This window comes from Vipera berus (genome assembly GCF_964194415.1).
Source record: "Vipera berus genome assembly, chromosome: 1".
Classification (NCBI taxonomy): domain Eukaryota; kingdom Metazoa; phylum Chordata; class Lepidosauria; order Squamata; family Viperidae; genus Vipera; species Vipera berus.
This window is the reverse complement of record NC_138202.1, coordinates 223165401-223695683: the sequence shown is the minus strand read 5'-3', so window position 1 is coordinate 223695683 and position 530283 is coordinate 223165401. Positions and strand designations below refer to the sequence as shown.

The window sequence follows — 530283 nt, the reverse complement described above, 5'->3', positions numbered from 1 at the left end:
CTCCGGACTGCGAGGTGCCTCTGCTCCGGGTTTTTTGGAGCAGAACAGGGCGTTCGCAACCATCCCTGCTAGCAAGGAAGAGCTTTTGAGAACGAGGACGCAGGCAGAGCGATGCAGGAGATTTTGGTGAAGATGATGTTTTGATCTTTAACTCAATGGACTTTGCTGAATCTGTAAGTGAAAGTGCGTAGTTAACAATAGAGGGTGAAAATGGCGGCTATATCTTCTAAAGTTCCTGCCCTGAGGCAGCAGTCTTCGGTGAAAACTTCATTGTTCTCTGCATCTGAATCTGTATCAGCTTTTACAGCAAAAGATTTGCAGGATCTGTTGCAAGAGACTATGGAAAAGCAAATGCAGCAATTTGTTGAGATAATGGAGAAAAATTTGGAGGAGAAGTTTACAGAGAAATTAACAGAAATGAGAGCAGACATCACATCTGCAATGTTAAGCATGGCTGAAGGCATTGAGATTTTGGATGAAAGAGTGGGAGATCTTGCTCAAAATGATATTAGACTGGAAGCCAAAATGACAGAAACTGAAAATGTGATAGAGAAAATGGATTATGATTTGATTTTGACACAGTATTATCAGATGGAGTTTGCTTTAAGAATCAGAGGCCTAAAAGAAAATCCTAAGGAAAATTTGGAGAAAATGGTTTCTGAGGCTTTGGAAGGGGTGTTGGAGCGACCAGCAGATGAAATAATGCAAGATATAGATAAAATCTTTCGTGTTAATTCGTGGATCGCAAGACAAAGGAAACTACCCAGAGATGTGGTGGTTTATTTTACAAAGAGAATGATTAGAAATGAAGTTATCCAGGCCTCCTACAATATTGATTTTGTAATTGCTGAGCAAAAAGTTCTGATTTTAAAAGAGATCCCTGCAAAGATTTTAAGAAAAAGGAAGGAATATGCTTTTTTGACACAAGAATTGAGACGATGTGATATCAAGTTTAGATGGCAAATACCAGTGGGTATGGTGGTGACCTATGAAGGTACGAGGTACTGTTTTACCACGGAGATTCAGGCACGTGATTTCTACAGTAATGTTTTAAAAGCAGTCCCCATACCATCTTTGGAATCTACAAAGAAAAAAGGTGAGAGAGAGTCTCAACGTTTCAGAGAGAACCCGCAAGTTGCTGAAGGGTTAACACAGACAGATTTGAAAGATACAGGAGTGGGTCAAATTTCATTATCACTGGAGAAGGCCAGAAATTGGAAGAGGCGTGCTACTTCTGGACGAATGAATCAAGCCTGAAGATTTAGTCACATAACTGTAAGAGACAATAATGTAATAAGGATTATGGGAACTGGAATTGCTAGAAGGACTAAATATTTGGGGATATATTTTTTACCCTTATAAAATAATTATGTAATATTTTGTGTTGCTTTAGTTTTAAGATGATTATGAAAAGTTAATTGGGAAGATTTGTAGTAGTGTTTATTGATATTCTGTAGGTTATGATTTGTTATTTGGATGAATTTTAAGCTTTTAGTTGGATAGAATAGTTTTATAAAATTGATATAAATTGTTTTCTTTGTGATTGAAGCTAACTTGTAATTTAGGATAATGTGAATTTAAAGCTTAGTTGGAATGAGGAATAGTTTTAGACAATTGATATAAATTGGTTTATCTGGGATTGTTTTTATTGGGTATCAGATTGGAAGGTATTATTTTGTATTTGAATAATCATTGATATGATATATATATGTATGTTTGGAATTTACCTATATGAGTTAAAGTTTGATAGTTTGAATAGTTTAGGATTGTTTGCGTAAGTTAGATCATGATTGTTTGTACTTTTTATACCCTGTGTTTTGGTATTAGATTGGAAAGTATTATTTTGTATCTGTATAATTATTGATATATATATATATATATATATATATATATATATATATATATATATATATATATATATATATATATATATATATATATATATATGTTTGGAGTTTTCTTATATGAGTTAAAGTTCGGTAGTTTAAATAGTTTAGGATTGTTTGCGTAAGTTAGATTATGATTGTATTTTTATACCCTGTATTTTGCTCTGGGAAGCGGGGGGGGAGGGGAAAGGGAGGGAGGGGTTGGGGAGGGTTGGGGAGGGGGAAGAGGGTGGGAGGGGAGGGGGTTGGGAGGGGTTTTTTTCTTTTTTTGGTTTGTCAAAGATAAAATGTATTGTAAAACTTTTTAATAAAAAAAAATATTTGTTTGTTTATTTGTTTACATTTATTGGCTGCTCAACTCCATTGCACTCTGAGTGGCGCACAAAACTAGAGGCAAAATAAATGTAGCTAAGAATATTTAAGCCACCAAAGGGCAGACTAAACTACTCTGTGCATAAGTCCCACTAACTAAATCAGGGGCCATGAAACAATGACAATCGCCGATTCTGGGGCTGGGATCAGAGTGAAGTTTTCAAGGCTTTCCAGAACCCCAGGAGAAAGGGTCATGCCTTTATCCCTGGAGCGATGCTCTTCCAGAATTGGGGGCTTCAAGAGAGAAGGCACACTTCCTCGGTCCCACAAGATGGCAATGTTAAATGGGTGGTGGTGGTGGTGTTCGAGTGCATCCACTCTGCTGGAATGCACTTGGTGGGCAGAAACAGTTGCAGCCAAGCAGCTTCTCCTATATTATTCCCATGAAGACCTTCAGGAAGGCAAAATCTTTCTCCCCTAGCACCTGATGTTTAAACGTATATTAATATACACCTACTTTTAATAGTTTGGGTATCATGATTTTTTTTCCCTAAGCAATTCTTTTGTTTTCTCAAAGTCTCTTCACAGCCTGGTTACCGTAATAGCATGGAACAAATACCATATTCGCCACGCCCGACTGAATGACAGCGATCAGCCCTGCTAATTTAATCAACTTCCACAGCCATTTCATTACTTACTTAAAGCAGTTTTAGTCCAACTAACTACTCATGCTCAAATCAGACATAGTGTGATTCCAAATCCATCTGTCACATTAATTTTGCTTTTCCTTCACCACCGCCTGTAGTTGCATGCTGTGAGATGCGCTCATTTGGAAATGCCTGGTGTTTTTGTTAAATGGAAAACAGGGACAACAGAAGCAAAAGGTAACCAATCTGACAGTGTGCCCTGAAAATTCTTGACAGGAACTGATTCATCTTGTTGCTACCTTCCAAATGTTGGAGGCAAAAGTATCAGCTGACTCTTGTACGGTCGCTGCTGGTTCTTGGCCCTTTAAAACCAGACACTGTCATTTATCGGTAAACAATACATTTTCCTAATGAAACAGAATGCAACTGTCTTGCTGTGGCTAAAAAAAAGTAAGAAAGGCTCTCAATTATTTTGAAGCTTTTTTTTTTAATTCTCCGTACTTGCCGAGGAACCATTTTTAACTAGAGGTTTTTAAGCTGCTGAAATGAAATATACAGTCGTGCACAGTTTTGTGCATTTGGGCCAAAAAGAGAAAAGAGTTTCATGGAGAAAATATATGTAAATGTTTGACATGTTATCAAAACTCAGTGCCCGTAGAAGGAGTTTCAGTTCCTGCTTGATTCATGCCAAAACATGAGCAGTGGGGTGGGCAAAGCACCCTATGTAGCACACTTTCTTTTCCTTTATGATATTGTTTTTTTTAAAAAAAATAAATAAATAAATCTGTGAATTGTGCTGTAGCAGATTTTGGCAACCAAGAGCTTCCAAATCTGTTGTAGCTGTAACTCCCACATGCTCCGTTTTCACTCTGGAATTTCTCTTCCCTCTTTACACATAAACCCCCAATTTTTTCTTTCAAACTTCTCTTCCAAGACTTGCTTGCTTGGTTAGAAGAGAATATCTGTCATTCAGGGTTGAACTGTGGGACCCTTGATGGTCTCTGAGCTTGGTAGTTTTCTTGCAGATGTTTCCTTAGCTAAACTAAGTAACATGGCACCGATGATATTACCTAGTTGGGTAAGGAAATGTCTGCAAGAAAACAGAGAGCACCAAGGACCCTACTTGTTTCCATTTAAATCTTACCTTTTTCTGATATTTATTATAATTTAATTAATAGGATAATTTAAATATCATATACATTTGAGAAGAAGAATAAAGGCACTGTAATGCAGTGAGGACATTTTGCTTTCAACAAAAATTCTGGGATAGATTACTCGGTATCAGCCATAGCATAATCACTTTCTGAATTCAATTGGTTTGGGATACTTAGCATGCTGACCAAGATTATTTGTAGAAATTCTTATTCCATAGAGTGGGAGCCGCATATTTCAGTTATGACTCCCAACTTTTTAAAGTCCTTGAAATGAAATTGCCTTTCATACAGCTTTCTTCAACAGTTAGAATATTACTGGTTTTGAAGATATATGCTGGTTATACTTAATGATAAGTGACATTTAAAGATACAGGAAGGAAGGAAGGAAGGAAGGAAGGAAGGAAGGAAGGAAGGAAGGAAGGAAGGAAGGAAGGAAGGAAGGAAGGAAGGAAGGAAGGAAGGAAGGAAGGAAGGAAGGAAGGAAGGAAGGAAGGGGAAGAGGAAGGGGAAGGGGGAGACTGCAGTAGCTGTAATGTTTTAAAGAAAACACTAAACAGAAATGGAAAACTCTTTATAGAAAGAAAAGAATTACTGTAACTCCATACAAAGAGCACAATGTTTGGTATTTTTTAAACTGTTTGTCTATGCCAGTTAAAGTTTATTGTTTATACTGATCATGAATTTTGTTGTTTATATATCACAAAAGGTGGCTGCACTGTAAACAGAAAGTGATATAGATATGCTTTAAGATTTAGTGATCTTCAATTTAACAGGAGTTATTCATGCACTAAATCCATAATCTGTCCCTTACATTTTTTTCTCCCAAGCTTCAGTTTGGATTGGAAGAAGTGAACGTGGAAAATGGCAGAAAAGTCCCCAGGTGCAATTCCTCTTTGGACATTTGCTCTTCCTAAATCAGACCCTTTTCTTTTTTTTTTCTTTTCTTTTTCTTTTCTTTTCTTTTCTTTTCTTTTCTTTTCTTTTCTTTCTTAAGTTCAATTCACCCAGTTTTGTATGGATCTTGCCAAGCATTTAGCTTCTTATTGAGGAGCCTAACAGACCATAAATTCAGCGCCAAGTGATTCATTAAAGCTGTACGGGATGATTATCTGATATAACCCAATTTATGTATACTGCAGAAAACATTCTCTTTGCTTCAAAAGGGAAAGGAAAAAAAACTGCCCAACTTTAACTAAGTGGGGAGACCATACCTGTACTCTGTTTAGAATTTGAAAAGATTTACGCTAGCAAAATTTTCTTGATTAAGGCTGGTTTTGTATGGTACATAGATGGTGGGTTGCTTATTAAGGATTCTCCTCTCTTCTGCAACTGATCCCTGAAGTCTTTAATTCTGCCTCTTTGCATCTTTTCTAAAGATGAATAATTGAAGTCTTCTACAAATCTGACTCTTCAGTGTCTTGGTGTAAAATTCAATTTGAATGTTTCAGTCAATGTATTGGGTAAAATCTAATGTTGTGTGAACTGACTTGGCTCATTTTCTATTAGACTCTATTTCCTTTCTTGTTGCTTCTCTCCAAAACTGAAGAAACAAAGTGGATTGTTTACATTGCAACTCTCACATTCCTTTATTATTGCTCTGCTAACTGGGGCCAAAGGCAACTTGTCCAAAACAGCTGGAGAGCGGTACTGTACATGGAATATTATAAAGGAATAGATGAGGTTTTTTAACAGCTTACCAAATCTAGTTGTTTGTTTATTTACATTGTTCAGGCACGTTAGATAGACCAGATAGAAAAATACTGTGAATTTTAAATAGTAGTTTTTCCTTACAGATTTTTTTTTTAATTCCATTTATAACCTTGAGCCTGGTGGGATGCGAACCTGCACTAATTGCAAGCAGCTGGTGTTACTTAAGGAGGCATTAGCCCACTGCTCCACCAAGGCTCTTAGGATAACAATATGATTTAAAATTCAGAATAGAAAGAAAACATAATGGTAGTATAAAGATGTACAGGTAGTCCTCACCCTTTTACTGGCTTATTTTGTGACCATTTTTAAAAAAAAATAAATTCTTCCATTCAGTTGTATCTGATTCATAGACCCACCTGCAGAGGTCCTTGCAGTTTTTTGGCAAGGTTTTTCAGAAGAGGTTTACCTTTGTCTCCTTCCTAGAGCTGAGAGGCAGTGACTGGCCCAGGTCACCCAGGTGGCTTTGTGCCTAAGGAGGAACTAGAACTGTGGTGGTGAACCTATGGCATGCGTGCCACAGCTGGCACGCAGAGCCCTCTCTGTGGGCACGCACGCCATCATCTCAGTCCTAGGCCTTCAAGCTGGGTTTCAATCAATCAATCAATTTCAACTTGCAGGGGGAAAAATCTCACAAAGTTGGAATTGATTGATTGAACTTTTTAGTCCCACCCAGTCTGCTGTTACCACTGCAGCCACTTCCACCAATGGGCCATACCCATGCAATTGGCCACACCCACAGAATGGGCCATGCCCACCCGGCACCCGACGATACATAAGATACATGGTTTACAGTTTGGGCACTCGGTCTCTAAAAGGTTCGCCATCACTGAACTAGAACTTAAAGACTCATGAAAAATCAGCTTTGCAACCAATCTTCTGATTTATGAGCATCACAATGTCTAACAGTTCCATAACTATCATTTAGGCATTTCACAACTGGCACACATTTCCAACCATCTCAGCATCCCACAGTCACCTGATTGCCATTTGTGTTCTTCACAATTGGCTTCCAACAAAATGGACAAGGCAGAAATGGAATTGCAAGTCACAGTTGTGTGATGTTTTGAATAACAACTATATGATACACATAATGACACAAGCAGGAGCAGCAGTTATAAGTTTGGCATGGTCATGTGATAGTTTGGCATCCACAGAGTTTAGCAATGGAGTTGCTTGTCCCAATTGTGGATGGTAAGAGAGGATTACCTGAAATGACAAATGTCAGGAACTTATGCTTCTAAATGTCAGCTTAGTGGAATGCAGTTTCTTCTCAAAATAATTATAGTTGGCTAAATAATCTATGAAATGATTCCAACTTCTTTTGCTGTTCCACAAACATTATGATAAAATTTCTCTCAACAAAGCAAGGACTTTCTTTTGTTTAAAAATCACTGTAAAAGGCACAATACATACTATAATGTGTAAGGCAGTGATGGGATTCAGCCAGTTTGCACCACTTCGGCAGAACCGGTAGCTAATTTTTTGTTGCCCAGGCCTAGAATGGACTTCCGGAAGTGGCATCCACACAGAGAATTGGTTGTTCACATATTTGAATACCACCACTGGTGTAAGGTATACACTAAGCCATTTTTTTAAAAAGGTTTTTGATTCATGGATCAAAAAGAATGGAAACACTATATTTTTATGACCATGAGCTGTATGTTGCCTTTAAATCACATGTGGCAGTGGGGCTGCACTTCAGAAAACAGAGCCAAATGAAAAAGTGTGCAGAATTTTGAACCCAGTGGTTACGTCAATTACACGTAATCAATTGCACTTAGCCTGGTTATTATTAAGAAATTGGAACTTGGAGGCTGAACATCAGTATTTGGAGAGCACAAAAAGAGTTTGGAACTTTTAATTAAGTTAATCTTCTTACTGAGTTATTTTTACATATAACATAGATTCAAGAGACAGGAGCACGTAAGGAAGAATATCTCTCTCTCTTTGTGTGTGTGTGTGTGTGTGTGTGTGTGTGTGTGTGTGTTTGTGTATGCCCGTATTGTTATGCTGTTGGGTAAAAGATCAATCCTAGTTGATTTTATATTAATTTTGGTTATTTCAGTTTGGTATTGGAGCAGAGTTTAAGGTGTGAAGCATAAACAGGAGAGAATTGACAGGCATTAGGTTAGGAGTTGCTTCCTGAGCATTGATTTTTCTCATGCATTGGCACTAGGGCTACAAATGCTTTCGCTAGATTAGTTGGGAAATGCAGAATTGATTGCCCCCTTTTCCGACTGTTGGTTTTATCAGATTTCAAAGGTATATTTATTTATTTATTTATTTATGGGATTTATATCCCGCCCTATCTCCCGAAGGACTCAGGGCGGCTATATTCTGCCTGGATTTCATTATAATGTACTAGCAAAGTATAAAAATAGGTTCTTATGTGCAGCATTTTTGAATACATATATCACTGTTCATAAAAGGGCTTCCATAAAAGGAAACAGTGATTTACAGGAAATCAAACTGATTACATATTTCTAATGTATATTTGACTCGTAGGGCCTACCACCACATAATGGATTCAGACTCCAGATGTAACCATCATAATAATCTGTATCACAAATATGTCATGAATACACTTGAATATTCAGTGCCAGTGCTATCTGCAAACTTCACTGAAAAAGTTTGTTGTCCAGTTCCACCATGCTGGGTTTTGTCGAGCCTTTTTATTTATAGGCTAAGGCAAAGCTAATTTGGCAAAAAAAACCCTCAGATGATCCATGTTGTGACAGGAAGTCAAATGTAAGTAGACATAGGCATTAAACATAAAATTAATAGAACTAAAACTATATGGTAATTGTTATCTCAGTGAAACCTGCTTGTGGATAAGCACACATTACTTCCTTCTATAGTAATGTGTGGTTCACAACTAAGCTTAACATTATCTTAATTCCAGAATTCCATTTAATATCTGTTAGACCTGGGTCTGCTGCACGAGAAAAGAATTTCAGATATTTCATTAAAGAATCATATTGTTGAGGAGATGAAAGGGGGGGTTACATAAAAGGGAAAGACAAATTCTTTAAAATCAAGTTTAGTCCTATGCAACAAACTTATTGAAATGGACCCAGACTCAGTCATGTAAGTAGACCTCTTTGGAACAAAAACAACCCATTTTTATACAGTATTTGCAGTGCAAATATTTATGTGTTTAATCAGAAGTTAGTTCTTTTTAGTTAAATGGGTTTACCCTGTAGAAATAATGTGGAAGACCATTATTCTATACATTTTGATTTCTGCTTGATATTAAGAAAGGTCTAGAAGGTTAGAGCTCATTCTGAGCTAACCTGCTTGTTTTTTTAACTCTTGTTTACTAAATAAAGGAGAAAGGGGGGTGAATATTAACCTAACTGCAAACTATGAATGACTCACACTTTTGATCCACCCAGTCAAGGTCAGATCTTGCAGAGCTATGAAGTCATTTTGATAAAAACTGGTTTGTTGCTGTTTGTTGGGAGTTTCTGCAGAGAACCCAACGTTGGGCTCTATGGAAACTGGCCACCCTTGGGATATCTCTGCTGTCATTATTAAGGAGTTCCTGGCAGCTTGTAAGAGATTTGGGTATCATGTTGCTTGGCATGTATGCTTTGAACCCTGATTGTTTGTGGTAGCAATACAGCTTACAATCCCTTTATTTACTGGTGACTTATGTCTCTGGATCCAAAAGAACCAATTGCCTGGGTCACTGGATCACTGCCCTGACACTTGGCAAAACATACTCTGTTAAATGACATGAAAATCTAACCCAACCTGGTGTTTAATTCCAGAGGTACTGAACTATGGGTCCCATCATCCGCAGTCAGCATGACCATCTTAGCTGGGAGCAAAGCTACATGAGAAAAGAACTCAGATTTATGGTAAAATAACCCCCCCCCCAAATAATGATGCACAAACATTAAGCAATAATATGGTCATTAACATGAAAATGGAGAAGGCAACGACAGAAAGAGATGTCCAACACAGCATGAGAATTGTTGCCACAGATATTGGAGCAAATGCTCTCAGCAACAACCTCTTTTTTATTTGGGAAAGGGATATGGACTTAGAGGTTTCCATGGAAAGAGAATTTCATGGCATGAATGCCACTATGATGAATGTCTTCTAATGCTCAGTCATAAGGCCTTAGCACACTTATGGAAGAGAACTTCAGGAGGATGTGATTGCAACTCAAAGGATCTGGCAGGAAGTGACCATTTTGTGGGCACTATTTCAGTAATTGGATCAACTTGCCATTAAAATTCAGGGATCACTTTCCAAAATCCAGAGCTGGGTACAGGCATTTCTCATTTACCAAACACATTTGGGATTGGCAACTTGGTTGCTAAACTGTGTGATTGTCAAGTGAAATGTCACATGACCATGCTGGATGTATGAAATCATTTCTGCTATGGTCATTAGGCAAATCACTGCAAAACATGAATGGCAATGTCACATGAACATGACTTCCCACTGGCTTCCCCATTGACTTTGCTTGTTGGAAGCCAGCTGTGAAGCAGTCAGTACTTGAGGTTTGCTTGTATATATAGAACTAACTGAAATGTAAGTTTTTATATCACTATCTCTGCTAATTCAACAAAGGCTGGTACATCCTTCTAAAGTATTCTGAAGTATATCTGCCAACAACAACCACAACAACAATGAGCTAATTCCGCTATAGGATGATATCTCTTGAGCCTCCTCAGACTGACAAGAAGTTTGAAGTACTGCTTTAATGTAATTGATGTCATCTAAAATAATACATTCATTGGTTAGCATCAAGATGTAGACTTCTCACAAACAATGGATGGGAAAGATTCCAAGAAAGTTGTCAATTAATCAGGTGCACCCAAACCAACCCAGATATTTGTGGCATTTTACAGAATAACCTTTCTTTTGCAGCATGAACTTTTGTTGACTACAGACCACTTTATTAAGCTTGTCACTACAATAGGTCTAAACCATTTTTATCCTATCCAGACAGAAGGAGTCCAGCAGCCATTTACTGTCTCCTGCCAAGGATTTGACAACCCTCTTGTTTTATAGTCCAGGGAGGACTATTAAACTTAAGGTAATGTCCCTGATTTACACCATTGTGGGGCTATATTCGGCTCAGCATATGACAAGTTATGCAATCTTATGTACAGTCAGACTGAGCCCACCTCCCACATAATAGACTGAAACTCCACAGTGTGGTGTATTTGAACTGTGTGAATTCAAAGCAAAAAAATAAAAAATAAAAATAAAAAAACCTCTTAGGTTTCCCTGAGGAGCTACATGAATAAATAAATTTCTTTTGCATTTTCCTTTCCCTGCAGCATGTATCTTTCTTCTGTCCTAGCATAGTATGGAAATAATCTGCCAGATAAAATGCTACGAACCTATGAAATATTTAGCATTTTGCAGCAAAGTTAGGTTCATATAACTTAAAATGCCAGCTGTGTGATGCAGGCCAAAGTCTATGATTAGGGTGGCATATAAATTTTGTGAAATAAACAAACCCTTAATTCTTAGATGAAATGAAAGAGAGGCAGCTTTCCTTTTTCTTTTCTCTTCTCTTTCTCTTTCTCCCACTCTCATTACAAGTGGTAATGAGTTACATTAACTGTCCATGGAAAGCTGTATCGGTAATTATTGAACCAAATCCAATGAAATTAAAGCAATACAATTTCCACTGTATTACTGGGAGTATAAACCATGCACCTAGGTGGAGAGGACCCACTAAGATGATGGGTATCGCTTATTGTAAGTATTACTATTATTGCATTATTAATAGTAATTAATATTAACATTCTTGCAATTCTCAGATATTCTCTTTGAGGGAGATGGGTGGTTCAGAAATGTGAAAAATAAATATATAAATTAACAGAATATGCTCATTAATTAGTTAACATTATTCAGTTAATTAACTGAAAAGTTCTGTAGAATTATTCAGAAACAGGCCAAGGTTTGGATGGGAAAAAAAGGATATCATGTGGAAGAGCCAACCATTATTCAAAACATTTGATCCCTATTTGGGGGACTCTTGAAAACTTTCCCCTAGAAGACAAAAAGCCAGGTATCTCAAAACAAGTGAAACTGTTCCTAAGATAAAAATAATCAAGTTAAATTTATTTCTAAGATAAAAAAGTCATGCAATAACAAGGATATGTTTCATGTTGGCCAGTCTCCCTCACCTTTTGTTTTCTGGAAATGTTTGGGCTGCAACTGCTAGTTGAAAGCTACCAGAATCACTCATGAAGAGTCTCAAAAGAAGTGTCATTGCTAGACAACTATGTTACAAGAATCTCACCAAACTAACTGCATTTCCTTGGGAATGGCAAGATAAGGCTTCAAGGATTCTGAGGAAGGTCTGGCCTTTCCTACTTACTGCAATGTAAGGATTGTAAACCTGAACCCCTCTTGACTCCTTCCTCCAGACTAGCTGGAGATTCTACCAATTGCAGTATGTCCTAAAGGGTTGGTTGGCAAAACTGGTGATAACCAACTATCCCATTCTTTTCCTTCAATCTCTCCTCCTCACCTAGTTTATCTGGCCTCTTCCAGATACTACAGATATTTTTCTGGCTCTGAGCTGCAGCTGACTTTTTATTTTCCCTTGAGTTGCTAGGTATATGAGAACAAGAGTTGATGATACTGAAGACTATCATAAGACCACTGCAAGAGTGAAACACCATGTTATAGAGCAGCTCTGCTAGTTTCTTTTCATATTTTATTTATTTGCTTGTTTATATTATGGAAAGAATAAAGAAACTTTATTTTAAACCTTCATATTATAAATTGGGATCTTTGTTCTCTGATCATTTTTTTTCTGGCACACAGCAATACCAAATTATCCAGCAATACAGGTAGTTCTTGACTTAGCAACCATTCAAAGTTACAGTGGCACTGAAAAAAACGACTTTCAACTGATCCTAACACTGTTGCATTTGGGCACTTGGGCACTTGGCAACCAGCATGTATTTATGATGGTTGCAGTATCCCAGGGTCATCCCATTCACCACCTTCCTAACTGTCTTCTTACAAGCAACATCAATGGAGAAAGTTGGATTTGCTCTTGTGATTCACTGAGTCAACTGCAATGATTTGCTTAACAACAATGCCAAAAAAAGGTTGTAAAACTGGGCATGGCTAACTTAACAACCACTTACCTTAGCAATGGAAATTCTCTATCCAGTTTGGTCCAGTTTATGTGAAGTTGTTTGGTTTTCTTTAGAAAAAGGAGGGATGCAAGAAGGCTTCATCTCTCACTTTTTCCTCTCTCTCTCTCTCTCTCTCTCTCTCTCTCTCTCTCTCTCTCTCTCTCTCTCTCTCTCTCTCTCTCTCTCTCTCTCTCTCTCTCTCTCTCTCTCTCTCTCTCTCTCTCTCTCACACACACACACACACACACACACACACACACACAAATATATACACACAAACACACTCACCCCTGTTTCCCACTTTTACCAATCTAAGATAGTTTCCTCCAATCTCTACAGCAATCTTTGCTCATGTGTCCTGTCAGAAAATGTGCATTATTTTGGTATATTTAAATATAGATTTCTGAATTTGTCAAGAGATTAAATTTAAATGAATGGGTAGAGCTAATAATTATCTAGTTGAGATTTGGATTTCATATACTGGGTGTGTAGTTAACTTAGGAACAAAGACAATGGAAGAGAAACATAGGGTATTTCGTTATTGTGTTCTGTATTAATTCTTTAATACAGAATCTTAAAAGCTGTAATAGGAATTTCCACTCCTTAGTCATAGTCAATTCATTAAGGCAGAGTCTCTGTGAAATGTTTTTTCCCCATCTCTCTCACCACCTGACTCAAGTTGTGTTTTTTGACATAAACATGGAAAGTTCCATGTAGTTCCATTTGTTTAACTTTTTTCTGCCTGTATTTTCTGCCTAGCAGAGAGAGCCAAGTGCAGCTATTATTTCTGCATACAGGAAAAAAATACCTGCTTAGGACATCAGGTTTAGTTCCAGCCTTATATACAAGGCCTTCTAAGTTTGTTGGCTAAAATGTGAGCCTGCAAATGAGGGCAAAATTGAATTTGTTATTCTACATTTATTACACATCGTTCCAATTAAAAATGCTTAAGAAAAATTATCACCTAGGTTGCCATTTCTTGTGTGTCTTTCACAGATGTTGTATCTTTCACAGAACTTTGCAAGAGATGAGTATATGCGGAAGAGGATAGTAGCACACCCATGTATGTCTATTACGAAAGATATTACGAAAAGATATTATAAAAACACAAAAGGGCAGTCAGATTGGAATTATATGGGTGAGGGGCTAGCAGGAATTCATTGTTGTTTTAGTGCCAATTAGTGGTTTGTCCAAGGATCATTAATGTATGACATCAACAAAATGCACACCATTGATCCATGCATTTTCACAAGAAAACGTTGGGATGAATCCTAAATATTATTATCATTATTAAAATAGAGTAAAAAGAGGTTTAAAAAATTGTTTATTGCTCTTCCTTAAAATAAGCAAAGAAGGGAAAGAAGGACCAAAAATTATCCTATTGCGTATAAGAAAACAGTACCTTCCCCCCCCCCCAAGAACTGGAATCTGAAGCCCTGAATGACATGAAATTAATCCAACTTGACTAGCAAAAGTAAGAGGCAGAACAAGTCCTTTGAGAGATGCAACTGGAAGGGGAAAATAGTGAGGAAGTGGTAGGGTTGTAAAGTTCAGCAATAAAACACCTCCCAGAAAAATGATCCATCTGACAACAGTCAGGAATAATGACATTCAAGAAATGATTGGATGGGTTATGCTACTTTGATACTTAAAGCTGACAACTTTGTATCTATATGCCAACTGTCAAAGACTTCTCCTTTTGAGTGTTTTTGTAATGGAAAGTTGAATCTGAACAGAGAAAGCCGAAAGCCGTATATTTCATGTGATATTATTGACTCCAAAACTGATTGGTTTTTGCATTAATAAAGTAACTTGAATGCAAAATTGGGGTATTTGTTTTTATAAAAACTAAAAAGATTTCAGTTTTCCAGAAGCAGTTCACTATCTTAGGGGGGGGGGGGGGTTGTGAGTGAAATTTGAAGAGATGAAAGACAAAACCAGTAAGAAAATCACATTCATAAAGTATGAAGATATGAAAACAAATACTATATTTGCTGAACAATTACCTTACCTAAAAAATACTTGAACAAATAGCATATTGATTCCCTCGTAGCAAAGACTATCTTTGCTGGAATATTCTAGTTGAGGAGAACCAAACTCAAATCATCACGACATGAGAGCTAGATCCTTACCCAAGTCCTTAGTTGCAACACTGAAACCCTTTTGTCAATTGATAAAAAATTCTCTAATTTAGACATGTCAAACACAAGGCCCGTGGGCTGGATGTGGGCCGCGAAGTGGTTTCAAGTGGCCTGTGAAGCCATCCTGGAAACAGTGAGGGAACAGCCCACGCTGCCTTGGCCCCAGCCTAATGTACAATTTTGTGGTGCCCATATGCTAAAATGCATTCAGTCTTAGCTCCACAAGGCCATCTGGAAACAGCAAGGGACCAATCCTGTCCCCTGGCTTGATGTGGGTGTGTGTGTGTGTTTCAGCAGGCAGTGGGGCACTCTCCTCACAGCGCCAAGAGCTGAGCTTGGTGGCCCGAATCTGATGAGAAGTGAAATGCTGCCTAGCCCTCAGCCTATCCAGTTTCAGCAGGCAGCAAAGTGCAAAGCTAGCAAACTTTGCACTGCCCAGCTCAGCCTCTCGGCGCTGTGAGAAGAGTGCCCCACTGCCTGCCGAAACCGGGCAGGCTGGGAGCTGGACGGCGTCATGCTTCTTTTCAGATTCATGCCGCCCGGCTCAGCCTCTCAGTGCTATGAGGAGAGTGCCCCACTGCCTGCCCAAACAGGATAGGCTGGGGGCTGGACGGCAGCATGCTTCTTTTTGGATTTGCACTGCCTGGCTCAGCCTCTCAGTTTGACACCCCTGATCTAAAGGAATGGGGCAATTTGCACAAAGAGACAGTGGTGGGATTCAAATATATGAACAACTGGTTCTCTCTGTGAATGCTGCTTCCAGAAGTCCGTTCTGGGCCTGAGCAACAAAAAAATTAGCTACCAATTCTGCCGAGGTGGTGCGAACTGGCTGAATCCCACCACTGCAAAGAGAGCTTTTTAATGAACCACTAATCATGAATAGTCATAAGAATACTTCCTTATCTTCTTGGATCCTCTGCACCCTGACATTTTCACTAGCTGCTCCTATGATTAATTATTTATTAATTAATTTTCTTTTTTGTTTGTCTGTAACAACCAAACATTCACAGAAGATGTATATTTGCCTTTGAATAGGATTAGCAACCTTTCCACCTTGGTGGCCCAGTCTGTAGGGGGCATGCCAGTGGCAGGCACACGCACAGCTCCAATGGTGTGAACAGCAGGCATGTGTGCCCTCCACGTGTGAATAGAGCTTCATATGTAAGTGGAAGTGCTTGCGTTTGTGCATGGTTCCACTGTATGAGTAGAAGGCGCTTGAGCGGAGGACGCTTGTGCTCACGCATGAAGCTCCACTCACGTGAGACCCCCTCCAATCACACAAGTGGAGCTTTGCATGTGAGCACAAGCATCCTCCACTCACATGTGTGGAGCTTTGCGCATGAGCACAAGCACCCCCTGCTCACACGAGTGGAGCTTCGTGTGTGAGTACAAGCGCCTTCCACTCACACGAGTGGAGCTTTGCATACAAGCACCAGCACCCTCCACTGGTACTAGTGGAGCTTTGTGCATGAGCACAAGTGCCTTCTGCTCACATGAGTGCAGCTTTGTGGGCGAGCACAAGCAGTCTTTGCTCACACAAGTGGAGCTTTGCACACGAGTACAAGTATACACGTGCGTACTTGCCATCACTCGTGTGGCTTCGTTTCAAACAGGCTGTGGCCCGGTAGTGGGCTGCAGTCCAGGGGTTGGGGATACCTGCTCTACAAAAATTTGGTCAAGGGAAATGAGCAGGAGATAATAAAGGCATTCAAGGTGGGCTGGACTTATCTCTTTTGCAGCTCCGCTAGGTTGTGTCTTATGATGCGTTTGACCGCTCCCTCCCTTGGGCTCAGCCTTGTCATCTTCTATGTTCTCTTCAGTTGCTCCTGGGCTAGAAGGAAAGATTGTGAAATTATCTCAGTGCTGAGATAATTGGGAAGTCTGATTGCTTGGGCAAGATTTTATTTATTTATTTATTTGTTTGTTTGTTTGTTTGTTTAATGCACTTATTTATTATATTTATTTATTACATTTATTTGTTCATTACATTTATTTGTTCAACAAATGTATTTGTTACCTTATTAATTTGATTAATTTTATTTCATTCATATATTTAATGTATTGATTGATTTATTAAATTTAAATGCCACCTATCTCCCTATCAAGTGACTGGGCAATGCCATAAATGATCCCTGTCTTGTTCGGCTGAATTGCTTAAATTTCACTGTCTACCTTTTCAGGGTAGCAAAATAGGGAATGTGTAAATGAGGCAACAGGTTAAGCCTCCCTGTATGAAACGTTAACCATGAAGTTAAAGACAGTCGGTAAGATAAGATAGATAAGATAATTTTTATTGTTATTTTTTACTGTGGGCACAATGGCACACATTAAAAATGTGCTTCATTTGCCTCTCTCATTTTATAACATTTTATTTGTCGAAAATGGATTGGTTCTGAAGTAATAACATATATCAGAATCTGTTTCTCCTCTGGCTGGCATGTCTTTCCTCACACAGGTACTTTATCATCAGTTGTACCATGGAAATAATTCCAGCTCATTAGAAGGGAAGGAAAAGAGCATTGCCATGCTCCAATGAGATGGTCAATTCCCTACAGAAATATATTCAGTACCCACTAACTGTCATATGAAAAATATTTGGATGTCATATATGTGCCTGCAGTACAAGAACTCATACATAATATCCTGTGATTATCAACCTCAACCTATGTAAGAGTGGGTGGAGATTTCATTTAAAAAAAACATAAAATCTTAGCAAAACAAATAGCATTTTTTCCCCAAAACACACCGGGGGGAAATGTTGTTTCAGAAAAAATAAGTAGATCTTTCATGAAATATTTTTAGTGTCAATCAAAAGTCCATAGAAATTGCATTGCCTTCTTTCTTTCACTTAGATTTTAACCCTAAACTTGAAATTGGGAGAAAACAAACTGGAGAGATTCATCCTTTCTGGCAAGGACATGTAAATGGCTATATCAGTAAAATTTAGGTTTAAAATCTAAGTGAAAGAAAGAAGACAATGCAATTTCTATGGACTTTTGATTGACACTAAAAATATTTCATTAAAGATCTACTAAACATAGATAAATTATTCAAAAAAAATAGTTTAATTTATTACTGTGCCTTATGGTTCCAAATATATGACTTTTCCAAATGATTAATAAAATGACACTTGTACAGTATATTGGATTATAACATATCTTACCAAGTTAAACAGTATAATCAGCTATGCCTTTCAGGCAAATATTTATTTAGAAATGTTAGAAGCAAATGAAGGCAAATGTGTATGTCCCAGGATAATGTTGTAGGATCCAATCTGGGTCAGTCACTGGGACTAGAGGTTTAGTCTTCTGAGCTTTTGGACTCATGCTGGAGCCCATTCTCAGGGAAATGCTCTCTAGCAGAGTGTGTGTAGTATTTATATGGTGCCTGTTGTATGTGGATTTTTAGATGTTGATTGGGGTGTTGATGGCTGGCTATTAAGTCTTTGGCTGTTGTTTCCTTGTGCTGCCAAGCTCTCACCTCCTAAGTACTTGCTAAACTGGTAGTAAATCATATGAAGTCCCTCATATGTTGTTATTCTACTGCACTGTAAGCTCTAAACAAAAGAACACAAGGAATACATTCCAAGAATATTAAACTTCCAGCAAGATTCCTTGGTATGAACATCGTCCCATCTGCCCATCTAAACCAGCAGTGATGCAGGAAGTTGCTGAAGGCTGATTATTACTTGAGTAATAGCAAAGATATCATTGCATAATATACAGGAGAAGCCAATGGAAAACCACTCCAGTATATTACCAAGAAAAGATAAAGTGATGGACAATATAAAGCCACATGTACAAACTACCAGATTGAAATTATCAACTTTTAGACACTGTGCAAAGATTTAGCTGCCTTGAGAAATTTACAGTGCTGGGAAAGGTGGGAGGAAAGAAAAGGAAAGGATTTTCAGCAGCAGGTTGAATGGAGTCAGTTACATAGGAAATGGGTGTTGAAGCTTTATAGGGCCAAATTGGGTATAGGTCTTCCTAGACAAAATCTATATAATTAGGGAGAGTCAACACTGACCTGATGATACGTAATCAAAAAGGGAAGTAAAATTTTAACACATAAATAAGAGTTTTTAGGTGTGACGAGATTTCCTTATTTTTCTGTAGTATTACCTAAGAAATTTGAGAGAAGGAAAAATTATATGCAAAAAACCCCTCCCAAACAAACCAATTTACATTATATTCAATAAGCTTTTGTGTGCTGCAAAAAGGAAGAGGCATAAAAATGGAAAACTTCCATGTGCATAACCTGTTTGCAGAGAATAATTTTGTTTCTATTCAGAAACATTCATGTATGTCCTTTTAATAGTTTATTCTTAGCAAACACATCGTGAGTTTTATCTCCTAGCATGAATTTGCTATAGACACTTCAGCAAAAAAAGGAAAGTAGTTGGGAAAGAGAGAACACAAAGGAAGTTGGCAGGGAATAAAACAGAGGCTATCTACAGGACCCCAACAAAATAATGTATCATTATAGCAATTATGTCTTATTCTGATTGCCTTTATGCTCTCTGAATCTTGTTCTGCTTATAATTTCATAATAGTAAAGTTGGAAGGGACCTTGGAGGTCATCTAGTCCAACCCCCTGCTCAGGCAGGAAACCCTATACCATTTCAGACAAATGGCTGTCCAGTCTCTTCTTAAAAACTTCCAGTGTTGGAGCATTCACCACTTCTGGAGGCAGGTTGTTCCACTGGTTATTTGTTCTAACTGTCAGGAAGTTTCTCCTTAGTTCTAGGTTGCTTCTCTCCTTGATTAGTTTCCATCCATTGCTTCTTGTCCTGCCTTCAGGTGCTTTGGAGAATAGCTTGACTCCCTCTTCTTTGTGGCAGCCCCTGAGATATTGGAATACTGCTATCATGTCACCCCTAGTCCTTCTCTTCATTAAACTAGACATACCCAATTCCAGCAGCTGTTCCTTTTATGTTTTAGCCTCCAGACCTCTAATCATCTTTGTTGCTCTTCTCTGTACTCTTTCCAGAGTCTCAACATCTTTTTTACACTGTGGTGACCAAAACTGGATGCAATATTCCAAGTGTGGCCTTACCAAGGCATTGTAAAGTGGTATTAATACTTCACGTGATCTTGATTCTATCCCTCTGTTAATACAGCCTAGCACTGGGCTGGCTTTTTTGGCAGCTGCAGCACACTGCTGGCTCATATTTAAGTGGTTGTCCACTAGGACTCCAAGGTCCCTCTCACAGTTACTACTATTGAGCAGGTTACCCCCTATACTATACCTGTACATTTGGTTTTTCTTGCCTAAATTTAGAACCTTACTTTTTTCACCATTAAATTTCATTTTGTTAGATACGCCCAGTGTTCACATCTGTCTAGATCCTCCTGTATCTTAATCCTGTCTTCTGGAGTGTTGGCTATTCCTGCCAGCTTGGTGTTATCTGCAAATTTGATGAGTTCCCCATTTATCCCTTCGTCCAAATCGTTGATGAAGATGTTGAAGAGCACTGGACGCAGAACAGAGCCCTGGGGCACCGCACTATACACTTCCCTCCATGTAGATGTTTTGTTAATGTTTGGTCAATGGCAAGAATTGGCTCAAAAAGTCTTGCTGAATTTTAGAGATTTGGTTAAGAATTCAACAGGACCTAAATCAATCACAAGCAATAGCATTCTATAATAATGGCAAGGTCAATTGTTGTAATTACAATCACAAATTTTCTCATTTTTATTAACTTTTTTTTAAAATTTCTGAGGGTTTTCATTTGTGTTTTGTTTTTATGCTGAGATTCTTGCTAATTATTAGGAATATTACACTTCTAGACCCCTAATGTCCTTGATGCTAAGGTACCTTGGTGCTTATTTTACACAACTCATTTTTATTTAATAAAAGATTCATGATAGCTCAAATATTTACTTTCTAAAGATTCCCAAGAACACAAATGGAAACGTACTGATCAGTGCTTTATATCCAACATCATATATGCACATATGTCTACAACTACCCATAAGGATGCCAAAATGAGGTGAGGAGGACGTATTGTATTGTGATGTCACAATGCAAGCTTTGTCCTTTCATACTAACGTTCCAATGTCACAGGCAAGTTGGGTTGGAGTTTTCAAACATGACTAAAGAAAGAAATAACCCCAGAATGAACAAAAAGACATTTCATGCCAGGATATCACTATTATATCAAAAGTGGTTACAGAATGGCTGGGAGACATAAGAAATGAAATCCAGTGATCAGAAACTCTGCTTAATTGCAAATGGTTTTAGCTCATCATCTTGTTTTGCTAGTGCCCATACAAAGAAGGAAGACAAAGGGCTAAGGATAGGACCAGCCTTCTGAAATTAGTGGAGATTCCTTTGCCTCAAACATTGTCCACTTCCAGAAAAATCTGAAAGTGAAGCTTTCACAGAAGGATTTTAAGGCCTGAAGCCTCATTTTTATTAGTTTCATGCTGTGCTCTTTTTCCTATGAGTCACTGAGAATCTTGTGATTGTGGTTGCATGCCAATTAGATACACAGAGAAGAAAGCCAGCCAGCAAACTCTGGATGATAGGATCCAAGCAAATATTGTGTATAATGTGCTCAACTGGACTAGCAGGAGGAGGCATGCTTTGTGCAAGAGGATTTATTGCAATTCTGTGCAGATCAGGCTCTGCTCAGAGTAAGGATTATTGTGGCCTGACCCTCCAATGCAATTTATATTCACCTAAGCATCCCAGGAGTAGGAATACTATGCAAAGCAGAGGCATAAGTGGATGAAAATTTATCAGTTAACCTCCCCTTCTCCTACAACACGCTCCTACATTAACCTGAGCATACAGGAGGGCAACAGGGCACAGTCTTAGTAGTCTCAGGGAGGACACAAATGCTTCCTTGCTTACTTCACTACAAAAGCTACATGATTAACAGTTGTTATCTCTGGGCAGTCTATGCTGGAGGAGAGATGTATTGAAAAAGCAACAATAGTTGAACATTGAATCAATTTATTTACCTTTGCTGAAAAGAATAATTTTGCCTTCTGTGGTTGGGGTGCCCAATCCTAATTTAGCTTTACAGTTCATCAGTGTATTGCATCTGGAAAAAAAAGATAAATAAACTCTTCCCCTTTTCCACATAACAGTTCAATAGGATCGGTTTAAGATGTCCTGACAAAGAGCTTGGCTTCTTGAAAACATTACAGCCAAAGTGGCAGCATTATGGTGCTGACAGGGGAGGACATTAGCTCTAATAGAGAGAAGGTTTCAATAAGTGTGTTAGATGAATCTTCAATATTGTTATATCTTCGGTTCTTTATGCATTAAGTGAGACAAAGTGTTGGAACAGCAAACAAGTTTATTAACTCAGAACAGAAGCAACCCTAATTGCTGCAGTGCAACTATTTATACGGTTAGCCTCTAGGCGGCGACCAATAGGTTGAAAGTAACAGATTTCCGCCCCAAACCTAATTATCAGCCTGGAGACAGCAAGTCTGGCTTTCAGTAACAGCAACCGTTACATAACACAGAAATGTAGATCAGACATTAAGCAAGTGATCAGACATTAAGCAAGTGATTTAAAACAGTTATGGCCAATACATTACACCCCTTCCCCCTAAACAGCTCAAACTCTCAAATGCTTGACAAAATCTTGCAGATATTTAGGCGGCCTTCTTGACCGTTCAGAACATCTAAGGGGTACAGGGATCTCCCAGTCTACCTGCTTGCCTGCCAGGCTGGGTAGACCAGGGCTCTGAGGTTCAGTGGAGTCAGATTGACTCGAGTCCCTTTGGGTGGCCAGTCCCAGTTGGCCCAAACCAAAGTCCAATTGTGCAGCAAAGTCTGCAGGGCTGTCTCTCAGTGCAGTTTGCCTGTCCTGATCAGTGGATACAGTCTGTGTGTGCGGAGGAGACTCTTCTACGGCCATCCTCCCATCTCCTTGAGCAAGAGATCTGTCAGAGCATGCAAGCTGCTCTGTTGGACTGCTGTCATGAGGGCCCTGTGTTCGGCTCTCTTGGGAGTCCTGAGCCAGCGACTGATCTGCTAGCCACCAACGCAGCTAGTCAATATGTCAGTGAATGACTCGCCCATCTTCCAGGACCACCTCATTAGAGAGTGGTCCTGACAACTTAACAACCCTTACTGCTACCCACAAAGCCTCTTGCCCGTAATTCCGGGTCCAAACCCGGTCACCCACTTGTAAACTTCTTGTTGCCTTTGGCTGTGCAGTGTCTGTGCAGGTTCGCATCCCACCAGGCTCAAGGTTGACTCAGCCTTCCATCCTTCCGAGGTAGGTAAAATGAGGACCCAGATTGTTGGGGGCAATTAAGCTGACTTTGTAATAATGCCGCTTGGGGGTGTGTGAAAGCCCTAATAAGCAGGCATATACATAGAATGAAGGCTACTGCTAAGCTTGTAAGCCGCCCTGAGTCTTTGGAGAAGGGCGGGATATAAATGGAATTAAAATAAAAATAAAAATAAAAAAAAACTCTGTCGGGTTGTAGCCTGTCCAGTTTTGTGATCAAGCATCAGCCCCATCGGAGCTCGGCTGGGCACCTGCCTGTGGCGGTGCAGGGGGTTGTGCGCTGGCAGAGTAGGAAATCGGCCAGTCTGTGGTGCCAATCGCATGTGATGATCCATTTCAGGGATTCCTTGGTTGTGTGGACCATGCGTTCCACTTGACTGTTCGTTGCCGGGTGAAAGGGAGCCGACGGGGTGTGCCTTATGAGATTTGCCCTGAGGAAGGCCTGGAATTCTAAAGTGGTGAACTGAGCCCCATTGTCTGAGACTAAGATGTCTGGAAGCCCATGTGTTACAAATATTCTGCGCAGTTCCTGGATGGTCCTGGCAGTAGTCATAGTGTGAACTGGTGCCACCTCTAACCATTTAGAGTGGCTATCAACCACTATTAAAAACAGCTGTCCCTGAAAGAGCCCAGCAAAATCTATGTGGATTCTTGACCATGGTGTGTGAGTGTCCTCCCATCAGTGGACAGGGGCCTGCAGCATCTCTGGTCTGGATTGTTGGCACATGTAGCAACCATGTACTTGGGCTGTGACAGCTAGCCCTGGCCACCAAAGGTAGCTCCTTGCCAGTGCCTTCATCTGGACTAGATGGCCTTTGTGCAGAGACTCAAGAACTCTGGGCCTCAAAGAGCTGGGGACTATGACCTACTTCCCCAAAGAATGCACCCTTTATGAGCTGAAATCTAATCTCTCCTCATGAACAAACTCTTAAATTCTGGCCCTGTACATTTGTCCAACCATCCTGTGTGTACCCAATTTAACACATGGCTAAGCATTTTGTCAGCTGATGTCTCAGCAGCTACGTCTCCAGCATGGAGAGGAGACTCTGGAAAGTCCTGTATAGCCAGGATGCGTGCAGCCAGAGCCAGGTCTGGCTCCACATGTGGCAGGGGCAACCTGCTAAGGCTGTCTGCATGCCTGGTTTCTGAATCAGCCTGTGTTCTGTACCAGCCTACTACCGGCCCTGCAGATAAGGCAGGGACAACCCGTTTACAAGAAGGCAAGAGGCTGGAACTAAGCCTGCCAAATTTATGGACACAAAAGCAAACAGAGCAAAAACAAGACACGAACCATGAAACAGGAGCTATTCAAACGGTTGCCTTCAGCAAACCAGCCCTCCCACGCATTCCCCTTTTAAACAGTTCAGGGTGTGGCTTCTCTCTGCCTCCTTCCAAGGTGCCCCATTGCCTTCCTCTGTTTACTCCTGATAGACTGCCTCCTGCGTCGGGCGTCCTTGAACAGGGCCAGCTGTGGGTCATCTTCATCCACGCTGTCAGGCTCACACAGCTGGGTCTGCGTCATAACCAGGTGGGATGGGCCTGGCTGAGGGCTCTCATCAGCAAGCTCTCCAACACCCTCAGCAACCTCTCCAACACCCCCTCCTCCTCCTCTGAATCGTCCGACCCAACTGCCGAACCCAGAGGCTGACCCTGAATCACAACAGCCTGTAGCTGTAGGCTGAAAGGAATATAGACCACCTCACCATTTGAGGAGACATAATCTGAGGTGTCTGCTTGTTTGTAGAGAACAACCCTAGAAGTGGCTTGTGGTCCATAAAGACTGTGAAGTGGTGGTCATACAAATAGTCATAGAATTTTTTAACCCCAGCCACAATGGTCAAGGCCTCCTTGTCAATCTGCACATAATTGTGCTCTGCAGATGACAGGGTCCTTGAATAATAGGCGATGGGAGACTGTTTCCCATCAGCTGACAAATGGCTCAGCACAGCTCCAACCCCATATGGGTGATGCACCACACGCGATGCAGACTGGCAGCTTTTCATTAAAACGAGTGAGTACAGAGTTCGAGGACAGCAGTGATTTGACTGCCTGGAAACTTCTTTCATGGACACTGGTCCAATGCCACTGAGCCTTTTTGTCTAAGAGCCAGTGTAACGGCTCTGCCATTGTGGCCTTATGTTCAAGGAATGCATGATAAAAATTAAGAAGGCCCAAGAAGGCCTGAAGCTCACCCTTGGTCTTTGGGTTTGAGGCCTGCTGAATCGCTTTCAGCTTTGAGTCCACTGGATGAATGCCATCGGCATCAATGCAGAACCCAAGTAATTCAGTTGACTCTACCCCAATCTTATACTTTTCTTTTTTTAATTTAAGTCCCACTGTGCGGAACCGCTGAAGGACGGCTCTAAGCCATTCAGCCAGAACCTCTACAGATTCCCCGGCAATGAGAACATCATTGAAGTAGGGGCAGATGCCCTTGAGTGTGTGCTCCATTACTCCTTGGAAAATTCCTGGGGCTACACTCTCCCCAAACTGTAGGCGCTTGACCTTGAAGGCCCCCAAATGGGTGACTGTGGTTTGGGCAGCTGCTGTGGCCTCATCCACTGGCAGCTGTTGGTAGGCCTGTGCCAAGTCTAACTTGGTGAACATGCAGTCTCCTTGCAATGACGCCAAAATATGGCTGACAACTGGCACCGGGTACGCGTGCTATTGAAGTGCCCGGTTAATGGTGCACTTATAGTCAGGACATATGCGTACTTCTCCATTGGCCTTAAGTGGCATTACCATGGGGGTCTCTCACAACCCACTGTCTATGGTCTGCAATACCCTGATTGACCAGCTTGTCCAACTCTGTGTCAATTTTGGGTTTTAAAGCGAAAGGCACTTGATGAGGCTTGATCCGTATTGGTGTTACCAGGGGATCAAGCTTGAAGGCTATTGGAGGGCCCTTATACTCCCCTAGGCTTGAACTGAAAACATCCACGAACTCTTGGCAGACTGAAGACAACTCTGCTGCTTGTGTTTGGTGAATGCCGGTTACTTGAATGCCCTATGCATCAAACCAATTGAGCCCTATGAGGCTTGTGCATTGGCCTTCCACCACTACAACATCTAATGGGCCTGCAAACCCCTTGAAATTCACCAGAAGTGTGGCTTCACCTTTGACCACCACTCAGGAGTTTTGGAAGTCTGTGAGCAGGTTAGAAGGCCGAAGTTTGACCCATCTGTTGCTGTGGTTGCATACTGTATGTTCCAGAAGGTTCCTATGGAGATGATGGACATGGCTGAGCCTGTGTCCAGTTCCATTTTGCATGGAACTCCCTGAAGCTTGACCTGAAGTTGAAGCTTTTGTTTAAGGAGGCGGTGGGCTCCAGTATGGAACAGGCTCCTCTGGCTGGAGCAGAACCCTACTCGGTGTTGCCCCAGGGCCTCGGTACCTCTCCTGACTGCGTCTTCCTGTGGACGGTCTCTCTGGTGACCTCGGCAGATGGCAGCAATGTGGCCTGGTTTGCCACACACCCGGCACGTTGCTGTTTGGAATCAGCATTCCGTGCATTGATGGCGGCCTCCACAGCCCATGCATCTAAGGAATGGAACTGCCTTCTCAGCTGGCCGCAGTTCCTTCTCCTGGTGCTTCTGTAGCTTGTCAACTTTGTAGTCTGAGTCGGTGTCTTCCATCTGTTTGGCGTCCTCGTGGTGGACGTCCTCGGTGTTTGAAGTGCTTTTGGAGGGCTGCAGTGCTTTAACGGCCCCTCTGGCAGCTTTGCCTGCCATGACCTCCTTCAAGGCCTCTTGTAGTGAGAAAGTCTCTTTGGTGAACAGATTTGGTTGGAGCTCTCAATTCCGGAGGCTGCAGACTAAGCGGTTTCTTAGTCTCTGCTCTAAATCCACGAAATTGCAGAGTCAGGACGCTTGGTGAAGAGCAGCAATGAATTCTGTAGCAGTCTTACCGGGCTGTTGCTCCTGCTGCTTAAAAGTGTGCCTCCATGCTGTGATGGATAATTTAGGCTCAAAGTGGTCTTAGAGCTTCTTCTTCAAGTCCATGTAGGTGATGGACTCGAGCGGCGTCGGGGTGAACAGGTTCTCAGCAATGACGAAGGTGGCAGGGCCTCACATGCAGAGGAGGGTCACGTCTTTCAGCCCGTCTTTGCCGACCTAGTTGGCGCAGAGATAATTTTTGATGCGGGAAATGTAGGACGCCCATCTCTCCAGGTGTGTGACATCAAACTCTTCGACAATGTTGCTTGCATTTTCTTGTGTTGCTGGCTTCTGCGTAGGCCCTAGGATGGATCCTTAGGGTGAGGTGGTCTCCAGCATGTCTTGCTGGCAGACCAAGAGGGGGGAATGTGGTCCCTGCCAGGCTCTGTGCTAGCCTCACCCCCTAGTGACTTCAGACTCTTATGATGAAGCAGCACATCCCACCCTCATCGCCACTGTTATATCTTCGGTTCTTTATGCATTAAGCGAGACGAAGTGTTGGAACAGCAAACATGTTTATCAGAACAGAAGCAGCCCTAATGACTGCTGTGCAGCTATTTATACTATTAGCCTCTAGGTGGCGACCAATAGGTTGAAAGTAACAGATTCCCGCCCCAAACCTAATTATCAGCCTGGAGACAGCAAGTCTGGCTTTCAGTAACAGCAACCATTACATAATACAGAAATGTAGATCAGACATTAAGCAAGTGATCAGACATTAAGCAAGTGATTTAAAACAGTTACGGCCAATACATTACAAGGATCTTATGTAAAACTTTCATCATATTTGTTACTGGGTCTTGGCTTTTTGTTGAGATTGAAGATTCATCTAACACAGGGGTCCCCAACTCCCAGACCATGGACCAGTACCAGGCCACACCATGCCAGCAACTGGTCCACACAAACAAGCAAAGCCCCATCCATGGATGCAGGCAGCACACAAAAACACACAGCCTTTGGTGCACGGAAAAACCTCTTTCTATGGAACCAATCCCTAGTGCCCAAAAGGTTGGGGACCTCTGATCTAACACATTTATTGAAACCTTCTCTCTATTAGAGCTAATGTCTCCCCTGTCAGCACCATAATGCTGCCACTTTGGCTGTAATATTTTCAAGAATTCAAGCTTTTTATCAGGACATCTTAAACCAATCCTATTGAACTGTAATGTGTAAAAGGGGAAGAGTTTATTTATCTTTTTTTCAGATGCAATACACTGATGAACAGTAAATCTAAATTAGGATTGGGCACTCCAACCACAGAAGGCAAATTATTCTGGACCATGTCCTATTGGCCAACAAATCACCATTCATAAATTGTTGAGAATTCGTATCTCGGGTTGAAGTTTTTGGCAGGGGTCTGTTCTCCAAGCTTGCTGTTTAGCTCCTGGACGTTTTGTTACCAAACTAAGTGACATCTTCAGCAGGACTTTTGGGTGAAGTGTCTTGCTTGTTCATATAAATGAACAACGACCCTAAAACCCCACTGAAACCCCACTGAAGATGTTACCTAGTTTGGTAATGAAACGTCTGGGAGCTAAACACAGGCTCGGAGAACAAACCCCTGCCAAAATCACCATTTTTCTGACCTCTGGATTATGCATATTCCTGATCCGTAGAGTTAAAATATCATTGCTATTTGGAAAAAATAAAATAAAATTGTTTTAAAAGAAGCAGAAGAATTTAGGTTCCTGGAGTCTCCCCTCCTCCCCTTACACTTTTTCTTTTTTTTCCCCCTTTGAATCTCAAGACAAGTCCAGGGCAGGTATATATCTTATAAACTTAGGGAAAAAGCAACTGCTGTGCACAAAACTCAGAATTTGTTTCAGTACAGAACTGAACTCCATAACCTTTCACCAAAAAACAAAAAACAAAACAAACCCCAATTGGTCTTTTCTCATTTTAGCAGTGTAATTATTTCTTTTAGTTTTGTTAAACAACCTGGAGGAAATAAATCCTTGGTGTTTTATAATATCTTACTCAAACATCTTCCAGAGGGTCCTGCTTTCTCCTAATTCCTAGGTGAAGAAGTACAGATCTGAGAGAAATAGAATCCTGCACAGAAGCTAGAATTCCCTTTCTCAGCCTCCCTTCCTGCCATTAGGTACAATCAGCAAAAGGCAGTAAGGAAGTTGCCAACTTAACTGAAAGCAGCATGTCTCAGATGAAAATTCAAGCAAGATATTTCCTAAGGCTGGGAAGACCTTACAGAAATTGGTGATTTATTTCATGTGGCTGTTGGTTCGAAATTAATTAAAATGCAAGCAACAAAGGGGAAAAAACGGCTTTTGGCTCAACAGCAGGGCAGTTTTTACACTGTATGTACAAACTGTCATTTTAAAAAAAATAACAGGTGGTGGTTCTAACGGGAATCGTCTTCCCCTAATTCTTCTTTTCTGTGCCTAGTTTTACTGAAGTGAGGGCTTAAATTCTTCTCTCCTGGAATGCTGTTTGTGTCTGTGACTACACTAATTATACATGTATGATTAATGGTGTCACTGTGAGGGAGGGTAACAAATATCAAGATGTTGGATGCAGCAGGGTGATCAGAGCCTTGTTAGAAGAAAATTTTGGTTCATCCCAGGCCAGGTTTAAAGAACACAAGGCAACTGCTTGAAGCAGAGGTAGGGTTTATTGGACAGCAAAACTGACAGTTTAGCAATCAAAAGTGGCCACAAGTTAAAAAGACAAGATCAGCAATACTTTTAGGAAGGCCCATTCTTTGTTTTAGGAAGCATACAAACGTGGTTTGTCCAAAGGGTGAGCAGGGTCCAGTAGAGAAGAAATACAGTTTTAACACCTTGCAGGGTAAGACAATCTCCCCCCCCCCGCCCTCTTTGTGTGTCCAGGTGATGGATTCAGTGTTGGGGAAATGTTATTGTGTAAGTAAAGGATATCCATATCAGAGGGGATTTTAAGTTGCTGGCATTTGCCAATTTCCAATGTTTAGTCAGTTTCAATCTAGGTATCAAAATAGGTGGAATGGCTGAAGCCACCTTTTGTTGTGTTGTTTGGGGATCAAGGACATGTCAAGGATGGCCAGGTTTAGTGGACAGAGTGAGTGGCATGAAGGTTTTCCTTCTCAGAGCCCTATTATCCCTTTTGTACATGCATTGACATTGCTCACATGTACAGGAAGCAAGGTTTTCATTGTGCTGGTTTAACTTCCACCCTTACTTCTTTAACTCACCCACACAAACATACCTGCATATGACTGCCCAATTGCCTGCCCTGGCAATCAAATAAGGTAGTTACCGGTACTTAGTAATAACGTATTAGACTTGCCTTATGCTTTCTCTCTGGTACCTTCTAAAGTAGCTTGTGATCTTCCAATAAAAGAGAACACTGTGTTCTAACAACATTGCAAAAGAAAGTTTCAGTGTCATCTGGTTCATTGTTACAGGGGCCTGTGCTGCCTATACACACACACACACACACACACACACACACACACACACACACATGAACAGTGTGATGATTGATCACATATACAAATCTTTAACACTTGTCACAAAGAGTTAAGCTCCTAGCGACCTTTGCTGTGAATTTAACATCATTGTAAAAGAGGATGCCTGGCATTTAAAGGACAGCTTTCTAATCACGAGATAATAATCACGACATTGTTGCAAGGTAACATATTTCAGTAAGAAAACAACACTTTTCTTATTAGAAACTGGCTGCAAAAGATCATGTGTTATAATTTAGCTTTCTATTCAACTTTTAATTAGCTTTCTATATTTAATTTTACTATTTTCAATTGTTTTCTAGTACTTTTTTACTCCTTATTATATTGTGCTCAGAGTCATGGTATCAGTGAGTTGCATAGAAATGTAATAAATAAATAAATAATACTAATACCCAGTGCTTTTTTTCTAAAAAAAAAAGGTGCCGGAACTCAGAGGTGCTGTCACTGGGATTGGTGCTGGTGTCTTGCTATGGTGTCACCGCCTGTCCTTTGCACCCCTGCCCCTGTGTCTCGGAGCCACATGCTGTGGGGATTCCCCTCCCCACAGCCACCGTGGGGATTCCCCTCCCCGCAGTTGCCAGGCCACGGCCCGTGCTGAGCCCCCACCTGTAGCTGCTCTGAACCCTGACCCAGAGCTGTGTTCCTTGTGGCAGTGGCCTCCGGCGCCAAACAGCTGATGGCCACCGGCACTGGCACTCGTTCACTTACTGCCCCGTCACTTCCAAATGCAGTAAATGAATGAGCGAGCAAGTGACATTTGGAAGCGTTTGGAAGCGACGGGGCAGTAAGTGAGTGAGTGAACGAGCAAATGGCATTTGGAAGCGATGAGGCAGTAAGTGAGTGAGCGAGCAAGAGGCCTTTAAAAGAGACGGAGTGAGTGGGGGAGAGACTGAACGATGTGACTTTGTAAGAGATGGAGGAGTGAGTGAGAGTGACTGGAGGCTTTTGTGAGCAAAGTGTGAATGAGTGGGGGGGCTTTTGTGAACGAAGGGTGAGAGAAAAAGGGAAAAGTGAGGGGGAGAAGGGAAAAAGAAAAGGCACTGATTTCTGACTTCCTCTGATACAGGAGTAGAAGGAAGCATTAACATTGAACCTCAAGTTTTTGCTTTTCTATAATATTATAAACTAGCCATTTCTATAACAATAAATGAATCTAACCAATGAAACCCAAAATACCCACCCCCTTTTTTTTTAGTCATCAAGTTTTTGACACCTTGTTAAGCATTGGTGGTGCTTGAATATTGTCATGTCCTAAAAGTGGTACAATTTCTGAAAAGGTTGAAAAGCCCTGATGTAAATGCAGCCTAAATTGTTTGGTGTTGTTGTTAGTTGCGAAGTCGTGTCCGACCCATCGCGACCCTATGGACAACGTTCCTCCAGGCTTTCCTGTCCTCTACCATCTTCTGGAGTCCATTTAAGCTCATGCCTACTGCTTCAGTAACTCCATCCAGCCACCTCATTCTCTGTCGTCCCCTTCTTCTATTGCCCTCAATCTTTCCCAGCATTAGGCTCTTCTCCAGTGAGTCCTTCCTTCTCATTAGGTGGCCAAAGTATTTGAGTTTCAACTTCAGGATCTGGCCTTCTAAAGAGCAGTCAGGGTTGATCTCCTCTAGGACTGACCGGTTTGATCGCCTTGCAGTCCAAGGGACTCGCAGGAGTCTTCTCCAGCACCAGAGTTCAAAGGCCTCAATTCTTTGGCGCTCAGCCTTTCTTATGGTCCAACTTTCACTGCCATACATTGCAACTGGGAAGACCATAGCCTTGACTATACGCACTTTTGTTGACAGGGTGATGTCTCTGCTTTTTAGTGTGCTGTCTAGATTTGCCATGGCTTTCCTCCCGAGGAGCAAGCGTCTTTTAATTTCTTGGCTACAGTCCCCATCTGCAGTGATCTTGGAGCCCAGGAAAATAAAATCTAATAAATAAATAAATAAATTGTTTATTGCCATCCTATTTGCAAATAATATCTTACTTACTTAGTTGAGATGGTGTAGTTGGGCAGCAGGGAAGGGTGCAAAGTTCCTGCCTTCGCTGCAGACAACTTGCCTGTGCAACATTTGCCGGCCGGGTCTTTTGGCACACTCAGCAGCAATTCCTACTGGCTTTTGAAAGCCAATAGGCCAGGCATAGGCAACCTTGGCTCTTTTATGACTCGTGGACTTCAACTCCCAGAAGATGTTACATAACATAACATCAACTGGAAGACGTTAAACTGTCCTTCTGTTTCTTTCTTTCCCAAAAATTGTGTTAATGAGTACTCTCTAAGCTCTGCTGATCAGCTTGTCCTGGATTGTTTTGCTGCAAAACGGAACAGTTTGCAAGTTGCAGTTGAGACAGCCCATCTCATTTTAGACATATCACATATAATTGAAGATTGTAATTAGTTGTGTGTGCACATTTAGCAAGTGTGATGTATTTGTGCTGGCATTTCTAGGCCTCTTTCCAACCACATCCAGAAAAATTTGTAACAAACATTGGAATTCTTAAGGCCATGTTTGGTATTTCCCAGCAATCTGTTACTGGAAGGAAAAAGCAGTCCCTGCTGCGTTACTGATCCCAGAGAAGTATTTGCATGTATGCAGGTATTCTTAGGGTGCCATAGTTATGGATGAAAAATATTGGTTGCAAAGTTGGCATTTCTGGATGTAATACAGATATATTGGACTTATTTTTGTTTCTTTGCATGTTTGATATTTTTAAAAAGGCATATGCTACTGACTACGCTTATGCACATATGTAACATCTTTTGCTAGGATACATGACCACTGCTTGTCCAGAATGTGAAAAGTGAAAGATTGTGACTAAAGAGAATTTTAATGTACAGATAATACCACCAGAAATTATTTTAGCCTTTTTAATAAATGTTGTTATTGATGTTAAGCTCACCATGGAAAACATCATATATTGTTATGTATATACTAGGTTAATTATTTAAAGACTGAAGTGCAACATAACTAGATTCTAAATAATCTATTTTTCAAAACACACAACAGTCCAAACAGTAAAAGTAAAGTCCAAATTAAGAATATTTCATTCTTAAGAATTGTTTAATTTAAAGTGGTTTAGTTGTAATAGATGGTTATAGATTCAAAATAGTTTTCAAGAGTATGTACAAAAGATACTATTTATTTTTTCTAGCATCAGCTAAATTAGACATATTACATTGAGAAAAATGTTTCTCATTTCTTTCCTGTTACCTTTATTGATTTCATTGCAGAGATGTTAACGTAGGAAATAGATTATTTTGTTATCTAATTTTACCTTCCAAAAGACAGAAGCAGATGAAAAATGTGAGATTCTTTCCTGTTGGCTTTTTTGAATTATCTGTTTTAGACTCTAAAATTTTAGTTCCTAAAGAAGTAATCTTGTAAATAATTTTAATGTGTTCCTCTAGTGCAGGGTAGGCAACGTTGGCTCTTTTATGACTCAAGGACTTCAACTTCCAGAATTCCTGAGCCAGCATGGCTCAGCTTGGAAACCTCTCTCTTTCCCCTCAGTGTGGCTGGCTCAGGATTTCTGGGAGTTCAAGTCCACGAGTCATAAAAAAGAGCCAAGATTACCTATCCCTGCAATAGGCTTTTGAAAGCCAATAGAGCGAGCTTTTTTTTTTTGCAAAAAAAAGTGCCGGAATGCCGTTCTGAGCGTTCTATGAGAAAAAAAGCCCTGCTAATATCTTCCTTCATTTAATTTGTGAATGTGAAAAAGAATCACATATTTTAGAATCTGTTGTCCTTTTTAAAGAGGCTTCTTCTTTTTCTGTTTAAAGGAATCTTTCCTTGAACTCAAGACACACATGCAGAGATTACCATTTCATTTGTCAAGTTCATGATCTCTTAAATTTTAGGGGAGCTTCAACATTATTAGGCATTCAACATGGGATCACCCTCTCTTGTTCACTATAATTTTTTGGGTGGAAACTCCAGTCATGTAATCATCTTTGTGTCCTGCTTCCATGTTTTCCTAGGCTTGTTTTGTTTTGTTTCCTTACTGCTGAAAGCCCAGCCATGTTCAGAAAAATGTGGGAAACTTTATGTAGCCAAAAAGCTCTTTTTAAGATGTAGCCAAAGCCTTTTCATTTTTGCCAGGCAACCTACTTCCCAGATATTTTTCTAAAAGCACTATAAACAGGCTATCTTACCTGAGCTTACAAAAGCCACCTGCAGTAGATATCCATGGAGCAGTGGTGGGATTCAAAAATGTGAACAACTGGTTCTCTGTGTAGATGCTACTACCGGAAGTCCATTCTGGGCCTGGACAACAAAAAATTAACTACCGGTTCTGCCGAAGTGGTGCGAACCAGCTGAATCTCACCACTGCCATGTGTTGTGATTCAGGGTCAGCCTGTGGGTTCAGCAGTTGGGTCGGACGATTCAGAGGAGGAGGGGGGTGTTGGAGAGCTTGCTGAGGGTGTTGGAGAGCTTGCTGATGAGGCTCCGCAGAGCCCTCAGCCAGGCCCCCCCCATCTGGTTACAACGCAGACCCAGCTGTGTGAGCCTGACAGCATGGATGAAGATGACCCACAGCTGGCCCTGTTCCAGGACACCCGATGCAGGAGGCAGTCAATCAGTAAACAGAGGAAGGCAATGGGGCACCTCGGAAGGAGGCAGAGAGAAGCCACGCCCTGAACTGTTTAAAAGGGGAATGTGTGGGAGGGCTGGTTTGCTGAAGGCAACCGTTTGAATAGCTCCTGTTTCATGGTTCGTGTCTTGTTTTGCTCTCTTTGCTTTTGTGTCCATAAATTTGGCAGGCTTAGTTCCAGCCTCTTGCCTTCTTGTAAAGGGGTTGTCCCTGCCTTATCTGCAGGGCCGGTAGTAGGCTCGTACAGAACACCATGGAGTCAATGGTCTAGACCTGAGTTTCCCAACCCGGGAAACTTTAAGACATGAGGACTTCAACTTCCGGAATTCCCCAGCCAGCATGGGTTGGCTGGGAATTCTGGGAATAAAAGTTCTCATTTCTTAAAGTTCCCCAGTTGGGAAATCCTGTTCTAGACAGAAGTGAAACAACCTGGATTTTAAGCAAGGAGAAGGAATGATATTCTACCAAGGCCCCATCTTCATTTCCTCCATTCCTTCCATTCCTCCAATAACACAAAAATCTCCCAAATCATATCATAATCTCTGTTCCAGGGGTGTCAAACTGCCGGCCCACGGGCCGGATACATCATAATGAAACCATGCCCACCCCATTGCCGACAATGGCAAAAAAAGTCACCATACGTCGCGACATGTCACGTGATGTTGCGAATTTGACACCCCTGCTCTATTCTGATTCTAAGAAAATTTATCATAACCTTCTCATGTTGTCTTTTTTATTCATCTCTGGACTTTTACAAGTATTTATAGTTGCTCTAACATCAGTCCTAAGGCTCAGAATAAGCTTTATAAGTGCTGTTTGAGTAAGACTCGTTTTCCCTGCCTCCTTTCAGTTTGCTCAATCGGTCCCTAAAAGACACCATCTTTATATTTCATGTCCTACCTCAAGACTTCAATCAGGGTAACCAATTATGGTTTGCACGTGAGGGGTGCTCTGAGTCGAGGACAGTGCAATATTCCTTATCTCCTGTAGCCTAGTGCAAAGGCCCCAAAACTTTTGGGAACCGGGGACTGGTTCTGTGGAGAGACATTTCTCTGTAGACCGGAGGGAGTGTGGTTTCGGGTGCTGCCTGCATCCCGCAGATGAGGCTTTGCTTGTTTGCGCAGACTGGTTTCTGGCATGGACCGGGGGTTAGGGACCCCTGGTCTAGTGGCTGAGAGGAGGAGGTGGAGGAGGAGGAAGGACACTGCAGTGGGCTTCTGGGAGATGCAGTCTCTCAACAGAAACAGTGGAATCAAAGTGCAGGAGAGCAGAACTACAGTTCCCAGCAGCTCAGAGAAAACAGGTAGAAAAGAAAGGGCTGATAGAGGGAAGGGAGAGACAGGGCTGTTCTGGGGGAAAATAATTGCTATGGCATTTCTGGGCTGGTTTCTGGATATGGCATCTTATAGATACCAGAGAACCATTCAGACATTTGCCAACAGTGGAACAAATCACCATAAGAATACAACAGCATTTTGTGGATCATGGAGATAAACTCTTAATTTGATAATGGGGAGGTGCACTGACCTCAGTGATACATTTATATTGAGAAGAATTTGATTTAGAAAGGATAGTTATTGGTAATGATCAGGATGTTTATGCATCTTCTACAGTTCACACACTTGAACCAATATTATAACAAATAGCTGTTAGAAGCATCTTCATAAAACATTGCCACAAGCGATCAATCTATTTTCAGAGGTGTGTCTGTTTTTATTCTAGGTCGGTATGTTGATTTCACTTTCCCTTAACTAATGACAATCATTCTTAGCTTTTCTTAACATAATCCAGAAAGATAGCAACATAGTAAAATAAAATACTTTGTTTCATATACTGTATGCACAAGCACTTTCCTCTTTGGAATATTTCTGGCAAAATTCCCAAAATTTAAAAGTATGCAATATTTTTTTCTTTGTCCCATTAATAAATAATTTCAGGAGAAAAAGATGGATTTCAGCCAGTGAAATGGCCAAGAAAAAGACAGGCTTAAGATCCAAAAATAAGAGCCTTGGTGGAGCAGTGGGCTAATGCCTCCTTAAGTAACACCAGCTGCCTGCAATCAGTGCAGGTTCGCATCCCACCAGGCTCAAGGTTGACTCAGCCTTCCATCCTTCCGAGGTAGGTAAAATGAGGACCCAGATTGTTGGGGGCAATTAAGCTGACTTTGTAATAATGCCGCTTGGGGTGTGTGTGAAAGCCCTAATAAGCAGGCATATACATAGAATGAAGGCTACTGCTAAGTTTGTAAGCCGCCCTGAGTCTTCGGAGAAGGGCGGGATATAAATGGAATTAAAAAAAAAAATGAAGAACTTTTATTTTGATTAAACTTTTGTTTACTGTATAAACAAAAGGCTTTGATGTAGGAAACAAAATAAGCAAATAACATCCATTTTTATTTTGTTCCTCTGGAAAATAGAAGGTTCTGGAGGATTTTGGAAATGGCTGTTACAAATCATGGGGAAAGGATCTGAGCAAGAGAGAGAATTGTGCATTTCTATAGTCTTTTCTCTTGGATTTCTAAGTAAGTTATGGTGAGGTGATAACCTTCTTCCTCACAATTTTTGGACAGGTGTATGTGCTTTTATCTATACACCCATTTAAGAAATCAGCACAGCTACTTTACCACCAGTAAAGGCCTAGAGTCAAAAGAAACCGGATCTGTGCTAATTTTTATGGTTCAGAAATTTCTTTAACGGAAACAACAAGATGTACCAGAGATATTTTTAATTCCTTTATATTTCATTCCAGAGTTCAAAGAGCTGGGGTGAATTATAGAGACAAGTTGCCATTCTATTTCTGAGCGTTGTTTGCTAATTATCCGCTTCCAATTATTTCACTTGAATCTATGGACAGAACTGGATGTAGGCACCAACACTTCATTAGTTCCTGTGTGTCTCAACTTCATTATTAATTAGGGGGGATTTGATTGTGAAAAGTGCTCTAAGTTTATCTTCCACTGCAAGAATAGGAGGGTGTTGTTGTCAAAATAGAAATGATAGCCAATATAATTATTTGTTTACAATTACTTGTAAGTCTGCTCCTTCTCACAGCTCAGTGGCTGTGCAGAGGGGGGCTATCCAGTATCAGCAATTAAAACTGCAAAAGGTCAGACATAGATAAAGGTCTTTGTGGCAGCTACAAATCTCATTCTATTGCAGGACTGCAAAGTTGCTTCAGAAGCCAAAGTTCTGGGCAGTAAAATTCTGACTATGATCTTGTGTCAGTCCATATGTCTGTCAGGGAATCAAGAGCAGTTAATATTCCAACAGCAAGATCCAAAGCTCTAAAATTGTTGGCCAGAAGAAGTCAAGCTCCCAAGCGGTTTTTGGGACAGATTCAGCACTGATTCAGGTCTGCCAATTTTCCATACCTCTTTTTTTGAGGCACTTCATTGGAAGATCGAAAAATATTTTTGCTTGAATTCCTGGAGACTTCCTGCCAGACTATATGGAGTCGGATGAAGATGGACCTGGTATGGTGTTAGACAATAAATGTAATGGTTCTTTATTAAAAAATAAGAGCTAATCATGCTCAAGATCAAAATGGATCTCGATAGACTAGGTAGACAGGCTCCAGATCCTGATGGATCTCAAAAGACTAGTTCACTGGCCTCTATCCAACAAAATGAAATTTTAACATAGAGAAAGGTGAGATTTTATACTTAGGCAAGAAAAATCAAAGGTACAATACAGACTAGATGAAATCTGGCTCAACACAAGAGGGATCTTGGAGTCCTAGTAGACAACCATCTAAACGTGAGATAGCAGTGTGTGGCAGCAAAAAAAGCCAATCCAATCCTAAGTTGTATTAACAGAGGGATAGAATCAAGATCATGTGAAGTTCTAGTACCGCTCTACAAAGCCTTGGTAAGACCACACTTAGAATACTGCATTGGGTTCTGGTCATCTCAATACAAAAAAAAAGATGTTGCGACTTTGGAAAGAGTTCAGAGAAGAGCAACAAAAATGATTAGGGACCAAGAAGCTAAAATATACGAAGAACAATTGCATGAATTGGGTATACCTAGTCTAGTGAAAAGAAGGACCATGGGTGACTTGATAGCAATCTTTCAATACTTGAAGGACTGCCACAAGGAACAGGGGGCCAACTTATTTACCAAAGCACCTGTAGACAGGACAAGAAGCAATGGATAGAAACTAATCAAGGAAATAAGCAATCTAGAACTCAGGAGAAAATTCCTAGCAGTGAGAACAATTAACTAGTGGAACAAAATGCCTTCAGAAATTGTTGGTGTCCCATCACTTGAAACTTTTAAGAAAAGACTGGATAGCCATTTATCAGAAATAGTATAGGTCTCCTGCGAGAGCAGGGAGTTGGGCTATATGACCTTCAAGGTCCCATCCAACTCTGTTACTGTTATTATTACCATCTATCTTGGTCTTTGGGCCATAGTTCCTGTAGCAAATACACTATTTCTATTTCTGACAGCCACAGATGCACAAAACATTGTGGGCTGTCCCCTGACACCACTGGATGACAATGCCAGGGCTTGCTGCCTTGGAAGAGTGAGAAAAATTCTCAGGTATGACTCACACCCTGGTCGGTACCTCTTTACTCTCCTACCACCAGGTAGGAGATACAGGAGTATAGCCAGCCGTACCAACAGGCTGAAGAACAGCTTCTATCCATGGGCTGTCAGGCTCTTGAACGGGAAATAACTTTATGTATGATTGACCTGCGAGGCCGGTGTATTGTGCAATTAGCTCACATGGTGTAACAAGATGGTGGGTTTGTTGTCACTGTGAGTTGTGGGGGGGGCACGAAGGGAGGTTCAGCCAATCTCAATGTATACATGGTTGTACTTTGACAATAAAGGTTCATTCATTCATTCATTCATTCAGGATGGAGGGATAAACTTTAGCTACAGGAGAACAATGGGACAATTAACAGTTGAAAAGTTTTGCCAGCTTATCTGTTCCTTTTGTCATTCATGGGAATGAAATTTGCCTTCCAAAATCCCAAAACTCCAGGCTGGAAAATCAAATACATGCAAGTGTTGAGCACTGATTTCAGGCCATGTACATTTTAGGAACTGCTGAGCATGGTAGACAGATTGTGTTGCGATATCAAATGACCACTGGGCTGAGTTGAGCTTACGCCAGCTGCATCCATAGAACATCTGGTGCTAGGCATAGGGCAGGGGTAGGCAACCTTGGCTCTTTTATGACTCGTGGACTTCAATTCCCAGAATTCCTGAGCCAGCCATGCTTATGTCCTATAGCAAGAATGAAGTGCAAATATTATGTGGTCAGATTTGAATTAGTGGGAAAATTCATATTCAGTTCCCATTAGACCATGGCATTCATTGGGTAATTTTGAGCCAGTTAGTCTCCCCCTCCAATCTCGTTCACACAGCTTGTTCTCATGTGGAAGATAAACTGAATAGTTGGGCAGCTTTATAATCCTAGAGTAAAAACAGTTTCTAAATATCCTAAATAAAATAGATCATAAATGTTTATATGTTGATGCTGGAAGTTTTTCATCTATGATTAAGAATTGTGCTTGAATTTGAAGTGGGTGCCATGGAAAAAGAGAAGATGGACGCTACATCTCACAACAGCTGCCAACCCTTTTTGGGTGGAACACAAAATAAGGTGAGTAATGAAAACTCACTGGGCTTATTCAGAATCAAAGACAAAACACAGGAATGTTCACATTTCATCTGTCTGCCACCACTATTTAGAACTGCTGTGTCTTTTTCTTGATCACTGGATTGTCTTCTGCAGGGGCAATATGAGCCTCAACAAAGATATATTTGATTTAAGGATTTGCAGAGAGACGTTACTTGCATACCTTTATGTGCTCTGGGCTGAAAAACCACAGGGGATAATTTCCAATTTCATTTGAAGCAGCAGAGTCCCAGTCGCTTCCTATGTTGGAGATCAGAGCAAGTACATATCCCACTCGGTTCAGCTAGCAAGAAATATAGTTTAATGTTTATTTAATAAACGTCAGCAAACACCAAAACATTTAGCTTGCCAAGTGGAGTAAATGGGAGGGAGGGAGAGGGTGAGTGTGAGGGAGATCAACAACAAACAAGAGTTTAATTCTCTTTTTATCTATATCAAAATACATGGAATTTTACAGAGCTGCCTGGAATGAAAATTGTGGATAATATGCATGGACAGTCCCAAAGGGAGTGGCCTTTGGTTGTTCACCTCTTTTACATAGATAGCAGCAGCAGAATAAAAATGGAAAGTAGGACACAAGGTGATCGCTCCTCTATTCTGCACCACAAAGGAAACAATTTGGCAGACAGGGATCATATACTCAATATTCTAAGAGGTTTTTTGCCTTTGAATTCACCACCACCTTAAAGCTACGGCCACTGTTCTATGGAGGAAGGGATTTCATTTATCTTATTTTAAACCTTCTTTGGGGGAAAACCTTTTTTCTCTTTAAAGAACTGTAATTTGCTGTCAGAACCATGATCAAAATTTTACATTTATGTTTTACTCTGGGGAACATGTTATGAAACTTGACAGTGAGGATGATAGAACAGAGAAAAAATCAACAAAATAATTTTATTAGTGAGGAAAAAACATTTATTTCAGTTGCTATTGCTATATGTAATGACAGGGGCAAATTAGCAGGAGTGTGTCTTTCCTACAACATGTCTGCTAATCTCTCCTGGTGAATTACCTTGCCCCTCCTCTTTTTTAACTGTTGTTCTTTTTCATTCTCTTTTAGTCTAAGTCTTGCAACCCCACTCAAATTTATAGATAGTTTTTACCATTTTACCTTGGAAGGATGGAAGTCTGAGTCAATCTTGAGCTGGTCAGGATTGAACTCCCAGCTGTGGACAGAGTTAGCTTGCAGTATACTGCATTCTAACCACTGCACCACCGTGGCTTCTATCCAGGGCTTTAAGTTCTGCTTAGGTCCAGTCCCCTATTCCAAGAGACATGGTTGAGAAGAATTTAAAATTTTAAAAGTAAAGGTAGTCAAAACCCAGTAATTGGGACTGGGATTGCCATGCTAAGTGATATGGTTATAAAGCATGACATCACGTGACCATATCACTTAGCGACAACAATCCATCAGCTCCAGTTGCTGTTGTAAACCCAAAACATATGGGTCATTAAGCAGGAAGTGACAGGAGACCCAGGTAAAGAAGCATGGGGGTAATGTGGCATGGGGGGGCTGCAGGCAGACACTCCTATGGCCTAAGGAATGCCCTGGGAGTGCCAGTTCAGGCTGTGTGTGACTTGCTCTTGTGAGGCTTGGTGCAGATCACATTTGAGCGCAAGGAGGCTAGGGGTGGATGGATGGCATGGCAGGGTTTGACCCCAGGAAGGCTGGGAGGCAGATGTCAGAATGTGAGTACAGGAAGGCTGGGGTGACTTGCCACCTTCCTTGCCAGCTTCCTCATTGAGTTTGGTTGTGGGAAGCCAGCAGAGAAGGACACTGCAAATGTCATAAGTATGAGCCAGTTGCCAAACATCTGAGTCACAATCATGTGGCCTTAAAGATGCTACACTGGCTGGAATTTTGAGGACCATTTGTATGCCCTACTCATTCAGTGCCATCACAACCTTGAACAGTCACTGAATGAGTGGTCGGAGAGTGAGGACTGCCTATATAAGCAAATGCTAGCTATTTGAATGCTTCCTAGAAACATATGGATGACAAACAGCACATCATTTATTCATATGGAGCAGACTGAGTAGGTTTTAAAAAGTAAAATGATTGTCATGGTTGCATGGTGAGAGATCTGCCTCTTCATACAAGGGTGTGACATCAATGCATGGGCAAAAAAGAAAGGGACCCTGAGTATACAGCTGCAATTGCCCTCTTCACTTTGTACATCCTCCTTGCAAACATTGTTGGCAAGATTTCTATGCAAATAATGAGAAAAGAAATATATGTAATATGCAGTAGGTAGGCATAGTCAAAAATAATGGAGTGGGACTTTTATAAGATTTACCCATTCTATAAATGAACTGTATGTGCCCAGAGTCACCTTATTGGGGAGATGGGCAGCATATAAATTTAATATATAATTAAGGGAATTTGTACTGCATTTTAACCCAGCAGAAAAAAACACATAAACACACAGACACAGACACACAGACACACAGACACAGACACAGACACACAGACACAGACACACACAGACACACACACACACACACACACACACACACACATATGCGTGTGTGTGTGTATAGTGAAAACCAGATTTAATTTTACTTAGTGGCTACAAGATTTATTTCTGCAACCTTCATGTCTATAATGGAACAGTCTAGCTAGAGGCCAATTAAATTCAATGAATGTTAATTTTTAGATATTAGAAACAAATGTATTATTGTAAGAAATATTGAAGGTATCTCTAAAGCTCCATTCCCAGGTTCTTCACCATAACAGCATTAGATGCTCTGAAACTGTACTGGATAATTTTTTATTATAAGGTACTGTGGTTAAAATTACATTTCTTTCATTAAAACATTAAAGTTTTACATTACGTGAAACTTGTGGATGTGCAATACCGTTATTTGTTTAAAAGTGCCTGCAGCCCACCAACCTTCTTCCGTAACAACCTGCATTTCAGTCTTCCGATTGCATCAGAATGAAGGAATAAGGGATGTGCCATCACAGTGCAAATTCTATCCCTTACACATGTACAGAGATATCACTATTCATATATAAAAGGAACAAAGCTTTTTGTCATGAATTTTCAATGCTCATTTTGACATTCCCCTCATCTTAGCATGCCCCCATTACAGACATTCCTGTTGTAATTTTATATTAATGTTTTGCAGCTATTTGTATGTGAAGTAGAAAATGTATTTCAGAGAGATTCAGGTACGTCCGATGCACTTGTTGGCACCTTTAAAAAAAAAGCGCCTTTTCCTGGCACTTTTATTCAATCTGGATGCTGCACAACTCCAACTGGATTATATAGCTGCTCACACAACAGGGGCTAATAAGCATGCCATCATCCCCTCTAAAGCATATTTCCTACTTTGGTTATGAATTGGCAGAACCAGGTTTCTGCACTCTTCTGGATGGCCAGGAGAGTGGGGCCCTGCCTCACCTCTAGGAAAAGGATGCTCTATCGGGCAGGGACAAAAGCAGAGAAGATTCTCTTCCTGGACTCCACCAGTCAAAATTATTTAACCAGGTCTGTAACCTACTTTCCCTACCTGAATGTCAATGTGTTGGGTGTAGGGTGGTTCCTCAGATAACTTGGCCCTGTTCCGTGTAGGACTTTAAAAGTAATAACCAACATCTTGAATTGGACCGGAAACAAACCAGCATTCAATGCAGCTTATGAAATTTACACGCACCATCCTTGGGGTACCTAAAATGAAATTACCAAATCCTGCAAGATTTTGGAAGTCTTACTTCAAATCCCATGAGATCTCTTGGGGAAAAAAAACCAACGGAAAACTCCTAAGATTTATTAAGCTACCCTGATGAGATTTCTGTGGTTACTTTAAAAAAAAAGATGATGATCTTATTACATTTGAAGTTTCTGTCAGTTCCATGCTGGATTGCCAATCACCAAAGTACACAACCCACCAGCTAAATCAGACTTTCTAATTAACCTGGATATTGAATCATTTCAATACGTGCACTTGTTAATGTTGATGAAAATTTCTTACTCATTGAATTAGTGAAAACTTGTTCTCACTTTCAGACCTTTTCTGAATACATAGTGATTGAAACATACGTTTAAAAAAGACAAAATGCTATATAATAGTTAAGCTGTTGGACTGAGACCAGGTTCAGATTTCCATTTAACAAAAGAGCTCAAGGCCGTCTTTAAGGCAGACATTTCCATTCTCATCCTACATATTCTACATATTCCATTCTCATCCTACAAAGGTTGTAGGAATTGCACTCAGGGAAAAGCTCGCATTTAGATTTCAGAGAAAAAGTGAGATACAGTACAGCACAGCACATAAATAGTAATAGAATAAAGGAATGAATAAATACTTAAATAAATAATGCCTTGAACACATGAGGATGTCTACTTCAGCAAGGATAGTATAACAGGATGCTATCTAATTCTACACGGACACAAGGGTTGACAACAACATTGGCATTTTTCCCCTGCAACAACAATTATTTTGCCTGCCAGGAAGGAATAAATTGTACATTTCATTAATCATGCAAAAGCACTTTAACGACTTATTTCCGATAACTGAAAAGTTTCCACTTTAAGAGGTAAATGGACAAACAGAACTTTAAATCACCATGCACAGGGGAAGCATGCAAGCTTTTCATGATCAGGTCTGCTGTATTGTGCCTTGCAGCTGATATTAGCTCCACCATTAGTCAACATAATTTATTTGATTGTTGTATGCCACACAGAGTTGCTTTTTGTGAGATGGGTGGCTATACAAATATTATAAACAAACAAGCAAGCCCCTTCTGGGAATAGTAGCTTTCACGGAAAAAAGTTGCAAAAGAGTACTGTGTGCTAAAACAGCTTTCTTTACTCAAAAACTACAGTCCTATCTTGGCTTGATATTTTGTGGCAGATATTATTAGTATTATTTTTTAAAAAAAGTAATTGTTTGGATTTCTTTAATGTAATGTGTATTTCATTATATATATTGTTAATTACTAGAGATTATTAAATCATCCAAAACCAGAATTGAACAATTGATTTGAGAAGTCTGTTTAATGCAAAGAATTGATTCAGCCAGTCCAATTGTTGAACTGATTTCAGTTCAAATCTCTGATTTAATAGGAAAAAGATGTTCCTGTGCATGTGCAAAATAGATGAGGGACAACCCATCAGTGGCAACCCATTGTCCCTAATAGGTGGCCTTTTGTACCTACCCCAAGTTAATTGATATGCAAGGCACAGTTGAAGTGGTTAATATATTCTTTCCGTAATACTTTAGCCAGCTTTGTCCTTCTGCCCTTTAGCCATGAACATTATCAGATTCTGCAAAGTTGACAAGTGTGTTAACATAAACCACAAAATAAAATGAGAATCAATCTTAATTTTATCTGTTGATATTGCTGTTACGACAAATCTTCATTTGTCCATTTAGACTGAAGATAAACTAATATAAATATATTTCAGAGGCATGAGGTCATAATAACCAAGTGCAACTCACACAGAATAAGAAAATAGCTTTATTAGATTGTGTGGTATTCATGTGCTTGCAGAACTGAAGGAAGTTAATTGTGATAAGGACTTGTGGCATAGCAAACAAATAGGTTATGATTATATCATTCCCCTCTCTTTTATACTAGGAAATAAAGTTTGCATCCATGAAAGTTCTATTTCCATCTTATCATCATCACATTTACATTATATCTTGTTCTCATTTTAACAGCATATAACACCATATAACATAATAATAAAATGAGTATAATAATAATAAGGGGGTTACCAAAGCTGTCAGCGATATAAAGAATTTGAAAGTAACTTAATATGATGATACAAGAACTTGAGATAGAAACTGATGTTTGGGCAGATCATAACCCAATAAAGATTACTTGGAGAGGAACTACGAAAAAATTAAGATGGTCCTTGAATAAGTCTATATTGGAAGAAAAAGGATTTGGAGAAGTGGCAGGGTTGACAATAAACAGAGAAAAGACTAAAGTGCTAACAAAGAATCTAATATAAAAACAAAAAAAATCAACTACCAAAAAACCCAAATCTTCAAATAGCTAGAAAAGTTAAATATTTGGGAATTTATCTAACAGCAAGATGTATGACAATAAAAGAAGATAACTATGTAAGACTGCTAAAACAAATAAAATTGGATTTGGAAAAGCAGAAAAACTTCCAACTTTCAATGTTGGGGAGAATAGCAACAGTAAAAATGAATATCTTACCAAAAATACTCTTTCTATTCCAAACGATACCTGTAAGACTGGAAAAAGCCTTTTTCGATGAACTAAATACAACAATAAATTTATCTGACAAGGGAAAAAGTTAGAATCAGTCTGAAAATGTTACAAGAAGTGAAAGAAAGTGGAGGATTTGAACTGCCAGACTGGACGTTATACTACCAAGCAACTATATTAACATGGCTTAAAGAGGGGATAATGCTCAGAGATAAAAGACTATTATACCTAGAGGGGCATGACCTACAACTTGGTTGGCATGCCTTCTGTGGTATGGGAAGAATAAAAATCATAGATACTTTCAAAACCACTTTATAAGAAATGCACTTTTTTTAGCATAGGAAAAAATAAAAGTGAAAATTTATATCAAGATGCCTGCATGGCTTTCAACAATGGAAGCATTTCCTTACCCAAATTTAATTAATTATGACAAAGTTGTGACCTAAAAAGATATTTTGGACAATGAAGGGAAATTGAAAGACAGACAAGTTTTACAATGACAACGTATTGATCATCATGGTGGCCATATTTGCAAATCCAAACAAGATATGACAAAGATGTTAAAACAATGGGATTTTATAAAGAACAGACAGAATTTGATCAGACACTGCTAAAAACAGATGAAAAGTTAATTAAGAAACGCTATAGATTTCTGTTAAACTTAAAGATGGAGGAAGAACAAGTAAAAGAAACAATGATAACGTGGGCAAAGAACTTTGGATATAATATAGAATTAGAACTTTGGCAAAAGTTATGGGAAAGAAATATTAAATTAACTAAAGCAGTGGCATATAAAGAAAACTTATATAAAATGTTTTACAGATGGCATATGACACCAGTGAGATTGGCAAAAATGTTTAAAAATACTTCAAAAATTGCTGGAAATGCAAACAAAGACCAGGTACTTATTATCATATCTGGTGGACATGCCCTAAAGTAAAAAGATTTTGGGTTAAAATATATTTATGGTTGGAGAAAATGACTAAAAAACAAATAGACTTTAAACCAGAATTATTTTTGTTAGGAATAATAGGAGCTAATTATGAGGAAGATTGCAGATATTTAATACTACACATACTAACGGCAGCAAGAATTGTATTTGCCCAACATTGGAAAAATGAAAATTTACCAGCTGAAGAGGTATTAATTAAGAAAATTCTACAGTGTGCAGAAATGGATAGATTGACTTTAAAGATAAAAGAGAAAGAAGACTCAGTGTATTTTAGAACATGGGATAATTTCTATCAATGGCTAGAAAAACGAGTTAGAGAGAAAGGAATGTGATATGTAATATTGAATATATATTAGCAAGAAGAAGGCTATTGAGTGATTAACATATTGTTTATGATAATTAACTATTATCTATTATTGTTTGTTAAACACATGAAGCTAGACATTATGCTGTTTGCTAAATATTGAGAATGTTATTTGGAAACCCCAACCCCAACCCTAACCCTCATCCTAACCCTAACCCAAATCCCAACCCCAACCCCAACCCTGACCCCACCTTATTCCTAACCCTATAAAAACTAATAAAATCTATACAAAAAAAGGAATTTGAAAGTAACTGACCTGGACAATCTACCAGCAGACATCTGGAAGCTGAAAGCACTTCATGGCAGAGCAACTGACTGGCTGACAAACTTCTTCAAGGTCATTGTGGTTTCACCATCTGCCTGCTGATTGGGCTACAAGTATCACAATTCTCCTCTTCAAAAATAAAGGCAACCCAGCAGACTGATTCAACTATTGACCATCTTCTGTTGCACACAATAAAAATTTTGAGTAGATTCTCGACCAGCATTTCCATGACATCATTGAAATATCCACTAGTGTGGTTTTGTCAAAGGCTTGAGTACCACCAGTGCTCCTTTTTGTGGCTCTTGTCATATGAAGGAGCATAGGTGTTCTTCGAGCATCACCCCACACAGTCTCCTTCCACTTTGATAGAAAACACTATCGGATCTCTAGAAGGAGAGTAGGTTGCCTTTATTTTTGAAGAGGAGAATTGTGATACTTGTAGCCCAATCAGCAGGCAGATGGTCAAACCACAATGACCTTGAAGATGTTTGTCAGCCAGTCAGTTGCTCTGCCATGAAGTGCTTTCAGCTTCCAGATGTCTACTGGAAGGTATCAAATGTAAGCTTCGCTTCTCAAATACCCATATAGTTTTTCTTAATAGTCACTCTATCTGGGAGTATATGCGATCCAGATTTCATATTTCAAAATATAAATTCACGAATTTCCTTAATTACTTTATTATGGTATATCTTTTGTCCAGATTTCTGTGAGGTGATTTACAAAAGTCTCATCAGCCTCATGTATACAAAATTTCAATTTCTGAAGAATTTGGAAATAATTTATACATCTGGTACTATATGTCAGGGCTTTTCAAACAGTGGTACAGGTACCACCTGTGGTACCTTGGCACCTGGCAGGTGGTACACAACCACCCTAGAAAAATGGTAGCAGGGAGGAGAATGAGCTAAACCCAATTATAAGTCCCATTAATAATAATAATAATAATAAATCGGTGGCAGCACCACACAAGCCTGAGCGAGAGACGGCTGGAGCTGCAGGGCTGTCAGAGCTCAGTGGAAGCGCCAGGATCAGTGCTTCTTTGGGGCTGTCAGGGCTCAGTGTGTTCTGTACCAGCCTACTACCAGCCCTGCAGATAAGGCAGGGACAACCCCTTTACAAGAAGGCAAGAGGCTGGAACTAAGCCTGCCAAATGTATGGACACAAAAGCAAACAGAGAAAAACAAGACATGAACCATGAAACAGGAGCTATTCAAATGGTTGCCTTCAGCAAACCAGCCCTCCCACACATTCCCCTTTTAAACAGTTCAGGGCGTGGCTTCTCTCTGCCTCCTTCCGAGGTGCCCCATTGCCTTCCTCTGTTTACTCCTGCTTGACTGCCTCCTGCGTTGGGCGTCCTTGAACAGGGCCAGCTGTGGGTCATCTTTATCCACGCTGTCAGGCTCACACAGCTGGGTCTGCGTCGTATCCAGATGGGAGGGGCCTGGCTGAGGGCTGTATGGAGCCTCAATACTATCCTTAGCAAGCTCTCCAACACCCCCCTCCTCCTCCTCTGAATCATCCGACCCAACTGCCGAACCCACAGGCTGACCCTGAATCACAACACTGTGGAAGTGCCAGGATCAGTGCCAGGCTCCAGCAGGAGCTCTGCGCTGATCCTGGCACTTCTGAGCCCAGAGGAAGCACTGAACAACTGGAATGTTACAGCATCTCCAGGGTCTTGTGATTTACATTCAGATGCTTGGCAACTGATTTTTATTTATGATGGTCACAGTGTCCCAAGGTGATGTGACATGACCAAAACCTGCTGCAACCACCCAGCAGACGGGGGGAATAAAAACCAAACACCCCCCACCCCATCCCCACTGCCAATCCTCAACAGAAATGCTCATAACAATGAAAACCTCGGACAGGAGGAAGACCGCTGCCGGGCGGGCAGGCGTCTTGCTCAGCTGTGGCTTGGGGGAAACTTTTTTCAGTGCCATTGTAACTTCGAACAGTCACTAAATGAACTGTTGTAAATCGAGGACTATCTGTACTTCATCACTTTTTTCCTTGGTTGTTTTTTTTTGGGTCATCAAGTTTTTGACACCTTGCTAGGCGACTGGTGGTACTCAGATGTTGCCATATCCTAAAAGTGGTACAGTGGGTGAAAAGGTTGAAAAGCCCTACTATATGGAGCAGTTTCATTTATAAACCCAGGTGTAATGTTACCAAATGAGCCATAGCAAGTCCTAAATTTTCATACTTCCCCTTTCTTTTCTTCTTCTGTTAAATATGACAAGAAAAGCACAAAACAATATATATAATGTATAAAGGTAAAGGTAAAGGTTCCCCCACACATGCGTGCTAGTCATTTCCAGCTCTAGGGGCCGGTGCTCATCTCCGTTTCAAAGCCAAAGAGCCAGCGCTTGTCCGAGGATGTCTCCGTGGTCATGTGGCCGGCATGACTAGATGCCAAAGGTGTACGGAACGCTGTTACCTTCCCACCATAGTGGTCTCTATTTTTCTACTTGCATATTTACGTGCTTTCGAACTGCTAGGTTGGCAGAAGCTGGGACGAGTAACAGACACTCACTCTGCTACGTGGCACTCGGGATTCGACCCGCCAAACTGCCGACCTTCTGATCGACAAGCTCAGTGTCCTAACCCACTGAGCCACTGCGCCCCGTCCATATAATGTATAGATAGATATAATTCTGTATGAGACAGACAGAGAGACAGACTGAGACAGAAAGACAGGTCCTGTTTTTTCCTCATTAACCTTAGTTAGAAAATGCCAAATTCATGGAGAAGTGCAGTTTATCAAAATGTAAAATCACTTGTTCTGTTTTGATAAAGAAGTAGGACAATATCCAGTTTTTAGATTTGCCTCAAAAATGATCAGAATCCTTTGGATGAGAGCCTATCTAACCTGGTAAGTATTCTAAACATTCTGATACTGAGACAGTCAGAAGGTGGTATGGCATCTTTATTCTGGATATTTTGTTTTACATGATATAAAAGATTGTGGTGCAGATGAATGGTCCTTGAGAACTTTTATACAGTATAAGGCAGATGCATCTTAATTATAAATATATCCAGATGGTTGAAGACACACATAACATGTGTAATGTGACAGCAGCTTATTGAAAGTTGATTTTCTCTAATTAAACACACCTGAACTCAGCTGTTGACTTGTTCATATTAAGCCTTTTCCCTTGTTTCAATTCTTACATGGTTTAAATGTTCCGCATCAAGTACCCATGTTTTCCATGTCTAGAAGAAAAACTATAATGAATGTTTACAAGTTTTCTCAGAAACACTATCAGATATTACTGTTAAGGCTAGAATCTTGTTTACCTATCCTAAATCAATACAAGGTTTCGTAAAATTCCTCTTTTGGAATTGTTAGTTGCTATACTTTTGTAGAGGCTTATGGATCCGCCTGCTTCCCTGTGCTCAACTTTTTCCTGATACTCCTTCCTAGATAGTTTTGAGTTATAAATTCAGCTACTGTAGATTGGAATACTGTGAGTTTAGAATACAGCTGATTTTTATCCTTTCAAAATAAACTATGTGGCTTGCTGTTTGTTGCATTATTGTCTCCTACCATGATTATGATGATAAACATAATATTTGTATTTGTAATGCGTGGGTACTTAAAATGTTGCTATCTTAGCAGTTGGAGATTTTTTTCTTTCAGTGTTTCTTAATCTTTTCAGATTGATTATTTTATATTTTCTGGATACCATTTTCTACAAAGAAAGATCTCCCTGAAGATTACAGAATTAAAAACAAACCACCCACCAGCAAAACAAAAACCAAATAAAATGTAAAACAAACAATTTTAAAACAAATACCTTTACAACTAATCAACTGTTCTTCCTTCTTATTTTTACTGGCTGAATGTTATATTGTCTGCTTCTATGTATCCTTGCTTCCATATTTAAAACTGCCAAGCTGTAACTAAAAATATGGCTTAAACGTGCAATATAATGACAAATCAAACACCCAAGACAGCTTTTAAATCAATCAATGTTAAATCATCACATGAAATGTTTTCATTTGAAATGGTTCATAAGTTAACAAATTAAGCTGTGAATCATTTTACCAAATAATATAAATACAGTTTTGAAGCAGATCAAGTGTCTGAAAAGTTGCTCCTAATCAGTGTTGGTAAAGAATAAAAAGAAGAGATATGTGGCATCTACAAAAGCTTACGCATTAGTTCTGTTAGCCCTAAAAGTATCATCTTGGATCTTCTATGTTTGACTGCAATAGACCTAAAGAGTTACCAATTTGGAAATTTTACCAATATTCCTATTGGGATTTTCTTGGACATGCTATACATTAGCACACATTCTTTGTCCAGAAGATCATTTGCATACATGCAATTGTCATGTGTAGTTTTGCTATAAGAATTTTATACACCTGAGCCAGAGAGACATGGAGCAAAATACAAATATAACTGTGAATGCATGCACTGCATGAAGGTTTAGGACTGGTTTGCTTCAGAAAATAAAAGTCCAACAGAGTGCAAAGGATTGTTATTGGTTGTTCCTCTAGGAAATCACAGGTATGAAATTAAAGTCAGAGTTGCAATTGTAATATATGGAGCCTGGAGAATAAATTTGCAAAGAGAGTTGTGCTGTAGTTCAAATGTGTAGGTGATGTGTTCCCTAATTAAATGGCTGATTGAATACAAGCCCCTTCTGTTTGTTTTAATTATAACACTTGGTGGAAAAGAAGACAAAGGTTAGCAAATTAATTTAATTCAACAACTTGTTCCATCTTGCAAGCCACTTGATAGTAAGTGACATTGCCCCTTTTTAATTTTTTATTTCCAACAGTTAGGAGTTATGGAGGCTGACACAGTCCCACACCTGTAAATAAGAAGGTAAAGGCTGTTTAAATCCAGTTGAAAATTCAGGAGTAATTGAGACTTAGAACTTAGAATTAGAACTTTCATATCCAGGATTGCAAACAAAGCGTATTGCTAGTGATTACATAGGTAGTGATGCAAGTCTGTGATATGTTATGGAAACATTTAATTTTTCCTGTTACTGGAAATAGTTTTATCAGTAATGTCAATGAGATAACATCATTTCTGTCAGTTTGTCAGTTCCACTCATTTCTCAGGTCCGTACAATGCACATTGCAAAGAATTCTCCAAAGGTTTTAATCAAGAATCAAGTTTATCAAAATGTTAACATTTTCTGCACAACTGAAAATTAGCCTCTATATACTTTATTGCATAATGGTGAGTAATATGACCCATATCTTCTGCTTTATGCTTATCAAATGCAATTAATTTCTTCTGAAAAATATTCTATTCTCCCTTGCTAAAGATTGCCAAATATTTTTTAAGACAATAAAAGAAAATGAAGTAAATTCTTAGAGTATACTTCTACAGATCCCCCCCTTTCTCTTGAACAATCTTTAGCATGAAGACTTTTTCATTGTGGTGAAAAGCCACAGTGAATAGGAGGAACCAGCCACCCCCATCTTGCATAGATGAAAATACCTTCTTCTGGTGTTTAGCCTCCATTGAATACAGATCTTTGCAATCTTAAAAAAAAACCATGAAGTACCTAAGACAGCGATGCTTTCCAGCAAAATTGAATGTCTCTGATTTATACATTGAGTTGTAGCCATTTTAAACTACAGGAGCAAATATATGAGAAGAGCATGCCATCAGCTTAGAGTCCTTAAGTTGCCACAAACAATCCCAAGTCCAGCTCTACTCTTGAATTCTTTTGACCCTTTATCTAGCATCAATTTAGTGCTGACCATTAGTTGATTAGATTCTTGTGTATAAGCTAGAATAAATCTTCTGTGCGGCAACTTAACCTATGATACCTATGATTCTGATCCTTTCCACAGGAATTCCATCAAAAGAATTCAAGGGAGGCAACATATGGACTCTACATACAGTGGGTTATAACTTATGGGGTAATGCTAAGATGTTCATGGGGACTAAAAAAAGTCATGGTGGTGGCCACAACTGGATGATTGAAAAAGGGGCAGTACTTAGCTAGCTTGCCACCATCTTAACCTTTTTTATTCTTTCCACCACTGATGCAAGATTAATTGCCCCAGGGACATTTGTGTGGTTGATTTGCCATGCCAGACAGTACTCTCTACCATTTAATAGCTACAATATAGCTTATTGCATAATCACTGTGCAATAAAAAGTGGCATGAAATAAGTTTTCATAATTTATTAGACATTTAGATTATAATTATTTAGAGTTGATCATTTGTGAAAGAGCTGTGGATAGTAGAACCATTATAGGAAAATGAGCTGAAAGAGGGATCTGTTGTTAATAACAATAATTAATGTTGTATGCCACGGGTGTCAAACTCAATTTCATTGAGGGCCACATCAGCATTGTGGTTGCCCTCGGGGGGCCAGGTGGGTATGGCCAGGGTGGGCACGGCCTACTGGGTGGGTGTGGCTGGAGTGCGTATGGCCTACTGGGTGGGCATGGCCAGCTCTACATCATTGGCATCAAGGGTGCCTATGGGGGCCTGGGCAGGAGTGGGACAGATCTGGGGGTCTCTGGCAGAAGGAGGGTCTCTGGGCCAGAGCCAAGGCAGCAGGGGCCATTCCCTCATTGTTTCCAGGATGGCTTCGGGGGCCACATGAAACCACTTCGCGGGCCGGATCCGGCCCCCGGGGCTTGTGCTGGACATATCTGTTGTATGCTGTTTGACTCTCAAATGACTCTGGACAGCTCACAATCAAAGATAAAAATCAATAAAAGATAAAGGTAAAAGATGGCAAATACAAGTAGTCCTCAACTTACAACAGTTCATTTAGTGACTGTTCAAAGTTACACTGGCACTGAAAAAGTGACCTATAAACATTTTTCACACTTATGATCATTGTAGCCTCTCTATGGTCATGTGATCAAAATTCAGATGCTTGGCAACTAACTCATATTTATGACAGTTGTAGTGTCCTGGGGTTATGTGATCTCCTTTTGTGATCTTCTGATAAGCAAAGTCAAGGGGAAGCCAGATTCACTTAACAACCATGTCATTAACTTAAGAACTACAGTGATGTACTTAACAACTGTGGCAGGAAAAGTCACAAAATGGGGCAAAATTCATTTAACAAATGTCTCACTTAGTAACAGGAATTTTGAGCTAAATTGTGGTCGTAAGACAAAGACTACCTGTAGGGGGAAGCAAAGGGTCTCATTCTCCCGCATCAATCCTTGCTTCAGACCTCTCCTTGAAAAACCAAGTAATTGCACTTATTTCAATGCTATATCAATAAACCTAACTAGATATCTGATATGGAAATAAAGAATACCACCATCATATTGAAAGGATGGAGAGGAAAGGACCGAAGCTTGAAGGTTGTTACCAAGCATTAAATTACAGGCTAGTGTAGCATTGGGGTACCTACAGCCTACAGGTGGATTTGAGCCATCAATCTTTCCAGCCATACCAGGACAAAATTTTCCCTTTACATACTATCATTTGGAAGACTACAAATGCAGTGAAAAGTTACATTTTCAACATACCTACTTTTTTGGAAGTGGCACCCTGATCCTTATCTTTTTTCATAGGCTACTGAGAAGTCAATTTGATTTGAAGTTGTACTTTGTGTCACAGAGATAATACATTTTTTTCTCTCAAAGCGATGGGGCAACAGGGTTTATCTTGATGTGTCACTCACTGTGTGTTATCTTGCAGCCCCAATTTGACACGTCCAAGAGCTGATGGGGCTTTTGCACAAACATTAGATAAGAAACTGATGTCTCTTGTGGCACTTTCCAAAGCTGACTGGAAGCATCATTCCACTGTTGGAAGTGCAGAGTTGAGGTTGCACAATAGTGCAAATTGATACTTTTAGAAGTGTATGTATTGCTTTGAGGATAGGTTGAGTTCAGCTCAGTTACTACTTAATCAGATCAAATAAAGTGTTACATAACCCTACTTTTCTATGAGGAAATCCAAGCTGTTTCAGATAAAAGATCACTTCAAAACATGGCTAGACATTTGCAAGTAAATTAATACAGATCTAGGAGGAGCCTGATTTTTTGTCAACCTTGAGGTCTCAAAATTGCCAATTTTGGCTTCTGATGCTCTCTAATTTTGCTCTGTTTGCACCCATGGAAAGGATGAGAATTCCCCAAATTTCTCTACTTCATTTTAGTTCATATCTGAATAAAACCAATGCTCTTTCACCCTCAAAATTGGGCAAATTCCAGAAAGCTTGACAGTTTCATGACAGCAAAGTGAGGATGGTGGGAAGCTTTTGCAGAAAAGCAATTAATCTCTGTGCCAATCAGAAAGATTCTTTATATAATGTAGCTATTAAATGGCAGAGAGTACCGTCTGGGAAAGCAAATCAATCACAGAAATGCATGCAAATACAGCATTTAAAACAAGATGAAAAACATAAGGGTCGCTTATGATAAATCTATATATAAACTTGCATTCAAATGTTTACAGCAGTTAACATCACAAATCCCAACCTTGAAACCAAAATTTAATCCCATCAATGATAATAGGCAAGTTAATGATTTAATGAAAATCAAAACATGTATTTATTTCAAATTAATTCAACTCTTTGCACTGGAGAGAATAATACGGCATGAGAAAAACAATGAACATCCAAATCATATTGTGCAATGAATGGCAACATGCCAGGAGATAAATCTTTTTTTTTTTATTGAAAAGTTTTAGAATACATTTTTCAATACAAAAAAAACCCTCCTCCCCCTCCCCTCTCCCCAAACCCCCCCTACCCTACCCTCCCCCCTCCCCGACTTCCCAAAGCTGAATACAGGGTATAATACAAACAAGTATAATCTAAAATATGCTAACAACAATAATAAAACATTAAATTCTATCACACTTTAACTCTCCAGAATCAAAATATTAATAAAATAACTACTAACTAATTATATGTCATAAAAAATCCACTACTTATTCAAATGCTAAATGATACTTTTTAGTCCCATATTTATTCTGAATATATTCAATCCATCTTCTCCATTCCACAATGTATCTCTGTTGCGATTGATCTTTCAAATATGCTGAAATCTTTGCCATTTCCGCCAAATTAGAAACTTTCAAAGTCCACTCTTCTATAGTTGGGAGTTCTTCCTTCTTCCAATATTGTGCTACTAAAAGTCTCGCTGCCGTAATTAAATTCAACATCAACTTTGTATCTATAACAGTAGTATCTATAATAATACCCAATAAAAACAATTACGGAGAAAACTTTATCCTTTTCTTAAATATCTTTTGCATATTCCACCAAATTTTAATCCAAAAAGCTTTAACCTTTTTACAAGTCCACCATATATGAAAATAGGTTGCATCCTCACAACCACACCTCCAACATTTGGGCTGGCAGTTCGGATACATACTTGCCAATTTTTTAGGGTCTAAGTGCCACCTATAAAACATTTTATAAAAATTTTCTCTTAAATTTTGGGCCTGTGTAAATTTTACATTTCTAACCCAGATCTTTTCCCAAGTGTCCATTGTTATAACTTCTTGAAAGTTCTGGGCCCACTTTATCATACAATCTTTAACAAGTTCCGTTTCTGTGCTTGACCTTGATCTCTAATTTGTTTTACCAAATTTTCATCAATCATCGAGAAACCAACTTTCTGGTCATCTTTCCATCTTGCCTGTAATTGCCCATACTGGAACCAAGTTTGTACAATCTTTTCTTCTTTTAAAATATTATATGACTTTAGTTGCCATACATTCCTTTCTAAACTTAAGATTTCCTTATATGTAGTCTCATCATGTTTAAATCCCACATTTATATTTTCTATTGCATGTTTGGGTATTGCTCAAATTGGTATCTTATAATTTAACTTATGTCTATAATTTTTCCAAACTCGCAACAGAGCATACCTTAAAATATGTATCTTAAACACATTATCCACCTTCTTATCATACAATAAATATGCATGCCAACCAAATAACAAATCATGACCCTCAAGATTTAATAATCTCCCTTGTGTTAGATTAAACCAGTCACTTATCGATGACAAAGCAGCAGCCTCATAATATAATTTAAAATTAGGCATTTTAAGACCGCCTCTTTCATGCGTATCTTGCATTATCTTAAATTTAACTCGTGGCTTTTTCCCTGCCCAAACAAATTTATTAATTCCTTTTTGCCATTCCTCCAAATTTAAATCTTTTTTGAGTATAGGTATCATTTGAAATAAAAAAAAATTGGCAAAACATTCATTTTCACTGCTGCAATTCTTCCCAATAAAGATAATTGTAATTTTTCCCAACTATCTAATTCTTTTTGTATTTTTCCCCATAACATTTCATAATTATTTTTATATAACTTCACATTTGAGGCTGACAAATATATCCCCAAATATTTAATCTTTTTAACTATTTCAAATCCTGTTAGCTCTTCTAAAACAGCCTTTTGTGATACAGTCATATTCTTTGACAATATTTTAGTTTTTTGTGTGTTTATCTTAAATCCAGAAACTTTCCCATATAACATTATTATCTCCATCAATTCTACAACTGAATAGTCCGGCTGAGTTACTGTAATAACCAGGTCGTCCGCAAACGCCCTCAATCTATAATCCTGATCTCTTATTTGGATTCCCCTAATTTTATTCGAATCTCGTATTTTAATCAATAATATTTCCAATGTTAAAACAAATAATAAAGGTGACAGCAGACACCCCTGCCTTGTACCCTTTTCAATATTACATGGTTCTGTCAAACTGTTATTTACTATTATACGGGCTGTTTGCTTTTGATATATTGCCCTAATAGGTTGTAAAATTTTTTCCCAAAATTCTATTTTCTCTAATACTTTCATCAAAAATTGCCAATCCAATTGATCAAAGGCTTTTTCAGCATCCAAAAAGATCAGCACTGCGGGGATCTGATTATTTCTTTCCAAAAATTCCAATAGATCTACAATGTGTCTCACATTATTCTTCATTTGTCTACCACTTATAAATCCAGTTTGATCACTATGAATCACTTGTTGCATTACCTTCATTAATCTATTAGCTAAGATTTTTGCAAATATCTTATAATCAGTATTTAAAAGCGATATTGGTCTATAGTTTTTAGCTTGGGTGACATCCTGATCTTCCTTCGGGATCAACGAAATAAAAGCAGTTTTCCACAATGGGGGTACCCCTCCTCCCAATTGAATTGTCTTAAACAGTTCCCTTAAAGATTCCACCATTTCTAACTGTAAATTTTTATAATAAGCGGCGGTCAAACCATCTGTTCCCGGCGCTTTACCCAGTTTTAATTGTTTGATTGCTTGAAAAATTTCTTCATCAGTTATCAATTGGTTCATCCCTTCCTTTTGTTCTTGCGTAAGAACAGGAATATTGGCTTTTATCAAATATTCATCTATATCCACATCTCTAATCTTATCTCTAGCATACAACTTAGAATAAAAATCAACAAAAGTCTTTTTAATAAGATTCTGCTGATACACTACTTTGCCCTTATGTTCTATTCTATCTATATTACAAACTCTTTGCTTCTTCCTTAACAAGTAAGCTAACCATCTACCCGGTTTATTAGCATTACAAAAAGTGTTATGTCTAGCATACCGTAAGTTAGTTGCCACTTGATCTGCCATTAACATATCAAACTGACCCCTTAGTAAAGTAATTACCTCTTTAATCTTCCCATCAGAAGGATTCAAAATTAAAGCCTTTTCTTTTTCCTTAATTTCATCCTCTAATTCTTTCCTCTTAAATTCCATTTAACGTCTATGTTTATTATTCAAATATATTAATACACCTCTCATATAAGCTTTACTTGCATCCCAAACCATCTCAATAGAAGTACCTTTATACATATTAATTTTAAAAAATTCTTTCATCTGTTTTTTACACTCTTCCACATTTTCCTGATATCTAAACAAATTTTCATTTAAACGCCAAGACCGTCTATCTCCATTATCTTTTTCTATCTCCAACCATACTGGACTATGATCAGATATAGTTCTTGGACAAATCTTGATCTTCTTAATCCTAGGAAAAAAATCATTAGTAATTAGTACAAAATTGATCCTGGAAAAGGATTGATGCCTGTCAGAGAAAAAAGTAAAGTCTTTTTCTTGCAAGTTCCTTTCTCTCCAAACATCTCTCAATTCCAAGTCATCCTTCATCTCAAAAAAAGATTTAGGCAGTTTAGCATGACTTGGCATGCTTTTAAAAAGGCCAACCTTATCCATTTGTACATCCAAGACGCCATTCCAATCTCCCATAAAAATACAAGATTTATAATCCCACTGAATAATCTTGCTGTGTAGTAAATTATAAAAATCTCCTTGCTGTTGATTAGGAGCGTATAGTCCGACCAAAAGCGTTTTCTTGCCTTCTATTAATATTTCAATTATAACATATCTTCCTTGTTTGTCTGCTTCAATTAAACTCGCTGTTAAGGTATTTTTGACATAAATAACAACTCCATTTTTTCTTTATCAGGCGCAGAAGCAATAAACTGTGTGCCCAACCTGAAGTTTATCAAATACTTTTGATCAGCCGCTCAAATATGTGTTTCCTGTAAACAAATAATGTCGTTTTTAAATTGCTTTAGATATTGAAATACTTTCTTTCTCTTATGTGGTGAATTTAGACCATTAACATTCCAGGTTAGAAGCTCTGTCGCCATCTTTTGCGACCTGAAGCTTTTGGAGCGCCTCTTCCAAAATCACCTGCACTCTCTTTGGCCTCACTCCTCCCACTGCTTCACTGTAAGTAGGTTTTTGAGATGCCATCATGACTCTCTGCTGTTCTTGCTCTTGTCTCATTCGTCTAGCTGCAGCGCGTGTCATTCTTTGGTCTCTGACCTCCTCCGTTGGTACTGAAATCTCCTGTAACTTTCTGGAATTCTCCATCTTTCAGCTGCGTAACTCCTTCAGCACCTTGTATATTCTCACTTTGTGGTTGACGCTCTCCTTCACCATTCTTCCTTTTAGATTCCAGAAGTGGTATGGGGACTGCCTTCAAAATGTTGGCATAAAAATCACGTGCCTGTAACACTGTAAGAAGACGATATCTCGTGCCTGCATGCATCACCACCATACCTACTGGGATCTTCCATCTGAACTGGATATCCCGTCTTCTTAATTCTTCTGCCAAAAAAGCAAACTCTTTCCTTCTCCTTAAAATTCTTGGAGGGATCTCTTTTAAAATTAAAACTTCTTGCTCTGCAACTGCAAATTTGCTATTATAAAAGGCTTGAATAACCTCATTTCTAATTGCTCTCTTTGTGAAATAAACCACCACATCTCTAGGTAGTTTCCTTTGTCTTGCAATCCAGGAATTAACACGAAATATTTTATCTATATCCACCATAATATCTTCTGCTGAGTGCCCCAAAACCTCTTCAAGGGCTTCTGAAACCACTTTTTTTCAAATTTTCCTTAGGGTCTTCCTTCATCCCTCTAATTCTCACAGCAAATTCCATCTCTCTAAGCTGAACCAGTAATAAATCATCGTCAATCTTTTCCATCACCGTTTCAGCATCCGTCATTTTGGCATCTAATGTCACACTATTTTGGCTAAGTTCTTCCACTCTCTCATCCAAATGTTCAATACAAACAGCCATGCCTTGAAGCGCAAGTAAGATGTCTGCCCTCATTTCTGTGTTCTTCTCCTCCATAAGTTCAGCTAATTGTTGAGATTGCTTTTTCAAAGCCTCTTGCAAAACATCCTGCAGATCTTTTATTGTCAAGGCTGGTGCGGGTGCCGGTGCCGGGGGGGGCATTAAAGCCTGTAATGAAGATTGCTGAACTGGCGAAGCCCCCACGCTTCTAGGAACTTTAGATGATTTGGCAGCCATTTTCACCCACTTAATTCTGTTGCGCACTTTCACTTTTAAAAGTCTCCACAAAATCTACTGAGTTAAAGTTCATATACTTGCTCTGATAACATTCTCCTGTACAGCTCTGCCTGCATCCAAGTAATCCAAAGTTCACTCTCACTGGCAGGGATGGTTGCAGCGTCCTGCTCCACTCCAAAGCCCTGGAGCAGAGGCGTCCCGAAGTCTGGAGCAAACTCAGGCTTCGGGGGGGCTCAATCCTTCAACCACCAGAGTTTCAACTCTGGCAGTCTGGGAGAGCTCTACCCCTGCCTGGGCGCTCACCCCCTCCTCTTCTCCTGAGGAGCGGGCTTCCGAGCCGCCAAACAGCTGATCGTCGCTGTTTTTGGCAACTCTAGAGAAACAACGGGGCTGACAGCCGAAATGGCTGCCGTCAATGGCCCAGGAGATAAATCTTGACTGAATGTTAAATAGTGACAAGTGGGTGTGAGTTGAAATAACATGTAACCAACATAAGAAGATACAAAAATCCTGGTTTAAAGCAGAGCACCTTGTGCTTGGAATCAAGGTTTCCACATGTCTCAGGATGAACGTGGTGTGAGTGGCTGACTGGGAGTGAGATGTGCTTCCCACATAGAAATTTCAGGAGGAACCAGGGACCAGTTTTGGCCTCACCAAGGTTGAACCCCCAAATTGACCTAGCTTTTCTACTTTAGCTGTTTACACTTGCACTTTTTTCATCTTCAAGTTGACTTCTTCTGTAAGTTGGCAGTAACCCTGTTATAAGGGAGAATGGCTAATAAGGGAAATGAGTTAAACCAGTGATCTGTTATCTTGATTATAGTAACTAACCAGGGTTTCAGGCAGAAGGATTTCCCAATCTTATTCGGAGATGTCATAGATTGAGCTGGGAACTTTTATATGCAAGGCTTGTGTTCTTCTCCCTGGGCATGGCTTGTCTCGGATATAAATTAAGCTAACATCCTATCTCAGACCAAGCATATTAATCAACTACATGTTCTGTGTGGGAGGCACGCAAGCCATGCCATCAGAAAGCTTAGTACTACGAAATCATAATCCCATATTGCTGATTATTGTAGCAGCAGAAAACATCTAAAGAGACTAACTTTCCCTATTTTTTGCTTTCATTTGGGAGAAAATGGCATATTATTGTTCATACATGACATATAAAATTGATCAAGATGGAAGTAAACACAGTGAGAGGAAGATGAGCTTAAAGGGTTTTTTTTTTTTGCAGCAGATGAATTAAGCCCTATAATGAAAAAAAAGAACATTAAGAATGAACTATTGAATTTCTGCTGGCCATCTACTATCACATTGAACAATATTATTATTCCATAGTTTGATCATTGGAAAAGACATAGTTTCTAAATTTATATAAATCATAGCCAAGACGAAATTAATAACATGCTTCTAGAACAGGCATGTCAAACTCACGACGTCACGTGACGTCGTGCGATGTATCGGAACTTTTTCCCATTGCTGAAAATGGGATGGGCGCGGTTTCTCCATGATGCTCCAGCCCGTGGGCCGGCAGTTTGACACCCCTGTTCTAGAAGAAGTAATTTGAAAAAACTTCATCTGTTGGATTTTTGTCTGGATGGTTGTCATACTTATTGCAGTGCTCAAATAAAGATATGACTTTTAAAGTCCTCAATGGCACTACATCCACATGGAGAGAAGTAAGCAGTGAGGTACCACAAGGTTCTGTCTTAGGCCCAGTACTCTTCAATATCTTCATAAATGACTTAGATGAGGGAATTGAAGGGGAACTCATCAAATTTGCAAATGACACCAAACTGACAGGAGTAGCCGACACTCCAGAAGACAAACTCAGTATTCAAAAAGATCTAGACAAACTTGAACAATGGGCCCTATCCAACAAAATGAGTTTCAACGTGGAGAAAAGCAAAGTTTTACATTTAGGCAGGAAAAATCAAAGGTACAAGTACAGAGTGGGCAAGACCTGGCTTAAAAACAGTAACTGTGAGAGGGACTTTGGAGTCCTAGTGGATGATCACTTAACCATGAGCCAGCAGTGTGCAGCAGCAACCAAAAAAGCTAATTACAATCCTGGGTTGTATAAACAGAGGCATAGAATCAAGATCATGCGAAGTATTAGTACCTCTTTATAAAACCCTAGTAAGACAACACCTGAAATATTGCAGCCAATTTTGGTCACCATATCACAAAAAAGATATTGAGAGTTTGGAAAAAATTCAGAGAAGAGCAACTAAGATGATCAAAGGCCTGGAGACTAAAACTTACAAAGAATGGCTGCAGGACTTGGCTTTGGCTAGTCTAAAGAAAAGAAGAAATGAGGGAGACATGATAGCAGTACTCCAGTATTTGAGGGGCTGTCACAAAGAAGAGGGGGTCATGTTATTCACCAAAGCACCAGAGGGAAGGACGAGAAACAATGGTTGGAAACTGATCAAAGAGAGAAGCAATCTGGAATTAAGGAGAAACTTCCTGACAGTGAGGACAATCAACCAGTGGAACAGCTTGCCCCCAGAAATCGTGGGTGCTCCATCACTGGAGATTTTTAAGAAGAGACTATACAATCACCTGTTTGAGATGGTATAGGTTCTCCTGCTTAAGCAGAGGGCTGGACTAGAAGACCTCCAAGGTCCCTCCCAGCTTCTCTTCTCTTCTCTTCTCTTCTCTTCTCTTCTCTTCTCTTCTATTCTATTCTATTCTATTCTATTCTATTCTATTCTATTCTATTCTATTCTATTCTATTCTCAACCAATATAGAATGAGGAAACTGAGTATTTGCCAGTATAATTGCTATATTACTCAACTTCCTTCTTTAATTTCTGCCTGGAGTTTTACTACATTTATTATAACCCTTTTAAAAATAAGACCACTTGAATTCTTAAAATGACATGTGGTATTGCAGAACACTTGGGAAATGTTGTCCTTCCTTGCAATTTCAAATAAATGTGACGTACAGTTCATTGGAAAATAAGAAGAATTTTTAATCATTTTATGAAATTATCTGCTAGTATATAGATGTGTATGGGAGGAACATTTACAACTTGAGGGATCCTTGGTGGTTGCTAACCTAGGTTGTTTTCTTGCAGATGTTTCATTACCTCAACTAAATATCATCGTCAGTGCTAGTAAGGAATGGGGTTTACTCTCAATTTATATTCTAGTGCAGTGGCTTTCAACCTTTTCTACACCACGGACCCCCTTTAAATACCTTTTGTGGCCACAGACCATGGCCACGGATCTCCAAGATTTAACTCAAGATTTAAATCATGTTTTTTCAAGCCTTCACAGACCCCCTGTGGCAACATTGCTGTCCCTCAGAGGTCCCTTGAGAACCACTGTTCTAGGGGCTTGCCCTCTCAGTGTTGATGGGAATGGTCTTGGAAATTCTTTGGTTGGGTTGTTTACTGTTAGCTTGATTGTAGGGTATAATGACAGTATCCTAAAAGCTTAGCTTTTTTTCCAAGACCATTCCCATCAACACTAGGAGCAGGGAAACCTGTATTCTAGTCCTGTCTTAGACTTGAAAGCCAGCTGGGTGATCTTGGATCAGTCAACCCCTCTTAGGGGAATATTAAGATAGATTTGAAGAAGGAACGCAACAGCTGTTATGAAAACATCAGTTTAGCCTGGAAAGAAGAAGAAGCAGTGAGTAAGAAACTCATCATTACTCTGTTTTGACTCTGTTTTGTATAAGAGGAGGGTTTCAAGTCTAAGACAGGACTAGAATACAGGTTTCCCTGCTCCTAGTCCAATGTTTAATACAAATAATATTTCTGGATTATTAGCTCATGCAGTTGTCTTTCTTCAGTAACTATCCAGTTTTGCTGCTGGTGAAATTAAAGTGAAATCCAATTAAACATTAAAGTGATTGTATATGTTGGTTTATGCTCTAGAGTGATAAAATGTTGAACGTGCATTCTTTAGCTATGCCATTCTACAGTAACAGCATATTAATCCTTTCTTTTGTCCAGAATTTTTCAATTTTCAGATCTGAAGTGTAAAAACCAGGATAGAGTTTTGATAGAACCAGGTGCTATTGGGAGTTTGAACACTGGAATAATATTTATTATACTTGTATGCTGCCCATCTCACAAAAGGTGATTCTAGGCAGTTTACATTTAATTAAAATGCACTATAAAAGATTAAAATATTAATAATTATCACTTTTGCCTGTTTACAACTGACTTTTTTTGTTTTCCATCCAGCTTATAGTGTGCCATTTTCTGATATCTCCCATCCAACTACTAACTAGAGCAGTGAGGGTCAGCTATGTACTAACTCTTTAGTGATGCACTATACTCATAACCAGAAATTTTGCATGTCCTCATAGCTATTGGTACTTAGGCATATTTAGTTGAAAATCTTTTAAAATATATTGTCTCAGTAGATGATAGCACATAGCTGGCCTTGTCTAACCTCAGAGCTAACTAGGGTTGGAAGGAGTAGCAATTTTCCAGGGCATAGCAGGATTTTAACCTAAGACCTCAAGAAATTGCCTGGCAAAAGTCAGCACTGTGGCAAATCACATCCAAATTGTTGTTCAGATGACTGCATGATTGTGTGCATGGAGTCAACAGGAATGAGCTCAAGTTGACATCACCCACACAAGTCACCTAAGCTGTATTTTATCATGCAGGATATATTCAAAACCGCGGAACAGATTTCCATGCGAAAAACTATCAATAAACTCAGATCTTTAGGAAGACCGAATATAGATTCTGATAACGTACCTTAATGTGGGATTTGTGTGTGCATAATTGCAATTCAGAAACAAACTCTCACGGACATTCTTAGAAATGGAGTCACATGAGTGGTGGAAATATATTTCTAACATTTGTGCAAGCATTTGCACGTGTATTGTACACAGATCTACATAATTTAAGAGTCCCTTTAGTTGTCTTTCAGTCATAGGTGGCAGACATCAAGAGATGGAGCTTTCTGGTTCTGTATCTTAAAATACAGGAAGCCATATTTTAAGATACAGAACCATGGTTTCCTATTTCTGCAGATATTTCAAAGATTATAATGCATGGTAATATTATAAAACTGAAGAAATTCAAAGTGTTGAAAACTTTCCGGCATATTTTGAGATTTTTAAAGAACGTACTTGATGGTAATTTGATTCTTAGAATATATATATTCTTTCATTTCAAAATTATCTTCTTCGTGTCCATGTACCTGAGAGTAAACAGTATGCAGTTTAAAGTTATTTAAAAAAAACATTGGAACTGTTAAATGTCAGAAGCATCTAGGTTATGTACGAATGCAAACCAATTTTCAGAAATGTTTGAATTAACATTTTAATTAAAAATACTTAGATAAGATAGTGTGTATATGCATAAGTGTGTATATGTATGTATATGGGTACAGATACATACAAATACACCACATATATACACATACAGATAATCTAGTTTATTCTGACTGATAGGTTTTTAAATTGAAAAGTAAATAGCATATGAAGGTTGAAACATTCTGGAAATTAATTACTGTACTTATCTCAAAGACATTTTCTTTTGGAAACCTTTATTATTACAATATAATTTAAAATGACCTTTATTTTCCTATTTAAATTTTATTAACGCTTCCACTAGCAGAAAGGAAAATGAAAGGCAGCAAAATAGAGATGTAGAAATAAAAAAAAAATCCCTAACCACCAACAGTAGGAAAGGAAACTAGACTAAATAGTATTTTTGTTATTGCTGGTATTCTCTCAGACACTTCCAGCATTTCTAATCTGCTTTCTAAATCTTAAATTTAAAACCACTGTTCAGGTTTCTCACAAAGAGTGATACTAGGATTATCCTTAAAAAGATACAAAGTAATAGTATTTGCATGACCAGACAAACTCCACTTTTTTATATATATAAAATTTGCATGGGAGTGTTATCAAGTGTCCACTTAATTTAGAAAAAGCTTAATTTTTTAAAAAGCAAATGAGGAGATACTAGTTTTATGTACTGCCACTGGAGACTTATTTAATTTGGAGCTAGGAGGTCCAGTGTATGCTGGAGTGAGGTCAAAAGTAGGATTGTTCATGATCTTTGAGTCTATGAATACATTGAATGGTAGAAATGGAAGATTGGGCTTCATTTTGTACTCAAAGACGTACGTAACCCACTTCGGTTGTAACTCATGGGGGAACTTCAAGACTATGGGGTTAATCCCCCTGGCTATGTCCAAACAAGAGTACTTTTTCCAATTGCTTTCTTCCAGACCTTTTTAGTTTTCTTCTTCTGTTGGAGTGGAGGAATACGTAATAGTCTCATCAACTTTTAGAACTGTTTGTTTATATTTGATATTTCAAACCACACATGTCTCTCAGTGAGAGGCTCTGGGCAGTGCTCATTTCTCCACATCTCATTCTGAACCTATATTTTGTACTATGTATTTTCTTTTGCTAGGAAGTATGAGTACTAACAAAACATAAAATTAATGTTGTATCTCTGGCATCTATTCCCTATGTACAGAAGAGAAATTCATCTGAGAGTATCAACAGGAAAATAATTCAGCTCAATGAGTATAAATATGGCTGTATCAATTAGATGAGATCTGAAATGTTAACGTTTCATAAGCAATGCTTCCACTGATGGAAATCTCATTGATGGAATTGCTGACTATCGCTTTGGGAAATACTTCCTAGAGGGGTAAGTATATTTACCTGTTTCAGGAAAATGAAAATTATTCCTTGGAAACTTGAATGATAAATTTAACATACTTTAAGCTTTTATGGTCTACATTCTCCTTCATTCGATGCGATACTCTGTATAGCTTCATCAAACAAGGACACCTACACACATTCTTAATATAACACAATCTTTAGCCTCCTCTGCAGTGCTCAAGAAGCAACAGAGTAGAAAAAAGGCAGCGAAACAGATTTATATGGAAACTTGTGGCTCCAACAGCATTTCTCCAAACTATCAGCTGATGTGGCTCCCTGGTTCAAACAATCAGTTGATGCCTCTAGCTTTGATCACTTGCCCACTGCTTCCTCAGTCTGCTTCTTCATTATCTCTGACCTTGCAACTCAGGAAGCCAGTCTCCAAAAGAGGTTTGGCTTTAGGTTACCTTGTTTATGAAGTGTCCCTGTGAAGTCGTACTCCCAAGGTGATTCTTCATAATAGAAACTGAAACAGTAGACAGTGAATTAGTAAGGGCAACAAAACATTTATTAAATCAAGGTAGGGAGGTTAAAGGAAGATGAATAAGTCTGTGACCAATTTTCTGCTTTTTTCAGAAATATCACAGATTATGTCAAGATTATGTTCACCCCACAATACTCATTTTCTCTTTTAGTATTTAGCATTCAGTACATAGGAGTTATATGTATTACTTTAGATAGTACAGCAACATGTAGACGTTTTATGTTATTACCCAGAATTCATATCTTCATAGGTTATATGTAGTCTTCTAATACTCAAATTTCACAGTTGTTTTCATTTTCTAATCATGAATCTGGGCAAATAATTTTCATACACAACGCATACACACACAGTTCTTATCTATTAAAAGACTGATGACCTTCTCATCTTTCCTTCTCCATGGCCATTCTTCTTGTGGCCTCCCAAAACCTATTATTTTCATTTTCCATCTCCAAATGTCCTATGCACAATTTATAAGAAGGCTATTTGTTCTTAGAATCTATGCTGGGCACTTTAATTTTGTTAACTGTGAAATATTCTAAAAATCTGAAAAATGCAGAATACTTTGAAAATATGAGGCTATAGTCCTATAGTCTCCATTCAGTGGTCCTATAGTCTCCATTCAGTGACCTGGTGTGACATTAACTCCCTCAGTCATGGAATTTTATGAGGAAACTTCTCCTTATAAGCCTCCAGGCTGTACTTAACATTTAATCTTTGTCTTGCCACAAAAAAGCAGTTAGGAAGGAAACACGGAGCAGTTGCTGAATAACTTTTGATCAGCATCAGAAAAAACTCTCCGTAATATCATTTCCTGATATTAATTATCATATACCTAGGTCTGCTAATTTTCGGGCAGAGCATCAAAAGAGTCAAAACTCTCTCTAGCTCCTCTTTGCTGTTTCATTTGGAAAATAAAGAGTAGTGCAGAAGGTGTCCAAGCAGCATATAGCAAGGTAAATTAGGAAGTCAGAGTATACTTTATTCCCTTAAGATGAAATAGGAGGCAGAAATGAGAGTTGGAGATGGGTTGGAGCAGCGGGATGGATCTAAATTAAATGTTATGCCACAAAATCTTAGACATGAATGCTATTAAAGTATATACAACTAGTCTATAATAGGTTAGCTTAGTTATACAGCAGCAGAATCCAGCATTTTGCATATCTATGTAAGGATAATTTCAATAGAGTTCGATAGATTCTGTTCCCAAGTGTGCCTATCTAGCAAAGGTAAGCAAGCAAATTCCCAAATGCTACACAACTAGCTTTCTTTCATTGTTTAAAAAGAGAATGGTACCTTTCGCAGGCCCAAATGCATATTACATGCTGAGTTATATTTATATTTTAAAATGAAAACTAAGTATGGATAGTAGCACTTTACAGAAACCAGAAGCCCAGCAGGCACATAAGCTGTTTATGTGTGTGTGTGTGTGTGTGTGTGTGTGTGTGTTTCTCTCTCCCCAATTGTCTTTCTCCCACGAAGAAAAAAAAGATATGGGGAACTTTAACCTTCGCAAAAGGAAAAGCAGTTGGGGATAACAGCACCGTTTGCATTTTCTTCATCCTTGATTATAGCCTTGAGCTCAGGATCAGTTTATGGGGATTGAAGCCTATGCAACTATGTTGGACCCAGAAACATGGAGTCCCCTAAGCTGAGCTATTTCTGCTTCTCACGCATCTTCCTCTTCTCTGCCCAACGCAGTGGTCCCGTTCCTCCTTATGTCTCTTTCTCCATTCCTACATGTCTAAATGTCCAAGAATAGGTAGGAATCAGAAAAGGAACAGAATGGGGCACTGTGGATAATGACAGTGTTGCTGCAGAGACTGAACTGAACTGAAATCTCTTTGTTCCGGCACCAAGTGACATGAACAAAGTGTGTTGTCCTGGCTTTTTGCAAGATAGTGAGTCAGTCCAGTGGGCACTGCAACACTTTCAGGGGTCTCTGATGCACCACAAGGCCAGCCAATACCCAGCCGTGTGCTGCCACACCATATTCTAGGCCAGACTGAAAAGGGACTATCAGGAGAGGCTGTGAAGCATGCTGCTGTCAGACCTTTCTCTAAAGTAGGAGAATAAATCAGCTATGACAGTGAAACCTCAAGGGCTTGACTGAGATAGGTAAGTTGCCTTACTGCAGTGAAGAAAGAAAGTACATAGGTAGAGATGATTTGCCTAATGCAAAACCCAGGGTTTTCTTCTTGCCTTTTCAGGGCAATGGCTGTTAGGTAGAGGGAAGAAATCTGGTAGAAAGTTGGATGTGGTCTCCAACAACAATGAAGAGGGCCTGTCTCTGATGGTTTGTATGTGAACTTAGCACGATCCAGTTGATACTTGAGAAGGCACTGAGCAGCTTGCAGTACCTGGAGAAAACAGGAATGGGGAGAGATGGTCAAAATTTTGGTGGTGGTGAGTCATTTAACTGTAGATAGTTTGTCATAAGGGATGCGGTGGCTCAGTGGGTTAGGACTCTGAGCTTGTCAATCAGAAGGTTGGCAGTTCGGCGGGTTGAATCCCGAGTGCCGCGTAACAGAGTAAGCGCCTGTTACTTGTCCCAGCTACTGCCAACCTAGCAGTTTGAAAGCACGTAAAAATGCAAGTAGAAAAATAGGGACCACTACGGTGGGAAGGTAACAGCGTTCCATGTGCCTTTGGTGTCTAGTCATGCCGGCCACATGACCACAGAGACGTCCTCGGACAAGCGCTGGCTCTTTGGCTTTGAAACGGAGATGAGCACCGGCCCCTAGAGTTGGAAACGACTAGCACGCATGTGCACGGGAACCTTTACCTTTACCTTTTATGTGAACTTATCACGATCCAGTTGATACTTTAGAAGGCACTGAGCAGCTTGCAGTACCTGGAGAAGACAGGAATGGGGAGAGATGGTGAAAATTTTGATGGTGGTGAGTCATTTAACTGTAGATAGTTTGTCATAACTGTAGATGGTTGGAAAGAATGATATCATTATAATATCATGGATATAGTTACTATAAGTAACATAGGTTATTAAAAGTGATATCAGCCACGGATAAATGTTCTGGCTGCTTGTCTTACTAGTATATCAATGAAGGTATTGTTTTAAGGTGGCATTATCCTTCTCTGTGAAAATGCTCTAAATTCTTGTGGTGAATTCAGAAGAGTGTTCTATTCCTTTGAGGAGATGGTGCCAATATTAAAAAGCTTCTTTGATGGGTGAAAGCTTCTTGGCAAGGCACTGCCGTTCTATTTGGTTATAAGGAATGGTCTGGTAAAGAACAGGAATGACAGCCCTCAAACCTTGGAGCAAAATGGCAAAAGTGTGATTCCAAATGTGAAATTGGAAGCATCAGATTATATAACAGATGTGGAACCTTGATTATATAAGAAGAGTTGAGACATGACTACTTGAGAAGAAAATCTCTTTTTTATAAGTGAGATTCCTTTTATAGGAAGCCACCTTCTAGGTAAGATAAATCCACAGTTTGATTAATGCAGCAAATAAATTTATAATAAAAACTAGCAAAGCTTAGAAAATGATAGTGTCTCCAAGACAGTCACTAGATTGTTCTTTAGCAGTAGTCCTGTGAATTCTTTTGAGGAAATAGGATAACCTGGCTAGTCCAACACAGGCAAATCAAATGTACATTTCTCTAGTTTAGAGCAGAGGAAGGTTATCAAATTGTCATCGGTGCCTCATGAGTTCAGTAACCTTAAGGTTGCAATACTGAAGACTTTCCAGTATAGGAACAAATGTTTAAATATTAAAAATGCAGTTACCTTTCACCATTTTGGTCATTGTGCGGTGATGGCTGCACAATCATATCTGAGGTTCCTATTTTATTTTATTTATTGGCCACCTATCTCATATTGAAAAAGCAACTCCATATTGGTATGGAGAATGAACATCTGGTAGATGACTCTTGCATAGAGAGAAGTCAGATACAAGGAAACCTTTGTAACGTGGAAGAGACCCCAGCAACCCACTTGCAATACGAAAGCATAGGAATTCCAGGCAGAAGAACCTAAATGGGTCCCTCCCTCCCTCCCTCCCTCCCTTTATCTTCATTAGAACTAAGGAGGCCATTGTCTGAGATGTTTTCGCAGGTTGGATTCTGTTCTAGACATAAGTTTTTTCCCCTCCTGATCATTGTCTTGGAACAGCTGATCTCCTGTCCACCAGGGCCATTCCCTCTGCTCACTTGGAACATCATTACTGTTAGGTGAGAACACACCAGACAGGCAGAAACAAAAAAGGCACTGCTTTTATCTACAGCCAGGATAATAAGTGCTTTACTCACTCTACAGCCAGCACATGTAAGTGCCAGAAGTAGGAAAACAGCTTAAAGATTTTCACCAAACATTGTGGCTTTTCCCTAGGGCTGGGACAAACAAGCAGATTGTCCAAGTAAACAAATACAAATTCATGGAAAATATAATTCATAAATCTTCTAAGCCCTGAGGGAAAGGAAGCAGTCTGAATATATATATTCCAGTTCTGGATTTGACTTGGATATTGATGTTTTATAGGAACCTGAGGTCCAAGAATTAGAATTTGTTTGTTTGTTGTAAATATCTGCCTGACAGTCACAGAATCAGCATGTCTCTCCCTTTCCAAACGCATCAACCCAAGCCCACATATTTGCCAAGCTAAACAGGTCACAATAACTGCTGTGGGATTGTGAAGACTTGAAGTTCTGCAAGCTATTAGTTTTGCATACTGGAGAATCATGTTTTATGTTATGTTTATGTTTGTAGAATAATTTAAGGGTACATTTGAGCAGGAGATTAGGACACATTACACTGAAGCACAAACTGTTTATTGGCAGGCTGTTAGAGTTACTTTCTTTTGCTTCCCTAGTGCTCTGCTTACCTTATCAGTATTCTTTGGCCTTCTGAAGATTCTATGGCTAAGCTGATAATGTAGTTTTTCTAAGAAAGTGTTTTTGTAATGGAATAGTTATCCAATTTGACACTCTGCAGCTGAGGCTGTGCTTTGTTTTCTCTGGAAAGAAGTATTTGGGTTAGGGGCTTTAACCTGGCTTCACCAAAATCTCCTACATCCTGATCCCAGTTAATATATCAGTTGTAAGTCTGAAGTTACTCCATTCCAAAGGCACTGGAACATGTAATATGAAGACTAAATAAAGTTGCAGGGACTCTTGATAACTGCTGACAATGAATAGAGGAAGGTGCTCTGTGATGGGTAACAAATGGCCATCGGTCATCTCAGTCCAACCAGAAAGATTGAAGAGGTTTGATGTGAAGCACATTTTTGTGCAGAAGGGATTCAGTGAAGTTGTCCATGGAGCTATAATCTACGAAGTATTTCCAAGTCCATTTCCTGAGAGATCAGATCTGGAACATTAAGGGCATCTATTTGCAAAATGTCCTGTTTCCCCACCAGTATAACATCTAGTTGATGCTTCAGAAATTGGAAGGTCTTCGAAAGGAGCTGATTTTGAAGTGTTCAGCTTCTCCAGAATATAAAGATAGATCTTATGTGCGTTACTTCAGCTTAGTTAGGTAAGTAATAGAAGTCTGTTTACCTAGCTTTGATGGGTAAGCAGAAAAAAAGGAGGGAATGAATGTGAACAATCATGTCTTATTCTCTCAACTGAAATACACCAGTGTGTCTCAAGTCTCCTTTGCTATGCAAACAAACTTGAATTGATATAGACATTAAGATTCTGGCAAATGAACCTGTCCTGTGTTCTACCAGACAGTGTCTCTTTAACTTAGTCAATTAAGCCTATTTTATTCCAGCCGACATCCTGGGCTAACAACTGAAAGTTAGCTGTAAAGTCCTGTGCTGAGCACTTTCCCTGTCAACAGTGATAGATTTCATGGCTGGTGGTCACTTGATTGATTCACTGCAGTTAGCTTTCAGAAATGTAACAAAATTGTTATCAATGTCAATGTCTAGTCTGCTCTGTAACAGAAGGGGAATGCCTACTCTACAGCTCCCTCTATCATTAGGCCAGTTATAAATGAAATTAGTTTGTAGGAAAATCCTCAGCTCTTAAGAAGATTTGTAATTCACACTGAGTGAGGAATTATTTAATTACCAGGATTCTGATCATATTTGTCAGGCAGGGAAGAAAATGCTCTGTGTTGCAAGTTTGCTGGAGGTATGAGAGTTGCTAATTCTGGCATATTCTTCTCCATTGACTGACTACTCATCTGAGTTCCCTGACCCATCTGGGTTGCAACTTGTTTTTTATATTGTAGGAAGGGACTGGAAATGTCCTTCATAGTCGATGGCAGGGGTCTCCAAACTTGGCAACTTTAAGATTAGTGGACTTCAACTAGCAGAATTCCCCAGTCAGCATTTCAAAACTGGATCTCCAGTTTGCAGAAGTAGTAGGTAGAAGGGAAGAAGTAACTGTGATAGATCTGGGCTCTCCAGTTAACCCAAAACAATATATGCTGGAGGATAGTGATCAAGGATGGAAGGAGATAGGAACACATGCTCAAACTCCTAGGACAATGTCAACAACTGTAGAGATGGGGGTCAAGTTTAAGGGTCCGTGTGCAGCAAACTGCCATGCCTCAATATCTTGTTTACCTCATGTCTATGAGCTCACTCCAATTAGCACCACCAAAGACTGCCAGGAACCATCAAGATATGTGAGACTCTACCCTGGCTGGGATGTTCTTAAAGATTGACAAGGGAATACACCAATAACAATGCTATTGCTGTGTGCTCTTTGCTGCTTGTTAAAACTGTATAAAAGTAATAAACTCTGCGTAGGCAGACAGACATTTTGGACACTCTGGGATGACTGGTTTCTGAATCCCACAAACAACAAAACGGTCGCTGAAATAAATGTGTTGTATAGTATCCATGGGGAAAAAAGTACCCAAATAAGGGGAATTGCTACTACAGTATCAATAAAGGAAAGGACAATTTAAGACCAATTTAAGGGGTGTCAAACTGCCGGCCTGTAGGCCAGACACATCACGCAGAAGCTGTGCCCACCCCATTGCCAGCAATGGCAAAACCGTCCTGATACGTTGTGCGATGTCACATGACGTCGCGAGTTTGACATGTCTGGCCTAGAGGATGGTATGGGCTAGGGATCAGATAAAGGACACATCTTGAAGAGATGGCAGAAAAAAGAATTTTGCTAGGGCAGGTTTGTCTTCCAATTAGATGAACATGAGGAAAAAGTTCATAATGGTAACATCTTGGATTTCCTCATTCTTTCCTTAGAAGTGTATGGTTGAAATGTGTTTGAATTAAATTAGAAAAAATAATTTCTGAATGGTTTTATCAGCTTGATACCCCTCCTCTCTTTAAAGAAATCAAATTTTTTAATATAGTACTGTAGTCTCAATGAAAGTTTTGAAATTTGTTACGTCAAACAAGGGTTATTTTCCATTTCCTTCCTCACTATCTAGTTCTGCCTTGCATATTAATGAACTAAACATGAACATAGAGAGTAAGGGAACCTCAAAAAAAAATATGGTGCCTTTCAGAATGTGAAGATTGTTCTTTTTGTAAACAAGGCCAAACTCAGTTGTGCACTGTTTGTGGTTTGTTGCTTGGAGGTGAGGGGAAGGCAAAAATGGAGGAGGGGGCTCACTGGTGAAGAAGACAGGCAACAGTTGGAGTCTGAAATAATAGCAAAATGTTGCAGAACGATTTCCACTTTGTGGGAAGCATTCCCAGTGTGATGGGAAGGAGGATTCTGTTGGCAATGCCTGGAGCTGGAGAACTAGTTTGCAGCAATGATATTAGAATCAACAGCACGATCGGCTCTGAGGCAGGGTGAAGGCATTGTGCATTGTGCCATTTCTCTCATGCAGGGAAGGTGGGCACTGAAACTATGCCAAAGGTAGGGCAGGGCAGGGCAGGGCCTCCTACTTGAAGCACCAGATCCTATAGAAATCGAGTATTACAGCTTCGGTGCCCCAAGCTTGAATTCAGCTAGAGTAGAACAAAATTAGGAAGAAACACGTCAGATGTGACCATGACATCTAATGCTTCCATCAGGGCAAAACACTGATCAAAATCAAGGCTGTGGACCATGTTAGGGTCAGACAAGATAACGGGTGCGTGCATTTAAGATCCCTTTGCGCAATCATCAGAGAAAGCATAGGAAGAAAGCTGGGAGGACGGCCGATTGATACACCCACCCAGGGCCCAGCCTGCAACAGGTGCCTTCGCCACAGGGAAAAGAAGCCCCAGCGAGAGAAGCCATTAAAGCCAGCAGCAGTGGCAGCAACAGCAGCTTTGGTCTTTGACTGAGCATCATTCCGCCTCATTGCTAAACCCTTTGAAGGAATCAGCCCAAGAATCGGCCAGCCGAACTGTGCAACTACCTCGGGAGACAGCCCGGAAAGTTCAACGGGGACACGCGCAGTCAGTCCTCCGGTTTCCCTCACTTATTTCTGGCCCGGGCAGCGCGGCGGTTCTCACCACCGGCGGGTTCCCGCTCGCTCTGGCTCTCCTCCTCAGCCCAGCAAAGGAGTGGGCTGGCTGGGTATCCCCTGGAGTGCTGAGCGCCGGAGCGGAGCGCTCGGTGGCAGTTCCCGCCTTTTCTTCCGCTCCTCCTGTGTCGCCCTCTCCACCTCTTCTTCCCTCCCTTCCTTCTTTCGGAGCCGCCGCCGCCGCCGCCGCCGCCTGCAAAGCTGCTAAGGGAGAGCCTGCGTGGCTACCCGGGAATTAAATGCCTGACCCGAGCCTTGCTGAGTTCGCCGTTCAGAGAGCACCCCTCTGAGCTATATGGGAGGAAATGAACGTGGCCGGAAAGCCGACTCTCCCTGCCCCGCTGGAGCGCCCGGACAGCCTCCTCGTCCCCACTTGGGCAAGTACCCCGCTGCCTTTTTCTTTCTTTTTTTTCCTTTCCTTCTAGCCTCTCCGCCGTCGCCGTCCTACCCCGAGTCCGCCTCCCGTTGCCTCCCCCGTCCGCCCGCCCGCCCGCCGCCTGTTCTCGGTTGTCTCGGGCTAGGCGGGAGGCTTCGACGTCCGAGGTTAGCCGGAGAGCTCGCGCTCTCTTCCTCGGGGTTTGGCGTCGCCGAAGGGGTTCGTGAGAACTCTCGAAGTTGCGCGTCGAGGCGCTTAGGCGAGGAGGAGGAGGGGGAGGAGGAGAAGGGAGAGGAGGTGGGCGAAATGATCACTTGGACGGGAACGAGGGGTTGCAATTTTTTGTGTGGCGTGGTGGGTGAGGCTGAAAGGCAGCCGTCCCTTCTAGTCTAAAACTACTACTGCTAAGCTGGTAAGCCGCCCTGAGTCTTCGGAGAAGGGCGGGATATAAATGGAATTAAATAAAATAAATTAATAAATAAAATAAAACACGCGGAGCAGTGAGGTTTTAATTATTATTCTCCACCCCCCCCCACCCCCCCCAAGTTCCTGAGAGGCCCGGGAAAGTAGTAGATCTTAACAGAAGTTGTGGCCACGAAGGTTCTCATCCTCTTCTTCTTCTTCCCGGTTCGGCTCAGATCCAAACAGAACTCGAAACATCCATGCGGGAGTTTTCCCTCAACTCTTTCGCTTGAGTGGGGGTGGGGGGGCCCGAGGAGGTGTCTTTCCTTTTTTGCGAGCGAGGAGGCTCTCTGGTCTGGCACCTGCATCCTCTCCAGGTGTGAGCCAGAAAACCTGATTTATTTTTTATTTTTTATTTTTTTTTGGGTCGGCTGCTTTGCTCCCACTAGTCGGCGGCTGAAGGAGCTGGCAGATTGAGAGGATAACAAATAGGGCAAACAGGAGTTCGAGAAATATATCCTTAAGCTACTGTTATAGTTTGGTTAGCAAGGTCTATCAACAGTTGCCTTCCGGATTGGAAGTCATCTCCCACTGACTCTGTTGACTTGCTAGATGTGTTTAGGATTGTGTCTTCAGACAAGTTAGTGCAACTCTTCCGTGCAGTTTTATGCGTGCATTTTCTTTAGACTTAAAACTCTCTTAAAAAAATATATCAAAAGGTTAAGTGGATAGTACACATCGGTTAAATGGTCATACTTTTCAACTGACTTGTACATGTGTAGTCTGTAGAGATAATTATATTATTGACTTTTTCATTTCTATTTCCCTCCAATAATACATTTATATATTAATAATAAATATATAATTTATATGACTTAAAGTCTATATTTTCAACATGAGATCATTAAATATACTGGATTGTGGCTATGATTATTACTTATGTTGGACTGAAAGATCTAACTGTGGAAATTTTCAGACTTTCATTGGAAAATAGTGTTTTGTTTTTGCTAGATATTTGCTCTGAGATTGCAGAAAGATGTGCTGTGTAGAAAGTTCACATTTATCAGGTCAGAAAATGTGACTAGAATAAATAATCCAACTAACTGGCTATCCCAGATTTCAAGCAAAGATTGTTAATATTATTTGTTTCCTGCTCCTTTTAACAGAGGATACTAGGGATTGAATTTGGAGTATATGGTCTATGGATGGAGTATGATCCTTTTATAATTGTAGTTAGTCTGACCTTCTCTGTTACCCCTTAATCTGATTTCTAGGATCTCAGTCCATATGGTATAGAATATAACTCATTGTACTCTAAGAGAACCATATGCATCTTTAGATTCAAAATATAGCACATTAGAAATATCCTGGAATCAAATTAAGTTTTATTTGATATAGCCCCTAGTGACTCCATTTAAGAGAATGCAACAATTTTTCAAGGGATGTACATATGAGGAAAACAGTGATCTGCAAAGACCTGTATGGACTTCAGATTCAGATATTGACACTTAGTAAAAATAGTAGTCATCTATATCTTGGCAAATGTATATTGTTAGGGCAACTTACAGAGGGGACAGATAAGCATACTCACTTCAAGTGAAATGAGTATGGATCAGTTAAGATTGATCTGTTTAAGACTGTTTAAAATCATGTTTAAATGGTAGTTTGTTAATGGGAGCTTCTTTCAATTAAATGAGATATTGAATCTAAATGAAATCAATTACGTCACAAATTGTGTCTTTGTTTCATCTATATTATAATTAATTTTATTTACATTAAATGGAACTAGAAAATGTTTGCTGTTTCAATTATAGTTTTTACTTATCTTTACTGAGAGTTCCTAGTAGCAAGACTCCTAACAAAAGCACCACATAATCTTTAGGAGGTATTGATGATAATAGTAATTACTCCTTTTGTCACTCTTAAGCATTGTTATTTGAAATTAATTGCTGCCTTGGTTTGCCAGCTTTTCAAATATCACACTGAATGATACATTTTCTTTAATGAATTACTCTTTAGACTGTGGATATTTTCTGCAAACAAAATTATCTCATCTACCTGACTTTGAACTAAATTGGCATTATTTAACTGTTATTTGAAGCAGTAAACACCCTTGGTATCTTTGGTAAGCCAAGTTAATTTCTAAATTTTGAAAAAGAATGGAATGCTTTAATTATTATGTAATATAAGGTGGCTGGATTTATTTATTTATACACATGTATCTGAAGTTCATGCATGTATATTTTGAACATTTTTACTGAATTAAAATATGCTTATAGTTATTATTAATTATATATAAATTGATTCATAAATTCTTTACTTAAGGTAGAAATGTGTACAGATTTGATGCAAGAGGTAATCAAGGATATGTTGACTCTTGAGTGAGCCTAAATGGATTGTACTTGACAATGACTTACACAAGTCCTTCTCACTGACAATGTTATTTTATACTTTTCAGGATTCATTTTATTTCAGTTTCATTTGCAAAACATAGCATAGTTGGCTAAACACAATTTATACAAAACATCTATATGAAGAATCTTCTTACTGGCATCTTTTCCCATTCTTAAAGGATATCATATGGTCACACTTCTGGGTATGCAGATGTTAGACAAGTTGCTCAGGATATTCTAAAACAGGGGTGTCAAACTGCCAGCCTGTGGGCCGGATGCGTCATGGCGAAACAGCGCCCACCCCATTGCCGGCAATGGAAAAAAAGTCACGATACGTTGCGACACGTCACATGACATTGCGAGTTTGACACCCCTGTTCTAAAATAATCCAGTCTTGTTTGGATTACTCCAGTAGTTAGTAGCTCTAACTACTTTTCCTTGGATTCAGTGAAATATTTCAAAAAGACAATAACTGCTCTTTTCTCCTATTATCAAAGGAAAAAATGAACAGATCTGACTTTTTTCTGTTGTAGCAAACTGTATTGAAATTTGCAGGATGCCTTGAGTTTCACGAAGGAATAGAAGTGTTACAGAAATCCATTTAATGATCACAATGGTGATGGTGGGGGCATAAGTACAGAAAGTGCCATTATTTGTAAAACCTAAGGAAACTGTTCTATTTCACAAAGACTGGCTGGTATATATGAGTGTGTGAGTGTGTGTGTATGAAGGACAGTGTTTATAAATATTTATATATGTGTGTGTGTGTATGTGTACACACACACACATTTTCACACACACATATATACGTGTGTGTGTGTGTGTGTCTGCAAGTGTCCGAAACAAAAAAAAAGTTTATAAAAACTGCCCTTTATCTGGCAAAAGTTATAATTAGAAATCGATGTAAAGGTATATAGGATTAACCATTATTTCTGTAAAATAGACCAAGATGGCTAGCTTATTCAACTTTCAAAACTCCTTGGGTAAGAGATGAGAGAACTATAGAGTGAAGTTAATGTAAAACACCAGGAACCTCTCTTGACCCTCACGATCTTTCCATTTTCAGGGCAACCATGATTTTTTTTAGTCTGATCACTCAAGGTAAACCTGCCAAGTCATGAGTCTTGTTCTTCCTTTCCTTCCCTCCTCACTATACTACGTACGGGAGACAAGGAAGGTTACTTGGTTTGTGATTCAAGGTCAAATGAGGCTTTAATTTAGAAGAAACTAAATATTACCTATTTTAATGAATAGTCACATTAGACTTTTTTTGTCTGTCTTTTTTTCTCATCATGAAAATAAAAAATATTTCTAGAGTGACGTAGAGTCTCAAAAGTGGTGGTCTGATGACTGTCTCAGTTTATAACTGTAAAGTTGTTTCCTATGGCACTACATTTCCGTCTTGTGCATCTTCCTAGAATTTTGGAAAAACATAATTTTGTTAGGTTAAGGAGAGAAGCCACCTAGAACTAAGGAGAAATTTCCTGACAGTGAGAACAATTAATCAGTGAAACAACTTGCCTCCAGAAGTTGTTGGTCCTTCAACACTGGAGGTTTTTAAGAAGAGATTGGACAACCATTTGTCTGAAATGGTATAGGGTTTCCTGTCTGAGCAGGGGGTTGGACTAGAAGACCTCCAAAGTCCCTTCCAATTCCGTTATTCTGTATTCTGTACGTACTAAATTAAAAAACAATAGATTAAGATTTGTACCTTGGAAAAATTAAAATCTCTTCTAAACTTTCCAGTTTCTTCCCATGGTCTGGCTGTAACTGAATCTGATGTATGTATCTAAAGTTTATTTATTTTAAAGATTGGTTGGAAAAATAAAATATGCATTTCATATAATTATATGTGGTGAGGCTGTGGAGATTCAGGTTATATAGTCTTATACTTATTTATCTGTGCAAACAGACACAACAGTCCTGGAGAAGACAATTTCATCAATGTCTTCCATAAATAGCAGATGTGTGAAATGCCTGTCAGATCAAAAGCTGAACTACATTTTGTGAAACTTATGAAAAGTAAAGTGTTAAAACTAGATAAGACTTGGGGGGGGAGGTATCTTGAGCTTAAAGGAGTTAAATGGTTGACTTAACCATCTGCAAGCTCAATGTGCCTAGTCTGATCATTAAATCCTACAACTCCCCAAAAGAAATAAAGAGCCCTGATATTTGACTACACCACTTTTGGTGGTGAATGCCAAAGAGATGCTTGGGGCACATGTGGTCATGAGGCTAGACTCACTGACTTAAAGCACACTCCTTTAAGTCAGAGGTCCCCAACCTTTTGGGCACCAGGGACCGGTTACGTGGAGAGAGGTTTTTCTGCGGCTCAGAGGGGGCATGGTTTTGTGTGCTGCCTACATCCTGTGGATGGGGCTTGTTTGTGTGAACCGGTTGCTGGCATGCCGCGGCCCAGTACTGGTCCACGGACCAGGGGTTGGGGACCTCTGCTTTAAATGACAGTATGGTTGTAATCAGAGGTGTTACACGTATTTATTTCTCCTTTTACACTCTATGCTTGTTTAGATGTATGGGTTTTTTGCCATGAGTGATGAGAACAGCATATTTGAATACAACTAGTATGTGGGTGTTTTTGCATAATCTGTTCCTCTAATAACTTTAGCAAATATAAATTGCTTGAGTTGTTTGAGCATAGATACTATTTAAGAAGCTACTATTGCATATTTAAACTTCAGCTTCCCAACTCATGTAATAGCAATGATATGTTCCCCCTGTCTTTAGGATGAAAAGTGGCTGGGATACTTTTTTCAGCAGAGATCACTATAGATAAAGTTGAATATTTGGGGTTGCTACAGTAGTATTCACCTGCAGAAATAGCGATGTGATGATTTTACTGTTGTGTGCTTTTAGTTTGCTTTTGACTTTTTATTACTTTACCTTGTAAGCTGCTCTGGAAAATCTAGTGAATTGTGGAATGAATAGAAAATCAAGTTAAGTAATTTTGAATAATTGCAGCCAGTCTTCCTGCTTCAAAAGCAGGAATCAAGATTGTTGATGAAAGAAGGTTCTTTTTATAGTCATACCTTCAAATACTTTCAGGTATTGAAGCCTAATAGAAATGAGACCATTTGCAAGATAAGGATCCAAGCAACTGAATTTAGCTGTTTCTTAATAACTTTGCATGCAGCTAAATAAATTCAATTTCCTACCACATACACTTCTTCCCACTTTTTATAAGAATAATAAAGTGCTTTTATTTCTTTGTATCTTGTGATATTAGCTAATAAATGTAGCACTACTATAAAGTTAAGGTATTTTGGAAAAAAAAGATAATGTGAGCAGATGTTGCTAAGGTATAAACTGAAGCTATCAATACAGCTAGAAGTCCTAAATTCAATACTATAGAATTTATATTATAAAAAATATGTTATATGTTATATTTCTAACAAACTATTTGCACTGAGTAGATGTGATGGCTTAATTTTTAAATGTCTTGATTTAAAAACAGACAATTTCCACTTAACCTATTTAGATTAGTAATTTATAATAATTTGTGAAAGGTTGAGAGCATCAAGTTACCCTGATCCACTTTAGGATTCCAGTTGTGTTTAAGTCATGCTGTGTTTAAGTTTACTCTCTTCTAAACCTGTTAAAGTTCTAGATGTTCTATTCATTCATTCCAGGTAGTAAAGAGTGTTAACTTCAAGTGTTAGCTTCAGTTCCAAGTCATTACTTTAATTTGTTAACACCTTAATATATTTTTTCACTGTTTTTCTTGATAATATCCTCTTTAATCTAGTCTATAACAATATATAGTCTTTGATTCTATGTGGTCCCAAGCTGCTCATTGTAGCATTCAGACCTCCTCTGATCATATTTTGCTGAAATATGGCAGCATAGATTATCTCCCTTTTATTGTCATTGTGTATTGATAGTAATTATACCCTGTTCTATACCTGGAGATTTGTTAGCAGTATACAAGTGTAAAAGCAAAAATTGACTGGAGCGAAAGTTCACAGACACAAAACAGCTTTTAATTGTTTGTGAAAGGTCGACAGATATGGGAGGGGGGATACTTTGAAAGCATGGGGTAACCACAGACAAAACTTGTATCCTAATCCTGCTCCTAGGCATATCTTATCCAGGGCACCAGAACATCATTCTGCAACTTTGGCACCCATTTGAGGGGACTCCCCAAATCCTTAGCCATGGCCGTAGTGGCTGAGGGATTCAGGGAGTTGAAGTACAAAGCGGACAATCACACAGGATGCAAAAATCTGATTTAACGTCGTCTGAATAACATCAAGTATTGCTTCTTTGAGTGCCTTTGTGATTAAAAAGGCAAGTAAAAACCAAGTAAATATGTAAATAAATAAACCATCGTCATCATTTTAGCCACTGTCTATTCACTGCAGGATGAAGGCCTCTTCTGCATGTTTCCAAACTATACAGTCCTGAGCTTTCTTTTGCCAGTTGCGCCCTCAATACTTGCTGATGTCATCGCTCCATCTTGTTTTTATCTCTTTTTATCAGGTGGGATCCATTCTATGACTGCCTTAGTGACACCTGTCATCAGTTCTTCTTGCTATGTGACCGGTCCATTTCCATTTCAATTCTTTTACCCTCGTATACTTTTGTTTCTCTAATCCACGTGGCAGGTCTTTCTATCTTGTCTTATGATGCCAAGCACATTATCATTCATTGGCTCTTTGTGCCACTTGTAACTTTTGTATCGGTTGTGAGGTTAGTGTCCATGTTTCACGGCATATGTTAGAACAGGTAGCACACACACTGATTGGAAACTTCTCTTCAGGCATAGTGGAAGGTTGTCCTTGAATAAATAAATAAATATCCAAAGTAATTTAGCTGGTTTCAGTTCTGTGTACCTACCTTGACTTGGGTGGTGGGAGGCATCATTTGCTGCTTACGTAAGGCAGAAAGATGTTTTTGGGCCAATCTTCATTTACTTAAATATAATTAGTCTAATCTAAGCATGATTAAGACTGGACCCAGCTATATTTTACTAAGATTATATCTGAAATATTTTAAGGTATAAAAGGCTTCTAAATTATTTGTCTGAATTTATAGTGCCATTAAAATATCTTTTCCAAAAATGAGTACATTCTTTCAAAGTAACTGTTTCGTTGTCATGAAACCTAATGCCAAGTTTTCTTTTCTACAAGGCATAATATATTTTTCATAAAAGGTATGGAAATAGCTGACAATGATTAAATAATAAAAGAAGAAATGAGCAGTTGATTCTCTTAAGTTCCAATAAACCTGCTAAGATTTCATGACAATTCAAGATTACAATGTCCTTTTGTAAAAACTGCATGAATGAAATGCTTTGCTCAGGGATAAACACTAGATAATTTACAACAAAATACTATATTGATGTTAATATATGAGGTGTTCTGGGAGAGATAGCCTGCCGTGCTCTTTTTAGGGTTGCTCATTCATCTTTGGTCCTCACCTGGTGTTGGCTCTCACCTGTGGCTCCCAGTGGCTGTAACACATGCATACCCAGTAAATCATCTTAATAGATCAAACAGCAGGCCAAAGCAGGTGAAGCCATCCAAAGGTTCTGGCAGATTGAGTGGAGGAGACTAATTAACAGTTCAGTCAAAAAGGCAGGCCCAGCAGGGGTTGTGGACCATTAAGAGCGCAAGACACTTAGACCTCCTGGTCACCCACTGCAGTGGGAAAGGTCTCGGTCATAATGGTTCTCCATGCCATTGAATTAAGGACTGGTCTGCTGAGGAAATGAGACCACCCCTTTGCAATGGCTGTTCCACTTAAAGTTCCATCACCTGCATATTTCTTTTCTGCAGTTCATCTTCACTTACAACTCATTAGCAAGTCATCTCAGTCGAAACCTAGTTTGTTGAGTCCAGCAATGGGGGAGTGGTGTAGCAACAGTTGGAGATGACCCCTGGCAATTATACTAGGAAACCTGCACATGGGTAGGCACTGGACCATTGTTCATTCATCTCAGTACTTGGGGCTGTAAAGATGTCTGGCAGCATCCAGGGCAACTGGGTAGGCCTTCTGACATAGCACCTCCTACCCTCACCTGAGGGAGGGGTTAGAAAAGGAACCCTGAATATTCTTACTCCACAACATCTGGCCACAGCTAGCAGATCATCTCCTTAGTAGTCAAGAATCAAGAAAAATTTAAAAATTTAAAAGAAAAGAGCCTTGGTGGAGCAGTGGGCTAATGCCTCCTTAAGTAACACCAGCTGCCTGCAATTAGTGCAGGTTCGAGTCCCACCAGGCTCAAGGTTGACTCAGCCTTCCAGCCTTCCGAGGTAGGTAAATTGAGGACCCAGATTGTTGGGGGCAATTAAGCTGACTTTGTAATAATGCCACTTGGGGTGTGTGTGAAAGCCCTAATAAGCAGGCATATACATAGAATGAAGGCTACTGCTAAGCTTGTAAGCCGCCCTGAGTCTTCGGAGAAGGGCGGGATATAAATGGAATTAAAAAAATTTTTTTTTTGGAACCTGGAATGTCCGTATCTTGTTAGATAGAGATAATGTGTCAAGGGCTAAAAAAGGAACAGCACTTGCAAGCAATCAAACTTCACTGTTACAACATTGTCATTACTGCACTCAGTGAGGTCAGACTGGCAGATAAGGGTTCATTACAGGAAACATCCTTTTCCTCTGTCGGCTTCAAAGAGTACTTGTCCATCCTTGTTGTTGTGTCTGTAGATTGCTGTCCTGCAGCCCTGTTTTGAGTGATTCAATCCCTCTTGGGTAAAAGAGGAACCCAAAAAACCTTGACAGATATGTAGAAGAATTTCTTCAGGATCCACTGCACAAAATTGCTCATATTTGCTTGCAGTTGGATGCTGACTTTGTTGCCAGTCTGGAAGAGATACCTAGAATTTTTTTTTATTTGTTATTTATTTTAATTCTATTTATATCCCGCCCTTCTCCGAAGACTCAGGGCGGCTTACAAGCTTAGCAGCAGCCTTCATTCTATGTATATGCCTGCTTATTAGGGCTTTCACACACCCCAAGCGGCATTATTACAAAGTCAAGCTTAATTGCCCCCAACAATCTGGGTCCTCATTTTACCTACCTCGGAAGGATGGAAGGCTGAATCAACCTTGAGCCTGGTGGGATGCGAACCTGCACTAATTGCAGGCAGCTGGTGTTACTTAAGGAGGCATTAGCCCACTGCTCCACCAAGGCTCCACCAAGAATGCTCAGGCTGTTCTTGTCTTCCCTGGTTATCTGGGAATGGTTAAAATCTGTTGGGACTTGATGAAGTGATCAGGTCCGGAGGACTGTGAATTCAGCCAGCGGTTCTTTAGATCCATTTCCCTCCTGGCTTGGAAAGCATCTTGGTGTGTGTATGTTTGTGTGTAGTATGAATGGGTTCTAGTGATGGTTAATTTTTCTTTGAGCAAGGGGGTTATTTCTTTTCTTTTAAGGAAGCCTTGATTCACCCCCTCTGTAAGAGGAATCACTGGACCCCTTTATACTTTTGCTCACTATCATTTTTGAAGAAGGTGGTTGAAAAGGGGTTGTGCAATAGCTTCAGGGGACCCTAGATGAAACAGTTCTTGGCAATCCTGGTGCTAATTTTGCATGGAGTAACAATCTACCTGAAGGTATATAGTTTTGATAATCTCCTGGACATATGGCTACCACTTTATAGAACGGTGGAGATTGTGACCACAGTCTTTTGCCCAGTTCCAAGTGATGCACTAGTAGCCCTAGTTTTGGAGCAAGGAGTTCTGGCAATAGCAGCTCATGCACTTATGACTGGATTATTGCAATGTATTTATGTGGGGCTACCTTTGAAGACCAAGTCAGGTTAGCCATCATCATTAACGTTTCAGAAATTAGTGAAAATAGGATAGTTTTAAAGGGTATTTCAGAATCAAAGTATGGGAACTGTTTGGATATATACTTGTCTTATTTATTATTCCCATACTTAATTTTTTTTATATTTGGGTTTTATATCTTTTTATGGATCTAATTACTGAGAGTCAGTATAGAATGTGGCAGTATATAAATACTATAAATTAGTGAAAAATAATTAAACATTCACATGATTTAATGTATAAGAGTCTTGAAATCTAAGCATTAAGAATGAAGTATTTATAAAAGTATCCATCTTGTTCAAAGTATAGAAATATTTCTTAGAATGAAGTCTTATGATTTGCTTGCACAATCAGGACTGGAAGGCTTCAGACTGAAGAATATGTATTTCTTTTCAGATGCTTAAAGGGGAAAAAGGCAAAAGTCCTTGATTAACCGTACTCTTCTGTCTTTCTCAAGTGTGCATTTGCATATATCAACATTCCTTCCTATCTTTTGCATTCCAAATATTTTTAACTTACTCATTTGGAAGGATTAGAAATTTGTAAGATGTAAAATGCTAGACAAAGTCAGAATTCTACCAGCATTAAGTTGAAAGGGTGAAAGGCAAAGTATAATTCTGATTGAGGATAAGAAGCTGAATGCTATCAAATATAGAAACTGGGGGAACTGTCCTGCTATCTAGTAAATAAACCACTGAAGAAGGTGGCATATTGTCTAATGCTTTAGAAGACAAATCAAGCATCCTCATGCATTTGCACTGATCTCTTTCTTGCACGCAAGGGAAATGGCAGGAAATATATGCCATTATAATATAATAAGAAAAAGATCTTGAGAGCTAGCAGGCTATGAATTATAAGGACTTTTCATATTCTGTATGACTTGAGAAGCAGTGATTTGCACATAAATATTTTGTATGCGAGAGGCCACTTTACCTTGCCTACTGTGAGTTTTGTTTTTTTAAAAATGATATATGAACAGGCAACCCGTGATAATAGCCTCATATCAAGGGTCAGGAAGATTTTTTTTTAACGAAACCTCCAGTATTACTTTTCTTTTTATTCAGAGGCTCAAATGTGTAGAAGTAAATAAAAGTCTATAACTTTTATTATTTTATGAGCAAAAACTCCCTTCACACATTCACAAATTTGTACATACCGGTATCTTCTTAATGAAAGTCTGGTTAGCTGGGCTAGATGTGAATTCTAAAAAGGCATGATGCCTACTCTGCACAGTACTTCATTTTATGTGATGGTTTCAAAGGGCTACATTTTCCATATATTTTTTATATCTTTCCCTTTCCATTTTATACCATTTTCCATTTACTTTCATACCATTTCTATACTGCGAGCCAGTTTGGTGTAGTGGTTAAGGCATCATGTTAGAAACCAGGAAACCATGAGTTCTAATTCCGCCTTGGGCACGAAGACAGCTAAGTGACCTTCGGCCAGTCATACTCTCTCAGCCCTAGGAATGAAGCAGTGACAAACCAATAGCAAGGGACTGGTCCAGGCAGTTACCAGGAATCATCTCTGACTTGAAGGCATAAGCTCGTATATGAGAACTGTCTGTTGTTTTGGAACAAGTTTGAATGGCTATTTTCTGCTTGAACTGTTGCAATGCGCTTTACTTGCTCTGCTTTTGAAGACCTCCCAGAAGTTACAACTAGTCCAGAATGTGGTGGCATGCAGTGTTGGATACCCTTAGGTCTGAATCCCAGTGGTGGGATTCAGATATGTGAACAACCAGTTCTCTGTGTGGATGCTGCTTCCGGAAGTCCATTCTGGGCCTGGGCAACAAAAAATTAGCTACCGGTTCTGCCAAAGTGGTGCGAACTGGCTGAATCCCATCACTGGTCTGCTCATGTTACACCTCTGCAACATGAGAAGTTGCACTGGCTTCCAGTTTTTTTCTGATTGCAGTTCAAGATGCTGATTATTGTCTTTCAAGCCCTACATGGCATAGGGCTAGGTTATCTCTGATATCTGCTGGTTCCACCAGGTTGGGTGGAGTAGGCATGCTCCAGGTCCCTTCCCTTAAAAGGTTGTCATTTGGTGAGATTGAGGAAACATGCCTTTTCTGTAGCAGCTCCTGTTCAGGGCAACACCCTTCCCCCTGGTGATGTGGCAGAATCCCACCTTTTTAGCCTTCTGGATGGCCATCCAGAGCTGGCTTTTTCCCTAGGTGCTGGGATAGGGTGAAATTAAAACTGGAAGATATTGCTTCTGGCTGCATTGAAATAAAGTGCCAGGTTTTTTGTTTTTATTACTTTTTATTTGTTTATTCTGCTTTTATATTGGAAATGTGGTTTAGAAATGTGAAAAATAAATAAAATAAAATAGAACAGTCCAGATATTTAAGATGGACAGAATACAAATATTTTAAATAATTAATTCTTAAAAATAATTATACAGGTAGTAGATTGCCCTGCATGCATCGAGCAGGAATATTTGCAGTAAGGAAATTTACAGATAATAGATCTTTCTGTCCAGAAGCTTCCCTGCTGTAAATTTCCATGTTGAATATGAGGAAACCAAGATAGGGATGACCCATGTAACTGGTGCAGCTTCTCTTTCTTAGTCATTCATTACATGAAGTAATTACCCTTTCCGTAATTAATACCTGGTCTCAGTATGATTTTAGATTTCTTTCTTCCTAGAAGGGAGATGTGTATCAATAAAGAAGGTATATTACATGAGTGCTTGGGCTAGACAGATCTGGGCATGGTGAAAGGCATCAGCGTCCCAACTTACAGTCTGGAATTTCTTGGAGGGGAAGCAATGTGAGAAAGTCAAATCTAATTTAATATTAATGAATCTTATTACTTATAATACATGCTAGTGAGTGAAGCATGTGAATGGTACTTTTGCAAACTACCCCATCCTACAGTTGCTTAAGTACTCAAGCTTTGTATTTTCATGACAGAATGACATGATTCCTGAAGAACCTTCTTATACTGTAAATCTGCTTCACTTTAGAAACCAATCCAGCAAAATTGGTTTCCATGCCAGTGTATAAAATACAATTTGTCCTCATTTAGGATCATAATGAGGACCCAGATTGTTGGGGGCAATTAAGCTGACTTTGTAATAATGCCGCTTGGGGGTGTGTGTGAAAGCCCTAATAAGCAGGCATATACATAGAATGAAGGCTACTGCTAAGCTTGTAAGCCGCCCTGAGTCTTCGGAGAAGGGCGGGATATAAATGGAATTAAAATAAAATAAAAATAAAAATAATTGGTCGTTAAATTAGAACTGTGCTTGTGATCTTACTTCAGCTTTCCTTTGTTTCACAGATCTACGAAGGTTGTAAATCTGAGGAATGATCATAAAGTTACTTTTTCATCACATTTGTAATGAAAAATTGTCTGGTTTGGCACAGCAACCAAACAGGACAGGCACAGACTTCAACGGATAGTTAAGACTGCAGAAAAACAATCACAACCATCCTTCCTTTCATTGAGGATCTGTACACTACATGAAACAGGAATATTATATCACATCCTGGACGTAGTCTATTTTAACTCAGGATGCTGCTATACAGCATTGCATGCCAAAACAACCAGACATATAGTCCCCCCCCCCGTGCCTCCACTCTGCTGAACACTTAATTCCTATTTCTCATCTTTTCTCATCTTCTCATCTTTCCTACTATCTTCTCCTATTGGTTTTTTATGATTTATCAATTGTTGTTTGTAACTTATCATTAATGATTGTAACTATGATTATGACCTATGACTTGCTGTTTATATGTACACTGTGAGCTTGTGCACTGGAGACAAATTCTGTGTCTAATCACACTTGGTCAATAAAGAATTTTATTCCATTCCATTCCATTAATTGTGAATGGTCACTAAATAGGCAGTCTCTAAATGAACTGCACCATTATGTGGATGGGATGCCTAGATTTTTCAGGAAGTGGGTTTGGAACAGCTGTAGTGACTTAATCAATCTAAAAAATACAGTTGTCTCTGAAGGGCTCTTCTGTTTTGGAGTTGGCTTTTACAGGAATCAAAGGGAGACAGCAAGTTCCAGATTGAGTAAAAGCTAATCAAGCTTATAGGAGAATACTCTGCAGTTAGCTGTGTTATACTGTACATTATATTGCTGCTAAATACTAAGCCAGATGAACATTACTTTAAATCGAGTCAGTTACCAATTTTAAAATGCAAAATATAAATCTGGTTCTTGTTGGAAGTCAATAAATAAATTATTTTATGGCAAAAAAATATTCAATGGGATATGAGCATTACATGTTCTTATCACTAATAAATCTGAGATGTAGCAGCCATATAAAATACCTGGACTTTTAAAAGTTTCCCAGTGGACAGACCTCAGGTCTCATTTGGCCACATCCAAGACTGACCTCACTGAATTATCTTTATTTCTAATTTTCTTAGCATGGCTCAAAAGAGACTTTTATTTTAATACTGGGGTACAGATTTTTTTCTCAGCTTCTAGTTTGTGTTCCATTACTATCATTCAATAAGTTTAAGAACCAATTGCATCAATTGTTTATGAACACTTACAAGTATTTGAAGGCCACAGTGGGGAATATTTTATTTCAAAACATTGACATAAATAGTTAATTTATTCTTCAATTTCTATGGGAAATATTTGGACATAAGAACTGCTGTGTTCACTAAGATTGGGACCATGGCTATCATTACTGTTGAAAGAAAAAGTCTTCATCAGGGTCCAGTCCAACCTGGGAATAAACAAAATGGAGACTGCTTTAGAAAGAAGGTTGTAGTTTATTGAAGAGCAGAGCCACAAGACATGTGGCTGTGGAGCAGCTAACCACATGTTGCTGGAAGTGGTGGGTTTTTAAACCTTCTTGGGCTTTTATGTTTGGAGTTGTTCCTGTGGCATGAACTTTGACCTGAGGTTCAGTGTCCCCTTTTAGTATTCTGATGGTGGTGGGTTAATCCTATTATGTCCTAAAGGTCATGTCCTGTTCCCTGTGGCTGTGGCTGATGACTATGTCTTGTGTTGGATTTTTTGGGTAAGGGATTGTTGGTTCTAGGGATCTTTGTCTTTCTAATCCCATCAGCTCTAAGCTTCCTGGCTCCAGCCTTTCTGAAAGGATTATCAAATCTCCATTTCTACAGAGCTGGTCTCTACTTGAGGCAGAAGGACTTGGGGTGGTGGTGGGTTTCTGACTTTTAAGATCTTCTCCATTATTCCTTTGGGGAAATATAATATCCTTCCTTTTTAACATTCCCCCAAATATTTCTTTCTCCGTGTGTGTGTGTGCTGTCTTCCTACTTTATCATTATTTTTCATTCTATTTTTCATTCTGTTGCTTGTTTCATTGATTTTTCTCCTCCTCCTCCTCCTCCTCCTGAAACATGGCCACAATTCCAACTGTAATTGTATTCCTCTGCCGATCAGTTCAATTTGGCAATATATAAATATACAAATATACATTATTTTAAAGTACAATTTAAAATTAAACATATCAATATTGCAAATGAAGACATTCATATTATTCCTTAGATGCATGTAAGGCACTATCCAAATTGAACCCCCACTTGCTTTCTAGAACATTTTGTTTTAATCAAATTTGCTGTATAGAACTAGACCAACAATCGACATTGCATTTTAACTCTGTATTTAGTACATGTCATTGTGCCCCACATCAAGGCTTAGAGAGGGTGGCTCTTGGGCACATTTTCCCAAGATAAATGCCATTTTCTCAGTTAAGTGTATGTCCAACACTTGGTGCATAGATGCTCTGAGCATTTTAGGGTGGTTTCGGTGAAAGCTTTTTCAGAAATTTGAAAATCTATATTTGGGCACAACCATTACTCTTAAGATTATTCTCCAGTATTTCTGGGATTTTCTTTTTTTACTAAAAGCTGTTCTAACTCTGATATCACTGAAAAAAGTAAATTGAATGTAACAGTTTGATGTAGGAGTAATAAAACAATATATCCTCTTTAAGCTGCAAAAATATAAAATGTTGGACTCTGGATCAGGTTGACTAGAAAGTGGTTCCTCTGGGGCGAATTAGGGCAGAGTTCCTCCTGCTACAAAACCTCAGTGTGCCTTTGTGATGAGCCTAGAATTAACTTCAATTTCCTGTTGCTGCACAGCAGTACTACTCTTCACTGAATTTTTAGAAAACCAGAACAGCTGCATTTTTGAAGTATGCATTCCATACAGTAAATTCTTTACAATATATTTGAAATTAACCTTTTTTTTCCTTTAAAAAGAATGCTGACCCTTGAATAGCCAAGTTAAAAAATAGTTCCTTATTTCCTAGATAGCCATTTTCTCACCAAAGGTGAGTTTAGGGCAGAAAAACATCAGATCAGTTTTGCAGAATTTTGATCTTCAAGTGCAATTATAACAAAAATTTGTTGGTGCTACTAATATGCCCCAACAGTGGCAGAGATCTAAAACAATTATAAACAAATTCAGGATGAAACAAAGAGGGACACATAAAGACGGGTGTCGCTTCCTAACTATGATGATGTGCAAATGGTAAGACATATATTGTGATGTGAACAAGCACCACTCTTCTGCATCTTAGTTACAGTGTTGTGTGCAGGTATGTAAGAGGCTGGGTTTGTGTGTGATAACATGATTCCTGTTTGTCACTTTTCCTCTTTCTTCCTCAAGATGCCCATATCTAACATTGGCTAATGTAGTGTGTGATTTAAAAGTGAAAAGTTTAAAATTTAAAAATGCAAAATTATGTTGCTAAGTGAGACATTTGTTAAGTGAGTTTTACCCCATTTTTACAACCCTAACCCTCTCTTTGGACACTCTATTACAAAGCCCTAAAGACCTGGTTTTGCCAGTGGGCCTGGGGAACCCAGAGTGTGATGGAGCTTATCAAATGCTTTGTTTGATTGTTATCACCAGAAGGGTTGGAGCGGGGCTATTACTTTTATTGTTTTTTTATCTTTGTAAGCTGCCCAGAGTCACTGAGAGTGAGTGGGCACTCATATAAATTTTCTAAAATAAATAAATATAAGGAGGGTGGGTTATACAGTATTACAAAGCATAGAAGATACATCAAAATCTAATTTAAATCGAGCCCTTAAAATATAAAAAGTATATATGAAAACAAGAAGGCAAAAAAATCTAAAGGGAGGGAGATATTCATTAAATGGAAACGTGGAAGTTGGTAAATAGCAAACTAAATGCACCACAATATAAAGCACTCTTAAATAACAAACTGAATATGCATTAAAGCTAGTTTATGGCCCAGGTCATAATTCTGATGGATTTTAAGCATTGCTACACAAAACCCAACAACATATGTTGCCGCAGGATTAGTATCCTCAACCACCTGTAGAACTGTCCTGTGTGCCCTGGGTATTTAGACAGTAATGGTGAGATGAAGGTATGAGAAATGTGTAATAGAAGTACTGAGGAGCACATGCTGTGTTGTTTCTGTATGTCCACAGTCACGGAGACATTATCTGTTCTGACAGGGAATTTTCTTGGCCTTCAAGAATAACTGAGGGGAGTAAAGAGTAAAGAGCGTCTGATGGTTAGGATTTTTAAAGGTTAATTAAGTATGCCATAGGGCAGGCCTAGGCAACCTTGGCTCTTTTATGACTTGTGGACTTCAACTCCCAGAATTCCTGAGCCAGCCACGAGTCATAAAAGAGCCAAGGTTGCCTACCCCTGCCATAGGGGGAGGCATACTTAATTAACCTTGGATTCACTGGCAACACTGGCAACAAAAGTTGGTGATCTTGCTATTGGTGCTTGGTATCTACTATGTGCTACTTAATAAATTCTTTGGCTTGATCATGTCCCATTGCTGATAAGGGCTTAAAATTGCCCATACCATTTTTATTTTAAAGGTACTTTTCAAAGAAATCTCATTAGTGTCAAATTGATGGCCCACAGGCCGGATGCGTCACGGCTCTGCAAAGGCAAAAATGTGACAATATGTCACGTGGTGCAATTGAGTTTGACACCCATGGTCTAGATACTTTTTATCATGGCAAACTACAGCAGTAGCTAACCTTACCCCAATATAATTTGCTTTTTCATTTTTATTTGTAATACCATTCTGGGTGATAGCAATCCGCTGAGTTGGGAGTTGTAAACGTTTTGTTTTCTTTGATCAGTGAAGGCAAAATCTGTTTTCAGGAGACAACCTTGCACTGCTTTACCACTACATTTTTAAAAATATGTCATAGCAAAACATTTTCTTCCAAATTTGCTTATCAGGATAAGTGGCAAAAGTGAAAGTGGGTATGTGTCAAAGAAATTTGATTTTTTTTAAAAAAAGTGTGGATTTTGAAGAGTGTTTAGCTTTATTTCTTAGTGCTTTCATGGCTTTAACTTTTGTGTTTATTGGTGTTGAATTTTCTATCTCAATAAAAGAACAAAAACGCAGTAGTTGCACTACCATGCTGGAATCCCTTTGTTGCTCTCTTTATTTGTAAATGTCAGTGGACAGATTTCTGTAATGAGACTTACCGACTCCCCAAATGTTATAACCTTGAAATGCAGAGACTGTTTAGCACAGTCTAATCAATACAATTTCATTTATCATCTCCTTGTGAAGCTTGGGACTGTTGAAGGCACAAAAACACGATTTCTAACATTGAGAACAGAAAGTTTGGGGGGAGGGGGCAAGAAATTGGTAGAAAAACTTGGCTTTTCTCTATATAATATTTGAACAGTGCTGCAATTTGGAATCCTGGATCTGTTTTGGCAGCTAACATAGGCTTATTCCATTTCTTTTGAGAGTAGACTATGATATGTTAACTAAGGAATGGAGAAACAAAAGTAAAAACTCAGTCGAGAACGTCAAGTCAGCATCTTTGGAACATCATTTGTAATTAGCTACACAAGATAGACTGATTCACAGTAGCAATGGGTAGTGCTATGTAGCTATCGGTGACATGGTGAACAAGTCATGAATCAGAAATGTTGCATTTCCAGTAGTAGATCTAGCATCTGCCCATATCTCCATTTATGCTCCTTTGTAAATGGAGTAAGAGAGTAATTCCTTAGGACTATGATAAGGTTTTCTCCTCACTGCATCTGAATGAAGTTGATGGAAGTCATCTTGGGCTTGCGGATGGATCCTGTTACTGTGCTGAAAGTATCATGTTATTCTTTCCATTTTTCCCTTGTAAACAATGATCTGTAACTGTGGAAGATGTGGCCCACTGTTTGGATGCTTAAAGGGATTTTATTGGATAAGAAAATTATTGCTCAATTCAATGCAGTTACAATCCCTGTTGGTATTGAGAATAGGGTTTGTTCTAGATGCAGTTGGAAACTTAAAATAACAGTTTTGCCACTAAAAAGTGGTTTAAGACCTAGAATTGCACTGGAGGGCTGGTGATTGGTTGCTTTGACCAAGAATACTTTTGCCTCACTTTGACTGGGATACCAATTGCAACTCTTTCTTGGTTAAGTTGAACATGGTTATAGTGATCTCAGTTTCAATTAAAATATTGTAGTTCATTTTATTTCAATACCTTCTCAACTGGACAGACTGGGGAAATGGGTGGATGAATTATTGTGACTCATGAACTACAGAGATAATAAATTCCAACCATCTACACTGGCTTCACATTTTTTTCTGATTTACAAAATTTTAAATGGCTTGGAGTTAAAGTACGGTAATCCATTTTCATCATATATTTGAAATATTTTGTAACTGCCCAATAATATTGCAATAAAGCAAGAAACACCAATTGCTAGAAAAAAATAACAGCAAAATATAGTATGCAGAGTTTCTCACCTCTAATAATCCAAGGAAAGAACTTGAAGGGCTCCAGAAAGAGGCGGTTATCTTCCTGGGCAGCCCTATTAAAGTACATTGTAGTCATCCAGCTGAGTGGTGACCACAGCATAAGTTACTATTGCCAGGATATCCTGCTTGAGTTCAGACCCTGTTACTAACTTTATTTCCCCAAATAATTGTGTGAATTGAGCAAGTTATTTTATATATGCTAATAAAAATCTAAGTGGCAGCAACTCACTGGCTAAACAGAGTTTAGTACTTGGTTTAGTACTTGGATAGGAGCTCCCCTCCCCTCCAGGAATTCCCAGTATGTTGGCTAGATTTGAAGGTCCATAAGACATTATGGAAGAAAACAATACTACGAAATACTTTCCTTAATGTTACTAAGAAAACTGCCTGGGTGCAGTCACTAGGAGTCAACCTCAATTTGTCAAGTGGTCATGATTTCCTGGAGGAAAGTTGGGATGAAAATCTAAAGTACACACACACACACACACACACACACACACACACACACACAAGACAGACAGACAGACTGACTCAATCAATACTGGAAATGATTGTTGTTGTTGTTAGTTGCGAAGTCGTGTCCGACCCATCGCGACCCTATGGACAATGTTCCTCCAGGCTTTCCTGTCCTCTACCATCTTCTGGAGTCCATTTAAGCTCACGCCTACTGCTTCAGTGACTCCATCCAGCCACCTCATTCTCTGTCGTCCCCTTCTTCTATTGCCCTCAATCTTTCCCAGCATTAGGCTCTTCTCCAGTGAGTCCTTCCTCCTCATTAGGTGGCCAAAGTATTTGAGTTTTAGCTTCAGGATCTGGCCTTCTAAAGAGCAGTCAGGGTTGATCTCCTCTAGGACTGACCGGTTTGATCGCCTTGCAGTCCAAGGGACTCGCAGGAGTCTTCTCCAGCACCAGAGTTCAAAGGCCTCAATTCTTTTGCGCTCAGCCTTTCTTATGGTCCAACTTTCACTGCCATACATTGCAACTGGGAAGACCATAGCCTTGACTATACGCACTTTTGTTGACAGGGTGATGTCTCTGCTTTTTAGTGTGCTGTCTAGATTTGCCATGGCTTTCCTCCCGAGGAGCAAGCGTCTTTTAATTTCTTGACTACAGTCCCCATCTGCAGTGATCTTGGAGCCCAGGAAAATAAAATCTGTCACTACCTCCATTTCTTCCCCATCTATTTGCCAGGAATTGAGAGGGCCGGATGCCATGATCTTGGTTTTCTTAATGTTTAGTTTCAACCCAACTTTTGCACTCTCCTTCTTCACTCGCAACAACAGACTCTTCAGTTCCTCTTCACTTTCTGCCATTAGAGTGGTATCATCTGCATATCTTAGGTTGTTGATATTTCTTCCAGCAATCTTAATTCCAACTTTTGACTCCTCTAGCCCTGCCTTTCTCATGATGTGCTCTGCATATAAGTTAAATAGGCAAGGCGACAGTATACAGCCTTGCCGGACACCTTTCCCAATTTGGAACCAATCAGTGGTTCCGTGTCCAGTTCTCACTGTTGCTTCTTGGCCCGCATATAGGTTTCTCAAGAGACAAATAAGATGTTCTGGTACTCCCATCTCTTTAAGAACTTGCCACAGTTTGTTATGATCCACACAATCAAAGGCTTTAGCATAGTCAATGAAGCAGAAGTAGATGTTTTTCTGGAACTCTCTAGCTTTCTCCATGATCCAGCGTATGTTGGCTATTTGATCTCTAGTTCCTCTGCCTCTTCGAAATCCTGCCTGTACTTCTGGTAGTTCTCGATCCACATACTGCTGGAGTCTAGCTTGTAGGATTTTAAGCATAACTTTACTAGCATGAGAAATGAGTGCAATGGTGCGATAGTTTGAACATTCTTTGGCACTGCCTTTCTTTGGAATTGGAATGTAAACTGATCTTTTCCAATCCTGTGGCCACTGTTGAGTTTTCCAAATTTGCTGGCAAATTGAGTGTAGCACTTTTACTGCATCGTCTTTTAAGATTTTGAATAGCTCAGCTGGAATACTGTCACCTCCACTAGCTTTGTTGTTGCTCAGCTTTTCTAAGGCCCACTTCACTTCACATTCTAGGATGTCTGGCTCGAGGTCAGTGACCACCTCATTGTGATTATCAGGGACGTTAAGCTCATTCTTGTATAGTTCTTCTGTGTAATTTTGCCATCTCTTCTTAATCTCTTCTGCCTCTGTTAGGTCCCTGCCATTTTGGTCCTTTATCATGCCCATTTTTGCATTAAACGTTCCCTTCATCTCTCCAATTTTCTTGAAAAGATCTCTGGTCCTCCCTATTCTATTGTTTTCTTCTATTTCTTTGCACTGTTCATTTAAGAAGGCATTCTTATCTCTTCTAGCTATTCTCTGGAATTCTGCATTCAATTGGGCGTATCTTTCTTTTTCTCCCTTGCCTTTTGCTTCCCTCCTTTCCTCAGCTATTTGCAAAGCTTCCTCAGACAGCCATTTTGCTTTCTTGCATTTCTTTTTCTTTGGGATGGTTTTGGTTGCTACCTCTTGTACAATGTTGCGAACCTCTGTCCATAGTTCTTCAGGCACCCTGTCTATCAGATCTAATTCCTTAAATCTATTTGTCACCTCTACTGTATATTCAACGGGGATATGATTTAATTCATACCTGACTGGCCTGGTGCTTTTCCCTACTTTCTTCAGTTTAAGCCTAAACTTTGCAACAAGAAGCTCATGGTCTGAGCCACATTCAGCTCCTGGTCTTGTTTTTACTGACTGTATAGAGCTTCTCCATCTTTGGCTGCAGAGCATATAGTCAATCTGATTTCTGTGTTGACCGTCTGGTGATGTCCATGTGTAGAGCCGTCTCTTGGGTTGTTGGAAAAGAGTGTTTGCTATGACCATCGTATTCTCTTGACAAAATTCTATCAGCCTGTGCCCTGCTTCATTTTGTACTCCAAGGCCAAACTTGCCTGTTATTCCGCTTATCTTTTGGCTTCCTACTTTAGCATTCCAATCCCCCATGATGATAAGGACATCATTTTTTGGTGTTAGTTCTATAAGGTGCTGTAGGGCTTCATAGAACCGGTCAATTTCATCCTCTTCAGCACCGGTGGTTGGGGCATAGACTTGGACTACTGTGATATTGAATGGTTTGCCTTGGATTCGAACTGAGATCATTCTGTCATTTTGAGGATTGTATCCCAGTATTGCTTTTCCTACTCTTTTATTGACTATGAAGGCTACTCCATTTCTTCTGAGGGATTCTTGCCCGCAGTAGTATACCTGATGGTCATCTGAATTAAATTCACCCATTCCTGTCCATTTTAGTTCGCTGATACCTAAGATGTCGATGTTCAGTCTTGTCATCTCTTGTTTGACCACGTCCAGCTTTCCTTGATTCATGGATCTTACATTCCAGGTTCCTATGGAGAAAAAATCTTTACAGCATCGGACTTTCCTTTCACCACCAGACATATCCACAGCTGAGCGTCCTTTCGGCTTTGGCCCAGTCGCTTCATTCTTTCTGGCGCTACTAGTACTAGCCCTCTGCTCTTCCCCAGTAGCATACTGGACGCCTTCCGACCTGAGGGGCTCATCTTCCAGCGTCATATCGTTTTGCCTTTTGGTACTGTCCATAGGGTTTTCATGGCAAAGATACTGGAGTGGGTTGCCATTTCCTTCTCCAGTGGATCACGTTTTGTCAGAACTCTCGGCTATGACCTGTCCGTCTTGGGTGGCCCTGCACGGCATAGCTCATAGCTTCATTGAATTACGCAAGCCCCTTCGCCACGACAAGGCAGTAATCCATGAAGGGGCTGGAAATGATACATGTATGGAAAAAAAAAATGAGTAGAACTTTTACTTTGGCTGTTGTCTGTCTTCTTCCATCTGAAGCCCAGTTCTGGAACTTTATACCAGATCAGCCTGAGGACAACCAGATTGTACAATATGGAGAACTAACAAAATGTTCCAGCTTTTTTCCCCCGACTTCCCTCTAATATTTTGTTACCTTCCTATTTGTTTGCTTATTTGTTTGTTTATGACAATCCCGGTGGGCAGATAAGCACTTTAAATACTTATAATAAAATATGTATATTTTTGGTGAGAAAATGCACATTTAGGCTTTATACATATACATAGGAATGATTAATATTTCAAGTTACTGTGGGCATGGTATTGAATTAAAAGTAAAAAGAAATAGGTAAGTGATATGAACTGGAAACAGATTTGCCTTTCCTGGAGAGGTCATATCACATGGGGAAATTTATACGTATATCTCCCAAATGAAAAATTGAAATGAAATGAAATGAAAAAACCCCTGTTCATATGCAATAAACTTTTTTGCAGAAAAATGTTTAGTGGATATTGCTAGAAATATTAGATGGTGTGATATAAATATTTTGTTTATTCTGATTTTCTTTTATATGGTATGATAGTTTGTCTTGTATCCTTGAAGAGGCTTATACATATAATTAAGCATAAATGGAGATTACACCTTTTTCTGCTGGGATCAATTCAGTTACCACTATCATATTAGAGTATAAAAATAAATTCATCAGAGTTATGCTTGATATTTTCTTGAGCTGGCTTTTACCATGTTTATACATATAATTTTTGTACAATGGCTTTAACATTGGTGTATAAAATTATTTATGTATGTATGTATTTATTTATTAATTATTGGGACTTATATGCCGCCCTATCTCCCGAAGGACTCAGGGCAGCTAACAACAATGACATACAATAATACAGAAGTTAAAAGAAAATTAAATTAATGGCCCCTGTAGAATAAATTAAAATTAAAATAAGTTAAAAATTACAGTTAAAAATTAAAAACATAATTAAAATCCCTGTCAGTCCACGTCAGCCTGGTGGAAAAGGAGTGTTTTGAGGCCACGGCGAAAGGACTGGAGATCTGGGGCCATCCGAAGCTCAGGGGGGAGCTGGTTCCATAGGGCTGGTGCTCCCACAGAGAAGCCCCTCCCCCTGGGGGGTCACCAGCCGACATTGTCTAGCCGACGGTACCCTGAGGAGGCCTTCTCTGTGTGAGCGCACTGGGCGATGGGAAGTCGTTCCCGGCAGCAGATGGTCCTGCAAGTATCCCAGGCCTAAGCCATGTAGGGCTTTAAAGGTAAGTACCAGCACCTTAAATCTCACCCGGAGGACAACCAGTAACTAATGCAGCTCACGCAGGGGGGGTGTAATATGGGAGTATCGGGGTACTCCCATCACTACCCGCGCGGCCACACTCTACACCAGCTGAAGCCTCCGGGTGGTCTTCAAGGGCAGTCCCATGTAGAGAGCATTGCAGTAATCTATATGGGAGGTAACGAGTGCGTGGGTGACTGTACGTAGGGCATCTCGGTCTAGAAAGGGGCGCAACTGGCGTACCAGGCGAACCTGGGCAAATGCCCCCCTAGCCACGACTCCACTATGATCTTCAAAACTGAGTCGTGAATCCAGGAGGACGCCTAGATTGCATGCTCTATCAACGGAAGGTAACATCTCTCCTCCTATAACCAAAGATGGAACCTCTTGGACTAAACAAGATGCCGGTACATAAAGCCACTCAGCTTGGCCGGGTTGAGCCGGAGCCTGTTCTTCCCCATCCAAATCTGTATCGCTTCCAGGCAATGGGACATCACATCGAGGGCATCACTGGGTTGGTTCGGGGTGGAGATGAAAAGCTGGGTATCATCAGCATATTGATGATACCTCACCCCGAAGCCACGGATGATCTCACCCAGTGGCCTCATATAGATGTTGAACAGGAGAGGCGAGAGTACCGACCCCTGAGGCACCCCAAAACTAAGGGGCCTAGGGGTTGACCTCTGTCCCCCTGCCAACACCGTCTGCGAACGGCCCGAGAGGTAGGAGGAGAACCACCGTAAAATGGTGCTTCCCACTCAATCCCTCAAGACGTCGCAGCAAGATACCGTGGTCGATGGTATCAAAAGCTGCTGAGAGATCTAATAGGACCAGGACAGAAGAATAACCCCTATCTCAGGCCCGCCATAGATCATTCACCAGCGCGACCAATGCTATCTCCGTGCTATACCCGGGCCTGAAACCCGATTGGTACGGATCCAGATACTCAGTTTCCTCCAGGACCAAAGGGAGCTGCCGTGCCACCACGGTCTCAACAACCTTCACAAGAAAGTGAAGGTTGGAGACAGAAATTAATAGAAAAGATGAATATATCTTACAATTTTAGATATCCAGCTGGAGATTTCCATCTCTCTGAAACTTAACTTATATCTATACAAATTAATATGACTCATGTAATTCGAAATAACAAATATTAAGGAATTAAGAAGCTGAAATAAAGACATAGCATTTCATGAAGTTTGGAAGTAATTCATTCAATAAAATAGAAAAGTTTGTTTTTTAGAAATGTACAATTGTTCTTAATGTTGGTCTTCGGGTACAAAATAATTTTCTAAGCCTGTGTAAATACAGTTTTTCAAAGAAAAAGAAATGTAGAATATATTCAGAGAATAAACAGAGAATATAAGTTGCTTTGTGAAAATTTGTTCATCATAAAACATCATTAAACATGGGATAATGAGGTTGTGTTTTGGTCCTGCACTGTGGAGTGAGGAGAGGCTTGCTGATATGGAATCTGTCATCTCAGAAATACTGTATGTTACTTGTCAGGATTACTGGCTAAATATATCAGTCTTCCAGATGCTAGAGTAATTACTAATTTTTATAAGGAACAGCTAACAAGTGGCAAATTAACAAAATATGTTAATTATTTGTAACAATGACACAAACCATTCCTGATCACATATTGCAAAGTATCAGCAACTCTCAGATAAAAAGGAGGTTTTCCTAGGCTGAGCTAATTGGGATTGTCATGGAACAGTATTCACTGAATAAATACAAAAATACAGATTGTTTTCAATACATGCTTTTTAAAGAAGTGTCTTCTGGAACTAAACATAGACATAGGTGGCATAAAAAAGGTAAAGGTAAAGGTTCCCCTGCACATGCGTGCTAGTCGTTTCCGACTTTAGGGGCCGGTGTTCATCTCCGTTTCAAAGCCGAAGAGCCAGCGCTTGTCCGAGGACGTCTCCGTGGTCATGTGGTCGGCATGACTAGACGCCAAAGGCTCACGGAACGCTGTTACCTTCCCACCGTAGTGGTCCCTATTTTTCTACTTGCATTTTTATGTGCTTTCGAACATACAAACACACACACACAAACACACACACACACACACTTTTTACAGAAAGACCTTTTGAAACCTTTTCATGGATTCTCCAATGTCTTAATGAGGTTTTTTCAGAAATGCACAAAATGTCACCAAAATCCCATGAACTTACAAGATCAGATTATACCTCTCTCGGTTGATGTTCTGTTATCTGCTGACCACAACTCTTACTTGTCAGTAATTGAGCTGTTATCATAGCCCAGTATAAAATCAAAGAGCAAAATAGTGATACTCTATAGTACTCTCAATAGGCAAATTTCTGATTTGCCACACATACCATATCTGTTGCTCATGTACTGAAAAAAAGTACATGATTTCTGAATAAGAATAATCATTATTAAATAATTATTCAAGACTATCACCACCATAACCAGTGTCCATGGACAAGCCACTGGACTACCAGGTTGTAGAATGGTGCTGGTAACGGGCTTGAGCAAATGGTAGGATTTTTTTTCTTAGGTGTTGTATGTAGAATGGACGTGGTGGCCAAGACCTATAATGTGTGGGCTTATTTAGAAGGGGATGTTTTTTGCTTTTTAATTTGGATATCTCAATTTTAGGACTTATTTCCCAAGTAAAAAAAAACCAGGAAATTGTGTTATCAGTTTTTAGTAATAATGGAGATGGCAACTCTGAGAACCACAGAAAAGAAAACATAGGGACTGTAGTCTAAACCAGAGGTCCCCAACCTTTTGGGCACCAGGTACCCGTTCTATGGAGAGAGGTTTTTCCGTGGACCGGAGGGGGCATGGTTTTGTGCGCTGCCTGCATCCCACAGATGGGGCTTTGCTTGTTTGTGTGGCCCAGTTGCTGGCATGCTGCGGCCCAGTACCGGTCCATGGACTGGGGGTCAGGGACTCCTGGTCTAAACCATGCAGTTGTAACTTTGCTAGTAGAAGGTATTTCTTCAGGCAGCCCTTTGGGGAATGGGGTTGAGGTTTAGGAATGAGGTGCAAAGATACACTGAATCCCTTCTGATTGGCTGCCTGAGACATATACAGTCTTCTAATGGATTTTATAATCAAGCTGTTTTTCTTCCCCCTTAACATTATTTATGTGTCATTAGATAACTGTTTTGGAACAGCTTCACTGATATCTTGGCTCCAAAGTTTTTAAATCGGTATTTTATTTTATGCGATAATACATTTTTGCCTATTTAAAAAACAGAATAAAATTTGAAATACCTTTTCGAACAAGCTGGCCTGGCCTGATGGGATGGGGTTGGGTTTTATTAATGTGTTTTAACCTACTTTTAATGTGTTTTAACTTATTCGTGGGCATTTTATTTAATCGTTTTTAATTTTTGTATCTTGTTTTTGATATGTATTGCCCTATTCACCGCCCTGAGTCCTTCGGGAGAAGGGCGGTATACAAATTAAATAAATAAATAAATAAATAAATAAATAAATAAATAAATAAATAAATGCTCATGTAGGTTCTTCCAGGTAGGATTTTAACAGTACTGAAGGGATGGACAGGGGAGCAGACCAGCTACTGTACAAACATTTGTTGGTGGTTGAACGGAGCTGCTCTTAATGGGTCCTTTTGAGATGTAGCCTACTTTTATCTAAGATATATATTACAAAAATTAGTTTTTTTCCACAAAGTGATGAATGCTTATGACATTTATTTGGGCTATATTTAGATCAGTTGTGTGCCCTGGTTTGCCAGTTGGAAATGAATTTTGTGAGATTATTACTGTTGTAATAATTTAAATCCCAATTTGCCAGCATCTCTTTTGCGTCTGTTTTTTTTTTAATCTATATGGAGTTGGGCATGTATCATGATGTAAATATATGGCTCTTTCACTTAGAAAGTGTGTAACATAGTGTTACCTTGCAACCATTCTATATTATATACATAGTGTATGCTTTTTAATTTTCATTTTTTAAAATTGTCTGCTTTTTGCTTTTGTGTTGCCTTTTCCCCTCACTCTGTTGCTAATAAATCTAGATATGTATCTTTGTGTACTTTAGACTGCCCTAATATTTTAAATTCTGAAAATTTAAAAACTCTGAAAATACATACTGCATTGGAATAGACCAGGGGTGTCAAACTTCCGGCCAGCGGGCTAGACGCATCATCCGGAAGCCGCGCCTACCCCATTGCCAGCAATGGTGAAGAGGCTCCGATACGTTGCGTAACATCACATGACATTGCGAGTATAACATGTCTGGAATAGACTGTTTAACCATTGTATTGCTTTCAACTTTTTTTCCTTTTGGTACTGTCCATGGGGTGGATGGAGTCACTGAAGCAGTAGGCATGAGCCTAAATGGACTCCAGAAGATGGTAGAGGACAGGAAGGCCTGGAGGAACGTTGTCCATGGGGTCGTGATGGGTCAGAAACGACTTCGCAACAACAACAACAATTGCTTTCAAGATTTTGCAATATTTCATGTGCATTACCTAACAATAATTTGTGAAACATTCAGATGTCACAATTCAAACAAATGAAATGATAAATATGTAAAATATTATACAGAGACTTTTGTTGCATCAATAAGTCATATCCTATATTTCTGTTCCTGGACATCCTATGTGGAAATGTAATATGTGAATGACTTTTTTGGGGGGAGAGATACTACCCAGGAAACTAGGAAGCAATAACACAACAGGGTGAGGCCCCCCAGTGGTTTAATAGTTAGAGAAAGAAATTTAGGAAGGACCAACTAACTCTAATGCATCAGCTAAAAGTGGTGACACGATGTTTGTGCTTTCACTTGCAAAATTCTGTAAACTTAGCCTTACAGTAAAATAAAATTAGTACTGTTTCCTGTTTGGTTTGCCTGGGAGGTTGGCAGGAGTGAATTTGGTCTGTTTCAGAATATTGCAGTTCTTTAACAGCTAACTTTGATGAATTCTGATCAGAAAAAAATGTTCGAAAATTATGAACTTATTTAGCTATCAATGTTACATTCTGTGTAGTCTATAGCTATTTAGTGCAACTCAACAACAGCCAACTAATAATTTTTTAACTTCACTTTCAAATGATTTTCACTATACTGCTTTCTGCAATTTAATTTTTAGTAATTAGGTTATTGAACTGCCATAATAGATGTCAAGAAGAGAAATAATGCATATAGTCAGCATAATTTCATGCTTTTCAGATACGATTATATTTTACTTAGATTGGGTCATGACTGACTACATGACTTCACCCATTTAATTAAGTCAAATGTCTAAAATGGAATAAAATTGCTTGGTTAAATTGTCATTTCCTAATAACATCATGGGATGTTTTATTTTGTTAGTCATTTAACAGAAGCTCTTAATTTTATCTAATACAACATGACAGGTTTACTTACTGCAAAAAATCATTAAATGTACCTGCAGTGACCTTACAGTTATGAAAACTTTATGTATTTTAAAACTATATTGAAGCATTTCATACTTTTTAGACATAAACACAGCTTCAAATTTTAATTTGTTTATTCTTCACTCATTCTTCCTACATAGATGTTTCCCAAGCATTTTTTTCATATGCTTTCTGCCTTAAAGTGGCAGAAACTTTTACCAGTGATTGCAGCCATAATCAGGATGGGCTCTGCAAGTTACCTCTGCTGTTCTTTGAAATGATACTTTATATACATACTACAGATTTAGGTCAGCTCAGCTATATGGCCTAAATATTAATTATATTAATTATTGTTAGTATAATTCAACTTTTGGAAGCAAAAAAGACTCCCATTAGGGAGAGACTGAGGACGAGGCAAGTAGTGAAATGGTCTGTGCATAATCATCAATGAACACTTGGCTTGAGTGATTGATTTATGAGTTATTTATACAGTATATATTTATACAGTATATTTATACAGTTATACAGTAGTGAAAAAAAAGATTTGGAGTCTTTACCAAAAGAGTGTTAATTCATAAAGCATTGTCAAATCTTTTTTAAAATAAAATGTAAAATTGCTTTACAGTTTTCTGGCATACTGACCAGTCTTAAAAACATGTATAAGAAAACTATGAAGTTTTAAAATGAATGCAATGAGGGCACAATATTAAAAAAAATAAGATGGTTAATTTAATATGTCTCAGCTTAATTGTAAAAATATATATTAATGATAGAATTATCCAGCTAGGAGAAGAACTGTAGGAGAATCATATATTTTTTTCCTGCAATTGGTAGTTTAGCACATATAACACTGCTGCTCTGTGAGCTCCATTGATTGCCAGTATGTTTCTGGATGAAGGTCAAGGTTCTGGTTGACACCTTAAAAGCTCTTCATCGCTTGGAACCAGGTTACCTGAGAGGCCAATTTCTCCCAGTAGTTTCTACACTTTGAATCCAATATGGTGGCATGGGTATGCTCTAGGTTCCATCAATCAAGGAATATCAACTGACGAGAATCATGAGACATGCTTTTACCTGCTGTAACATTTTGGACCAATTAATACTTCCTTAAAATTTGGGCAAAAGTCATATATAAAGTCTTACTGTTATATATGCATTTATTAATAATTATGGGATGGGTCTAGAGTTTTACTTTTCAAAACATAATTTTATTAAACGTTAAATTAAATCAATAGAAAAATCCAATGCAAAAATACATAAAAAATAAAAAAAAATATTTAGAAAGTGCAACCCTTCTAACAATATGAAAAAAGAAAATATAAGATGAAATGTCTCCTTTTATCTCCAATAAGTATATTCTGTAGTAACAATTCATCACTGCCTTTTATAATAGAACCAGATACCTCTTCATTCCATACTTCACCACATTCTCTGTAAACTCATCTCTAAACCTTCAGCTCTCCTTCAGCAAAGATCCAGTAAAAAATGACAAAAATATCTAATAACATACGTAGACAGTCCCCCTTTCCATTTATTTATTTATTTATTTATTTATTTATTTATTTATTTATTTATTTATTTATTTATTTATTTATTTATTTATTTATTTATTTTATTTATATACCGCCCTTCTCCCGAAGGACTCAGGGCGGTGTACAGGGCAATAAAAATAAGAATACAGGATACAAGATTTAAAGTTAAATGATTGTGCCCAATGTAGTAAGTTAGTTAAAAACAATGTTAAAACCCCAAACCCATCAGACCAGGCTGGCTTGTTTGAATAGATAAGTTTTTAGATCACGCCGGAAGGAGCGAAGGTCGGGGGCCATCTGTAGTTCAGCCGGTAAGCGGTTCCAAAGGACTGGTGTGCCCACCGAGAACGCTCTCCCCCTGGGGGTCACCAGTTGACATTCTCTGACCGGTGGTACCCTGAGGAGGCCCTCTCTGTGGGAGCGTACAGGACGGAGGGAAGTTGATGCCGGCAGTAGGTGCTCCCGTAGGTAATCCGGACCCATGCCATGTAGGGCTTTATATGTCATCACCAGCACCTTGATTCTCACCCGGAAGGCAACTGGAAGCCAATGCAGCTCACGGAGCAGAGGTGTAACATGGGAGTATCGGGAGACCCCCAAAAGAACTCGCGCGGCTGCATTCTGTACCAACTGAAGCTTCTGAGTGGTCTGTGTTTAGTGTTTAGTGTTTAGTGTTTAGTCTGTGTTCCCCCTTGCCTATCTCTTAACAATTAAACATTGCAAAAAAGGAATTAAAAACTATTAAACATCAAAAATAATCACCCATTTAGATACCAAAACACTAATCCATTAACCCATTAAAGGTAAAGGTAAAGGTTCCCCCGCACGTGCGTGCTAGTCGTTTCCGACTCTAGGGGCCGGTGCTCATCTCCGTTTCAAAGCCGAAGAGCCAGCGCTTGTCCGAGGACGTCTCCGTGGTCATGTGGCCGGCATGACTAGACGCCAAAGGCGCACGGAACGCTGTTACCTTCCCACCGTAGTGGTCCCTATTTTTCTACTTGCATTTTTACGTGCTTTCGAACTGCTAGGTTGGCAGAAGCTGGGACGAGTAACAGGCGCTCACTCTGCTACGCGGCACTCGGGATTTGACCCGCCAAACTGCCGACCATCTGATCGACAAGCTCAGCGTCCTAACCCACTGAGCCACCGCGTCCCTTGATTAACCCATTAGGCATTTCCAAAAGAAAAACTCCAATCTAGATTCAACATCATCAGAAATTTAACTCATTTAACCATAATCAGATCACCTAATTTTATATTTTTTCTTTCTTCCTCCCAACCATTCTTAAGTCCCATAAATAAAATTCTGACTCCTGTTTTCATCTAGTATCTTTTCTTCTCTCAAAATTAATATCTTTCAAGTACACATAGTTTCTATGAAGTAACTCCAATAAATCTGTTACATTTCAATTTAAAAGGATAATCCACATCTTTTCCATTTTTAAATCCAATTGTATTTGTAAATCCAATAAATCTATCTTAGTTTTCTCCAGAGGGATTTGTTCATTTCCAGTAGTAACTTCTGATTCCATTAAAGAGTTAAATATTTCAAATACTTCGTAGGCTCATAAATCAAATGTTTCCTTTAAAGTAGCCATCTTGTGCTTTGGTAATGGACCTTCAAGGTTTTGTTTTAAAATTGGTATGTAAAACAAGACAGCTTTCCCACACAAGAGGCTGTTTCTAATTAACTTCACAGTCAATCAGTTTCACAAAGCCGTAGCATTTCTAAAGGAACACTAAAATCACCTCTTTGCTGTATATTACAAAAGATTACAAAATAAAGATTTTACAAAGCTGGAAAGATGTGATGTTCTTTTGTTTTAAACACATTGAATAGAATCTAACTCAGCATCTTATAAACTTGTTGCTTCAAAGCTTTTCAGTCTTTGAACATCAATAAGAAAGTAAAACTCCAAAGTGATTTTAAAAAAATGAGATTTGGTGAAACCTAGGATCCTAGGTTTGAGGGACGCGGTGGCTCAGTGGGTTAGGACGCTGAGCTTGTCGATCAGAAGGTCGGCAGTTTGGCGGGTTGAATCCCGAGTGCCACGTAACAGAGTGAGCACCTGTTACTCGTCCCAGCTTCTGCCAACCTAGCAGTTCGAAAGCATGTAAAAATGCAAGTAGAAAAATAGGGACCACTATGGTGGGAAGGTAACAGCGTTCCGTGCGCCTTTGTGTCTAGTCATGCCGGCCACATGACCATGGAGAGGTCCTTGGACAAGCGCTGGCTCTTCGGCTTTGAAACGGAGATGAGCACCGTCCCCTAGAGTTGGAAACGACTAGCACGCATGTGCGGGGGAACCTTTACCTTTATCTAGGATCCTAAAGGGCTGCATTTATACTCAAAGCATGATGGAACCAGCAACTTCCAGCTGATTACAAGTGGCTGCAAAAGTGACAGTTTCTGCTTTCTGCTCAGAAAAATTCACCTGTCTGAAATACATATAGATAATTCTTTCTTTCTTTGTCTCAAAGGTGCTTTTTCAGAAGGCAACTGGATTTTCTTGTTTTTCTTTGAATATGTTTTTTTAAAGACATTTCACTTCTCATCCAAGAAGCTTCTTCAGCTCTGACTGGATGGTGGGGAATGGAAGGAGTTATATTCCCTGCAGACAGCTGATCATTTGCTTTCTTTTAGAGAGTTGTTGAAGCCATTTGGAGGTTTATTATTACCATACTGAAAAAGCTCCTTCCTTCCTTCCTTCCTTCCTTCCTTCCTTCCTTCCTTCCTTCCTTCCTTCCTTCCTTCCTTCCTTCCTTCCTTCCTTCCTCCCTCCTACTCCATTTGACAGACTAAATGTTTTGGTGTTTGCTGATGTTTATTAAATAAACATTAAGCTATATTTCTTGCTAGCTGAACCGAATGGGATATGTACTTGCTCTGATCTCCAATATAGGAAGCGACTGGGAATCTGCTGCTTCAAATGAAACTGGAAATTATCCTGCAGACAGTGCTCCTGCAGAAAAATTCAGGAAGTCCATATCTAAAATACTGTTATTATGCATTATTATTTATTAATATTTTCAGACTTCACAGTGTGGGTTTATCAGTCTAATGTGTATAACATATACAGCATGTGTGTATCTGTATGTATGTATTCAAAAACTTTAAGGAATTACTGTTGTTAAGACTAGTATTCAGGCACCACAAACTTTGGAATATTACTTTACATTTTCCTCCCTTCCTTACTTCTTTTAGGGCAGTGGTTCCCAAGCTTTTCTATACCCCGCGCCCCTAGAATGCTTCTGATATATTCTCGCACCCCTTACAAATTATGCATATACACTATAACTTTGAAAAGCCAAGTTTTCGCACCCCCTGGAATATCCTCTCGCACCCTTGGTTGTCAACTCCTTTTTTAGGGGATTACATTTTTAACACACAGCAAATGCAGTAAAAGGAAAGTCTTACTGCATATGGACAAGGTTGATTTGAAGGTGGTTTGGAATTTTAAAACAGCTCCATTATGCTGCCAGATGTTTATAAAGTGCACCACTCAGGGAACAAAGGGAAGTGAATGAACCTGTTGACAGTTTAAATCAAGTTCCTGCTGTGGCAGTAACTAGTTACGGCAAAAAGGCAATTTTGTCTTACTTAAGAGGGCCTAAGACAGGGGTAGGCAACCTTGGTTCTTTTATGTCTTGTGGACTTCAACTCCCAGAATTCCTGAGCCAGCCATGCTGGCTCAGGAATTCTGGGAGTTGAAGTGCATGAGTCATAAAAGAGCCAAGGTTGCCTACCCCTGGCCTAAGAGTACCTTTCGGTAGTACCTATTTTTTTTCCTTTAAAATGGCAAGAAAGCAGTATTGATTTTTGTAAATATATGTAGAAAGCCATTACAGAAATATGTTACTAAGATCCTTTTAGGCTTTATACTAGTTCAGAAAATTACAAGAATGGATTCTTTGGTCCTGAAAGTGCTAGTTTATGTTCAAGTGATTTTGAAGAGGAAGTGTTATAGACATTATTACTATTATGGTTAGCTGGAGAGTCAGCCAGCTATTTAGACTGGATTTGGCATTTTTATCCACCTATCAAATCCTTCCCAAGGACCCGGGATAGGCAGATTGTTTGCTTTGTTTGATAGTGTTAAAGATACGGTTACAGAATGTAAGCTGTTCCAAGTGAAACTGCCTTTTACAATTGATTGACGGTGATTCTGTAAAGGCAGATAGTGTTCATGTGGTGTTCCAGATGTTTTGGGATTGCATCCAAGATTCATATTACTATTGATACTATCTTTGGGTCCTTTTGCCATAGTCATTCTACTTGTATTTTCAGGTTTTTATATTTTGTGATTTTCTCCAATTCTTTCTCTTCTGTTTTGCTGTCTCCAGGTACTGCAACATCCACTATCCAGAATTTTTTGCCCTTCTTATCAGCAGTTTTTAAGTTTGGGGTATAATGTGGCAAGTGCTTGTCTGCTATATATCATGCCATTGTTTATAGTGAATCTGAGATATTTTTGCAGCAGCTAACTAGGTAGTTGACTGTTTCTTCATCTTCTTTGCTTTTTTCTGGGCTAGTTTGGTCTCTCCAGTACTCAGCAAGTTTTCCTGGTTTGGGTATACTTCAGTGCATCATTTTCACTATCCTTTAGATTTTCTTCCAATGTCCCCTTTTTATTCTTCACCTGTGTAATGTATTTGGAACATTCCATGCTCACCTATGCTCCTTGGTAGGTAGAGTCTGTCACCCATGGGCTACACGGAGTCTGGAGCGTCCTGGTGGTTTTGCTGCCAGCCGGTTAGGTGTGGGGACCTTGGGGGGAGCAGCGGAGTATTTGGAGCTCCCTGCCGGGATGGCTGCCAGCCAGAAGAGCTCTGGAACAGACCACCTCGGGTTTGCGGAGGGTGGTTTGGGCCGCGGCTCTCCTTGTGCAGCTGGGCATGGTGGGGCCAGATGCTTGGGAATAAGGGTGGGTGTTACCTGGTCTACTTACCTGGCTGGGGGTGGGTTGCTGGACAGGGGGGAGGCAGGCTGACGAACACGCGTGGGGATGGCGTCTGGAGACAGCAGCAAACGGAGCTGTAGGGGGAAGGAGGGTTTATATGGATGTGTGGGTGGATGTTGGTCTATGGATTGAGGGTGGAGCCCTGTACCTGGCGACTATGTAAGCGTTGGGAGCGATGTGCTACCAACGCTGACTTTGTTTTCACTTTATGTGCATTGGAGCTGAATAAAGCAACCTCTGTTTTTTCACACGTTCCTGCTGGAGATTTGTGTTTGCTTCCATTCGAGGATGTGTATTGACACCGTCACTGTGTGGATGAAGGGCATGATTCATTGTCATCATTTTTTGGGGTGTGGGGGGGTGTCTTCCTATCCAGGGCTTTTAGTCCTGCTAGTCTAGTCTAGTCCCCTATTTCAGCTATGTATCTAATGACTGGAATTGCGCAGGTGTTAATTGCCGTGATGGTATTTTCTTCGCTGAGTTTGGACTTTAAAATCTTCCAAATGTAAATTTAAATTCCAAATTTAAAGCACCTGAAGGCAGTTGCAGAAGTGACTGATGGAAGCTTATCAAGGAGAGATCAAACCTAGAAATAAGGAGAAATTTCCTGTCAGTGAGAATAATTAATCAGTGGAACACCGTGCTTCCAGAAGTTCCAGATGCTCCATCGCTGGAGGTTTTTAAGCAGAGGTTGTTCAGCCATTTATCCAGAAATGTACAGGGTCTCCTACTTGAGCAGGGGTTGGACTAGAAGACTTCCAAGATCCCTTCCAACTCTGTTATTCTGTATCCACTTCTAATCTTCTCCTTTACTACAATGTGCTTGATGTCAGTTTGAGGGATGCTTGATTTTCACTATTTTCCCCTTGTCAGTGGTAAGGGTGTACCAATCCAAATTCCATTGCATTATCTTGTCTGTCCTTCGGGAGAGGAGCGGTATATAAATCCAAATAATAAATAAATAAATAAATAAATAAATAAATAAATAAATAAATAATATATGTCTATGTTTCATGTAAAATGTATGTTTCCATACAGCTTCTGATCATCCATGTAAAAGAGGTGGGTTAGCCTGCCAGATTTTTTTAAGATTGCTAGCCTTGGCCTCATTTGTTCAGTATTGTTTACAAAGGAATCAGTGCAATGACACAGTAGTGGTGAGAGTGAATCTCCTTGAAATATTCCTCTTTCGATATTAACCTCTCCTAGTCTATCACCATTGACCAGCATCTTTGCTTCTATTTGGTCATTGATCTTTGCACAAAGCTTCTGATGTTTCTACTGATTCCTGATATTTCTAGGCACTTGATTTTCCAATCACGTGGCAAATGCCTTCTTATAATTGGCTCAAGTTGGTCTCCTTCTCCTGCCGTTTTCCAAAATCATCTTGTCAGTTAGGCGTATATTTTATCTTCCTCAGATCATGCAAGTCCCACAATCATGTCACAGTGGTGCTTTACTGGGGGAATTATTCTTTCAAATTTATTAAAGCTATCCAACAGCAGTGGACTCGGTATTTATTGGTTTGTTGTATTTATTATCCATCTACATTCCAGGAGCTCAACAGGCAATTTTATCCACACATAGTTTAAAGGATAGGAGCTGGCCTAACAGAAGTCTTGATGTCTGAATGAATACTTAAATCTGAATTTCACAGACCTATTTTGACACTTTAAAATCACCATTGCACTACACTGGCTCTTTTATGTCACCATTATTATTAATAATAATAGTGATTCTGTTAGATTCACTCCACCAAGTCCAACAGAAAGAGCATGCTCCAGTTCCCATCTATTAAAGAACATCATCTGCAGGACCCAGTAGGCAGAGCTTTTCTCCCCAAGATTCAACTAGCCTGAACTCTATTAATATTCTGGAAAGCCTTAAGCGTGGATGCTTTTCACAAGGGGAGGGACGGGAAGTTAAAGGGACCATGGGATAGCTGCTTTGGTTGTGAGGGTTGCTGTTCTTGGCTGCTACTTTATGTAGTATATTATTGCAGCTGGTTGCTTTTTAATTGATTTTTAAAAAAATGCTGCCCAGAGTTTCTGTTTATGAAATGGGTATCCATATAAAGCAGCATATATACAAATTTGTTAGGATCTCTTCAGAAACGTTCTAATGAAGTTACTAGACAGTTCCACCTATTGTTATTTTAGTAGGATAAGTTTCCAGTTCATGTAATAGTATGATCAGAGACATTCCTATTCAAACTTCAGTCACCTTGCTTCCTTATAAACATTTTTGTTCATTTCATTTAGGGGATATTTTTGATCATATTACAACTTATTATACTCTGCTGTATCTAGCACTTCTATTCAGTAGCAGTAGATTGATAAAATTTGTTGACTTCTATTTTCTTCATTCATTCATTGAAACTATAAGAGTTGTACTTAAACGTATCAGCCAGCGTTCCAAATGTATTGGGATATCCAGTGATTCAAACTTTGTCTTATACAACATCAAATTGGATGAGCTGCTATCGAAATTTTAAATATTTTAACCCATTCTACCTGTGTAGTTCCAGTTTCTCTGTCCTGCTCTAGATATCATGTGCCATTCAAATATATAATATAGATTTTAAAAATGTAAATGTTATATTCTACCTAAATCACAATTTAAGCTATACATTTAGATTATATTGGGTTATATTTTTATATTCTTTATATCAGCAATTATATCAGCAGCAGAAATTTGAGGAGTATTTTTCTTTTACAGTAGCAAAAGCATTCTCAATTATTTATGGAACATGCATTTTTGGCATACATTTTTATTTCCTGCACTAAGGAAAATTATTCTACAGTACAGATCTTCTGATCAGATTTTTGTGTAGATACTAAATACCACAGAAGACAAAATGCAATTTTGGAAAATTCTAGGATAATTTCCAAGAATGTAGATGTGGGTTTTTATGAGTTAATCAATTCAATACTATACCTCTGATAGTTAGCTCCACAAGGTAGCCTAGAAAAGTATACCAGATTAGTATCAAGCACATATGTAGGGAATTGACTGGGGGAATCAAAATGTGTAAGATTGCCAGGTGTGGCATTGGGACTGAAATCCTTGGGCAAGACTTTGATCATGATTTCCTACCTACCATTTTGCACATTTTGACTCCCTCAAAGCAGCACCAGAAGGCAAGACAAGAAACAATGGATGGAAACTAATCAAGGAGAGAAGCAACCTGGAATTAAGGAGAAACTTCCTACAGTGAGGAAAATTAACCAGTGGAACAGCTTTGCTTTCAGAAGTTGTGGGTGCTTCATCACTGGATATTTTTTTTAAGAATAATCACCTGTAGGGTCTCTTGCTTGAACAAGGGGTTGGACTAGAAGACCTTCAAAGTCCCTTCCAGCTCTATTCTGATTGACTGATCGATTCACTTGTGCATCTGCACAATCCAGGAGAATTATTTTCATTATTTCCAGAATTAGCAGAGCAGTTTATTTCCTAATATTCAGTTAAAAAACTGATTAAAAATAAGCTAAATTATCAATTTCATCCAAAAATTCATCATACATTCATTGCCTTTTCTGTAGAAGGTATATTTAATATCAAGTAGCAGTTGTTTACATCAGTGAATCTAATGATGTTATTTAAGTTCTCATCACTGCTTTCATTAGCATAGAAGGAAGGAATCAATTTCTAAAAGAAGAATCCATTATCTCACTAAATCTCATATATTAACTTAATTAATCCAATTATATCACAGTGGATGGCCAATATTCAAGCCAGAATTATGTTCACATCAATAAAATAAAAACTTATCTAGCAAAACTTCACAAGCATTAAGATGAACTAGTATCTGTCAGAATAGATTCAAATAATGTAATTATGAGCAAACCTATATAAATTGATGAGAAGTGTTTGCTGGTCATTCTTCTTCCTTTAAAAAAATACATGCTATAAATAATTGGAAAAAAATAATTGGCTAGAATCTGGCTCAGGAATTCTGGGAGTTGAAGTCCATGAGTCATGAAAGAGCCAAGGTTGCCTACCCCTGGGCCAGAACAATTTTTTTCTTGCTTTGAGGTGGGGGAGAGAACTTAGGAATCTCTGGCAAATACTTCCACACTTTTTTTTCATCCAGCTTAGTGCCTACGATTCTCAAATAATTATTCATCTAAGCATGAATGAAGCTCAGAACTGCTTGGGTTCAATGGGAACACTCTTTCATTTACCCTCAAGCACAATAAAATACTGCAAAGGGCAGATGCTGTATTTGTAGCTGCATATTGAATGCTTATTCTGAATGCTATTTTTAAAGTGTTAGTCATTTGAAATACTAATAAGAGTCTTTTCTTTAAATTTAAAATTCAGATGATATGCACATTAGGAAAAATGTATCTGGATCTCATTTATGTTTTCATACATGAAAGAACCACTGCTGACTTCATAAATTTTCTTAGAAGTATCTTTTATAATTATGTGAGGCTTTTAGAAATATCCACAGGCTCCTGATAAAATTCTCCAGCATTGTTTACATTTGGGCAATTCATTATTGTTATTGCTGCAGTTATAGTGATATTGCAGCACAATTTGATAACAAACACTAAAAAAGAAAATGGAATTGAGATAGCAGCGAAATTTCTTACCAAAATAGGCAATTAAGATTTATTAATGTTCCTCTGCCTTCTAGAGGCTATGCTGCATGATGCTACTATCAGAATGTACAACTGGAAAAAAGAGTGAATATAGAATACAACAAACTTCCTCTCAAGCGGCTATGGTGATGTCCTTCAATGTGAAAAATAAGACAAAGATTAGAAAGGAGTTCCTAAAATTATTTTTCAGAAAGTCTTTAAGAAAAAAATAAGATTTACTCCACAGCTATTCTTATTGGGGATTATTTCGGATTGTACTGTTATAGAAACTAAATTAATGTTACACTTAATAACGGCAGCCAGACTGTTGGTGGTGCAACATTGGAAGAAAGATTTACCTACAATAGAACAATGGATACTTAAAGTAATGGACGTAGCTGAAATGGCAAAAGTTTCAGCATATTTGAAAGAACAGTCACAAGAAAAATTATTTTGGAATGGAAAAGATGGATTGATTATATTCAGAACAAATATGGGACTAAAAAGTTTCAAATAGCATATGAATAATTTTAAACAATTATAGAAGTGTTATTATAATTACTTTAGTTTTGTTATAAGGGAGTTAAAGGGTGGAAGGTTTGTTAACGTTGTAATAGATATTTAGCATATGTTTGCATAAGATTGCTATATGTAATACCCTGTATTCTGCTTTGGGAAGTCCGGGGGGGGAGGGTTGATGGGGGGGGTTATTATTAAAAATTTTGTAAAACTTTTCAATAAAAAAAAAGAATTTAAATTAAACATTTAATTTTTATTCCGTGTTACATTTTTATACATCTGTAGTGCCATAGTAATTGCAATAATTGCAGGTAATGTAATAAAATATTAACAGCTATCCAGAATTTTAAAAAGTGTTTAAAATATGTATTAAGTTCCTTCAAAATATCCACAAGATATTGTAGTTTCCTCAGAACAATGGAAATGTATTCTGGATACTAGGGATGAATATAAAGAAGGCAGGACTTGATTTCAAGGTGCTAGAGATGAACTTGTGGTAATTAAAGGGGAACCAGAAGAGCCATCTTTTTCTCAGCTCTACCTAGAATTTTTTACCTTATACGTATTACTTAGAAGTAATACGTTCCATGCAATTTAATACTTAGCCTGTAATAGTATGTATGTACTTGGCAGATCTGGTCTGTAATATAAAGAGGGAGAAAGGTACATTTACATTGTTCATATGGGATTGACAGGTCCAAAATCAGTCAAAGTTTATAAAAGTTGAATAGATCTCATTCCTATTCCTGACTTTCCGGAAAACATTCAGGGGGAATTGATGTGCCTTTTTGATACATTAAATAATGCACACATAGTCAAATGTTAGACACAACTTCCACAAAAGGATGTGTGGATTTCAGTTCTTGTGTGCTTCGTAAGTAGAGACACACATACACTTTTACTGACAAAAAATAAATTCAGAAAACACAGTGAAGACATCAAATAAAACAACATGTACGATAGCAGTACAATATTAAAATAACCTTACTTGATGTTGAAAAACCTTTTGATCGGCATAGTAAAAAGGGTGAAAACACATTAAAGATTAGCATGGATATCCTCCTATGTGTGGCATCATAGGACATGTGGCTGCCGTCTTGGAAGGAAATTTTCAGGGAGGAATGCTTAAATATCAACATCCTGTCAGGACCCACCTCAATCCACATCTTAGGAAATAAGAACTCTTGGATGCAAGTTTGTCCAAAAGGAAAATGTTTACTAGGATGGAATCGATTGTGGCAATACAAGACGGAATCTAACAAAGTTACATTTCAGTCCTATATAAAGCATTCCCATTTCAGCCCCTCCCCTCATCCATTTGGTCAGACTCCCGTCATTTGCTTAGGTGTCAGGCCCTTCCATGGGAAAGGGAACTCTCCTTGTTTTTATTGTTATTGCTTCTTCCTTTTTCAGTTGTAAATGAAGATGCGATCCAGATCTGTGTCTCCCACTCCCTCCCCCAGTTCAACCATTTCCCTGTTCCTTGAAGATCGCCTTAAGTAACCATCCTCTCCCCCCCCCCTCGGAGAGATGGCAGAATCCCCAGAGTAAGCACATTGTTCTACCTATACATTTATGAAATGTGATATAAATGGATTCTGACAATCCACTAAAGGTTATAACTGAACAATTTTGATTAGCAAGGTTAATATTGTTTGGGGAATGTATTTGTTGTGCTACTCAGCCATGTGAAAAAAAATAGTTGAAAAAGTTGAAAATGAGCAGGTTAAAATATGGTACGATTTATGAATTCAAATGGATAAAGACTTGCTTCATAACACATCAGGGTTAATTGTGGTTGAAAAGAAGAAAATGTGAATAACTGATGTGGCAATACAAGGAGATAGTAGAGTAGAAGACAAATAATTGGAGAAGATTACAACATATCAAGAGTTGAAAATTGAAGTTGAAAGATTCTGGCATAAACCGGCCATGGTAGTCCCAATGTTATCATTATACTAGGTGTCATAACAAAATATCTTGGAGAGCACTTAGAAGATAAGATAAGATAACCTTTAGTGTCATTTTTTTTTACTCTGGGCTTTACAAACGACAACTGCTTAGATTTACATATATATACTACGCTCATACATGTTCTTGCAAAGAACTTGATGCTAAGTTAAGATAAGCCAGTTGTGATTTCACACAATAATGAAGCTGGGATTTTATAATTTAAACAGTCAAGGGTGTGCCACATAATACTACAGACATAACAATTGTCCATAAGAAAGATAGTGGGCATTGCAGTTCCAAGGGACAGGAAAATAGAAGAGAAAGAGCTGGAGAAAATCACAAAATACAAAGACCTGCAAATAGAAATAGAGTGACTGTGGCAAAAGAAAGCAAAAAATAGTACCAATAGTAATAGGTGCTTTGGATGTGCTCCCCCCCCCCGAGAAAGAAATATTTTTTGAAATATTAAAAGGGCAGAATATATTTCTCTAAAGGATTTTAAAAGCAGAAATCAACCCCACCCCCAAGTCTCTGTGTCCCAAACAGAAACCAAGTCTGCAAAAATGTAGATGTGATAATCTTGTCAAAAAGATTGGAGTCAGGAAGCTGGGATTAGGAAGAAAGATCCATAGAATCAACAATTCCTCACGCCAAAAATCTTAAAGAGTCATCAGCCCCAGCCCCAGGGAAACAGGATATGACCTTTGGGACATAATAGGATTAACCCACCACCATCAGAATACCAGAAAGACACACTCAGACTCAGGCCAAAGTTCATGCCACAGGAACAACTCCAAACAAAAGGCTCCAGAAAGTATAAAAACCCACTGCCTACATGTGCTCTCACTCTTTTTCTTCCAGAGCCATCTTCCTGTCTGTCTCTCCTCTTCAATAAACTGCAACCTTCTTTCTAAAGCATTCGCCATGTTGTTTATTCCCGGTTTGGACTGAACCATGATGAAGACTTTTCCTTCAACAGATGCAATCCCAAAACACCTGGAGCATCATTTGGATACCATTGGCAGCCTTACTTGGAACAGCTTATGTCTTACTACAATACCTTTAACACCATCAAACAATATCTGCCTATCCAAGGTCCTTGGGAAGGACTCAGAAGATGGATAAAAATGTCAAATTCCTTCTAAACATCTGACTGACTTTGCAACCAACCATAATAATAACAACATTACCTGATGTGCTCAGAAGCAAGTCTTATCCCTCTGCTCAATAAAATAACTAACAACACTTTATTTTTAAAATGCCATTATTAACTGAAGGGTTAAGACTGCAGACTTCTAGTCTTATAAAATAAAATATTAACTGTTTCTTAAGATACCTTTCCTATTGATTCACAAAGGTCAAGTTCCAAAATTAACGTACTTGGATACTGCAGTTCATTAGGTTCTTTATAAACCAAGTTTCTGCACATTTTTGATGTCTTTTACAACTAATTGGACTTGTTTTATTACTTTGTTGTTCATTTCTTTTACATTACTATGATGATTTATGCCCTTGTCATACACAGAAGACTCCTAAGTCTTTTGTCATGTACTCAATAAAGGAAAGTGAGTCACTTCTGAAATTTAGATTCTTACTTATCAGAGTAGCCAATTAAAGGAATGTTGTGAGTAGCTTTAACCTACAGTTTTTAGTACAGTTATATCAAATTAAAGCTTTTACTGTCCTTTAGAATGCTAAGCTCCGGGGTAATCTAAAATTAATTTTCTAATAATATTTAAAGGTGATTGATCAGGGTCAATATGTGTCTATCAATATGTATCAATTTTACAAAAATGCATACATGATTAGTCTGTGGGTTAGATAAAGAGGAGATTTCTACCTTACAGTAGTTTGTGCTTACTTTTTCTTTGCTGCTTTCTAATATTTTTATAAAAACTGAAGAAACAGTCCAGAAATAACAAAATAGTATGCAGCTAATGCATATAGAAGCTGAATAAAATGTCAGGCAGTGAGAAAAAACTATGCAGATTTATCAGGAGAGAGTTGCAGAAATAGATGGTATCCCAAAAAAGGAAACAATTGTGTATGAATTGTATAATTCATACGTAATAACATTGAGAAAAGAATTATGTTTGAATAATGTCCACAACCTAATTATAAGTATTATATTTTTATGTTACTGAACCTTATAGGAGTCCTGGTGGTGTGGAACATTTAAAACATAAAATACTTAAGGACAGTGGTATAAAGATAAACAATAAAATAAAACACAGGTAATCCAAGTAAACGATACAACGGATGGTGGTAGTTCTTGCTCTTGAAATGTCCTCAAGACCAGTTCAGGTTGCAACACTTTCTGGAAAGTCAGCAATGAGGGGACGGACCAATCTAGGTAGTCCATGTTTATTTTAGCAACCACAATTGGTACTGGCTACTTGGTTGCTAAGCGAAGTGGTTACTAAATGAAATATCATGATTTTGCAATCTTACTTCAGCTTCCCTTTGCTTTACAGACTTGGGAAGGTCATAAATGTGAGGAATGGTTGCAAAATTACTTTTTCATCACCACTATTGCAAATAGTTGTTAAACAAGGGTAAACGATGACTACCAGTACAATGACTACCACTATTACAGAGTGGAGGAACCAGAAGCGAGAAATGTTGCTTGCAGCCCCTCTACCCTTTGTTGGGATTACCAAAAGATTGTTTTACATATTTGCTCAAATTAAAAACTAGAAATTCTAAAACACTTACATGTCTCTCTCTATAGATTCTGCAATATATGTTCTAACTTCTGTTGCAAATCTATCTGTCCATATGCATATAAAGTAAAATAATAACAGATTCTTTTGTATTAATATTACAGTGGAGTCCTTGGTGCTCTCTAAGCTTGGTTGTTTGCTTGCAGACTTTTTTTTTATTGAAAAGTTTTAACATACAATTTTCCTTTAAAACTCCCCTCCCCCTCCCTTCTCCCCCCCTACCTCTCCCCCCTCCCCCCCCGACTTCCCAGAGCTAAATACAAGGTATATATATAAAAAGCAATCATAAACAATCATATACTAACAACTATAAACTCTTAAATCCAACACTCTCTAGCTTATATAGGATAAAACAAACCTTAATAATATTAAATATATATAGAAAAACTAAAAGAAAAAAAGAAAAAAAGAAAGAAGACTTATTCAAATGCTACATGAAACTTCTTAACCCTATACTTGTTCTGGATAAACTCAATCCATTTTCTCCATTCCATAATATAGCGTTCTTGCGAGTGATCTTTCAAATAGGCCGAAATCTTCGCCATCTCTGCCAGGTCGGAAACCTTTAAAGTCCACTCTTCTATGGTCGGCAGATCCTCTTTCTTCCAATACTGACCTATCAAAAGTCTTGCTGCCGTAATTAAATGCAACATCAGCTTGGTGTCCACAACTGTAGCATCTGTAATTATTCCCAACAAAAAAAGTTGCGGACAAAACTTTATCCTCTGTTTAAAAATCTTCTGCATGTTCCACCAGACTTTTATCCAAAAAGCCTTAACCTTTTTACATGTCCACCATATGTGAAAATATGTTGCATCTTCATCACCGCACCTCCAACATTTAGGCTGATAATTCGGATACATACTTGCAAGCTTTTTAGGATCTAAATGCCATCTGTAAAACATTTTGTAAAAATTCTCTCTTAGATTTTGAGCTTGTGTAAATTTTACGTTCCTCACCCAAATCTTTTCCCACGTGTCCATTGTGATAACTTCCTGGATGTTTTGGGCCCATTTTATCATACAATCCTTAACAAGCTCTGTTTCTGAGTCAATCTCTATCAATGCAAGATATATCCGTTTGATATGTGCGGGACCCTGATTTCTAATTTGCTTTATCAAATTTTCATCAGTCATTGTAAAACCATTTTTCTGGTCTTCTTTCCACCTGGCCCGTAACTGAGTATATTGAAACCAATTTTGAACAACCTTCTCTTCTCGCAAGAGGCTATATGATTTCAAACACCAGACATTTCTTTCCAAACTTAGGATCTCCTTGTACGTAGTTACATCATATTTGAAACCAGCATGTATATTTTCTATTGCATGCTTTGGAATTGCCCACAATGGTATCTTGCAATCTAACTTATGTCTATACTTCTTCCAAACTCTCAGCAATGCCTGTCTTAAAATATGCACTCTAAACACATTGTCTACCTTCTTATCATACAACAAATATGCATGCCAGCCAAACAACAAATCATGGCCCTCAAGATTTAATAATCTCTCTTGTGTCAAATTAATCCAATCACTTATTCCTACTAATGCAGCAGCTTCATAATATAGTTTAAAATTAGGCATTTTAAGGCCACCTCTCTCGCGAGTATCCTGCATAATCTTAAGTTTAACTCGTGGCTTTTTCCCTGCCCACACAAATTTATTGATACCTCGCTGCCATTCCTCCAAATTAGAGTCTTTCTTAAGAATAGGTATCATTTGAAATAAAAATAAAAATTTAGGCAGGACGTTCATTTTCACTGCTGCAATCCGTCCCAACAAAGACAATTGCAATTTTTCCCAACTCTCCAATTCTTTTTGAATTTTCCCCCATAGTTTTCCATAATTATTTTTATATAACTTTGTATTAGAGGGCGACAAAAGCACCCCCAAATATTTAACCCTTTTAACAATCTCAAATCCAGTTAAACCTTCTAAGAGAGCCTTTTGCGAAACTGTCATATTTCTGGCCAAAATTTTGGTTTTCTGTGTATTAACTTTGAATCCAGAAACCTTCCCATATTGTGTTATTATCTCCATCAGGTCCACAACAGAGTTCTCTGGCTGGGTGACTGTAACAACCAGATCGTCTGCGAATGCTCTCAATCTATAATCCTGATCTCTAATTTGTATACCCTTAATTTTTCCCGAATTCCGTATTTTAACCAATAATATCTCTAATGTTAACACAAATAACAAGGGCGATAACGGACACCCTTGCCTTATGCCCTTCTCAATATTACATGCCTCTGTCAGGCTATTATTAACTATAATTCGGGCAGTTTGTTTTTGATATAATGCCCTAATCGGCTGCAAAAAATTTTCTCCAAAATCCATTTTATCTAAAACTTTCAACAAAAATTGCCAATTCAATTGATCAAAAGCTTTTTCAGCATCTAAAAAAATTAGCGCCGCAGAGATCTGGTTGTTCCTTTCCAAAAACTCTAACACATCAACTATATGCCTCACATTATTTTTCATTTGCCTACCACTAATAAACCCCGTTTGGTCCCCATGAATCACCTGTTGCAGAACCCTCATCAGTCTATTAGCCAAAACCTTAGCAAATATCTTGTAATCTGTATTTAAAAGCGATATCGGTCTGTAATTTTTAACTTGAGTAGCATCTTGGTCTTCCTTCGGAATCAGGGAAATAAAAGCTGTTCTCCAAGACGGTGGCGCCTTTCCCCCCCTCTGGATTGTCTGGAACAGTTCCTTTAACGGTTTTATCATCTCTAATTGCAAATTTTTATAATAGGCCGCAGTCAAACCATCCGTACCTGGTGCTTTATCCACCTTCAGTTCCTTAATTGCTGTAAAAATTTCTTCTTCTGTAATCAATTGGTTAATCCCCTCTTTTTGTACTTGCGTAAGAACCGGGATGCTAGCATTCTCCAAATATATATCAATGTCCTTCTCATTAATTTTCTCCTTAGCATATAATTTAGAATAAAAATCCACAAATGCATCCTTGATAAGGTCCTGTTGAAACACAACCCTTCCTTTATGCTCAATCTTATCAATATTAGAAGCCCTTTGTTTTTTCCTCAATCTATAAGCTAACCATCTACCTGGTTTATTAGCGTTGCAAAAAGTATTATGCCTGGCAAACCGCAAATTGGTTGCCACTTGGTCAGCCATTAGTTTATCAAATTGTCCTCTTAACAATTTAATAGCCTCCTTAATCTTCACATCCTCTGAGTTCAAAATCAAAGCCTTTTCTTTTTCCTTTATTTCATTCTCCAATTCTTGCCTTCTAGCTTCCACAGCACGTCTATATTTATTATTCATATATATCAACACCCCTCTCATGTAGGCCTTGCTAGCATCCCAAACCATATCCATAGAGGTACCCTTGTTCATATTCATTTCAAAAAAATCCTTCATCCGCTGTTTACACTCTTCCACATTTCTCTGATTTCTAAATAAGTTCTCATTTACACGCCAGGAACAAGTTTGCTTGCAGACTTTTCATTACTTGGCTAGGTAACATCATCATTGCCCTTGATCACTGTTAATATTATCTAGTCAAGTAATGAAACATCTACAAGAAAACAACCAAGCTCAGCATCAAGGAACAGTTCAATCCTGAACTGCACATATTTTCTTCTGTTGGAATATTATATTCATGTAGAACTGGACACAGTGAAATTTAATAAAGCTATTTAATTAAGAAGAGTAAGGATTAAATTCTTCCATTTATTTCAGAAATGTTGATTCATGAAAATAAGCTTTTTATAGTGAATGAAATAATTATTTTTGGTTGTTATGCATGTAAGTAAGCTTTTGCTTTCTGAACTTGGACAAAATGTTATTTTCCCCCAGACGTGATTATAGAACTTGCAAATCAGGTCTCCTTATATGCTGTGGGTATGGCATGTTTCTCCTTTCAAATAATTCATTAATAGAAGGTATTAGCAAGATTGTAATATATACTTTAGGCTAGAGAGTCAGCTGGAAGTTATTTAAAATTCTTAATTACCTTCTATCAGATTAAGAATTATAATTTAGTAACAATTTGGAGATTTTTGCAACCTTACTCAGAGATTCTGCTTCATTATGAAATGCAGGTGAAGAATGAACAGAATAACAGTTTTGTAAGAGACCTTGGAGGTTGTCTACTCAAACCCCCCTCTCTAGCTGGAGACCCTGTATCATTCTGGACAAATGGCAGTCTAAGCTCTTCTTAAAAAACCTCCAGTGATAGAACAACCATAACTTCATCCTACTGATTAATTGTTCTATCAGAAAATTTCTCCTTAGTTCTAGATTGGTTCTTCATTTGGGAAGATGGTTATAGGCTCAACTTCTATTGGCTTAAACTTGCAAAATCATCTTGAATGCAGTCAGAACAGGTTATTATTTTAAATAAATCAAGTTTTGGGTCATGAAGTTCATTTATTTATTTTATTTAATCTCATTTGTATAGCTACCCATCTCACATAGTGACACTGTAATGCAGGGGTGTCAAACTGTCAACCCGTGGGCCGGACGTGTCTTGTGGAAGCCATGCCCACCCCATTTCCGGCAATGGCAAAACAGTCCTGATACATTGTGCAACGTCACATGATGTCGCAAGCTTGACATGTCTGCTCTAATGTATTTGTTACAGAAGCTAATAGTACATGAAATAATCTGTCCTTATGATATTCTAATTTGAATTTTGCCTGGAGTTATATAGTTATTTAGGAAGAAGGCGCATTTAGGTAGTGGGATTTACTTATAAGATAGTATTGTAAATAAAACCTATAGTTACAGCCCAGTAACCTCTGAATTCCTTCCCCTATCTAACATAAGGTAAAGACTATGACAATCTTGCCAAATTCTCTTCACATTTACTTGGCAGGTGCCAGAGCATTTTCACAGCAGGAAATGTTATTGTTTAAGCCTCAGCAGATATTGTAACTGCAAGATCACTAATCTTAGTATTTAAAGAAATGGTGAAAGGATTATTATTGGATTTGATTCCCAAAAGACATTGGTTGGCTTCATCATAGACCAGGATTCGGACAAATCATATACTGAGGAAGAAACTCCAGTAGAATCTGCGGAATGTCAGTCTCAGGAGACAACAAGCCAAGAACCACCTGAGACTGATCTAACACAAGCACAATGTCAAGTCCCCAAATCATTGTTTGTCTTTCTTCCATCTATATATTCCTTTGCTTTGCTTTGGGGCCTGTCATTTAGCTAGCGGGGAGGGGGGATATTTGCTTTCGCCTGGGATAACTTTCGCTTTCTGTTTTCCTTCTTTCACCTCTGTCCACTTGAGAAAAGAATGCATCTCCCTTATCAGGGAGACGGTTACAGAGAAATGAAAGCTGGAGAAGACCTTGAGATGCACACCAACTGTACCAGTTACCCACTCATTGTGCCACCTGTGGATTAGCTGGATTTCAAATGGACATTGTGACTTTGGTGGGAGGAGGAATATTGCTGGTTTAATTATACTGTTCAAGTGGGATTTTCTCCAGATCTTGTCTTGACTTCCCTACTGTCACTGGCCCCTAATAAAAGTTTCCTTTTGAAACAATGCCAGTTTCAAGAGTTCTGGATCTTGGGTGGTTAGCTGAGGTGGGTCCTTACACACAACCTTTGTAGCTGGAAAAGTCAGATGATGATATAAAACCTCCCAGCTCCTGCACCCAGCAAGTGAGCAAAGATGTTTTATGAGGCTCCTTGCTAAACAAAAGAGTAAAGTCCTTGTTTAAAGGCAGCGGACTACAGCCTGATTTAAGAGGAAGCCCTGACCTCAATCTCTTGTTAGAATCAGCCTTCAGATCTCCAATTCTTGTGTGATATTTGTGTGAATTCTGCTTGTAAAATTCTGATTTCTGCACTGGTTAACAAACCTAACATACCTCTTGGAACTTTGAACTGCATTTTGACTATTTTTCTGCATGCTCCTGTTTAAAGCAAAACCACTCAGGCAAACTTCTTTTTTCAAAGATTCAGTTTTGGTTTGCATTTCTTGCCTGCTGTTATCTCATTGACCATGAGTAAACTGTTGGCTTTCATAGTGACTTTGTGTATGTAATTGAAACCAGAAGCAGGACAGCCTCCCATAGAGAAAACCCAAACAATAAAAAACCCATGTTTTAAGTAACTAAACATACCTGAAACCAACAAAAATCCTAGCAAAGACTTATCCATCCTAACCCCAGGTCTGGATGCAGGAAACCCTTTGTAAATTGCATTCTGGTAGCCTAGTCGAAAGATAAAAGGTGTGATTGAGTGTTTTAAGGACTTCCTTTCTAGGAAAAAGTGCAACTTGATGTACCAAGTATGATCTCTGTAAAGGCCCTCCTGGTCACACCTCCATCTGCTCTGTCTTGAATTGTGAAATGTGACCTCAGTCCAAGACTAAAGATGAAACACCCTCCAATAATTCTTGTGAGGATTTAATGAATTTGTTTCTCGCTGTCCAGATACAAACTACCGTACTTTCAGAGGACGGGTCAGGACATTGACAACTTTTCTCCTAAACATAGTGAGCCCTGAAGCTCCTCATAAGTGAGTGGCTGGGAATGCAGACTTTGCTCTCCATTACCACTGATCTGATCTGAGTGGGAAAGAAAGGGGAACCATGGTGTGACACTGCCTTCCACCTCTAAATCCTGTGGATGGTGCAGAAAGATGCTGTGAAAAATATGAAAAGCCACTGAGAGCTCAGTGGTGAATGTGCCACCCCCTTTCTGGCTCTTCAGAGATCGTCAGCAAGTGATGGAGTTTCCACACTGTACTTCCAATTGAAACTTGAAATGGATCCAGATAATCTGCTCCCTTCAAAGTCCTCTGCAACTGCTTTCTGATCATCTTCTCAACCACCTTTCTTAAAAAAAGGGAAGGTTGGACACTAGGTGATAGCTGTCCAGCATTGTTGGATCAAGTTAGCCTTCTTGAGGGGACATCTGTTTGAAAGAGGGTGACCACTCACTCCCTTTCAGTGATTTATAGTAATAAAACATTTTAAAAAAAACTCCTTAGTTGTAATTAAAATTACATAAGTATAAAATAGTTTAAAAGTACAATAATTTGTTCTAGCATCACTCTAGGGCACAGGTGTCAAACTCACCACATCACGTGACATGTCGTGATGTATCACGACTTTTTTTTGTATTGCCGGCAATGGGGTGGGCGCGGCTACGGTATGATGAAACCGGCCCACAGGCCGGCAGTTTGACACCCCTGCTCTAGAGCCACAACTCTATTTTCAATAGTTTCCAGAATGATAAAAACCATAGGGCCAACTTCAGCAGGGGTAGAGATGCTACAATCAGAAAGCAATGCCTATGAGTCTTCATTAAATATAAACCATAAAAAAGGGGGAATTACCTTTTGTTTCCCCAGACCAAACATGTTTGGTGGCTTGATTTTAATGGAAGAAGCTGTTCAAGGAGATAGTTGTGATGCCTTGTGTAGTTTATGCTTTCTAGGAAAGTGTGTAATGTGCTTAAGATATATACAGAAAATACCAGTGAAAAATAAGGTTTTTCAATGGCTTATTAGGCTTGAAAATTTAAAGGCAGTATAATTCTTAACAAAATAATCCTATATTATATCTGCCTATTCAGATGTAAATAAGATTGAGTTCAGTTTGATTTATTCTCAGGTAAATATCTATAGGATCATTGCTTAATTGCCATTTAAGATTAGCCAGAAGGGACAGCTAGTATAGTAGATTGATTTTTCCATTGGTAGCTTTCTGACCTTGGATTGATTTAGTAGGCTATCAATTCTTGTGTGACAAAGATTAGCAAAGAATTATAATTTAGCTTTGAGATTCTTAATTTATTAATCTATAATAGTGCTTGGTAGTTTTTTAATAAAGATGCAAATGTCTAGCTTCTGTGTATCTGTTTATAGTTGCATGTTTACTTGAGGCATGCTAGTACTGCCTAGCAACAAATATATTCTGTGCATATATGATCCTGTACTTAGTATACTCATGCAATACATTTATGGATACTATTTTTATAGTACTTGGGTTCCCCCCCCCTCTGGTAGTATAAATTGGGAAATTTAAGATTTGACAGACTTGGGAGGCATTTAAACACGATTTCCTAAATTAAATCAGTGAACAATTTCTACTACATTAAATTCTAAATTAATACCTGAATTAGGACTTTTTTGTAGAAACTTGCTTGTCACTTGAGGCACAATTTTTGATAATTAGATTAGAGAAGGGAAGAATTACAAATAGTGATGCATGGCTTTCTTGTTTTTGCTTGGAAGACCTTTATTTATAAAATGCCCAGTCAAGGTCTATGATGTGGTTTGGGAAAGGAGAATCTTTAGGAGGCAGTTCAAGCCACCATAGGTCACAGATTGCCCCCCTTGGCTGGAATTGGAGATACACAGCAGAGGGCAATCGAATACAACTTTGTGGACCAAATAGGACATTACTCATTAGTTTGATTAGATGCTAAATAATTGTAACACAGGACTTAAATAGCTTTAGAGTCTTTGTCGATGCAGAGAATTGAAAGACAAGTAGACCTGATTGGTCTGTCTTGTGTGATATTCCTTGCTTTTCTTACCATTAGTTTCCTTCTTTCTTGTTCCACCAGCAGTTTTGCAGTAGCCTGATGTTAATGAAACATCATAACTTTTTACAGCTTCTTTATTTTTCTATTAAGTATTGAAAAAATGCTTGAGTTATGATGGTATTAGGTTAAAATGAAAATTGGCAAAGTGTGGCGTCCTGCGGTTACGTTGCTTAACAATGGCAATCCCTGCAGTTCCCATTGTGGTTGTTATGCAAAGTTTGTGGGTCATTAAGTGAGCATCTCTTTGCAACTTTCTGCTGGCTTCCCACAATGAAAATCAGTGGGGAAGGCAGCAGGAAGTTGCAAGTCCCAGGGCGTTTGCAAGCATATCAGCATGAGCATAGCAGGGCTTGGGGTGGCTACTGATGAGCAGGCGGGAGAGGATATGTGAGAATGCACAAGTGGTGGGAATGGGGTGCAAGCAGAATGGGACTTGAGAAAACTGCTGCTGGGTGGGAGAGGGTGCACAACAACGTGCAAGTGTTTGGCACAGCACAAGCACAACAGGGCTTGGGGAGAGTGCATGGGAGATTTACTCAAGCACCTTGTCACCTTCCCTGTTGGCTCTCCTATTGATGTGGCTTGTGGGAGGGCCAGCAGGGGAGGTCTCAAATTGCGATCATATGACAATCAGACACTGCACCCTTTGTAAAAGCAAGCCTGTTGGCCAAGTGCCTAGACTGCAATCATGTGACTGCAGGCATGCTGGGATGGTCAGAACACTGTAACATTGTATCCTTCACTTGTTCAGCATCAGAACTCGAAGAGCAGGCGGCACCCGTGGCCAGGAGAGTCTCTCCTTGACAGGGAAGCTCTATGCTTGATTACTTATGCCTTCCTCATTGTTGTGTATTTACTTAGTGTTATGTATTCACACATTGAGTTAAATAGAAGTTAACAGGGCTGAGGTAAAACCGCGGCAGCTTTTGACAGCTGTCAAAAGCTGCCGGACGGAACTGCGCAAGCGCCAGCGATTGACAGCTCAACACGCGCTACCGATGACAGCTCCGAGCTGTCAAAACCGGACGGCCCCGATTGGCGGAGACTAACGGCGCGGGAACGGACTCACCCCTGATTGGTTGAACTGCCGGCAGCTGTCAGTATAAATAGATGTCTAGTTCTCTTGTTTCCTTGCCTGGTTCAGAATAAAAAGTTAAACTGTTAACTTGCTGTCTCGCCTGCTTCTTAGTTAAAGCACTGGCGACGAGGATGGGATGCCTGCTTGCCTAAGCTGAAGTCACTACCTAAGGGGAGAAGAGATTTTTTTTCCCTTAGCCGAGCTGGTCACTTGCTGAAGTCACTGGAAGCTGAACTTCCATTCAACGCAAGCAGCGGCACCCACAATTACAGACAGCATGACGAACCACGGCCACATTCGAGAATTCGATACTCGCCACCCAGAAGGCTGGGAATCGCATCTGGGCCAGGTAGAAGGGTACCTGGTAGTCAAGAAGATTACGGACGACCGGGCCAAGGCAGCCGCCCTCCTTTGGCTCAGCGGGCCTGCCGAGTACGATGCCGCTGTGGGGATCTTCACCCCGGAGCCGATCGCCACCATCTCTTACGCCGACCTTACCGAGGGGCTGAGCAAATACTTCATGCCCATCAAGTCAGAACTCTACTGGAGAGTGAACTTCGCACGGAAACTTCAGCTCCCGGACGAGCCTGCAAACGACTTCATAACCCGGGTCAGACACGCCGCATGGCGGTGCCGGTTCCCGGATTTAGAAGACCGAATCCGGGACCAGATTGTCATAGGGCTCAAAGACGAGCGGCTAAGGAAGAAGCTGATCGCCAAGCCTGAAATGACGATGACCGATGTGGCGAGAGAAGTCATCGCGTACGAGGACTGTCACGGAGACAACCGACGTGCACCTGACAGCGGACCCAGAGGGTCCGTGCACCAGGAGGACGGCGGGTTCAGCGGTTCCGAAGATGACGACGGCCCCACAGACATAGATGCGGTACAGCGGCAGTTCGAAAAGCTCAGGCTGCAACGCAACTACAGGGGGGGGCCTGCCAACAATCAGAAGGGCGCTAACTTCCAGCCAAACAGAGCAAGGTGTGCCAGCTGCGGCGGGAACCACCCAAGAGCGACGTGCCGGTTCCGCAGTGCCAAATGCCACGGGTGTGGCAAGACAGGTCACCTCAAAGCCGTGTGCCGCAGCCGGAGCCGGGAAAACCTGCATGATCTGGAGGTGACAGCCGAAGGTATGACCCTACACACACTCAGAGCCAGGCACAGTCCCGGAACCCTAGTGCTTAACGTAAGGGGGAGGGCGGAGAAAAATACAGTCCACAGCACTCTTAAGCCCAAAGTCAAAGTGGACGTTCGGATCCAGGGAATTCCCTGTGAGATGGAAGTGGACTCTGGGTCCTCCGTCTCACTCATCTCATGGCAAACGTACAGGGACATTTGTAACCGAAGTAGGAAACGGCCCGCCCTTCGACCCACCAAACTCCGCCTAGCTGACTTCCAGAAAACGCCCATTAAACTCCGGGGAAAAGCTTCCGTCCCCGTAGAGTTCAAGAAATTTAAAGGATCCCTCCCTATTCTTGTGACCCAAGAAAACAGAATCAGCCTGCTAGGATTAGACTGGTTTGAGGCACTAGGGATAGCGTTGACAGGTGTCAACGCCACTCAGCTGTCAAACTTGGAATCCGTCTGCCTTCAATTCGCGGACGTCTTTGACAGCTCGCTTGGGAAGTACACGGGACCGCCCGTATCCCTTAAATTAAACCCAAATGTGATGCCTGTCAGAATCAAGGCTAGAAGAGTGCCCTTCGCCTTGAGGGGAAAAATAGAAGCGGAGCTTGACAGATTAACAAACTTAGGGGTCCTCGAACCGGTAGAAGGGGCAGAGTGGGAGACACCCATAGTGACCCCAGTTAAGCCAAACGGCCAAATAAGATTATGTGCCGACTATAAGGCGACCCTCAACCTCGCATTAAATGCACATGCCTACCCGGTTCCGGCTGTCAAAGACATCCTCGCGGCCATTAAGTCAGGCGCCATATTTGCCAAGTTAGATTTGGCGCAGGCGTATTTACAGCTGCCTGTCACCCCGGACACCGCTTTGGCTCAAACAATTGTCACCCACAAGGGAGCATTCAAAATTAACCGCCTTCAATTTGGCATCTCTGCAGCCCCGGGAATCTTCCAGGAAATTATGGAGAAAACACTTAAAGGGATTCCCGGGGTCTGCCCATACTTTGACGACGTCCTAATTGCAGGGGAATCAGAGAATGACCTAGCTGACAAACTAACTAGAGTACTCCTAAGGTTCAGGAAGGCTGGTCTCAAATTAAAAAGAGACAAATGCTCCATCGGGGTGCCGTCAACAGAGTTCTTAGGTTTTAAAATAGACGCTAAGGGAATTCACCCCACTGACACAAAAATTAAAGCTATTAAAACAGCACCAACCCCTAAAAATAAACAAGAACTTCAAGCCTTCCTGGGGTTAGTTAACTTTTATCACACCTTCCTGCCTCATAAAGCCTCCATTGCTGAACCCTTACATAGGTTATTAGACAAAGGCAAACCCTGGACTTGGTCCTCTGAGCATGACAAAAGTTTTAATCTATTAAAAAACTTACTCTCCAGCAACACAACAGTAGCCCTGTTTAATGACCAGCTGCCCTTATGTCTAGCTTGCGATGCCTCCCCCTACGGTATCGGAGCGGTCCTAAGCCATTTAACTAAAGAAGGAATACAGACCCCTGTAGCGTTCTATTCCAGAACGCTGTCAAAACCTGAGCGCAATTACGCTCAGATCGACAAAGAGGCTTTAGCTATAGTAGCTAGCGTAAAAAAATTTCATGATTACCTGTACGGCCGACCCTTTACCATCTTTACAGACCGTAAGCCCCTGTTAGGACTTTTTACAGTAAACAAGCTAACACCACAGATATTATCCCCCCGCATTCTGAGATGGTCCACCTTCCTGTCAGCCTATTCATACAAGCTAGAATACAAGCCTGGGAAAGCCATGGGCCATGCTGATGGCCTGAGCAGACTACCCCAACCAATAGTCGACCCAGACCCGGCACCAGCTGGAAGGATACTAGCTATCTCTGAACTGCCTGAATGCCCATTATCCGTAAAAGATATCTCTGCAGCCACTGCTGCAGACAAGATATTAGGCAGGGTCTTAGGCTATGTCACCTCTGGCTGGCAATGCGCACCACCAGACCCAGAATTCCAACCTTATATTTTAAAGCAGAAGGAATTATCCACCCATCAGGGGTGTTTATTATGGGGCAGCAGGGTAATCATACCTGACAAACACAGACTCAGGGTGTTAGAAAGCCTCCACGAAGGGCACCCTGGTACCGTCAAGATGAAGGCTCTGGCCAGAAGCTATGTCTGGTGGCCAGGATTAGACAAACAGATTGAGACACACTTAGCCGGCTGCTATTCCTGCCAACTGGTTAGAGCCGCCCAACCACAGGCTCCCATACATAGATGGGAAACTACAAAGACGCCCTGGTCTCGTATTCATATAGATTACGCAGGTCCATTCCAAGGACAATCATTCTTAATTGTAGTAGACAGCTATTCGAAATGGCTAGAGGTAGCGCCAGTAGCTAGCACAACTTCATCAGCCACAATACAAGTTTTAAGGGGATTATTCGCAACACATGGGCTCCCTGATGTTATAGTTTCCGATAACGGCCCCCAATTTACCTCCTACGAATTCCAGAGTTTCACCACGGCGAACTCTATTAGGCACACCACCACGGCTCCCTTTCACCCATCGACGAACGGCTTGGCAGAGGTGATGGTGAAATCAACCAAGGAGGCACTGCGGAAAATAATCTCCGGCAATTGGCACCGAAGGCTGGCACAATTTCTCCTATCACAACATACCACACCATGCACAACTACTGGAAAGTCCCCAGCAGAGCTTCGCTGGGGCAAAAGATTAACTACCAAACTAGACCGTCTACACCCAGACAGATCCCCTCCAGACCCAGAACCACACCTCCAACATAGAACTCTCAACACAGGGCAAGCTGTCTGGGCAAGGAATTACGGGGGGGGGCAACAAATGGACACAAGGGGTGGTCATCGAACAAACAGGCCCCCTGTCATACATCATAGACATTGGACAGGATATACATATCCGCAGACACATAGACTAACTTCGACGGCGCAGTCCTCAAAACATAGGGGGTAGGGGTAACGACGAAATGCTGACAGAAGCACCTCCACAAAGCCCAGCACGCCAAAATTCCCCCGATCGGAATATACCATTTCAACACCCCGCTCCAAGTAACGCGGAACCTGCGGAGCCAGACCCCCTGCCCCCGGAGCCAAACCCAGAAGCCCCTGGGGAAAAGGAACAACCAACCGAGACAACCCCCCGGTGCTCCGAAAGAATAAAAAGACCTCCTACCTACCTAAAGGACTTCGAATGGGGAAACCCGAAAAAGAAACAGTTGGGGAAAAATCAACTCAATCAGAGGGAGGGGTAAGGGGTGTTGTGTATTTACTTAGTGTTATGTATTCACACATTGAGTTAAATAGAAGTTAACAGGGCTGAGGTAAAACCGCGGCAGCTTTTGACAGCTGTCAAAAGCTGCCGGACGGAACTGCGCAAGCGCCAGCGATTGACAGCTCAACACGCGCTACCGATGACAGCTCCGAGCTGTCAAAACCGGACGGCCCCGATTGGCGGAGACTAACGGCGCGGGAACGGACTCAACCCTGATTGGTTGAACTGCCGGCAGCTGTCAGTATAAATAGATGTCTAGTTCTCTTGTTTCCTTGCCTGGTTCAGAATAAAAAGTTAAACTGTTAACTTGCTGTCTCGCCTGCTTCTTAGTTAAAGCACTCATCTCCTGACTGGACTATTGCAATGCGTTCTACATGCAGCTATCCTTGAAAAGTATCCAGAGGTTTCAGCTAGTGCAGAGTGCAGCTGCTTGAGCCAGTCTGGGTGGACAAAGAAGGGCAAATATAACATCCTTGCTCCATGAACTGCACTGGGTGCAAGTTTGCTTCCGGATCCAATTCAAGGTGTTGGTCATCACATATAAAGCTCTCTACGACATGGGGCGAGGCTACCTGCGGAACTGGCTTTGTGCAATCACATCACCCTTTCTCACTTTATCAGAGAGGGGAGGTATGCTGCAGACCCCATCATTCAAAGAATTTCATCTGGTGGGGGTCTAGGAAGAGAGCTTTCTCTGCCACTGCCTCCCTATTATGGAACATCTTTCCTCCAGAGGCGGCCCCGCTCTCCTGACCTTCTGTAAAGCTTGGCTTTGTGGCCTTGCGAGGGAGGCACAAAGGTCCATACGGTTGTGGGGCTGGCTGGCAGCACAAGAGCCCTACCTTCGCCTTATTAACCCATCTTAAATGGCTATCTTGGATATATAAATTTTACGTTCAGTGTATGATACTGCAAGAAAAAATACTTGAGAGATATTGTACTAGCCATCTATATTGTTTTTGTACATGTGCGTCTTTTAGGTATCTTAAACTAGAATTGACTAATACATGATTGAATGATTGATCCATTTAATTATATTGAGTTTATTTTCAGAAAGGAATAAAAAAAATCACTGTTGTGAACAATTATGTTCTTGGTTTAGTGTATAACAGTAATAGATAAATTGTTTAATTGTTCTGTATAATTAAGTACAATCATTAGATTATTAAAGGCTTTTTCCTTTTCCCAAATGCCTGATCCTTGATTTAATGCAGATGTTTTAGACAGAAATGAAAAAAAGTTGTTTTACAAGGGATTTGATCATGATAGTTCATTTTGTACAGTCCCTGGATCTCCAGGTTATAAAGATCTATTGAAGAAATACCAGGTATAATATGATTACTAACAGCAATTATTCATGCTGGAATTGCATCATGATGCGACTACTGTAATGTCTGGATACTTGGTGCTGCTCACCATCTTAAAATTTCATATGGTCCAAGTATGGCAGCTATATTGCTAACTGGTTTGTGATAATGACCAACTCTGCATCAGTTGTTGATTGTTTGGGGGGTTAAAAGTATTAATTTAATTTTATTAAAGTCCAATGGGACGTAGAGTTTGATACTCGAGGGGCACATTTCTTGTTATGAGTCTGTCTGCTTTTTTAATATCTTCAGAAGGAATGTGGGAGAGGGGCTTTTCCTTTATTGTTTAGAATGCGCTTGCTTCATAATTCTAATGGGTCAACACTCCTGCTTTTAGAAAGGATGTCAACATATTGTCTTCAATTTAAACAGTTTGAGTGATTTTAATATGAGGTTTTTATACTTTTTAATATGATTTTTATATAATTTAAACTACAGGTAAGCCTTGCTTAGTGACCACAACTAAGACTGACTAAGTCAGACATGTCAAACACAAGGCCCAGGGGGCAGATGCGGCCCGTGAAGTGGTTTCATGCGGCCTGTGAAGCTATCCTGGTAACAGTGAGGGAACGGCCCCCACTACCTTGGCCCTGGCCCAGAGACCCTCTTCCTGCCACAGACCTTCAGATCTGTCCCACTCCTGCCCAGGCCCCCATAGGCACCCTTGATGCGAACGATGTAGAGCTGGCCACGCCCACCCAGTAGGCCATGCACACTTTAGCCATGCCCACCCAGTAGGCCATGCCCACCCAGGCCACACCCACCTGGCCCCCTGAGGGCAACCGCAATGCTGATGCGGCCCTCAATGAAATTGAGTTTGACACCCCTGCACTAAGTAATATGGATTGCTAAGCAAAACATTGCATGACCACAACAGCCTTAGGATGTTATTTCCTATTTGATTGTTATGTGACTCACTCTAGACCAGGGGTGTCAAAGTGCCGGCCCATGGGCGCGCCAGACCTTTGGAACCGTTTACCGGTGGAGCTCCGGACGGCTCCCGACCTTCGCTCCTTCTGACGTAACCTAAAAACATATTCATTTGAACCAGCCGACCTGGTCTGATGGGTTTAGGGGTATTTTAACGTTTTGTATTAATCTATTGAATTGGGCTATTGTATTTAATATTTCTTTTAATTTTTATATATTGTATTTTATTGTATTGCCCTGTACACCGCCCTGAGTCCTTCGGGAGAAGGGCGGTATAAAAATTAAATTATTATTATTATTATTATTATTATTATTATTATTATTATTATTATTATTATTATTATTATTATTATTATTATTATTATTATTATTATTATTATTATATGCGCCACGCTGAAGCTGCACCCACCCCATTGCCGGCAATGGAAAAAAAGTCCCGAGTTTGACATGCCTGCTCTAGACCATTAAGGTAGTGTTGTGATTCAGGGTCAGCCTGTGGGTTCGGCAGTTGGGTCGGACGACTCAGAGGAGGAGGGGGGTGTTGAAGATCTTGCTGATGATAGCCCTCAGGCAGGCCCCTCCCACTTGGTCACCATGGAGACCCAGCTGTGTGAGCCTGACAGTGTGGATGAAGATGACCCACAGCTGGCCCTGTTCAAGGACGCCCGACGCAGGAGGCAGTCAAGTAGGAGTAAACAGAGGAAGGCTGTGGGGCTTCTCGGAAGGAGGGAGAGAGAAGCCACGCCCTGAACTCTTTATAAAGGGAATGTGTGGGGGAGGGCTGGTTTGCTGAAAGCAACCGCTCAGATAGTGTTTCAAAGCTCCTGTATCTTGGTTCGTGTCTTGTTTGTTTTTTGTAGTCATAAATTTGGCAGACGTACTTCCAGCCTATTGCCGTTTGTAAAGGGGTTGCCTTTTCTGCAGGGCCGGTAGCAGGCTGGTACAGAAGAGGTAGACAGTGTAATGCATTGGCCTTTTGTATATGTTGTAAGTGTTTGCTCTTGTTGCACTGCTTGCTAATTGCTTGCATTCAGTTGCTAAGTGCTAGTTCATGTGTAAGTTGTAACAGTTGCTAGCTGGCCCAGACTGGTTGTCTCCTGCCGGCTAAGTAGGTCTTTGGGCGGGAAACCTATGCTTCAAACCTTTTGGTTGCCACCTATCACCCAACCGTATAACTAGCTGTGCAGCAGCTCCCTTGTTGCTTCTGTTCTGTTTGACCTTCAATAAAGTATGTTGCTGTTTTGAACCTTCCGTCTCGCTCAATGCCTGCAAAGAACTGGCTACACAACAGACAGCATATTATTGTGACTTGCGATTTTAGCTTTGGCTTCTCCATGGATTCTATTTGTTGGAAGCTAGTTGTGAAGCATGCAAATGGTGATCATGGGACGCTGTGACAGTCATAAGAAAGATTTCTGGAAATCCCTCGTCACTCTGGAGGAACAGATCTCAAATCTGGTGAAGATGCTAATGATCACCATTGTCCTGAAGGCTCAGAATGCTGGGCTTCCGTAGTGTTTTCCCAGCCACCCCTCCTCTCAGAGCACTGGCCTACACACACCTGGGAAGTTCTGTCTCCTTTTTCTGACTCTCCCACCATGTGCGTTCCTGTCTACATCCTGCTGTTTCCAATAGGTGGGGGCAACTGGCAAGTGAAAATTCATACCAGAGGTACAAGAGTTTAGATCTTTAGCTTCGATCTGTTGAAATATGTTCTGTATAAGTTTACTAAGTGATTTGTTGTGGAGAGATTAACTTTTTTAATCTGATACATTCTGTGGTACTGCATGTTTATTGAACAGCGGTCTAAAATCCAGTTGATTGACATCAGTCCCCTGAGTCATAGGTAAACCGGCTTTATTAGGAGCCTTCAGTGTTTTTGTAACAAGCTTTTCCATCACTACCCATCTTTTTCATTCAATTTTGGATTACTGTATTGTAATCAATACCATGAAAAACATCTGCTGTATATTGCATGAAATGAACTGCAGTTATCCTGATTAATGTCAACTTGTTTTAAATACAGAAGCACTTTATTATTTGGAATGGATGTTTCATTTTTTGAGGCAGCGGTGTTGTTGTTACATCTGTTTCATATTTCTTCTGCTAGAATACAAATTGCTAACATTGTACAATTATTTTCTTGTTCAAACAACAGTGCCTGCATGATTTAATTTTTAAGGCTTCATTATACAACTGCAAATTTTCTTTTTCTTCAAATTTCATTCTGCTGGTTGGAATTTAGACAGTAATTTGTTTAATCTTGTAATTCAATGTTAAGAGGTATTATATTTATTGTTACAGAGATGTGTGAAGAGGGAGAAGGCTCTGTAGATATGTTGTTCTTCTTGTTGTTATTTCAGAAATGCCTTTGCAAGTCAAACCATGCAAATATGAATGCTATGCCATGTTATGCCAAAAGACCGTGCTATGCCAGTCTTTTGGAAAGACTGAGGACGGGGATGGGTTTTCATTGTCATTTCCTTAGCTAAAGGAAGAATTAGAGGCAACTTTTGGAGCAACCCTATGCAGTTGAAGGATTTGCCCTGATTTAGACCATCCCTTACAGTTTCTGCAGTCTTGCAGGACACTTTTCAGAGAATCTCATGGACTACAGATGAAGATGAAATTAACAATTATTGTTTTTTCCCCACTTCAACTTTGTCTAGTGGGACAAACCCTGGGAACTTCCTGCTGTCTGCCTATCCCTCTACTCATCCATATCTATTTAAACAGACGTGGTTTAAAAGCAGGAATTTCATTCTGCATGCTTTGCCTTTAAAAAAAACCCACCATATTTTTATGTCACACTTTCTTGACACATGCTGGAGAACTATAGATTGCTTTTGACAGGAAGGACAATTAGAGTTGTTAAATGTCAAAAATACATACTCATCCACTGCATTTTGGCAGCACAAAATTGTATATTTGAGCAAATGTCCTTCATGAAATTGCTGCAAGAATGAAGTGGAAGGAGAGAGAGAGAGAGAGAGAGAGAGAGAGAGAGAGAGAGAGAGAGAGAGAGAGAGAGAGAGAGAGAGAGAGAGAGAGAGAGAATACCTTATTGTATGCTTCACAACTGCATCCTAGCTGTAACACTGTCAACATAAAGCTTGCTAGTTTGAGGTGGACAGCAGATGCTTTTGTTAAATGACAGGCACATCTGTTGCTAGAAAAATTACACATTCCAGCCATAGTTAGTAATTTACCCTTTGTTCTGGTTATTAAATTGTCTAACCATGCAAATACAAGTTAATTTTGTTGTACTCACATAATTTTCCTAAGCATAAAGTACCATGATTCAAATAATTTAAAGTGTTTAATTTGCCTCTAGGTGTAGGGTTGTTAATTGTATTAATTTATTTTAATATAATTATTATGAAATATCAAATATTGATGCAATATTTATATTACAGGAGCAGCCAATTTGAACTGCAGCCAGAATAAAAAAAAATGTCCTGCATTGGGATCTTATAAAACAGGGCTTTTCAACCTTTTCACCCATTGTACCACTTTTAGGATAGGGCAACATCCAAGTACCACCAGTCGCCTAGCAAGATGTCAAAAACTTGACCAAAAAAAAAAAGGAAAAAAGTGATGAACTACAGGTAGTCCTCGACTTACAACAGTTCGCTTAGTGACTGTTTGAAGTTACAGTGGCACTGAAAAAAGTGCCCTCCAAGCCACAACCGAGCAAGAGACCTGCCTGCCCGCCCGGTGGCGCTCTTCTTCCTGTCCGAGGTTTTCATTGTTGTGAGCATTTCTGTTGAGGATTGGCAACGGGGGTGGGGTGGGGGATGTTTGGGTTTTATTCCCCCTGTCTGCTGGGTGGTTGCAGCAGGTTTTGGTCACTTCACATGACCCTGGGACACTGTGACCGTCATAAATATGAATCAGTTGCCAAGCATCTGAATGTAAATCACAAGACCCTGGAGATGCTGCAACATTCCAGTGGACCGGCGCTGCTTCTGGGCTCAGCAGAAGCACCAGGATCAGTGCCGAGCTCCAGCTGAAGCCTGGCGCTTCCACTGAGCCCTGACAGCCCTGCAGCTCCAGCCATCCCTCGCTCAGGCTTGTGCGGTGCTGCCACCAGTTCAGCTCATTCCCCTCCCCTGCTACCACTTTTGTAGGATGGTCGCATACCACTGGCCAGGTGCCAATGTACCACAGGTAGTACTCGTACCACTGGTTGAAAAGCCCTGTTATAAATGATTAATATGAAATGCCAAAAATCTCTTTCCAGACTTTAATACAATTATGTAATTTATCTGATTTGCATAAGACAGTATAAGACTACTGATTTAAATTGTTGCAATTTGTATTACGGTAATTAATTAATTAATTAATTATATTTCTTCCACTTTCCAATCCCATAGAATTCTTGGTGGTTTACAGGAATACAAAAAGAATTAAAACATCCTTGGTGAGCATTAAAATAGAAATACTTTATAGAATGAACACAAGTTTGGATTGAATACATGTTTGGGAATAAAGGACATGTCTCCCCCAGTTACTCTGTTAAAAGGAGAATTTATTGTAGTCCAGGCCCTCACAATTCGTCCAGGAGAAAAGGCCACACATTGATCAATTAAAAATCCCTAAAGGGTAGCAAAGAAATACTCGGCTTACCTATTTTAGGTAACACAGCAGGGAGACTTGGAGGTGCTCAGCAGTGTGTCCTTTAAGGCAGCAACAGCAACAGCAGCAGAAGCTGTAAATATACTACTTTTTAAAAAACGTCAGTGGATTGCACAGGGGTGCTTGGTATGCTGAATGTAGCCCTCAGGCTGTATGTTGTGTAGGCCTGCTGTAGTTTTCAAAAATTAGAGGCACAGGAAATTAAGTCCTGCTTCCAGACCACCCAGCTTTCTTTGTCGTTTTCTGGGTTCAGGATAAAGATCTGCACTGAATGGTGATCATGACTGCTGTAGACAAAGTTTTGTTAGTGCTTTGGTGATAATTATTAGCCAGATATCATGTTGTTTTTCTTGGAGAAAGTCTGAGTTTGGAGGACTGCTTCCAGGTTCTACTAGACAGTGTGGAATATTTTGCATGGGCTGAGTCATTTCAACTATAGGCAATTTCCCCTGCTGAATTCAGATATCGCTGTAGCATTTTGAAGAAGTGACCCCCCCCCCCCGTTTCATTAAAAAGGGCATCAGGAAACAAAAGAAAGAACCAATGAACAACTCACCCCTCCAGTACAACCCAAACACTGCCGCAAAAACATTTCATTACATAAGAAATGTGTCAGAAAATGCCACCAGATTACTCTGAACATTAGGCACGACTGTGGTCTACAAATCCACAAGAATGCTGCAAAGAGTTGTGTGTCAACCAAAAGATTCCATATCCCACCAAGAAAAAAAATGGCAATAGTTTTTTTAATTATTATTTTTGTTTCCCTTTTTTTCTACTTTGGGTAATTATTGTTAATTTTTTTTATTAAAGAGTTTTACAAAAAATTTTTTTTACAATACATATCCCCAAAACCCAACCACCCCAAACCACCCCCCTTCCCCCCCACTTCCCAGAGCTAAATACAGGGTTATAGATATAATAATCATATTCTAACTAAAAATTATCCATAATATAAAATTAAACAAATTCATAATGTGCTTTAACCCCCCTTTAACATAAATACATACAAAGTACTAACACTAAAATTAATAACAATATCCCTCTAAAATCTACTCATAAGCTAAATGGAACTTTTTAGTCCCATATTTATTCTGAATATAATCTATCCATCTCCTCCAAACTGAAATATATCTTTCTTGTGAATGATCCTTCAAATAAGCAGAAATCTTAGACATTTCTGCAAGATTCGATACTTTAAACACCCATTCTTCTATGGTAGGCAAACTATCCTTCTTCCAGTATTGTCCCACCAGTAACCGTGCTGCTGTTATCAAATTCAACATCAAATTGGTTTCTTTAACATCACAATCTACAACAATGCCCAATAAAAACAATTGCGGAGAGAACTTTATCTTTCTCTTAAAAATCTTTTGAATGTTCCACCAAATTTTAACCCAAAAAGCTTTTATATTTCTGCAAGTCTATTGTTAAATTTGAACTGTTTATTTTTTTTTTACTTTTAATAATGGGTTTTATACAGACACGCCCACACTTGCTAGTTAAAAATACAAGATAACAATACAAGGGAGACTTTCATCTTAAGTCTGAAATCTGTAATAATTGTTTTGATTAAAGTTGTAGTGGTTCTTTTTTGCATCAGTATGGAGTCGGGGCGACTGGACAGAGTTGAAAATTTACTGGCCAATGCCCTTCCTGACACCTATGTGGAGTTTGCAGCAGATAATTACTCATTGTGTCCAAAGAGAGAAATATATGCAGCTACCTAGGATCGAATTCACAGCTTCCTGTCTATAGAGATTTTCAGTCATCCAGGTCATGGTGGTCCCAAAGATGCTTTTTCAAAATGCAACTGGACTTTGTTGTTCCTTGAAGATGTTTCCCATCTCATTCTGAACTGAAGAAGCTTCTTGGATGAGAAGCAAAATGTCTTCAAGGAAAAATAAAGTCCAGTTGTCTTTTAAAAAAGCACCTTTGGGTCACAGCCTCCTGATTGTGAGATCCACCTCTAGGCCATCCCACTACTCTAGTGTGTCTGTATTTGTGTGTGTGTGTGTGTGTGTGTGTGTGTATCAAGGCAGCGAGCATACCTAATACACTTTCCTCCTCCTATGTTTTCCCCACAACAACAATTCTATGAGGTGGGTTGGACTGAAAGAGATTGACTGGTTCAAAGCCACACAGCTGGCTTTCATATCTAAGGCAGAACTAGAACTCACAATTTCCTTTCTTCTAATATCTATGTAGATATCAAGAAGTATATCTTAAAGAATATGCTCATGCCATGTCTCTCATCAATACCCATTTCACTTCTTCTGATGGAGAGGCAAATGCATAGAAAAGTGATGATAAAGAGGCAATCCACAATTACATCTTCCTTTCTGAAGTTAGCGTCCTGTTTCTAGCTTCAGAGGGAGATGGAAAAAATTATATTATAAGAACAAAATGGCCCCTGGTGGTGTTATGGTGAATTTTCTTATAAAATCTGAGTGGAATTCACGCTCATATTCAGAGATATATTGATTAAAACTTCAAAAGATTCATCACTAATGAAATCACAGAGGGTTAGAATATGCTGTAAGAATAATAGGTACCTGGGAAAGTTTTGAATAAATAAACCGAGGACTTCAATATAGCTTTATTAACCTGACTTAACATTGTTGAACTTTGCAACTTCTATGTAGATTTTAATTGGGTTGAGGAAATATCTGTATCTTAAAATATTTTGCTTCATAGGAAGTATGATAGTTAAGGTTAAGTGGTTGCACTTATCATTCTATGATAGTTTTGTGTTGCTAGGGAAATAAGCTGAATGATGTTGCCTCGAATATATAATTTTTATTCCTTTGAAGCAGTACTCCTAGTGATCATTTGTAATTTAACAAAGTTGATAATGGCAAGTCTGACTCTAAGGGGAAACATAAAATGGCATAAACATATATCAAATGACGTATGTGGACATGACACGACACTGAATTATTTTTAAAATGTTAACAATGTGAAATATTAAATAAGTAAATACAACATAGCTGTGATGCTCCAACCAAGCTATTAAATGCTATATAACAATACTGACTGGAAATGATAAATGGGAGTGTGACAACAATGCCAACTCTAATGCCAGAGGCACGGGGGGGGTGGTGAAATTTAGTATAAGGATGCATGACACTATGATTTCATTTTTGGAAAAGCATCCCAAGTTTATTGATTATATAGAATTGTAAGAGCAGCATAGAATTCAGATCATCAATTAGTGTTGGGCATCCAGTCTCATAAATTATTAGCCCATTCCCAGTTTACCTGATGGGCAAAAACCCAGGGTTGTCAGGGTTTTAGACTTACAGGTAAAGGCAAACCAGGGCATGGCTTCCTGGCTTCAGCTAATTGGTTCTTGAACATCTTTTCTGGTAATTTCTGGTCCTTCCACCTAGCCATGGCATCACCAGGAAAACTGCTCAGAATTTCTTGAGGATTGGAATGGCATATATGTCCCTGTAAACAAGCAAGCAAGGAAACAAACAATAAATTATGTATTGACTCCTGTCCTAAATGTCACTACAAAATTGTCTGCCAGAAAGTTCCCAGTAAGGAAAGGGAATCTTGTCATCTCATCAATATCATGTGAACTTACTCAGTTCTTATCATATCCAAACACAATATACCACAATAGATCTTATTAGTGTTACTCCACCTGCTTAGCCAGAGCGCTGCAACAGATCGGCACAAAGTGTAACTGAGAGATCCTCTCAGGAGAATAATAAGGAATCCCATTCTCACAGCCATAGCAATAGTAAGACCAATTGTGTCTGCTGTGTCAGGAGAAGGCCCCCACCCCATTTCTCCTGATGGCCTGAAGCTTGAAATTGCAGAATTGAGTGTGAGCCTTTTTAAAAGGAGGAACTTAATATAGTGAAGAGCCTATAGTGAAGTGGTCAGAATGCAGGATTACACGCTAACTCTGTTCACTGCCAGGAGTTCGTTTCTCACTGGCTCAAGGTTGGGTCAGCCTTCCATCCTTCTGAGGTCAGTAAAAGGAAGACCCAGATTGTTGGGGGCAATATGCTGACTCTAAACCGCTTATACAGGGCTGTAAAGCACTATGAAGTGGTATATAAATCTAAGTGCTATTGCTGTTGCTATAGTCAAATCAAACTAGCACTTTTTCACGTTAGTAAGAAAAAAAATAAAAAATCTGAATGCAAGCCTCATATCTTTTGGACAGTAGTATATTTCATTTTATATTATGAATAATTTCAGATATTGTTTGTTCTTATTTACCCAAGGAAGAATGGCAGTGGATTGCCTTACAGGCAGAAGTCAGCCTTAAGCAAATTTCTCACTTAGAAGTAGTGGAGGAACACATCACCCTGGAGGCAGTTTTGAAGGACACCTTTCATTGTGGCAGAAGAAATTTCTCTCAAGACTATACTTGGTGCAGAGAGAAAATATTTAGATATCATAATTGTCATAGGAAATTCTGATTGCCTGGAAAACTACATTGGCCCAATCTACAGCAGTAGATCAGACATATTCATTTTTTTGTTAATTGAAGTGCAATGCCTCAGGTTCAGGTTACTAACTTTATATGAAACAATTAGAACATGAACATGATGATAATCTAGATTTGGTTGATACCTGATAATACTAGTAAATATGAGGGTTCTGAACATCAACAATTCTTATATGACTCCTTTTTACTATAAATTGAAAATATTAAATCTTAAAATAAATTACAAAGCATGTTATACTCATTTACGGTAGGGTAGGGAAGTATACACTTGTCAGAAGGAAAGACTTGCAACTTTAGAACTTTAATTTTTCTGCCTCGACTTGTGCAATGGAACTTATTCCTTTGCCCACTTCTCCAATTTTCCAAAGGGTTTTGTTTGCATCTTAAATAATTCAGAATGTTTATAATCTAAAGAAAATCCATAGAAATTCTTCTCAATGCAAGTATTTCCTTTCTTGTGGAAACCAAGCTGTTCAGCACTAATTGCTATCAAATAGAATAGAATTAATTGGCTGAGATGTCACAGTGATGGATTTCTAACTCCCAACATAGTAATTAAACATAGTAATTAAAACAATAGTGTAATTGAAGAAAAAAACTTCTTTCATTTCTTGTTAGAAAATATATATTGTCTACTCATTAGAACAATTGTTTTTAGGGTAGTTTCAGGTCAGCTGGTACCTTGGTAATATGTCTAAAAATAAAATTTCTATAATGGTATTAGTTTTAAAAAAGTATGTGTTGATTTTCCACAGTCTTAAAATATTGTACACAAATACACAAAAGTGGGGAAAGGATGATAGTAGATGTCTTCTGGAACATATGATGTGTGCAATGATTAATGCAGTGTTCCTCAATCTCAGCAACGTTAAGTTGTGTGTATTTCAACTCCGAGAATTACCCAGGCAGCCTGGGCATGAACCTTACTTTATTGGTCTGCTAGGAATCTTAATTATTTTTATTTAGCTCTGTCAAAAAGAGTTTTTAACACAAATTCTAAAGCTGTAACTTACAACTCTTTATTATGTACAGTAGCTGTTCTAGAGATGGCACTCTTTTCCACCCTTCCTGTTCCTGAGCTTTGCAACACCTTCTGGGACATTCATTTATTAAATTTATCAGCAGTCCATTTCACTGTCGAGGGACTTATGTCATAAAACAGAAATATAAAATATTAAAAAATTAAAACATTGAACATTAAAAGTCAACAAAAAACCCTGGGCAAACTGGGAGCCAATACACAAAAGGTTGGTGGTAGGATCGTCTTAGTCCACCAACTACGTCCACTGTGGAACGCTCCTGTTGGGGCCCCAAGCAACTTTGTGCCTTCAGACTTGTAATATTTTGTTAATGTAGCTTTACAATAAAGTAGAATTACGGTAGTTAATCTAGTCATGTGTCCTGTCTGATTTATTTGGGATGGGTGACATCCATCCTGCAAGTCTGAAGGCACAAGCTTCCCACCCCTATTTTTAATCACTTGATTCATTAGGTTGGGTCCTTCTAAGTTTCTTTCTCTGATCCTTAAGTGACTGTGGCTCCCACTTCTCTTGTCTGATTGTTTCCTAGGCAGCATCTCTTTCCCCAAGGTCCTTCATACATTCCATTACGCCTGTCATAAATCAACAAAGTCAGAAAATGATACCAGTTTAACATAGTCAGCTCTAGGAACCTAATGCCCATCCAATGTCAGGATGCATCTGCCCACCACTTGTAACCTTTGTCATGTATCTTTTCTGCAAGACATCTGAAAAGCATCTACTTTTAAAAGTAGGAGCTTACACATTACAGCCATTCCTTTTCTTTGTACTTTAATTATTTTGTGCTTGCATTCATTACACATGCAGTACCTTATGTACTATAAGGTGATCAGAGAAGAATAATGCATTTTATGTACTGCTGCAGGTTAATGACACAATAAATATTCTTTGTAGGAGAATAACATACATAATGCTCAACTTGCCAATATAAATTTCAGAAGTAATATGGCTATATAACACTATCTGCTGAGTAGAACAACTAGAAATGTTTACACTAATTTCTTCTGATACTAGGCAACACAATAAATTTAAAAAGTCTTGAGTTGTCTATTAATATGAGCCTTCAAACTCTAAATTAATCCTGATGTGGGCAGTAAGTGTGTGCATGTTCATGTATACTGTACATATGTGGGTGTAGAATGTTTTTGCTGTTTCCAGGAAGCAATTTTATGAATTTATGTTGTGCTGTAGTTCAGTCTAGAATTGATGTCTCAAACAATATCTGGAAACAATCCCAGTACTGAGAGAGAACAACTTGTCCATTCCTATCTTTGCAGAAATGCGGAATTCTAAATTCATTAGTATTTTAAAGGGGAAGCTGTGGCTCCAGTGATATTTTGTAAGTCTGACACTAAGTTCATTAGAACATTTTATAAAAGGAAAAACCATTTTAATCAATTATGGATGAAAAACACCCCTATATTATTTTACCTCAAAGTGTTGTAATGCACAGGGCAGACTTTGCTAAAGTACAGATGATTTCAAAAAGCTGCTCTGCTTTTTTTTAGTTTGTATTTGAATTTTTTTTTTAAATGTCAAGTTTGAATTGAGTTTAAATATAGAATATATTTCAATGGATAAAGAGAGTATTGGGGGTAACTGTATTTTAAAAAACTGTATATTTTGGTTATCCATTATAGTTATAGTAGATGACCAGACTGAACCCAAGGACAGGGTCAAAAGCATCCAAAAGAGACCTAAGTCCAGCCCCCCTCCCCCGCCCTTGAAATTCCATTGACTCTTATCTGACACCAATTTGCCTTGACTGTTAGTAGTTCAGATTCTTGGGTATAAGTAACATGAAAGAAACTTGTAGTACTTTTGAATTCTATCCTGGTTCCAGATTTCTTGCACTTGACAATACTCAACCAAGCACATTTACTTTATTTAAAGTAAGATAAAGATTTTTTAATTGATTATGTGTCATTAATTCTGTGTCAGTTCTTAGCAACCAGATAGATATATTTTCCACATGTTGATCTGTCCTTTATCGGATATTTCAAGTCTGTCATTATTGTACCCATCACAACTGCAACAGAGTACATCCACTTTGTTGCTAGTTATGGTTTTCTCTGTTTTCACCATCTTTTCAAGGATTAGAATCTTCTCTAGAGAGCTAGGTCTTTACATAATATGTCCAAAGTAGGATAATTTGAGCCTGGTCATTTGTGACTTCAGGTGGAACTCTAGATTGATATGTTTGATGATCCATTTTCTTCTCTTTTTTTTGGCCATCCACATTATTTTCAGGAGTCTTCTTCAACACCAAAATCCAAAGGTATTAGTATTCTTCCTATCCTGCTTCTTTAGAGTCCAATTTTAATTTCTACAGAGTGACACAGGGAATACTATGGCTTGCACTAGTCTGATCTTTGTAGGTATAGTCACATCAGGGCATCTAAATATCTTTTCCAAGGCCTTGGCTTGGACAACCAGATAGCTGTTCTACCATGTACTAGTCTGCAGCATATTTCCTGACCGCTTGTTCCTTTACTGTTGGTGATTGATCCTAAAAGGCAGAGGCTATCTACTACTTCATTGTCAATTCTAAGGCCAGTTGTATCTGTTGTCCTTAGTTTGGTCTCCTTTATTGTTAATTATAGTCCCATTTTCCTTCAAACCTTGGCAAAATACATTTTAAATACAAGTTTAAGGAATATAGATAGATATAGATATGTAAAAAAACTCACAGCAAAATGGTGACTAGAGCTTTGGAAATTACAAATGGGCTAAGGGTCCAGATAGATTTGAAGTATGTTTTGGGGATCAGTTATAAGAATACTTCCCATGGGAAAATGCTGTTGTTTCCAATTCTTTAGAAAAAAAAGAACATGATAGGATCGGACTTTGAAAGTTGGACAGTCAAGGGAACCAGAAGGAACTAAAAATTACATTTAAAGGAGAACATTTAGATGCGACTTACTAATAGCGAATGGAGCAAAATACTTTAACATTGGATTTAGTGAGGGATATTTGTGAAAAGGGACTGCAATTACATATAAACTGTGTTTAGAAGATATCTGAATGATATGATATGAAAGAAGATTGCTACACTACACTGGCTATACAAATGAAACTGGGTAATGTCTTAATAATTAAAAGGGTTATACAATCACCAAACAAAAGGGTGTTCTGGATAACTGCCCTATATATCCTACAAAAGAGACATTAAATTTTGGAAGAATTTTGTGAGAAATTGTGAATGATCAGTGCAGGGAGATACAAAGGTTCCAAACCAGGAGAAACAAATACCTGGAACCAATGACAATGACAATAATTCTATGCACCAGGGTGATTTTCTGAAAACACTCTTTAATATATTTTCCAACAGAGTTGTCCCCATTTTTTCCCTCATGTGCTAAAGCAGGCAAGTCCAACCCATGGCCTGCTGGCAGCATGTGACCCTGGAGAGCTGGTAATGCCATCCCACATTATATACATTAATTATATTATGCATTTTATATGTGGCCCAAAACAATTTCTCTTTACAAGCCAAAAGGTTGGACAATAGTGTGCTAAAGGGAAGTGGTATTCCAAAGTTCAGTGGGTTCCATCTCACCATTATTCCCTGGAATACCAAATTCAGAGAAACTTTCAATGTATTTGCCCTTAACATTGCTTTAATATTTTCAGATTTAATATAATTTCCCATGAAATGATTTTGATCTTTGTAGTAAGAATTAATACCTCAGTTGTACAGCTTATTCCTTGCATGCGTAATGTTCTGGTTTCTGTGCTAACTCCAACTAAAAATGAATTGGCACACCCCTGTCTGAAGTCTCCTCTGCAAAAGTATGTCTAGATGGAATAATAATATCTCTCAGTGCCATGTGATCATCAAGATTCTGTTATCAGGATACCTTGGAACATATATTTGAACAGGTTTATACATTCTTTTTGAAAGTATAAGTCTTGGAATAGCAAATAACTCAAGAATTTAGTGTGGTTCTAAGAAAATACTTTGTCTTTGCAGCTTTATAGCTTTCATTTATGACATCAGTGCTCAAAGTTTGGAGTCCTCTTCACCAAAAGTCTGAGGATAAACTTTTATAATATGATGTTGACTACAAGCTCTAATTATTAAAAAGCTTATTTTTAATACTTGTTTTAACAATATTGTGTATTTCAAGAAGCATTTACAAATATACCATAGAGAAAGGTATTGCCAAAATGTTTTATTTCCCGCAAAATGATGGAAGTTAATAGAAACTTGGTTGTGGCCAATTTTCTGTCCTAAGTTGCCTTTTTCTTCTTTCTTGCTTGCATCTTGGTTCACTTGAAATAATGTTTCCTCTCTTTCCTTTTTTCATATAGTTCTTAACTATCCCTTCTTTCAAATACCCTTTATTTGTGTGTGCAAATAATCAAGATTGTCTCTGTGGGACAAGTAGAAAATCTTCTTAGTAAGTTTTTAATGTCACAATTTATTTGGCCTTGAGACAAAAATACATAGTGAGGCTGGCTGAAAATAAAAAGGTGGCAGCGATAGTTCTGAAGTAGTAATTCGTTAATAAGAGTAGTCATTAAATGTGCTGTTCTTACTCCTAGAAACTTAATGGGACTCCACTAAATTTCTTTACTGGATAACCCTCCCATCTTCCCCTCTGCTTTTATCATTCTTCTTGCTATGGCATACTTTGTAAAGCAGAGCTCCCCAACCTTTCCAGGTTGGTGACCCAAAGGGAAAACAAGCAGGGAAATGTGCGCATGAGCACCCCTGTTTGCGTATGCACAAATGGGCATGTACACAATGGTGGCATTAGCACTGCACACATCCACAAATGGGCTGCTAGCGCCTGCATGGTGGCACTAGTGCAAGTGGCGGGGTACGCCCACATGTGCGTGCATTTGCCAGCCATTCCTGGGGCCTAATGGCCAAGAAGCCAGGGCCTGGTACTGGCCATGGCCCATATGTTGGAGACCCCTGTTGTAAAGGATAGAAAAACAGAAACTCTACATAATTTCTTTTGATTAAAAGGATAGTACTAACTCAGGGTTTAGATTCATTTTTTAAAGACTGAAAGCTAAAGATATTTGTAATATTTGACTTTATTGCTGCAGTTAAGTCCCTGGTGAGATGTCCTCACAACAAGGCCCTTTCAGAAGTTGCTATTATAGAGTGGTCAGCAAAATTTTTGAGTGTAGCTTAAGCTTTTCTTGTCTACCTCTTTTGATTAGAGGGTGAAGCTCATCATGCTTTATTCAAAAGCCAGAATTGTTGCTTTCTTCTTAAAAAAAAACAGATACCAAATTATTTGTGGGATTAGTCATATCATAAAGGTGAATCACATGTAACTGAGAGCTATTCTTCATTGAAATAGGATTTAGACTCATAGAAGTTGTTCAAACTTGTAAAAAAAATCCCCATCTATTTCAGTAAAAATAGCCCTTGATGTCTTGCAAACAAGTTTGTCTACTTTTGTATCATTCAATTTTTCAAGTAATATGTCAAACAAAGTAGCAGAAAATCAGCTTTTTACTCCAAAAGCCAATGGATTTTATGTCATTCCCCTGTAATTTAATCCTTATACCCAGATGCATTTGCATCAGAAGTTCTCTTTTGCACATAAAATAATTACGTTCAATTTGAAACAAAGAAAGAAATCAACACTGTGTACGCAATGTTCTAAAGTAGCAATAATATCAAAAATTGATGCATATCTCTTGTGGCCAATATTTTCCATATTTTCTAAAACGAATATGCTTCTCATGTTTAGTTAACCTTAGAAATAAAAAGAAAAGCAATTTGTGACACTCTCGAAACATTGAAAATAACTTTGATTACACCACTGCAATATTGATGAAGCTCATACAAGGGGAAAATTATATCAATACTATTGAATCCTTTAAGGGCAATTCAGATAGTAATTAACACATAGAGCAAGCAACATTTGGGGGCAATGGGCGTCACAAAATGATTTTAGGCAAAATGCCCAGAGATTCAACAGCAAGCTGGGAAAAATATTTGGTGTTTGAGAAACACAGATTTGATTATTTATTTGCTTTTAGAACATTAAAACAAAATTTCTCTATGGAGGAAAGAGTAAATGAGGTAGGTGCAGCTACATTCTGCTTTGAATCCTTTTGGACCAGATTATTCAGCTGAGCTGAATAAATTCACTGCAAGCTTTTTTGGTTTTAGTATCTCCCATGGATCTGATATTCACTGGCATTCTGTTATATTAGATGCAGTTTACTGCTACTTTAGAATACAAGCCAGGTTAGATGCTCATCATATTTTGCTATAGCTCAAATCTAAAAGATTTTACCATGGAAATAAATACAATTTAAAATGACTTTTCTGTATAGTTTTCATTTAGATTTGTCCCAATTCATTTTAATTTAAACAGATGAACCAGTTGTGATCTAAGTCGTTCAGCTAAAGCTTTGCTTGTCCCAGTGAACAATTTTCTGTAGTTAGGAAAACTAAATATAAAGTTTTAGACTATCTATGGCCCATGAGATTTCTGTGGAAGATGATGTGGCTGGCGCTTACTAGTACAGTGCTTACTAGCAGCAGTGATGAAGATCTACCCTCTTTCAGTGTGTATTTATAATTCAAAAACTGCCTAATGAATGCATGAAGTATGCAAAGACAAATCCAGCCGTATGTTTCTTTGATGAAAACAGATTCTGCTGATAAAATCAAGGGGGCACTTATTTATCACCCTCCAGCCATGAATGCTAAGAAATGTATTTTAAAGATTCTCCAAAGCCTCTGGAATTTGAGGGTGGGTTGGAGTCCCTAGACCAGAGGAAAGTCCCTTTGCAAAGGTGCAATTCTGCCCTTACAATTCACCCAAAATTCTATTTCCAAACTTACCATGTGAACAAAATGACAAAATGCTGTTTGTTATCCTTGCACAAGGAAATTTATTTATAGCAGTATATTGCCAGTGAATGCTCTACTATTAATTTTTCTATTAATCTTTTATATAGTGCCAAGCATTCATGCTATTTGTTTTTCACTTGTGTTTTGAGTTCAAGTATAAAACTGCTCTTTTTAATATGCTTTTAACTCCTTATTAGTATTTAAATATTCTCTTATCATATTTTACCTCCTTCATTCTTACCTCTTCTGTTGTCATTTTGACAGGGAATGTTCATTTTAAGACGTTTTTATTGGGGGGGGGGAAATAAAAGCTAAACATTTGTATTAAAGCTATTACAGTAATTTCATGAATATCTTAAACTATCAATTGTAGTGTGTTTTAAAGTGTTGATTACTTCTTATTCTCTTGTACTTAGATGGGTACTTAAAATAGAGATCTTTTATATTTTTGAATGGGCCCATTTATTAATAAATTTTAGGTAAAGGTATTTTTATTTATTTTAAAAGACCTCTCGGACATTCTAGCTATAAAAATATCTTAGCGTTTTTTTTTTAAAGCATATATCCCAGAGGAAAGGAAATCTGCAAGCAGCTCTCATTTAGCATCTGCAATGGGGATAATAACTGAGTCATTAAGTGAAGCAGTCACTAAGTGAAAAATCATGTGGCCATGATTGTGTTATTTTACTTCAGCTTTCCTTTGCCTTCCACCCTCAGAACGATACAAGCCCAAGCACTGAGTCAGCCTAAACTGGGGGGGCGGGGGAGAGAAGGGAGGAAAGTTTCCAGAATTTGACTCATGAGGAAGCCTGGTATAAAGGCAAATCTTGGAATGCTCACCCCAGGGCTGGGATAATTAGAAAGAGCCAAATTGATGTTTGTATTTACCTTAATTATGAAGGAGCGGATGGGCAAGAGCAGGGACATATACACACTGAAAGGAAAGCGCTGTTTGCCTAGGCATGCTCACTGCAAGCCGCATAGGAACCAGACAAAGCCCTGAACAGGTAGTCATTAACCCCCAGTCATTTAAAATTATGATGGTGCCGAATAATGGTGATTCCATCTTTGGAGTTCCATACATTTCAGCATTCTAATGCTCAGGTGAGTACAATAAGGGCATAGGCAACCCATCTGTACTTATGACTGGTTGCCAAGCACGCTCTGATCATGTGATCATTATTTGCCACCATTCCTGCTGCCTTCAATAGGGAAAATCAATGGGGAAGCCATCGGGGAAGGTCACAGGTCACTGAGGTGAGTTTCCCCTATCTGCACACCCTCGCCCTAAGCCGCTCTACCGGTGCTGCGGTATGTCAAGGACTGCCTGTATTTGAAACTGATTTGGGACGTATATATTTTAGGCAGCAGCTGTGACCCAAGGGGGCTGTATCAACTACAGCAATTAAGGTCCAAGAATTCGTTCACTTTTGGTTAGCACTTTTTAGGAGTGCACTGTAGAGAGAAGCTACAGTGAGAGCAGGAAAAAAGAAAAAAAATAAGGTCAGGGACAGGATAATGCATACTAAATGGCTATAATGCTGGACACATGACAGAGATGCTGCGAAGGTCATAAGTGGTGGCAATGATCCCAGAGATGCTTTTTTCATCACCATTGTAACTGCAGTTGCTGTCGGATATAGTTGGTAATATGCTGGTTTCCCAAAACAAAATAGCATAGTTTATCTGTTATCATGCTTATTAATTTATCAAAAGTCAAATTTGTTTATTGGTATACTGGTTATTTTAAATCTATCCTTGGCAAGAGCCATAAAACAATTAAATGGTCAGAAAAAACATCTTTTCATCTACCTAGTTTTCTATACCAAACACTTGTTGTAGAAAGTTTAAGGGAGCGCTGTTGTATCCTGTGCTTTCTGTGTATTGCAGCGTGCAACTTAGCATCATTCCGATGACTATGGAAGGAAAAATTATAGATTTGATTTGTGTGTTTGCCATGAACTCATGACAGTTGCTTCTTTTTACAAAAGCATCCTCCATTAACATATAATGTTGTTTTCTTTTCTAATTCAAATTACAAACTAGTGAATAGATACTGTAGTAGCAAGCAAGGATAATGCTTTAGTTACAATTGTTTGGGTCAACTCCAGTTCAGGTCCAGTATTGGTTATATCATTCCATCAAACACACCTCTTATTTGTTTCAAATTCAATTTGTTCACTTACATTTAATGCAATCAGTATCTGTTCAGTATCTGACACACACACACACACACACACACACACACACACACACACATATATATATATATATATATATATATGTGTGTGTGTGTGTGTGTGTGTGTGTGTGTGTGTGTGTGTGTGATATGTTAACTCTTAGATTACCTTGCTAGGCCCCAAACATGGGGCAAATCTTTATTTCCTGTTTTCAGCCTTATCTCAAAGGCCATCGAACAGGCTGTAGTCACACCGGACAGTTCATTAGTCCTCATCAGTCAGTCATACCCTTCTGAGATTCGAACCTGGGCTGCTTGCACGTTAGGCAGTGTTTTTACTTCTTGAGCCACAGGTTCTCTCTCGCTTTGTTAGCTTTTTGCAAGGGGAGAAATATGTGTCATATGTGTCATATGTGTCATACTCAAGAAGTATGTGTCATACTCAAGAAGTAAAAACACTGCCTAACGTGCAAGCAGCCCAGGTTCGAATCTCAGAAGGGTATGACTGACTGATGAAGACTAATGAGTCCGAAATGCATATCAGCCTCCCTAAATTCTTTGTTAGTAATTTACACAAATATATGAACTGTCCGGTGTGACTACAGCCTGTTCGATGGCCTTTGAGATAAGGCTGAAAACAGGAAATAAAGATTTGCCCCATGTTTGGAGCCTAGCAAGGTAATCTAAGAGTTAACATATGACACATATTTCTCCCCTTGCAAAAAGCTAACAAAGCGAGAGAGAACCTGTGGCTCAAGAAGTAAAAACACTGCCTAACATGCAAGCAGCCCAGGTTCGAATCTCAGAAGGGTATGACTGACTGATGAAGACTAATGAGTCCGAAATGCATATCAGCCTCCCTAAATTCTTTGTTAGTAATTTACACAAATATATGAACTGTCCGGTGTGACTACAGCCTGTTCGATGGCCTTTGAGATAAGGCTGAAAACAGGAAATAAAGATTTGCCCCATGTTTGGGGCCTAGCAAGGTAATCTAAGAGTTAACATATGACACATATTTCTCCCCTTGCAAAAAGCTAACAAAGCGAGAGAGAACCTGTGGCTCAAGAAGTAAAAACGCTGCCTAACGTGCAAGCAGCCCAGGTTCGAATCTCAGAAGGGTATGACTGACTGATGAAGACTAATGAGTCCGAAATGCATATCAGCCTCCCTAAATTCTTTGTAATTTACACACACACACACACACACACACATATATATATATATATATATATATATATATATATATATATATATATATATATATATATATATATATATATATATATATATATATATATATATATATATATATATATGAGATCAGGAATTTCATCAATTCCCTTAGATTTTAATGTCAGTTTGTCTATAAAAATGACACAGTTCACCGAGTTGTTGTGTCCTTCAAACACCAGACAATTAGGATTATTTGCACAAGAATAGACTTGTATTATTTTGTCTTCTAAAAGCAAAGCAAAGGAAAGGTATGGCAAGTCACAGACTTTTATACCATAATGAAATATATTGTATTTCTGTTTCAAGTACAAAAATTTCAGTATTTTGTGAATTGGTAAAAACTAACATATGAAAGTTTTATGAATTCAAGAAAGCCTTAAGAGAGAAACAAATGTGCATTGTTTGATTTACAAACTGGACAAACTGCTAGTAAATCCTCAAGGCATTGTTTATATAAACTATGGGAAGAAACCCCTGAGAATGCAATGTAAACAATCCACAAGCAGTTTCAAAATATCTGAATTTTTTTTTTTGCAGATTAAGCTGTGATTGAGTCTAAAACTAAACTGAAAAAAAAGCTTATACATTTTATATATGTGAAGTGTAAAGGAGAAATTTTCATTACAACAAAGATGTTTTCTGTGCAATTTGATGCACAGAAAATGTGCTGCAATTTATAATGCATATCAGAAAAAGGTAAAAGATTCATATGAGCCATTGATTTGGTCATGTCCATTTAGCTTCCTTTTTCAGGGGTTCAGTGCTGTACACAAATTAATACAGGTGATCCCCAATTTACAACCACAAGCGAACCCCAAATTGGGAAGGCTAGAAATGGTGATCACATGACCCCAGGACAGTGCAACTGTCATAAATAATGCCGGTTATCAAGTGCCTGAATTTTGAACATGTGACCATGGGGATTCTGTGATGGTTGTAAGTGTAAGAATAGGTCATAAGTCATTTTTTTTCAGTGCTGTTGTAACTTTGAACAGTCATTAAATCAATAGTTGTAAGTCAAGGACTACCTCTATAACTTTGGGGAAAAATACAGTAGTTAAAGAACGTAGATACAATAAGGAATTATGCCAAAACATGATATTTGACTCTTATGATAAATACTGGCTCTGTTGTGTTGGGGTTCGGCAAAGAAAATTATGTAGATGAAGAGAATGTTAAACACTTAATGAATTCAAGAGATATGCACTTTATCAATTCTTGTAATTTTTTATTCTAAACTTAAGATAAAGCAAAGATTTTTATATGATATCAAGTAGAGTTAATATATTAAGTGGTTGAGCTAGTATTATATTAATATTGCATGGATATATTTCTTTTCTTTTCCTTTAGGTTTTGTTCTTTAATTGCTATTTGCATGAATGTTTTACTGTACTCTCACTGTTGTATTACTTTTTATATATTTCACTAATAAAAAATAGAAAGCAGTAGAGTAAAACTTTACTAGCTAGGAATTCTGACAGTTAAGAGTCACAATATCTCTGGAGGATATAAGCCTAGACCAGGGGTAGGCAACCATGGCTCTTTTACGACTCGTGGACTTCAACTCAAGGTTGACTCAGCCTTCCATCCTTCCGAGGTAGGTAAAATGAGGACCCAGATTGTTGGGGGCAATAAGCTGACTTTGTAAAAATGCCGCTTGGGGGGGCGAAAGCCCTAATAAGCAGGCATATACATAGAATGAAGGCTATTGCTAAGCACATTGATTTGTGCTTCTTAGATTGTAAGCCGCCCTGAGTCTTCGGAGAAGGGCGGGATATAAATGGGATTAAAAAAAAACTCCCAGAATTCCTGAGCCAGCATAGCTTGCCTACCCCTGGCTGAGGAGTTCTGGGAGTTGAAGTCCACAAGTCATAAAAGGGCCAGGTTTAAAGACCCCTGCCCTAGAGAAAGATAAGCTAGTTAGAGAGTAATGTTGGACCTCACCTTTTTTCATGGACAACCTTCAGAAGCCAGCATAAATGCCATCTGAAGGCAGGCACTGTGAGAAGAGCCAGTTGTTGAGGTTACTTTCAGCAGCTGAGGAGTGTCTGTTGTTTAAATCCCCTCCCTGCTGGGTGTACCCAACTACAGCTTCTTCGGCACCTATCAAGAGGGAGCCAAGCTGCCAAGTTCAGGTGGGCTTGCTGCTTACTCATGAGTCATTCATTGCAAAATGCAGCGTCATGTTCCAAAACCCAAGAAAAATATGCAGAGGTTCCTCTAGCACAGACATGTCAAACACAAGGCCCGGGGGCCGGATCCGGCCCGCAAAGTGGTTTCATGTGGCCCGCGAAGCCATCCTGGAAACAGTGAGGGAACGGCCCCCACTGCCTTGGCCCTGGCCCAGAGACCCTCCCTTCTGCCAGAGACCCTCAGATCTGTCCCACTCCTGCCCAGGCCCCCATAGGCACCCTTGATGCGAAGATGTTGAGCTGGCCATGCCCACCCAGTAGGCCATACACACTCTAGCCACGCCCACCCAGTAGGCCACGCCCACCCTGGCCATACCCACCCAGCCCCTTGAGGGCAACTGCAATGCTGATGCGGCCCTCAATGAAATTGAGTTTGACACCCCTGCTTTAGCAGTTTCATTTATTGTTCCTCATGTACAGACAAAAATCTTGCCAAACTAAAGCAGGCTACTTAACTTTTAAACATATACTCTGAAAACTCTTAGGGAAGAGCCATGTTAACTCTCTTCTTTCAACACAGGGGTCTTGACATTTGGTCCTTTTATGACTTGCGGACTTCAACTCCCAGAATTCCTCAACCAGGCACGCTGGCTGAGGAATTCTGGGAGTTGAAGTCCGCAAGTCATAAAAGGGCCAAGTTTGAAGACTCCTGCTCCAACATATCTAAATTTGGCTGTCTCTTGTTGCTCTAAAATGTACAATCTCCCTCCTGCCAGTCAGGATTATATTCCATCACCTGCAGGGACTTCCTGCCTGGGAGAATGGATGAGGAACCAGATGCATAGAATAAGCAAGCATGGACTCCATAGCTGGCATTAAACAATATATATGGGGTAAACGGCACCTATGACTCCATATGTTTCCTTTAAGGTCATTATTACCTGACAGGGTTTATACCTGAATATCATTGAACCTGTTTTGGCACATCCTTGATCTGTTCAACATTGCTGATATTTTTATTTATTTTTAATATATTTTTTCTCTACTGTGCATACTCAAAGTGACATTCTTAAAGTTCATTCTGAGCATTTATTATTGAATTCAATTGTTTGCTTCTAAATTTGAGCAGAGAAAGAAGTTAGCAATAATCAATCATATCTAATTAGCTGGTGACACACTGTGTTTACTGTAATTAAACAAGCCATTACTGCTTACTTTCTCATGATTAAGATCACACAGATTGAGAACCAGCTGTTAATCACTCCTGTTCCAAGGCTAATGTCATTAACATTAATGCCTGTATTATAACCTGGGGCTGTTTTTTAAATACTGTAAGCCTTTTAGTTGAGAAACTTGATATAAGTTACAAATGAAGCATATCATATGCCTGTATAGAGGAAGAGTTTGCAAACATGATAACAATATCATGTATGAATTTCTGCTCACTCTTGATTTGGATACGAGAAACGAAGATGACCTGGCCAATGGATGTAAAAGAAGCAGGTTGTGCCAGGGAGCTAATCATCCCAATATTTTTCCCCCTCTCATTTTCTTAGCTGGCTTTACCAGTTAATTTCCCTCCAAAACTCCTTGGTTTTTTTCTCCCCTGAAAAAGATTATCAAATGCCAAATCAGGCCACAGTTTCTTTGCGTCAGGTCCACATCAGTGGCCAAACACTGTGTGGTCAGAAGAAGACTAGGGAACAGATTTTGGGCCTGCCCAGCTGGATCAAATCATGGGGGAGACAAGAAGAAAAAAAAGATGAAAAGTGGAACTGCAGGAGTTCCCACCACCCATCCTCTCCAGAAGCTTATCCAGATCCTTATCACAAAGGTTGAAGCTAAGGCTACACTATACTCTAATACTGTCCCCTTGTGCTTCTACCTTAAAGGCCAAACAGCTAATTTAATTCATTCCTTCAGATCATTGGAGCCCCTGTCAAGGCATGGTCTAAGCGAGCCTTATGGTGAAACTAATCTGGACGATGCCTGGTTCTCAACATCAGCCATGGTGGTCAGCACAAAGACACAAATGTAAGAAGAACTGGAATATAGACATTAAATCAAAATCAGTTCTAGTATTAGGCCTGTTCAGAGGGGTCATTTGCATAGATTGTAGATGAGGTCCTAATTGAGCCTGACAACAAAATAACCAATGTTCAATGTCCAATAAAACTACAAATAACCTAACCCCAAAATATACCAAAGCAAAGGCAGCAGACATTTTCACACACACTTTTTCCTTCCTGTTCCTAAAGCAGATTGTACATAACAATACAAAACATCCAAAGAAACCATACTACCCTCCACCCGGTCTGTGGAAAAACACTTTTCCCCACTATTGAAAGGTGGATGCATAGACAATGACCATCTCCATTTACAGATGGGTGGAAGGCTAATAGATCATATGATTGTGTCATAACATTCAGACCCCCCCACCCCCACACACATACATTACTTTAACCCATCTCCCATTTCTTTCAAAGCAACCAAGCATCACATGGTTTTCAAGAGCATTAATCACTTTCTGAACATACAAGTAGAGTGTCCATCTTAGGAATAACAAGAAAAGCACTCCCAGGTGTGCTATCTGGTACTGAAATTATTGAACCACCATGTCAGGTTCTGGGTAAAAAAAGTCTGCAATCTATCATAGAATGCCTCTAGGACATAACCCCCCCCAATATCCTAGCTAAGGATTGAACATCTTTCAAACAGCATGTGTCACTTTGATGCCATGCTAGAAGCCAAAAGAGAGAAATGAGTTCAACAGCTTATAGTGTCAGTTTTTTAGAGCCAATGCCCAGACTACAAGACCCATGCCAGTTTCTAGACCGGATGATCATCTTCATTGTTGTAACACCATGAATGAGATGATGTTCTCATCCCTTTAAGTATATACTTATAGAGAATATAGAGGATGGCCTTGAAGGAGAACAGAAGGAACATCTATTACCAAGGCAATTATCAGATAAATATGTCTTGAGTCTGGAGTAAGAAAGTAGTTTATAAAAATGGTCCAGACTGCGCCCTCCTCCCACTTCACAGGAAGAAAAAGAGTGAAAGGAAAGACATTCAAACTTGGAAGACTGACATTGGCCCGTAAGGTAGATTAGATTAAAAAACATACTGTGTGCACTTAAAGCTACTTTTATTAAAACAGCTGTAGTTACAGATTCCTGCATCCTATATACCCTCTACAATGTTCCTCTTCTTCCAGAATCTACTAACCCAAGAATTTTGGAGATGCCTGGCCATCCCAAGGAAGGTGAGGCTCTTCTTGAAGTATTGTCTCTTGAAAGCTCTAAATATACCTTCCACCTGCTTATCCAGCAGTAGCCAAAAGTTTAGAAGGATCTCCAGTTTTCCATTCTGCTCCTTCAGGCAGAGTGATACCCTGTCCACAGTCATCACCAAAGCAGACAGCCGGCTGGTTTATGGACAGTTGGCAAGTTTGTTTTGTTGGGATTCAACTTCAGTGTATATCTTCCCATCCAGATCCTTACAGCCTCAAGATACCGATTCAAGATTTTTGAGATGTAAGATCATGCCCCATATATTTTATGAAGTTTGTTTATCATCTTTTTACAAATGTCAGATTATTTGAGAGCTGGGTTTATTTATTCCTTACTATGCTGCATTAACTCAGTTTTTTTTTCTACATATAGTTTTTGTCATGGGTAGTTCTTGGTTAAGTAGAGTAATTTGGACTGGGAACTCCATCAACTAAGAGACGCAGTTGTAGAGTACAACATGATGTGACCATCCTGACTTGCAGCAGTAGTTCACGCAGTTCCAGCTGTGGTCATTAAACAAACCCTGCATGATTGCTAAGCATGACATCATGTGATCATCAATTGTGACCTCCCACCAGCTTCCCCATTGACTTTGTTGGAAGCCAGCAGTGAAGGTCACAAATGGTGATCATGTGACATTGGGGATGCTGCAACAGCTGCCACTTTGAATACTGGTCATAAGCGTCCTCGTGCAGTGCTGTTGTAATTTTGAATAGTTACTAGTTGCTAACTGAGAACTACCTATATAAGATTATTTTACCTTATCCCGTTCAGGATTTTTGTATATTGGGTGTTACATCTCAGTGGACATGTATTGAATGGCCTCAATACTTTTGAAGATCATGTGCTCAGATTATTTTGCATTTTACGTAAAAGAGTTAATGAAGGCAAGATATAGATTTCATCCTAAGGATTGCAAATCAGAATGTTCATACCTCTTCCTCTGGTGAACTTACTCCAGGCTTGGTGGAAAAAGGGCAAGTTCAGGGGAAAATTTCTGTAGATAGATAGGTAGATAGATAGATGGATGCATGGATGGATGGATGGATGGATGGCAGACAGACAACCTTTATTGTCATTTTTTACTGTGGGCACAATGGCACACATTAAAAATGAAATTTAGTTGCTTGCTCTCAAAGTGTACATATACATAACATATTTAAACATACTATATACAACATATGCATAGACCTACACCCTTACATATAAGTAACATATAAATATTAATCACTGTCCATCATGATTACTTAACTGGGCAAGGGGAGCAGTCCTGCTGAGGTGGCCTAAAATTTTATTTTTAGGATAAAAGTAAGATTGTTATTTTGTGTATCTTACCTAAAAGAGGAAAATAAATAAAGACAGCCCCTAACACTTTTTATACATAGAACCATGTATGAGATACAATATGGTAAGAACTAGTTATACCCTTAAAAAAAGGCTAGGGAATCCCTCCACCACTCTCCATTATGTGCAGCATTTTTACTCAGTCTTATTCCCCCACAGCTTATTTTGTAAGATGTTACTAAGGTCTAGTTGTGTCTAGAAAACTGAGAATGAAGTATTTATTATGCCCAACATATATTAAGAAGCCCCTTGCCTTAGTTGATTTCAGAGAATATGGGTGGACTATATTTATATATATATGTAACTCTGTGAAGAATCCCTATATGCACACATGACATCTGTTCAGAAGAGGAAATTTACATAACTTGGAAAAGCTTGCTTTCGTCATACCATTTCTCTCCACGTGCATTCATTAAGTTTGATGTCAAGAATTCTCTAACAAAATCCCACATTCTGATACCACAAGTCCCTAAGATGATATTTGTGCAACTTCACCTTCCCCAGTGGTTTCGTTGGTGCCATGATTAGGGAAGAAATAAATATGCATATTAATTTAACTTACATAGCCTACAGAACAATGACAATATCTTACAATTTTATGAAATAAATCTATTTCATATTGATTATTTATCATTGCACAATTCCTGATGTGGGAGTTTCATTTTGAAGACTGCCACTGTCATTCACCAAAGTGAGATAAAAAAAAATGAAGGGCATTTTCATGCCTTAAATAATCTTAAATTGCTTGTAAAATAAATTGTAGCTTGCAAAACACTGGCAAGTTTTTGGCTTTTTCCCCTCAGACTAGGATAACTGTTGCGTCTTCCTTCCCTTCCAGCCTCCTGTTGGTGTTTTTAAATCTCTCCCTCCACTCTTACTGTTTCCCTCCCTTCCCCTCTGTCATGATTGTCTCTGCATAGAAAGTGCCAGATGAGATGATCAGAGCTATTCAATTACACTTTTTAAATTGAGGAGCAAGAGCAATGTATATGGTACTCCTCCTTTTTCCAACAACAGTGCTGGGTAGTTGGGCTGAAAGAAGACCCTATGAATTTTTATGACTGAAAGTACACTTGAGTTTGGATCTTCCTGATACTAGTCCAATATCTTAATTAGAAGACTACATTGGCTCTCTAGGCATAAAAGCAGTTAGTTAATTAAATGCTTCTGAGTTGGTGCCCTGTGATGTATAGAGAAATGTGTAGGATTTTGACATATTCCTTTTAGTAACCTGTAACTCTTCCAAAGCCATTACCAGTAGCTTGCCTATCTGCCTTAGCTATTGTCATCATTGTCAGAACCGTGCTTTTCTAATTCATTATCTGTTTGCAGAGTGTGCCCAAATTACAGGAGCAGTACCTTCAAATTAAGAAGACATGGTTGTTCATTATTCTAAAGCTACATCAAAGCTTAGCTTGTCCACATAAAAGATGAAGGCATAGTTTCATTTTGATGAAAGTATGCCTGCTACTTGTGATTATATTTGAGAAGGTATTCCCCCCCATGTCATTTCTAAAGCCTGGAGTTGGGTAGGACATAAAGAAAACCTCTTGTATCTCAGTTTGGACAGCAAATCCATTGTGAGCTATTTCCCTCCTTCAGTAGGAAATGCATCCTACCACTATTTATTGACCACAAGACAATGCATGGTTACCTGCTAACATGAAACATGTGCAGATTATTATTTATCTTATGAATTTTCAATCTCTTATAAACCGTTTTGAGAATTTTTAAAGAGACTAAATTTTCAAAATGACTCAAAATGAGAGGCAGAGAGGGATATATATATACACTACAGTATATATATATATATATATATATATATATATATATATATATATATATATATATATATATATATATATATATATATATATATATATATATATATATATATATATATTGGTTTTCTGAGGTTTTTGCGGGTGTTTGTATGTAGATCATTTGGGTGTTTTTTCCCCATGTAAAATTGGAGGTATCAGGGCAACGTTTCGATGAAATCTTATCCATCATCCTCAGGCTGGTGACTTCAGCTTCGTTCTTCTGGGAGAAGTGTGTGATAGTGGCTGTTTTTTCTTTTTTAAACTGCCAGAGGGGGTGTGTTCTGTGGGTGGAGGCTTGGCTGTGTTCTGATGGGGTGGAGGTGTGCTCTGATTGGGTGGGGGCTTAGCTGTGTTCTGATTGGGTGGGAGTGTGTTTTGAATGGGGGCTGTGTTCTGATTGGGTGGGGATGTGTTTTGAGTGGATGGGCTGGTCTCAGCTGCCAGCCTTAGACCTGAACTGGTGAGTTGTGCTGCTTTTGTTAGGCTCTGTGTTTGTGATGGTGCCATGTTTTTGTAGTGGGTGTCAGTTTGCTTATTGTGTGGTTTGGAGGGGTTTAAGTGGCTACTGTTGCAGCTGTAGTTAGGTTTCTGTTTTGTGGTTGTGTGTCATTATCGTTGTGGGTTCGGATATCAAAACAGCATTCTGCACAGACAAAAAAATATCCACCATCCTAAGAAACCCCAAAGACATAATTGAGTTAGAAAACCAAGGAGTATATGAAATCCCATGCCCCACCTGCCCCACCACATACATCGGACAGACCAACAGAAGAATAAGTGCACGCATTGAAGAGCACAGGAACTCAGTCAGAAAGGGAGAACAAACTTCATCCCTGTTCAAACACCTTAAAGCCACTGGACACGAAATTGATTTTAAAAAAACCAGAACTATCGCCAAAATTGAACACTTTAACAACAGAATAATCAGAGAAGCCATCGAGATAGAAAAACGCTCCCACAGCATGAATAAACAAGATGATACCTCTCGCCTACCAGCCATTTGGAAACCCGCTTTGATTGACAGACGAGTCCCAACCACCAAGAATGATACCAGACCCAAACTCATGATAGCATCACATGACATCACCACCACACAACCATTCAAAAAGCAAATCCGAACCCACAACGATAATGACACACAACCACAAAACAGAAACCTAAGTACAGCTGCAACATTAGCCACTTTAAACCCCTCCAATCCACACAATAAGCAAACTGACACCCACTACAAAAACATGGCACCACCACAAACACGGAGCCTAACAAAAGCAGCACAACTCACCAGTTCAGGTCTAAGGCTGGCAGCTGAGACCAGCCCATCCACTCAAAACACATCCCCACCCAATCAGAGCACAGCTAAGCCCCCACCCAATCAGAGCACACCTCCACCCCATCAGAACACAGCCAAGCCTCCACCCACAGAACACACACCCTCTGGCAGTTTAAAAAAGAAAAAACAGCCACTATCACACACTTCTCCCAGAAGAACGAAGCTGAAGTCACCAGCCTGAGGATGACGGATGAGATTTCGTTGAAACGTTGCCCTGATACCTCCAATTTTACGTGGGGAAAAACCCGAATGACCAAAAATCTACACACACACACACACACACACACACACACACACACACACACACACACACATATATATATATATATATATATATATATATATATATATATACACACACACACATACACATACACATACACACACACACACACACACACTCTATTTAAGTAAGGAAATATCCTTGAAAGGTTGGCCCAATTGGTCATGGACTGTCTAGTTAAATAACAAAGGGGATCTTACATAACTTTGTTATGCTTCCGGCTCAGCATTGAGCTAATATCACGTGCATGCTTTATTTTCATTGTATACTACTCTTATCACATTCATCAACTAACCTTCAACTCCATATTCACATAAAATGTTCCATAATTCAAATGTATCATATACTTTTTCTAAATCAAAAAGCATGCAATAAATTGTTGCTTCCTTTGTTGATACCTGACATTTCTATTTGTATGTTCAGTATAATGATAGATAAAAAATTAATACTGGGTCAGAAGTCTTCTTGTTTCCTACTGACTTCCTGCATAATATCGAAATGTTATCCAGTCTTTCTTTAGAAAATTTAATACAGTGCTTATCTTCAATTTTAATTCAGATACACTCCCCCCCAGAGTTTTACTTTTATATTAAAGAAAACAACCTTTGATTTTAGAAATGTTTTCAAATCTAAGGTCAAACCTCTGTAGTAGTTTTGTAGAACCGTGAAGGAAGCGGGTTCAAGTATATTATTGTTGTGCTGCCCAAAGATAATAGAGGTCCTCAGGTTATGGTGGCACTTGGGACCAGCATTGCCATTGCTAAGCAGTGCAGTCTTAAAATGTGACAGCATGTAACTGCATTGCTTAGCAACAGCAGTCCTGATTGCCATTGTAATCCCAGAAATTGTGAGTCGTTAAATGGGAAGAGGTAGGAGCACAGGGGGTGTTGTGGGGAGGCCAGCCAAGGCCTTGGGCAGGTCAGCAGAGACTGCAGGAAGGAGGGTGGTAATCCAAAGTAGAATTCTTGGGGGAAAATTCAGTAGGAGAGGCAACTAAGATGATCAAAGGCCTGGAGACTAAAAGATACGAAGAACGGCTGCGGGACTTGGCTTTGGCTAGTCCAGGGATCAGCAACCTGAAACAGTGAAAGAGCCACTTGGAACCGGTTCCCTCACAAAAGGAAAAACTGGGAGCCGCAAAAAATATGTGCGCATGTGCGTACATGCGCGCATGCGCAGAACAGGGTTTGACTGAAGAGTGGAGACAAGGCGAGATATGCACCTACCCTGCATATTTGAATTGATTCGTTGAACTTTTTTAGTCCCACTTTTTTTTTTTGGACTGCACATGGCAGAGGACCGGGAGCCGCAGGAGACGGCTGAAAGAGCCACATGCAGCTCCGGAGCCGCGGGTTGCAGACCTGTGGGCTAGTCTAAAGAAAAGAAGAAATAGGGGAGACATGATAGCAGTACTCCAGTATCTGAGGGGCTGCCACGAAGAAGAGGGAGTCACTTTTTTCACCAAAGCACCAGAGGGCAGGACAAGAAACAATGGTTGGAATCTGATCAAGGAGAGAAGCAACCAGGAATTATGGAGAAACTTCCTGATAGTGGGGACAATTAACCAGTGGAACAGCTTGCCTTCAGAAATCGTGGCCGCTCCATCACTGGAGATTTTAAAGAAAAGGCTGGACAGTCACTTGTCTGAGATGGTATAGGTTCTCCTGCTTGAGCAGGAGGCTGGACTAGAAGACCTCCAAGGTCCCTTCCAGCTCTATTCTATTCTACTGGGGAACTTACCATCTTCCCTGCTGACTTCCCCCATTGTCTTTGCTTGTGGGAAGCCAGCAAGTTCGCAAATGGCAATCATGTGACGTTGTTCACTGTGATATTATCATGAGCCAGGCACCCGAATATCTGGATCACAGACATTGACAGTGGGAATATACTTCGACAGTGGGAATTTTAAGGACGGATGGTAAATCCATTTTTTCAGCACCGCCATAAGTTTCAATCATTGCTGAATTGATGGGTATAAGACAAGCATTTCCTGTAAGTTATCTGCTTGCCAAGAAATATCTCAATATCCCAAAGTAAACACCTTTATTTGAGTAGATGCTGTAATGCAATCTAGATTTTTTTTTCTCCTTTTGCTGCATGGCAAGGTGATTTAGACAAGTTATTTTTAGAATTTGAGGTTATTTTCTAAAATGGTTAAAATAGTTTTGTTGCCTAGCATTGGGAATAAACTGCAACAGCAATGTTACGTTGGAAGTGGTAGAGGTTTAATAAATGATTTAGAGGGCAATGTAGAAGAATTTGTCTTCTCTGTCAAAATGTGAATGGAACTAGACGAGGCCTTTGTATCAGTTGTGCTATGTAATTTTGCCTGTATATAAGAACTAAATTTGGTATCAATAGTATCAATATCGTGGAACTTGGAATACTTCCCCTAAAAATCTTCCTGTAACTTCTTAACACTCTGCTCCGATGAAATAGATGAGGAATATCTATTTTTATAGATAGGCACATCTGGCAGTATAGAGACAACTGTATCATTTTGAAAAGAAACATGCTTTACAAGTCTGTCATTTTGATCTCTGATATTATTTTACTTTACAGACAAAAACTGGAATTGCTTTGCTATATGATGAAATATCTGAAAATGCCTATGAAATCCGATTGAAGCTTTCAAAAGAGGTACTAACAATTCAAAAACAAGATGTCATCTGTGTTAGTGGAAGTGTTCCCAATGCAAATGTAAGTGCTTCTATAACTTTGTGCTTCAAATCTTATGGTGGGCTTTTATTTATTTTAGATTTCTTTATCCGACTGTTATTATTTTTTATAAATAACTCAAGATGGGGAACACACCTAGTACTCCTTTCTATTTTCCCCGCCACAACATTCCTGTGGGGTGAGGTGGGCTGAGGGAGAATGACTGCCCCAAAGTAATCTAGCTGACTTTCATGCCTAAAGCAGGACCACAAATCACAGTTTGCAAGTTTCTAGCCTGATGCTTTAACCAATAGACCAGATTGGCTCTTATCATTATTGTCATCAATATTGAAATTGCTGTTATTTCAAAACTTTCTAAGAGTAATTTTCAAATTTTCTAATTCTAGAAAAGCTAATTTCAAAATGATGTCATTATAGCAAATTGTACAAAGAGTTATTTATTTGAAAAGAATAACAAAAGTACATTTCCCTTTGTAGCTATTAGACATGTGATAGATTAATTTAGTGCTCTTAAATGTTTTGGATGGTAATCCCGAGAATTCCCATACTGCTTTGTGTTGTGGGAATTGTCATTTAAAATGTCAGATCTTCAAAATTGTCTACCCTGCATGTAGACATAACTATGAAAAATGTATTTGGGACATTACTTGATGGGATTTGCCCAGGAGTTCACCATTTGAACTCTTGGCTTGCGCCATGTTGATTCTTACAAGGCTTACTTATTTATTTATTTATTTATTTATTTATTTATTTATTTATTTATTTATTTATTTATTAATGGGATTTATATCCCGCCCTATCTCCTGAAGGACTCAGGGCGGCTAACAACAAAACATATAATAAGTACAGAAATTAAGATAAAAATAAAATTAAAATCATCTGTGCAATAAATTAAAATTAAAAACTAAAAATAAATTAAAAATTGTAAATATAATTAATTAAAATGCCTGTCAGTCCAGGTCAGCCTGGTGGAATAGGAGTGTTTTGAGGCCGCGGCGAAAGGATTGGAGATTATGCCTTAGTTTGCTATCTATGCTTTGTGCCTAAGTCAGGGGTCTTCAAACTCGGCCCTTTTATGACTCATGGACTTCAACTCCCAGAATTCCTCAGCCAGCATGCCTGGCTGAGAAATTCTGGGAGTTGAAGTCCATGAGTCATAAAAGGGCCGAGTTTGAAGACCTCTGGCCTAAGTTATGGCTTTGCCTACTAAAGGTTTGTTTATCGGCAAAGTGAACTTAAGTTATGAGTAATTAACTGATGGCTCACTACCACTTTCCTTTCCTGGAAAGCTAACATGCAGGACAAGTTGGCTGATGCAGTGCAAAAATGGCTGATGAATTGTCTGTTTGAACATGATTTGTTCATCCCCGTGGTTCCAGCAACTCAGCTGGTATTTGTAGAACAGCAACAGAAAACAAAAGGAAGAGAAACAGCCATAACTTTAAAAATTGTCTCTTTTACAATAAAAAGCCCAGAAAGTTTTGGTTTGACTGTTATTTCATTGTTATTGACATTCTATGAAGCGTCTCATTCCCTTCATGGGCATGCTGGCAGAGGAATTCTGGGAGTTGAAGTCATAAAAGGGCCAAGTTTGAAGACCCTTGCCTTAAAGCTTAAAAATGATAGGACTATCATTTCTCAAGACCACTTGGCAGTTATAGAGGGCAGCCACATAATTCCAGGAAAGAACTCAGCAACTTTAGCTAGTTGCAGACAGACGATGTACCTGAAATAGCTGTTTAGAATGCAAATTGTTGCACCATCTGTTATGATAGGCTAAGTAGGGTCTTCATCATGGTCACAGGCATTTTCTGTTATAATACTGACAAAACAAAGTGTCACTGGCTTTTTTGGGGGGGAGGGAGGGAAGCAATCTTATAAAAACATTGCAAGGCTACTTTCTTCTTATTTAAAAAAAGTCAGTATAATTAATACAAAAACCCTAACCTTTCCCCCCATAAGTTATGAAAGAATAATGACTATTGCAGGGGGGGGGGAATAAAATAGGACAAAGCAGAAGACTTATGTTTGTGGTGTGTGTGTGTGTCTATGTGTGTGTTCAATAATCTAGCCAAAAGGAATGTGATTATTACCAACAGATAAAATAAGGTAGCATGTCATTAATGTTTCCAGCTTGTATAAACTATGCAGGGAAGTTTAAATTATTAATAAAAATAGAGCTGATTTGCACAGAATATTTCAAAACTCATATATTACAGCAAAACCGTTCAGACCTCAAAATTCAGGCAATATAAAATGTTAAATTCTGTTACATCAGTCATCGCAAGTAATGGGTATGTTCCAAAGCTCTCTACAGGCTGGAACTTCCATTTCCAACTATGAGGATAAATAATCGAGCCCATGAACAACACTTGGAAACTTTCGGTGTGTAGATTCAATATTGTAAGTCTGTAAGTGGTTGTTTTAAAATTGTATCAGAAGAAGAGTTTCTACGAGGTACTTATAAGAATCTAAGTTCAAGAAACACCATAATGTTCTTAGAAATAGACATTTTAGGGACTTAATATGCAACTAGAAAAGCATGACAGTTACTACCTCGAACTGTTTGGTCATACCAAACTCTATCCTCTTTTTCAAATTCCATGTTTAGGCATATTTTCTACAAGATTTTGTGATAGTTCAAATATCCATAAATATTCCCTATAGTTTGAGAGAGGAGTTGTATGTTTTCAGATTACCGTATTAAAAAAACACATCCATACCCACATTAAAATTTTTGATACCACATTTGGAAAAATTCTCTCCATGAAAGTTTTAATTTCACTAACATTTTTCTCCTTTGGCTTCTTATGCCTATCATGGTTCACAATAGCTATTTTTTGTTCCTGATGGTAACTGAAATATATATTTATTAAATGAGGTAATACTGTAGGAGAAGAAATGTGTGAAAACAGAAAAGTAAATTTAAATAAAGTTGTTAAGATAAGAATGTACCGTATATACTTGAGTATAAGCCGAATTTTTCAGCCCACTTTTTGGGCTGAAAAAATCCACTTCGGCTTATACTCCAGTCAACAAAAAAAAAAGAACTTACCGAGGACTTGCGCGCGGCCGAGCTACTTTGCCTGACGCTGCTGGGGTCGCCCGGGCGCCTCTGCTCGCCCTCAGCAGCACCTGGCCCAGAATCACATGCGAAACAAGCCCGGCAGAGGAGCCGGAGCGGCGAGCAGAGGCGCCCGGCCCAGATCCTGCAAGGCCCGGCCGAGACGCGCCCCCAGCAGCGGAGCTGCTCCGGCTCCTCTGCCGGGCTTGTTTTGCATGTGAGCTACTTTGCCTGATGCTGAGAAGACCCGCTTGGGCACTCGGGTTGGTGTCAGTCTCCGCAGGCCCTTCTCGTTTCCAGGAACGTCAAGCGCGCTTGGCTCCCCACCCCCACGGCAGGGCAGAGACTTGCTCGCCCTTCTGACGGCCCTGAAGAGAAACGAAGGGCTTGCAAACTCCCCGCGAGAAGCTGGGCGAAGCGCGCGGCTGGGCGAGTGTGTGCCTGCGCGCGTATTTACGAAAGAAACGCTCCGAGAGTTCTTCTTTCTCCGCCCCCTTGGGGGGAACTCTAGCGACTACTGTAGCCGCGCTTCTCTTCTCGGCTCCGAAAATAGGGATTTCTACTCTCTCTCTCTCTCTCTCTCTCCCCTCCCCACCCCGCATTCTCCTGCCTCTTCGATTGCGACAATAAAAGGGCGAAGGGTGCGCTGGTTTCTTCCTCCTTCCTCCCCCCCTCCCCTCCCCTCCCCGATTGTCAGGTGAGGCAGCTGGAGGTCTGGCCGGGAGATTGTAGCCGTTTTGAAACGCCGCGTCTTGAAACGCCCGATCAGCTGATTTTCGGGTGGAAGAGCCGCGGCTTGAATCTGTTTGCATCTGCCTGAATTAGACCGAAACGGCCTGAATTTGACCAGAGTTGCTTTGTAATGGCTGGAGGAACTGCAGAGGAGGTCTTGCCGGGAGATTGTGGCCGTTTTGAAACGCCGCGGCTTGAAACGCCCGATCAGCTGATTTTCGGGGCGGAAAGAGCCACGGCTTGAATCTGCTTGTATTTGTTTGAACTTAACCAGAAACGGCTCGTAATGGCTGGAGGAACTGCGGAGGGAGTGAATGCTCCAGCCTGGAATATTTGGAAAGGCTGGGGGAACCGGATGAACTGCAGCTTAAGCGACTGTTGCCGGAGGAGCCATGGCTTGAAACGCCCCAGTTTTGGGGCAGCGTTTGCTTGTTCCCTCCCTCCCTCCCCTTTCCCTCCTCTCTAAATCCTTCCTTCCTTCCTTCCTTCCTTCCTTCCTTCCTTCCTCCCTCCCTCCCTCCCTCCCTCCCCTTTCCCTCCTCTCTAAATCCTTCCTTCCTTCCTTCCTTCCTTCCTTCCTTCCTTCCTTCCTTCCTTCCTTCCCCAGCCCTAATCCGGAAAGTGGAAGGAAAGAAGAGTAAAGGCTGGGCGGAGGAGGAGGGGAAGTGCAACCCTGCACTATTCAGCTCAGTGAAGTCACGCTTGAAACGGCTTGAAACGCCCGATCAGCTGATTTTCGGGGCGGAAAGAGCCACGGCTTGAATCTGCTTGTATTTGTTTGAACTTAACCAGAAACGGCTCGTAATGGCTGGAGGAACTGCGGAGGGAGTGAATGCTCCAGCCTGGAATATTTGGAAAGGCTGGGGGAACCGGATGAACTGCAGCTTAAGCGACTGTTCCCGGAGGAGCCATGGCTTGAAACGCCCCAGTTTTGGGGCAGCGTTTGCTTGTTCCCTCCCTCCCTCCCTCCCTCCCTCCCTCCCCTTTCCCTCCTCTCTAAATCCTTCCTTCCTTCCTTCCTTCCTTCCTTCCTCCCTCCCTCCCTCCCCTTTCCCTCCTCTCTAAATCCTTCCTTCCTTCCTTCCTTCCTCCCTCCCTCCCCTTTCCCTCCTCTCTAAATCCTTCCTTCCTTCCTTCCTTCCTTCCTTCCTCCCTCCCTCCCCTTTCCCTCCTCTCTAAATCCTTCCTTCCTTCCTTCCTTCCTTCCTTCCTTCCTTCCTTCCTTCCTTCCTTCCCCAGCCCTAATCCGGAAAGTGGAAGGAAAGAAGAGTAAAGGCTGGGCGGAGGAGGAGGGGAAGTGCAACCCTGCACTATTCAGCTCAGTGAAGTCACGCTTGGTTAAAAAACAGATTTAATAATAATAATAAGAAGAAGAAGTTGGGCTGATCAAATGTTTCAATAATGACTGAAGGAGGGCTGCTTGTACCTTGGTCTTTGTGCTGGTGTCTTGACATGCCAATACACTAGTACGGAAAGCTGCCGTTCACTTTCGGGGGGAGGAAAAAAAACACAACAACACCGCACGCTTTCCGCCCCGAAAATCAGCTGATCGGGCGTTTCAAGCCGTTTCAAGCGTGACTTCACTGAGCTGAATAGTGCAGGGTTGCACTTCCCCTCCTCCTCCGCCCAGCCTTTACTCTTCTTTCCTTCCACTTTCCGGATTAGGGCTGGGGAAGGAAGGAAGGAAGGAAGGAAGGAAGGAAGGAAGGAAGGAAGGAAGGAAGGAAGGAAGGATTTAGAGAGGAGGGAAAGGGGAGGGAGGGAGGAAGGAAGGAAGGAAGGAAGGATTTAGAGAGGAGGGAAAGGGGAGGGAGGGAGGGAGGAAGGAAGGAAGGAAGGAAGGAAGGAAGGATTTAGAGAGGAGGGAAAGGGGAGGGAGGGAGGGAGGGAGGGAGGGAGGGAACAAGCAAACGCTGCCCCAAAACTGGGGCGTTTCAAGCCATGGCTCCTCCGGGAACAGTCGCTTAAGCTGCAGTTCATCCGGTTCCCCCAGCCTTTCCAAATATTCCAGGCTGGAGCATTCACTCCCTCCGCAGTTCCTCCAGCCATTACGAGCCGTTTCTGGTTAAGTTCAAACAAATACAAGCAGATTCAAGCCGTGGCTCTTTCCGCCCCGAAAATCAGCTGATCGGGCGTTTCAAGCCGTTTCAAGCGTGACTTCACTGAGCTGAATAGTGCAGGGTTGCACTTCCCCTCCTCCTCCGCCCAGCCTTTACTCTTCTTTCCTTCCACTTTCCGGATTAGGGCTGGGGAAGGAAGGAAGGAAGGAAGGAAGGAAGGAAGGAAGGAAGGATTTAGAGAGGAGGGAAAGGGGAGGGAGGGAGGAAGGAAGGAAGGAAGGAAGGAAGGAAGGAAGGAAGGATTTAGAGAGGAGGGAAAGGGGAGGGAGGGAGGGAACAAGCAAACGCTGCCCCAAAACTGGGGCGTTTCAAGCCATGGCTCCTCCGGCAACAGTCGCTTAAGCTGCAGTTCATCCGGTTCCCCCAGCCTTTCCAAATATTCCAGGCTGGAGCATTCACTCCCTCCGCAGTTCCTCCAGCCATTACGAGCCGTTTCTGGTTAAGTTCAAACAAATACAAGCAGATTCAAGCCGTGGCTCTTTCCGCCCCGAAAATCAGCTGATCGGGCGTTTCAAGCCGCGGCGTTTCAAAACGGCCACAATCTCCCGGCAAGACCTCCTCTGCAGTTCCTCCAGCCATTACAAAGCAACTCTGGTCAAATTCAGGCCGTTTCGGTCTAATTCAGGCAGATGCAAACAGATTCAAGCCGCGGCTCTTCCACCCGAAAATCAGCTGATCGGGCGTTTCAAGACGCGGCGTTTCAAAACGGCTACAATCTCCCGGCCAGACCTCCAGCTGCCTCACCTGACAATCGGGGAGGGGAGGGGAGGGGGGGAGGAAGGAGGAAGAAACCAGCGCACCCTTCGCCCTTTTATTGTCGCAATCGAAGAGGCAGGAGAATGCGGGGTGGGGAGGGGAGAGAGAGAGAGAGAGAGAGTAGAAATCCCTATTTTCGGAGCCGAGAAGAGAAGCGCGGCTACAGTAGTCGCTAGAGTTCCCCCCAAGGGGGCGGAGAAAGAAGAACTCTCGGAGCGTTTCTTTCGTAAATACGCGCGCAGGCACACACTCGCCCAGCCGCGCGCTTCGCCCAGCTTCTCGCGGGGAGTTTGCAAGCCCTTCGTTTCTCTTCAGGGCCGTCAGAAGGGCGAGCAAGTCTCTGCCCTGCCCTGCCCTGCCGTGGGGGTGGGGAGCCAAGCGCGCTTGACGTTCCTGGAAACGAGAAGGGCCTGCGGAGACTGACACCAACCCGAGTGCCCAAGCGGGTCTTCTCAGCATCAGGCAAAGTAGCTCACATGCAAAACAAGCCCGGCAGAGGAGCCGGAGCAGCTCCGCTGCTGGGGGCGCGTCTCGGCCGGGCCTTGCAGGATCTGGGCCGGGCGCCTCTGCTCGCCGCTCCGGCTCCTCTGCCGGGCTTGTTTCGCGTGCGAGCTACTTTGCCGGCCGCTGCTGAGGGAAGATCTCTGGAGAGGAGCATAAGGTGAGCTGCTGCATTTCCCAGCCTCGGCTTATACTCGAGTCACCAACTTTTACCATTTTTGGGGGGTAAAATTAGGGGTCTCGGCTTATATTCGAGTCGGCTTATATTCAAGTATATACGGTATTTTTGTTGAACATGTCTAATTGACTGTGTATCCTGCCTTCTAGTACTACTGTCTGAAAATAATACTGATTAACTACAATCTACAAACTCAATAGAATCTCATTTTGAAGACAGCTTATCCTACATTTAAAAAAAGAGATGGTGAGAGTTGTTTAAGGCTAAATGTTATATTAAGATATTTCTGACTACAGCACATTTAGAAGGGTCTAGGCCATAGGTCCCAGTTTGCAGTGAGACAGAGACAGAGAGAGGCACCTGTGCTTCCCTTCTCTCTCTCTCTCCCTCTGTGTGTGTGTGTGTGTGTGTGTGTAACTCACACTTTCTCTGAGAAGCTGACAAGCTTATTGGGCGGGGCTCCTGCCGTTGCTGCGTCTCCACAGGAAGCAGGAAGCAGCCAAAAGCAGGGCAGGAGAGCCAGCCCAATAAGAATGTGTGTCAGCTTGTCTGAGAACAGCATAAAGCCACCTTGCCAGGTGAGCAGATCGGAGAGAGGAAGAGAGAGAGAGAACTCATGCATAGCAGCCTCTATTTCTTTTTAATTAAACTCTTCAATCAAGTTCCCCTCCTTGTGTGTGTGCATGCGTGCACACATGCACATTTTGTGGCTCCCATTTTTTCCCTCTGGGAAAAAGGTTCAAGTGGGCTCTTTGAGTGTTTAAGGTTGCCGACCCCTGGTCTAGGCTAGGGGTCCCCAACCCCTGGTCCATGGACCAGTACCAGGCCACTGCATGCCAGGAACCAGGCTGCACAAACAAGCAAAGCCCCATCCTTGAATGTAGGCAGCCCACAAAAACAGACACCCTCCAGTCTGTGGAAAAACCTCTCTCCACGGAACCAGTCCCTGGTGCCCAAAATGTTGGGGACCTCTGATCTGGGCTGTTTTCACTCCTTATGTTAAATAAGCTTTGCTTTAATCATGGCTTGCTAAATCAGAAAGAAACCACTACTGTGTTCTGCTTATTAGATTTATATCCTGCCTTTCATTCAGAAGCACAAGAGGGCATGCATTGGAATCCCTCCTTCGGTTTTTCCCATGGAAATCTTATGAGATATTGGCCTGAGAGAGGTGGAGAGTGCAACATCACCCAGTGAGCTGACAGTGCACTAGAAACGTGGCCTCCATTTTCCTAGCGCAAGACATTAAGCCTGTGGTGGCGAACTTATGACATGTGTACCACAAGGGGCACGCACCCCTTGGGCACCCGCGATGTCGCTCCTGTCCTAGACCTTCAGCTGGGTTTTATAAAACCTTTTCCCTTTTGGCCTCCACCACCGTGTGCAAAAAAAAAAGGTTCAATCAACCAATCAATTTCAACTTCTCACGGAAAAAAAATATCTCGCAAAGTTGGAATTGATTGATTGAACTTTTTAGTCCCACCCAATATGCCGTTACTACCACAGCCACACCCACCCAATTGGCCACACCACCAAAGGGGCCTGTTAGGCATATGGTGTTAGCCTACAATGTTGGGTTGAAAATATATTAACCATAATGCTATGGCTTTAAGAAGTTAATTGGCCAATGGGTGTGTAAGTGTTCTCATGGCCATAAGAGGAAGCTAGGAACGTAGCTTCTCTCTCTCTCTGAATTCACTGCTCTCTACTATTACTGTTTTTGCTCTGCTGTTGGTTTACTACTGTTGTAAACTTGAACTGTGTATTGACCTCTGGACCGGTAAGAAGACTTTGTAGTTTGGATTACTACTTGGACTGTTGCTATTGTTTATGACCTGGACTGTTTATTTTTGACTGTGCATTTTTGTTTTTACACCACCTCAAAGTAAAATACTTTTTGCTTTTAGAACTCAGTGTATTTCTGTGTGTGACTTTTACTGCTCTCAGTGCCCTTCCTTGTCTGTGCAACTCTTTGGTAGCACAAGGAGACCTCTGCACAACAAATTCCATAACACTGGTTATGGGCCCAGGCCTGTACTGAGAGTAAGTACACACAGTATTCCTAGCTGAGTTTGTATTTGGTGTAAAATGGCACAGGAACTGTTGTCAGGCATCTCCTGGATAACCCGGTTGGATGGGACAAACTATGTTTCCTGGTCCACAAAATGCTGCTTGCTTTTGCGCAAGGAAGGACTATGGGCTGTTGTAAATAACCCACCAGATACTACTGCTTGGGATCCAGATGACGAAGAGGATGCAAAGAAGTTAGACAACTTTAAACGTAGCAATGAGAAAGCTCTTTGCATTATTGGACTAACACTGAATGACCAGCAGCTTGTCCATATTCGTGGTGAGGAGTCTGCTGCTAGGTGTTGGGGCGTTTTGCGAAGGCTTTATGTTCGTGACAGTGTGGGTGCACATATACACCTTACGCGTAAGCTGTTTAGGGCTCGTTTGCAGAAGAATGGAGATATGCTGACCCATTTAAATTACATGAAGGCAACTTTTCAAGAGCTTCATGAAAAGGAGCTGATTTTTTCAGAGTTGCATCAGGTCTACATTATTCTGTCATCTTTGGATGAGAGTTATGATGGATATGTTTCTTCTTTGGAAGTCCTGACCAGAGAGGAACTGACATTGACTAACATTACTGGGAGACTGCTGGAAGAGTCCAGAAGGAGGCGTGACAGAGACCAGCTGAGAGAGATACAGCCACGAGAGAAGCAGCAATTCACCACTGCTTACAACGTCAAGAAATGTTATTCTTGTGGGGCTAGAGGGCATATAGCCAAATTCTGTAGAAAGGGTAAAAAACAGAATGTGAATAGCAGTGGGAAGGCTAAGAAGGGCATTGGTTTGGCTATTTCTGGTGAATCAACATCCAGAAATAATGAATTGTGGGTTGTTGATAGTGGGGCTTCACAATGCATTACTAAAGTGAAAAAGAGGTTTATTAATATGAAAAACAGCAACCAATATGTTTCACTGGCCAATGGTTGGAGGATGAAGGCCTCTGGTGAAGGTAATTCCTATTGTCCATGCATTGATGAACAGTTACCTATGTTATATATACCTAAGCTAAGATTCAACCTGTTATCTGTAAGGGAATTGGTTAAAGTTGGGTTTGTGGTAACATTCAGAGGGGAGCAATGCACTATTGAGAGGAATGGAACCTGTGTAACTGCAAATTTGAAAAATGGTTTATTCGTTCTCACAAGTAACCAGGTTAGTACAGTTAAAGCTAACTCGATATGTGAGAACAAGAAGCCACATGATGAATGTATACATTTATTGCATAGGCGGTTAGGGCATGTAAACTTTAACTCACTATGTAAAACAGTGGAATTAGTAGAAGGAGTTAAACTGAAGCCATGTAGTAAGTATTTGAATTGCAATGCCTGTAATCAGGAAAAGAGTAAGGCAACTCCTGTAAACAGGTTAAACGGCTTCAAAACAACTGTTCCTTTGGAAGTTGTGTTTGCTGATTTAATTGGACCCATGAAACCAAGTTTAGGAGGGTCATGTTATATTTTAAGTATCCTGGACCACTACTCTCGTTATGGTTTTTGTTATCTGCTTAAGTCAAAGGCAGATACTTTCCAACAATTTGCAAACTGGCTGAAGTTCGTGGAGAGAAAAACAAAGAGAAAGGTTCAGTGCATAATTACTGATAATGGTACTGAATTTACAAACAACCGTTTTGTTGATATGCTACAATCAGCTGGCATTGAGCATAAACATTCAGCCCCTTATAGGCCTCAACATAATGCTTTTGTTGAGAGACGTGGGCAAACGTTACAAGCCATGATTAGAACTATGTTAAGAGATTCTGGCTTAACAGATAGACTGTGGGGGGAGGCAGCAAAATGTGCAAACCATGTTCTGAATTTAGTTGTTAATACTTCTACTGGTAAAATACCATATACAATATGGCATGGTAGAAGGCCAAACCTTGATTACCTGCACACGTTTGGCACCCCAGCTTGGGTCCACATTCCTGCACAACTCAGGAGTAAAGGCCAACATAGGGCTAGGCAATTATACTTCGTAGGTTACGAAGCTAATCACAGATCCTATCGTTTCTGGGAACGAGGCACAACTAATGTATATAACAGTGCTAGTGCAAAATTCCTTGAGCACGTTGGTTGGGATAGGTTAGAGCAAGAAGCTGTTAATACTGATCCTCTAGTGTTTGAGGACTCCTCTGATAACGTAACTAGTAATGATAATACATCTCCTGTAAATATAAAAGATGAAGAGGAGATAGGGGAGATAATAGATGAATCAGAGGAAGGAAAGGAGACAGAAACTCAAAGCCCTGTAATTCCTTGGCGTTCAACACGCATCAGACATCCACCTGATCGCTATGAAGCTAGTATATGTCAAGTTAATGTAGAGCCTTCTAACTATGATGAGATCAGGATGTATCCTGAAAAAGAACAAGCATCATGGAAAGCTGCAATGAACAGGGAGTTGAATTCTTTGCAGGATCTTAAGGTTTATGTGAAAAGAAAAACTGCCACCTGGTGAGCAAGCTATAGGTTGTAAATGGATATATAAAATAAAGAAGGGTGTAGATGGAACTATAACCCATAAGGCACGTTTGGTTGCACAAGGTTTTGCCCAAACTACTGAGGATTATGACGAAGTGTTTGCACCCAGTCTAAGGGCAACTACTTTAAGAGCAGCTTTAGTATGGGCGGCTAAAAACCAATATATGGTTAATCATGTAGATGTTGAAACTGCATATTTACATGCTCCATTGCAACATACTATTTATTTAAGAATACCACCAGGATTGACCAGTGATAGAGACCATGATTGTTGGGAGTTAAAGAAAAGCCTCTATGGATTGAAACAATCAGGCTATGAGTGGAACAAATGTATAGTAAATGAGTTAAGTGCAATAGGTTTTGTAGCCAGTAATGCTGATCCTTGTTTGTTTAGAAGGGAACACAACGGAGCATTATCTTTTATTTTATTATTCACAGATGATATTGCAATAATAACAAAAACTGAGTTAGAAGCACAAACTATCATTTCAAGATTGCAAAATAAATTCACAATTAGAAATCTTGGAGAAATTAGCCACTATTTGGGGTTAGATATTGTGAAAACATATAGGGGTTTTAAGGTGTCGCAAGCCAGTAAAATATCTCAGTTATTAAAGAGATACAATATGGAAATGTGTAAACCAGCAAAAACTCCGATGGCTATGGATTTTAAGGACACTAATGTTGAGAGTCCTGTATTTGATAAGACTATGTACCAATCTTTGATAGGAAGTCTTATGTATCTGAGTAATTGGTCTAGACCTGATATTTCTTACTGTGTAAATCAATTAGCTAGGTACAACAATAATCCAACTGTTAGACACTGGCAATCAGCTAAACGAGTATTAAGATATCTGAAGCAGACTATTCACTACTCGTTATATTTAGAGCCAAATCGTGAGTTAATCCTTACTGCATATGCAGATGCGAGTTTTGCCTCTGATTCAAACAGTCGTAAATCTACCTCAGGGTTGGCTGTAATGTTGGGTGATTCTTTAATTGGATGGAAGTCTATTAGACAAAAACACATAAGCTTATCTACAATGGAGGCTGAATTTTCATGTCTATCAGTGTTATGTACAGAACTGCTAGTGTACAAACAATTATTGTTAGATATGGGTTTAAATGTAAATGATCCATTTATTGTGTATGAGGACAATCAAGCTGCAATAAAGATGGCTAATAATGCTGCAGTAAGAACAAGATCTAAACATACTGATCTTCGTTATTTAAATGTCAGACAATGTGTCAAAGATAAATTAATACAGCTAGAGTATTGTTCATCTGATGTAAATATTGCAGACCATTTTACGAAGGTACAAAGTGCTGTGAAACACAATGCTAATTGTGAAAGAATGTGCATAAGATTGTAAGAGTTATATATTATTCTACCCAAAGGGGAGAATGTTAGGCATATGGTGTTAGCCTACAATGTTGGGTTGAAAATATATTAACCATAATGCTATGGCTTTAAGAAGTTAATTGGCCAATGGGTGTGTAAGTGTTCTCATGGCCATAAGAGGAAGCTAGGAACGTAGCTTCTCTCTCTCTCTGAATTCACTGCTCTCTACTATTACTGTTTTTGCTCTGCTGTTGGTTTACTACTGTTGTAAACTTGAACTGTGTATTGACCTCTGGACCGGTAAGAAGACTTTGTAGTTTGGATTACTACTTGGACTGTTGCTATTGTTTATGACCTGGACTGTTTATTTTTGACTGTGCATTTTTGTTTTTACACCACCTCAAAGTAAAATACTTTTTGCTTTTAGAACTCAGTGTATTTCTGTGTGTGACTTTTACTGCTCTCAGTGCCCTTCCTTGTCTGTGCAACTCTTTGGTAGCACAAGGAGACCTCTGCACAACAAATTCCATAACAGGGCCACACCCACCCAATGGGCCACACCCACCCAGCACCAAACGATACATAAGTGGGTTTTGGGTTGCAGTTTGGGCACTCAGTCTCTAAGGTTTGCCATCACTGCATTAAGTGCTGTTCAGGAAACAAAAACCTGATGAAAGAACACAAGATCCTTGGGAAAACGAATAGAGAAGCTGTAACTCATAACCCCAAATAATTTAGCCAAATTTAGAGGGGAAAAAATGAAGGTATTACAAAAATCTTCCCCCTCCCTCTCCAACAAAATACTACAGGTTGTTTGAAGAGCAGAGCGGGTTTGCTCCGTCACTCACTTCCACATAATGGGACTTGAACTAAATCCAGTTGCAATACATTATTAGTTTGGTTTTTTTTGAGCTAGAGGTGATATAAGTGATTGATTATGTGCAATCAAGTTGGTGTCGAGTCTCAGCAAGAAGACTAAACAAATATAGGTAATGATTAAATGTGAGATACCTGGGTCGTTTTGCTTTTTAGGTACTTTCCTCATAAACGTCTTGCTCTTCTGCTTCGCTGAAGAGAAGGGAAACCTGATAAAATAACCCCATAGTGTAAGGTGGCACAACCAAAATTGGTGAATTGACTGATCATTCACAAATAGCATCAAAAGATTTCTTACTTTTGCCTTCTCTTTACAAATAAGGAAAAGCTTAAATGTTAATTTCTGTTACATCAATCATTCCAAGTAATGGGCATGCAACAGTATAAAAACTCAAGTGATAACCTTGTTTTTATATAGAAGCATATTTATTTTTTGTTATAGAAACGTTCTGTACCTCAAGACTTCCAAATATCTGTTATCACAGACAAAGATGTTCTAGTGTAGGCAACTAAAGGCAACTGATACTACAGAAACTGCCCTGCATTTCCTAGGTTAGACCTCACAGATGTCAATGAACTTGTATATTGAAGTAAGATGGAATGTTGATTAATTTTTCCTTGCCCAGGTTTACCACCTGGATTATGATGACATAATTGTGCCATGCCATTAAAAGAATTATTTCATCAAGAATACCCAGAATATATAAATGCGTACGTGCATGCACATAAAGACATACACACATAAATAAATAACAGAAAATGTCTGTTATGTCTTCCTTCTGAAGCACCTGTGTCTTCTTCTTCATCCTCATCCTAGTATTTTTCCAACAGGCGCAGGGTCTGCTTTTTGGGTCAACAAGCGCCATCTTGCATGGTCAAATGTAGCATCCAGATCCAAATGGGCAGTTTTTAAATCCGCATTTATTGTATCTTGCCATCTTTGCTCTTGCCATCTGTTTAAAGTAGAAGGCAATGTGGGGTGCTGCTTGTAGAACATGGCCATATAGCCAAATATATGGCCAAACCACGTGTTTGTTGGACCCGTGTCCCTCCTGGCTGATTTATGCGGCCCGGGATGGGACACGAGGCTGGCTTCAGGCAGTGATAACTGCTTCTTTGAGGGAGGGTAGTTTTCCCGCCGCCTTGAAGGAGGCGGTGGTGAGACCCCTCCTCAAGAAGCCTGCCTTGGACCCAGCAATATTAAACAACTTTCGTCCGGTCTCCAACCTTCGCTTCCTGGCGAAGGTTGTTGAGAGCATGGTGGCGCAGCAGCTCCCTTTGTTCTTGGATGAAGCTGATTATCTAGACCCGTACCAATCGGGCTTCAGGCTCGGGTACAGCACAGAGACGGCATTGGTCACGCTGGTGAATGATCTCTGGCGGGCTTGGGACAGGAGTTGCTCCTCTGTCCTAGTCCTTTTAGACCTCTCAGTGGCTTTTGATACCATCGACCATGGTATCTTGCTGCGATGTCTCAGGGGGTTGGGAGTGGGAGGCACAGTTTTTCAGTGGTTCTCCTCCTACCTTCTGGGACGTTCGCAGTCGGTGTTGGCAGGGGGGCAGAGATCGACCTTGAGGCCTCTCATTTGTGGAGTTCCTCAGGGATCGGTCCTCTTGCCTCTTCTGTTCAACATCTATATGAAGCCGCTGGGTGAGATCATTCGTGGTTTTGGAGTTGGTTTTTATTTCAACCCCAAACCACCCCAGTGATGCCCTCGACGTGATGTCCCGTTGCCTGGAGGCGGTCCAGGTCTGGATGGGGAGGAACAGGCTTCGGCTCAACCCTGACAAGACTGAGTGGCTGTTTGTGCCGGCATCCCAGGAAATTCAGATTATTCCATCTCTTGCCATGGGGGTGAGCTATTACCCCCCATAGATAGGGCGCGCAACTTGGGGGTCCTACTAGACTCACAGCTCTCTTTAGAAGAGCATATTGGAGCTGTGACTAGGGGGGCCTTTGCCCAGGTCCGCCTGGTGCGCCAATTGCGGCCCTATCTGGACCAGGATGCCTTGCCTACAGTCACTCATGTGCTCGTGACCTCTCGTCTGGACTACTGTAATGCTCTCTACATGGGGCTGCCCTTGAAGACCACTTGGAGGCTCCAACTGGTGCAGAATGCAGCCGCGCGAGTTGTGCTGGGAGTCTCCCGATACTCCCATGTTACACCTTTGCTCCGCGAGCTGCATTGGCTGCCGGTTGCCCTCCGGGTGAGATTCAAGGTGTTGGTAATGACTTACAAAGCCCTACATGGCATGGGTCCGGATTACCTATGGCAACACCTGAGGCCGGCCTCAACTTCCCTCCGTCCAGTGCGCTCCCACAGAGAGGGCCTCCTCAGGGTGCCTCCGATCAAAGAATGTCGGTGGCCCCTAGGGGGAGGGCGTTCTCTGTGGGTGCGCCAGACCTGTGGAACCGCTTGCCGGTCGAGCTCCGGATGGCCCCCGACCTTCGCTCCTTCCAGCAGGATCTAAAAACTTATTTATTCGAGCAATCCAACCTGGTTTGATGGGTTAGGGTTGGGGTTTTAATATGGCTTTTAATTACGGTTTATATTCGGGCATAATATTTAATTGTTTTTTAACTTTTGTACTTCGTTTTTATATTTATTGCCCTGTACACCGCCCTGAGTCCTTCGGGAGAAGGGCGGTATAAAAATTTAATAAATAAAAAAATAAATAAAAATATAGGCATTTCTCCCATATTTTCTCCAGTATTGGTGCGGTGCCCATTTGCTTCCAAACTGCATCATTGCTGACATGGTCAAGGAAAAAAAAATCTGACAATCGACGAAGCATGCACATCTACATGGTGTGTAAAGTGTACTCAACACATTTGATGACTGGTCAGTATTCAGCTCTTGGGCACCTCATTGTTTATACACCTTTAGTTTTGGATAGATTGGCATGTGTCATTTACAAATGACACCAGTGATCTTCTTCCACCATAACCATGCTTTGTTCACTCTTGTGCAGTCTTGGCCTTTGATGCTGCCATCACTTTTTTGATGGGATCTTAGGAAACAGAAGGTGTTGGTCTTCAGTAGATCTTCATTGCTGACTTGTACAGTGGCAGTGCTCAAGACTGGAATCTAGATATTCAGTCTTTTTGATGTTGAGCCACAGGGAAAATTGGCACAGGCGGTCTGTGCATACAGCTGCAGTTATTCTCTGGTGGTAGCTGCGAGCATGACATCATCATCATCATCGTAGGAAGTGTCTTGTTGCGGTTCTTTTATGATAGTATCCATGAGGAGAATGAACAGCAATGGTGCTAACATTAAACCTTCATGAACACCAACTTTCACAGGAAAGCTATTGGAAAGGAGGGCAGCGCATCTCACAAAACTTTTGGTATTTGTATACAGCATCTAGACCATGTTATCAGTTGCTCAGGAACACCATGGTCAGATTAAGTGATGCAGAACACTGTCAAAGACTTTTTCAAGGTCGAGGAAAGCCAAATGTGGCTTTTCTCAGCATTTCTCCATGTGCATTTAAACTGCAGAGATAGTGTCTGTAGTACTAGAGCCTTTGACAAAGCCTGATTGATTGGTGCTGATTTTTACGACGCATTGAAGTATCTATGTCTGTGAGAGGGAAATCAGTGTACATATTGCAGGGCCCTAAAAACACATCTTCCTGGCTTGCAGAAGAAATATTTTTGATACTGTGTTGACACCCCCACTGCCCAGGCCATACATCAGACCTCCTTTTCCATCTATTCTACAGGCGGAAGACTCCCCTGGCCTTTTGTAAAAATGGTCAAAGACCTGCCTCTGCTTACTTGCTTCGGGTCCACAGAACTGTGAAGCCCCTTCCCATCTTTTAAATTATTTTATTCTTGTTTTTTTAACTGTAATAATTGTATAGAGCTTTTATATTTTTATGTATATTTGTAGATCGCCCAGAATAGATTTATGTAAGGAAATGGGTGATTTCTAAATAATAAATAAACAAACCAGGGTTTATGAATAAATTGGGAGCAGTGCCAATGCTCAGTGGTTAAGACTCTGGGTTTGTCAGCTGGAAAGCCGACAGCCCAGGATTGAGGCCAGAGCGCTGCACAATTGGTGAACTCCCGTCCTTGTCTTATCTCCCACCAATGTAGCAATTCAAAAGCATACAAATGTGAGTAGATAAATAGGTATCATTTTTGGTGGAAAGGTAACAGCGCTCCAGGACGTAACGCTAGCTACGTGACTGTGGAAACATCTTTGGATAGTGCTGGCTCAGTGGACCTTGAAACAGAGATGAGCACTGTTCCCTAAAGTTGGCTATGACTAGAGGAGAAAATCCACAGAGACTCCTTTCTCTTTAGGGCCAAATGTATTGCATGCATCCAGCTATAGTCATCACCAGTAACTCAAAGGGAAGCACAGTTTGCACATGTAAAGGCATACTTCTACAGGCACAATTATGTGAAACATTTCACAGGTTGAATGTATTTTATTTCTCATGCATTGTGAGAAATGTAGCAGACTCTAGGCTGTGTAAAAGAATTTACACTATAAATACAGTTTAATGCTGTCCAAGTCAGCATTAAAATCAATAAAATCCACAACCTAATTTCCAATTTCAATATTAACAAAATGGCTAAAATTAAATTAGCAATTATTTGGTACTACTGGTTACAATTAATCCTCAAAGGCCATCTGGAAGATACAAGTTTGTATCTGCTTCCGGAAGAGAAAAAGAGGGTGGGGATCATCCTGGTTTCTTAATCTGACTTAGCATTCTACAACTACAAAGAGAGAAGGGGGGGCATAATATTATATTATTTAAAATGTTTCTGCCAAAAGGCTTGTAAGTTCTTCCCACTTGCTCCCAGTATCTTTATTTTATATAATTCAATTAATATTCTGCTTCAAGTGCACAAAAAGAATTAAGTTCTTGTTTAACATTCATAAAAGCTGTACATAATTCTGAGGTAGGTTGTTTTGCATATACAGTATGCTGTGAGAGTTCTTCACTTTCCACCTACAGTACATTTTGTTATTTAACTTTTTTACTTCTATTTTTCCATAAAGCTTAAGCAATAATACAACTACTGTATGCATATGTATATAACTTTGTTATATAGGCTCAGATATAATCCCTTTGCTGAATTCCAATATAAAAGGGAATGTAGGAAAAGTGATCATACATTTTGCCTAATCTTGAGTGTGTGTGTGTGTGTGTGTGTGTGTGTGTGTATTACAAGCTGCCTGAAAAATGAATGGACATGCTTTATATCTCAGTATGCCAGTTCATTTTCAGAATAGACAATTACAGTTTTCATTCACTACGCAAGTAAGCATACATATACGTACACACACATACATATATAAATGTACCAAATTCTATTGTACATGTATAGTAAAAATTTCTACACACACACACACACACACACACACACACACCAAATTTGGATTTTGCCAACAAAGAATTAAAGGGATTTTGTTGGCAAAATCCAAATTTGGTACAAAAACATTGTCGCAGTTGCGACTACTGCCTGTGGACGGCCCTAGTTTGGGGGCTGATACAGGCAAAAAGAAGAAAAAAGACCCATATTTGGGTCGACACAGGGTGTTCAAAAAACACTTCACACACACAGACACACACACACACACACACACATATATGTAGGTCTTGGCGTATTTGAGTCTTTTCCCATGTAAGATTGAGAGTGTCTTGGCGACGTTTCAACGAGGTCCCACTCGTCAACTTCAGGCTGGTGTCTTCGGCTTCGTGCTTGTGTGAGCAAAGCGTGATCGTAGCTGCCATCTCTCTATAAATATTGGTGGGGGTATGTGTGGTGCTGGCTTTGTTGCTGTAAGCAGGTTGGTTGGCTGTGTTGTTACATCCTGATTGTGTTGTTAAATCCTGATTGGATGATGGAGTTATCAGTTATGTATGGAGTTATGTATGTATATATATATATATATATATATATATATATATATATATATATATATATATATATATATATATATATATATATATATATATATATATATATATATATATATATATATATATATATATATATATATATATATATATATATATATATATATATGTATGTATGTATATGTGTGTGTGTGTATATATATATATAAAAAATTTATATATGGGCTCCAAATTCTGCTATGGCAAGGATCAGGATGCATCTTTACAACTGATCGTACTGATTTTTAAATCATCAGGTATCATCCAGTCCCACCATCTACACAACCATTTTTCTTATTCAGACATTGACACATGGCTATATAGTTTCATAAAGTCTGTTCAGCCTGACTGATCTGACAACCCAACTTCATCCTTTATGGTTCTCATCTGAATAGTCAGAAGCAGTGTTTTTTAAAATTAGTCCGCCTATGTTGAACAACAATAATACAGTATTAAAATCCCATCAAATAATCATGAGAAGCAGTAGAAGCAGTGAATGTTTCAGTTTTAATCTTTAATATGGTAAATATCAACAAATATAACCAATACAAAGGAAAAATTTGTGGGGTCCTCCATAATTTTTAAAAGTGGAGGGTGTTCTGAGATGAAAAAAGTTTAGAAAGCACCAATCTAAAGGACTCTGGTCAAGGAATACACAAACTGAAAAATAAGATATTATTTAACAGCCTTCAAAAATGTTTCCTAAACTACAAAAATCATTATTCATTGTAAAAAAGGAACAAGTGGTTAGCTCTAAATATACAACAAAATTATTTAAAAAGTTTTAATTGTAGACTGCTCAGAGTTGCTCTGTGGTGGCGATGGGCAGTCTCCAAATTTTTACATATACAGGAGATTTATAGATGTCTTTGCTTTGTATGAAAAATTCACTGATTTCATAGCAGTCTGATGTTGGAAAAAAGTTGACTATGATCCAAGAGAACATAATTATATCAATATGTTTCTTGTTTTATAAGTGAATACAGGGTACAGAGCTGATTAAGCATTGTGGTCCTTCCTTTGTAAAATCAAAATATTATTTAAAATTTAATAGAATTGTTTTTCCAAGCTGATCTTGTCCATTTCTTTTCATATGCAATAAGATGGGTTACAATGTTGTTCCAATGTTCAAAGTTTCTGCCTCTTGCCATTTTTTAGCCATCACATCCTACAAATAAATTCTAGCCATTTGACGACACACAAAAGGGAAGAGCGCAATGGCTTGTCCAATTATATGAATGCAAGTTCACCTGTGTAACATCGTATGAAGTGCATTAAACTTGGCACAAGTATCTATATAATTAGTTAGACTTTTGGAAGTTTCTTGGAAACAAAATAAACTTCTAAAAATGGTTTGCAAACTTCTGAAAAGCACAAATAGCACAAAAAACCTTTTGGACTTGTGCTGGAGCCTATCAGGGAACTTCTGAGGAATATGTCTCATCTGCTGTATTAAAAACAATCTTGATCTAAAAGTGTCTGTTCTTAGTGATGAGAAATGGCATTGTGGGTAGAACTGGACTCAGCATTTTGCTAAATTATATGATATTTAATGTCACTTCATCTTCTATTATGTCAAATTTCAAGAAAAGTCTCAGAAATGCAAGATGCTATTAAACGTGAACTAGATTGTATGGGAACAGTCCATAAAGATTTTTATTGCATGTATTTTCTTCAAAAAAAACCTAAGAAATTAGCCATAAGAAATGAATTAAATGAAAAGAACACCAGTTCACAGGAGAACAGACAACTGGAAGTGGTAAAAGACTGATCTAGACTAAAAACTTAAATCCAATGTGTAAAAGGTTGCAAGCAGGAAGAGTCAAGTAGGAGTTTTCATTGGAAACAATATCTGCATTTTTGATTCTTCAACAGTTTAAAGCCAAGAAAAATGGTTAAGAAAAAAATGTATTAATCAAATTGATGATTCTGTGTTACTCTAGTATTCATATCACAGGTCCTTCTCTTTTAATGAGACATGTACTTGTCATATTATATTTAATGTCTCTGAATGATATATTAAGCTCCCATTCAACTTTGTGAGTAGAGAAACAGTTTGAACTCTCATTGGAGCATCAAAAAAAAAAAATAAACTTCAGTAGACAAATACTTGAACAGCAGTTTCTGTTATAAAACATTCTATAGTTCAAGCACTGAACAGAAAATATAATTCTTTTCCTTTAGCATACAGACATACCTAGCATCCTATTCATTTTTGGAGAAACATGATGCAAATGCAAATAAGTAAGAAATAATAAAAAAAAAGATTAATGACATCAGAAAAAAAAGAAAATAAAATTAATTTCTACCATTGATCACTGCACTTCTCCATCCTTTTCTGTCCTTACAAACTATTCTTGATTCCACCAAGTATCATCAATTCATAAAAAGGTAAAGGTTCCCCCGCACATGCGTGCTAGTCGTTTCCAACTCTAGGGGCCGGTGCTCATCTCGGTTTCAAAGCCGAAGAGCTACCGCTTGTCTGAGGACATCTCCGTGGTCAGGTGGCCAGCATGACTAGATACCAAAGGCGCACAGAACGCTGTTACCTTCCCACCGTAGTGGTCCCTATTTTTCTACTTGCATTTTTACATGCTTTCGAACTGCTAGGTTGGCAGAAGCTGGGACGAGTAACAGGCGCTCACTCTGTTACACGGCACTCGGGATTCGACCTGCAAAACTGCCGACCTTCTGATCAACAAACTCAGCGTCCTAACCCACTGAGCCACCGCGTCCCTTCAATTCATACACTACCTTTTTTCTTTAAATAACCCGTCTCTCTCTTTGAGGATCTCAAGTAAACCCAATTGTGATTTTGGGTTCCCCTCTTCGCCCACTCAGGTTTGGTGATGCAAATCAGGTCTGCTCAGTCATCCACAATCCAGATTTGCCAGTAGACTTGGCATTAAGTAGCAGCGCTAGAAACAAAGTTTGTCAAATAACCCAGCAGCTTTCCTACTGAGCAAGGGAGCTGGAAGGGGGAACATATCAAGAATAACTTCTTGGAGGTTTAGGGAGAAGGGTGAAAAATTTGGGACACATGTAATACTTGTTTATAATAAAACTCCAGCAAGACAAAGGGTAACTTTTCAAGTTGCAGAGTTAGTGCAAGCAGCAGAGGCAAACCTAAGAAGGGAAAGTGCATGTTTGGACAATATTAATTTCACTAATTTTCCTCAATATTTTATCATAAGCAATAAAATGAGCTATGCTTTCCTGTGCTTTCCGTTTCCATGCGTATGCATAGAGACATATTATGTTTAAACAGATGTTTCTAAGCAGATAATTACTGAAAGTCAACACTTCCTTTCATTTTTCGGTTTCTGAATAGCCAGATATCTTTGTCCATGCTCACTTGTCTAGTCCTCACACACCCTTTTCGTTTCCCATCTATTCATGTCACCTGTTCACTTTCTTCTTTTTTCCAAAACCTCATCCCTGGTTTCTTTCATTTTTGCCATTTACCGGGATGCGGTGGCTCAGTGGGTTAGGACGCTGTGCTTGTCGATCAGAAGGTCAGCAGTTTGGCGGGTCGAATCCCGAGTGCCGCGTAACAGAGTGAGTGCCTGTTACTCGTCCCAGCTTCTGCCAACCTAGCAGTTCGAAAGCACGTAAAAATGCAAGTAGAAAAATAGGGACCACTACGGTGGGAAGGTAACAGCGTTCCGTGCACCTTTGGCGTCTAGTTATGCTGGTCACATGACCACAGAGACGTCCTTGGACAAGCGCTGGCTCTTCAGCTTTGAAATGGAGATGAGCACCGGCCCCTAGAGTCGGAAACGACTAGCACGCATGTGCAGGGGAACCTTTACCTTTACCTTTTAATATAAAATTCTCACAAATGTATGAATTCCTACTTTCATAAGCATGCACAACTGTTTAGATGACACCAGTTCATACTTTTTTCAAACTCTTTAATTTTTTTCTTTGTTTGCTTTCACTGCTTTGCTTTTCTTCCTTTATTAATTCCATTCTGTAAAATCAGACCTTTCATTCAGATCTGTAGTTCTTTCCACCATCTATTCATTTTGTATATGTGCATTGTATGTATATATTTTCTTTCTTTTCTTTCAGTCTGTGTTAATTTTTGCCATTTACTTCTCTTACATCATGATTATCCATTTATGTATTTAAAAGACATATATGGCCACCCATGTTGAATAGCCTCAGTTGATTCAAAATCAGAATCAGAAAATAGAGCTGGAAGGGACCTTGGAGGTCTTCTAGTCCAACCCACTGCTCAAGCAGGAGACCCTATATACTATTTCAGACAAGTGACTGTCTAGTCTCTTCTTAAAAAACCTCCAGTGATGAAGCATCCACAACTTCTGACAGCAAGCTCTTCCAGTGGTTAATTGTCCTCACTGTTAGAAAGTTTCTCCTTAATTCCAGGTTGCTTCTCTCCTTGATTAGTTTCCATCCATTATTTCTTGTCCTTCCCTCTGGTGCTTTGAAAAATAAATTGACCCCTCCTCTTTCTGGCAATCTCTCAAATACTGGAATACTGCTATCATGTCCCCCCCAGTCCTTCTTTTCTCTAGACTGGCCAAACCCAAATCCTACAACCATTCTTCATATGTTTTAGTCTCCAGGCCTTTAATCATCTTAGTTGCTCTTCTTTGCACTTTTTCCAAAGTCTCAACATCTTTTTGTAACATGGTGACCAAAACTGGATGCAATATTCCAGGTGTGGTCAGGTGTTAAGAAAGATGACTCCTGATGGGTCACAACAGTTGAATGAAATCAGCGTTGCACTGGTAAATGTTTGCCATCTTCATTGCTGCTGCCATGTTGCTACCCCCAGAACAAGTAATCAACACACTAGGCATTATTCAGTAGTTCAGCTTTGCTGTCAATTGCAGAATTCCCCAGAATTTAACAATTGGCTCACATCATTCTATAAACATAGCAATTTAATAAGCTATGATTGTTACCAAACAAATTCATATATGTTGACCTCCTTTGCCCTTCATAGTTTTGGTCAACAGAGGGTTTCATGTAACTTTTTTTTTAGTAAGATATAAGAAAAATAGACTGGATTGTTGGCCATAATCATACCTGCACCACAGGCAAATTCTTTGATAAATGGAAGGACATGACACCAATGTGTCCAGTTTTACAACAACCATGTTCAAGTTAGAATCTCTCATCTAGCTTGCAGACTACCACACCATCACCTTTGACCGATCAATAATCCAGAAAACTCTTTTGATATACTGAGACTAGTATTGATTAAATGCCATATTTCTCTCCTTTCTAAATCAAGTATTTGTATAAACTAAAGTATATTGATACATTTCTTATGCATACATCTAATATTGTATTTTCACCTAAATTTATTTTTCTACCATTTTTTAAAGCACAGAACCGTTAAACTTCGTAGACAACCAGTTGGCGGCTTGGGCTTAAGTATAAAGGTATGCATAATTTTAGAATTATATTGTTTTGTAACTTATAGTGCATAAAACAAAATTTATATTTATAATCTTTTTCAGGGTGGTGCTGAGCACAAAGTGCCTGTTGTTATATCAAAAATACTTAAAGACCAAGCAGGTAAAGCAATTATTTATTTGCATAAGCAACATTTCATGAAAATGCAATAATTAAATGTTGATACTTATTGCAATGAATAAAATATTTTAAAGATAAAAAGTACTTAATTTGTCCGTCCATCTAATTTGGTTTATTATTCATCTGTGGAGTTCTGTTGTATCCATCTTCTACTGATTTCAAATTAAAAACCAAAAAGCTATTTTTGGCCCATTTTATTGATGTTTTCCATCTATAGAGCATTGTATTATTTACTCTTTCATGATATTCAGTTTTCTAAATTTCAAACAGACTGACTTTAAAGACCCAATTTTATAGGCAATTAAACAAAGTCAAATATAATTGTAGGAGTTGTGGGATATAATGGAAGTTCCATTTGCATTTCTCTCTTTATTCCTGTATATGTTACTTTCTGTTAGCATAAATTGATCTACATTCTACAGCCTCAATTATTTTCCACTTATTTTTAAAACCAATGAGCATGAATGAAATTTATTAAAACTGTTAGGTTTGAACAGAATATTAATCTATAGGAGGAGTGGCTGTTTCAGCGCTCTGCTCATTGAGCACGTCACCGGTCTACCTGCTCCGGTCGATAGTATTTTCTCTAGTCGCGTCGCATCCACCTGCGTGCTTTTAGATTCCAGCATCTCCTTCCCTCCCGTTATTGCCTCCCCTGCTCTGCTCCTCTCTGGATGTTTATTGTTGTTGCCAAATCGCCCTCCAGTATATCTCGTCTTGCGGCTCTCATCAGCTGTTGTGTATTTGCATATGATAATGTTCTTCCCCTATTGTCACTTAGCTCTTGAGTAAGTTGTGTTGATGTTTCCTTATTTGCATTTGTTGTAATTCCTTGTATATGTGTGTGTGTGTGTGTGTGTGTGTGTGTGTGTGTGTGTGTGTGTGTGTGTATTACAAGCTGCCTGAAAAATGAATGGACATGTTTTATATCTCAATATGCCAGTTCATTTTCAGAATAGACAATTACAGTTTTCATTCACTACACAAGCAAGCATACATATACGTACACACACATACATATATAAATGTACCAAATTCTATTGTACATGTATAGTAAAAATTTCTTATCTTGTCACACTGAGGCAATGCTGTCAAGTAGTGATGGACATAGCTATATCACAGGAGTGTCAAAACTCAATTTCATTGAGGGCCACATCAGCATTGCAGTTGCCCTTGGGGGACTGGGTGGGTGTGGCCAGGGTGGGCACAGCCTACTGGGTGGGTGTGGCTGGAGTGGGTGTGGCCTACTGGGTGGGCATGGCCAGCTCTACATCGTTCATGTCAAGGGTGCCTGTGGGAGCCTGGGCAGGAGTGGGACAGATCTGAAGGTCTCTGGCAGAAGGACATGGGACCGGGGCAAGTGCCAAGGCATGGTCCACTGGACTTCACCACCATGGAGGTGGTGGTGGGGGCTGGATGGTGGCACGGAGGTCAAATGCCCAGCCCAGGACTCAAGCACCCGCAGCACTAAGCCCAACCCCACTTTCCCAAGGGGGTGCCCAGCTGCACTTACCTCCTCCTCAAGGCTGTTGCTGCTGTGCTTGCTCTCCTTAGCCAGGTTGCTCATGATGGGTATGAGGGCAAAGTCAAGAGGGAAGCCCACTCCCTCTCCATGTGAGGAGACCTGGCTTTGTATCCAAAGCTTCCTTAGCAATAGGATGGGAGACCCCCCCCCCAAGATAGGCCAGGAGGAGGGGGCAAGGGGATGGTGAAAGGGCAGCAGGGAAGGTCTAAGGCAGGACTTCCCTCAGACCCTCCCTCTCCTTCCTTCCTTCCTTCCTTCCTTCCTTCCTTCTAGTGATGGGAAAACATTTGAGATGAGGGAGGGAGAAAAACAGGCAAGAAACACAGCTGGGGAAGTGTCATCCTTCATGAGGAATGAAGAAATGCACCATCGCCTGGAAGTGGCCAGCACATGGCCCTCGCCTACTTCACATATCTGGCTTGGTGGGCTCTGGGGGAGGGGATGCCATGAACAGCATGAGAGTCGATATTACCTGCGCAATGCTGCCCAGCTGCCAGCCTGCCCGGTTTTGGCAGGCAGCGGGGTGCTCTCCTCACAGTGCCGAGAGGCTGAGCCGGGTGGCATGAATCTGAAGAGAAGCGCAATGCTGCCCAGCCCCTAGCCTGCCCAAAGTAGGCAGAGCCATGTGCTGGCCACTTCCAGGCAATGGTGCATTTCTTCATTCCTCACAAAGGGTGATACCTCCCCAGCATGCGCCCAGGGGGGAGTGCCAATGTGGCAGGGGCTGGTCCCTCGCTGTTTCCAGATGGCCTTGTGGAGCTAAGACTGAATGTATTTCAGCATAGATGGTCGCCATGAAATTGTACATTGGCCCCCGGCAGGCCAGGTCCAAGGCAGTGGGGGCCGTTCCCTCACCGTTTCTAGGATGGGTTCGCAGGCCACATGAAACCACTTTGCGGGCCAGATCCGGCCCCCGGGTCTTGTGTTTGACATGTCTGCTATATCACAAGGAAATTGCATGGAATATCACATAAAATTAAGTGGGGAATATGTTCCGTGTAGAATCTGCCCAAAGTAGTTATTAGCAACTTTGGAAAAAGAAACGTCATTTATATTAATCAGAGGATACACAACTTTTTAATAACCAACAGCAATGCCTAACCATTCTAGGAGTTCAGAAGTTACAAAATTAATGGAGCTATATGAGATACAGAGACTGAGGAGGGAATTCTCAAGAGCTGGGCTTTATGCCTACTATGGAGTTTTGCTCAAAGGGCCTCCAAAGGCCAGAAAAAAAGGTCTTTCTGTTCGTTCATTCATGTTACAAAAACATTTTTGGGAAAAATCGCAAGAAGCTTAGAATGCTCACAGAATTTACCATTATGTACACAAATGAAGAAAGTTTAAATGAAAAAAGCAAATTTCAGACAAAATTTCAGAATATAAAGAAAGCATTAACAACATAATACTCATCATCATCATCATCATCTAAAATAGTTTCTTTTTTTAAAAAAAGTAATGTGTGGTCCCTAAAGAGTAACAACATCCCAGAAGGATGCTTAAAGAAAAAGGATTTTTATTGAAACTTAATACATTATTCTGACATACTGACTTCTGATTTGTTTAAGAAGTAAAGTTGTATTCTTGAGGACAATCTATATTTGCATTCATTTCCTTCAGTCTTCTACAATTGTGTTAACATCTTCCTAAATTGTAGGCATCTTCCTTCCTTTTCAGTTTTTGAAGGATTCATGTTGACAAAGGAAAAAATAAAGAACATGTTGCAAAGGATTTGTCTTTTGAACATCCTGTGAAAAAGCAAGTTCGTTTTTTGTTAGATGTAAAGTGAATTTTATTATTAATCATGGCATGCTGAGACAGGATTGCAATTTTCAGCGAGCCACCTATAAATGCTAGAATAATGTAGACATGAAAAAATCGTATATTGCATGACAATATATACTAAATTAGGCACATCTTTAACTTGAAAATGTGGTATCATTGAATATTGCCCTGCCCAATCTATTTTGTACTCTCTAGATCCCACTCTTTCTACTTTGTTCATTTTTCCAATGATGTCCCCATTTTTAGTAAGTAGTTTTCTATTTAGAAGTTTTTGATATAAGTAGGAATATACCTAAGGCTGTGCTTTCTAGCTGCAGTACTTATGCACTTCAAATTAAAAATTAGGGCGAGGCCATTCAAGCCAGTGAGTTAAATCTCATTTTCATTGAAGGAATCTAAATTAAATATAACCCAAAAGATACTATTTTAGCCTTTGCTCGAACATCTCCAGTAAGATGTGGGAATCCACCACCTCCCTCAGTATTTTGTCTATTGTTAGAGAACTTTTTTCCCCCTAAGATACAACCAAAATCTGTAATTCTGGTTTCCTGTAATTTAAATCCATTATTCTATGTCCTGTATTCTGGAAAGATGGAAAATGGTTTTAATCATATTTTGTGTGATGCCTTTTCATGAATTTGAAGAGCGTTATTATATTTCTACACCCTTGTAAAGTTTCCCTTAAAAGATATGACTAATTTACCCATATAAAGAGGCCACTGTAAAAGTGTTGAGGAGCTCCCTGTGATCAGCACCCTGTCTTTATTTTGCATTACTGGGCCTATAGTCACATGCCAAATCAGCTGTCAGATTCAGAAAATATGATATTAACAGTCAGCTGATTACAATGCTTTGCTTGCTGCAATGATTAGCAGGAAATAGATACAGTATACATCAATCTTCCAGCTTCCCTTATGACAGGGGTGTCAAACTGCCGGCCCACGGGCCAGATGTGTCACGCAGAAGCCACACCCACCCCATTGCTGGCAATGGCAAAACTGTCCCGATAAGTTACACGACGTCAAGTGATGTTGCGAGTTTGACATGTATGCCTTGTGCCATGGACTCAGCAACACCCAGTGAACAGATAGTCCTTGACTTATGACTACAATTGAGCCCAACATTTTTGTTGTTAAATGAAACATTTAAGTGAGTTTTGCCCCATTTTACGACCTCTTTTGCCACACTTGTTAAGTGAATCACTGTGTTGTTAAGTTAGTAACCCAGTTGTTAAATGAATCTGGCTTCCCCATAAATTTTGCTTGTCAGAAGGTCACAGAAGGTGATCACATGAATAGGAGCCAGTTGCCAAGCATCCAAATTTTGATCACGGGACCACAGTTTTGCTGCAACAGTCATAAGTGTGGAAAACAGTGATAAGACACTTTTTTTCAATCCCACTGTAACTTTGAACGTAAATGAACTGTTGTATGTCGAGGATTACCTGTATTTGCAACCATTAGTGACAGTAATGGGGGAAGGAAGGGAGAACAACAAGGTGTCTCTTTGAGTAAGAGGGACAAAGAAATAATCTGTATTCCTGCATGAATATGGTGTCTATGTAGTGGTGGGATTCAAATATGTGAACAACCGGTTCTCTGTGTGGATGTTGCTTCCAGAAATCCATTCTGCAGCCGGGCAACAAAAAATTAGCTACCGGTTCTGCCAAAGTGGTGCGAACTGGCTGAATCCCACCACTGTGTCTATGTATATGGGTAGACAGAGGGAGTAAATAAGCAAATGAGCTGTGGTTCCATATCCAATAACTCCTATTGCTCTTCCATAAGAGGTTTTCAAAGCTATGTCTAAATGTGAGATCTAATTCACTCACCCACTTCCCAGGAGATAGAAACAAGAATTTATCACAATTCCTCTGATTCTCTATATAATTTTTGTTGCCTTTAATGTTGTATCCATAGAGATCAAGTACTGTATATTAAGACAGGGAGTAAAAATAGCTGTGGAAAAAAAGTAGTCTTTAACAAAGAGAAAATAATACTTACAATATATAAAAAGAGTATAATATGACAGTGAAATGTAACAGTAGAACCAAAAAGAACCAGTTTAGTCTTGTGGTTCAGGAACTAGGCTAGAAAACAGGAGTTTTTCCATTCTAATCCCAAGTTAAGCATAAAAGTGGCTAGGTGGTTTGGGGCCATTCACTCTCAGTCAGCCCGAACCCCACTTCATGTAGTTGTTGTGGGGAAAATAAGAGGAGGAAGGAGTATTAGGTATGTTTGCTGCCTTAAGTTATTTCTAAAAATACTAAACAAACAAATAAATAGTAGGCATATAAGCAAATACACCAGAAAAACTGGAGTTGTCTGCAGAGTCTTCCAATCCAACCTGATCAAGCAAGGCTGGAAGTAATGTTCAAATGTTGAAAGAGGCTTGTTATGAAGTGGAAGCTTGGGTTATTTTATCCCTGGTGTGTTTATTTGTATGTATATGAGTGTAAACTATATAGCAAATGCTTTTCTCTGTGTTTACAAACATTTCAGGCTTCTAATATTGCTATGTTTCTGGTTATCTATCATAAAGTCAGGCAAGCAAGAAAAACCACAATCTTTGTTGACCCAGTGTCATGTGTTTAAATCACCAAAGTATGCTACTGTCGTATCTGAGAGAATTAGATGAATACTAGCTGTTTAGCAGTGTAATTTCTGTTGGAAAAAGTGGTCTGCCTTATTAAAAAGTAATGTCAATTCATTGCTTATTCAGTAAGGTTGCATAAAGCTTTACACTGTCTATTCAGTCTACTAGAATGGGATTTTGTTATTACAGTATGACTACAGCAAGTTTGTAAAATTGTTTCACATTTTCATTTGAACCAATTCCCATTTATGTTGTTTTAACATATGTACTCAAACATGAACAATTACCTCAGTATTAAGAGGGGGGATTAAAGTATGCTGTAAAAACAAAAGTATAACAATGTACATATTTGTTACTGAGAGCATCATTTTCCAGGCTGTTACTCCCTCCACAATGTTCAACTCTTAGAAGGTCCATCTTTGCCTGACTAAGAATTACAAAAGTGATTCCAACACAACTGGAGGATAACTGGTTATGAAAGACTGATTTAGGACATGATCCAGGCTGCAATTTTAAAGTACAAGGAGGACAGAGAGAAACTGTAGAAACTTCTGCAAATGTAAACCGGATACTACTATTCTGATATCCTCCAAACATTTCCCAGTTCTCTACATGCCCCAAAATACAAAGAATGTTTAAAACCAGAGCTCATGTCTATCATTATACATATACTCTTACTATCAAGTAAGTCCCATTGACCGTAGTAGGACTACTTCTGTGTAAATGTGCTCAGACTGTGCAATAAGATTATAATTCTAATTAGGCAGCCTGGTATATAATTGGCCAATCTAAACCTCAGAAGGTATAGTACAGTATATTCCTGTAATTTAAAATTTTATCTATCTATCTATCTATCTATCTATCTATCTATCTATCTATCTATCATCTATCTATCTATCTATCTATCTATCTATCTATCTATCTATCTATCTATCTATCTATCTATATCTTTTTATTTACAGGTGAAACAAAAAATTAGAATATCGTGCAAAAGTTCATTTATTTCAGTAATGCAACTTAAAAGGGGAAACTAATATATGAGATAGACTGATTACTGTACATGCAAAGCAAGATAGTTCAAGCCGTGATTTGTCATAATTGTGATGATTATGGCTTACAGCTCATGAAAACAAATCCACAATCTCAGAAAATTAGAATATTGTGAAAAGGTGCAATATTCTAGGCTCAAAGTGTCCCACTCTAATCAGCTAATTAAGCCATAACACCTGCAAAGGGTTCCTGAGCCTTTAAATGGTCTCTCAGTCTGGTTCAGTAGGAATCACAATCATGGGGAAGACTGCTGACCTGACAGTTGTGCAGAAAACCATCATTGACACCCTCCATAAGTAGGGAAAGCCTCAAAAGGTAATTGCAAAAAAAGTTGGATGTTCCCAAAGTCCTGTATCAAAGCACATTAATAGAAAGTTACGTGGAAGGGAAAAGTGTGGAAGAAAAAGGTGCACAAGCAGCAGGGATGACCGCAGCCTGGAGAGGATTGTCAGGAAAAGGCCATTCAAAAGTGTTGGGGACTTTCACAAGGAGTGGACTGAGGCTGGAGTCAGTGCATCAAGAGCCACCACACACAGACGGATCCTGGACATGGGCTTCAAATGCCGTATTCCTCTTGTCAAGCCGCTCCTGAACAACAAACAATGTCAGAAGCATCTTACCTGGGCTAAAGAAAAACAGACCTGATCTGTTGCTCAGTGGTCCAAAGTCCTCTTTTCTGATGAGAGCAACTTTTGAATCTCATTTGGAAACCAAGGACCCAGAGTCTGGAGGAAGAATGGAGAGGCACACACTGCAAGATGCTTGAAGTCCAGTGTGAAGTTTCCACAGTCTGTGTTGATTTGGGGAGCCATGTCATCTGCTGGTGTTGATCCACTGTACTTCATTAAGTCCAGGGTCAACGCAGCCGTCTACCAGGAGATTTTGGAGCACTTCATGCTTCCTTCCGCAGACGAGCTTTATAGGGATGCTGACTTCATTTTCCAGCAGGACTTGGCACCTGCCCACACTGCCAAAAGCACCAAAACCTGGTTCAATGACCATGGGATTACTGTGCTTGATTGGCCAGCAAACTTGCCTGACCTGAACCCCATAGAGAATTTATGGGACATTGCCAAGAGAAAGATGAGAGACATGAGACCAAACAATGCAGAAGAGCTGAAGGCCGCTATTGAAGCATCCTGGTCTTCCATAACACCTCAGCAGTGCCACAGGCTGATAGCTTCCATGCCACACCGCATTGAGGCAGTAATTGCTACAAAAGGGGCCCAAACCAAGTACCGTATTTTCTGGCGTATAAGACGACTTTTTAACCCATGAAAATCTCAAAAGTTGGGGGGTCGTCTTATACGCCCAGTCGTCTTATACGCAGGAAAATAGTACATAAATCAATCAAGTGCCCCCGTTCTTGCAAAGCAACTTCAAGCCTCCTTAGTCCAGTCCCCCCTCCAACATGACTCTCCCTTCCCCTCCCCCTTGCAAATGCCAGACCCCGGGAGCGGCAGGAAGCCCCTCCCCCTCGCCCAAGCGGCATCTGAGCATAAGCAGATTGCGCTGGGCCGTGCAGGCTGCCGAAAGGTGGGGACTCGGAGTTCCCGCGGTGGTTGTGGCTTCTGGCATGCCGTTTGCAGTCTGGCCTGGAAGAGCGCATTGTGTAAACGCAGCTCTTGCGTTTATTCCAAAGGGTGGGTGGAAGGAAAAGCCCCTTTCGGCTCTGGCGTGGCTGCAAGTCAGCGAGCCCGGGAAGGCACGCCCTCCCCTCTCACTGTGGAGGAAGCAGGGCAGGCTGGTGTCAGGCGGGAGCCAGCAGGGCAGTCCTGCACACGTGCACGCTCCCCAACTGCTAAGGAGTCCTCGGGGAGCTGTGGCAGGCGCCTCACGCCCTTCCCTCTCGAGGCGGCACCGGTGGAGCCGTCCGGCGTCGGGCGGGAACCGGCAGGGCTTTGCACCATCTGCATCAGACGGGTCTGAATCGGGCTTGTGTCGGACACTTGGCAACTGGCATGTATGTATTTTCCGGCATATAAGATGAAAAATCTTGAAAATCTTCTCAAAAGTCGGGGGTCGTCTTATACGCCCAGTCGTCTTATACGCCGGAAAATACGGTACTGAGTATATATGCATGCTTATACTTTTCAGAGGTCAGATATTGTTCCATGTACTCTGCTTTATTGATTGCATGTAATATTCTAATTTTCTGAGATTGTGGATTTGGGGTTTTCATGAGCTGTACGCCATAATCATCACAATTATGACAAATCACAGCTTGAACTATCTTGCTTTGCATGTAATGAGTCTATCTCATATATTAGTTTCCCCTTTTAAGTTGCATTACTGAAATAAATGAACTTTTGCACGATATTCTAATTTTTCGAGTTTCACCTGTACCACCTCATTTCACTACATATAGACAAAACTCAAATATTTTCCAGTATCTACAGTCATTCTCAAGAGCCAATCTGATCTAGTGGTTAAGACAGCAAGCTAGAAACCAGGAGACTGAGTTCTAGTCCCATTTTTGGTATGAAGCCAGCTGAGTGAATTGGGGTATTTCTTCTCTCTCAGTGTTAGGAAAGGTGTCACTGCAAACCACTTCCAAAAATCTTGCCGAGAAAAGTCCGTAGACTTGTCTAGTCGCTTGCCAGGAGTCAAGACTAAATTGAAGGCTCACACATAGACTAAAGGTTCTTCTTAATAGGTATAGCAAATTCCATATTCTTTGAGAAATATCCATAGAGTTTAAAACACTGGTTTGTCTGTGTTCTGACATAGATGATTATTACCTGAAGCAGTAAATGAATGAGCTCTGATCAGACTCAGGAGAGGAAGAGACAATCAGATGCAGAGGAGCTGCAGCATCAGAGGCAGAACACGGGAAAATGGATGGATGTTCATGACTGGAATTTCATTTACATTCCATTTCATTTACTTCCTGGTTCTGACCCACATGCCACATTTGGCCTATCCCAGTCAAGGCACACAAAATGGCTTGTACAGTTAGTAAAATGTGCCGAAATCAGCTTTCCTCAGTTTTTGTGTATTTAACAGAGAAATCAGCTATAAAATATTTACAACCCAAAAACAAACATTAATTGTGTCTGTATGTGGGGCATTGCAGTTACTTAGTGAGCTACAGTTGTGAAGAGGTATAATAGAAAACTATATTTAGCGAGAGCAAAATGCAGATATTCATGGGACGATAAAATACTATGAAAGAAAAATAGAAATGTTTTTACCTGTTATGTCAAGGTGATGATTTAAGAGCTGACCAGCTGATGCAATGATGAGAATGAGTCAGCAGGGTCTTTGGCTGTTTTCTTTTTAAGAGCCTGTGTAAAAAAAAAAGGGGAGGCTCTGCTAGTATGTCTTTACTTCTTTTCCTTTTCCTGCTGTATTTACCTTGTGTTGGATTCTGCTCGTAGGCAGGTGTATGTATATTGTTCCTAGTGATACTTGTATAGCATTGTAGGTGTTGTAGATAAACCACCATTTGTTACAAACCACTGTTTGCTGTGTCTGCTTCTGGGTTGTCGCACGCAATAGGACTGTGCCTGCTCTGACATGTTAAATATATTTTTACCTACATTATTCCATAGAAGAGTATTCCACCTGTTAGTTGTGTGCACATTCCTTTCGCCCTTGACTGCATTGTCTTTGTATTGTCTTAAAGCAAAAAATATTAAGTTCATTTGTTGACATCTAGTTCCAGTGAAACACTCATTAGCCTTTTATAAAACTCAGTAGATTCTGTCATATTATTCAGTTCAGTAAGCCCATTTACTTCTAATGTTAACATGCCCGTGTAAATACACTAACCTCTCTATTTTCAGATGTTAAGTGTACTTTATAATTGCTTGAGAAGAGCTTTGTTTCCTTTCTACAAAATGCTTTATTAGAATAATAGAGTTGGGAAGTAAAAAGAAATCAAATCAACAGAGTGGGTTCCTTGGATTCCTATAGCTAAAAAGTAAATATATTTTAAGTTTAAGGCTTAAAAACTTTTTTTAAAAAGCCTTGGGAGAATTTCTAAAGGCATTACATTTTAAAATATAATAGAGAACCCAGAAGATTGTCACCTTCTCTTGAGAAAGTGCTCCTTTCTGCTTTAACCGAGAAGCTGTATAATGGCCTTTAAATACAAATCATTCTTTGGAGAGAGCTTTATGAAACCGTATCAACAACAGCCACCATTTTTATTCACATAATGAATTATTTGAATGACTCTCACTAAAAGTGCTGAATAGTACAATGAGAACTCTTTAAGGGGATGTACAAATGACAAACAAAACCAGAAACCAGCAAAAAAGTATGAAAAGTAGCAAAAAAATGATTAAAACATTCCAACAGGATGGATGATAAAGGTATCTTGACTTTATTAAAGTAGAAGAAGTGAAGGAAATCACAGTTTTGAAGAAGTTAGAAATAAAAGCCGTGGAGATTAAAAAAAAAAGGACATGACCGTGACCATGCAGTTTGGAAGCAAGACCGGAGAAAATATTTTTTCACATATTAAAAAAAAAGGACCTCAGCAAGCAAGGCAAACCTCAAAAAGATCTGTCCTGTCTCTGTGAAGATCTAAGATAGGTTCATAATCAAACATCTTATTAGTCAAGCCTTTAACTACCGTGTTTCCCCGAAAATAAGACCCAACCAAAAAATAAGCCCTAGCATGATTTTTCAGGATGCTCTTAATATAAGCCCCACCCCCAAAATAAGCCCCAGTTAAGATGGTCAGCCAGACAGATGCATTTAGTACCGTATTTTCCCAAAAATAAAACCTAATGCATCTTTTGGAGCAAAAATTAATATAAGACCCGGTCTTATTTTTGGGGAAATACGGTAACTATTGTATCTTGAAAGGAATCTTGGAAACAGCAGAGAATTGATGCAGATGTTTCAGTATGGGAATGGGAGGGTTTAATTTCCCCTTAACTCATGTATTTTTTGTTGATTAAAACTTGGGATACAGTTGGTGTAACAGTATATAGAGTTGACTTTGGATATACAGTAGAGAAGGAATGAGCAAGCCATCAAAAGGGGAAATGCAGAAAAGATTGCACAGTCCTATGAAAGAGACTCATACTAACCTGACTTCACCTTTCTTTAGAAAAGGGTAGGACACAACATTGTTATTATTCTACCTTACTGCAGTAGAGTTGTGCCTTTTTTGAATCAGAGAGAGAGAGACAGACAGACAGACAGAAAATTACAACTGGTCTTTATCAGCTACAATAGGATGCTCTTATATATGTGCAGAAAGAAGAATTGCTGTCACTTGTATGTTATTGCTTTAGAGTCCATTATGCCCTTACTAAGCTGTAGGTCTGTCCTTGGCAGTAGTCTTGATCAGGGAAGCCTTGTATGCCCCGCTGGACTGCCTAATGGAAGAGTGGAATATGTGTAATAAACTACTATTGCTTTAGGAGTTTATAAATCATTTAGAAGGTTCTTTGTACACTATTGTGTGGTCAGAGTTTATTAAGTTGAAGGACTTAAATCCCTAATCCTTTTTTGCTTTTCTCCCATAGTGCTATTTCAGGTTAATATTTTGATATTGCAAATAGTCTTTTTATCACATGCTACAATAAGTTTATATTTGAGCACCGTACCAATACGCTAACTGCAAGGCTGAAAATAAAATCTGTGAAGCTATGTTTTGATTGATGTGCCATCTGGGGGAAAAAACAGGACACAGCTACAACATAAAGTACATTTAAAATAAAATGATCAGGTTGGCAGCATGAGTTTTTCCATTATCCAGAGGTAGCAAGAAATCACAAGAGAAACATCATTCTATTAATCTATGATAGCTTCTGTGGAACAAGCTGCTCTGTATTCCTGGCAGGTAAACCTTCATTCCCACTTTTAGTCTCACTTGAATAGCCCAAAATTGGATGGGATGCGATATAAAGGGTTAGGAGAGATCCTGGATCTCCCTCATTAGTGTCGCTATGGCACCCTTCCAAAGGCAGGTTTAGTCACACAGATAAAAACAAAGAATGGACATGAACATAATGTTACTCCATGTTCCATATCTAATGTCCTCATTTCTGTGCTCTAGTGATGGCCTAATGGCTTTTCCAGAAAGCCAGGGTGTGCCTCACAGTTGCAGCTCCAGGTACCCATTTTTAATGGTATCTAAACCCACACCAAATTATACTCTTGAAATTCAGTGGCACAATTTTTTGAAATTATTTTTAATGTGTTCAGATGAGTGTGTCACACCTCCAGTAGACCTAATTTGGGCATAAAAGAAATGGTTCTCCTAATACAAAAAAGATTAGCAGGCTAGGAACATGGTCCAAAGGTCCCATCCTCTCTTGCAACATCCTTATATCACTGTATCCATCACTGGTACTGAAGATGAGCAAAGGCCAAAACTGGAAGTGGGGAAGGAGGAAGGAGGATTGCTAATTCTGTTTCTCATACCAATTCCTGTCAAGTTAAGGAAGCTTTCCCTGCTGTATAAATTAGGATTTCAGAGTGAGACTTTAAGAACAGGTTAGTAGGAAGCTTCTTATCAAACTGGAAGAGGCATTACTGAAACAGATGGAGATACTGGGGTATAAACAACAGTAGTTAAGTACATTCCTTGAAATCAAAGTTTAGAACCAAGAAAGTACAGTTTGGATTGTCTTCTTACAATCAGTGGGAACTAAAATATGTATCTCTGCCAGTATTATCCCATTATTTGTTTCTAGCCAAACTATAGTTCAGTTTTGCCATTCCTAAGTATGAGGTAAAATATTGTGAATATTCTATATTAGTCAGATGGGTAAATTACCTTCTGTTTTGTTGACTGGCTGTTAATGCTGAAATTTAAAAAAAGTATTACGGGTTTGAAAGTTTGCTTGGTGTATTTTAAAATACCATTGAGCTTTCCCACAATAACTTATTTATAAATACATAAATAATTACAAAAAGCTTACAGGAATATTCTGCTCAGAGAATTACAGGTAGTCCTCGCCCATTGGGACCATCAATTGTGTTGTTAAGTGCACAGTCACTAAGTGAAAAATCACATTACCATGGCAGCCTTACAACATTGCTTACGGCTTGCATTTTCCTTCAATGCATTCTGTTAACTGCTTGTTGGAAGCCAGTTGGGAAACACACAAGCGATGATCAGGTGACTGTGTGATGCTGTGACAGTCATAGATGTGAGGACTGGTTGCAAAGCTAGGTTTTTTTTAATACCATCATCACTTCCAAAAGTCTTTAAAATAGGCAATCAGTAAGTGAGGACTATCTATATCACTCAACATATTGCTGTAAATTGATAACACAAGCCAATTTGGTCTAGTGGCTAAGGCACTAGGCTAGAAAGCAAGAGACCATGAATTCAAGTCCCGTCTTATGACCTTGGGCCATTCACTCTCTTTTGCAACCCAACCTACCTTCCACGGTTTTTGTTGGAGAAAATAGGAGGAGAAAGTTGTATTGGTAGATATGTTTGCTACCTTGAGTTATTTGTAAAAATAATAAAGGTGGGTTAAGAACAAATAATAAAAAATATCTTGGAGATTAAGAGAGGAGCCACATATTTTATCACCTCATGACCTATGCCTGCTGAAAGTTATATGATTTGGTGTAACAGCTTCGGTTACTTTCTTTGCTTATGTTTATTTATTTTGCCATTTTAGCTACAAAACAAGCATTAACATTACGATATTATGATATTCATAGTAGTTTTAACTACAAGAGTGATAACAGCACATTGCTAATGTACCATGATAATGCAGCTTAGCTTTTATTATATGTTCAGTTGTAGTCATTTTTCCGTGTTGATTTAAACCTTGTTTGGATTATAATTTTCTCCTATTTCTATCCAATACATCAACAGCCCATAATTTTGGCCCCTAATGTGCAATTCTCCATTTTTTTAATGTTCAGGAAAGATATTCAGGTCTCACTTTTCTTTATATAGAAAAGAAAAAAGAACAATAAAGAACAATCTTTATCACAAATTCCTGCCATTCAAACAGTACAGAATGTACTTGTTTTCCTCAAAATAAAAGCAGCTACTTATAAATGATTGGTCATATAAATCTTAAAAGATTTCTTATCTGGATTTTTACATACAGATACATTATCTATTGGTATTTATAATCACACATACAGATCAATTGTCCCTTTTGTAAAGCAACTCCAGGGTCTGTACTGAAACATATCCTCAAGTTTTTCAAAAGATAAAGAAGTAGAAAATCTGCTAAACATTTCAATCAAATAGAAATCTTATACTTAGCTTTTAAACACCATTCAGACATTTGGATGCTTGCTGATCAGTATGGATATAGCAATTCTCAGGTAATTGTTTTCCTGCCATAACTGAACAAGTAACCACCCAAAGTTGTCTGGAAATTGGTCAACCTAGAAATAGACAAATTAAATAAAAAGTTAAGAGATCTGCTAAATCAGGCCAGCGTCTTTTTTTTACTTTGACCAACAAGGCACCTTTGTAAAATCCAGTGCCGCATAAAGCCAACACAGTTAGCAGGTGTGATAGACTTAGTCTTTGGAAATACATCCAGTCTCCTTTAAAAGCCATCATGTTACATTGACTGATTAATTTCACCCAAATAGAAAGGAAGAAATTGGTGAATGAAAGGAATCGTATAGATGTTTTTCAGCTGTCCAGCCCAGTAGCAAGCAAGATTTCAGTAGAAAGTCACCTCATTTTGTTACTGAGCAATAGAAACAGCTTTTTTCCTTCATTTATTCCTGAACTCAAAATCCGTCTGTGACTCTTGCATTTGGATGTTTCTATAAGAGTTTTCTTTTCTGCTTATCCAGCACAGGGTAAAGGACAGAATCCAGTTATTTAGCCTTCCTCACCACTGCCCAGGATGATTGGAACTGCAACATCTGTTTCTCACTTCTAGGATATAGGGAAAGCAAAGGGAAGAAAAGTGCAGGGCGTTAAAAAAAAGAGATTATTGTATACTCTCTACTTTGAAGAACACTCAGAAGGTAGAGCTGATCCAGAATGCAGCAAGATGGACATTTCTTGGTATTTCTCTTTGTACCATAATAAACCTTTGATCCACGAGCTGCGCTGCCTTCCAATAAGTTTCCCAGTGCAATTCAAGGTGCTGGTTGTCAACTATAAAACCCACCATGGCATAGGGCCAGACTATTTATGGGATTGCTTCTCTCCCATTGTTTCAACTTTCCCCACCAGAGCTAAATAAAGCATGCTCTGGGTTCCTTCTAAACAATGCCATCTTGTTGGACTCATGTCTACTCAATGTCAGCCCCTATGGAACAACATCACCCTGGACATTCAGATGGCCCAAGTCTTTAAGCTTTCACGAGGCATTGAAGATCTGTTTGCTCAGGCACTTAGGTGGTTTGATGAACTGTGCTGTTGTTGGTGTGCTTTTTGCAAGTGGTATTATAGTTTGTCCTTGGGCCTCAGGGATTATACACTGTGGGTTTCTGTGTTTTTAATTCTTGTAAATGGTCCTGAGTCATTTGAGGAAAATGGGGGCTGTATAAATCATATCAATAAATAATAAATAGTACAATATAGTTTTATTTCTAGCTTGTTTTATAGTAAATGCCAATTCCCAAAGAATTTACCCTTAGAAGCAAATTTGAAAATCCTGATTTTTTTTTTTAATCCCCTCAAACATTCCCTAAATGGCTTTCCATATTTGTGGTCCTGTTGGAAACTGAAGCATTTATTGGTACACTCTGGGGTGAGCACAATATGCTTTTTTCTTTTACTTAAAACTTTTACATATCCCGCTTACCCTTCACAAATGATAACTGACAGTTCTTAGCTTTCAATAATTCCTTCCTTTCCCAATTATAGAAATATTCAGTAAAAGCATTGAAAACACATGGAAATTTATATTCATATGGTGTAACATAAGCCTGTGAAACAAGAGTGTTTTCCTTCAAATAAGTGGTACAGCAATTTATGCTTCTACATTACACTATGAGTTGGCATTCACATTAATTTTATTTTGCAGAAATGATGCAAATTATTTGCAAGTGTTCAAGTTCACACTTAATTAAATTCGTACTACACCTCCTTTAATTATTACATTCTATGGACATATTTTCAGTAGGAAAGAACAAAGGAAGCAGAATTCCTACTTTGGTATTTTACCAATGCTATTAAAAAAAATAAAAATCATGCTTCCTCCATTTTAATGAAATCTTATCATTAATGAGAAACCTCAATGGTGTTCCTTACAGGATAATCTTTTGTTGACGAAAAGTAGCTTTCATAATTTTCTTAGAAATGGCACTATTATTTTTTTTTTGGTTGCTCTGAATTACTGTGATGCTGTTTCAAGAACACCTTTCACAAAACAGCAGGTTTTGTAGCAGCATTTACCATTTTAAGTCTTTCAAGTAATTTGTGATTCTTTTGTAATTCTGCAGCAGACCAGTCGGGAATGCTATTTATTGGAGATGCTGTAATACAGGTCAGTTGATTGTATACGCTTACTGTAAAGTGTGTTGCTTGTTAATGTTTATGCTAAATGCCTCGTATTATTTACCTAATGTTTCAAATAATCCCTTTATGATGTTTAGGTTAACGGCATAAGTGTAGAAGGCGCTACCCATGAAGAAGTGGTAAGTTGCACAGTGATTTCTTTTTCTTTCCCTACTATATGTTGTAAATTGCTGCCTAGATTACTTTTGCTTTCTTCATACATATTTTTCAGAGTATTACAGAAATATTGGTTGGTTGTTCACAGCATACAATCACATTATTTTCAGGCCAAGTTTTTTTTTCATTCTCATGGAGTCTAGTGCTTTGCTCTCTCTCTCTTCCTTCATGAAGTGATACAGCAATGGAAAAAGCACAACAAAGCATGGGTTAGCCTCCTGAAAAAACAACAAGAAAAAGCTACAATTTGTAAGGAATGGTTAATAAAAGACTCTAAGCATTAATCGTAAAAATGATTTTAACTACCTCAACTTTATTGTCTTTTGTTAAGGCACTATGTTCATATTTTAGAAGTAATATTGCATTTCACAGGAGAGAAGAGAAGCAGGATTCAACATGTCATTATTTCACTGCCGAGTCACTCATTCGTTGGCTCCAACTACCTATCTAAATAGTAGCATCTAGAAACTCAAAAGATTGCTTGGTTTCGGCCATCTGGGAAATGGAGGTCAGAGAAGGATATCTCAACAAATTTGAACTTTAAGCTGAGAACAGGCTTCCATTTCAAATATAAATCCCAATGTTATACTGTATTTTATCTTCCACTCTTTGTCCTTTTCCTTCCTATTCTTAAGTTTCACTACCAAGTGTAGATTTAAAACTCAAATCTCACCTATGCTATTATTCTTCTGATGTTGAGCTACATACTGTAATTGATTACAATAGATTACAGTATTTGCCTTTGAGAGCCATAGAAGATATGTCCAAGGGACATCACACTTCTGCAGTGGGCTCTTTTCCATTTGGTGGGTTTAATTTAAGCTTTAAATTATTACAAAAGTTTAACCAAATTTTAGGAATACAGTGCAGAGCCACATGCATATTCTCCATTTATATATCAGAGCAGCAGTTTCCAGATTATTTTAGGAAGGCAACTAACTCAGAATGAGAAATATCAAGATAAAATGAACAACGAAACTGAAACATGAAGCAAGTGGGATAAATGATAGGTCAGATATTCCATTGCAACAATTGTAGAATAGCCAAGGATAGCTGTTGATTATGCCAGAGGGTGCCAAACATTATAAAGGTAATGATTATGTCCCCTGAATGATTCAGGGGATTTGTAGGTTCAAGCTAAAAATCCTCTCTTCAGTAGCTCATGGCTTTGTGTCAGCTTAACCAATTTCACAGGATAGTTGTTGCTAGGAAAGATAAATCTTAAACTTCAGCTAAATATAACAGTATGCCATATAAAACACTGATAATAATATGGCACAGTCATTTCATTTCATTTCATTTCATTTATTAAATTTGTATACCGCCCTTCTCCCCAAGGACTCAGGGCGGTGAACAGGGCACATATAAATAGAAAATACAAAAATTAAAAGAGAATTAAATAATCGCCCAGATAAAACAGTAACAATATAAAAACCCATTAAAAACCCTAACATCCCCCATCAGGCCAGGCCAGCTTGTTCAAATAAATGGGTCTTCAGACCGCGCCGGAAGGAGCGAAGGTCCGGTGCCATCCGGAGCTCAACCGGCAGCTGGTTCCATAAAGCCGGAGCGCCCACAGAGAAGGCCCTCCCCCTGAGGAGGCCCTCTCTGTGGGAACGCACAGGGCGGAGGGAAGTTGACGCCGGCAGCAGTCAATGTGTAATTTCATGTTTGCAGGGCCAACCTGTGAAATTGATCAATCCTAAAAGGCTGAGTTTTCTGAACAGCCTTGGTGGAGCAGTGGGCTAATGCCTCCTTAAGCAACACCAGCTGCCTGCAATTATTGCAGGTTCGCGTCCCACCAGGCTCAAGGTTGACTCAGTCTTCCATCCTTCCGAGGTAGGTAAAATGAGGACCCAGATTGTTGGGGGCAATTAAGCTGACTTTGTAATAATGCCGCTGGGGGGGGAAAGCCCTAATAAGCAAGCATATACATAGAATGAAGGCTATTGCTAAGCACATTTGATTTGTGCTTAGATTGTAAGCCGCCCTGAGTCTTCGGAGAAGGGCAGGATATAAATGGGATTAAAATAAATAAATAAATAAATACTTAATAACCTAACAAGTCTGGTGAAATGCTGGTTGAGTTAATGATTCTGTTGATAGAATTCTAGGACAATGTAACGGGTGTCAAACTGCCGGCCCGCAGGCCGGATGCATCATGGTGAAACCGTGCCAACCCCATTGCTGGCAATGGAAAAAAAGTAACGATATGTTGTGACACATCATGTGACGTTGCGAGTTTGACACCCCTGAAGTAAGGGATTAAAGCTAGTTTGGTGTAATGGTTAAAGGTGCTGAATGGAAGGAGGAAGGAGTATTAGGTATTTTCACCACCTTGAGTATTAAAGGCAGGATAAAAATGTAACAAGTAAAGTAAGAATGCAGAAAAAGTGGCATTACACCCAACCAAAATCTGTTGCTAGTATATAGTGCAACAGCTAGTGTTTTGCGACCACAACTATCAAAAGCTTAATAGTTTATTGCTGGTTCTTCTGAAGAATTCTATCCTTCCATATGAATTTAAAATTGTTATCATAAGCCCACCATCTTAAAATGCATTGATGAGTATTCTATCTTCTTAATATAATCCCTATTGTGAAACTCACATCTGAGAGAAGTGAGATTCTTCTGTTTCTTCTTTCCTTTGCATTAAATGGATTAATTCATGTTGCTTTCAAATTGTATTGCATATTGATTTGATGGATCTTTCATTGGATGCTGCTTAACGTACGGTAATTATTTTGTGTGCTTGTATCATACTGACATATATTTTCATGCTTTCAATTTTTATTTTGGGTATCATCACTTTTCAAATGATACCTTTCAAATTCCTTAGCTGATAAAGTTACACTTTTATTTTAAGTACATTCACTCTTTTAGTAATATAATAAGAATCACCTGATCCACAAGATAGACAGCAAATAAATTTAATAAATAAATAAATGTGAAGGGTGATTTCATATCAGAGTTACTTTTGGTAGTTCCTTTTCAAAATGAAATCTGCAATTCTCAATAGGAATTTCTTTTGGTTCATTATCTATAATTTCTGTAACATCTGTGCTATGGCAACCATTAATATTTTTCTTTGGAGAAAAAAATGCATGGCATTACATTGCAAGAATTTTTTTTTTTAAAAAGCTTCTTTTTTGCTGAAAATCACTTCACTTGACATGATAAGAACTGAATAACTGAACAAGTGTCATGCCCAATTCATGATAATTTTAGTCACATTATAAGCACTTAAAATGATTACAGTAACTATTAGCAAAGATTAAATTTGAAACAGTATATACAGCATTATTCTATTATGAACTGAATCAAATGGCTTTATGAAAGGAAGGCCGAAGTCAGCAATTAATATAAAATCATTTTTTTATTATTTCTTTCTTAAAACAACTGGGGGTAAAATATTGCTGGCAACCTAACCTGCAGAAAGAGAATAAAAATGCCTATATAAATGCCTTTCTGCAATAGAAGACTTCTGTATTTTCTGACATAAGTTACAGTGGTGCATAGGCATAGATTCCTATTCATTCTCTAACAAAAAATAGTTTATGATATTTATGCCCCATGGAATTCTGGGTGGGGGAGGGCTGTGGACTATGAGGTCCTTCTTAGCAGGGCTCCTCCAGAGAAAAAGCAGTGGAAACAAATTGTGTCCTTCCTTGCTATCTTCCCCATTGATTTTGCTTGTAGAAAAGTCACAAAGTCACCACAACTTCAAGGGCCTGTTGTAAATCACCCTCATTCAGTGTGCTCAGAACTTTGAACAATCAGTGAATGAGCAATTATAACCCAAGGACTATCTGTATAAGAAATAAGAGGACATTACAGCACAATCAGACTTTCAAGGTTTTCTTATAGTAGCCAGTCTAAATAAAAGTAATTTTAGTCTTCATGTGGAGTTGATTTTCTTGTCTGGTGTACCTAGTGAGAATTATAATACAGAATGGTTCACTGACCATATTTTGCATAATTAGTTTTTAAAATGTGGTAAAGATGCGGTGGCTCAGTGGGTTAGGATGCTGAGCTTGTCGATCTGAAGGTCGGCAGTTTGGCGGGTCGAATCCCGAGTGCCGTGTAACAGAGTGAGCACCTGTTACTCGTCCCAGCTTCTGCCAACCTAGCAGTTTGAAAGCACGTAAAAATGCAAGTAGAAAAATAGGGACCACTACGGTGGGAAGGTAACAGCGTTCCGTGCACCTTTGGCGTCTAGTCATGTCAGCCACATGACCACGGAGACATCCTCGGACAAGCACTGGCTCTTTGGCTTTGAAACGGAGATGAGCATTGCCCCCTAGAGTTGGAAACGACTAGCACGCATGTGCGGGGGAACCTTTACCTTTACCTAAAGATGGTTAAGGTGCATTCATCCTGGCCTGCCTTGATGTCTTAGTGGTTTTTGATACCATCAGTCCTTATATCCCTCTGGACTGACATAGGGGATTAGGAGTGGGAAGCACAATATGGCAGTAGCTCTGTTCCTTCCTCCAGAGTTTGTTCCACTTGACCTTGGTATAGGAAGAGAAGTCCAGTCCTAAGTTTCCAAAGGGCTCTACTCTTCCTGCTCCTATTTTATATCCTGCACACATTGTAATTGCTATTCAGGGGGTACTCAGTTATACTCTGCGTTGACCACATTAGTGTCTGGAGGCTATGGAGGCCTAGAAAAAGGCTCAAGCTCAAGCCTGACAAGTCTGAACAGCTGTGGTTTGGGGGACTTCTCTGATTTGAGCATTTGCCATTGTTGGCTCTGAAGTATGTAGCACAGGGGTTCCCAACGGGGCATGCAAGATGATATTCCAGGGGGTGTGAAAACTTGGGTTTTCAAAATGGTAGTGTATATGCATAATTTGTCGCCGTTATTTCAAACTTTTGTAAGGGTTGCAAGAATATATCGAAAGCGTTCTAGGGGTGCGGAGTATAGAAAAGGTTGGGAGCCGCTGATGTAGCACTTTCCCACGTCTTCCTTGTCTTTGGCTCCTGTTGAAGAATTAGGAAATGACTCTAGCTGGGAGAGCTGGAGGGCTAGCGAGGAGGGCTTTTGCACAGCTCCATCTTTTGTGACAGATGTTCCATTTCCTAGATTGGGAGCCTTACTTATTGTCAGTCATAATTTGCTTACCGTCTGTCAGCACTACAGTAGTGCGCTTTACATGGGGCTGCCCTTGAAGACCCTCAGAAGCTGCCAATGATCCAGAATGCAAGGCACAGGTAGATGATGAGAAGGTTCAGTTCAACCATGTAACAATGTCCACGAGTTGCACTGGCTTCTAGTGGACCTCTGGGTACAACTCAAGATGCTGGTTAGCACCTCTAAAATCCTTCATGGTTTAGGGCAGGACTATCGGTTTCCTATCATTTTTGTTTGTTTTGTGAGTTCTGGCAAAGGGAGGTGTTTTCCACATCACCTCTATTAATGCACCCAGGAATTATGTCTTCTCTGTTGCAATACCTGTCCTATGGAACAGCAGAATTCCTGAGATTCAGATATCCCCAAGCCTTAAAGGCCAGACTCTTGCCCCAAGTATTCGTTCTTGACAAGGTGATTGGTTATTTGTTGAGTTTGCTGTACTAATAAAATGTTGCTTTGAATTCTTTTTGAAATTATTATTAGGATTATTTTATTCAGGGCTTTTTTTCTCATTGAACGCTCAGAACGGAGTTCTGGCACCTTTTTTGGATGGAACCTTGTAGGGTAGGCAAGGTGGGTTGTATAACATGTGTGAGTTCCGGCACCTTTTTCTTTTACAAAAAAAGCACTGATTTTATTTATTGTTAGCCATCCAGCAACATGTTTATTGGACAACTATGTTAATCTGTTAAACATATAAGCAAGTAAGCTAATAGTGCATATGTGAAAATTAGTTTACATATGAAACTAGTTACATTATCTTTTTCCCCCATGCAGTACAGTACACAGTAACATTGTGTACTGTTCTTTTCCTATGCTCTAGAAAACTTTGCTTATCCTAAAATGGAACAATATGATGGCATGTTTGTGTGTGTGTGTGATGTGTTCCAGTTAGTTATTTGTCATTGCACACATAATGCCATTAGCGTTTCCAATTAATACTTTTATAAATTGTGATGCTTTACTCAACAGATATCACTGATACTTCCCTCCCTTGCTTTTCTCCTGCATCACTCAAGATCAGTATATACCTGCTGTCCTTCAGTGGCACAGTTCTTATTTATTCTACCCAAGTTTTCATTTCACCCTTTCTGACCGAACTTGTTCTGCACAAAACTTTCACTATAAAATTGACATTTTCACCTAAAAACATGTTGATTATGTCACCATTCCATCCCTTGAATAAAACAGCTTCTTTAAATGGCAGACAGAAGATGTAAAACTGAGCAAAAGTAACTCTGTGATAAGATGCCACTTTCAATTTGAGGATTTCAACAAACATCCCAATTCAGTGGGTGCATTTTTCATTTGTTAAAGCACATTCAAAAAACAGAATATGACGAGACAATTTGTTGGAAATATGTACTCCTTCACTGTTCAGTTTCTCTGTAATAATTTTCAAATATAAATGGTTTCTGAACCTTTCTCTTATATTTTCTTGTTCTGTGTACTACAAAAAAAAGAGTTCATCTTATAACAAAGAATACATATCAAAAATGAAAACTACATAGGTAAAGAAAAAGTTTAACCAGTATGTCCATAAAGAAAAGAAGAAATAGGGGAGACATGAAAGCAGTATTCCAGTCTTTGAGGGGCTGCCACAAAGAAGAGGGGGTCATATTATTTACCAAAGCACCAAAGGGGACGACAAAAAACTGAACAAAGAGAGAAGGAACCTGGGATTAAGGAGAAACTTCCTGACAGTGAGGACAATTAACCAGTGGAACAGCTTGCCCCCAGAAATCGTGGGTGCTCCATCACTGGAGATTTTTAAAAAGAGGCTAGACAGTCACTTGTCTAAGATGGTATAGGTTCTCCTGCTTGAGGAGGGGGCTGGACTAGAAGGCCTCTGAGGTCCCTTCCAGCTCTATTCTATTCTAATATAAGGGTGGAATGAAAGCAAGATTTTGAGGGAGAAGGGTGAAATGAAATTTCACAAGCAGTAGAATAAATTCAGAGGCTCTGAAAACTTTGTCCTATTGCAATCCTCCAAAATGACAGTTAAGTGACTTTTTCCTATACAAATCTGAGATAGAATTGAGAGTAGAGCTCAGCAACAAGTAAAGACACTACTCATCACAAGTAGTTGTACCAACGTAGAGAAAGATACAGGTTCTTAGGACATTTTTTAAAGGATTTTTTTTTGCATTTCCTCACATTCTGAAGCATTTCTTTCGAGGATGTATAGAACTTTAGTAAGTGTGCTCCTGTAGCTCCTGAGAAATGCTAAAGATGAGAAAGAGCTCAGCCTTCCATCCTTCCAAGGTTGGTGAAGTGAGGACCTAGATTGTTGGAGGCAATATGCTGACATGTTAAACCGCTCAGAGACTGCTGCAAAGAACTATGAAACTGTATATAAGTCCAAGTGCTATTGCTGTTGTCAGCTAAATATATGTTTAACAAGTATCAGCTAAATACATGAATCAAATCTTATAAATAATAAATCCTTGCTTTTAGTAGGTAATGCTGCATGTGGTATCAACTAAGGCTGATGGACTTAGGTGACACTTTTTCTGCAAGCATTATTTGAAAAGTTGCTCATGAAGGATAACAGAGACTAATATAAGAGGCTCATATGATGATTATTACCGCTTATAGAGAATTGAGACTTTTAAGGTAAAATATCTAAATGTTAAGGAGCATGAATTAAAAACCTGAAAATAAATGCATCATAATTAGTTGTGTGTGATTGTAAAAATGAAGCAAATTAAGTTATACCTAACTTGAAAAAGAAGGATAAGGAGATTAATTGGTTGTACCTTGAAAGAAAGTTTTTAAAAGATGATAAAATGGCTGGAGAAATATTAAGACATGCAAATGCTGGTTGAAAGAGCATAGGTAGCATGTGGTATTTTCTGAGAATAAATGTTTGTTCAAAGAAACTAGGAAATGTATTGTAGGTGCTTACTTTGTTAAATGGAAGTGAGAGCTGGATGTGTCAGAAGAAACATAAAAGTAAGTTAGTTGCTGTGGAAATGAGGTATTTAAGTGTGTACAGTACAGTAAAAAAGATATGATTAAGAATGAATGGTCAATGAATTAACATGGATTGTAATCAAAAGTGAAAGAAAAGGGTATATTGAGATTGTTTGATCTTACGGAGAAAATGAATAGCATGAAATTGTAAGTCAATATATGACGGAAGAGTAAAAGGGTGGAAACATGGAGGAAGGTTTGAGATTTAGAAGATCATGAATAGATTGTGTTGATGTTTCATTAAGCTTATTAATGACATTTTGAAAATAAAATGCAGTTGATGAAGTGGGTATGCATGTGATAGAAGGAGGGAGTACAAAGGTAGAAAATTATGGCACAATACAGTAAATGGTGTCGTGGTAAGTTAAATCAGGTACATTTCTTTTTCTTTTGGCTCATCTCTTGCTTTCAATTTCTTTTGCTTACTAATACTTGCCCTTTTTTAGTGCTTTGTAAAATGTTGCTTATTCCAAAAGGGAAAATCATTGTGTGCATGTGTGTGTGTGTGTGTGTGTGTGTGTGTGTGTGTAATAAGCACATCTTTTTTCAATATTTTTTTTCATATTTACTTTTCTTTGTTCACATTGTTGAGCAGACACATTGGCGGATAGTATTCATTGCTGCCCCTCTGTGCTTTGATGGAATCCATTTGTACAGACCATATATTTGCTTTCACTGAAATCCATGTGGATTTTTTTAGCTTCAGTTGTTTAATCCTTATCAATATTTTACAACATCTCTTTTGCAAAATAAGTACCCAGCATTTGGAATTTATTCTATGTGTATTGAAAATATAGCAGAAACTATGATTCCTTTACTTCCTTGGAAATTTCTTCCCACTCAGTTTTCTTTTGATCAGACTACTGTAGTCCTTTTAGAAAAGGGTAGTCAAGAAAATTTCTAGTGTATCCTGACATCACAGCCATTGGAGATGAAGGTGCAACATTGTGAAATTCCTTAACTGACAACAAAGGAACATAAAATCTACGGCCATTGGCTTAGTATGCAAACTCTTACACTGTTGTCGATTCTATCCCCTGTCCTATTTTCAAATTGTATAGCATTTTGTTTCACGGGTTTCCTATCAAACACTTTTTTTTTATCAGTTTGGTTTGCTAACTCCATTCTAAATCTAGGCTGCAGGTTATAAATTAAGATCAAGCAAGGTTGTTAGTTCTGCCTATATCCTGCAGCAATATCTCTATTTCTCTATCATCTCTGTCTATGGATGTGTGTCTTTTAAAACATTTAAGCGTATAGTTGTGCTACTGATAGCAAATCATTCTTTGGTTGCAAGTTTGCTAAGCTGAAGCAGACATTTGTTTTTTTAGTATTACCAATCACTCTGCTCTCAGAGTACCCAAATGTTTCTGGCACTTTCTGCAGAAAAGGACATACCAGGCTGATTTTTTTGTGGAGTCTTTTGGTTAATAGTATCCTTAACAAGTGATTGCTATTGCCTTTTGATTTAGAATAAGAAATAAAAGGAACCTTTGTAAAGCAAAGGTTAATTAGTTTCATTATTAGTTGGTGCTTGAGGACAAACTATCTCAAAACTTGACAAAAAGGAGCTATGCTCTTACCCAACAAATTACCATTTATAACAAAGCCAGAGTTGATGCTGTTGCTTTTTTGATGATATTTCTTAGCTACCAACCAACTAGGTACTGTGTCCAATCCAATACCCAGAATAAAATTTGTGTGAGTTATAATTCTTCATCAGTCTGTCTTAAAATCCAGAGATATCAAGTGAACCCCAAATATCCAGCTTCAGTGACTAAGGAAATTTCTGAATATACCGTAGTGTACTTTTGAAGTGAAATAGAAACAGTTGTGTCTTTTTATAACCTAAGGTGGAAATTCATTAATTTTTATTTTCAGTTCAAGTATTTCTTATAGCTTCAAAGTATGCTTTTGGTTAAACTTTATATTTTTGCACATATACAGATACTTTGTTTCCTTAGTCAAGTAATTAGTCACTTCCCCATATTCATTTTTTCCCCAGCATATTAAGTTAGTATCTTCATTTCTTTGTACATGATCTGCCCATTTAGCTATAATGGAGATTGACCTTTTATTGGTCTCTGCAGAATTAAGATTAATCTGTTTGGGACAAATCCATGAAGATTTCTCGTGGTCAACACTGCATTCAGCTAATTATCTGCTTTAGAATCATCCTAGTATTATCAGTTGATTTTTTCTCTCTATCTTTTCCCTTCTTTCTTTTTGAAGACTAATGATATACAGACTTTATCAATTTGAATATTGCATTATCAAGGATAAGACTGCTTGGCCATTACTAGCCTCCATATATAGAAAAGTCATTCATTTAGGAAGTACCACTCAGAATACTGGATATAGTAGCACTATAAGGAAAGAATTGTCCATTTATAGTATTGGCACTGTATATATACTTTCTTAGTTTAGGGAAAAGGTGCCATACTTTTATGCTGTGAATGTTCTTGTTTGTAGTGATTTCCAACAATGATTCTTTGATTCTGTCCCATCAAATTGGCATTGATTCTTAGCAATCACATGATTCCTAACCTGGTCCTTCAGGTGTTCAAATGATGCACCCATCTCCACTGTAACGGAATTCATCCACCTTGCTTCTGTTTGTCTTCTCTTCTTTCTTTCCACTTTTCCCAGCATTAAAGCCTTCTTCAGAAGCCTAGCTATTCATATAACGTTTCTGAAGTAAGATAATTTGAATCTGGTAACTTTGTACTTCAAGTGAGATCTCTGCGTTGGTTTGTTTAATGATCCTTTTGCTTGCTTGTTTTACTGTCCATATTATTCTCAGGTGTTTTCTCCAGCACCAATTTCAAGAGTCCATATGTTTTCTCTCCTGCCTCTTCAACTTTCACTTCCATAGATTATCATAAAAAATACCATTGCCTGCACTTTTCTGATATTTATAGAAATGTCCCAGCCTCTGTACATTTTTCCCCATGGCCTTCATGATTACTTAATCAAGGTATATCTGCAGGATATTTCTTTACTGCTTGTTTTTTTACTGCTGATGGCTGTTCATAAAAGGCAAAACAATACCGTATGAATGCATTTTAGGGTATGATATAATTGCTATATATAAATTCCCCAAAATTGAGCTGAATAGACAATTCCTCAGTTAACTAAATATTAGTGACCCTGACCCATCAAAGAGGTTATTAACCTATCTCACCAAGTTCAATAGGCTAGATCCTCCCCACAAGCATTGGGCTATGAGGAGAATGAAGTAGTGTAAGTAGAGTTAATGGGATGTTGTAGTATAGTGTGATACTCTTTTTACAAATGACATCAATGTTTTGTTGCTGTTTCAAAGTAGTTTAAAATTCTTTGGGCCTGTTTTGCAAGGGGTGAAAAACTAATATTGTTATAATATATTGATCAGCATTCTACTGGGGGGGATAATATTTGTACATGTGTTAGTCTTTATTTAATGCACTTCTTTTCTTTTTAATGTCTTGTTTGGGCTTTTTTTCTTTATTTCTTTAAAATGTTTGGTATTTTGTATTTTAACTTCTGAATAAAATAAAAATAGATTAAAAACAAAGAAAATCAACAAGTTTCCATTCCTATACATTAAACATTAATCTGCCATTGCCTCTGCCTGTGGGACAGGGTCCCACAGAGCAGGGCGATGGCAGATTAATGCAGATTAATCACCTACAAAGGTGATGCACTCTCCTGGCCTTACAAAAAGGTGTGTAAAAACATGGCTTTATGCCCTAGCTTGGAGTGCGAGAGGGGCCTTTGTATGCATATCATACAAAGACTTAGTAGTGATTGGATGCATCATTCAAGTCATCTATAGAGGATTATGGAAACTACCTTGAAAAAGAAATTCAAAAACTTATGTAAAATCAGCTTGCTGAAAGAAAGGACAAGGTGAGAAAGGAACTCAAGACTGCCCTACCTTGATCCTCTTTGATGTAAGAAGTGGAGATTGAATCTTTGTCAAGCTTTCAAGAGTTTGTTATTATATTTCTTGACAATAAAATGGAATCCTGATAGTCTTGTTACCTGACCTGGCCTTCTTGAAAGGGCTGAGGTCAGCGTAGAATTATTTATTAGAAGTTAATACCAACAATTAAATGCCAAGGACCATACGGATATCTGAAATACCATGTATGGATCTGCTTTTACTAAGAATGACTAATTTGAAATTGGGTTTTATTATCATGACATAAATTGCTAATGCTGAGCAAAAGTTGTAAATGATGTTTTAAAATTAATGACTTATTCTATGCTATCTGATTAAATTATAATTAGTGGCATGATTTACCATAAAATTATAACTTGTTGCTACAGCATACTAATGTGAATTTTTATATTTTCCTTGGTTATTCACAAAAGAGCTTGAGAGCATACTCCTTTGAATTTCACTATTTCCCCCAGAAACGTAAAAAGCTTCAGATGCAGATTTGAAGGCTTCATTACCATAACATTAGCAAAGACAGGGGCAAAGTGATTAGGTGATGCTGGTGGCCTAGAGAGAAAATATCAATTCATTCCATCTTTAAAATGGATATTAATGAAGTTCAGAAAGCCACAGATTAGAAAATAAATATCTTTTTCATTAAATATGGACAAAACCTCAACCAACATTTTTTTTATTTTTTTACTCTGATCATTTATAAGCAAATTGACTGTCTTATAATTCCCATAATATTTAGAGTTAATTTTTTCCCCAAAAGGTTTTAATGCACCATCCGATTTATTCAATGTTATGTGAAATGAGTGTTCCTAATTCCCACCCACCCCCATACGCGTTCTATGTTCCTCTGTTTATGCTTGACATTGAACAGAAGGAATCTTTGTGGAATTAAATATTTAAATTCCTTATATCACTAAAAATGACATGTCATTCCTATTGTGCTAAATAGAAAAGAGAACAGACTTTTTGAAAAATATAGAATATAACAGATATATATGTGTGTGTGTGTGTATGTTATATATCTGATATAACTAGATTGAGGAAGGGAGGAGGAATGAAGGAAGGAGAAGTTATTGTAACATGGTTCAGAATGCACTAATAAATGAAATAAATAGGGCATGAGGGTACTCACACTGTATCTATAGACAATGACTTAAAGCAGGTGTGTCTTTTCCCAAGATTGTGCAGCTGCACAAATATCAAGGGACAATTGGTTTAAGGAGTTGCCTAAATGTTCTACCTTAAAATATATTTTCCCTTGTAGCCTTATAGTGCTGCATAGTGTATCCCCCCACTTTAAATGAGATGTAGAGGTCTTGTTCTGGTTGAGATCCATCTATATCCAGATAGAAAGAATTATCCAATTAAATAAATGACCATTTCCTTGGAAAATATCAGAATAATGTACAATTATTATTCAGTCTCTTTCTTGCACAGAGTACAAAAGATGTGCCCAAATGAATCATGGAAAAATAAATACAAAATGCAAATAAAGAATTGACCAAAATGGATCTCAAAATGATTCAACAAATTAGTAGCAAATATGTCTCCTCACAGGTATAAGAATGTTCAGACATACTGTAATACTCCTTTAGTTAACTCTTTACCACAAATAACAAATTGCCAGAAGCCTCAAAGTCGTATTGCTTACAAAAAAAACTATCCCTTGAGCTTGTAACTTGGCATCCTTTATGTCAATTTATAAATTAGTCCAGTACAATTTGCCTCATATACAGCAAGTTTAAAAATGCTGACCATAGAAATATTTACCTTTTCTCTCCCATTTTAGGCAAGCATTTCAAATATTTCTATACTGCTAATTGTTCAAATGTCTATGGAGATTCTCAGTCATCCAGGTCATAGTTATCCCAAAGATGCTTTTTTTCATGAAGCAACTGGACTTTCTTGTTTTTCTTTGAAAACGTTCACTTCTCATCCAAGAAGCTTCTTCAGCTCTGACTGGATGGTGGGGAATGGAAAGATTTATATTCCTTGCAGACATATGTTCATTTGCATTCTTTTAGTGAGTTGTTAATGTTAAAGGTAAAGGTAAAGGTTCCCCCTCACGTGCGTGCTAGTCATTTCCGACTCTAGGGGCCGGTGCTCATCTCCGTTTCAAAGCCGAAGAGCCAGCGCTTGTCCGAGGACGTCTCCGTGGTCATGTGGCCGGCATGACTAGACGCCAAAGGCGCACGGAACGCTGTTACCTTCCCACTGTAGTGGTCCCTATTTTTCTACTTGCATTTTTACGTGCTTTCGAACTGCTAGGTTGGCAGAAGCTGGGACGAGTAACAGGCACTCACTCTGTTACGCGGCACTACCTGGAGGCTTATCTGTGTTCTCAGAGTCACTTGAGTGGTGCAAATGTGTGTGGAGCCTTCTTGGAACTACTGAAAGGACTATGTTGCAGACTGGAGATAGATGTTGAGAGGGGACTGTTCAATTTGGACATAGATGGCCTCTTTGACCACTCTTTCAAACCAGCGGTCCTCTCTGTCCAAAATATGAACTTCTGTCCAAAATGTGTCTTCAAAAGAGCGTCCTTTGTCTTTTAAATGCAGATGGACTGCTAATTCTGGTCCTGATGGGTTTGTTCTCCCATGTTGTGCCATACATTTATGAAGTTGTTGTTTCATTTCGCCAATGTACAGATCTGCACATGGCTCACCGCATTGTACTGCAAATACCACATTGCTCAATTTGTGTCTGGGTGTTTTATCCTTGGTGTGGACAAGCTTCTGCCATATTGTATTCTTGGGTTTGAAATGTGCACTTTTGTTGTGTTGACCGAAGATCCTCCTGAGGTACCTGACCACATTTGTATTGTAGATGGATCATAAGCTTTCTAATGATCAGGAAGCAGCAGGTGAAGCTAGGAAAATAATATTCAACTTCCGTTCAATTAACACAGGAGCTCCCCAGGGCTGTGTGCTCTCCCCATTACTCTTCTCACTCTGTACCAAGGGTGTCAAGCTGCCGGCCCATGGGCCGGACGCGTCATCCGGAAGCTGCGCCCACCCCATTGCCGGCAATGGCAAAACCTGCCCGATACATTGCACAATGTCACGTGACATTGTGAGTTTGTCATGACTGCTCTATACCAATGCCTACATCTCGAAGGATCTGTCTGTTAAAATACTGAAATTTGCAGATGATACAACAGTCATTGGTCTCATTTGAGATGATGATGTACCTGCATATAGATAAGAGGTAGATCAACTGGCCCTGTGGTGCAGGCAGAACAGTCTGGAGCTGAACACTCGTATAACTGTAGAGATAATATATTTTAGAAGAAGCTCTCCTATTCTACCACCTCTTGCAATATTAGGCAACACAGTATCAACAGTAGAGACCTTCAAGTTTCTAGATTCTATTATCTCCAAGGACTTGAAATGGACACCTGCCATTAGAATCATCATTAAAAAGGCACAACAAAGAATGCCTCAACTTAGAAAGCTCAGATTTCCCCAAGGATCTGGTTATACAGTTCTACAGAGGAATTACTGAGTCTGTCATTTGTACCTCAATAACTGTTTGATTTGGCACAGTGACCAAACAGGAGAGGTACAGACTTCAATGGATATTAGGACTGCAGAAAAAAACAATCGTGACCAGCCTGCCTTCCATTGAGGATCTGTATACTACACAAACCAGAAAGGGGGATAAGGAAATATCTATAGATCCCTCACATTCTGGACATAATCGGTTTCAGCTTCTCCCCTCATGACGCTGGTATAGAGCATTACATGCCAAAACAACTAGACACAAAGATAGCTTTTTCCCCTGTGTCATCACTCTGCTGAACAGTTAATTCCCAGTCTAAGGCTGGCAGCTGAGACCAGCCCACCCACTCAAAACACACACCCACCCAATCAGAACACACCCACCATTCAAAACACATTCCCACCCAATCAGAACACACCTAATGCCCCACCCAATCAGAGCACACCTCCACCCACAGAACACACCCCCTCTGGCAGTTTAAAAAAGAGGAACAAACAGCCACTACCACATGCTTCTCCCAGAAGAAGGAAGCTGAAGCCACCAGCCTGAGGATGACGGATGGAATTCTGTCGAAACGTTGCTCCTACACCTTCAATTCTACGCGGGAAAAAACCCGAATGACCAAATATATATATATATATATATATATATATATATATATATATATATATATATATATATATATATATATATATATATATATATATATATATATATATATATATATAAAGGTAAAGGTAAAGGTTCCCCCGCACATGTGTGCTAGTCGTTTCCGACTCTAGGGGCCGGTGCTCATCTCCGTTTCATAGCCGAAGAGCCAGCGCTTGTCCGAGGACATCTCCGTGGTCATGTGGCCGGCATGACTAGACGCCAAAGGCGCACGGAACGCTGTTACCTTCCCACCGTAGTGGTCCCTATTTTTCTACTTGCATTTTTACATGCTTTCGAACTGCTAGGTGGGCAGAAGCTGGGACGAGTAACAGGCGCTCACTCTGCTACGCGGCACTCGGGATTCGACCCGCCAAACTGCCGACCTTCCGATCGACAAGCTCAGCGTCCTAACCCACTGAGCCACCGCGTCCCTATATATATATATATATATATATATATATATATATATATATATATATATATATATATATATATATATATATATATATATATATATATATATATATATATATATATATATATATATATATATATATATATATATATATATATATATATATATATATTGCCCATATCCTAAAGGCAGATCTGAAATCTTAACATTGCTCTTAACGCTTGAGCACTGATGAGGCAGGTTATCAAATTTGTGCTGAGATTTTAGCTGGGATTTTTCACTAAGTAAAAAGCAGAGTTTCTTCTGTAAGGAGACAATACATTTTGCAGTAACATATTCTGGGTGATTAAGTGAGGATACTTAGCAAGCATTTTCTGCCCATTGTATGGTACTAGTTATGTTATAAATATTGTCATAAGTGCTCATTGCTTTTGCTACTAACCAGTAATTCAAAATGAAATTTTATTTTGAAATGAAAGTATTAAATATAAATAAGGAAAAATACACACACACGAATGCACACACTACCTGCTTTTCAAGACTCTTCTACTTGGGTATTTATTATTTTTACTGTGGTATAATTTAGTGTGAAATCAAACTGAGTTTGAATTTTACCTCACTGCAAATGTGTCAGTCATGTTACAATTCAGATGATTGGCAAATCATTAATATTTAATATATATTAATATTCTTTGTTCCCAACCATTAAATTTGTAGGAACAACAATTTATAGGAAATTGTAACTCAGCATTCTTATATTCTTTGCAGGCAGCCAGAATCATACCATAGATTCTGCCAGAATTTCATAATCTAACCAGAGGGGAGAACTTTTAAATCTCATAAATTTGGGATTTTAAAAATATAAACATACATCTAGATTGGTTCAATCCCACACTGAAATTACAGCATTTTCCTTTAGCTAGATTGTCTTCTGTTACATAGGATATGGCTTTGAAACATTTTATTTCTTTATTATTTGCTTGTTTTTGCTGTGTAGGAACTAAGAATGTTTTTCACATTTTTAATTTTTCGTCTCTTCCTTGATTTTGGATACACTTAAGCTTTATAACTGCTGTGGTTTGATCCTCAAGATAATCTTCATTCCAGTGATAAAGTTGAATATTGAATTTCTGACACATCTAGTGAGATGCAGCTTTTTGATGTAGATTATTTTGCTCTCTCTGACTGCTTCTTTGGTATAAAGTAGCTGTTATTTATCACACTGACAGGTGCAACTACTGCGAAATGCTGGCGATGAAGTTGCCATCTCCGTTCAATACCTCAGGGAAGCACCATCATTTCTAAAGCTCCCATTGGGTAAGGGGAAATTAACAGATATCTGTAAAATATTTTCTGGTGCAACATTTCTCATGACAAATAGACACTTCTTTATGCTTAATACATCTTTCACGAGTATTTTATTTAAGGAAAGCTTGTAGATCAAAGTGCTGTATTATTTAAAATTTATCTTTGCCCCCTTCATATTTCTTTATTTGTTTATAGCAATTTGTAAGCTGCCAACTGACTAGGCTGTGGCTGGCATAGCACATGTAAACTGATTCCCTGGACTGATATTGTGTACAGGTAGTCCTCGACTTAAGACTACAATCGACCCCAACATTTTTGTTGTTAAGTGAGACATTTGTTAAGTGAGTTTTGCCCCATTTTCTTGCCATAGCTGTTAAGTGAACCACGGCAGTTGTTACTTTAGTAACCTGGTTGTTAAATGAATCTGGCTTCCCCATTGACTTTGCTTGTCAGAAGGTTGCAAAAGGTGATCACACTGCAACCGTCATAAAGATGAGTCACTTGGCAAGCATCTGAATTTTGATTGTGTGACCATGGGGATGCTCCAAAGGTTGTAACTGCGAAAAATGGTCATAAGTCACTTTTTCAGTGCTGTTGTAACTTTGAACAGTCACTAAATGAACTGTTATAAGTCAAAGACTACATGTATAACCAACATACACAGATATATCTTAGTTGTATTGGTGAACCAATACCAAGATCTTTTTTTCTGGTGACCAGGACTGGATGTAGTATTCCAAATGTAGTCTCACCAGTGCATCATAAAGCAGTACTATCACTTCATGTGATCTTGAAGCTATCCCTCTGTTGATGCAACCTAGGAGTGTGTTAGCTTTTTTGGCAGCTGCAGCAAACTGCTGGCTCATACTTAAGTCATGGTCTACTAGGACACAGTTGCTGCAGTTGAGCCAGGTACCCCCTAGTCTATGCCTGTGCATTTAGTTTTTCTTTCCTATATGTAGGCATGCAGTTTCATCAACAAAAGCATGCAATGTTCAAGTTTCCGTAACCCAAACTAAGCCAGCCCACTAGTCAATCAGCACATACTAAGAATTTTAAGCGAATAGGCAACTCCTACCATAGGGCATTCTTTACTTTGTCCATATAGCATGTTTTTTTCTCTCCTGGATACCTAGTAGGGCATCTACTGTAAGCACTGGGCTGTAGCTGCCCATTTAGAAATTAGACATTCTTGGAAATAAATGTCAATGTCATCCAACTGAAGTTTTTGAAAGAAAGTCTTAGCATGACAATACACTAGCATAAATCATAGTTTCTCAACCACTACCCTATTCTCTGAAACACATAGAAATTAATGATAACTTTGTCTGCATGCATTGAAAAAGTAACTTATACCGTTTTTAAAAGGTTTGAAATACTAAAAATGATGCTATTTGCTCTTACTTTGGGATTTTTAATAGAGGGTATATTAATGTCCATAAAAACTTCACTAACAGCCTGGAGGGTTTTTTAATGTTGTAGCAATATTCTCCATGAAAAAAATAGAATAATATTTATGTCAAGACTTATTTATTGGTTGAAGACCATGAAAAGCAGGAATATACTTTTCCTACAATAAAAAGAGTTAGTTTATAGAAATGCTAGAGAACAGGTCTTTTTTAAAAAAGAGAGAGAGAGAGAGAAAAGAAAAGAAGAAGAAAATGGAGTATTTCTCCTTTGAGAGGGACAGCTGCCATTCTAGTTCTTATTCGTAAACAATAATCTAGAACAAATTTGGGAGAATTGAGGGAGGCTGCAGGAGTGGTAGGAAGGTCATACCTATTCTGTATCAACTTTACTTTCATTTAGTCATCAGTCTGCCCAATCTAGCATAATATTTTATTTTTTAAAAATAAATGTAGAATTTTCTTAAAATATACTGAATAGTTAATCACTATGTCTTGCCCATTTTCTCCAAATATACTTGCAACATTTTAAATATAGAATATGTTATTTATAGATTGTAGTTATTTATTTATAGTATGTACTATATATATATATATATATATATATATATATATATATATATATATATATATATATATATATATATATGCATATTGTATATAGATATAGATATACAGCTTGTATTCAGTGCTTTTGATATATTTTTGCAATGTCTGTACCAATATATATTCTCATTAACAGCTGACTACATGACTTATGTACCATGTGAATTTATGCCATGATAGATCCATTTTAGTAACTTATGCCATATCTCTTGAAATTAACTTTATAATGGATTTTCCAGGCAACCTTGGAAGAAAATGCTGCATTGTGATTATTGTGATGTTTGGATTTCACTATAGATAAATATTTATAAATTTATACACCATTTCAATCAAGCAAACATGTATACGAAAGTAACAGCTGCAGCCAATGCAGCAGTAAAAATGAAAACACAATATAGTATTGTGATGATGATGTTATCCATTCAGTTGTCCCCAAGTCTTGGCGATTCTGTAGGCTCCGTGTCTCTACATCTTCCAATCTTGCACTACTTCTTTGGTAATATTCTACAATAAAACAAATATGGATTACATTGACATTTAAAAATTATAATTAATCCTTGGAAAACTTCCTGCAAGGTTTTTAATGAGCTTCTGCAAGAATTCGAAAGTATACTTCAAACAAACAAACAAATAAATATCCTGTGCTCTTGAATTTGATGGGTGGAGTCTATATCTATAGCAATCTCAAAGATGCCCAGTCTGTCACATTTGATAGCTTCATGTGAATCAAGATTTTAACTTTTATACTGCTCTAATTGTAAATCATCTTATGTATGGTTTTGATTGCTACAGAATTTTGCTTTTGAATGCAGTGATACTTTGGTCTCTATATAATCTTTGCATGAAATTCATTTTTAATAATTGTATTCCAAGAAACATATAACCTAGGGGTGTCAAACTGCTGGCCCGCGGGCCGGATGCATCACATGATGCCCACCCCATTGGCAGCAACGGCAAAATAGTCCTGATCAGGGCTTTTTTTCTCATAGAACGCTCAGAATGGAGTTCCGACACCTTTTTTGGATGGAACCTTGTAGGGTAGGCAAGGCAGGTTGTATGACATGTGTGAGTTCCGGCACCTTTTTCTTTTACAAAAAAAGCATATGTCCTGATTCGTTGCGCGACATCACATGACGTCGCGAGTTTGATGTGTCTGATATAACCCATTAAACTGGGGGAAAATTGGTACTTAAAACATTATGAAATTTGATTTGTGCTGGAAGCTTTTAAAGCTAATTATGTTTCTTTGCAAAGTACAGGAAGAATTATAAAAACAGTGAAGGATAAACAATATTGCAGTCTCTTCTCTCTTTTTAGTTGTGAAGAGATATACCTAAATTCTGAATTTAACTAAGGAATTAAAAGTAGGCTCTTGGGAAAAGTTCCATCATAAGGATCATTATCAATGTCAGACAAACCATTTTGTCAGTATTGTATGAAAAACTTTAGAAATAGTTCTTCAACTAAAAATCACTGGATATATGTCAGGTATTTTGTTTGAGGTTGCTTGGAAGCAAAATTCAATGATTTTAATATACCCTTTATCCAAGTTTAAAAATAAATAGATTTAGTCCCAATTGTACAGAATTAAGCAAATGCTGCAATTTTCACAAAGCTCCTTCAGATTATTTTTTTCAAAATCCAGTTGTGAGAATGGCAGTGAAAATAGAAATCTACTATCCTTTTACTGATTAAGACTGCAAAACAAATCCTCTGGCCTGAATTTCCAGTACTGTGTTAATTTTGTCCTCTTCTCTCAAAATAGTTGTCAAAGAATGTATTCCAGTTGTAATTTGTCCAATAACTTTTAGTATTTAGTACGTTAACTTCCAGTATTCCAGTTGTAATTTGTCCAATAACTTTAGTATTAAAATTGGAGGCCTGCAGTAGATGGGATATTCTGTTGAAGTGCTGATTATTGCCTTTTTAGCTACAAGCTCCATACTGAGTTTGAACTACTATCTTGCTACATTTGCTGAGACTTTAGGATGGTTCATGATTGTTTATTTGGCAAAATAAATAAATAAAAATATTAAAGATAAAGAAAAATGAATCAGTAGCAAATGAAAAGAAAGTGTAGAAACAAAGAAAAATAATTGCTTTTTTGATAATATATTTGCTGACATGCAATAATGCCATAAGAAGTCCCTGTGTAGAATTGACTTTTAAGAGCAAAAGACTATAAAACGGAATACTTATTTCTTCCTGAATGGTTGCACCAGCTTCTGTCTTTAAAATGAAAGAGGACAGAAATAAAAATAAAAAAATAATAGATCCATAGAGGTGGAAGTGTCCATTTAGGGTAGCAAATCTAATTGCTTGCCCCATGCAGAAATCCAAATTAAAGCATCTTCTTCAATCTTGGCACGAGTATATCCGGTAAATGAGAGTTCCTTCTTCCCCTTGTTAACTGATTGCCAAACTAGTCTTATCATTATGAAGTTTGCCTAACATTCAACTAAAATCTGTTTTGCTATAATTTAAACTTATTATTTCTTGTTCTGGCCTATGGAATGATGAAGAATCAATCTTGGTCTTTTTCAGGGTTGCGTTATTTCATTTACTTTAAAAGTGTTGTTGGGTCTCCTCTTAACCTGATGAGATAAAAAATGTTGCCATAGTTCAATCACTCTTTATGGATTTAATTTCTGGACCAGTAGTATAGAAATTAAGATGAAGTACAGGTATTTGGCATGTTTCCATAGGCTGATGTTAAAATTTGAGTTCTATAGTAAAAGGAATGTATACTATTAAACATGATTTCAAACTCTGATTCCTCGGCTTCAACACCAACTTTTTGTCTTTGCCTTAAGACATAACTTAATTAAATCATGTTTTTTTGTTTGCTTATATAAAGAAATCAAGTTGTTTACATGCACTGGATTTTCTTTCCTAAATCAACCTATGGTAATTGTTCTCTGATAAGCTCAAACTTAGAAGAAAATACTTCTTTTTAAAATACCGGTACCCCATTTCAGGTTCCCCTGGACCTTCGAGTGATCACAGTAGTCGTGCTTCTTCTCCTCTCTTTGACAGTGGTTTACATTTAAATGGAAACTCAACAAATACAGTAAGTAGATTAATATTATTATTAATAATAATAGCTGTGATGGTAGCACATAATTGACTTTGCCCTATCTAGAAAGCTAAGCAGGATCAGGCCTGGTAAATATGTGGATAGAAATATGTTGTAGTCTATATTGGGAAGTAAAAAAACAACAACAACAATAAGAAGGCAGTGGCAAATCTGTTCTGTAACTTGCCTAGAAAATTGCCTAAATGTGTCGATCTAAGTCACCCAAACTTGAGCTGGACTCAAAGATGACTCTACTTTGTTGATCTGCTTCCTAAACAAAATGAAACAACTTGAATTTTACTGTCTATAACCGGCTTAGCTTATGATACAGAAAGGTAGTAAGTATGGTGTGTCTAAAAAATAGCTTGGTATAGCAGTAGCAGAGCCAGCAGTGGCCGCAAATCTGTTAGTGAGTGTATATTATGAGAGTGTATTTTGTTGTTGTTTAAAATAAATGGTAAACTCTTGCCAAAGGTAGTACAAAATATTTGGAGTGAGATATCATCATATTGCTTGCACCCATTTTCATTTACATCAATGTCTTGGGACTGTTTCTAGGATATGAATCCTAAGGGGGGGGGGGAATGATGACTAGGATGTTCAGTGAGAAAGGATGAGCTTACTGAAAAGATGGGATAATCAGCAAAATACAGACCCTTAGAAATCTCCTCTATCTTATCCAGGCTAGTTTTATCTTTGGATCATTTTATTTTTATGAGTTGAACTCAGTGCAGCAAGATACTAAATTGGGACATGCTGCTTTAGGCTAGATACATTGTCTTTAGTCCTCATTTAGCAACCACAAATGGTTCCTACGCAAACCACATGAAAAAGAAAGATAGACACTAAAAAGATCGCTGGTTGCTGCTGCCTGATTTACATAAAAGCTGCTCAGAGTCACTTGTTTTGTGAAGTCAGTGGCTCTATAAATTAGGTAGGTAGGTAGGTAGGTAGATAGATAGATAGATAGATAGATAGATAGATAGATAGATAGATAGATAGATAGATAGATAGATAGATAGATAGATAGATGATAGATAGATAGATAATCTCTTGTTCAGCAATGCCAGCATTCTCTCATTCCATTGTATGTTTCAGATGCAGACATTTGGCTATAAATGCAAGCATTGATCAAAAAATGAATTTTTACACCATTTATTACAATTAATTATGATTATATTTTCAAATGGTTGCTCTCTGAGGCAGGCACTAAACAAGTACCACCTGCACATGTATGTTGTGATGAAGCATTCTAATGTAATGTGTTTGCAGTCCTTTCAAAATGTGCTTCACTAATTTAAATCGTAACATACTGTAAATTGACTTTATCATTGCATTGAGCTGCAAGGCAGAAAGAGAATATTTGTTCGGGCAGTACATACAAAGCCAAGTGCAATGAAGACCATCAGACTGTACAGACAGATGCCTCTGTTTATCTCATGTTACAGCTCAGCCTATGGAGAAAAATGGCTGTTCACTTTGTACATATTTCTATTTTCCCTGGATGGGACTAGAGAGATTTGCAGCAAAACTGAAGAAAATGGAAGAGAGCAAAAGCATGGTGGTTATTTGAAAAAAGCCATTCTCTTTTACTTCTCTGAAGTTGAATCTTCTGATGTGCTACACCACTTCACACAAGATGCCTTATACCGTAGGTGGGCTATGTGGTGCCAAGGGACAGGAATGCCAACAAAAGACTTTGTATTTCATCTCAACATACAAAAAGTCATAAGGTATTCTTTTTTTAGATACAAAAAGGTTCCATCCAGGGAAAATTGAATATTTCTTCAAGAACAGAAGCCATGATTCAAATGCTGAAGAAGAAAATACTACCTTTTTAGTTGATTTGTTGAAAGCATAAATACACAAATTTTCATTTACCAGATTAAACTGTGATCCCAATAGATGGATGAGATGATTAAGAAATGTTCTTAATGCTGGTAGGATATTTTATTTCCTATTCTCATTCTCACTCTGGCGTTTTCAAAGAATCATCATACCATCTCCTGCACTGCTGTGGTACTTATAGAATATTAATACAAGGCTTAAGACTTAGTTTTTCTTGATCTATGTTATGTTTATAAGAAAGTGGATGTGTGGTTGTTTTTTAATCTGCCTTTTTTAAAAAATATGAAACTTACTAGAATGGAATTATTCACCTCTTTTCATATTTCTCTATATATTGTGATATTTTTTTTATTCAAAACATGCATCTATCAAATAAAATTCATAAAGAACAATGCAGATTACCAGAAAAATGCTTTAAAACTGCATATATATAGAAAAATTGTGAGTTTCTAAAGACCTAGCAAAAGTAAGAGAAAAATAGAAAATTATTTTAGAAACACGACAGAAACATTCTACTTCAAAAATTGAAGGTAAAAGCAAAGCAATCACTTAACCCCACATTTCAAGAGTTTCAGGTACGACGCTGGTGTTTATTACATCAGACAGGGTTTTTGTATTTTGAATTTTTTTTAAAAAATGGATATTTAATTAAATAATCCTGAACTTCAAAAATTTGGTTGAGAAAACTACTGCATGCAGCTCAGTTATTGCTTTCCTACAGCAGGGAGAAATCTGCTAAATGATTTTCAGATTACTTTACTGTACTAATTTAAAATAGTAAATAATAAATACTTTTAGTTAATGTTTAATATAGTTTGATCATCAGACACAGTTTAGTATTTTTTAACATTTATTTTTTTCGTAAAGTATAAAAACTAGAAGACATGATGAAGTACAACCAAAAATATAATATTGCTAATGTAATCAAAAAACAATATTAAAAGTAGTGATTTAAAGAAGTGATATATGAAGAAACTAAAGATATAGCTATAAAGTATTAATATAGAAATAGTTAAAACTTTTAACATATTATTAAATCTAGTCATACAGACCATCTATTATTCTATCTTCTGTTTTAATATAGTAGATTATTTCAGTACAACATGTAAAATACTTAGATTCTTAATATTGTTATTTAGACATCTTAGAACAATGAGTATAAATAAGTGAATATTCTACCAATATTTTATCACTATTAATTACAGTTTGGGATATTTATGTTACAAGCAATATGATGATTTAACCTTTTCTTTAAATTAAGTATAATATTTGAAATGAATGAAAATAAAGGAAAGCATACCTCAGGATATTTTTTTACATATAATAAGGCTTTTGGTCTCCAGCTAAATTAACATAATATTAAATTCTCCATTTTATTTGTTAGGATCCACCAAATTAAGTGCACAATTCAATACAGACAATCTAGAAAGCCACCTACTGTATCAGCCCAATATTCAGTGCAATGTTGCAATTAGATATTTACTCACAAGAAATTGGCAGGATATATTTCCAAAAGTCAGTCAGTATGATGGAAATTATTTTATAGTACTACAAAACAGTTATTGCATAATCAGTAATAATGCTGTTACTTAAAGATACTATCAAGAACAGTCAGTAATATTGTAGATGGTTTATATCTACAGTACTGAAGTTGTAATATTTGAATGAAATGTTTGTACATTTAGATGATATACCTCTGCAAATATTTTACCTTTCAAGCCTGTTGACTGGAATAAATAATTAAATAGCTCGTAGGAAAATCAGTGGAACCAAGGGATTTTAAAATTATACAAAGAACATACAAGGCCAATTCAGAAATAAGCCTCTGTTTGGTTATCAATGATAGAGACTTGCAGATACAGAACTTTTATTATACACATTAGAAAAATACAATATTACATTACTTTTTGACATTCAGATTGAGGCACTTGTCATAATGCCTTATAAGGTTTGAAATTGCTTGGTAGTAGTCCCTGGGTGCCAAATCTGGGCTATGGGGGGTGGGGTGTGTGAGCAAAAATATCCCAATAGAATTGCTTCAAAAATTCTTGGGTGCATCTGGAAAATATTAAAGTGAAAATTAAGAATATAGATGGGACCTACCAGAGAGAATATTGAAAAGAGAAACATTTGTTTGAATATGTGGAATATGAATTATAGAAACCAATTGTTAATGATTTCTCTTTATAAATATAAACCTAGCAAACACACTGTTAACCAATTATTATGTGACTTATGTTTTAAAAAATCAATAAAGCAACAACAATAAATAATTCTTGGGTGCATCTAGCGATGTGTGGGTGAGCATTATCGTGAACCAACACCACACCGGAAGTCAGCATGCCCTGACGCTTGTTATGTATGTCTCATCTGAGTTTTCATAACATTTCACAGTAGACTTCTGAACTGAAGGTTGAACCACACTCTATGAGCTTCACTAGGAGTACTCCTTTGGCATCTTTACATTTGACAGGATTTTCTATGGCACCACCTCTAGTGTGCTGTTGGTTCACGATTCACTCCCACAAGATTTCAAGTTACAAATGGAATGGCCAGGCTCCATTACATTCGTAACTCGAGGACTACCTGTAGAGTTCATTTAAAACTAAACCAACAATGAGTGGGAAGAAAAACTTGCCACAGATCAATCATTCCGAATATTAAAATTTCAGAATAACAATAACATTAAAATATATTCGTCCAACCTTGTAAATGGCAATGAAAATGATAGGGATTTTTTCCCATGTAATCCTTCCATATATGAAGCCAAAAATTATAATGGCATCGCTGATATTAAAGCATCTTAAATGGGCCTCCGTACCAAGTGGTTCAGTTCTGTGGGGTGAAAGAACAGAAAGCTCCACGCTTACTAACAGTTGGATAAAATTAACATTTGGAAGTTTACAATAGGAATATACGCTTGATTATTCTACTAATTGCCTTGATAGAATTTTTTAAGTTGAACAAGTGTGTGTTGTTTAGTCATCCATTTTTTAATATTTAATTTTTATAATAAAGGCATCTCAAATATTGTTATGTTTGTTTATTTTATTTCTTTAGTCAATGCATGTGTATGGCCACCTGTCTTATGTACCACAACTCTGGGTGGCTCACAACAATAATAAAACCCCCAAAATAGTGAAATCAAAACTTGGTGCCTTGATCATCCCTTCTTAATGCATCCACTAATACAATGTCCAGGCTCCAAATCCTATTCTATCCCATGCTGGAGGCAACAGAGTGATATTCCAATTTGGGGCATATGGCTTCTCTTTTCCCATATTCTAACCAAAATATTATTATTTCCCCTGCTAGAAAACAATTCATCCCCCCCCCCCCGTCTCTCTGTGGGGTGTGTAAAAAATTGGTAGTCACATGATTTCATCTATTCAGTGGGGGAAGGGCATTTATATAGCGAAGTGGCATTGTCTACTGAATACAGTATGAGGTGCAAAATTAGCTCAACAGTTAGACCAAGTGAAGCACTGCCTCACATATGTAAATTAGTTTGTAATGAAAAAGCAGCAAATATTATATGATTCTTCTACTTACTGTGAGGTTATGTTGCCAGGGTCTAGTAATTACCAGTGGAAAAGTGTAGTTTTAACTGTTTGAACACAGACTATAAGGTAGTCTCCCATTTACGACCGTAATGAAGCCTGCCCATTAGGGCCATAAGTCAAAATAATATTACATGAAACTGCCTCAAGTAAAGACCAGCCATTGCTGTCACCTTAGAGCAGGGGTGTTGAACTGCTGGCCCGCAGGCCGGATGCATCATAGTGAAACCGCACCCACCCCATTGCCGGCAATGGCAAAAAAGTCACAATATATCACAACACGTCACGTGACGTAGTGAGTTTGACACCCCTGCCCTAGTGAATTGGTAAGGGTCATTAAGTGGGGAGTTTCTGGCAGGCCTAATGCAAGCACTAGCCCACCTGCCTCAGGCTTCCCCACCAAGAGAGAAGACATGCTTCCCACCCTTTGGATATCTTGCAAGCCAGCCTTGGCACAGCTGATTGTTTTGCCAGCAATCCCTACCCTAATTTTCTGTTCCAATCAGCTGGCAAGCAGGAGGCTGCAAAGTTTTCCTGACTTTCTAGGTTTTGAGAAGCCGGCCCTTGCATAAAAGGCAGCTTCACGACCAGCTCCCCAAAACCTTTCCCTTGCTTAATCTCTTCCCCCCCCCACCGCCATCCACACTGCTACAGTTAAAATGGTGGTGGCACAGTGGTTAGAATGCAGTACTGCAGGCTACTTCTGCTGACTGCCGGCTGCCTGCAGTTCGGCAATTCGATTCTCACCAGTTCATCCTTCTGAGGACTCAGATTGTTGGGGGCAAAACACTGACTTTGTAAACTGCTTAGAGACAGCTGTAAAGCACTATGAAGCGGTATATAAGTCTAAGTGCTATTGCTATTGCTAAAAAAAACCTTGTAGAAATTCCCTCCCCCCAACCCCAATTAGGTGCTAAAACTAAATTCTCCCTCTGCTCTTCAACCAATGTCCCTTTAAAAAACCTTACCATGACTCTAGGCTGAAGACTAGAGGAACAAGCGAGCAAGGAGAGAAAATATTTCTGCAGCTTTTTTTCCTGACCTGAAGTTAAAAAATAAGTAATTACTAAAAGTTGAGCCAGAAAATGTAGGACATGGGGACTTTGTAGGCTTTTGCTGTGGGTTTGATTGTCTGTAGAGGGCAGTCTACAGTATAACCTTTAAATCCTAACTGGACTCTACAGGCAGTAATGCGGATCTAAAGCTTGTGAAAACCTAGCGTCCTCCATTTTCTGGCCCAACTTTCAGGGATTTTTTTTTCCCTCTTCATGGGGGGAAAACTGCGGAAAGATTTTCTCTCCTTGCTTGCTTAGTTCCTTTTCTCTTCAGCCTGGAGTCAAGGTAAGGTTTTTAAAAGGGATATGGTTGGAGGTCAGAGGGCAAATTTAGCTTTAGCACCTAATTGGGACCGGGATGGAGGAGATCAACAAGTTCTTCCTTCTCAGCTTTTTTTGTTTTTTTATTGAAGAAATGTGGCTGGGGAGGAGGGAGGTGGTTAAGCACGGGGAAAGGTTTGGAGAAGCCGATTGTGAATCTGCCTTGTATGTGAAGGCCAGCTTCCCAAAGGTAGAGCTTTGCAGCCTTCTGCTTGGGGCCAGCTGATAGGTGCAGAAAGCAGGGGTCCTAGAAAGCATGGGGGGAAAAGGCCCAAATGCTGCAGGGGATTGTGGGGAGAAGACAAGCAGGGAAGAGCACTGCAGCATCCCCAAGGTGTGTCATAAGTGTGAATGACCGCAGGAGCGCTGCCTGTGTCATAACTTTGAAACAGGTTTTGGGGTGTCAGACGTTATTTTGAACGGTCGTTAAATGGTCTGCCCTTTCTCAAGAATTCGCCTGGTGCGCCAGTTGCGGCCCTATCTAAGCCGGGATGATTTATGCACGGTCACTCATGCGCTCGTGGCCTCTCGTCTGGACTACTGCAACGCTCTCTACATGGGGCTGCCCTTGAGGACCACCCGGAAGCTCCAACTGGTACAGAATGCAGCCGCGAGAGTTGTGTTGGGAGTCTCCCGATACTCCCACGTTACACCTTTGCTCCGTGAGCTGCATTGGTTACCAGTTGCCTTCCGGGTGAGATTCAAGGTACTAGTAATGGTGTTCAAAGCCCTACATGGCAGGGGGCCGGAGTACCTCAGGGAACACCTGCTGCCGGCATCAATCTCCCTGCGCCCTGTGCGTTCCCACAGAGAGGGCCTCCTCAGGGTGCCTCCGGTCAGAGAATGCCGGCTGGTGGCCCCCAGGGGGAGGGCGTTCTCTGTGGGCGCTCCGGAACTATGGAATCAGTTACCGGTAGAGCTCCGGATGATGCCCGATCTTCACTCCTTTCGTCGCGATCTCAAGACGTTTTTGTTTGTACAAGCCGGCCTAGCCTGGTGGGGGATTGGTGGGGTTTTTTTTATTCTTGTATTCTTAATATTATCTTTGGGGTTTTATAATTGTAATATATTAATTGTTTTAAAATCGGGCAATTATTTAATTTCCTTTTAATATTTGTAACTCTGTATTTTATTCTTGCCCCGTGAACCGCCCTGAGTCCTCAGGGAGAAGGGCGGTATAGAAATATTATTAAATTAAATTAAATTAAAATTACCTGAATGTCTTATCCTCGCTCTAAGTGGTTTATTTAGGATGGCATCACGTATCTTGATATATCTGAGACAGATGTTTATATGTGGAGTGTACATATAGGCCTTTGGCTTAGAGTCGAAATGCATCGTAGAAAGTTGCTCTTTCCATTTATATAAGAGGGTAGTGACAGAACATGAACAAGGTTGGGATCAAAGAGCATACTGTAAGCTGTCAAGTTTCCGACTGATGGAACCAAGTAAATCAGAACTCCGAGGCACGAGATTTCCTCAAAGAACATGTTTATTGGATGTACTCATGTTTAGACTAGCAAAAATACCTCATTCCCCCCTCCCCCTCTTTATCCACCTAGAATGATAAAAATGGCTGCAGCCAGATTTGTTGCAGAGTTGACATAAGCACTATTAAATAATGTTTAAGATTTATGGTTGTAGTCAAAGAATAGAAGAAGATTAGATTAATACAATTAATTTTGTACAAGGTACTAATACGTTGTATTGATAGCATTTTGGAAAGTAGGGGACTAAAGTAAATAATTATAGCAGTGGGGAGGATAGTACAAATATGGTGTATGGTATTGGAGTTCTAAAGGAATATTTCAAAGTGTAAACAGTGCAATGCTGGGTAACACAAATGTGAAAGGAGACTTAGTACAACAAAGAAAAAGAGAAAGTTGGAGACTGAGTACTGATCTGTTTCAGAAGAAAGAGGCTGGATGGTGGATAAACCAGGATTTTGTTCATCTAAGGATATTATTTTTCTCTGCATCCTATTAAAGATGTTATTTCCCAGACCCAGTGAATCATAATTGTGCACTATTATAATCTATCATAGCTTTGCTTGAAACTTCAAAGATCTTATCTGACATACCTAAATTTTTCATGTTCTGTAATGAAAGACTGCAACTCAATCCTGTAATTTTAATATAGGTATGACTAATTATTAAGGTAGTGTTTTTCATGTAGTGCATTTATGAAACTGAGCCAAAGCTGGTCTTTTAGTTTTTTCTCTTTAGGCCTTTGAATATCCCTAGCCAAAATTATTTCTTGTTTTTACTGCATACCTTGTTGATTCTTCAACAAGAAGAATCAACTAATAAGAGAGAACTAATAAGAGAAAACTTCTTAGATGGCTGTTTTTAAAAAAAATATCCTTGCAATCCTTTATAGCTTCAAGGGAAAAAAAAGAGCAGAGCACAGATTTCTCTCAGTTATAAAAGAAATATATTCATTTCCATGTCATGAGAGAGAACACTTAAAAAACAGGAATCATTCATTGAATCATTCTTTTCTGCAAGTTTTCCGAAATATACACATTCAGTTATCATGCAGGAAATGAAGCAGGTCTTAGTGTGTGTGTGTGTGTGTGTGTGTGTGTGTGTGTGTGTGTGCGTGCGTAGGGACGCGGTGGCTCAGTGGGTTAGTTTGCCATTGTTCTCTTCTTTTTTTCAACTCCCCAATCTAGACTACAGCCCTGGGATTTCCATGTCTCCAACCAGCCACTAACCAAACTGGAATCTGCTTAATGTTTTCACGATCAGCTACATCAAGATATGCTATGCACATTTTCTTTCCATTGTTTCAAATATAGAAAAAGCAAGCTGAAATTTTGCAACCATTGTCATGCTAATGAAGAAAATAAGATGTTGAGAAGAAAATGCTGTCAATAAACCCAATGTTCAAATTGGGTGTGAGGTTTATGTATTTAACAAAAATAATAATAATAACTGCACTATTGTACATTGAATAGAGAGAAATGACCCACCAATATTTCATGGTCAAAGAAATTGTTAGTTCTTCTATGCAATCTAAATTTTCCAAACAGTGTTATTACTTGTGTTATAGTCACCCTAGAAAAATAGCCTATCCACATAAAAAATATTTGTGTTTTTTAGATAATGTGGTCTGTACTTACTGTTAATTTCTATTTATTCTGGTCAGGCACCATCATCACCTTCTTCACCCACAGCTAATGAACCAAAATATGAGAAGCGTTGGCTGGATACCTTATCAGTTCCTTTATCAATGGCTCGAATTTCGAGGTATAAAGCTGGAACAAATAAATTAAGGTTTGTAATATGAAAGTGAAAAGGTTAAACTACCTAACCTGTATCTGTTTTTTATTTGGAGATAGTGGATCTTTGTAAGTATTTTAACAAGGTTTAGGCTTTCTCAGAAGATGTGCAATGAGCATCAATAGTATCTTATTAAGCATATCAAGGAATAATTGGGCTTTATTCATTATATGAAAAAATGGCTAGTTTGTTTAGGCATCATATGTGGAAAAGATCAAGGAAATAAATTGCTTCTATACAAACTATGGGCATTTTTGTTCGTTTAATGTAGTGATCTATTGAGATACAAAATGTTATAAAGATTTCTGTTATAAAGATTTCACCAATGGAACTGAAATATTTTGGAAGAACAAATGACTATCTCGGAAGACGGGATGAAAATTGATAGAAATTGGTTAGCATAAATTAGAACTTTCCCAGCTTGAAGTTTCACTTCTACATCCTCTCATTGGAAATGAATCCCATTAATTGTAGAAATCCAAGCAGGTCACAAGGGCATGAATGACAGTGAACAAGGCCTCTCAGTTCAGGAACGACTGCTACACTGGCATACAACCTGAAAATCATGACTGCCACCTGCTCTTCCAGTAGGTACTGTGAGTCCAAGAGGACCCCCGGATTGTGCATTTTAGCATCCTCGTGTAGATTTTAAATAGGAAGGGAGAGAGGATCAAACCTCAGCTCTCATCAAAAGTCTTGCAAGCTTTGCTTGCTATACTATGGTTCTTTACCAGTTCTGCTGTGCCCCACCCCAGGAAGTCTTGTCTTTATTTCCTGGTTCAAATCTTTGACATCAGAATCAGGAACAATGGAATCTTCCTCAGGTTTTCCAGCCGGCTTGGCTTAGCATCCGAGGTCCCAGATTCCTCAGCCTGGTTGTCTTCTGAAGGAAAATAATCTTCTCTCTCTGTATCTCTGTCTCTGTCACTCTCTCTCCCCCCTCCCCCTCCCTCCCTCACCCCCCCTCTCTTTCATACACATTTGTTAATGTGCATCAAGTTGGTGTCAGTTTTTTGTAACCACATAGGAAGATTTTGCTTGCTCTCTCCCTAACCTGCTCTTTCAGGTCTTATAATGGTGCACCCATCATCACCCGTGCTGCTGGTGGTCATCTTCTCTTTCCTTCCAGCATCTTTTCCAGCGAGCTGGGTCTTTCAATTATGTACACACCCCAATTGGCCCTGGATATTTTTGCCTACCCTTTGAGTCACGAAACCATTCTTTTCAAGCAACATTCCTAAATAAATGTACTTTTAATGGTAGGAGATGGAATAAATCAGAAGTGATGGGACTTTAGATTTAATTTGAAACGGAACTCCAAAGTTAACATGAGTCACACTGTTGTCAAACTAGAAATAGTAACTAAAAGAAGAAGAATACAGTATTGTAAAATGGGAAAATTGCATAAAAGGACAATCAAAATGAACAGGGTGGTGAGTTAAAATAATGTTCTTGTGAAGGAAGGCTACAATAGTTCATAATTTTCAGGTTATAAAAAAGGAAGTGAGAGAAAAATAACAAAAGTGTATAAAAGTATAACACAAAATATGCACTGTATATATTTGTAATTCACATTTCTAAAGCCATCCAACCTAACAACAACTTTGCATTGTTGTTTCTTTTCAAAGAAAAGAAATGGAACAACCCTGGATACAAAAACAGAACAAAAGATAAATAGTCATCCCATACCTTTTAAAAACTATACCTGAGAATTTAAAGATTTTAACTTGCTTTATTGTTTGACAATTTAATATGTAGGCATATATCTAGGTCACTTTGCAAAAATTATGATTATTTCTTTTTGAGTATGCTTCCTCAAAATAGTAAATATCTCATGCTCTCAATGTTCATATTAATTCAATTGGCATTTGCATTAAGAATATTGCATCATTATCTGTAGAAGTAAGGTTGCAATGTGCATATTGATTAACTTTGTGGACGATGCTCTGAATTACTCATGTTGGTAACAGCAGAGTTGATTTGCAAAAAGAACATCAGGGAAGCCAAGATAATCCCTATTTTATCGCTTTTCAGTTGGAATTTCTTTAGGGCAATGGCCTTGCATGCCACTTTTATCCTAGAGTTCTCATGGAGTTTGTACATTAGCAGAAGTAGCCATTTGTCTATTGTAGCATTTTTTTAAATTTGCCGAAAAAGCTTTGTTTTGGAAACAATGAAGACCTGAAATCAATAAATGCAGTGTATAATGTGAAATGTGGTTCTCCTTTCATAATCAGCTTAGCATTTGCATAGAATAACATGGAGCCAGAGCAGAAGGCAAAATGATTAGTTTCTAACATTTTAAATACAGTTTTTATTCATAAATTCTGTGCTTCCTCTGCCTGTTATCTGACCCTCAGCTGATGTCATTTCTGTAAAATGGATTACTGTGTCCCCAAATTTTAGCCCATTCTGATTATATTTGCTTCAGTGGAAGTACATACAGTCTTCGTTTATTGACCAACTTGTTCACTCACCTTTCAGTTATGACAGTGATAAAAAGTGACTGTATGACCAATTTATTTTCTTCCTCCCTTTTTGCATTTTTTAAATTTTATTGTATTTTATGTTTTAATAAACCCTAATAAAATGAAACTTTAAAAAAAAATGGCAAGTCCTTGCATTTACAACCTTCTGAGGTCTGTAAAGCAAAGGAAACCTGAAGTAAAATTATAAGCCCAGTTATGGCTTTACTTCAATAATAATAATAATAATAATAATAATAACAACAACAACAGCAAAGTTGGAAGGGACCTTGGAGATCATCTAGTCCAACCCCCTGCTCAAGCAGGAAACCCTATACCAGTGATGGCAAACCTTTTAGAGACTGAGTGTCCAAACCACAACCCAAAACCCACTTATTTATCGCAAAGTGCCAGCGCTGCATCAGCAGTGTGCCCTCAGGGGGAGTGGGGAGCGTGTCCCACTGGGCAGGTGTGGCCCACTGGGTGGGTGTGGCTGAAGTGGCCACGGCAGATTTGGTGGGTGTGGCCACCTTGATGTTGCCTGTGGGGGCCAGACAGGGTTGGGGGAGATCCAGGGGGTCTCTGGCAGGTGGGGCTGTGGGCAGGAGGCTTGTCCTGCGGGGTGAGGCAGGGGGCAGGGTGGGGGGTGCCTGACACCATCCAGCCCCGCACACAGAGGCCAGCGAGCACATGGGGGCCAACAGTATCCATCAGCAGCCACAGCCTGCCGGCCCCTCAACCGGTGCAGTCTGGGGCTCTGCAGCCTGCTGCCAATACCAGGCCAGCCCTCTAGCAGCAGGCAGAGTAGAGGAAGGGGGAGGCACATGATGCAGATCACCGGATGCGCCTACTCCGCCCATCTGTTTTTGCTTGCAGTTAAAGAGCAGGTCACTGCTGGTCATCTCGGCCCCGGTCTGCATGTGGAGCCCATTCCCCTTGTGCATCCAAGGCACCTTGGCCCCACCTCGGGCCACCAGCAGCAGCTCGTGCAGGTCCACCAGGTCGCCACCACCTCCCGAAGCAGCAGCCCCATCCAGCACAAAGGAGGCTCAGTGCCCTGCCAGCATGCCCGAGCAGCGGTGGTAGAGCACGCCCACGCCAAGCAAGCCAAAGGCCAGAGTTAAGCAGATTCTGTTCCAGTTGTGGTTACTAAATGAAGTCTACCTGTATGTACATACATACATACATACATACATACATACATACATAACTAAAATGACCATAACATAGAGTTGTTGTGCTCTCTAAGCTTGGTTGTTTGTTTCCAAATGTTTCATTACCCAGCGAGGTAACATTAGTGAGTAATGAAACATCTGCAAGCAAACAACTAAGCTTGGGTACTACCAGGAGGTCCACAGTGCTGTAGCCTGAGCTACAGTTAGTTTCTTCCATTGTGACCGTTATAACATTTGTTTGTTTACTTACAGCCAACTCTGCAAAAATAAATTAGTTTTAGTTCCCATTCTAAAGGCAGCTTCCTAGTATCCCAAGCAGGAGGTAGCTTCAAGATAAATATTTGCACCTCTACGTCCTTTGATTTTATTCATAGCATAGTGGCATAGAATATATAATCACTTGGTTTGCCATAGCCATACAATATTAAATTATATTAATTAATTTCATCAAACCATCTAATCAATGTGTTCCCAAAACACTGTTATTTGCATTTATAGATTCTCTATAAATTCTCTTTCTCTTTATATTACATTATATTTAAACTGAGTAATATAAATATTTAATTAAACTTAAAATTTAAATGAGCTAGTACATGTCTGTTTTAAAATTCTTACCAGATTTCATTTCACTGACAGCAAAAAACTACCAAACCCAGTTTTCATTAACAAATAATATTCATATGGATTTGACCTAATGGGTTTTTCTCTCATTTCTCAATTATTACAATTTAGTATAGAATAGCCTAAATCTGTGCTACCCTTCTTATGACATTTTTCATTAACTAAACTGCATTAGTGAAAAAGGTTTAGTATCTCATACAGAAGATACAAGAAGATACATTTTACAACTCAGGTTGTAAAATATTCTAAGCCAGATATATACTCAACCAAACAGGTGCAGTATTTGTGGGGAAATGAATTTTTTAAAGGAGAATATCCAGGGTCACAAGAGGTAAATATTTATGCTAAATATAAAGTCTTGTAAAAATCTATTAAAATCAACCCTATTATGACAAATCCTTTCATGAAATAACACTATTTTTTATGCCTGTTCATATATTTTTTTTATCCTCAGAGTAATGAGAGCCAGAACCCAGAGTATTGGGAAGAGTAGGAAGAAGTGCATCTTGATCTAAATTATTCATCTAGTGCTGTTACATTTTCAGATGTTTCCAAATGGAAAGTAAAGCTATAAACATGTAAATAAGATCATAAGAACCTGACCAAGAGAGATAAAAAATAATAATTGATCCTTCAAAACATATAATCTACAGAGTCATCCAATTTTAGAAGAGTTTTCATTCACTCATCATAGATTAGGTCCTTCAAATTGTTCAAACATTCAACAAAACTCTTCTAACTTCACAAGAGTGCCAAACCTTAAGGGGTACCAGCCTAAAATATACACTGTATAAATGGATTTAATTTAAATAGAAACCACAGCCCATCTGTTATTTATCTTTTACCCTTGATTTGCATTTGCTTGACCTGATATGCTGGAGTAATGATTGCCCTCATCTCCCTTACTGTGAAAGATTGGGCTGTAAAATGCTATTTTAACTCTTCTGCTCAATAAAAAAGCAGTTCCCCACAGCTGAAGTCCTGAGGATTGAGCAGTCCTGGGTTCCTCCTCATTCTTCTTTCTCAGTCGTTCTAAGAGCTTTGAGCCTAAATTAAGTTAAGTTTGGGGACTCTCGTGGCCTCCTTCCTCCCCAGTCAGCAATATCTTCCTACATCTTTTATTAGAAGCATATGAATAATTAGTGGTGACACACTTGATAACTGAAATACTTTCTGGCTTGCAAATCATCTCCACATCAACTTTAAGCAAGAATAAAGTCTGAGAGAGAAAGTACCTGGGATGGGATGGAATAGAATGGAGTAACAGAGTTGGAATGGATGTTCAAGGTCTTCTAGTCCAACTCCCTGCTCTAGCAGAAGACCCTATAGCTGACTCAGGAATTCTGGGAGTTGAGGTCCATGAGTCATAAAAGAGCCGAGGTTGCCTACCCCTGCCCTATACCATTTCAGACAAATGGTTGTCCAACTGCTTCCGCTAGGAAACTCTTCTACTGGCAAAAGCAGAGTGTGGAAACCGGGGGACAAATGATAAAAGTGGGTCAGGTGGATGCTTCTGATTAGTAGGACATTTAGTAGGACAACTGTTGAATTGTTGTTTGTGCCCATTAAAAAGGTAAGAAAGGTCAAAGCTTACTATTACTTGAAAGGAAAATCCCAGGAGACAAATCTAGACTGGAAAGTTGAAAAAATCTATCTGAAGGAAGACAGTGATAAACCTCTTATATCTGGTTGCCAGGAGAACTAAATGGCATGTCCATGGAGTCAACAGGAGTTGAGTTCAGTACACGAAAATCATTATCTTTTTCTATGTGTAAAATAATTTGCCAAAAACCTGGTAGAACAGAATGATAATTGAATATATCCCATATCACACCCACTGATTTATGCCTATCTTGGCATAGTTAGTCAACATGTGAACCTGCAATACCAAAAACATTACTACCACCAGTGCAAGGGTGCTGCACTGTTACCTTTATTATTTTATGCAATTAATTCATTTCAGCAAAGTGTGTCAGGAATCAGGTTTGCTATTTCAAAGTATGGGCCATGCAACCAGAAAGTACCATGTTTGCTCAGTGTCACTGAAAGAAAATAAATAAATAAATTGCTAAAATTAGTCAAAGCTTGAGTAACAATACATGCATGAATTGATAAGCAGAATAAAAAGTATCAAACCTTAAAGCTTTCAACTGCTTAAAAATATTAGTTGATTAATTTTATTTTATTTTATTTTATTTTATTAAATTTATATACCGCCCTTTCCCAAAGGACTCAGGGCGGTTTACAGGGTATTTAAAATCAAACAGTACAAAATACAAAAGTTAAAAAACAATTTAAAAAGATTAAATTATCCCTTAACTAAAAACCTCAGTTAAAAATTCTCAGCCTGGGCCGGAGAGCTCAAAGAGCCAGGTCTTCAGGTCCCGGTGGAATGAACGAAGGTCAAGGGCAGTCCTCAGCTCCACGGGCAGCTGGTTCCAGAGGGCAGGCGCACCCACTGAGAAGGCCCTACCCCTGGGTGTTATCCGCCGGCAATCTTTTACCGGCGGCACCCTGAGAAGACCCTCCCTGTGTGAGCACACTGGACGAAGGGAGTTTGATGCTGGCAGGAGGTGTTCCCTCAAATATCCCGGACCCAAGCCATTTAGGGCTTTATAGGTCATCACCAGCACCTTGAATCTCACCCGAAGGGCAACCGGATTGTATGAGTTAATCAGTTATTCAATTAAATTTTCACTAATGTGAATACTGTCAAGCAATGGATAGCAAGTTGTATCATACAGCCTCTCTTCTTTGGAAAAAATGGTTTTGTCTACAATCTGTTTATGGCATTTTTGCTTATCCTGATCCTGTAAAAGCTTCTTCGGAAATTCTGCCATTTCTTTTTCCATAAAGTTCCATAATCAAGTGGGGGGGGGGAAAATGTATTACAATGGGAAAAAAGTCTGAAAAATCATTTAGGATAGATTTTGGACTGGGGAAATAAACCACAAAGAGAAAGGAAATTCATATTTTACAAATAGAGTCTTGCACACAGTGGGAAGCAGATGCATAAATGTATTTGGGTAGTGCATAAATATGTGTGGCATTATTTATAATTATATTAATTAGTGTAAATAGCATTCATACAAGCAAATAGCATGGGCAAAGAAGCTTTTGGCAGGTAATTGACCATTTTTATTTTAGTTATGAAAAGCAGGCAACTTACTTTTCAGTGAAGCATTTTAATACCAGGGTCCCTTGGGAAATGGGGTTCAGAATTAATCTGCAGTAAAATGGCTGGGCAATCTGGTAATTTTGAAATGAATCTAGATATGGTTAGTAATTTTATGGCTGAGGGAAGACCAAGAGACAGATGTTGAATCTTCATGCTGAATACATTGACCTATCAATCTGGCTAGAAAGCTAAGATAAATGCAGCATATGCGCAATACATTAAATAAGTGGCCTTAGGGGAATTACTCATTTTCCTCCTAATTCTTACATGCTAAGGAGATTATTATAAAAAAAATTAACCATTGTTTTTATTGTGGTAAATAGAGTTTCTAAATAAATTTAGAATAAATAAATCTTAGGCTGACATTTTCACCACCTTGGGTGAGTGTTGTCTCTACTTTTGTTTCTGAGATTTGATGTTTTGATTTTAAGATTTTAAGTTTTGATGTTTTAGCCTAATAAGAGTAATTAGTATGCCCACCAACTGACTGCTCTTTCTCCTGTTAGAAACATAGTTATGTTTGTAACTCATGTATCTGATCCTTAAAAGCAGTTTCACTGTTCAGTGAGATTTAATCAAACTATTTGGTCACCTCTATTTTCCTGTGATCTAAATATCTATCCATTGCAGGTAAGAACTAAGTTGCCTTTTTTAATGTATTGGCAATTGGCCGAATTGACATTTTTACCAGATATATTTAAAATTATTACGGAAGGAAAAATACTTCATTCATTTAATTTATATCAGTTTCATATTCATTTAATTCATAACAGTTTCATTCCTGCTGTTTATATTATTTTGAAATGGATTGCAATATGTCCAGATATAATTTATTGTGGTGGGTGAGAGTCATACAATATGAGGTATTTAGAAGGAATGAAACATTAATTAAAACAACTTCTTACAGATTGACTATGTTATCCTGTTCTAGGAATTATTGCCTTTCACTATGACAAAGACGGAAGAGAAATGCTTATCTGATTACTAAAGTGTATGAGCATAAATAGATGCTTTGGATACCAAAACAGACAAAGGAATTGATAAAATAAGTGTGAAAAATACATTGCAGTTGCAGTAAACATCAGGAAGTGATCAGCTGAGAGACTTGGTATCCATATTGTCTGTGAGGATGCATGGGGATAAAAAGAGCTCTAGATTCGCATATGAGCAGGGTGAAATATGCTTAAACCTGACCTGAAAACTCAAGATAATTTATCATAATTTTTATAGGCATAATGAGAGAAAATAGGGATCTATATTGAATCACAAATCTATTTCTGGGACATTTTATTAGGAGAAATGAGAAGGCAAAAGCATATAGGACAGATGGTAATCTCAGGAAAGAAGAAGAAAAAAAGAAGACAGACAAGATAAAAATGAAATAAAATCACTAAACATTGGAACATTGAGCATCATCTAGAAAGCAGCATTTCCTTAAACTTAGAATAACTGTGGATGATCCTGTTTGGCTCCTTAGCTAGGCCATATGAGTTCAGTATAAAACTGGCAAGTGGCAAGTGTGTATGCTGCTGTTAAAAGACAAAAATATATAGCCACTATATTAATTGTATCAGGAATTAAATCCAATCAGCCTCCTTAACTGGGAATTTTTATTGCAGGGATAAACTTCTGTGTTCAAGGCTGGGTTTTGGATTGGTTGGTCACCTTAGGGAATGAACTACACTTTTGCTTCTGCTTAGCCTTTCAACATCTTTAGATGTAATTAAACGTGGGTTTGTTTCAGGCTTTCCAAGCTGAAAATTAGGTACGCTGTTTTGAGATGCTCTTTGAGATGTCTGAGGGGCAGTTGATGGCAGAGAGATTGCTAGTTGGCCCCTTTGCTTTCAAGTTATAGGAGCTCTTGAGTGCCTCTTACCTTCCATGTTTTTCAACCAATATGATATATTAAACCTTTCGGGAGTTGGGAGCATTCCAGGTGATGTTATTGTATAGATAATATCCATCGATATTCTTATCAGTTGAGGTAAACCAGTAAAATGAGCCAGGGGTGGATTGAATTTAGATCACTTTTCTGATGTTTATTTTTAGCGAATGTAAGAATGCTGTTGGTTAGCAAAAGTGAATCAGAGAAAAGGTAACCTCTTCTGGATAGGATTTCAATTTTCTTGAAAGCCAAACAATTTGGAAATATTTCTGGATCTGGCTTTTCTTCTAAATGCCCAGATGTATTTGTGCATAATGTTAGTTTGCAATGAGCATTGTCCAAAAATCTAGCTTGCGTTCTGGCTTCTGTTGAGTGTAATGCATTGCTTGAAAAGTATTTCCAAGCTATTCCAAATGCAACATTCAGTAAGCAGGCTGTTTTCTTCAATCTGACATCACTTCAATAATGTTTAGAAAGTTCTGGATTTGGCTTATTTCCAAAGTACAGTTCAAAGTGCTGATTCTTATCTAAATGATAGGGAGTGAGAATATCAGAAGGATCACCTTCTTACGTATGATTTTCCTTGATTATACTTATTTTGGCGTCAAATACCTTATATCTTATTTCTATTGTTGATCTCTGCTTTGCATGCAGCAGTGAACAATTTTAAGTGATAAATCTCATCACATGGCAATTAGCTACATGGCATAGAAATTCACTCAGTCATAATGTTTCATTCATATATAACACAAAAGAAGAGCAACAAAGATGATTAGGGGACTGGAGGCTAAAACATATAAGGAAAGGCTGCTGGAAGTGGGTATGTCTACTTTAACGAAGAGAAGGGTGAGGGGTGACACGATAGCAGTGTTCCAATATCTCAGGGGCTGCCACAAGGAAGCGGGAGTCAGGCTATTCTCCAAAGTGCCCAAGGGCAGGACAAGAAGCAACAGCTGGAAACTAACCAAAGAGAACGAAGGAGAATTTTTCTGACAGTTAGAACAGTTAACCAATGGAACAACCTCCCTCCAGAAGTGGTGAATGCTCCAACACTGCAAGTTTTTAAGAAGAGACTAGACTGTCATTTGTCCAAAATGGTATAGGGTTTCCTGAGCAGGGGGTTGGGCTAGATGACCTTCAAGGTCCCTTCCAATAATAATAATAATAATAATAATAATAATAATAATAATAATAATAATAATAATAATAATAATAATAATAATAATAAATTCTTTAGTTCTCCTTTCATTGATCTTATAAGAGATATTTTTTATTTCTAAACTGCATCCATATTCTAGATGGGTAATAAGAGAAAGCCAATAAACTAAGATTGCAAAACCTTCAGATTCTCTCAAAACATTAACTGTACTCTTTAGAGCCTCCTCAAATTTGCCACCAGATAATACTTGTTGGTGCTGTAATGCTTAAGATTTCAACTTGAAGAGATTCTTCAGAACAGAAAAGAGCCCCAATGTAGCCTCTCTCTCTGTGACTTATTAAAGCAACCTTGTCTTTTGCAGTTTTCCTATCTGCCGTGAGGAGGCTTTCACGGTAGCCATACAACTCTACCAGACAAATCTTCTATAAGTGCTGGCTTTGTGCTTCGGTATATTCCAATTTGTGAAGCTTTACACAATATAGCAATTTCTAATATACTGTAGCAATGAAAAGGTTGTTAAGTGCATGGGGAATGATTATTAAACATGCAATTCTAATGATATATATTTAAAATAAATAATAGGATTTTTATTTTTCCCCTCTCAAATTTTGGAAAGTTGATCTATGGCAAGCCACTGTGTCCTTTAGTTCCAGAATGTTGTCAGTAATATCTATCTGTAATAGATCAATAGGTTCAAATAAAAGCCAAATCCCAGAAGTGAGATCTGGGACAGCTGAACACAAAATACATATATGAAGATACCTGTTAAATGACCTTGTATGGTCCACCCAGTCGCCTATATGACATGTAGGACTTTTTAAAAACTATTGTACGGCCTTCTGAAATCTGAAAATAAAAATAAATAACTAAAAATAATATTTCATAATACTCAGGTAGAAACCACACACAGTACCTACATAACTTGATTGTGTGGCTCTAGATTCCTATTTCCCTGGAATTATAGTGCATACGTGATAGCTTGTAGGGATTAGATGAAGACTAAGAATTGATGATATAGCTTCTTTGATTGTATATACACACACACACACATATATATATTTCTTCCTGCTGCAGATCTAATGCATTTGAAGTACTGGCACTCGATGGAATTAGCACTGGGATACTTCAGTTTTGTTCAGCGCAGGAGAGTGCTGACTGGCTGCGAGCACTATCAACTAACATCAGTGATTTGACACTACAAAATGTACGTTATTTTCTAGATACATATATATGTACGTAGTTTAGGTTCTGTTGTGTTTGTTTCACATGTAAATATTATTCAAAATAACATCTGAAGATTCTTCTACTCTTATGTCTTTCATGCACTTCATTATTTATTTATATTCATAGATATTATTTGATAGACAGAGCCACATTGCATACACTGTATATCAGATCTTAATTTTTTATAAACCAGCTGCTTTTAATTTTGAAGGAAACAGTCTTCTGAATCATCAGTCCTTTGAATATGGATCTTACGCTGGTTTTGTACTGAAACTGTTCCCTCCCTGGCTTCTTAAGAGGCTATTTTCATCAGAAATTATCACCGAATCCAAACCACTGGGAACATGTTCTGAATCAAGACAGATGATTCGTGGCTCATAAACATATACAGACAATCAATTTATCAGCACCGTGAAAACTTTACTTGACCCCTCCTGTGCCTGAGTCCTTACCAAGAGCGCACAGTCTGTCTTTTCAGGCCAGAGATGATTCATTTCAATGCATAACTTAATTTTAGTACACAAACCTTACTTCACTGGGAAGACTTTCCTAACTTGAGTAAAATGAAGTAGAAAATGAGATCAAGAAATTGGATCTTTTATTTTTTTTGTCATTGTTCAATTCTTGTCTGTTACGACTGGAAGAAACATTGTGCAGAGAAGGCAAGCTTTTTTTCCCCCTTGAAAACCAGATTGCACTGTGCTGCTGTGATGGTTTGTGTATGAGTAGTTTAATTAAATTGTGAGTGTTCTGTTGAATACGGTATGCTTAGGAGTGGAATAAATAGTTGTGTGTGTATGAAAGATGCATTGCAGTGCTTACTGTCTACACATAGTCCATTCATTCAGAAACCATTTGAAGTGACAACGGCACTGAAGGAATGGGGGTTATGACCAGTCCTCGGAGTTCCAGCCATCCCAGCACCCCATGGACATATGATCGCTATCTGGGCACTTGGCAACCAGTTCGCACTTGCAAATGGTTGCAGGACCCTGCGATCACATGATTGCCATTTGCTACATTCCCTGCTGGCTTCCCCACCTGCTTACCTTCTCTCAAGCCCTCTCAGCACTTCTGGCACACCAGCTTCTTGTGCACCCCTGTGAACCCTGTGTACTCTTCCTGATCCATACTACATTCCTCTTTGGCTCATGCTACACCCTTTCAGACCCTTCCCAACCCACCCTATACTCTGGCACAGGGGTCCCCATGCTGGCTGGGGAATTCTGGGAGTTGAAGTCCACAGGTCTCAAAGTTGCCAAGGTTGGGGACCCCTGCTCTGGTACACCCTCCCCGACCTGGACCACATTCTTTCTTACCTTCGCCGTGCCTTTTGCACAATCTCTTGCTCTCATCAACCTGCACAGCTGCCCTTGGCACCCTTGTTGATTCTCGCCACACCTCTTATGCACCCACCCACACCCACCTTCACACAGTCTGCCTGGTCCATACCATGGGTATGTAAGCTGGTAGCAGGTTTTCTTCACTTTTTCTTGAAAAGAGTTGATAATCAAGTAGAATAAGATTTCCATGAATAAAACTGACTGTATAGTCCTTCAGCATTACAGAGATTATTTTTTTCTATTTGAAATGTATTTATACTGAATTGCATCCAGTTTTTATTTGAACGTTCCTTTCCTAAAATATCCACCATTCAGAATATGGTTGTATCCCAACTGCATAATCATGATAGTACGAGTTCAAATAGTTCCCCCCCCCCAAAAAAAGACGTAATCTATTCAGTTTACTTTGCCTTCCTGCTGATCGAGAGAGGCCATATTTTTATTCAAATACTTAGCTACCGTGTTACATCCCATATTTGCTGTTTGTAACATTTGTACTTGGAATGTAAGTATTTACATTAGCAAAGCCAGCTCTCCTGCAGACTGCCGATTGGTTGAGGGTTTTTTACAGCGTGTCATACGCTGCTTTGTTGAATACATTGGGAGCAAGGCTCTTTAGCCATTGACTAAAATGGGATTAATAAATAATCCCACACCCTCTCTAAAGATGGAGCAGCTGGTCTAGCTACGGGACTGAATAGCTGCATCTTGTAGAATGACTAGCACAATGGGGTTCCTCTGGGAATACTGTGTGACAATTTTGTAATACTGAATTTCAGAGTGGGAAGGAGCATATGGTGTATTCCTGGCTGCCTGCCAAACTGTCAGCACTGCTGGCAAAATGTTCTTCTTTCTTATTCCAAGCAAAATTCACTTAATTCTTTAGACTGCAGTGGGAACAAGGGCATACCTATGTCCTAATTAGGCCTGTGTAGAGAAGACTGAATGAGAAAAACATTGAACAAGATGGCATACATGGAGAAAAAGCCTAAAGAAAATTGAGGATATACAGAGATGCTTAGTGATGAACTGAAGGAGCAGCAGTTCCTCTCAAAGAATCTGGTCAGAAGAATAAACCACGTGTACAAAAGCAGTGTTGCTCTTTTCAGCAGAGGCAGCAGCTCCACGTACACGTATATTTTTTTTTCTCTCCAAGAAAACTTAACAAGGAGCCTGCAAGTTCAAGAACAGCCTATCGGTCATTTTGGATTCTTTTGGACTTAGCACTTCTGGCAGGGAAAAACTTTTTCCATTGAAAAGTAAGACATATGAGCAAAACACTGTAGTTTGCCAGACTGTTTTGAAAGAAGCAGTTTCTAATTGAAAGCCCACGTATTTCTGTTTCACAGATGGTGGAAATTTCCACAAATCTGGTTTAAAAGCTGGCCTATCTACACCCTGAGCTGGGTGACCTTGGAAAACAGAATTAGGTTACATAACTAAAATCACCTGCTTTAGGAACTTCCTAAAGACAATGCTATATTAAAGAGGCCTTTGATCTGAGCTCTCTTGCATAGCAAAACATTTTCCATTGGGGAATATGACTAGTTCTTGTGGGACGCAATCAAATCACATTACATTTATTTTTCATTACCACATGATTCCAGTTTGATCTTGCCTGTCCTTAAACAAGAACAGATCTCATTGATTCCAGTGCAATTTGCTGCCAAATGCCTTTATTGTTTTTTTTTTAAGAAAGGATTTTCATGAAACTGGTCATCAGTTATTTACATCTGACTTTATTCGGTGAGAAGTATTAGAACACCATTAATATATTTCTAAAAATACATTTGATGCAATAGGCTTGTGGTTTTCAAAAAGTTTTCATTTCCAAATGCATTTGGTGTGATTTTTATTCTGATTGTGCCATTGTGAACTGGGAAGCTCTCAAATATTGCTCTGTTGTAACTACATTGCTCTGACTACCTTCACGATAAAAAAGTTGAAGTGGCTGAATAAGAAAGATAGAACAGTGATACAAGAGAAATACTAAATATAGTAAAAATCAGTAGGGAGTCCTTTTTAATGAGCCACATCAACCTGAATTCCTGCCCAATTTGAGCTAAAAACTTTTTCTTTGAGAGAAATTGCCCGGCAGATTAATATGAACGCAGCATTCTGGTGTAGTTCATTATTTATAAAGGAACTACTGCTACAAGCTTCTCTACTGTCAGTACTGCTTACCGGACACTTCACAACATTTCTTTCTTCGGAAATGAAGATTTTTTAGGCAGAGGACAGCTGACTAAATTTAAGGCTTGGGAACAATCATATTTTTAAAAAAATATCTAGAAGAATTCTAGAAAACCTAAAACCTGCTTTTATCATTTAAATAATATTTCAATGAGCTTCTTACGTTCATCAAAAAAAGAAAGCAGCATAGTGCTGCACGATTTCCTTTTGGGTGTGTGGGTGATGTTACAATGCACATACGAAAAAGATAAGGCTTATGTCACAACCACATAATGCTTCTTTTGTCGTTAACCCCCACTGAAACCCCCTGCTCAGCATGGCTGCACTAGGTTACAATTATTATTTCTAATACCACAAACCAGGGGGTGTTGAGAGGTGTTTAAGGTGATAACAAAGATGTGATTTGAATATTCTACATTTCTAGGTTATTAAAATGATGAAATCAGGCAAGGAAGTTGAGAGAGAAATGGTTTATTTAAGAGTAAGACCAGCTAGTGAACTAGCAAGATGCATTTCTTTATTCACTGTTTAGTTTGTCGTCTATCATACCAGCACTGGAAATGTAAAATAACCTCAGTATCTCTCCCTAAACGATAGCTAGGGTGCTGAAGTGGGCTACTCATTATTTTCTCTAAGATTCAGACTTGGAAGTGGCAAAACTTCTATATATCAACCCATGTTGGAACAATATCCTAAAGTTCATAATCTTCTACAAAGAGCCTTTCATCCTGCAGTGAATTGTTCAGGCTGATGATAATAAACACACACACACACACACACACACAGAGAGAGAGAGAGAGAGAGAGAGAGAGAGAGAGAGAGAGAGAGAGAGAGAGAGAGAGAGAGAGAGAGAGAGAGAGAGAGAGAGAGAGAGACCACTGGCAGAGTGCATGGACAACAAACAATTTGGACAAGAATGGCAGCCTGGGTTTGAGGCAGCAGAATCCTCCCTCTCCTTGTTACTATCGCCTGAGAACAGAAACTCAGTTGAATCAAAGCTCAGACAGAGCTTTGTCCTGATGTGTGTCTTGTCTCTGTTTTAATATTCTTCATTGGTTCGTCCTCTACATTTTAATGTCAGGGTAGCGAAAATTCAGTGTCAATGTAGCTGACCCGCAGAATAGAAAACCTCACAAGCAAAACAAAATAGATAGACATAGTGCCAACAGGGATCCAAGTCAATATAATATTGAGTATATTATATAATAAATATAAACATAATAAATATATTTAACAAAATGTAATATTTATTATATTTAAATAAATAAATTTCCTCCCGAGCCAAATGTGACTTGTTAAAGAGGAAGATTTTCCTCATTAGAGATGTAGTAGGACACCCTCCTTCGCTTCTACCACCAGTGTAGCTTTCAGTGAGGTTTTGAGAGCATAAATCAGTTGGGATGATAATGTGCATTTGACAGTGACAGTGACTTTTTTTGCTGTGAAAAAAGCAGTTCTTAATCTAAGTTTTTAAATTAACATGTTAATCATTATCATAATATATAGTTGTAAGACAAAGGCAATATCTTTTAGGATTGTGGCTTGTTTGATATATGGGACATACTTCCAATATATCCATGTAAGATTGTACTTTTATACTTCTTGAGTGCTATCTTGCTCTCTATTTTTTACTTGTTCCTTATTTATCTTGGATGTTTTTTTTTAATTATATTGTCATTCTAGGCAGTTCCTAAACCTATTACTACTACTACTACTACTACTACTACTACTACTACTACTACTACTACTTCCACTTAGAATCAAGTTTTGTTTGCTCTTTTTTGTATTTTTTTATACAGTATAACCTATGAGAATATCTTACATTGCTGCTTTTGATACTTTATGGTTAACAACCCAGAGAATTGTAAAGTCAGTAATTTCATGTGCAGTGTAGGTTTTATTTTTATATGATGATATTTTCAGCAAGGATTGCTCTGAAACTCCTATTAAAACTCTTTTATTGTAAAGTTCTATGTTGTAGTCCATTTTGTCTAGATATTGTGATTATCTTATTGTGCTGCTTCGACTTGCATCCTACTAAGAGAAATCTCTGGTGAATTGGTTTTACAAAGAAATAATTAAATAATCCTGAAATTTGTTAGCCAAAACAAATTATTACTATATAAGATACATTAATGGTAGTACATAACAACCCCTTTTTGTTGTATCAGAATTATATCTTGCTTTTCTTTTAGGGCCTGATTTATTAGCACATACAGTATATAGTAGCCCTGGAGGAAAAAGCCAATGAGATGTCTTCTGTTGGAGAATTTCATTAATATGCATTTTAGATTAGTTAATCTAAGCTGGATTTTCTGGACTACTGTATAAATCAAAAGAAGAATTTATCTCTGGATTCCATACTTTTCCAGACCTTACAGTATAGTTCTTGGCTCAAAGGTTGCACATTAGAATGATTGTACCAATTAAAATTCAGTTTCTTGCATTTAAAAATATCAGATTTATTTAAATATTTAATGACTAGATTTACACTCAAGCATAAACCCAGTTGAAACAATGCAGATTTACAAGTAGATGGGTTAGTGTATCCTTATAAGGATGGTCATGTTATTAAGGTTAATTTTGTTTCTGTGCTATTATCAGCCATAATAAATCATAGATATGCATCTTATAACCGATCCATAGAAAAATCAATGCAAATAAATGCTTTAGAAATAGAGTTACTGCTATATTACTTATAGTTACTGCTATAATTTCTACTAAATTATGAAGCATTTTTTCACTTATCGTTTGCATGAAAGGATATCGTAAAAAAATAAGTATTTTTTACAGACCATAGAACCAAGATCATGCATGAAACCCATGGGCTTTGTTGAAATTTTTTAAACAGCCACATAGACATAAGCATGCCAGGTTTTCTAGAGATATTGAATGAAAAGATATCTATGAAAAGATATTTTGCACAGGTCAACCTACTTTCAAAATCTTTACTAAGTAGAGATACTTATCTCCTTATTTACTGCAGCCTGCCAATCATTACAAAATCATTGTGGTTACTGTTGGGGTTGATACTGCTTGCTTGCTTGCTTATTTTGTGCACTGTATTTTTCTTTTGACAATTGCATTCAGTTTTCATTCAAAGAAGTTCCATTTCAAGTATGATTAGCAGGAACTTCTTTCAATCCAGTATTGTGCTTTAAGGTGACCATCAGCAACAGCAGTGAAACATTGAAGGGATGAGTCTATTCCCTAGTTATTTGCTTGCTCTCAATTATTTTAGTTAAAATGGCGCATAACAGATAGAGCATAACAGAGTTGCTTAGGAACTATGTTCTGCCACCCAGATGCAGCATCCTGATTTTACTCAGAGCCAGAGGGCTATTGCATTGTAGTTTTTTTAAGTAGTGGACTAGGATGTTGGAGACTAAAATTCACTCTCAGTCGATGAAAGCTTAGTTTTGGGGATTTGGAGGCAGTCAGTCTCGGCCCAGCCCACCTCACAATGTTATTTTTGAGGGGCAGGGGGAATGCAGGAAGGTATGTTTAAATGCCCCTCAAACCTCTGGGGGAAAAGTGGACTATCAATCTACTACTTACCCCCGGCTGTGGCATATTTGAATTTGGGAAATAACAATAGGACGTGGTCGATGTGCTGCATCCTGTTGGTGCCTCCTCAATTCAATTTCATATTTTACCTGGGACCACATAGTTACCATGAGAGCCATGCAATTATGAATGAAACTCATAAACGACAATATAATTGCGGTTATTTTGTATTATTACCTCTATTCTTTTTTACAGATGAAGATGGCCAACAAATGCTGTTCTGCCTCAGACCAGGTAGGATGTTCATTCTATTATTCCTAAATATATGTGATGTCACATTTCTTTTTCAGTAGGTTTAAAAAAAGAGAGAGAGAAAAGCCAGTAATTATCCTAACAGTATGTAGCAATTTGTAGATTAAGCAGGTAGGAAAAGTATATTTTAACACCTGAAATAAGCCAGTTTACAAAGCAAAATTTCACTAAACAGAAATGGAATTTGAATGTTCTCAGAACAAGTTACGATGACAAGAAAACAACTGAAGGATTAAATATTTAGTTTGTTGACTTGCTTGGACAATATAGTGCTTCTGAAAGATCTTGCTTTCTTTTATTATTTACTTTATTCTTAATTGCTTAGCAATCATTCACCTTCATTTATCAAACATATGTTATTTCTATTTGCATGTAAAAGCAGATCACAGAGATTCTGCAGGCACTAGCCCAGTGGCTCTCAACCTTTTCTTCACCACCAACCCCCTTTCAAAACCTTTTGCATCCACAGGCTCTGGCCACAGACCCACCCAAGACTTAATTCAAGATTTAAATCATAACATTTCTTCAAGCCTTTGCGGACCCCTAGTGACAACATTGCACCCCCCGGGGTACACGCACCACAGGTTGAGAACCACTGGTGTAGATATTAAAAAGTCAGCAAGCAAGCGAAATAGAAAGAGAGAAAATCCCCGTTTATTTATCCTAACTTTCTCTTCTACTTCTCATTAGTCTTTGATTACAAGGCTCTGTACTCTTCCTTTTAATACACCCAAAATCTTTGTGATAAGGTTTACACAGTAATTACTTGCAAGGAAACAGAGGAGAAAAGGTAGCATGTTAGGCTATTTCTGCCCAGTTCCTTAGGGGAAAAAATGTTTTGGTCCTTGAAGTCATAAAATAGGTCAGTTCTCTCCTCTGAGGAGTGGGTCTATAGGACTCATAGCTACTACCAGTACCATTACACCAGACTGGGGACAAGCTAAAGATCTTGTTGATTGTAGCTCTTTTCCCACTATCAACCCTATACTACATCCCTGAAAGAATTTTGATTACTGTGATTGAATGCAAGAAGGAAGACCTGTATACTATACACCCTCTAATTAGTATCTGAAAGAAAGTTTGCATATTTCTCTCATTCTCACAGCTTAAAGATCTCTACATTCTCATTCTCAAGGATGTGTATGTGTTCTTGCTTTGGAAATTTGCATATGGAATTACCAAAGGCATGATTTAACTCTTTTGTGTTTGGTTCATATTCAGCCGTACTTCAGTAACAGAGCATGTGATCTTATGTAAATAACCCCAAATTCAGGTCCTGTTCTCTTCAAGTAAAAATGGGAAAGGCTAGGCCTGAGCCATTAGTAGCCTGTTTTGACTCCGGTTAGATAGAAGATTGAATGAGCTTCCTATTTTTTTCATATTTGTGTTAGAAATTGCACCTGGAGTTACCTTTGCAACATTTGCTTCTTATTATTTACCCTTGATGAAAATTCATCCCCTGAATTTGTAGCAGAACAGAATCAAATCTAAGACAAATGTGATCACTTTTACAAAGGCAAAATTTGTTACCCTAATTGCTTTAAATTTCAGTATCAGCTATTTTTCTTGAATCTATTGCATTTCTTAAATCTCTTGCGAGTCTATAAGACTTTTGTGCTTTTTCTTGTTTTAAGGCTCATACATTTGCCTCAGCATAGAAATGAAATGTCAAAACAGTACCTTAAACTAGTATATCATCTTCTTGGAACTTGCCAAATGTTTGCCATTTCTGCTTTGCAAATGTGAACATTTTTTGATCCTGCTTTGTATGCTTTATCATAATGTTCAGAAAATTGAAAGTACTTATTTTTCTGTTATTTTAGGAGAGAGCTAGATTTGTGACTCAATTTCTAAAACATACATCACTGGGCCACATTTTCTTGGCAAAATTTTGAATTAGGTTATGCTATAAATAGAATCCATACAACTTGATTTTGAGTTGTATTCATAGCTTTATTTTGTTGAGATCTAAACCTAATATATTTTTTTTCAAGTTAACTGGAATTTCTAACAGCTCATACAGTATTGCGGTGCATTTAGAAATTGTAATTTTTGTGATTTCCTATTGCAGGCATACCTATATGTATGTATGTATGTGTATGTATGTATGTATACATTTCTCTCTCTCTGTCTCTGTGTGTGTGTGTGTGTGTAATTGATTCTAGCAGATTTTTCTTGCTTAAAAGAAATAGTTGGGGCTCCAATAGCAGTGTCAATGGGGCCAGATTTTTGCTGCCTTGAAGGAAGGCAGTAGGAGATGGGAAGGCTTCCCTTTGAAATATTGACTTCAAGGACTCTGAGTGGCTGATGGTGGTCAGAAAACACTAATAAAGGTCAACAATAACCGCATAATTTCTATAGGTAGTCCTCATCTTATGATTGTAACAGAGCTTACCTATTACAGTTGTAAGTATGACAATCATAAGGTGGATCATCACATGAATGATTCTATTTTACAGCTGCTTTTTGGGATAGTTATTAAGCAAAGGTCCATGATAAGTAAGTGAATCTACAGTCATTCATAAACCCATTGTTTCGCTATGTGTTTTTTGCCAAAACTGAAAGTAAACACTGGTTTTCTACAAACAAAAAAACACCATTGTAAGTCATGGCCATGTGACTGCAGAATGCTGCAGTGAGCTGTAAATGTGGACTAGCTGCTGAGCACCCAAAATGTGGTCATATGACCATGGAACTTTGGAGCTGTGTCATAAGTATCTTTGGGAGGGCCTATCATAACTTGGAATGGTTGCTAAGCAACTGGTGATAAGACGTGGACTACCTGTATTATAAAAATATAATAAAATTCAAATAAAAATAATAAAATGCAATCTTATATCCTTTACCCTAGTGAAAGGCAACTTTTAGGAAAGATTGCATCTGATTTCTGATTCTCTGTATTACTTGGGATGAAGACCCTCAGCTTCCCCGTTTGGTAAGAGCAGACAGGATTATATATGTGATCCTAGAACTGCATGGGGCCAAATCATCTAAGAATAAGACCATATTGATTATCGACATCCAGGCATCAGTTCAGGACATTCATAACAAGCCCAGCGGCATGATGTTCTACCAATGGTATATTATTTGACTGTCAAAACAGAGAATTCATTGCAAATGCAATAAACAGATTAGATTTTTATTTCACACTTGGCAATATTGCAAGACCCAGTAATTCTCGGAAATGATTTATAGTAATATAAAACAGGTTTTAAAGGTGGATTTTTCTTTTCAGCCTGTTATCCTTTACAGTATTAAATATTGTTGATGATGAGTTAGCAACCATTCCTACAATATATATCAAACTGACTTTTTATGTAATAACTGGTTGGATACTCTCTTCATCCTATTGGAAAACACTAATAATTCTTTCTGAAGAAAAATTGCAAATTAAGATATGAAAATATATATTAATAATAGAATCGCAGAATTAATACATTCATTAAATTAAAAACTAACTTCATATTAAAAAAACAAATTTGATATAGCATTTAACTTAATGTAATTATGTGCCATCAAGTTTTTTTCAACTTCTAGTGATCATATAAGTAGATTTTCTCCACGACAGCCTGACGCTACCCTCGTCTTTCAGGTTTTCCAATGGTTAATTTAATGTGAAAATCATTTGGGTTTATAATTTTACAAACAGGCTTGTGTATTCTTTGGAAACATTGTTAGTCTATATAGTAAAATAAAATTAAAACCATATGGAATCTTTTCTGACTAACAAATTCCATTAGAAGGCTTGAACTCTGTGCATCTGATAAAGTGACCCGCAGCTCATGGAAATAAGCCTTTTAATCAAATGCATTAGTCAGAAAAATGTTCCTGCACTTTTTCTGAATTTTGCTATCCTTTAGAAGATACAGGAAGCGTGATCCTGTAGAAATTTCTGTTTAGTTCTCAACCTGCCTACAAAATGTAACTCTGCACTGAACAATTATTAAATACAAAGTCTGGAACTATGAAGTACCTGAGGCCTAGTTTACAGAATTAAGCAATTATTATTCTTTACAATTCTATCAGGAATGAAATTAATATTCTTTGTGATTACGGATACAACCCAAGATAATGGCAAAAAAAGATCAGCTCAGTCATCTAGCTCTTGATAGCAGTGTAGATAGATCAGAGGCCGCCAACCTTTTGGGCACCGAGGACTGTTTCCATGGAGAAAGGTTTTTCTGTGGACCAGAGACTGCATGCTTTTGTGTGTTGCCTGCATCCTGCAGATGGGGCTTTGCTTGGGTGTGTGGACCACATGTTGGCATGCTGAGGCCCGGTACTGGTCCACGGACTGGGGGTTGGGGACCCCTGGTGTAGATGATCATAAAGACACAAGAATTCTCTGGGGGCTTTTGAGGAAGTAAGTTAAGCATTGTTGGAAATAACTAGACAACCTGTGACTCACTGGGTCATTCTTTTCTAGATATTTCCTTACCAAGCATTCACTCACTCCTGTGCACCCTCCCTTACCCTTCCTGTGCCTCCCTTGTGTCCTCTCACACCCCCTTGCCCTCTATGCACACTCCCCGACTTGCATCACTTTTCTGCACAACTTCCCTGATCCATGGCATCACCTTTTGCACACTTTACCCAACCTGCCTGGCACCTCTAAGCACTTCCCCGACCTGTGCTGCACTTTCACGCACTCCCTCACACCCTTGGTGACCCTACCCCAATCTGCACAGTGTCTCTTGTACACCCCATGCACCCTCCCTGACACACCCAGTGCCTCTCCTGCATCCCCTTAACCCCTTCTCTCACTCCCCCACCCAGCAGCAGCCACTTAATCTATGATGCACCATTTTGCCCAATTGAAGATTACAAACAGAGTTTTAGTAATATGAAAACAGATGGAATGGATGTGTTGGAATAAGGTCAACCATATGATGGAGCTGCAGATATGAGTGAATTGTATATTGGTGTCTAAGCTAAAATATACCATAGCATCCAAAAGGTACATATGTCCATTTTGCTGCCTACAATTTCATTCTGAATAATGCCATGTTGTTGTTGTTAGCTGCGAAGCGTGTCCGACCCATTGCAACCCTATGGACAACGTTTCTCCAGGCCTTCCTGTCCTCTACCATCTGCTGGAGTCCATTTAAGCTCACATCCAGCCACCTCATTCTCTGTCGTCCCCTTCTTCTATTGCCCTCAATCTTTCCCAGCATTAGGCTCTTCTCCAGTGAGTCCTTCCTTCTCATTAGGTGGCCAAAGTATTTGAGTTTTAGCTTCAGGATCTGGCCTTCTAAAGAGTAGTCAGGGTTGATCTCCTCTAGGACTGATGGGTTTGATCGCCTTGCAGTCCAAGGGACTCGCAGGAGTCTTCTCCAGCACCATAGTTCAAAGGCCTCAATTCTTTGGCGCTCAGCCTTTCTTATGGTCCAGCTTTCACTGCCATACATTGCAACTGGGAAGACCATAGCCTTGACTATACGCACTTTTGTTGACAGGGTAACAGAGTGAGCGCCTGTTATTCGTCCCAGCTTCTGCCAACCTAGCAGTTCGAAGCACGTAAAAATGCAAGTAGAAAAATAGGGACCACTACGGTGGGAAGGTAACAGCGTTCCGTGCGCCTTTGGCGTCTAGTCATGCCGGCCACATGACCACGGAGATGTCCTCGGACAAGCGCTGGCTCTTTGGCTTTGAAACGGAGATGAGCACTGCCCCCTAGAGTTGGAAACGACTAGCACGCATGTGCGGGGGAACCTTTACCTTTACCTTTAATGTCTTTATAATTTGCACATAGTATGAAACAGTTTCTTTCACTTTTCCTAAGAATGACATCTCAGTCCACAATTGTCTGCTGAAGGCATTGTGTGTAGCATGATAGTCAGCACATATCAGGCTCTCATTCCCATTCACACCCACTTCAGAGATACCCACAATATATTGACGGTGATAATTCTCTTGAGAAAGAGAATAAGTAACAGTAACAGATATATATAACCACCATAATCATATGTGTGTGTGTGTGTGTGTGTGTGTGTGTAGTTTATTGACCACCATAATCAAATGGACAGAAATCTTATATTTGTTTTTGTTGTTTTTTTAAAAAAAGTTGTAGAATTTCTTATACTGGAAACTATTTCTGTTAACAAGTTTACTGATAACCTCACATACTTTTTTTAAAAAAAATCACACCTTTGATAGTGACAGCTGCAGAGAGGGCCTTTTTTCAACATTAACATATAAAAAGCTACATGGAAAGCAACATGTATAAGAGTGTCTAAGTGGTTTGAGAGGAAAATACGCTGTTCTCAGCAGAGAATGAGATGCCATAACACTAGATATTCCAATCAGTATATTTGCAGATCAAAAGGCATGAAATAAACACTTTTGAGTGATCTATTACAGCCCTGCTGTCACGGTCCTCATATGCACAGAGCCAGGGATTACAGGGTTACACTGGGCCTCCATCTCTATTTTGTGGGGTCAAAGAGCTCTGTACAACACACAAATGCAGTACAGATGCTCTGACCAGCAAACTATGCAGCCCAGACATACCTACCTGCATGAATGGTAAGCTGCTGCTGTTTAAATTTTTAAAGGTTTACTTTGGTTGTTAGCTTAAGCTATTGTTTGTTATTATTGCGCTCTGTGCATATTCTCAGTCATCATAAGGGGGTGTCTGTTACCCTATGGCTCTAGACCTAATGCTAGTGTCTGTTGATGAATATGAAATGAAGAGAGGTTTCATGGATAAAATTGGCGAGGAACTGTGGAAAGTTTAAATTAAAACCACCCAATAATGCTATTGATAATCAATCAACTGGAGAGCCAGTTTGGTATAGTGTTACGACTTCAGATGAGAAACAGGGAAACCATGACTTCTAGTCCCATCTTAGGCACAAAGTCAGCTGGGTGACCTTGGGCCAGTCACTCTCTCCCAGTCCTAAAAAGGAGGCAATGGCAAACCACTTCTGAAAAACATTGCCAAGAAAACTGCAGCGATTTGGCCAAAAATCAGACATAATTGAACCAAAGTCAAAAAAGGTCATTCTAGAAACTTAGCAATAATAACCTTAATGACCAACTTTATACCCTAGTGTGCAATTAAACCAGTTGATTTTGAACTATTTAAAATATCCACTGTATAATTAGCATGCTAACTCAGTTTTAGGACTTTAGCTTCTTAACCTGCCAAGTTTCTTAAAACACTCACCAATCTTGATTGCCATTTATTTATTCATATAAAATATGCAGCATTCCAGAGAGGCAAAATATATTTTACTTTCTTTAATTTTTCTTCCTTTACATATAATTGCTGTCACTTAGTATTCATTTGTACATGAACAAATACATAAACAAACAAGCCTAAAGCTACAAGGTTTTTTTGTGTTCTTAATTTTTATTGCGGGTCTCTGTGCCAAGGCATTAATTGTTTATTTAAAGACAAAACTTGTTCCCCATGAAGTCATCATTGCTGTTTCAATTACATGAACTTAAACCTGCCATGTCTACATTCTATATTTGTGGAATATCTACTTGTGTCCCATGTTTATGATCATCAATTTGTCAACCTATACTTAGTGTAATAATACTTATAAATTCCAAAATAGTGCATGCAAAGCCGCATGGTCGCACAGAGAGACGGACACTTGGGCTGGGTAGTACTTCTTTATTGGATCAGGAATAAAGCTGGGGCGAAGGGGTTACCTGGCGTCTCTTTATACCTGCCCAGGTGAATCGCGACCAATAGATTCAAACCTGGGCTTCCCGCCAGTGCAGGTGGCCAATGGATTTAAACCCTGGCTTCCCGCCAGAGCTGACCGTGCCCTGGGGCTGTCAACGACTTGCTCTATTCAGGCTTTCCCACCAAAAGCGGTTATAGCCTGGAGCTGTCCAGCCCCCTGCTGTGCTGACATTCCAGTGCAAAAAAGAAGCATTCATATGCAATGACTAACAGAAAAGGAGAATTAATAATGTGTTATTTAACTTGATTGTAGATTTCTGCAGTGCATGTGTGTGTGTGTGTGTGTGTGTGTGTGTGTGTGTGTGTGTGTGTGTATTTCTGTGTGTGTATATACACACACACCCTTTCTACTGCTATTTATCATAAGGCCACGCACACAGATCAGATTCTGCATAATGAGAGTAATCACCCTATTGCACATAAGATTAGTTGTATCCAAACACTGTTTAATAGGGTGGATACCCATTGCAGCACAATGGCAGCGAAAATTAAAGCACAGGCATATCTCCATCCTATATGCAGGCAGAATGGGTACTCAGCGAGCTTTATTTGATGCTGTTGCAAACATCAGGAACCACGATCGATCCATGACAGACCAACGACTGGTGCTTGGGTCACACTTCCATATATCAATGGTGTATCCGAAGCAACCACAGGGATACTTGCGACCCATGATATTAGCATGGCACACAGGCCCAGCCAGACCCCGCGCAGGAGAATAATGCACCCAAATGAACCGCTATCCAAAAGTGACATGTCATCTGTAATTTATAGAATCAATTGCAATGATTGTTGTTGCAATTACGTTGGGGAAACAGCGAAACGCCTCCAGACTAGAGTGCATAACTAGCGGTTAAACGGCATGAACAGCGTTTCCCAGGTATGGGTGCATATGGCTGAGAAGGATCATACATTTAATTTTGCTGGGGCTGAGGTCATCACCCAGGATTCCATGAAAGGTGGCCGCTTATTACAAGAAGCATGGCTGTCTGATCGATACTCCATCAATCAGCACGTGGAACTGCTTCCAGCATATCAAACATTGACAAGACGAACAGCTGCGCAGAGAATCAGAGTGGGTGAATCTCTTACCACCTCCATGCTGGGCGAACAGAAATATAAAAGATCTGAGTTGTTTACCCATAGAACAGCAGGGTGTCACAACGAATGGAGAGATGGAAGCATGAGCAGAACCTACCACAAGACTAAGAGAAGGACAACAGAACAACATGACTGGTGTGAGCATATGATGGGAGGATCATCGGCAGACGCCACTGCGTGGCAGGCTGACAGCACAGCTGAACAGAATAGCAGCAGGAGTGATCCGGCAACGACGCCAAATAGCTGCACGCTACAGGATAGATGCGACCAACAGGTGAGGTGGGTGGGGGAGGGAAAACGTCAAAACCAAAGCAGATACCAGCTAGTACGGCAAAACCACGATCCATGACTAGATCACTAATATCCACACAGCTATAAAAGTAACAAGTGTTTCCTGCTACTGGCAGTGGATTGACGAAAGCTAAGTTATTAAAAGTTTTTTTTCTGTCCTGGAGATCAGTGGTTTTCAGATTTCCAAGGATCTCTCCCAGGTATTGGAGGACTTTCTATAGCAGGGGTGTCAAACTGCTGGCCTATGGGCTGGTTGCATCATGCAGAGCCCGTGCCCACCCCAGGTCCAGCAATACAAAAAAAGTCACGATGCGTCACGACACATCACGTGACGTGGTGAAGTTTGACACCCGTGCTCTATAGCATTTGTTTGATGAAGTATAAGGGACTGTAGCTGCAAAGTACAAGTGTTACAAACTCATATTCCCATTTTCTCAGTATTGCATAAGGTCTGCAATATCTCTGCATTTGGAAGGTTATTCATTTCCTTAACTAGGCTTTTAAAAATTAATAATGTTAATCTTGTCTATTTATGTTTTCATGTTGTTGTTGCTAAACACCATGATTGCCCAAGTCCTGTTATAATGCTGTGTGTGTGTGTGTGTGTGTGTGTGTGTCTTCCTGAGAGGGATGAGTGATGAATGCTTTGAGTATATGGCAAAAGTATATAATCCTAAGGTGCAAAGGTCATCCCTACTATCCAGCTAAAGCAAGCAGGCACCTATATAGGACAGCAACAAACTAGGAAGATGTTGGAGGCAAGCAGTCATTTTAGAAAGCAACAGTAAGCCATCTGTATTTTACCAAGAACATCACATTGATAGGAATCATAAATCAGTCATAAAATGATTGATAATATGGTGCCAGTAATGGACCCCTCCTGTCAGATGGCATTCAACATGTTACTGAGGAAAGTCGAAGGCTCTTTCGGAATACTAATGGTGTTTGTGATGTAGCTAAATTAAAGCCTTAGAGCGTAATAAGCTAATGACAATGGTCAGATAAAAGAATCTAAGTTAAAGCAGTGATGTAATTTGACAAAGCATCTCAGAGTTAACCCTCCCAAGTTCTCTTTAGAATAAAGGCGGGGGCGGGGGGAGCAAGAGACACATTCAGACCTCAGGATCCTGTTTCTGTAACTCTAAAAGGGTTGTATTAGCAATCATAACTTTGGTTTCCTTGTGTGGTTTACCTCAAAGGACTGAGATAGGAACTGTGGACTAAATTAAATGAAATAGGTTCAGAATGAATATGAAAAGAGACTGCTAAAGATGAAGAAATTTAAGAAAGCATACTGGATGTCAAAACAGCTATTGTTATTCTCATAGTATTGGTGACAGTAAGAGAAAGTGATTCAGAGAACTTTGATATCCTCAGGAAGAACACTCCTGTATATTTATGGGACTCTGATTCACTATCATAGGTTACATCCATACATTCGCCCAAACTTTGGGTCTTTCATTGTTCTTCAGGGACTTCTCAAGATGCAGCCTTCCTTTTATCCCCACTTAGCTTTGTATTTCTCTGATCCAGTGTTACAGTGAAACTTTTTCTCCTGTGCAATGCTTCAACAGCAACTGTAATGAAGACGAGACAGGTGCTAGGATTTGCCAACTCCTGTTTCCTATTTTTGGCCGCTGCAGGCACAGTCCCCCCCCACCCTGATTGATTCTACTCAGTGGCCATCTTAGCTGGAAATGATGCTAGTTAGGCATTGCAAGGGTTCCTGACCTATGATGTAGTGGTCTCAGGGGAAATTATTTATAATGTGTAAAAAAATGAGTCCATCCTTCTGTTAGATAGAGAGGAATGAGCAACTGCAAGGAAAAGCATAAGGACTGACAGGCAAGAAAGAGAAATACAAGTGAGCAAATGCAAGTGAGACATCAAAAGAAAGAGCAAGAGAAGAAAAGACAGATGTAGTGTAAGGATTAGAGCAAGAAAGATGAGTGAGTGACAAGGAGCAATACAGTATATCAAGAGAAAGTCAATGGATTGGATCAATGGATTAGTGATGGAGTGGGATGGATTTCCTCATAAACTAAAATAGGTGAGTATCTTCTACTATACCAGGAAGTCCCAAACCACCTTGTAGATCAACTACCAACCATGATCTATGGACTGGGACTTCCCAAATAAAGCAGGAAAGGCAGAAACCCCCCTCCAACCAGGTGGCCAAACTTGTCAAAACTCCTCCAACCCACTTCACATTATGGAGAACAACTGATGAATGTTTTTACAACCAGCAGGAAGTACATCAATTGCTAAACCTCAATTTGCCCAAAGTAAGTACCACTCTGAGGCAGAATAGAGACCACATATACAGCCAAGGCAAATTATGTTGGAGTACTTTTATGCTGCATCAAGGATTGTAGGGAGGCATTTTAAACCAGTGGTTTGGGTAACCTCCAAATGAAGGCATGACTACTATGGAAAGAAATTACAGAAATCTTGGAGTATTTATATCCAATACTACTACTTCCAAGCACATTGTTAATCAAGTATCATATTAAAATACACCTGATGACTGATCTCATCTTAATATACATATACATCTCATTTTAAAGATGAATTTCAGTTTTCAGCCAGATAACTTTACATTGCAGATTATCCAAAGATCATTATTTTTGTCAATAATATGCATTAGAGATAATACTCAAGTACTAATGCAACCATGATAGTTCCTTTCTGCAAGTCAGCCCCTCAGATGCATCACCTGAGCAGCCACCCCCAGTTTTAGAATACAGGTGCAGAAATAGTCATCGTCACGGTTTGTGTAGATCAGACATGTCAAACTCACAACTTCACATGATGTCGCACAATGTATCAGGATGGTTTTGCCATTGCCGGCAATGGGGTTGGCGTGGCTTCCACATGACGCATCCGCCCCACGGGCCAGCAGTTTGACACCCCGGTGTAGATAGTCAGGTAGACAGGATGGATGTGTTTAGTCATTGATTACAATGTAATGAAATTAAGCAATCCTGGAAATAATATATGTTGCTAGGTATAATAGGGACTTCAAGGTAGCTCTTTCTGAAATGCTGCATTTTCCTTACCAACTGCTCTTCAGGCATAAACATGGAATTCAAAAAGAGTTTTAGAGCCAAACCAATTTCTGAACCAGTGGAGCCTTTCCTAGAGGCTGAATTAAATCTTTTCTGTCTTCCCCTGATATTCAAGTTGGCGTAAACTCTTTCCCACTGCCTATTCAATCCTGAGCCTTAGGGGGATTGATCAAGATTGGGATGAATTGCTTGTCCAGAATGATGGTTGTGTCGGAATGTTGTAGCTGCCACTGCAGCTGCCACTCACCTGAACTTCTCAGAAGGAAATAATTCTTTTTCTTCTGACTTTTGCAATGGGGTTAGGTGGGAGGGTAACATTTCAGGAAGGAAGGAAGGAAGGAAGGAAGGAAGGAAGGAAGGAAGGAAGGAAGGAAGGAAACTGGCTCTTATAGTGACACAAGGGTACTTTCAATCTTAATAAAAGTTTTAAAAGTTATCAAAGTGGGACAGGTGTTCAGTCCTTTGCAAAGAAAAAGTAGAAGAAAAGCAAAGGGAAATCTTCTGTCTTTATTACATATACGTGCCTGAAAGTAGAGATTTTGTTGGAAGTCACATGTTGCAACCTTTACTTTCCTTCTAATAGATATTATTAATTAGAATCCTTGGATTCTTGTTCCATAGATTAACTGTTTCCAGTCCAGTTACAAGGACAATAGTCTGTTATATGCAAGTAAGGACTACAGCAACCCTACTTTGTCTTTTTTCACTATAGTCTATTTTTATTTTTTTTATTTATCAAGTTTTCCATCTCATTTCCATAGTAAAAAAGTTTTCATGTTCTAGTAATTGTACCCAGAGTATGCACATAGACTTCTTGGCTAACTGCATTCCAAACTATTCAGTGGCTTCTACAATATCTATAAGGTTATGCCAGGAAGTCTAATTTCTATAAAGTATAGTAGTTGGGAGTATTCCTCTTGGGGAATTATACTTCTCTCTTTTCTAGGTATTTTACTATTCTTAAAGGCAGGTGAACTGAAAATTATATTAAATCTTCAACATGTAATCTTCTAAACAAAAATGGAAGCTTTTCCATTTTACCTCTCATTTGGGCAGAGTTTGACCTAACAAAATGTACACTGTCTTCACATGTACATTAATTTAGCCAACTTCTAGAATCAGTGATCCATGGACTGACTCGCCAATGAGCATCTTTCATGTCACTGAGACTAAGATACATGACATCCAGAAGCCAGAAATGAATTATATCCAATAATGTGGGAAAGTCTGTGAGAATTAAACCTTTCCCCAGAAATCCAACGGAAACTTGATTCGAACCTTCAACATTTGCAGGACAAGTTTGGGAAGAGCTGGGATTTTAGACTTCTTTAATAGGCTTACATTAAATGTATTTTAGTAGCAATTATATATCTCTGGAAAGTTCTTCTCGTTGATACTGCAGCTGCAACTCCTTAGTCATTTCTGTTTCAGCACATAAGTCTTTCTTTGTCTTTGATGATCAGTAGGTGACTCAATAGCCCAAAAATCCAGAATAGGCATCTGTGCTCTTTATTCTGTCAGTGTCTACTTTGCCACAGTGACAAACAGAAGCAATAAACAAAGAAGATTAGTTCAGTGTGAAGGCAAAATAAAAAACACTCTGGTTTCAGCACCTGAGTGCTCAAGGACCGTTTTCAAAACTTTGACAGGTCCTGTGTACAGTACCCCCTTCTGATTGGTTTAGGCACTTTCGGTACACTGCCAGTTAGCTGACCTTAACTGATGACTATTTAACTCTCCCTAGCTTAACTGTAATTTTTCAGGTCAACTGCCTAGTCCACAGGTCTGCAACCCGCGGCTCCGGAGCTGCATGTGGCTCTTTCAGCCGTCTCCTGCGGCTCCCAGTCCTCTGCCATGTGCAGTCCAAAAAAAAAAGTGGGACTAAAAAAGTTCAACCAATCAATTCAAATATGCAGGGTAGGTGCATATCTCGCCTTGGCTCCACTCTTCAGTCAAACCCTGTTCTGCGCATGTGCGCATGTATGCGCATGCACACACATTTTTTGTGGCTCCCAGTTTTTCCTTTTGTGAGGGAACCAGTTCCGAGTGGCTCTTTCACTGTTTCAGGTTGCTGACCCCTGGCCTAGTCAATCTTGATAAAGTTGTTTAGGGCACCTCTTCAGCTTGGTCCTTGCTGATAGAAGTATCAGGGTTCCTCCTGATCTCTTCTCATTTCTGAATCTTTTGCCAGGGATCTGATAAGCAGCTTGTATCATCTGGCTTCATAAATTTCACATCTATCAAGAGACCTTCTTCCTCACTTAACAAGTTCTATAACAACATCTGATAAGATTGATGCATCTACTAAAGTCTGAAGCAAGAATTGTGTCAGGTTGTCAAGCAGGAGAATGTACCTTACAAAGAGTTCCACTGCTATTTTTCATAGGGACTAAAAAAAATTCTCCTCCAGATACTTCTTTCTTTTCAAGGTTGGTCTCAACCTTCCTCAAGACATTATCATTGCTCATATTTTCCCCAGCCCTTCAACGCCGTTGGAAATATTATTACATTCTCTAAATGCTGTTGCTATACTCAGACTGTGCAATATCATTTAATTGGGACTGATATTTATTTCTGGCCTGACAGAGTCCATCTAAAAGGTGTGGTCTTTCCCCCAAATGTTTATCCCCACGGATAGTGACAAGCTTTGCTATGAGCTGACCAAACAGTTGTGCTTCTTCTGATCCATACTCCCTGCACAAAAGTATTGGCAATACCAGCAACACCAAATACACCTTGCTGGAGCTATGTTGATTGGCCCCAAGGACTGAGCTCTCTGTCTTTATCCAGCACTATATTCCTAAAGAAATCCATCCTTTAGGAGAGAGAGGGCAGCTCTTCAGGGTCACCATATGAAGCTTGCAATTCAATTGTATATGCAAGTCATACAGACCATAATAAAGAAGAGCTGGATACTTTTCTATAGTTGCAGTTCTTTGAGTCATCATCTCTAAATTCATTCAATCACCCCCTTCACTGTGTCTTCAGATCTGCTTTATCGGTGCAGAACTGAGGGGGTTTGACAGAAGCTGAGACAGTTTTTGTAGTATGGATGGAGAACATGGCTTCTCATGTAGAAAGTAAAGTGGAAAACAGCCATGATGAGAGAAGGAAGATCCATTATCAAGGCAACCCAAAGGCATACATTGCTTAAGTCTAAAGGGTGGGAGGGGATTACTAAAATATCACAGGCTTGCAAATAAAAGAGGGAGGATGGGAAGTGCAAGATACAGTTGCAACATTATGTCACTATAGCCAATCTAAATAAAAATAATTTTTAGTCTTCCATGGAGTCTCTTTCTTGTTCTGGCCTACTTCATAAGGATGACTGCTCTCATCAAACAGTTCTGTACATTCTAAAAGATTTTTGAATTTGGATTTATATGTGTAAAGAACTTAAGTGATGGGTCGTGGTCAATTCTTCTCTGCATTCAAAACACATAATAGTCCGTGTTTTTTGGTGGGCAGCCAATTTGTAGAACATTGGACAAAAATCTTTAAGATCCCACTGAGTGTTCTTCATTAAAGAAATAATATAACTAGGTCCTTGTACTTGCTAAACATACAACACAAGTGCTCTATCTTGGCCTCTCATATTCTGTAGCTATAACATATTTTTGCATTCAGTTTCCCATAATTATAGAACAATGCACATTCCTTAAAATTGGGGCAATTTCTGTGCTTGTAATGTCCACAATAACTTTAAGGTGCTGGTTCTGAGATAAATAATCAGAATTTATGGACAACGCACATAGATCTATGCGTGACTAGATGCTATACAGGAATAGTTATATTTTACCCTGGCTAATAAATTGAAATTAATTTGTAAACATTTTTATCCACTGAAGGTGATACATATGGGGTGGGTGAATGAGAGACTCCAGGGAGAAGATTCCCCCCAACTGTATACATTCAAGTTCCTGGCACTGAAGGGTTCATCATTCTATATTTTCAGCACCCCACCGGTAAGCAGCTATTTTTTTTTAAGTGTGACGGTTATTGTTTTTGTCAGCTAGAAGGTTCCCCTGCACTTTCCATTGGATAATGAAGCAAAATGTAATTTAGTAAAGAAAGTTCACAGTAACTCTTTCAGACACCTTTAATCCTTCCCTCTCATGCATAAAACATTGAGATCAATGAGGACTGGATGATTGCATAGGACATTTCTTTATTTTGCTGCTCAGTTTGAAGCTTCAGACCTAAAGAGTCACCAAAAATTCCATTATACTGGAATTTGAGGCAGATATACCAGCTTCAAATTTAGAAGATATTTTTAATAAGCAGGTTTTCTTACCTTTTCCTCATGAACTGTGTTGCATCTTGACAAATTCTCATAAATACTGTTAGGAAATAGTGTTGCATGTAAATCTTACATATATTTAAGGGACAGAACTCAACTATCAGCTATGAAACCATTTAAACAACAAGGTTCATGAAAGCTGTGGTATGAGTTTTTTTTAAAAAAGGCTTAACACAATTTCCTAAAGAAAAGCATACTCATGACTCCCACCTGACCGCCGCCTCCATCACTGACCCATCCACATCTTTACTCACTATGTATCTTTGCCCTACCCACTGTCCCTTGCCCCTCACCCCCAAAATACCAAGTCCTACTTATCAGCCCTGGTTTAAAGAAAGGAAAGACAAGCTAAAATGGTGAGTAAAAATATGCTGAGCTGAAATAGTTCTAGTTCATTATATTGTATTTTTAACCTATATAAATGTATATGGAAATATTAAACAGAAACATTTGTTACTATGAATGTTAGGGAAGCCCTTATTTTATAGATGTAATCAAAATAAGTCAACTCCCACATTTAAGAAATCAAAATTCTTTCAAAATTTTTGAAAGATAAATAAGCAAAAACCTATTTGTTTTCATCAGTCAGCCATACCCTTCTGAAATTCGAATCTCAGAAGGGTATGGCTGACTGATGAAAACAAATAAGTTTGAAATGCATATCAGTCTCCCTTTAATTCTTTGTTAGCAATCTAAAATTTACAGAAATATGAGCTGTCACTGTTGTGACTACTGCCTGTCGATGGCCTTCGGTTAGGCTGAAACAGGAAATAAAGATTTGTCCCATGTTTGGGGCCTAGCAAGTTAATCTAAATAGTTAACAAGCATTTAACATATATATATGTTAAATGCTTGTTAACCTATCCCAAGGCTATCCGCAGGCTATAGTCACAACTTATGACAGTTCATTATTTGTGTAAATTATTCAAATTGCTAATAAAGAATTAGGGAGGCTGATATGGCCATTTCGAACTTATTTTGTTCTCATCAGTCAGTCATACCCTTTATCTGAGATTAACTAGCAAGGTATTCAAAAAGACTTGATACAGTAAATACTTAACACATATATCTCCCTTGCTTCCTAGCTAATAAAGAGAGGAAGAGCCTCTATATTCTTCTGCTGCTTTGAATCTGTGAAGATGAAAAACAGATTATGCTGTAATAGCTGTATTTGTGGAAGAGTTACAGACACTACAGTTTAAAATGTGATATAAATCTAAGGAAAAGCTGAGTATACATTGAGAATTAGATAGATATTTAGCATTTTCACTACATACCAGAGCTAGAAACTAAAAGAGCAAAATAAAATGCAAAGCTCCTTTAACAATCCAAAGAGGTTTCTTTACATATCCAGGCATATGTTACAGAGTTTGACTTTGTACAGAAGCTAGAAAACACATAAAACCTATAATATCTTTCTGAAAATTTCCAAAAGTATATTGAAAATTATAAGAGCTAGAACCTTATCAATCCATGTCTAGGATAAAAAGGAAAGCAATATGAGAATAGAACTGTGGGAAATTTCACTTCTGCTGGCCAAATGTGACATATTTTTTTTCATTGGTTTCATTGGTTTCCATTATATACAAACTGTAATGTATTGGGCTTTGTCTTGCTTGGAATATCATGTGGGGTTAATTGCTGGAAGGTTGCTTAAGCAGGGAAGCTGGCTAACGGCTCCCAGCTCCTCAGACAACCCGTCTCCAGCGCCACCATTGGCTATCTCTAGGGCGGCAATAGGTTGCTTCAAACCTATTGGCCGCCGCCTAGAGGCCAGAGTATAAATTGCTGCATTTGCAGCCCTGTTTCTCAGTTCAGTTCTTGCAACCAAATAAACAATGATCCTTGCTGAACTCACTCTCCTCGTCTCGTCAATCAGTGCAACGAACCCAGTATCTAACACAAACAAAACTAGAATCTTAGTTTGTACTCATAATATATTTAAACATTTTTGAAGTATAGGTGAGCAGGGAGGAAAGCAACGTTTGGAGGAAAACACATTTCAATTTATAAAACAAGGCATATTTTGTAACTAACATTAGGGTAATGGTATGTTTTTTTATACTTTTAAATAAAAAGCATAAAATAAAATGGGATGTTAAATAAAGTGGGGTGGTGGATTATTCCACAATTTAGAAAAGAGTGTTTCCTATTTAAAAGGCATCCTCTTTGTACCCATTATCCCTAACAGTTAAAAGATTGATCAGCAGGTGGCAGCATGTAGCTGTGGTTGCCTGATCTCTGAAGCTAAGCAGGGTCAACCCTATGTAATACTTGGAAGGGAGGCAGTTTGGAAATTCCAAGACTATGAGTTGGATTGGGTAGTTTAATATTTTTTAAAAAACCCCACCTAACTGGAAGAAACCAACTGCAGATCACCTTTGTATGGTTGCAAGGAATGCTGCACAATGAATCACCAGGAGTTGAGGTCAGAGTCCATTTTTTATTTACACTGTAAGTAAGGATATCTTAACCACAAGATAAATGGTTTAGAAGTGAATTTGACTTAAGTTGGAGTGCCATGTATGTTAAATAAGAAAAAAAATCCATTTAAATAAATGGGACGTATCCCTGAAAATGCGTGCACAGATTTGCAGGCTTCAACTTTGTTAATGCAACAATAAAATACGAAATACATTTCTAGAATAGTTTTGTTATTAATATACAAGTTTGTGTAAATAATTTTAACCAACTAAATATTATAATCAAGTCATTATTCAAAATGCAAAAGTAACCAAACTATTTAAAGGATAAGATAAGCAATAGATGTAAGAAAAGCAACAAATACAGCAACACAACAGATATTTTCTTTTGGTGCCTATAATTCATTTAGCTGTTAAGCTGAGGCACTAAGAATGTAAACAGTTTTTGCCATTGATCTTGCTGGGGATGGATTGGAGCTTTTCCATCCTGTCCTACAGCAGAATGAACATTAACAGGAACACTCACCTAGCATACATCTTTTGCCAGACAAACAAACAAAACACTAAATTCAGTTTTGAAAATATGTGAGCTTACTAAAACTCTTAACCACTATTAATTCTGTAGCATATTTTATGAAAGTAAATGTTATTCAGAATGTACTCAAGTATTTCAGGCAAACAAATGAAAAAAATATCCATATTTTAATATTCCCCTTCCACAAACCAAGTACCTGCAAGGAAAAAAAAACTGTGATCCAGAGAGCACAGCGTAGATAATAATTTTACTCAAATGCTTGGAACTAAAAAAAAATGTAGAGATAGCTAGGTGTTCTTTTTTAACATTTAAAAAATGAAATTTCCTGTTTGTATATTGAAATTATGGGTTTCGATCCAGGAGTATGTTTCTATAACCTCATTAGGAAGACTTAGCCAGTGCATTTTTTTATACATACATTTTCACAATTTGTCTTCACCAAACACTTGCTATGTTTTGCAGACATCAGACAAGATCCTCTGATAGATTGCTAACTAATTACAAGGTAGGACAGTGTGCTATTCAAGGCATTATAATTACAGTTATCCTGCAGAGTCTTCAAATCATGTGTGTGAGAGAGAGACAGAGAGAGAGAGACAGACACAGGGAGAGAGAAGCTTAAGAAGGAGACCTGAACTACGAGCTTTGACAATCTATTTGGCGGGATCAAAGCATGAAGAGAAAACCTAGAAGCTCTTACAGATTTTAGTCTAAGGCTTCAGTTCAGTGAAGAGAACAACTGCTTTTCTATATATTGATCATAACTCAGCAGTCTTTCTGTTTAGGTACAATTTCATATCACAGCAGTCACATACAAATCAGCATTCCCTGTCCTTTTGTGCTGTGTACCTGTGACTGAGGAAGCTTTTCTCGTGTGGTGGCTCAAGCACTTAGGTCTTCCTGTTGGATGCTAGAATCCCAGGGCAACATTCCTAAATAGTAGAGATGATAAATTAAATATTGGATTCTTTCTCCAGAATTCTTACTCTTCATCATCAGTGAATATAATGGCAGGTGCAGAGTCTATTATAACTGCCTTTATGGGAGTACACTTATAAATAAGTTTGCTCTGCAGAATTTATGGCATTCAGCAAATAGGATGACTAAGTCAACATTTTAAAGAATAAACTATTAAGAGAAAACAATCTAAGTCACAACCGTTAAGTATCCAATATCTATTGGAGCATTAAAAGGAGAACCATTTTTCAATATTTAATATAGTCCCTGAAAAAATAAATTCACCCCGGTATCTCATTTTTAGTGTGTAACCAGGATAGGTACAACAGCAATAGAAAGATTTTGACCTCTTGAGCACAATTACACACTATATTGCTTTCTGAATTCATGGTTCATAGTTCTTTCTCCATTGTTAGCAATCTGTAGAGAGAATGAAAATACCATAAAAGCCAAAATTTGAAGCCCAATACTGAAAGCTGACAGAACAAATCTTGACACGAGTTTTTCATTGCTTTAAAAATATTTATTCATTTTGCAGTGATCGTCCCTTAGTAGATTCTATCAGAATAATTAGTGAATTATAATGTTTTAAATCAAAAGAAAAAAAATGATTAAAATAAGCAATTTAATTCTACACTTTATCAAATTGAATATTTACTTTTTAGTGGATATAAATGATTGCATTTATATCATTCATCGTTTCTTCTGTTTACTAGGGGGGCCTTTGCCCAGGTTCGCCTGGTGCGCCAGTTGGGACCCTATCTAGACCGGGATGCCTTGCGTACAGTCACTCATGCGCTCGTGACTTCTCGTCTAGACTACTGTAATGCTCTCTACATGGGGCTGCCCTTGAAGTCCACTCGGAGGCTCCAACTGGTGCAAAATGCAGCCGTGCGAGTTGTGCTGGGGGTCTCCCGATACTCCCATGCTACACCTTTGCTCCGCGAGCTGCATTGGCTGCCGGTTGCCCTCCGGGTGAGATTCAAGGTGTTAGTAATGACTTACAAAGCCCTACATGGCATGGGTCCGGATTACCTATGGCAACACCTGAGGCCGGCCTCAACTTCCCTCCGTCCAGTGCGCTCCCACAGAGAGGGCCTCCTCAGGGTGCCTCCGATCAAAGAATGTCGGTGGCCCCTAGGGGGAGGGCGTTCTCTGTGGGTGCGCCAGACCTGTGGAACCGCTTGCCGGTCGAGCTCCGGATGGCCCCCGACCTTCGCTCCTTCCAGCAGGATCTAAAAACTTATTTATTCGAGCAATCCAACCTGGTTTGATGGGTTAGGGTTGGGGTTTTAATATGGCTTTTAATTACGGTTTATATTCGGGCATAATATTTAATTGTTTTTTAACTTTTGTATTCCGCTTTTTTATATGTATTGCCCTGTACACCGCCCTGAGTCCTTCGGGAGAAGGGCGGTATAAAAATATAATTAAATAAATAAATAAAAATAAATACTGAGCAAGCATTAACAGGAATTGGTAACAGAATTCCTAAAGCATTTGTTTTATGATCAGAAATGCATAACCTGCTACTAACTAATAAGGCTGTTGTGCTGCAATAATTAAAAACATACTTTATAATAAAATATATACAAACACACATCTACAACTATTGAACAAAAGAAGTAGTAGGTAATATTACGGATATAACTTCAATAACACTGAGGAATACAGCATATTCAAATAAGCCATCTCCCACCTCACACAATGTTATGTCATATCAACGCAACCACACTACTTTTCAGTGCTATCCATTTACATATTGAACTATCAAATTCCAGTGATATCTGTCTGTACAGATGACGATTTATTCAAAAAGAGTATAGAAGAGGGTAAGTGAACATTGACAATAGTGCTATGAAAGTGAGTTGTCCTGTGGCGAGATGGCCACAGCGAGTTGTCCTAACAGCATTAGACCATGATTAAGAACTTTTTTTAAAAAAAATTCCATTTATATCCCGCCCTTCTCCGAAGACTCAGGGCAGCTTACAAGCTTAGCAGTAGCCTTCATTCTATGTATATGCCTGCTTATTAGGGCTTTCACACCCCCACCCAAAGCAGCATTATTACAAAGTCAGCTTAATTGCCCCCAACAATCTGGGTCCTCATTTCTCAAGTCTAAAAGAGTCCATATTTTCATCAGGCCCATAGATTTTATAGGATAGGCAAATAGAAAATAGCACTATGCATTTCTTCTGATACAGTATTGTTAGCTGCTTGAAGATGGTAAATAATAATAAAAAAAGAATTGAAGCCGTAGCCAGCTTACAAACTTACAAACAATCCTTGCACTTACAGCTATCATGGCACATCCCTCATGCGATCAAAATTTGAGCTCTTGGCAACCGGCATTGATTTACAATGGGTGCAGCATCCTGGGATCACCATTTGCAACCTTCCAAACCGGCTTCCAATAAGCAAAGTCAGTGGGGGATGACACATGATTCACTTAACAATTGCAGTGATTTGCTTAACAACTGGTAAAAAAAATCGTGAAATTGGGCACGTAAAATTTCACATAGCAATGGAACTTTTGGTTCCAGTTGTGGTTGTAAATCAAGGACTACCTATATGTGGTTACTGAATTAATTTGTTTCCTGGGTACCAGACATGGACATATATTCAGATGTAGATTGAGTCATAAATTAACCAAACCTATAGGTTGTCCACAAAACGCCAAGGCAGAACTAGGTATAACAGTAACCTGTTTTTAGTGAATTTGCAAATGCAGTTACTATCTATTTACTTGACCTTGTCAAGTGATTTTTATGAATACATCCTGTAAGTGTATGGATAGAAAATATGACATGTCTTCTCCATTCAAAGAACTGTCAATATTAGTTTGTTAGAAGATATGACTAGAGACTGAATGTTTAGTCAAAAGGCAAGCATAAAGAGCAGTGGGCTAATGCCTTCTTAAGTAACATCAGCTGCCTGCAATTAGTGCAGGTTCGAGTCCCACCAGGCTCAAGGTTGACTCAGCCTTCCATCCTTCCGAGGTAGGTAAAATGAGGACCCAGATTGTTGGGGGCAATAAGCTGACTTTGTAATAATGCTGCTTGGGGTGTGTGTGAAAGCCCTAACAAGCAGGCATATACATAGAATGAAGGCTACTGCTAAGCTTGTAAGCCGCCCTGAGTCTTCGGAGAAGGGAGGGATATAAATGGAATTAAAATAAATAAAAAAATAAATAAATATGCAGGTATGGAAGACAGGCAGATTCCTACAGAACATTCCTAGAAAAAGTAGTTCATCTCCTGTTTTTGAGTTCCCATTGGGATGGGAAAATTTAGCTGTTTAAGTAAGGATAAGCTTTTGGTTCCTGAAGCATGGCTAAACCCAGGTATTTCTAAATGAACTGGCTTCTTCTGATAATTTGTTAGTCAAGGCAATGTCTAGTGAGAAATTTGAGTCTTTAAAAATTATTTTTAATTACTATTATTCTGGCTCAGAGAAATAATAGACCTCCCTTCTTTCTATTTGCTAAAAAGGGAGTTTAAGCAGTGTCGAAGAAAAAGATTCCCAGAGAGGCATTTATTAATGCTGGATTGTGAAATCTTCTCTGGGATTTACTCCCAGGTCTTCTTTTGAGCACCGTTCTAAATTAGGCATCTACATCTGATTCCTTTCTCTCTCTTTTGATCTTGCATTCTGCTGGAGCTCTTTCAGGTTTCTCCCTTTTCTGGAGTTGCTTGGTACTGATTACCTAGATTTTTATTTAGGAATATATCTGAATATTGTGTCTCTCAGAAAAGCAGGAAACAATGTTTTCTGCCATTTCCTTAGGAAAGTTAATATTTTCTTCTGCAGAAAAAAGCAGCAAAGAATCTTTGGCAGACACAATATTCCCCTCAATGTTCAGAAATGGCGGGAAGAAGCAGAATAACAGGGTTGGAAGAGACATTGGAGGTCTTCTAGTCCAACCTCCTGCTAGAAGCAAGAAACTCTATACCATTCCACACAAATGGTTGTCCAGTCTTTTTTTATAAAAACCTCCTGTAATGGTGTACCCACAACTTCTGAAGGCAACCCGTTCCACTGGTTAATTGTTCTAACTGTCAGGAAATTTCTCCTTAGTTCTAGGTTGATTCTCTCCTTGGTTAGTTTCCATCCATTGCTTCTTGTCCTGCCTTCAGGTGCTTTGGAGAATAGACCCCTCTTCATTGTGGCAGCCCCTCAAATATTGGAAGACTGCTATCATGTGACCCAATTCCTGTGAGGTGGACTCACAATGAATCGTTAAAGGAGCTCCCAAGCAAAGGCAGAACGCAGAGATGCAATCATATTAGTTTTATTCATGATAGATCAAAGAGAAAGAAATACTTGGCATGAAAGCATTCATGCCTGCATGTGAGAGAGAAATAAAATAAAACAAAACAAGCTAGGATTACATGACTAAACTAACTAGGAGTAGAAGCAGAACAAGAAGCTGGAAAATGGAGAACAAAGAGCAGCCCCTCGTGCAGAGGTATTTATGGGGGGTCTTGGCCCCTCCTTGACCATAAAACTCTCTCGCCAATGGGGCTGTGGGTCTGGGACCCTTGGCTCATCAGTGGAAGCAAAGAAGTCTCTTTGCCTCCATCTGATGACCCTTTTGGGGAACTGCCAATGGCTGGCACTAAACATCTAACAATTCCCCTTCTTGCCAGCCAATGACAGGGACCAGTGAATGTATGTAAGGGGTGAGCAGGTGTCATGGACATGCATGAAAAACATTCAGAAGGCCAAACACAAACGCTTACACAGAAGGTTGTGCCGGTCAACGGGAACAGGCTTGGTAAACAGATCAGCTATCTGGTCAGCTGTATTACAGTGCTCAACATGTATAAAACCCTCTTTCGCAAGGTGCCTGACATTTTTATAGCGTATGTCTATATGGCGAGATCTGGAGCCTACTGCATAAGCCTCCGAGATTGCAATTGCGGCAGTGTTGTCCTCTAGAATTTGGATGGGCAGAGGGGGAGATGCCCAGATGTTTGTTATCAGCTCATTGAACCAAGTCAAATCATTGGCCGTGTCTGACAGACTAGCAAATTCAGCCTCGGCCGTGGAGCAAGAAATAAATTTTTGCTGCCTAACATGCCAATGTATTGGGCAGCCATTTAGCAATATGAGGAAACCAGAAGTGCTCCGTCTACTTTTGGAGTCGCCAGCCCTGTCTGCGTCTGAGTAAGCGGAGAGCTGGGCCGTCTTCCCCTTCTCTGGTTCTAGCATGAGAAGAGCATCAGCTGTGCCCTTTAGGTATCTGAGCACCCTTTTGACAGCAGTCCAGTGGAATTCCTTTGGGTGTTCCACGTGCCTGGACAATAGATTCACAGCTAAAGCTATGTCAGGTCTGCTCCAATTGCTGATGTATAGCAAGGAGCCAATCACAGATCTGTAGAGCGTGTTATCTGTGAACTCAGGACCGTCCTTATGGGTGAGGTTGTAAAAGTCGCTTTGCAGTGGGCTATGCGTAGGATTGGATTCTGTCATTTTGCATTTGGCCAGTAATTCCTCTATCTTTTCTTTTTGAGATAGAGCGAACCCCCCTTTAGTGGCCAAAATATGCACACCCAAGTACTTGTCAACCCGCCCCAAAGACTTCAGAGTAAACTTTTCTTCCAGGGCCTTGGCAAATTCATCACACCTTTCCTTGTTAGGCCCTACATATAATAGGTCGTCCACATAAACTAACACCCGTTCTGTGGTACCTTTGGAATTGCGTGTGAAAACACATTGATCTGCATGAGATTCTGAGAAACCGACTCGTTCTAAACTCTTTCTAAGACAGTCATACCATAATTTCCCTGACTGCTTAAGACCATATAACCCTTTGTGAAGCAACCATGTATTTCCCCCTTCTTGCTGGTAGCCAGGAGGAGCCTTCACGTAGATCTGCCGGTCCAAGTTGGCGTGGAGGTAAGCCGTCTGGATGTCAAATTGGAAGACTTCTTCTCCCAGAGCGGCTGCAGTCACGAGGGCGGCCTTGACGCTCTCTGCCCGGACGGTTGGAGAGTAAGTCTCCGAGTAGTCCTCCATATAACGTTGAGCGAAGCCCTGGGCTACCAAACAGGCCTTGTATAGGTAGAGGCCATTGGCAAGTGGTTTGGCCTTGTAAACCCACCTTGTGCCAATGACTTTCCTCTCCTTTGGAGGTTGCTGGGGGGTGAAGACCTTGAGTTGTTTTAAGCTCTGCATTTCCTTCTCCATCGCGAGCTGCCATCTCTCCTGCTCCTCGATGGGTAGCTCCTGGATGTCAGAGAAGGATTTTGGGGTGACCACAACGCTGTTGACAGACGCGATGTGGCCAATGTCAATTCTCTTTGGCGGGACCCCCTTGTTGGACCGCTTTGACCTCCTTACCTTCTGCCACTCACCGCTCTTTTCTTCCGCGGGTCTCTGAGGTGTCGCTGGGGGTGAAGACGGTGTGTCTTCCTCCATGGGACTGGACGCATCTTCGTCTTGTTCCTCACTTTCGTCGGTGGCAGGGTACGAGGTCGCCTCTGGTGATGTCGCGGTCGGGGTGTCCTTGCTGGGTCGGTTGGCATATGGGCTCAGATCATTTGAGTGGATCTGAGTCCAATTGGAGTCCTCTTCGAAAGAGGCAGATTGGGAAGTCACAGGCCTGCCCCCTTCTCCCAGGAAACGATAGGCCTTGGAGCCAGGAGCATAGCCCAAGAACCTTAGTCTCTGGGAAACAGATCTCCCCTTCTTCCGCAGCTGCTTGGGGATGTGTACCCATGCATAGGAGCCAAACACACGCAAATGTGCCAGATTTGGTTTCCTACCGTGAACCAGGAAATATGGGGTCTGGTTCACGACACTGCTCCAGGTGCGGTTTAAAGTGTAATTGGCATAATGAATTGCCTCCCCCCAGTATGATTCTGCGACACCCGCGTCTGCAATCAGACTACGCATCATGGTTTGCAGGATTCCATTCCTTTTCTCAGCTACACCATTTTGCGACGGGGTGAACGGTGCAGTTAGAAAATGGTGGATGCCCTTACGCCTTACCCAGTCCTGGAACTTCTGAGACATGAACTCAGCCCCACGATCGCTCTGCAATTGTGCGATCTTGGTCTTGTACTGGGTCTCTACGAAGTTGTACAGTGACTTTATGGCATCAAAAGCTTCAGATTTTTCTGTGAGGGTATATACGTGACCGTAACGTGAAAAATCATCAACGGCAGTGAGAAAATATCTTTTCTTTCCTAGGGAAGGTGTAAAAGGCCCAACTAGGTCAACATGTACTAGTTGGTATGGATATTGAGTCTTGCGTAATGACACCTTTGATATAGGAGCAGCCTTCCTCTTTGTTTTCTTGCAAATGGCACAGTCCAGAAACACATCACAGTCCTTGAGCTGGACTCCCTCAGCAAATTCTCCCATCTTTTTAACTACAGGGAAGCTTGCATGACCCAGCCTTCTGTGCAATAAGTGGGCGCACTTATCGTGAATTGGCTTTCCCATTGACACTCTCTTGGCTCTGGTTGCTTTGAGTGGTACTGTAGGTGCCTGCTGAGATTCAGGCTCCTTGCCCACACTGCCCTTGGAAAGCCTTGGGGCAGGCTGTGGTGGCTTGGGAGAAAAATATGGTAAGCCATTTATTATGGTAATATTTCCAATGACCTTCTGGTCCCGGGTGACATGACCTCCCCCCTTGCGAAATAAGACTTCCACTTTGTCATCGTCACACAATTTGGTGATGCTCAAAAGGTTGTTGGCTATGGAAGGGGCGTGCAAGACACCCTCTACTTTTCCAAGCCCAGGTACAGAAACGAAACCCTCCCCAACAACTGAAGCAGTATCACCGTTTGCAACCTTGACAGATGAGTTAATTTTCTTTAACCTTTTAAAACCTTGACTCATATTAGTAATGTGAGAAGAAGCTCCAGAGTCCAGTATCCATAAGTCAGTGGAGCTATCAGCCTTTGTTGTGGGGGTGAGGGAACAAGTATGCAGTGAATTTCCCTTGCCCCTGCCACGCCCCCTTCCTCCCCCTTTGCTTCTTACTTGATTGGGACCACGTTTAGGGGCTTGATGTTGATGGGGGCAGTCTTTCTTGAGGTGCTCCTCAGAGCCACAGATGAAACATTTAAGCAGAGCATTAATTTGCTCTGAGTTGTGGCGCCCCCTTCTGGCTTGCTGAGTGGTGACTCTAGCGTATTCTCCAGCATCTCTCCTTCTCCGATCTTCTTCGATCAGTCTCCCTGTGAGGTAGGACAGATTTATGTCTTCCCTCTTGACCGCTTCAAGTGAAACAATGAAATTGCTCCAACTCCTGTCTAAAGAAGTAAAAATTATGGAGAGCATGCTCACATCAGACACAGGAAAATCTCTGGAAATCAATTCTGCCCTGAGTGCCTTTAATTTTGCAAGATGTTCAGGCATGCTGGCACCAAATTTCAGTTTGGTTGTATAAAGCTCAGTTGTATATCTGGTGATGGAACCAATGGTATCGCTGTTGAATAGTTTGAATAACAGTTTCCAGACCTCAGCAGCTCTGAGACCAGCTGGAATGCTAGGGAACAAGTTATTGTCCAGAGAACTGAGTAGAGCAGAATAAGCCTGCAAGTGTCGCAGCTCTTCTTGACGTCCCCATGGGGGAGGGGGTGGTTTTCGAACCATTTGTAGAATCCCATTCTTTAAGAGATATAGCTGTATATCTTTACTCCAACTGCTGTAATTTTCTCCACCCAGTTGCAGCTTTTTAAAATCTCTAGGGAGGTCTGTAGCTAGGAACTCAGACCCATATTCAAAGAAATCTGACACGTCCATTGATGTAAAAGGAAGCGGAAAAATGCTTACTCCTGAAGTGAATCCTTCTTGATTACTTATTGACTCCAGGTGGGCGTGCCCGGAAACCATGTGACCCGGGGGAGGGCGTTGTTCAGGGTTTCTCCCTTCTTCCCATGAGGCATTGGGGGGGCGGAGCCCAGATTTGCCGGCCGGCATCTCCTTCTTGTTGCTGCAAGCACATGGATTTTCATCATCGCCCTGAGGAGCCCATTGCTGGTCCTGAAGACCTGAAGAGAAGGTGGGAGGCCGCGGGGGTTGATTGTTAGGAGGCTGCAGGCTGGATTCCCCCCGGCAGTTGGGCTCTGGGGAGAGGATGGGAGGCCTTGGAGGGGGGGTGGGCACCCCCGATGTCTGTTTGGCCGCTGTCTTGCTAGCCTCAAAGGCAGTGGCCAGAGCTTGCATGGCTGTCTGGAGAGCCGTTGTAACAGTTTTGGCTGGACAGACATCATTGCTATCATAGCATTTTAGGCTTTGTGGTGGGGAGAACTCAGGATTTTGCATGCTGCCTTGCTCGGATGCCAGGAATTGCATGTCATTCAGGCTGGATGCCAGGGACTGTTGGCTATTTTGGTTGGATGCCAGGGAGTGCTGGCTTTCCAGACTTAAAAAAATCAAGTCTTTGTTAGATTTAGTGGGGGCCGCCATCTTGTTTCCTGTTCCAGACCACGTGGGCGGAGCCATCTTGTTTCCGCTTGCCCCAGGAAGCTGTAGCTCACAGCTGGGGGGGCGGGTTCGCGCCAAAAGCCTTGGGGTCCCGGGGTCACTAAGGGAGGCGGGCGCCATATTTGGGGGCCTCGTGGTCTCTAGGGAGAGGCTCACCAGGGGTTCTAAGGCTTTCTGAGCTGTTCCCTGGGCTGCCCCTCCCTCCTCCTGCATTGCAAGGATCTCTTTAAGCAGCTCTTCACGTTCCTGTGCAGTCAGTTTACTCACGCGGCGTTTGGTCTCAGCCAGGTCCGTCTCTGCAGCATGTGAGCAGCCTTGGACAGTCTGTAATCCTTCTATGCTCTCCTCTGTGGCGTTCAGTTGTAGAGAGGCATGTGAAGGGGTCCTAGACGCTCTGCTGGATCCTCTGACGGGATGAAGGCCATTTGTGCTTTCATCTGCAGCTGAGGTTGCTTCAGGGACTGAAGTCTTGGATGTAGGCAGGGAGGCTGTCTTCGATCGATGACTCCTGGTCACGATAGTAGAAGTCCTGCCATCTGTTATAAATGGATTGGAGCCGGGTCCTCCAGACATCTTATTGGTTAGTTCCTGGCTGGCTTGGAAGCTTTCCTTTAAACCATCCTCTGACTACCAACTTGTAAGGTGGACTCACAATGAATCATTAAAGGAGCTCCCAAGCAAAGGCAGAACGCAGAGATGCAATCATATTAGTTTTATTCATGATAGATCAAAGAGAAAGAAATACTTGGCATGAAAGCATTCATGCCTGCATGTGAGAGAGAAATAAAATAAAACAAAACAAGCTAGGATTACATGACTAAACTAACTAGGAGTAGAAGCAGAACAAGAAGCTGGAAAATGGAGAACAAAGAGCAGCCCCTCGTGCAGAGGTATTTATGGGGGGTCTTGGCCCCTCCTTGACCATAAAACTCTCTCGCCAATGGGGCTGTGGGTCTGGGACCCTTGGCTCATCAGTGGAAGCAAAAAAGTCTCTTTGCCTCCATCTGATGACCCTTTTGGGGAACTGCCAATGGCTGGCACTAAACATCTAACAATTCCTGCAACTGTTCTTCATATGTTTTAGCTCCCAGTTCCCTAATCATCTTTTTTGCTCATCTCTGCACTCTTTCTAAAGTCTCAACATCTTTTTTTTTGTCATGGCAACTAGAACTGGCTGCAATATTCCAAGTGTGGTCTTACCAAAACATTAGAAAGTGGAATATCAAACAACTATTCGGGTGGAGGGGGAGGGGAGGAGCCAAGATGGTGGACAGGCAGCAAAGGCTGTAAAGAGCTCCTCCAAAAGTAAAGTAAAAGTGGTATTAACACTTTATCTGATCTTGATTCTGTCCCTCTATTAATGCAGCCTAGGACTGTGTTGACTTTTTTGGCAGCTGCAGCACACTGCTGGATTCATTTCTGATTGTAGGGAATTCTGAGGAATGGAAAGCAGGCGGAGGAGAAAGAGTTGAGTTGGACTAGGTGGGCAGCCTTCACATAAAGTTTCCCATGATTTTTGTGCTCTCAAATATCAAAGGACGAAAAAACTTCTCATATATAGATCTTTCTAAGACTGAGTTATATTGTTAAAAAGAATTATTTTTGTGGAATGGTTTGATATCTCTACTCAATATCAAAGGGGCTCTTCTTACCAAGATCAGTCTGTTCAAGAATTCAGAATTACAGAGACAAAGCAGAAACTCAGCCCTGACAGGCTTGAAGGGCTAAACCAGTTAGTCTATTATTTAAGAACTGCATAAATATTTCACTAAAAAACAGTCAACATAAAAGAAAGACTTTGATCATAATGGAACCTTTCAAACAAAACTGACGTATCAGAAAGGTTTAATCAATTTTCTTGGGTTACAGTCTTAGTTAGATGTTTTAGTCCCTTATCCCAAAAAAATCTATACTTTTAAGAGTGAGCTCACAGAAGCTGCCGTAACGATGATGGAAATTACTTTTGTAGAGTATGATCAAAAGGTTATGATGGTTTTGCTCTTCTAAAAGGAGTAGTGCTTGTTCTAAATTGTATAAACAAAGTCAGTAATGGTGCGGTGTTTCTTAAAGACCATGGAAACCAAACAATGTATTTCTAATTAGGAACAGTTATGATTCTTTCTGTAAATATGTGCATATTGAATCATGCTTATGCATTTATACGTACATGCTCTCAACTGTTAGATAGAGCTAGCAGTGTCTGAACTCAGTTTCAGGCCACAGCATGAAAATACTACCGTGTTTCTCTGAAAATAAGACCCACCCAGAAAATAAGCCCTAGCCTGATTTTTAAGTGTGTACCTAATATAAGCCCTACCCCAAAAATAACACTGGGGGGATGGTCATGGCCAGTACAGGAGGAAGTGAGTGCACGGGGTTGACAATGTCCATCCGCAGCCACAGCCCACGCAGCGCAGGTAAGTCCGAACATGGAGGCCGAGGTGGGGAGACAGGCGATCCAGCCGTGCTGCACAGCTGCCTGGCTGGTGGGAGGGTTGCAGGAGGCTTGCGTGGTGGCACCGGCAGCAGGCAGAGGCTCAGGGGGCAGGCAAGCGATCCTGATGCACCGCCCACTCCATCCCACTGTCTCAGCTTGCACACAGCAGCGTCATGGCTGGTGGCCACGCAGCGCATCTGGATCGCCTGCCTGTCCCCCATTCCTCTGCCTGCTGCAGGTGCTGCTATGTGAGCCTCCCGCGAGTCATGCAGCCATATAGCACGTCCGGATTGCCTGCCTCCCCCCGCCTCTATCTCCGTTCTCAAACTTGCCTGTGCTGCGCCAAGGGCTGTGACTGCTACTGGACACTGTTGGCCCTCACACACTTGTGCGTGCACTGGGGGTGGGGTGCCCAGCTGGGCTGATCACCCTGATACTGTGTTTCCCTGAAAATAAGCCTTAATGCGTCTTTTGGAGCAAAAAAAAATATAAGACTGGGTCTTATTTTCGGGGAAACACAGTAGCTATTAGAAAAAATAGCCCTGTTATTCTTTTTGCTAATATTGTGCTTCTGCACTGGCCCAAGCACAAAATCTGAAGTAGCTCTCTTCAGACACAGTCTGAGCAGCTAATAGGTAGCATTGTGTGTAGCTAAGAGGTGTGTTCTACAAAACATAGTTTCAGAAATAATATAGCATAGCACACTTGCACACCCAACTATTTATTTATATCACACTTTTATTACTTTTACACATAACTCAAGGTGGCAAACATCTTCCTCCTATTATCCCCACAATAACAACCCTATGTGGTGAGTTGGCCTGAGAGAGTGTGGCTGGCCCAAGTTCACCCAACTTATTTTCATGGCTAAGGCAGGACTCACAGTCTCCCAGTTTCTAGCCTGGTGCCTTAACCACTACACCAAAGTATCTCTCTTTATATTCTTCTAATCAGATCCCAGTCAATAAACTGCAAAGTAGCTTCCAGTATTTAGATCACTTAGTCTTAAATTCTGATCTCGTACTCATTTTACACACAGATCTTCCTAATAGGGAACTGAATGATGTAAAACAGAGTAAAACAAGGCTGGAAGTAATAAAATTCAAAGGCTTTTTAAAACAAAAGTGAGTACAAGTGTAGAGACAAAACCTGACTTTTTTGTAAGATCTTTTGAAGCTGAGGTGCCACTAATTAGGCTCTACATCAAATATATAGTGCTATGCTTTCAAAATCACTTTCAGAGAAGGAATAAAATGGAGACATGTTGAAAGGATTGGTAGAGAATACATGTATAGCATAGTGGGTGGATTTTACATTCTTAGATAAAAAGCAGAAACCCATAACTTCAGGACTGAACTTCAGTTTGGAAGGCAAAGTCTGGGACCTCTTCATTCATGCATAGATATATACAGTATTTGCTTCTAATAAGGCAAAGAAATTGCATGGAGAAAGTTTTTTTTTTTACTATTCAGTAATTCCTTTTACCATTAGAATATGAGCTATCCACAAGTGGAAGTTATTTAAAGATCAAAGCAAAAGACAGTAGATAATTGAGTGAGAATCTATTGCCATGGCAGGATGAAAAAAAGAAATACACCATTAAAATATTTTTCACTTACAATAGCTTCATTTGCCAGCTTGAATGGCACTATTCTTGAGTTCTTGTTGTCCTCAGAGCTTGCTTGTTTTTCTGCAGATGCTTTGTTATCATTTTAGATAACATCAGTGCATGGAAGGGCAAAATTTGCTGGTTGTTTATATGCAGTGCTTTTTTTGTAAAAGAAAAAGGTGCTGGAACTCTGAGGGATATCTGAGGGAACACCTGCTGCCAGCATCAAGTTCCCTTCGTCCAGTGCGCTCCCACAGGGAGGGTCTTCTCAGGGTGCCGCTGGTAAAAGATTGCCAGCGGGTAACACCCAGGGGGAGGGCCTTCTCAGTGGGTGCGCCTGCCCTCTGGAACCAGCTGCCCGTGGAGCTGAGGACTGCCCCCGACCTCCGTTCATTCCGCCGGGACCTGAAGACCTGGCTCTTTGAGCTCTCTGGCCCAGGCTGAGAATTTTAATTTTAATTTTAATTGGGGGCTTTTACTTTTTCAGGGACTGTTGTAATTTTTTTTAATCGTTTTTAACTTTTGTATTTCTTGTTTTAATTACCCTGTAAACCGCCCTGAGTCCTTCGGGAAAGGGCGGTATACAAATCTAATTAATTAAATAAACTCACACATGTCATACAACCTGCCTTGCCTAACCTACAAGGTTCCATCCAAAAAAGTTGCCGGAACTCCGTTCTATGAGAAAAAAAAGCCCTGTTTATATGTATGTTTCACGCTGGAGAAGTGCAGCCAGATGGTAATCAAAAAAGGGAAGGTAGTTAAGACTGACGTGGTGGAACTACCAGTGAGACACATAGCAGACCTTCAGACCAACTACAAGTATCTTGGTATCCCATAGTCACATGGGAACCATGGTGAAGAGCCAAGGAAGACAGCAATATCCAAGTATTGCTACACAAAAAGACAGGTCCTGAAGAATAAGCTCATTAGGAAGAATAAAGCCCACACCATCAACACGAATCCCCTGCAGTCATCAGATATCCTACCACTATAATGTGCTGGCCAAAGGAGGGCATAAAAGTTGCTGATGTGAAGTTCTAGCAGGTCTCACAATGTATGGAGGTTTCCATGCTTAATCCAACAACTAGAGTCTGCACACAAGCCAGAAAGAAAGGGTCAATGCTGTTTTCCTGAATGAAACCAAGAGCATCAATGCGTACATCATTCACAGCATCACACCCAAGATGGCATCCAAAGATGAGCTCCTGAGACAATGCGTGAGGCAACAGCAGACATGGAAGGAAGATCAAGCACAGGAAGTACCATGACAAACAAGATTTTCCATGGGATAAAGTATTGACAGATGAGTGAGGTGGGTGACATTGAGAAATTGTATCAAGGGCTGGGCTATGAACAGCATCAAGGCACTGATCATGTTAGCACAAGAACTAAACACCAAATCTATACAAGTCTGGGTCTGTCACACTAGACAGGATGCAAAATGCAGATTATGCAGAAAGTCTTCAAAGACAGCCCAACACATAATACTTACATGGGTGTAAGATGCAGGAACAGCGTACAGTGAACAGCACAACCAAGTAGCTGGCATTGTATACAGGAACATATGCACAGTGTAGGGGCTAATGTAAAGGTTCCCCCGCACATGCGTGCTAGTCGTTTCCAACTCTAGGGGCCGGTGCTCATCTCCATTTCAAAGCCGAAGAGCCAGCGCTTGTCTGAGGATGTCTCCGTGGTCATGTGGCCAGCATGACTAGATGCCAAAGGCGCACGGAACGCTGTTACCTTCCCACCGTAGTGGTCCCTATTTTTCTACTTGCATTTTTATGTGCTTTCGAACTGCTAGGTTGGCAGAAGCTGGGACGAGTAACAGGCACTCACTCTGTTATGCGGCACTCGGGATTCGACCCACCAAACTGCCGACCTTCTGACAAGCTCAGCGTCCTAACCCACTGAGCCACCGCGTCCCTAGTGTGTAGGGGCTAAATCCTCCCAATTCCACATGGGAGAGTCCACAGAAGATTATGGAGAATAACAGAACTAAGATCCTTTGAGACTTCCAGATCCAGACAGCCAGGTACAGGCCAATCAACCAGACATCGTGGTAATAGTAGGGAGCAGAAGACAGCAGTAGTGATAGTAACATAAGGCGACAGCAATATAAGGATGGAGGATGAGAATAAAGGCCTGAAGGAGGACCAAGAAAGGAAGTGAAAAATAAAGTGCTCCCAGAGGTGATAGGAGCACTTGGGGCTGTGATTCCTAAGCCGGGAGAATGGCTCCCAACTCATCCCACGAACAACCTTAGAGCACTCTATCCAGAAGAGCGCATTGTTAGCAGTAGCTAAGATACGGCACAGAACCCTCAAACTCCCAGGTTTCTGGGAGGTTCCTGATCCTTTATCTGGCTCTGTGTCCTGCTTATTGACTGTTGGCTGCTGGAGAGGATGTATTTTAGACCACTTTTTTTCTTCCTAGACTTTTGATTGTATCTTTTAAATGGTATGTGAGTGAGTTTTATCAGTATGTCTGTTGATGAGTGATTTGTTAGGATGCCTCCATGAACTCACACAAGCCAGGAACTCACTAGCATTTTAGATCTTGTTTTATCTAAAAGGTGACACTTTTCTAGCTGAAATAAGTTTGAATTCATCAGTGGGTAGAGAGATTAATGCATTTTCATCATGTCTCCTAATGGCCAGTTGTTATTCAGGGATGTATCTTATCCATCTAGTAATTAATAGTATGAAATCAAAAATGATGGGTTTTGGCAGGAAAGGAAACATAATAAGTGATTTTAAAATTCCTATAAAATAAGATAGGTTGGATATTTTCTTTATCTCAGTTTTTCTCAGCTAAAAAGGGACTAGCTGAAGGCAATTGCATGTCTTTAAATCTTGAATAGGTTGTTTAATTAAAGGGATCTAGGTTCACTTACAATCATGAAAACTTCTAAGGCAAAGATGCTGTTCTTGCTGACCTTTAGTGTCAAATATGGAGTTTTGCTACAATTAAGGGAATTGAAACAGTCCAAAATCATTTTCTATATTTAATCTTAGGAACATCAAGAGTTTCCCTAGCAATGCCATCAGAGTCGAACTCAGATTGCCTACTAAGATGAACTCAGAAGCCCACTATTTTATTCTGTTTAATTACTGGGTTAGGTTAACCCAAACAATTGGAGATATGCTTCCTCTGATTTATTTAAATGAGCAGATGGTTAAAAAACCTTGACAAATCCTAGTTGCATAATATTTGCCAAACTGACATTACCAGATGGCTCTGGTATGGAGATCTTTCACTGTATCTATCATTAATATATATTTTCAGACAAAGAATATTACATGTTAAAGGACAGATGGACATAGAAGTTCTGTTGGTTAGGAAATCAATGAAATGGCTAGCTAGAATTAAATGCAATAGAAGAGGATATTTGCAGCTCAGAATTGAACTGTGAGGTTCTTGGTGATCTTTGACCTTGGCTGTTTTCTTGCAGACATTTCATTATCCTGCTAAGTAACATCCTCAGTACTTCAAAGGAGAGGGGTTTGCTCTCTGTTTATATACAAGTGGTGTGAGTGTTCTTGGTGGTTCCTTGATTAAACTGTTGTTTACTATTTGAAATAAGCAATGCCCCAATCACAGAATTTGGTAGTTCCTTGATTGGGGTACTGCTTATTGTTTGATTGTTGGTCTAGTATTAATCTTGGTGTTAATCTCTACTTATCTACGATGATTTCTGGCAAGGAAGTATTATGGAGTTTTAGTTTTGATTGTCTCTTTTGAATGGTATGTAGAAATTGTTTATCTCTATGTGCCTATTGATGGCTGATTTGTCTGAGTGTCAGACTTCCGGTCTACTATGTTTCCCCAAAAGTAAGACCTACCCTAAAAATAAATCCTAGCTTCATTTTGGGGGGTGCCCTAATATAAGCCCTACCCCCCAAATAAGCCCTAGGGCAAGGAACACACCTAAAAATCAAGCTAGAGCATGGGTGGGAGTGTAGAGCTGCCCCAGGCACCCTGCACCCACTTACCTTGCAGCCAGGCCTCTCTTTGCCAACACACTTCTTCTGCAGTGCCCCCAGGCCTACATTTCGCAGTTAGGCCTTTCTGGAAGGCCTCTGTAGCCAAGAACCAAGCTATGGACTGAATCCATTGCTCGGTTATCAGCTGCAGAGGCCTTCTGGAAAGGTCTGATTGCAAAATGCAGGCCCAAGCTCCATTCTGAGCTGCAGAATGAAGCTGTTCCTTCAGCCGCAGAAAAAGTGGGCTAGCTGGGCAGGACTGTTGGTGCCGGAGGTGACTGGAAAAGTCAGCAGCCCTCCCCCCAAAATAGGACCTGGTGCTTCTTTTGGAGGCAAAAAAAAGACCGGGTCTTATTTTCGGGGAAACACAGTATAGCATTTCTGGACTTAGCCTGTTCTAAGGAACTATCAACTCACAAACAAACAGTAAACAACGGCCTAATCAAGGAACCACCAAGAACACACCCACCCACACTGACAGGGCAAGTCACTGGTATATAAACAGAGAGCAAACCCCACTCCCTTCTAACACTGATGATACAGGGCAGTCATGTCAAACTCACGACGTCACATGACGTATCGGGACTTTTTCCCCATTGCCGGCAATGGGGTAGGCATAGTTTCGGCGTGATGCATCCCACCTTGCGGGCCAGCAGTTTGACCTGCCTGATATAGGGTAATGGGTACTGGGTATTGAAACATCTGCAAGAAAACAACCAAGCTCAAGGAGCACCAAGAACTTCACAATAATTAAATCCCAATGTCAAGAAGAAAAGTATTTGTCCTTTCAATAAAAAGTGATGATCGTATAACCTTTACTTATGTCTGATTTGAGCAAATGTGTACAGTGATGCAAAAAGGCAGATTCCCAGTTATCCCATTGCAAGATAGACTTTATTTGCAAACCAGGTGAAATACTGCTAAGCTTGTAAGCCGCCCTGAGTCTTCGGAGAAGGGCGGGATATAAATGGAATTAAAATAAAAAAATAAATAAATAAATAAAATAGCACATCTGCCACATTACACATTAGAATGCTGGTTGTAAGCTAAATATAGGGATCATTAATTATTTTTGTTCCTTGATGATATGAGGAATTGGAATGTTAAAAGTACATTGAATTTCCTCTTAAAGGTACCAACTCGATTGTGACACAACAGATTGCTTTCTTTGCAGTTAGGGCAGCCAAGTTAAAGGGAAAAGTGAATCTGCCCAACATGACAAATTACATAATTTCTGTATGTTCTAAGACAGGGGTGTCAAGCTCAATTTCATTGAGGGCTGCATCAGCATTGCGGTTGCCCTCAGGGGGCCGGGTGGGTGTGGCCTGGGTGGGCGTGGCCTACTGGGTGGGTGTGGCTAAAGTGCGTATGGCCTACTGGGTGGGCGTGGCCAGCTCTACATTGTTCGCATCAAGGGTGCCTATGGGGGCCTGGGCAGGGTTGGGACAGATCTGAGGGTCTCTGGCAGAAGGAGGGTCTCTGGGCCAGGGCCAAGGCAGTGGGGGCCGTTCCCTCACTGTTTCCAGGATGGCTTCACGGGCCACAGGAAACCACTTCGCGGGCCGGATCCGGCCCCCGGGCATTGTGTTTGACATGTCTGTTCTAAGAATTTGATTTGGAGCAAGTTTTTATACTATTTTAAAGAATTAAGTCATAGGTTAAAATATTTTAGACCTATTTATTTTGTAATTTATTAGTTTTGGAACATTTAATAATCTTCTGTTTTGAAATGTGTGAGTATATTACCCAGAAATTGTCTGGAGATTTATTCAGTAAACAATTTGCTTGCTGGCCAGTGTTCTATCCATTTGTCCTGTGTAGTGGCTGTTATAGTCCTTATATTGTTACGGTAGATAGTTCCTTTTGATTCTTTTCTGCTAACTAGATCTTTCAGTTTGCTTATTTTTTTGGGGGGGAGGAGGAATTTCATTGGTTTGTCTGCTACAGTGACCAGTACAAAAACTTTTTAATAGTCCATTGGTTATCTCAGGGATGCTTTGAATATATGTATGGGAAAATTATCCTTTTCATAGGCTGTGATGCCTATGTTATAAAAGGTTGTGTGCTAGGCCCTTTTAAATAAAGTTGCCTCAGTATCCATTGCGTTGGGAAAGATTGTATATAAATGGTCTGCTTTATTTGGAGTACTGCAGTGTATTTTTGCTTGACCGAATAATGTTCTGATGCAGCTCTTTTTGTGTTGTTTCAGTAGTGAAGCACTTGGTTACGATGGGCTATTTTTCAATATATTTGGGGTTGTTGCCTGCCATGGTTTCCTCTGCAGATCACAATATCCAGGAAAAATAGTTCTTGTTGTCTTCTTCTCTTGCAAATGTTATTCCTATGAAGACAAAAGTCCCCCCCCCCCAAAGAGGAAACCAGCTAGAAAGATTAAGTAGCTGTTGATGGTAACCTTGGCTACTCCAGACCCAAATCTAACTTGGGAGCAAGAATCCAAGCATAGCAATAGCAATAGCAATAGCAATAGCAATAGCAATAGCAATAGCAATAGCAATAGCAATAGCAATAGCAATAGCAAGCTCTCCTCTAATCTGCAGAAAGGTAAGCTTCAGCTGTTGCGGTAGGTGACGTTTCCACCTACTCTTCCTATTGCTGATTTCTTTAATTATTCCAATTTATAAATTAGGGGATGAATCACCACAGTATGTTTGGTGATTTGATTGTTGCCCAAGGCACATCAGATCACTCTGAACAAAAAACTAATGTAATGACCATTTACAACTAATTCAGGTCATGTGCAAAATTACCTCTCATTTCAGAATTAAACACAATAAAATTGTCCAAAATAAGCCTGTTTTTTTAAACCTCCTGACTAGCAACATTTACAATTTGACTCCAAACTCTCATATATTTATTCAGAACTAGGTCCCACATGAATCCAATAAAATGTTAATGTTAAGTTTGCAGTCCTGTATAAGCTTATCTGTAAATGAAGCCATTGGAATTCAAGAGTGCTTCTGTGCAAGTGGGTCGTAGAATAGCATTCAAAGTGTTTTAGGAATGTGCAATTTTCACATTATTTTCTTTACACTTGATTCATGTTCTCACTGTGATTCAAATGTAATTAAAAATTCAGATGCGCAAAGTTGTAAATCTGTAATTTGCTCAGACTAAATTAGCAAAAGGTGTTTAAACAATGAAGTTGGCTGATGATAAACAGCAGCCTAATGTTTCCTACTTTGATTTTTTTTCAGAACCTGTAGGGAAATCAAATTAATTCCTCTAGTAGCAGATTTAACAATTCTAATGAGCTGCCTTTAAAATCAATTTATATATTTATATCAGCTTTGGGAAAAAAATACTAATGTAAGATAGTGCTTTCTTCTACAGCTTTAATTTTGCCTTGCTTATGTTTTGAATTGTTCACCCATCAATCAAACTACTAAAATGGAGTCTCATTTGTATATTAATTATAAAAGCTCACAGGTTTAGTGATACCAGGTTCTGTTTTGCCTTTATAAGAAGTTAAAGTTAGGGCACTTTGTATAAATGGGATTGAACAGGACTCTTTAGGATTAAACAACTTTTCAAGAATTAAGTAGGTATAGTCTTTGCAATTATTTTGCAACCATAATTGCTCAAGAGGCTAATTACGGATTGAAAATTAAGTTTTATGCTTTTGTCTTGTTGCCAGCAAAAGTCTTTCAGACTATTGACCTCTAGACTCTATCACGTTAAATAAACAGTGAACTGAGAATATTCTCTATAAGCTATTACCAGGCATTTCCCACTTCTAATTCATTTTAATTATGTTTACTTTTAGAAGATTTTAAATTTGATAGTAATGGGAAAATCCTGGGAGATTTGTTTTATAGGCAAGTCTCACTGGTTTGCAGATAATACATTAACAAGACAAAGAATATCGAGTTCAAGCCCCTTGAAATAAGGATATTCAGACTATCTTAAAAATGATAAAATATGATAATTAATAAATCATTTTGCAGAAATGATACAAGGAAATTTTTCATTTTCCTAGAGCTCTACCAGTGTTATATCTCAGAAACACTGAAAGTATTTGCATTTGGACACATAAACTAATTCTGAAATCATAAATGAATAATTATTGCTTTACTGAATATGCATACTTGGTTGGAAATCCTATTGTATTCAGGAGAGCTTATTCCCTAGAGTTTCAAATTTGGAGACATATATTTTCTTAGTTTCTTGTTGAATAGAAACACACACAAATGTACACCCACAAACATTATTGCATAGTGCCTTGTGTGGAATTCTGTAGCTTGGAAAAGTATGACAGTCTTCAGCAGAGGTGGGATTTAAATACGTGTACAACCGGTTCTCTGTGTGGATACTGCTTCTGGAAGTCCTTTCTGGGCCTGGGCAACAAAAAATTAACAACCGGTTCTGCCAAAGTGGTACAAACCAGCTGAATCCCACCACTGGTCTTCAGGGGAAATAATACATATACTGTCAATTTCTTTTTTAGTTTTCTCTCCACTGTATTATGAGTGCTTGAGAGCTTATAAAACATCACCAGTGTACTAATGTTGACCATACATAACTAACACAAATTTCACTATTTCATTCATTTTTATAGTACTATTTATACAATACTTAGAATATCCTTTATTTAGAATATATATTTTTTTCTCAATCACCTTTAAATGAGTGTGCAAATAAAAATGCTCCTAAATACACTAGGTAATCTTTTATTGTGTTTTTTTTTAAATTCCATTTATATCCCGCCCTTCTCCAAAGACTCAGGGCGGCTTACAAGCTTAGCAGTAGCCTTCATTCTATGTATATGCCTGCTTATTAGGGCTTTCACACACACACCCAAGCGACATTATTACAAAGTCAGCTTAATTGCCCCCAACAATCTGGGTCTAGCAATAAAGTCTAGCAATAAAGAAAGAAATTTATATAAGTTCAACTACAACTCTGTCACCCAAAACTGAGAGTGAAAAGTATGTTCTACCAATCTATAGTTCAATATACCAAAAACAGATCAACTTGAAGGAATGACATCCAGAGACTCTTCCTGCTTTCATCAGCTTGTATTGCAATATTGCAAAACCAGTGTGTCACTCTGACCCACACCCAAGCCCCCACCAGATGCTCCTGAACTGAAGACATTCAATTACTTTCCCCCATAACTAGCTTATACAAAGCATTTTGGTTTCAGTTATTTAATAGTGGCTCATTCTGTATTTAAAAAAAAATCTAATGGTAGCAGTTACATAGTTCATCATATGCTGAATCTAGCCCTTGCTGTTGCTGTTTTTCCAGAAAATAATCTATGTATGCATAATGCTATCCCGGTGTCAAAGCAAACACAGCTAACTCAGCTTAGGAACTTCTACTTGGAAGTTTTCTTGGCAAATAACACACTTTCACAAAAGAAGAATAGGACATGTGCGTAAAAAATATTTAAGGCCCAGATTTTCCACTCACCTCTATATTTGTGTTCTTCCTGTATAAAGATGGGATACAATTAGTATTACTTCAGGATAAATAACATGTATGGAATTATATATCAACAAGTTCTCTGCTTTTTTAAAAAAATACATGTGGAAGGGTTGTTCTGTTTTTAATTTACAGATTAATCTTTTTTTTTAAAAAAAGGAATGAAAAAGTGAACAAGTGAAAGGAGAAAAAGAATATTTTACACAGAGATATAATACAGTAACAGTGAGTGTACAAAAGGATTATTGAGATTGTACAGATAGTGCTCAGTATATCATTGATGAGAAAATAGTAATAAACAAAGCACAAAGAATTTGAATCTCCTAGCTAAGTCAAAATCTCCACTATTTTTCTTTTCTTTTTTTTAAAAAGGAAAAACTATTAAAACATTACAAATACTAGTTTCTAACTTCATGTTCATCTCTTGTTGAAAGAACTTAGTGCACAGCCTTCAGCTAACTAGTGTATAAAAATGTAAAGATTAACAATTTTGGAAAGAAATGGAAAAAAAACCCTATATAATAGCAGAATTTTTTGTTAAGCAAAAAAAAGTATGAAAGTGTAATAACATTTTCTTTTGGCTCTACAGGTAAGCACATTAGACTGGATACGAGCTGAAAAAACCTATAACCTCTGTGAGGTTCTATTTAAAATTCACAAGGTAGGTAAGTTATGAATAACAAAATATTCAATATAGAAGATTATGTTAATTATTTACTGAATTAAAACCTAGTCAGAATAAATTTAGCCAATATTAGCAGTAAATTGTTGTGATTTTGTATAATGCAAAAGTGACATTGCCCTTTTGTATCGCTTTCATCTGGTAGTTTTATCCATAGCTTAGTCCTAGAAAAATGTTTCATGCAAAAGTTCTCACTGTTGATGGTATTTCTGGGCAAAAGGGTCTCATGTAAACTGAAGAACCAACAGAATAGTTGCCAATCAGAATAAATAGGATAGATAGCCATGAACTCCCGAGCTAACTCAGATGATCCCCCCAGGGATGGTAGATTGAAGTCACCCAAAACCATAAGTTTGGGGAACTCAATCACCAACCCTGAGAGGATGTCGAGAAGCTCAGACAGGGCTGCTGCTGCGCGACTAGGCGAAAAGTACACCAGCAGCAAGCCCAACTGAGCTCTAGGGCCACATCTCAGGAGGAGGGACTCACACCCGACTATTTGGACAACTGTGGCCTCCTGCGGACATAAGGTCTCCCTCACGACTACCGCCACTCCTCTGCCCCTACCCTGAGCCCGAGGCTGGTGCAGCACCCAGAAACCCGATGGACAAAGATCAACCAGAGGGACACCGCCCTCTGGGCCCAACCAGGTCTCTGTAATGCAAGCCAGGTCCTAATAACCTAATAATACAGTACTACAACTAATATCACCTAGCTTGCATGACAGACTTTTTAAATAAATTGTTTAAGACTGTAAAACACTAAAACAGTTAATATCACCAATACATCTGCTCTTCCATTCTGTTATTTTTTTCTGGGTTTCTTTAACCACTTAGCCAGATGAAAACTTCTGGAAACTTAAAAATTAAAAAAAATTTGTAACCTTTTTGCTAGTATAGATTTTAGATTTATAAAGAGAGAAGGTAAAGGTAAAGGTAAAGGTTCCCCCGCACATGCGTGCTAGTCGTTTCCGACTCTAGGGGCCGGTGCTCATCTCCGTTTCAAAGCCAAAGAGCCAGCGCTTGTCCGAGGACGTCTCCGTGGTCATGTGGCCAGCATGACTAGACGCCAAAGGCGCACGGAACGCTGTTACCTTCCCACCGTAGTGGTCCCTATTTTTCTACTTGCATTTTTATGTGCTTTCGAACTGCTAGGTTGGCAGAAGCTGGGACGAGTAACAGGCGCTCACTCTGTTACACGGCACTCGGGATTCGACCCGCCAAACTGCTGACCTTCTGATCGACAAAGCTCAGCGTCCTAACCCACTGAGCCACCGCGTCCCCCTAAAGAGAGAAAGGAAAGATTAAACTTTATACTCAGAATATTAGCAATTCCTCTTCTAAACTGCTTCCCCATGAATGCTTCAGAAGCCATTAGTAGATCAGTTGGCCTCTTTTTAAAAATATACATAATTTTCCATATTGTTTCATGCTTCCTCCTGCCTACGTATTTTGGCAAAGTTAATAACAACACAATAAAAGAAAATTCTAACACTGGATGTTATTTTGGTGAGTGAAAAAAATGGAAATAAATTGCTCAGCATTCACTACTTTGTGTTTTTGACATTTTAATAAATGAATACTGAATTGTCAGTCTTCATGAATACATTAACTGAAATACAAAAGCGTCGGTGTGCAACTTTAGCCTCTCTTCCCTTAACATTTCAGTATAAATGATAATGAAGGAAACTTAAAGCAAATCAATTAAGTTGGGGTAAATGTGGTTTTCAAGAAAGATTAAGGTTTCCCCATTACAAATTCAGGTTCCATTTACTCTTTTAAGCTGTTTTCTGTTCTGAATAAGAAGCTGATCTGTCCTCCGCAAACCAACTTTTGATTGAATTCCTGGTGGACCCTAAATATCTCCAATTGCTCCTCCGCCCCCCCCCAGCCCTTTGCAGGCAGTTATAGAGGCTCTTTAGCTGTGGAATTTCTCATTGGCAGTTCAGCAATAGATAGTATGGTCTCCGTTTCTCTATCAGTCATGAAATATCAGTGCACTAAATCTCTGAGAATCTGTCCGCATAATTCTTCTGCTATTGACTGCTCCAGGTGAAAGGTCCTCCAAGTGATGGTTGACTTTTGGTGTCTTCATGGACATATTCAAACAGCTTTCTAGGCAACAGTACAAAAGTTGCTTGAATTGCTTTTTTTCCTAAGATATTTTTTTCACTTCTTTGTCTACCTCAGAGGTACTCAACCTTTTGGGCACCAGGGACCATTTCCATGGAGAGACGTTTTTCCATGGACCAGAGGATGTGTGGTTTTGTGTACTGCCTGCATCTCATAGATGGAGCTTTGCTTGTTTGTGCGGACCAGTTGCTGGCTGGTATAGCTGACATCTCTGTTAGTCTTCCATCCATCTATAAGCAGTTTCTAACTCAGCCAGTTGATGCCACCTATTCTAAATCCATTGATGATTTTTCTTTATTAAATTGGCATAGCTTATTGTTAGTACCTTCATATGACTATTCCATGGCTAATGGTTCTTTCCCCTGCCCCATGATTCTCTCCCAAAATAATAATGTGAAGCCCTCCCATGTTCAAATTAGAACATATTCTGATCCTTAATATTTAATATTACAGTACACAGTATTTACTGTTATTCAGAAGCATGTATACAGAGGCTAAAATACATCTGTAGAACAGACAACACTGCAAATATATCTTTCCAAATGTATTCTAGTCAGTATTCTAGGGAGAAATTATGGCCTAGGGCCACATAATTTTGCTGAATTTGTTAATTTGAGTGGCCCCCAATGTAGTCAGTGGTGAGGAATGCTGGAAACTGTAGTTCATTTCCAGACTACCATAATAGATTCTTCATGGCATCATTAATTTACTAGCGTCTTAAAACCAGTAGTAAAAGTGGTTTTAAGTCTAAATGAACATCCTGAGGTCTCTGCTATTGGGGTTTTCTGCTCATTATCACATATTGTTAAGCTTCATTCTGACAATCTATATCATTAAGGGTCATCAAGATTAGTCAACTTGTAGTATTTATCTCTATTTATAATTTTTCATAAATCTTTCTTTCCCATTATTTTTAAGGCCTTGGCCTTAAGTTAGCATATATATGCTTCATGAAATGGGGCCTGGAAATAGGAATGGGCCTCTTTGCTGTCCTGTTTCCAAAAGCATGGCACTTTAAAACTGAAGAAGTGGAAATACTGAAAATGTGGCTTAAAGTAGTTTGGAAGGTGATTTGTTCTTGGTTTTTAAAATCAAACCTAGTGTTTCAAGTTGGATAAGGTCCTGTCATAACAAGGGAAAAGTTCCAGGTTTGAGTTCATTTTCAAAACCATTTCACATCCACAAGTAGCATAAACTGCATCTAATTTAAAAAATGCAAGACTGGGATATAGAAAATGAACACTTTCTCCTCCAGCTTGGCAAGCACCTTACTTAACTTTTTCTCAGTGCCAAGTCACACACTATAGGAATCTGATCTGGTGAAATGTGGATTGAACAATATTAGCCCAAAGAGAGACATAGGTAAAGGTAAAGGTTCCCCCGCACATGCGTGCTAGTCGTTTCCGACTCTAGGGGCCGGTGCTCATCTCCGTTTCAAAGCTGAAGAGCCAGCGCTTGTCCGAGGACGACTCCGTGGTCATGTGGCCGGCATGACTAGACGCCAAAGGCGCACAGAACGCTGTTACCTTCCCACCAACACACTCTCTAAAAAAAATTATGATATGGTGGTCATGGATTATACTGAACTCTCAGATCTAATTTAATCACATTGTATAATTTCACATGATATTTGCAATTAATACAGTATGTTGAAATTCTTTTCCATATGGGAAATGAATAGCATAAATATTCATAACACTTGACATTTATTCATTTTGAAATGGCACATTATATATCAGCACTGAACAACGGTTCTCTCTGTGTATATGCATATACTAACCCCGAGATGAACTAAATTTGTTTTTTCTTATTGACAGCTAATATTTTATGCTTTTTTGGATAAGAGGATAGATAGAGGAAGTGATTCCACTATTTTTTTTAATTAATGGTAAATTTTCCCCACAATTCTGCTTCACAGTTACCTGATTATGAACATGTTTAAACGAAGTAATCTGTAATAGTAATTACAGCTGATAATTAAGAATTTGGCTTGCTTAATTTACATGATTTTAGGTGGATGGTTTCTAAAAAAAGGATATTTTTATTAAAATCAATCAGCATGAAGATTTTGTTTGCTCCAAGCAACAGTGTTAACATTGTTACAGCCATATAGCAACATATACAGTATGAGTGTAAATATACGGTACCTTCATATTAATTTTCTTGCTATTTGTCATTTTAGCATCATAAATTAGATGTTCATTCTAATTAAGCAGTATTTATCACGTCTGAATTAGCAGCATGTTAGTTTCATCCCATTTTAGAAATGGCCTACAGATTTATTTGTTTTACTTAGCATTCCTTCCATCACATCTGTACGCCATTAATTTCAATTGGACAGCGCAGTTCTGTTGAAAGTGTCTTTCCTTAGATTAAAATCAACTGCTTTATAGTCGTAGTGGTAGTAACTGTAAGCTATTTTGCACTAATCAGGGAATATTTTAAGGTTGCCTTCTATGCTGCTAGTAGGCTTTTAATAAATAGTAGTAGTCTGAAAGGAGAAACTTCATCAAGACTATAAAAACATAGTTTAGACTTCTCCTTTTTCTACAGGATATTCGGAGTTTTTTTTTAAAAAAAAACTTGGCTGGTACTCAGTTTACCTTCTGCTCTAGCTGCTGCTTCCTAGCTAAATAGAAAAGGCTCTGGTGAGGAAGACTTCAGTACTACATCCCATATTTAATGTGGCTCTTGGGCCATTTTAAATAAATAAAGTAGATATCCTGGAGCAAGAATATATTGTTGCATCAAGATTAATATATTGTTTCATTTTCCAGTAAAGATTTAAATCCATACCTTCCCAATCTACAATTTCAGTATTGTGTGCAGAAAATGAAAGTGAATCAAGACCACTAACCAGATAGATTGATTATAAATGTATCACTTGGATACATGCTGTGGTGGGATTCAAATATGTGAACAACCGGTTCTTTGTGTGGATGCCGCTTCCAGAGGTCCATTCTGGGCCTGGGCAACAAAAAATTAGCTAACAGTTCTGCCGAACAGCTGCGAACCGGCTGAATCCCACCACTGGATACATGTGTATAAGTGTCTCAACCTGTCTCTGCCGTTGAAAGGAGAACTGCCTAGGCCAGGGGTCTTCAAACCTGGCCCTTTTATGACTTGTAGACTTCAACTCCCAGAATTCCTCAGCCAGTGGAATGGCTGAGGAATTCTAGGAGTTGAAGTCCACAAGTCATAAAAGGGCCAGGTTTGAAGACCCCTGGCCTAGAAGGATGTCTAAAGACTGCATTGGGTTCTTTTCCACCCCCTTTGTCTTCCTTTGCATGAAATGTTACAACAGTTGGAATGTATTTATTACTCTGATGTGCTTCAGTCTAGTCAACATATGACTTTCTGATGCTGACAATCTCCTTTGTTTTCCAATAAGAAGGGCAAATCAGGTGAATGAAAGCCACCAAGAAGTATTTCTCTTTTAGCAGAAATCTACACCCTTCAAATGTTAATGGATGGTGTTTTCCTATGAATCTTAGCATGTGATTGGTAGGCAGATAGGTAGATTAGGACCGAATACTGGAAATTCCTCCTTTGGAAAAAATGAAAAGAGCTGTGGAACAGGAGACCCACTATAATTTCTCAATTTAACAATGTGAAATATCAGCATGATTCTGATGCAAGAAGGCTGACACTCAAACATCCATAACGTATTTCTACAGAATCAAATTATTCTCATTCTACTTTAGATGAAATATCTTCAAAAATATATCTTTCAGCTCTGGCTCAATAATGACTGTTGGCTACAAGCAAATTTATATTTGGGTATTCACCAAGACTATGAACTTGAAAACCAGAGGCCATATTGTTTCAGTGTTGTGGTTGGACATGGCAAGAGTCATTATTTCAATGTGGAACTGGGAAGTGAGCTGGCAATATGGGAGAAATCATTTCAAAAAGCAATCTTTTTGGAAGTTCAGAGAACAGGGGTAAGTGATGGAAAAAATATATCTTCCACTTGAATAAATGTTTAATGTATTTTGTATATGTTTAACTTTTGTATGAGTCCTGCCTATATGTGTGTGTGTATGGGGGAGGGGGGAGAGATACATTCACATTTAGACAAGGATTAGATTGTTCAAACTGAGTATTTAACAAGTTCTGATGCCATATGACCATCTTCAAGCTCTTTATAGTTGAGGAAACTACTATTATCACAATTGCAGTGTATTATAAATTTGATAATGACAAATGAATTATCCAATAGGTGCTGTTCTGTTGATAGAAGACATCTGTCAATGGAATGAGAGATGTTTTTCACTTGTTTTCACTTTCTTCTGCCATCTCCTAGAGAAACTGCCTCTTCTTCAAAGCAGATGTTGCTTTTTGCAGAGGACTCAAAGAATAACATACTTCCGTGTTCTTTTTTTGTAAAAGTATTTCTTTATAAAGCTCAGTTTTTTGGTAGAGAACAAAGCCTACAACTCATTAATTAAGCCCAATAAGTTAACTCTGATTTTATGGGTCAGTTAAAAAACATTATTTTACAGATTTACTGCACTTCAGTCTGGCAAGTTTCATGTGGGAAATTGAAATTTATGGTACCTTCTTAATCTGAATTCCCATAGAAAATGACAAATCTATCCATAGTAATCTTGACTAATGTACTGTTCTTCTAACTTCATTTTAAGTTTGCTATAGCTGTTTTAGGATACTGTTATTGATCTATTTTCATGGCTTTTACAAGTAATCTCCATAACTAAAAAACAGCTGTGTTTGTGTGTACACACACATACAAACATACATATAAATATTTCTGAAATATTGGTACATTCTGAACGTCTATGGGGATTCTCAGTCATCCAGGTCATAGTTTTGAAGAAAAAGAATGTCACTACTTTTTTCAATTTTACATTTTATTATGGTGGGTTGCAGAGTTAGCCAGATGATTAGACTTGATTTGGCATTTTTGTCCACCTATCGAGTCCTTGCCAAGGACCTGGGATAGGCAGATGTTGTTATTTAATAATATTTAGGGCATTGGATATATTCTGTTCTAAGTAAAGCTGCCTTTTGCAATTGATTTACTGTATGGTGATTTTGTCAACGGTGATGTTGTTCAAGTGGTGCTCTAGATGTTTTGGGAATTTACCCAAGGTGTCTATTATGATTGGAACTATCTTGGCTTTATTTTGCCCACGATCATCCTATTTGCAAGCCTTTGTATTTTGTGATTTTCTCCAGTTCTTTTTCTTCTCTTCTGCTGTTTTGAAGTATTGCAATGTCCACTCTTAAACTATTATTGATTAAAAAAAAAATTCTCAGTTTTCAACTTTATTATTATTAGCCAAAAGACCCAAATTACAGATATATTTAAATGTTTGGCCAATGGTAAAACAGTTTAACAGATAAAATAAATTGATAAATATTACATAAAACCTTTATCAATAAAGACCTTGTTTAAGATCTGTTGTAAAATTCACAACATAATAAAACATGATCCATAAGTTCAAGGTCAATTACAGGGATAAAATCTTTGAGACACAGGAATCTTTTGAAAGTTACTATATAACACATTTGACAACAAAACAACAGCTATTGTACATTCTTTAAATCTAAACTGCTACAGTATATAGGGAGCCAAAAAGTATAATTGAAATTTCTTCTAAAGGTCAAGGCTGAACATGGAACTTTGGTGTTTCCCATTAACTCCTGCACTGAGTTGTCAAATAATATTTTTGTATTACAATAAAATTTCAGTGTCATGCTCTGGAAAACAAAGAATCAAGATTAATTCCAGTTTGATCAATCTTTTGGGGCACCAGTTTGAACTACCTATCTACATAAAAATAATTTGGGACGTCAGGCAGCAATCTTTCTTTGTTTTTGAAAAACTATCACGGAAACCAAAATATAATTGTACTTTGCCAGCCTTTTATTTTCACAGGGCATGGGCCCAATTTCCACAAGAATATCAGAATTGGGAACATAACTTGGAACCTTTAAAAGAACTCTTAAGAACCTGCAATTGGGTTATGTTATTGTTGGCAACAGTAATCCAAACTCAAGTTTCATAGGGGATTTAAGATGAGATTTTTGTGCATTAAAAACTTGTATTGCTATAGTAATATAAAATCTCTACTGCCACGCCACCCCTTTTGGCTAAAGTATCAAAGCAAAACTATGACTGAGAATGACTGAATAAAGATCCAGTTAACTAACATTCTTGACTTACCATATGATGTTGAATTTTCCTGCTATACTTTTTGATTTTTTTTTAATCAAAAACCAAAAATCTAGTTTTATTATACTTGATTATCTTGCCAGTATTTGACTACAGCCTCAAATTAGTGTTTCAGTCTGGTATGTGAAATAAGAGCAGTATCATCTGGAAATAATGAAGCGCAAATTTTCCTTTTCTCTGATAAGAATTTTTTTTTATTATATATGCTGCAATAATCTGAAAAAATGCAATTTGCAGATTGTGTTTGTGGTATCAGGTGGAGGAGTATGGGGCTCAGGAAAGCATGATAGGCTTTGTCTAGCAGTGAAAAAAAGAGTGCAGGAAATTGTGTGGGACAATTTTTCCACTCTAGAAGTTAGATATGGCATAATACCAAGGAAGACAAAACTACGGGGTTTTTTTTTTCATCTTTTCTAATCATGTGGATGCAGTGCTCTACTGTGATACATCTTACTCACTATACTTTGGATTCAATCCTTCTCCACAACCTGAAATCACCATTTGAAGGTGGTTTGCAAGCGACCTTGAGTAAATTATCAATTGCAGTTTGTCACATGATTTCAGGAAATGTTCAGAGATTGCTGCTGTCTTTTATATTTTAAATACAGGGAATCCTCAATTTATGACCACACTTGAGCTGAAAATTCCTGTTACTAAGTGAGACAGTTGTTACCTCAGTTGTGCCCCATTTTTACAACCTTTCTTGCCACAATTGTTACTTGAATCACTGCAATTGTTAAGTTAGTACCACGGTTGTTAAGTGAACCTGGCTTCCCCATTGACTTTGCTTGTCAGAAGGTCGCAAGAGGGGATCACATGACCCCAGGACACAGCAACCATCATAAAAATGAGCCAGTTGCCGAGCATCTTAATTTTGATCACATGACCTTTGGGACACTGCAACAGTCATAAGTGTGAAAAACTGTCATAAGTCACTTTTTTCAGTGCCATTGTAACTTCAAAGGGCCACTAAACAATTACATGTATAAAAACATTTATATTTTAAGCTGTCAAATATTGGACCCACTGGGTCCCATACCTTCCTCCCCACCTGCCATCACCTGTCGGTTACTTACCTTTTGAAGATCTCCTTCTGGAAGCTCCAGAGATTGTGTTGAGGAAGGAGAGCAGGTCGCTCTGCCCTTCAGCCTCCCTGCCAGCTATGTGGTTCTGTCCCCAGAAGAAGGCACCATTTTGGGAGCGGCTGCAATGATGGGGGAGAGAAAGCCATGGTGGCTGCTGAGGCATATCTGCAGTTGGTCATAGCTTTTAAGGGGTCTGCTGTAATTTTGAATAGCCACTAAGTGACCAGTCGCAAGGCAAGGACTACCTGTATCTGTAAATCTGTATCACTGACAGCTATTTCTAAACCCTCTCTAACTCTCCCTTAGAATTAGGCAATGGTATTAATTATGCTTGGCTGATATCAACAAATAAAAGCTTAGAATCATAAGGTTTAAACGAGCTGGAGATCTCCTAATGTAAATCAAATTAAAAATATCAAATATGATCCCGCCTATAATTGATCTAATTCAGCATTCATTTTTTATGCAGTGTGACTACTTGATGGTCATTTGATATCAGATCTTTATAGGGAAATCAAGCACACCCTGTTATATGATAATCACAATTGAACTCTTTGCATATTTAACTGTGAAGACATACTCTGAGATTTACCAAAAATTGTTTTGATCAGTTCAGTTAATGTCACCATATCACACAACACTAAATTCTGTATAAGCTGACAACTTGTTATATCCTTGTCAAAATGTTGATGCTTCCAATTTTAAATTCATAATAGTGAAGACATAGCAAATGATAAATCCGGGCAAGGTTACATATTTTGCTGGGAAAACCAGCAACTATCTTGCTGGGAAACCCAAAGAAAATAAAACTGGGTAATAGGTTCTGTAAACTCGGTGAGATATGAATAGCAGTTAAATAAGACCAGATTTATGTGGTCATTAGAAGATAATGATCTGTTCATTCCTAGAAGAACGACTTTAATTACACAATTAAGGTTTAGATTGTTTTCATTATGCATAGGAGCGTATTACAAATTCAGGTTTCTCAGTCATTTCTTTCTCCATTATGAAATCCGGTTTGCTTCCACTCTAATTTTAGAAACCCCTAGTACTGTGAGTTACACAGATGTAGCACACATCTTATGTTTCAAAGTTAAACTTCTGTATTTGTTTGGTAATTTGCAATTTACTTGGATTTTTCATCAGTTACAAGATCAATAATACATTAAAATATATAGTGAGAATGTGTGCAACACAAAATATTTCAGCTATATTGAAATGGAAAACAGGGTATTTTTTAACACATAGGAATGGTATAGTGTAATCAAAGAATTCCAAAACATGTTAAGATTATGATTGTGTTCCAGTAAGTCAGTTTCAGCTCTTAGCAGTTACATACCATAGTTTTTTTTTGTGGGTTTTTTTTTTAACCAAGTCCTTCAGGTCTTAAAATAGTGTAGTCGTCTCTGCTGTAAGCCCTTGTTGATGACAATCCTCTTTTTTGTTCTTTCCTTTCTTCAGAGAGCTAACTCTTCATATAGCATGTTCAAAAACTTTGATATTTTGAACATTTGTGCCTCAAGTAGGATTTGTTCTGTGATCCATTTGTCTGTTTTCTTGGCTATCCATGGTATTCTCAGGTGTCTTCTCCAACACCAGAGTTCAAAAGCACCAGTGCTTTTTCAGTCCTCCTTGTTCAAAGTGCAGCTTTCGCTTCCACAGAAGATCATGGGGGGGGAGTGGGCTAATGCCTCCTTAAGTAACACCAGCTGCCTGCAATTAGTGCAGGTTCGCATCCCACCAGGCTCAAGGTTGACTCAGCCTTCCATCCTTTCGAGGTAGGTAAAATGAGGACCCAGATTGTTGGGGGCAATTAAGCTGACTTTGTAATAATGCCTCTTGGGGGGGGGGGGGCGAAAGCCCTAACAAGCAAGCATATACATAGAATGAAGGCTACTGCTAAGCTTGTAAGCCGCCCTGAGTCTTTGGAGAAGGGCGGGATATAAATGTAATAAAAAAAATAAAATAAAAATAAAATAAAAACACTGCCGACATGATTCTCATCTTTGTACGTAAAGATGCAACCTAACGTCTGAGTATATTTCTCAAGGTCTTCACTGCTATATTACCGAATATTAGTCTGCAGTTTATTTCTTGTCTGCTTGTTCATTGTTTAATAACTGATCCTAAAAGGCAGAAACTGTTCACTACTGCAGAATCTTCATTGCCAAATTTTAGTTCGGTTGCTGTGCCTATTGTTTTGTTTTCTTTATATTTAACCTTAGCCTGTGCTTTCTTTAAGAGAGCCATTTTGGTGTACTCGTTAAGGCAGCAGGCTAAAAACCAGGAGACCACGTCCCGCTTTAGGCACAAAGCCAGATGGATGACCTTGGGCCAACCACTCTCTCTCAGCCTTAGGAAGGAGGCAATGGCAAACCAGTTCTGGGGAAAAAAACTTGCCCAAAAAACAGTCTCCAAGAATCAGACATGATTGAACAGAAGGAAAAACATTGTTTTCATTATACTCCTTTCATTACAGAGCTTGCAAATTATTTGCATTTTCAGCTATCAGAATAGTGCTATTAGCATACATGAAGTTATTGAAGCTTCTTCCTCTAATTTTAAACCCATGCTCATCTTCTTTAATTGGTATTTAATATTCACTTCAAATCAGCTGGGGTAATGGTATGTGGTTTAACTCTGGCAGCAGCAGAATAGAGTTGGCGTGACTTTCTTGGTCCTATTTGCTTTCAACCAGCTGTTAATACCATTGATTGCAGTTTTATTTCGAACCATGTCCCAAAGTTGGGAGTAGGTGCCAATATGCTTCGCCGGTGCTCCTCCTTTCTCTGGTTTCTATTCCACTCAGTCAGTGGAAAACATGAAGCCGGAATTCTTGCTTTGTGAGGTTTTTCAGGTTTAGAATTCTCTGCCGCTATTCAATGTGAACCCAAGGCCCTTGGGTGAAGTCATCTGTTAGCTTGGATCGTGCATCAGTCAATATCACTGAAGGTGGAGGATGGGAAAACCAGACAGGAACTTTCCATATACAGTTCGCTATTTACAGTGACAATATATACAGTCACCTATGCTTAACAAGTTGTCAATTTACAGTTCCATGCAAAGAGTTTCAAATGGAGCTTTTTGCACTGTCCTACCTGTCCCTCGCTCACTTATGCAACTACTTTCTGTGATCTCACTTTAGAGCTTGCTGGCATTCTAGAGAGGAGAATGGAAAAAAAAGGAAAATAACTCTTTTCTGGGCTTCTTGGATTCCAGCACTTTTGTCACGTTATCTGCACTGACATCTGGTCTGTTGTTCAGAAACTACAGTTCATTCAACAAATCTCTCTCTTGGGTCCTGCTTGTTCCCGCTGGGCGTCCAGCTGCAGATTTCTCCTTTTTGATCCACACAGGATCATGAATCCATGCTATATAAAAACAACTCCAGCCAACAACCTCCTCCTCCATTACTTGATGCTTCTGTGCTTTTATATTTTTACAACTATAAAGCAGTTGTGCCTGCATCTGGGTGTTTTAATTAAACACAAAGCTTTTGGTGTCTGTATAACACTGAGCCTGGTCCACGGTGGTTGGGGTGGGGGGGGCAGGGAGAGAGCTTTAACCTTGAGGCCATTGCATAATCCCAAGTCTGTCAGGATACATCTTAACCCTGATCAGAACAGGCAATGCTGTCAGGATCCTTTCCTAAATCCTGGAGACTCCTGGGTCTGGTCGGGAAGGCCCAGCAACCTAGCAGGCTGAGTGGCTTGGGATACAAGGGTCATTAATTTCCAAAGAATTTCAAGTACTAGTTTTTAGCTCAGTTGAGTTACCCCAGATCGAACACATGTGTAATTTGGGGGAATCTTCCTGGTCTACTGGCTCTTCTTTGATGAGCACTTCAGCTATATCCAGGAAGATCTTTGTGTAGCTACATCTAGCCTGCCAACTGCACTCATTTTTGAATTGGTATGTCCCTTTTATGCCTTGGTTATTTTATTTGGACTATTGCTTCAGGTTCTTCCTGCTTCCGCTTGAGAAGAGCCAGCAGCTCCACCATGCAGCAACACAAATTGTTATGGTTGTATCTTTTTTCACCCACGTGACACCACTTCACTAGTGATGTCACTGCACTAGTTTTCATTTGGGCTCCAAGTGCAATTTAAAGTGCTGGTTGTCACCTATAAAGGGCTTCATAACTTGGACCCTGGATACTTACAGCCAACTTTTTATGACTATTTTTGCTCATCAGGTTGCCGGCAGGATTGATTGGGCTAAGCAATTTCAAATCCAAATTTCAAATTGTTATGGTTGTATCTTTTTTCACCCACATGACACCACTTCACTAGTGATGTCACTGCACTAGTTTTCATTTGGGCTCCAAGTGCAATTTAAAGTGCTGGTTGTCACCTATAAAGGGCTTCATAACTTGGACCCTGGATACTTACAGCCAACTTTTTATGATTATTTTTGCTCATCAGTTTGCCGGCAGGATTGATTGGGCTAAGCAATTTCAAATCCTTCGAAATCCTGAAGACATGCCTTCTGTATGGCTGCCTCTGCCTTCAAGGATAGCATTCCTCCTGAAGTTTGTAAGGCCCCAATTTTGGCAGTCAACAGGACCCAGGTTTTTTTCAAAAGCCTAGGGGCAGAGTGACTTGTGATTCCACCTGGTGACTTATTACTTTTGTTGTCATTTCTCTGATGTGGATAGTTTGTGTTTTACTTAATTGTTGGCTAGATTTGTAAAATAATGTTTTCAATTCACTCTTGATTCCTGGCAACCAGCTGGACAAGTCCATGCCATTGAACACTTTCAGAAATGATTTTGACTTCTTAAAACTAAGGAAAAATGTGACTGGCCGAAAGCTAGCTGGCTTGCATGACTAAGGCAGGATGAAAACTCATAATTCCTTAGCTTCTAGTCCAATGCCTTTAGCCTTTATGCCAAACTACCCTCTCCTGGCTAGATCTGGCCTATTTTAAATAGTTTCTCTATCTTTGTACACCATCTAGTCCTTTGCAGTGATTAAGACAGCTGATACAATGATTAATTAATTAATTAATTAATTGAATGCCTCTGCTGCCTCCAGCTGTGTATTCTGATATAGGAAAAAAGCAAGGAATGCTAATGACCAGGTAGCTATTTAAAGGAAGCTGCTGCCATATGAATTTGAATAAATAAATCTCAGAAGGAATACATTGCCAAAGACTCACTACCTGACTCTTCTGTTTCATTGTAAGATGACATTCGTGTGTCATTCCAGTTCTGAACACAGGAAGCTACAGTAATCACATGCTTCTTGGACTGTATGAGAGTGACCTTTTGTAAAACCTGTTAAATCTGATGCGTTGCTCCCCCTAATATGTGTTTAGATATTAAGAGGCAAAATATCACACAATGGAGAAAGTGGAAGAGTCTACCTAGAGTAATTAGAGGTAATTATAAACATAGCCCCAGAAGGCAATACTCATTTCATAATTATGATATATTTTGGATCAGCTAGAGCTAGATCAAGAGTGCTGGTTTCTGGATCTGCTGAATGGTTTTAAAGCCTTTCCTTAAATCCATGTTGTTGTTAGTTGCGAAGTCGTGTCCGACCCATCGCGACCCTATGGACAATGTTCCTCCAGGCTTTCCTGTCCTCTACCATCTTCTGGAGTCCATTTAAGCTCACGCCTACTGCTTCAGTGACTCCATCCAGCCACCTCATTCTCTGTCGTCCCCTTCTTCTATTGCCCTCAATCTTTCCCAGCATTAGGCTCTTCTCCAGTGAGTCCTTCCTCCTCATTAGGTGGCCAAAGTATTTGAGTTTTAGCTTCAGGATCTGGCCTTCTAAAGAGCAGTCAGGGTTGATCTCCTCTAGGACTGACCGGTTTGATCGCCTTGCAGTCCAAGGGACTCGCAGGAGTCTTCTCCAGCACCACAGTTCAAAGGCCTCAATTCTTTTGCGCTCAGCCTTTCTTATGGTCCAACTTTCACTGCCATACATTGCAACTGGGAAGACCATAGCCTTGACTATACGCACTTTTGTTGACATTAAATCCATAATTATTGCAAATATATTTCCAAAGGCAAAGCTTCTGGATCTTATTTGGCACCTAAATATTAAAATCTTGAGTTCTGCCACACAGTTTACAAAAAAAAACAGTATTTCTGATGTCCATAGAGCTCAGAATGCAAAGAAATATGTATATTCTGAAGAGGAAAAAAAGGAATATATATTGAAGTGTTTATGTACATAAATAATAAAGCCTGCATGCAGAATTTTGTGGGTCATATGCAGAGATATGTATGAACTACCAGAGAGAGGAAACCAAGATGGCGCTTAAAAATCTAATAAGAGTATAATGGTAATATATTTTGATTTTCACTAGTCTCAGAACTGAATATATGAATATGAGTATGAATATTTGATATTTTGCACCTGTAACCAAAATAAATAATCTGGACCCACAAAGCAAGGCAGAAATTCACTTGAGAAAATGTTTATAAGCACTCCTGTAGACCTTGCCTTTAGTCTAACATTTATGCAGTCACACAAAGTACAAGAAACATTAAGCGACATAACTATAGTTACAGTATGTCTGCTATATTTATAGTACTTAAATGTTTCCCTCAAGGCACATTTGCCACTGCTTCTTTTGACTTAGGTCTGAATGTTATTCTATTCTATGTACAGCGCATGGAGCTGCTTTTCTGATATTTGCTTGCAGTTATGCACATGCATAAAAAATTATACTTGTTTCAAGCCACCATATGACTTAAATTTGTGGCCCCCAATCCACAACATGCAGAATAATAAGACAACTTTTATCAACCCCCATTTCTTCAGATGCTATTCATCATATATGAACAAACATTTATTGTTAAAGGTACTGTGTGTAAGAAAATGAAAACAACAAATATGCATGTAGATCAAAATGTAAATTTTCTTGCAAGTTTTGCAGCATTTTATAGCTTTTCAAATACTATTTTTTTTTAAAATAATGTGTTAAAAAGTTTCTTCTGGTTACTAAAATTAGTGATTGTCAACTCAATTACATTTGGAATAAATTTGTCCAGGAATAGTTTGTAAAAAAAATGATGAAGCATTCAGAGGTATTAATATCTCAGTGAATTTAAAGAAAAAAGAAAGATATTCACATTTTTAATCCGTTCGTTCACACTTAAGTATTAATATGTGTGATGGCACATAATAGAGATGTGACGCATAATTGTACATTGACATTGGACTGTACTGAGATTTGTTCATCTCAGATACATAGCTCAGGTAGGGTGTTACAAAGCAACCTGAGAACTTATATTTGAATTACTTCATTCAAATTCATTTGAATTCAGCAGCTTAAGTCCACAGGAGACAGGACCTGAAAGCAGACTATGCAGAGAGGCCTCAGAGACAGTCCAGCACATAATGGCAGGGTGTAAGGTGCAGCAGGAACAGCATACACTGAACAGCATAACCAAATACAGGTAGTCCTCAACTTACAACCACAATTGAGCCCAACATTTCTGTTGCTAAGTGAGACGTTTGTTGAGTGAAGTGGACAATTTTGCCAAGGGGCCACATGAGAAACTGGGGCTGTTGTGAAGGCCTGAAACTGATCTGATGTTCTCAAACTCCATCACTTCAGCTCCTCAAGCTGCTCCAGGCAAAGGGTGAACGCTGTGCAGGAGAAGAAAACTGTTTTCTGTCTTTGCCCTCTCATAGCCACCAGCCAACTGAAGGAGCACACAGTGACTGTGCGGAGCTGGGCCCATCTCAGCTTCCTCTCTTGCCCCCTGCCGCATGCTTATTTACATCTGATTTGTCATCTCTGATTGACCACAGACGGGCCTGACAAGGACAGCCAAAGGGCCAGGTGCAGCCTGGGAGCCATAAAATGTCCAAGTCTGGGCCGTAGCTTCCCAAGTCCCACTAGGAGAAGATCATAGAGAATAAGCAAGTGAAGGTCCTGTGGAATTTCTAGATCCAGATGGACAGATAGGTACTGGCCAAAGAACTAGACATCACGGTAGCGGACAAGGACCAGAAGACAGCGGTGATTGAAAGATGTAGTAGTGCCAAATGACAGCAACTTCATAAAGAAGGGGTATGAGCAGCTGGAGAGATCAGGGCCTGGAGGAGGTACTGGAGAGCATGGGAAAGTAAAGACAAATTGATCCCAGTGGTGACAGGAGCATTTGAGGCTGTGACTCTTAAGCTGGGAGAGTGGCTCCAACAGCTCCCAGGAACGACCTCAGAACGGCTTGTCCAGAAGAGTTCATTGTTAGGAGCAGCTAAGATACTACACAAAACTTTCAAAACTCCCAGGTTTCTGATAGAGGACCTGGGATTAGGGAAGACACAGACCACCCATAGCGGTGAGAAGGGAATTATTATATATGAAATATGTGATAAATTGAATAATCCCCCCAAAGTATGTGAAAAATCTTGAATATTAGAAATGTTTCAGATGTAGAAGGGAGCATATCACTCCCTTTTTTTACTGATTTTACATGGATTCTGATCCCATTTATTCAACTGCAATGCATTATTACTAAACTTCTAAGTAAGTATACTAAAAAAATTTACAGCTCTTACAGTTTATAATCAGTGTTTCACTTCAAATGAGTTGGGAGTCAACCCACTAAACAAATATACATTTCATCCTTTCTCTAGTCTAAAACCTATATGTGTTCCTGGCAAGGAGAAAGTCTGTGTTTCACCATAGATTTTGCTGTGGGATTTACGTGTTTTGACAATAAAACAAAGGTAAGTAGAAAATAAAATATATGTTATGCCGTTACTTTAGGAAATATGAATGTCAATTTTTGGTGTGGGAAAAATTCCAGTTTTCATTTTTCGAAGGGTGGAAGATGAGAAACTGAGCCGTGCTTTGGCTGAGTAAAGGGAAGGGGCACTCTGTGGGTAGACTGGGAAAAACGTGGTCCTTCAGTATCTGTGGTCCCGCTGCTCCTCTGACTTACCTTGAGAATTGGGAAAATGTCTACCTGATACATGCTTGTTTCTCACAGAGGAAGCATAACAAGAGAGGAAAACAGTCTTCTTTCCTTCCTCTCTTTTGGACACAGTTCTTCCCATCGGCCTTCAAAACTTCCCCCATTCACCAGAACAGCTCAATGTATTGATTAAAATGCATCTCTAGAAAGAACACGATATTGAACAATTGCGCAGTGAAGAAAGTTCTGAAACATTTGAACGATAAATCAGACTTTGAGTGTTTTGCAACATGAATATGGTAAAAAAAATCATTTCAAAGATAATAAATATATGACACTACATTTAAAGAGCTATTGGAAACACTATATATATCAAATAAGCTATATTTAAACCGTGCATCGGATTTAAGGACTACAAATTTAGTTTAAAGGGAGAACACTTGACTTATATCAAATTAGTTAATTCACTTTCATTCACAAAAATATAATTGCCTCTTTAATACCTTTTTCAAATGTTTAACAAAACAATACGTTTAATCAAAATTCTGCTTTAACTAAATCAATTTATTAGACAAGTCTCTGAAATGCTGAACCACAGCAAGCAAGCTCATATTCTTTCATGAATATAAAGAACAGAACTTCAGATCTAGAAATCTATTAAATAATAGGAGGAAAAGTAAAGAAGTGATGGAGCTACTATGAACGTATACTTTATTTAGTACTATAAAAATAAATATGCTTAGTTTATAATATATACCATATAAATATTTATAGCAAATTATTCCTGAGAATATACAAAGCATAGGCATTGGTTTTATTCAAATTAAACTGAGGCCAGTTTTACCTTAGCAGGGCTGCTGTTCTGTAGTGCAGATGAATACCAGCATGTTGTAGTAGTTCTTTATTATGCTAATTGACTAAAATTGGGAAAGTCAACAAATTAATTGAACAGTATCTGATTCTCATAAAATATGAAGATATAATTATAACTAAGATGACTGGAGTTTCTATCTAGAGGAGGGAGATCATTTGAGTTCCTGATTACTTAGTAAGTGTTTTAAATTGATTTTCATTAGAATAGTTGAGTAGTAAGCTATCCAGAGCTGGAGAGCAAAAGCTGGACAGCCTACACTTTTCAAAAATAAATAATCAACAAGACCTATCATATGTTGCAAATAGAATAACCAATTTTACCTCATTCAAGGAAATTGAAACATACTGGCCTGATAGGAGGAACTCCATAAATTTAATCATAAATACCTGGGTGCATCATCAAATAAAGATTGATGAAGTGTGCCCTGGCTATCCTTAGAGAAGCTGCAATATAACACAAAATGGGTTGTGGGTTCTGTGGCTGCTTCTCCACAAGGGGAACAATCTTAGCTCTTTAGGAAATTATTAATACTTGCCCTTGAGATGTTGGGAGGGCATGAAAATATCCTGATGTTAGCTCTTTTTGGAGTGAGGAATGTTAATGGATTTAAATACCTTGCTGGCTTGAGAAAAAAGGCTTTTGATTACTCAGAAAGACATTCCTGGCTACGGCAGACTGGTCCAATTGGCCTTTCCAGGCTCTAGTACATTGTTTGACTGCAGCAAGTGCACAATCATAACCCATCATCAAAATAATCTTTTTTGAGAAGTCATAGAGTTGACATTTTTGCAAGGATGATCTTGTTTATGCATTGATTCCTAATTAGTGTCCATAGGCAAAGTACACAAATCTTCCACCTAAAGCTACAACTTTAGCCAATGGGCAAAATGCTAAGAATTCTCCATTTCCTTGCAGAAGATTCTCTGGAGATTTAAATTTTCTCAGCTCAAGGGGTCATCAGATGATGGAAAAACTCGAGTTAAACTTCTTTTTCAGAATATTGAAACAAAACAAATTGACACAAAGGTGAGTACCATACTTTGCTGCATAAAGAATGTATACTATAAATAGAAAATATATTAAGGTATTTTAGGGTTCTAGTTCATATTATAGCATGATTTCTCTTTATTTCCACACAAGATGGATTACCAATAATCAATCAGCATTGTTCTTGTATTTATTATATCTTATTGTATTGAGCTGAGCTATTATGTGACAGACATTTCGACTTCTATTCATGCATGTACATTATTCAATCAAATATTAAGAGTTGGTGGTTAAGTAATAATTGTTTAAAGAAATCAATTGTGTATGATTTTCTACCTAATCACATTACTTCTATTTATCAAATTCATCCACTGTCCTCACAGTAGCTTTTCACTTACTTGTCTTCCTTTCTGCCTCAAAAAAAACCCTTGGTAAAGAAGTAAATATGATTCACATGATTCAAAACACATATAAGTATTCATAAATTTTCAGTCCAAATTATAACAGCTCATTACTATTCTATCTTCAGTGGCGTTGGATGATTTCAGACCTGATGGTCACTTCAGTTGTTAGCTGGGAACATGTACACTTATTTACACATAAATGACACAGTCTCATGTTCGCATTTGCAAACGCATACATCCCCTCATTTTCCCTTCTTAGTGATGTTAAGTGGAGTTGGTGTTGGGAGGAAGCCATGAGATTTCATGGCTTATCTTCCTGGTGATCCTGCCTTTCCACTCCATTGCCATTCTGTTCTTCTGCTCCAGTCTTTTTTTTTAAAAAAAAATCAACATCAGACATAGTTGCCTGGCTAGCATACCCAAAAAAAAGATAATTTAAATTTTCCACGAGCCACATTTTTATTTTTTGTACATAGAGTCAGTCAGTGTTCTATGGACCTTCAGACTTTAAGTAAACAAAATGTTACGCAGGTGAATATTTGGTTCAACAGCTTTACAATTTACCAACATACCTCATTGGTATATTAGTGTATTATACTGAGTTTTCATAATCCACCTCACAAACCATTTTCTTCCTATTGAAATTTATACAAATGTTCACTTTTTCCTGAGTAATTTGAGATTTTCTCTAGTTGCACAAATTGTACCAATATAGGCACAGTAACTTTAAGGTGATGCCAGGAGAACAAAGAAGAAGTTGATTAAGCCATCTGATGGGCAGAGTTTTCCAGTTTTCATATTCAAAAACTGCTAGGATGGGGCGAGGAGTAAGGTGGATAATTTGAACATTTATTATTAATGCAGTTAGTACTGTCACAATGGCCAAGTTTGTGATGGGATTTGCAGTTGCTGGATAGCAATGTGTTGCCAATAATGAGATACACATAATGAGATCAAACAATGTGAACTTCGTTCCCCTTGAGGAGGCAAGCTAGCAAAATATCAGAAGAACAAAGCAGATGCTCTTGTAATAATTGTTCCCTTTTTAAAAAAAATGGTCATTTAAGTTGTAAGACTATAGGAACAAAGTAGACAATGTAGAACCTTCAAACGACTCTACCAAAACTTGTTTCTTATTTCTTCTTCCAGCCATGTAGAGAGCATACCCAAACAAAAAAAATCTCAAAAGTTTTCCAGATTCTCTTAGAACCTGGAAACATTCCTAGGCTTCTATTTCCTTTGGAAATAATATTTAATAGTCTTTTATTATGACAGTATTAGATAATATTTACTCCATGGTTAAGATTCCTGCGAAAAAAATCCATTTAACAGCAGAAACTATGCCCAAAGGAAGAAATATTTTACAAAGCGTAACTCCTGAACATTATGCTACCTTTGAGTGAAGTTGTAAAATCATAGAGGGAGAAATCAATATCACAGTGAGAAGACTTTGGTGGGCTGATCCTGTAGAAGAAAAAACAGACTGTGAACTCTCAGTTCAGCTTCAGATAAATGACACTCTTAGATTAGGGGAGACAAATAAACCAAAAGATCTCTATGGGATGGCAATATTGGGGTGAGTTTTTCAGGGAGCTGTTAAAAGAGAGACAGGCAAAAAGCAGAATAACAGAGTTGGAGGTCTTGTAGTCCAACCCTCTGCTCAAGCAGGAAATCTGATACCATTTCAGACAAATGGTTGTCCAATCTCTTCTGAAACATCTCCACTGTTGGAGCACCCACACCTTCTGGAGACAAGCCGTTCCACTGATTAATTCTTCTAAGCAGCACAGATTTCTTTGTGAAATCTGGATTATGTTTTGAAGGAAGTTGACAATATGATTAAAATATTAACAAGAGCAGTGGTAAGGCTATGACTAATGCATCAAGTTAGAATCTTTAATTAGGACCGATATATTTGTACCAAGGAAATGCATTCTTGCTGTGGTTTGAAAGAAGTTCTGTCTCAAATTCTAGGAGTTTTATCTGGGTAGGAGTAGGGGATAGTTTCTTGCCTAATTCATCCTAACAGAAATTAAGGCTACCATATTCTTCATCATCTTATTATTTGGATTAATATGTAGTCCATAAGAAAAATGTTTTCAGACTATGATCCTTTTCTCTCTAATCTGAGGAACCATTTTCAATACATTAATACATGTGGGCTGAAAAATTAAAACCCTTATTCCTGGGAAAGGGATTACATCAGTGAAATGCAAGAGAAAATTGAGATACTAGAAACAAGGTGACAAGAGCTTTGCTCCTGAGGGACCACTTTTCTCTCATTGTGTCTGCCTGCTCAGTAAGACCACTCCAGGTGCCTTCAGTTAAACAATGTCATCTATTGGGACTTAGGACCTGGACCTTGTCCGTTATTCTGTCCTCTTGTGGAGATCCCTGAAGCTCTTACCCTGATTTTTCCCCTCAAAAAATCTTTGAAATCTTAGTTGCCATGCTTGGGGATAGAGTGGTTGCTTAACCCTGATCAGTTTTTCTTTGGAGTGTCTTGAGAGGAATCAGTTTTGTCCTTCAGGATCTCTCATGATTTTTCTCTCTGTTTTATTGGTTTTTTTTTATAAAATAAGTCTCCATCTGGAATCAGGCAGCTTCTACATAGAATACACACACACACACACACACACACACACAATCACTAAATAGATTCTAGAAGAAAAAGCAAAACATGAACTATTAATGCTTCAGGAGTGTAAACATCATGTGGAATTAAAATTTAAACACGTTCAATATTATTTGCACATGTTTAATATTGAATAGGAAATCTATTAATTGCATATATGTTGTCCAGCTCTCAATGCTGACTTTAAAACTCTCTATGAAATGCTATCCTGCATATATTGATTTAGAAAATGCTTCACCTTCCTCTTCCTATTTTCCCCCACAACAACAGCCCTGAGAGGTGGGTTGGGCTGAGAGAGAGTGACTAGCACAGAGTCACCCAGCTGGCTTTCACAGCTAAGGCAGGACTAGAATTCACAGTCTCCGGGCTTTCTAGCTTGGTGCCTTTACCACCAGACCAGACTGGCTCTCCTAAGGAAGAAGTGCTATTTTCTGGTAGCCAAAAACATTTTCTTGTCTCTGGACGAGTTCTTCTAGTTCTTGGTAGTCAGGGAGGAGATTTAAAAAAGCTGAGGAAAAGAAATTCCAAAGAATGAATAAAGCCTTATTAAAACTCTGTCTGGCTACTTTTGAAACTGTTCAACTGTTATCATCTCAGAGGAACCTTCACCATATCTTGAAGATAGCTTTGAGCAAAATCTGGTGATGGCCACCAATATTCCAAACATTGCTAGTTATATCAAAATGCTTTTGACTTTTTTTTTGACAATCCAATGGCAAATTTAAAGATCATTTCTTCATTTCAGAAGTTTCATTTCAGATGTTTCTTCAGGAGATACTTAGTGGCAGCACTTGTGATATAAGGTGATATTTCTTCATTAGTTCCACGTCTCCAACAAATGTTCTTCCTTCCTTTATTCACCCAGTTAAACAGAGAAGGAGCTTAGCATAGTATAATAATATACTGAGCATTTTTCAACAAGATATTCAGAGTGCAGAATGTGTGTGTGTGTGTGTCTGTGTGTGCATCTTTTGCACTTGGACTCATAGTTGATGAGCTCAAACCTCAGCAGCAGCAGCACAAATTAAATTGTGCTCACTACATCAGACCAATTATCTTGAACATTAAAATACTAACATAATATTTTCAAATGAGAAGATATATATTAAAGAAAACCATCTTTTGTTAAACTAGAGAACGTAATAATCTGTAGAAAAAATATTACTGATGCTTTTCATTTCACCTTTTCTGTTTTTCTTATTTTCCTTTTAGGAACTAGAATGTCAGGATTTGACAGCAGTTTTAAACTGCATTCATTCATTTATAGCTGCTAAAGTTGCATCGGTGGATCCATCATTTATAGACAGCCAATTCATTGCAAGAAAATATACTTACAGTAATTAAGAGAACAATGTGTTGTGATTATAACAGATAAATTATTTTCTTAAAGAAAAAAAATTTCATGTGCATTACTACAATTCCATGTAATTTTATAAGAGATCTATAGTTGTATTATCAATAAAAGCTACTAATTTTCACATTTGATTCTTCATTATTAAAGCTGATGAGTTAAGTTTTTATTCAAACTGAATCAGTTTATTGCCTAGCACTTAAAAGAATATATTCTTAATATAATAACTTGTAATCTTATTTTAAACCTTTTTATCAAGCATTATCCATTTAACAATCTACTTGAGAACAAGAACTTTCTTAAATGCTAAAATAAATTTGGAGACACAACTGACTTTGTTTATAATGACTCACTTGAGTAGGTTAATGGATTTTAAATTCAAGGTTAACTTGAAAAATGTATTTTGCTTTTCTGGAGCAGAGATTGTTAAAAAGAATTCAACAGATTCATACTACTTTTATCAGTCAATAGGTAAGCAGTATATATGATTTTATAACTTGGTATTTTATTTAAAACTGTAATGCTATGATCTTAAATTAAAATTAAAAGTTTGCCTTTGAATAAACATATGTAGGATTAAACTGTATAATGACAGTTTAACTGCAGTGCTAACAATATACAGCTATCTATTTTTCTGTGAATTAAGTTTCCACAATTTTATTAAAAGGAAAAACAATAGTAATTTTGAAAAACACTGGGAAGAGTACATAAGACATTTTTAGCTGAAGAAAGAAAACACCTGAAATGGGATGCTGGGGTAGAATAAAATAGTGTCACTAGGCCAAAAATTAAACTTTAATTCACTAACATTAGGTTGTTAAATTAATGCAGTTGATTGTTCCTGGTTAATAATTTCCTTGTTCCCAATTTCACATTAAAACTGCAATTTAGCAAAAGATTTTTGTGGAACTTTGAGAGGGTATCTGTGTGACACTGACGTTTCAGTTCTATCTCATAGTTCATATTTGTTATCTTTGATGTTCATGTGAATTTCTGTTTTGCTTAACTATTTAAGATTACACTTAAGAAAAGTATCCAGTCAAAACTCATTCATATAATTCAAGATGGCTTAGCAGTTTCTTAGAAAGAGATGATAATCTACATTTCCCACAGATGGATTCCACAAGGTTATTAGTAACATTATATCAACCACAATGCTCCACAATTATCATGCTTCATATCTAATAATAAAATCATACTTCAAGAGCATGACTGGAACTTAAATTGGACAGTTTAACCTAAGTTTGCCATGCTACATTATTTTAAAGCTTGATATAGAAAAACAGCTTAAGTTTTAAAATATGTATTTGCTACATATTGTTTCAGAGCTGGTTAACCGTTCTATATACACTATGAGTCTAAACAAAGATTTAAATCATCCAGATTACCTATAAACTGGTGTAGTTTTACTTCCTACATATCTGTGAAATGTCAGGCTCTGAACCTACAAATAACTATATTAATCATAAACATGGCACTTTGTCTTATAAAGGATTTCAAATATTATGATCTGAATAGTTTTTATATGAACTCTGCAAAAATATTTTCCCCAAACTGTAAAATAGAGTGTTAAACAGTGAGTTGGATAAAAAAGTACAATAGTAGCATGAACACTATCTAGTAATTTGATGGTGGAAAAGACATTTTAACCAAAGATTTCTAGTGTATTTCAAAATCACCATGGCACCTAAAGTGAATACTAAACAATTGATTTAATAAGAAATTACTTCTGGATTTGTTGAAGAAACATCTTAGTGATTTGGCCAATTCTGCTCTTCTTTAGAGCATAGCCAGACATTTTTTTATGACCAAAGGCTACACTTTCTAATTAGAGGAATTTTACACACCAAGAACTCTCATTGGCAGAGATGCAATGTTATGGTAAGATTGCAAAGTTGGGGCAGAATTTCCTGTTTATTTTTTTTCCTTTCTGTCTATTTGTGAGTGTGTGCTATAGATGTTTCAAACCTATTTGAACTTTAATACTCTGGTTTTATTTGATTACCCAAGAAAAAAATCATTTGGAAAATATATTGTCTTTACTGAGTGCCTTGCAGTTCCATTTCAACAGTGTGATATGTGGAAGAAAATCTAATAAGCCAGTTGTAGCATTCAGATTGCCTACCTCTGATTTAGATCAGGCATTCTTTGCTGGAAGATATCTTTGATAGCTGTATACAGTTAAGAAAATTCCCCCTCCCCTTCAAAAAAAAATCTAGGGTGTTTCTGTGAAACAGCATAATTATAAAAGAACATGGATTATGATTCCCTGCTTCATCTCTATAGTTTTGTATAATTAATTGTGTCAGGTAGGAAATGAGGACAAACTAGATGCACATGCCACTAAAAATATTGGAAAGTGGAATGGAATTAATTTGAATGAAATGCAGTCCATATACAATAGATTGGTTTACATTACATTTTTTATCCAAATGCATAGGGAAGCTTGCATTTCATATGTATGCCTCAAGGGAAAAGAATCCCTAGCTTGTGGCTAGTAGTAGTGATTTAACATAAATATAATCAATCGGTTTTAGTATAATACGAAAACAACTTAATTGTATATTTTCTACAAGTATAACTCTATTATAAGAGATTAAAGTGGTTAGAATATCTTTTATCACCTTTGCAGAAAATCAAAGTTGTGACATGGTTAAAGAGGATACAAAATTTACAACCTGGAAAGACCTGAAAGACAACTGACCATAGATAACTAATACAATTTTGCACAAACTCAGTTAAGTTACAATTTTAAAATAGGAATGTGGCATCCACAGCCGCATAGATACCAATGTTTTTGCTGTGTTGCTGGGATTTTCAGCAACTGAGTGTAATTGATTCTTTTTATGGTGGCAATTACTTACTGTATGCCCTTTTTAACAAAAAGATAAGTGTCTTAAAAGTGAACAAATAAATCACAAGTATGGACTCATCTAAATGGTGTGGACAATTACTGCTGAATTATAGCATCAATATAAACAAATTGTAGCTTTGGAAGATTTACATTTAGAAGCTTATCCTCAGTACAAAGAAGTCAGCTCTTGTTCCATATTATTGCCACAGTGTACATTTTTTTAAAAAAATTAAAGGATAGCAACAAACATCTTAAATTTGATGGAAAAAAATTCATTTGAGGAAACAGAAAAGATAGGTTCATCCAGCATTACTGGAGTGAGCTGTGCTAGCTGCCAAATGTGTGCAGAAAATATAGAAAAATAGCCAGGGTATTGCTGTTCATTAGGTCAGACTATTTTGGTATCCAACCTCAGTGGATAATGATTGTCATTATGTAACAGCTGCAGAAATAAGGGCAGACACCTCTCGTGTTTCATATCTAATGATGACGTTATACTTCAAGAGCGTGATTGAAACCTAAATTAGCTGGTTTAGCCCAAATTCACCATTCTATATTATTTTAAAGCCTGCTCTTGAAAATCAACTTAAATTTAAAAATATGTATTTGCTAAGTATAGTTTCAGAATTGGTCAACAGTTCTATAAATGAGTCTAAACTTAGATTTAAATTAGATGATCTGTTCATTATCCAAGATGTTTATCATTATGTACAGTTGCAAGAAAAAGTATGTGAACCCTTTGGGATTACGTGGAGTTTTGCATGAATTGGCCATAAAATGCGCTCTAAATGTCATGTAAGTCACAACAATAGAAAAACACAGTCTGCTTAAAATAATACTACACAAACATTAGCTGTTGTCATGTTTTAAGTGAACATAAGATGGAAACATTCACAGTGCAGGGTGGAAAAAGTATGTGAACCCCTAGCCTAATGACTTCTCCAAGAGCTAATTGGAGCCTGGAGTGAGCCAACCTTTACTCCAACCAGTGTGATGATATTGGATGTGTTGCTGACAGCTGTCCTGCCCTTTAAAAACACACACCTGTTTTGGGTTTACTGGTCTCAAGAAGCACTGTCTGATGTGAACCATGCCTCACAGAAAAGAGCTCTCAGAAGACCTACGATCAAGAATTGTTACTTGCATGAAGCTGGAAAGGGTTACAAAAGTATCTCCAAAAGCCTTGATGTTCATGTGTCCACGGTAAGACAGACTCTACAAATGGAGAAAGTTTAGCACTGTTGCTACTCTCCCTAGGCGTGGTCGTCCTGTAAAAATGACTGCAAGAGCACAGCGCATAATGCTTAATGAGGTAAAGAAGAATCCTAGAGTGTCAGCTAAAGACCTACAGAAATCTCTGGCACATGCTAACATTTTTGTTGACACATCTACAATAAGGAAAACATTAAACAAGAATGGAGTACATGGGAGGACACCACGGAGGAAGCCATTGCTGTCCAAAAAAAATATTGCAGCACGTTTGAAGTTTGCAAAAGAGCACCTGGATGTTCCACAGCACTACTGGCAAAATATACTGTGGACAGATGAAACCAAAATTGAGTTGTTTGGGAAAAACAGACAACATTATGTGTGGAGAAAAAAAGGCACAGCACACCAACATCAAAACCTCATCCCCACTGTAAAACATGGTGGAGGGAGCATCATGGTTTGGGGCTGCTTTGCTGCCTCAGGGCCTGGACGGATTGTTGTCATTGATGGGAAAATGAATTCCAGAGTTTATCAGGAGATTTTGCAGGAAAACGTACAACCATCTGTCTGCCAACTGAAGCTCCGCAGAGGATGGGTGATGCAACAGGACAATGACCCAAAGCATACAAGTAATTCAACAAAACAATGGCTTCAACAGAACAGAATACGCCTTCTGGAGTGGCCCAGTCAGAGTCCTGACCTCAACCCGATTGAAATGCTGTGGCATGACCTTAAGAGGTCATGCCACACCAGACATCCCAAGAATATTGCTACACTGAAACAGCTTTGTGCAGAGGAGTGGTCCAAAATTACTCCAGATCGTTGTGCAGGTCTGATCTGTAACTACAGGAAACATTTGGTTGAGGTTATTGCTGCCAAAGGAGGGTCAACCAGTTATTACGTCCAAAGGTTCACATACTGTTTCCACCCTGCACTGTGAATGTTTCCATCTTATGTTCAATTAAAACATGACAACAGCTAATGTTTGTGTAGTATTATTTTAAGCAGACTATTGTTTTATTTTAAGCATTTTCTATTGTTGTGACTTACATGACATTTAGAGCGCATTTTATGGCCAATTCATGCAAAACTCCACATAATCCCAAAGGGTTCACATACTTTTTCTTGCAACTGTAGCTGTTGCGGAAATAAGGGCAGAATTTGAGGGACCTGTCACGTTTCCCAGCACTTCCAATCTTGCCTGAAAACTTGTTCTTTTCCTTCATCAAACTTGTCATTGTTATAAGGAGCTTCATTCAGAAGTTACTTCTACTGTCCCAATATGGTACAGGAGATACATGCCCCACAACAGAGATACATGCCTACCGTTACTTCTGTCACACACATGATACAAGAAAATCTGAAGAAACTGCCTCTATCTGGCCTGTTCTCACTCCAGAAAACTGAAATAGACTTGGACTAACTAGTCTGTTGGCAAACCTCATTTACATAAAATATATAGCAAGCTTCTTCACTCCTCTTTGAAACCATGAGTTGCACTGTGGCATGTATTTTGTGTACACTGGAACAACGCAGAGACACACTTCATGGATTCTTAAGATGAACTCAACCCCCTCCTATGTGTAAGAATCCAAATCAAAGCATTCTCAAAAGATGCTTGTTTAAACTCCACTTAAATGCTTCCAGGGGAGGGAGCACATTACATGCATATAAAACTGCTTCAAACATATTTTTATCAATAAAAAAAATCTGACTTAAATTATTATGTCCTGCACTCTTATACTTTCCAATTAGGAAATGCAGGGGGAGAAAAAAAATGAGAGAGAGCAACCAACCATGAGACTAATATGAGCTCCAATGGGGCTTTTGTGAAATAAATAAGGCACCAAAAATATATCACAAATAAGAGATAATATAATAGGAGGATTTAAGTGGAGCCTTGGTGGAGCAGTGGGCTAATGCCTCCTTAAGTAACACCAGCTGCCTGCAATTAGTGCAGGTTCGCATCCCACCAGGCTCAAGGTTGACTCAGCCTTCCATCCTTCCGAGGTAGGTAAAATGAGGACCCAGATTGTTGGGGGCAATTAAGCTGACTTTGTAATAATGCCGCTTGGGGGGGTGTGAAAGCCCTAATAAGCAGGCATATACATAGAATGAAGGCTACTGCTAAGCTTGTAAGCCACCCTGAGTCTTCGGAGAAGGGCGGGATATAAATGGAATTAAAATAATAATAAAAAGTGTCCCTCAGTTCCTACAGATTATATGCACACATCCAGGAATTAGTTTTGGCAGCAGCATAACGGTGATTGGCCAATGTTTTTTGGGATCTACCTTCCTTCCTTCCTTCCTTCCTTCCTTCCTTCCTTCCTTCCTTCCTTCCTTCCTTCCTTCCTTGAATGCAGAAATCCAATTTTTTCCTTGTATTTATCTCTTTAAAACAATACCTATTTTTCCTTAATCAGATTGGTCAAAATACTGGTTTTGTTTACTGTCATCTCAGAATTTATAGAAAAGTCTTGTAACATTTTATGTAATAACAACAAAAGTCCTCTGTGTACCAGAAAAATAAAAATCCATTTTTATTTTTATTTTTTGCATAAACCACCAAGATACAATCTATCTTTGCAAATAAATACTGTTCAAATCTGATATTTCATTGTGAGCTACGCCATTGTAACAAAGAGAAGTGTGTGTGTGTGGGGGAAACCTTTCGAAAAATACCAACACAACTTGCCAGATGCCTCTCTGGAATGACAACCCTCCACCCTCTTCCACATGTCTGGGTTTGATGACTCCCTCAGGTAAAATAGTTACATCTTGAACAAAACAGAATAAAACATCTCCCCCTCCAGGAGTAAGCTTTGAAATAAATGACTAGCTTTCCCCTATTAACCAAGTTACCAGAAACAAAATATTTTATTTGAATAAAGGTTGTGAAGAAAGAATTTGAGAGAACGGTACCAACTTTGGCTGAAATCTGCATAACAAAGCTAGCAAACATTATCCTGAGCAAAGACAGAGGGACTGAGAATTCAGAGCAAAAATAAGCCACTCATAATTGAGCATCTCTAAAAAGAATTTTTAAATAATGTTTGGTTTATCTGTATCGTCTTTCCCTTCTTGATTCAATTTCATCTGGATGCTTTTCAGCACTGGGCCAGAATACCTGGGTTCAGTCAGACAAGTCTTTGTCTGGAACAAAGAACCTTCTGTCTTCCACTTTCACTCTCCACAGAAGGAAGCAAGAGTCCTACTTCTAGAACAGTATTTTCCAACTTTGGGAATTTCCAGGAGTGTGGACCTCAGCTCCCAGAATTCCACAGCCAGAATGATTTGCTGAGAATTCTGGGAGCTGAAGTTCACACTCCTGAAAATCCGCAAGGTTGGGAAATACTGTTCTAGAATAACGTACACATTCATTCAGAAGGCCATTCGTAAAGGATAAGTAGGTTAGCCTGCTGATCTAGTATGCTAAAGATCCATGATGTAGCCCATGTTTCCAACTCTGTGTACATATTTAATATGTCAGAGCAACTAACATAAATCACCTCCCTAAAAAGTAAAGATGTTATCCAATATACGGCACAATCCATTCCCTTCCTACATGTGTTACAGATTGAAGTGACTGCACTTGTTCTCTCTAGTTTGGCCTCAGCTGGGAAAACATACTGAAAGGAAAGAGCAATTCAATCCATTTCACTTTCTGCAAATTTCTCATCCCTTGGCCACATCTATTCTGCAGCACTGTTTACAATTTTTTTTAAAAAATGTCCAATTTTTGTAGGCCATCCTCTTAGCTTTTTCTGAAAAGCTTTTTCTTCTTGTGATTGGGGGTTGCATCCAACTTTATAAATAATTAAATTAATGAATAAATGTTTTTCCCCCTAACAAACATTCTTGTATATATTTTTTAAATTTTCTCTCCAATACACATTTGATGCATTTATTTTTCCTTTTCATTTACCAACTGATCCCAAATATCTAAAAAATATGAATTGACTTTCAGGATCTTCTGGATATTTGGCAGATAGGAAAACTTTATTTTTATTTATTTATTTTTTTAATTGAATTTCTATACCGCCCTTCTCCCGATGGACTCAGGGCAGTGTGCAGGGCAATAAAAGCACTACATACAAAAGTTAAAAGTAAGATTAAATTAATTAAGCCCTAACAATAAATAATTAAAAATACCCCAAAACCTTAAACCAGGCAAGCCTGTTCAAATAAATAGGTTTTCAGATCACGGCGGAAAGAGCGAAGGTCGGGAGCCATCCAGAGCTCAACCAGTAATTGATTCCAAAGGGCTGGCGCGCCCACAGAGAATGCTCTCCCCCTGGGGGCCGCAAGCCAACACTCTCTGACTGACGGCACCCTGAGGAGGCCCTCTCTGTGGGAGCGCACAGGACGAAGGGAAGATGACGCCGGCAGCAGGTGCTCCCATAAGTAATCCGGACCCATGCCATTTAGGGCTTTATAGGTAATCACCAGCACCTTAAATCTCACCCGGAGGGCAACTGGAAGCCAATGCAGCTCGTGGAGAAGAGGTGTTACATGGGAGTATCGGGAGACCCCCATCACAACTCGCGCGGCCGCATTCTGCACCAGCTGAAGCCTCTGAGTGGTCCTCAAGGGCAGCCCCATGTACAGAGCATTGCAGTAGTCTATACGAGAGGTCATGAGCACATGAGTGACTGTACGCAGGGCATCCCGGTCCAGATAGGGTCGCAACTGGCGCACCAGGCGAACCTGGGCAAAAGCCCCCCTGGTCACAGCTCCTACATGGTCTTCCAAACTGAGCTGTGAGTCCAGGAGGACACCCAAGTTGAGGTAAATGTCCTGGTTTTCTGCAATAGTCTCCTGTGGATAGAGCCTGCTACAATACCCTTCACTAGTACGTAACTGGATTAGCATCCTGCCAAATTTAGAGGGAAGGAAGGAAGGAAGGAAGGAAGGAAGGAAGGAAGGAAGGAAGGAAGGAAGGAAGGAAGGAAGGAAGGAAGGAAGGAGAGGGAAGGCCACAGTTTTCTGACTTCAACTTTCATTATACCATGCCCAGACTTTTAAACTTGCCTGCCTACAACATATCTGTGGAATCTGTTACTTGATTATTAGAGGAGACTATTAAAATTCAGTTTGCACTAGGGCAATTGTTTGCATGAATGACTACATCACCCACCTGGAATAAAACTGTTACTTACCAGAGCTAAAGTCTAGATAATGGCAGCTTCAAGTCTGCAGCCCTCCTGAATGGAGAGCGCTGGGTAGCAATCAAAGGAAAATGCCTGATACGAGAAATTTGAGTGACCGATTGATTCTTAATCACAACAGTCCGCTGGCTAAGTAATGATGCTATAAGCGGAGTCTGCATTTAGCACACAGAGTAAGGTTTGCAACTTTTGAAAAACCCAATCTGGCCCCAAGGATTACACTGCCGTTAGATTTGGAATGGCTTGCATCATTTATTGTTCACTTCAGCGCAGCTCCTTGCAGCAATGGATGAGGGAACAGAAGGAGGATTGTTGTATAAGGGCAATTCAATTCTCTTTCTAGAGGAACTGATTAATCTTTCATGACAAAATACAGACCCAAATCCTGCTGAAGGCAAACAACAGCGTAAAGTACAATTCTTAACAGATCCTAAATTATACTATTATCGTACAATTAACTTTGCAAAATTGCAGTGGGCATAGGATGCCTTGTCAAGCATGCAGGAACATCTTCGTGAAAAGAACTTGAATCATCCTTGGTAAGTGCTGCCTACTGCCTAACAGGGAAAACTGTAGCCAAACAATAAGCAGAGCGTACAGTATATAACTTTGTGTAGAGAATGCCCATGATTGTAACTTTGGCATCTACAGTTCAAAGGTCTCAGCAAGGGTGGAAATAAAGCACTCCACCAAGTCCTCAACAAGATTGAGCCTGTAGGAATCAGCTGATGGTCAACAAGGCAACATCGTAGCTAGTCTTCTCCTGCAGAAGAGCACCAACACTTCACTGCAGTATCAGTTGGTCCTAATTGGAGCCAATGTTTTTAAAATCACGCACCTAGAGCAGGGGTGTCAAACTGCCGGCACGCAGGCTGGTTGCATCATATGGAGGTCATGCCCACCACAGCTCTGGCAATGCAAAAAAGTCATGATACGTCGTGACATGTCACTTGACGCAGCGAGTTTGACAGCCGTGACCTAGAGCTAAAGAGAAAAATAATGGAACAGAATAGGCTGCTTCCAATCATCCACACCAAGAGCAGATGTGCCCCGAACCAGATGGAGCACATAAATAGGTGACCACCAGAAAGAAGAAGACAACTACATTCCAGGCTCAGAAGGATGGAGTGTTCTAGTGACTTGACAGGAAGATCCACAAACCAGATTCCTCAAGTTTCTTTAACTATGGTTTCACTTAACAAAAGGGATTGCCTTTTAAGCAACCCGTGAGAAGATTTCCTGATTATCTCTTTACAGTTCTCAGCCAAGAGTTTTTAGCAATTTTCAGAGGAAGCAGGATGGGTCCCTCAGCTGTTGCCAGTCTTTTCAGATAGGGTCATTCAATTGCACAACTGCTAAGTGTCTAAATCAGTGTTTCTCAGCCTCAGCAATTTTTAAGAGGTATGGGTTGAGCTGGACAATTCCAGAAGTGGAAGTCCATACCTCTTAAAGTTACTGAGGTTAATGATGTATTCATGTTTGCAATTCATGACTGATGGAACATCGCAGTGCCAACGTTGTGTCAGTGATAGACTACGATAAACTATTTTATTATCCAATAGATCTGTTTCAGTCCGAAGAAAGTTTTTATTAACCCAATAACAGTTAATCAGGAAAGAGTAAAGATGAGAATGTGGGGCTGGTGTGGAGGATGAATTGTAAGTGGGTTGATGCATCTCTAGGTAGAGAGATAACTGCAGGAGAGCAAATGGTTATGGTTGGAAAGGGAGAATGTATGGTTTAGTCAGTGCTATTGAATGAAAAGGGAAGAACTAAGAGGTATGGCAGTAATACTCCTTTAAGGAAGAAATGTTATCCATTTCGAAGGAACCCTAACAATAAAATGTATTGTCAGCATTTTGATTATCATTGTACCTCTTTCAACTCAGACATTAGTCTCTCAAAAAAAAAACAACAAGGAAAGGAAGAGAATAATGTGTATTTTCAGATAATTGGCCAAGAAAAACTAATAATTATATACTAGAGATTTTGACAGAGGTGGGCTTTTGTTATTTTTTTTTTCTAATAGAAACAGCACAGTTCCTATACAGAACTCAACAGCACGGACAAACACTCTTGCAGGTCTGTAAAATTTCCTTGGAATCAAGATCAACTTACAGGCACATGGAGGGACATAGTTTTCCGATCAAAATGAAGTGATTTGCCCTCTGCCTTGAGATTACCCGGTGTTTCTCTATCCAAGAGAGGTCCAACATTTCAAAGTCACCATGAAAATTTACAAATTAGCACGGCAGAATTATTGTTGCCAATAAAATGTAAACAGTCTACTCTTCTGTATATATAGAAATCTAGAGTCCCCAAACATGCTCTTGGATCATAGCCACATCAGCAGTAAAGTAGGCATGGATAGGTACCAGATTTACAGTAAACCCCAAAAGATGCCTGCAGAGCCCTGGATACATGTTCCAGTTAATTTCCCCAGAGATAACGTTATATGCTAGACGGTGTCCTCAGTTCCTTTATTTGAGAAATAAACTTTGAATAAATATCCTACCATGGAAGCTCCGAGCATAAAGAAAAAGGTAAATTTCTCAAAGGGCAAATTCTGTTATTTGGCTGCATGGGTGAGCACAATGGAAAGATGAGCTGAACAGGAGTCAGATGTGATTAACCAATTTGTTGAAGTGGAAAAGAAAAGGTGATTCACTGCATGGCTTCATCTCCTGTCATAATTAAAGAAAATAAAGTGCCGGGTGGGTGAAGCACAGAATCCCTGCAAAAAGTATATGTGTGTGAGAGAGGGGGGGAGGGAAAGGGAGGGAATGGTAAGTATAAGACCCAAATAGCAAGACCTTTCAAAAGAAAATGCACCACTCGTGAGTTTTCAGAGACAATTGATTTCTGCAATTTAAACTGAGAGTTCCCAAACAGAGTAGAGACCACCCACAATGAGAATCATAAGTGGAAATGAAACAAAGTGGTCAAGGGACTTCAGAGCTCTGTGAGAGGAGAAAGATTGTTAAATCAGTTAAAGGAAAATGAGCTTTTAAGATGAAAGCTAAGCGCCAGTAACTTTTGAGCCTGCTCACTCTGCTTGAGGGTCAAGCTGTCAATAATGGGGCAAAACTGGGTCCTCAGTAGAAGGTTAGAGGTCACTTCATTTACCAGTAGACTTTTTTTTGGGGGGGAAGCAGGGGAAGGAGAATCTCAAGTAAGAAGATGCTTTTCAGAAAACATTTTGCCTAAGAAGACTCGATGCTCCAGAGACCTTATGCCAGTCAAAGAAGAGAGACGATGGACACAGTAGTTTAACTCCCAACATGAGAGGTCTTTCTGCCCTATTCTACCATCCCATCAGAAACCTAATAAATCTTAAGTTTTAATGTTTTCCTTGGACAAACTGAATCAGACAAAACTAAGATCTCTTCCTACTCCATATTTTGTTGGTTCCTCAAAAACATGGCCTCAGATGCCTTCAGGTGCTCATTTGGATGGTTGCAAAAGGCAGTGTGGCTACTGAGATTTCTCTGAGAATTCCCAAAAGCTGAAGTACAGCTGCCGATAGTGTTTTATTGGCCATCTATCAGCTAAGTCTGTCTCCTAAAACTGACCTTTTCTTCTCTCTAAACTAGGGGTGCCCAACCTTGGCATCTTTAAGACTTGTGGACTTCAACTCCCAGAATTCTGGGAGCTGAAGCCCACAAGTTCTGAACCATCCCTCATTGTGTATAGCACAATGAAAGCCCTTCTACAAAATCTGACTCACATTTAGCTGGAGAGATAAAAAGAGAGCAGGGATGCCATTGTGCAGTTCCCAATATTAGTCAACTATTAGCAAACAGTATACAAAACAATTATTTACATCAAATTTGAGACCGGACACCTTCTTGCCTTCTTCAAATGATACAACATAGATTGTTTTCTAAAGAATCAGCGAATATTAATGTGAATTATGTTTCCTGTCCTCTTATTGCACTCCAGCAACTAGGACCTCTCTCAACATTTTCCACTCCAATTCCTTCACCTCTCCAAAACATAACTTCTTGAGTGGCATCGGACAGAGCAGAAGAAACTGAGGCAGAACAAAAGATACTCTCTGGCTCTGCTTTTCTGCTTGCATAAGACAGTCCTGAAGCCAAGCCAGCAAATGTTTCCTTCTCACAAGTCATTTTACATCAGTCAAGTATGTTCATTACGCCAGCTGTTTGATGGTTGGAGACTGCACTTGACATATTGGCGGTTACTCAATGGTTGGAGACTTCACTTGATATATTGGGGTTACTTGATAAGTAAGGGAAGAACATAAAATGATGGGACCAGATTTTTTTCTCAGGTGGGGTGGAAAGGGATTGAATAAGTTTCTTTGTTTGGGGTTTTTTTTAACTGTTGCATCTAAGCAAATGCTTTCATTACAATTTGTGATTCTTCTTTTTAACCTCCAACCCCCAGGAAAATCTGCCACCGTTTTTCAGCAGTTATGTGTGTCTTGAAGACCACACAAAAATGTTGGTGACCACATATGCAACTGGAGTCTTCTTTTTCCAAACTCTTGTGTAAATACATGAGTCATGTACCACATATAGATAGGATACAGACTCCATTTAATATGGTGGCGGGGTGTCAGGCACAAAAAAAATATTTATTGTTATAGCCTATGCATTGGAATCTTCTCAATCAGTGATCAGCATTTGCTTAGAGTTAGATAAGGGTCAATGGCACTCAGAGGAGATTGGACTTAGTTTGGTTGTGGCTATGTAAGGATTCTAGGCTGATTCCTCTTTTCACTCCACTCCCAGTTCTGCCATTCCTTCTCCCATAGGGTAGTGTTTTTTGTGATTTCCGATATCTGCTGAGACTGGCCCTCAATAATCAGTGTTCCCATGTTGACTTTCCTGAGCCCCTTCCCTGTGGCTGCCCCTGAGTTCTATATTTTATATACCAAAATTGCCATAGCTAGTGTGGCAAGGTCTTATGGAGAGGGTGCCTTGGGGCTACATAACGAGTGGGTTTGAACTAGCAGCTGCCTGTGATTTCCCTTCTCCATCTTTCCCCCTGTGCTTTGAGGGTGACATTTTGAGTAACACACAACAATTTGTTCTTATATGATAAGATGTGCTTTCCTATACTCTGGAGGGTCCCTCATTAATTTGTGTGTATTTTTTGTGGGGAAGGGAGCAGTTAAATAAGTTTGCTCTGCTGGTATACAGAACCCAGTTGAAGGTGTTACATTTTCCCCTATAATATTTAATGGCTAATTCACACATAGACTCAGCATGAGGAGAAGAACATTCTGTGAATGCCCTATCAACATAGCTTCTGGTTTCTTCCTCTCATAAAAAGATGAGTGGGCCACCAACGTTGACCACAGCTAAATCTAAAGGAATCCTCCCCTAATTTCTAAATATAAAATAAGGAACTAATCAATTCTAAAAAAAATCTGGATGGGGGCTTTCATCAGAATGAAAACTGGAAAAACAAAGCAACTTTGCAGGAAAAATGGGGGCGGCAGAAGTATCTATAAGTATAAACTGCAGCGTAAATGGGGAGGAATCTTTGAGGCCAAGTGAGTGGCATTAAAAATCATACTGAACAGATGAAAGGCTGTGAGAGTGAGGAAGCATATCCACTGCCAAGGGCAGACTTTAATTTGAACTGAAATAGGCAGTAAAAAAGACGGTTGAAGCTTCCATTTATAAATGGGGTGCGTATTTCTATTATCCATGCCTAATCCACTCTTCTCCACTATACCCACGAGTCTGATAATTGTTCTTCCTGTTGGCCCGTCAGTCTAAGCCCTGTTTTTGCTCAAGATGCTCCTTAATATGCAGCAGAACCCAAAACTGCACCAAGTAGAAACAGCGAAGGGGAAGAAATGTAATCCCAGAATGAAATCCAAGATTAGACTAGATGTATTGTCCAGAAACTGAAATGCTTGGAACGTTCTTGATGCCCCAGCCTTAAAATAGGATATGAAATCCAGAGGCCAATGGACATATCACACAGCAGTGCACAATTTTTGTCACTCAAGGGCTGTCCCCGGCTTTGTAGAACAGACAGAGAGCTGCAGTCCAACAGTGGAAAGGCAGAAATCAGGTCCCAACTGAGTAGAGGTGGAAGGTCCAGGGTTTTAAAAGATAAAAAGGGTGCCTGAAACTGTTGTCCTGCAATTCCAAGGAAATTCTCCCCCCTACCCCCCTGCCAGTAAGGGGAATCAAGGGCACCCACACCCACAACTCTAGATGATCTTCACAAAACTGTGGGCATGGCACAAATAAGCAAGAAAACTGCAGGGCAGCATGGAAAATAACGCAGAAAAGTTGAGAATTAGGGAAATTGTGTGCAATGGAATTCAGCTTTAAATAGAGCATTACTCACATATAATGGGAAGGAGGGAAGTGAGGCCTGAAAAAAAACAAGAAATTGTGCAGTTGTATATGGCCTATTTGTCCATTCCTAAAATGACTACCTACAACTTGGAAGCTTCTTTTTGAGGTGAGATACACTCAGAACTGGTACCTTGGCCTTTCCCCAGTTAATTTTCAGGAAATAAACTCTAGAGTGAACTGCTACACTTAAGACAAAATAGTTTGGGGAGCTCCATCTGGATAAAAGTCCTAGGTATTGGTTTTGCATGCTCATTACACATTGAAGTGGCCACAACTAAGACTTAATGATGAGTAATTTCTTCTCTCTTTTTAAAATATCTCATTATGCAGAACATATAACCCGAAGGCAGTGAAATTTGGGGAGGTATTTTGGGAATTCAATTTCTTTCCAGATGAGATCTTAAGTGGATTTTTAAATAACAGCCCAGTTTTGTTTTGGATTAGCAACGCAAGAAAAGTCCTGCCTTTGTATTTGTTTTTTTCTTCATTTGTTTGATTTTTATCTTGATATACAGGTAGTCCTCGACTTACGACCACAATTGAGCCCAAAATTTCTGTTGCTTTAGACAGTTGTCAAGTGAATTTTGCCCCATTTTATGACCTCCCTTGCCACAGTTGTTAAGTGAATCACTGTATTTGCTAAGCTAATAACATGATTGTTAAATGAGTCTGGATTCCCCACTGACTTTGCTCGTCAGAAAGTTGCAAAAGGGGAATCACATCATGCCAGGACACTGCAACCATCATAAATATGACCCAGTTGACCAGTGTCCAAATTTTGATTATGTGACCACGGAGATGCTGTAACAGTTGTGTGAAAAATAGTCATAAGTCACTTTTTTCAGAGCCACTGCAACTTTGAATGGTCACTAAATCAATGGCTGTATGTCAAGACTACCTGTGGATGTTTAAATTCAGATTTACAAAGGCTACAGCAATTTGCAAACTCCAGTACAAGTCGGACCAACTAAGAGGAGAATTCTGCAATTGAGCTAGTTCCTGTTCACTGGAATGCCACCCCTTCTAACTTTTGACAAACCAAGTCCTGTTTCAATGAATGTTGGTTAAAAAAAACCCCACACCTCATTCCTTATGTGATGGCTGGCACAAATGAACCTCTCTCACTTACTCATTTCCACATACCTCTCTCTGGATGTGAAATAATACTTCATGAACTTGTGAGAAAACCATGTCCAAAACAATCAAGTGTGTGATGTTATAACCAAGCTGGACCTTGATATGAAAATGAGAAGGCCCAATGATGATTAATACACTTATTCAGAACAAAACAGAATAACAGAGTCGGAAGGGACCTTCGAGGTCTTCTAGTCCAACCCCCTGCTTGAATAGGAGACCCTATACAGTTCCAGAGAAATGGCTGTCCAATTTCTTTTTAAAAATTCCCAGTGATGGAGCGCCCACCTCTTCTGAAGGCAAGCCGTTCCAGTGATTGATTGTTGTAACTATAATTTCTCCTTAGTTCTAGGTTGAACAGTTGAATAATTCTATTCAAACAGCACATTCTGGATTTTGATGTGCTAGGCAGGTCTTAAAGTGTGCCTTCTTTGCTTAATGTTCCAGCTGAAGAAAAGCAATTTGTTGCCCTGTAAATGTTTTTTGTGCGTGCATGTCATCCGTAAACTTACTTTTTCTATACAATAATCACTTTTGTGGCTCTTAATGGACTTAATGGATAAACTGCAAGCGCTTTTTTTTTATTCAGAGTGGGAGACTATTCGGAATGAAAAATGCCGAAAATGTAACAGAGCATTAAATTAATAAGTGTGCTTTTGCAGGTTTTGATGACATCAGATCTCCAAAGCATTTCATGTCCAGCCTCTCCAATGGTAAGCAATCCAAAGACTGTCAGTAACGTTTTGTTCCAGCCACTACATCCTCTTAGCTTACTACTCCCAAGTGTGCTGAAAACATTCTGGTTCGCCCTTATGCAACACATGGACAATCCTGTCGGTTCCCATCTCGCTGATGATCTTTTTATGCAAGTCATCGGGTTTTAAGTTGATGGTCCTAGCTTTTATTACAAAATGTGTATTTCTTTAATTACAGTAAATCTGGGAGAATGTGATTGTCTCATATTTAGGATTTTTGGAAAAACTGATGACAACCGAGTCTTATTTTATTACAGCACCAGCTTTTGCAGGCCAGGTTTGCTTCATTGGCAGAATAAGCCCAAGTCCCATGCGGAGAACGCGCAAAAGGTATTCTCAGACTTGAGAAACACAAGATTTGGTTCCCACTCAGCCAAGGAGCTCAGTCAACAAAGAGATTACCTGTATAAGCAGCTTTGAGCTCCCAGAGGAAAAGAAAATAAGCAAACAATAAGAAATATTAGAGATAGAGGGGGGAAAAAACAGATTGCTGTGGGGATCAGGACACAAAGAGAAGGTTGAAGGTAAACTGAGTGCTCCGTGTAATGTAGAAGAAGAGTCACTACCTTTCCCTTCTGTAGTAAATGTCCCTATACTATATTTATTGTATAGTAAATATATTTTCCCCCGAAAATAGATTGCCTCTCATTGTTATTTTCATATGTATAATTCTTTTTGGCTTTCCCCTCTCTACTCCAAGAACTGCCAAGTTCTCTGAGGAAACAGAACTTTTTGGGATCAGTATACACCTAAGCCTAACACCTCTGCTGATCTTCAAGAAAAAGAACATAGTCATATAATAGTGGGTAACTGAATTAAAAGCGAAATCCTCAAGATATCGATCGCGAAAGATGTAGATCTTAGAACAGAAAACATCCAATGGGTGATGCAAATTTAGATTTGAAATTTTCCATCTCTGACTGATGTAAGTCATTGATTTCTCGTTATTAAACATACTTGTTTCTCTTCCTCCTCTTCCTCCTCCTCCTTCTCCTGACTTCCTTTTCTTCCTTCCTTCCCTTTTACTCGTTGCTCAGGAGGTCTCTGACTATGTATGATTTGAGATTTTTCTTTTAAAATGGCCCTTTGCACTGGCATTCTTGCACTGATCCCAGCAGACTACAGTTATAACACCAAGCAAGCCTCAGCCAGCCCACCAGCCTGGCAGGACTTTCCATCACCAGCATTGCCACAGCGGGATAGAAGTGGACATAAAAGAAAGCTGCCTCAGATGCAAGTGAAAGTGAAATGGGAGCCACTCCAAAGAGTATCATTATTTCTTCTCTATTGAAAAGTTTTGCCAAGTACTGTATATACAGTGGAAAGTAATCTACACAAAGCATACGGATTTGGGAAAGCTGCTTCCAAGCAAAATATATCGGGTTGCTTTCCCTTCTTTAAAAAAAACAACAACAAAGAATTATATACTCTGTTAGCCGTGCTGGTATAAAACTACAGTCCTCGGGGAGAGCCGTGAACAAAACTCCATTTATCAGGAATAGCAGTGCATGTAAAAGCACATATATAAGGAAAAATTGCAAATGACATGAAATGCAGTTTTCCAATAGCTCTTTCACTGGGGGAAAAAAAAAACTATACAAAAGTGTAGAAAAAGTCAGACAAGAACCTGGAACTGACACTGAATGCATTTAGAATGAGGAATCGATTCTGCTGTAATGTCGCCGGCTAAATAGGAGCCACACAGAGTTGTGAGGGTAGATGACAAAGGACCAAATACGGAGCTTTGAGCCCCTTGGAGGCAAAAGAGAAATCCACGACACAAATAAATTAAATTGACACAAAGGAGTTTAGTACATCTTATAAAAAGCTCGAGGCATAACTGAAACCTGCTAAGCTTGCAAGCCGCCCTGAGTCTTCGGAGAAGGGCGGGATATAAATGGAATTAAAATTAAAAAAAATAAAAAAATAAATAAACCTCCAAGTTGCCAAACCGGCTGCTGGAGACCAGACAACCTGCTTTTATGTCTCTGAACTGAACCTGTTTTGTGTCAAGGAAAGCTGCCTCGCCCTTCCAAGCAGATCTTCCACCTGTCCAATCTTACCTGGAGAGATCTGCCCACTCACTCACCCCATTCCCCCCACAGTGTGTACCTGCATTCCTCCCCCCCCCCCAGGTATTGGGCCTTTGGAGAAGTTGAGAGTTTGCCCAGAACAAAAAGGAGCTGAACTTCAAGCAATGTCTGGGAATTTAAAAAAGTAGGTCTCCTCTGAGTAAAATCAGTGCCTGGTAACATCATGTCCAGGCTGTTGGGATGCAGTTGGTTCTTGTTGTTTTCCAGGATGGTGTTTTTCCCCCAATCTCCAATCTAGGCTGCAATCCTGAGATTTCCTAGTGGTTTTTCATTGTTACATGCACTCTCAGGTTTGGCTTAGGTCATTCACTCACTCACTGTGGCCAACAGCCACAGTCAAATCATTTTCAGCTGAACACTGAGGCACAACTAGTTCTTTAGAATTCACGAAGACCAGTGAAATTAAAATAATAGCAAAACTTTACTGGTTACAGTGTACATACACATGCACACACACAAATACTCATCCACATTTAGCTACATCTTTCTCAACTAGGCTGGCAGGTACTAGCCAAAGGGATGAAGCCACCAAGTCTGGATCCAAAGATGATTCAAAGAGTAGATGGACTTCAAGACTCCTTTTATCCCCCAGAGTCCTTCCTTGCTTTGCTTTGTTGATTCTCAAGTCTGGCAGCTACTCTCGCCCTGCCACTTCACAAGTCTGGTAGTTGTTGATGGGACAGGGGGGTGGGAGAAGCTTTCCATTGTTCAAGCCCAATTTCTTTTGTTTGGTTCACCTATTTCTCCTTTGTTTCTTTGATGACTTAGTTCCTTCTTATTTAACTCCTGAAAGGATCTTTTAGACAAGATTTTAGACAAGATTTAGACAAGATTTATCCACTAGCACTGATGATGTTACCCAGTTTGAGTAATGAAACATCTGCAAAAAAAAAAACACAAAGCAAAAAAACAGTCAAGCTCAGAGAGCACCAAGGACCCCATTATCCACCCTGCTTATGGGCCTGCTTCATCTTTAGATAATAATAATGATAACTTTATTGTCACTTTGAATGTACACCAATCGGCATACATCAAAATGAAATTTCGTTGCATACAGCTCTCAAAGGGTCACCACCTCCGATATATACTTCTTGTTCGTGGCCCGCTCAAATTTCACATTGTCCATTTTAGTCTCTAGGGAGTGAACGATGGCACACAGGACAGATGGAAATGGGGCTCCATGTGGATTAGCCCTCAAATTCGCTTGTATTCTGACAACCTCGCCTTCTTTCCTTTAGGTATGGCAGCTTCAGCCCAGTCTCACACCATCCAAATACCACCTAGTTTAGATTATCAAGATAACATACAAAGAACGATGACAGGAATTGGGTATGTCTAATTTAAAGAAAAAAAAACTAGGGGTAATATGATAGCAGTGTCCCCCTATTTAAGGGGCTGCAACAAAGAAGGGGGGTGAGTGTCAACCTATTTCCCAAAGCACCAGAAGGCAGGACAAGAAGGAATGGATGGAAACTAATCAAGGAGAGAAGCAACCTAGAACTAAGGAGAAATTTCCTGAAAATTAAAATCAGTGGAACAACTTGCCTCCAGAAATTGTGGGTGCTCCAACACTGCAGGTTTTAAAGAAGAGATTGGACAACCATTTGTATAGGGTCTCCTGCTTAAGTAGGGGGTTGGACTAGAAGAACTTCCAACTCTGTTCCAACTCTATTATTCAAATCTCCCTACCATATTCTCAACAGAGAAGATCTGCCAATTAATAATGAGGCTGCTGGAGGGAATGAGATTGGATGAACGTTCCAAGACAATGGCCGAAAGCAATCAATGATTATGACGGCTAGCTTTCCACCCAGGCACTTGCCTTCAGATGAGCGATGTGCTTAATATGCATTTGAATTAGTTTTTCCCGTGTCTTTTCACATTTTCGAGGCCTTCTCAGCTGACAAGCAAAATGTGGTCCTTTCAACAACAGGGATGGATACCCTAAAACCTCTCGGGCAGATCTTCAGTTGGGCGTCCTAGGGACTGAAAACTTCAGCAAAGGAAATTGGGAATTGTCCTCTCTGAATTCAGTTGACCAAAGCAGCTCTGATGTCAAAGAACTTGATTTCACCAAAAATAGGGGACAGCACTCTCATCTGTAATAACCCTCCAATTTTTTTTCGTATTTTTACAATTTATCTTTTCCAAATTGACTATATTACAAGGAGTGAATTAATAATTTATCCCTCCCTGGGGTGAGGGGTAGTAATAGTAGAATGCATAAAAATCAAATCTCTCTTATTTAGAATGACTCTGATATTAAAATCCAGCTAAGTACTTTTATTCCCCCAGCCTCAATTCTCCACCTTTAAAGTATAAAAAAGAATATTATTATCATGTTGGGAGTCTGAACAAAAATCATACTGATACCTGACATTTGAAGTATAATTATGTTTTCAGTTTTGAAAAGAAAAAAAATCTAGATCAGGTTGTTGTCTCTGTTTCAGGACCGTTCACCAGTCTGCAGCTTTTCACTGACAAAGAACGGCAGGAGTTTGTCCTTTTCGAATCAATGTTTGTCAATTAAAGCACAAGGAGCAGAGAAAACTGACTTGGCTATTAAAAGCAAAAACACAGTTTCAAACTAAATAGGATCATTAGCAAAGAAAAGAGAACTCAGCCTTCATTGGAGAAATCTTATTGCTAAAAAAAGACATGGCTCAGGATGGCTTAGTAATTATGTCTGTTGATTTTTCTTTCTTACCCTTCTCTGCTTCTAGTGCAAATCTATTGGGAGAGATGCACTTCTAAATTAGATAATTTACAAAATTAGATTCCTGATGTAAACATAAGAGGCCTGATAGGAAAAAAATAATACGATCGTAGCCCATCAAATACTGGAAAGAAGATTCCCAAATATTTAAGTCACATGAGACTGGAATTACTTTTGCTGAATCCATGCTGATTTTTTTCACCATGACTTGTTCTTATTTACCCTTAAGTAATTTTTTTTTGCTTGAATGCCATTTGAAGCAATAAATATATATTGTCGAATTCTATCAATTGAGTGGACACAGGCACTAAACCCCTAAACAAACATTTAATGTGTGGATAACATATATGTATGTTGAGCGATGGAGACTATATTGGAGATATGAACACCTGTCCTAGGAAGTTCCTTTTCTGCTCTGAATAACCGGGGTAATTCATATCTGTACAAACCTTCCTTAAAGTGTCCTGTGAGTTTTTAAGGGATACAACTCAACAATATATATTTATTTCATGTTTCTGAAGTGTTGCTCTGTAAAGTGGATTGTGGTCTCTGAAGGCCACTGCAAATGAGACATCTTAGTATTGGATATCAGGTATGTCAAGATAGGATTCTTGTAAGCCACATATAAAAAATAATTATATCAGCATGTATACTATAAACAACAGAGAGAGAGAGAGAGAGAGAGAGAGAGAGAGAGAGAGAGAGAGAGAGAGAGAGAGAGAGAGAGAGAGAGAGAGAGAGAGAGAGAGAACTGCTATCTTTCCTACAGAGAAAGCTATCTCTTTGTGATAATTTCACATTTGTTCAAAATAGTAGTAAACAAAATAAATATTATGTGCCACATCTACTCTGTGTACTCTTTGTATCTTCCCAAATGCATTTTTAACTCCCTCCCAAAAAATAAAAATGGTAGAAAATAGAATGAAGATGGTCTTCATGGATACAATTACCATGAGTCCTTTAATGTTAAAGAGACTCTGATGCAAAAAAAAGAGAGAAAAGGTTATTGGTGGATCAGGTAGTTGAAGAATCAATATTGATTCATATCTGGCATTTTGCATAACATCTGAATTTTTAAACTGGATGAAGTTGAAATGACATGAGGACAAGTAATGATGCATAAAGCATTGAGAAAGTGCTGCATTATATCAGTGAGGCACATTTGGGTTATTTATTTATTTAGCGTAGGGCAAAATAAATTTGGGTCATCAGCAGGGTTTTTGAACGTGCATTCATGCAAAGAACAAATTTCTACTAAAACCCAGAGTCTTGAAAAGCACTTCCGTTGGCTGTTTCAGAAGAACTAATACTTGATCAGCTTCAGGGCTGCCGATGAGCATCTCCATGGAGAGAAAAAAGGTGAGATTATAAAGTGCTCTCTTTTAATTTCTGAAAAAAAACCCTAAAGTAATTATGTTAGCTTGCAAAGTATAATGGGAATGGCTAACAACTCAGGTGTCCAACTGCTGTTGGCACTAATTTGTGCAAGAATTATGTGCCCTGGTGTGCCTGGGTTTGTAATTAACAATTCGGTAGCAATATAAGCTTTATATTTATATAGCCATTGACTACAGTAATAAAAGCAAACGCTTAGGATTGGTAATGTTACTCCTGATTTGTAGCTGAATTTTCACTGAAAAGCATCAGAGTCAGTAATTTGGAAATCCTTCCAATCTATTTACATGTTTAGATCAAGCTTTGATGTGACATTCAGAAAATAATGATTGACACTTGCAAACCAGCCTTTGGTTTTTCCTCAGAAAAGTGTGATTAAAAATGCAATTGGTGTGTAGAAATAAACTACGAAATACTGTGATGGCAAATAAAAAAATATTGTTTTATTTAGCCTCACAGCATCTTATAGTTTGTTCGAGTCTGGAAAAGATTCACTGACTTTGATAGAAGTCCTCTACAGTACTATCAGTATCTTGTGTGGAGTTTCATTTGAAGTGGTTTTAAGTAATTTTAAGGCATATAAAATATGATTAGGTAATTTGATTTCTGAAAAATTGTTTTTTTTTAAATTAGGAGGCATCTTGTTTTAAACATAGCATTTTTAAAAAGTCATTAGTTACTAGAGTTTCCTCTGCACCCAACTGCCTCCATCACAAACACTTTAAGCCAAAAAGCAGCTTTAGCTTGATTAGTGAGACTGAAAAGGAATCATATATTATACACTATTAACAAAGAATTTACATGGGTCTTTTCTTAAATTGTAATGTTAACAGCTGTTCCTTGGAATGTTTTCACTATTTTTCAGATGAACGTATTCATTTTCTTCATAATTTTACTAACAGTTCCCAGCATAGTTCTTTTTGTGGCTTTTGTCCAGAACAACAGAAATGATTTATTAAGTAAGTAAAAAGATGATGATGATGATGATGATGATGATGATGATGATGATGATGATGATGATGAAGTGTTCCAAAATGTTTCATAAATCAGGAGAAAATAATATCATAGTGATATTGGAGAGGGATGTTTACATCTTTTTCAGGAGAAATAACTTAGTTTACATTGCTGAAAGTTTTTAATATATAGTAAATTATATCCTACAATAGGCAAAATATATTTATCCAAATTTAGAACCAAACTTTTTTCAAAATACCAACATCTTTTTCTTAATAGCTATATCTCATACAGGGGTACCTTGGTACTCAACTGTTTCAAAATTCATCAGATTTGGTGCTCAATGCATTTTGATGTGAAAACATTGTCCCAGTACTTGGCATTTGTTTAGTACTCAGCGCACTATGATAGGAAGAGAAGGATGGCTGTGGAGAACGGGCAGAAAGTCAGCCATTCTGGGATGGTTGCTACAAAATGAGGGAGACAGGCACAGAGGGCAGACAGGAAGTCGGCCATGCCGGGAAGGTCACTGACACAGAAAAAGGGACAGACAAAAAGTTATTCACAGTCCAAACAAAGGGTCATGTGGTAAGTCACATGGTTTGTTTGGGACTTATCCTTTTTTGGTACTTGTTGCCAGGGCTTTTTTTCTCATAGAATGCTCAGAAAGGCATTCCGGCATCTTTTTTTTTTGCAAAAAAAAAAAAAAAGCTCCCTCTGAAAGCCTATTGCAGGACTAGGCAATCTTGGCCCTTTTTTATGACTCGTGGACTTCAACTCCCAGAAATCCTGAGCCAGCCATGCTGAGGGGAAAGGGAGAGGTTTCCAAGCTGACCCATGCTGGCTTAGGAATTCTGGGAGTTGAAGTCCTTGAGTCATAAAAGAGCCTACGCTAGAGGAGGACTTTAAAATTATTTACAGGGTTACTTCTTTAGGAACTAAACTTTTAGAATGTAAAACAGCTAATTCAAAAAAGCCAACAGGAAAGAACCTCACATTTTTCATCTGCTTCTGTCTTTTGGAAGGTAAAATTAGATAACAAAATAATCTATTTCTTATGTTAACATCTCTGCAATGAAATCAAAGGTAACAGGAAAGAAATGAGAAACATTTTTCTCAATGTAATATGTCTAATTTAGCTGATGCTAGAAAAAAATAGTATCTTTTGTACATACTCTTGAAAACTATTTTGAATCTATAACCATCTATTACAACTAAACCACTTTAAATTAAACAGTTCTTAAGAATGAAATATTCCTAATTTGGACTTTACTTTTACTGTTTGGACTGTTGTGTGTTTTGAAAAATAGATTATTTAGAATCTAGTTATGTTGCACTTCAGTCTTTAAATAATTAACCTAGTATATACATAACAATATATGATGTTTTCCATGGTGAGCTTAACATCAATAACAATATTTATTAAAAAGGATAAAATAATTTCTGGTGGTATTATCTGTATATTAAAATTTTCTTTAGTCACAATCTTTCACTTTTCACGTTCTGGAAAAGCAGTGGTCATGTATCCTAGCAAAAGATGTTACATATGTGCATAAGCGTAGTCAGTAGCATATGCCCTTTTAAAAATATCAAACATGCAAAGAAACAAAAATAAGTCCAAAATATCTGTATTACATCCAGAAATGCCAACTTTGCAACCAATATTTCTCATCCATAACAATGGCACCATAAGGATACCTGCATACATGCAAATGCTTCTCTGGGACCTGTAACACAGCAGAGATTGCTTTTTCCTTCCAGTAACAGATTGCTGGGAAATACCAAACATGGCCTTAAGAATTCCAATGTTTGTTACAAATTTTTCTGGATATGGTTGGAAAGAGGCCTAGAAATGCCAGCACAAATACATCACACTTGCTGAATGTGCACACGCAACTAATTACAATCTTCAATTATATGTTATATATCCAGGGCATTTTTTCCCATAGAACGCTCAGAACAGCGTTCTGGCACCTTTTTTTGCACACACACACACACACACACACACACACACACACACACAGACACACAAAAGCTGAAGGAAACTGTTCCAGAGAGCCAAATTCTCCTCAGGCAGCCAGGTTGCAGAGGAGCAGAATGCATCGCAGCGACAGGCCTTCAGATGGCTCAAATCAAAGGAAATGCGATCTGTACAGGCTAATTTAAAAGTGGGAGGGTAAGAAGGGCCGAGTGTGAACAGGTTGCTTAGCAACCTGCTAAAACAGTCTCTGTAACTTTCAGCTCCCCGTGCCTTGCCTTTTTTAAGCTGGGAAGTTGAAAAAAAGGCTAAAAAGAAGGCAATAGAGTGCTATCAAGGAAAATGTATAGATATAGCCAGCAGACGTTTAGGGAACCTTTATTTTTCATACACTGTTCAAATTTTGTTTTAATGCCATGGTGATACACAATCAAATATAGTCAGTCCTTTTTTTTAATCCCAAAGCATCTGTTCGTTAAATACAGTATAACAAAGTTTTGGATGATGGAATCATTTTTTTATCCAAGGATAACTAATGATAACAGCTCTTGAATCTGTTATTTTGTTTTATTTTTGCACAAAAAACTTGTATAATTTGCATTTGCATTCATTTACAAATAGAATATGTTGTTAAAATGTATTGGTGTTGAAATAATTAGTGCACACATATACCTAAAACCAGTTTATTGCATTTGGCAATTGTACTAAAAAAATCTCATTGTCAACCAATATAATTCATTTAATTTGAAATCAAGTGAAAAGTTGATTTAAATTATTTTATTAAAACAAATTAATGGCAATTCTTTTATAAGAAGTTGCCTCAAACAAAATGAATTTGACATGCCTGCTCTAGATAGTTGAATGCTCCAAAATAAATTCTAGACCAGGCCTGTACATGCAGCCTACCAAGCACCCTTGGACAGAGCACAGACTTTTTTAAAAAAGTAATAAAATCACCACCACTGCCCTGAAAGTCATGTTGCCTAGTGCCTCCATGGCTTACCATGACCACGAACTCCAACACTGCAGATGCTCCTCTAGTCACCAAATCATTAATTAGCCCACCAGCATTCCTTTGCAGACCACAAAGATTTTTAATCTTAATTTATATTTTATATTTTATATTTTATTAATATTTCTATACCGCCCTTCTCCCGAAGGACTCAGGGCGGTGAACAGGGCAAGAATAAAAATGCAAAATTACAAATATTTTAAAAAAGATTAAATAGTTGCCCACTAAAAAACAATCGATACAATACAATTAAAAAACCCCAATAAAACAGCAATAAAAAACCCCACCAATCCCCCATCAGGCCAGGCCGGCTTGTTCGAATAAAAATGTTTTTAGATCGCGGCGAAAGGAGCGAAGATCGGGCGCCATCCGGAGCTCTACCGGTAACTGATTCCATAGTTCCAGGGCGCCCACAGAGAAGGATCTCCCCCTGGGGGCCACCAATCGACATTCTCTGATCGGTGGCACCCTGAGGAGGCCCTCTCTGTGGGAACGCAGGGATCAGTGTGGGCCTTTCCCTTCTACAAGTTGCACAGACCTCTTCTAGATTTTCCTTTTGCCTTTCCGAGTTAACTCCTTGGTCTGTCATTGAGCAAGAATTGACTTTGTAGGGAAGCATATTATCATTTGATGTATATTTAACATATGTTTTACCTTTATTTACCAATTACATAATATTTGTATGCAATCCACATGGCGAGGTTTGAGGCAACTTACAATATTTTTAAAATCATAAGATTAAAACATAAAAGCAGGGCTTTTTTTCTCATAGAATGCTCAGAATGGCGTTCCAACACCATTTTTGCACACACACACACACACACACACACAAAAAAGCTTTTGCACAAGCTATGCTACTCCCTCTATTGGCTTTCAAAAGCCAATAGGAATTGCTGCTGAGTGTGCCAAAAGACCTGGCCGGCAAACGTTGCACCGGCAAGTTGTCTGCAGTGAAAGTGAATTGGCAGGAACTTTGCATCCCTCCCTGCTGCCCAACTACACCATCTCAACTAGGTAAGTAAGAGAGGACAAGGAGTGGGAGGTGGGTTCTGTGGAGTCCATGTGCACTCCTTCCTTGTGCTCACCCATGTCAGCCAGGCTGGTGACCTACCTGGTGCTGGACCTGTGCCACCGTCGCTTCACTCTGTGTGCCTAAGTGGCCGTCCTGCATCGCCTGTCCCGCACCACCTCTGCTGCCCGCCCCGCGCAGCCCCGCCATATAGAGTGGGCCCCACTGCTCCCACAGCACCAGCCGCGCCAGCTCTGGCCCTGGGGGGCAGCCTGCCACCAGCACCCGTGACCACAGCAGCGACCCCCAACCCCCCCGCCTCCTGCACCCGCCAAGATGAGAGTTCCGGCACCTTTTTTATTTTTTTTAGAAAAAAAGCACTGCTCATTGCACCTACTGGAACCAATTAATGACAGGTACCAAGGTACCACTGTATTGTTTTATTTACTATTTAATTTATTTCATCTTTTTTTTTAAAAAAAAAGCTTATAATATAAGACCAATTCTTCAAGGACATTTTTAACTAATTGGAATACTTAGTGTGGAAAAAGTTATTCTAAAAGGCTTAGGGTTGTATGAAGGACAGTATTTTAAAGTCTGGATTTCTTCTTGTGCCCTGTCTATTCCAGTTTATCATGTGATACATAAATCACAATGACTGGTTAGATACACTTTCCTGTAACAACTATGCTGAACAAAATATAAATATTGATTTCTTTGTAGGTGTCAGCAAAAGTACACAGAACAGATCTTAAGGAGGTTTATTCAGAAACATTGAAGTGCATCTAATTCTGTAACAAATTGGAATTTAGTGATTAACACAAAAGGATAGTACCTGAAATAGTACTTAGGAGCAAACTTTTTGCTGAAAATCCCACATAATGGAATAGTAGTATATGCCATCCTTTCTATCATTTTGACGGTATACAATATTTAGTTTCTTTATTATTGTTTTTACAAAAGGTACTTAACTGCTGAGTCAAATTTATTTTCCTAGGGGTAGGAAAAATAAAGCAAAATGGAATTAAGAAGGAAGAAACACAGGAAGCAGAAGAGGAACCAAAAGGAAGAAAAAACAGGTAAATATATCTTAGCAAGAACCGGCAGGAGATATTTATACCATCATATCTGCATAAATGCAGGTTTGGTCCCATCACTAGTAGAATAAGGCCACTACTTTAGCCTGCTGGAGAGCCAAATGTTTGCGCTTGTGTTGACCTCTGATCTCCCCACACCTCCTAAATTAAGTTTAGATGATATTCCTGGAAGGGGCTAGGAATGAAATATTCTCCCCTTTTCATATTTCTGAGATTTGAGTAGTTTTGAAGATAAATATTATGTGATAGTTGTAGAGGCTCAAATTTGACAGTGTGATGTGGAAAGTCCCTGGAGATCAAAAAAATGGGACTGACCAGCCATATGGATCACTGGGGTTATTTCATCTACATCTGCTTTAAATAATTTTTTTTTAAAAAAAACCCACTTTAGTAACTAATTTGAATCCTTCTGTGTATCCCAATGCACAGCACTATTGGAGTTGCAAGATTAAAGTGATAAAAGAGTTAGTGGAGACTACAGAAAACACAAGGAAGATAGAAAAGGGACAACTTAATACTTGGCATTTATGCATGTGATAGTGTAACACAATATGCATGTGAGAGCTATGATATGGGAAAGAGGACAGCTAAAGAAAGAGTAATTGAAGACAGATGGTTAACACGATCAGTGGTTGTTGGGTTTTTTTTTAAAAAAGCAAAACAATTGATTGGTCCCATTTAAAAAAATATTATACTGTAGAAGAGACCTGTTTCCTTCAACTTAGCTCAGTGGATTGCAAACTTGACATGGTAGGATAGTTGAGTAGGTTCAATGACTCTCACAGTAATGTTGACAGTAGCTGAAGATCCTAGAAGGGTCACTTTTGCCAGTAATGTTGAAAGGGAATGAAGAAGGTAAGGATGCTCTACCATAAGGGTGAAGACAAATGGAAAATATAAATGCTATATTTGCGATAGCACAATAAACGATAAGTTCATAATTATTAGAATCAGTGGAAATCCAGTAACATCTACATTATAAAAGTTATGCACTTAATGCAGACATAATGATAGAAGAAATTAAGGAATTCTATGGCAAATTGCAAAAAAGTGTTAAATCAACATCAGGGAATTGCATCATGTACTACTATGTGATTGAAATGCTAATGTTAAAGAAATGAGCAGCCTGAATTGCAAGAATATTTTGATTGAACAAATGCAGTGATGCAGCATATAGTGTATGTTAATAGAGTGTTGTGAAGACAAATTTTTGATAAACACCTGCTTCAAGCAATGAAAACACACGTTACATTTGAATGTTATGAGGTAGATAACAATAGCATCAATCAACCACATATTTGAAACAGAAGAAGTGCAGTTTAGTAATTACAGGACTTCCAAGAGCTGAGTGTGAAACAATTTTATGGTAGCACGATTTTACCAGAAGGCACAATGGCTCAGCAGTTAAAGATGCTGAGCCTATCAGATGCAGACAGACAGCCCAGGTTTGAGACCTGAGCTTTGTGCAACTGGGTGAGCTCCTGTTACTTGCCTCAGTTCCTGCCCACCTAGCTGTTCTGAAGAATGCAAATGCGAGTAGATAAATAGGCACCACCTTGGTGGGAAGGTAACAGTGTTCCATGCACCTCGACAAATTGCCATGCTGGCCACATGACCACAGAAATTGTTTTCAGATAACACTGGTTCCCTTGAAATGAGCACCACACCCTAAAGTCAGATGTGACTGGATAGGGAAACCTTTACACAGTGGTGGGATTAAAATAATTTAACAACCGGTTCTCAGAACAGAACCCTTTAAGAGCTTTCCCAGTCGTCATTAGTTGTGCTCTGAACAGCTAGACAAGAAAAAGTTCCAGAGCCACAACCCAGCTAATACTTTGTGGCCCCGCCCCCTTTCCCGTATGCACCAATCAGAAAACTAGAGAGATGAAGTGTCTGTTCCTGAAATTACCTCTGAGAAGCACCACCTAGTTTTCGCCTGAGTGACGTGATCGAAGGCGCCTCCTTGTCTCTATTTGGCTTCCACTGCTCCTCCTCTCACAATGAAAAGCAACAAGCAACAAAGAAAGATCTCAATTTCAAGAATACTAACACGTAGAAGAAAATAATAGGAAAAAGCAAAATAGGAATAAGCTCATAAGAACATGTATTGCTAATATATTCAAAAATAATCTTGGAGAAGGTCTACTAGAAAATTGAGAGGCAAATGAAGTTAAAAGAAGATGGAAATGTTATATTGAAACCCTTCGCAAATGAAATTCTAGAGTGACAGAAACATCTGTATACAGAGAATGTATTCAAGAACCAATTCCATTAAGAAGTTACACATAAGAAGCATGGCTGTCAAGTAGAAAGGCACCAGAGGCAATCAAAATACCCACTGAGCTGTTTAAAGCTGCAGAAAAAGCAGTTAATTTGCAAATGATTCTATGTCCATGGGAACAAGTGTGGTCCAGAGGCAGCAGGCAATTGGTGAACAGCTCCTACACCAAAGACAACAGAGGCAACAGAACGTGCAGATTTACTAGATTTTTGCACTTATTCCTTACTTAAGCAATGTTTTGTTTAAAATTCTACCAAGGTGAGTACTAGCCCACAGAGAGAGAGAAAGGCCAAATGAAATGAAAGTTTCAGAACAGGTTGACAAAATCAAATAATTAAGCAAATGGAAAGGAGAATAGAATTTAAGGAAGAAAATCTTTGCTTTATTGACTATAAGTGTGGCTTTTGACTCTGCATGTTATGCTAGAACATGAAACTTATTACAAGTAACTAAAGGCAGGCTGCTCTCATGATGTCCTCTGGCCATGAGATACAAGATGATGAGAGGAAAGCAACTGTATTTGGCTAGACTTAGGAACGTCAAAAGATAAGATGGGTGGATGGAATATATAAAAAAGATGTCAAGACTCTAGAACAGGGGTGTCAAACTGTCAGCCCACGGGCCAAATGCATCACAATGAAACCGTGCCCACCCTATTGCTGGCAATGGGGAAAAAGCTCTGATACGTTGCACAACGTCACGTGACATTGTGAGTTTGACATGTCTGCTCTAGAAAGAGTGCAGAGAAAAGCAAGAAAGATGATAAGTGGTGACTGGTGACTAAAACATGTTTTTTATTTATTTATTTTTTATTTTTATTACATTTATATCCCGCCCTTCTCCGAAGACTCAGGGCGGCTTACAAGCTTAGCAGTAAGATGATAGCAGATGTCCCAATATCTAAGGGGCTACCACAAAGTAGAGGAGGTCAACCTATTTTCCAAAGCACCTGAAGGCAGGACAAGAAGCAATGGATGGAAATGAATCAAGGAGAAAACTAACCTGGAACTAAGGAGAAATTTCCTGACAGTCCAACTAATCAGTGGAATGGCTTGCTTCCAGAAGTTATGGGTACTCCAGCACTGGAGGCTTTTAAGAAGAGATTGGACAGCTACTGTATTTGTCTGGAATGGTCTAGAGTCTCCTACTTGAGCAGAGGGTTGGACTAGAAGACCTCCAAGGTCTCTTCCAACTCTGTTATTCTGTTAAGCTAGGGATTTGTGCTGGGATAGATATTGTCCATGAGGTATAGACAACTTAGAGGCCTGGCCCAACTTAATGGCATTCTAATATTTTTTAATTACTCAAAAGAGCTATCAAAATATGAGGAATAAAATGGACACAGTGAACATTGTGTGGGTTTGGGTTTTATCATTCTCCACAAAAACTGAATTAAAAAATCATATGGACCCTAGGTCCAAACATTTATATTTGTATCTTCTTTGGTAGTACACACGTGATTGTCTAGAAATGTAAGTCCAAGTTTTCGTGCAACTTAGTCACCTTTCAAATCTGTTTTCTTTCCATAGCATAATTACTTTAAATAATGTATCTTTCATAAAATATCAGTTAGGTAATTTGAAAATATTTTTTGAAACTGCTGGTGGGGGGAAAATTTGGGAAGACTTGAAAGGGTTTTGGAAGATACTTGTTCTTTCATTATAATAACTTACATATTTCCAGATTGAGAAATTTTTATTTGAAGTGTCAGGAAAGTATTATGAGAATGCCAAATATTACAGGGAAGGAAAGGAAACAAAGAAAGGAGATCTGTTATTTTAAATCTGATTGTCAAGTTTCCAATGTATGGGCTTTTCAAATGACTCTGAGGCATTGTTTACCTTAAAAGTCCTTTATTAGCCTAATATACCGGCAAATGCTTGCTCCACGGAAGCTGGAATCTGAAATCTCTGCCCCTTGCACAATATATTAAAACACAATTCTCCACCTTTCTAATTTTGTCATTAATCATATTCTCCAATTAATTTAAAGAATCAATTTCCCTTCCATTACAAAACCCGCCAAGGTCTTATCTTCTGTAAATTCAGATGGCCTTGAAGGTACAATCCTCCTCTTCCCCCTTCCAACCTTAAACTAAATCTCTTAAAGCAATACACAAGTTTAACATATGAAATGGCTACTTCTTCATCTCTTGTCAAGCAATAACATTCGATGTTAGCAGCATTGACACTGATCTTCACAAAGTGACAGCATTTTTTGCACTGTGAAAACTCAAACGTTCAGATTTCTCATTGAAAGATTGCAGCAGTGCAAGGGCAGTAAGTTTCAATACTACCCTTGAGAGTGAAAAAGGACTCTTGAATTGAAGAGGCAGTTTCTGATTTAGTTACAGCCTGAAAAACACTTAATAATTCTATACACAGGATATCAGGGTTACGTTTACCGATTTTTATGAACTAAGACCTGAAAGTACTTCAGCCAAGTGAACAAAAATTGATTTCATTTTATTTGAACTTGAAGGAGGACCCTATTGGCAAAATGGATTTACTTTGTTGCATAGTTATTTTAAAAACCCAAGCACAGTGCATCTGTGAATGGCACATGGCATTTATTTTCTGAAATAATTATAAAGGCTGCCAATATCAATGGGCATATTCACCTTAATTCAGTAATAACTCCACTTTCATTTTAATACAGAAATCTCTAAATGCTCTAAAACTCAGTCAGAGCAAATAGAGAGGCATTAATCTTTGATTGCTTGGACCAAATCCGACTTGTTACCTCTTTGTGTATGGCTTGTGAGCTAAGGTAGATGGGCAGGTAGTAGATCACCAGGGCCAAGTCTCAGCTGAGCTCCCACAGTCAAAGGCCAGGCTGAGGGCTAGATGACCTGAGGACATTGCAGATTAGCAGTCTCCTTGCTGGTGATTCAAAAAGCAGGTGGCAGTTGAGAGTTCATTGGACTGCAAGAAGATCAAATCAATCAATCCCAAAGGAACTCAATCCTGACTGTCCTTTGGAAGGACAGATACTGAAACAGAAGATGAAATACTTTGGCCACCTAATGAGAAGAGAAGACTCATTGGAAAAGGCCCTGATGTTGGGGAAAGATGAAGGCAAAAGGAGAAGAGGACGGCAGAGGAGGAGATGGTTGGATAGGGTCATTGATGCAGGGAGCATGAATTTGGGCAAGCTCAGGGAGACAGTGGGGGACAAGGGGCTTGGCTTGCTACAGTCCATGGGTCACAAAGAGTTGGACATGACTTAGTGACTGAACAACAACAGCTGTGGTCAGGAGGGTCTTTGCCCAATTTCATGATGTACTTCAGTTGCCTCCATCCCTGTGTTGGGAATCCCTACTCTCATTTACTCATGCCCTAGTAACTTTCCAAATGGATTATGGTAACTTGCTTTACTTTGAGCTACCCTGGATGATTATCTGGAAGCTTCAAAATGCAGCAGCGTGGGCAGTTATGTGTGTTTCATCTCTGCTTAAAAAAACTGCATTGGCTGTCAGGTTGCTTCCAGCTCTAATTCAAGGTGCTAGTTGTGACCTTTAAAGCCCTACATGGCACAGGACCCAGGTTATTTTAAGGACTGCTTCTCCCTGATTGCATCTAGTCATCCCATCAGATCCAGCAGAAGGGACAGGTCCTGTGGGCTAAGGAGCTTTGTTAGGCAGGATCCAGAAACAGAGCCTTTTCTGATATGGCACCCACCCTCCGGAACATCATCCCCCACCAGGTGAAATTTCCAGCTTTCTGGAAGGCACTCAACAACTGGATGTGCCATCAAACTTGAGGTGCCCAAGGAAGTATGGAGTCAATGAAATGGTTACACTGTAAAAAGGTAGAGTGAACTCTCCTCTATCTTTTTACTATATGTTTAATGTAGCTTTTAATTTTTAATTGCTTTTAACGGTAGAAGAGTATGATTTGTGTTTTAACTCTGTACGGTCATCTGCAAGTAAGATGGGCATCCATATCAATTTAATGAATTAATTAGTGCAATTGCTTGATCTTCAAGAGACCTGATTAAGTACGTTGTATAAACTCTGCTAGACAGCACAAGGAGCTATAGAGGAAAGTGAGAAAAAGCTAATTTCTATTCCTTTAGAGTGGCTGGAGCTACCCTATTTTAATCCAAAACAAATGATGCTGATTAAACCCCATTGCTTGCACTGGGGATGAAATTGTATACTCTGTACACAGTACAGGTAGCCTTCAATATACGACCATAACTGAGCCCAACGTTTCTGTGGTTAAGTGAGATGTTTATTAAGTGAGTTTTGTCCCATTTTACGACCTTTATTGCCACAATTGTTAAATGAATCACTGCTGTTGATAAATTAGTAACCCGGTGGTTAAGTGAATCTGGCTTTCTCATTGACTTTGTTTGTGAGAAGGTCAGACAAGGTGATCACATGACCTTGGGATAGAGCAACTGTCATAAATATGAACTGGTTGCCAAGCATCAGAATTTTGATCACATGACCATGGGGATGCTGCAAAAGTCATAACTGTGCAAAACAGTCAAAGTTTCTTTTTTCAGTGCCGTAACTTTGAATGGTCACTAAATGAACTGTTGTAAGTTGAGGACCACCAGTATACAACAATGTAGCATTCTGGTATTCTTTTTCTTAACTCCCCCTCTTCCCCCCACCCTCCAAAAAAGGCCAGTGTTTGAGTTTGGATGGAAACTTCTTTGTATCTGGAGATAGAATAAAATACTTCCAACCATGTCCAAGATATTTTTTTTTAAAAATGCATATTACCCACAAGATGTTTTTCTTTAATTCTCCTTCCTTGTTATAAATTTAATATTTGTTTTTAAATTCTTATAAAGAAGTAAATTTCTGAAAGAAAATGGTGGTTCCAAACTAGATTGTGGTCTTTATCTAATATAAAGAAATAATAATAACAGAAGAGTAGTTGGTTGTTAACCCTGTGATGCATCAAGTAGTTTGTCCTTATAGTGACTGAAAACTTGGTTTCAATCGGAATTGATAAACATATTGCACGCAAAATTTGCCTCTTTAAACTTTGTTGACTGATCAGAGTTTTCCCCCCATCTCATAGTACTAAATAATGTACTTATGAGACAAAAGCAGAACTTCCAAAAACAGATTATCCTGCAAACACTTCTGCAGACATTGTCTCTTTATATCTCACTCACTCAGCTGATTGTTGTTGTTGTTGCTCTTGTTGCTTTGTATCCTGGTGAGGATACAAAAGAGCCATATGGTGCTCAAAGGAAGTGGAAAATCAATTTATATGCCCCAAAGAAGCAGATGATATTTCAGAAGGTCAATAAACATTGTGAATTATTCTACAATCATCAACATAAGAAGTTATGAATGAAATGGAAAAGTTTAGTTACATATTTTGTAACAGTTTTCTTTTAGTACAGTATAGATTCAAATTCAGGTGAACGTGTGCCTGTGCATTTTTAATTCCCTCACATTTCATGCCAAATGCCTCGATCTACCTTCATAAAATTCTTCCACACACAATTATCTCAATGATCTCAACTTTTCCATCCTGGAAATGTCAACTTTGAAAATGAGCGTGGCTGCAGCCATTTTCCCTATTCATTTTTGGTTGACACATAGCACAGAGGGAGCAGCGGGGGGAAGGTTTACCAGGAGCTTTGCTAGACTAAACAGATTTTCTCCTGTGGGAACCAAGGTCATTGGCTGCTCCCGGGACTGCAGGCTGGGCGTTTTGTGCAAAGCCTGCCAAGAAGATGTATTAGCTTGGATAGCTTTAGAGGTGGGATTTCTTAACTTTGTATTGGAGATTGTTACGTGTCTATTCAGATTTGGTTTCACTTTTGATGTGCCGATACTTTGTATCAATAAACATGTTCTTTGAGGAACTTGCAAGCCTCGGCATTCTACTTTATTTGTCTCTGTCGGAACCATGACAGGAAAAGTTTTTGAAAGTGATGCCAAACATCATAGACAGAAGAGAAACAAATTGAATTTCAGAAAATAATCAGTAGATAGATATTAGTGGAAAGGAAAGGGTCCATCCACTTGTTCTTGTAGACTATCCTTAATACCCAAAGGAGCATGCCAAACATCAAATATTTTCATTAATATTAAAAGCAACAGAAAATATATTCGATGCATAGGCAAAAGCAAATTTAAATTTTTCAGTTGCGTTCTTAAAAACATGCTGATCAACAATAATCTAGTTCCCAGAAATATAAGTCGTATAATGCCTCCCTTTCTATTGGACAATTATGTGTATTTAGCATTTTTCCAGGCGATAGTAAGAGCGACTTCTATTTCTTGCTTTCCCTCTGAAGCCAGTGTAATCAAAATGCTATTATTAATATTTTTATTTGTGTTGTAGCGTTCACCAAAGAAGTCAAACAGTGGCTTATGCACAGTTTCCTAACTTTCTGGAAGAAGAGATCAAGGTTTTATCTCGAGCTGCTGAAAAAATGGAAACTTCCATGCGAGACTTGAAAGAAAAACATCAGAAGCATAAACGCATGCTGTCTCCAAATGGTGAAAAAATACATAAGGACAATACTGGGAATGGAACCCTGTGGTTGCTTGAGAGGGTCGTGTCTCTTAGATTAAAGCAGCACTACTTTATTTTTTTTAAAAAAACATTGCCATCGGTCAGATTAAACACTTTAAATGTTTGGGGTTTTATTTTTAAAAAAAAATGAAAGAGAAAAGAAAACTCTTATAAAACTGTATTTGGGCTTTCAGGGGGGGAAAAATCAAGTTTGCCAAATAACAAGGACACATGAACCTGTGTATGACGATAAACTTAATTTCTTCTTCAGAATATTTAAATAGCCGCTGTTGTTCGTTGCATATAGTTTATTAGAAACAAAGGGGTTATCGGTTTCTAGCTGTATATGAGGACATTTCATAAAGTAACTAGCATTTGGGTTTTAAAAAAATATTTTTTCTTTATTTCTCTAAATGTCAAAATAATAAATAAATAAATAAATAAATAAATAAATAAATAAATAAATAAATAAATAAATAAATAAAAGAATCAGGATTTTCATTTGTTATTAAGAGCTTCGTGACAAGCTTTCAGAGAAGCAAAGGAAATAGATGATGCTTACTATCTTACAGCCCACATTAATTAGTGAAGCTGGCACTTGATTCCTCGGCAACATATTGTTATCTCATGCGTCATGAGAGATAGCTTTCACATAATGCTCTCTTATAGCTGTACAGAACAACTATGCACAAGCAGACAGGAAGCAGCTGTGTTTGGTTAAGCAATTCAATAAATACTTGAACAAAAAGGATGTGTATCCTGATAATCAACCACTACTGGCAATTTTCAGTCCATAAAGAATTTCTCTTATAGCAAGTGCTCAAATACATGATTGGGCTTGGTTCTTTGGATTGTTACTAATTAGATACTAATTAGAATTCTAAAGGATACACAGATATGTGGGTGAAGACAGATTGACTAATTTACCTCTACAGAGGAAACAATCTGTAATATCCAGCTCAGATGGAGACACTTTGACAGTGTTTTCTTTCCAGAGCTTGAACATCTTCCAATCACAGCTAAGATTATTTGAAGGGAAACTAGAAGAAAGCCAACACTCTCTTATAAGCCTAAGTAGCAGCTCAGAATAGCTGGCAAAAATCTCCATTTGTGAAATATAATATTTTTATGAAGTTGACAAAGATTGCATTATTTGGAACTGTCCTACTGTTCAAGCCAAGAACTCAAATATTGAAATGTTGGTTATTTTAGAATAGTAAAGATGAGGGCACTAGCTCATAGCTTTGTTCTTGGCTGGGAATAGACTAATGGGTTGTTTTCAAACTATCAAAACTGCCTACTGCACCCAAGGTAAAGACCTGCCTTGGGTGCAGTAGGCAGTTCAAAAAAAAATCATATAGATTTTGTAGGACCATCTCTTTGAAGTTAAATCTTTAAACCAATCTATCATATCCTGCTATAAGGTTTTGCTATTAGTAAAATATTACTGGTAGGAAGAATTATGTCATCTTTTTTAATTCCAGATCAGTTATCTAGTGAAGTTTTCTCTGTGGTTTCCAATATATCTGGATGTGTGTCTGAAATGCTACCACTTAAGTGTCAGAACAACGGTGCAACCAACAAGTATAGAAGCATCACTGGAGCCTGCAACAACAGGTAAATCTTGCTATCCAGATCTACATTTCTAATGTAAAGTGAACTCTAGTCTACTAAATTAGTGTTTATTTTAAATCTCACTTCAGAGTTTATCATAGCGACAAACGAGGAATGTGCTGAAGTCAAAGAGAAATGGAGAGTGGACTTTGGCATTTCACTAGGCTTGTTTGGATGCAGATTATTAAATTATGGTTTAGTATGATGTACAAAATGGCTCATGGTCTATTTTGCTTTACTTTTCCCTGCAACTGCTGAAGTTTGGTTCATTTGACAATGCGAGAGAATACAGATGTGCTTTCTTGTAAAAGTTGAAGCCTTGGCAGTGAAATAAGGGTCATTTTGACAATTCAGAAGACATGAGTCTCCATGCGTGTATACCCTGGACTATTTGTAGGTTGTCAGTTTACCGTAGCTGCATTATGCAACCATATGGAGGAATTTAGCATATAAATCTCATTTATGTTCAGGTACAAATTTATTTTAAGTCTACAAACAAAAGTTCCTTTATGCACAGACTGCTGACTTGGCAGATTGAAGACTATATCAGTAATTTTTACTGTCTTCAATTGAGAGATTTTAAATGAAGACAGTAGTTTTATACACAGTAGCAGAACTATCTGGCCCACAGTGCTTTCAAGTGCATTCCATCTAATCAATTTTTAAAATTTATTTATACACTTCTTCCCCAGAAATTTACTTCTTCTTCCAGAAACAGTCAGTTGTCTGTTAAAATATTAAAGCAATCAAGAAGAAAATAACTGGCTAAGCTGTTAAATTAACATATCATTATTTTTAATTGAGTGAAATAGCACTATATGCCGATCTTTATGCCATTTCAATAAAGACAAATCAACTGTAACTAATCTGAATGCTTTATTAAGGCATATGTCAACCTTCAAGTGTGAATTATCACAGTTAATTAACTGTTTTACTGTCTCATGCTGCTTTGCAAATTGAGCCCTTTGGTATACTGAAGATCAATCAAGTATTAATAAAATAATTGTTCTCTATTTAGTGTCCACTCAGAAAAAAAATCCTTGTATGGATAACAGTCTTCAGATTTGTTTTTTTTCTCTCTCCCCAATTTCCTCTGTTGAAGATTCAGATTATAGATAATGCTTTTAAAATGAGTACTAGGATTTGATTGCTTTGCAATTCTTATTCTTTTTATTATATCCTGTTTCTTCTTTGGAGACCCAAATTAATCTATTTGAGTCTCTGTATTCCAAAACCATGACCCCCTTTCCTCTGCACACACACACACACACACACACACACAAACACACACAATCCCCTTTAGCTTTGCCTGCATGGCAAACTTTAGTACTCTTTCATGGTCTAATCTGAAGTTCCTACAGGAATATAAAAAATACAATTGTAAGGCCATCCGAAACATGATATGATCAAGAAGTAAGGATTACATAGATTTTGATGAGATGTTCAGTGCAAGGTTTCGTGATAAAGTATTGAAAGTTGGAAAATGCCATCAATATCCCCAGCCCTTTTTTGTTAGAGAATTCATTAAAGTGGTGTGGGTTTGAATATTTTTAATCTTTTCTTAGTGTGCTTTTTTTATCCTGGCCTCAGCTGCCGTTTATGAGATAGCTTATGAGATAAATAGGAGTTACTAATGAACTCCTCTGCTGTGTGTGAATTGTTCATGTCTAGCATTCTTCTCGATTCTTTCCTGTCATCCTCTGCAATCACTCTCAATAATGGCTGTGATGAGAATAATCAAGAAAAGCAGATAAACATGAAGGGAGGGAACAGGATAAAGAATCTCTCTTGTCCAGCGTCCTTAGGGCTACCAAATATGGGCTGAAGTGATCTAAAGGTTGCAAAGATATAGAGACTGCTATCTTTTTGCTGCTACTGAGCGATCATTCAGATATTTGCAGCCCAAGTTGATAATCCTGAGTTCCTTGTCCCTTCTCAGCACTAAGTGAGAGTGTCTGAAGACTCCACCGTTGAATTATGATGGTGACAGGGACCCTTCTGAAGCCACATCAGTCATCTGCTCTTTGCAGGAACCCAGCTTAAAACATCTCAGACAGTTGGCAGTCTAGCTGCCACTTCAATATATCCAGTGAAGGGATGCCACCACGTCTCTGAATAATTGGTTCCACTATTCTTATTGTTGAGAAGGTTTCCCCCCCCCCTAAAGTTGAATGGTAGTCTGCCTTCCTGTAATTTAAATCCATTATTCCGTGTTCTGCATTCTGGAACAGGTCCTGATACGTGACTCCCTTTCAGGTATTTTAAAAAAGGTTATCAAAGCTGTCCCAATAATCTTTTCTCAAGATTAAACATACCCAGTTCCTTGTGGCTTTCTTTATAGGGTTTAGTTTCTAGTTCTCTGATAACTTTTGATGCTTTTCTTTGAGGCTTTTCAATTTCTCGGAACCTCCGGTGTCCATAACCGGGCATCACACTTGAGGTAACTTACGTCAATTTGTTTTGTGCCTGTTCAACATTACAACTGCACTGAAAATAAAAAAGAGATATAACCAATACTCACATTTCTGCCATTGTAACATCTCCAGTGTTATGAGATCAAAATGTGGGCACTGTGTTTATAATGGTTGCACCATCCCGGGATCATGTAATTGTCATTTGCAATGTTCCCAGATGACAAGCAAACCATGGCACGGTTCGTTTCACAAGCTGCGGTGATTTACTTAACAACAGGGCAAAAAAGGTAAAAAAAAAATAGGTGCGACTCACCTAACAGCTGCTTTGCTTAGCAATGGAAATTCTGCCCTCAGTAAGTCAAGGACTAGCTTTAAAGAACTTTACAGAAATCTCTCTTAAAATGCATTGTGTTCCTTGGAATAAAATTCCTTTCTGTTTTGAACCTTATTTCAATTTTCAGTGGTGTTAGTCATCCTACCATTGTTGTATCATTTATAAGCTACAGCAATTTCTGAATAATTAATAAAATATTAAGGATAGAGGGCAGATTCTCGGAGCATCCCCAGTTTATACCTCTCTCCCATTTGATAAGGAATCTCTGATGAGCAGTTTTGAATGTGGTTCGAATGCAGTTTTCAGGCCGGACATGTGTCCACTTAATTTCGATTCCACCCAGCTTATACTTTAATTAGCTTACCTGTCAGATGCCTATCCTTATTTTCTTTTAAGTTCGCTAGCAACTGCCATAACCAAGGGGGGAGGGAGGCATTTGGGAGGGGAAGAATGCTGGAGGAGTGAAAGAATGCTGTGGAAATTTGGCGAGTATGGACACTAACAGAAACCAGGGGTGCCAAACTGGGCCATCTTTCTGCTTTCAAGGATGCCAGCCCTGGGAAAGGAATTTACAATGGCGCCTGAAGCACCAGGTTCCCTAAACATTGGAATAGAGCCTGATTGGACTACTCTCCTGGGAAGGGGGGGGGGGTTGGACATTGGGGATTACTTTCAATATATGATTTTTGTGTGGTATTTCTTCAGAGCTTGCCTCACTCGTGCTGCACTCAGCATCGCTAGTAAAAGTACCTTTTCTCTAACACCTGTGGAGTCAAGGGTTGTTCTTCCTAGGGAGCAGGCTGTGGTCAGTTTGACTCTATCAATTGTTGTCTCAAGAGACTTACACATGCCTTGCCAAAATCAAGGTGTATTATACCTAGATCATTTCCATAATCTAATAAAGCAGTTACCTTTTTTAAATAAGAGAGAGAGAGAAAGTTAAGATGTGTCTGGAAAGGTTGTCTTTGCAGATCCATGTTTGTTTATGTCTAATCATCCCATTCTTTTTAAACTGCTTCTCTTTATGATCTGTTCTAGAATTTAGTATTAAAAGAGCCTTGGTGGAGCAGTGGGCTGATGCCTCCTTAAGTAACACCAGCTGCCTGCAATTTTTATTTATTTTATTTTATTTTAATTCCATTTATATCCCGCCCTTCTCCGAAGACTCAGGGCGGCTTACAAACTTAGCAGTAGCCTTCATTCTATGTATATGCCTGCTTACTAGGGCTTTTTCACACACCCCCAAGCGGCATTATTACAAAGTCAGCTTAATTGCCCCCAACAATCTGGGTCCTCATTTTACCTACCTCAGAAGGATGGAAGGCTGAGTCAACCTTGAGCCTGGTGGGACGCGAACCTGCACTGATTGCAGGCAGCTGGTGTTACTTAAGGAGGCATTAGCCCACTGCTCCACCAAGGCAATTAGTGCAGGTTCGCATCCCACCAGGCTCAAGGTTGACTCAGCCTTCCATCCTTCCGAGGTAGGTAAAATGAGGACCCAGATTGTTGGGGGCAATAAGCTGACTTTGTAATAATGCCGCTTGGGGTGTGTGTGAAAGCCCTAACAAGCAGGCATATACATAGAATGAAGGCTACTGCTAAGCTTGTAAGCCGCCCTGAGTCTTCGGAGAAGGGCGGGATATAAATGTAATAAAAATAAAATAAATAAATAAATAAATAAATCCCTCTAGAGATGAAAGTCAGACTGACTAGTTTGCTTCTTTGCTCCCCTTTTTGAAAAGAGAGGGCAACATTGGTTTTCCTCCAGTCATCTGACACTTCAGTTCCCTAGGATCTTTCAAAAACACACATGAGGATTCAGGAAGTTAGTTGTTGTTGTTGTTTTTTAGTATTCAATTCATCTAATCTTGAAGTATGAATCTGGTACTTTTTTGACCCATGTTTTTATCACTCTCAAGCCTTAATTCTGCCTTTCATCTGCCCTTCATAACTTCCGGAGGTACCTATAATTCTTTGCTAAAGAAGAATGAACCAAATAATATCTTGAATAAATCTGCCCTTACTTTACCACTTAGTTACCTGCTAGCATTTTACCACCTTCCCTGGGCATTTGGTATATTGATTGTTTTTCTTCTAAATTTCACACATCTAAAAAAGCCCCTTCTATTTTTATTGCCATCTTTTTCTAATGTCAGCACATTCTGGGCTCCCACTTTCCTCATGTTCTTCAGTTCAGGACTATTGTATCTCTTTGCCAGGGCTTTTTTTGTCATAGAACGCTCAGAACGGAGTTCCGGCACCTTTTTTGGATGGAACCTTGTAGGGTAGGCAAGGCGGGTTGTATGACATGTGTGAGTTCCGGCACCTTTTTCTTTTACAAAAAAAGCACTGCTCTTTGCCCTTTGTGGCCTGACCTTTTTTCCATTTTTTTTTCTATCTGCATTTTCAACTCTTCATTAAATTTTATAGGCAATCACGCTGGCTTTTTCTTTGATTCCTCCTGACTAAAATTATTTGCAACTGTGCTACTATTATCTCATGCTTTAGGACTTCCAACCATATGAGTGCCCATCACTTCTTCCTTCCACTTACTGTCACATTGAGTGTATTAATATCTCTTTTGTGAATCCAAGATACATTTGGCTACATTCAGCTTTGTTTTCTCTTATAATAAAATATTCCAGCATTACTTGGTCACTTTCTCCAATGTTCCAGCTCTTTTCTATCCTACGTACAAGATGTGCAGGCATAAGTAGACTTGCTTGGCTGTAGTTAAATAATAAGTACAGGTAAGCTCCATTTAACAATCATTTGTTCAGTGACCTAAATTACAACAGGACTGAATGAGTAGTATTTATGCCTGGTGCTGCAGTGCTTCTGGGGTCACATGACCAAAATTTGGGTGCTGGTCAGGCTGCCCACATTTACAGTCACAGGAAAAGCTTCAATTTTCCCCAATCTGCCCTGTGCTCTGCCACTTCTGCTTCCCCCTGTGACCTTTACCATCTTCTTCCTCCCACTGCTGGTGAGGCATGCCCAGCCTGGCCCTTCTCAAGGCAGTTACTTGCCAGGCAAGGATTGGAGATTCTCGCAAGGCTATGGATGAGCTTGTGCAACTTGCCTGGTTTTCTGCACTCAGCAGCCGGTAGCTGAGCTCACTCTGGGCTGCAGCAGCTCCCATAGCAACCAAGCCTGCAGGATTTGTGACTTCCCACCAGCTTCGCCATTGGTTTTGCTTGCTGACACCTGGTAGGAAATTACAAGGAGGGCCTTGCCTAATGACCCGTGATTCTCGCTTAACAATGGCAAAGGGAACTGCTGAGATTGTCATCACTCAGGGATGCAGTCACATGACATCCTTTTACAACTTAGGTGGTAGAAATTCCAATTACTGTCATTAACTGAGGATTGCTTGTAAGAATAGGAAGGAAATTACAGATGGAATAGACTGTTATAATGAATAATTGTAATAATATAAAATATTTTAATTACATAGGGAACATCCTACTTGGGGAGCTTCCAATACTGCTCTGGCTAGATGGCTTCCTCCAGTTTATGAAGATGAACTAAGTCAACCCAGAGGATGGAATCCCGGATTCTTACATAATGGATTTCCATTGCCTTTGGTCAGTACAGGATGAAATCATCTTTCAAGAAAAGGCTGTTTAGTAGGCATCTATACTGTGCTGAAACATAAGCTTCCAGGCAAGAAAAAATAAGGAAACACATTGAGAAGTAACATTCCATAATCCAGCAACACTCAATCCAACAAATATAATCAAACAGCAACTATTAACAGAACTCAAAATCAGTCTAAGAGAGGCAAAGTAGTTACAAAGGTAATGAACAGAACAGAACAGAAAAGTCTTCATGATAATAATATGTACCATATAGCAACATGAAAAGTTCAGGAAACAGAGTTTAGTACTGCAGTGGTATCTTGGTACTCATCATTAATTGATTCACGGAAGTGTGATGAGTATCAAAAATGATGGTACCAAATTTGTCACATAAGCAATAATGCAGTGAGTCACAAGGCAGCTAACACTGGCAAGTTTTAGCTTGTGTGTTGAGTACAAAATGAATGATGAATATCAGGACAAAATTTTCATGTCAAAACGCATTGAGTACCACATTTGATGAGTTTCAAAGCAGTTGAGTATCAAGGTCATCGCTCCTTTTTGTCACTCTCTTCATGTCTAGTTACAGAGTGAAAACCCTGCCTGATATTGCTTACAGTATGTGGAAAGGCAAGTGGATTTTTTCAGACTGATAAGTCCTACACTGGGGGCAACTTTGTGTACTGTCTTCTAATCCTTAGATTGTAGGATTATAGGGATGAGTTGAAGCCTTCTGTATGCTGGTGAATTAAAATTCCTGGAAGCCCTCATAGTTTTCCACGCTGCTAAGATGTTGCCCTTATCAATATCTGGAGAGACACAGATTCCCTGCCTTTGAATGGTAGAAGGTGTGCTGCATGGGGTAAGGGTTGGGAAGGTCACAAAGAAAAGATGGGGTTCTAGATGGTGCTTCCCTTCCTTACTAGCCAAGATCCCATTGATTGGGGAAATGTTGGGATGAAATTATTCATTCATGAACATTAGATATATGGGGAATTATGGCCTTGTTTCTAATGAATGAAAAGAGGGAGATATGATTGGGGGACGTATAGATGTATTCAATATTACACCTTTTTGAGCATACTAGGATAAGAGTTGCTCCCCTCAAATCTGTGAACACTGCTACCTCGAAACGCTGCATGCATAAATTGTAGAAAGAAGGTCTGCACATACTGTATAACATCAGCACCAATACTAGCACAAATAAAACACAGCTGTGCTTGTCTCATTGCACTGCTGAAGCCTGCAGACAGACAGAATAAAAGTTTCCCCTGTCCAGTCATGTCTGACTCCCTACTTTTTTAGCCAAGGGAGCCAGCATTGTCTGAAGATGCTTCTGTGGTCATGTGGCCAGCATGACTACATGCAAGGTGCAAAGAATGCTGTGACCTTTCCACCAGGTGTACCTATTTATCTACTTGCATTTGCATGCTACCAAACTGCTAGGTTGGCAGAATCTGGGGCAGGAATGGGAGCTCACCCTGTTCGTGCAGTGCATGGGTCTGTTGACTTGACAAGCCCAGCATCTTAACCATTAGCAATCTCCTATACATAATGGGCAAATATTTCACTGCATTACAGGCAAGAGAACTTCTTTATTTCTGCCTGGGAAAGAGACCTCTGGACCTGCAAGAATATCATCTGAAGGACAACTTCTATGTTGCCATCTACTGTAGGTGCCAGAAAACAACCCTTCCCCTCAGAAGCCATGTGACTTTCAGTTTCTTTCCCAACTTTTTTTTTGGGTGGATAGCAGTGCTCTCGTTATATGATTGGAGATTGGAGTAGGACCTCTTAAAGTGTAATTATATCTGAACGTAAGTCTCATTGAACTAAATGGAGGTCACCTCTGAGTAGCCATGCAGTTAGCAGTTACCAAATAATCAAGTTATTTGGGTCTCTCTCAAGATACTAAGGGACGCGGTGGCTTAGTGGGTTAGGACGCTGAGCTTGTCGATCAGAAGGTCGGCAGTTTGGCGGGTCAAATCCCAAGTGCCGTGTAACAGAGTGAGCACCTGTTACTCGTCCCAGCTTCTGCCAACCTAGCAGTTCGAAAGCACGTAAAAATGCAAGTAGAAAAATAGAGACCACTACGGTGGGAAGGTAACAGCGTTCCGTGCGCCTTTGGCATCTAGTCATGCTGGCCACATGACCACGGAGACGTCCTCGGACAAGCACTGGCTCTTCGGCTTTGAAACGGAGATGAGCACTGGCCCCTAGAATCAGAAACGACTAGCACACATGTGCGGGGGAACCTTTACCTTTACCTTTACCAAGATACTAAGTCGCAAGTTTCTTATTTTCCAAAAGGATTCATAACATGCTAGTAAATATGTAATTCAACCTTCTGTGGTGTCCAACTCCTACACCTGCGTCTAAGTGCCAGTCTGTCAAAATGCAAAGAAACAAGCCAACAATTTGGGGCTAGATGTTTTTTCAGGGGTGGGGTAACATTAGAAAAAAAATACTATGTAACATGGTGACTTGTTAACTCATTGTCCTCCAGGTACGTGAAGTGACCAGAAAAGTTATTGAGGCGTCTAATGAGGCTGTCACTGAAGATAAGCTATATTCTGATCTGATCATGGTGTGGGGACAATATATAGCCCATGACTTTGCCTTTACTCCCCAAAGACTTTCCTTCCAGGGAGCCCCCAATTGCCAAATGACCTGTGCAAACCAAAATCCATGCTTCCCAATACAGGTACTATTTTAAAAAAAATATTTACTTCTAAATACTTTTTTAAAAAAAAGAATCCCATTCACAGTTGTGTACTGGATGTGACCAAATAATCTGTCATTGCATATTTTACATATCTGTGCTTGTATGTATTTAAACTTATATGTATTTAAACCTTTGGGGGGCCTTTCAGTGCAAGCAAATGCATTCAATGTATGAAATTCCAGTGGTGAGCATATTCAAAAGTCTCACCATCCTATGCAGCAGTTATTAAAAATAAAGAAATCCTTTGAGGAAATATCAATCCTTCTTCAGGGACCTACTAGCTATAATTAAAATCCAGCCTAGCTGTAATGAAAATTATCACTCTGGGTTTCAGGATATGTTTTATATTTGAAAAAATCCATCCCAGATATCTCCATTTTGTTTTAATCTAGTGGGAACAGATGTTATCCTACAAATGACATAGGCAGGACTTGGTTATTTGGTTAGATATCCTGACTTTGTACTAGATAATTGAGGGGTATATTCATTTATTCCACAACATCCATAGGAAACAAAATAGGTGTTTTTATAGCAATTAGTTCCATTCTTTTATGTCTTGTCAAACTGACAAGCCATTACAACCCCTTGGCTGTATTCAGATATTTTAATTTGATTAACCATGGTTTGTTAAACAAGACATAGTTGATTGAGTTCACAGAATAAACTAAGCCATAAAGTAGCTCAGTTCATGTAACACGCTGAGTCAAAATTAAACAATCGCCCATTTTGGTTTATTGTTAAGTAAATTGTGTTCATGTTTACTCCACCTTAAACATGAACACATATACAGTTAAAAAGTGCTCAACATTTAAATAAAAATATTCCAAATTCAAATGCTAATGCCGATTCCAAGCCAGCCTAATCACCCCAATGGTCAGGAATATTATGATGGGTGGGAAGAAAGTGAAAATATAATAAATAATAAATACATATAAATGAAGACACAGGTTAGGATGATTTTCTGGTCCCTTTTGCAATTGGTCCCTAAAATTTTGTTGTATCAATCTCCATTTAATATATCATTTCTTTGAAGATTAAGAATAAGAAATGTACTTCAGAAGAATGAATTTCTTCCCTCAAAACAAAAGAATCCTCTTGAGTGTGATACTTATAATTCTGAGATAGATTTTAATAGCTGGTAGATATTTGATGTCCTAATAGTAATTGATTTTTGTAAAGGGAGCATGGTAATCATATGTTATTTAAATTACCATTGTGATAAATACAGTAAAATAGCTAGAAATATTTTCTCCTAATAATTAAGGGTAAAACATTCTATGAAAATGCACACTCAAATCATTAGCAGAGGGATTCTTTTAGCATTTAACCTACAGTGGAATTATGACAGAATTCCATACTTACATGGCAACCCCAACCTATTTCCCTTGAATGAAAAATTAAGATGTTTCAATGTAAAAGCTGTTGTGCAACACCACTTAATTTGATACCACAATGATAAAAATATCATGACATAATATTAAGGGTAGTTCCAAATGTAAAATGTATTTTAGCTTAACATTTTCAGCTCCATCAAAGTAGCCCTAGGAAAATCTACATTGCTTTGTTTGGATTGTAAGCATATTTATCTCCTGTAACCTTACTGGTATTAATAATCAGAACAAAGGTAATATACATGAATGCCAATGTTATATGTAATCTAAATCAACACTGCTCTGTGACACCTTCCTCCTACAAAATAACTGAAAATGGGAAAGTACAACTGGATTCAGAAATTCAACCACAGCTGAATTGGCCAATTGTTTTCCACAATAACAAAAAAAAGGAAAATTGGGGAAGGCTTCTGCATAATGCATCATTCCTGCATTTTAAGTTATATTCCAAAGATGCCAAATACAGGTATTCCTTGAATTATGACCACAACTGAGCCTAAAATTGCTGTTGCTAAGTGAAACATTTGTTAAGTGAGTTTTGCCCCATTTTATAACCTTTCTTGCCACAGTTGTTAAGTGAATCACTGCAGTTGTTAAGTTAGTAATACGGTTGTTAAGTGAATCTGGCTTCCCCATTGACTTTGCTTGTCAGGAACTGGTCACATGTCCCCAAGGCACTGCAACCATCATAAATACGAGACAGCTGCCAAGCGTCTGAATTTTGATCACATGACCGTGGGGACACTGCAATGGTTATAAGCAGTGCTTCTTTTGTAAAAGAAAATGGTGCCGGAACTCACACATGTCATACAACCCGCCTTGCCTACCCTACAAGGTTCCACCCCAAAAAAGGTGCCGGAACTCCGTTCTATGACAAAAAAAAAGCCCTGGTTGTAAGTGTGGAAAAAGGCCATAAGTCATTTTTTTCAGTGCTGTTGTCACTGTTGTAATGGTCACTAAATGAAATGTTGTTAGTCGAGGACTACCTGTATAAGAATTCCATCCACATACAGAAAGGTTTCTTCTGCACAAAGATCATGAAATGCTTGTTTCTCCTTTCTTTCTGCCTGACTCCACTAACTACACAAAGGAGCTAAAAAAGAAAGAAAGAAATTCATTTTTTTCATGCATAACACGACAGAAAAGACATTCGCAGTTGTGGCGTACGACAACTTGTTCGGCCACAAAAGGCTTCTACTGGAAAATGTGTATGTGTGATTCCCTCTGGAAAGAGAGGGAGGGGGGAAGCCAACAAAGCATCTGACATTTAGAGAAAATTTCTTTTAAGACTACAGATCAAAGGAAAGAGTTAAATCCTCTCCTTTTATCTGTTGTGGTTCTGATTTATTTAAATTTATAAGTGGCCCCCATGTTTTGGCATATGGGTGTTTCTTTTTTTTGCAACCCTAATAAAGCATGTGACATTCTACAGATCTACAGATAGATCCACCAATGGATTAATGGAAATGCTTTCTATGAACTATTTTGCAACAGCTAGAGAAAGATGCCACATCAAATCTTAGGCAAAAGGCTGTACTGTGATTACTATTCCTTGTGCCAAGTTAGAAAGGGTCCTCATCCATCCAGAAGAGGCCTTTCACTCATTGTGTCAAACCCTTCTGTATGCATTGGGCCTTACTACAAAATACTGGGTAAAATTGTAGATCGGGGTGTCAACCTTGCAACATCACGTGATGAGTCGTGATGTATCACAACCTTTTTTCCATTGCCGGCAATGGGGTGGGCGCGGTTTTGGCATGATGCATCCGGCCCGCAGGCCAGCAGTTTGACACCGCTGTTGTAAATGAATTGTAAAAAGGAGTTGCAGCGAGGATTGTAAATTTGTACTGGAGAAGACCTATTGTGGGAAACACCGTTCTATTTATATGTGTGGTTTTATATCCCCTTTAAACTTAATAAATCTGATCCCCATTGTGCTAAAAATAGGCTATGCTCTTTCATGGAAAATAATTAATTTAATTCACAGATCTTTCCCCATGATACATTCTCAGCAAGGATGGATTGCATCCCTTTTTATCGTTCAACTCCTGCCTGCACCACTGGTCAACAGGGACTATTAGGAAATCTATCGGTGGCAAACCCAAGGCAACAGATGAATATAGCTACTTCCTTCCTCGATGCCTCGACTGTTTATGGCAGCACAGCTGCCACAGAGAACAGGCTGAGAAATCTGACCAGCAAAGAAGGCCTGCTAAGAATCAACCTGCTCTATTTTGATAAAGGGCTTGAATATCTTCCTTTTGTCGACCAAGTGCCTTCTCCTTGTGCTCAAGATCCAAGGGGGGACAAAGCAGAAAGGATTGAATGCTTCATGGCTGGAGATAGCAGGTCTAGTGAAGTGCTTTCCTTGGCAACTCTACACACTCTCTGGTTGCGAGAGCACAACCGACTGGCAAAAGCCCTAAAGGAGTTGAACCCTCACTGGAGTTCTGAAAGGGTCTATCAAGAGACTCGCAAAATTGTAGGTGCTCTGCATCAGGTCAGTCTATGCTTGCTTATATCTTCCTTTCGTATCCTAGTTTCTCCTTTCTCCCGCTTTCATCGAGAGGAATTTTGTGGATTGCCATGGTATTTACTCCGATCTCCAGGCAGTCCTTGCCTTACGAACCAATTGAGCCCCAATTGAGCGAGACAGTTGCTAAGGAGAATTTTGCCCCATTTTACGACCTTCCTTGCCACATTATTCTTAAGTGAATCACTGTAGTTGTTAAGTTAGCAACACGGTTGTGAAGTGAATCTGGCTTCCCCATTGACTTTGCTTATCAGAAGGTAGCAAAAGCTGATCACGTGACCTCAGGACCCTGCAACCATCCTAAATATGAGTCAGTTGCCAAGCATCTGAATTTTGATCATGTGACCATGGGGATGCTGCAATGGTTGTTAAGTGTGAAAAACGGTCGTAACTCACTTTCTTCAGTGCCTTTGTAACTCTGAATGGTCACTAAATGAACTGTTGTAAGTTGAGGACTACCTGTCCAGTATAATACCAGAATGGTAAAACTTAATAATAGAATGCTCCATCGATTCCAAGATGTATTTTTCATGCATTACATTTTTTTATGTAAATGCCCATTGCCACAAGCAAAGCTGGATTGTGCTATAGTCATATTTATTTAAGATCAAATTTTTGAAAAAGTAGAATTAGAGTTAGACATGTTGCATTCATAAGGAAGTTGCTATTGAACTCAGTGGTCTTATCTGTTGCTCAAAGTGCTTTATTATCATATCTTTTTGATGGTCATATGCTTTTATCTATTGTAGCTGAAATGTTGTGTTTTCTCTTAGAGTCAACAGTACTTAACAGCTTTCTCAGCAATAAGCTATATGTGCTTTAACTCATTCTGTGTAGCTGGATACTGAAGGGAAACTAGAGTTCTGATTCACAACTCCTTAAAGGCTTGTGTTCTCCTTTGTCTCCCTAAACCAAGGTCATCTTTGTTTGAATCTCATTATATCAAGCTGGTTTTACCATTCCCCAAGACTCATGGACTATGCTATGTTGGCCCAGGAATTCTGGGAGTTGAAGTCTATGAGTCATAAAAGAGCCAAGGTTGCCTACCTCTGCCCAAGACTATCAGAAGGAATCATGCATGTTTGCCCAATCATTCATATTCATTCAGATTTCCCAACTGAAACTGGAGTCTCTGCTAAGAGTGATCAAAATTTGATTATTTTCCTTTCGCCTTCCATCCATTAACTGCTGAACAGGTGCTTAATCTCCTTCTGATACTCTTTACTGATTGGTTCTTAATTACCAGTTCTACATTCTAGCCTTTCTGAACACTTTTTGTCCTTCTTTCTTCATTCCTTCTCCCGTATATTTATTTCATCAGAGTAGTTTATCTGAGATTTGTTCTTTTATTCATATAGTTTTCTTCTAGGTTTTGGGGGCAGGGGGATAGTGCACAGCCATATGGGTCTTGTGGCCCAAGCCTTATGTTTTTTTGATACCTTGGAGGAGGAGGAGGAGTTATTCTGTTGTTATTCAGTGTTCATCCTGTACTGTCTATGACGTGATTCTTCCCCTTTTCCTCCTATGTTGGTTGTTGTTGTTGTTGTTGTTAGTTGCGAAGTCGTGTCCGACCCATTGCGACCCTATAGACAACGTTCCTCCAGGCCTTCCTGTCCTCTACCATCTTCTGGAGTCCATTTAGGCTCACGCCTACTGCTTCAGTGACTCCATCCAGCCACCTCATTCTCTGTTGTCCCCTTCTTCTCTTGCCCTCAACCTTTCCCAGCATTAGGCTCTTCTCCAGTGAGTCCTTCCTTCTCATTAGGTGGCCAAAGTATTTGGTTGGTTACCTATGTTGGTTACCTTCTCTTTTTTTTCCTTTCTATGATCAGGCTTATAAGGGTTTTATTTTCTTTTTTCTTCCCAGCTTCTTTTAAGCATTCTTTTAATCTTTTGTTGAAAAACCCTTATTTTGATTGTCTTGTATGTTCCGCCTACAGATTTTTCTTCTTTTTCCAGCTAAAGGTTTTCCAATAATTGTTTTGTGTCAAGTTGCATTTGTGTTTTGAATGGTGTTCTGATGGCTGAAGCCTGGCACCACTGTTTGATCCCCTGTGTTAGCATATATACCAGTAGCGTCTGATGCCTATGACCCTCAGGTGACTCTGTTTTGTTTGTCATCTCTAGGTGTCTTTAGTTCTACCTCTTCTTGTTGTTTTTTCTTTTATTTTTCTGGCATTTTTCTTTCTATAGCCCTGATTGCTTCTTTCCAGTCATTTTTAACTTTCATGGTAGATATTTGAAAGGCAAATTCTTGGTTCTCTTCTTTTCTCTCTTCTATGAGAGAAACTTTCATCTGACAAAACCCAGACTGAACAGTACTTTCCTTGTTGAGATGAACAAATTTTGACTCCTTTATCAAGATACCTTGAGGACATTTTGAGATGGGCTCTCCAACCACAGACTTGAAACTGAAGGAAACTAAACAACTGATCTTCCCTCGTTCGGTTTGCCCCTTGTTATCCACTTATTGACCCAGCTCTTATCAGATGGCATATTTTTAATAATGCAGAACTTGAGAATACAAGTCCATGTGCACTTAATGTTCAGACTCTTCATCAAAATTACAATCAAGAAATGTCACCTTCCCACATTCAATGGTGGAAATTTGTGGTTCACTTTTGATTTCCCAGACAGCTAAACTATTCATTCATGGTTTGATGGTGTCAGGCATCTTTTCAAAACTTCCTTCATCTTACCTTCATCCTTTAAACCTACGGTTTGCCAAGAGGCCTTAGTCAATTTTCCCAATTTATCTTCCATTGTTGTATGGTTCATTGAGTACCAACCAGGGTTAGAATATAGTTAAATCACTACTCTTAGCATGCATGGCTCTGCAATCCTGGTTACTTCAGAAGTTTCTGATTTGCCTACATCATGTGCTATGTCAACTAGAGATTAAAACTGTATTCTGTTTGTATCATTTTGTACTCTCCTGGATTTTTCTATAGCACCCTAGAGGCATGTGAGTTATAAAGAAAAAGATGTATATGTATGTATGACAGGAGTTGATGAAAACTATGGTACAGATCAAAAGTTCTGGAGGATATCGGTTTGCTTCCCTCAGAAAACTGAGTATTTGTCATAGTAGTTCTATCAAGTTTGAGTGCCACACGGAAGCTGTGGGAAACTACTCCAAATGGTGGTTATAAAAAAAATGGGATTATAGGAATCCACAAACTGAGGATCAGCTATATCAACTTATGACCATGGTTAATATCTGAATTTCTGTTGCTAAGCAAGGCAGTAAAGTGAATTGTGCCCAATTTTACAACCTTTTTTGCCATGGTTGTTAAGCAAATCACTGCAGGTGTTACATGAATTACACAGTCGTTAAATGAATATGGCTTCCCCCATTGATTTGGCATGTCGGAAGTTGGCTGGGAAAGTTGTAAATGTTGATCACATGACCCCAGGATGCTACAACCATTGTAAATATATGTCAGTAGCCAGGCGCACCTGATCTTTGATCATGTGACTGTGGAGATAATGCATTAGTCATAAATGGAGGGACCAGTTGTAGGTCACTTTTTTCAGTTCCCCTTTAACTTCAAATAGTCACTAAACAAATGGTTGTAAATTGAGGACTAACTGTACTTGCAGATCCCCTTTCCTGAAGCCACCACATTTAACTTAGCACTTTCATAAGAGAGCAGAACCACCTGGCCCTCTCAGAGCTGCAGGGATACATTAGGGAATTACTGCCAGATTACAGCATGAAGCCTGTCTCTCCTTTTGAGGTTTGGTGCCAACTTGAGAAAAAGAAACTTGTTAGGCTTTGACAGGCTTCATACTGTAAAATATCCTTCTGTGCATTTGCTCACATGGATCCCATTATACTAATTTACTGTCCACAGGCACAGAGGACAAAGAGCTCCTCAAAAGTGATGTGTTACAAAGGTACCGATTTAATCCATTTGGGAAGGGAGTACTTCCTGCATACATACTGTAAATGCTTTGGCTTGAAGTTGCAGGGTTTTAAAATAACTAAGCCAATTCAGCCTGCAGGGAAAAGGTTGTCTTCTTCCTTCAGTTATCCTCTGTCCTTGTGAGAGCTGTGGTGGCACAGTGGTTAGAATGCAGTATTGCAGGCTAACTCTGCATTCCACTGCCAGGAGTTCAATCCTGACCAGCTCAGAGTTGACTCAGCTTTCCATCCTTCTGAGCTCAGTAAAATGAGGATCCAGATTTTTTGGGGGGAAACAATATGCTGACTCTGGAAACTGCTGAGAGAGGGTTGCAAAGCACAATGAAGTGGTATGTCTAAGGGCTATTGCTACTGTTATTGTAGAATGCCATCGTCATTGGCCAGGCCAGTTGAGAGTGACAGAAGTCTGAGGCTTCCTTTTGCCCTATTTACCAAGCTCTTTAAAAATAAAAAGTTCAGAAGATACGTTTCTAGCTGGGCCTTGCTCTTGCAGCTAGTTTTGTGTCTGTAGGGTTTCCTCTTCCCACACTGCCATCTTTGAATGTGGCTCCCATCATCACACATTTGCAATCAAGGGATGTGTTTATCCAGTTCTGAAACAGAACAACTCAGTGTGAAACATCTGCAGTCCCAGCATAACTCAACTGGAAGCAGGGAGGTACCCTAAGAGGCAGCTCCATAAATTGTGAGCCTCTTACTTGAGTCTAGAAGAAATTAAACAGGTTCGTCTCATGCCAGAAAATCTATGTAGGATTGTTCTTGCTTGAAAAGCTATGAATTAAATCCATTTTCTTCACCTAAGCAGACTTTAATTTTTCATCTGAAAAGGGTTAGGCAGAAGCAGTGCTTGAATCAATTTGGGAGTCAAAATTTCAGCCAGCAAATAAGCAGTCAAATTCCAAGGGGGAATCGATTTCTGTTGCAATTGCACGATACACAGCAATTGCACAAAGAAGTTGTTCCTGTGAATAACATTCCTCTGACTTTCTGGTCCATAACCAGAATAAAGATGTGTGATCAGCCCCAGAGGGGTCTTAAATATTCAAGCATCTTTTATTCCCCACCCAGAACTGAAACCAAATAGCTGAGATATTAATGCAAAGTCAATTCCTATCAAGGACCTCCTTCAGTCACTCGCTTAGCTATTGGGGTTCCCCATCTGTTGCTGCCAGCATTCTCAAGGGCTGAAGGGTTTTGCCTCCTGCTCCATATGAGAATTCCCCATATCAAGTTCAGAAGTGGTACAAGGACAGCTTAGAATTGACAGGTTTGCTGCTTCATGTTCTGAGACAGAGATTTGGCATCCATCTTAACTAGGCAAAGACTTTGTAGTGGGATAGCATTCCCAGAAAGAAGCAGTCGTACGCTTGGGTTTCTTCCCAGGTAACGTCTGTGTCTCAGAATATCTTTTATCAATTTGATTCATATAACCCTACTGCCCTTTATGAAGATCCTGAACAGCTGATTCTCCATGCAGGATTTGACCCAGATGATATGAGATAGTGGCAAGTACGTGAGGTTGCATATTACTGATACTGCAGTGTCTTTTATTATTTTGCTGCTCTTCTTATGATTTTTTTTAAAATCCTTGTTAGCTGCCCAAGGTCATTTGGCAAGAGGCAACCATGTCAATTGAACAAATACATAAATAACAATCATGTACTTTCCTGGACAGGGTAAATCTAAATTTTTGTTCTCACCTTGTAACCTCACAGTTAAATTGTTGGAATGCACTCTGAATGAGGCCATTATTGCTCTCAATGTGGAAATAGCAGGCAATACAAAGTGTAGTAACCAGATTGAGTGGGCCACCTGGCCATTTGTTATACTAGGACAGATAGAATAAAACTAGTAGTCAGAAGATATGGTGAAAGTTAACTATAGTTGCAACTGGGAAAGTGTGACCATTCTAGACTAAGCCAAGTCCAAAAATGCTTGGGGATTCCTGGAAGCCTGGCACCCAGACAGATCGGCCATCAACAGGTACATAGACATAAACAACATCTACATACCATTCCAAAGAGACAATCAACATCCAAAATGAGAACAAAAAGATCAAAACACCTCCCCATCAGCAATCAGCACCCAGATGAGCAGAAATTAACATCAGACCAACAATCTAGAACAGACATGTCAAACACAAGGCCCGGGGGCCAGATCCGGCTGGCGAAGTGGTTTCATGTGGCCCGCAAAGCCATCCTGGAAACAGTGAGGGAACGGCCCCCACTGCCTTGGCCCTGGCCCAGAGACCCTCCTTCTGCCAGAGACCCTCAGATCTGTCCCACTCCTGCCCAGGCCCCCATAGGCACCCTTGATGCAAACGATGTAGAGTGGCCACGCCCAACCAGTAGGCCATATGCACTCTAGCCACGCCCACCCAGTAGGCCATGCCCACCCTGGCAATACCCACCCAGCCCTCTGAGGGCAACCGCAATGCTGATGCGGCCCTCAATGAAATTGAGTTTGACACCCCTGATCTAGAAGCAAGCAACATCCCAATCAAGGAACTGTCAAACAAGCTAAAAATAAACAGCCCAACCAAAGAACCTCCAAAACCACCCCCACCAACAATGATAGGGCAAGCCACTGTATATAAACAGAGAGCAAACCCTGCTCCTTACCAGCACTGATGATGTTACCTAGTTTGGGTAATGAAACATCTGCAAGAAAACAATTAAGGACAGAGAGCGCCAGGGTGCCCCCATTGTTATACCTATGTTGAACCAACGCTACTGGTTGCCTATTAATACTGCAATACATCCTAGATCATGATTTTGATATATAGATTCTAACTTGTGATCAGGATACCTGACAGCCCAATTACAGACCTGGGCAGTCATAATTAACTTCAATAGAGAGAGTTCTGCTGCAATGCCATAATCAGTTGAGGTCATCTCAGAGTTACTTGTGCCCCTGCTATCTGGAATTCAGTTCCCCATAAAATATATGAGAACCAAGTTGTTCTGTTTTTAGATGCCTGTTAAAGACCTACTTCTTCCTGTAAACCTTCCCTAAGTGAATGCAACAGGGGAATAGTTTGGTTGATTTCCCTTTTTCCTTTTCCAATCTTCTTAATGGGTATGCTATATTTAATTTTATTCCCATGCCCCTTTCATTACTTTTACTGTAACCTGCTTAGAGATGAGGCTGCTTGGAAAGCCATATGGAAACACAATCACTCAATTAGTCAGTCAACAAGTCAAAGCAACAAGACCAAGAATGTGTATTTTTTGTATAACTATTTTTCCCCCAGAAGCCCAAGGTTAAAGTACTACTCATCATCTGTCTGAGAATTGCAGGTTAATGAGATCAGCCTTTGGCACAATAGAAACAGTTTAGAAAGAATGTTATCAGTTCAGGGACACTTACCACATTGGTAACATAACTTACAGATCCATAACTGAAGTAAGTTATGGATACTTAACTAGCAGCTAGCATCTTCTAGAGTTGAATATATCATCTATGAATGTGAAACTTTCTTATTGAGCAACTATAACTATATTCTCCTACAACTTGTGGAAAAGTAACTGAAAGGATAATATCTTAGTAGTGCAAATAGAGAAGCTGAGAAATAAATGCTAGAATTTTTGTATGTCCTAGTACAGAATATTTATACAAATTACAAGAACAGATTTAGCTGCTTTGAGGGATGAAAAAATAAGGTATTTTTTTTCCAGGGTTGGAAAATATTGTGAACACTTCATTGTAAAAATGTAGTGAATTCATAGAAAACATCACTGGGGAAATTAAAGTAGAAAGACAGCATGAATCCGGGTCTCTCAAGGTCATGTCTTTCCATCCTATTGAAATGACATTGTACTAGTTACACAGGGATAGGCAACCTTGGCTCTTTTATGACTCCTGGACTTCAACTCACAGAATTCTGGGAGTTGAAGTCCAGGAGTCATAAAAGAGCCAAGGTTACCCCTGTACTAGGAGAACCTAAAGTTAAGAAACAGAGGGGAAAATTATATCATGCAATTTAAGGTTACTTCTGAAGTCACCTTTGTTGTTCTTGTTACTCTGTTTACTCAAGACATACACATGCTGGTTGATTTTTAGTGTTTCGGTAGCAGATTCTGCTATATTTAGTACAGATAGTCCTCACTTACTGACTGCAATAAGACTAGCAACTCCATTGCTAAGCAGTGCACCGTCACATGACCATGATTTGTGACTTCCTGCTGGCTTCCCCATTCATTTGGCTTGTCAGAAGCCAGGTGTGAAGGTTGTAAATGGTGATCATGTGACTACGGGATGCTGTGACCATTGTAAATGTGTGCTGGTTGCAAAGTGCCTGAATTGCAATCACATTACAGGAAAATGCTGTAGCGGTTGGGGTTTCAAGGACCAGCCATAAGTCTTGCTTTTCAGCATCATCACAACTTCAAAAAGTCACTGAATGAATGGTCAGTAAGCAAGGACTACCTACAAGAGTGTGTCCTGGCCTACTACATCACTCTCCATTCAGGTCACAACCAATCTGCTATAAGTGATCGGAAGCTAGCCTGCTTGCCAAATTGAAAGGAGCACCATAGGGGGTTACCTGGGTCTGGATAGATAGCATCCCTAGGACATACCTGGTGAAAGGAAACCCATTTCAATCTAAGATACAAAAGGGGGGAGGGGTGTTGAAAGGCAAGGAAGTACAAAATAACATTGAAGATATTGGAAGATTTCCAACAAGGACAAAGAAAGGAGAGAGAAGAGAAGAATTATAGAGTGGAGTGGAGTGGAATGGAGTAGGGTGGAATGGAACGGAGGGGAGGGGAGTATGGTGGGGTGGGGTAGGGGAGGGGAGGATGAGAGGAGAGGAGAGGAGAGGAGAGGAGAAGAGAGGAGAAGAGAGGAGAGGTAGCAGTGACATACAGTAGCTGCACTTGGAAGAAACACAGAGGAGAAGGATCAAGGGTTTTATCCTTAATCTGAGAAGAGAAAGTAGGATAAGAAAGATGTTCAATCGCTGACTACCTTGAAAAACTATGGGGAACATAATACACTCATAATTTCATGTATTGGGTTTTTCCCCTCTTCTGTATAGTGTTTCTATTTAGTAACCAATTAAGACCAAAGTGAACCCATGAAACAACTAAAGAGGCCAAAGTTGCTTTGCTGATAGAAAATTGTCCCAGCCACTCCTGTCAGAGATGACTTAAAGGTTGGAGTTCATTAGTTGGAGAAGGCCATAATTGGTTACTGAGGGGCCCTGGCTTCGGACCAATGAAGAAACCACTCTTTCTGTTCAAAGTATCTTACAGAAAAGGTTGGACCTTTAATTGAGGAAACCTTCATCGTGTAACCATTCAAGCTGATAAGAGAGCCTAGCAGCAGCCAAGGGCTTCAGCTAAAGGTCTCAATAGACTTTCAGCAAGTAGGTTGCCAAAAGGGATAAGACTGAGGCAGAAGAAGATCTTGTACTTGTTTCTGGTTGTCTAGATCCAACTTTTCTAGTTGAAGCAGCACTCATAAACTATGAGGTCTCCCTTCAAAGTTACAGAAAGGGAATTTAGCCATAAGAACCATGTGGCTTAGTGAAGGGTCAAATGCATGTTTAAATTAACATTTTTATGAGCCAAGTTATGTGTAAAATTTGAAAATAAAAACCCTGTCAGCATTTTGGCTTCAGAGTTCATATACAGTAGAATTCTGTGGAAGGGAGCATCCAGGCATTTGCTGGAACTTTGCACCGATCCTGCCATTTTGGAATTTAGTTGTTTCTGCAGGAAGCTCAAATGCTCATTTTTGTTTATCCCATTCCATTGGGAAGGCGGTCTGCTAAAGATTTAATCTCGGCTCCACTGTTTCTCATTTAATTCATATAATGAAAGAGGCCATAGAATCTTCAATTTGCTCTTCTCCAAATACCTTTTAATTTTCCAAGACATTTACAATGGCAGGCATGCTGAAGTGGATGCTCATCACTTGTGGCTCTCCTTTCATTTCTTCTGCCTTTTGCTTTTCCTTTCAGAGGGCTCCACTCAATTTAGGTCACTGTTGTATTGCAAAGATAAAGGCTTTTATTTGTTTATTTTTCCCTGAATAACACTGGGTGTCTCCGAAGTACAATAAAACTATTTCTTGCCAGAAAGGCTTCCTGCATGAAGAATATCAGCTGTTATTTTTCCTTTACAGTAGTGTAAGGCAGAGTTGAATTCGGTTTGAACAGTCTGGCCCAGATGGGATTTTTGAAAACATCCTGATTTAAAGTGATACCCACATCACACTATTTGCTGAAAGTCTTGCTGTTCCAATACTGGAGGGTCTCATAGAAATATTATATCAATAGCATTTAGACTTATATACGCTTCATAGTGCTTTACAGCCCTCTCTAAATGGTTTACAGAGTCAGCATAATTGTCCCCAACAATCTGGGTCCTCATTTTATCGAACTTGGAAGGATGGAAGGCTGAGTCAACCTTGAGTCAGTCAGGATCAAACTCCTGGCAGTAGATTTAACCACTACTACACCATCACACCATTGGTATCTGGGATTATTTTCTAAATACAATATCCTCTCTTTCAGAACTGCCATGACATGCTTTGAAGGGTTATTTTAAACAAATGCATAAATACATAAGGATGTATTAACGTGGTAACTTGAGATTCTCCAAATATTTTACACAGCAGCCACTCCAAATCCTCTTCATCATGGACAGTGATCAGGGATTGCAGCAGGTGTTTGGTCCAATAATTAGCTAGCTATCTTTGACAAAGAAAACCACCAGAGTTTTCCTGACAAGTTAATAAATCATTGTTACTCCAGATTGCACAGGTTAAACAGAAATGTTAGATGTTGTTGCTGGGCCTTTCAAAGATGAGATCTTTTATGCCCTACTTGGAGGTAAGGTGTTTGTGTGTGTGTATGTGTGTGTGTGTGTGTGTGCCATGTGTGGTTGATCTTATCAACTGATCTGCTTGTGGGTTCATGCAGGGCAATGAGAACAGAGGAGAACTACATGAAGGCACCAGTAATATATATTTTTAAAGGTTGGCTCTTCCAGCAAGGTAATTTGGCCTCTACTGAGCCAGCATTATACACTGTTGCAAGAAGATTGATTTCTTAATCTCTCCCCCATCAGTAGAACAGGTACAGGCAGAAGATAGATTACAGAATTTCTAATTCTGAATTAGCACCTTGATAAGGCTACTGAAATGAAAAACCCTTCAAATAATCAGCAATGGACTTAGACCTTGGTTCCAGGACTGAAAAACACCTTCCTAAATTGAGTGTTTAGTGGGACATGATTGGTTTAGTGTTTAGAGCACATGATTGCTTTGTCATTCAGGAGCATTTCTTTGATTGATGCCTTCTAAGGAATAAGAGAAGAAACAAGTAGCAGATCTGAGTAGTTTGCCCACTCCTGGGCCATCAGACTAGGGCAACACAAGCACTCATCCTGGTTGTAAAATCAGGTGATGACCCATTTAATGACTGGAATGACTTACAACTGTAATTTCAGGTTCAGTTACGGTTGTGAGTTGAGGACTACATGGAAGGTTTTCTTGACAGCATAGAAGAAACTTTTATAGATTGATCAATCAAATCTTTATTACCGTGATAAACCATCATATACTTGCATAGAGAATGTGTTTGATTGCTCTCAATAGCTGAGCCAAAATTATGCCTATTCACACTTCTAGCACACATAATGAGATCTGGGGGTTCCTGGTCCCCCATCTATATGGGTCAACAGACCTATTGCATTATAAAAGCTTGTGCCAAAGAATTTCTGTAACCAAATGTTAGGCTTTAGATGACTGGATTTTCTGTAGCTAAATGTAAATGACCTTATGAGACGGATTTTGTGAGCACATTATCTTAAAGTCTGCCCATTATTTCATTCAGGAAAGAAGCCTCTCATCAAAAACCAGGTGAGTAGTCATGAGCTTGAAAGCGAGTTGGCCAAAACAAGAGTTACAAATGGAATTCAAGGCTTCCTTAGATGCAGTGAAGGCATGTCTATCACCTGCTATTGTCCAAGGAGTCAATTTCTTTAGGAATGTTGGGAGTTTGATAAAAGCACCTTGACATTTCTTGATAATAGTTTGTCCTTCCTAAAGCACTATCAATTGAGTTTTCTTATTTTCCTTCTTATTTATTCCTTCAGATTGTTACCATCAGAGACTACATTCCCAAGATCATTGGTCCAGATGCTTTTGAACAATACATTGGTCCTTATCAAGGCTATGATCCCACAATCAATCCAACAGTAGCCAATGTATTTTCAACTGCAGCCTTTCGCTTTGGTCATGCTGCAATTCATCCATTGGTGAAGAGGCTCAATGCACAGTATAAGGAAGACCCAACTCTTCCTAAACTTTACTTGCATGAAGCCTTTTTCACTCCTTGGAGACTCATTAAAGAAGGTACTTCTTGTAATGCAGTTACATCCACTAACATCACTACAATATCCTTCCTAATTGAATTTTCTTTAAAAGAAAAGGTTTTGTTTTCATTCCAACATTGTTCTGACTGCTGAAGCATTAGCTGACACATTTTGGTTTTCTACATCTAGCTGGTAGAATTAATTACTCACCCTTTACATTTAATTTGGCTTTCTGAATAAATTTGGCTTGTCAAATGGGTTATAACCCAGGAGAGAAAGTTAGGATGGAATAAGGATAGGTGTACAGACTGCAAGTTGTATAAATTAAAACTCATATTTGCCGAATTATTTTAATAATTTTTCCTTTATTCCAAAGGTCTAGATTATTATTTTTTTACACTGTGGTATTATAAACATGGAATCAATAATACCTAAACCTCCAATTTACATTGCAGGGATAGGACACAAAAAGTCCTTCAGATGTGGACTTCCGCTGGCGGCGCGGCGCTGAAGACAGCCTCCCCTGGCTGCCCGCGGCTCAGCTGTTTGTTTTTTTGCCTGAAACAGCGCCGATCAGCTGTTCGGGCGAAATTGAAGCCCCCTCCTCGGGAGAAGAGGAGGGGGTGAGGCCCCAGGTAGGGGTAGAGTTCTCCGAGGCCGCCTGAGCTTTGAGCTTGGGCGGCTGAAGGATCGAACTCCCCCGAAGCCTGGGTTGCTCCCAGCTGGCCGTCGTCTCTGCTCCGAACTTCCTGGAGCAGAGCCAGGCGTCTGCGAACCAGCCCTGCCTGATGAAAGGACTATGATTTAAAGGAGCAGGCAGAGCGGTACAAGAGGAAAAGGTGAAGAGGACTATTTTACTGTACTCTCTAACTTGTTGGACTTTTTAAACTTTAATTGAAAGTGCGTCATAATTGAGGATTAAAAGATGGCGGCTAAACCTCCCTCTAAAACTCTTCGGAGTGGAGGATCCTCGCCGGTGCAACAATCATCACTACAGGCATTGCACCCTCCTGAAGTGCTGACATCGAAGGATTTGCGAGATGCCTTGGATAAACATGCCCAGGTACTTTTGGAATCAATTAATCAATCAATTGCTGATAAATTTGCACAGATGGAGGAGAAATTGGAGAAATTTGAGGAAAGAATGGAAGAGAGGATGGAACAGAAGTACAGCGTGATGAAGGTAGACATTTTGACTTCAGTGCATAAAGTGGCGGAATGTGTGGAAGATTTAGATGAAAAAGTGGATGATTTGGCTCAAAGGAATGCTATACTAGAAGTAAAAGCACGGGAGAATGAAATTGAAAGAGGCAAGTTGGAAAGGGAGTTAAGCCATGCCCAATATTACCAGATGCAGTTTGCTGTCAGAATTAGAGGCTTAAAAGAGAATGTTAAAGAAGATTTAAAGCAGCTGATCTCTGAGGCTCTCGAAGGGGTATTGAACCAGCCAGCATCTGAAATAAGAGCAGCTATGGATAAAGTGTTTCGGGTGAATTCATGGATTGCCAGACAGAGAAAGTTGCCTAGAGATGTGGTGGTTTATTTTGCAAAAAGAGAAATTAGAGATCAAGTTATACAAGCTGCCTATGATGTTAAGGTTGTGATTGCTGAACAAGAAGTCTTGGTTTTAAAAGAAATTCCTCCAAGGATTTTAAGGGGAAGAAAGGACTATACATTTCTTGTGCAAGAGCTCAAGCAAAGAGATATAAGGTTCAGATGGGAGATTCCAGAGGGGCTGATGGTGATGTATGAAGGTAAAAGGTATAGGCTGACTACTGTGAAACAAGCACGTGATTTCTACAATAATGTCTTAAAAGCAACCTCATTAACGCTCTTGGAAGCTGGAAAGGGATCTGGAGAAGAAGAACAACAAGAGGAGGAAACAGAGGAAAATGGTGCTGGAGGAGATCAAGCTACAATCTCTTTGGATGATCCTAGAGAGCAAAGAGTGACGCGTGCTGCTTTAAAACGAGCAAAGAAAATAAAAGAACAAGATCAGCAAAAGTCTTCAGATTCTTCACATCGCATTCATAGCCAAGCTGTGGGAGGAGCACGGCCTAAAGTAACCAGTCCTATCAAAGCTGTGGTCCAAGAGCTTTTCGAGGATATACATGGCAACTAAATTTTTAACCTGGAATGTTAATGGACTAAACTCACCGCAGAAGAGGAAGAAAGTTTTTCAATATTTAAAACAATTTAAGATAGATGTTATATGCCTGCAAGAAACGCATATTAGAGTTTTGGATCAAAAGTATTTATTGAACTCGAGGCTGGGTACGCAATTTGTTGCTTCTGCAGAGAATAAGAAAAATGGAGTGGTTGTTTATGTTAAAAGTGCCTTAACAGCGGACCTAATTGAAGCAGATAAGCATGGAAGATATGTTATGATCGAGCTGTTGTTTGAAGGTAAAAAGACGCTTTTAGTTGGATTATATGCTCCAAATCAACAACAAGCTGACTTTTTTAGTTTACTTCATACAAAGCTTACCCAGTTGGATTATAAATCCTTTATTTTTATGGGGGACTGGAATGGAGTTATGGATGTACAGTTGGATAAGGCTGGAGCCTTTAAACGCATTCCAAGTCACGCTAGACTGCCTAAATCTTTTTTTGAAATGAAGGATGACCTGGAATTGCGAGATATTTGGCGTGAGAGACATTTGCGGGAGAAGGATTATACATTTTATTCTGATAGACACCAATCTTTTTCGAGGATTGATTTTATTTTGTTGACTAATGATCTTCTTTTGAGAACTAAAAAGGTGAAAATCTGCGCAAGAATTATCTCTGATCACAGTCCAGTGTGGTTGGAGATTGATAAGGAAAGAGGAGATAGACGCTCATGGCGCGTAAATGAGAATTTGTTTAGAAATCAGAGAAATGTGGAAGAATGCAAACAGCGGATGAAGGATTTTTTTGAGATGAATATGAATAAGGGTACCTCTATGGATATGGTTTGGGATGCTAGCAAGGCCTATATGAGAGGGGTGTTGATATATATGAATAATAGACATAGACGTGCAGTGGAAACTAGAAGGAAAGAACTGGAGAATGAAATAAAGGAAAAAGAAAAGGCTTTGATTTTGAACCCAGAGGAGGTGAAGATCAAGGAGGCTATTAGACTGTTACGAGGACAATTTGATAAATTAATGGCTGATCAAGTGGCGACCAATCTGCGGTTTGCTAGGCATAATACTTTTTGCAATGCTAATAAGCCAGGCAGATGGTTGGCTTATAGACTGAGGAAAAAACAAAGGGCATCTAATATAGATAAGATTGAGCATAAAGGAAGGGTTGTGTATCAACAGAATCTTATTAAGGATGCCTTTGTGGATTTTTATTCGAAATTATATACTAAAGAGGACATTAATGCAAAAGATATTGATACGTATTTGGAGAAGGCTAGCATCCCGGTTCTTACGCAAGTACAAAAAGAGGGGATTAACCAACTGATTACAGAAGAAGAAATTTTTACAGCTATTAAGGAACTGAAGGTGGATAAAGCACCAGGCACTGATGGCTTGACTGCGGCCTATTATAAAAACTTACAATTAGAGATGATAAAACCGTTAAAGGAACTGTTCCAGACAATCCAGAGGGGGGGAAAGGTGCCCCCGTCTTGGAGAACAGCTTTTATCTCTTTGATTCCGAAGGAAGACCAGGATGCTACTTTAGTTAAAAATTACAGACCGATATCGCTTTTAAATACAGATTATAAGATATTTGCTAAGGTTTTGGCTAATAGACTGATGAGGGTTCTGCAACAGGTGATTCATGGGGACCAAACGGGGTTTATTAGTGGAAGACAAATGAAAACCAATGTGAGACATATAGTTGATGTGTTAGAGTTTTTGGAAAGGCACAACCAGATCTCTGCTGCGCTAATCTTTTTAGATGCTGAAAAGGCTTTTGATCAATTGAACTGGCAATTTTTGTTGAAAGTTTTAGACAAAATGGATTTTGGGGAAAAATTTTTACAACCGATTAGGGCATTATACCAAAAACAAACTGCCCGAATTATAGTTAACAATAGTTTGACAACAGTATGTAATATTGAGAAGGGCACAAGGCAAGGCTGTCCGCTATCGCCCTTGTTATTTATATTAACATTAGAGATACTATTGGTTAAGATTCGGAATTCGGAAAAAATTAAGGGGATACAAGTTGGAGATCAGGATTACAGATTGAGAGCATTTGCAGATGATCTGGTTGTTACAGTGACCCAGCCAGAGAACTCTGTTGTGGACCTGATGGAGATAATAACACAATATGGGAAGGTTTCTGGATTTAAAGTAAATATACAGAAAACTAAAATTTTGGCTAGAAATATGACAGTTTCGCAGAAGGCTCTCTTAGAAGGATTAACTGGATTTGAGATTGTTAAAAGGGTTAAATATTTGGGGGTGATTTTGTCGCCCTCTAATACAAAGCTATATAAAAATAATTATGAAAAGTTATGGGGGAAAATTCAAAAAGAACTGGAGAGTTGGGAAAAATTGCAATTGTCTTTGTTGGGACGGATTGCAGCAGTGAAAATGAATGTCCTGCCCAAATTTTTATTCTTATTTCAAATGATACCGATTCTTAAGAAAGACTCTAACTTGGAGGAATGGCAGCGTGGTATCAATAAATTTGTGTGGGCAGGGAAAAAGCCACGAGTTAAACTTAAGATTATGCAGGATACTCGTGAGAGAGGTGGCCTTAAAATGCCTAATTTTAAATTATATTATGAAGCTGCTGCACTAGTAGGAATAAGTGATTGGATTAATTTGACACAATCGAGGTTATTAAATCTTGAGGGCCATGATCTGTTGTTTGGCTGGCATGCATATTTGTTGTATGATAAGAAGGTAGATACTGTGTTTAGGATGCATATTTTAAGACAGGCATTGCTGAGAGTTTGGAAGAAGTATAGACATAAGTTAAGCAGCAAGATACCATTGTGGGCAATCCCAAAACACGCAATAGAAAATATACATGCTGGTTTCAAACATGATGAGACTACTTACAAGGAAATTTTAAGTTTGGAAAGGAATATTTGGTGCTTGAAATCATATAGTTTCTTGCGAGAAGAGAAGGTTGTTCAGACTTGGTTTCAATATATTCAGTTACAGGCCAGGTGGAAAGAAGACCAAAAAAATGGATTTGCAACGACTGATGAAAATTTGATAAAGCAAATTAGAAATCAAGGACCAGCACATATTAAACGGATATATCTTGCATTGATAGAGATCGATTCAGAAACAGAGCTTGTTAAGGATTGTATGATAAAATGGGCCCAAAACATTCAGGAAGTTATTACAATGGACACGTGGGAAAAGATCTGGGTGAGGAATGTAAAATTCACTCAAGCTCAAAGTTTAAGAGAGAACTTTTACAAAATGTTTTATAGATGGCATCTAGATCCTAAAAAGCTTGCAAGTATGTATCCGAATTATCAGCCTAAATGTTGGAGGTGTGGTGATGAAGAGGCAACATATTTTCACATATGGTGGACATGTAAAAAGGTCAAGGCTTTTTGGATAAAAGTCTGGTGGAATATGCAGAAGATTTTTAAACGGAGGATAAAGTTTTGTCCGCAATTTTTTTTGTTGGGAATAATTGTTGACGCTACAGTTGTGGACTCTAAGTTGATGTTGAATTTAGTTACGGCAGCAAGACTTTTGATAGGTCAATATTGGAAGAAAGAGGAACTGCCGACTATACAAGAGTGGATTTTAAAGGTTTCCGACTTGGCAGAGATGGCGAAGATTTCGGCCTATTTGAAAGATTACTCGCAAGAACATTATATTATGGAATGGAGAAAATGGATTGAGTTTATCCAGAATAAGTATAGGGTCAAGAAGTTTTATCTAGCATTTGAATAAGTCTTCTTTCGTTTTCTTTTTTCTTTTTTTATTTTGTCTTCTATATATATTTAATAATGCTAAGTTTTGTTTGATCCTATATAAGTTAGAGAGTGATGGATTTTAGAATTTATAGTTGTTAGTATATGGTTGTTTATGATTGCCTTTTTATATATATATACCTTGTATTTAGCTCTGGGAAGTCCGGGGGGGGGAGGGGGGTTAGGGGGAGGTGGGGGGGGAGGAGGGAGGGGGGGAGGGGGGGGAAGGGGGGAGGTAGGGAGGGGAGGTAGGGAGGGGGAAGGGGGTTTTTTAAAGGAAAACTGTATTTTTAAAACTTTCCAATAAAAAAAAAAAAAAAAAAAAGTCCTTCAGATGTTTCTGGATGTCTTCCAGAAAACCCAGCCAGTAACGGTGTAGGTTTTGTGGGTAGTAGCTCAGAAACATTGATATCTTGTTTCTGAACAGGTAGATATAAGGTGATCAATAAAGGAGACCATTTGTAGCTCAGAGTTGAAATGAAGGTCCTTGATGCTCTCTGAGCTGGCTTGTTTTCTTGCACATGTCTCATTACTCAGACTAGGTAAGTAGGGAGCACTGATGTTACCTAGTAATGAAAGGTCTGCAAGTACAGAGACCCTTCATACATGGTGATATAGGGCTGTGGGATAGGTGCCTCCATCAAACTTTGTTTCCTTATACAGTAATTTCTCAGCTTAATGGAACCTAACTTAGCAGACTTTGAATGCAAGGGACAAAGTGTAACATATACTGCATACTTCTGTGCAGGCATAAATTCCCATTTGCCATTTTAAGCATTCATTTGGATGTAATGAACTTTCAGTTTTACCACATGGCCTTTTCTCAGTGGTGGGATTCAGCCAGTTCACACCAGTTCAGTAGAACCGGTAGCTAAATTTTGTTGAGAACCGGATGAACCCATGCTGCTTCTGAAAGTCCATTCTAGGCCTGGGAGGCCTGGAGGAGGTCTCCCAGGCCTAGAACAGCCTGCTGGAAGTACATGGATGTCACTTCCAAGTCCGTTCTAAGCCTGGTGGAGGCCTCCCAGGCCTAGAATGGCCCACCGGAAGTGCATTGATGTCATTTCTGGAAGTCTGTTCTAGGCCTTGGAGGGCCAGGCCTGCATCCACACAGAGAACCGGATGTTCAGGTATTTGAATCCCACCACTGCCTTTTCCCCCTTAGCCTGTTAAATCAAGATCTTAATATATAATTTATTAAAAAAAAGATTATGCATAAATGAGAATAATTGGCTTAATGATATTAAAGAAAAAGTTGTAATGACAGGTAAGTTATTTTTCTTGGATAATTGATGAAATCTTATGTTTAAGCACTTATACCAACTAATTTAGCTTCTTATAAATGCTACTTTTTTTTTTGGTGGAAGGTGGTTTGGATCCCTTGCTAAGAGGAATACTAACAACTGCAGCAAAACTTCAGGTACAGGACCAACTGCTGAATGAAGAATTAACGAAGAAGCTCTTTGTATTGTCTAACAATGCTTCCTTGGATTTATCATCACTTGATTTACAACGGGGACGTGATCATGGGCTTCCAGGTATACTGGTGTTTTTTTAAAAAAAGATGTTCTATGTCAACATTAGGATGAAACATAGTGTATATTTCCTCTGTGATTTGAATGTCAGTTATGATTAAGCTATTCTTTTCCTGAGGGTTGGTAAAATAAGTTCCATGCAATGCTGGCTTTGCTTTATCACAGAAGTGGTCAAACTTTGGGATGGATCAAACAGCCAATGATAACAGAGAAATAGTGGTCCAAAAGTACAAGAAATGACCATTTCTCTGCCTCTGTTTGTGAGGAACAGCCTTCTTTGATTAAGAAGATAATCAAAGGACATAATGGGGAAGATTTAACATTTGTTTACCAGCCACCTTCCCCGCAAATTGACTGATAGAGTCTGCTGCAAAGAGGTCATATGCTTATAGTTCTTGCCTGCAGAAGTTACACCATAAAGGGAAAACATTATGATGTATGTTGGACACATTGAAGGAGTAACAAAGGTTTACAGGAGTAGGTTCCAAGGCATGATATTTTTTTATTAATTCATATTATTTACTTTCCAAATTCCATTCCAGAAACATTAAGGTATACAAATATACCGTGTGACTGCAACTCTTTAAAGCTTACCTGGTGGATGCAGAGAGTAACTGTATGAACATATGAAAAGTGTGGCTGCTTTAAAAAGCTGCAGACAAGTATTACTCTTGCTCTTCTGCATGTTCTAATGCACCTTTTCCAAATTATGTCCTAAAATCTATACAGGCCTAATCTGTTCTGAGTAGAGTTCTCTCCCTTTCATACACTGCTCATTTTCCTACTTAACTAAAACTTTTAACATCAGATGAGATGTTCCATTTATGCTTTCAGAGCTCTAGTTTTTTTCAATCTGTGACCATCCATTTCCAATCCTCTTTCCAATGTTTTATATAATTCACCTTAATACAAGTTTCTCTCTTTTAATTAATAGAATATAGCTACTGTAATACTCTGACCCGGAAGATTAGCTGATAATATTGAGCCTGACATCTTTGAGCCTCTTAGTCCCGAAAAGGCCTAAATCAAATTAGTGATTGGTTTGCCATTATGATTAGCAGGACCAAACTGTTCTGGGACTTAGTAGCAAATTCAATTACAGTTTTGCACCCCAGCCTTCAGTATTTCTGCAAACTTATTTTGCAGAAAAAAATGCATCTATATACAATGCTGATGAATCAGAGAGAGTCTGAACATTGTATTGATGCAATGTAAGATGAATGCCATGCAAAATATTTACTATCCCAGAGCTTCATTTGCATAGGGTTGCGGATTTGAATTGGCAAAGCCTACTGTATCTCAAATGCCCTCTCAAAGCTTTTTGTCTAATTCTTGGGCTAATTTCAATCAAAACTAGCTCAATGCTTGGCCCTAAAATTACATCAGGTAGGTGGGCTATGTAGCCAATGTAATTTTTTGAGCAAGCAGATGGGATTCCAATATGACAAATACATTCTTTATGCCAAGACAAAACAATGACAAATGATACATAGTAATATTTTTTTTAAAAAAAAACTAGAAAAAGTCCACTGTTGGTCTAGCTTAGTTTACACATGTATTGGGAGCCATGAGGATATATCAGAGTTGTAGATTTGACAGGAAAATTGAAAAACTTCCCAAAAGATGGTGCTGCCACATCATACTGTTGCCATGAAAACTGTGCGGTTGTGTCCATATAATCCCAAGGATTCTCACTCTCCAAAAGCCTTTTTGGTACAAAAATTATTATTTCAGGGAGGCAGGGATTTGGGGCTTTTTAGAACTGATGCACTGCTAACATGGTATGGGTACTTTTGTATATCTAAAAAAGAGAAATGCATTTGAATCTTATTGTGTATGGAATATCTGTAGGCTACAATGCCTGGAGAGAATTCTGTGACTTGCCAAGACTAAGGACAGAACAGGAGTTGATGACAGCAATAGAGAATAAAACCATTGTCCAAAGAATTATGGAACTCTACAAAAGCCCCAACAACATTGATGTCTGGCTGGGGGGAATAGTAGAAAATATTCATCCTGATGCCAGAACGGGTCCCTTGTTTGCATGTATCATTGGAAAGCAAATAAAAGCATTGAGAGATGGTGATAGGTAAGTTTACTGTACCTGCATTACTGCATTATACTTGCTTTTACAGAACAGACAGGGTGAGCCATTTTGATATCTGGATTCAATACGTTTGGTGAGCACAGTGAAGACCCTTCCTTCCTTCCTTCCTTCCTTCCTCCCTCCCTTCCTTCCTTCCTTTTGCAAATTTCTCCATCATCATCATTATTATCACCGCCACCATCATGAATTATGTTAGCGACTGGCCAAGTTAGTGACTTAAGGAATTGGACTGAGGACACCCAACAGAACTCAATATCCCATTACCCCATTGCACAGCTAACATCCTCTGCCAATATAGCACTAGTGATCTCATTGCAGATGCTCACATATCAGTGCAAAGATCGCTGGGTTGGAGATTAGCCAGTCCATGTTTGAGACCTGAGTGCTGCTGTGTGGTGGGGTGACCTGTCATTCACTCCAGCTCCCTGGCAGGGACATGATAGAAGCCTCTCCTGGACATCCCCTGGGCAATGGTGATGTCACCAGCTAATCCTTTCAGCCCCAAGTGCCTTAAACAGTGCTTCCAACCTGCACAGGACAGGGCAGTGCAAAGATCTACAGTTCATAAGCCTGTCCAGAAACAAGTATACTGTAATGATGTCAGTGTGAACCAGGAGCCTGCTTTACTAGGGAACTGTTGCTTGGTAGAAGCCAAAATGGATACAATTATACTACAAAAGTCTTCTCAGAGTTCACGCTAAAAGCACATCATTTGTAGTAGAAAATTGTCATTGGAGCAATACTAACAAGCACTCACATGCTTGCTGCTCTGCATATTTAGTGCTTGAACAAAGTTGCATCCCCCCACGTGGTGAAGTAGAATTACATTCAGTATTCTTAATAGTACACCATTAAATCCATAATACTGTATTAGCTTTATTCCCTATCCTTCAATGCAATGTACAATCCTCAGTCATTTGTAAGATTCTATTTTATAATACTCTACTGTCTGCACTAATTTTAATCCATTTCTATCCATGTCCTAATACATATTTTTAATATCAGAAAATTTAGATCTATACACTAATAGATTGTATTTATACTGGCATCTTCTTTCCATGCAGATTTTGGTGGGAGAACGTTGACATTTTTACTGATGCTCAAAGGCATGAGCTTGGAAAATATTCTTTATCCAGACTTATTTGTGATAACACAGGCTTGATGGAAGCACCCCTTGATCCTTTTCTACTTGGAAAATTTCCCAAAGATTTTGTGTCATGTGAAAATCTACCTAGCATTAATTTAGGGCATTGGCGTGAAGTCCTTTGACCAGGTAACTTGAAAACTAATAGATTCATCTACAAGTGTTTATTGATAAATTCTAATGCATTTCTGGGGCATAATCCCAGGTGAATAAGCATAGGATTGCTGCCTCAATATCTCTCCCTTAGTTAGGAACATTTGCAAACAAAAAATATACTGAATGTTTTGAAGGATGGAAGCAAAATGTCTTAATTTCTTCTGCCACCAATTATAAGTAGATCTTCTTGCATTGCATGAAAGGATTATGAAAGTATTCAAGAAATATTGCTCAAAATAGTATCAATAGCTGTGGAACTATTGATCAGAACCCCACCCTTTTTAACGTACACACACTGACTGTGGATTTGCTACCTTGCTACTGGCTCAGAGTTAACCTTTTGGGAAGCTTTCCTTACTAAGAATCTAAATTACACTTAGAAAATTGAATTTGCTTTCATGTACAGACATGGGATAGGATTAGTTCAATTATGTTGCTGAATCTCGAAAAAACTTGCCAATGCAGCATTTATATACCTGCCAAATTTAAAGAAATCAGGGGCAATACAATGGAATCAAGGCCAATTAATCCAATGAGTGAATAATATATTGGCAAGGAAAACATACCGTGTGTATATCCATGCAGACAACCAGCTACTGGAACATCCTCAGTTATCTGTTAAAAAATGTACAAGATTTTAATGGAGCAGAAACTGAGACTACTAGATTTGGGGTGGAGAGTTCTGAACAGTTTGCAAATGGCAGTAGACAACATTCCATATATTCAGGGCTTCTCAACTTTTTCACCCATTGTACCACTTTTAGGATATGGCAACATCCGAGTACCACCAGTCGCCTAGTAAGGTGTCGAAAACTTGATGACCAAAAAAAAAAAAAAAAGGAAAAAAGTTATAAAGTACAGGTAGTCCTCGACTTACAACAGTTCACTTAGTGACTGTTCAAAGTTACAATGGCACTGCAAAAGTGCCCCCCAAGCCACAGCCGAACAAGACACTTGCCTGCCCGCCTGGCGGCGCTCTTCCACCTGTCTGAGGTTTTCATTGTTGTGAGCATTTCTGTTGAGGATTGGCAGTGGGAGGGGTGGGGGTTGTTTGGTTTTTATTCCCCCATTCTGCTGGGTGGTTGCAGCAGGTTTTGGTCACTTCCCATGACCCTGAGACACTGTGACGGTCATAAATATGAATCAGTTGCCAAGCATCTGAATGTAAATCACAAGACCCTGGAGATGCTGTAACATTCCAGCTGATCGGTGCTTCTTCTAGGCTCAGAAGCTCCAGAATCAGCGCTGAGCTCCAGCTGGAGCCTGGCCCTGATCCTGGCACTTCCACTGAGCCCTGACAGCCCCAAAGAAGGATTGATCCTGGCGCTTCTGCTGAGCCCTGACAGCCCTGCAGCTCCAGCCATCTCTCGCGCAGGCTTGTGCAGTGCTGCCACCGGTTCAGCTCATTCCCCTTCCCCGCTACCACTTTTCTAGGATGGTTGTGTACCACCTGCCAGGTGCCAATGTACCACAGGTGGTACCCATACCACTGGTTGAAAAGCCCTGCTATATAGGATAATCTCTCAGAAGTCACTATTAAAGCTATAACACAGCCTGGGTAGAATATGATGATAAATAAGTCAGAGTTGGTTTTACAGATCACAGTAGGTCAAATTGGGTTTATTATGGTTTATTTTTAGAAATCAGAATTGGATTCACACAAGTTAAATCATAACCATGGTTTACAAAGCTGAGTAGCAGAGTTCTCACTTCCTTTAAAAATGAAACAAACTTTGTATGGCTTGGACCAATGTGTTATAACCAAAGTAAGACATACTCTGACACAAGGAACATACCTTTAGAGTTCAAGGTGAATAAAAAGTTAGTTTCTTAATATTATTAACAGATATAAACTTCCTTATCTGGAGTTCGTAAGATTCTTCTTTGTACATAATGGGAAAAATGTGATTCCTTATGGCCTTGCTCAGCAAAACACCTTATCCATTCTTTGGAATAAACTACAAACCAGCAAATAGCTTATAAGAATATAGCTAGAAGATAATACACTTGTGTGCTTTTTTTTCCTTACAAAAAAGGGCAAATTTAAATGACAATCGTAGGTATCAAGTTTTAGACATTACATGGTTAGAATAACAACTAAGAAGAATGCTTTCTTTAGAACAGCTTTAGAAGTTTAATGTATAAAAGACACTCATAAAGTAAAATCATGTATCATTATGTGAGCATTGAATGAGGCAATTAAGAAAAAACAGTATTTCAACAGTTTAAGAAAATACAAATTGTACAAAAATACATATTGCAGAAGAAATGCAGGAAGTTATGATGAACAGTATTTTAGGGTATATATAACAAGTATATTAGCCCTGACAAAGTGCTATCTTTTTTAAAAATTATCATGATAGAAGATTCATTGGGAGATAAAATCAAATGTTATATATTTCATTAGGCAGTGAGTAAATAAAAGAATTACTAGCTGTTGGTCAGCTTGACATCATGGTAAACCGATTAAGAATAAAGAACTAAAGATCCATAATAACAACAGCACTTGGACTTATAAACTGTTTCATAGTGCTTTACAGCCCTCTCTAAGCAGTTAACAGAGTCAGCATGTTGTTGTTAGCTGCGAAGTCGTGTCCGACCCATCGCGACCCTATGGACAACATTCCTCCAGGCCTTTCTGTCCTCTACCATCTTCTGGAGTCCATTTAAGCTCACGCAGAGTCAGCATATTGGCCCCCAAACTCTGGGTCCTCATTTTGCCAGCCTCGGAAGCTGAGTCATCCCTGAGCCCAGTCAGGATTGAATTCCAAACTGCGGGCATAGTTTGCCTGCAATACTGCATTCTTAACCACTGCGCCACCAATTAATAATACATTAATTGTGGCTAAATGAAATAGTAAATATATATACAGTCAGGTCCAGAAATATTGGGACATCGACACAATTCTAACATCTTTGGCTCTATACACCACCACAATGGATTTGGAATGAAACAAACACAATGTGCTTTAACTGCAGACTGTCAGCTTTAATGTGAGGGTATTTACATCCAACTCAGGTGAACGGTGTAGGAATTACAACAGTTGGAATATGTGCCTCCCACTTGGTAAGGGACCAATAGTAATGGGACAATTGGCTTCTCAGCTGTTCCATGGCCAGGTATGTGATATTCCCTCCTTACCCCAATTACAATGTACAGATAAAAGGCCCAGAGTTCACTTCAAGTGTGCTATTTGCATTTGGAATCTGTTGCTGTCAACTCTCAAGATGAGATCCAAAGAGCTGTCACTATCAGTGAAGCAAGCCATCATTAGGCTGAAGAAACAAAACAAACCCATCAGAGAGATAGCAAGAACATTAGGCGTGGCCAAAACAACTGTTTGGAACATTCTCAAAAAGAAGGAACGCACCAGTGAGCTCAGCAACACCAAAAGACCCGGGAGACCACGGAAAACAACTGTGGTGGATGACCGAAGAATTCTTTCCCTGATGAAGAAAACACCCTTCACAACAGTTGGCCAGATCAAGAACACTCTCCAGGAGGTACGTGTATGTGTGTCAAAGTCAACAATCAAGAGAAGACTTCACCAGAGTGAATACAGAGGGTTCACCACAAGATGTAAACCATTGGTGAGCCTCAAAAACAGGAAGGCCAGATTAGAGTTTGCCAAACGACATCTAAAAAAGCCTTCACAGTTCTGGAACAACATCCTATGGACAGATGAGACCAAGATCAACTTGTACCAGAATGATGGGAAGAGAAGAGTATGGAGAAGGAAAGGAACTGCTCATGATCCTAAGCATACCACCTCATCAGTGAAGCGTGGTAGTAGTGTCATGGCGTGGGCATGTATGGCTGCCAATGGAACTGGTTCTCTTGTATCTATTGATGATGTGACTGCTGACAAAAGCAGCAGGATGAAGTCTGATGTGTTTTGGGCAATATTATCTGCTCACATTCAGCCAAATGCTGCAGAACTCATTGGACGGTGCTTCACAGTGCAGATGGACAATGACCCAAAGCATACTGCAAAAGCAACCAAAGAGTTTATGAAGGGACAGAAGTGGAATGTTATGCAATGGCCAAGTCAATCACCTGACCTGAATCCCATTGAGCATGCATTTCACTTGCTGAAGACAAAACTGAAGGGAAAATGCCCCAAGAACAAGCAGGAACTGAAGATAGTTGCAGTAGAGGCCTGGCAGAGCATCACCAGGGATGAAACCCAGCGTCTGGTGATGTCTATGCGTTCCAGACTTCAGGCTGTGATTGTCTGCAAAGGATTTGCAACCAAGTATTAAAAAGGGAAAGTTTGATTTATGATTATTATTCTGTCCCATTACTATTGGTCCCTTACCAAGTGGGAGGCACATATGCCAACTGTTGTAATTCCTACACCGTTCACCTGAGTTGGATGTAAATACCCTCAAATTAAAGCTGACAGTCTGCAGTTAAAGCACATTGTGTTTGTTTCATTTCAAATTCATTGTGGTGGTGTATAGAGCCAAAGATGTTAGAATTGTGTCGATGTCCCAATATTTCTGGACCTGACTGTATATATGCAAATTTTTAGGTTCTCCAGAATTCTTTTTGATGTAGGATGTTACTAAATGTGGTGAAAAAGTTAAGAGGAAATCATGAAAGTCAAGAAATTAAATTTGATGTTCCAGCCATCAAAGGTGACATCAAAGGTCAAGACTGCAAGACTAAATGTTTTAAATCATGTTTACATGTTAGTGGTATGAACTTACATCTGCCATTAGGAACAGAAAAACTGTTTCTTCCCCAGCTTTCAAAACACCAAGGCTACTACAGTAATCTACAACAGAATATATATGTATATATATTTAAAATATCCCTGTTATATATGCAATAAAGAAATTAAATCTATTAAGTTACAATGTCCTTTTAAACTCATATTGTTTTGTTTTTTGTATATGTGGGACTTCTGTATTCAGTAAGAGATATTGCTATAAATTAGTATCCTACCTAAGATGGTGCTAAAATAAATAAATAAATATGCATTGTGCCATCGCAGTGCAAGTTCTGCCCTTTAGTACTTGAGTTTTGCTGTCACTGGCAAGTTTGTGATGCAAGTGGAGAATATGGCTTCTATTTCAGTATATTAAAGCTATCACCATCAACCAAAGCTGATCAACATTAACGTGGGTAGTTTTTCACCTCATGTTCTGTTTTTAAGAGTTGCTATGTGGTTCTCCAGTCAACGTGGAATACGAGGATTTCATCCATTGCTTAGAGACTGGAAAATCTTCAGTGACCTTCACCTGATATGACCCATACCTGAGCCCTCAGAAGACCCATCACAAGACCTGTCACAAGACCTTCACCTGACGTGACCTCCCATCAGAAGACCTAATGATTACACAAAGCCCTTATAAGTAGAACAGGGGTGTCAAACTGCCGGCCTGCGGGCCGGAGCATCACAGAGAAACCGTGCCCATCCCATTGCCAGCAATGGGAAAAAGTTCCATGACGTCGCGAGTTTGACATGTCTGAAGTAGAAGAACACCAACACTGACATTTCCTAAATTCCTCTGAAGATGTTACCTAGCCTGGTAATGAAATGTTCAGAAACCAATCCACAAGCTCGGAGAACGAACCTCCACCGTCATAAGCTACTTGGACAAAAACAATTAACCTGCACAAAAGGGAAATGGAATTCAGAACCACCAGTCTGTCAAGATGCTTCTCTTTTTAAAATCTGATATTTTCTTCAAAATTAAATATTATATTTCAACCCAGCCCCACTAAATATCATTCCTTTTGTTTCTTTTTATATAAATTTTATTGAAAATTTTTACATGTACATAAGAGAAACATAAGAACATATGTAAAGGAAAAGATTTTTAAGAAATGTGAGAAACTCTACAAACAAAGAAATATAAACATGGATCAAGGGTTGCAATAAGACTCATATGATGCCTTAATGCTGCTTGAGAGCGTATAATATATTTTAAGAAATCATTGGCAGATTTAATTGCAGGTCCTCGACTTATGACCGCAACTGAGCCCAAAATTCCTGTTGCTAAGTGAGACAGTTGTTAAGTGAGTCTTGCCCCATTTTATAACCTTTCCTGTCACAGTTTGTCAAGTGAATCAGTACAGTTATTAAGATAGTGACAAGCTTGTTAAGTGAATCTGGCTTCCCCATTGACTTTGCTTGTCAGAAGGTCACAAAAGGTGATCACATGATCCCAGGACACTGCAACTGTTATCAATATGAACCAGTTGCCAAGAGTCCAAATTTTGATCATGTGACCATGGGGATGTTGCAACGGTTGTAAGTGTGAAAGTGTGTCATAAGTCACTTTTTTCAGTGCTGTTTTAACTTCAATGGTTGTAGCCGAGGACTATCTGTGTAGTAGGAAGGGAAATGGGATTTAACCTGTTTCTCTGTGTTTAAGTTCATGCTGGACAGACTGCAACCATAAAAAAGAATTAGCTCCCAAGCAGACCTGAAATGGCCTCACATGCCTCTGAAAATATTCCCACCACTTAACAATTGTGTAGAGAAAGCATTATGAACTATTCAGCTATTTTTGTTTTCAGTTTGAGTACGGTTCATAAGGTTCTTCGGGTGAATGTACATAACTCATTAATGGAAACTATTTTTCTCTAAACCTCCCTGGTGCCTGAAGTGCAAAGTCACAATGGGTCCTCATTCAAACTGGCTGTCCATGGAGAAGTTCCATTTTAACACGGCAGGTCAGTGATACAGTTTAGGATGAGCAACTGAGTTACAGCCAATAAATTGGGAAAGACTACTATTGATTGGAAAGAGGAATTTTACACAATTCTCAGTCACTAGACCCCATATCTTCTCTCTGGGTACATGCACATGATGCCATTCTTTCATTAATGTAGAAAATTGCACTGTGACGCTCATTAAAAGGGGATTGGGAAAATATTCCATTCACAGAAACTTCCATAAGGAGTGTCCAGTTGAAAAACTACAGATCTGCCATTGGAAGCTATGTGAAAGGGAGAAGGTGTAAAATTGTTGGATTTGTCCATAACCTGCTTCACATAAGTGATCATTTCACTACAGTTCTGGTAGCTACTTGCCTTTATGCCATTATTATATAATTAAACTTCACTTGCCCTAAATTAGAAAGGGAGTGTCTGTTTCAGATAGATTCAGAAATTTATCAATATTTATTATAGATCCCAAACAAATAGGTACCATAGGGAAGAGGGGTCCTGGCAAGGATCACTCTATTTAGCTGTTTGGAAAGGGAGAATTCCAATCTTGCAGATCTGTCCATCCATTTCTCATGAATAATCTTAAAGATCATTGCCAGATTGGTTCCATGTCAGATTATTCTGCGCTTATTTTTGTACTGAATGATGTGCAGTGTGGGTGTGAGAGAATCTCTTTTACATCTAAAACTTTAAAAACAAACCCTTCGCATTTACAGAAACAGCTATCTTCGAAAAGCAGAGGGTTCTTCTCTAGCATTTCTTAGAAGAGCTAAAGCCTTTTACAGGCTATTGCAGTCATGAGATAATGGAATTAGAGATGGTTTGTGCAGTCAGAGGATTTCAAGCAGGTGAGGAAAAACGAGAAACACAAAGACTGACTGAGGGTCTCAGTTGGGTGGGTGGAAGAGAAGTCTCAATCATCTCTGTAGACCCAGCTTCCTTCCCACCTTGATCCAGCTTCCAGGTAGGACCCACTACCTAAAGAAAAGAAATGCTGGGCAAAATAATAATGGCAATACTACCAATAATAATTATTAACACCATCAAACATCCACATCTTCCTATCTCAAGTCCTTGGGAAGGACTCGAGAGGTGGACGAAAGTGCCAAATCCAGTCCGAACATCTGGCTGACTGTGCAACGAATCACAATACTATAGCAACCATTTTCAGCCCACATAGTTTTAAAGCATATGTCCAGAGAACAGCAGCCCCAAATTCTTTTAAGATGAAAACAAGAGCATCCATTTTAGGCTTTTAAAATTAATTGCATTAAAAATACAAACAGAACTTTTCTTTTAGCTTTAGGTGCTCAAATGCCCAAACAATTATACTTGGATGGAATAAGGCATTTAGCTGATGTGATCACAACTCTTCAAACATCAATCTCTCACCAAATGCTGTGGGGTGATTGAATACAGAGAACTAGAATGGGTGAGATTTATGGTCCCTATATCTTGGTTGGCTGGATGGATGGATGGACAATAGATTAGACAGATGATAGATGGATGATAAACAGATGATAGATTAGCAGGCAGATAGATAGATAGATAGATAGATAGATAGATAGATAGATAGATAGATAGATAGATAGATAGATGATAGATAGATGAGAGAGAGAGATGCAGTTTACATTAAGCAATAAATTAACCTCTGCTAGAAGAATCAGAGGCAAATTTCTTGAAATAATTAACAGTCATACTCAAAATAACAGACAGCACAGTTGCAGGCTGGCTTTCCTGGCCCAGGTGTAGTTTGAATGATTTCTGTGGAGAAAAATCATGGGTTGGGGGATTGATTACCCATCCCTAAAGGGAGGAAAGAAGTTCATTACTGGGACATAGTTCTGTTTAGATTTTTGGTCATAAGAAAGACGGGGGAGTTGGACTTGGATTTGCATAATGCAAAGTGCATCCATTCCTTTAGAAGGCCAGAGGTGCTTGACTAATATTTCTTCCTTTGTGTTCTGAGATATTAGTAGTGCAGACCACCCCTGTTCTTCAATATTTTATTTATTTTTAAAATTTATTTTCTCCCATCTTTATTAATTTTAGAAATAAACAGAAAACATACCTAATGCTCCTTCCTCCTCCTAGTTTTCCCATAACAACAACCCTGTTGTGAGTTAGGCTGAGAGAGTGGAACTGCCCCCAAATCAGCCAGCTGGCTTTCGTGCCTGAAGTGGGACTAAAGTTCACCATCTCGTGGTTTCTTTTTCTTTGCTTTTTTCATTTTTATAATATTAGATTATAGAATAAAATACAGAAATACAAAAGCAAAGACAGGACACAGTGGGAAAAGAAAGGGGAAAGAAAAGTGAGTAGGAGAGGGGGGAAAGAAAAAGAAAAGGCATTGATTTGAAACTCCCTATGTTGCAATAGAATAAAGCATTAACATCGAACATCAACTATTTACTTTTCCATAATAGTATAAACTAGCCATTTCTATAACAACAAATCAATCTAATCAGTACAACCCAAAATCAAAGTTTCATATTTTTTTCCACCTCAAGCATAGTCCAGAAGCAGTCTCCATGTAGAAACAAAGGTACCGTATTTTCCGGTATATAAGACGACTGGGCGTATAAGATGACCCCCAACTTTTGAGAAGATTTTCATGGGTTAAAAAGTCATTTTATACGCCGGAAAATACGGGTAAGTAGGAAGTCAGGGCTGCTTCTCAATTAGGTGAAGGTTTATCAAGAGGTTTTGGCCTCGAGATCAGCTTTGCTCTGCCTCGCCTAAACCTCATCTCCTCTCGCCTTGGCGCCCCCTTCTACTTCAGCCACACGCGCTGGCTGTTTTGGCCAGGAGCGACGAGCATTGTGGCCCAACACTTCGGGAAGGCACCAGGTCTGAAAGAAGGCGGTTCTTTCCATAGGTTAGTTAATGAACAGGGTGTCGGAGTGGGGGGGGGAAGAAACGGGCTCAGCCCTGCGCTACAAGTTTAAGATTCACACACACACCCTCCCCAAGGCCGCCTTCTACTTCAGGGCAGAGGGGCGACCCCGGGCTGCTGAAGCCCCAGCCCCAGCTTTCCGCTGTGGTCTGCCTGTCGCAATTCCTGAGCTGCGCCTTCCCGGGCGGGTGTTGCTGTAGGTCTGCCGCGGCACCACACCCTGAAGTCAAACTCCCAGGGTCAGGTGAAGCTTAACTCTGCACGAACATGTCAGGTCGGCCTCTGCCTGGTTTCCCGCGCTCCCTTGAGCTCTCGTGCTCACAGAGCGCCAGCGGCTCGGCACATGCTTAACTCCCGCTCCCTTCCAAAAAAAAGGGCTGCTGCCCTAGGACGCCGGTAAGCTGGAACCTCAGCCTTGGTTGGGCTGGTCAGTTTATTTATGAGGAGGCTGTCTTTCGCCATTCTTGAGCGCTGGATTTGTCCGTTTCCACTAACGTCTCTGCTCCTGAGGATTCATTTACTATTTTCCAGCGTATAAGGCGACTGGGCATATAAGACAACCCCCGACTTTTGAGAAGATTTTCATGCGTTAAAAAGTCGTCTTATACGCCAGAAAATACGGTACTTGTATTCTTTTCTTTAATCAAAACAGTCAATTTCATAATCTCTGCCAGCTCCATCAACTTCTGTAGCTATTTGTCCATAGTGGGAATCAAAATATCCTCCCATTTTTGACCGTTTCCTGGTTTCTAGCCTGGTGCCTTATCCTCAACTTGGCAAAAGACAAACCTGTAGTTTATTTCAATATACTGCATCTCGGCAGAGCTTCACATTACTCTATAAAAAGCCACAGCATTCAGGAAGATATAGATGACAAATTCATTTGCATGCATGAGCCAGTAGATTCTCTATTAAGCTGCCTTATCAACTTTTCTGAGAGGAGAAAGTGATTCAGATAACACTACAGGAAAGGGAGCATATGGCATCACATACCCCATTATGTAATTTGTGACACATGGGATATTGTTGTGTCTTGATCCGTTTGCCTATGGAGTTAGATGATCTGATGGGGGGGAAATGTGGCTTTTTCTTTTATTCACGTCATATATATACCCTAAATTCTATCTACCAAAGTGCCAGGCAAAATACAGAAGCGCTAATAGTATTATAATATCATTCTCCCTGCCTCTCAGCAGAGTAATATTCTGACAACAAACTGAATGGGCAAGCTGCATAAATCTGTAATTTATTCTCCAAGACATTGTTTACATCCAAACAAAATAAACTACAGTGCATCTCCTGTATGAAAATGAAGCAGCATAATGGGACTTGACAAAATAAGAAGAAAAGCAACCATCAAAGACAGTCGATAAAGATCATAGTTTAATTTATACAGTAGGATACCTTGACTGTACAGCCTCTTTTCCTTCTTCCATACAAAATCAGGCAGATGAAAAACAAATCAAGAAATGAACACCAGTTGAACAGATATTTGCTGAAATTACAAGAAGCTCAGAGAAACCAACAGTCTCCATTACATTGTCCCGGGATGTTGTTCTGTGGAGATATTTTCCTTTCCCCCCCTCATACTCAGAATCGCCAAAGCGACATAGAAAGATATGTAGGGGAATAACATCCAATACCGAATAAGCCACTGGATATACCAGGCCCAGAATTGGCCAAATTGAAATAAATCGTCGTGAAAATCTGAAGCTCTAGAACTTCTGCTGTAATCTTCCTATTGAGTAAAGTGAGAAAGTTCACAAACAGTATAGCTACTCCACCTATACGCTTCCTTTTCTAAGGAGGAGGAAGAGGAGGAGCTGGGAACTCTTTGAGACTTCCTGCATATCATTTAAGAAATTTCCCAGTTGGGACCCCCAAAACAAAAAAATATTATCTTGACTACAAAAATGTTCACCAAAATAAAGCATCTGCAGAATGATTCCTATAGCACAAACAGAATTAGCATTGACAGTACGGATATGTTTATGGCTAAAGAAAAATGGGACATTTAAAACTAATAGCGTAAAACTGTCCTGGTTTCTGCTTGAAATCTTCAATGAAGCTTTACCACTGTATAGCTGCCTGCTCTTGTCAGCACCAGCAATCTTTCCAACCTCCCAGTCTCAACCACCAGATTCCTGCTTCTCCATCCTGAGATTAGCTGACTTCCGCCAATAATCCCAGTCACCAGCTGATCTTCTCTATCTACTTTTTTAAATCATTAATTTAAAGCCTAGCAACTATAAATTGAGCAGCACAGTAGCCTAGAGGTGAAGACACTTGCCTCCCACTCAGAAGGTTGAGAGTTCAATCCCAGGCAGAGACAGATGTTTCTCTATCAGGGCATAAAGAGAAAATTTCTCCTATGAACTCCATATAGGCTTCAGGAAGGGCATCCAATCAGTAAACTCTCAGCTCCATTCAGTTGCCTCGACCCCACCCAGAAGCAAGAGATTATAGGGTCATAAAAAAACTGTAAATAAAACAAACTAACTGACTTAAGCCAGTTCAGATTAGCAAAGTGGACTTTTGCCCTGTTACATTTGATTCTCAGCCAGAAATCACTCATAGATTAGAAGTACTATAAAACACAGCTGATTTGGTGAATTCATATACCAGTCAATCTTGTTGACTCATGGCAGTTCATAGCAATAAAATATAGAAACCAACCTTCAATAAAAGAAAAATAAATAACAATTGAACAAAAAGCAATTAAAGGAAAGCAATGCCAAGTCCCATAGCTACCAATGTCAACCAATATTTAATTTATTTTAGGTATTTAGTTCAGGCACTGCTGAACTCCAAACAACCCTGGATGGCTGACAATACAACAAAAAATGGTGGCTTTGGTTTTCAATATTCTCAATGCCAAATATTGAGTTATAATTATTTTGTAAAAAGATGTCCAAGTCTGGCCTCTAGCGGGAGACTATTACATAAGGAGTGGGAGGGAACTGCTAGCTGTAGATGTTCTACTACAAACCACAGCAGGCTTCCTCAACGTGTTAGGGTTGCCTTTCCAGAATTCCCAATACAGTACAGGTAGTCCTCGACTTACGACCACAATTGAGCCCAAAATTTCTGTTGCTAAGTGAGACGTTTGTTAAATGAGTTTTGCCCCATTTTATGACCATTCTTACCACAGTTGGGAAGTGAATTGCTCAGCTGATAAGTTAGTAACAAGGTTGTTAAATGAATCTGGCTTCCCCATTGACTTTATTTGTCAGAAGGTTGCAAAAGGGACACTGGAATCGTCATGAACATGAATCAGTTGCCAGGAGTCTGAATTAACCATGGGGGAATTTTGCAATGGTCATGTGAAAAATGGTCATAAGCAGGGCTTTTTTTCTCATAGAATGCTCAGAACAGAGTTCCAGCACCTTTTTTGGATGGAACCTTGTAGGGTAGGCAAGGCGGGTTGTATAACATGTGTGAGTTCTGGCACCATTTTCTTTTACAAAAAAAGCACTGGTCATAAGTAACTTCTTTCAATGTTATTATAACTTTGAACGGTCACTAAACGAACTATTATAAATTGAGGACTACCTGTATTAAACAGTTCTGGTAGTTCCATCTCCATATCTCTGCAACTTGCCAAATCAAGAAAAGCTGGCCCATATTGCTATTCAACTGCTCTCACTACCTTGGGTAGGCTTCTTCAAGGCATTTGGGGGTAAAATTTCAAGTCTTCAACTTATTTTTATAATAACACTGTTATGTTTTACTGCAGACATCAACGGATGTGACAATCAAACAAATCTCCCGCGTCACTCTTTGGCTAAATGTGTGAACATCAAAGGTACTTTCCAGAAGATGGCAAAATGTGTAGAGGCTGCACTGCTTTTTCAATTAAAATGTTGCAGACCACAAAATTCCTAGGAAATTTCACCCAGTTTCACTGTCTTTTAGCATTTTGTAGTTTATGGTTATAAACAGTTGAGTGACAACTGTTTTCTAAACTTAAGATATAACAGGCAGAAAATAAATGTCTGTGAGTTGAAGGACAGTGGTCAGCTCAAAGCCACCCGGTAAATATATTTGGTGAATTTGTCCATTCCAAGGTCTACAGTACAAAGACACATCTTACTTGATAAATTTCTCCTATCTCTTGATATAATTTAAAGGTGCAGAAAAGATACCTATCAGTTTTCAGAGGAATAGTTTTCTGAGTAGTTTAAAAGCATAAACTGTAATGCCATGAAACAATCTAATCACACAGTGAACTAACATTATGATACAAACAAATTAAGAACACCAAAACAGCAGAACAGAGCATGAAAAAAATGTTTTTAAATCAAGTGGAATGGGAGAAGCAAACTAATCTACAGTATATCATAGCCAATATCCAGAGATTTTTAAATATAAAGTTCAGTGTAAAATTTCTCTTCTTAAAATATAAGTTTAATGTAAATTTGCAGGAACATGATATTGTTTTTAATTAAGATTTTTTTTGTGTGTAAGCTTTTTATTATTATTTTTCTCTACATACATATGTTAATTTTTCAACCAATGTGTGGTCTGGGTTGAAAAAATGCTAATACATAATCAAGTCCTACTCTTTGGTTCTCTCCTCCAGCCATTTGTAGAATAATTTCCAGCTTTGGTAGTATTCTGTTTCTTCTTTATCTTTCAGCCTCATAGTTAATCTGCCCATCTCAGCGCATTCCAGTATTTTTTTAATTACTTCTTCCTTTGATGGTATTCCTTCATTTTTCCAGTGTTGCGCGAAGATTATTCTTGCTGCCGTTGTAATATGTAGAACCAAATATGAATTTTGCTTACTAATCTTTTCTGGTATTATACCTAATAGGAAAAAAAAGCATGCCACCCCAATTGTAAGTCATGTCCCTCCAAATATAACAACCTTTTATTCCTAAGGTTTATCCATTCTTTCACCCATGTTAATACAGATGCTTGATAGTAAAAAAAGCCCACTCGGGTAGACCAAAGCCTCTATTTTCCTTAGCATCTTGCAACATTTTCATCTTTATTCTAGCTTTCTTTCCTTGCCATACAAACTTCAAAATTAATGAATTCAGCTCTTGGAAGAATTTTTTCTCAAGTTTTATCGGAATTGTTTGAAATAAAAATAAAATCTTAGGCAATATATTCATTTTAACTGTAGCAATTCTTCCTAGTAGTGACAATTGTAAGTTCTTCCACTTTTCCAAATCTAGCTTTATTTGTTTCAATAGCCTTATATAATTGTCTTCTTTTATTGTTGAGCATTTGGCTGATAAATGTATACCCAAATATTTAACCTTTTTCACTATCTGTACCTCTATTAATTCTGACAATCGGCTTTTTTGCTTATCTGTAAGATTCTTAACTATTATCTTAGTTTTTTTTATTTATTTATTTTTAATCCTGCTATTTCTCCATACTGTTCTATCTTTCCCCACAATTTAGGGATCATCTCCAGGGGTTCTTCCAAAATAAATACTAAATCATCAGCAAATGCTTGTAATTTATATGTTTCACCCTTTATCCCCAACCCTCTAATTTCTGTATCTTTTCTGATACTTTGATTTAAAACTTCCAAAGTGAAAATGAATAACAGAGGGGACAATAGGCATCCTTGCCTTGTGCCTTTTCTTATTTCGAAGCTCTCAGTACAATCTCCATTCACAATCATTCTGGCTGTTTGTTTGTTATATATTGTTTTTACCATATTTATAAAATTCTGTCCAAAGTCCATTATTTGTAATTGATGAATCATAAATTGCTATGAAAGATTATCAAATGCCTTTTGAGCATCTGAGAATATTAGTGCCATTTGTTTCCCTGGATGTAGCTCATAATATTCTAATACATCTATTATCACTCTTAGATTATTTTTAATTTGTCTCTTTGGTAAAAAGCCGTTTTGATCTGGGTGTATAAATTCAACTAAATATTTTTTCAATCTCTCCGCCATTATTGAAGTAAAAATTTTATAATCCACATTGAGCAGTGAGATCAGTCTATAGTTCTTAATCTGGGTTAAATTTAAATCTTCTTTTGGTATTAAAGTAATATTTGCTTCAATCCACGTCGTTGGAATTCTAGTTTCTAATAAAAGTCCATTACAAACATCTTTCAACGGTTCGCTTAGTATCTCTTGTAAGTTCTTAAATAACTCTGCTGGAAGCCCATCTGGACCTGGTGTTTTCCCATTTTTTGTCTTTTTATAGCCTCTGATATTTCCATCATTTAACCCATTCATCTAACATAATTTTAAATGTCTCTGAAATCTTTGGAAGATTACTTTCTTCCAGATATTTTACAGTTTTCTCTCTTGAAGTCTCCTCCTTGTCATACAATTCCTTATAGAATTCTTTGACTATCTTTTTATTTCTTCATTTTTATATTGTAAATAACCTTTCCCATCAAGTAAGTTATGTATCGTTTTTTTTTCTTTCTGTTTTTTAAGTTTATAAGCTAACCATCTTCCTGGCTTATTGGCATTTTTGAAAAAATTCTGTTTTGCTCTTTATATCTGTTCTGCCACTTTTTCTGAGTCTAACAGATTTAATTTATGTTTTATTATGTCCATTTCTCTTTTCAAAGTCTTTTTTTGGATTTTTTTGCAGTTCTAATTCTAACTTTCCAAATTCTTCTTTTAATAATACATATTGCTGCTTTCTGTTTATTTTTCCTTGCCATATAAGTTATAGCTATGCCTCTAAAGTACACTTTAGCTGTATCCCATACATTTTGTACTGTTGTGTCTTCTTTTTTATTTTCTTTGAAGAAGAATTCCATTTCTTTTTTTGTTAAATGTATAAATTCTTTTTCTTTTAATATGGCACGATTTAAAGTCCATCTTGGCCTTTTTTGTATTCCTTTCCAGGTCATTTTCAAAGGATTATGATCTGCCCATATGCCTGTTTCTATTTCAATGTCCTATATGTTCATTCTCATGTCAGCAGTCATCCAAATCATATCAATCCTTGACCAAGATTTTTGGCTATTTGAATAGAAAGTATATTGCAATTTTTGTGGATTAACTTCCCTCCAGACATCTTAAATTCCCATTTCCTCTGCTATATCAAAAAATGTCTTAGGTAATCTTCCTCTTCGACTTTTTCCTGTTTTGTTACTTTTATAATCAATTTTTCCATCTATTATTGCATTGAAATCTCCTAGTAGGCAAATGTTTTAGTACTCCATTTCTATTATTTTTCTGTGTAGGTTTTTGCAAATTTTTTCTTGATTATTACTCGGTGCATAAATTACCACTAATAATATTTGCTTTTGATGCAGTTAAATTTCTAGCATTACAATTCTTCCTTCTTTATCTGAATATAGCATTTTAGAATCTATTGTCTCTTTAATATATGTAGCGACTCCTCTTTTTTTCTGTTGCGCTGATGCATAATAAAGTTTCCCAATTTTTGGATATTCCAATAATTTATGATGTTGTTCTTCTATATGTGTTTCTTGCAAACAGATTATATCCAAATTCAATTTCTGTAACTTCCTAAAAATCTTATTTCTTTTAATTGGGGAATTCAGTCCATTTATGTTTACTGAGAAGATTCCATTTTCTTTCTCCATTTCCATTTATTTAGGTCTAGTAGATCTAGTAGTCCTTTGTCCTCTGGCAGGTCCTTCATCCTCGCCCTTTTGGTCGTCTTTCTCTTTTGGTTCTTCTGTTTGTGTGGTTGCTCCTTGGGTCCTCTCTTCTGTTTGTCTCTGCTCCTTACTCTCCCCTTTGTTTCACTCCTTCATCTAAAATTGACCTATTCCGTGCTTCAAAATCTTCCACCTTCCATATTGAGTCCAATCTATATCTTATATTGTTCCAGCTTATTAAGATGCCTTCTGGCATCAGCCATCTGAAGTTTATACTATTGGCAATCAGCTTCGTAGTCAGAAAGTGATAATGTCTTCGTGTGTCTCTAACTCTCTTAGGTAACTGCTTTAAAACCACAATTTCTTTATTTTTGTATTGTATTGGCTCATCTCTAACTTTCTGTAGTACTTCATCTCTTGTTGTCTTGTTTGTAAACTGTACATGTTCTTCTCTTGGCTGTTTATTTCTTCTTGCGTAGCTTGAATTGATGCGAAATATTTCATCCACCTCTAGCTGAATTGCTCCTCGGTCTGCCTTTAAAGCCTCTTCCAGGATGTTGATAATCACCTCCGCTATGTTTTCTTCTCTATCCTCAGGAATATTTTGAAATCTTAAATAATGTTCTGCTTTTTCCATCTCTAAAGTCTTAATTGCATTCTCTAGTTTTTCATTTTCTTGTAATAACACTTCTATCTTTTTATCGTTCTCATCTGTTTTTTCTTCAATTTTGTGTATTTTCTGTTGATTTTTAATTATCATTTGATTCTGAGCTTCAAATTTTCCCTTTATATCCAGAATTTCTTCACTTACTTTCTCAAGTTTACTTTGTATTTCTTTATGATTTTCCTGTATTTTCAGGTGATTTCTTTCCAATGCCTCTTGATTACGTAACATGAGTTCTTGAAGCAATTTTAATGAAGTCTGTGTTTCACTTTGAGCAGCACTTATCTTTTCATGATGCAACATTGCTTCACTAGATTGTCCTGAGGGTGCAGAAAAGGTTTTCTTCATGAGTCTGATAATATTTGATGAAGTCATTTTACAGCTTACAGTCTAAAGCCAAAACAACATCTGTTTATATTTAGCCAAATTCAATAAAAGTAACTTTGAAGAGTCTTGTCCCTCACAATCTCACAACAAGGCACTCTTATCCTTTGCAGGTGTCCTTTGTCAAGGTTACTTCAATCAACAACAATTTTTTCAATTCTCACAATATATCAGAGATTTCATTCTTCTTTCGCCACTGGATGTACTCCTTGGCTTATTTATCAATGTCCGATATTTTTAACAAAGAGTATTTCCCCTTCTTTGTAATAATTGCTTGCCGCTTTTAACTTTAATCCTTCTTGGGGGTCTTTACTTTTCAGCCCTTTCCCATCAGGGGCACATTTATAATCCTCAAGGAGAAGGAAAGAAAAATTCTGGCTCACCCAGCTTCAGCACGCAGTTGAGAATCAGCTGATTTATATTCCTTTTCTTCCTGCTGGAGGCGACTAGGGCTGCTGTGGCTGTCCCAGCAGCCTTTTTCTTCATTTTTTCAGAGGGTCCTACAATTCGCTCCGATCGGGTGCCCGCTGGTCTGAGCTCCTGAAGTATCCTTCCTCCTTCATTGCCCCTTCTTCCGACCCTTTAAGGGTTGCTAGATGAAGAAAAACCAAGCTGGAAAGCCAAGCACTGGCTTTTCCCAGTTGTCCCGATGGCTGCCAAACAGGAAGTCAAGATTTTTTTATAATAGTAAAATTTAATATAAATTAAACTGAAAGAAAGAAAAGAGAATAGGAGTAAAAAGTGTAAGGAAAAGGAAAAGAGAGAGAAAAAGAATATAAAGAAACAGAAAAGAAATACATAAGGAAATAACTTCCAGCCTTCATCACAGTATAAACAATATCATCACAGTATAAACAGTATAAACAAATTTAGTCACTCTTCACCCCTGCTAAGATTACCAACATTTATCTCTTCATCCCATATTCCATCTCTTATCTATAAACAAAACTATAAGAAATTAACTTTTTAGTCCTGGTGTCAGCAGAAAGTCAATAAAAGGTTGCCAGAAGTAACAACACATATTGTTTTAACTTTAATCAAATAAACCAACATTATACTCATTTGTTTTACTTCTAATATTCTTAGTCTTTAGTATGTTCAAATGTTGGGTTTGATTTCTTTTCATTTCTTCTTTGTCCCATTGCCCACCATTCTTTGAGGCTTTAACAACCTTTTGTAAATTCAACAGGAAAAAATTGCCAGTCATTGGGTTCATCATTTGTACTTCCCTTTTAAATTTTAAAACCTCGACCAGTTTATTTTCTAGATCCAGCGAAACACAGATTTGCTTATATTTAAGAGTTGAGATATGGAATGGTTAATATTGTATTTGTTGATGAATGTGATTTTGACTCTGTTTGGACTTTATGTTGACACCTGCATTGAAAAAGATGTTGCTTATTGGACTCATTGAGTTATAGAATGAAGAGCTTTGTTAATTAAGAAGAGGTGAAGAGATAGTAAAATTGTTTGTACTAGTCAAGAAGAGGATGGAAAGTCACTTTCTTAGGGTGTTTTTTTTGTGGGTGATCTCCCATTCTCTTCTTATCAGGAGAGGTCCCAAGGAGCTTATCTACTAACTGGTCCCTTGGTGTTCGCTGTTATTGTTAGTTCCACTTTTGCAGAGTCCTTTTCAGTTCATGTAAGTCATGTATGAGTCATGTATGAATAAAATTGTCAATAAAAGTTTCTGAACCAATGGTTGTACTACACCATGTTTCTTAGGACTCCTTTATTTTTTTCCACAAGCTATCATTTTTTGTGTGTTTCATTAAAGATGGCGGATGTGCAGGCGGACCTGTTAGGCTGAGCTCTGCAAGTCCCAGAAACCAGGCGTCCCAGGAGCCCCCCAGGGGTGTTCATACCCTCTGTGTTGGGGTGATAGTGATGGCAACGAGCTAGGCAGCTGGACAATGCTGGTCTGCTGGTCTGCTGCTTTGCCGGACTGGATGTTTGTGGCGTCTTCCCGCTGCTTTGGGTGTTTTCCGGGCCGTTTCTGGCGGCGTTTGGTGTTTTCGGCGGCCGGCGGCGGCGTTTTCGGCAGTGGCGGAGCCAGCATCTTCGGATGGTTCCTGGCTGTTGGCGGTCTCGGCAGAGGCGTTTTCGGGCCATCTCGGGCCGCTTCTGTGGTCGGCTCGGTCTGCCTTCGGCTGTGGCGGCGACGGCGCTCTCGGCTCACTTCGATGGCGACGGCGGCGGCGTTGCTCCCGGGCCGCTCTAGGCCGCCTTTGTTATCGATTGCTGCCTTTTGGCCCGCTCTTTTTAGACCGTTTGCTCGATCGATCGTTCGCCCGACCGTTCGCCTGCTCCCGCCTGGGCCTTTTCGGCCCGTTTTCCATCAGCGGCGGGAATGGCTGGATCGTTTTTGGTTCCGGTGGCGTCCTGGTGGCGGCAGCGATGGCGGCGGCGTCTGCAGCGGCGCTCCGGCGGTGGTAGCGGCCTTGGTGGCTCAGCGGTGGTGTTGCACTCGACTTGTCTTCTCCCCTGTTTGCTTTGCTGGTTCCAGATGGCCTGGCACCTTCACTGTTGCTGGTGGCCCCGAAGGTTCCTGGGTTAGCCGGTTAATTCCAGTGGATCCCAATGGAGCCCAGCAGTCCCTTGAAAGACCTATGCTCTCCGTGGCACCTGTTGTGATCCGGTCGGTGCCAATGGATTTTGACGGGGCGCGGGGGAAATCAATGGACCTAAGGGAGTTAGACTCTGTAGACCACAATCTGGAAGGCCCCAATGACTGCAGAACTGAGGGCCCATGGAGTTGTGGCCATGAACAATCTTCTGGAACGGCAGAGCAACGGAGGACTCGGCTGTTTAGCAGTGCAGACTATGATGGCATACTACGATGGATTATTATACTACTATACTTCTGCCTTCGGACTATTGCTTATTGTCACCCACATATCATCCCCAAAGGATTCAGAGTTCCCTGGGTATTAGCCACCGTGAGAGGGTGGCTTGAACTTACATCTGCTGCCCCTAGAGGTGAGAGCTCTAGGGGACATGCTATACCCAGGGTGGGTGCTTCAGACCACCTCCTCCAGGTATAGGCCTTGCGACCGTCGTGAGAGGACGGTGGTTGGCCTGTCCTGGGGGTGCACCCAGCCGAGTGGCAGTGGCTGGGTGGAGGGTCGGGACACCTATTTGCCCTCTGCTTAGACCCTCCTTACTGACTATGGACTGCCTGCATCTGGACTGCTCTTATGCCTTATCTTAGGTATTCCTCCACGGACTTGCTCGCCCTCAGGGGTGCTCCCCCTTCCTGGGGGCAACCCGCCTTTCTAGCCACGTACAATCTCGAGGAAGGGCCCACTTATTGGGACCCTGAGAGATGGCTGGGCACGGGTAGGGGCCTCCGACGTAAACCTAACAAGAGGCCCCTGGTTAGTTTTTTGTCGAAATTTTTTCGGGGGTTAGGGAGGAGGGAGGGTACTTCTTTTGGTTGTTTGGACGAGGGGGGCAGTCCAACAACCTCTGTTCAGGCCAGTGCCGAGGCGGATCGCGGGGGGGAGGAGCGGGGGTCGGTTGCTTCTGGGGCTCCAGGGCTGGTCGTGGGATTACCCATTCCCACGACGTTAGGGAATGGCAGCAGGTGGAGGAACAGAGGGCCGTATCGATCTCAGGGAAGGTCTCTCCGCTGCTTACAAGCGGTGAGGCACTCCGACCCTCTGGCTCCGCCCCGAGGTCCCGGGAGTGAGGATGTGCAGCCTCCTGAGCTCCGGCTGGTGTACTTGAATGCCAGGTCTGTCGCTAACAAAGCTCTTCTTGTCCGTGACTTGGTCGAGGGTGAGCAGGCGGACCTGGCTTGCATCACGGAAACTTGGTTGGGCCCAGAGGGCGGTATTCCTCTGGTTGATCTTTGCCCACCAGGTTTCCGGGTGCTACACTGGCCTCGGGCTCAGGGTAGGGGTGGGGGAGTGGCTGTGGTTATGAGGGAGACCTTGTGCCCGCGGGAGGCCACCGTTCCCCAGATAGTCGGGTGTGAGTCTCTCTTTTTGAGATGCGGCCCTGGTGCGCAGTTGGGCTTGCTGCTGGGGTACCTTTCGCCTAGTCACGCAGCAGCAGCCCTGCCTGAGCTTCTCGATGTCCTCTCTGGGTTGGTGATTGAGTTCCCGAAACTTATAGTTTTGGAGGACTTCAATCTACCATCTCTGGGAGGATCATCTGAGTTGGCTCGGGAGTTCATGGCTTCTATGACGGCCATGGACCTGACGCAAGTAATTTCAGGACCGACTCATGAGGGTGGCCACACCCTTGACCTAGTTTTCTTATCTGGACGGTGGTTAGATGATCTTGGTGGGGGCTCCCCAATTGTTATGCCCCTGTCATGGACCGATCATCATCTCCTGCGGCTGGTCTTCCGTTTTGCCACCCCCCCGCCGTGGGTGTGTGGAACCTATCAAATGGTACCGCCCCAGACGCTTAATGGATCCCCAGAGGTTCCAGGCGGCGCTGGGGTCCCCACCTGCCTCCCTTGCTCACAGCTCGGCAGACGCCTTAGTGGAAGCCTGGGAAAGGGCAGCCACTGAGGCTCTTGACCGAGTTGTACCCCTGCGGCCCCTGACCCGGTGCAGATCCCGTCGAGCTCCATGGTTCTCCGCGGAGCTCCGGGAGATGAAGCGTCGGAGACGGGGCCTAGAGAGCGGTTGGAGATCCAGCCGATCTGAATCTGACCGATTGCGACTAAGAACCTATACTAGGTCTTATCTCGCTGCGATAAGGGAGGCGAGGTCTAACCACTTCGCCACCCTTATCGCGTCCGCAGATAATCGCCCGGCCGCCCTGTTTAGGGTGACTCGCTCCCTCCTGAATCAGGAGGTGAGGGAGGAACCCTTGCAGGGTCGTGCCGAGGAGTTTAACCAGCATCTGTCGGACAAAATCGCTCGGATTCGGACCGGTCTGGACTCTGACTGGGCAGAGTCTGTCGAGCAGGACACGGGCGGTCTTGTCGATATCACCTGGGAGGAGTTTGATTCTGTGACTCCGGAGGAAGTGGACAGGATCATGGGGAGGCTGAGCACCACCACATGTTTACTGGACCCGTGCCCTTCCTGGCTGGTCTATGCAGCCCGGGAGAGGACACGCAGCTGGTTCCAGGCAGTTATATCGGCTTCTTTGAGTGAGGGCAGCTTCCCCGCCGTCTTGAAAGAGGCGGTGGTGAGGCCTCTCCTCAAGAAGCCTGCCTTGGACCCAGCTGTATTGAACAACTTTCGTCCTATCTCCAACCTTCGCTTTCTTGCGAAGGTTGTTGAGAGTGTGGTGGCACATCAGCTCCCTCTGGTCCTGGATGAAGCGGATTATCTAGACCCGTACCAATCGGGTTTCAGGCCCGGGTACAGCATGGAGACGGCATTGGTCACGCTGGTGAATGATCTCTGGAGGGCTCGGGACAGTGGGCATTCCTCTGTTCTGGTCCTATTAGACCTCTCAGCGGCTTTCGATACCATCGACCATGGTATCTTGCTGCGGCGTCTCAGGGGATTGGGAGTGGGTGGCACGGTTTTACAGTGGTTCTCCTCCTATCTCCAGGGACGCTCGCAGTCGGTGTTGGCAGGAGGGCAGAGGTCGACTGCGAGGTCCCTCATTTGTGGAGTTCCTCAGGGGTCGGTCCTCTCGCCTCTCCTGTTCAACATCTATATGAAACCGCTGGGTGAGATCATTCGTGGTTTTGGAGTTGGGTATCATCAGTATGCTGATGATACCCAGCTTTTCCTTTCGACCCCAAACCACCCCAGTGATGCCCTCACCGTGATGTCCCATTGCCTGGAGGCGGTTCGGGTCTGGATGGGGAGGAACAGACTTCAACTCAACCCCGACAAGACCGAGTGGCTTTGCATACCTTCATCCAGGGTTTATTCGGACATTCCACCTCTTGCTATGGGGGGCGAATTATTACCCCCCGTAGATAGGGCTCGCAACTTGGGAGTCCTCCTAGATTCACGGCTCACCCTGGAAGACCACATAGGAGCTGTGACTAGGGGGGCTTTCGCCCAGGTTCGCCTGGTGCGCCAGTTGCGGCCCTATCTAAGCCGGGATGATCTATGCACGGTCACTCATGCGCTCGTGACCTCTCGACTAGACTACTGCAACGCTCTCTACATGGAGCTGCCCTTGAGGACCACCCGGAAGCTCCAACTGGTACAGAATGCAGCCGCGAGAGTTGTGTTGGGAGTCTCCCGATACTCCCACGTTACACCTCTGCTCCGCGAGCTGCATTGGTTACCGGTTGCCTTCCGGGTGAGATTCAAGGTACTAGTAATGGTATTCAAAGCCCTACATGGCAGGGGCCCGGAGTACCTGAGGGAACACCTGCTGCCGGCATCGACTTCCCTCCGCCCTGTGCGTTCCCACAGAGAGGGCCTCCTCAGGGTGCCACCGGTCAGAGAATGTCGACTGGTGGCCCCCAGGGGGAGGGCCTTCTCTGTGGGCGCCCCGGAGCTATGGAATCAGCTACCGGTTGAGCTCCGGACGGCGCCCGACCTTCGCTCCTTTCGCCACGAGCTAAAAACATACTTTTTTGAACAAGCTGGCCTGGCCTGATGAAGGGATTGGGGGGGGTTGTTATGGTTATTTTATTGAGTTTTAAAGATGTATTTTAGTATGTGGGCATTTATTTAATCTTGTTTTAACTTTTGTAATCTGTATTTTTATTCTTGCCCTGTTTACCGCCCTGAGTCCTTCGGGAGAAGGGCGGTATAGAAATAGTATTAAATAAATAAATAAATAAATTTCTGCTTCAATCAGTCAACAGCTGTTTATTCTTGCATACTCTAAAGTGCTACCATTTTAGAACCAATTAGACATGACAAACAGTCACAGTACTTCTAATCCATAAAGTAAAATTAAAGGGGATCAATGCCTAATATACACGACAACCAGACTAATGGGAGAGCTTTTTACTGGGAGAAATATAGCATTGCTACACCTAATTCTGCAACAGCTTTGCCTTCTCCCTGCATAACAATTTAGTATTGCTGGTTTATCATGGTTTCCTGGTACAAATAGCTCAGTCTGTATATGTAAGAATAAAACAAACCAGAAATGGGAAAAAAAAGTTTATGTGATGTCAGGTTCCTGGGTCATTGCTCCCAAACAAACTAATATAACCCTATTTATTGTTGTTTATGAATCCAAATGTATTTGGGACCAATCTTTAAGGTTAAGGGTTTCACACCGTTTAGATTTAGGTTTAGATTTCACACCGTTAATTTCTAGTAAGATTCAAAGGTCAAAAGGCGTGTGCATAAATTGCCCCCATCTACAACTTTTTAAAGATTTTTTTCCCCAAGGTTCACATAGCTGCTGTGGGATTTGGGGCAGGAGGCAGTGGGGCAATGAATTTGTGGGTTTTTTCCCCATGCCATCCGAACCACTTATTTGAATCTGAACCATTGTACAGATTTAATTTCTAGATTATTTTAGCTTCTGCAAAGAAAGGAGTAAACCAGAAGCAAACAAGCTGCATGAATCAGCATGCTGCTTGTTTACAACAACTCAAGATAAGAAATCAATTCTAGCTAGTTATGTGTAAATGTAGAGCACCCTATGAAAAGGTGATTACTATCTGCTAGCTGGCCCCAGCTAGGTGATTTGGAATAGAGCAAATTTCAGATTCTCTACATGGCAAAATGTCAGATTCACTTTTCTGAAAGGAAGGTTATTGCTCATAAAACATGTAATTTATAGAAAAAGTCCCAGACTGAATCAATGGCATGTTTAAATGGGACTTCAGAAATTTCCAATCTGAAATCTTTAGAAGTCAGTAAACTACTGAAAGCAGGAGGTCATTGTCAAGTGAAGGCTGATAACATAATGGGTCTTCCTAGTTCATGAAGCACCAAGATGTATTTAGTATAGACAATAAAGATATGAATGAATGAACCTTTATTGTCAAAGTACAACCATGTATACATTGAGATTGGCTGTGTCAGTAAACCCTAAAATGCCACCATAGGTAGCTTCATTTAGGGCTCTATTATAGATAGGCAATCAAGGTCCTCTGCCTTGGTCTTATGAACTTGCAAAATAAGCTGAGTGATATGGAACTTTGAAGACAGGATAAAAATAAAAGATTGTATATATCTTTTTATGGCAACTCCAGTTTTGTTTGTGAAGTAGTGTTATGACTTATAAGGGAACTAGTAATATGTATAATGACCACTCATATAAGCGTCATCAACTTTTAAGAAGATCTCTTACATTTTATTGTTCATATATGTGTCCCACTCTTCTAAGAAACTATGTTGGCTCTCCACCTGAAATCAGTCTCTCTCTCTCTCTCTCTCTTTCTCTTTCTCTCTTTCTTTCTATCTATCTCTTCACTTTATCATCATCATTTGAACAAGCCGGCTTGGCCTGATGGGGGGGTTGGGTTTTTTATTGTTCTTAACATTTGTATTTATTGTTTTTTTACCTTGGGCATTATGTTTAATTCCTTTTAACTTTTGTATTTTTTGTATTTTATACATTTGCCCTGTTCACCGCCCTGAGTCCTTCGGGAGAAGGGCGGTATATAAATAAAATTATTATTATTAATTATTATTATTAATATTAATCTCAATAGTGTTTATATCTGAAGAGGAGACATGCTTATGTGTGCACATGTATATAATACTGTGCAGTACATTAAACCATTTCGTGGCAGATGGGCTAATACCTCGCAATATTCAATTCATGTGTTATCTCAAGGGACATAGAAATCTTCAAGAAAGACAAGAAACAGAGCAAAGATAAAAGGAAAAAGTATACTTGAATATCAACAGTCTTCCAAAGCTTTTCTTCTGCATTCTGTCCTGCTGTTTGAGTTGTTCTAAACCTAGGGGTTGATTAAGGTTAAGACAACATCAAATCTTTGGTTTTATTCCACGAAAATCAAATGTTGACATAGTTGGGAACACAGCCTGCTTTCCTTTCCTTTCCCCAACGGCATCTGGTGCCATCTTTTGTCACAATGACAGACAGAGTCTGTGACCATTACAATCACAATATATAAGTTAGAGCTAGAATATGTTACAAGTCAGTGTAGTAGACTTGGTAGCTGGATTAAAGGATCTTGGTCCAAACTTTCTCTTGACTCAACATTCATTGATTTGAGCCATGTCAATCTTGATTGATTAGTATGTTCTGTACTGAAAGGAAATGAACATGCTCACTTTTGGAAGAAACACACACACACACACACACACACACAGAGAGAGAGAGAGAGACAGAGAGAGAGAGAGAGAGAGAGAGAGAATAAAATAACCCATCAGGATCTTCCAGGCTGTAATCCAGGGATATCCACAAGTATGTAGCTTACAATTTCAGCATGACAACCATCCAAATTAAATATTTATTTATTTTTATTTAATTTTATTTGTATACTGCCCTTCTCCCGAAGGACTCAGGGCGGTGAACAGGGCAACATATAAAAGTACAGGAATACAAAAACTAAAAAAGAATTAAACAAGATGCCCAAGTTACAACAGTAGATTAAAATACATTTAAAATAGCAATAAAACCTAAACCCATCCCCCATCAGGCCAGGCCGGCTTGTTCGAACAAATAAGTCTTCAGATCGCGTCGGAAGGAGCGAAGGTCGGGTGCCATCTGGAGCTCAACCGGCAAATGATTCCATAAATCTGGGGCGCCCACAGAGAAGGACCTCCCCCTAGGGGCCACCAGACGACATTCTCTGACCGGTGGCACCCTGAGGAGGCCCTCTCTGTGGGAGCGCACAGGGCGGAGGGAAGTTGACGCCGGCAGCAGGTGATCCCTAAGGTACTCCGGACCCATGCCATGTAGGGCTTTGAAAACCATTACCAGAAATACAGGTAGTCTTCAACTTACAACAGTTTGTTTAGTGACTGTTCGAATTTACAACACTGAAAAACGTGACTTATGACTCTTTTTCACACTTACAACCATTGCAGCGTCCCCATAGTCATGTGATCAACTGTGGCAAGAAAGTTTGTAAAATGGGGCAAAACTCACTTAACAAATGTTTCACTTAGCAACAGAAATCTTGGGCTCCCTTTTGGTCGTAAGTCGAGGACTACCTGTATCTATCCCACTATTACTTAACATGCTAATAAGCCAAGCAACTCCTTAAATGACAATGTCTAAATCTGCTCTTTGATAAATTTAGGCAGACTGGAAAGGATATAACACATCAAGGTTCTTAATCTAAGATAGAGCGCAGGAAAATATATAACTTCCTAACTTTTTGGAGCTAGTTCAAAGAAAAGCATTCCCTATAACAAGCTGGCTTTCTTTTCAAAGAATACAGGGTATCATGTTGTTTACAGTCACAACTATAAAGTGAAGTTTCAGTCCAAAGCAGAATTTGGGTCACAGAAAGGGCTTATATTAAACCAATTTGTCATATTGACTTCAGGAGGACCAATACTTTAATAAAGGACTTCAGTGTAATGCTATTAAACTACAAACTCAAACTATTTATTTTGGGATTGTTCTCATTGAAAAGTCACCCAGAAGTCAGTGAAAATAATTTGAGTATTGCAATGATAAACGGCCAAACTCCAGTTACAAGAAGCAAAACATCTTGGGGTACCACTTCCGGAGGATTTTCAAACAGTCCCACAAAAGTTTGACTCCAGTCAAACTTAATCCCTTCTTTTATACTTATCTATGTACCGTATATACTTGAGTATAAGCCGAATTTTTCAGCCCACTTTTTGGGCTGAAAAATTCCACTTCGGCTTATACTCCAGTCAACAAAAAAACTTACCGAGGACTTGTGCGCGGCCGAGGCTTTGGTGCTTCCGGGATCGCGCGCACCTCTCCCAAGCCACCGCCATCCGGAGACCTGCTGACGTTTGGGGAGGTTTGGGGAGGCGCCCAAACCTCCCCAAACGTCGGCAGGTCTCCGGACCTCCGCGCCTTGCCTGCCTGCTTCTTTCCGCAGCGGAAAGAAGCAGGCAGGCAGGGCACGGAGGAACGGAGACCTGCCGACGTTTGGGGAGGTTTGGGCGCCTCCCCAAACCTCCCCAAACGTCGGCAGGTCTCCGTTCCTCCTGCTGACGTTTGGGGAGGTTTGGGCGCCTCCCCAAACCTCCCCAAACGTCGGCAGGTCTCCGTTCCTCCGCGCAGACCTGCCGACGTTTGGGGAGGTTTGGGCACCTCCCCAAACCTCCCCAAACGTCGGCAGGTCTCCGTTCCTCCTGCCGACGTTTGGGGAGGTTTGGGCGCCTCCCCAAACCTCCCCAAACGTCGGCAGGTCTCCGTTCCTCCGCGCAGACCTGCCGACGTTTGGGGAGGTTTGGGCGCCTCCCCAAACCTCCCCAAACGTCGGCAGGTCTCCGTTCCTCCTGCCGATGTTTGGGGAGGTTTGGCCGCCTCCCCAAACCTCCCCAAACGTCGGCAGGTCTCCGTTCCTCCGCGCAGACCTGCCGACGTTTGGGGAGGTTTGGGGAGGTTTGGGCGCCTCCCCAAACCTCCCCAAACGTCGGCAGGTCTGCGCGGAGGAACGGAGACCTGCCGACGTTTGGGGAGGTTTGGGGAGGCGCCCAAACCTCCCCAAACGTCGGCAGGAGGAACGGAGACCTGCCGACGTTTGGGGAGGTTTGGGGAGGCGCCCAAACCTCCCCAAACGTCGGCAGGTCTGCGCGGAGGAACGGAGACCTGCCGACGTTTGGGGAGGGTTGGGGAGGCACCCAAACCTCCCCAAACGTCGGCAGGAGGAACGGAGACCTGCCGACGTTTGGGGAGGTTTGGGGAGGCGCCCAAACCTCCCCAAACGTCGGCAGGTCTGCGCGGAGGAATGGAGACCTGACGACGTTTGGGGAGGTTTGGGGAGGCGCCCAAACCTCCCCAAACGTCGGCAGGAGGAACGGAGACCTGCCGACGTTTGGGGAGGTTTGGGGAGGCGCCCAAACCTCCCCAAACGTCGGCAGGTCTGCGCGGAGGAACGGAGACCTGCCGACGTTTGGGGAGGTTTGGGGAGGCGCCCAAACCTCCCCAAACGTCGACAGGAGGAACGGAGACCTGCCGACGTTTGGGGAGGTTTGGGGAGGCGCCCAAACCTCCCCAAACGTCGGCAGGAGGAACGGAGACCTGCCGACGTTTGGGGAGGTTTGGGGAGGCGCCCAAACCTCCCCAAACGTCGGCAGGTCTGCGCAGAGGAACGGAGACCTGCCGACGTTTGGGGAGGTTTGGGGAGGCGCCCAAACCTCCCCAAACGTCGGCAGGAGGAACGGAGACCTGCCGACGTTTGGGGAGGTTTGGGGAGGTGCCCAAACCTCCCCAAACGTCGGCAGGTCTGCGCGGAGGAATGGAGACCTGACGACGTTTGGGGAGGTTTGGGGAGGCGCCCAAACCTCCCCAAACGTCAGCAGGAGGAACGGAGACCTGCCGACGTTTGGGGAGGTTTGGGGAGGCGCCCAAACCTCCCCAAACGTCGGCAGGTCTGCGCGGAGGAACGGAGACCTGCCGACGTTTGGGGAGGTTTGGGGAGGTGCCCAAACCTCCCCAAACGTCAGCAGGAGGAACGGAGACCTGCCGACGTTTGGGGAGGTTTGGGGAGGCGCCCAAACCTCCCCAAACGTCGGCAGGTCTGCGCGGAGGAACGGAGACCTGCCGACGTTTGGGGAGGTTTGGGGAGGTGCCCAAACCTCCCCAAACGTCGGCAGGTCTGCGCGGAGGAACGGAGACCTGCCGACGTTTGGGGAGGTTTGGGGAGGCGCCCAAATCTCCCCAAACGTCGGCAGGAGGAACGGAGACCTGCCGACGTTTGGGGAGGTTTGGGGAGGCGCCCAAACCTCCCCAAACGTCAGCAGGAGGAACGGAGACCTGCCGACGTTTGGGGAGGTTTGGGGAGGCGCCCAAACCTCCCCAAACGTCGGCAGGTCTGCGCGGAGGAACGGAGACCTGCCGACGTTTGGGGAGGTTTGGGGAGGCGCCCAAACCTCCCCAAACGTCGGCAGGAGGAACGGAGACCTGCCGACGTTTGGGGAGGTTTGGGGAGGCGCCCAAACCTCCCCAAACGTCGGCAGGTCTGCGCAGAGGAACGGAGACCTGCCAACGTTTGGGGAGGTTTGGGGAGGCGCCCAAACCTCCCCAAACGTCGGCAGGAGGAACGGAGACCTGCCGACGTTTGGGGAGGTTTGGGGAGGTGCCCAAACCTCCCCAAACGTCGGCAGGTCTGCGCGGAGGAATGGAGACCTGACGACGTTTGGGGAGGTTTGGGGAGGCGCCCAAACCTCCCCAAACGTCAGCAGGAGGAACGGAGACCTGCCGACGTTTGGGGAGGTTTGGGGAGGCGCCCAAACCTCCCCAAACGTCGGCAGGTCTGCGCGGAGGAACGGAGACCTGCCGACGTTTGGGGAGGTTTGGGGAGGTGCCCAAACCTCCCCAAACGTCGGCAGGTCTCCGTTCCTCCGCGCCCTGCCTGCCTGCTTCTTTCCGCTGCGGAAAGAAGCAGGCAGGCAGGGCGCGGAGGTCCGGAGACCTGCCGACGTTTGGGGAGGTTTGGGGAGGTGCGCGCGCACCTCCCCAACCCTTCCCAAACTTCGGCAGGTCTCCGGACGGCGGCGGCTTGGGAGAGGTGCGCGCGATCCTGGAAGCACCGAAGCCTCGGCCGCGCGCAATTCCTCGGTAAGCTCCGGGCGGTCACTTGCTTCGCGTCTCCTGAGGGAAGGGGGGGCGACTGGAGCGGGCGTGTTTCCTCGCCTGCTGGGCGCCGCGATTTGCCTGGGGAACGCGCGGGCCCCGAATGGCAGCGTGGAGCGAGGAAGCGGACAGCCAGGGCTTCCCCGAGAGCCGCGGCCACACAGGGTATTCCTGTGTATTCAGGCTTGCAAAATGGCGGATCGAGCCTCTGCTGGCGGCAGAGGCTTGCAGAACGGCGGATCGGCTTATACTCGAGTCAATAACTTTTTTCAGTTTTTGGGGGTGAAATTGGGGGTCTCGGCTTATACTCGAGTCGGCTTATACTCAAGTATATACGGTATTTAAATTTACTCTCTTTTTTGGTATAGCCATTTTTCCTCTCCACCATGCAAAAGGATGTGCTGAATCAGAATGAAATGTTCCTCCTCAAAGCGTTATCTTCTGCTGACCTTTGTTAACATCTTAAGGATAGTTAAGTGACAGTGTCAGAAAGGTTTTGCACTTTTCTGTAAATATGTGATCCATTAAAAAAAATCTTTCATTGAAGCAAATCAGTTTCAGCATTTTTAGTGTGCGGCATTCTCTGCTTTCAACCAAGTCTATGGTAATTGAAATTAAATTCATTCACTCCAAATATTTAAATGAGACTATTAATAGAACCCTTTTTTGTGTCAAATATTTTAGAACTGCAAGGGGAGTGTCTAAAACAGTAAAATACTGGGGGCGGGGGGGGGGAAGGGATTATTCCCCTATATATAAAGTGGGGTTGGAGGGGAGGAAGCTTTCTTCTCACTAAACCAAGTAGTTAAAGGTGGTTATGGCCATAAGCTTTTTGAACATTAGCATCAAAATATTATAATTAGAGATATTTTCCTATAATGCTAATTTTTCGCTATCCCTGAGCATTGCTGTTAGCCACTTAGTGAAAATAGTACAGGCACAAAGGAGCTTTTTCCTATCCTAATTTCCCAATGGTACACATCCTTTTCTCAAATGAAGATGAATATACATGTCCCAGGATAATGTTGCAGGATCAAATCTGGGTCAGTCACCGGGACCAGTAGTTCAGTTTTCTGAGCTTTTGGACTCATGCTGGAACTTCTCTGAAGTTCCCTGAGGTTGGCCCTCAGCACAAGTCCAAAAGCTCAGAAGACTAAACCTCTGGTCCCGGTGACTGACCCAGATTTAATCCTGCAACATTTTTTTCTAGAGGGAATAACAGTATGACTTTTAAGCCATGCTTATTAAGCCCAATGGCTGCCCACTATGGGAAGCAAACATAATTCATTTTGAACATAATTATTAAGCACAATTCTTAGCATCAGATCATTTTGAATGAATTTCCACCATCGACATTACTTTACACAAGGCCGTATCTATGCCTGTATGTACCCCTAAGGCAACAGTTAATAACTGGTATTAAAAAAGTAACTTTGCAACCAATGCTCACATTTACAACATTTGCAGAACATCTCTCAATCACACGTTCTTGGTCATTTAGTCCATGGTGTCCTGTGCCAGACCCATTTTTTCCTCCCCGTCTTCCTAATTAGGCAGAGATTGCCTAAACAAGTGATCTCTTCCTGGGGTGCTTTTCTTCCCAGTGCAGCTCATCTCTAAAAAAACATTAACTGCAAGTTAATAAGCTCAGTTCCCTGACCTTAATTAGTTGATTAGAACACCCCAGCCAGCTGGCACTGCTGCCTGACATTGACAAGACCCTAATGAGTGTCACACTACAGGCTTTTGTTTGTTCCTAAACAACTGCTGGCTCACAGCCTGCAGCAGATTAGCTAAACAGCCAATGCTAGTGTACTCTTTTTCACGTGTATTGCCTGTTGTGTGCCTGCTTACTCTCTTGTAATCCCTTCCTCTCCAATGAATGTAAACATCAATTTTCTTCTTGCCAATTATCCCAGCACAGGGTGGGAGAGTGAGGGAAAGGGATTATAAGATTTTTCTCTTTTATCCAGCTTCCGTATGAATCCCAGAAATCTTCCTCACCATTGGGGTTCACCTAGCTATTTGGGATCATATCATTCTGACACCATAAAGCAAAGAAAAGCTGAAGTAAAATCATAAGCATAGTCATGGTCGTGCAATTTTCACTAGTGACCGCTTTGCTTAATTACTTGCTGGTCCCGTTGGTGGCCACTAAATGAGGACTACTTGTATATAGCAAAACCCTCTGTTTCCTGTGGGATTTTTTGCTATGCATCATAGCCTCTCCCACTTTTCTCCTTTTCTGCCTATCCCAATCCGATGTCTTTCAGTCTGTATTGCTTATAATTTACTTTAAATTATAGACAGCCATTTTCTGAAATGGTATAGGGTTTCCTGCCTGAGCAGGGGGTTGGACTAATGACCTCCAAGATCCCTTCCACCTTTATTATCATTATTACTTCTGACCTTTCACTTTTACACTTCATGAACTTCTTGACTATAAACATGCATGTACTAATTGACCCAAATAATATGAATATTTTCAGTACAGCATGCTTAGATATGTGCATGGGGTTTGCGATGAGGCTGAGCTTATGTTAGTTATGAGATGTGATGGTCTGGTCTATATTAAATTAAATCCCCATAGTTAAGATTAGGATTGTGAACAATATGAAGGATTTAATCTGTTAAAGTCATTTCTGATTTCAATTTATGTTACAGATACTTGGTCCTTAGGAGAGGATGAAAATAAAACTGTGAGCATAATCCAGCCAAAACTAACTATTTTTAATATTCACAATTCATTCATTTTGATGCACAGAGTTAATAATATTAACATCAAGTCTGCAGTGCTTAAATTATTCTCTTCATAAATAAAGCAGTGCTGTGCGCATAAGACTAAACACAGACAAGAAATGTTTACGTAAAACTGACTTTTTGAAAACTTTTTTTAAAAAAGAGCTACAATAATATCTTCCAAAATGTGTTATTTCTCACAAGTGCTTTATATCAGAATGTTTACCTATCTTTCGGACATAGTGAATCTATTATTATTTGCTGTTAAATTCTATACAATCTGTTTTTAAGTCATTATTGTTGAAAGAAAAATCTTCATCAGGGTCCAGTCCAAGCTGGGAATAAACAAAATGGCAACTGCTTTAGAAAGAAGGTTGCAGTTTATTGAAGAGGAGAGCCAGACAGAAAGATGACTCTGGGAAAGTAGTAGTACTAGTAGTAGGGAGTGGTGGGTTTTTATACCTTCTTGGGCTTTTGTTTGGAGTTGTTCTTGTGGCATAAACCTTGATCTCAGTCTGAGTGTGCCTTTCTGGTATTCTGATGGTGGTGGGTTAATCTTATTATGTCCCAAAGGTCATATCCTGCTTCCCTGGGGCTGTGGCTGATGAGAGTTGGAAATTTTTTGGTGTGAGGGATTGTTGATTCCAGGGATCTTTGTGTTTCTAATCCCAGCTTCCTGACTCCAATCTTTCTGACAAAATTATCACTTCTGCATTTCTATAGAGCTGGTTTCTGCTTTGGGAAGGGAGACTTGGGGCTATTAAGAAAAACTGGGCATGCTTTTCTGCCTTTTTCTGCCTTTGATGAAATATAATATTCTGCCTTTTTGATATTTCCTTCTCTGGGGTGGGGCTGACTTCCCACATTATAGTTAAATTATAGAATAGTTGACCAAATTTCAAAATGCAGATAATGGAGATCTAAGGAGCCTGTAAAGGTAACTTATTCATGAATTCCACCTCTTCCCAAGACAGTTGATTAATCTCCTGTACAAATGTACAGATAGTCCTTGACTTAAGACCACAATTGAGCCCAAACTTTCTGTTGCTACGTGAAACATTTGTTAAATGAACTTTGCCCCATTTTATGCCCTTTCTTGCCACAGTTGTTAATGGAATCCCTGCAGTTAAGTTAGTAACACAGTTGTTAAGCGAATCTGGCTTCCTCATTGACTTTGCTTGTCAGCTCGCAAAATGGGATTACATGACACCAAGATACTGCAACTGTCATAAATATGAATCAGTTGCCAAGCATCTAAATTTTGATCACATGACGATGAGGACACTGCAACAGTCATAAGTATGAAAAATGGTCATTGGTCACTATTTTCAGTGCTGCTATAACTTTGAACAGTCATTAAACAGATTGTTGTAAGACAAGCACTACCTCTATATGCCAAATGCTATGTTAGTCTTAGGTCAGATCCCAAATCTTGTCTTACTGTAGATGTGGACAACTGACGTGTCCTGTTAAACAAAAAAATTACGTGAGACACTGCCTATCTTTGCCTCATTACAGATGATCAGTTAATGTAGCTCAACTTTCCTAATTTTGCACTCCCTTAATTTTGCATGGTGAGGTATCTAGCAGTTGCTCAAAAGCGTTACACGATGTCCTTAACTATTATTCTAAGAGGCTGTCAGGCTTTGCAGTCTAAAGCCTGCAATTCTGCCTGGTTTCCAATGGAACAGAAGGGATTGAATGTTAAGTCAACAATCTGGAGAGCATTCAGCAAATGAAATTTGACACAGTGATCTTATGAATTCTCAAGTGTGCTTTAGGCTTTCCTCTACTCTCTTTAGCTCGGCTTCATGTCTTATAAAGAACAGTGACACTGCCAACAATATGACCAGCTCCATATAGACTTGACTCCAGTTGATTTTCTCCTGCTATTGACATTTTTTACAAATCTTCCACTTGTGTAACGGAGGAGAATCCTAGAAAGTCTGTGCAGGTCTTCCTTGGGAAGGTACCATTGTCATACATTTTCTTGAGCCCAGTCACAGGTACACCCAAGTTTACTGATTGTCATACCGTGTTTTAATGGCAGTAATCAGATGAATCCACTTAGCAATAGCAATAGCGCTTATACTTATATACGCTTCACAGTGCTTTATAACTCTAAGTGGTTTATAGAGTCAGCATATTGCCCCAAAAATCTGGGTCTTCATTTTACTGACCTCAGATGGATGGAAGGCTGAGTCAAGCTTGAACCAGTGAGAATCAAACTGCTGGCAGTTGGCAGAATTAGCCTGTAACATTGCAGTCTAACCACTGTGCCACCACGGATCTCAGATTTATTTATTTGTAAGATTTTTATCCTGCCTTTTCCTCCAACAGCTTCAGGCAGCAAATGTAGTGCACTTCCTTCCATTTTTCCACAAACAACCCTGCAGAAGAGCCTGAATGCAGAAAGAAGGACTGTCCAAAATCACCACTGATTTCGGTGCTTAACTCTGATTTGAGACTAGATTCCTTTACTAATAATGATGTAATTGATATAACACAGGGAACTTGCAAATATTATTGAACTACAGTACCAAATTAGTTAGTGGTAAATTGATGGCCCAATTATAGTTCAGTATAGATCTAGATGGTCACAGGTTTCTAATTCCTTCTTCCTTAATGTATTTATAAATACCGGTAATTTGTAAATCAGTTACATTTCTTTTCTTTTAAATATGTTTTATTATTATTATTATTGCATAATCACCTTAATATTTGGTAAACATTGTGCTGTCTGGGTTTATATTTTAAAAAAAATCAATAACAAGTAGTTTCTATAATTCTATAGTCCACAAAATGGCTTTGCTTGATGTTCTCTTCTTCCAAAAATGTTCTCTTTTGCCAACCTTGAATTAATGCAATTCTTATTATTTCGGTAAATAACAATTAAGCATAGATATTTTTTTAAATATTTCTGCAAATAATAACCACATTGATATGAAGCTTCTTTTCCAACTGGTCATCTTAATTGCCTTATCATAGATCCTGTTTAAAATTCCTATTTAAGTTTGTTTTCCCCTCAATATTTAAAACATTCTTACTGGTTAAAATTTTCATTACACTGAAGTATTTAAATCTTTTTCCTCATACCAGTTACATTTCTATTTGACCAATCCCTATACTAGGTGTGTGTGGAAATGGTTATCGCCCTATGATAAGATGATGTTATTCATTCAGTCATGTCCGATTCTTGCAATTTTATGGGCCAGGTCTCTCCACATCTTCTGATCTTGCCTTACTTCTTTGAGTTTTTTTTAAAACATGCAGTCCTTAAGCGAATCTGGCTTTCCCCATTGACTTCGCTTTTTGGAAACGAAGGTTACAAAGTCACAGGACTCCACAACACTGCAACTGTCATAAATACAAGCCAGTTGCCAAGTGCCCAAATTTTGATCAAAGGGAGGTCGCAGCTGTCGTGTGAAAAAAACGATCATGTCACTTTTTTCAGTGCTGTTGTATCTTCAAACTAAACAAATAGTTGCAGGTTGAGGATTACCTGTACACGGCAAATTTTCAAGTTAATCATTTTGTTTTCTTTGCAGTGGGAAAAGACCAAGGGGTTATGGGACTGCTGACACCCTATAGTAGCTTTTACAAAAAGAGAGAAAGTATGTGTTTGTGTGTGTGAGAGAAAGCTGCTAAGGCCACAAAGGAATATATGCTCGGTATAAAGTGTGTGTGTGTGTGTGTGTGTGTGTGTGTGTGTTTTAAGTAAAACCAACGTTTTCTGTTTTTGTCTGTAATTACTGTTCTTATCTCATTCAACAAATGCTGCATTCATCTCTCTCTTTTGATACAGCGTCTGTGAAAGTCATTCAGAACCACAGGACTGTTCTAAAAATGGATGCTGAGCCTGCTTAAATTATCTATAAGCAGCTGGAGCTGAACATATTTGATCCCTCTGTTGCCATTCAGAACAATACAGGCCTACAGCTACATTGCATCTGCATAGACAGAGAATAACACTGGAGAAAGTGGAGCAAAACTTCATGCATCGTTTTTCGTCTTTAATAAACTGTTGCAACAGGTATATTGCTTGCAGCTTTGAGTGTTGGTGGGCAGGGCAAGCATTGCATCAAAAGAGTTTTCAAATAAACATTTCTTTGGGAGATGACAGAATAACAATATCGAGGGAGTAAAAAAAAGATACAAAGGGAAATGGAGTTTTGAGGATCTTGAAGTAACACTGCATCCAGATTTTGTTGACAACTCGACAAGGTTAAAAAATGTGGCATTTTTGTTCCCTTTAGATGAACTTCTAACTCTGTAGCACTTTCCTGTGGCCTTTTCAAAAGTTATTGCAAAGGCTTCATCCAATTACAGACATGCTCAGGCTTTCATTCTAGGAAGGCTCAACAAGTCATTTCTTAACAAGCACAAGCACCTCACTCTTGTCGCTGTTCAGAAATTGTCTTGTCAACCACAAGCAGCAGGGTTGATCTTTGATGGACATGCTGGATGTTCTTATTTTAAAGAATCAACAGCAGCCTAGCATGAAGGAAAATCAAGTATTCCAGACACAGAAACTTCTCAGGGAGACGCTTAAAGTTACAATCCTGCTAAACCCTTTTCGGTACTACTATTCATCCAACAAATTGAGCTAAAACTTATTTAAACAACATTTGGAGCACACCATATTTCCTGTCTTGCTTAAAGCTTGATGAATAAGGATATACTTAATCTACGTTCACAAACACTAGCTCCTGCCAATATCTAAAGGGCTGCCACAAAGAAGCAGAAGTGTCAGGCTATTCTCCAAAGTACCTGAATGCAGGACAAGAAGCAATGGATTTATAGTAATCAAATGGAAATCCAACCTAGAACTGAGGAGAAATTTCCTGACAGTGAGAACAATCAATCAGTGGAACCACTTGACTTCACACTTTGTGGGTGCTCTATCACTGGAGGTCTCTAAGAACAGATTGGGCAGTCATTTGTCTGAAATAGTATAGGGTCTCTTTCTTGAACAAGAGTTTGGACTAGAAGACCTCAAAGATCCCTTCCAACTCTGTTATTCTGTTGAATCAGCCTGGAAAGAGGAAATCTCTATATATTATGCTTCTGGAAAAAAAACACTTTCTTTGGAGGAGAAAAGGGACATTTGTAAAATACCGTTGCACTAAATTGATTTTGATGTCTTTAGTCACTTCAGACAGCTCACACACCTAAAGGTGAAAACAGCTGTCATGCTCAGCATTCCTGCCTGGGACATTGGGACGTGTGTATTGTGCAAACACAACAATTGGAGCAGGGATTGCTTTTAACCTTGCATCTGCTCCATTCCCATCTAATTTAAATATCTTTATGTGGGTCTGCAAAATATATCATTTTGGTGTCTTCTGCTAAGCACATTCTGCCTGGCTGAAGCTCATTGCATTGCTCCACTAAATAGACAAACCTCTAATGAAGATAAGCAATTTTGCCTTGGGATTAACTCATTCTGGGGCCCAGTGGATAGACTTAGATCAGGGATGTCCAACCTTGTCAACTTTAAGACCTATGGACTTCAACTCCCAGAATCTATGCTGGCTGGGGAATTCTGAGAGTTGAAGTCCACAAGTCTTAAAGTTACCAAAGTTGGACACCCCTGACTTAGATCTTCCTCCATTTGGCAGAATTTGAGGAAAGAAATAATGAAACATCTTTCTGGAACGGATTTTCCCATATCCACCCAGCTTGCCTTTGCACAAGCTGCATGGTTTATAACATGACTTTCTACAACTAGATAAACATGAAGCAGCAATATCTGATCAGTACTCAGTCAAAGAATCCTATGGCTACTTACCTGAGTGTGGGTGGGTGCATGTGCCCACATGCGTTTAAATCAGTGTTGATGCCTGGCAATTGCCCAGAGAAGTCCCTGCAGTTTTCTTGGCAAGTTGTTGCAAAAGTAGTTTGCCCTTTCCTGCTTCCAAGGACTCAGAATGAGTGACTGGCCCAAGGTCACTTAGCTGACTTTCATGGCTACGGTGGGGCTAAAACTCACAGTCGACCCTCTCTTAATGTTATGTATACTTACCGGAGAATAAGCATTCATAAATTCAATGGTACTTACATCCAAGTAAACATACAATTCCATTGGAAGGGCATTCACATTTTATCCTTGGAAAGTTAAGTGCTTCTGCTTTTTTAAAAAAAATAAAAATGTATTTTATTACTATTCTGACTTCACATTCAGTCAACGTATTATTATTAAAGATATTTGCATGTTTTGAGTGGCTCCAGTCTTATTTCCAGCTAAGGCCCACTGTAGCTTATTAAAAAAAAGACAATCCCCAAAACTTGATTTTAAAGCTTTAATTTTTATGTCTTTTTGGCTCCATCCAAATGCAGCAATTTATGCACACAAATCCTAGCCTCCAACACTGGCACCTTTATTAAGGGGAGTTGTGGTGGAACAAATGTAGAAAAGACTTCCATTTATACTCTTAGAGGACTTGGAACCATCCAAGCATTTTAGGCCAGCATGGATCCTCTGATACATCTGGAGGGTCCTCACTGGGGAAGAGAGAGGATAGGCACCATTGGTTATATCAGAGCTGGGGAATTACAGCCCCTTTATGTCTCTCAGAGTTCCTGAGCCAACATGGCTGGGTTATAGGATCATTACAAATGAAAGCGAATATATGTGTCCTAGGATAATGTTGCAGGATCCAGTCTGGGTCGGTCACCGGGACCAGAGGTGTAGTCCTCCAAGTTTTTGGATTCATGCTGGAGCCCATCTTCAGGCAACTTCTCTCTAGCCTAGATAAACCTCTGGTCCTGGTGACTGACCCAGACTGGATCTATTGATTGGGTAGGTAATGACTCTTGCTTAAACAGATCCTGCTCCATCTAGAAGCTCAGATATTTCCAATGGGTTCCAAGGAGGAGGGAATCTCTATTGAAAATTGCAAAAACTGTCATGAAATGAACACAGCCCAATCACAAATATAATAGCTGAACCAGCTATGTGCCTTTCCAGAATTACATCCTCTTCAAAAAAGACTCCAAGCCTAATCTCATACAGTAAATTTTTGTGCACAACTAAAAGATGTATATTTGTGATAAAGGATCTGAATAATGCCAGCCAAAATTCATTGCTGCATCCATTTAAATAGACATTTTGTTAAGGACAATACAAATACACCTTATATAAAGATTTTAAAAAGAAAGAATAGCATAATGCAGACTGATTTGTTGAACCATCCTAAACTGCTGATTGTTTTATGTAAGCCTTCATTTTAGCTTCATAGAGGATGATCATCAACACCATATAAACAATACACAATATAAAACAACATATTGTGGCTTGATTTACATGTAATAGAGGCATATTGTGGCATGTTTGATTTTGGCTTAGCATAATATGAGAATTCACCCACTGTGATAGAATGAAGCAAATCACAATGATTTAGTCAATACACCATAGCTAAATTCCTGATTTAGTTTTATATGGATGCACTCGTAAAATAGCTAGCTATATTGCCTCCAATTCCATTTAGGCACTGACTGAATTACAAAATGCTTAGTTTCCACAGTGTTGGTGCAATGTTCCAGTTAATCTCAAAAGCAATAAAAGCATAAATTACTAAAATTATTGAAAAATGTATTTTTGAGAAATCTTTCACAATTCAATGAGAAATAACCAGGTCTATGGGTTCATTATCTTGTTGGCACAACTTTTGAATCACAGGCATGTTTGACATTGTTTATCACTGTGGTATAAATAGGGAACCTCTATGGCTGCAAGCATCTATATCTATATATATATCTATATATCTATATATCTATATATCTATATATCTATATATCTATATCTATATCTATATCTATATCTATATCTATATATATATCTATATATCTATATATCTATATATCTATATATCTATATATCTATATATCTATATATATATATATATATATATATATATATATATATATATATATATATATATATATATATTTGTTTTCTGAGGTTTTCGCGGGTGTTTATATGTGGATCTTCGGTCATTCGGGTTTCCTCCCGCGTAGAACTAAAGGTGTAGGTGCGACGTTTCGACGGAATCCCATCCGTCATCATCAGGCTGGTGGCTTCTGCTTCCTTCTTCTGGGAGAAGCATGTGGCTGTTTGTTCCTCTTTTTTAAACTGCCAGAGGGGGTGTGTTCTGTGGGTGGAGGTGTGCTCTGATTGGGTGGGGGACCAAGTGTGTTCTGATTGGGTGGGAGTGTGTTTTGAATGGTGGGTGTGTTCTGATTGGGTGGGGGTGTGTTCTGAGTGGATGGGCTGGTCTCAGCTGCCAGCTCCAGACCTGAGCTGGTGAGTTGTGCTGCTTTTGTTCGGCTTCGTGTTTGTGGTGGTGCCATGTTTTTATAGTGGGTGTCAGTTTGCTTATTGTGTGGTTTGGAGGGGTTTAAAGTGGCTGATGTTGCAGCTGTAGTTAGGTTTTTGTTTTGTGGTTGTGCCTCGTTATCATTGTGGGTTCGGATTTGCTTTTTGAATGGTTGTGTGGTGGTGATGTCATGTGATGTTATCATGAGTTTGTAATGACCGAAGATCCATATATATATATATATATATATATATATATATATATATATATATATCCCCTTCATGGATTACTGCCTTGTCGTGGCGAAGGGGCTTGCGTAATTCAATGAAGCTATGAGCTATGCCGTGCAGGGCCACCCAAGACGGACAGGTCATAGCAGAGAGTTCTGACAAAACGTGATCCACTGGAGAAGGAAATGGCAAACCACTCCAGTATCTTTGCCATGAAAACCCTATGGACAGTACCAAAAGGCAAAACGATATGACGCTGGAAGATGAGCCCCTCAGGTCGGAAGGTGTCCAATATGCTACTGGGGAAGAGCAGAGGGCTAGTACTAGTAGCGCCAGAAAGAATGAAGCGACTGGGCCAAAGCCGAAAGGACGCTCAGCTGTGGATATGTCTGGTGGTGAAAGGAAAGTCCGATGCTGTAAAGATTTTTTCTCCATAGGAACCTGGAATGTAAGATCCATGAATCAAGGAAAACTGGATGTGGTCAAACAAGAGATGACAAGACTGAACATCGACATCTTAGGTATCAGCGAACTAAAATGGACAGGAATGGGTGAATTTAATTCAGATGACCATCAGGTATACTACTGTGGGCAAGAATCCTTCAGAAGAAATGGAGTAGCCTTCATAGTCAATAAAAGAGTAGGAAAAGCAATACTGGGATACAATCCTCAAAATGACAGAATGATCTCAGTTCGAATCCAAGGCAAACCATTCAATATCACAGTAGTCCAGGTCTATGCCCCAACCACCAGTGCTGAAGAGGATGAAATTGACCAGTTCTATGAAGCACTACAGCACCTTATAGAACTAACACCAAAAAATGATGTTCTTATCATCATGGGGGATTGGAATGCTAAAGTAGGAAGCCAAAAGATAACTGGAATAACAGGCAAGTTTGGCCTTGGAGTGCAAAATGAAGCAGGGCACAGGCTGATAGAATTCTGTCAAGAGAATACGATGGTCATAGCAAACACTCTTTTCCAACAACCCAAGAGACGGCTCTACACATGGACATCACCAGATGGTCAACACAGAAATCAGATTGACTATATGCTCTGCAGCCAAAGATGGAGAAGCTCTATACAGTCAGTAAAAACAAGACCAGGAGCTGACTGTGGCTCAGACCATGAGCTTCTCCTTGCAAAGTTTAGGCTTAAACTGAAGAAAGTAGGGAAAAACACTAGGCCACTCAGGTATGAATTAAATCATATCCCTGTTGAATATACAGTAGAGGTGACAAATAGATTTAAGGAATTAGATCTGATAGACAGAGTGCCTGAAGAACTATGGACAGAGGTTCGCGACATTGTACAACAGGTAGCAACCAAAACCATCCCAAAGAAAAAGAAATGCAAGAAAGCAAAATGGCTGTCTGAGGAAGCTTTGCAAATAGCTGAGGAAAGGAGGGAAGCGAAAGGCAAGGGAGAAAAAGAAAGATACACCCAATTGAATGCAGAATTCCAGAGAATAGCTAGAAGAGATAAGAATGCCTTCTTAAATGAACAGTGCAAAGAAATAGAAGAAAATAATAGAATAGGGAGGACCAGAGATCTTTTCAAGAAAATTGGAGAAATGAAGGGAACGTTTAATGCAAAAATGGGCATGATAAAGGACCAAAATGGCAGGGACCTAACAGAGGCAGAAGAGATTAAGAAGAGGTGGCAAAATTACACAGAAGAACTATACAAGAATGAGCTTAACGTCCCTGATAATCACAATGAAGTGGTCACTGACCTCGAGCCAGACATCCTAGAATGTGAAGTGAAGTGGGCCTTAGAAAAGCTGAGCAACAACAAAGCTAGTGGAAGTGACAGTATTCCAGCTGAGCTATTCAAAATCTTAAAAGACAATGCAGTAAAAGTGCTACACTCAATTTGCCAGCAAATTTGGAAAACTCAACAATGGCCACAGGATTGGAAAAGATCAGTTTACATTCCAATTCCAAAGAAAGGCAGTGCCAAAGAATGTTCAAACTATCGCACCATTGCACTCATTTCTCATGCTAGTAAAGTCATGCTTAAAATCCTACAAGCTAGACTTCAGCAGTATGTGGATCGAGAACTACCAGAAGTGCAGGCAGGATTTCGAAGAGGCAGAGGAACTAGAGATCAAATTGCCAACATACGCTGGATCATGGAGAAAGCTAGGGAGTTCCAGAAAAACATCTACTTCTGCTTCATTGACTATGCTAAAGCCTTTGATTGTGTGGATCATAACAAACTGTGGCAAGTTCTTAAAGAGATGGGTGTACCAGACCATCTTATTTGTCTCTTGAGAAACCTATATGCGGGTCAAGAAGCAACAGTGAGAACTGGACACGGAACCACTGATTGGTTCAAAATTGGGAAAGGAGTCCGGCAAGGCTGTATACTGTCGCCCTGCCTATTTAACTTATATGCAGAGCACATCATGAGAAAGGCAGGGCTAGATGAATCAAAAGTTGGAATTAAGATTGCCGGAAGAAATATCAACAACCTAAGATACGCAGATGATACCACTCTAATGGCAGAAAGTGAAAAAGAACTAAAGAGCCTCTTGTTGCAGGTGAAGAAGGAGAGTGCAAAACTTGGGTTGAAACTTAACATTAAGAAAACCAAGATCATGGCATCTGGCCCTCTCAATTCCTGGCAAATAGATGGGGAAGAAATGGAGGTAGTGACAGATTTTATTTTCCTGGGCTCCAAGATCACTGCAGATGGGGACTGTAGCCAAGAAATTAAAAGACGCTTGCTCCTGGGGAGGAAAGCCATGGCAAATCTAGACAGCACACTAAAAAGCAGAGACATCACCCTGTCAACAAAAGTGCGTATAGTCAAGGCTATGGTCTTCCCAGTTGCAACGTATGGCAGTGAAAGTTGGACCATAAGAAAGGCTGAGCGCCAAAGAATTGAGGCCTTTGAACTGTGGTGCTGGAGAAGACTCCTGCGAGTCCCTTGGACCGCAAGGCGATCAAACCGGTCAGTCCTAGAGGAGATCAATCCTGACTGCTCTTTAGAAGGCCAGATCCTGAAGCTAAAACTCAAGTACTTTGGCCACCTAATGAGAAGGAAGGACTCACTGGAGAAGAGCCTAATGCTGGGAAAGATCGAGGGCAATAGAAGAAGGGGACGACAGAGAATGAGGTGGCTGGATGGAGTCACTGAAGCAGTAGGCGTGAGCTTAAATGGACTCCAGAAGATGGTAGAGGACAGGAAGGCCTGGAGGAATGTTGTCCATAGGGTCGCGATGGGTCGGACACGACTTCGCAGCTAACAACAACAACAATATATATATATATATATATATATATATATATATATATATATATATATATATATATATATATATATATATATATATATATATATATGAATGTATATATGGTGAAGGGAATTTGCAAAAAACAGGTCAAAATCCACCAAATTAGGGAATCAAATACAGGTAGTTCTCAACTTATGACTGCAATTGAGCCAAACATTTATGTTGCTGAGACATTTATTAAGCAGGTTTTGCCCCATTTTACAATCATTCTTGCCACAGTTGTTAAATGAATAACTGCAGTTGTTAAGTTAGTAACCTGGTTATTAAATGAATCTGGATTCCCCATTGACTTTGTTTGTCAGAGGATCGCAAAAGTTGATCATATGACCCTGGGACAACTGTCATAAATGTGAACCAGTTGCCAAGAATTTGAATTTTGATCACATGACCATGGGGATGTTGCAATAGGTGAAAAAACGGTTGTACGTCACTTTTCCCAGTGCTGTTGTAACAGTCACTAAATGAACTGTTGTAAGCCGAGGACTACCTGTATATACTAGTAGGTCTCATTAATGCCTACTAACTTTTCAGTCAAAAATACAGGACATACCTATTTCAACTTTGTGTGTGTGTATGTGTTTTCCAGTAAGAAAAAAATGATAGAAAAACAGAATATTCTTATAACTGGCATACACTGATATCTAGAAACCTTCTTCACAGGCAATGTGATTTCACCCAAAAAGGAATATCTGCCTGTTCCTTTTTTCAAAAATGTGGATTATGCTTCAGCCTTGGACAGTTGTTCCCTTAGCTAGCCACCAGCTATTTCCCACTGCCTTGTAGGTTGGTTGTACATTTTTAAGTATCTGTCTCATTTTACTAATGCATGTTATGTTCCCCTTTCTGGGATATGGTTGGTCTGTGTATGGGAATTGTGCCAAAAGAATGACACTCCAGTATAAAAAATGTTTGAGAAATCAAAAAAATAAAAATAAAAATAAATGGATCACACCACAGACCCACATAATCCATGCTCCTAATCTCAAGGCCAACCAGATGCAGGGCATGAAATGAATAGTACATTCCCAGTTCGTAACAGGCAGTATTTCCAGGAAGATGTGCTAGAATATTAATATAAATGGGCTTAAATTTCAGGACTAAACCTTTCCCAACAAATGGCCTTAGGAACTGTTTCCCCAAATAGAAGGTGTCATCTCATTTCCAGATTAAAAATGGTTAATATTTAACCAGGGTGTTTTGTGAGTTTATTTTATTATCTGCAGTAAAAGAGGCAATTGAGTAAAATCCTATCCCAAAAAAATTCTGACCCATATCAGGAATGGAAGGTGAACCGGAAAAGTGGAAGATAATGATCATTTTTGTTTCGTGTTCTCAACTAGCATTGACCAAAGCAATGAAATTAAGTATGATGAACACACAGAATTGCCACTACATATTTTGGGTTCTCTTTGCAAAAGGTTATACTAGTTCTACATCACTAATTGATTGGCCAAGTTATTATAAACATTACAGATAAGGGTTCAGCACAGTAATCCAAGGCATTTTGATATGCTGTTTATTGAAGCCAAATTTAAATGAGAAATTAATGGTAGTCTTTCTTTACTTTTCCCTCAAGGATCATCCCAGTTCTTCCTGCAGTCTACTTTGCATGTGAATTCTTGCAAAGTAGTGTGGAATTATCAGCCTGAGTTTGGTAATAGAAAGCAAAAAGGCAACTTGAATCAAAACAACAGAATAAATAAATGATCCAGCGATACATTATGTATGCCAAATCTCTGCACCCTTAGTACAACAAAGGATGCCATAACAACAATAATCTTTCTTCATTTATTTTGAAATGGCAATTATGACACCACATTCAATAATGCTGTGTTTTAATCTATCACTGTCATAAATCAAATTTAGATGCACATCTCTTGTTAAGAAAATTGCCTTTCAAAGTGCCATGAGATCTTCCATTATCTCTCTTCCAGAAGGAAGTTTCAACAGAGATAGAAATGTCAGACCAAAAAGCAAAAGAATAGCAAAGTCATTAGAGTTTAATGCACTCAGTGTAGCTGAGTGTTTAAAGATTAAGGGAACACCATACTAATAGCTTATATCAGTTTCATTCCATTATAGTGCTTATGGTTACAACAAACAACTGTATCTGGTAAAGAGAGTCATTTTCTTAAAAGATCCCATGTAGTTTAGTATATTTCATTTCTCAGGTTAAAGCTAGTCATTGTAAATCCATCTATTTTTTATTTACTGTAAGAGGCTAGGCTAGGCTAGGCTAGGCTAAACTTTCCAACTTTCACTGCCATACATTGCAACTGGGAAGACCATACGCACTTTTTTTATTGAAAAGTTTTACAATACATTTTTTTAACAAAACAAAACCCCTCCCAACCCCCTCCCCTCTCCCCAACCCTCCCCAACACCTCCCTCCCTTCCCCCTACCCCCTCCCCGACTTCCCAGAGCTGCCAGCCCAAATGTTGGAGGTGTGGTGGTGAAGATGCAACGTATTTTCATATATGGTGGACCTGTAAAAAGGTTAAAGCTTTTTGGATTAAAATTTGGTGGAACATGCAAAAGATATTTAAGAAAAGGATAAAGTTTTGTCCGCAACTGTTTTTACTGGGCATTATTACTGATACTACTGTTGTGGACACTAAGCTGATGTTGAATTTAATTACGGCAGCGAGACTTTTAGTAGGGCAATATTGGAAGAAGGAAGAACTGCCGACTATAGAAGAATGGACTTTAAGTTTCCAACCTGGCGGAAATGGCAAAGATATCAGCGTACTTGAAAGACCAGTCGCAACAGAGATATATTGTGGAGTGGAGAAGATGGATTGATTATATCCAGAATAAATATGGGACTAAAAAGTTTCATTTAGCATTTGAATAAGTATTGATGTGATATTTATATTGCTTGTAGTTATTTTATAAGAGTTAAAGTGCGATAGATTTAATAGTTTATTGTTGTTTGCATAAGGTAGACTATGATTGTTTGTATTTTTATACCCTGTATTGAGACTATCCGCACTTTTGTTGACAGTGTGATGTCTCTGCTTTTTAGTGTGCTGTCTAGATTTGAATGGCTTTCCTCCACAGGAGCAAGTGTCTTTTAATTTCTTGGCTACAATCCCCATCTGCAGTGATCTTGGAACCCAAGAAAATAAAATCTGTCACTACCTCCATTTCTTCCCCATCTATTTGCCAGGAATTGAGAGGGCCAGATGCCATGATCTTGGTTTTCTTAATGTTAAGTTTCAACCCAACTTTTTCACTCTCCTTCTTCACTCACAACAAGAGGCTCTTTAGTTCCTCTTCACTTTCTGCCATTAGAGTGGTATCATCTGCATATCTTAGGTTGTTGATATTTCTTCCGGCAATCTTAATTCCAACTTTTGATTCATCTAGCTCTGCCTTTCTCATGATGTGCTCTGTATATAAGTTAAATAGGCAGGGCGACAGTATACAGCCTTGCCGGACTCCTTTCCCAATTTTGAACCAATCAGTGGTTCCGTGTCCAGTTCTCACTGTTGCTTGTTGACCCGCATATAGGTTTCTCAAGAGACAAATAAGATGGTTTGGTACTCCCATCTCTTTAAGGACTTGCCACAGTTTGTTGTGATCCACACAACCAAAGGCTTTAGCATAGTCAATGAAGCAGAAGTAGATGTTTTTCTGGAACTCCCTAGCTTTCTCCATGATCCAGCATCTGTTGGCAATTTGATCTCTAGTTCCTCTGCCTCTTCAAAATCCTGCCTGTACTTCTGGTAGTTCTCGATCCACAAACGGCTGGAGTCTAGCTTGTAGGATTTTAAGCATAACTTTACTAGCATGTGAAATGAGTGCAATGGTGTGATAGTTTGAACATCCTTTGGCACTGCCTTTCTTTGGAATTGGAATGTAAACTGATCTTTTCCAGTCCTGTGGCCACTGTTGAGTTTTCCAATTTTGCTGGCAAATTGAGTGTAGCACTTTTACTGCATCGTCTTTTAAGATTTTGAATAGCTCAGCTGGAATACTGTCACCTCCACTAGCTTTGTTGTTGCTCAGCTTTTCTAAGGCCCACTTCACTTCACATTCTAGGATGTCTGGCTCGAGGTCAGTGACCACCTCATTGTGATTATCAGGGACGTTAAGCTCATTCTTGTATAGTTCTTCTGTGTAATTTTGCCACCTCTTCTTAATCTCTTCTGCCTCTGTTAGGTCCCTGCCATTTTGGTCCTTTATCATGCCCATTTTTGCATGAAACGTTCCTTTCATCTCTCCAACTTTCTTGAAAAGATCTCTGGTCCTCCCTATTCTATTGTTTTCTTCTATTTCTTTGCATTGTTCATTTAAGAAGGCATTCTTATCTCTTCTAGCTATTCTTTGGAATTCTGCATTCAATTGGGCATATCTTTCTTTTTCTCCCTTGTCTTTTCCTTCCCTCCTTTCCTCAGCTATTTGCAAAGCTTCCTCAGACAGCCATTTTGCTTTCTTGCATTTCTTTTTCTTTGGGATGGTTTTAATTGCTACCTCTTGTACAATGTTGTGAACCTCTGTCCATAGTTCTTCAGGTACTCTGTCTATCAGATCTAATTCCTTAAATCTATTTGTCACCTCTACTGTATATTCAACAGGGATATGATTTAATTCATACCTGAGTGGCTAGTGCTTTTCCTTACTTTCTTCAGTTTAAGCCTAAACTTTGCAACAAGAAGCTCATGGTCAGAGCCACAGTCAGCTCCTGGTCTTGTTTTCACTGACTGTATAGAGCTTCTCCATCTTTGGCTGCAGAACATATAGTCAATCTGATTTCTGTGTTGACCGTCTGGTGATGTCCATGTATAGAGCCGTCTCTTGGGTTGTTGGAAAAGAGTGTTTGCCATGACCATCATATTCTCTTGACAAAATTCTATCAGCCTGTGCCCTGCTTCATTTTGTACTCTAAGGCAGGGGTGTCAAACTCAATTTCATTGAGGGCCGCATCAGCATTGCGGTTGCCCTCAGGGGGCCGGGTGGGTATGGCCAGGGTGGGCGTGGCCTACTGGGTGGGCGTGGCTAGAGTACGTATGGCCTACTGGGTGGGCGTGGCCAGCTCTACATCGTTCGCATCAAGGGTGCCTATGGGGGCCTGGGCAGGAGTGGGACAGATCTGAGGGTCTCTGGCAGAAGGAGGGTCTCTGGGCCAGGGCCAAGGCAGTGGGGGCTGTTCCCTCACTGTTTCCAGGATGGCTTCGCGGGCCACATGAAACCACTTTGCGGGTCAGATCCGGCCCCCGGGCCTTGTGTTTGACATGTCTGCTCTAAGGCCAAACTTGCCTGTCATTCCGGTTATCTTTTGGCTTCCTACTTTAGGAATGATGATAAGGACATCATTTTTTGGTGTTATTCTATAAGGTGCTGTAGGGCTTCATAGAACCGGTCAATTTCATCCTCTTCAGCATCGTTGTTTGGGGCATAGACTTGGAGTACTGTGATATTGAATGGTTTGCCTTGGATTTGAACTGAGATCATTCTGTCATTTTGGGGATTGTACCCCAGTATTACTCTTTTGTTGACTATGAAGGCTACTCCATTTCTTCTGAGGGATTCTTGCCTGCAGTAGTAGACCTGATGGTCATCTGAATTAAATTCACCCATTCCTGTCCATTTTAGTTTGCTGATTCCTAAGATGTCGATGTTCAGTCTTGTCATCTCTTGTTTGACCATGTCCAGCTTGCCTTGATTCATGGATCTTACATTCTAGGTTACTATGGAGAAAAAATCTTTACAGCATTGGACTTTCCTTTCACCACCAGACACATCCACAGCTGAGCATCCTTTCGGCTTTTGGCCCAGTCGCTTCATTCTTTCTGGCGCTACTAGTACTAGCCTTCTGCTCTTCCCCAGTAGCATATTGGATGCCTTCTGACCTGAGGGGCTCATCTTCCAGCGTCATATCGTTTTGCCTTTTGGAACTGTCCATGGGGTTTTTATGGCAAAGTTACTGGAGTGGGTTGCCATTTCCTTCTCCAGTGGATCACGTTTTGTCAGAACTCTCTGCTATGACCTGTCTGTCTTGGGTGGCCCTACATGGCATAGCTCATTGCTTCATTGAATTACGCAAGCCCCTTCGCCACGACAAGGCAGTAATCCATGAAGGGGTTCCTTAAATTAGACATACCCAATTCCAGCAACTGTGTTTATATGTTTTAGCCTCCAGCCCCTGATAATTTTTGTTGCTCTTCTCTGCACTCTTTCTAGAGTCACAACATCTTTTTTAAATTGTGGTGACCAAACCTGGATGTAGTATTCCAAGTGTGGCCTTACAAAAACATTATAAAGTGGTATTAACACTTAATGTGATCTTGAGTCTAAGTCTCTGATATTGCACCCTAGAACTGTGTTGGCTTTTTTGGCAGCTGCAGCACACTGCTGGCTCATATTTAAGTGATTGTCCACTAGGACTTCAAGATACCTCTCTCAGCTACTACTACTGAGCCAGGTACCACCTATACAGAACCTGTGCATTTGGTTTTTCTTGCCTAAATGTAGAACTTTACTTTTTTCACCAGTGAATTTCATTGTTAGATAGCACCCAATGTTCTAGTCTTTCAAGATCCAAGATCCATACAAATGTCTTTCATCTAATGCAGGGGTTCCCAACTGTGGGTGCAAGACGATTTTCTAGGGGGTGTATAAACCTGGGTTTAGAAGTTTCAAAATTATAGTGTATATGCATAATTTGTTATTTCAAATTTTTGCAAGGGGTGCGAGAATATATCAGAAGCGTTCTAGGGATGCAGGGTATAGAAAAAGTAGGGAACTGCTGATCTAATGTATATATTGTTCCAGATTATACATTTCTTACTACACTTGTACAAGCAGAGCAGATGCCCTATACCACAGATGTGTTTATTTATTGGTAGCAATACTTTCCAGTTCATATCACTGTCCTCAGCTATATGTAGCATTTTTGTCAACTCTGCAGTATTTCCAATATGTTACTATATCCTGCCAGCATTGCCACTAATTGTCCTCAGCTGCTTATTTGACAACACTTATATTGCAGCTAAACAATATATTCATTCAACCATCTGGAATCTAGTGGATGCACCAATAGCACATAGCTCTTGGGCTGGAACCATGGTGGAGCATGTGTCTGTTGATGGCCCTGAACAATATTTCACTTTTTTTTTACATGCAAACATACATAGACACATCTATATACCCAACGTGTAAGAATAAATGACCTGCTTAATGGCATATTTAGTTTACGGCCAAGAGGTAGACAATATGAGCAGCATTTTTGTGTGTGTGTGAATTGTTAGGCTATTCATATAGGGACATCCAGTTTAAGGGCATTGTTGACGTTATACTTACGTTTTATTAGTTGGTGTTGCTCACTCAAACAAAAAGAAATAATTCTTTATTAAATCAAAGTTCCAGGCTACCTAACTTGAATGCCCCAGAGATTAACAAACCAGTTCATTAATAATTAATACACAGTTCCTAGTCTATTGCTTGTGGCAGGGGGGACAGGTCTTCATGCCTATTTAAAGGATGGGAGGGCCAGGATAACTGAAACGTCTGCTATTGCTGAGGGCAGGTGCCACAACAGAGAAGTCACATAGCCTAGATACCATCAGATGCTGCTGCTGCTGCTGCTGTTGCTGTAAAGATAGAATTGGAACATGTTGTTCCATCTTTGTCAGAGCTTACGGGACAAGCAGAAACAATGAGAGAAAGATAGTCTTGCAAACAGCCAGGCCACATGCCTGACAGTCTTTATCAACTGCAACCTTACGTTGCAACTGGGAAATTACTGGTAATGAAGACTGTTACTGAGATATATAGTACTGAGATATATAGCTACAGCTGCTTTTTGAGCAGAAGCTGCAGATTCAGGGGACGGGGTGGTGGTGGTGGTGGTGGTGGTGGAAACTGTCCAGGGCTGTGCTATTCCGAATTAAAGATGCAGAGTTTTGATAGACAGAGAACCTTAAGCATTTAGTCTTAATCAGGGCATCTGTCCAGTTGCATTGTAAGAACGAAAGCATCCAATAATACCTGAGTGATAGGATTGAAAAGGGCATAGTATCCTGAATAAAAGTAAAAGAAACATTTGCAAGGGGGGGGGGGTGAAACATCAGAACACACCCAAGGTGTATGTATGTCCCGGCTCTCTCTGTTCTATGTCCTAAGTGTGAATCTCTGAAAAGAGACAAGGCCTCACCCCGTTACAATTGGGTTTTTCCCCCTCACTTTTACTACTTCATACTGTGGTACATTTTCAAAAAGGAAGCAAAAAGAAATACTCTGTATTCTTTCCAGGATAAAATGCTAACGTCCCATGAGGCAATATAAATTTATTAACACTGCAGGTGCTTGCAATTAATCACTTTGAAATAACAATTGTGTTTTCTGTCTAAGGAAGGAAGGGAAGAGAAAGGGAGAGCAACTAATCTTAAAGTCTACCCAAAGTCACAAGATGAGAGCTAACTTTGTATCCCCAGAGATATTTTAGTGGCTTATGAATTTGTAGAGTGTGGAGCTAATCTCAGATAAATTCAAACTGCCCATTTTGATGAAGGCAGCGTGGTTGCTATAAATAAGCAAGAACACTGGAGCCAAATAAATTTTTATTTGTGGTCCTGGAGCATTCAACTTTTATCTATGTCACCAGCTAACCTTTTTTTTGTTGTTGTTGCTGCCTTGCCTTCTTATATATTTGAAAGTATATTGTTATGAGTTTTCCTGCTGGTGCTTATTTAATAGGGGCTGCTATTTCTGAAGCTCTAGGAAAGATGGAATGAGGTTTCTTTTCTTATTTTCTTACTCAATTAACTAAGGCACTTATTTGGTTATGAATGGCAGTTCTGGACAAATGGACAACCTATATCCCCAACCACTTTAAAACCTATTTTTGGTTGCTTGGGGATATCATGAAAAGGGATCAGTTTCAGTTATACTAAATTAGGAAGTAGCGATATGAGAGAAATAGTTTGGATTGCATAGTGAGGTAAATTTATCACCTGTATACTTCCAGAGATGATATATAAACTAAAATCTCTTAGATATCAAAATATGAATTGTGTGAACTTTGCACATAGGGCACACCATTTATCACAAAAATGCCAAGGTGAGTCCACAAAACCTCACTACGTTAAGGAAAAATGCTTGCAAAACTATACATTAGGGAGAGGTGCAGTCCAAAGGTGGATTTTAGGAAAAAAATGCATGCAACTACATCATATACTGCACATGCTATAAAAAATAAAAGTTTTATGAGATATTGTACATGAAGACTGATGGGGAAGCAGATATAAGAGTCTACACTGAAGAAAAGGAGACAAAGAATGAAATCAGAATGAATCAGTAGCCTATCCAGCCTAGACTATAATTCTCTATTAGGGACAATTATTAAGCCTTGGCATGGCTCCAAATATACTATCAACCATCTGAATCCCAACGTTTTACAGTGCAATTCTGTACATGCCTGCTCTATCCAATTAAAAATATAACCTAAGGCTATGTTTTTAAACAAACACTTCTGGGCTATAACAAGTGAGGCAGCATAAGAACCTATAGGCTTTTTTCCCTGTAATCTTACTCAATCAAGAATGCTTTTTATTGATTTATTTAGCAATTTAAGTGCTCTGACTGGATAATAAAATATTGTAAAAATGGCTTTGGGTGGCTTATGAAAGAATCCAGACTTCAAGAAGTAATTTGCAACCTGATAAATTTCCTGTTACAGCAAGGAGAATCTATCTGACAAATTCAAAATTCAATCAAGTCCACAAGGAAAAAAAAAACTCAGAGTAAGCCAATTTTCATTAAAACTAGCTAATCTCTTTTATTTCAATCTTTGTTTGGGTTCTTATGGCAAAAATAAGTCTCAACATAAAACAGAAAATGGAATATAGTTTCTTTTTATGTTATTTGTGTTTCCAGAACAGTACAAAGAGCCCACGTTGAACCAAACTCTGTGTTGGACAGCAGATAGATTTGTTCTGTGGAATACTAAATGGAGAGAGAAACAATCAAGTTAGGAATGTAACTAAGGAGTATAAGTTATTTTTATGGCTGGTTCTCATGTGGGGGAAAAAAACTTTATTTTGGAAATAATCTTTTTGTAGGAAAGCCTGATTTTTCTGAAGTCTGTTTAGCAAAGCACCTGTCATAGGGTCGCCTCCATTTGGGAGAGTGAACAAGACAGGCTGGTCCCAAACAACACAGCTAAGAGACACACACACCCCACCACCCCACCCCCGCAAGAGGACTGAGAATGGAAGGGAGAGAGGCAAAATCTGTCCTGTCCTGCTTCAGGTTTCAGTCATTCACACATAAGCATAGTTTCTTGCAGGGCTTTTTTTCTCATAGAACGCTCAGAACGGAGTTCCGGCACCTTTTTTGGATGGAACCTTGTAGGGTAGGCAAGGCGGGTTGTATGACATGTGTGAGTTCCGGCACCTTTTTGTTTTACAAAAAAAGCACTGGTTTCTTGGAAGATTATTAGTTTTACTTTCAGGGGCCAGAGTTAACAACATAGCCAGGAAAGACTCACCTGCAAAGTGTGCTTTCACAGAGGAGTGTGCAAAAAAAAAAGTCTTCCAAAGTCAGTCCAAGGTTGTCAGTCAGTCCAAGAGTCTGATTGGTCAAGAGTGGAATTTGCACACAGGGATCATGCACAAGCCAAACGTTATTTCCAGCAAAAAGAATAGAGGTAAAATAAATCTCTCATGTAGGCTACAGCCACCTGTCGCTAATCAGGATGTTTATTCTCTCACTTGGCAAGTAGCCTAATAGACTTTCACTGTCCTGGTCTCCATTCTACTCATCTGGTGCAGGAATTGGGAGGCCTTGCGTCATTCTCAACTGAGAGGTTCCAGGTGTTCAGGTGAAGTTTGTGACTGATCAGCCTCACGTGAAATCTGGTTTTGTCCTTCCACAGGCTCAGCTGGAGCAGTTTGTTTAGCCTCGGAATATGAGTCCAGAGCCCGGGTCATTACACCAGTCTTTTAGGCAAAAAAAAGGCAAGACGCTCTTTATGTACAGTCTCTGCATCTTTTTGATCCAGGAGGTCACTAGATTTTTGGCTGCAGAAATTCAGCACATGCAAAATTGAATTTCAGCCTCTGGAAACATACATTTGCTTAAGGTTTAAACATGTGCAGCTAGTAAATGCCTAATCCATGGAACTATTATATGCATAATTGAGTTTCTAAATACACCACAAAGTATATACTTTGGTAAGACCTTTAAACTTTGCTCAGTTGTGGTGGACTTACTAGTTGCATTGGAGGTGATCCCTATTCTTCAAGCATATTTGAAAGAGCCTGAAGAGGAATGGCCTGGACCAGGGGTAGGCAACCTCGGCTCTTTTATGACTCATGGACCCCTGGCCTGGACATTAACAGAAGCTCCAAAGAGAATTTCTGTGCACAGATTTGTACTTGTATCTAGTGCATGCAAGTAGAAGCCATCTTCAAACCTCTTTGCTTGAGCATGGAGGGACTTGGAAGGAGTGGGAAGAACATAGTCCCCCTGCGCATTGTAGAATCGGCTATTGTTTATTCGGGAACATATACCTGGGTAGAACATATACCTGGGTAGACTTCTAGTACCATACAGAAGTGGGATATGAAGTTATGCAAAAGTTTGTCTTGTTCAGAGGATATATTGAAACATGGACAAAGGAGCACAAATTATAATCGTTGCATAGATGTCTATGGAGATTCTCAATCATCCGGGTCATGGTTGTCCCAAAGATGCTTTTCTGAGAGGCAACTAGACTTTCTTGGAGTTTTTTCCCCCCCTTCAAAAATGTTTCACTTCTCATCCAAGTTCTGAAGAAACTTCTTGGATGAGAAGCAAAATGTTTTTTTTAAAAACAAAAAACAAAAAACAAGAAAGTCTGGTTACCTTTTGGAAACGCATCTTTAGGACAATTGTTTCATAGAAGCTTCTTTGCTATAATCCTCCCATGATCTAATCCAAGGTGTCATCATATTCATGCAACTTTCTTCCTGTAATGGTCAGACAGGTCAGATATAACAGGCATTGGCTCAGTTGAAGAAGCAGCGCCTTCCTCTGCAAAACAGCAAGTGAACTTTGGAAATAGAAGGGCCCTAACTCAAATGGACAGGAGCACTTGAGCTAACCCAAGGAGGAAAAATGTACTTTAAAGCTGAGCAGAGAAACATGAGTGGAATGAGTGAGTGGATGACTGGTAAAGGAAATGTCCATTCCTGCCTTCCAGAATGTCCCAAAGATGCTTTTCCAAAAGGCAACCGGACTTCCTTGGGGTTTTTTTTCTTTGAAAATATTTTCGCGTCTTATCCCAGAAGCTTCTTCAGTTCTTCTTGGATGAGAAGCTAAATGTCTTCAAAGAAAAAAAAAATCAAGAGAGTCCAGTTGCTTTTTGGAAAAGCACCTTTGAGACGACCATGACTTGGATGATTGAGAATCTCCATAGACTTCCAGAAAATTGCTGGCCAGTACCGATAATGGGGCAACTGGTAAGTCTGGATCCAATTTTAGAATTTTATATCTGCCTAACTATTCAGGGCACCATGTTTCTAATTTTCCCCTATCTGGCAAGCCGAAGAAATACGGAAGAAGGAAATCCTAATTACTGGGCTTACATGAGTGAATCACTCATTCAGAGCAATTTTTGAAATATACACAGGTATTTTTTTTAAAAAAGATTAATAATAGTTTGTTACATCATAGCATTAAACTATTGGTTATAGCAATATTACTGATACAATTTGTTGTAAAGATAACGAAACAGAAAAAGAATGGAGACTAGACGCAGGGGTAGGCAACCTTGGCTCTTTTATGACTCATGGACTTCAACTCCCAGAATTCCTGAGTCAGCTATGCTGAGTCATAAAAAAGCCAAGGTTGCCTACCCCTGGACTAGAGGAAGAAGAGAAATAATAGAACTTTTGATGACATAAGCAAGTGCAAGTCATGCATGCAATTTCATTTTCCCCCCAATCAGCAGCTTCTCAAAAAGGATCCTTAGCTCTTCAAAGAAGAAAATCAGGCTGAAGGCTCAACCTATAGATTGCTGTCCATAAATCACTCTTCCCAAGATTGCTAAAGTCAATAGATAGATAGAAAAATGTGGGTTAGACAGCATCACCACCAGACTGGCCATACTCCGTGTGTGGTCCTCAATGGAACTGCATCTATGTGGAGGGAAGTGTGTAGTGGGGTGCCCTAGGGCTCTATTCTGGGCCCAGTGCTCTTCAACATCTTCATCAATGATTTGGATGAGGGGATAGATGGGGAACTCATCAAATTTGCAGACAACACCAAGCTGGCAGAAATAGCCAATACTCCAGAAGATAGGCTTAAGATATAGGAGGATCTGGACAGACTTGAACACTGGGCGCTATCTAACAAAATGAAATTCAATGGTGAAAAACGTAAGGTTCAACATTTAGTCAAGAAAAACCAAATATACAGGTATAGTATAGGGGGTACCTTGCTCAATAGTAGTAACTGTGAGAGGGATCTTGGAGTCCTAGTGGACAATCACTTAAATATGAGCCAGCAGTGTGCTGCAGCTGCCAAAAAAGCCAGCCCAGTGCTAGGCTAGGGATAGAATCAAGATCACGTGAAGTATTAATACCACTTTACAATGCCTTGATTAGGCCACACTTGGAATACTGCATCCAGTTTTGGTCACCACAATGTAAAAAAGATGTTGAGACTCTAGAAAGAGTACAGAGAAGAGCAACAAAGATGATTAGGGGACTGGAGGCTAAAACATATAAGGAAAGGTTGCTGGAATTGGGTATGTCTAGTTTAATGAAAGGGATACGGTGGCTCAGTGTGTTAGGACGCTGAGCTGGTTGATCAGATGGTCGGCAGTTTGACGGGTCAAATCCCAAGTGCCACGTAACAGAGTGAGCGCCTGTTACTCATCCCAGCTTCTGCCAACCTAGCAGTTCGAAAGTACGTAAAAAATGCAAGTAGAAAAATAGGGATCACTACGGTGGGAAGGTAACAGCATTCCGTGCACCTTTGGCATCTAGTCATGCCGGCCACATGACCACGGAGACGTCCTCAGACAAGCGCTGGCTCTTCGGCTTTGAAACGGAGATGAGCACCGGCCCCTAGAGTTGGAAACGACTAGCACGCATGCGCGGGGGAACCTTTACCTTTACTAGTTTAATGAAGAGAAGGACCAGGGGTGACATGATAGCAGTGTTCCAATATCTCAGGGGCTGCCACAAAGAAGAGGGAGTCAAACTATTCTCTAAAGCGCCTGAAGGCAGGACAAGAAGCAACAGATGGAAACTGATCAAGGAGAGAAGCAACCTAGAACTAAGGAGAAACTTCCTGACAGTTAGCACAATTAACCAGTGGAAACAACCTGCCTCCAGAAGTGGTGAATGCGCCAACACTGGAAGTTTTTAAGAAGAGACTGGACAGCCTTTTGTCTGAAATGGTATAGGGTTTCCTGCCTGAGCAGGGGGTTGGACTAGATGAGCTTCATTATTATTATAGTACCATTTACTGTAGGTTACTGCACTTAAGTTTTCTCCTGTTTTCTTTTTTCATTCTTTATTAATTAAAACTACCTTGAGTAAGTTTCCAATTTCTTAGAAGGTACTTCTTCACGCTTCTTCCTTTGCATAGCAATTGGAAAAGAACAGCTGCAAATGACTATCAGTCAGTTTAGTACAATTCTCCCTGGTTCACTTATCCTCATTTGCTGGCTAAGGATGACGGAAGCTTAATTGAACATTTGGTAGAAAAATAAAATTGTACTTTGATGAAAAAATGACTATTGATATTAATATATTATTTGTAAGGCAAAACATACATTGTCTTGATAATGCAGTATTATTCTAAATAATATCTGCATTGTTTTTTTAAAGCAAAAGAACTTTTTTATTTAATATATGTCTATATTGCTTCACATACCAAAGCACCGTGAAGCAATTTACAATAAAAACAATCATACATATAAAAACAGAGCACAATAATATTCAATAAAACTTGCATTAATGGGGTAAGGAAAACATGACCTTGAAATTCTTTCCAACTCCTTAATAACAGCTTCCTTTCTGGGTCATGTGATCAGGAGGGATGCAGGATTAAATACAAATATCAAACTTTGTTCAGTTAACTTGGAAGCTTTTTATAGCCCTGGGGTTATGTTTGGGGAAATTTACCTTTCTGTTCTGGAAATTTTAAAAAGGCAAATTATAAAAAACAAAACAAAACACATTGACATATTTGATAACTAGGGCCAAAAAAGATGTCAGTTAATAGGGCAGCCTCTCTCCCATGGTTCTCTCAGAGAGGAAGGGTGAGAGAGATCATAGCAATAGCACTTAGACTTATATACCATTTCACAGCCCTCTCTTTGTGGTTTACAGAGTCAGCATATTGCCCCCAACAATCTGGGTACTCATTTTACTGACCTCAGAGGGACAGAAGGCTGAGTCAACCTTTAGCCGGTCAGGATCGAACTGCTGGCAGTCAGCAGAATTAGCCTGCAATACTGCATTCTAACCACTGCACCATCACAGCTCTCTCTAATAGATGATAATTGTCAATTAATGGCAAGGTAATTGCCAGAAACTGACTTCAGAATCTCTCTCTCTCTCTCTCTCTCTAAGAGGTATATAGTATGTACAAAACTATTTGCTTACCTATCTACCTACTTACCTACCTAATGTCATAAATTATTTGGCAATTAAATTATTACAGCCAGATAGTAGCAAGGTTATTTCCTTTTTCCTCCAGAGTGTTTTCTTTGCTGCTTCTTGTTCTCAATGTGTGCACACAGATCAGGATTTCTGCTACACCTATCTTTGCATGCCACAAACACACAGACACACACACACATTCTTTGTCAAACAGCACCACCTGGTGAAAACAAAGAGGCACAAGCAGGCTATCAGTCATAGCTTGATTTGGCTTCCCTATGATGTTTCAGCAGTCTGATTTACTTAATACACTCTTCCCAATTCCTGCCAGAATTAAAGGCTGAACTAACTTTGAATTTTGGGAATTGTAATCCAACTTAAGTAGGTACCACAAGATGTATTGCTTTGATGCTTTAAAAAAATCATACCTGAAAACACCATTCCATTAAAAGTGAGGAATTAAACATGAATGTAACCTTCACCAAGTTGTCAAAATAATGTCTTAATCCATAGTTATGTCCTTCACTTTTTTTGCATCCACCTCTGTTTTGATAATATAATATGATAGATGCTTACATTATCAATCAATTCCTAAACCACAATGAGCCACAGTCACACATACACGTTACTCTTGGCTGTTTCATCTGAAGACAAATTGCTGAAAAAACCAAATAGTTGAGTGGCACTCTCTTGATGTCCATCATGGACTCCACAGAGTTATCAGGTTGGCCACTATGAAGCTGACAGTTGACAGCCAGACTGGAATGGATTGATTGCATTGGTTCGATTGCATTCGGTGCCCATTAATAATCATTCCTTTTATCATTCACTGCCCACCCCTAAACTGTCATTGCCACTAACTTAATCCTCCCTCTTCCTCGACATTTGCACCAATAAGCCATTTTCAGTCAAGGCATCACAAAAGCTAACCAAATCACAGGATAAACTAGATCTGGACACTTTATGGCCTCCAGGTCACTTCCTGCCCTTTGGCTGTCCCTGTCCTTCCTATGTCAACTGGCCTGGGTATTGATTGAGGTCAATTGGAAATTAGAAATAAAATATAAATAAGATGTAACATGTATTCTTACCAGTAGTAACTATTCAAAGCCATGTAATGTATTGCTTTTTATAAAGCGATAAAATTAATATTGAGTAGAATTAAGTTCAGCCTATTGGTTTGACCCTTCACAACTGTCCCAGTTTTTTGTGTGGACCTTTGAGAAAATTAATTGACAGTCCCTGGGATAAACTATTTTAGTAACCAGTTATAGTTTCCTCTTACCAATAGTTCATTATATTAGACACATGAAAGACATAACAACATAGAATTGCAATCCATCATTCAAACTACAGGGGCAACTATAGCCACAGAGGACCTATCTGGACCTGGGCAATCCTTCTGGATCCATCACTCCCTGAGAGGCTGAACTTAGTGACAGAAACCCTACAAACACAGGAAGCAGAATATGATTGACGACTCTGTTCAGATTTTCATCATTCACCTGGGGATAAAGGTCACCTTGACATATATATTTGAGTGTGCCCACACACTGCATTCATATGCCTAGACATGTTTTCATTAAATCTGTGTGCCTAAAGACACCTTTGGCCTGGATGATTGAGTCTTCATTGACATATTGCAGGCCATTTGGGGAAGTTGGTGTGGCAAGAGTTGGTACATTCCAATGACTCTCTGACTCTGCCTAATTTTGTTCTGACTGATGAAGTTGCTTGGATAAGCAATGAAACGTCTCAGGTTAACAAAATTTGGTCCAGTTGCCATGATTCGACCTTTAGACACCTTTGGCCTGAATGATTGAGTCTTTACTGACATATTAAGTCTGTGTGTGTGTGTGACAGAGACAGAGAGAGCAAGAGAGAGAGAGAAAGACAGAGAGAGTGTGTGTGTGTGTAAAAGAGAGAGAGAAAATGTATTAGAGTAAATGTGTCACCAATCTCTCAGCAAGATTTATCTCGGCTTCAAATGAATTAAAGGCCTTTGCAGAGGCCTGTCAAGTGCTCCAGAAGAACTAGGAAGAGCTTGCATATATAGAATGAGCATCTACAAAGTATTACGATCAGACACCCTTTAGCTTTCAATTAAAAAGTTCTGTCATACGGCACAAGTAGCTGCAACTGTAAAAACTGTTTAAAATTTTATAGGTAGTTCTTTGAACAAGCTCAGCCTGCTGCTTGCTTTATCTCTGCATGAAGGATCACAATATTTCCCACGCCATTTCTATTTATTGCTTTTCCAGATATGTTCCTGCCTTCTGCTGCCACAGCCTGTCATGCCATTTGAGCAGTGAATGAAATTTGCTGTCAGAGTTGCGTATTTGATTAAAAAGTTAAAGTTTAGGGAAGAAAACGCTCGAGTATGATAGGGTAATGGCTTCTTCAGCTAGCATCTCTACAAATAGAAATACATTTCTCGTGGCTAACCATTCTGCATTAATAATGTGCATGCTGTTAACATTGTAGGTAAAAGTGGGCAAAATGCAGCTGTCCAGCTGTTCCTGAATTATGATTTTGCACCCCTGGGAAGCATGGTCAATTATGATAGATGCAGAAGCTGTAATTTAGGAACATCTGGAGTGACCTGCCCTTGGTCATGTGGCATCTTTCTACAACATCTGAATAGTCTCTCAAGACACAATTAAAAAGTCATTTTCTGAGATCAGAAAGAGATCTCAGGAAGATATCAAGATACATTGTAAAGGAGCAGGAGCTTTTCAGTGTTCTTTTACACATTTAAAGAAACAAAAGCACACACACTGTTCTATATGAATCTGGGATCTAACATAGAATTTTAAAAATGTATGTCCTCCAAATTTTGCTGAGCTACAACTTCCAGGAATGAAAAACCATAACTGGTCCATCTATGCTAGAAGACTAACTTTTGAAGTCAGTTGACTTGACAATCTGACAGGATGATAATGCAACCTACCTGGGCTTTATACATGCCTTTTCTCAATTGAGTGGGCTTACAGTGTTTTGGTGGTCCTGGCAGTAAAGCTGCTGGAGTTTAGTCTCTGGGAATCTCAGTTAAGAAGCCATTCCATTCATGGGACCCAATACGTGTATGCCACAACAACAATGTGAAGTTCTTTTTACAGACAATGCTAACTCTCAATCACACACACACACACACACACACACACACACACACAAACACAAATGGATAGATGCATGCAAAGTCAAGGAAATGCGTGTTGGGGTACGTCCACCATTCTGTGGCCCTGTATGCTCTTTCACTATGGCAATGTGAATGGACACGTATCATAAAACTAGAGCTGTTCAGAGGACACTTCCTGGGACAGCCATAGTGAGCCAATGTCCTGCTCATTAGCAGGGCAGCATTTGTGGTGAAAATTGCAACTGGAGATTGGATCCCAACCATCAAAGCCACTCTAGAAGAAAGAGCGATGGTAGAGATTATCCACATTACTCTGGATAGCTGCTCCTCATGAGTAGACCTTGGAAACTGCCATTTTGTGATTAGCCTAGGAGTGTGGTAGCTGGGAGTTGGGATTTCATTAAGCTCATACTCACAAAGCTTACATACACTGAGCTCAACCAAGCCTCGTTTCCTAACCACTTTTTAGTGATATTATTTTATTGCATATTGGCAAGATTAAGGTCCTTCAGACCAACAAGATTTTATAATATTCATTATTGAGGCTTCCTCCCCTTTAGAGGATGACGGTGAAAATTTGATTTGAAAAGTTTTGAAAATGTATCAGTTCTTGGACTCTATAACAAAAGGGCACTTGGGGGGGGGCGAGTTCCCTCGGTCCTGTTGTTTACTGTCGCAATCGTACAGTAAATTATTACCCCAATCAAGGAACAACTCAGATAAGCAATCAAACAGTAAATACAGTAAGGTACAGTAGAAGGTATTGTAGCAGTCAAGAGAAGATGTAATCAAGGCACAAAGAAATGTTACCCAATATGACTAGCTCAGTCATATTGTGAAACTTAATCATATGGAAGTTCTCCTTGCTGTGGCCATAACCTGTAAAACCTAGGACAGTAAGGATCAAAAATCATTCCAATACAGCAAATCTTCTGGATTTAATTTCATTTAATTCTCTTCATTCAATCTATGTGCTGAATATATATCGAGGGAAACTGAATTGCTGGAAGACGTGTGTGGTTTTTAAATTGGAGGAAGAAACAGCTGAAAATGCAAAGGATCCACAAGCTCTAGTAATAAAAGTCAAGGAGCACAGTGAAAAATGGGATAAAAAATTAAATATGAAGACAACTAATGACAAAAGGTAGAAAAATCAGCATTGGTGTAAATACCAAGTGGTGGATAGCCTCTGCCTTTTAGGATCAACCATGAACAGTAAAGAAACAAGTCATTAAGAAATATGCCACAGTCTAATGCTTGATAGAGAAGCCATGAAGACCACAGAAAACATACTCAGATGCCATGGTATGTCTATACCTACAAAGATCAGAATCGTGCATAGAATGGTGACATTCTATAGAGGTGAAAGTTAACCTTTAAGGAAGCAGCCCAGGAAGAATATTTATGCTTTTGTACTTCATTGTTGAAAAAGACTCGAGAGAACACCATGGGTAGCCAAGAAAACCAACAAGTGGATCTTCAAACAATCTCCAATTCTCAGTCAAGGCATGTTCGGATACATGATCTAAAATACCTAGCTCTCTGAAGAAGATTGTAATGGTGGGGAAAATGGAAGAGAAGAGGACAGCCAGCCACAAGGGCTCAATTACAGAGGTTTATGGGTGTAGCATTTGAAGCCCTGAAAGATCAGTTAAGGATAGATTATCATACAGAGTTGTCTGTCTGTCTGCCTGTCTGTCTGTCTCTGTATCTATCTCTCTATCCAGCTAGATTGACCACAATCCCCATGGCCTTAAAAATAAATTTGTTCTGAATAAATAAATATGAATGGCTTACCCAGAGGTTGTGGGTACTCCAACAACTGGAGGTTTAAAGAAAAGATTGGACAGCCATTTGTCCAGAGTGGTATAATAGGGTCTCATGCTTTAGGCAGGGAGTCAGACTAGAAAATCTCCAAGGTCTTCCGGTTCTGGTATTCTGTATTCTATAATAAGTGAAAGTTGCCTACCCCTGAATTTCTTGCCAATATTGTTTGACAATGACCAAAAGCTCCATTAACCTTTTCTACCCAAATGTGAATTAGGGTGGGGAAAGAAGTCAATGGCAAAAGGATGAGTCAGGTCAGCAAGTACAAAGTAGACTTTGAAGGCCAAGGTTGTAATATATACCTATATGGGTAAAGGTAAAAAGGGATGCGGTGACTCAGTGGGTTAGGATGCTGAGCCTGTCGATCAGAAGGTTGGCAGTTTGGCGGGTCGAATCCCGAGTGCCGCATAACAGAGTGAGCACCTGTTACTCGTCCCAGCTTCTGCCAACCTAGCAGCTCAAAAGCACGTAAAAATGCAAGTAGAAAAATAGAGACCACTACAGTGGGAAGGTAACAGCATTCCGTGCACCTCTGGCATCCAGTCATGCCGGCCACATGACCACGGAGACGTCCTCAGACAAAAGCTGGCTCTTCAGCTTTGAAACGGAGATGAGCACCGGCCCCTAGAGTCGGAAACGACTTTACCTTTAAGGTAAAGTTTCCCGTGCACATGCATGCTAGTGATTTCCGAGTGGCTGTCTACTGTCTACCCGTAGGCAACATGACTTCAGCAGGAACCATTCAGGCATTAAGGGGATTGTTTGCAACACATGGTCTGCCAGATGTAATTGTGTCGGATAACGGAACACAATTTACTTCATCGGATTTTCAGGTGTTCCTGAGGACCTTGGGGATTAGACACACCACCTCAGCCCCTTTCCACCCAGCCAGTAATGGGGTGGCGGAACGATTCGTGCGAACAACAAAGGACGCCCTCAAGCGCATAGTTCAGGGGGAATGGAAGCAAAGACTGGCCACCTTCCTCCTTCACCAACACTCAACACCCTACTCTGCCACAGGCAAAAGCCCAGCGGAACTCAGATGGGGCAGACGCCTGATAACAACACTGGACAGGCTCCACCCAGACGGAGTAGCAGCAGATGTCGGGACCCCAAATATCAAAACAGTTTTTAACACTGGGGATCCTATCTGGGCTAGGAACTATAGCTCAGGTCACCCATGGGTGCCAGGGGAAATACTAGATGAAACAGGACCCCTATCCTACAAGGTAAGGGTGGAGGGGGGGACTCCTGTGGAAAAGGCACCTGGACCAGCTAAGGAAAAGGGCTCCGGAAAGGGTTTTTGAGGACACACTGGGGGCTGAGGAGGTAGAGGCAACACTAACGCAAGCATCCAGGAGGGTTACCAGAGGGTCACAGAGGCAACCCTACTCCAGGCAGGAAACTGACAGGGTAAACAGACAAACACCGGACCCAAGCGAAGGAAGGACACAGCTATACTACCAAGGCACCCAACCAGAACACAGCAGAACACAAACACCAGGCACCTCAATACACACACACACACACCGCAACCCACCACAACAACCACAACAAGCAAGAAAGACAGGAGACAGCACCACACCACCGGGGGAACCAGTCCCAAGGAGGTCAAGCAGGCCCCACAAGGCTCCAAGCTATCTCGCTGACTATGTGCGTTCTTAAGGGGGGTGGAAGGTGGAAGAGTAACTAAGAAATAACAAATGTAAATATTGTATATATGTTTAATAAGTGTATATAGTTATGGGAGACGGAATGAACAGAGGTTAACCTCTCACTATGGGGGAAGGGGTGTAGTGTATGCGTCTTAAAGCATACACAGGATGTCAGCACAGCAGGGGGCTGGACAGCTCCAGGCTATAACCACTTTTGGCGGGAAAGCCTGAATGGAGCAAGCCTGACAGCTCCGGGGCATGGTCAGCTCTGGCGGGAAGCCAGGATTTAAATCTATTGGCCACCTGCACTGGCGGGAAGCCGAGGTTTGAATCTATTGGTTGCGATTCACCTGGGCAGGTATAAAGAGACGCCAGGTAACCCCTGTTGCCCAGCTTCGTTCCTGACCGAAATAAAGAAGTTACTACCCAGCTCAGTGTCTGTCTCTCTGTGCAACCACGCGACTTTGCAACTTCCTACTTTAAGTTGTCTGCAGTTTGGAAAAAGTACAGAGAAGAGCAACTAAGAAGATTAAAGGTCTGGAGACTAAAACATATGAATAACGGTTGCAGGATTTGGGTATGGCCAGTCTAGAGCAAAGAAGAACTAAGGGGGAAATGATAGCAGTATTCCAGTATTGAGGGGCTGCCACAAAGAGGAGGGGGTTAGGGTTATTTTCCTTATTTTCCAAAGCACCAGAAGGCAAGAAAAGAAACAATGGATGGAAACTAATCAAGGAGAGAAGCAACCTGGAATTAAGGAGAAACTTCATAACAAGTGAGAACAATTTACCAGTGGAACAGCTTGCCTTCAGAAGTTGTGGTTGCTTCATCGCTGGAGGTTTTTAAGAAGAGACTGGACAGTTATTTGTCTGAAATACTATAGGGTGTCCTGCTGTAACAGGGGATTGGACTAGAAGACCTCCAAGGTCCCTTCCAGCTCTATTCTGAATTAAATTGAATTTCTTTTCTTTTTCTTCTCAAGTTAGCAGGAAGGACGGTGTTATGTATGCAGGCACCTGCATAGCAACAGCCACCAGGGGGCGTTGGCCTGAACGGTTTTTGGCGGGAAACCCAGTTTCGGCGGGAAACCCAGGGCCAACCCCATTGGCTGTCCGCTTACCTGGCTAGGTATTTAAGGAGGCCAGGTAACCCTCATTCCCCAGTGGGCCATCCCCTCCAATAAAGAGCTGAACTCACACTTTGGCTGGCGTCTCTTCCTTGCGTCGGACCCACTACACAATAGACGGGTTCATCCTATAATAAGTGAAAGCTGCTATAAAAAAGGTTGCCTACCCCTGAATGTTTTGCCAATATTGTTTGAGAATTACTGAAAGCTCCATTGCCTTTTTTTTAACCTAACCGTGAATCAGGGTGGTGAAAGGAATCAGTGGCAACTGGTTTCAGCAACCAGCTTAATTTTTCACCTTCTAAAACAATCCTTTGTCTGACACATAAAGGTAACATTTGATTCTTCTAGGGATTTTCTTCCTTTCAAACGGCTGAATGAGTTAAATCCATGACTCCTTTGTATCCCCAGATGGCAAATAAAAGCTTTCCTAAGAGGCTTTAAAGATCATGTGGGTGGCAGACTCCGAGATTTAATTCCTCCCGGTTGGCTCAGCTCAACCCCTGTTGCCTTTCATCACTGACAATGAAAGAGTGCCTTCTCTGCTGTAAATCCGCCACCAATGTTTATTGGAGTGACAAGATGGAGGAAAATGAGGAAGCCAGGAGGGGGCTATAAGTGAATGGATTTGGCTGACTAGGGTAAGGACATGATGAGGTTACCGAAGCAAATTTCCCATACTGTTTTGGAGGCTTTCTTCTCTAATCAATGCAAATATTAGGCACTTGTCAAAACACCACATTCAGAGGGGCTGGGATTGATTCATTAGGAGGAAAGTAGGGGAGTCCCAAGTATAAACATTTGGAAAAGTTCTCCTCAAAGTGAGAATGCTCATCCATTTTTACAGCATTAGTTTCAAATCAGCTCCTAGGATGTATGCCAAACTAGCTGCTTTCTATCTTTTCAAACAGAATTGTTTTGGTTTGCAAGCAGAAGAAAACAAATGGGACTGACAAGCAAGTTTCCTGTTAAAATACCATCAGAGATTAAGGTGAATAAGTGAAGGCAGTAAACAGTTTTGTTTTCTTGGGCTCAAGAATGCATAAAAAGAGGGATTAGGCAGAGAAGCAAAGAGATTAACCCTAAGGAGGAAGAGAATGACAAATCATGAAAGATAAGAATATTTCTAGGAAAACAAAGCTTTGAATAGTTAAAGCAACAATCTTTCAAGTCCAGCTATGAAAACTGGACACCAAGAAAGGGCGAGGGATTTTGTAAAGAGCCAGAGTCTTGTGGAGTGGGACAAATTAAAATGAAGGAAGGAAATGAAATGAAATTATCAGCAAACAAAAACTAACATGTGACATTAACCAATGATGGATTGGGGGGGGAATCACAATGCTTAGAAAAGGTGAGGAGAGGGAAAGAAGGAGAAGACAACAGCAGAATATTTCAGAAGAGCTGGAGATCACCATCAAGATGGACAGATTTGGTCCTCTATTCATCAGCTCTAATCTTGTCTCACAAAAAGGAAGCACCAGTCCTGAAAGAGCAGAGTGACCAACTGGATTCTGCACTTTTGGCTTCTGATGGAAGGACAAGTAGAAGCCATTGTGGGCCTTTGTCAGCTGTGGCCATTTATTAATACATTTTTTATCTCACCTTTATTATCTTTATAAATAACCCAAGACAGCTAACTTATCCAGTGCACTTTCCTCTTTCTATTTTACCCACAACAACAACCCTGTGAAGTGATTTGGGCCGAGAGAGAGTGACTGGCCCAAAGTCACCCACCCGACTTTTATGGCTAAGGCAGGACTAGAACTCACCCTCTCCTCATGAGAGCATTCTGCAACAGTAACTCATCTTATGCCCATATCTTAGATGGGAGTTTGGAATGAACTTTAGGACTGAGATTATTATTCAGTTATGATATTTCTTAAATGAATGTGGCCATCTTTTTGTCTTACTGTGCATGCTTCGGTGCTGGATGTTATAAAGAATTTAGTGGGAGTGTTCACCATGGATGTTTAATGTTTTGATGATTTATTTATTTATTTTTATTTTAATTCCATTTATATCCCGCCCTTCTCCGAAGACTCAGGGCGGCTTACAAGCTTAGCTTAGATGATGTCATTTACGCTGCTACTATAGACAACCCTTTGGCAGCATTATAGTTTTAATAAACAATATAGTAGCAGAAGTTAAATGGTTATCTAGAATATTGCAGCACAGTACTGTCTAGGTTGGATTTACAACCCAAGGGCATCCCACAATAATAAGAGTATTAAACTTACTGAATAATTGCTACGCTAATGGAATAGCTTCCATCTCTCTTTCTCTCTCATCAAAGACAGCACAAACTGGTAAAAAAAATACTTAGACCCAAAGAAATTCATGACATCCTGGCAAAGCAGGATCACTGCCAGCAAGGAATATTAGATAAACAATATTCCCCTCCAAAATATGGAGTTTTGGTGCTCTCTCCCTCCAAGATAAATTGCCAAATAATGTATCTAAATCTGCCTACTGTTGGAAGTCAGTACACTGAGCTGAATAAACTGGAAGTATTAATTTAAAAAAAAAACTAGGTCCCATCAATTCCTTTGAACTGCAAAGGAAATTAAACTCAATCACAAGTCAGTCTTTAGCTTTATACTCCAAATTCCTGCTATGTATTTGAGGACTAGATATAATAATCTTTCTATAAACTAGTTTATAATAGAAATCCCACTTTAATTCATGAGAGAGAGAGAGATTACCTTCTGATTGTTAAATGAACTTAATAAAATCAATTAAATTAACAAGAGGCTATGGGATAAACCAGCCAACACTACAATGCAAAAGTCCAGGTATTAGAAAATAATTAGCCACTGTGAATCAGCTGTAACCCACTATGAGGTTTTGTCTCTTGCTAGCAAATTATTCTATTTCAGTGTGGCCAAGTGCTTTGTGGATCTGTTCTGCCTCAGTTATCCATTTTGATTCCACACACTTGGATTGGATCAGATCAAGACAGTGCAGCCAAGGCCCAGAGCTTTTCTATCTCCTGATTCCAGGGTGACTGCCATTTTTAATTAACACAATCCAAAATTTGAAACTGAATTCTAAATTCTGAGGTCTGCTAATCAGAAATGGCAGTTACTTGGGTTTGGACAACAAGCTGCAAACTTTGACACTTAGCTGCAGAAAGCAGCAGACTATCATTCAGGGGCTGTGCGAAGAGTGGCAAGAGAAACTAAATTGTGTTGTGGACATTCTTGCTAACCAAGCTGTTTTCCAACTGTGCTTATAATTTCATTTTCTCACAATGCTATTCTTACTGGGAAGAGTGAAATGGCAAAGATAGCACAAATATATTCTGAAGGTCAACCAACAATATCTAGAATCTCTGAAATATCAGGGGGATTAAATGAAGAGGCTGGTATCTCTGGACAATCTGGAGCGTCCCATGTGTGATCTTTATGGTCAAGGGATCAGGTCAGTTAATCCTGTTTCTTTCACTAAATCCATGCCTGTTTGCAATATATGAAATTGATACTTTCCCTTCACGTATATTTCTGGGTCTACTGCAAGCATGCATTAAAAGCTGCCTAGAGTTCTTACAATTCATAGAAATAATAAGTATTATTTCTTTTTTTCTATTATTCTTTTTTTCAATTTTGTAGTCACCCAACTCTAAAGTGACTCTGCATGGCTTACAATTAAAAATGAAAAAGAAAACCACATAGATCAGCGAACAGGAACGCAGCTAGACAGGAGGATAAAATCAAAACACCCAAAGGTTCAACCATCATACTAGCTCTGGGGTCTGGAAAAACAGCCTTTAGCAATTTGTAGAAAGCCAAACAGGGAAGGAAAGGGGAAAGGAAAGGAACAGTAGTATGTAACAATGGTTTTGAGTTGTAAAGTCAAAAGATAACATGGCTTGCACAAGTTTTGTCTTAATCTCAGCTTATAAATTAAACTGGTAGCTGACCCTTGTTATTGGGTAGTATGAAAATATAATAAAACTACTAGATGGCATGCATACAGCATTTGTTACAATGAATTGTTACCAAGACCTCAACATATAAATGAGGAACCAGATTGTTGGGGGCAATATGTGACTCTGTAAACAGCTTGGAGAGGGCTGTAAAGCATTTTGAAGCAATATATAAGTCTAAGTCTATTGCTAGTGCTAGACAAGGCCAAGGGACTTTAACATCATCACTGCAGTCCAGTCCAGTCTGTTACACTTTTCTTCAGTGCACATTCATATGATTATAAAAGTAAAAGAGCTACCATATCTGGATCTCAAAACCTAAACGCCTCAATGGCAGCAAAGAGATATAAGAGAAATAAATTGTTGGCATCTAATGGTCATCCAAGAAGGGACGTGGTGGCTCAGTGGGTTAAGACGCTGAGCTTGTCGATCAGAAGGTTGGCAGTTTGGCAGGTCGAATCCCGAGTGCCGCGTAACAGAGTGAGTGCCTGTTACTCGTCCCATCTTCTGCCAACCTAGCAGTTCGAAAGCACGTGAAAATGCAAGTAGAAAAATAGGGACCACTACGGTGGGAAGGTAACAGCATTCCGTGCGCCTTTGGCGTCTAGTCATGCCGGCCACATGACCACGGAGACGTCCTTGCACAAGCGCTGGCTCTTCGGCTTTGAAACGGAGATGAGCACTGGCCCCTAGAGTTGGAAACGACTAGCATGCATGTGCAGGGGAACATTTACCTAATGGTCATCCAAATTTTTGAAACCCAGACTTTGACATTTTTTCAAAGATCAGTTGTATCAAACTTGGTCTTCCAATGGAATGCAACACAATTTGGAACATACTAATGATTACAAGAAAACAACTTGATAATCGAAGCTCAGGAAACAGGTAGGAATATTCTGTCTAACATCCCATAAAGACATTAGTTTGGTAATGCTGGCTGACAGTAACAGATATTAGGAGAACAGCATTAAAACTATGATATTACTTTAGAGAATCAAGAGGGCAAATTCTTGGCTCTCATACCTGCTTTGCTAAATGAAGGTATTTATTTTGTCTGCTTATCCTAAGAGGCTTTTCATATCTCTCAGAAGAGTTTTCTCTTGAGATTAAACAACAGCACAACCAGAAGCTATTTAGTCTGATAGCACAAACAAAGAGACGTTGTTGCTCTTCTACAGACATAGAGGCACACTAACTCCCAGAGAAAAAGAAATTGCATCTGGTGAGAATGAGAGAGAGAAACTGCAAACTAATGTCAAACATCAGCAGAATATTTACAGAAAAGCTCCTGTGAAACAAAAAACTTAGTGGAACCCACGCAGCAGATGTCTTGTATCAGAAGATCCCAGAGGACATTCCAATTAAGTGTGCTATATAGTATTTATGATAGATCCAATTCCACTGAAAATGGTCATTATTTAAGGCTCAAAAGTGCACTGCCTCTTTAAGATATTTGACTCCCTTTAAGAACTCTTAGCAAGAGTGGAACATGCACACCTCTTCATATCTGTTCTCCCAATAAACTTGATAAAGAGAGGAAGCAGTAGATAACTTGGTGTCCTTCAATTCTGGGTTGACATTTCTAACCCAAGGCTACATAATGCATCTATGGCATTATGCATCTATGGCATTAAAGGACAAGATGTATGTGGGAACTGGTTCCATTGAATTCAGTAGGGATTTGTTTATAAGATTTTGATTTTTCTAACTTTAAACCCTAAATCAGACATGTCAAACTTGCAACCTCATGTGACATCACGAGATGTATCGGGATTGTTTTGCCATTGACAGCAATGGGGTGGGCGCAGCTTCCAGATGACACGTCCGGGCCATGGGCTGGCAATTTGACACCCCTGCCCTAAATATTTCCTGGGGATGTAAAACAAACCTACAGATTTTGCTCATACTGAAATAAGGTAAATCTGAGTCTATTGCAACAGAGATGGGGAATACAGATAGTCGCCAACTTATAGCAGTTCATTTAGTGACAATTTGAATTTACAATGGCGCTGAAAAATGTGACTCATGTCACACAACCATTGCAGAATCCCCATGGTCACATGATCAAAATTCAGCTACTTAGGAACTGACTCACATTTATGACGGCTGCAGTGTCCCCGGGGTCATGTGATCACCCTGTGACCTTCTGACAAGCAAAGTCAGTGAGGAAGGCAGATTCACTTAACCGTACAACTAACTTAACAACTGCAGTGATTCACTTAACAACTGTGGCAAGAATGGTCATAAAATGGAGCAAAATTCTCTCTCTGGCTTATCAACAGAAATTTTGGGTTCAGTTGTGGTTTTAAGTCGAGGTCTACCTGTAGTTAACTAGTCCCCATTCGTGTCTACAACCATGCTGACATCCCCCATACAGATGGCAAAGTAATATATAATCTTATTGATACTGTTATTTGTTGCGGATGGTGGTGATGATGGCACAGTTCTCTAGCAATGATATAGTGCTGATTACACTCGCCAGAAATAAGGAAGGGGAGAGTGTGAAACGGGGGCCCAAAGGAGCCCAAATCTATTTTGATAGTCAACATGCATAATCAGTATCTGTTCTTGTACGTTTGTTGTGCTGTGGGGATTGATTGCACTGTCAGACTGAGAGGTGTCTTGCGGTCTCAGTACTCAAGACGCTAATTCAGCTAATTCTCTCTCTCTTACCAAAGCATTACATATGTTTGTAATACATGATATGATCCTTGCCAAGTGTATGGCAATGATCATTTCCTGTCTTACAAAAACACGTATTGCTTTACCAGAGAGGTTCCTTGGCTTTGAGGAAGAGTATTGTTGGATAAAAAAACATTCTAGTAAATGTGACTTGGAACCATTAAAAAAGAGAGATTTGGATAACAATGCTTTTAAAACAAGAAACAAAAAAAACCACAGCTTCAGGTAGCTTCATATTCTAAAGCTGAACTAAAAAAAAATTATGCACAAAGCTTTAAGCTCCCTACATTAGGAGAACATTGTGTAGGAGAGCAACTGGGATCAAGAAAACAGCAAAATAACTGACAGAATTGAATCAGAGACAAAAACCTGCAAAGCGCCCTTGAAATGGATTTAAGACTGAACTCTGTGCTTCCCTAATTCCTACATTCTTCAAACTAAATGAAGCACAGCTGCAGCAGAGTTTTTCCTTTTGTCCTGGGCAAAATTCCCTTGGAACTCTTGGTTCAAAACTGCCCTAACATACATGATCTTTGTGTAATTCCCTCAATTCCACTTGGTCCTGTTATGCAAGACAGATCTGAACTATTTGTTCTAAGTCAAGGAACATCATTAACCCTGGGCTGAATACACCCCTCAGTGGGCACTTTGCAGTAAGTTAGAATAGGCTCTTAATAGCAGAAGATTATTTCCAGACCACATTAACTTTCATTTAATAGGCTCACTAGATACTTTTATTTTACAACATTTGGGAAGCAATTTCAATTCTCTCTGAGCTACAACTCATGGGTTGTACTTCTTGCTTCCAGGAGAGATGGGGAGATATTGCAAACGTAACACATGTCTTGAATTTCTTTAAGACAAAAGTACTGATAGTATGTACTGTAAGTAATATTTCAATAAGATGAATTAGATTTGTTTTCTCTCGAGATACAGTTATTGTTGACTCTTCTCTGGGATCCTAAAAAGCCTATTTTTCTGTCATTTGCAGGGCATCTTGTATGTGCTAGGTAATAACTCTAACACACATGTGTCAAACTCGCCACGTCACGTGACGTGTCCCGATGTATCACAACTCTTTTTGCATTGCCAGTAATGGGGTGGGCGCAGCTTCTCTATGATAAAACCGGCCTGTGGGCCGGCAGTTTGACACCCCTGCTCTAACAGGTTTATTTATTGATGAGATTTATATACCATCTTATTTTGCCCCAACTCAAGGCATTGTTCATAATGTTGAAGGTTGTGTGGGTCACATTTTTTGATGTTCTTCAATATTGGAAAGTTTGTGTAAAGTGGTCTCCTTACCATTGTTTTTTTTTTAAATTCCATTTATATCCCGCCCTTCTCCGAAGACTCAGGGCGGCTTACAAGCTTAGCAGTAGCCTTCATTCTATGTATATGCCTGCTTATTAGGGCTTTCACACACACCCCAAGCGGCATTATTACAAAGTCAGCTTATTGCCCCCAACAATCTGGGTCCTCATTTGACCTACCTCGGAAGGATGGAAGGCTGAGTCAACCTTGAGCCTGGTGGGATGCGAACCTGCACTAATTGCAGGCAGCTGGTGTTACTTAAGGAGGCATTAGCCCACTGCTCCACCAAGGATATGTGGTGATAGTACTGATAGTACTGATAGTATGACAAGGTTGTTGTCATACTATCAGTACAAAGATATGGAATTTCTTCCCAGCATTGTGACAATCACATGGGGTCATGATTATGACTCAGAAAGAGGTGCTGGTCCATGGAATATCCTTGCATAATGTCATCTACGAAAGCAAAAACAAAGAACAACTCAAACAAACAAACTAAAACCCAGGATTCTGTAGGAAAACTCACCGTTTACAGGATTCAGATAGCATTAGTCACACAGATTTCCAAGGACCTGGCATTGCTTTTCAAGTCCAGACTTTGAGGTGGTAAGAATTAACTCAGCTACAATGTTGTATTAGATCCCACACCTCAAAAGTCACCCAAGAAACAACTGCAAACTTTCTTCTCGCCATTTTACCCAATTCCCAACTCGCCATACAGCCCAGCATTGGCACCCTGTAATTTCCATCTTTGTCCAAAATTTGAAAACTTTTATGAGCTTTGTTGCACTCAGATGAAGAGAATAGAAAGGGCCAGCCAAGACCAGGTTGTCTTTAGAGGCCAAGCTTGGATTTCTTTTGAAACAGTTTTAAGAAATCTGTGCTTTGTGAATAAAAGTAACAAACATTTCAATGACTGTTTTTCTATTTCATGTATTAAATTATTCCTATTTAAAGCAAAAATATGGAGTGGAGACACTACTTTTCATTCAGCCCCCACACATATCTACACAAGCTGTTTTGTGAAGAAGGGGAAAAGCCACTGTTTTTAAAAAAGTATAGTATTACTTTTTGGCCGGCTGACTGTTTTCACCAAAGCAATCCCCTAAATTCAGGTGAGTCATTCCTGTTTCATCTGAAGTCTGCAAACAATTTGCCCCACTGTTCTTTGGGATTTAGGGAGTAGAATTGCAATTCCTTTTACCATCAGATTCTTTTAACACGGAAAACAACCATTTTAATTACAGTTACTGTATTTCAGACATGTCAAACACAAGGCCCGGGGGCCAGATCCGGCCCGTGAAGTGGTTTCATGTGGCCCGTGAAGCCATCCTGGAAACAGTGAGGGAACGGCCCCCACTGCCTTGTCCCTGGCCCAGAGACCCTCAGATCTGTCCTACTCCTGCCCAGGCCCCCATAGGCACCCTTGATGCGAACGATGTAGAGCTGGCCATGCCCACCCAGTAGGCCATATGCACTTTATCCACGCCCACCCAGTAGGCCACGCCCACCCAGACCACACCGACCCGGCCCCCTGAGGGCAACCGCAATGCTGATGCGGCCCTCAGTGAAATTGAGTTTGACACCCCTGCTGTATTTCATTATTAGGACGAATGCCAAAATACTTGTGGGGGAGGAATGGAGGAAGAGTTAAGGGCAGTTAGTGAATCACTGAAGATGGGGACGGGGAGAGGGGGAGGAGCCGAGATACATGCTTAGGCTGAGTACAAGGCAGCAACTGAATCACAAAAGTACACGGTCACTTTCATAGGAAAATAAAGTGCTACTTTTTATTCTGTAAAGAACTTTAGTGTGTCAACTACCTTGACCAGTCTGTGCAGTTCTCTGGGCAATATTGTCAGGGCTGGTTTGCCCTTGCCTCCTTCCTAGGGCTGAGAGAGAGTGACTGGACCAAAGTCATCCCTCTGCTTTTAGTCCTTCCTAAGGATGCACCTAGAATTCATAGTCCCCCAGTTTCCAGCCTTGTATCTTAACCATTGCACCAAACTGCCTCTTAAACTTGAATTGCCACTTGGCATATACAAAGATAAAGAGTGTTGAGTATTGTAATCCAGCAATATCTGGAGATCAATAACATCTCCACCCTTCCCTACCCTTATCCTTTGGAGACAGAGAGGATTAGCATGTCATTCTTCCCTAGCTTTCCAGTAATTGCCCCATACTGTTATATTACATATTTGTTATGGTTATTATTATATACTGCTTCAGCTGGAATGACTCTAAGCGGTGTATAATTAGAACAAGAATACACTGGATCGGAATATAGATCAAAAATATTAGAAATAACAATTTTACATAGAAATAAATTCATGTACCTGTAGGCTTTCCAAAATTGACAGGTTTTCATGAGACCTCAGAAGACTATACTACTTGAAAGTATCCAGAAACTGACTTAATACAGCAGTGATCCAGTAATCCTACCCAGATTTGATAGAAGAACTGATCTTGGGTTGCAAGAAAACACAGGAAGTTCATAAAAGGGCAAAAGACTGTCATGATTAAAGTCACTTGTTAAGTAGAATCAGTGCTTTTTTTCTAAAAAAAAGGTGCCGGAACTCTCATCTTGGCAGGCGCAGGAGGCAGGGGAGTGGGGGTGGGGCAGTGCTGCTGCAGTCACAGGTGCGAAGGGTGTTGGCGGTGGGCTCCCCTCCCTGGGGCTGAAGCTGGCACAGCTGGCGCTGTGGGAGCAGCAGAGCCCACTCTATATGGCGGGGCTGCGCAATGCGGGCAGCGGAGGCGGTACAGGCCAGGCGATGTTTTAATCTTATGATTTTAAAAATATATTTTTTCTATTGTACGTTTCCCCAAACCTCGCCATCTGGATTGCATACAAATATTATATAATTGGTAAATAAAGGTAGAACATATGTTAAATATACATCAAATGATAATATGCTTCCCTACAAAGTCAATTCTTGCTCAATGACAGACCAAGGAGTCAACTCGGAAAGGCAAGGGGAAAATCTAGAAGAGGTCTGTGCAGCTCTTCAACATCTTCATCAACGATTTGGATGAGGGGATAGATGGGGAACTCATCAAATTTGTAGACAACACCAAGCTGGCAGGAATAGCTAATACTCCAGAAGATAGGCTTAAGATACAGGAGGATCTGGACAGACTCGAACACTGGGCACTATCTAACAAAATGAAATTCAATTGTGAAAAAAGTAAAGTTCTACATTTAGACAGGAAAAATCAAATGCACAGGTATAGAATAGGTGGTACCTTGCTCAATAGTAGTAACTGTGAGAGAGATCTCGGAGTCCTAGTGGACAATCACTTAAATATGAGCCAGCAGTGTGCTGCAGCTGCCAAAAAAGCCAACACAGTGCTAGGCTGCATTAACAGAGGGATAGAATCAAGATCACGTGAAGTACTAATACCACTTTACAATGCCTTGGTTAGGCCACACTTGGAATACTGCATCCAGTTTTGGTCACCACGATGTAAAAAAGATGTCGAGACTCTAGAAAGAGTACAGAGAAGAGCAACAAAGATGATTGGGGGACTGGAGGCTAAAACATATAGGGAATGGTTGCTGGAATTGGGTATGTGTAGTTTAATGAAGAGAAGGGTGAGGGGTGACATGATAGCAGTGTTCCAATATCTCAGGGACTGCCACAAAGAAGAGGGAGTCAAGCTATTCTCCAAAGCACCTGAAAGCAGGACAAGAAGCAACGGATGGAAACTAGTCAAGGAGAGAAGCAACCTAGAACTAAGGAGAAATTTCCTGACAGTTAGAACAATTAACCAGTGGAACAACCTGCCTCCAGAAGTGGTGAATACTCCAACACTGGAAGTTTTTAAGAAGAGACTGGACAGCCTTTTGTCTGAAATGGTATAGGGTTTCCTGCCTGAGCAGGGGATTGGACTAGATGACCTCCAAGGTCCCTTCCAACATTATTTTTATTATTATTATTATTATTATTATTATTATTATTATTATTATTATTATTATTATTATTATTATTATTATTATTATTATTATTATTATTATCTTGTAGAAAGGAAAGGCCCACACTGATAAATTAAAAATCTTTGTGGTCTGTAAAGGAATGCTGGTGGGCTAATCAATGATTTGGTGACTAGAGGAGCATCTACAGTGTTGGAGCTTGTGGTCATGGTAAGCCATGGAGGCACTAGGCCACATGACTTTCAGGGCAGTGGTGGTGATTTTATTACTTAAAAAAAAGTCTTTGCTCTGTCCAAGAGTGCTTGGTAGGCTGCATGTACAGGCCTGGTCTAGAATTTATTTTGGAGCATTCAACTATCTAGAGCAGGCATGTCAAACTCATTTTGTTTGAGGCAACTTTTTATAAAAGAATTGCCATTAATTTGTTTTAATAAAATAATTTAAATCATTTTTTCACTTGATTTCAAATTAAATGAATGAGATTTTTTTTTTAGTAAAATTGCCAAATGCAATAAACTGGCTTTAGGTATATGTTACTGGAAGGAAAAAGCAATCCCTGTTGCGTTACTGATCCCAGAGAAACATTTGCATGTATGCAGGTATCCTTAGGGTGCCATAGTTATGCATGAGAAATATTGGTTGCAAAGTTGGCATTTCTGGATGTAATACAGATATTTTGGACTTATTTTTCTTTCTTTGCATGTTCGATATTTTTAAAAAGGCATATGCTACTGACTACGCTTATGCACATATGTAACATGATCACTGCTTGTCCAAAATTTTACTATACAGATATACCCCCAGAAATTATTTTAGCCTTTTTAATAAATGTTGTTATTGATGTTAAGCTCACCAGGGAAAACATCATATATTGTTATATATATACTAGGTTAATTATTTAAAGACTGAGGTGCAACATAACTAGATTGTAAATAATCTATTTTTCAAAACACACAACAGTCCAAACAGTAAAAGTAAAGTCCAAATTAAGAATATTTCATTCTTAAGAATTGTTTAGATTCAAAATAGTTTTCAAGGGTGTACAAAAGATACTATTTTTTTCTAGAATCAGCTAAATTAGACATATTGCATTGAGAAAAATGTTTCTCATTTCTTTCCTGTTACTTTTGATTTCATTGCAGAGATGTTAACATAAGAAATAGATTATTTTGTTATCTAATTTTACCTTCCAAAAGACAGAAGCAGATGAAAAATGTGAGGTTCTTTCCTGTTGGCTTTTCTGAATTAGCTGTTTTAGATTCTAAAAGTTTAGTTCCTAAAGAAGTAATCCTGTAAATAATTTTAACGTCCTCCTCTAGTGCAGGCTAGCAATCTTGGCTCTTTTTTATGACTCAAGGACTTCAACTCCCAGAATTCCTGAGCCAGCATGGCTCAGCTTGGAAATCTCTCCCTTTCCCCTCAACATGGCTGGCTCAGGATTTCTGGGAGTTGAAGTCTACGAGTCATAAAAAAGAGCCAAGATTGCTAGCCCTGCAATAGGCTTAGGAAAACCAATAAGGGAGCTGGGTTGTTGTTGTTGTTTTTGCAAAAAAATGGTGCTGGAACGCAGTTCTGAGCGTTCTATGAGAAAAAAAGCCCTGAGTAGAATGCCTTCAGTGTATCACTATTTAACTTTAGTCCAAGAGTGGAAGTTTGTAAAATTAGTTTAGACTTTTTTTAACCCATCCTTACTTAGAAGTCAATCACAGGATCTTCCTTCCTTCCTTCCTTCTTTCCTTCCTTCCTTCCTTCCTTCCTTCCTTCCTTCCTTCCTTCCTTCCTTTTCTCTTTTTTTCCTTCTTTCATTCCTTTTCTTGTTTTACTGTAGTGTCTTTAATTGTTATGAGCCACCCAATGTCATAGATTGTTGAGTAGCATATAGGTTTAATAATGATCATGTATACAATAATGTGAAATCCCAGCTATGGTTCTTTAGCTGGTGTTTACCTTCATATGCACTAAGTTATTATTATTTCTTAAAAACTAAACCTTGCTTAGTTCAATCAATCCAACATTCATGGAACATAGAGAATGCTTTGATTGATGTGTGTGTGTGTGTGTGTGTGTATACATATACATATACATACACACACACACACACACACACACACAAAGGGAAGATTTTTATACTAGAGGAAAGGCTGCAAAGCTTATTGCAGCCTTGTGTAAACTATACTCCGTCTCCAGATTTGTTTGTTTGTGCCTTCTGAGTCAGTGCTTGGCTTCTGGTAACTGCCCGGGCTAATCTCTGTATTTTCAAATTAAATCTCCTGATTTAATGCAAGTTAGGAACAGAGGGTGCCAACACTGCCAGGCCCTATGCCAAGGACAATAGGACATCAAGGCAGTTTAAACCTGTCATGCACATTTTATCTGAACTATTTCTGCACTTCCCTTACATTCTAATTTTGTTCTCTTTGTGTATGTGTGTTAAATATTTCATATGCAACATATTAGTAATGATGCAATTACTTCAAAAGTCGCATATGGATGGGATAGATTGGTTTCTCAATATGGCTGAACTCAAAGCAGAAGGCCTCCATACAATTTATTCATTTCGTTTGGAGATTGTATTTAAGTTGATACAATTATAGTGTATCTCCACTAGAATGGGACAACTCAGCACAGCCAACTCGACGTGGGACAATTTGCTGCAGAACGGTTCAACAAATACAAATGTTAAACTAATTTCGGAACAGTGGCCCAAAGTAATAAAATAAAGTGAATCCAGAAATACAATAATTAAAATAATTATAATAATTTCATCAAAAACATGGTCACCAATAATAAAAGGACCTGAATGAAATGATTTACAAACCAGTGCTAAATCCCAAGGCTATAGACCAGGGGTGTACAATCTTGGCAACTTTAAGACCTGTTGACTTTAATTCCCAGATTTCTCCAGCCAGCCATTCATTTCTTGACAACCATTTTGGACAGTTGCCAAGAACATTTCATTTGTGTAAGCCTCTTGAAGATGAACTTTGCTTGTTCCTTAAAGCACAACCCCCCCAAAAAAACCCCCCACCTTAGACACTTTTAGGTTATCTTCCTGGATAAATAAGAGCAGTGACATCCTGGGGTGGAAGATTTCACAGATTTGCAATGATGGGCATGGCAGTATGGTCCCAGGACTTCCCCTTCTGTACATGCATTAAAGTTCCCTGGTGTATAAAAGGGCCATGGCTTGAATCATGACATGTCCACCATCTTGCAGACTTTTATTCCCCTACCTAATAACAATGCACCTAGATGATAGAAAGGACCAGAGAAATAAAAGACAAGCAACAAAGATGGAACAGATGTCATCTAAGCAACTTTCCCGAGACTTAATTCTCCTCCCAGATTTTCTTTAGCAATAAAAAGATTTGGAGATTTTGTCCTACCTCAAGCTATGTATAAACCATTGACAGTCGTATTTGATATCATCTTCAATTGTATTGTAAAGTTTTAAATGTGCAGTTTTGAGGATCCTTGGCTTCAAAAGCCAGATAGAAATCAATTCAGTAAAGGTCTCCTTTTATTTTCAGCCAGGCATAAAAGGATGTAATTTGGGTGGAACTGGGTTTTCAGATGCCATTGCCAATCTCTAAAGAGATTTAGGAGTGGAAAAGCAAGGGAATCTTCACAAGGAATGTTTTATGACAACCATAAAAATAAAATATGCAGCTGGACCTGCTGTGCTTTCCGAAGTGATGCCTTAAAGCAATGCCTGTAAGGGTCAAACTGAAATAAAACCTATGTTCAAGTAACTGCTCTATTTCCTGCTGGAAAGACTATTTGGGCTACTTAATACTGTCAAGTACATGCTTCATAAAATCACATTCCTCTTTATAAAAAAACAAAGAGTATATTTCTAATTTCAGACTAAGCCTAAAGTTTTTGGCTGCCTAAAGTTAAGAATCAGATGGGTCCGCTATAAGATGACTGAATTGGCCACCTGATCCTAGACCAGCTTTGGCAATGATGGAAAAGGCTTGTGGAGGGAGGCTTAGTGGACCCCATAGCACAGCATCTTTGGTATTACCTGGTACACAGCTGCCTCATCTGCCTAATAGTAGAGCTAATTCAGAATCAACTTAACAATAAAAACCAAGGCTATTTCTCTTTTCATTATTTTGGTAAATATGACTAACAAAATCCCCAACACCCACAATGAACCTACATGGATGGACATTTATCCACTAAGAAGGAAGTAGCCAAATAAAGCTCCTCAGACTTCAAAGGGCTGATGAAGAAGTCAGGGCCTGGGGACCCTTACTGGGATTGTGGAAGCACTAGATATTAACAGAATACAAGCCAATGATTCACTTTTCTTCTGCCTTAAAAATATATTAACTGGACCAACCAGAGAAAGATCCAAGTGGAGTCTGGATGTTGCTTAGCAACTGGAGGAGCTGCCAGCTTTCCAAGGGATCTGTATTGTGTATGTTGTGATGTATCCAGGGACTGTGTTCACACCACATCTCTCTTGTTAATTTAACCACACTTGTCTTAGTTGACTCAGGATTTTCAAGGGTGGGAGGGGAGGATTGTCCAATGCAATAAACCATAAACTAACCACACAGGATGTGTTCACACAGCATGCTAGGCTAAAAGGTAATTGTTTAGTTTGTAATCCAAAACTTAACTGTTTTGCTGCTGTCAGGAATATTTTGCTTCTGAGCTAACAGAAGACATCAGAGTCTCAAACCACAAGATTTAATTTACTTATTTGGCTGCTCTGTAGCATTAGTCCAGATTCCTGATTAGTAATTATGTTTTGACACTGGGCAATTTCCCTGTTCCCTGCTTTGAATCTGAGATAAGGACCTGCATTTTTCCAGAGAATGATATGGCAGGCTATCTCTGCAGTATTAGAACTCAGCCACATTGCTTCCATCAGTGCTATGGCTGGTGTTTCAGCCTTTCAAAGTAGGATTCTTATTAAAGTATATCAATCTTGTCAACCTTAGTCTGGAAGGGCCAATAATGGGCCCTACCCAATTTATCCCTCAGTCTTGTGCTCTCCCTCTCCCTCCCTCTCCCCTCTCTCTCTCTCTCTCTCTCTTGTACAGTAGGAGATTATATTGGTTTCTGGTGGGTCATGCCTGAACCCAAGCATACACCTGTTCCTCTTGTTTCGATTGATGCACAGAATGAAACAGGGCTGCTCTGTTCCAAGATGAAGTGGTAGGCTGAATGGTGGGGAGAGAGCAAAGAACAAGGATGTTCATTGCTGGGGGAGGCAAAGGAGGGAGAGAAGAAACAGTGGTAGGAATATTGGAACCAGTGAGTTATTGTAGGAGAAAAGGAGGTAGAACTGGGGAGGGGTGGAATTAAGCACTTCATTACCTTAGAGCAGGGGTCTTCAAACTTGGCCCTTTTATGACTTGTGGACTTCAGCTCCCAGAATTCTTCAGCCAGGCATGCTGCCTGAGAGTCATTATTTTTCCATAAATGATCCAAGTCCAACATCTTGAATTGTATTGATATTATCTTTTGCACTTGACAGATATACTGTTTAGGGTCAGGAATGGTAGCTGAAGAAGGAAGGAAGGAAGGAAGGAAGGAAGGAAGGAAGGAAGGAAGGAAGGAAGGAAGGAAGGGAGGGAGGGAGGGAGGGAGGGAGGGAGGGAGGGTTGCACAGCTGGTCAGGATATACTATACTGGAAGTTGCAGGATGGAGAAAGGAGAGACACCCCACCAATTTTGCCCTATTTGTCCTGCCCAGACATTGTGTTGATTCAAAAATTTCTAACTGGATTTGTGCAGCCATGATCTGGTAGCCTTAAGGGATTTACATGAGTAGTTTTTTCAGATACCATGGGCATCTTTCCTCCCTTGACCTTGAGATTGATTATGTGCCTTCAAGTTGGTGTCAGCTCTTAGCAATGACATAGATAAACCTTCTCCATTATGAGTTGCCTGAGATGTCACAGGAGAATACCGAAATCCTTAATTTCATATGAGAAACCTAAGGTCAGCAAGAATATAAATGATTTGGGACTTCCAGCCCTGCGCAGCAGAGTAGCAGTCTAGTGGTTTGGGACTCTGTGCCCTTTGGCTGAGTTCCTGTTAGGGGACCCTAAATGGGCCAGAAGCCACCCCAAAGAGGCAGCAAAAAAGGAAGGAAGTCCTGGGGATCTCGGAGAGATAGCGGTCAACCCGACTGGTCCAGGAGAAGCCTTCCAGAAACCAACAGGAGAAAGGCTAACCTAACTTCGGAGTCTAGCCCAAGCTGCAAGCAACTGAAGTCAAAAGCACTATTTTAAGCTGATTGTAAACAGTGCATTTGAATCTGGGTAAGAACATCGATTTTCTCTATCCTACTTATCAACTTTCCTGAAAAAAAAATCCCAAGAAGCAAAAAACCTCCAAAAGTGAAGGAGGGGGATTTTTGCCCCATCCTTTTACTAACAGAAGCAGGGAATTAACCCTTTTATGGAGGACCAAAACATATTGTAATTAAATGAAATTACTATAAAACCTAAATTTGGATAAGTTTGAAATTACCGAATGGTTAAGGTTCTCATTTTAAAGGCAATTTGTTCATTTTGAAAATTTGAAAAATAAACCAGTGCTGACATCTAGTGGTGGATGAAGGCTATGACAGCTATGGCTTTCATGCAGGACTTAACAAAATCTGGAAAAAACTAATCTCTACTTATGACCTTCAAAGCTCTAACAATAGAGAACACCTGTGACAAAAAAGAAAACAATCTGGGCTGCAGACAAAGTGAGACTTACAAACTTCAGGGTACCAAAAACAACCCTTTTTTGAACTTTCTGGATTACAATTATCTATTTAACTCTGACCCCAAAGCTATTTGCAGAAAAAAGAAATTTTGAATTCTTGGTCATCATGGAAAATCAGAGATTTACAGAAACAACCTATAAAAAATACTTTTCAAGAGGAGACATATGATATGATATGTTGCAACTACTTCAAATAACAATGATTTTAAACCACAAAGAAATCCAAAATAACTTTGAAAATATAAATCTCCAATTTAACTTTATAACAAAAAACTCCCCATGAAACAACAAGAGAGAAGGAACAGATAAAACAGACAACTGAATACAAATTTGAGGATAGAGACTTAAAGATGAAACCTAACAAAACAAAAAAGTATGATTTAACCGAAGTGGAAGAAAATTACAAGAAATACTGGATATGGAAAAGACAACTTATACTTTAACACCACAAAACAAAATTGAGGATAAGAAAAAAGAATGGACAAAATGGACTGCAGAGATGCCAGGAAAAACAGTAGAACTGGAAAGACAAAAAATGACAAGAGAAGCAGAGAGAAAAAGAAAGAAAAAGATTTTCAACAAAAATGAATGGGCAAATGACTCTCACAAAGATATTGTACTTGACTTACCTTTTATATCTACAGTAACACCTACAAGAATATGGAAAGATTCTTTTATTCAGGAGAACATATTGATTAAGAAAGATACTGGGCAAAAGAAAAAAGGATAAAGTGAAAATTAAGAAAATAGACAGTGGGACCTATCAGAGAGAATATTTAAAAAAGAAACATGTGTTCAAATATGGTTAAAGATATAGAAAAAATTTGGATGTGAATTTGACTTTAAGAGGGAAGAACCTCTCAAGTAACATAGTACTTTCTTTTTTCTTCTTTTTTAAATTTTATTTCTTGATATGAGTAATATAAAAGAGTTGGAATGGCTAATATAAAGGAAATGTTTTAGATATCTAAAGGTGATTGACTTTTCTTTTTTTAGTCTTATTTATCCCTTAAGAAAGGTAAAAGTATTGAGTTGACTTACATGAGAAAAAATAGACTTAAATATTTAAATGTAATTAACTTTGAAAAAATCTTAACCAGTAAGAATGTTTTGAACATTGTGGGAAAAACAAATGTAAACAAGAACTGTAAACAGGATCTATGATGAGACAACCAGAATGACTAGATAGAAAAGGAATATTATATTGATGTGATGATTATCTGTAGAAATATTAGAAAACTTTTATACCCAATCGTCATTCATTAAAACAACAAGAATTGTATTAACTTAACATTGGTAAAAGAGAACATTATGGGAAAAAGAGGAAATCAAGTAAAGTTATTATGTGGATTATAGATTATAGAAATCAACTTAGTGAATGTTTCTTAAATGTAAACCCAGACAACACACTGTTTACCTAATATTAAGGTGATTATGTTAAAAAAATTAATAAAACATTTTTTTAAAAAAATATAATTTGGTGGGTTTGTGAGATAATAGCCATTTTTCCTATATCGTTTTTAATTATTATTTAATTATTAATTTTTTAATTATTTTTAATTATTTTTTTGCTGTTTTTAACTTTGGGGGCAGTACCAGTATAATTAGATGACACTGTTGAACTCCTTGCCTCTGTGGGCACAATGCTGCTGCCCCGGCATGAATAAATAAAAGCATGTGTGCATATGCTAATTTAGACCACCAACAAAGGGACTGCGCTGAATAAAAGTCCATACCATGCTAAATCAGTGACAGAACAGAACAGAATAGAATTCTTTATTGCCAAGTGTAGTTGGACACACACAAGAAATTTGTCTCCAGTGCATAAGCTCTGAGTATACATACAAGCAACAAGTGATAAACCATGATCATAATCATAAAATACAATCATCATAAATCATAAGATACAATGACAATCATAGGATACTAAATAAGCAATCAACATAAATTATAGATACATACAACAAAGTTATATTCGTAAGAAATTAAGGAAATGGGTAATAGGAAAGATGAGAAGGATAACAGTAATACAGTCCTGCTCGGTGGTTTGACATCCCAGGCCATAGACAGTGTTGTAGAAATTAGATGTTTAGCAGAGTGATGGCGTGGGGGGGGGAACTATCCTTATATGTATAGTTGTTTTGGTGTGCAATGCCCTGTAGTGTCATCTTGAGGGAAGAAGTTGAAACAGATTATGTCCAGGATGTGTGGGGTCTGTATATATTTTCACAGCCCTCTTTGTAGCTTGCGCAGTATACAGGTCCTCAGTGGAAGGCAGGCTGGTTGCAATTGTTTTTTCTACAGTCCTAACTATCCGGTGAAGTCTGTGTCTGCCTTGTTTGGTTGCAGTGCCAAACCAGACAGTTATACAGGTGCAAATGACAGACTCAGTAATTCCTCTATAGAACTGTATCAGCAGCTCCTTGGGCAGTCTGAGCTTTCTGAGATGGTGCAGGAAGAACATTCTTTGTCATGCTTTTTGATGACATATTTGACGTTAGATATTCATTTTAAGTCTTGTAATATTATAGAGGTAAAGGTAAAAGGGACGCGGTGGCTCAGTGGGTTAGGACGCTGAGCTTGTCGATCAGAAGGTCGGCAGTTTGGCGGGTCGAATCCCGAGTGCCGCGTAACAGAGTGAGCGCCTGTTACTTGTCCCAGCTTCTGCCAACCTAGCAGTTCGAAAGCACGTAAAAATGCAAGTAGAAAAATAGGGACCACTATGGTGGGAAGGTAACAGCGTTCCGTGCGCCTTTGGCGTCTAGTCATGCCGGCCACATGACCACGGAGACGTCCTCGGACAAGCGCTGGCTCTTCGGCTTTGAAACGGAGATGAGCACCGGCCCCTAGAGTTGGAAACGACTAGCACGCATGTGCGGGGGAACCTTTACCTTTACCTTTAATATTATAGAAACTAGAAACATGAAGGTCTCTTCTGTAGTTACTGTGTTGCCTAGTATTGTAAGAGGTTGCAGAATAGGAAGAGTTCTCATAAAATCTACTATGATCTCTACAGTTTTGAGTGTGTTTGCTTGAAGATTGTTCTGGCCGCACTACAAGGCCAGTTGTTCAACTTCCCATCTTTATGCAGATTTGTCATTGTCATGAATGAGACCAATCACTGTTGTATCATCTGCAAACCTCAGAACTTTAACAGAGGGATCCTCTGGGGTGCAGTTGTTGGTATAGAGAGAAAAGAGTAGTAGAGAGAGCACACAGCCCTGGGGGTGGGGGGGTGCCTGTGCTAATTCGATCTGATATGATTTTGCCTAGCTTCACCTGCTGCTTCCTGTCTATTAGAAAACTTATGATCCACTTACAAATATGGTCAGACATAGCTAGCTGAGTCACTTTAATGAGAAGAATATCTGGAATGATGGTATTGAATGCTGAGCTGAAGTCTACATAAAGGACCCTTGCATAGGTCCTTGGAGATTCAAGATGTTGCAAGATGTTATGCAGTGTCATATTAACAGCATCATCTACCTATCTATTTGCATGGTAGGCAAATTGCAAGGTGTCTAACAGTGGATCTGTGATGGTTTTCAGGTGGGCCAGCACTAAGCTTTTAAAGATTTTCGTAACTATGGATATCAGAGCAACCGGTCTGTAGTCATTCAGCTCCTTGATGAAAGGTTTCTTAGACAATGGGATGATAGTAGAGCACTTGAAGCAAGGAGGAACCATAACATATCTCTAGTGATTTATTAAAGATGCCGGGGGGGGGGACATGGGGGTAGCTGGTAGAATAGGATTAGATTAATTCTTAAGATACTTGGCATTTTTTACTGTAACAATGTACAACTACCAGTTTTGTTTGGGTTGGTTTTGGAGTTATTGGTGTTCATCTGGACATTCTCAGACATTTGAGCAGGAATAAATCACCAGAAGAAGGGTATTTCCTCTTGTATAATCCTCCACCGCCCACCACCACAAGTGCAGCCAGTTGGGAATGGATTGCCAGGAACATGAATAGGAATTCTGATTTAGCCTGCCCTGGATTCAAAAGAGAAAAACAACTCTCAGCGATGAGCATTTGGAAAGAGAAATGAAGAATTCAGAAGCTTTTGAAAAAATACTGAATTAACCAGATCATTCCAAGATAGGTCTTTCTAATACAGAAGTGCAACTTCAGTGCAGTATTGAGTTAATGGCTGAAATGGAACCTGATTAGCTCAGACTAATTTCAAGCATTTAGTTGCTTTCAATACGCTACTCACCTTCTCTGACATATATATCATATTTTGCCATTGTGGGTGTAAAAAGTTCCTTGAATAAAATGCAACTTCCTTGAGCAAGAAATATGTAACACACAACCTGGTTCTTATTATTTTTGAAGGAGAGGTTCATAAAGGGTTTCTGGCATGTGGAGTTCTTGGTGCTCTCTGAGCCTAGTTGTTTTCATGCAGACTTTTGGTAACATCTTAAACGTTACAAGGGAGTGGGGTTTGCCCTCTGTTTATATACAGTAACTTGCCTGTCAGTGTTAATGGGGGTATGGCTTTTCTCCTTGACTAGTTCACTGCTCAGTTGTTTGTCTGATGTTGCTCCTAATGTTAATTCCTGATTTTATGGGTATTGATTGCTTGCAAAACTGTGTTCTGGTCTTTTTGTTTCCCATTTAGCTCTTTTATTGTCTCTTTTGAATGGTATGTAAATGCAGTTTAGCTCTATGTGCCTGTTGATAGCTGATTTGTCTAGGTGCCAAGGTTCTAGAAATTCCCTAGCTTTTTTGGATTTAGCTTGGTCTAGGATGCTTAAAGTTTCCAAGTTGAAATTATAGTTAAATCTGTCCATCTGTTGTGAAATTAAGAAGTTTTCATAATGACTTCTGACTGCTAGTTGTTGTTCATGGATGCAATCTGCTAGTCTTCCTCCTTTCAATATTATTATTATTATTATTATTATTATTATTATTATTATTATTATTATTATTATATAATTATGATTTTTATTATTATTAATTATAAGATAGTAAGGCACTACCTTGACGTGGTTGTGGGGTTTGTGTACTCTGAGGAAGATGGGAGCTATGCCAGAGGTTCAACCATACTGTAAAGGTCTCATCAGAAGAGTCAAACAAACAGTGTCTCTCCCATAAAAAAATATGGTGAGAGGTAAATTTCAGAATGCCATACTGGCTCAGATGTCACCCGGGTTAACAAGGTCCCCGCAAGATTTTGGAGTCCCTGGATATCTAGTGAAAAATGGGTTACAGGACTCAGGACTGTTGGCTGAGCAACCAGGGCCAGCAGCTGCAGAACTACAGGAAGAAACGGTGTTTACCCATCGCAAATACACAGTGATTGAAAACAAAGAAATAATTATCTGTTATTATAGACCAAGTCCAACAAGAAGAGGATATCTAAAATGAATGCACCAGTTCTGGAAAGAACAAGAAAGAACAAAATCCAGAATCAGAAATAACAGAACAAAGACTAGCAGATCAACGCCGATTTATAATACGAAATAAAGTATTCAAAGAAACAGAATTGGATTAACTGCAAAGATTTACCCAGGGCAAAGAAATGAAAGCCTTGCCAGAAGTAATTCAGAATGCAGAGGCAAGCCAGGGGGACTTGGCTGTGAAGGAATCTAGCAGAGATATACAACTATTCTCATTTGGAAACCAGGCACCTCTTCCTCAGGAAGAACAAAGCCCTCTAACTAAAGAAATAAAAGAATTGAAACAAAGAATAATTGAGCATCTAGAACAGCACAAAAACAAGAGAATAAGGCTGCCTGCATTGAAGCTTGTTCCAAAGAAACAGCTAGCACAAGCATTAAAAGATGCAAATGCTGCAATATCAAGTATAAGCACCAATTCACTGCAAGAAACAAACCAACTAATGTACAGCACAGCTGCAGTTATAACTGAATACCTGGGATGCAATATCAACAAAGAAGAAAAACAAACAAGCAGTGCACCACAAAAATGGAAGGTTAGACTAGAAAATAAGATCAGCAAGTTAAGATCACATGCAAGCAAGCTAGAACAGATGAAAGAAAAGAAGCTGAAGAACAAGAAGACCAAAGAATACCTAATCAAGAAATACCACTTAGAAACAAGGAAGATCAAGGAAGCACTGAAAATAATAAAGCAGCAAATAACAGCTATAGCCAGGAAACTCAATAGATACGAAGCTTGAATTGCAAATTATAGGCAGAACCTCCAATTTCAATCCAATCAGAAATGTTTCTACATCAATGGAGTAGATCAGGGCTTTTCAACCGGTGGTACGCGTACCACTAGTGGTATGCGAGCACCTGCCTGGTGGTACACGTAGGACGGGTTGAACAGCACTGTAAAAAAAAATAGTAAAAAGCATTTTTTTACTAACCTGCTTTCAGCTGCATTCCGTTTCTCTATTTGCTTTTCAGCCGAGTGTTTGTGGGACAAAAAAAAAAGTTTCATGGAACTTTTTTTTCTTTTTTACCGATAGTCCCACAAACACATGGCGAAGGCTGAGAAGTAGAGAAATGGAATGCAGCTGAAAGCAGGGCATCTGGACAGGGGTGGGGGCGGCAACCTTACCCTACATGGTGGTGGGTTAATGGCGGGCATGGACCCAGGAGGAGCTGCGTAAAGCAGGCGGAGGGGGAGCCGGGCAGTTTGCGGGTGCCGGCAGGGTTGGAGGACAATCGCACATGGAAATGGGAGAGCTGTGTGAGGCAGAGGTGCTGTCACTGGGAGCGATGCCGATGTCTGTAAGAACCTCCTCTTGCTACTGCATTGCCACCCATCCTTTGCACCCCGCCCCTGCAACTCGGAGCCACAGGCCATGGGGATTCCCCTCCCCACAGTTGCCACACCGCAGCCCATGATGAGCCGCCACCCAGAGCTGCTCCGAACCCCGACCCAGAGCTGTGTTCCTCACGGCAGCATTGCGGTCTCTGGCGCTGAACAGCTGACGGCCTCTGGCACAGGCCCCAACACCAGCTGAAAACACTCCGGCTGCAGAGCACTGCGTCAGCCTCCCGGCATCTCTGGCGCTGAACAGCTGATGGCCTCCGGCACAGGCCCCAACACCAGCTGAAGATGCTCTGGCCGCAGAGTACTGCATCAGGCCTCCCGGCATCTTCAGCGCTGAACAGCTGATGGCCTCTGGCACTGGCCCCAACACCAGGTGAAGATGTTCTGGCTGCGGAGAGCTGGAGAAGAATGGACAGGGAGGCAATGGCCCAGTGCTGTATTTCCCCCTCTCCTTTGAGTGTTGGGCCCACGGGGCTTGACAAGTGCTGCCTGGGTAGCCTGCTGATCCTGGGGCTTCACATAGCAAGCAGCAAGCAGGCGGGTATGTCGCATGGCTGGCAGCTTTGCATGGTGCTGCTGGGGTGGCTGCCAGGCAAGGGGGGCTTCTCCCGACATGGGGGGGGAGAAAGATGCATTCTCCAACCGGCTCTTCCTTCCCCTTCTCTGGGCTGGGCTGCAATCTCACCCGCTGCTTCTGCGCTTCCTCCTTTCCCCTCCCTTGCAGAAAAAAAGAAGGCAAGCATTGGGGCAGGGGGTTTCCCCATCCTGGATGCTCTGAGAGGGAGTTTCCCTTCCTTGCCCACTGCCCCACCCTGGATTGCTGGCATCCTCCGCTGGAGAAATCCCTTCCTTGGCAAGAGAGGCAGAAGTGATCGCCTTTTTGCAAGCAGGAAATCTTGCAGGTCTCCTCGCGAGGGAGGAAACCCCAGATGCGGAGCAAGCCAGGGAAATATTATAGCTGACTTGTTTCTTTTATCTGGTGTTCTGGGTTGCTGCAGTGCATTTAATGTTATAATGTTTATGCTTGTTTTTATATTTTGCAGTCATGAAGTTCAACACTCCTATTAGCAGCATCAGATCTTAGGAGAAACCTCTTGAAGTTCCTTTCAGAGTTTAGAGCTTTAGCATTTCACTCTTCTAATTTCAACAGATTCCCCTGCCAAGAATCCCCCAGGACTGTTCCACATTAAAACTGTAGCCATTAATCTTTTTTCCAAGGTGTGGAGAGAGATTGCCAGCCATAATCAAAGGACAGACCTAGCCACAAACTACCAGTCCCATTTTAATCTACTATATTGCACAAAACCGGCCTCTGCAGTTCATTTATTATGGTTCAATGGGTTGAATTAACCCAGGAAACCAATGAAATAGAATATTTGTAGCTCAGTGTTGAAATCCTTGGTGCTCTCTAAGCTTGCTTGTTTTCTTGCAGGCGTTTCATTACCCTAACTAGGTAACATCAGCAGTGCTAGTCCCAGGAAACCAGGAAGTCAAGTTCATTCAAGCAATCCAACATACTGTAATTTATTGGTTAAAATGTTGGGATGTACTTAAGAGAAACCAGGTGCACGTCTCCTCTGTTTGGATGATGCTCATTGGATAATGTTTGTAGTTTGGAAAGTAAAATGAGGGGAGATCTAGGATTCTCAGATTTAGGCTACAAAAATCATGATGACAGCAAAGAGTTAGACAGTCCTTATCTCTTTGCTGCAATGAGAGATGTTCTGAGTGTTTGCAGCCTAGAAATGGTAGCCCAAGACAGTCCTTCACATTCAGCACATAGAGCTCCCAAGGGAGCGAGTAGAAATATAACAATAATGAAAAGAACCACAGTCAGGCTTAGTTTGCAAGTCTAGCCGACCCATACAAAGTTTGCTCTTTCGTTGAAATGCATTGGTCATCATCTGACACAGAGCAGGCATTGCTTGAAAGACATGTAAGCCCAACATAACCCTCTGTATGACTGTGGGTTCTAAAGAAACAAATTACCTTATTGTTGACTGTTTAAAGACTGCACAAAGCTCACTCTTCCACATCAAGGCATTGCTTAAACCCAGGCCATCGCAATGAACCAATTCAAGGCATTCCGACTTAGAAAATTAAATTGGTCCACCAATGACTCAGTGGGAAACGATTGTTCAGTCAGGTGGTCCATTCCACGAATATAAAGCGCATGTGCAGAAGCCACTTTCAGAGTCTGGATCAAAGCATTGCAATGACTCTGAACTGAGGCTTCAAAGGGAAGTGTTGCTTTGTCCTCCTTTGAGGTGCCCCAGTTCCCCATCTGCAGCTAATTAAGTGCACAGCACTGAAAAACACACTGCAATAGTAATACTATCACATGTCCCATGATATGTGCATATGCACACCTACATTATAATCACACTATATTAGTTCTAAACACTTGCAACTCTTTTCTTCAGGTTGTGCATGAGGATGCTTTTCAGTTTAGGGCAGAGAAAGGGGCCACTTTAAGAAGTGTCCCATTTCAGGCTGGAGACCACAAAGGTTACAAGCTCAGAGTGTGTTGCAGCTTATATTATTTTTATTTTGCTGCACTTAGGCTCATGAAATAGTGAGTGGACCTTCTGTTCTTTTGGGGGAAAAAAGGTAATCCCTCATGCAATATTTAAATTTAAAATAAAAGACCTAGGATTTGTCCAAAAGTGGCTTTTCATTTTGTTTCTCAGCATCATCCTTTTGGATAATGATTGAATCATAAAGGCAAGGACAAGACAGACAGGCAGTTCTTCCATACCACTAAAGAATTCCTTACACGTTTGTTTTCTGGAGACCTGGGAAACTGACCTGGGAGCACTTCACTTGCTCTTGCTCCATTGCAACTCTTGTTTGCTGCTTTTGCCCAAAATAATAAAATTATCATTTCTGATGCAGCTTTATTTGATGGTTTGTCAGTTGTAATAGATAAAAATAAAATATAAGATCTAAAATCTTCATTGCATGCCAAACCTTTTGCATGGGCCATCCCAGTGATAGAATTCTGAAAAAAAAGACTGAATCAGGATACGTAGCTCTTGGATTTTATCTAAACTAATTTTTCCAAATCTGGTGTTCTCCGAATGGGTAGAGACCAGGATTTCTAGAGTTTAGCTAGTATGCCACCTGAATTTGATGCAATGCCATGCCCATCTACTTCTAGATTATTGGAGCAAGAGAAATAATATTTGAGCATAATTATCAGTATCTCTTTCATTTAGTTTAATTTTAAGTAGGCTAGTTTGATCTAGTGCAGACATGTCAAACACAAGGCCCGGGGGCCGGATCTGGCCCGCGAAGTGGTTTCATGTGGCCCGCGAAGCCATCATGGAAACAGTGAGGGAACGGCCCCCACTGCCTTGGCCCTGGCCCAGAGACCCTCCTTCTACCAGAGACCCTCAGATCTGTCCCACTCCTGCCCAGGCCCCCATAGGCACCCTTGATGCGAACGATGTAGAGCTGGCCACGCCCACCCAGTAGGCCATATGCACTCTAGCCATGCCCACCCAGTAGGCCACACCCACCCTGGCCATACCCACCCGGCCCCTTGAGGGGATCCACAATGCTGATGCGGCCCTCAATGAAATTGAGTTTGACACCCCTGATCTAGTGGTTAGTACACCAAGCTAGAAACCAGGAAATCATACATTCTAGTCCCGCTTTTGGGGGAAAGCCGGCTGGGTGACCTTGGGCCAGTCACTCTGTCTCAGTCAAACTCACCTCACAGGGTTGTTGTTGTAGGTAAAAAAAAAAAGGAGGAGGAAGGATTGTTAAGTATGTTTGCCACCTTGAATTATAAAAAACAATAAAGCCAGGATATAAATAAATAAAGTAAAAATAAAAAATAATAATCTTTTCTTTCTGGGTAAACTGCTGATCTTAATGGATGGATGTTACTTGTGTCCCAGCTTTGTGGATATCTCAACCTTTAAGGTAGTTTACAGCAATTAAAAATGGTGATTATAAGAATAAATAATAAAAATAATAAAAAATAAAAAGTTGCATCAACATCCTGAACCTCAAAACCCATCCACCTAACAAAAGCATGGAGAAAGAAAACGCTTTTCCCCATGTTCCCAATACTGGCATGGAGTGGGATGGGGAAATACATTTTCTTGAGGAAGGTTTGTTATTGCTTGGGTTTAGAGAGAGACACTCAAGGAAGGACACTATGCATCTTTAAAACCAGAAGGCCCTGTCACATTTCTCTAAGTAATTGGGTAAGTTTCCTAGCAAATCAGGTGGCCCCTTAAGATCGGGGGGCGTCCAACCCTGGCAACTTTCAGATTTGTGGACTTCAACTCCCAGAATTCCTCAGCCAGCAAGTCTGAAAGTTGCCAAGGCTGGACACCCTTGCCTTAGATCATTAAGTTATAAGTCATTTATAACTTATGACCCTTAAGCCATTTAAAGGTTAGTTCACAGGACCCTAAACTATCAGGTAGACAATTAGCAGCCAATGCAGATTTTTCATATGACTCATTATCTCGTTATCAAACTAGCTGCCACATTTGCATAAGTTCCAGGTTCTAGATATTTTTCAGAAGCAGCCTTACAAACAGCACACTGCAGTAGATAAAGCAGAATGTAATCATGACATTGATAACTGTCAGTAATCCAGCTGGCCCAGGATTTATCTGGGTCTCTAGCATCATTGTACAAGTAAGCTCTTCGCCACAGCCATCATCTCTACATCAAATGGCAGCTGTGAGTCAAGAAACACTTCCAAATAGTGAACTTGCTCTTTCTGGGGAGTGTAACCCTATATAAATAATGCTCCCCAAGCCCAGCTTCTTCTTCTTTTGAACATATCTCTGTCTTGTCCAGATGTAATTTCAGTTTACTTTCCTCCAGCACATTATCAGATTTAAGCAACTTTCAGGAGTATTCATTGCTTTCTTGAAATTAGATAATAAGAAGCAATGAGGTTCCAAATAACAATATTGAGCAATTTTGCATATGTGTTGAACTGCACAGAATAAAGCTACATTAGATACTCAATGACCAAGTGGTCAGGGTGGTCCCTCAGCACCACCTTCTGTATACATCCCAATAGGAAGGGACGGGATCCCCCAGGTTAATTCTAACAAATAGCCTAGGACAGTGGTGGCGAACCTTTTAGAGACTGAGTGCCCAAAGTGCAACCCAAAACCCACTTATTTATCACTGGGTGCCAGGTGGGCATGGCCCACTGGGTGGGTGTGGCTGTGGTGGTCATGGAAGATTGGGTGGGTGTGGCCGAGGTGGGTGTGGTCACCTCAATGTTGCTTGTGGAGAGGGACACCTGTGGGGGGTGGGTAGGGTTGGGGGAGCTCCAGGAGGTCTCTGGCAGGTGGGGTGGTAGGCAGGAGACTCATCCTGTGGGCTGAAGCAAGACAGGTTGGGGATGCCATTGCCATGGGGCAAAGCAAGGGCTGGGGCAGCTGCTGCCTGATACCATTGGCCCCCGTACACAGAGACCAGCAAGCGCATGAAGGCCAACGGTGTCCGTCAGTAGTCAAAGCCTGCTGGCCTCTCGACAGGCGCACTCTGGGGCTCCGGACCCCATCGCCAGCAGTTCAAAGAAGCCGCTTCCGAGATGGATGGTCAGCCAACAGCTGAGGAGGTGATGCAGTGGGTTGTGCCTGGGGAAAGGAGAGCATGCGAGGCCAGGAGGGACGGGATGCATTCAGCTACGTGGGACCTCGGCAAATTAGCAGGCGGCTGGTTGAAGAGGGACAGTTGCCACCTCTGGGGCATGGCGCGGGTGCCCACAGAGAGAGCTCTGAGTGCCGATTCTGACACCCGTGCCATAGGTTCGCCACCACTGGCCTAGGAGGATGCTGAGATCAATGGAACTAAAGATCACCAATAGAACCAGGAGAACTAATAAGGTCACACTTTGCCTAATACCTGGCATAGGCCATCCACCAAGATGACCAAAAGACTCCTAGTCCCATATCCTAATAAAATCGATCTCAGTCTAGATCAGGGGTGTCAAACTGCTGGCCCGTGGGCTGGATGCATCATAGTGAAACTGCGCCCACCCCATTGCTGGCAATGGCAAAAAAGTTGTGATACATCACGACACGTCACATGACGTTGCGAGTTTGACACCTTTGGTCTAGATAATCTAGAAACATCTGGAGGCTACCACTTTTTCAATCACTTTACCCAGACACTGAAGTTTAGTAACCAGAGATTACACATATCTTCTGGGGCCAGGAAGGGTTTTTGTTATAAAGTTCACCTTATTTAAGCAAGTGGGAACACGTTTTCATGCAAGATGGCATTCATCTCCTTCCACTATGGAGCCAATATTGACCCGGTTGATTTAATTAGCCAGGAGGGGCAAGGGTCATGTGACCTACATTTTTTCCATATAACTTGTTCATATCCTCAAAAGCATTGAAAAAATTGATATGAACAAGAGGATTTTCCAAAATTAACTCCAAGCACTTACCCCAAGACTGGAGTTTGAAAATTGCACACAAAGTTCCTTCTAAGGTTTCATAGTTCCTCACAGCACCGAGTTCCAGCTGGACACACTCTGCTTTTGTCTGCACTTTTATGGACCCAGAAATCCACATGTACTCAGTTCATGTAACATAGACAGGGAAATATGCTATTCACTCATTAACCGCAGTCTTATAGTCTCTGGTGTGTGTGTGTGTGTGTGTGTGTGTGTGTGTTTTGTGGTAATGAAATCATACTGTGTCTATTAATTTAGCTTACTTTATGCCATTTTAAATCAATCTGTTACAATCACAAAAGATGTATCCCATTGTTAAGGCCCATGGTTCTAGTTTGTGATGCCATATTTCTTCTGTAATGCATTTTTAGAAAGAGAAAAAGGCAGCATATTTTAGGCGCCCTTTCCAGTGATCTAGCCTTATCCCAGTCTTTAATTGCTCTTATCTGCCAAGGTTCTCATTGTATAAGAAAGAATGCATTTCCTGGGGGGCAAATTTGTTTAACAGTAGCCCTGACTCATAACATTCCAGGCTATCTTCCCCATCTACGGAGAATAAATATTCTCAATGCTTCCTTTGCAGTCTGTGATATAACTTGGTGTGGGTGGATAGACTTACGTTAGTCCCTTCCCAGAACATACTTTTCTTTAACTGGAATCAACTTATGCAGAAAACATCCAACAGCTTCTTTTGATTGCTTTTTGACAGCAGCGGCACACGGACAACCTTCCCCAGTCAATGCAGTCAAATATCTGTGATTAAAGACAGTATCCCAATAGTTGTGATTTTTAACTTGCAAATTTGTTACAGAAGGCTACAGAAATATCCCATATTTCCAGTGCTTTTTTTTTTGTAAAAGAAAAAGGTGCCGGAACCCACACAGGTCATACAACCCACCTTGCCTACCCTACAAGGCTCCATCCAAAAAAGGTGCCGGAACTCCGTTCTGAGCGTTCTATGAGAAAAAAAGCCCTGCATATTTCTAAAAATCAACTTAAGACTTTCAAGAAAAATGTAATAATGTGTGGAATTGGGACAAAAACATATCTAATCCAGCATTCTGTTCCTATAATGCCAGTCAGTCTTTGATTTTTTTAATAGAACGTTATTGAAAGCTTTAAAAACAACAGAAAAATTAACACAAACCAAAACCAAATAAGAAAGGAAAAGGAGAAAGGAGGAAATAAAAAAGAAAACTAAGGTGCAAAAAAAAGTGGAAGAAAAAATAGAAAAGAAAGAAAAGAGATATTAAAAAATAGTGTACAATCTTCTTTGCAGCTGTTACAAATACAGTTATAAATTTACCTCTTCCTTTAAAGTTACATAGTGGCTCTTTCCTTTGCATAAATCTATCCTCTCAAAACCATAGATCATAAATTCATTTTTCCCCAAAGTTCATAAGAGGTTTCTAGTCATCAGTAAATGTAGCTAGTTTGGTCTAATGGTTAAGATACCAGGCTAGAAAGCAGGAGACCATGAGTTCAAGTCCAGGCTTAGCCAATGAAAGGCGGCTGGGTGACCTTGTGCCAGTTGCTTTCTCAGGCCCACCCACCTCACAGGGTTGTTTTTGGGGAGGAAACAGGAGGAGGAAAGTGTATTGGACATGTTTTCTGCCTTGAGTTATTTATAAAAATAATAAAGTTTGGATAAAAATAAAATAAAAAAATAAAATATTGTCTCTTCTCTAATTGGATATTTCCAGAATGAGTCTAGAATATATGGTATTCTCCCTCTTGATTCTATTTTCACATTTATTGACAAAAACATACAAACAATTCACTCTCTTGTTAGCCTTTGACCATCTGGATTAGCTTTACAGTACAGTAGGCAAAAGTTATAAAAAGTCTTCTCTCTCTCTCTCTCTCTCTCTCTCTCTCTCTCTCTCTCTCTCTCTCTCTCTCTCTCTCTCTCTCTCTCTCTCTCCCCTCCCTCCCTCCCCCCCTCTCTCTGTGTGTGTGTGTGTATGTTCTTAAGTGACAAATGTTCAAACATTGAATGTGGAGTAGCTGGAGCAAAGACTAACCATTACACTTCCCAAATGCTGCAAGTATTTCCCGCATAATTATTTTCTTATCTTCAAAGATATTTATCCTGGCAATCTTTGGTTTCCATAAACACCAATGCTGTTACGATCTCTCCTTGATGTTTCTGGAAAGTCCTCAAGGAGACCAAACTTGGAAATCCTTTTTATAAACCTTCAGCAAGAAACCTGAGAACAAAACTTGTCCTAGGTTTCAGAAATCTACCGACAATTTTTGTTTTTTTAAAAAACACCCTAGCAGTATTTTACAATTCTCTTTTTCAGTCCTTCAGTAGCAATTAAGTGAAATTCTAATGAATCATTTATTTTGTGCCAAACCGCCATCCTCATGCATACACTTGATAAAATTATGCAAGATAAGCACCAGTACTGGAGTTTTTTTTTAAAGGCACTCAAAAGATGACTGTAGAGTGTAAGTATATTATTTTTGGCATTTATTTTGAGAACATCTGGCCTGATTTGGGAACTTTCCCCCCCCTCCTGCTTTCTTTCTTTCTTTCTTTCTTTCTTTTTTAAAAAATCTTTCTTAATGAAGAATTTTGGAGAAGTTTGCATGTTGTTGGGCCGTTTAATTGGTCCTGAATTAAAGTATTATTCATTCAGATATAGATTTTTTTTTAAAAAAAGGGAAATCACGAAAGGCAAAAGGAAAATATTTATGTCCTTCTCAGATGTTCACTATGATTCTTCAGGTATAATTTTGCTTATTCAGCACAATGGAGAAAACAACTACTAGAACAAGAAATCTATTAGTTAAACAATTCTATGGTGACCCAACACCTCTAGCTTGATGTGGCCAGCAGGGGGCAGGCGAGTGAGTAAGCAAGCGGGCTTTCAGAATGAAATCATAGTATTTCTGGTCATGTGCTGACTGCTTTCTGCTCAAAGGCAGGTGGATGACTTCATGGTGCTTCTGGTCACATGCGGAGTGCTTTTCCTCAAAGCCAGGGAAAAAAGCTCACTCACATACCCAGCTCTCTATCCAGCTCCCATAGCGAGTTATTCTCACAACAAAGAGGTGACAGCAGTAAGTTGTCAGTGAGGACTTGGTGGGGGCGAGAAGGCTGCCCCCTGCTGGCTGCACTGAGCCAGTGGCATCAAGTCCTCCCATTCCTCAGTTAAACATTGCTTAGAAGACAGATCAATGGTTCTAAATATTTTTAGAGCTGAAGAGGGCAAGATTGGGAAATTGAATGGTCCACTAAGAAAAGAAATGGAAAACACTGGAAGCATGTTGGTGTAAGCATGTGATGAGGTGGAAGTTGAGTTTTTGCTTGAAAGAGGCTAGTTGCTCTTAAGTCTGCCCAAGACACATTTCCAAAAACAATGCAGTGGCTCTACTTTGTACTTCAGCAGCAAGGCCCTTGTCCCTTTGGACCAGTGATGGTGAACCTTTTGGGCTTGGCATGTCCAAAATTCAGAAAATGCCTAATCTGACACTGATAGAAGAGAATGTGTGGAGTTCAGGTAGAATTGCAGGGTGATTGTGTTCTCTGAGCTTGGACGTTTGCTTGCAGACATTTCATTACCCAACTAGGTAATATCAGTGCTGATGAGGTTACGTAATTTGGTAATAAAACATCTGCAAGAAAACAACCAAGCTCAGAAAGCACCAAGGAGCCTATAATTTGGCATGTCATACGCCCCTCTGAACAAAAGAGAAGAAATTACCTCATCTCTCCCCTACCCCACCCCCTTAGGCCACCTTGAACACACAGCAGAGTGGAAGCTAGGCCTTGACCTCACATCTAGTGCCACTATTGCCCCTCAAAAAGATTGCCTCTCACCATTCCCTAAGATTTGTAAACCCTGGGAACAACACAGTTGACCCCACACAGCCCAGGTCTACCTAGGATCTGCTATGCACCACTTCCCTTCAGATGATTCCCATTCTGTTGACAATCCCTGCGGCCTCCCCAAGACTGCGCTCCACAATTTAAACCATGGGGTTGCTTTTGGAAATGACTTCGAGGCAGTCAGTGGGACAGAACGTGGCAGCCAGCTACTGGACTGTCTACAAGTATAGTAAATAAGTAAATAATACTTATCATTTACTTATTTTTGCATCTCTCTCTCAATAATTATTACAGTATCAGAACAGGTCAATTAGCCAATCTCCTCCTCTTCCTTCTCTTAGTTACTCTTGACAGCTTCACCAAATTTTGGAGGGGGGAGAAAGCCTATATTATTAAATTTGCAGGAATAAATACAGCATAAAATAACAGGCTTGGAAGGGATCTTAGAGATCATCTAGTTCAATTCCCTCCTTGAGCAGGAGACCCTATACCATTTTGGACATACTGGTTTATTGTTTATTGCTTACATGGATAAATGGTGGTATATTAATTCAGGTAATATAAACCTCCCAATGTAAGGAATGGGCCACTATCTGGGAAGTTTTTAAATGAATGTTTCTTGTCTTTTCCTAGAAAGCCGCATTTCCCCTCATTTTCTTTCTTTTGCCTAAACTTCCTTGACCTTTCACTCATTGCAGTGATGCCTTCCATTGTATTTATAAACACCTCCAGGCTGCAGTTGGAATAAAACTTCTTCAGTAAGAGGGGCGGCCTTGTAAATCTTTTAAATAAACAAGCAAATAAGCTGCCCAGAGTTGCTTAAGATGAGCAGCCAATTTTTAAAATAAATAATATAAAAATGAATTCTGTCAACTCTCCTTTGTTTTCTGCTTCATGCTTCATGCTTTGGCAGAAAAGTAAGTACTTTTTAAGTAAGAAGAAAGTCTGCTCCTACTTCCTCGAAAATAAATTATCTTCCTCTGCAATGGCATGTACAATGCTTTAAATCTTTTTTCTTCTTCTTTAACACAAGCATTTCAAACAATAAGCTACCATGTTTGGAATCAGTAAATCATTTGGGAATTAAGCATCAAAGAATTAAGATAGAAACAATTTTTTTTTGGTCATTTGACAAAGAGCTCCAAATGCATAAATGTATTCAAACGGGAGTCTTTCTGTTTGAAGGTGTGGTTCCGCTTAAGCTAATAACCCAGCAGAAAGGTGAGCAAAAACCATGCGTTTGTGTTCTCCAATTCTATAATTCTGATTTAATGGCTTTTAGCTAGCCTTTCTCCTCCAGACACCCACATGAGTAACGTTCCGGGTTCACTTGCATTAAAATGGAATACATCTGGCAGATCTGAGGCAGCTCAGCATAAAAGAGGATGCTGACAAGAGAAATTCTGCTGTTGGGATTCTCCATCCAGATCTGCAGGAAAAGGAATGACAGGATAGCTGTATTTCTTCAGAACACCTCAACCAACTCTGCAAAGAACAAGCCAGAGAAGGATATCCATCATTGGTCAAGTTTGGCAAAGCATCCAAATGGGTACCAGAGGCAACACTTTGAACAACACACTTCCTTTCACAGTTATGGAGAACCCAAAGACACAATAATACCCCCATGGCAATAGGTAAAGCAAAAAGCTTCCATAGAGAGGCAGAGGAAAAGGAATTGTGAAGCTGAACAGTCGCATAGGAAGCTGAAGCTTTCATGAGGACCATTTAGAAGGGCAGCCAAGGAACACAAAGAGAAATGAGAGTGAACAAGGGGTGATTTAGACATGATAATGGAAGAGCCATTTTATTCATCTATAGTAAAAGTAAATGTGAAGAAATGCACATGCAAGTGATATCTCAGAACCAAATTAAATGTTCTCTTGGTAAGTACCACCTAGCACTGATTTAACAGTGTGTTTTATGGTGTGTGTATATGTGTGTGTTAGGGATCCAGGGCAAGCAAATCTTAAGCCTTTCCTTTCCTTGCCTCTCAATGTTTCCAAAGTAAAATCCAGCAAGATAATAGAAAATTCCCACCACCTGTTTCTGCTTCATAACAAGATACATAATTGTTGGGCACGCATCTAGATCCAATGTGATGTAGTGGTTCTAGGCTTTCCTTCAGTACAGTAGCCAGCTGGGTAACCATGATCCAGCCTTGCCTATCTCAGCCTAGCCTGGAAATCAAAAAATATGCACACACCACAAGCCACATCCCCATGACAAACTAGTGCTTGGTCATATAGCAATGAAGGCCTTGGAAAAGATATCCAGATGCTACAAAGATGAGAATCATGTCAGCAATTTTCTTGTGACACTTTCTAACTTGAGGAAGCAGAATATTCTTTGGTGAGAAGTTTATAATTCTGGGAAGATGAAAAGAAATATGGATGACTAGCAACAAGGTAAATCAGACGTGTCAAACTCAAGGCCTGTGGACCATGATGGGAGTGCGCACAGGAGGCATCCCAGTGGGGCACCCCCTAGGAAGTGGTGCCAGGTTGGGTCATGGAGGCCCAGTGGCCGGGCACCCACCAACCAGGGCCTGAGCAGCCCACACCACCATCTGGGGGGGCCCTGTGCAGCCTGAGAGAGATGGCAAGGCTCCTCTGTTGGACCAGGCTCCCCCTCCACCAGAGATCCTCAGACACCTCCCACAGCCCTGCCTGCACCCCCACAGCACCCCCCACAGCATCTCCTGATGCCAGCAACATCAAGCCATCCATGCCCACCGAGCCACACACACCCCTGCCCCCCCGAGGGCAATCATAATGCTGATGTGGCCCTCAATGAAATAGAGTTTGACACCCCTGAGGTAAATGGACTCAATTACAGCAGTGATAGGTGCACTACTGGAAGATTTGAAGGGCCAGATTGGTACAGTTGTATGCAGTTGCTGAGTCAACATCAACTTTGTGGCATATAATCACCAATGCATTCTGGACAGATGTGGTAGACTATGGATTGTGATATTCAATAAAGAGGACTTCTTTATGCAGTGGATTGATTTTTGGGGTGATGTTAATAATCATATATAAGCAACTTCAGCCTTAATAGGTTTCTCTTTAAGCACTGCAGTAATCAAAATCTAAATAAGATTGTGAGATATGTAGTGTGCATATAATATTTCAAGTCAAACTGCACTGCATTTCTGAATGGTCAAGCAGATAAGCAGCGGATCAAGATCTCTCAGCTCTTCCATTATTGGAAATCTTTTAAACAGAGGCTAGACTACTGGGATTCTCCATCCAGCGGCATGCAGGTAGAGGAGGTCAGTAGCATTAAAATGATGGGTGCAACCAGGGCAACTGAAGCCTCATCACATTTTACCAAGTTTATTACCCACTTCTACCTATTTTGATGCTGCTGGACTTTCCCACACCACAGTGACCTATCCCTTATCTGTGACTTTTATGCATTGAATGGGATGAGTTGGATGAGATGAATTAATAATAATCCCCTCTTGTACTGTTTAAATGCTGTTATCTTAACTATTGGTTTAATTATAGGTGTAATTGACATTCTATATTTGTTCTTAGCTCTGACAGAACTTATTCTACATAGGTTTTCATTGGGTATTTCCATATTTTGATTCTTTAGTCTATCTTTTTTATTTTTCCCTCTTTTTGTTCAATGGGTAAGACCAGCAATATTTCATATAGTTTTAAAGTACCAGGTCACTGAGAATTTTCCTTGGATTTCCTCCTCCACAACTCGAAACAGTATTTGACTGAGTGTCTCCCCACTTGAGGCCAATCTGACATCTTCTTCACACCCTTTGTGGCACTGGACAAATAGGTGTTTATTCTCTCAAGCCTTTGCCATATTTCTGTATTAACTAGATGAAGAGAGTACAGAATATGACTTGGACAGAGGCATGCGTAAACCTAGGCAAAAATGGTGGAAATATTTTTTTTCCAGAGCAATAACTTCAGAAGCACCTTCCTAATTTACTAAATTAAATCAGATTTGCAAAAATCTGTTATTGTAGTCGATCTTAATAAAATGAGTTTTACTCTTCTTGTGGAATTGATTTTCTGAACTGTTCCTCGCTGAGGGACTGATGCTATGATATATAACACTTACACGTTGAGGTTCTGCTGCCTGTATTTTTAAAGTTTTGATGGTAAAACTTTAGAGCTGTAAGCCACCCTAGGAAAGCTGTTTTGAAGTCTAATACAAATATTTAAAATTAGTAGTTAGTACTTTTTTAGTTTGAGGGAGAACATGAATGTCCAAGAATGCCCTTGAAATAGACAGGATGTTGAACACAAGGTAGATGATGATAACCAGGTTCTTTTTGGAAAGCTTAGAAGCTAAGAAAACAAAGCAAAAGCACTAATACCCAAAGGTCAGAGCAGGTCCTGAAGGTAGCCAGAAGTGAAGCTTTGAAGCTATTTTTTTTTAGCCAGATCTATAGCAAATCCCAGCACATACAGCAAACCATATACTTTTTTTAAAAAAAATAGAAGTCACTGGTTGATTGGCTGTTTGCTATAGGGGTAAAAATCAAGAAACATTCTTGTGTTCACTGCCTTGAGCATTTAAGAAAACAGGAAGGAAAGAGAGAGAAAGGGTGGGAAAGATTTAACTGACTTAAAGAGTACAGACAAAACAGGGCAGATACTTGTCTTCCCCAATAGCATCTAAGAGGCATTCAGTACCGTAATTCAGAAAAATCCCAATTTCTACGGTAATTTGCAAAATGGTGCAAAACAACCGGCTCACCAGAGCTTTGTAATAAATAATATTAGTTGAAAATACAAAAATGGGTAGTCAACATTTGGAATGTGAAATAAAATTGCGCAGCCATCAGCTAGCAGAGATCATCTGCTTTTATAGATTCTAAATTGAGATGAAGCTGACTGATTGTGCATAGAGCAATTATGATATTAGAGTTAGATATTAAAGAATTCTTTTTCCCCAATAGTTATAAAACCACAATCCAGTCTTGTAACCTGATCAAGTCTTTTTACCCCATCTTCTCATAGATAATGCAAATATTACTACTAGAGCTGCTTAATATTTGGATGAGAAACCAACATGAAAAACCAAGGTTGCGAACTTCATAGGCTAGAGTGGGAAGGTAAAAAAAAGAAAACTTGGTAAATTGCTCTAGTGGAGAAACAACACGGGCATATCCATAGATGAAGACCCAAATATCCATTCAACCCGAGCTCCCGTAGGGCAACACAGTCACCCAAACAGGAGTCCACAATCAGAAAGATGGTGAAAAGCCCATGGAATAAAGACTTATCCTTTCATATGATCTGGCAGCTGATCAGGAAAATTATATTTACATGTATATCTTGAGGCTACAAAACAGACTCTCACTACATCGGCTCACAATCATGGGTGCCTAGGCATAGGAAGGGAGAGCAAATGATATTATGTATGCATAGTGATACTACACCATTGTTGCAATGTACACATTAACATCAGATGTCAGAACACAAGTTTTGTAGTGGTGGCATTTATGCGATGGTATCGTGTGTGTGGGGGGGGGGAGACGTGAAGGTACAGCAATTAAAGATGCTGAGCTTGTCAGCTGGAAAGCTGAAAGCCTGGGTTCAAGACCTGAGCGCTGGGCAACAGGGTGAGCTCCCGTTAACTTGCCCCCACCTAAGCAATTCAAAAGCATGCACATTTGAGTAGATAAATAGGTACCACTTTGGTGGGCAGGTAACAGCACTCCGTGCACCTTTGGCATATAGTCACAGAAATGCCTTCCAATAATGCAGGCTCCCTGGCCTAAGATGAGCACCGCCCCCTAGATTTGGACACAGCTGGACAGGGGGAACTTTAGCTTTTCCTTGTGTCAGTGTGGTGATTTTGGGGTCTCTGTGGTTTGCTGCAAACACTGCTGGTCAAAATTGTAAATGTGCAGCTATGTAGATGTCACACTAGCAATTTCTAGAAATGGCCTGAATTTCAGAAAAGCTTTTTTCTCCTAGTGACCTATCTTTCTGTTCTCAGCCTGGAAGTCTGCACTGCCTTGATGTGGTGACTTCTTTTTAAAGACAGTAGAGAAGGGCAGTACTTAGAGAAGGCAGGGTTGGATGGTAAAGTCTTAGCAACTACCTGCCATTTGAATTCCCCACAATGCTTCCGTTACTGTCTATGTATTTCATCAGTGCAGCTCATGGTGTGACTAAATCATCAGAAATAATTTATCATGACTCCAGCTTAAAAAATGTGAACTGTTTATTGTAAATGAAAAGCATTCATAACAGTGCAAACAATTCTTTGGTAGATTTATTAAGTACAAGAAAGCAAGTAAATTTTTATTTTCGGTAGGAATTTTAACAAAGTAAATAAATATGGAACAATTGCCACCAACAAAATACTGAGAAAAACGATCATTCAGCCATTGGCCACTGTCTCAAAAATGCTACATGAATTTTTAATTGGCAAAAAATGTAAAAAAAAATCATTTTATAATATTTGACTTACGTGATAATTATAGAATTAGGTCTATTTGTTTAACACCAAACATTTCCTGCTATTTGTTTAGCTATAAATGCTGGAAGTTACATCATTTTACACATTATTTGAACAATATTGATTATAGTGTTAACAGAAATGGGCTACAAACCCTCTTTTCAATGACTCATTGGATTTTTGCACGGAGATCTGATAGCCTACTGATCAAATATTTTATTTCAATATAGGAAGCCAGAGTTGTTTGGTTACTGATTCTTGGAAAAGATACTCTTCAGTGACCATGGTGCAACCCTGTACCCCTTTATTTGGGTACAGAAACCCCCCCACACACAGAGAGAGACATTTAATATGACTTAATTTGAGTAGATTTGCATAAGCCTGTTTTGCAAAATACCTGAGCAGGGTTTTTGTAGTGTATCTGCAGCATCAAAATAAATTGTCATTAGTAACTTGTTAAGATTTCAACATGTTGTATATCTGCAGTAATGTGCTTCAGTTATGGTTATATATCATAATTTGTGAATTTGCCCAAATATGAAACAATTCTAGAGAAAACCCCTACAAAAAATGTGATCTGGATTGTGAAAATACAGGATTTACTGAGGTACTGAAAGGCCTAAGAGGTAATCCTTAAAATTAAGTACAATTTTTAAAGTATGTCTTCGCGTCATGGGCCTCAAAGTCAAATCTTTATCTAGGAATTTGCTTTTGAGTTCAATCCTGTGCCTGTTTATCTGGTTATAAGTCCTACTGAGCTTGAGCTTACTTTTAAGTAAAGATGTTTAAGATAGTAGTCTTTAAAAAATTCTGTAAAATTTGTTTATCAATTGATATGTATTCTCAAAATACTTTCCTAAAGCAGATAGTAACAGTTGCTGGTGGAATACACACTGAACAAATCCCATGGTTAATTTCTCTTTTTGAAACTATATGAAAATTGATTAATGTCACTTCAGAAGATGGCTAAATTCTACAAATTAATGATTTGCTGAAGTACCAGTCATGAAGACAAACACATCGGTCAAATGAGGTATGAGAGCTTTTCTTCGCTGACTGTAATAATATATGGCTGGTTATAAAAAAGGCAATATTGAAAATACAGGTAAACAATGCTAAATTAATGTAGACATAATAATAATAGTCCTTAAAACACATATGTGGGCATACAGATTCACAAATAGTAATGTTTAACATGATTTTGACACAAGTACTAAGTAGAGAAAACAGGCGCCATGTAACCAAAGACTTTGAAATGTTTTGTTCCTTCATACTAACAGATTTTATTGCAAAATCATGCAACAATCCATCTAGGATCAATAGATTTTAGGTGCTATTCTACGCACACTGCTTCAGTACAACTCATTTGTTCACAAACTATTTTAGAGAAGCTTTAGCAGCAATTTTCATTAAAGGTTGGCACCTTTTATATACAGATGAATGCATGACATTTGTTTTCAGGCTACACAATAATTCAGGTCAGAAGGCGAATGTAATTTTGAAGATGTCTTTTCGTAGAAAACTGTACACTTAACCAGTATGATGCTAGTATCTACATTCAAATAATCTTTTCCTGAAACCTTCACCTACTGGTTTTTATGTTCACATTTTCAAGATACCTTCTGAGTTAGTGTATCAGGGGAGAAGCTCATTGGAGAATCATAGTTTAAACCTTCCTGGCCCTCAGGCCAAAAATGCTGCTATCTATATCTCTAGTTGTATCTGTATTTAAAACTATGGGATCCAAGCCATACAAAGAACAATTTGTTGAACCTGACTTAGGTCATTTCTGAAACAAGTGATTAAGGAATGTTCTATGAAAGTGTTTTCAATCTTAACAAATGAAGGCTACTGCTAAGCTTGTAAGCCGCCCTGAGTCTTCGGAGAAGGGCGGGATATAAATGGAATTAAAAAAAAAAAAAAAAAACTACCTATGGAGATTCTTGGTCAAAGGTGCTTTTTCAAAAGGCAACTGGACTTTCAGAGTTGAAGAATTTTCTTGGATGAAAAGTGAAACATCTTCCAGTTGCCGTTTGCCAAAGCACCTCTGGGACAATCTTAACAATGTTAAGATGTGTGTAACTCATGATTGCTGGGGAATTCTGGGAGTTGAAGCCCACAAATCTTAAATTTGCCAAGTTTGAAAAAACATGGTCTTGGAGCATTTTTTAAGATGACATGAGTATATTTAAAGCTACCAGATCTGAGATGCTAAAATCCAGATAACTATTAAATGGTAGCAAAGAAATGCTGATCTGGTAAACCCACCTATTTGGAAAAATAGATGCTGGGAGGTCAGAATGCACTCAGCAGTGAAAGTACATTAAATGTCAGAAAAGTGCTAGAAGAGATAAGAGATTTCAGAAATTATTGTGGCATGTGCAAACACAATATTCCCAAGAGGGTTCTTAAGTCTTCCATTGTTTTAATAACTGTTTAATTTCTCTATTATTACATATTTTCCAGAACAGCATAATGCCTCCTACCCCTTCAGTCATCATTCTGTGCCTAAGGTTTATTATGATAAAGGAGTCTTCCATAATGGTTTATTTCTCAGCAAAAATGTGGGTTATTTGCAATCGCTAAGATATAAAATATGAGTGCATATAAGCTGGTAAGTGAATAATGAAAAATGGATGCCTAAAACAGCTGAATATTTATGGGAGCCAGAATTAATTTGTGGCAAGAGTCACTATGAAACAATCCTCACATCCTTTTAGCAGACTCAGCCTCGGAAGATATGATAATAATGGTTCTGGGCAGGGTCAAATATTATCATTGAATGAATACAGACAATATCCACATCATAAGGATGAGAGTTCCCAGACATATTTGAATTCTGGGATTATTTCACATCTATATAGTTCTGATGTGGCAGATTTCTTGGACCACTTGAGCAAGTTTGCAGTACTATATGTAAGAAAGATGAATTAATGTAGATAGGAAATGGAAGTACAGGCAACCTACACATCTCAGCTGAGACAAGAATGACAACAAACACTGTATGATAAAATGGGCTCAGAATATTCAAGAAGTTATTACAATGGACACGTGGGAAAAGATCTGGGTGAGGAACGTAAAATTTACGCAAGCCCAAAACCTAAGAGAGAACTTTTATAAAATGTTTTATAGATGGCATTTAGATCCTAAAAAGCTTGCAAGTATGTATCCGAACTATCAACCTAAATGTTGGAGATGTGGTGGCGAAGATGCAACGTATTTTCATATATGGTGGACCTGCAAAAAGGTTAAGGCTTTTTGGATAAAAATTTGGTGGAATATGCAGAAGATCTTCAAGCAAAGGATAAAGTTTTGTCCGCAATTGTTTTTATTGGGCATAGTTACAGATGCTACTGTTGTGGACATTAAGTTGATGTTGAATTTAATCACAGCAGCAAGACTCTTTAATAGGTCAATATTGGA

General features: G+C 39.6%; 2 protein-coding genes across 2 annotated transcripts; both read left to right on the top strand.

Annotated features, from left to right (window-relative positions):
* Positions 1-78261: 78261 nt before the first annotated feature.
* Positions 78262-338872, top strand: SNTG2 (syntrophin gamma 2; the record flags this gene model as incomplete). Its single annotated transcript, XM_081314298.1, has 17 exons — positions 78262-78333; positions 174919-175056; positions 200446-200502; positions 200581-200638; positions 217965-218008; positions 218118-218159; positions 236049-236136; positions 241118-241209; positions 251150-251277; positions 262841-262970; positions 270289-270327; positions 286353-286469; positions 314233-314304; positions 320192-320401; positions 332348-332440; positions 334418-334528; positions 338741-338872. 17 exons carry the CDS (start codon positions 78262-78264, stop codon positions 338870-338872), a joined length of 1623 nt encoding a protein of 540 aa, XP_081170424.1.
* Positions 338873-364018: 25146 nt separating this feature from the next.
* Positions 364019-415023, top strand: TPO (thyroid peroxidase; the record flags this gene model as incomplete). Its single annotated transcript, XM_081345580.1, has 10 exons — positions 364019-364092; positions 377205-377362; positions 378863-378995; positions 385198-385327; positions 387828-388025; positions 391425-391937; positions 404007-404265; positions 411480-411650; positions 413499-413736; positions 414819-415023. The coding sequence occupies 10 exons, from the start codon at positions 364019-364021 to the stop codon at positions 415021-415023; spliced, it is 2079 nt and encodes a 692-aa protein (XP_081201706.1).
* Between the last annotated feature and the right edge of the window lie 115260 nt (positions 415024-530283).